The 532500-nt window shown below is 39.7% G+C and overlaps 11 protein-coding genes and 4 long non-coding RNA genes across 34 annotated transcripts; 4 read left to right on the forward strand and 11 right to left on the reverse strand.

Annotated features, from left to right (window-relative positions):
• Positions 1-8: 8 nt before the first annotated feature.
• On the reverse strand, positions 9-3105 carry LOC105353719. The gene is made up of 13 exons (XM_023951779.1): positions 2800-3105; positions 2596-2690; positions 2461-2486; positions 2278-2299; positions 2157-2184; positions 1977-2061; positions 1695-1838; positions 1378-1595; positions 1173-1276; positions 960-1078; positions 679-846; positions 344-543; positions 9-254 (listed from the first exon to the last, which is right to left on the reverse strand). The coding sequence occupies exons 1-13, from the start codon at positions 3006-3008 to the stop codon at positions 38-40; spliced, it is 1635 nt and encodes a 544-aa protein (XP_023807547.1). The 5' UTR covers positions 3009-3105; the 3' UTR covers positions 9-37.
• A 26478-nt stretch (positions 3106-29583) lies between these two features.
• tpo (thyroid peroxidase) lies at positions 29584-65321 on the reverse strand. Of its 2 annotated transcripts, XM_020713670.2 has the most exons (13): positions 64128-65321; positions 59458-59542; positions 59187-59347; positions 58856-58985; positions 55137-55266; positions 54286-54486; positions 48466-48942; positions 40796-41054; positions 34925-35095; positions 31068-31305; positions 30776-30984; positions 30497-30670; positions 29584-30113 (listed from the first exon to the last, which is right to left on the reverse strand). In XM_020713670.2, the coding sequence occupies exons 1-13, from the start codon at positions 64210-64212 to the stop codon at positions 30058-30060; spliced, it is 2376 nt and encodes a 791-aa protein (XP_020569329.1). In that variant the 5' UTR covers positions 64213-65321; the 3' UTR covers positions 29584-30057. The 2 variants fall into 2 exon arrangements, with proteins under 2 accessions (XP_020569329.1, XP_011488900.1); XM_011490598.2 differs by lacking the exons at positions 58856-58985; positions 59187-59347; positions 59458-59542; positions 64128-65321 and adding an exon at positions 55556-55691.
• Positions 65322-69168: 3847 nt separating this feature from the next.
• Positions 69169-215604, reverse strand: sntg2 (syntrophin gamma 2). 2 transcript variants are annotated; one of them, XM_023951838.1, is made up of 17 exons: positions 215311-215604; positions 159195-159332; positions 159022-159078; positions 158799-158856; positions 157560-157603; positions 155598-155639; positions 154840-154927; positions 151706-151788; positions 136199-136323; positions 114284-114413; positions 112619-112657; positions 110682-110798; positions 102970-103041; positions 102620-102829; positions 70924-71016; positions 70438-70548; positions 69169-69772 (listed from the first exon to the last, which is right to left on the reverse strand). In XM_023951838.1, exons 1-17 carry the CDS (start codon positions 215338-215340, stop codon positions 69644-69646), a joined length of 1566 nt encoding a protein of 521 aa, XP_023807606.1. In that variant the 5' UTR covers positions 215341-215604; the 3' UTR covers positions 69169-69643. The 2 variants fall into 2 exon arrangements, with proteins under 2 accessions (XP_023807606.1, XP_023807605.1); XM_023951837.1 differs by having other exon boundaries at positions 215272-215604.
• On the forward strand, positions 121042-122286 carry LOC110017471. 2 transcript variants are annotated; one of them, XR_002872640.1, is made up of 4 exons: positions 121042-121192; positions 121436-121497; positions 121773-122104; positions 122179-122286. It is a non-coding gene; the product is annotated as an uncharacterized LOC110017471 (long non-coding RNA). The 2 variants fall into 2 exon arrangements; XR_002872639.1 differs by having other exon boundaries at positions 121436-122104.
• Positions 215605-224951: 9347 nt separating the features above from the next.
• LOC101165774 (growth arrest-specific protein 8) lies at positions 224952-230934 on the reverse strand. Its single transcript, XM_004082652.4, has 11 exons — positions 230821-230934; positions 230639-230734; positions 229249-229449; positions 228894-229100; positions 228749-228803; positions 227827-227987; positions 227472-227648; positions 226576-226662; positions 226288-226497; positions 226114-226179; positions 224952-226041 (listed from the first exon to the last, which is right to left on the reverse strand). The coding sequence occupies exons 1-11, from the start codon at positions 230821-230823 to the stop codon at positions 225874-225876; spliced, it is 1431 nt and encodes a 476-aa protein (XP_004082700.1). The 5' UTR covers positions 230824-230934; the 3' UTR covers positions 224952-225873.
• A 1446-nt stretch (positions 230935-232380) lies between these two features.
• Positions 232381-303703, reverse strand: kiaa1109 (KIAA1109 ortholog). 11 transcript variants are annotated; one of them, XM_020713922.2, is made up of 91 exons: positions 303530-303703; positions 302334-302469; positions 300872-300988; positions 299850-299928; positions 298550-298614; positions 298250-298424; positions 297921-298002; positions 297083-297276; positions 296431-296510; positions 296137-296287; positions 295415-295571; positions 294931-295009; positions 290216-290307; positions 290017-290134; positions 289764-289919; positions 288831-288928; positions 288502-288683; positions 286151-286257; positions 285840-286072; positions 285534-285749; positions 284354-284491; positions 283609-283785; positions 283410-283538; positions 282761-282880; positions 282327-282658; positions 281449-281699; positions 280916-281156; positions 280307-280798; positions 278356-278629; positions 277169-277306; positions 276955-277025; positions 276635-276808; positions 276235-276355; positions 275930-276079; positions 274838-274965; positions 274006-274208; positions 273667-273864; positions 273375-273586; positions 272297-272448; positions 271863-272013; positions 271589-271741; positions 270478-270718; positions 270206-270354; positions 268847-269078; positions 268035-268184; positions 266792-266967; positions 266368-266543; positions 265687-266257; positions 263531-263744; positions 262138-262401; positions 261882-261975; positions 260970-261020; positions 260095-260301; positions 259755-259990; positions 259325-259569; positions 259094-259199; positions 257576-257673; positions 257284-257472; positions 257024-257192; positions 256545-256753; positions 255874-255960; positions 254897-255089; positions 253237-253296; positions 252879-253105; positions 251532-251708; positions 250919-251049; positions 250720-250843; positions 250487-250599; positions 250109-250199; positions 249767-249814; positions 248305-248567; positions 247994-248209; positions 247273-247453; positions 247089-247185; positions 246579-246740; positions 246343-246479; positions 245828-246023; positions 245347-245547; positions 245033-245209; positions 243415-243552; positions 242970-243206; positions 242719-242872; positions 241518-241675; positions 241175-241364; positions 239047-239264; positions 238467-238718; positions 238172-238375; positions 236921-237115; positions 235295-235429; positions 234511-234682; positions 232381-233243 (listed from the first exon to the last, which is right to left on the reverse strand). In XM_020713922.2, exons 2-91 carry the CDS (start codon positions 302437-302439, stop codon positions 233027-233029), a joined length of 15420 nt encoding a protein of 5139 aa, XP_020569581.1. In that variant the 5' UTR covers positions 302440-302469; positions 303530-303703; the 3' UTR covers positions 232381-233026. The 11 variants fall into 11 exon arrangements, with proteins under 11 accessions (XP_020569581.1, XP_020569578.1, XP_020569576.1 ...); XM_020713919.2 differs by having other exon boundaries at positions 245033-245203; positions 246996-247185; XM_020713917.2 differs by having other exon boundaries at positions 246996-247185.
• A 1805-nt stretch (positions 303704-305508) lies between these two features.
• Positions 305509-326743, reverse strand: c22h9orf72 (chromosome 22 C9orf72 homolog). The gene is made up of 10 exons (XM_023951558.1): positions 326588-326743; positions 325370-325846; positions 322389-322484; positions 321891-321955; positions 315976-316048; positions 315669-315785; positions 314682-314911; positions 314518-314575; positions 310966-311075; positions 305509-308154 (listed from the first exon to the last, which is right to left on the reverse strand). Exons 2-10 carry the CDS (start codon positions 325814-325816, stop codon positions 307968-307970), a joined length of 1383 nt encoding a protein of 460 aa, XP_023807326.1. The 5' UTR covers positions 325817-325846; positions 326588-326743; the 3' UTR covers positions 305509-307967.
• Positions 326744-354156: 27413 nt separating this feature from the next.
• On the forward strand, positions 354157-360423 carry LOC110017554 (serine/threonine-protein kinase pim-1-like). 2 transcript variants are annotated; one of them, XR_002872679.1, is made up of 10 exons: positions 354157-354363; positions 354479-354672; positions 355586-355814; positions 356266-356343; positions 356457-356551; positions 356767-356814; positions 356909-357130; positions 357845-358025; positions 358100-358270; positions 358354-360423. XR_002872679.1 is itself a non-coding variant. In XM_023951971.1 (8 exons), the coding sequence occupies exons 1-5, from the start codon at positions 355598-355600 to the stop codon at positions 357122-357124; spliced, it is 654 nt and encodes a 217-aa protein (XP_023807739.1). In that variant the 5' UTR covers positions 354690-355597; the 3' UTR covers positions 357125-357130; positions 357845-358025; positions 358100-358270; positions 358354-360423. The 2 variants fall into 2 exon arrangements, 1 of the variants encoding a protein (XP_023807739.1); XM_023951971.1 differs by lacking the exons at positions 354157-354363; positions 354479-354672 and having other exon boundaries at positions 354690-355814.
• A 91-nt stretch (positions 360424-360514) lies between these two features.
• On the reverse strand, positions 360515-363662 carry LOC111946872 (zinc finger BED domain-containing protein 4-like). Of its 3 annotated transcripts, XM_023951969.1 has the most exons (5): positions 362361-362464; positions 361891-362277; positions 361568-361795; positions 360839-361461; positions 360515-360755 (listed from the first exon to the last, which is right to left on the reverse strand). In XM_023951969.1, the coding sequence occupies exons 2-5, from the start codon at positions 361915-361917 to the stop codon at positions 360521-360523; spliced, it is 1113 nt and encodes a 370-aa protein (XP_023807737.1). In that variant the 5' UTR covers positions 361918-362277; positions 362361-362464; the 3' UTR covers positions 360515-360520. The 3 variants fall into 3 exon arrangements, 2 of the variants coding, with proteins under 2 accessions (XP_023807737.1, XP_023807738.1); XM_023951970.1 differs by lacking the exon at positions 362361-362464 and having other exon boundaries at positions 361891-362352; XR_002872678.1 differs by lacking the exons at positions 360515-360755; positions 360839-361461; positions 361568-361795 and adding an exon at positions 362850-363662 and having other exon boundaries at positions 361841-362277; positions 362361-362737.
• A 19456-nt stretch (positions 363663-383118) lies between these two features.
• LOC101166267 (leucine-rich repeat and immunoglobulin-like domain-containing nogo receptor-interacting protein 2) lies at positions 383119-443550 on the reverse strand. Of its 3 annotated transcripts, XM_011490613.2 has the most exons (3): positions 443176-443550; positions 442577-442724; positions 383119-386476 (listed from the first exon to the last, which is right to left on the reverse strand). In XM_011490613.2, exon 3 carries the CDS (start codon positions 386431-386433, stop codon positions 384562-384564), a length of 1872 nt encoding a protein of 623 aa, XP_011488915.1. In that variant the 5' UTR covers positions 386434-386476; positions 442577-442724; positions 443176-443550; the 3' UTR covers positions 383119-384561. The 3 variants fall into 3 exon arrangements, with proteins under 3 accessions (XP_011488915.1, XP_011488913.1, XP_004082702.1); XM_011490611.2 differs by lacking the exon at positions 442577-442724 and having other exon boundaries at positions 443176-443547; XM_004082654.4 differs by lacking the exons at positions 442577-442724; positions 443176-443550 and adding an exon at positions 387924-388210.
• LOC111946854 lies at positions 428824-429295 on the forward strand. Its single transcript, XR_002872637.1, has 3 exons — positions 428824-428865; positions 428995-429089; positions 429247-429295. It is a non-coding gene; the product is annotated as an uncharacterized LOC111946854 (long non-coding RNA).
• A 42679-nt stretch (positions 443551-486229) lies between the features above and the next one.
• LOC110017580 lies at positions 486230-489707 on the reverse strand. Its single transcript, XR_002293010.2, has 2 exons — positions 487128-489707; positions 486230-486615 (listed from the first exon to the last, which is right to left on the reverse strand). It is a non-coding gene; the product is annotated as an uncharacterized LOC110017580 (long non-coding RNA).
• A 4102-nt stretch (positions 489708-493809) lies between these two features.
• Positions 493810-495428, reverse strand: LOC105356961. The gene is made up of 2 exons (XR_911002.2): positions 495085-495428; positions 493810-494980 (listed from the first exon to the last, which is right to left on the reverse strand). It is a non-coding gene; the product is annotated as an uncharacterized LOC105356961 (long non-coding RNA).
• Positions 495429-501195: 5767 nt separating this feature from the next.
• LOC101166761 (eukaryotic translation initiation factor 4E) lies at positions 501196-512866 on the reverse strand. Its single transcript, XM_023951250.1, has 7 exons — positions 512766-512866; positions 511700-511803; positions 507025-507120; positions 506858-506921; positions 506541-506654; positions 501912-502051; positions 501196-501834 (listed from the first exon to the last, which is right to left on the reverse strand). The coding sequence occupies exons 1-7, from the start codon at positions 512781-512783 to the stop codon at positions 501720-501722; spliced, it is 651 nt and encodes a 216-aa protein (XP_023807018.1). The 5' UTR covers positions 512784-512866; the 3' UTR covers positions 501196-501719.
• Positions 512838-532276, forward strand: metap1 (methionyl aminopeptidase 1). 2 transcript variants are annotated; one of them, XM_004082655.2, is made up of 12 exons: positions 512838-513017; positions 514186-514237; positions 519291-519400; positions 519488-519548; positions 525667-525758; positions 525826-525909; positions 527574-527712; positions 528227-528358; positions 529656-529799; positions 529885-529950; positions 531027-531189; positions 531604-532276. In XM_004082655.2, exons 1-12 carry the CDS (start codon positions 512853-512855, stop codon positions 531611-531613), a joined length of 1218 nt encoding a protein of 405 aa, XP_004082703.2. In that variant the 5' UTR covers positions 512838-512852; the 3' UTR covers positions 531614-532276. The 2 variants fall into 2 exon arrangements, with proteins under 2 accessions (XP_004082703.2, XP_020569440.1); XM_020713781.1 differs by having other exon boundaries at positions 531027-532276.
• The last annotated feature ends 224 nt before the right edge of the window (positions 532277-532500 follow it).

Raw genomic sequence — 532500 nt, forward strand, 5'->3', positions numbered from 1 at the left:
TTGCATTAGAATTTGCACACAAGACTTAGCCACCTTATCAAATTAGTGACAATGCCAGCCATGTCAATTTTCCCTGTTCCCCATGTCTGCACGTTTCCACGTTTAATGATAACAGCGCACTATGTTGTTGAGTCCCCGTACCTGGTGTATTGATGACGGCGGCGGATGTTTTGAGGTAGTCCAGCAGTATCTGTGCGATTTCTGCCTGTCTATCACGAGTCATGTCAGTGTAAACACTGGCTAGGCCGCTTACCCTGCAAAGATGGAAAGGAAACTTTATACTCGGCTTCTTATGCCAAGTGCGCTCTAATGTAAGAGTGGCCGTTGTCAAATGGCAACTTACACCACACGGTAGCTGATGCAATTGATGCTTGAAGTTGTAATCCTGAGCATTTCTGGGGTGAAGCTTGTGAGGATAAAAGTCAGCTTGACATTGAACCAAACATAAAAGTCGTCTGTGCTAAAGTGCGCCAGTTGCTGACTGATGATGATAAAGGTCCTGTTCATGATGCGATCTCTCACAGCAGGTTGGAATACTGGGATCTGTCAAATTAGGAAACAGGAGAATTCACACATGCTGCACTGATGAAGAGGCCAACGTGCCCAGGTTAGTTTGTACACTTCTGGTTACATGTCTGACACCATCCTACCTTGAAAGTTTAAAAAGCAAAGGCTTACCTTTCCAGTAAGCGTTAGATTTGTCAGGAACTGGTCCACATTTTGCAGGGCGTTGCCAGTGTCAAGCCGCTCAAAGACTTGATCAATCGTGTCTGTGTCGTTTGAGCTGCCTAACCTTAGGACTAGTGTTGCCACCTGAGAAGGAGTCAGCTCGGACAAGTATTGGAGCTGTGGGGGGGGGGAGAGTAAGTTACCAGTCAACGAGAAGCAATGGCCAAAGACTTGGCTAGAATATGGCAGTTTCTGAAAGTTGAAGCAGACAGCTAAGACAAAACACTCACGCTGGAGAAATTTGGATTGATTGCCAGCAATTCTTTTAGCTCTGCAAATTCAGAGAAAGCGCCCACATTTGCCTGGAGCCAGTTGTCACCACTGCCCACAGAGGAGATGCAGCCGGGATCTGCAAAACATGAGGTAGGCGAAGCTATTGGCTTTGTGTTGACACCAGCTGATAGCAAAGCAATGGCATAGTGTGTCTGAATATCTTCTTTTACCAGATGAATCTTTCCTCGACAAGAATGGTATGATGAAATGAGTGAAGACTGCTCGCTGACTGCCACTGTCCATGACGGCCTTTTGGGTGCCAAAAGCCTTGATGCTACAACGCAAAAGAAGCTTTTCATTGTCCAAACATGCCGGGGCATTTGTTGAATTTTTGCAAGGAAGAGCAATAGATGACGTGCAAACCCATGGACTTACACAATCTGGTACGTTACGCAGCTGAAGTTGTTGGAGCTCAGGCAGGTGAGGAAGTTTGTTGTGGGAGAGGCCAAGAAGAGGCGCAGCCTATTCTGGAACCAGCTGGCGATGGAATCCTGACTCAGTAGTTCTGCCTGACTGAACTTGTTGACTTTCACCTCTCCCAAAGCTTCCAGAGCATTTGACAAGGTTGGGCTGCTCTTTTTGATGGTGGGGTTCTGACAATCGATTCAAGAACTTACTGGTTAGAGCGAACTTGCAAATCCCATTGGAAAGAAATACAAAATACTTTACACAATTTGCTCTATTGGATTTACCATGGTGGACAACGTGTCCAGAGCTTGGTCCAGATCAGAAATTCTTTGGAAGAAAAGCTTCCAGACTTCTACAGGGTATGTCTGTTGTCTTTCCAGAGAGCACTCCAAAAGTGTGGCTACATTTCTTGGTGTGAGAGCTTCAGCCTTGGAGTGGGAAAACGAGAAATACATATGCAAATCATTTATTTTGTCTTTGCCATATTAAAACATCGACTCAGGACAACCAGTCAGAAACGGGTCTAGTGCCTTTTGTAGTTGGTTGCCTTTGTAGAATAGTCTTACCGATGAACAGGCATGTTCAGTGATGGTGAAATTGCATAAGGCTGCAGATGAATTGCCAATGTCCACTGTTTGGTCAAGAGGGAGTCTAAGAGAAGCAAAAAGAAACCAATTGCTGTCTTGCACATGCGGCGTAAGGCAAACCTGCCAGCTGTGCGTAGGGTGAAAGACAAAACTACCTACCCGTAGGTCCCAGCACAGATGAGGTTCTCTGTGAACAGACAATAGTTGTGCATCACACACGCGTGCTTGACAGTGTCAACTTTTCAAGCATGTCTAAATGAGTAACCTTTGGCGGACTTACCGTCAACAGGGCTCTCCTTGCACTGGGCAAAACATTAAACAACATATGTTAGTGTAATCTAGCATGCTCAAATGTGCAACACCTTCATATACCCAACATTGGACAATTGACATGCCACAGCTTTATCTTTGAATAGCTTGAATCTTGAGTACATTTTAAGTCACATGTCTATTAGGCACCTACCTTAAAGGAATCTGGCAGTGAGCAAGCTGTTACAGAGAGGAAAAACACATTTTGTCATAGGAATCAATGTCTTGCTATGACAGTAGCAGGACTTTCTACAAAAGACTTTATCTTGCAAGTATTTCTGACACGTACCTGTGAATGTCTTCTGGAGTGACTCTATGCTCGATCTCACGCTCATTGAAAGATCAAGTGGCAGGTATCTCAAACTTTGCTGAAGACCAGAGAGTCTGAATGAAGAATAAAAGAGGAAAAAGTGCATTAGAGGGGTTTTGTTGCATGCATTCCTTCCTGTGATCAAGGCCAAAAATATTTTGCTCTTGGAAAATTGACTCTTACATAGCTTCATAGGATGCACAGCTGATGTTACTGGGGATCACCCACAAGCTGACTGGATTGAGGCTTGCTATTACAGGAACCAAGTAGTTTTGGAACCAAAGCTTAAAGCTTCCAGGCTGAAAGTTGGCAAATTTAGGTGCAAGAGCTGTCAAAGTCACGTTCAAGATGGTGTCTCGTACAGCCGAGTTTTTAATGAAGGTGATGTTCATCTGAAAACCAAGGAATTCAAAGATGTGGTTAAAGAGGACATGTCATCGTTCCGAAATCGCGTGAAATTACAAGCAAAGCTTGGAAAGCAACACTGCATGGCAAGGTTAGACATGTCACATAAACATCTCAATTTTCTTTTTTAAGTTTTGTACATCAAGTCCATTTTTTCCTTTAAGTATACCTTTTTCCATTTTTGGTCATTATAGTTAATTAACCTTTATTTGTTTACTGGTCTTTCTTGCTTGCTGCCTCTCAATATCTGGATTTTATGTTTTTAAACAGTAAGAATCTACAGACATATAGCTAAGGTATTAATTATTAAGCAATAGTGCAGAACTTTTAAAAAAGTTAATGGCCCAGAACAAAGGATGTGTAACCTTGACGTAACATATTTACCATATTTGTGATTTGTGTCAAAGCCAGAAAGAACTGAATGAGCCGTCCATCATCGCCAGAATCTGTCAAATTTGTTAAAATGTTCTTTACTATGGTCACATCTTTTGAAGTATCACTTCCTGAATCCAGTATTATCTCAGCTTCTTGTTTTGGTGAGAAACCACTCAGTATTGTTACCTGTTGATTTAAACAAACATTTGCATTACTCTCTCCATCTAAATATTCACAAAAATTCCTGCTAGCTTCATATTCGTTCTTATCATACTTACAGCTGAAAAATTCTTATTTATCATCTTTAGTTCTTTAAGTGTTGCAAATACAGAAAACTGTCCAAAGTTTTTTCTTAGCCAGTTTGTGCTTCCATTTTCCTTTTCCGTGCATCCCGGATCTGATAAACAGAAAATGTGTTAAGTTTACTGAACAAAACAGCATTTTTTTTTTTTTTTAGAAAATGCTATAATTCTATACTATTTTCAACTTGCTTTTCTGGGTTATATTTTTAATTTAAAACTTCAATCACTAATAAACTTTGTATAACTTTTTATTCACAATAGGTGTCAATGTTTCCTTAGAGATGAAACAAGAACTGTTTTATTCTCCTTCTTCACCTGCAACATCCTTTCTTAATAGGTACTCTTTGATGAAGTATTTGTAGATCAGTTCCCTTTCCACAGTTTGAGATGTCTTTAATTCTTCATTCATCGACATTACCCTTGAAAAAAGAAGCAATTTATTGTTTACAGTCAATAGTTTAGATAATGAACAAAGCAAATGCATTTTTCAGGAGGCTACAGATGTCATCAACATTACTAATATGTGAATATGGCCTAAATAGCAATGAACTAAGTATTTGGGTTGTTTTAATGAGAAACTTTCTAAATATATTTTGCAAACATGTCTTACAGGTAGACTGCAGTTGCCTCTTCTAAGTTTTTTGGTTTGTCTATTTAAAATTTAAAGAAACTGGAAATATTGGAATTGTTGAAATGTATTTGTTAAACTAGCACTATAGCGTCTTACTTACAACCCTAACAGCATGGCAAAGCAAGACTGGTTGCATGCAGCTGTGGAAGTTCCCATTCTACAGCATTTGTAGCAAGTCAGCTGACTTTGTTGTTTTAACCCTTGTGCTATCCTAGGCTCTTTACCATTGGGAGTGGGGTCATGTAGACCCACTAGACAGTGCGCTGAACCTTTTTTCTTCAATGATTTGTGATCTTCACTGGTGTCCATGGATTACATGAAATCGTTCCACCTTTATTCACCTTTGTCATGGTAGGGAGAACATGCCAGTGTAAGAGTGAGGTCATCTTAGATAGCACAAGGATTAATAAAAAAATCTGGCCCAAATTGATGGTGTGGTTTAAGTCAGAACTGCAAGCTAACTCCAAATCATCTCCACCCTCCACAATGGTTTCTTACTGGCCGCCAGGTATACTGCATTGTCAGGAGATGGTTTAAATGCATAGAGAAAATTTTAAATTTATATTTATATCTTCTGGACTCAAATAATCGCTCAGTGGGTGTGACTTTTGTTCTGTAGAGCAGTGGTTCCCAAACCCTGGGCTCCAAACTGGTACCGGTCTGTGGGTTATTGAGTACCAGGCCGGCGACAGAAAAAAAAAAACATATACTAACTTAGCTTATTTCTGTTTTGTTTATTTTCTGATATAAAAGGAGGTTTTTTAATTTGGAAGAGAACTGCATTCTGTTCACCAAATCCATCTGTACTAACGGGCCATGTAACTTTAAGCAGCTGCTTGACCAGAGTTTATAGCTCAACGCTTAAAAGCTAATAAAAACCAAACAATAATATGTATTTGTAAAGTTTCTTTGGGGAGAAAAGAGCCAGTGAGGAAACCAAAGATGAGCATTCAACTTAAAAGAAAAATAAAGCTGCTATTTATGTCAAAACCAGGCGTCTTTTTCAACGCTTGTAATTTTTTTTCACGTTTGTAATTGTTTTTAGAAAAAAACTGTTTTATGAAGGTTGTGTCATTTTATTTTGTTTTATTTATCCTTCACACCCTAAAGGTCAGACGCAACAGAGTTATTAAATCAAACTTTAATTAAATTGTACTATTCCTATAAAACAAAGTTCTTCACAATAAAACAAAACAAAATAAATAATGTAAAAACAAGCATGAAAATTAAAATAGAGCCCCCTCCCCAGAAACCTACACACAATGCCCCACCCCTTTCAAACCTCCCACCCCCTAGCTGAAATAGGCTGAATACGAAAGCAAAATATTGGTTGTTTAATTTTTGAAACCTCCCTCTCTGTGAATAGCTTGGGGCTCATCCTAAATATCACAAGCGGCCGTTTTGCAGAGGTCCTCTGCAGAGAAGGCAAACATTGACTGCTGCATTTTAGAGCAGAAGTAAGCCCATACATTCAGTTGCTGCCAATCACCCAACTGACTGGAAGCACTTATAAGAAGATCCAAACTATGGAGTTTAAAAAAGAAATTCATGGCTGCAACCCACATACTCAGCTGTTCTCTAATCTCACAAAAACATGTTACATTTGTTGATATAAAAATAAATCCTACCAAATACAAATGAATTTACAGTTTTAGCTAATTTTATATTTTGAATCATATTTGGTCATAGAATTTACAAAGAAGTTTTTATGTTTCTAGAACATTTACAAATCTTCTGCACCCACTCCTACCTTCCTTTATTTTAAACTTTACTGAAGCTTGAGACTGCTTTTGAAGGAAAAAAATAGTATCTATATTTTTGTATGATTCCAGTTTTATAACTCATTAAGCATTCAATTGGAGTCTATATTTTCTACCAGGATAATATAAACTACAGTTTATAAGGCAGACACAAATTTTGTGATATGAAAACAAAAGGTATTTGGTAAACAAGTGTTAAGGTTCATGCTAGAGTTGATTGAATACATGTGTTCAGACAACATGAAGTAAAATAATTTACTTACAGTTCTTGAAAAGAAGTGCAACTGAAGTTCAGATTGCTCAACTGAGTGAGGAAGACTTGGTTGACATACGGCAGAAGAGGAGCCATCCTAAGTTGGAACCACTGTCTGATAAATGTGATGTCACTGTAATTACCCAAAGTCAGGCTTCCCAGAACGTTGAATATTTCCAGAACATTTGAGCGAGATTCATTGGTGCTCTGTTAAGAAACAACATTTTACGGGTTGAACAATGTAAAATCTGGACGTTTTGGCTAGATTATAGCATTTGAAAAGTTCCTACAAGGCATTTTCAGAATTTGTGAATAGTATGAATGAATTTATCACTAAATCAACAAAATGAGACGGTTAGACGGTTGACCAAAATTGTACTTTGTTGAAATTTGTTTAATTAAGGAAAAACAGTTTCAATTCCTTTATCTAAATACCACCTGGGGGAGGGCTCATTACTTTACCGTACTTAATTTCTAAAAATGTGTTTTAACTATACATAGAACGGTTTTCAACAAATGAAAAAATGAAAAGTCTTGTTTCTTAGAAGAAATTTCAATTACAATACTGGAAGTACTGTTTGCAATTATGTATAATAAAACTACCATATCAAAGAAGACGTTTATGGTGGATTTTAAAATCTGTCTGATGTTTAGTTCCGTCTCCTGAGGAAGTTCTTCATTCTGGCTTCCATTTTTGCCCAGTTTACAGGACAGCTCCCCCAACAGCATGTCCACGGCTACAGATATCTGCACAGAAGATGGACAACAGCAATGTTAGTATTTCTGATGGCTCACATAATCTGCACAGTGCTACCACCTTTTATTCTTTGGATAATACATTTTTTAAATATTTAGTAACAAATGCAAGTTTCAAATATTTACTCTTCGACTGGCATCTTGCAGTTTCTCTGTCTGGCAACTTTCTTGGGATCCATTGCTTGAAGCTGAAGTATTGCTTTAAGAATAATAAAAAAAAGATTAATATCTATTTAATAAACAGAAAAATAAATAAATGATGCATAGTCGTTATGATGATAATAGCAGAAAGAATTTCCCATTAAAAAAAACAGACTGACCTGTTCTTCGATATTTGCAAACTTAAAACTATAATTGAAGCATTAAAGAAGAAAAAGGGTTGATAAGTCTTATTTTCCATTGTCATAGTATAAACTGAATTATCATCAAGTAAATTAACGATGTTCTACATTTTTTCATAATTACTGTATTTACCCTCTGTCGTGTTAGACTGTAAAATAAATGAACAATACAAACAATTAAATGTGGTTAAAAAAATGTGTTAAAGGTATAAAATAAAGACTTAAACTTACAGTTGTAAAGGCTACTGATGACACACATACTAAAAGGGAAGAAACAAAAAAGCATGTCAAAATAAAAATAGAAATGACATTAAAGAAACATGACATACTTCTCCCCCCCAAAATGCTACATTTTATGAAACTTACCGAATGCACCTGCTAAGAATAGCAGGACATTTGCTGATGTCCTGGGCCAACTCATTGTGACAAGGTTGATTTTTGTTCACCTCACTAACTCTCCGAATTTTCCGTCGGCATTGTACAATGAGAAAAAGTGAAAACTAGAACAAAAATTCACAGCTGTGTTTTAGGTACTGGTTATTACGAGACCTCATGATGTGCCATCTGCTTTACAAATTATTATTTCATTTTTTATTTACACACAAACAGCAGAATATGACAAATTATACTTTGGTTACAAAGGATATATTATAATGCTTTTAGTCAGCTTGTAAGAAAAAACAAATTTTTCGCTTACAACAAATTTTTTTATTCATTTTTGAAGTCATGAAAAAGCTTAATGTGAAATTATTGTTTTGCAGTGGAACTTGCAGTTAATATCAAAAAGTGTATTACAGCCTCTAAAAAAGTTAAGGTACTGAAATCTTTAAAGGAGGTTTGGCTCACCTGTGCAGCTGCTTTGCTCGAAGAGACTAAATGAATACGTTCCTAAGCAATAGCAGTCCAAGACTGGGTGGAGTGAGAACATTAACCCATACAACTCTCCTGAAGCCAAAGGAAAACCACAAACATGATGCTGAGCATGTTATGCAAGATTCCATCTGCGTTACATTTTGAAACTTGTCACTTTTGATTTAATGCATGTTTAATATAGTATGATGTATATTCTCAGGCAAAAATACAAACATTTAGGTAACAGAGACTTTCATGCTGCTGGTCCAGAGCTCTGAAATACCTGTTGACATTTTGCACACTCCTAGATGTTATGTATTTTGAATCAAAATAGAAGTGTTACTTTTTTTGCCCAACCCTGGTCCTCAAGATCTTCCACCGTGCCCGGGTTCTTGCACTACTGGCACTTCCTGTAGCCGATTTCCTGGATCAGGTGTGATCAGTCAATCAAAATGAGGAGACACCTGAATAAGCTAATCAGCAGAAAGCAGTGCAAAGTCAACTGCAAACAACGCAGTTATATCTAGAACCAAAATTGAACCTTGAGTACACTACTTGGAAATGTAAACTCCATTTTTGAAATTAATGTTTGCATTTGACTCATCCTTTGAGGGAGCCTTGAGCTGCAGGCACAGCCGCGGTCAGGAACCATTTGGTGGTTTAACCCCCCAATCCAACCCATTAATGCTGAGCGTCAAGCAGGGAGGCATTGGGTCCTTTGGGCCTTGATTTGAACACGCGACCTTCCAGTCACAGGGTGGATACTTTAGCACAAGGCCACTGAACTGGTCATTTGTTGACTGAGTCTTAAAAACAGTAAATATTAAAAGGTTTGATGTGATGAAATACATTTTTTTTGTAAATATCTTTTGATTGTTTTTAAACACATGAACAAAGTTAGAAGCATTGAAACAGTATATATTGATGAAATTAATTTTAAATGATGTAAATGATGGATGTTATTTAAACAAAAATGCTGAAAAAAGGAAGTATTAAAAAAACAGAGAGGAATTATTTGTTTGAGAGTTTCTCGTAAAATTAACATAACCCTCTTTTTAGTAAAAATATATGATTGTGTAGAGGCATACTGTACTTCATCAACTTTACAAAAATAGACAGAACCTTTGGAGTAAAAGGGATTTCTCTGACAACAGAAGAAAATTTCAAAAATAAGAGCTGATGGCTAAAAATAAAGGCGGCTTTAACCTATACAATTGGACCAGATATCAGAAACATAACTGCAGACTTGCTGAATATTAAATTAAATTAAACACTGAGCTCACATCGTTTGTAAGGGATTGTTTATGACTTTTATGACCATTGCTTTTATGTGTTACCTCATGCATATTTTGCCGGCATACTTCAAATACATTTTTACTTCAGCTTCTCCGTGCTTGAGGCCAGCTTTGCTTTAACTGATCTTAAAAACATCCCTAACCGGCTCTTTTGGATTTTAATTAGGTTACATAACAAAGTAAGTCAAGGTGTTACTATCTTTGTAGTCAAGACCAACTGAACTCTGTGCTTTTTGTAACCTCTAAATTATAATGCTTTATTGTTTTCTGTATTTTCTAATGATTAACCTCCATATTGAGCCAAAATGTGCATGCATACGCTCCAAAGCCATAGCTGCGGGATTTAAATTTATTGATACAAACAATTGTTTCATAAGGATACCTCGATGGATCCAAGGGCAGACATTTGCTAACTTATTTTAACCAACATTCCAAAGTCATACATACAGCGGGGAAAACAAGTATTGAACACGTCAATATTTCTCTCAAAAAACATATTTCTAATCGAGTTATTGACATGAAATTTTCACCAGATTGTTGGGTTCAAACAACCTGCAACATCATAACAATTCAAAAAGGAAAGAAAGACCAACGGACAAAGGTACCTTTACGAGGAGAGCAGACAGAGATCTACCCAGTAAACAATCTCTCTCCACTCTGGCGCAAATTCTGCTGCCTCCTCTTTTAATAAGTTGATTTGGGTTGTCCCTAAGTTACACATGCGCTGAGCTCTAAGGAGGGGAAACAGATAAAAACACAGCTGCAGCGCTATCTGAAAGCATTTATTACAACATGTCTATCCTTCCACAGTCTTCTCAAATCATCTCTGGACCTGCAAAGCCGTTTCTCACAGATAAACTAACACAGAGCGTCCTTCGATTCATTTTAGACATAGCTAACACAGGTTCTCAGGAGAATGCTGAAAAGACGCAAAGATAAACATTTTCTCCCAAGGGTGTCACCTCCACCTTCCTGTGAAACAGATTTGGACACACACAGACACTTCTGCAAACATGATTAAATCACCTATACATAAATTCTGCAAGGACCAAATTCTCTAACGAAGAAACAAATTATGTCATTTTTAGGTCTGTTTAATTATTGCAGGAACTGGGTACCAAACTATGCTGAAATAATGGTTTCTCTCCAAAAGTTGATGTATGACAAAATTTTAAAAATGAATTCCCCTGTAACCTGGACACAAGAAGCGGACACGGCCTTTGGTAACATTAAACAGGTTCTGGTGTCCAGCTCAGCCTTAGAGTTACCTGATTATAGTAAACCTTTTGTATAAATGGTAGATTGCAAAGGTAATTTATTGACCTCAGTTTTAGTCCAACAACATGGAGACAAAATGAAACCTGTAGCTTATTTCTCTTCAAAATTAAATGGTGTGGCATGTGTACTGCCGCATTGCGTAAGAACACCAATTGCGGCATCAATGGCAGTAGAAGTAAGTGCAACAATAGTACTATTCCACCCAATGACCCTTAAGGTTTCGCATGCAGTTTTAGCATTACTTTTACAGATGAACTTAACTTTTTTTTGTCGCCTGCGGGACACTTATCCTGCATGGCCGCATTACTGTTCCAACCGCACCTCACGATAGAATGGTGCACCCAGTTGGACCCTGCTACAATGTTGCCACTTCCTTATGGTGGAAGTGTGCATGATTGCCAAGAATTAGCAGAAAAAACAGCACAGAGCAGAAATTACCTAATAGATCAACCACTGACGAAAGGTGTAATACTTTATGTAGATGGTTCTTCATAGAAAAATGAGGAGGTTGACAAAGTAATACTTAAAGAAATGCAACAACGGAGATTGGAACCTGAAAAAGAGCTTTGGAACAAACATAATGCTAAACTCCTAAATAGTATATATGTATGACCAGAAAACAAACTTACTTTATAAAAAAAAACTATTTTTAAATGGGCAGCTATATTGACCCATGGGGTGACCCATGGGTCAACGGGGGGAATGATGGGACAGGTAAACAAATATTGGATTTAATTCTTATTCAAAAAAATTTTTATAGGAGCATGTAAGCACAGTGCTCAGGGAAATCTTAGACCAACACGAGGGAAGTTTCCAACTCCCCAATATCCGTTTCAGGTTATACACATGGACTTGATAGAATTAAAACGCAAAATTCTGTCTGGTAATGATAATGCATTCTCTAAATGGATTGAATTGTTCCCAGCAAAACATCCTGATGCAATAACAGTAGCCAAAGCATTATGCAAAGATGTAATTCCTCAGTATGGTATACCTGGGAAAAAATATATATATATATATTATTATTTATAGTGACAATGGGTCTCATTTTGTTAATCGAATTATGAAAAGGATAGGAACTATGTTTCACATTAATACAATAACAAAGCAGGATGCCCACTCCATCAGCCCTTTAATTAAGTGCTTGAAGAAATTACAAATCTGGATGGCTCTTAAATTTTCTCCACCTCAATGACGAAAACACAGAGGTGATTGTCTTCGGTCCCAGTGTCGACAGTGAGTCACACCCAATAGCTCTGGGCTCTCTCACTTAATCCGTTAAATCTACTCTGACAAATTTAGGAGTGAAGATGGACATTGGTTTTAAATTTGGACAAGCAGATCAGTTCGGTGGTGAGATCCAGCTTCTTTCAGTTAAGGCAGCTTGCTAAAGTCAAATTGTTTTTATCAAGAAAGTTCTTTGAGACAGTAATCCACGCCTTTGTTATAACTCGGATTGATTACTGTAACTCTCTTTTCTTCGGTGCCCCTCACTCATCCTTGTCCCGTCTCCAGCTGGTGCAGAACTTTGGTGCACGCTTGTTAACTGGAACGTGGAAGAGAGAGCATATCCCACCAGTTCTGGCTGCCTGTCCATTTTAGAGTTTTTAAAAAAAAAAAAAAAATCTTTTATTTGTTTTTAAGTCTTTAAGTGGTCTGGCTCCACCCTACCTCTCTGAGCTGCTACACCTGCATTCCCCTTCCTGCTCACTTAGATCAGCTGACCAGCTGCTCCTGGATGTGCCAAAGACACGGCAGAAATTCAGGGGGGATAGAGCAATTGCCGTTGCTGGCCCCAGCTTGTAGAATGCACTCCCTATGCAGATTAGGAAGGCCCGTTCGTTGAATGATTTTAAATCCAAGTTAAAAACTCACTTTTTCTCTCTGGGGTTTAACTCGGTGTGAGTTGATGTTTTTATTGGTCTTATTTATTTTTATTTAACTTCTTGATTTTATACCGTTTGTTTTAGTTTGTTGTTTTGTTTTATTCTGCATTGTTAAGCCTTTTGGTCAGCTCCTGCTGTTTTAAAAGCGCTTTATAAATAAAGTTGACTTGGCTTGACTTGACATTGTCGTAAAGAATCACTGTGCCTACCACCTGCAAAGTGCAGGGTTAGTAGAAATAATGACTGGTACAATTAACAATAGGCTGAAGGAATGTATTGTGGACACTGGACTCAGTGTCTAGATTTAGTGAAACTGTGCATAGAAATTAACATTACCAGTGCAATAAGGCCGAGACCCTTTTTGGAAGACCATACAGGTTACCACAGTTTAAAAACCAATGGGAGACTAATAAAGAAGCAAACCTGGCTGACTATATGAGGGCCATTTTAGTAAAACAAAGAGACATCTTGACTAATGAAAAACCTTTTGCCCCTCAGCAGGAAAACCAGCTTTTAGAACCAGGTGATTGGGTTCTGATAAGAAGCATCAAGAAATAACACTGGTATTCACCCAAGTGGGAGGGGCCATACCAGGCACTGCTGGCCACTCCTACTGCAGTCAAATTCGCTGGAAGATCCACCTGTGTTCACCTGACATATTGTTTATATTGTAAAAAGGTAATCTCGACTGGAAACTCAAAGGTGGAAGGTGAGCTAAAGTCTGATAATAGGGTGGACTCAGACGTTTAGAGTCTGGGTAGACCCGAAAGTCAGTGAAGCCTCCTGTAAAGCCACCAACCCATATAGACGACGAAAAAAGAAATAACAGTTGGTCGAGATGGTAAACCAGGGTTTTCAAATTTGTGTGAAATGTATTGTTGTTGTGATCATAACCATTGTTATAGTGTGGCATACCTGGCAGTACTTGCGCCCCCCTGGGTATGAAAATGGAACAACCCTTTCGACTGAGAGGAGGACTGTAAGTCCACCCACTAATGTTTGCCCAAGACGACTAATGGCTAAAGGAAATCCACTAAACCCAGAGAATACTGCTACTATTTTTAACTTGCAACTCTTGAAACTAAATTCTGTTACCTTTTTCTGTGTATCCTATAACAGTTTATGTTTTGGTTGCTGAAATGTCTGGTATTTATCCTCACAGATGGAAACCTCGCCATAAGCGGGAAGTGTGGCTGACAGACACTGACCCTACTTACATAGACGCCATAGGTGTTCCTTATGGAGTACCAGATGAATGTACATTGATTAATCAGGTGGCTGCCGGCTGGGGATCTTCACTCTGTTGGTGGTGTACGATTGTCAAAGGCGTGGACAGGATCAACTACATCCACTACAACGTCCAAAAAATTAGGTAACTGGACACGAGAAGGGTTTGAAGCTGTGCATGAACAGCTTTCTGTTACATCTATAATGGCATTCAGGAATAGGATCACTCTCGACATGCTGATGGCTGAAAAGGGTGGCGTGTGCACCATGTTCAGTGAACAGTGTTGCACGTTCATTCCTAACAACACCGCTGCAGACAGCAGTCTGACCAAGGCCAAAGAGGGCCTTCGCACTCTCAATGGTAAGATGAAAGACCATTCCGGTGTTGATACCACCATGTGGGACTCCTGGCTGGATGTGTTTGGGAAGTACCACTCATTGGTAGCTTCCCCCTTGGTGTCCATAGCTATATTTATGGCCATCTTGACCTTGTGTGGATGCTGTTGTATTCCTTGCCTGCGTTCTTTGTGCAATCGTCTCATCTCCACAGCTATTAGACCTGAAGAGACCCAGCTGCGTCCCATCTGTGTAAGTGTCTCCAACACACACCCTCCAAGTGTGAATGTGTTTGTGCTCGTAAACATGATCTTACAGTTAGAAATCTTGTGAAGTGGCTGACTAATAGTGATGTTACGTTTGCGCAGATATGGATAAACAGGGGGGAGTTATGTTGGAATAATGTATATAGGTTATCTCATATTTGCTTATTTTATGCATCACCTTGCTATATAGCAAGGTGATGCATAAAATAAGCAAATATGAGATAACCTATATACATTATTCCAACACAGATGTCGGCATCAACCCAAGTAATGCACACATAGAAAGAAATCGAAACATTTATGTCCATAAATGAAGTTATGTGTAATAAAAAGAAATGGCACAGGGAATAAGTATTTAACACGCTTACTGAAATTTATTTAATACTTAGTGCAAAAACCCTTGTTGGTGATTACAGCCTCAAGACGCCTCCTGTATGGAGAAACCAGTCGAATACATTGCTCAGGTGTGATTTTGGCCCATTCATCCACACAAACTGCCTTCAAATCTTCAAGGTTCCGGGGGTCTCTTCTGTGAACCTGGATCTTCAGTTCTTTCCAAAGATTTTCAATTGGATTCAAGTCTGGTGATTGACTGGGCCATTCTAGCAGCTTTATTTTCTTTTTCTTCAACCAGTTGAGTGTTACCTTGGCTGTGTGCTTGGGATCGTTGTCTTGCTGAAAGATCCACCCTCTTTTCATCTTCAGCAGCCTGGCAGATGACAGCAGATTCTGATCAAGAATGTCTCGATACTTTTCTCCAGTCATTATTCCTTCAATGATATGAAGTCTACCAGTACCACATGCTGAAAAACAGCCCCACGCCATGATGCTCCCACCTCCAAACTTGACTGTTGGTATGGTGTTGTGGGGTGATGTGCGGTGCCATTTTTCCTCCAATCATGTTGTGTCTTATGACATCCGAAGAGTTCAATTTTGGTCTCATCTGACCAGAGTATCTTCTCCCAGAATGTCATGGGTTTATCCAAATGTTGTGTCGCAAACTCCAAACGAGCTTCAACATGCTTCTTCTTCAAAAATGGAGTCTTGTGGTCCTGGGCTGTTGGAGAACCCTTCTGATGATTGTTCTGACTCCTCTGTCTGAAATCTTGCGAGGAGCACCTGGCTGTGGCAGTTTTATGGTAATGCCGTGTTCTTTCCACTTCCGGATGATGGCCCCAATGGTACTCACTGGATCTTTCACAAGTTTAGAAATGCACCTGTAACCAATGCCTTTAGTGTGTTTTGCAACAATAAGGTTGCGTAGGTCTTTGGACAGCTCTTTGCTTTTACCCATCATGCAATGCTTCTTGTCTAACACTTGCTGGTGAGAAACCTTTTTAAAAGGCATCAATCAGGACTATACCAGCTGATATTACTTTGCACTAATAGGCGGCAGGTAAACCTTCTGAATACTGAAACTCCAGCTGCTTTCTTGGCTTGCCAGACCTTTTTACCCCTCCTTTTCTTCATGTGTTCAATATTTATTCCCTGTGCCATTTCACTTTATTACACATAACTTCATTTATGGACATACATGTTTGGATTTCTATGTGTTCATTACTTGTGTTGATGCCGACATCTGGTGAAAATTTTGTGTCAATAGCTCGATTAGAAATGTGTTTTTTGAGAGAAATGTTGACGTGTTCAATACTTATTTTCCCCGCTGTACATAAGGTTGCATTCACTGGAACAATCCTTGTTTCTGTCACTATCCACCAACAGGTATATGTAAGATCCTCAATTTGTGAGTATATCAGATTGTGTATCAGATTATGTCTTCTGTCTTGTTTACCTCCAAAACATCTGCCAAAATGGTAGGAATGTGAGTTTGAATAACAGACATATCTGCATTTCAAGCATGAACTCTTGACCCTTGACCAATGACCCTCTCGTTGTAGTTAAAACAGCTCATGATCTTTAACTTCTGCACCAGCATATTTAAAATGAGTGCTGTAGAGGATAAGGACTTACGGTAATTATTTAGGTTGCTGGAGCTGTTACTGATAAAAATATCAAAAGAAATAGGGTGATTGAAAAAAAAAAAACAGAAGGCTTTTTGCGTTTTATTAGGCCCTCAACCTTGGTCTGCATGATCTAACGTCTCAAAAGGAAAAACCTAGGAATAGAGAAATGAGAAATAGTTTGTTTAGTAAACACAAATGCCTATATCCCTTTTTTTCTCCAAAGGATTCAAGGAAAATGAAAAAAAAAAATTAATTGTATATTGTTTGTGTGCTGGCCTGCCCTGTTTTTTTTTTAAACTTAAAGTAAGTTGATCTTTAATCACCCTGTTACCGTACTTAAAAGGAATTTACCTGCACTGAGCTGCACTGAGAAATTGCAACCATTTAATGCCAAGCTGCCTGTGGGGTTTTAAATTTGCAGTGAGAACTGGTATAACCACATATTTAACTTTTAGTGTTTCGCTGGAACTCTTTCAGAGAAGGTTTACTTTTTCAGTTAGGGCTATGATTATCACCTTCAGAAGAGTCTTTAGAATACCAGCCATAATTTTTCATGAAGCAATAAATCTTTTACTTTACATCATCTAATCCCCCTATATTAGAAACACAGTGATCAATACAGCAGAACTAACTGTATTTTGTAGTAAATAATCTGCGCAATTAAAATTTTGTTGAATTTTTTTTTCCAAACAGAAGCACTTTATCTTCTGTTGTTATAGCAGGGATTTGTGAAAATAGTTTTCGCTTACAGCAAAAACTGTATTTGCTGCATGTTTACTGGCAGTGAAGAAAAACAGCTATTAGACATTTTTTTTCAGTCCTTGTAACTGCTTACAAAAAAGACATTACCTCCCGTTTCTGTGTCAAAAGCTCGCAGTGCCTTAAGTTTTGTTGAACATCCCTATAACAATATTTGATATTTAGTTTAGACATTGTTAACAAAATAGTAAAAATGTTGGCTTTAAAATGGTTTGCAATTGTTTTGACTAAAAAATAACTATTTTTCTCTGAAAGGGTTTCTGAAATGTTTCCACAATAGTCTCACTTTGCATTTTTGAGTTTTGATAGAGGTCAAGCAAGTCTCATCTTTGTAAATGGTTACCTTAAATGTGCTAAAACAATCTCATGGCAGCTTGAAATATTGAACAAATGAAATAAATCCCTTTATGCATTTAACCAATCGGAAGGACCCATTTACGTTGTTGATCAATCAGATGAGCCCTTTTATGTTTGATGTTTGCCTCCTATGTCGACAAGGGTCATTTGGAGTATAATTTTTAAACTGTTGCAGTGAAATGGAAATGATGTTTTTGGTTGTTTTGTTATTTGTTTATATACCGCAAATTATATCGTTATCGCAATATTAATCACCAATATCGCATATCGCGAGTTTCCCTCATATCGTGCAGCCCTACTGGACATATATAAAATAATTTAAGATTAAAACTGGATTTCTGAATCTTTAATCCAAATCAGAATGTATCAGGAGCAGATAAAAAAATGCCGTCGTACAGTTTTGATGGTGAAACTGAAATGGGGGAGCCAAAGTCTCCCTGCTGCGCTTCATTTTGATGCATACACTTGCATACAAATAGATACATTAACATCTTCGGTTTCCGCGTCTAAGCTGACGTCTGGTTCAAAACTGTACTGCTAGATAGCTTTGATATCGCTCGCCATTTTTGTTGCATTACTAATGTTAGCCTGGGTTTGTAAGGGGCTGTAAGGGAAAGAATGTAAAGAAAGGGATGATAGGATATCAGTGGAAGCTTACTTCTACGTCAACAATCTCACCCACAACTCATAGCAAAGTTTCCTATGAACGTATTGTGCTGCCAAAACTTTGCCCTAGAAGACAACAGGTTTTTTGATTTTGCCTAAAAACAGCATGATCATTATTAAAAGACCACTGGGAATGCTTTGAAAAAAGATCCAAAGATGATCGAGTAGAACTTTAAACATCTTCCCTTTTAATCTTTGCTTCAGACATATATACCAAGTAATAAATCAGCTTTGCTACCTGATTTCTTAGGCTCTGTGATGTGAAATCTTTTAAAAATCTTTATTCTCTTTTTGCTCATCAGCACTGCCGGAAAAAAAAAAACACCCCATATTGGTCTAATAGATAAAAGCATGAATGTGAAGATCTGCCGTTACAAAACGCTGAATCATCAAAGTCATAAATCATCACGTAACATCAAAAAGGTGTGAGCAAGAGACAGTAATGGAACCAAACTGACTAAACAAGCTGTTCAACTGCCACTGAACCGGTGAGAAAAAAAAATTCTGATCTCTCAGTCATTGTTTTCAGAAACAACTTTGGTTCTGTGTTCCAGGAACTTACTGGCTCATATAATAAAAAAATAAATAAAATAAAAGATTTGGCAGTTCTTTAAGCCGAGCTTTCTTTGGAAGTAACAAAACCCACACAAAAAAACCACAATTAGAGAAAATGAAACTGAAAGGTACCACAGACACACAAAAATCAACCTCGAGTAAACAAAATCTGAGGATGTATTCAGACAGGAAAAAATCCTTTGTTCAGGATCGAGTCCTGAACCTTGCGTTTGGTCTGTATTCAGACAGGCACCAAGCGGCCCATTCTATTACGGACCAGTTAAGTTGTACCACTGAGAACGATTGTATTCCAACTGAGGAATCCAAGAACGGACCAAAGCTCAGTCCAATTGGTAACGAACTGAGACCACCTCCAAAGATGGGTTCAAGAGCAGTTCCTGGCCCTTCACCAGGGTTTGCTTGGGTGTAATGAGACTGAAAATTTGTTTCAGATTATTGGGGAAAACGAACTCTGGTTCACCTGAAGAGTACCAAATATGTCCAGTCCGAATACACCCTAACACATCCACACAGTGTGAGCAGTGACTTCAGTCATGAGGCATTTTAAGAAAGAAGATTTATGTCCAGTTTGAGACACTTTTTCTGTGTTTGTATGTGCACAGTTTCTTTCAATTAAATAATATGGATCATTTAACTATTTTATCACAGCAAGAACATATGTTTAAATAAACTATTCAAACATTCTGCATTTCATGTCACATTTTTAAATGTTAGCTTTAATGTGCATTTTGTACAACACATGTTAATTTGTGACAGAGGAGATAGCTATGACAGCACCTTTACCTTTTACTGGAAGCAGGACTGTGACAAGCGCATTCAACCATGAACATTGTTTATAAATGTCATGCTAGAACAGGGGTCAGCAACCTCTACCACTCAAATAGCCATTTGGATCAGTTTTCACAGAAATGAAAACAGAAGGAGCCGCAACACCCTTTGCAAAACCTGGTGTTATCAGTGTATGGCATAATTTCCCTCATTTTTTATCCTCTGTTTTTTAATGGGTTCCGATGAGAACTATTTCCCGAGAAGCAACAAAACTAGCAAATATGTCATAATTAACTAGCAGTAACTTAATGTGCTTCTCCAATAGATTTTTGTCAACAGACACATTTTTTTCTCATTTATCAGAACGTTTTGCGTTAAACGCTGCATGTTTATTCCGAAATGTCATGCCACATTTGAGAATTTGTTGTTTGCTAATTCTTCATTACATATTAATCATACTGGTTGTTATGTTACCACTTTGAACACGCAGATAAACCACTAAGACGACCAGGACCACAAGGAACGTTTTGAGCTTTTAATTTCTTCTCCAGATGGTTTATGTCAATGACAATAAAAGCAAATCTATCTGTATATCTGCATGTTCAAGTAGTAACATCACGGCAAGGAATTGCCTTCAGGGCTTCAGTGTGATTTGGCGACAGATATCTCTGACCTCATGCTGGATTTCGCCGGCTCGGATTACATGAAGCTGGAAACTGGAAGTTGCTCTGCAAACCGGAAGTAGCGCGGAAAACCGGAAGTTGTTACTTTCGGTCAATTTACTTTTTTTTTTTTTTTTTTTCAAAAACATTTTAATTCCCCCTGTATTAACATTTAAACTTAGTTACTAAATTAATTCCTGGAGGCAACACACTGGTAAAGTCGTCAAAAGCAAATAAAGCTGCCCAGGTGCCATTAAACATACTGTTTTCTTCAGGAACATTGTTGGGATTACACGCCGGTGGGAGTCATGGCGGTGATGCAGGTCAATTGTCACAAAGAACTTTACTTAGAAAATATCTACATGTATGTCTTTTTTACACCTAATACTCAGCCTGTTAGTTTTTTGTTTTTTAAAAGTATTTTTATGAACCTTTCTTGTACTGCTATTGGCCAGCACAGGGAAGCCCTTTCAGGGATGAGCAGCTCGCCTCGTTCCGACCCGCTCCTGGTTCAGAACTGATCACAAAAATACAACAGCTGTTCGGCAGACGACCCAGAGAGGTTTTTGCAGGATTAGGCTTTCTTTTTTAGAAGAACTTTCCATGCCATAACAGACTCTGGTCTGCGTTCACAGCCGCAGACATGCCCCTCCGCACGTTCATGCTGCTCTTTTTCTCCTGCCCGCTCGCACATCCTAACGGTCTCAAAGGCACCACAACAATCTTAAAACATAAAAGTAGAAGATCTAAATTGAAGGAAATCACTATTGTGCCCATTACCAACCTCTTATCAGGTTCAACCAGTGAAGCCAGTTAGTCATGCATTATCAGAAGAGCTGCTGCACCATTCTCAGATTTATTTATGACAAAATACATAGGTTTTGCTGATGACATTCTTTTAATTTAGCGCAAAACAGTTTGTCCAAAAAGCAGTTGAAAAGTCGTACACTCATCTGCTTTTAAGTCAAAATCATCAAAGATCCAGATTGTGGATGACAAGTTCAAAAGAAGCCTAAACACTAAAACATAGAAGACAAACATAAAGAAAAAGCCACACTTAACACACCCAAGATAATTGTACGATCCATTTCAGTGAGCCTCAAGCAAACTGCAATGACACACCTGCCTTCCGCTTAAAATATGCCTTGAACTGGCTGCTCCTCTCATTGACCTCCACGGACCAGAACAACACAAAAACCCAGAGCATCTGGAAGTCTCTGCCTGTATTTATTGAATGGTGGATGCCTTGGGATCCCTGATTATTCAGACTCCTTCAGCTGACGAATTAAAGCAGCTCCTTAAAGATTTCTGTGACTCGATTATTAACACCCGACTGATGGGAATGTTAGAAAGATACAAGAGTGATAACAGAGATTGTAAATTTTTGTGGTTTCAAATGTGTGAAACTGCATTAACAATCTTAACACCAACTATAAACCAGCCAAGACTAGCATATATTATCTAAATCAAACAAGTATGCTCTTTGCACAATTCAGAAATCAGATCATTTTTCCCCCTTTGCCTTTATATAGAGGAAAAGTTATAGCACTTCTCCATTTCATTTCTATTTTTATATTTGTAAGGACATTGAAAATAAGCCACACTCTTGTTATTTCATAATTGTTTATTTAATTTTAAAACTGTTTAAATGTTTGTGGGTTTATTACAAATCGTGTAGTACTGTAAATGGCCAGCAGGTGGAACGAGCGCCGTCGGGTAAGGATGACGTCATGCTGGAGCGAGCAGGGCTGGGCAACATGAATGAGACGGAAAGTTAGAAGAGAGTTCTGAAGAGCGCTGACAGTTTGTTTTTCTTGCCAGAATTCACATGTATGTGTTTGCATACACTGCTGAACTTAGAAGAACCCGTGAATAAAATGCACAAAATGTACAGTGGTCTGCTGTTCATTTAAAGTGTGCAACAAAATGTGGTGGCCCATACGGGGAATTTTGTCATACCTCGTGGCGTTTCAGGAAATAGAGTGAGTGTCTGCAGAGCTACAGGACCATCTACATCAGTGTTTTCCAACCAGTGTGCCGTGGGAAATTTCCCTCATTAACTGATCTAAAAACATTCACCATCTCCAGGAATTAGCTCTTTGTTCATTAAAACAGGCCCTGATAAAACACTGAGTAGTTAGGAAAATGAAAGATCATAAAATACTTTTTTCTTTGTGTTTATTTGATTCTATTAAAAACATTTTGACAAGAATGATGGTACCGCAATTTAGCCGTAGCTTCAAACGTTTTCGGAAAAGTCCCGTCCCTTTGACTGTCTCCAATCATTCTTGGAGGCTTAATCACACGTCATCAGTCTTACCAATCAGAAGTGGTTAAAGTCTTCATTTCCTTGTTCCGATTCTGCTCATTAAGTCGCTTAGTTCCAACAAAAATACCAACTAAAGCTCGTCTTTAGCGGTGTAGCTTTCCGCGGGATCTGGTATGAGACCGTGGAACAAGTGAACAAAACAAAGAAGCTCAGAGAAGAGAGTCTATCTGCGTTCTGCAGCTAATTTCACTACATCTCCCATGATGCATTGGGTTAAAGTGACAACGTCTCAACGCACAATGAGTCTTCGTTGTCAAACGTCTTGAAACCACAACAAACAAACAGTTTTTAAATCTTCTAACTTAACTTTTATTACATCTTTTGAAAAAAACCGCTGCAACTTCCAGCTTTTTCTGCCACAATTATCACAAAAATGCAGGTGAGATTGTGGAGGGGATCAATACAGACAATGAGTTTCTCCTTTTTTTTTACATTTTTGGACACTGGTGTGCCGCAGGATTTTTGTCAAGGTTAAAGTGTGCCGTGGCTCAAAAAAAGTTAAAAAACACTGATCTGGAGGAGGTGCTGCTGCAGTTAAGAGTGGAAGAACTGCAAGAGGTATGTGCTCAAGCCAAAATCACAACGACCATACAGGTCAAAAGGCATATGCTAATCCGAATGATATGTAAAGCAGCTGAGACAGCTACTGAGGAAGAGGAAGAAGAAGTTGCACATGAGTTTTTAAAATATTTAATTAAAAGTGCAAAGGAAATTACAGTAAATGACAATAGTGATGTACAAGCATTGGAGGAAAACACTTGTGAAGATGCAGCTGCACTGGCTAACCTGCAGGAGCAGTTTGCTGCACTTCATTTAAGTTTTCAAACTTCTTCAAGAAAGATCGAAGAGGAGTTGAATAAATTGACACAAAGAGTCTTTAAAAATGCTGGCTCTTCTCTGCTTCAACCTCCAACCACCTTTGTTACTCTCCCACCTGAGATAACCATCAGGCAAGAATGCAAAATTAATGGAAAAATCGGAGAGAGAGGCCAGAAAGATAAACTGTCAGCTGTTTCAAAAAAACTGATGTTTGATTGCAAAAACAAAGAAGCTGCCAGTATTGAGTGAGAAAGACCACAGGTTTTCAAAAGAAACATTAAAGAGCTAACGTAAGAGAGCTGAGAGCCGAAGCACAACCGTTTAAAAACACTGTAATGGGTGCAATGGGAGGACAAGAGAGACACATTCCTACCTCCACTAAACCTAAAGTAACTCAACCTCCAGTGTCTCAGACAGAAGGTACCTGATTTCTGAAATCAAAGAATTAAGAGGAGAAATTGAAGAACTTAAAACTCGTATCAATAAACCACACAGAACTCTTTTCCAACAAAGAATGACAAGAAAACGTGGCTGCAAAACCTGCCAAGTTCTCAATAGAGGAGGGGTGTGTGATCACTGTTTTAAATGTGGACAAAATGGTCACACATCCAGGGGATATAGAAACAAAAAGATCTCCGCATATTCTCCAGGAGAAATAAAATGTCTGTCAGAACTGTCACTCCAATCCAAGAGTTACCTGCAGAAAAGAGTGACCAAAGCAAAGACCCTCAGGATTGCTATCAGTTGATCATGGACAGTATCCAGCACTTAGAAATGAAGTTAGGCAAAGTGACAAATGAAGCTAAACAAGAAGAACTTCATGTCAACCTTCTCTCCCCAATGCAAAAGATAAAACTTGTCGATCTTATTGGGAAGAAACATCTAATCACCTGCGTCTTGGATGAAGTTGAAACAAAACTTTGTGGGACATAGGATCACAAGTGTCGGATTCATAAGTGAAACATGGAGATAAGAAAATCTCCCACACACAGTAGTAAGAAGTCTCAACAAAATTATTGGACCAAATACATTGAAGTGGAGAGCAGTGAATAAGACCAAAATTCCATTTAGTGGCTGGGTTGTAGTTACACTCAGGCTGCCATCAGAGAATTTTCCACAGTTAGAACTCTAAGTTCCAGTTCTGGTAACAAGTGAAGAGGGAGTTGGAGATGAGCCAATCATATGGTTTAATGTGATCAAACATTTTCTTGAAAACGGCATATACTTGCCCCCGACAGTCACAGAAGCTCTTAGTGCAGCATTTTCCTTTGATTGTAGGAAAACTTAAGTATTTCATAAAATGATGAGAAAAGGGGACGACAATGTGGGCAACGGCATGATTACAGCTGGCAAAAGAGACATCCATATTCCAGCTGGCCAGACAAAAGGGGTGAAGTGTAGAGTTAGAGCAAGGTTACTCCCAAACCAGGAGGATGATCTTTTTGAGCCAAGCCCTTATTCACTGTTTCCCCAAAGTTTGTCAGTAGAACAGGGTGTTGTGAGTTTACAGAGAGGGTCATCCTCCTTCCTCACCATTCCAGTCACCAACAGTACAGCCCACAACATTAAACTTTATAGTGCATGACTATAGTTTGTTAGACAATTGTAACATTGTGTTTGTGTGATACAATAGTAACATTTGTGCTGTATAATAGTATAAAAGTGTAGTTTTAGCACACGACAATAATAGTTTTTGTGTATAACTATAATTGTATTTTTTCACAAGTATAACAATCTGAGGATGTAGCGGGCCTTGCAATAAGCCTAATGGCTTTCTTTGAGGTTGACCAATGGGTCAGGTGGTCATTATACCCATCTGCTAGTAATTTTATCAAAAGTTGTTTTTAAAAAAGTTATTTATTGTTGGCACATTTAGCTGTGTATTTTCTATTTTTAAGCTACTTGGTGTGAAAAGCTGTACATCAATAGTCAAATAAGTATATACATTTATTTAAGAAGTGTTCTTCGGTTCATTTAACATTTTTGGTCAAAAAAAAGAGTAAGACAAAAGAAACTAGTTGACAACATGATCCCAGAAGATGAAATGATAATGAGGTCATTACTCCTCTTTTTATATGCAAATAATAGATTTAGCACTCAAGTCAAAAGAAATCCTTCTCAGCCTTTCTTGAAAATGGCTTAAATGTCTACACCCTGTCTAATAACTTGCGCTACTGGTTAGACTTTTTTTTTTTTTTACTGTCACATAATATCCTTGACATTAATTGTGTGACAAAAATAATATAGGTGGTTTAAATACATGGACTGAACTTGTCAGCTCTGTGTTTTTGTAAGCATCAATGTGCCAAGTTACTGTATCAAGTTGGGATGGGAGCATTTTAACATCTTGGGTTCCAAGAGAGATTACATTTCTTTGATCCAGTCAGTCTAATTTTATTGGACTGGAGTAACATTGCAAAGCATAACCGAAATAAAGAGTTAGATTATAATTGACACCTGAGGACTTTATATTTAAAATTTGTTTTGTTACGGGTAACTTTACTAGCATATGTATTTGACTTTGTTTTAAATTCTAAAAAAATTTTCAAACAAAAAAAGAATACATGACAAATGTGGATGTTTTTGATGATACAAATACCTCTCCCCCTCTGGACTGCATGTTTTACTCATTGTCTTGCTTCAAACTCCCTGTAGCCCATTTACTCTTCGTAGAAGAAAATTGACACAATAACTATGATAATTACACAGTTTAAGTCAGTGCTTCTCAAATAGTGGGGCCAGGGGGGGCGCGCAGTTGTGGCGGTTTCAGGCAAAGGTAATACGGGCAATTCCCCGGGGCTCAAATTTAACAGGGGGTGGTGGTGACAGCAGCTCAGTGCTTGGAAAAAAATATGCGCCACTGTTGGTTTCCTGTTATCTGTTATATCACAGAGTTTGTAACAGCCTGAAACCTGTGAACTGCTGTCCCTGCAGCTGCGCGCTCCTGTCTCCTGTCACACACAAGAAGAAAAGGGGAGGGGTAGTGGGCTCAGGCTGTAAACTGGGCCCGTGGGGCTCTGCAATCACAGTCTGGATTGCGCAACACCAGGATCACCATGTGCCTTTAGGCTACGTTCACACTGCAGGGCGTAATGCTCAATTCGGATTTTTTGAAAAAAAAAAAATCAGATTTTTTTGAAGACCGTTCACATTTCCAATTAAATGCTAACTTTTGTGATCTCCTGTGTAAACGTAAAATGACCCAGAATTGACCCGCATGCGCAGAAGAGTACTCAACGGTGAACGACTTCAATCGTTGTTTGCGGAAGTAGCTAACGTTAACAATGGATGTCAACAACAATGTTGTAAACAGTGGATCTCTTTTTGCATTATTAAATTTATTTTCACAAAGGAGCCAGCACAATAACAATCTTCTCATTTTAAGAAGGCATTGGAGCCGGGATCGTCTGCACCCACTGTTCTGGAATGGGGATGTGTATGTGGTGGGGTGTGTGCATGCGTGCATAAGAGACAGGAGAAGAACCCATGCAGCGGTAGATAATGGGGGGGCAGTGTGGGCGCACATTCGTCTTGTGTGTTACGGAGGAAGGAGAACGGTAATAAAAGAAGGTTTCCCCCAGAATAAATGCTGTTGACTCTTTATTAATGCGCTCTGGAGAATCCTGGAGAATCTAAGGGTCAGAACAGGGAGGAGGAGGAGGATCCGCCTTGGGTACCCCGGGCTTCTGACTACGGTCGGAAAGGGGAGGGGGCGCAAAAACATTTTCTTTTTCCTAGGGGGGGCCTGGCAAAAAATAATTGAGAAGCACTGGTTTAAGGGAATCTGGACATCAACTAAAAAGCCAGTATGGTGGCAAAGGGGTTAAAATGCATTTCGTTGCTTTTGGCTGAGGGTTCTTAGGTGTTATGTTTCAAGTGACAAAGTAGAACGGTATGTCTTAATTAGTCATGCAATAAATATCTTTCCTCTTTGGCACATTCAAATGATACTTTGAATTTTTCCAAGAACTGAAAGAGTTAAGGTACACACCAAAGCCTCTTCAAGCTTTGAAGACCGGTTTTTGTAAACCGAAATCCTTTGATGATTTGATCTACATAAAAATGGGAATCCCACAAAAATTACTTTTATTAGTTTTCTCGCCATATCCTGTAAGAAAGAAATGCAAGTTATTTAGAGGTTTACATCAACTGAGTGCTGTGAGCAGAATTCTTTTATCTATATTATTTGTCTGTGTATCTATTTCATCAAGTTCGACTTTGCCAAAAAAAATTTTAATTACGACACTTTCAAAAGGATCTTGCACATCTTTTCACTTTTAAACCAATGATTAGACTAGGGGTGTCAAACTGATTTTGGTTCGGGGGCCGCATTCAAGGAGTCTGATCCCAAGTGGGCCGGACCAGTAACATAAAAGCAAAAACAGTTTTTTTTTTTTTTTTTTTTAACTCAGTTGGAAAAAATGCCTCAGCCAACATGATAGCCTAATCACTTATTACACATTCATTCACAGAGGCCAATCGATGTAAAATAAAATTCATATCACTTAAAAAAATTGATTTATTTAATTTTATTCAGACTGAATATTTTACATCTGACACTGAATCAATCCTTATAATAAACTCAAGAGAGGCTAGAGAAAAAAATCAAACATCTGCCTAAAATGTAAATGTGCAAATCAATTAATAATTAAACTTGCAAACATTTTTAAACATAACACGAATTTGGAGTTAACCTCCTTTCTCTCCTCAAACTTCAGCCAGCCATCAATTTCAGGATTCATATCCTGTGCAGAAACATATTTACTGTCTTTCAAGTGTGCAAAACACAATGAAATGTCCAAGAATGTTTTCCTGGTTTCTGTCGGAATTTTGTGGCAACACCTGCCTTCTTCCTGACCTTTGATGGGCGCCATCAGTGACCAGTCTGACATCACGTGACCAGTTGACTTCAACATAGTACAGCACAGTAACTAGAGAGCTGACTATGTCATCAGCTGTTGTGTCCAACAACTCAAGAAACTCCACTGCGACGGTCTCTTCAGCACCTCTAAGAAATATGCACAGTTGTGCAATATCTGTATCTGTGCTTTCATTAATAGTGACCAAAAATACAATTAATGACTGGATTCCTTAATATGGTGCCCAAGTCTCCTCAGAGATGTTGTATCTGTAATCATAGTCCTTGACAGACGGCTTTTTGGGAACAAGACTTCTGCAGCCTTCAGCATTTTTCCATAAGTTCACCATCTGAAAATGTTTTGGATGTTTGCTCCAACTTGTCTACAATCAGGTGTCCATCACTGACATCACGCTGCAGTAAATGCAGACGTTTGTTTCTTTCAGTCCAGCTTTTAGTTTAGTTGGTAAATCCTCTGTTTTCTGCAAACGGTGAAACTATCCTCGTCTCATTGTTTCATAGTGGTGCTGAATATTATATTCTTTGAGCACTGCCACCTGCTGATGACATAACAAGCACGCAGGTTTTGCATTCAGCTCTGTGAACAAATAAAACTTTGTCCATTTTTCCTGGAAAGCTCAGCACTTCACTTCAACCCTTTTTTTTTTCTTTTAACAACATTTTGGTCATTAGGGTGTCACTACTGATCATTCTCATAACAATGTAACAGCAGTGGGGGTTGCGGGGAACCAAACTACATCTTATTCAGACACAGAGCCGTTAGGTTTCACTTTTGGCAGGGGCAAAGGTATGCATTTTCACCGGTTTTGCTTAGCCTTTGTTCCTCTAGCGGCGGAATTGCGCATTTCGGTTATTTCTTTAAAAAATCATAACTCACCACAGGAATGGACTAGAAACGTGCTTGTTTTTTAAACATTCTTATAATTTTTACTCTTCATAACTGGGCCGGATTGAACCATACGGCCCGCGGGCCGTATGTTTGGCACCCCTGGATTAGACACTTAACATTTATGGTTGGGAAAATGTGCTTAGTTTTATTTTAGGTCTAGTACCATGTGTCACTACCAGAGGGAACCTTATTTGAGTAACGGTTGTAAAATAATCACATGTAGATAAAAATAAAACACAAAATAAAATATTAGTACAATGTGGCACAAACTCATCCCTCGACACAGCAGAACTGATGAAATAACATCACCGAACAGAAACACAACAGTAGCGAGTTGATTTGACAGTGTTGTTTAAAGGAAACAGACCTGTGTTTACATGATCACTTATTTCTATTTTATTTAAACAGTTCAATATTACAACACAGTTGTCTGAACCGGCTTCATACTAATTGTACAGGAACACAACATCTGTTGTAAATTACAATAGCTGACTGCTAAACTAAACAGAATAAGTTTTACTAAGCTCTGCCCCTAGACCCTCCTCTAATAATTGTCTATTAACACGAATACTTGTTAATGCGTGGATTTTATTAAACCTCACAATTCCAACAATGACAAACTTGGATCATTTCAAGTAAATACAGAATACACAGGCAGGTTTTCTGCTGATTTAAAGCTCATTCCATCATGTAAAGGATGCACAACTTTAAACTCTAAAACTGATGGCAATAAAAACTTTTACATAGGTCAGAAAATAATACATGTTAGGGGTAGTGGGATTCTTTTGCTGCAGATGAGGCTGGTGTATGTCACAAAACACAAAAAAGTGTGGAGAAGTTTGGTTGGTGGTAATCTGCAGTCCAATCTGTTGAGGAGAATGACAGCAAAAAGTGTCTTCTTTTCTTTTAAATCTAAAAGCTTTATTGATGTAGTTTACCTTGGACTAGTTAATGGTTAACCACAGACAATACAACCCACTTCTAGTGGGAACAGTTTGATAGTTGTTAGACAACATAGGTGAACTCCGCAGATACATTATTCACTGGAGAATTTTTCTTCAACCAGCAGATGACAGCAAAACTCCACACAGAGGAGAACAACATCCTGAATAAGTGTGAGAATTTCTACCCCACAAATGATGATTCTCATTTAACATTTAATGCAGCACTAAGGAATAGTGGAGTCTCTGGTTTAGGCTTGGCTGTTTCATGTGGGCAGAATGAGACACACCTGGAACTAATCACTTACCTATACATTTTGGGGCTTCGGGATGCCACTCATTTTTTTCACACGTGATTTCAGCAGCACCCTCCAACATGAAACCATGGTAACAAGAGTACAGAGCAGTCACTTTTTGAGCATTGAAAGTGAAAATATAATCTCCATTATGGATCCGGGTCGGAGAACCACACAGGTCATAATCTGGAAGTAAATCAGAAATGTAGGTTTATTTCTTTCAATGCAGAAAGTCGTGAAAAAGAACAAAAGAAAATCAAGTCAATGAAAATATTCTTTTCATTGACTCACCTTTGCTTTTCTCCTCCCTCCAGGCTTCCAGGTTAATTGAAGGTATGCTAGCACAACTGACATATTCGTTTGGAAATTTCCCAAATCGGAAGGAATCAAAAGGGACTTCCTGAATGTCTGTGTTGTCACAGATGACACGAGACAGAGAGCCTTTTAAAAGCTCATCCTTCTGTTCCTGCTTGAAAACACCATCAGCTTCCCACCAAAACCTGTGGGGGGAAATTCTTTTTTAACAATTGTTTACCTGCAAACTGGTTGATCAAATAACTGTAGTGTTTAAAGTGCGTTGTACCTATCGCCATCACGAAGAGCTTTCATCTGTTTGCCAATCAAACAAGCAAAAAGTGGACCTGTTCTGGCATCAGGCAAGTAGTTTTCAACAAGTCCTCCAAGCCATACATCGATGTTGTCCAGATGCTTGTACATGTTTAGTATCTTCTCAGCAACCCTACCGTCTTGCAGAACTACTTTAAGATTCTCCAGCGTATCGATGCGAGCCAGTCCACAGAATTCCCTCCACTCGTTGTATCCTGCAAAGAATTTTATTGATAGCATTTACAGAGATGCTGTTTGGCTTTGGCTAGCCAGATTAAAGAGGAAATCGGTTAGATGGCTTCTGATTTTGAATCTGCTCACATAGGCATGAAGATAGAAAATATGATTTTACTATTATGTAAATAAACTTAATAAACAGCAGAGTTAGGATTTCAAATGTTTGCGACACTAGAACATTTGTTTTAGTATTTACATCTACATTTCTTTCCCCTATATTAAACTTGCTCATTTTTTACACCTTGTATTTTTGTAATATGCATAATCAATGCATATTGACTGTTAAAAATAGCAACTGTTGAAAATATTGGAACAAATGGAGTGACCAACCTTGCCTAGTTATACTGCAAAAAGTATAATTAGGACTTCTCAAACTGCACAGCATGTGAGTATTACAGTATTCATGTGATCAAACACACTGCATTGTAATACCAACATCTTTATTACTAAGATTCTTATTTATTTTTAAATACAGGCTGTTAAAACGGGCTCCACTGCTGCCAAGCAGCATAGCCCCCCCACCCCAGGGTCCCTCTGTGTGTAGTGTGTGTATGTGTTGTGTGTTTTGCGCCAACATGCAGTGTGTTGTGTCTAAAGTAAAAGTTAAAATTGGGGGGCGGACCAGTGAGAGATGAGCCCAGATGTTTCACCGTGCCCCCCCTCCACCAGACCACCCCCACAAGGCGCTAAATGAATCGAGGTGTCTAATGTGCGAGTAAAAGGGGAATGGTGGGCGGGTGCCAATGTGACCCCAAAGAGAGTCACCCCCGGGCAGCCCCGCCAGCGTATCCCAGCCATCCAATTCCTGGAGCCCTGTGTGTGTGTGTGTGTGCAAAGTTTGTTAGGGTGGGAGCGGGAAGGAGCAGGATGTTGGGCACAACCAGGGGGAAAGAGGGCTCGCCCCGAGCGACTGGCCCCCCAGCCAGCTGCAGAGGTGCCTCACCTCCCAGAGCGACCGGGCAGCCAGGAAGGGGCTGAATATTCAGACACGGGAAGTTGTTAACTCAAAATAAATGCACGTAAAAATAGGCTGAATAACTACTGACTTTTGAAATAATTGATTGACAGATGAATGCAAATTTTAAATTGCGCTGATAAACCTTTGACCCCAATCTTGCAAAATCTTAAAATTGATTTTTTGTTTTCAAAAAGTAAAGAAAACTAAATTCCTTGACAAAGTTTGTGCAAAACAATCACAGCAGCAAAATTGAATTTGAATTTGCAATAAAAGACATATACAAAGATGCTTTCAGAAAGATTGTAACTAAAAATCAGGTATCAGATACTTATTTCAACAATTCAAACCCTTTTTTTTAAAATTGTACCTCAAAGTCTTTTGGGAAATGTCAGGATCATTTCCTTCTCAAAGTGGAGCCACATATTTAACAATTTCGGGAAAGGAGGCTGCTTTATTACCGAAATGTTTCTACAAGGTGAAACCCAAACATGATATATGATAAATTCTCAGACAGCTCAATATTTATTGATTTTTGCAGAAAATATTAATGCCAAAAGTTACCATTTTAAGATTAAATATTCTAACAAATAAAATTCAAAAGGAAAAAAAAAAAGACAGGACAAACAGCATCCACAATTTTAAATAAAATGACGGGTAGGGTAGGGTAAAAAAAAAAGAAGCTCTCTGAAGGCTTTTCCCTTTACACATGACTTCAGGTTTCACACAGCTCCCCCTGGAGCAAGAAAAAGCTTTTCGCAGTTCTAAGGTGCTGCTGAAGAACTTGTTAATAGACTTGGATGTGTCAAATCAATAACTTTAAACCTTTTTTGGTAACCCTAAAACTCATTAAAAACAATTAATAACATCAAGTGTTTTCAAATAGGTTTTAGAATCGCCCAATGACTTAAACAAGCTTGAAAAAGATAAGATTCAATGTTTAACTGCCACTAAATATTTTACATTTATACAATAATCCTTCCCCTCCACTCACTAGGTTTTCTTCTCTTTACAGGCCATCTTTGAAGTAGTTTACAACATAGAACCATTTTCTAGTCTTCTTGACATTCTTCCAACTTCACTCGTTTAGTCCCAGCATGGTGGACATAACATTTATCTCTTAATTGGCTCAATTCCCAGCCTTTTTTTTTAAAAGTAATTTGTTGTTTCTTAACTAAAGAAACATTTTTTATCTCTGAAAAAAGTTCTAAGTCCATATTGGAGCTTTTTTTTTCCTTTTAGACAAAAGTTGATGTCAAAAAAGGCATTGTTCCTGAGGAAAACTAATATTTTATATTTAATTCCAGTCTGGGTTTGAGTGCAGCACTTAGGAAACTGCATTACTTATTGATATTATTTTGGAGCAGTTCTATGGAGCGGTTCTGGCCCTATCGGGGCTTACCTCAGCCACTGACATCGTGCATACAGCAGAGGATGAAGAACGTGATGCACAAGCTGATGGGAATTTTGGGATCTGTATCAGAGCGGTTCACCTATGAAATCAGACTCGCTCTAAACACCGGATTGAGTTTTAGAGTCTGCTGCTCTGTGATGTGGGGTCCCTCAGGGTTCACCGTCATCTGCTTTTCTGTTGGTTTGTCTACTAAGATATCTCACAACAGATTTTTTGGATTACTTACACGCTGCTCTCTATGCAGTGATTAACTGACAACGACAAAGCAAAATGGCCCTTCAGGCTTTTGTCAAGCACAAAAAACAGAGAAAAACACATGTTTATGTATATTTTGTATAGGTTTCTGAGCACACCATGTTCTGAATAAAAAGTATGCTCTGTATAATACAATATTTTAAATAAAGCGTTTACATTTTTTGAAAAAAATGCACTTCATTTTATGTTTTAGGAACAACTCTCCAATGAAGTGATTTAGCTCCTGTGCAGGTCTATGTTGTATCACGTTTAAAGTTTTTCTGCCTCAAATTGACATTAATATTACAATAGGTTACCTCTAGGCCCTAAGGTCAACCAGAGAACTTTTTTCAAACAGTGGGCTCTTTTGAAGCTTTTGGATCTTCTTCGTGAAACACACTGCAGTGTTGGAGGGGTCTTTTGTGCCTTGTTAAAATGGGTCGTCCTGTTTCAAGGGAAAACCAATTTTCTTAGAAGATACAGCATCAATTAAGGTTACACCTTCAGGGGAAGAACTGTTTACCAAATCAATAACAGAAATAGGAGATAAATACAATCTTAGGTAAAAACAAACCATGGTCTCCTAATTGATGCAGCGCAACAAGATTGACAGCTCATGTTTTCATGTTGTCAGATGACTTTTCTAGTATTTTTTTTATCTTGTGAATGTAAGCATTCCATAATATGTAGAGAGTAAAATGCAACATTATGGTAAGCAGACAGGGCAAAGCCTGGTGTGTCCGTCCCCTTTAATAAATCAGCTATCAAAACAGATAAAAGCAAATGCAAGATCTTAAGAAAGCAGCGGTTGATGGCAGACAGCTTGGCATGTTAGAAAGCTCATGAAAAGGAAGTAATTAAGTTTACAAATGAAATGAGGGGTTCTACTTGAAGGATTAAACAGGATTGATTGGGGATTCTCGCCGTGGTTGGGTGGCTTAACTCTGTGGCATTAACCGGCTTTGTTCAGCCTGCAGCAAACAAAAAGTCTTACCTGGAAGGCCATGGTCCCGTCCTCTCTGCAGGTTTAGAGAAGCCAGGTCCATGTGCTGCAGAGTGTCCAGCACAGCCAGCATCTCTGTGACCTCCTCCACCAACAGCTTGTTTGCACTTGCAGCCGGCGCTGCAATTCCAATCAGACCCCGTATAATTGGTTCAATCCCACCTGAACACAAGGGAAGAATCTTTTATTTTTTTACATTATTTATGATTCAGGCTTTAAAATTGTACAAATATATTGACCAGTGCATGCACTCCAGTTTTCCTATTAGAAAAGGCAGTTTATAATGGAGTCAATGTCAGTATATGAAAGTGGTCTAAGTTTGATCTGGTCCTCAAGCACAGCTCGGACTAAGGTAACAGAACTTGTTAATAGTATTGCTATGCAAATTGCATTTCTAAAGGCTCTTTGCCCTCTATTAAAAAGCTGACACAGCCCAGGTCTGGGGGTGCCAACAATTAACCATATTTACTTAAACAGCAGAGTAAAATATGTTGGCCTTAGCAAATCATATCTTCTGAAGGCAGGTCAGCGTATCAGAAAAGTCAAACAAGAGAGTGAATGGAACGGAAACCTGAATAATAAGAACTAGTCAAAGATGTTATTTGTTATTTTAGGTATAGCTTTAATGGGTACGATAAAAAGGGCGTTAAAAAAAAAGGATTTACAAAATCTGCAGCAGCAACAGAAGGGATTAATTGACTTAAATAGACTTTTTATTCCTACAATGCACTCAGATCGATGTGTCTCAGGCAAGTTGTTAAATCAAACTGACCTATAATATTATAAAATTGTTCCAAAATGAAATAAATCGATCATCCATATTGACAAATACCATTTGGATTGAGACCCAGTAAGTTTATTTCACGATAATGTTAAAAATGTCACATTATATCACAGCGGACAACACACATGATGGCAGCAAAAAATGATCAAGACGTCTTTACAGTCCTATGTGTGGAAACACTATTAGCAAAGACATGTGACCATACAGTGTGGTAGAATGTTCTAAATAATAGTCTGTTTGGAGGATTTTCACGTAGAACTACAGCAGTGGGCTGAATTTATTGAAACTAAAATGTGAATGGATTTGCCATTAATTCTTGTTTAGTTGTTTGTACACATTTAATTGATTATCTTGCAAGAACTACAAGAAATCTGGAAAACTTCACCTGCACTGTTCAGTAACGGGTTTTTCACTCTGAACCACATTGGTTGACGTTTTGGCTAAAGATGCCCTGGATTAATTTTAGCTCAGTGAATCAGATCGAATTGTTCAAAATAAACAAATATTAACAAGGAATTATATCAGAAACTACAAATTATAATATGAATCAAATCGTTGTTAATCGGTTAGGAAGCAAAAGAAAAACAAAGAATTACCTTCCAATTCATATTATTTTCAGAAATGATAGTTTGTTCAAACAGTAGAAACGTATTGTTAAGTATGATGATCTTAATAGTTAGATCTCAAGAGTTAACAGTTAATTCTGGGCAGAAATAATTAATGGTCTTCAAACATTAAACTAACACTATGTTCTGCATTTTTTTGTTGTTGAAAGAATGTGTGTGTAACTTCACAGGATGGGGAGAAATAGCCTTTCAAACTGGGTAAAAGGCAGAATTTCTTCAGATTCTCCTCTGGTTTGGTTGTGTGCACTCAGACATTGAGATTAAAGCAGGGGCAGGGGGCGGGGGGCAGCACATCTGTCAGGGGACCCAGCTGGGTAGGAGGACATGGATTTGGAGCTCCTTCTATGTTCATGGCTTGTTGTACAAACGTGAAAGACGTTTCCAGAGTGAGGCGCAGATGTAAGACCAGACAAATACCGAATTAAATTTACTTTTTTTTTTTAATTTGGCAAGGATTCTGTGGTAAAAGAAGAGTTCATCTGTGGTTGAAAGACTGGCAAAGAAGAAAGCATAACTGGTGTAGGTTTTTAATAAGCAGAAAAGGGCAAATGTGGGCATTAAACATGGAAAAATGTTTTGCAGGAAATAGTCTGGTCGTGTATAGGGATTCACCAGGGCTCAGAAGGACCCAGCTGGAGGGCAAACAAGAGTCGTGCAGAAAAACCCATTTCTATTTAATGGAGCTTAGCAGAAAGAAAACAAATATGATGCTGGTGTAGAACCTTTCAGAAACTAAAATAAGACAGAGACTGAATAATAAAAAAAAGTTTGAATTTAGGAGAAAAGTTTAACTGAAAATGAACTCAAAAGAAATGAAACTTTAAAAACGGAAAATTGGAAATTCCAACGTCAAAACTAAAACTAAATAGACTAACAAATTGCATCATAATGTTACACCTTATACATTTTGATTATTAAATTGTAAAAGAAAAATTTATTCACAAAACATTTTGAATGAACATTTAATAAAACTAACTAATACAGTTGAAATGTATCAAAAGTTATAAAAAAAGATTACAAACATTTCTTGTTTTTTTTTCCTGATAAAGATTTGTACTTTTTCATTGGTAGCAGTATTCATGCAGCAGGCATGTTCAGAGACTTTTTGAAACAAATTCATTGATGTAGACTTTTCTGATGGAAGATACACCAGCTAAAAATAGTATGCTGGAATTTTCTCTTAATTAGCTTGTTAGGTGTGAAGACCTGTCAAAAAGGTCATGCTGATGTAATTTGAAGTTCCATAAATATTCTCACCTCTCAAAGCAAATCACTTCATACATAGAATCAGAATCTGTTCCTCCAAGCTGGAGCAAAGGCTCCGAGCCCAAAAATTGAAATAATTAATTCTCAAGCTGCAGAAAAAAATAACTAATTGTAGAATGGGGCGAAAGCCTTTTTATTAAAGTTTTGTTTATAACTACAAATTTAAATGGTTTTACAGCAATACCAATATTTGAAAAAAAGAGGAATTTTATCTGAAAAATTCTTATAAATTGGAATGAAAGTTAAAAAAAAAATCTGCATCCATCAAAGGTTTTTGCAGTAAAATATTGGCACATGCAAATAAGTAATTTCTGAAAATAAATACTTGATGTTAATATATTTTAAATTGTCTTTAAACTCGCCTTACTTCTTGAGCTCCTTTCAGTTTGTTTCTGGAATTTTTCAGAATTTTCCTCACAGAGTCAAAGGAGACAAACCGAAAGGACCATGCATCTCCAGCATAGGAATAAATACACATTTTGGCCAAGTGACAGACTGATGTACCCTGCCTTTGCCAAGCAGTACATAGGAAGTGCACCAGAGACCCTTTGACCCCGAAAGGGATTCAGCAGGTTTGGAAAATGTTTGGATGGATGGATGGACTTTAAAAGACTGAATTAGCTGTATGGATTAACTAAATCTATAAAATACCCATCCACATAAACCAAGGGTCGGGAACCTTTTTTGCCGAGAGAGCCATAAACGCCACATATTTTTAAATGTAATTTCGAAAGAGCCATACATTTATGTAGTGTCCCTTTCCCACACTGAGGCACGGAGACTTAACCTCTTTTAAGGTTCTTTATTCTGGTTACTGCAGACCACAACAAACGCCGTACAATTAATTCAGCAACTCCTGAATCTCTCCTGCTGAGACGAGAGCGCTTCTCCCAACTTTATATTCCCCTGCTCCCGCTCCAGCCCTCCCATTTCCCTTATTCGGCCCATAGCTGAACCCCATTGGTCCAGATTACCTAACAACAGGCTGAGCGACAGAACTGAGGGCCAATCAGATCTCTGCTTGATGCGTTCAATGAACTCCAGAACTTTTAACGCGGCCCAACAGCTAAGTTAAACTCAGTCCGCGACAATATGTTTAAAACTAAATATACACGTGAATGTGTGCATTTGATGTAATTTCAACATTTTTAAAGTACAATAAGTCTGTGGATTCTTTTGAATAACATTGTTATAGTGTTGCTGATAAATGATGAGTATTTCTCGTGGTGGTTTTGCTGATGGTCTAGTCTGGTTGATACGTGGTGAGTTTCTGCTTCATGCAGGCATTGAGACTTTAAACGTGATCGTAGGTCTGAATGTTCTGTAGATGTGAGACTGATTACTCACATGCAGACCTGGAGCCAAACACACACTCACACGCCGCAGTGAGTGACGGGCAGTGGGTTTTACGTTATTACAATCCCTGCGCGATTCACCTGCTGCCTGTCCCCACAACACCTCACCCTCTGCTTTCTTCCTCACACATCCCGTCTCCGCAACTGCGCGCTCTTTCTCAGAGAGAAAGCGCGCAGTTTTAGGCACGGCCATTCACAGGTTTCCAGTTGTTACAAACTCTGTGAAATAATAGATAATAGTAAACGGATAATGCTGGCGCTGATTTTTCTCCCGATACTACTGCGCGCCTCTGGCATCGCATCGCGCCCGAGAAGGACTGGTCTAATGAAAAAAAAGTATAATTAAAGATTTGTCTGCGAGCCACATGTGACCATCAAAAGAGCCATAAATGGCTCGCGAGCCATAGGTTCCCGACCCCTGACATAAACTAAACAGTTTCACTTGCTGCCTTAAAAGCCTGGCATTGTTTGTGTGCTTTTCAGAAAAAACATTTTTTGCTAGTATGATTCTAGCATCACCACAAGTATCCCCACACGTGCTCTGTGGATAAATGCTTTCCTTTATTTTTTTCAAACATTCAAACATTCATTCATTTTTTTTAATTTATTCATTCATTTTCATTCATATTCCTTTTAATTTCATCAAACTGTAAGTCTGAAGTTTTTGTTTTTCTGTTGAAATATGTAGGTATTTTTTAGGTGAGTTTATATATTTTAGTACAGAGTAGACAGCCTCTACAACAGATTGAAGGTCCTGATCTCATCTCTGGATCAAGAGACTTTCTTGGGAGCTTCAAACGGACCATGATGGAAGCCAGTGAGCCATAGAAAATTAAGCTCAAGTGCAACCTGTCATCAAAAGGCTTAATTCATAAAACAAGGAAATAAAAAAAAATAGAATTGCACGCCTTTTTTCTATAAAGCTCGAGTCCCCCCCCCCCTCTATTCTTTTATCCAGTACGGCCCAATCAGCTTCTATACTAACCACCAACTATGAGTGATGGCAATCATGCAAGATGTGCAGTGGTGATGTCAAAGCACAAGACGACTTTGTTGTAACCCTGGTGCAAATGTAGATCAGTACACAAAATATGAATGTGCTTCAAAAGCAAACCATAACATTTCCCATAAGAGAGTTCGGTTCCACAGAGACCGGCTAAGTGGCGGCTGGCTAAATGAATGAAATTTAATCAGCTTGCTTTTGGATCGCACAGAGATGTTGCATGGTTACATGGTGATTCTTCTTTAGCACAAGCACCAAATGTGAGCTGTCATTTTTGTATTTTTCAGCTGCATCTCTTTGAACTATTTTGAAATTGCTTGTATTGAAGTTTCAAGGTGGTTAAATTGACTATTTTGAAATTCTGTCAAAACTAAATACGTTTTTCAAAAGGTTTTGAAAATCCTTAGAAGGTAACACAGGTTCAAGAATGTTCTCCACTAAGGGAATTCATTTAGGTCATCATTTACATGTGACATAATAAAAGGCTACAAATAAATAAGTAATGTAGTCATGAGGAATGGGAAGGTTCCTGCTGCCCGTGGGGCAGATTTTGCACCTTGTGTAATGCGTCTTCTTTAACTGTGTGCGCACTGTATAGGTCACATACTGTGTGTGACATATTGCTTCACAGATCATAGACGAGAAAATGTGTAACACATGTTGCTTATGTGCATCTTCATGTCGCCGGGAAACTACCTACTCCACAGGGACAGACTTTAGCTGCTGTAGCTGACCCTAATAGAGTCATTCTGCCCCCTTACTGTTCTTACAATGTGCTTTCCAGTTATGACATTAGTTCCAAGAGATGGCTTTCAAGAGTGCACTGACCTTCTTTGACTATTCTCCAAGGGCTGAAAAAAGTCTTGTATAGCCTCAAATGGGGAAACTGCTCATGCTCCTGGAAGCTCTGGTTCAGTCTGTGCAGCACAGGAGAGATGGTGGCGTGGCCGAACCTGAATGCAGCGGTGGCAAACACATTGGAGGCTGATGGATCCACAGCTGGGTCATAGCCCGTATACGGTCCAACAAAACGCTCAAACGACTCTGGGCCAATGATTTTGGGAACATAATCTCTCATAGTTATGATCTGGAAGTCAAAGAAAGAGTGCAGATGTCAGACAGATTTTTAAAGTACACCTCAAATTTCAATGTCAAAACATACAGAAAGAAATGATTATCACTACGCAGACAGAATCACTAAATTCCTATAGTGCGCTTGAGATGAGGGTTTTGTTTGAAAGCCTCCCACATAAACATACATTTCACTTTTCTCCCTCAACAGTACATTATTTTTGTCTCCATCAATAATCATGATCAGCCCCAGACCTTTAGGGGGAGGTGGATTGATGGTCATGTTCTTGTAATTTGGCACAACAGTTTTCACCTTAACCCCCAGCTTCTTGCTGATGGTTTTGTAGTCCATCTTGTGTAGGTCAACAATCTTCTCCTTTAAATCCACTGAAAGCTCTGTAGTCTTTCCCATGTTGTAGAGTTTAGAGTCTGACTGATTGGTTCTGTGGACAGGTGTCTTTTCTACAGGTGATTAGTTTAAACAGGTGCCTTCAAATGAGCTGTCAGGTTGATTAGGATAGTCTAATTGGTCTGTGTAAACCCAAATCCTAAACAGTTACTATATGGATCAAATACGTATTTCCCTTCAGCAAATACATTGAAATAAATTTTTTAAAGTCAACTTCTTGATTTTCTATCTCACTGTTCAAGGTGGTCAAAAGCTTTTTTCCTTCATTGTGTGGGAGGCTTGTCTGGTCGATGCATTACGTTTCAGCACCACCAATGGGTGCAACAGAAGAACATGAATCTATAATTCTTGGCAATGTTTTTAAAATTCCTGCTGCTGAGTCAATTTCTGCACAAAACACAATTACATGTAGACGAAATTTAAAAAAATAGTAAGCTCCATAGTTTGACAATTTGACCTAATTTATTGTCATAGAAATTACAGGTGTTCATTTGAGAAATGTGCCATTTAGTAGAATAATTGGTTTTCATTTCTTTGTTTCTTCAGTGAGGTATTATAAATTGTTCTGAAGTGGAATATTTTGATTGTAGTACTGAGACAAATCAAAGCACATCTGGCTTTTTTGAGCTGGTAAATCTTTTCAAGGCATCTTCTAAATGAAGCTAGTATTGAACAGAATGATGTTGCATTTAGAATTGTTTAGAATAAAATCTTGTTTCACAACTAATTTTTTAAGAAAATAAATACATTTTCATGCCTATTTAATTCAAATCAAGAAGGATCTTCTTCCAATTATAGTTTTTCCTTTTAAATGACATAGTGCAGGTGGTCCACCCACTGTCAGTCTGCTGTAAATTGGAAATGAATGAACTGGTCTTTCTTCCCCTCCATGACTGCATCACTTCAGCTGCTCCGGAAAGTTGCTGCAATTTCAGACTGCTTAAAAAAAAAAAAAAATTTCCGCTGTTGTGGAAAGATGTTCACTTGGTATTGAAAAAAAACCAGGATGGAGTAGTATTGCAGAAAAATTGCCATCTTAAGGTTTAGAGTGATATTTCCAGATTGATGAAGCAAAGCTTTTCTTATGGTGCTGCTGTGAGTTCTGAATGGGTGAGTTAACCTAAACCTACTGACGTACATCAAAGCCACATCCAAAACGAAAAGCTGCAAAAATAACAGATTACATTTGGGATTTTTGTGAAAGTCATCAAGAAAACATTTACATTTCCAATGAACCATGCTCATTTACTTATTTAACTAGTTAAATAATAGTAAATAATAGTAGAGGTAACCCAATATATTGTTACAAAACATTTACTGACACAAAAACAAATTACTTAGAGACAAAATATGACTGCAAAACAACACAACACACAAACAGATCCTCACATAGTCTGTTTATCAGAAGCTCTTTAAATGTAATTGAATGACAGATAAAGGTTTTTTTTGTAAGGTGGGGTTTGGGGAGCTTTCATTGCTACATCAGTGTGTTATAATAATAATCTGGGACCATACGTTGTAGAATTATACAGATCAAAAGCATTACCATTTGCCCGGTGAAAGCCTGTTTGTTTGGAACAATTGTTTTAGAGCGCAAATGGAGGTGGTGTTGATTTGACCATATGGAGTGAAAACCATAAGAGCAAACTGACAGCAGTAAAAGCTATAAACGGCTGCAGGTGGATTGTTATATATTTTTTTTTATTTGACGAAGAGGAAAAGTGTTTTAGTTCACAGCTGAACTAAATAATGTCTGCATTCATCTCAAATTCACAAGTTTTTAAGAACGTTCTTGGGCTCAACATACAAAATGCATGGCCATTGAAAGCACTTCAAAAGTTAAACCAGTTCAACTTAACCAATCAGGGACTGTGATTTGGTAGTGACATACGGGTGGCGTCCTTTTTAATTACAGATGTGCCAACTGTTTGAGCCATGTGAAAGAAAATGGCTTGTGCAAGATTTGCACCGCTTTGACATTTTTGCACCAAGCCTCTTCGAACTGTAAGTACATGCGCTAGGATGGCGTAGTGACAGTCCATTGTGAACACCTTGTACTAAAAGCGCACACACTCAACACAGGCTCATCAACATGCACTCAAAAATTTGAAAGCTAAACAGTATTAGCTGTAAAAGCAGCCCCACATAAGCAATTTCATTAAAAGGCCCACATTTTGCTTTTCTTAAGTCTTTCAGAGTAAACTATATCCACCATATATATATATATATATATATATATATATATATATATATATATATATATACAATAGCGGTTTTTGATATGGGCGATGTGGGCGGTCGCCCAGGGCGGCACTTGCCGTGCCCGATGCGTTACAATGTACTACTAATGTACTACGGCTTTGCGCTTTTAATTTGAAATTGCTTCAACTGCCGACACTTAACACTTTAATTTAAACACATCAGACTCTTAAGAATGTCTTGATCCTGTTTCCTCTTCACACTTAAGGTGCAAAAAAAATAAAATAAATAAATAAATAAATAAAAAAATAAAAAAAAGATGAAATAACTCAGAGTGAAACAACGTAAAACAGGCACATGAAAAAGAATTAGGCAGAACAAACAACCATGCTCAACCAAATTTCGACAAAAGCAGGCAATGGGGATTATTTCCCACAATTACTTGCTCCGACACAGCAGACCCGACGCGCACGTGACCACCGCCCTCTGCTGCAAGATGCTTGCGGCCACACCTCTTTGCGGTAGTCTTTGGAACATAAGTAAAAAAACTCGAGAGGGGGGTGCAACTCGCCGGTAGCTGGCTGAATCACACTAACAGGTGATTGGGAGTCTTTTTCTATCTGACAATCAACTCTGGGCCGCAGCTGCGCCTCCCGTCATAGAGACGGAGCCGCGTGTGTCAGAGGGAAGGGGAGCGGTTGTTACGGAGGTAAATGTGGAGCTCAATATTTCTCTAACAGCATAGACCTTCATATGATAAAGCTATCCAGCAAAAAAACAAAAACAGAGAGTTATTGGTAAAGTCTTTGTGAGTGATAACTTAACACTCACACTTGGACTTTTTTCCTTTAGAGTAAAAGAACTGTCTTGGGTTTGCTGACCATCATTCTTTCAACCTCTATTCACCAGATCCACAAGAGACGTGGGCTCCTCTCATGTCTCCAAGAAGGATGTACTGCTGCTTCTGTGATATCTAATCATCCTAATTTTACCTCACTTGCCCAACTCCAGCAGAGCTCTGAGCTACTTTAGTGAGGAGAATCATTCACCCCATATAACCTAACTGGCAATCTGGAGTTATTACAAACTTTTATTTAAATCTAAACCTGTGTAAAATCAGTGAAAAACTGATTGTTTTTTCTGTACTGTCCAGTAACTTTCTTTGTTTTCCTAAATTAATGGATTCTGCAATTATTACATTAAATCAAGTAAAAAAAAAACACCTTTGTGATTCAATTTAGAATTTACACTTTAAACCTCTAAGTAAGCTTTTTGAACAAAAAACTCATTTCGCATTTTATTTTTTCCAAAGTCTCCAAGAAAGTTCTAAAGCTAAATCAGTTACTTCTGATTTAGCTTTAGACTGCTGTCATTTTATCAGAAAAGGGATTTTTTCCCAGGAAAGAAGAAAAAACCCCCACTGATGCTCATGTGCGCAGCTCTAAATTTAAATACGCATTTGGAGGCTAATTAAGACAGAAAATGAACTGAAAATGTCAGCCAAAAAAGACAAAAACTTTTCTAATTAAGACAAGTGAAAAACAGAGTACATTATATACTTCAGAATTTGTTATGAAGTCCAGCATTTGCACTTTAAAAAAAAAATGAAATTGTCTCAGTTCAGACACTTTGCGGCAGCTGTCATGCATGCTTAGAGTTCCTTATTTAGATTAAACAGTCACTCGTTTGTCTAATTTTAAAAATATTTCTTAAGAAGTTTGATTGTCAGTCAGCCTAATTTCTGACTGTTGAAACAGACTGTGTCAGTGTCACTCTGCATGACATTCCGCTGAATGATTTATACTTCCTGTGAAACCATAGTCTCTAATTAAAGGAATCAGAGCTGAACAATACTGAAAGATTAAACAGCGTGGAGATTACTCTACATCACTGTACTGCAGAAACAGATTGTTGGTTGTTGCAGAATCAAACTGCTGCTGACATGATGCTCAGGGCTGCATTGCAGCTCTTCTGAGGGTAAAGACTTAAAGCATTGAGGATAAAAAAAAAGGAGCACTGCAGAGAAACCAAATTTTTGCTTTCTAACAGAGAGCTTTAAGTCTTTAAATGCCAGAAATGACAGATCTAACAACTCAAAATTACTTCTTTTTTTCCTTCTCTCTTAATTTGCTTAGAATTTAACATGAGTGCTATAGTTGTAAAAGGAGTTTTAACTGCTTCTTTTGCATGTTTTACTCCTGTCAGTTATGGGTTGTAGAGTTCTGTTTCACTTCTTAAATGTCACTGCTGCATTATTATGTCCTTAGTCTTAACACATTTTGTTAAAGGTGACATAGCTGCACACATTCACACCCCTATCTCTTCTGAGGCCGCCGCATCCTTCCTCCAATCACGCAGTTAGTCAAGTGATCAATGGCGGAAAAAGAGTAGCCATGGCAACAGTGCAAACAACTTCAAAACAGCTGAGTACATGTGCAGGAGACAGAGATTTAAAAGCAGTCCTGTAAAGCAGCAAGTCATTAGTGGGTCTTTCCTGTAGGGATGAGTAAAGGATAACTCTGAAATAAAAAAAGAATTTTTCAGACCAGATTAGATTTATTGATAGGAAAGTCTTCAATGTATTTGATTTTATTGATGTGTACGCTTCAGCAGCACAGTATCTTCATCGGGCAGTGTGCTTCTTCGGATAATACAAGATTTTCTCATCCAAAAACCCATTTTACCTAAACCTTTTCTATAAACCCCAAAATTCTATTTTGTGATTATTTACAACATAATTTATGAAAAACTCCATTACCGGTGCTGTAAACACTGCAGTGATGACCAAATAAAAGAAAACGTCCGATTAACAGAGGTACGATGTTAGTTTGAAACTTTTTAAAGTGTTTGGTTATGCCAATCTTTGAAACAAGCTCAGATTGATGATCAGTTCTTTAAAGAAGCAGAAAAGTTATATTCAATGAACCAGAATCAAATCTTCTAGAATCATTTGAAACTTAAAAAAAAAAAGACAATTTTGTTGAAACCAACAGTAAAACATGAAAATCGGGAAACATGATTTCATCACTGTAAGCAGCACCTATGTGTAAACCAAACCGCTGGCAGACACGTTTTCCTACTGAAGCTAAAAATTACGGTCTGTTTTAACACTAAAAACCGTTAAAACTTGCTCAGCTTGCGGTTGAAATTCATTGTCTGCACAGCACTGTTGTAACACAGACAATGTTTGCTCTGCGGGTACAGAAATGCCTTACCTTTATTAAAAGCTTGTTTTTTTCCAAGTTAAGAAAAAAAAACAGGTATGCAAAAGCAGCAGAGCAAAAAAAGTTTGGTTGTTCCTGATTCTGCAAGTTGTCCCACCTAAAAAGATGGGAGAGGTCTGAAATGTTTATCAAGACTTAAAAAAGAACCTCGGAAATCACAATGAAGGAATTTATTTCTTTGAATGTGCAGAATTCCATCTACAGTTCTATGCAGAAGAGGGATTTGGTCAATAACACAAGTTTATCTCAATACTTTGCAATGTAATCCTGAATGTCAATGACAGAGGTCAAAGGTTTCCTGTAGGTCTTCTACAGCTGTGAACACACTGTTTCTGCTATTGTTGTCTATTCTTCCAAACCAATATTCTCAACAGCTGTAATGTTTTGGAGCGGTTACTGTGCAACATGGAGTTTCAACTCCCTCCACAGAGTCTTCATCAAATTGAGGTCCAGGTCCAGGAACTAACTGAATGGGTTTTTTTTAAGCCAGTTTCCCAGGCAACGTGTTTGAGATCAGTGTCATGCTGGAAGATCTAGCCATGTTTCATCCTCGATACTCTCTCTTGATGGGAGGAAGTTTTTGACCAAAATCTCACCATTCAAGGCCCTATTAGTCATTTCCTTAATACAGATTAGTTTTCCTGCACTCTTTGGAGAGAAGCACCCCTGAATCGTGATGTTTGCACCCCATGCTTCAGAATTGGTACAGTGTTCTTGGGATACAATTTAGCATTCTTATCCATCCAAACATGGTGATCGAATTCCAATTTATTCTCAACTGACCATATTTTGCTCTCTCAATCCTCCTCTGTTTCATCCAGATGGTCTCTGGTAAATTTTATACTCAACTCAACAGGGCTCAACATGGACTAGCTTCTGGATGTAGACAGGTGTCTTTTAAACCGAAACTCAGTGTATAAACAGGTGCCATTGATCCATGTAAAAATGAAGGAAAGAAGAATTTCTTAACCCTTGTGCTATCTTAGATGACCCCACCCTTACATTGACGTGTTATCCCTACCTTGACAGAGGTGGATAAAGGTGGAGAGGATTTCATGTAATCCATGGACACCAGTGAAGATCACAAATCATTGAAGAAAAAAGGTTCAGAGCACTGTCTAGTGGGTCTAGATGACCCAACTCCCAATGTTTAAGTGCTTAGGATAGCACAAGGGTTACAGAAGTAGTAACAGGTCTGTGAGGAACATAATTGTTTTTTGTTTGCAGGGGACACATTTTTATTTTCTGCACCATTATACAAATATTTTTTTAAAGGTATTTCCTAGATTTTTTTTTTTACATTCCTTCTCTCACAATTAAAGTGTATCTATAATGAACAATTCATATCTCAGTGGGTTAACTTGGAGAATCAGTTACGTCCAAATACTTTTTTGCCCCACTTTTTATCAAAACTGTACACATGTTTAATAGTTTGACTTTTTGAAACTTTGATAAATTAAAAATTCTGGAGGAAATTTTTTATATTTTTACAAAAGTTTGTTAGTGATTTATAAACACTTTCATGTAACACGAGCCATTATATTTCAGTTTTTTATTTTTTTTCTGAACTAATAAAATTTTCAAGAGTCAAATACCTGGTGTAGGGCCCCAATGATCTGGCGGGTTTCTTGATAGATCATCTCAGGACTCCAGTGATCGTTGATCAGCTTCAGTGCTTCTGCAATTCTGTTGTGTTCTCTGAGCCACAGTGTGTGCAGAGAAATCAAGGGCAGGCCCTCGTTGACTCGACCGTCCCCCGCGCTAAAACAGTCAATCCCGTCGTCCTGCTGAAAAGTTCGGCACGCCGATGGCGTCTTGGCAACAAAAGGAAGATAAGGTCTTCCCTTTGCATCCTTGAATTGGTCGTTGACGGCAAGTTTCCCACTGAGCCCGGAAAGGTCACGAAGGAAACTCTCCAGCTTTGGAGTGTGCCCATAAACAAGTGAAGCATCAATGTAAGAAGTGATGGCATTCAGCTGCTGTCGCTGCAGGGCGTGCTGTACATCAGACCCCGGACTGACATAACAGTCTGCTGTGGAACGATGAAAGGGCATGCAGAGAGAATCATCAGTCTGTGGAAAGACAAATCAAAATATTAACAAACCATTTTTACTCTACCATAAGCTTTTATAATGCTAGATGTTTTTTTTGTTTGTTTTTTTGCAGTGGTCACAGATGGCAGTCCTCTCAGTTGATAGAATTATTTGGTTATTTGTAGAGTAAATAAAAAACTGTGGCGTATCATTTAGTAAAATGTTAAATTTCTAAAAAATGAAATTTACTTCTCAGTCTTCCTTTTTCATGAAAACAGTACGAACTTTTGTTTCTAGTAGATGTTTATAGTTCTTTGAAAAATTACTTTTCTAAACATCTATTCATGTTTATCTGCTTAACCCTTGTGCTATCCAAGGCACTTTAACATTGGGAGTTGGGTCATCTAGACCCACTAAACAGTGCTCTGAACCTTTTTTCTTCAATGATTTGTGATCTTCACTGGTGTCCATGGATTACATAAAATACTCTTCACCTTTTTCCACCTTTGTCATGGTAGGGAGAACACGTCAATGTAAGGGTGGGGTCGTCTGGACCCCATAAGACAGCACAAGGGTTAAAAAGGCAACCCACAGAGGAACTTCTCTAAGTTGATATCTTAATGTCCCACCCAAATCATCTTTTGACCTGCTCATTTCTTCTGCTCTTGATCCATCACAAATGCAATTTTAAGCTTTAGTTTCTTAATATTTGTCCTCCATCATCATAAAAATGCTACAAGAACATGTTAAAAACATTTCATTTCAGTGGGTCTTTAAAGTCTTTTCCACAGACATTTTCTTCAGCTCCACCTTAATGGACACCAACATGTTTAGATCTTTCAACAGTTTGCTGCAGAACCTTTTTCAAAGGGAAGATCTATAAAACAGTTAGGCATCCAACTTCTGTAGACAAACAAGTTCTGGTTGTTGGGACAGAGAGGAAGCCACTCCCCACTGTAAAACAGAAAACTGAGTATGAACATTCATCTTTATTTTATAGTCTATAAAAAAGTTCCATGAGCCTTTGATCTCACATTAGAGATGGATTTTAGTTATCAATAACTTTGAAAAAGTGTCCTGTTTAACCTTTATGCTTCAGCACAACAGAGTAATGGGTCATCTGATCTTCCACCCCATGACTAACAAAAGTCCTTTAACTTTTACAAGTTTTTTCCTTTCTATGGCTTATTTGACCTTCTGATCTTTTTAAAAATGTTCTCCCGAAAATATAAAACACCAAGAGTAAAAGAGTGAAGTCCTAAGCCAGTATCACAAAGCCATAAGAAAAAACAGGCCTTTTGAACAGGCGCGTGCACTCATAGGGTCTTAATTTTTTTATTATTAATATATGTATATGTTTAACGTAATATGTTAAGATTAAAATTGCCTTTAAACTATCATTCAGTTTCACAATCTTCTGTATTAAAATCTTTCTAATCACACCAAAAGTTTGTGTTTAGAACAGTGTTTTTCAACCAGTGTGCCGCGGCACACTAGTGTGCCGTGGGAGATGGTCAAGTGTGCCGTGTGAAATTGCCCTCATTAACTGATCTAAAAACATTTCCCATCTCCAGGATATCAGCTCTGTGTTCATCCAAACAGGCCCTGATAAAACACTGAGGAGTTAGGAAGATCGTAAAATACTTTTTCTTTGCGTTTATTTTATTTTATTAAAGACATTTTGATAAGAATGACGGCAGCGCGATTCAGCTGCAGCTCCGGCTGTATTTAGGAAAAGTCCCGCCCCTTTACCTCTCTTCACCAATCATTCTTGAAGGCTTAATCACATGTCATCAGTCTGCCCAATCAGAAGTGGTTAAAGTCTTCACTTCCTTGTCTCGATTTAGCTCGTAAAGTCGCTCAGTTCTAACAAATATACCAGCTAAAGCTCGTCTTTAGCGGTGTAGCTTTCCACAGAATCCGGTATCAGACCGTGGAACAAGTGAACAAAACCATGAAGCTCCGAAAAGCGATCTCCGCCGGCCGTTTTTACGCACTACATCTCCCATGATGCATTGGGTTGTGAGAGTGACAGCGTAAAACTAAAGGAGTTCTGTTGTTAAACGTCTTGAAAACAACGAACACACTACAAACTTTTTTTAAATCTTCTAACTTAACTTTTATTGCATCTTTTAGAAAAACAGCTGCAGCTTCCAGCTTTTTCTGCAATAATTATCACAAAAATGCATGTGAGATTGTGGAGGGGCTGTAGATCAATACAGACTATGAGTTTCTCCTTTTTTTCATTTTTGGATGCTGGTGTGCCGGGGGATTTTTTTTAAGCTTAAAGTGTGCCGCGGCTCAGAAAAGGTTGAAAAACACTGGTTTAGAGGACAAGATGCAAAAGAGAATTTATCTGTGAATCCCCATTCAGAACAAAAGTCACATTGAATACAGCCGTCAGGAACTGGAGGTGTAAGATCCAAAATGCAGGAAACTGGGCTTGGTGACAAAACGTACACATTTAATAAATAAATAAACTCAAACAGGGTGAAAACAGATGACCAGAAATTTTCCATGAACTGAGGAAAACTAACAGAAACTAACAGCTGTGGATGCTTCACATGAACCAGAAGTGACTGATAGAGGACAGAATATGACCAAAAACACCACTAAAAAAACTGAACTGAACTGCAGAATCATCACAGCAACACTATGTTAACAAACATTAATTTCAGCATTCTGGAGATCAAAGTTATAGAAAATCTGTGTTTAAAATATTACCATCAATATTAGACTTGATTCGGAAGTCATTTCACAAAAATGGCACAAATAAGTCCCTCTCTTTCCTCCTGTTGTATTTATAGAATTGGTCATCAAGCTATATATTTAAACAACCTAATAAAAACACTGAAAAGCACATTTTAATTCATTCATCCTTCTTCCTTTTTGTCCCTTTCGTTGTCACGGGGTTGCCGGAGCCTATCCCAGCCACTTGTGGGCGAAGGCAGGGGACACCCTGGACAGGTCGCCAGTCTGTCGCAGGTCCACTGTGACGGGGTCCCGTCAGGAAATACATGCAGAGGACCCAAGGTGAGGAGGTTCGTTCTTTATTTCAAGACACAAAGCTCTACGCAGGGCCGCACTAGCACGCGACACCTCCGTCTCACTCCTCATTTCACTACCTGTGGCGCTCCCTTTTAAACGATAAGCCACGCCTATTGGGCGTTGCTCTCCAATCATCGTCCAGGTGGCACCACAGGTAGTAATTTTAAAACATAAAATACACAAATACACGAAAAATAAAACACAGTGTGGCCCCCCCTCGTCATCTGACAATGCCACACCGTCACACCCACAATCACACACACATTCACTCTCATGTTCACACCTAGGGACAATTGAGAGTGACCAATTAACCGAAACATGTTTTTGGACGGTGGGAGGAAGAAAACCCAGGCATGCACGGGGAGAACATGCAAACTCCACACAGATGGTGTTTTTTTTCTTGTCCCCCAGCCAGGCTTGAACCAGGGCCTTTTTAGAAATAACACCACCAATTTTGTCATGCCTCTCATGACCTAAATGAAAGTTTACTTCCAGAGGGAAGCAGGTCAGGTCCAGCCTTTTTTGTATTTTTTGTCATTTATATCGTGACTCAACACCATAACATGAAAAAATTATACAAAACTACTACTTGCTAAAATGTTATTTTGTTATTTAAATAAACAATGAAATTCTGAACTTCATGGATGTTATGTTCCCTCTTCTTAGCACTTAGCATATGAAGCAGCTGTACATGTTTTAATGTTACTGGGTTTAGGAACTGCTACCGGGTTGAGATTTTAGAAATATACAATTATTTAAATAATAACCATATAATTCAATCAAAATGTCCATACTGCATGCTTACTGAATATGATTTCAGCTCCATATTAAAGATTTGAATATGATGGCACCAGCGACAGCAGCAGAAAGGCGAAGGAGATTCACAAGAATGTTGATCCGTCAAGAAAGGAGCAATACCTTTAGCGTAGGTGTGAAAAATGGAAGAACAATGTGGAAGAAGGGAAAAAAACCATAAGACAATTAAGTCAAAGAGAGCAGTGGAGGAAAAGAAAAGAGTGGAGAAAGGCTTTAGAAGCAAGGAGTGGAAAGAAATGCTCAAAGAATTGATGGCTTCTCAGAGTCAAGATCAGGGGATCAGCAGAAGATGCCATCACAACAACAATAATCAAGGTTTGGGCAGTAAGCAGTGTTATGAAATGTCCTTTGAGGTAATTTTTCCGTCGCCTTCCTTTTCAAAACAAGGTGCAGGAAAAAAAAGACATGACTTTCCACATACAAATCAATGTTTGTGGTTTTCTTTTGTAGGCAGCGTTTATATGCTCAAAGGAGGGACAGAAGGACAAAACAAACTCAAAAGGAAAAAAAGCTGAACTACAAGAAAAACTGGAAAAACAAAGAAAATCTTAAAAAAAAAAAAAAAAGCTGCCAATGTTTAACGTATTCTGATTCACCACGTTCAGAAATAAAAAAGACTAACTTCATATTACATCTTTAATCCCCAGACAAAAAAAACACCTTACTTTACCATTAATGATTCATTCAAGAAATTAGAAATAAATACAAAAAAGCCACCAAAGACAAAGAAAGGCAGCTGATTGCCAAAGTCACAATAGGGAAAATAATTGGAAAAAAATACAGGTTTCTACAAATTTGGAAGTGGCTCACTTGGATTCTCAAACAGGAGAATCAAAATGAATGACAGTCCACTTTTTGAAAGAAGAGATCCAGCAGGGTTTCTGTAGCCTTAAAAGAAAAATATCAAGGGATTCTATCTCAGAGATGATGTGAGTAGAATGACCACAGAAACCAAACAAGCACTAATGAGGAAGAAATTAAAAATGCAGAAAAAGTTCCTGATGGATACTTTACAAAATATTCATAGAAGATTTTTGGCAGAGAATCCAGAGAGAAAAATATCCCTTTTTTTGTCATCTTCGCCCCTTTTGGGTTGTGAATCCAGCGCTTTCTGAACGAGAAACTTGCATGTGTAAATTACATAAAAATCTCAGCTTTATGGCAGAGAAGCTCTGAAACTCATTGAGACTGCCAATTCTGAAAAGTTAATAAAGAAGATATGCTACAACACTTTAAGCAAAAATGGCATGTATGGAGAATGTTTCCCTTGCAAAGATAAAACTGTCCATATTACAAGTGCAAAACAATAGCACTTCAAATATAGAGAAAAATGCTACAGGAACATGTTAAAAACACCAAAAAAAAAGGTTTCATTGGAGTGGGTCTTTAAAGCAAAAGTAAAAGCTGCTTTAAGTGGCTTTTTCATATTAGAAAATCAGAGCAAAACACAAATCCTTTTAAATTTTAAACAGTTAATACGTAAAAATGTTCACATAAAGTTGGTGATTTTTAGTTTACCTTAATGGGAAAGCAGGGGTGCACATTATCACAGGTCTGGTAGCAGTCCGTGTCTGTCCAAAAGGCACTTTTACTGATGCTTTGAGGTGTAAAGGTTATGTCATGGTCAATGTACTGGCCCCAATCCACCAGCAGCTGAGAGTAGTCATCATCCTTCCATTTACAGGAGCTCCTGATTATTTCCCTGCTGACCTTCCGAGGCTGTTGACGGAAAATTGTTTAATATGGACTGCATGACTCTTCAAGCCACATGTTTCTGTTATACAATCACTGACAAAATTGAACAGTCTATAGCCCTCTGCCTATCCTCGAATAAAAAGCTCGGGTTGAACGCTTTGCCTCTAATTGCTGTAACAAAAATACATTTAGCAACTGGACACAGTGAGCAGTTCTTCACAATAAGTAAAAGGGAGGTTACCTTTACTAGACCTGTGTTAATAAAAGCGGAACAGTCCAGATCTAAGAAAACAGATCTTGGACAACACTTAAAAAAATAGTTCTCATTTGCAGAAGTAAGCTGTAGTTACGTCTGCAATAAAGTCCAATTAATGAGCATTTTCAGTATGACTTCACTCTGAAGAGGAAGGGTCTGCAGATACAGCTACATGACAGAGACCCAGCTTCTTAAAGCACAGAGCAGCATCTGGAGCACACAAGGCAGCTTCATCCTGTGTTATCCCCCACATGCCTCTTCCTCAATGACTGAAGAAAATATCTGCTCTAAAACAGGTTAGAATAATAATTAGAAAGCTATTGACTTGCAGAGGGCGAGGGCTCAGCTCGCTTCATTTCTGCTGCAATTTCTCCATCCGAGACGGCTGTGCCAGCCGGAGCAGCAGTTTGTAGATTACCGGGGGAAGCTGGAAGCCATGATGGAGTCGATCTGGGTTCCAACCCTTGGGTTCTCCCTCCCCATCTTCATATTCAGCCGGGAGCCATCTGACCAAGGCGGTGTTGGCTGCTCCCCAGCGAGGATTAAGCCTGACACAAAGGAATCAGAAGTGAGTTCAAAAACAATGCAGAGCAATACACTGGTTTTCCTCATGGGTTTTAAACCCCTACTCTCTGCTATAGAACATAATGTGGGGATCATTGACTTCTTCTTTTTAATGAATAAACTCAAAGTTTCTGACATGTTTTCCCAACTTGTTATGCTAGAATTATGGGTTTGTTGAAATAAAGTCTTTATTAAGAAAAAAAAAAGGGAGATTTGACATAGCCCCACAAGAAATAGCACACAAACAAGGCTGTTTACTGCAGTAGAACTCACATGTGGGAGACTGGAGGTGAGCTGGCAGAAACACAAATAACAAAACCCAAACCTCTGGAACTTAATTCGAGTGTTAACTAACCTTTAACTAAAAGAAGCAACTGAGAATGTTGGCTGCTCACCTTTAAAAACCATCATATATCCGGAGGAGGTAATCAACAGAACCAGCTGTGTTGCGTAATTTAACACAGGTGCGATTTTGGAGAGGCTGGGAACATACAGAACCTGAGAAACTAAAGATTACCTTTAGAAAATCAGCTAAACATGGGGTGAAGTAATCCAAATGAACAAAAAAAGACAAATAAGGTGGATAGTTCCAATGGATGATTAAAAAGTACATGTTCGGCTCAAATGTGGGGTTAAATGAAGGAGAAATGTTGAACATGGCATGTGGCTCCTAATTATAGAAAGATTGATTATGCAGGGCACGAAGTTGTCCATCAATATGTCTGTTAAGTATCTGCTGTGATGCTGACAGGACGCAGGGAGATGTTCGTAATGAACACGTGAGAGGAGACCCGTCTTGATCCACTCTGGGTCCGCAGCACAGCGCTGCTTTAATTGTGTTATCCTTGTGCAGCGTCTGACAACTGACAGTTTGTGAGGAAATTGTTATAATCAGTGCAGCAGAGCCAGAAAACTGACCCTCTGTTTTCCACACCTTCTGCTTTCCTGTCACAAGCTTTACCAGCCTTCATGCACAAGTTAATTTGACATATAAAAGATGAAAAATATTGCATGGCTCCTTCATTGCAAATGTGGGCCTTTTTTTTACCCCTCCTGGAACTCAGTTTGTGTTTGGGATTTTTGTTTTGTATTTGTGGAGAAAACTACAGTGGCCCTGGGGGGTATTCCAGAAAGCAAGATTAAACTACCCTGACTTTAATCCTGAACTCTGGCTGAAGTCTGCCTTAACTTGCTTATTACTCTGGCTATGTCGGGTCCAAAAGACCAGATATGAGTTGGTGTAATTACGCCCGACTTGGTAACCCGGGCTTAATGCAAGTGCACAGCAAGTACATAAAGACATTTTCAATGGATCGGCGATTTCCGGAGTCAATATGGAAACGCGTGGAGAACAAAAGAGAGCGGTGTACTTCAGTGAGCCAGAGTCTGAGATTTTAATGACGCCGTATGAAGATTATACGACCGTCAAAAAAGTAATACGGTTGCATCATCAGCAAAAGAAAGAGTTTCTGCTTGGAGAAAAAGAACGGACAGAGTAAACGCACGAGTTTCTATCTCATTTCCAATTACATTGTGATATATATATACAACTTATAAAACCTAAATGAATTGATTCACTTGGTAACAAGTAATTGAGTTAAATTTATTCAACCTAATTTCTTGTCTATCCAACTCAATAATTGTTTGTAAAACTCAAATTTACATATTTATCTAAATTTCATATTATTCCAATGTTTTTCCATATTAATTTATTGTAATTCTTGAAATCTCATATGTCTAACTTAGAGGCTGCAGATTTTCTCATTTTTATAAAATTAAAATAAATAATAAATAATAATACTCCGTCGTATAAAACAAATGTCTGATAACTGTTATTTTTAAGTTGACTGAACTCAAAAAAATATTCTAATCTTAACTGAAGCAAATAATTAAGTTAGTTTATGTAAAAAAGTATATCTTTCCAACATCCAAACGTGGTCTTATCACCCTCTCACAGTGGAAAAAGTATTTTCTGAGCTTCTTCATCCACTAAATCATCTTCAAATGGACATGTCATACTGCTTCACCTCTCTGAAAACAAACTAACCTTCAACTAAACCTGCTCCAGACCAGGTTATGTTCAGAGCATGAGTTGCCATGGTAACTTGACATTCCCTGAAACATACATCTGTTGTTGGAACCGAGAGCTGAGGTTATCTACTTCCTTAGCCTCGAACTTACCGTGGTAACTAGCATAACCTGTTTTTTTTTAATACCCCCCTGAAGTGCAAATCACAGCAACAAATCACTCAACGTAAAACATAATAAAGGTCTCAACAATTAAAAAAGCTAAACAAAAAATTAAAAACAATGTTACATTTTCGAAATCAAAACAAAATTCCAGAAAAAACACAATTCCAGAAAAATAAGACAAAATGAAACATTTTGGAAATCAAAAGTAACTTCTAAAAGTAAAATGTTAAAAAACGAAACACAATAAGAAGCTGTAAAAAATGGGTACTATGGAATATTACTGATCAAAGATTATGTTCAAATTTTTGACGAGTTTCTTCAAATGCGTCTTCAATGTCCTCATACCAATTATAGTTTTATGATTCATGTGGAGCATATTCAGTATCGCTTCATGCCAAATAACTTTCAGCTGAAATGATGCATCATTCAATAATTGATGTCCAATTGTACCTACCTTTTCTGGTTTCTTTTTGTGTTCAGTTTCTTAACGCTTCATTATAATTTCTGGAAATTCTGGAATTGTTTTATTGTTATGTTTAATGTTTAATTTCTTTTGAAAGTTGTTGTTTTTTTCTTTTTTTTTTTTTTCTTTTTTGGTTGTCGTTGGGATCTCTTTGTTTTTGCGTTGAGTGATTTGTTGGAGTGATTTCACTTCAGGGCCACCGTAGAAAGCTAAGATCTTAAAAAAAAAAAGAATAATACACAGTTGTTCCGTTAGCACAATGCTATTAGCATCTCACTAACAGGTGTTTGTATCATTACTTATGGTCAGAGCCAGGTCCTTTAGGGTTAAGAAATAAACTGAGTTTTTTTACTTTTAGACTATTTAAATGAATTACCAAATATTTTTTAAATGTTTTTTGTTTGCAGTAATTGTATTATTGAACATTAAAAAAAAAATGCATGACGCTAATGGCGTTGAACATTAAATATGAAGATCAATTTGCTGTTTTAACTGTCCAAAGATTAAAAAAAATAGACAAACAGGATTATTAATTTCTTTTTAGACTACTTCTTATGTCCAAGCTCAACATTTTGGTGTTTCTTTCTTGTTAGTGTTTACTTTTTAAAAAATTTTTATAATCAATATGGACACTGGAAATATTTGAAAATGCATATTTTCTGAATAACATCACGTTCACAAAAACTATTTTGGTGGCTTTAAATAAAATAATTAATATTTGAAGTAAAGGAGTAAAAGAGAGTAGAAGTTAAACTGAACCTTCTTGTGAGATAGGCACTTTAGAACCTCGCCTTGATCAAAATTATTGTAGGATTTTCAGCAGAGACTGTCAAACAGCTGCGATCCCTTTTATCATAGAGCTGTTATCTGAATATCAAAGTAAGTGTGTTTCTCCTGAATGGCGTAGGCTGACCTACCTGTTGTTGCAGACTCCTGATATGGTGCGGTATCTGCTGTGACGGCTTTGTTCACACGTGTCTTGCTTTGTTGCATTGGGACAGCCAGACAGCTCTGCAAGCAGCTGCACATCCTCTAAGGATAACAACTCTGGAGCAACAATGGAATACATGAGGTTTTTTGACAAACTTTATGAGCATCTTTAATACAAAACACAGGACTTGTTCTTCAGTTGACACCTGTTTCTTTTAAATTAATCACTCTTTTAGACATTATGGTGGCAAAAATAGTTTGAGGAACCAATTAGAAAGTTATCTGGAGGCTGCTTTTAATAATGGAAAGCACGCCTACCTGAAGCAGTGAGATTCCTTTCATATTTCTGTTTTGCTGTGTACTTCAGGACCTGTAGGGCTGCTTGAAAAACCTCACCAGCTCGAGAAATCTCCTGGGTCTCAGGCTCAGCTTGCAAACGGAATTCAAACCCATGCTTGGAAAATGAGGCTGAGCTCCGTCTGTGCAGTCAAATTGACAGTGAGGAAGAGCAATTTGGTTCCTTCTGTCCCTAATTTGGCGAGCTGTGTTTTAGTTAAGTGACCTAATTGCCTTCTTGAATGTGAATTACCTTTGTCTGGAGCGCTGGAAGGCGTTGTCAACAATCTCACGGCTTTCTTGTGAGGATTGAATCAGTAATTCTCTCACAGATGAGGCTGGAACAAAAACAGGGTCATCGTAGCTTGAAAAACAGTTAAATCTATTTCTACATCATGGTTTTAAAGTCCCACTCCAATAATCTTTTGACCTAATATAAAAGTTTTCCAAGTGGTCTTTAACTATGCCCTTTTTAGGCAAAATAGAAAAATCTGTGTTTTTTTTCCTAGGACATAGTTTCTGCAGAGTGGCAATAGTTAATCAGAAATTTGCCTCTGAGTTGTGGGCGGGACCACTGGTGTGGAGTAAGATTCACCTAATTTCCCAATATCCTTTTATTTAGACGCTCTCCTGTTATCTTACAGCCCCTCACAACACCAAGCTAACATTACAGGTAGAAAAAAAATGGCAGACAATGCTGGAGCGATCCAGCCAAACAGTTTTGAGCCAGATGCCAACTCAGATGAGGAAATCCAAGATGTACATGGATATACAGGGGGGCAAAAAAGTATTTAGTCAGCCACCAATTGTGCATGTTCTCCCACTTAAAAAAATGGCTGTAATTTTATCAACTATGAAAGACAACATGAAAAAAAAAATCCAGAAAATTGTCTGATTTTTTTAAAAGAATTTATTTGCAAATTATGGTGGAAAATAAGTATTTGGTCAACTACGGACCTGTAACTTCTGTAAGAAGATCATCTGTCCTCCACTTGTTACCTGCATTAGTGTTTGAACTTGTTATCTATATGTACACAACCTCAAACAGTCACACTCCAAACTCCACTATGGCCAAGACACAGGAGCTTTCTAAAGACACCAGAAAGAACATTTCTGACCCCACTAGGCTGGGAAGACTAAAACTGCAATAAGTAAGCAGCTTAGTGTGAAGAAATCAACTTTAGGAGAAATTATTAGGAAGTGGAAGACACACACAAGACCACTGATAATCTCCCTCGATCTGGGGCTACCAACAAGATCTCACCCTGTGGGGTCAAAAACGGTGAGCTTTTAGCTGTGTTTGACACCTGTCATTCTGTCTGCACTAATAAACCTGCTACACGTGGAACCAGCCGTTTGCTCGTTGGTGACCCATGGTAATATTTCCCGAGAGTCCCAAGAGGACCTGTTTGCAGACAACATAGCACCCTAACAACAAAGTCGGAAGCTAAATTCTGGAATTGGAAGTTTACACCACCGCCACCCCTTACCATTTCAGTCGGAAAATACTCTTTTTTAATTTGATTAATTAATTTTTTTTTTTGGGTCCAAAAACACTCATTTAATTGACAAACCCTTAGAGTTATGTTCTTTCTTCTGCTTTCAGCATTAACATTTTTACACCTGAGATGTCTCTGTGAAAGCCTGCTTTGCTCTGACCGTAATTCCTTATGCATCTACGTGAATCAGCTGATCGGCAGAGAAAAGTGGCTTTGCGCCAGGAACAATTCAAAGTGGCTTTTCCCTGATAGGCATATAAAAAGTAGCATACCAGCGCAAAGCAGCTTTTCTTCACAACAGAACACACTGATTAATGTTGATCCTGTTAAGGGTTGAAAAGTTACGGTGTGAAGGAGTGTAAACACTGGGGCTAAAGCTCCGGTGTGACAGTTTTTCAAATCTGAACACTTTTGTTTTTATCTTTTCGGCACTATGGCAAAATTATATAAATTTGGTCATGATTGGGGCATGTGATATCGTCAGTGACTCGATCAAAGGGTAGAAAAAAATATTTTAATACGGCCTCTCGATGCAAGGATTTTCGTTCTGAATATCCATCCATTTTCTTAACCCACTGGGGCTGCCGGAGATTACCCTGGTTATTATTGGCCGAAGGCAGGATACACCCGGGACAGGTCGCCAGCCCGTCTAAGGACACACGTAGCTGGAGCGATCAAGCCCAGCCCAGCGTTACGAGTAGGGCCAGCATGCACCAGAGACCAAGTAGAGCAAGCTTAGCTGCCAAGGATCCAGTAGAGTAAGCGAGCAAGCTCCACTGCCCAGGGTCCAACAGAGTTAGCGAGCACCACCGCCCAGGCAGACGGAAGTAACGTTTAAAACGGTTGTAACCCAGGCACAGCTCCTGCAACAGGGGTGACGTCCACCAGGAGAGACTCTGAATGATCTGGTGAACCCAGACATGGTGACGTGCTTGCTGCTGCCTCTGTAGAGCTCCCCAAAACATTGAATCCCAAAATGCTTGCTCAACATCATCTATGTTTTCCATGATGTTGCAACTAATGAAGTCCAGAAAAACTTTGGCAGTTGCTCCATGGCTGGGGCATCAAGCAGGTAATTTAATGGGCTTCAAAAAAGAAGTGGCAGATGCAAAATTGATGCGTGAATTGGGTCCGGTGTGAATGCAGAATACGAATGAGTGACATCCCCATTTGGATTATGTTAACCGTAAGCATTCATACTTCCTGTACATCTTTGCAAGAACATTAACTTTTTTTTGTTTCTGTTTATTATCTTAAAGTATGATATTTAATTAGAAAATCCCTGTTGATGTATTTAATATTTTCTTCGTATAATTTATCAGAAACAACAAAAAAGGAAGAAATGAGCATTTTATCCCATTCTTTTTTGCTGCCATCATTATTTTTTTGGTCTCCCGCCTCCATGTTGTAGCCCTGCTCCTCTATGCTAAGTACTCTCAGCAAATCAATTCTCATCAGAAGGATTTTAAAACTATTTGAGTTTAGGGTTAAATGGGTTCACCTGCTGGGTTTTTCAGCTTGTAGCTGGCTCTATGGTCGTTTGCTCATTAACTGCCTGGACGTGTTCCCAGATCACGGTTGATAAGCACGCCGCCAGAAAAACCTGCCTGCCCTTTGGCATTTAGCATCCATGCAGCAAAATAATATTGATGTTATTCTGTCATAGGGCAGTAATAATGCTTTTTATTTTCTTTTACTCAGGTACAGTGATGTAAACAGGAGTTATTCTGAAATGAAATTGCTCTTCCCTTTTTAAGAAGCACTTTTTCTATCCTGTTTTAGTTTGGTTTAATCCTTCCAAGGGTTTAGAAAGTAAATCAACCAAGAGTCTTTTTTGTATTTCAAGTGTGGCTGTGCCCAATAGATTCCAGTGCATTATTGTTTACCAAAGAGTTGTATTTAGTTTCTTATTCTTAAGTAAGATGACTTTTAAAAAAAACCCAAAGGGAGTGACGGTCATGGAGAGGTCATGGACAGAGAAAATTAATTCAAATAAAAGAGACAAAAGATGCCAACACTGGGAGATGATGCATTGATTATTACAAAATAAAAATACATTTCCAAATACAGAAGAAAATTCACTTGTAAGAGAAACATTATCATAAAGAGAATAAAATAATACAAAAAAAGAAAAGAATACTATATTTTTATTGCTAAATTCCAGTCAAAAATGTAAAAAGATCAGTAAGACTTCCATGGAAATAGTCAAATCCAGAATGAAGAAGGAAAGGCTGCACTTATTTATTTATTTCTATTTTAAAGAGTGTTTGGTTTTTACTGAAAAAGAGCCTGAACCCTGCCTGCCGAAAGATGCCGACTGCTTTGAACCGTGCTCCCCAGCCGTTACCACTAAACATTTAAAAGCGACCTGATAACTGAAAAGGTCAAACGTACTTTTTGAACATAAAAAAAGAAGGCATTGAGGTTTTAAAAACTTTCTTTAAAAACATCAAAGTTTGTCTCAAAATCAGGAGTTTGTGTCTACTACAATTTTTACAGGAGACAAAAGGAACATAATTACAATGTTTTTGGTGTCTAGCGGGTATCTGCATTTTTTAGGTATATCATATGTATCAACCCAGTACATTTTAGTTTGTGCATTAAGACTTTATGATTTGGCACACTTCTGCAGTCTCACACAGCGAGAGAAACCTCTCTGTAAGAGAACACATTTGGAATTGAACTGCCAGTCAATAGAGTCACACATCTCCTTTAACCTAGGCTAGATATGTAATAAACTGAATGTATCATTCAGCAGGACCACATACTGGCATTACAGGCAGAGTAAAACTATGAAATTCACTGAATAATCTCCATGTGTGTCACAGTTATGTATTGCATATTGTGCGAGTCAAACTGTTTTTGTGAGGATCTTTCTTCTCCTTCCAATCAACTCATCTCATTGCCTTTTAGTCTTTGAGTTATTGTGTTTTTTTCTTGTTTCTCCACGGGGTGACAAAACTATCTCTGTATTTTTTCAAACACTCCTCAAACACTTGGGTTATTTCTTCAGCCCAATCGTTCAGTTAATCATGTTGGAATGTATTTTTGGATTAGTTTTTGGTGAAAGGCCTTTTTTGGGTTATAGTGGCTTCATTTTATTCAAATGTATTTTTTTTTTCCTGACAGTCCAATTTGCATTATCTTTAATTATGGAATTTTTGGTATGTATTTTTGTATCGTTTATCATAAAAAATATGAAAGTAGTCTCAATTGCTTCACACAGATTCAACTTTTTAAAACGTTTTTTCTCCCAAACTTAGAAGTGATTTGAAGAAGACATGAAAATAGCTGCTTATCTCTATGATTTGTGGTTCATGTAGTTTTTTTTCTGGGGTAAATTAAAGGAAATTCACACAAAGAAGTGGCAGTTTGTTTCAGTAAAAATCAACTATGAAAAAAAGAAAAAAAAGTAAATACTTACAATTCAAAGTTGTTTTAGTGGTTAACAAAGATTCCCCGATGGTGCTGACCAATGATACAGAGAGGAACACCAGCAAGTGATGCATTTTAAAGAACTGTGATGGTGTGTAGACTACAGAGAAAAACAAGTCAATGTTTGTGGCTGGAACTCATTATAGCCAGTCTTTATACTCTCCCACAATGCAGAGGGTCTGCTGGCGAAGTTAAATAATGCAAGTCACTGTCGAGTGACTAAGAGATTCAAAGTTTCTCTTGACTGCGGACGACTGATTCTGCTGTTTTGCAGCCTGTTGTTTAAGCCTCTTCAATGTTAGACTGGTTTTGAGCTGAGAGTAAAAAATTCATATGAGAGATCTCAGGTTTACACTCTTTAATCAATAGTTTTAATTAAAACACATTTATTACTTCTAATTATCTAAACTTTTAAACGTACACACTCGATTTTCAAGGACACAAAAGGGTCACTGTCACTGACAGTTGAGCAGGGTGCTTGAATGACATGCTTGATATGGTGCTGATGCAACTTCATGATAATGTGTGTGTGCTGTGGGTTTAGAAGTGGTCTGAAGATCCTCTTTAGTCGTCACGGTGGCTGGTTTATCATTTAAAACAAAACAGTTTGAGCTTAAGGTGAATCTGTAGTCCTGCTGAATAGAGAAGAAAACAACCAGAGCAATAAATACTAACTTCATTTAATAATCCCTCCCTACATGTTCACATTTTTTCTGGCATCCTTTTCTGAGTTTGGGCAGTAGTTCAAACTACTTGTCTTCCTTTTTTTTCACATTTACTTTTTGCTTTACCACAATTATTTTATAACATTCCAAAAAAGCACTAATTTTAATAGGATGTTTTCTGTCATCTGATGTAACGTAATGGTTTCTGTGTTCTAGTTTAAAACTGTTCAGAAGGTTATGTATCCAAAATTAACTTAAAAAGAAAGTTTTTTTTAATGCTGGAATCCTAAAACTGTAATCATTGAAATTCACACCCCAAAAGCTGTAACTGCTGCATAAAAGTTACAAATCACAAAGAAATCATATTTTTCATCATTTTCACAGCGTAAAAATGCAGTCAGAGCTAGAACATTTTAAATGGGGGTGGGAAAGGGGCAAAGGTCTTTGGTAGGGTGGCAATGGGAACCTACAAACTATAAGCACCAGGTAAGTAATTCTTTTTACTTAGATTTTTTATTTTTATTTTTCTTTAAAATTTCAATTAGAGCTCTTGTCTTTTTTATGATTGGTTCTTAAAATAGATTGAGATGTCAAATACCTTTAAAAAAAGTGGCATTCATCTGTTTTGTCTTTAGTTATGCCTAAAAATTACATGTTTGAAAATAGTCTGTTGCTTAAAATAAAATAAAATTTAAAACCTATTTACTTATTTCATTTGTTTCATTTTACCACTTACAATTTTATTTAAAAATGTCAAAGAATAACATATATGTGAGCATGTTGTACAGATTTTCAGGTTTGCATCCTGCTCATTTGAGCTTATTTCCAATGGAAAGTTAAGAGGTTTGATAAGCAAAGTCACAGCATTTGGATGGTATTTGGATGAGATTTTGCAAGAATGTACCATTTCTTGTTTGTCTCCAAGTCAGTTGCAGCAAATAAAGTTAGCTTATTGTCAGCTTTGTTGCTTGCAATTTTCTATTTGTACTGTGGCTTTACCACAATTCTGGTGTTGATTTGTCTAATGATATATTTTGTGCATATTTTTGAACATCTACTGTTTTCTATCAATTTTATGTTTGGACTAATTTCAGTTTTTAGGTGTTTTTACAGCTATAGTCTACAAAAAGGTGTTCTTTTGGCTACAAAAAAATATTGTTAGTGGTCCTATCCATAGGTTAGGCTTGTGTTTTTTTTCTCATTTATTCAAAATCATAGTTGTTGGTTTGGGCCTTCTGCTGTTGACATTGCAACAGGAAGCACAATCCTGCCAATGAAAACAGGATGACACTTGATTCTGAATTGAACTTCCTGGAATATATGAACAGGGTGTGCAACAGAAAACGAACATAGTTGGACACGGATGGACACAGATGCAGCATCTTTAGTTGGAACCCAGCTTTTAGGTATATGGTGTGTTTTTTTTTTTGTTTTTTTTTTGGCTAAGATTTGTTTTTAAAAGACAGTTTTATTTTACTCAAGGCCGCTATTATGATCTCAGTACAAGCAAAAGCCACAAATTTTTAGACTTTAACTTCATTCTACATTAGTAAAATTATTCAAAGAATGTTTTTCTCTTTTGGAGATGACTACATTTGTACATTTGAAGTCATTATTTGTTTACTCTAAACAGCAAGAATGTTTTAACTGAGCTCAATTATTAAACTTTTAGTAAAAAAAAAAGAAAAACAGTTCTTAACAATCCAAGAATTCTCAAAATGATTTTTCTTTTCTCATTATCCTGAAATGTTTTTAATCAGTTTTTTTTTTATGAATCAAAGATGTTTGTCAAAGAGTTCATGTACTATTAACTGGTGCTCCATTTTAAAATTAAAAATAAACTCTGGACAAATGGTTTTCCAATCAAAAAGCATTAACAAAAAAAATGTTTTGGGTAAACAGCAAAACCTTCAACCTGCAACCTTTGTACTTTAATCTTTGGTCTAAAAACTACCAAATTTGGGGATCAGAAAACCAGCAGGTCCATCTGGCAAAACCACAAAAGCCTTGAATGGACTTCTAGTGCTGCAATAGATCCAGGATGTTTACAAAAGCCAGATAGAATAGAAATAGAAGGAATTGGGATGAAGGTGAAGACGGAAAGTATGAATCAAATTTCATTCTTATGAGAAACTATTCACAATGTGTAATCTTTCAACAGTATCAAAGAATAAAACAATACCAAACACCAAACACTTACTATATAATAATACCTATTCTGTTTGCTTTTCTTGCAGAGAGAAAACATAACCAAAGTTCTATATTAGATTCCTAAATAACTGCAGCTGAATGTCTCTGATCTCTGGCCATCATTTTAGTTCTGGCGTTATGCTTAGAGACCTCCCATGATGCACTGGGCACCTTTTATCACTTTGGACCCTGTGCTCTCCCTGTCTATGTAAATATCATTATTTTTGTCCCTGACTGTGTTTCTGACATGTTTTCTGGTTCTCTTTTCAGCTTATTTCTTCTTTCCAGAAGTCCAATTCTGCTGATGCTCTTTTCCTGTCTCAACTGATTTTCGATCACATCACCTGCAGCCTCATTTCTGATTAAAAATGAGACAATTACACCATTCTCTGCTGTATTACAATAATGAGCTTTTTACATTTACATTAAATTTTCCTGGCAGTGGTAAAACTTATTTAAAAAAAAATATTTTGAGAAATTGAATCCAACTGAGTTTTTTTGATGGAAAAAGATAGAAGATTAATAGAAATAGGAAGAAGATTACTAAGGTATTTTGTTGGAAAAAAAATAAAATATATATATTTTTTAATGGTACCCGATATATTTACAGTTCAGCAGCTCAATAAAACTTTAAAATTAGGTGTTATCTACATTTACGTCAGTTATTATGCAGACACAAGGACAAACAAGCATTAAAGCCATCCATCCATTTTCTAAACCCATTTTGTCTCATTCAGGTTCACGGGGCTGCCGGAGCCTAACCCAGCCAATCATGGGGGAAGGCTGGGTACACCCTGGACAGGTCGCCAGTCTGTCGCAGGGCCACAATAACACAATGGGAATGCTTTAAAGCATTTTCTCTTACTACAATGTGGGAGGAGGCTGGATTACTCAAAGCACTAAACGGAAATGCAGCGTTGGTTTCTCCATCTAAAAAGCCTTAGAAACAGATGAGAAAGCTGATTTTTTATTCTGCAGTTTGTCTCAAATAAAGAAAAAAAACATTTTAAAAGACCAGCTCTGATGAAAGTGGTGGTTTGGGTGTTATTGACATGTTTTTGTGACATTTTTCTCACGATCGCAGACATGTAAGAAGCAAATAAAACTTAAAATTTAATTTTTGAGCATTCATTCCAATCATTGCAAATCATCATCAGGAGCAGATAAAAAAAATGCTTGTATGTGAGGTAAAAGCTCCAATCTGCACGCAACATGTTCCCTGTTCTGCTTCATTTTGATGCATTATCTTGCAGACAAATAGATTCATGTTCATCTTTGTTTTCCTGAGCTGGTATCTGGCTCAAAACTGTACAGCTGGATATAGCGCCAATATTGCTCTCCGTTTTTGTTGCGCCACTAATGTTAGGCTGGGGTTGTGAGGGGCCGAAAGCTAGTGGGAGAGAGTGTAAACAAAGGGAGAGGGTTTATGACAAGCCAGTTCCAGCCACAACTTAGAGGATAATTTCAGAGGAACTAATGCCGCACAGCAGAAACTATGTCCTAGAAAGCAGCACAGATATATGAATTTTGGCTAAAAAACAGCATAATCATAGTTAAAAGATGACTGGAAACACTTAAAATAAATATATCAAAAGATGATCAGAGACGGACATTAAATGTGCCAGTAGAAGTATCATGGTTGGGGCCATTCTTCTGCCAAAAAAGTGTGACTGTACCCTTTTTTATGAACGTAACTAACCATTAAAAAAACAAAATACATGGAAACAAAAATGTAAGTGAGTCAACTTTGAACCCACGTGAACTAAACAAAAGACGAGAAGGGAATGAGGAGCCACAAACACCAATTATCTCTATAACAGATACATGTGCTTGAGAAGCAATTTATATTTAAAAAAATGAATTAAACACTGAAAACCGATGCTTGAAGTAAGATGACGATCCACGCTGAAGGACAAAGAAGCTAAAGGATTTGTTGAACGTGTGACTCTGCTTGTGTTTTACAAATGCTGTAAATAACCTACAGTGAAATTAGGTCAGGGAATCTACCTGGATATATGCAATACCTTCTTTTCCCCTTTTCATTTGGGTCCAAAGTCAGAGCAACAGTGACTCAGTTCAGTGGGTATTTCAAGAACCATTCAATCATTTCACAGCAAGATGTTTGTGCTTTTTCACAGAAAAGAGAATATGAAACAAATCACACGCTCAGAGAAATGGACTTTCATGTTTTTAATGTACAAAGGTGCGTTGGAAGGGAAGAGAGTGTCGTTATTTGCAAAATGTGAGCTCCGTCCTGATAGGAGGGGCTGAATATTTTGTTGGTTAAAATCTTTTATCATTAGTAGAAAAAAGAATTTTTATCAATGATTTGTTAAATCTTCTCATCACGTGAAGGGTTTGACATTTAAACACCATATTGGATTAAGAGGAGATCAATGTCATGAAAGTAAACAAATATTCCTAAACAATAAAACTAAAATCTCCATTGTTACATTTGTGCCAAAGTTTAGGTTAAAACTGTTTTGCTTTACTGGAATATACTTACATTTACAGGCGTTTACAAATTTTCTTTTTCAGCTGTTGATAGAAAAATAGCGAAGACAAGATAGACATATAAGGTTTGTGCATAAATACAGCAAAAACGTTATATATTTTTTTTCAGTACATCTCTGGGCAATGACGGGTCTTATTAGCTGTTCAAACAGTTCCCAGAAAAGCTTGGACTGCACACAAACAGAGGGTCCATTGAGGCCACTTTGGCAGCAATAAAAGAGTGGATGCAGTGGAGGACGGCTGTCAGATTTGCAAACTCCAGTTCCTGAAAAGTAAAAGTAAAGAGAGATGATCAGAAAACAATACTCTCTTGTTTAAAAAGAAAAAAAAACAATCACTTAATTTTTTTTTTCTTCCCAAAATTCCATTTGACACAGCCCTGGATTTAGCCAACTCCACTATGGGATGCAGGAAAAATATTGCGGACAAGTGTGGGTGTGCTGAGAGTTTGGGGTGTTATAAGTTTAATGTGGGAGGCTCTTCCTGATCCTCTGCTTTACCGGGCTTGGGACAGGCACAAGCAGGATACAGGTTTGTGTTCTGTTGAGGCATTTATCTTCTTTTTTTTCTTTTCGTATCTGTCCATTTGTCCATCTGCGCCTTCATCCCTAGGTTTTTTTTTTCTTTTAATATTATCAGTAGTTGTAGTTGCATTCTTTGTTGTTTCTAATGTCTTTTTTTGGTTTCCTTTTTTCATTTGTTTGGTCAATTGTGGGGGTTTTGTGGGCCATCATGTTCGGAGGGGGCAGTTACAGCATTCAGGAGGGCATTGCCCCCTCTGCTTGCCCACACCGATGTCTTGCCATGATCTGACATGAACTCTTTTTGTCTAGTATATTCATGGATTTTTCAGAATAATTCTATTCTATTAAAAGCACCTTTGGATGTCTGAAGCTAAAGTGCAATCAGAATAGCAAAACAAATAATTACCTTCATTTCTATTTGCTTGCTTTCAGCATTCTTGAAAAGGAGTTTTACTCTGGTTTTGCCGTCATCAGAGGAGCCTTTCAGCTGAGAGAACTTGTATCGCCACAGGATGGTCTGCAAAAACAATTCAAACTTAGCTCTGGGTGGTTTCAGTAAATACTGTAATATTTACCCGTGAAGGTTTTACTTTGAAAAGCACTTTAATATTAACAAAAGACAGTTTACTGCTCGGCATGACTTCAAGCAGTGAGTGATTTATTAAGGAGAATTTTTTTCTGAAACAGTGCTGTGTCATCCTTGCAGTGATTCACTGCAGAGCTGACAGAAAACTTAGAGGCCGCCAAAAAAATTAAAAAAAAGGAAGAAAAAAAGAAAAGCTACAAACACAATGAGAGCCAAAACGAGTTAATGCTACATCAATGGTGGAAAAACAACCCCTTTGTGCAGATTAGGAACTTTTGTGAGAAAGAAAAGAATTCCAGGGTTTACCGATGATGAAGCCTCTGAGCAGGAGAAGCCTGATCCAAAATCTATGGTGAAGCACAGCACAGTCCCATGGCTGCTGCACATGTAGCTTTTGGACTGATGAGACAAAAGTACAAAAAGAAAAACATTCATGAAGATTTTAATGTCACGTCATGTATCTGAGACTCAGACATTTAAAAAGCAATTATTTAGAATTAAAAGCTATGATTTCAAAAAAGAATACAAACTTGGTGTGGATAGTGTTCTGATTTGACTCAGCAAAGCATTTCATAGAAATAACAACCTTTCGCTTTTAAGTAAACTCAACCATTTTTAGAAGGTTGTTTCAAACTTTGTTGCAAAAGTTCTCCTAAGTATATGGTTCTGTATTTATGAATATTGCAATGTTTCCACGGGTGGTTTCTCCTCCAAGCTCGGGTCCTCTACCAAGTTTCCATGCAGCTTGAGGGTCCTGCGCAGTATCTTAGCTGTTCCTAGCACTGCACTTTTCTGGACCGATAGGTCTGGGGTCTTTCCAGGTATCTGTTGTAGCCACTCCTCCAGCTTGGGGGTTACTGCCCCGAGTGCTCCAATTACCACAGGCACCACTGTCACCTTCACTTTCCATGCTTTCTCCAGATCTTCTCTGAGTCCCTGCTATTTCTCTAGTTTCTCATGTTCCTTCTTCCTGATGTTCCCATCGCTTGGCACTGCCACATCCACCACAACGGCTTTCCTCTGTTCTTTATCCACCACTACAATGTCTGGTTGGTTCGCCATTACCATCCTATCAGTCAGGATCTGGAAGTCCCACAGGATCTTTGCCCTCTCATTCTCTACCACTTTCAGAGGTGTTTCCCATTTTTACCTTGGGGTTTCCAGTCCATATTATGCACACATGTTCCTGTATATTATTCTAACCACTTGTTGTGGCGCTCCATGTATGCTTTTCCTGCCAGCATCTTTCATCCTGCTATTTATGCTGGTAATGGCCCACAGGCTGGACATAGTAGTGCTCAGCAAGAAGGCCACAGTGACAGATGCAGCAGTCTTAAGTGAGAGCAACATCAAGAAAAAGGAAGATAAGAAGATTGAAAAAATGTCAAGAATTGAAAAGAGATGGAAAAATGGGGAAAGTTAAAGGTAACTTTGGTCCCCATGGTAATTGGTAAATTCAGGGCTGTGACCCCAAAACTGAGGGACAAGCTCCAGCAGAATCCAGGAACAACATTAGAGTTCTCTGTCCATATTTATAATTATATAGACATGAACACAAGCAGCCATGGCTTAAAACATGAAAATAACGCCACACATATGATTCTGTCAGAAAATGAAACACTTCGCTCAGATAATTGTTATAATTGTAGATGCTTTGGTGTTTGTGTGTTTATTGCTTGTTTTATTTTTATTTTTTTTGGCACTGTAACAGAACAAAATAGCAAAGAGGAGAAGTTAAACCTGAAAAAAAGTGTGCAGAGAAATAAAAAATGGACTAGACTATATAATGAATCCCTGCCAAATCTGTAAGAAATAATTGCTTTTTAAGCATGTGTTGCTCCTGTGATTTTTTTATGGGGTACAACAATGCCAGCTCACACTATTCACTGCCATTTGAATGACGACATGATGGGAGATGAAAAAGAACCAACATTTTCCAAAACTTTTAAGTCCAATCCACAATTCTTCATAAGAACATACTACTGTCTGATAAGACAGTGGAGCTTAAAAGAAATGAAGACCTTGAAGAAAGAACACAGTCCCTACAGCATAATGTTAAGGACGTTTAAAGATGTTTTGGGGTAATTTTGCTGCTTTTGTATGAATAGTATCATGAAATCTGTTCAGAACCAATGAATTTGGGGGGCATGGTTGCGGAAAACTGTGTTTTTATTAGAGGTCATGGAATTATCAGCAGGAAAAATTCCTCAAAAATTCTTGTCAACAAAGCACTAGAAAGTGCTGAAAGGAGTCCATATCTGAATCCCATAAAACATCTGCAAAGAGATTTCAAAATAGCAGTTAAAAGAATTGCTCCCTTCAATCTGAATGACCTGGAGAAGAAGAGTGGTCCTCAAATCCAGTAGAGCTTTAAGGCACTCATTCATGGTTACAGGAAACATTGGATTTACGTTATTTTTCTAAAATGTAGTACTAAAGATTAGGTTAAAGATGTCAATTTGTCAAGTCAATTTTTTGATTAGGTTTGAACTTTTTTCTCAGTTATTTTGTGTTGTTTGGGTGTAATCTCATGACTACCAATAGATTAATTAGTGACAGATTTTTTCTTGTGCAAAAAATGTGGCATTTTCTTTTTTTTTCTTCTTTTTTTAACTTGTTCTGTCCAACAGCTGAGCAAACAGATTAGAGCTGAAGGCTTTTTGTGTTGGAAAGGTTTTACTATCACAAAAATAGGTTATATAGCTTAGAGAAACCAGGGTGTAGATTTGTATAAAGCCCTTTTTGTTGTATTATTTTTTATTTATTCGTTACATTCAGTGTGTGTGGGGAGGGAGAGGGAAAGAATGTGAGGGGGGTGGAAGAGAGTAAAAGGAAAAGAGGTGAGAAAGTGGGGGATACAAGTACTGATTTGAATAAGTTATTATTTCAAGCTGTAACAATTATACCAGATCTGCTGGAAAGACAAATATTACATCAAAGGTAAAATTCTGACACTAAGATGAGTGGAAAACATCTGTCCATCAATACACTGTGGGTTAGGAGGGCCCCCAGGTCCGTCCCACCCATGCACTCTTGCACACATACTCACAATCTTCTGGTTACCCCCCCCCGCCGCCACGCAATAACCCCCTCCGGCCGACCGACCCCCCAGCGCCACATGCCCGACCAATTACCGCAGCCAACAGGATACCCACAAGCCCGGCCGCCCTGAGAGGACCAGGCGGGCGAAGACCGGCCGCCCCTCCCCGACCCCACCTATGTATGGAGGTGTGGGTGTGCTGTGTGTGTGCTGCAGGTAACAAATGTGGCATTTTCTGACGGAATTGTAAAGATGTGGATATTTTAGCCACGACTGTTTCATTGTACCAACAAAATAGTATCAGCTATTGTTTTATTTGTCTTCCTAGTCCTATTGTCTATCTTGTCAAATTAAATGTTGTAATGTAAAGTTGTAATGGAAAAATGTGTTTTAAACTCATGAAAAATGTAGATCTATTTGAACTGATATATATCTATATATATCTATATATATAGATATATATAGATATGTAATTCTGAGCTGAAGAGAAAACTATAGACGATGGTTCACTAACTCTTTCACTGATTGGAGCAGAGGCAGACCTGAGACCTGAGACGACAGCTGTCACTGTGGCTGCAGTCATAGCAGTGCTTTACTTGGTAAAGCCTCTACATAACATGTGTGTGTTTTTTGCGTGTAATAGGGGTAAAACTGTCTAACCATTGAACTGCCGAAGACTTGTTGTTTCTTGAATTTCTGTCTAAACTCAAGAATTCATGAAAAACTAGACTGTAGATTTCCTAGAAAGACAGGTAACCCTTCAACAGCAAAAACATCTGATCAGAGCTTCACGGTGGGGTGATAGCTGTGTAAACAGCAAACAGCTGGATACAGGCATGGCTGAGCATCTTAAAATTAAAAATGAGCACTGTGAGGATCAGTGAAAGTGTGACATCCTGTCATCGTGGTGCTATTATGATTAAATCCAGCCTGGTTCCATCTGCTCTTACAAATCCATTGAACCAAATAATTTACAGACAGTGTAGATAATTCTATTTTAATCTAAAAGATACTTATCTTTTTGGCGGCAAGTAGATTTAGATTTGAAACCAAAACATAAATGTCTTCTTACCAATATTAAATCTGCTTAAAACAAAACAAAACCAAAAAATTAAGAGAAGTTATTTAGTCTAGCTGGAAAGGTGAACATATGTTTCAATCTCATTTTTAAGGAGGAAAACTGCTTCAAAATGTTAAAAGTCTGCCAATCACTCTATACACAAGATACTTAAGAATTTTGTGTATTCTGGAAGGATAGCTTTTATGTTTATATAACTCTAGTATCTCACACGTGTATTCACTGTGTTTTACAGTTGGACATTAATTCAGTCAATTCTACATAGAGTAAATAACTGCACTCATGGTGATAAATTGTTTAGAGCATGATCTCTGACGATTTCGCTCTGTTTCTCTCTGTGATGTGCTATCAGATTTGATTTTGTATTTTTGCTCTTATTAACAAAAAAAGCCACTCTGCAGGTTTTAAGATTCTCCTAAAGCATCAGACTTGATGTTTCATCCTGTAAATACAGTGCAGGGAAACTTAAACCATTTCTAAGTACTTTTAAGTTGTACAACCATTGATTTATTTAACTGATCAGAGAGGCCATATTATCTTCGCAGATTTGCTTTTTATCTAAAAAAAAAGAAGAATGATTTGATTTTTTGCATCCTTGATGCCTAAATGTATTTCCAGCTCAGAAAAAAAACACGTATGTTTTTGCTAATATATGTATATCATGGTTATGGTTTTTTTTAATACCTCTTTGCGGTTAAAATTTTTAAAGCTACTCTCTGCACTTTAAAAAGAATTGTTTGAATTGAATTGATTATTAGATTTAAAGTTGTTTGATTTGCATCAATAGGGGCTTTAATTATTGCCAAACTGACAATATTAAGCCAAGATTGGAGATTTGATTTTTTTTTTTTTTAATTTCAGGTCCACACATTGGTTCATGTGTTTATTTAATGAGTGGTATGGTTACATAAAATTAGTTATCAGCATAAAAGTAAAACAACAAAACAATAGAATAAGCAGCATTTCCCTCTATTGATTGCTTTGGACCAAAAGGACTTAGATCTTAGAACACAAAACTATCCCTTTTGTTTTGAATTATCTTATCAGTGGTTTAGGGGGGGGCAAAACTTTTCATTTTTATTTTTTCAAACAAATATAAGTAAGCTTTAGTATCTTCCCCAGCAAAATAAACGTCTTTGAGAAAATCGAAATCTTTTCTTACATTTTTGAAGCCCCAGTGATGCTAACAACAGTCCCCATGCAGGGTTTCCTGTGGTGTATGCTGGAAGCACCTCTTTTTTAAGCTTTCAGCACGTTTGGTACTGGTGGACTTACAATACCACAAGTCTTGCCAGACAAACTGTGTCTTGATACTACATCAAACAAAAGCGCAGCATCCGTTTGATTTTTGGCTTAAATCTCTGCAGTCTAAACTGCGGGACTCTGTTACTTATTAGTTTTGTCATTTGTGGTCATAGTTGGGTTCTTTAGGGAGAATAGAATACTGGTTTTGCTGTAAATGTGGCCAATTTGACGATACCAAAACAAGCTCTACTTCTTTACTTTTTCAAAGTAATCCAGTAAAATCAGAGCTATATTTGGACTACAGTCTGATACTTTCAGTGAAGCCACATTCACACCGGCCACATGTTGCGTGTTCAAGAAGGTGTTATACCTGTAGTGTTCACTGGACTAGCACAGAACAAGCAGGGAGCGGCAGGGAGGGGCTTCTTCTCTTTTTCCTGTTTACTAGCGCATCTCCACCGCCCACAATTGGTAGAAGCTTGGTGCAAAATTTTGAAGAGGTGAACATCACTGAAATCCTGCTCCAGGCTTTTTCTTTTGTGATTGGTCAAAGTTAAACTGTTTCGCGATTTAGCAGTCAGAAGTTCCAGTAGTTGAACTGATTGAACTTCCAGCGCGCGATCAATGAACACCTGATTTGTATGTCCACCCCAAGAATGGACTTAAAAACATGTGTGGCGATTCATATGCAAGAGTTCTGAATTTGGTGCGGTTACATTGGAAGTGGCTGCCTGAACGGGAGTTGCCACAGCCGGTTTGAACGCAGTTTCAGACTGACTGATTACAAAAGTAACAATCAAACCACGCAACAAAGTTTGATTGCTGTAACAGTCAAACCATGTTTGGTGGAATTAGGACTTTTTTCTTTATTATTTCAACTTATCATCTTGTGTCGAAACATTAAATTAGCTAACAGTTTTTCTTCTAACTTGGTTTTGCAACTAAAGTTGTCGACATAAGCTTTCCTGGTAGCTGTGATTTTGTTTTCTCTGCTGCTGTTGGCTCGAGCTACATGCTGCGTCTCATAATGTCAAAACATGACACAAGGAATCTCTACAGAAAGCCATGCATATTTAACATTCATTCTAAACCAGTGAGGAAAGCTCTTTGCTTCTTTTCACAGATTTTGGTTTCGAAAGCACTGATGGGTGAGCTTCTCAGGCTCTGACGGATTTTCCCAATTCACAACTTCATTCTGGGATTGTGTCAGCCACCCAACTGGAATACCAACAAGTGCACTCAGATTTTTTTCATCGTTCATGTCCTGTTTTCAATTTATTTCCCCCTCCTTTTTGTCCTTGCACGCGCCACAGGGGCATGGTGATTTTAATTATGGAGTGCAGCGTGCAGGGACTGTACAGCCGTCTTACTTAAAGTGTTTTCTGCTCAAAGAATGCACCCCCCCCCCCCCCCCCCCCTCAGTCTTTAGCAGTGCAAGAAATCAGTTCTGACAGGGATTTAAAAAAAAAAAAAATAAAGAAGAGAACACAGGCAGGCCAGTTCTTTCTGTCATCAAACATGGAAGTATGTTGTGACATGTTGACTACACTTCGCTAATTCGAAAGATTTTTTTCTGTGGAATTGGCAAAAAGGAAGATTTTTCCCTTAACAAAATCTCATTCACATGGCAACAGAAGAATGTTTTTGTGAGGGGAAATGCTTGAATATAACTGTAAGGTTGTGAGATGTATAAAGTCACTACTCTCTTCTTTACTATGTTTGAGAGTAAATTTAAAAAACCAAGAGTGGGGAAAAAAAAAAGAAACATGATTTTTTTGGGTGGTTTGGTATGTTCAACCATTAACACAGAAGAGATGTGTTTATCATTTTAATGGACAAATAACAACAAAACTCAAGAAAACAAATCCTATTGAAAAAAAGCCAAATGTTTTCATTGTAACGAGTCAAAAATATTTGATCCCCCATCATTAAGCAAGCAAACAATCAATTTGATTCCCAGGCCTCCAACATGGCCAAAAAGCTACCAAAGAATGTTGAAAATTATTTATACAGCATATATATATATATATATATATTATAATTCCTGAATTTGCTAAACATGTATTCTTGAATGCGCGTTTAGCCCATGGTGTTCACACTAGTGCATGTTCGCCACCTACAATCTCGCTTCCGGTTTTTCTTTCATAACTCTATTCCAATATATGATATACTTGGTGTCATATATTTTCGGGCGGGCACAAATCGCCATAATTAATTTCTCCTCCATGATCAATTTTCAAATGGTTGGCACTTCTGGCAATCTATGGATTGGTCAATATTCGACTTGGTTTAACTTTCAATGTGCATTCAATGACCATGCGGTCATAAAAACTTGCGCAGCAACGCATGAACACTGGAGTTTTGAACTCAGAAGCCCGGAACGTACATTCATGTGCGTTTACATAGACTCCTCATTGAAAGTTGTCACTTGAATATCTATTGCCGAGGGCAATGTGGTGGAAGCTTGAGGCTGTGAAGGGCTATGAGGCCAAGCAGATATTATTAGGACAACAATTACTAACTCACTATGCCACGAAAGACACAAACCCTGCATAGTCCTAATGCACATAGCAGGCGCGTCTGAACTTTACTAATAATCTCCTGAAAACAAGGTCTTAAAACTGTTGTGGTCAGACGGCACAGAAACCCAGCTCTTTGGCGTCAACTCAGTAAACGAAAGAGGGAAGAGGAATGGTGCCTATGATTCAAAGAAAAGTATTGCCATACTCAAACATGGAGGTGTTTTGCCAATGAACCAGGATGTCTGAAGCACATTAGTGTGGCCGTGGGTTGGCTGACAATGGCTGTAGTCATGGTCATATAGACTGGATATAACATCACTGACATGGTAGCAAGTCATTAGTTTGTCCATTGTTGGAACACATCAACTATTCAACTTTGGCAGATCACTAAAACACCCATGACCAATTGTGAACAAGTTCTAAAATGTTCTTTAAGTCAGTGTTTTTCAACCTTTTCTGAGCCACGGCACACTTTAACCTTAAAAAAAATCCCGCGGCACACCAGCATCCAAAAAAAAAAAAAAAAAGGAGAAACTCAGTCTGTATTGATCTACAGCCCCTCCACAATCTCAAATGCATTTTTGAGATAATTGTTGCAGAAAAAGCTGGAAACTGCAGCTGTTTTTTTTCTAAAAGATGCAATAAAAGTTAAGTTAGAAGATTTAAAAACAGTTTGTGTGTTTGTTGGTTTCAAGACGTTTAACAACAGATCTCCTTGTGCGTTGTCACTCTCACAACCCAATGTATCATGGGAGATGTAGTGCATAAAACGGCTGGAGATCACTTTTCGGAGCTTCATTGTTTTGTTCAGTTGTTCCACGGTCTGATACCGGATTCTGTGGAAAGCTACACCGCTAAAGACGAGCTTCAGCTGGTATTTTTGTTAGAACTGAGCGACTTTACAAGCTAAATCGGGCCAAGGAAGTGAAGACTTTAACCACTTCTGATTGGTCAGACTGATGACATGTGATAAAGCCCCCCAAGAATGATTGGTGGAGACAGTTAAAGGGACGGGACTTTTCCAAAATACAGCCGAAGGTGCAGCTGAAATGCGGTACCGTCATTTTTATCAAAATGTCTTTAATAAAATAAAATAAACGCAAAGAAAAAGTATTTTACGATCTTTTATATTCCTAACTCCTCAGTGTTTTATCAGGGTCTGTTTGGATGAACACAGAGCTGAAATCCCGGAGATGGGAAATGTTTTTAGATCAGTTAATGAGGGCACACTTGACCATCTCCCACGGCACACTAGTGTGCCGCGGCACACTGGTTGAAAAACACTGCTTTAAGTATCCCTAGTGTGTGTTTGAGCCGTACTGGGTCACACAAGTGGTCTGCAGAGATTGTATTATATCCAACAGGGAGACTCAGACTTGGCCCCCCCTGATGGCTAGGCAGCAGCGTGAAGGATCTTGCCCAAGGACCCCCACTGGAGGAAGCTCTTTGCGCCCCCTGGGAATCGAACGCTGATTTAGCTGCCACCTCTATCCCTATTACAGAAAAAAAGTCAAAGTTTACTGACTTTTGTCAGTAAGTTTGACCATTTTACACTAAAGTGAATGATTTTGTGACAAACCACCAAGTGGTTACACCATGAAGTGTGTTGGCTTCACTTTGAGTTTCAAACCAATCTCAAGGAGGCAGTGGAAGTTTATTTGACATAGTACATGGTTCCTCAATCAAGGCAAAATTGTTTGAGTGTGACAATGATGCTAAACACACAGCAAAAGCAACAAGGGTTCAGGATGAAAAAGCTGGAATCACGGAGCCACAGAAAATTTGTGGAGGGAACTTCAAAAGGAACTTATGCTTTGCAAAGGATTAAAAAGCATATGGTAGTGATCAAAATGCAAGCGCCTCTTCCATTTAATTTTATCTTTGTTTATTGTTTCATTTTGTTACACTAAAAATATCTGTCATGCCTTTTAAACCAAGCTCAATATCTTTTTGGATGTTTTAAGTGCATAGGCTTCGTCTGTTTGAGCTCCACTGCACATCAGCAGTGGTGGTGGAGGAATACTCCACCTCCATAAACAATGTACAGTGATGACAGATCTGCACTATTCTTCCTGTTTTGACTTTAAACAGAAAAGCAGCCGTAATATTTGCCAATATAGCTACCATAGAAAATAATAAACGATATAGCGGTTTCGAGAATGACTCATAACCCTTTGTGACTGAGCTAGAATATATTCACATCACTCCATATTTCTAAATTTCAGCAGCTGCCAATTATTCAGCATCACTGTTCTGAAATACAAAGAACTTGGGTCCCCTCCAACAGCAAATCGGACCTCCAGGGCTTCATCTATAAAGTTTTATATTCAAACTTTATGCTTTAAGGAAAGGTTCGATGAATCTGTGCATGAAAAAATCCTCCTCACATGAGCATGGATTCATTTTGCACATACATTTCAAGAAATGCTTTAGAGCATTAAGCATTCTTTTTATGTTATTTTACTTTCTGCTCAAATGCAAATTAAATTATAACCTTTGTGTCCTTACACATTCATATTGTTACTCCAGATAACATTTCTGAGAAACAATTTATGATAATCTTCCCACCACTGGAAATGACTGTCAACCTAACATTCTCAATGACACTAATTTTGAGTTACAATGAAAAAAAAGACATTTAGCACTTTATAAATTCAAAAAATCCTTAACAGAAAATATCAGTTTCTATAATGATGCGACTAATCAAGAATTCCTATTTTTGTCCAAAACAGCAAAAAATACCACTCTGTGTTAAAAAAAATTATTTAACCTGTAATATGTAGTGGAATATAAAAATAGATTTTGCAACAAAAAAAACAAACTTTAAAAAGTCTTTAAACTTGACTTTGTTACTGTCCACCCCCGTGTGCGACCACCTGCTGTGGCCTATTCGAGTTAGTGGATGGAATGTTTGGTTTGTTCCACCCAAAGATGAAGAAACACAGGAGAAGGTAATGATGTGTCAGCAGTTCTTAAGCCTGACTGATTAGCGTTGTTTATGTAACATCTCCATCCAGTCATTCTGAAGGTTGCTTTACTCTGAACTCTGCAGAGTGCTCTTTATAAGCCACTGGAGGCCAGTTTAATTGGGTGGAGAACCGAGAATCACTGGCAAAGCAGGAATCCTTATCAACTTTATGAACTGTCCCAGAGGACAGAGTCTCATATTTGCACCATTAAAGACTTAAAAAGAAGAAAAAGTTATTAATCATTTGATGGGGTTTGTCTTTTTTTTTTCATATTTTATGTAGCCCCCGATTATAACCAAGTATCGTCATTCTGACAGACAGTTGATGGGATACCAGCATACTGCCAATAATTGATTTTGTAAACAAGGTTTTTAGTAAAAAAAAAATAATAATAATAATATGTTGAAACTGTCAGATTTCCCAAGTTGCAATAGAGGAGGAAATCACACAAGAGAGAAATCATTCCCACAAAAACGTATGTGTGATGAATGGTTGAATGATTACTTTTTTTTCCTTTTTTGATGAAAAGCTGAGTGGAAAAAAGGTGAGAAAACAACCATTAGAAATAGGAGGTTGAGTCAAACAAACGTCCAATCACTTGAATAGAACAGTTTTATTCTGCAGACTGTAGGGGGTTTGGTAAGTCTATCCCTTCCCCAGAAATGATTTGTTCATCACAAAATATTATTATGAATTTTTTTTCTTTAATCACAGACCTAAACATGATATATATAAGGCAACGAAGTTCTAAGGAAAGGTACGTTTACATTACATGTAAAATGTAAGTACTTTAGATCGGTGGTCCCCAATCTTTTTAACGGCGCGGACCGGTATGATGTCATACAAAGTTTTCACGGACCGGTCTTTAAGATGTGGCGGATGATTATTGTAGCAACGCTACGATGAAGGAGGAACAGAGTCATGACGAGATGAACTCTGAGCTTTTAGTTTGAAAGGCATGTCACTGTTCATCGCACAGGTGTCATCATCCTCTCCCCTTCCCACACTCATGGTGCAAAAAAGAAGTACTGTCTATTAAATGTAGCTTTCTTTTTTGGAAGTCGAAGGCTCATCTTCGGTCTCCTGGCTGGGTGTTTTCCCCTTGGCAAAGAAACCTTCAAACAACATTTGGTTTTTACTCATTTTGCTAGTTCCTGAGTTTTATTTTAGCAGTAACCTATTATGTGACCAAGAAGAGCGCCTTGGCCTGCGTCAAGAGACATAGACTGATGTAATAGAGAATCGGGCAATTTTTCTAAATAAACATCTTTCAGATTCCAAAATAAATAAACCGGAAGTCATGCAAGTTATTTATTCTTTCTGTGCGGCCCGGTACCAAATGACTAACGGACTGGTACCGATCCGCGCCCTGGGGGGTTGGGGACCGCTGCTCTTTACAAAAGCATTAGTGGTGGACCCTGACGTAGAAATACCTAACGTCATACATGGAACACTAATGCAAGAGATCTGATGGTTTTTAATGTTGTGGATTCAGACAGCACTATATAGTGCACTGTATTGTGAGTATAGTGAAGAAATTCGGAAACAATCCATGTTAGATAAATAAGAGGATTTGATTGGTTAGAATCTAGACCAATCAGCAGGGTGTTTATGGCAGCTATGTTACACTGAACTGAAACTTATAAGAGCATAATCAAAAAATAGCAAAAACGTGAGATGTAACACAACACATGCAAAAAAAGTTTGAAAGCATACATTTAAAAAAGGAAAGTTTTGTGTGCAATGTGGACATAATATCACTCCATAAAAGTGCAGTTTGGTTCCCTGTAAACTTCATTGCTTTTAAGTTGCTATCAAAATTATCCAGTATGACACCCCAATTCAAAAATGTTGTTGTCAAGAAGAAGAAAGGTTGATGTGGAGTGCCGAGCTTTCCAGGAAGAATGGACAGTTTTATTTATTCATGGGGTTGAATGCAAAACCCGCGTGTTTGGTGTGTAATGAACAAGTCGCAGCGCTCAAAGAAAATAACATTGACGGTCACTATGAGACTCACCAAAAAAAAAGTTTCACCATTTGCGGGGCAGTTAAGAAAAGAGAAGATACACCAACTATTGGCTGTACTGAAAAGACAACTGTCTCCATTTACTGCCGCCGTGACATTGGTGATGGAGCAGTGAAAGCTAACTTCTTGCAGATGAGTTAGTGTAAACATCCAAACCAATTTCAGATGGTGAACTTGTGAATAATGCACCCTGCCAACATAAGTCTGTAAAGGATTGCAATTGCAAATACAACATCTCTCAGGAGACTTGGGCAGCTAAATGAAGGACAGAATCCAGTCATTTATTGAATTTCGGGTCACTATTGATAAAAGCAGAGACATCACAAATATTTCACAAGTGTGCACATATATTAGAGGTATTAATGAGACCATCACAGTGAAGTTCCTTGAGTTAGTTCCTAAGATGGACACAACAACAGCTGATGACATGTCAAGGGGGTATGCCAGAAAGCATTATTAAACTACCCTGACTTTAACCCTGAACTCTGGCTGAAAGCCGCCTGAACTTGCTTATTACTCTGGGTATGTCGGTTCCAAAAGACCGGATATGAGTAAGTGTAATTACGCTCGACTTGGTAACCCTGGGTTAATGCGCGTGCAAAGCAAGTACATAAAGGCATTCTCATTGGATCGCCGATTTCCGGAGTCACCATGGAAACACGTGGAGAACAAAAATGCCGTTTAATGACGGCATATGAAGATTATACGACCATGAAAAAAGTAATACGTCTGCATAGGGCTGTGACGATAACCGCATCACCGCACTTCTATTTTTTTGAAAGTTTTTTGTGTGTGAAAGTTTTGCATATGGTGCGTGATTGGAACTATAATAAACACATTAAACACATTCATCTTTGCTGATAATTTACTTTTTCTGCTAGTCCCGTGTTCAGACTTCAAGGGTTTCTGGGGGAAATCTTCTATCACTCTTCTCCTTCACTCCCTGCACCCGCTTGTGCGGTTTCAGAAACACACATCCTCATTCTACAACATAAGTTTCTGTCTTGCGATTAAATACGACACATTTACTGGGTTCTAATTATTAATTTCCATTGTATTCATTTCCATTACAAGCTGCTTGTGTCCTTGAGTGCGCGACACGGCCGCGCAGGATTTTGTGTTGGGGGCTGGGGGGGGGGGTATTGCTGTTCTCCTCACTCTGTAACACCAAACATGAATGTGCGCTGTTAGATTAGTTAAATATCACTGCATGTTTTGTTTGGAAACAATTTTTTGCACTGCAAAGTTACGTGTCTGTATAAACAAAGGCGGAGCCTCCTGCCCCGCGTTCTTCATGGGTGTCAGGCTTCATGGCTACCGGAAAGGTGACAAAGTGTCTGCAGTCTGTTTATTACTGGGCAATATATAATATTCTGAGAAGATGTCTGTACCAGAGAGACCGGGGGAGAAGGCTCGCGTGCAGAGAGCGGTCCGCTGCATAAGAATCAACACGCATCCCCAACACACGTGTGCGCGCTCCTTCCTCCAAGTCCTACACACGACCAGCGCGCTCACACACACACACAGTCAATCTACAACACCTTCATAGTTATTTCTTTAGTTGGATAGGTATAATTAGTTGTTTCTGTTATTTGTTAATAAAGAAGGTACGTTGTAATTGTATTTATTTCCGAGGCGGCTGCAGGGGGATTTTGTGTTGTTGTTTTTTTTTTTGTTTTGTTTTGTTTTTTGGGGGGGGGGGGGGGGGGGGGGGGGCTGGTGGTTCAAAAATCAAAGAGATCCTACACTGTCACAGCTCTACGTCTGCATCAGCAAAAAAAAAGTTTCCATCAGCAAAAGTTTCCGCATGGAGAAAAAGAACGGATAAAGTAAATGCACGAGTTTCTGATCTTTTTTTCAATTACACTGTGATGTATATATATATATATATATACAGAACTTATAAAACTTAAATGAATTGATTCAATTGGTAACAAGTAATTGAGTTAAATGTATGCAACCTAATTTCTTGTCTATCCAACTCAATGATTGTTTATAAACTCAAATTTACATATTTATCCAACTAAATGTCATATTACTCCAATTTAATTAATTGTTTTTCCATCTTAACTTATTGTACTTCTTGAACTCTCATATGTCTAACTTAGTGGCTGCAGATTTTCTCATTTTTATAAAGTTAAAGTAAATGAGACAGTGTGAATATACATTATCAGCAAAACATTCAGTTTTCATGATTATAACTTAAGTTCTTAAACCATACTGGTGCACTAGAGGTACTAAATAAACTCATCATCCTCTACCTCTCGCTCATGGTGCTGAAAGAATTAAACATAGTTGGACAAAAACATACACTTGTACCCATATCCATCCAGACAGGCAAAGGGAATGGTATCCCACCATTCATTGCGCTGCTGCTCTAACAGCAGCACCAAAGTTACACCTACTTAATTGACTTAATTTGAATGAAAGTAAAACAAATGTCTGATAACTGTGTTATTTTTAAGTTGACTGAACACAAAAAAATTATTTATCTTAACTGAAGCAAATAATTAAGTTAGTTTATGTAAAAAAGTATATCTTTCCAACATCCAAACGTGGTCTTATCACCCTCTCACAGTGGAAAAAGTATTTTCTGAGCTTCTTCATCCACTAAATCATCTTCAAATGGACACGTCATACTGCTTCACCTCTCTGAAAACAAATTAACCTTCAACTAAACCTGCTCCAGACCAGGTTATGTTCAGAGTATTAGTAGCTATGGGAACTTGACATTCCCTGAAACATACCTCCATTTCTGGAACCAAAAGCTGAGTTTATCCGCTTCCTTAACCTCAAACCTACCATTGTAACTCACATAACCTATTTTTTGGAATACCCCCCAGCTCTTTAGTTACTGTGTTGGACAATTTCGGAGAGAACTGGTCAGGTTATGTTAGTCTGATGGCAACTCATCAGACTGGGATCAGGAAGAAGGCAGGTGTTGCCACAAAATTCAGACAGTCAACGCAGGAAATGATTTTTGGACATTAAATTGTAACACCTATGGACAATTCAGACATTCCAATCAACCAATGAAGCCTGATTTTGGACAGGTGTCTGCTAATAGCTGTTCTGGTGTTTCCATTTGATAAAAAGAGCACACAGTATTGTTACAAAAGGTCGTGTCACACAGACACTATGTATATTTTGCGCATATGTGAATATACGTGAAAAAGTGATAAAAATTGCAGTCTTTACGTGAAATTGTCAAGTAAATTGAGCAATGTTCAAACCACAGAAAAAGTATGAATAAACCGCGCAAAGAACACGTAAATCAACGTAGAACAGGAACCATGTGTGATTATTGCATTGTTTAAAAAAAACAAAAAAACTTGATCTGGAAAAGTTTTATGTAATCAAAGACGTTCCTCAAGAATGATCCTTAAGTATGATCAAATTTCTTTTTAATCCAATTAGATTAAATGTTTAATTGTTTCATTTTAAACATAACTAAAGAGCCACCACACTGCAAGTACAGATTCCTCTGCAACTGCGGACTGAGACACATCTCAGGAATAGCAGCAAATTGTGTTAAAAAAACAACGTATCAATGCAGGTCTCAGGAGATTAAAACAAGCGGAGGTTGTCCATGGAAAAATTGTCATCTTCCTGTATTAGTAAAACCGCTGCAGTGGTTAAGCATGCATGGAAAATGAAATATTCAGTGCTGTTGGGTGATGTGCAGGAACAAAAGCAGAGATTGTTGCCGTTTGCAGAATAAAAATGTTTAGATTGTCAGAAATGGGGACCTTAAGAGCTGAAGTTAACCAATTTTGTTTTTCAATAATAAACTTAAAATGATTCACTTTTATGCAGATTAAAATGCAGAAAAGATTATAACAAAAGACATTCTTGAAGAATTAATGTATCTTTAAAGTATTAGTAGCTGCGTTTTCCACATATGCAAAACTTTATCAAAAATTCTAAAACTGTAAAAAAAAATATGTTTCGCAAATACACTTTTCCCATTAAATCATAATAATGTGATTAAACACAAACCAACTCACGCTATAAGTCAATCAAAAACATTGTGAAAGATGCGAGCAGTAGTTTGATTTACAGCAGACACATTCAAACTTTTACCACAGCACTAGCGCTCATCATCGTCTATCAAAGGCGACGTCTGCGTCTTATTAAGGTCATGGAGTGGAAAGCTCCTTACACATGGGATGAAGCGATTTTGGAAAATCCTGGTTGGTGATTTGTGGATCCAACAATTCCATATGACACGCTCAACTTTTGATGAGCTGTGCTGTTCCCAAGACTTATGTTCACATGAGTCATTCAATTTCACAAAAAATGTTTCCATTGCAGTTTAGCAAAATATGTAAATTTTGATAGGCCTTAAAAAACTACCTCCTCCAAAAATTATTTTCCAATAACTTCCAAAGTTGTCCTGTTTCTATTAGGCAGATTTATTTCCAATTTGCGCAATCATAGTCGATGGAAACGCAGCCAAAGACACCCTTAACTTTATCAACGAACCTAAAACAATAAGGATTCACATTACAACTCCAGCATTAAATGAATCTGAAATCCATCTGCCAGTTTAGTTTCTGCTCATGTACATCATTCAGTTACTGCTTTGTTTGGAACAAAATGAGAAGCTCAATTTTACTGACCGCCAGCTGGCTGTTGCGCTGCTTCAAAGAGAACTCTCTCAGCAGAATGCCTGCTCATTTCCTTATGGAGGCTCTCAAACCCCCACATTTTAAATAAGTTAAAGCTGGAGACAGAACTGTCCCCTATCATAGGAAGTGCAGTTTTCAAGAGCTGTTGCAGTGAAGTCAAAACGTGCAGGAGAGTTTCTCTGAGGCCACGGCACACTCAACACCCTCATTACCGCTCCAGTGTTCACAGCTGAGGTCTGGAGGTTTTTCTCTAGTTTTAAAAGGATCAAAAAGCTCAAATAAAATGGTCCTGCTTTCCATGAGAGGGGAAAGGGAGGTCAGAGGGCCTGATGTCAATGCAGAGTAACTCAGAAGCTTGTTATTATGACAGATAGGTGAGAGAAATGTCAAATCAAAGACCCCATTTACACCAAATATTAAATCTGATATCTAGAGTTATTGGATTTTTAGAAAGACTTGTAGTCCGTTATCGAAACGATGGCAGGTTTCTAATGATGCAATATCAGATAAAAATGTTAATCTGCAAAATACAAGATATTTAGTTGATTTACATACTCAGTAAAAGAAACAAAGAAAATAATTATTATTTTGCAAACGTATTATCTCCCACATTAAGCCTTCGTCTGCCCTTACGGGTAGATATGGGTTGTCTGCGAGCGAAAAATGGGCAAACCTGTACAGGTAACTCAGATGGCCCACATGAAATATCAAAATCATAAACCGCTTGGTGAGCCCAAAGAGCAAAAATGTTCATACACATATATTTCTACTGGCACGCTGTGGGAGACATTCTATAGTGAACACTAGAGTAAAGTAGGTGAAACGCAGCCACGTCATACGGATTTTCCGTTTTTCAACCTTCCCAAATCCAGTGGACTGAACAAGAAGCCTGCTTTTGCTGTTCAGGTGATTAGAGCATGCTACTGTTAGAAATGAGTTAATCAGTGTGTGCTGTCCTGAATGCGTTTACGCATCACCTGCATATCGCATGCATGCAGCTTTTGCACAAGGTCAGTAAGTGGCTAGAGAGTGTGCTCTAGATTTTGGCATAAGGTCATCCATCGTACGACAGCATCACCCGTATATCATAATTGTTTTTTTGGCCAATATCCATCTCTTCTCTCTGTTACAAACAAAACACAACAATCAGTGAGCCCGGACTCTGTGTGGTTGTTCTGGACAAATCAAATATACCCACATAAAAAAAAAGAAAAAAAACAACATAAAGTATAAATAAATGATAAAACTCTGTTGTGGCAGAATGGAATCGGACATGTAATAAGTCTGTGTTTGCTGTGCAAGCTGACAACTTCCTGTCATGCACTTGTTTCCTGACTGTAACTGCAAACTCAAACGCATGAATTAAATATTTCCTTTTGGTTGTGCTAGAGTTTTGGGTCTCAGGTGTTTCTACTCCACAATCTCACACGTGAATGCATGCAGAGGGCAGTCTTACTACATAATTGATGCTGTTGACTTTAACTAATGCAAAACTGGAGATTCCACTTTTTCCTTTATATAACTGTAAGGCCAGTACATTTATTCCTATTAGGATCTGCAGCCTGTGAGTCAGTGCAGCGCATTAATGGTGTCTGCTTCTGTGAGCACTGAGCTGAGTCTTTTTTAGCCCAATTTGGAAGTGTCTCTTCCACTGTACTGAAGGCTGATCCCTGATGCTTTCCCCTGAAAAGCTCAGGGAAACTGTATTATGTGCTGCTCTGAGGTCTGCCAAACCTTCATTTTCCCCTTATCCTTAAAGCTTATCATCTTTCCAGACTAAAACAAGTCACTTTCCAATTTTGCTCATCTGAATGTGGCTTGTGCCAATAATCCAGAGTTTCCAACATCCCAGAGCTGTGAGGGAAAACAGCTTATAAAGCTTGAAAGCGGATTTTTCCTCCTTCTTCATCGCTGCCACAGCAACATACACCAGTAAAGGTGCAACATACAGTGACTTACGTATTTTTAGGGTAATACTTAACTATTTTAAATTAGGCAGTCATCTTTTTTATCATTGTTTTATTGCCATGTAGTCTTCTGGAGGAATAAGGTTTTGTTTAGAAGCAGAACATTTATGCTCTCCTGAAACTGCTCATTAGCATCGGTTACTTTTTTCCAAATACAATGTGCTGTGACAAAGAAAACTACTGAAGTGCATAAATATATATATATATATATATTTTGAAAATCAAAACAAAATTCAAGTAAAAAAAAATTTGGAAAAAAGTAATTTCAAGTAATCAGACTGAAACTTTTAAAAGTAAGAAACTGGGAAAGGTAGGTACAACGGAAAATCATTGATTGGATGATGACATTTGAATTTTGCCGAAAAGGGAAACAAATGTGGTTTTGCCTGAATGATGATAAAGCAGTGGGTATGGGTGTTCCATGAAAATAACTATCAGTTGAAAAGACGAAAACATATCGTCATCCAATCAGTGATGTCCACTGAAGTCCCATAATACCCAACCTTTTCAAGTTTTTCAATTTATTACTTTTTTTTAAACATTTGTGGAATTATGTGTTGGTTTCTGAATTTTATTTTTTTATTTCTTTAATGTACAAAAAAAGTCAAATGATGTCACGAAGCACTCATCACTTTGAACTGCTTAAGATTCCCACTAGCCCACCACTTTGAGTATCCTCTTCAGGATAATGATCATCTCGTTTGTGAAAACTGATGTCATTGCTTGTAATCTTATTTTTTTAGTAGACATTTTAGGGATAATCTCAGTTTTTTATTGAGTGGAGTCATGCAGTTTGCTCCTCTCCCATTACTTTCCAGATTAGCCAGAAGATTACAGATTTGAAAGTACAAATTCCACAGAAAATGTTGATCAGTAAACCCCCAGCAGCTGATGGAGTCACGAAACGTTCAGAAACTTGGAAGTGAGATGTGCCTCTTTTTGAAATGTTGTTAATGCAAATATAATGTTGACATGCTGGAACATTCCACATCAAATCTGCATATCCCTTAAGTCTTACCCTGAGTATGACTTTATTCCATTTAAGCTGAGCAGACAAGTGTGTTTCCACGCTTCGGGATAAGGTCTGAGTGTTCATGGCAACGAAGTCATTAAAGAGACAAGTGCCTTAATAACATGGTTGTCCTTCCTGCTTTCACCCAAAGCCACATTTCTTTTTTTTTTTTTTTTTGTAAAGAAAAGCTGGACACCAGGGAAAGCTGTGGGTTTCTGGTTCTTATTACATCTCACTAGGATCATCTTGGGAACAAGATCAGGTTTCTCACAGACAAATATCTTATATGCATTTATGCTGCATAAATATGTGCACTGCATTAAATATTACACGGCCATTAGCCCTTTCCGCTCAGGGAGCCCTTGGCATCTGAAGTCAGGGGCTCACCTTTCTGTTTAAACAGGCACCATTAGCCCTTTACGGTTAAGTTGTAGTTCTGCTTAGGTTTCAGCATTCATCTCACGTACAAACACTGCTAAAAGACCCACTCCAATGAAACCATCTTATTGACTGTTCTTAGGCATTTTTCTGATCATGGAAGACATATTTAAAGAAAATTAAGCTGCTATTTGCTTCTTATGTAATAAAGCTAGCAAGCTTCAATATTGCTTGCCATTTTTGTTGCACGGTTTGTACAGGACGGAAGAGCGTGTAAACAGATTGATAATGGGAAATAAGGGTGGGCTCACTCCTTGCCAACAGTCAGAGGTGAATTTCTGATTCACTTCTGCCGCTCTGAAGAAACTGTGTCCTTGAAAATAACACAGGTTTTTAGTTGTTTTGCCTGAAAATGGCATAAAAATTATTTTAAAAACCACTGGGAACGATTTTCAAAAATGATCTAAAGATGATCGGAATGGGACTTTAAATACTGGGTTACTCTGTGAGAAAAGTACTACAAGACATGATTACATCAGAAGATGTGCCCCTCCTGCACACACAAAAAAGAAAAGAAAAGAAAAGAAAAGAGGTCTCCTGCAATGATGACTTTAACCCCTCAGTATTAGACATCAGGCCATAAAGATTCTCAGCAGTTTCATTTGCTGCCATAATAACCCGCATGCAGCGTTCCTGTTCTACAGCCGAATGAGAACTCTCTTAATTAAATCTGGCTCCAATGTTGACCTGCAAAGAACATGCGTGTGATTGAAATATCTCCTGACAGGTGCTCCACTTTGGAATATTTATAAATGCCTCTACTTAAGTGTCCCGAGCACCAAACCCTTCAGGCTCCCCACAGCATTTGTAGCCTTGATCTTTGGCTGACCGCACCGGCAGGGTGGGAGGGCTGGGAGATGGAGGAAAAGGCACTGCTGGCCATCTCATGATGAGCTTGACCTGACGTCTGGCATTCTTTAAGTCTTGAGTACAGTTTGTTACAGAGGCTGTCTGACAGTCTTCAAAGCTTATGCTGATACTGCAGATGTGGGTTACATTTATGTTTATAACCAGACATTTTAAGCAATTCAAACTTTTTTTTTTTTTTTTTTTTTAAAGATTTATATATTCTAATAAAGTTTTTGTTAACTGTACACAAATAATAATGAGTAAAACGCCTCAAATTGTGATGCTTAAATAATCAGATTAGGGGTTTGTTTGCTCCCCAGTGAAACGGTTTTATTTTTCTATTAATTAAAAAATATCATCAAAGGGCATAACAGTAAGAAAACTAACTTTTAAATTCTCTGTGAAGTTAAATTATTGTTGAGCAGTTCCATTAAAATTCAAACTGGAGTAACACTTTTCTCTCTCTTGAATTTTAAACATTTCTTTGAAAATGTTTAGGCTGAAGGTTCATTTATTAATTCCAGACATATATTATATGAAGAATGATGCTCCTTTGTTTTTACAATAAATTTGAAATATTTATAGGATTATAAGTGATAAAATATTATAAAGAGTTATTTTTAAAACTAATGAAGCTTAAAAGCAAAACCGAAACCTTTTTCTTTTTTAAGTTTTATATAAATCATATAACATCCACCATTTTTGCAGTCTGTCAGAGCAAAACATCAAATTACGGACTCCTATTAAACTTGACTAACAACCATTCATGTTTTGCTCAAATATTAAAAGCAATAAAAAAAAAAGGAAAGTAGAAAAACACACAAATAACACTATAGGAGTTCTTGTTATATTTATTTCCAAATATTAAATAAAACAGTAAGAACTAAATCAAACATAGCCTGAGATTAATTCAAAAACCTAGTTTTTGTTTGTGTAATTGTGTATTAAAAGGAATTTAATGCAACACCAAAAGTAAAAATTCTCCCCAAAAACGTATACCAGTATATGCATTCATAAAACAAATGATCTTTTATTTGTATTAATATAACAAAAGCTCAGTTGTTTTTCTGCCTCATTCTGTCGTTTTAGTGGGGTTTCACCTCAGATCTGAAGTGAAATACATCACCTATTATATAGAAAAGTAGTACATGGAATAAAAATGTCTAGAATATAAAAAATAACAATAATAAGCCTTATATTATTACATTATTAATACCTTATTACATACGCTAAGTAAACTAAAAGAACAACCAACCCAACTTGACTCAGGATTGCATAATGTCTCGTGGGGCAGAGCTCGCAGCTGTGTGCTGAAATTAAGCAGGAAATAAGCAAAAACGCAATTTTGAAGATAAAAATAACTAAAGTAAGTAGAATCAAACCTATAATTTGAATTTATGTAACAGATTAATGTAAACACATTTATTTATTATCAGTAGACTTTACATCTCATGACGGCAGGTGAGGAAGAGGACAGGTGAAGCACTGCCTGTCACCTGCAATTTCCCAGACCGCACTTCCCTGCATGTAACATATTTCAACCAGGAACTATAAACTCCCAAACCGATCCCAAATTATGTCCATCCACCTAAAGCAATTTATGACTGCAAAGTAAGAATAAAAACAGCCCTACTGAGCTGGAAATGGCCCAGTTTGTTAATGCTGCCTCTGCTCGCTAACATGCAAGTCTCCAGACTTGCTGTTGGCTGGAATATACCATTGCTGCAGAAGGACGGGGGAAGACCAAACAATTTTACATGATCAATCTTATGCCATTTCAGTAATTTTGGGAGTTTTTATGACAAAGTTAAATATTGATAGATGTAAAATTAGTTTAGATATTTTTATTAAATGTTCAGCTTGGGGCCCCCAAACGATCGCGTACCTTTGGTAAGTCAGCTCTGTCAACAACATAATATTAAAAATATAAAAAATAAGTTAAAAAAAACATTACAAAGAGGTACTTTTGGAATCTGGTATTTTGAAAAACTACATTTTATTTTATTTTTTTATTTTTTACTTTTTTTTATTTTTTCTCAAACTATGTCTAGATCTTTCTTTAGTTCTTTAAATGAGGAAACTTGACCAAAGTTAATATGGATGGAAGCTGGAACATTTCCTGACAGAATTTAGAACTTGATAATAATAATAACAATTATATGTAGACAAGTGTCTCTTCATCATTGCCACAATGTTATATTTTAAGACGCAAAAAGCCAAATAGGCATCGTATGTCTGTTTGATTCTGTTTACATTAGCTATACATATGAATAAATCTTAAAATGTATTGCACAGGTATTGACTAACTATGGTTCAGTTGTTTCCAACACGGTTTGCCTATCAATGCACTATTTCCTAAAGCTTTAGACGTCAACCATATTTGCTTAAGAAGCAATTTAATGGCTCATTGATGTGAGTACTAATTCTGAATTTAAAGTATTAAAATACATTTATGGAAACTGACTAACATTTTACTTTTAAATGTAATTAACTTCTCCTTCATAAAAAGAAAGACTATTGTGATAACTCTCATGCATTTAAGCCTTTATCAGTGAAGCATTAAATTGACTGAAAATTACATAATTCAAACAGTAAATGTAAACTCATCAGATCAAATGTAGCACCTTGCATCCCTTTTAATGGTTGTTCAAAGGATGATCTAATTACTGTGGGATTAAAGTTTGTGAAAGGATCATCACTTGCAATAGAAATGAATGCGTCTTGGTGACATGATCTTGCAAAAGTGTCACTAGATGGTTGTCAGTGGTGAAAGTTTGCTCAGATGTTTCCCTTTTATCTGCTGACACTGACACTGAGGAGCAACGACAGATAATATTACTAAAACAAAAAAAGCAGCACACAAAGGAAAAGAATAAGTGAAGCAAAGTAAAAATAAATAAAAGGTATAAGAAACATTCATTCATTCATCTTTTTCCGTTTGTTCCCTTTCGAGGTCACGGGGCTGCTGGAGCCTATCCCGGCCACTTATGGGCGAAGACAGAGGACACCCTGGACAGGTCGCCAGTCGGGGCGACCAGCGGGGCGGCCAGCAGGGTCACGATCACACACCCATACACACACTCACACCTATGGACAATTTAATAACTTATGAAGCATGTTTTTGGACGGTGGGAGGAAGCCGGAGACCCCGGAGAGAACCCGCGCATGCACGGGGAGAACATGCAAACTCCACACAGAAAGGTCTCCCATTGATGTTCTGTTTCAGGTCCCCCAGCCAGGACTTGAACCGGGGGCTTTCTTGCTGTGAGGCAAGAGCACTAACCACTTCACCACCGTTCTGCTGGCATCAAAAACAAGCTGTGGATAAAAAAAGCATAAGATGCAACAACAAAGACTTTATACATATACAATATGGATACCAACATCTAGACAGCATGATTGAAGCTAGACTACGAAGTGCAAGCCTTTTAGCAGCAGAGCATGGAGACTGGATCTCATCACGGTATTCATTTTAACACTTTCATTTTTGTCATGTCAGCCAATCTCTGAATCTCATTTATGGTTTATGTGCGATTCCCATCAAACACACCAGGTATGGGCAAAGCACAAAAACTTTGGAAAACATTCAACGGATCAGCATGAGGATGGGTGCTGTAGGAAGACTGCTCCTGGGTGAAGTTACATTCGCACTGAAACAATTTGCACGGGGATAAAAGAGCCGCATGCAGCTTCAGAGCCGCAGTTTGCCAATCCCTGGTCTGGCACCAGCGGGTTTTAGGTGTTGCATCACAATATTTCCAGAACTTAAATACCTGAACTTTGACGAGAACCAATCAGGTACTAGAGCTCTGAAATAAAAAGCCTAGAGCAATACTTGCAAAATTTGCACCGCTTTGACGTTTCTCACCAAGCCTCTTCCAACTGTAGGTGGCAGACTTGCGCTAGTAAATAGTGGAAAAAGAAAAAGAAGGCCCTCCCTGCTTGTCCAGTATTAACACCATGTGTTAGCGTGCTTGAAAGCGTGCTTGAAAGCGCATCACGTGCCCGCCGTGCCCGCCGTCCAAACCTGAATTCACACCAAACGCAAAACGCAATGCAGGGGCGAACAGTCTCAATATTAAGTCAATGTACAGATGTAAACAGAGGTCCTGAGGCAGGTTTTGAGCATCATACCGGGCAGCAGTCTAGCGGCAGCACCATTCGGATGGCACAACAACTAAACAAAAATTCTAAAGTGCAGCTAATATTTGGCCACGCCCAGTGAATTTGAACATCTAAACTTTGGCGAGGAATTTGCATTGAGTCAACCAATCAGGAACTCAGCTTTGGCCTGTAACGTGTTGATAATGTCATCAGCGGTGGAGTCAAAAACCAACATAAAGGAGAATCTGATTGTTGCCATTTGTTCTCCTCCTCAAATTAAGGATGTTTTTCTTATTTGTATCAAGACAATAATAAAAGGTTTCTTAAACTTAATTTCTTATTCTAATGGTGTCCCTTTCTCTACTAATGTGGGACAGCAAGTCATCAACTGAGTCAAAGTGAGGCGGAACCACCACCGAAAGCGCCGTTATTCAGACGCAGCTCCTGCAGTACATGGTGAGCCTCATTGTGTTGGGAGAGTCTCTGAATGATCTCACGAACCCAAACATGGAGACGTGATTGCCAATGCTTTTGTAGAGTTCTTCAAAATAAATAAACCTTATCTCTCAACATCATTTGGGTCTTCAATTACATAGAAATGAGGCAGAAAACGTTTGGTAGCCGGTTTATGAACACACTTTTGGACAAACATCAAGCAGCTACTTTGTCACACGTGTAAAGAGAGGCAGCGGACGCAGTTTGGACACACGAAACGTGTTCGATGTGAACGCAGTAAAGGTCTGTGGTTCCATGTATGCTACGTGTACTTCTGGACGTGGGAGGCTCCTGTGTGTGCAGCAGCAGCAGCTGCGTGTTGACAAGAGGCGAACACAGTGTGCTGTCGCAGGGAGGGTGTGCGCAGCAAACAACAGTTTTGCTTCGTTTGCAAGTCACACCTCGCTTGATAGACGAGTGCAGCAGGAGAGCTTTTCATTTCAGGTTCACCTGAAGGACTTTCTTTCTCTTAGTTTTATTTGAGAAGAAGGGATTTAAATGCCCTGTTTTAGAGTAAAACTTCTATTTTTGTCAACAAAAAACAATTTTTATCTACCTCTATAATTAGATAATAACTATTGTCTTTCATAAACCCTATTTGATGCAGAAAAAACAGACATATTAAAAGAACAGAGACATTTATAATGTCAATTTCAAGTTAAACTTACGTTTTGCAATTCATATCCATTTTTTTTTTCAATTCGGGGGAGGTGTACTGCAGAGTACTGCCCAAAAAAAGTCTGTAAAACAAGAACATACTACAATATTTAAAGCAAATATAAAAAGGATCTGCAGCGAAGCTGCTGGTGTTTTGTTTGTCTTTGGGGTAGCTTTTGTTTCGCCAGGGAGTAGATGTTTGGAGGTTTTTGTCCCAGAGTGTGTGACTCTGAATAAGTAATGCCTCCATTGTGCTTTTTCTCCTGTTTAAGCTGAGGCAGTAAAAACCCACTTTAACCCACTCTGGGCTTTTGCGATCACACATCACACGGCTGTGTTAACATGACAGATGTGTAAAAAGCAGATGACTCCTCTCTGTGTCCAAAATGCAATTTTATCTTCACACAACATCTATTAAAGTGTCGCTTTTTGTAGAAATGGCTCCCCAATCAGAAAAAGAAACTTGTTATATTCGTAAATATTTTGCTTAGAAATGTTAAAGAAAGAAGAACTTTTAGCATCCGATTTCTGTCAAGTGTAGTGATTTTTATTTTGACGTGTGGCTTAACACGAATATATTGATTCTGAAGCTACGTACACACCAGTCACGTCTGACACGTTCAAGAAAGTGGGTATTTGAACAAGCTTTTTGCATGTGATGTTCATAAAGGTCTGTCAATACCCAATTTTAGCCCATGTACTCACAGTTAGAAGAAGCTTAGTGCAAAACGTCAAAATGTTGCAAATCTCACAAATTTTCCTCAAGGTTTTTTTTTCACAGCTCTATTTTATTACATGAAAGACTTGCTATCATATAATTCCAGCCGGGGGACAAAACAAAATCATTATTTTCTCCGTCATGATTCATTTTCGAACGGTTAGCATTTTTGTGTTGTGAAAAGGATGCTACCCAGTAGTGGTGGGCGATAGTGGGAATTTGGGTGTCGATCTGATACCAAATAATTACAGGGCTAGTCTCACCGTTATCGATGACCATGTGTGTTAAGGTGTGAACAACAGGGGGCGGGAGAAGGGGGGGTTCAGATTGTCTTCTTAAATTTCACTTAAATAGATAATCTGAAATTGTGTAGACATTTTACAGATGATGAAGTTTTAAAACACAAAGCGGTAAGTGGTGAATTTTCCTTAGAAAAGATGCTTTCTTTAACTTATGATATCTGGAATATATACCACTTTCCTTTGCAGCTACTGAGCAAGGTTGATGCAGAATCGAAAGCAATTACCATGACAACGCATCACACTGAAATAGATAATACTTTATTCATTTCGGTCTGGAGAAATAGTCCGCTTTTTGTAAAAAATGAATGAAACCTATTGGTAAGTGACCATGGTATAAGCAGGATAATGCTCTTTGAGGTGTCCATTATCAGAAATGACTGGACTTCACAGAAACAACTCCACGTCCTCCATTAGTTTCTGATAATGGCATTATCCCTTACATATACAGAAAATACTGCTTTGTATGCATGATAGATTGTTATTCTAAAATAAAAGTTGTTCTGGAGTTTAATGTACATTTATACAGTCAGATTATAGGGAATTAAGAATACATTTGCAGAGTGACATAAGAATTGGACAGAGATACAAATTATCTTCCAACTAACTATCTTCTTTTCTTAAGTAAAGAGACATCTTGTGACATTTGCTGTGATATTTTTAACTGATGACTTCATTACCAGCTTGTTTCATCTAAAATCTCAGTGCGAAGAGCCAGTCTGAACTTTAAACCGTTTAAGTGTCGCTGCAGATTAAAAATCTTTGCTGGGCTGATGGGTGACAGTTACTTCTGTGAAGCTGGGTTTTTGCGTAATTTCAAAAATAAATGAATCCCAGACAAAAATTCTGGAGTACAATCAGATTAAAAACTGAACATGGACATGACAGACGTTAATGGGAATTTCTCATGATTGCATTTTAAAAAGGACATCAATGATCAGTCTCTGAGATTATTAAAGTCTTTTATACCTGTACTTGTGGACTTTTGCCGTAGTAACCCAATGTCTACACATGTTAGGAGCTTTGCATCTGCAAACAAGGTGGAATCTGGAATCTGTCAATGTCTAAAAAAGGTGGAATTGCAGAATGATTCCGTGCTTTTGCAAAACAGTTGTCTTTGTGTAAGATTTTTGTGACTTTTAAACAATTTGAAGATGTGTAAATTGTTGTACAGCTGTAAACACGTTTTGTACGCTTGCAATAGCTATTCCTGTGCTCAAAAACAGGACACATACAAGTAGCAGTTTTCTCTAGAATGCACACACACACACAGACTTGCAAACAAACATGAGTCACAACCTCAGACCTGATAGATATTCTGTCTCAACACATAAACCAAACAGTATTCTTCTCTCTTCTCTTCTTGTAATTTGTTCCAAGATTCATTTAAATAATCTTTTTCCTTTGTTTCTCATAGTCAATTTTGTAACTACAACACAGCATTTCTATTGTCAGTCTTTCATGTCATCATGAAAAACATGCTGTCTTCTATCATCATTCGATCATCTTTTGATCAATTTAAAAAGTATTCCCAGTGGTCTTTTAATCAGGAATGTGCAGTTTTTGGCCAAAACTTAAAAAATCATCGTTTTGAGGACAGTTTCTTCAGAGCAGCAGTAGTTCATTAGAAATTCACCTTTGAGTAGAGGGCAGGACTGTTGGTGCAGAAAACCCTGCCCCCATTTCCCACCCCGTTGCTGAAAGCTCTAAATTTACACACTCTCCTGCTAGCTTAGACCCCCATACAACCCAACATTACCGGTGCAACAAAAATGGTGATATTTCAGAGCTATACAGGTGTCATGGTACCTCCGGGAGTCCTCTCCTCCCCCCTCCCTTCTCTACCTCTTCCTCCTCAGATTGGACCCAGCTGTCGGCAGTTCCCTCATCAACCTTCAGTATTTAAGATGGCCTGGCTCCAGTATTCATCGCCTGTTCGTTGCCCACTATGTGCAGTACCTGGTCTCTGTGTACCTCGTTCACCAAACAATTCCCTTGTTTTGTCAAGCCAAGTAATTTAAGATATCATTCTTGTCTACAGAAAAACCTCATCCACCAAGTGCCGACCTGGGTTCATCTCAAGCTCCTGACCATTAACATCATCAAGACAACAAGACCTCCCTCTTCACCACGCTTCGCTACCTGCCAGCTTATCCTCATCTGCCTCGTCACTAAAGAGTCCACAACACGCAAAGGGATACTTGCCTTCTGGTCCTCTCCTCGTCTCAGCCTCCTCATGTGACGTTCTCCACGGAGCTCCTTGCCAACATCCTATAACAATAAACTCTTTTCTCTGCCAAGTCCTCGTGCGTTATCCTTCTGGGTTTCAGCGATATTGTCTATTCTTGTCATAGTCAATCATGACACCAGGCGTACAGTTTTGAACCAGATTCCAGCTCAGACACGGAAAACAGAGACGTACATGGATCTAGCCATCTACAAGTGGATGTCTTAAGATGGAGCAGAGCAGAAAGCTTGTGGCCTGCCCAGCATATTTTCTACATCTCATCAAATGGCATATTTGCAATCTGATGACTCACAATGATTTGAATTTTAAAAATACTCAAATGCAAATTTGAATATATGTTCTCCATCTTCAGAATAAACATGTTAAGACAGAAACATTTTTGCAAGTATACAAATCTTTTTTTACAACTGTAAATTATTTTTTTATAGTCGATTTTTTAAGCAGTCATCAGTAGGGAGTGAAACCCACTACCCATACGTCACTAAATTTAATTGGTCAAAGTTCAACTGTTGTAACTTTCACTGCGCATTCAATGGTCACACATTTTGTACATATATCCAAAAACAAACTTAAAATCAAGGGTATCGATGTGTAAACGCAAGAGTTTTGAAAGCAGAAGCCCAAAACACACACAACTGGTGGGTGGGTGACTAAATATTTATTGCCTTGCTGTATACCAAATGGAAACATTATGATTATTATTTGATTACAGAGAAATACTAACAATTACCAAAAAAAAAATGGATGTCCATAAATTTGGATCTGAACAAATCTCAATATTGAGTAGGACGACTATCATTACATGGAGATAATTGATTAAGCTGCAGTGTCACATTTGGCGAAAACTTCAAAACACTTCAAAACAATGTATGGAGGTTGAAGTGCTATGATTTGGATCTGTTTTGCACTTAGAGACATTGTGTAATCACCGAGTCGGTCATGAAGTCAGATCTGCAAGCCTGTGACCTCATGACTCACTAAACGAAATCACTTAGCAGGTCACTAATGAACCAATCAGACACACTAATCATGTGAGTAAACAAAGAAAAAGGCTTGGTAGAAAACTCAAAAACCACCAGTTACCGAATCATCAAAAGTTCAAATTAAACTTCTTGTGTGTGTACTTAAATAGCTGTTCTGTTAGTAAAGTGATGGTTTATGGTTGTATGAAATGAATTTAGCCCAAAAATGTCCCTTTCTAAAAGTGAGTTTATTGCATTATTAACATAACTGCTTGTGCTTTAAAATAATCAAATCATAAAGCAGTAAGACATCTAAATGAAAGCTCTGAAATTTAAAGAAATGTGCTTCTGGAATGCCAAGGAGGGAGGCAGAAGACTTTGGAGGGGTGGCAAACGCACAGTGGAACAGCACAGTGGAATGCCATTACAGATAAAATAATCAATTTCCAATAGATTTATTATTGAAGAAAATAATTTGAGGGGTTCAAAAGTTTATATAAAAATATTGTTCTCTTTCCAATGCTCAACCAAGCTTGTTTTAATGACTTTCTAATCTTTGTCAATAATTATATTAATATTGACTAAAAAATTCAGGGGCAATTGGTGGATCAAAGCATTTTGTTGGCGGGTAGCTGTCCCCCTTGCCCCCCCCCCCCCCCCCCCCCCCCCCCCCCCCCGTAGCTTCACCCCTGCTGTCCTGCCAATTGATCCCTAAGAGTGCGTGAACTGCTGAATAACTCACCTGTATTCGCTGCACTTCAAAAAACACTGCTCTCTGAAAAGACTTCTCCCAGATGGCCAGGTCTGAGGCCAGCTCCACTCTGAAGGTGTGGCTCTGGCCGTGGCCAACCAGAATGCTGAAGCACAGAGGCTCGTTGTCCTGCTGCTCAGGCGAATTTTCCAGCCCCAAGTAGAGCCGCGCCTTCAGCCAGCAGTCCTCTGCCATCCACAGCTGTGACACAAAACATAATAAAGACCTATTATACTGTATGAGCCTTCATTTTATCCTTTCCAGTGTTGTGGCGGTATCAGCTTGTGAAATCTGTAAAGAACAAAAGCTGAGGATTACAGCTTTTGTTCTTATTGACTTACCTTGTGAACCTTGAAAAGAACCTCATAGAGGTTATATGTTATTTCAGATTTTCCCCAGTCTGCAGAACTGATCTGAAACAAAGTAACAGACAGAGTAGTTTTTTAAAGAGGTAGAACATGGTAAATGGTGCAAACTTAGGACCCATCCTGTTTAAGATTTACATGCTGCCCTTAGGAAAGATAATCAGGAAACACAGCATTAATGTTTACTGTTATGCCAATGATACACAGTATCATATTTGTATGATTTGTATGATATGTAGAAAAACTTAATGACTGCATGAGAGACATCAAAACCTAGATTACAATGAATTACCTCCTCCTAAACCCAGAAAACAAAGGTCATTATGCTAGGTCCTAAAGAGCTGAGAGATGCTCTGTCTGATCAGAAAGTCTCCCTGGATGGAGTAAATATAGCCTCCAGTTCTACAGTTAGAAACCTTGGGGTTTTATTTGACCAGGACTTATCATTTAAAGGCTCACATATCTCAGGCGTGTAAAACTGCATTTTTTTCACCTGTGCAATATAGGATCAGAAATATACTTTCTAAAAGTAATGCTGAAAAGCTCATCCATGCGTTTGTTACATCTAGGCTGGATTACTGTAACTCTTTGTTAGCAGCGTGCCCTAAAGGTTCCTTAAGAAGTCTCAAGCTTGTTTAGCAGCAGCAAGATTGTTAGCAGGAACTAGCAGAAGAGAACACACCCCTCCTGTGTTAGCGTCACTGCACTGGCTCCCAGTTCAATCTAGAATTTAGTTCAAAATCCTATAAGGCCTTATATGGTATGGCCCCATCCTATATTAAAGACCTCATAGTGCCTTACCAACCAAACAGAACACTTCGCTCACAAATTGCAGGACTGCTTGTGGTTCCTAGAATTTGTAAGAATACAATTGGAGGTGGAGCCTTTAGCCACCAAGCCCCTGTCTTCTAGAATACGTTCCCAGCTCATGTAAGAGAGAACAACACCCATTTCCACATTCAAAGTTAGGCTTAAAACATTTCTCTTTGGACAGGCTTATTACCAGACTAGCTAGTAATCAGAGGATATTTGTTATGAAGTTTGAATTAAACTTCATAAGAATTACAATTAGTTGCTAGAAGGCTGCTCCAGATCCTGCCTGCATCTCAACCCACCTTCGACCTGACCCGACCCGACTTTTGCACCACACATACTTCAAGGGATGATCTGATCCCATTGCAACCACATGAATATTTTCAAGGGACCTCCAGATCCCGGCTGCACTACAATCTATCCACGACTATACCCACAGACTACTAACATGACTCCCCTCTACCCCCCCCCCCCCCTTTAAGCCTAGCTGTGACCTGAACCCTAAGCTTAACCCTTACCAGAAGCTGGGGAGCGTGGGGTTCTGTCCTCTACTTTCATCAACTTCTCCTCTCCTTCTCTACTCTATTCTTGATCATTTATTTATCATTTAGTTCTCCATGCCTGTGCTTGGTGCAGTGCCATTCATGCATTGTCCCTCCAGGGAAGTGGGAGTGATTCCAGATTCCGTGTTTCGGTCCTTGGCAATGGACCTTACCTCTGGCTCATCTGTGCTTCTGGACCTGACCGTGTCCCTCTCTGCTTCTGTATGAAGGTATATATGTTCCAAAAAAAATGCACTTGTAGATTTGATGTGAGAACTTGTAATATAAAATGTGAGAACTTGCACACCAAAAACCTGCATCTGTGTGTATAAATCATCTGCTGTAAAGTTTGACAAACTAAATTACAACTGACAAATTCCCATTTGCATGTGTTCATTTAGAGTTACAACGCCAAAGCTGTGATTACAACTGCTCAAATGTGCTTCTGCGTGTGCTCGAATCTCCTGGTGCAAAACACAAGTCCGCTACAACTGCGCACAATTCCTTTGTGCTTTACATGTCAAGAGAATGTGCATTAAAATAAACACTCTTAAAAAACTATAGTTAATAAAAAAAAATTGTGCTACAATGAAGCAGACAAGACAATATAGAATATACTGAATTTTCAAAGTTAAATGTGAAGATGCTACATTGAGTTGGTTTGAGTATTAAAAAAAGAGTGGCATTGGATCTCTGTCTGCCATCCAGTCAGCCGCCCGGCGTAGCGATCACCTCACTATAATCAATGGAATTCAAGGATGCAGTGGGAAAATGTATTTTATTTATGTTATTGCTTTAAATCAGTTATCTTATCTACAGTAAATATGTATCCGGAGGCATTTCTGGTTGAAAATACAGGGTGTGTAAAAGATCACAATTATTTTGAGGGAACGAATTAGTAATTTTTGTTACTCATGTCAGGTTACGGGCTCCGTACTTTAAACTTAACTTCAAGTTTTTCAAAAGTGACTGACATGTGAAATTTAATTTGTCCTTCAATCAGACATTATTAAAAAACAGTTTTGATTTGGACCAAACACTGGAATCTTTGACTTTAATTCCTTTGTTCTCCAACAAAAACCTTGAAGGAGAACTAAACTGTTTTCCTGCTTCCATCAAGAATATTTGCAAACTGCTGGAACAGATGTTTGCGTTTGCTGTGCTTCATGACAGTTAACAGCAGCGCTGTAAGAGACGTCGTCACATGAACCCAATGCATCATGGGAGATGTAGTGGTGCTGATACTGGGCAGACTTCTCACTGAGCTTCCTTATTTTATTGACTTTACACATGGTGTGACACCGGATCCATGGATTATCTGTGGATCCTGGGGTGCACAGATAATCCGTGATCATTATCAATAACTAGCCCCGGTTCTGCACAGACGTCTGCTGCAGACTGTGGAAAGGGGGCGGGCTTACTCCATGCCAAAGGTTTCACCCACGACTCAGAGGTGAATTTCTAATGAACTACTGCAGCTCTTCAGAAACTGTGTCCCAGAACATGACACAGATTTATGATGTTTGACTAAAAATGGCATAATTATATTTTGAAAGACCACTGGGAACACTTTTAGAATAGATCAAAAGATGATAGGAGTGGGAGATTAAAGACATTTTAGTGAAATTTACTGCTGTGTTTGTTTTTAAATTCCTTCAACTGAATGAGTTCCATTTGGACCAATCCCTTTCATTAAAGAGAATATTGATGAAAGAACAACATTCAGCAAAGAAGATTAGTGATGATGTTTGGAAAGAAAACTGCCTTTCAACCAAACATTAAAAGTTTTTGAGAAAGCACAAATAACTAATGTTCTGAGAAAATCCAGTCGTCCTCCCCAATCCTGCTAATGTGGACTCTGTCAAAGCTGGAGACAGCGCTTTATTTGATGAAGTCACTCCCCCACCAGAATGAAGAGCGACCGATGGAATCAAAAGCTGTATCTTAGGAACAAGACTCTAATCCTTGTGAGGATTACTGGACTAACAATGACCACTTTCAGCAAACATCACTACAACAAAATAAGACAATGTTTTCTGAAGCAATGGAAACAGAACACTCAAACCTCGTCAGTGTAAGAGGCACACAGTTATTAGATGCAGACAGCTCGGACAGAGCTGCTTTCTGTCTAAATATTCTGACCCTTTTGGCTCAAAGATAATAAAGAGAATTCACCAACAGTTCCAGAAAAAGACATTTAAAATCAAAGTAAGCAAGAACATCATGACAGACAGCTGCTAAACTGCTGTCAAAGAGGGTGAAAGTGCTTCTATATCCAGGTCTCACGAGAGAAGGATCTTTACAAAAATCTGGATTTTTGCAATAAAATGTCATCTGAAGTGAGTTACAGCTGGATGTCAGCAGGATGAATATTTAACACTAAAATAAAAAGTAATCCAAAGTTGTCAAATGTCAGTGAGTGTTGCTACTGACGCCTAGTGTGTGGCGTCCAGCCAGACAGAGGAATCTAAAAAATGAGAAGGAAACATCAGAGCCTATCTTGGTTTTCTAGTGGGTGCATGATAAAAAGCTCTTAAAATGAAAATTTTTATAAAGCAGGTAACCTTTAAAATCTGTTAGGAGGAAATATTAGATACTTGCAAAGATTTAAAACCTTGTTTTTAAACAGTCCAGATATTTCATCAGGTTTGACGTTGTTTTAACTTCCCTTTGCTCTACACCTTTCCAAGCTTTTCTCAAAATCAGAACAGTTGAGAATTTTTTATCTCATTAAAAGCTAGGATCTAGAAATAAAGAAATTATTTAAATGAGTCAAAATCATTTTTGCTCCTCTCTGGACATAAGAAAACGTTGATTAAGGGACTCAAAAAGAAACTCATTTTTGGTTCAATTTTAAGACTGGCATTCTCACTATTTTGGAAACAAAGTTTAAGGATTTAAATAAAAGGATTAGTGCTGGTTTTCGATTTTATGAGAATTTATTCAAATGGGCCAACCTGCAGTAAGATTATATTCTCATTTTTTTCACAATTTGTTCTAAAATGAATCATTTCCACTTATTGTCACTGTGACCAAAATCCACTACAATTAGGTTAGTAAAAACTCAAAAAATACAAACCATTTGCTTACAACTAGCAAAACGATACTATTGGGCTGTATAACATTCAGTAATTCTATCTGAAAGCTTTTTTTAGCTTTTTTTTTCACTTTCATGGAACCTTTTGTTTCTTCATTTTAAATGGAAAAGATTTTTGGCAAAGTAAAAATGACTTGCTATATGGACAGATATTTTACTTTCTAGTGATATTCTTTTTAGGTTTAGTGTTGTTTTTCTATTTTTAGACTACCTCTATTTGCAGTTTACACCTGATCTCACTCATCTAAATTGCATCAGTATTGATAAATCCCAAAACAGTCATTAATTAGATTTTTGATCTTGCTGTAAATAGAAACCCCAGACAGACATGACAACAATGAAGAAAAGGCAAAGAAAACGACAAAGACTGTCTGAGGGGAAAGGTTTGAGATTTGAGCTACAATCTTTCTGATGTGTTGATTTCACATCTTTAGAAGATGGTGACCGTTCCAGGTCCTCACTAAATGTTGAGCTGAGGCCATATGTGAGCAAATCTGCTTTCACATTATGTTTTAAAGTGACTGGGAGCTTCTGCAAACCTAAACCTCAAATTAAATTGTTTTATTTGATTAATTTTAATATTTTCATCTCCGCTGAACAAAACAGGTTTCGTGTTACATCATGGAGGTCTGCAAACACCCCCCCCACCCCTCACGGCCTGCAATATTTCAGCTTTTCCTAACACAATGACAGCACTTTGACAAAAGCAAGCAAATGTGGAACTTCCCAGCGCTTTATCAGATCTGCGTGTTGTCATGATGAGCACACACTCATGACTCCCGCCTGGTTTCAGTCTGAAGTGTTAACCAGAGTTTTCACTGTAGAAACAACAAGAGCTGCAGAATTTGAAGCAGTAAACTCTGACTCAAGGTTGATGATACTTTTCCTGTTTTGTGGTAGACCTCTTATTTAGATTTTGCAGCCCAGACCTGTAGAACATTCTGCACCAAAGCCTCCTTTCTTAACAAATTCATTGTGCTGTCATTAAAAATGAATCCCACTTGACATGTTTTTCTGTTTATATGATAATTATGCAGAAATATTTTTGAAACATTTCTGGTAGTGTTACTTTTATATCCCAATTATTTTTTGTGATGGATTCATTTCTTTTAAAGGATATCTTTCTATTAGATGCATGCTTTTCCCTTTAACACTCCATCTCCTTCATGTAGTCATGGGAAAAAAAGGTGAACAGGACTTCAAATGGAGGTCCTTGGAAATGGTACTATGAGTTAGACGACACTCTAGAGCAGGGGTCCCCAAATCCAGGCCACAAGGGCCGGTGTCCTGCTGGTTTTCCACAAAACCTGCTTTAAACCTGCTTTAGAGCCGCTGCTAGAGCCTACCAGCAGCTCTTTACCAGTTTCTACAAGAAAAACGATTAATAACACGACAAAAACAGGAACTTTAACAAGAGGGACGTGACTGCAGACAAGAAGGCGCCTGACATTATCAGGCGGATGTGGAAACTATACAACTTACCCTAACCATAATTCAAAAGTGTTCAGAATTGTAATGAAATGTTTTTATCAAAACATAAAACTGTGTGTGTGTGGGGGGGGGCGTCTTCCAGATCTGGATGTCTGCAGCCATGTCCTCTTGACTAAAACATGAAAAAAAGCTGTTCCAAAAAAAAACCAAAGACACATTTGAAGTAAGTAAGTAAAATTACTAAAGCAGATACATTTAAATTACGTTCTGGTATAAATTGGTACACCTAAGAACAGTGACAGTGTACTGCAAAACAAAGAATTCAGACACAACAGCACAACCTGTTTCACCTCCAACTTTTTACCCAAGCCTCCTTGTTCAAACCAGAACCTGAGAAACCTAACACGTTATCCTCAACGGGTTTAAATATTTAACTGTCAGCTCAGTGGATTCAGTACAGGTGCTGTAAGGCAGCTGCTGTACTTTCAGAGTAAAACCAGAAAGTCCAAAACACAACAGTAATCCTGTCTTCAGGTCTGTGCACTGGATTCGTCTTTTAAAGAGAATAGGCTTTAAGAAAGTCCTATTTTGGCACAGCAAAGTTCATCACTGACATGCTAAACCTGTATGAAGCATCTGGGCTACTGAAAAGCTCAGGAGAGGCTTTCTGCCGGAACCCAGAGTCAGGACTAAACACTGTCTGGAGTAGTCCGTCATTGATGTTAGACAAGCTTCTACTCTGCCAGTGTTTAAGCCCAGACAAGAACGGGTCATTTCATCTCAGTCTTAAAGACCCCTCCAATAAAAACGTTCTCTAATTTTATATTATTTTTAATTTTCCCGTCCTCAGACTAACGCGGGACAGCAAGTCGTCAAACTGGGTCACAGAGAGACGGAAGTATAGGTGAAAGCGTCCATCATTCAGACACAGCTCCTGCAGTAGACGGTGAACTTCACCGTACTGGGAGAGTTTCTGAATGATCTCATGAATCCAGACAGAGACATGTTTACTGAAGCTTTTGTAGAGTCCTTCAAAAAAATAAAACTTGATCTCTCAACATCATCTGTGTCTGCCATGCATTGACTGTATGTGAGACATATAGATATACAGTCGAAACAGCGGCGGCAGACACAAATCCGTTCCCGAGAATTGTGTTTGCTTTGAACGCAATACAAGGACGTTTTTTACCTGCGCTTTTGGCCGGTCTTTAAGTTTTACAGTGATTTTAAAAAAAAATATTTTGTATATTACTTTAATGTGTTAATGATGATTTCACTGATTTACGTGCACATTTTGCAATTCTCTTTTCCAGACTAAGGGAGCAGAGAACTTTGGCATGTTTTTCCTAACTTTAAAAAACTCTCTTAACTGGAAGAAAAAAATAGAAATCCCCAGACTGAATGTCAGAACACAAAGAGGCAAGGAAGGTGATCCATCAGCTAACAGACAGTCGTAAAAACTGCGATCCCACGCTGCATCCAGAAACCACAGCTCATTTCACTGTTACTTCACAGCCGGATAGTCAAAACAAATATAAATTCATGAGCATTGCACATTGTCTGTTATTCATTTATCACTGAGGCATGTGGTGTTTTACACCTGCTGCCAACTAGATTCTAAAAGATGCAGCGCAGGGAGGGAATCACAGATCTGTGAGCAGCTGCATAAAATTCACCACATTTCTAATCTACAAAGACAAAGTCAGGCAGACACGAAACAATTCAGCAGCTGAAATGAATGCACACCATCAATTAATCTTCAATGTGCATGTGTTGAAAAAATAAAACAGAGAGAGGAAAATTACCGGCGGCCTTTTGAAGATATAAAAATACGGTCCCCTCAGTGCCAGGAACTTGAACGTTGACGATCGGCCGACGGTGCTGTCTTCAAGGCTTTCACAAGCCCAGCCCATGTGAACAATCTGCAGAGATCACCAAATATTGCAAAAAAAATCACCAAAGGAAATGTTTCTAAAGGCTTCAGGATAGCAAAAAGTCTCAAATTAAAAGAGTGCAACAATAAGTCATGAAGTTAGGAACTACTGCATTTGCAGACAGAGCAGCTCTCATAAAAACCTGCCCTTCTTTAGCTCAGAATAGAGCAAAGAATCAAGACAAAACCCATTGATTTTGACACACCGGCTCTTCCTCTACAACACGTTTATAATTTTTCCTAAAGATGAATCCAAATCTAAGTCAACTTTGTCAAAAAAGTTTAAGGCTTGTGTTTCACAAAGATAACATGGTGTTCCTGGTGCATTTTTCTACCGTAATTTGCTTTGTATTGAGTATATTAAAGTGCAATCAAGTTAATATGATTTTATAAAATAAATGAATCTGATATATAAAAGCAGTATAGGATATTTTTTAGTATAGCTGTCTGCCAAAACTATCCAGAACAAACTGCATGCAGTTGTCAATCTCCAGGAGGCCTGTCATGACTGCTTCTCATCGTCAGACATGTTTATCTGGAGTCAGCAACATGTCGAGGAACCTTTTAGTAATGAGTCTAGATTCTGCAGGAAAAAATGCATGCACTAACAACCATGCAAGGAAAGGCTCACTGCTAGTGCACAGGGGAGCCAACTCTTTCTTCATCTCTGACAGGAAAAGGGAACTTTGGGTTTTTCGATCTGAAACTTGTCTGAGGTCATAGCTCTGTGATTGACATCACTCACTCACACTCAGGATTGTAACCTCGTAATTTCCAAAGATAGCTTTACATGTGTTTCCCAATTATCTTTTTAAAAGAAAAAACATTAACTGTACTATTTTTGTATTTGGGCTTTAATGTGTTTCTTTGTTTTAGCCAGGAATCAGACCATCTGATTGGAAGCTGACCGATAACAGCTTTACTTAGGCTTTCAAGAAATGACATTTCCTCTTTGTCGTCCGACTCCTCCCTTTCGAAGTCGCCACAGCAAATCACCCACATCCATCTAACTTAGGGGTGTCATATTTCAGGCCTCAAGGGTCGGTGTCCTACATGTTTTCCAATCAACATGCCATTGAAGCCCCCTATTGGCTTATCAGCAGCAGATACAGTAAGGCGGGATTTCTGGAAAACCAGCAGGAGGCCGTCCCTCAAAGAATTCATACCAAAAAATGTCCTCCTTTTCTTGTTAGTCTGTTGCCGTTAAGGTTTAGAGTTCTCTTTTTTTAAAAGCACTTTCCCGGTATCGCTGAATCTTGACTCCAGCGGTGGTGCTGCGTGACGCGGACTAAATGTATATATATATATAGTCCGCTTTTGGTGAGAAAAGCGATCCAAATAGAAAAAAAAAACAAGAATTAAGGACTAAAACCTGGTTAATATGTATTGCTTTTGTAACTGACCATGGTATAAGCGTGCGTTTATTACTTTTTAACGCACTTCTCGTCGGACGGTTCAGGCCTCCACGGCGTGCGTTAAAAAGTAATAACCGCACACTTCGTCAGCCATTAACCCTTACTTAATTTTTTTTTAAAATATCTGCTTTCTCTGATGGTTCCACGTTTTTTCACCTTTTTATATTAAAGTTTGTAATGATGAATCAAAATAACGAAGGTTTTCTTTTACTACTGGTCAACTTGTTTGCTTCATAATTATGCGCTCAAAATGGAAAACACAACACTTTTTTACTGATAAACTTTATATTTTTATGCCTTTCCAAACATATAAATCATATCAGGTATTAATCTAACAACAGCTTATTTAAGAGAAAGTATTATCTGGCTGGTTTAAAAAAAACATGATACACACCTGATTTTCTGCTGGGCTGTGTTTGTTAATGATCTTTATCTGTAGCAGACAGAAATAAGAAATTTGAAATTCATTTGAACAACTTAAGCATCAAGTATATTCATATGAAACCAAACAGTCATACTAAGCCAAACGTATAGAAATGTTGGCTTCTGCGTGACAGGAAAATGGTTCAAACAAGTAAAAATCATTAAAAAGTGGAAAAAACTTTGCAAAACGATAAATATCTCATTCTTGGTGTCTCCATCAGGTGATAAGGTAAACATTTTGCTATTTGAAAATTATGTTTATTAACAAACACCAAGACCATAAAATATCTGAAATGTTTCCGTTTCAAATGACTTTTCAAATGAAAATCTGAAATATGCAAATGTAACAGATCTCACAAACAAATTTTTTTTAACTAACACATTAAAAATGTATGCTAATTTCTTATCTGCTAAAACAAGATAAAGAAAAAAACTAGGAGCCTGAATGCTTTACTAAAATCAGTGTCATTCATCAACAAACCAGCAACAGAAACGCTTTGAGTAGTTTTCTATTTTTACAAACACATTAGAATGAACAATGTGCAAAACTCTATATCAAACACAAATGCCTAAATATTAAAGTGAAATATTTCATTTTAGCTGTTTGTTTCAGCTCAATCAAAAAAAAATGTGCATGTTACTTTTTCAGTCTGTAAAACACCATAAAATGAACCTCTCTGATAAAAACCCAGCACATTTTTAAAAGAAAAGCCTGAGAAAGTCTATTTAAAGAGCCTCAAGGACCTCAGTGATTAAAACAAAACTCACCCAAAGTGGCCACACTATTAGATTTTGATTGGCCGTTAAGCAATCAAACGCCACATCCATAATTAGTTGATGCAGTCATGAATTAATCAGATTTTTTTTTAAATGGGAAGCAGCTGTGCAATCAGCAGGCAGCGGCGCGCTGTACAACTGTACCCCCACCAAAATGCTTTTCAGCTTCGGAGTGCTAATCAAAGTGAAAAAGGAGGAAATGACAGAGAAAAGAGCTCGCGCTCAATGACTGCTTAGCAAGTCATTAATTAGGAATGAGAGAGCATCTTGTTGTCAGAAGGGGACGAGAAAAGCCTCTGATCAATGGATGCTTGATATGAAGGATCAATTAAAGTCCTGTTACCTTGCTAAACCTGAAGTAACATGGCGCGTGTTACCTTTCAGTTTTCAAGCTGCATATATGATGCATTAGTGCTGTCAGTTATTTTCAAATATATAAAAACAGTAGAGAGAGAGGGAGAGAGACAGAGACAGAGACACAGAGAGAGACAGACAGAGACACAGAGAGAGACAGAACCAGAGACAGAGAGATAGAGATAGAGATAGATAGATATGCAATTATTACATTTTTAGTTTCTTTAAAATCAAAGCATGTTGATTGGATTTTTGGTACACATTTAATTTAATGGTAATGGTTATTCTTCATCTGAATTTTGGGGATTTGGTACAATATTTCTGATTTCTATTTATGATTTCGTCTTACATGGAATTTATCTAAAAAAGAAAAACACTTGTTAATTCTAAAAGTTTGTATCTGACAGAATCCTCTAAGTATCTTCAACTTTTTCTTTTTTTTGTCAATAAAGTGTGTCTGGAATATTGAAGTCAGCCTCTAACGTGTTGGATGAGACAGACGTACGTTCTCCTGCGTCAGACCATTGATATTAGCTGATATTGCTTGGAGCCAGTCTGTGCTTTCTGCTGCGGTGAAAAATTGGAGAATATTGGTGCAGGTTCCACCTGAAGCAAACACTTGGAAACAGTTGGACCTGGAGGAGCACAGAGACAGAACGATGAGGAAGGAAGGGCACAGAGTGAAAGATGAACAGCTTATTACTTCATGATCTTCAAATACTTCACTAAGAGACGTGCAGCATTTTTAATATTTAACAACAGTTAGAGTCATGGCATCTAGACTTAATCTTTCTTTTTTTTATATAACTTTTATTTTAAGTTTAATAGTACAAAAACAATTTAAAACAAAACAAATTTTATAAACCTTTCAACATCTTCGATGATGATACCATATCCCATTAACATACATAACATGCAATTATAAATATATTTAACAACAAACGATAAACAAAACCAAAAATAAGGAAGGAGGCAAAAACAGAACAAAACTGTATGAAAATATTCTTTTACTCCGCTGAATTTTTTTCATTGAAAACATCTAACTTCATAAGAAGGGAGGTGGTTCAGTTTTTCCATGATTTAAACTTGTTTTAGTTTTTTTTTCACTCCTTTATTGTTGGTACTTTGATATTTTTCCACTTTATTTTAAAAGGATTTCTTGAAATTTCTACTGAAATAATAAAAACATATTTCTTTATTCCCCTTTGAAGATGTCATTAGATTTCTCACCAAGCAGATATAACTGTAAATTTGTTTTTTTCGTCTTTTTCCTCCCCTTTCTTTTCTCTTTATTCCTTTTTTTTCTTTTCCCATTTTAAGTTTTTTTTTTTTTTTATTTCTTCTTCAACTTTGATGCAGTGATCTTGAATGATAGGGCAGGCTCCAAAATGCCCTTGGTCTCCTATTTTTCCTTATTTTCAGACTTAGTTCTTCTGTAAGACATTGGGACACCACCAGCTCTGACTAAGAGAAGGTGATTTTTTTTGTTCTCCATCTATATGTTTTAGTTGGTTATTTAAAGCTTTTTTAGCTCATCGATTACAGGACAGAAATTCGGAGCCAGTTTAGCTCGTGCTGGTTTGCGGCGCCTTCCGTCTGTAAAACCTGGGTTCGACTCCGGGCTGCTCCCTGTTCCCTTCTCTACCTCTGCCGGTTCCAAGCCCGGTTAGAGAAGGTTGCGTCAGGAAGGGCATCCGGCGTAAAACATTGCCAAATTTACCATGCGACTTGTTCGCTGTGGCGACCCCTGATGGGAGAAGCCGAAAGTGGAAGAAGAAGATTACAGGACAGAAATTCAAACATAATTGCAAAACTTTGTAGGATTAGAACAGTTTCGCAGAACCAGGAATTAATATTAATTCAAATGTCTACAGGCAAAAAACAGGCTGAAGTTTTGGTTAAAATCATTTGCTTAGTGGCTTTATAGCTTCCTTTAATCTTTGAAATAACTTTTGCATTTAGATCAACTTTATGGCACTTTTTAAAACTAAAATTCCACTTCCTTAATAACAAAAACAACAGGGGTGCTTTCACAACTCATTTAGAGTAATTAGAGTCCCTCTATAGCTGTTGGATGAATGTGGTAAAGACTTTCCTTTTCTGTTTTATCCCTCCATAAATGTCATTTTGTAACCTAAATTTCTTAAAACACCAACAAAACAGCCAAAATCTCATTCCCTCTGTTTTTTTTGTCATAATGTTTTTTTCCATCTGACTTGTTTCAGCTGCAGAAAGCTTTTGGAAGTGTTCCCTGCAGGAGCTTACAGAGATGAAAAACTTAAATTGGCAAATGATGCCAAAAAAGTGACACCTATAATAGCTAAAGGTTGTATTGGAAAACTGTAGGAAAAATCTAAACATATGTTTTACAAACTTGTTGGATATTAAGCTCATTAAAAAACTAATATTTATATTCTTAAATCTGACTCCTGGGAGTGTGATGAGGTTAAATGCACTACTTTACAAAGCAATTTATTCCAATGATGGGCTTGTGATGAGGTCATCTGAGAAGGATCACATTCATCAGCAAAATGGAATTCTTTTTTCCCCCCATGACATTTAATTTCGTTGCATTTCTGTGCTGCTGACACTCTTGGCCTCTGTCAAAAAAAAAAAAAAAAAAACGGCTGAATAAAGAGGCAGTTTGATGTGATGCTGAAACATTCGCAGGCATCCGAGCGGGGACCCCTAAAAATTACTGAGGAATATCAGACAAATGAATGTAGAGCCCGGGAAGGAAGACGATGTAAAGAGGTGAAAGCTTAAAAAAATGTTTTCTTTGCAGATTTTTTCTCAAGGATGGATGTGAGAAAGTCAACGCTTTTAGCCAATTCTCTGTTGGACACAACAGGCTTGTTAAAGTCTTTTATTCGGCTGCCCGCGTTCTGACCCGCTGACTCTCCAGGGGACAGTTGGACTAAACTTTCAATTATTATTCTTTGTTCGATGTTAAAAGGGTGTATAAAACGACATGTTAGTACAGTTGAGCCAGCTTTACCCTATTTCTACAAATCTGAAAACTGACAATGACATCCAAAAATCGATAATATATTGGTATTGTTGAATATCGTTAGCTGTGAACAAGAAGCTGAAGAGTAGGCCTAAACAATAAGACGTATCAAAGGAACACACAGCTGGCAGATCTGGCTCCGAGCCTGTCAGGAGCATAAACTCCACCTTCAGGGAGCTCCACAGAAATCCTCTATGAAAGACAGAATCTGCAGACACTTGAGAGTCTTCCGTACATCCACGCTGCTCCCAAAGGCACAAATTATTGTTGCTGTTCTTGCTGACTCTGCAGTTATAAATCCGCAGGAAAGGAAGATGGTTGAATAACCAGTCAACAAGCAGCAACAAACTAAAAGTATGGGGGGGAAAAAATTATTTCTGGGAGAAATGTAACTATTAGTTTTAATATAGTGTGACTAGCAATGAGAGGAAAACTGTGCCATGGCTGCTGATTAGTGGAGCAGAGATGTGTGCAGGCTTTGGGGCATTTCGTTTTTAGCATAATGAATGAGAGAGACAAACTCCATTTACATTTCTTACCAAGGAACGGATGGATTCTTGCTGATCTTTGAAAGCACGACACTGATTTAACATCCAGCTAGGAGAAATATCATAGACCGCAACATTAAAGTACAACGTGTTTTGATGATTAAAAGTCCTAATCATCTAGAAAGTCATCTGATGAAACTGGAGATTTGTTGAATTGTGCTTACAAAAGGTTGTTTTTTTTTCCTGTCATAGTCAATAAATACGTCCATGCTTTGTTTTGACATCACAGTTCCTCAAGTAAATAATAACTGGACAGAATCTAGGATATGATTGCATGCTATGTAAGGGTTAATGGCCGACGAAGTGTGCGGTTACTACTTTTTAACGCACGCCGTGGAAGCCTGAACCGTCCGACGCGAAGCGGAGGACGATTGCTTCCGCGAAGTGCGTTAAAAAGTAGTAACCGCACACTTCGAAGGCCATTAACCCGCTTATACCATGGTCACTTACAAAAGCAATACATATTAACCAGGTTTTAGTCCTTAATTCTTGTTTTTTTTTTCGATTTGTATCACTTTTGTCATAAACAGCGTACTATATGTTACGTGATGCGGCGCGATGCGCCGCATCACGTAACATATAGTCCGCGTCGCGCAGCACCACCGCTGCAGTTAAGATTCGGCGATATATATATGCTGATCGTCCCGATGGGTTGAATAAAGCATCAATTCAGAGGGAAAGTTAATCGCTTACCGCTTGTTTTTGCCCCGATGATGAAGCAAAAGGTTGTTTTACAGAAGCCGGCGCAGTGATACAAATCATTTAAGCTAGCCGACCGGAACTTCTTTTTTCACCGTGCGGTTATCAGGTTTTAACGCATACCCAGCAGCCAATCAGAATCGAGTATTCAACCGGACCATGGTATAAAGCCAAATAAAGCTCTACATATAAACCAAATTTCTATTTGCATAAAATAACACTTTTTAGTCTTCTTTTCATCCATGGAGCAAAATTGATTTTGTAACCAATTTACTGAAGAGTCAATTGAACTGTTGAACTGTCTCTCAAACAGTTGGTCTATGGGGCTTCTGAGATTGTTCTGTGGAAAGGCAAGAAGTTTAGCATGAAACATAATCAGACACGTCTCCGGTGAGGACAAGTGTGCTGGCGTGATTTGTCTGCTACATCATTCAGAGAAAGAACATAAAACTTCAACTGCTTTGCTTATCAAAATTTAAAATTTCTGGCTAAAAAAGGCCTATCATACCTAGAAAAGTTGATTTTCCCTGCGGAAATGTGTTTGATTGCGTAATTGCTGAAAGTGGATGCCTTTAATTGCTTAAGTGCATAAATTTTAGCTGTATAAGCTGAAGTTTATTGAAAAGGAAAAGGTTGAATTAATTACTATAGCTGTTTGTGTAAAGTTTACAGAGGTTTTTATAGCTATAAGTGTTTCGTACATGCCAAAGAAAATCGTGTCACTGTGACAAATGGTGGTTGAGCTACAGCAGTTTGTTTGGAGTTTTGTCTTAAAAAATCCTACATCTCCACTTTAGCGATGATGTCACTCAGTCTGGGTCTGAGAACATTCCACTAATGTTAAAATCCAATGAGGGGTCAACAATTGCCTAACTTCAAAGAGCAAAAACTATTTGAAATATCCCATTTAAAAGTAATACCTGTATAGGCCAATCCTCCTATTACATTTAAAAGTTCAAATGGTGTCTTTAGGTCAAGAATTATAGGAGGAGATACATTTCAAAAACAGTAAAGTAAAAAATCCCTGGACCCCCTATCTACTTCCATTGTATTTAGAATTTAAACTATTTCAATTATTTTAAAACGTCCACAAAAAACAGAACAAATGCATGTTTGAATTGTTTTCTTTTTTTTTTTTTTAATTGTTTAAATAGGATTATGGATTTCAGAAAGCTATTATATGACATTCAATTTTTTTCACATTAAGCCAAAAATGCCTGGATTTACATATTCATCCAAAGTAGGATTTGCATGTTTGTCCAATTTTATAAAAAGAGGTTTTGGTGAATTAGTTAAGCATAACTTTAAGCATAACTTTTGCTCATGCCGTTTAGTTTCCACACGTTTTTTTTTAGGGCTGGGTTAAATAAGATACAAATAAATGCAATTCACTGATATTGGAATCGATATGATTTCATCAAATCTACAAGTCAGTTTTCCTTTTAAGTAATTGTTGAATTTTTTTCAGGCAATTTTTAGTGTCAGTTTGTAACCTTGCAAAACTGTGTTCCAAAATGTTTCAGATTTTATCACTAGTTTTATGTTTTAAATTAAAGTTTAGAAAACAAAAATAAAAAACTGGATTCTAATGCATGTCATTTACAACTATCGTGCTAAAAAAAGTTTTTCAATCAGAGAATATATATTTAAAAAAAGGAGAGTTGACTGTATTCTGAGGATTGAAATGAATAGACGCACTTTCTTATTTAAAGTTTTAGTTATTTTGAGAAAATGTTTTGACCTGTTTGTGAAGAAGGATGGAGGAGAATGTTCTGGTTGGTAAAATAAGATTAGATTTATGAACCGGAGTTCATCCGCTGTCTGCTACACAGCATGGCATCCTGTACATAACACTTCACTCAATACAGATCTAAATGTGTCCAGAGTGAAGGGATCAGTTCTCAAGCTCATCGTTGTTCTGCTCTGCTTAGTTTGTTCAACTTGAAATGAGCTTGGATCAAATTCCACAGGAATCAGTGCACACACACACACCCACACACACAGTAGCATGCACTGGCATTGACAGGACGACAATTTGCAGAAAAAGGCAGCTAGCAGGTCGGTCGGTCAAAAGTCCTGTTTTGACAAGCAAATAAAAGGAATGCTCAAATTTCACACACCTACATAATCATATTACTGGTTGCCATAGCAATATCATGTGACAAATAAATTCTAAACCACATACTGTGCATAAAAAAAACTGTCTGTAGGTATTTGGTTTTTGCTGAGGCATTTGATTACCCTACATGTATTAACCTTATTTACACATTTTCCATTTATACAACATTAAACTGTTAACAGGGGTTTTGCTTTTAGATTCAATATTCAAATAAAAACAGACTGTTCTCTCAGATCTTGAACACTTAATAAGAACAAAATAAACAACATTTTTGAAGGAAAAGGGCCTCAAAATGAACCAAATGAATGTCAAAAGTTTCCCTTTTCCCCGAAAATCTAAAAAAACAAAACAAATCAGAAATACACTATATTACCAATATTATTGCATTCACTCACTCATCCAAATGATCGGAATCACAAGTTCTAATCACTTGGTCTGGCCACAAGTGTATAAAAAAATAAATAAATCAAGCTTTCAGGCATAGAGACTGTTTTTACAACCATTTGTGAAAAAATGGGCCGCACTCGGGATCTCAGTGAATTCCAGCATGGAACTGTCACACTGTGCAATAAATCCAGTCCCGAAATTTCCTCGCTCCTAAATATTCCATAGTCAACTGTCAGCTCTATGAAGAGTTTGGGAATAACAGCAATAACAGCAACTCAGCCAGCAAGTGGTAGGTAATGTAAACTGATGGAGAGAGGTCAGTGGATGTTGAAGCGCATAGTGCAGAGAGGTTACTGACTTTCTGCACAGTCAATTGCTACAGAGCTCCAAATCTTCATGTGACCTTCAGATTAGCCCAAGTACAGTATGCAGAGAGTTTCATGGAATGGGTTTCCATGGCTGAGCAGCTGCATCCAAGTGTAGCCCATGTAATTTGTTTTGTGTTAATTTCACCAAAATCGCTTTTGTTGTCTTTATTTTGTTGTTTTTATGGGAATGTTTTAAGCGGAGACTTTTATTTTGGTGGTTCGCTGCTACTTCCTGTCTTTTCGCGGCATCCCCCTCAGTCTCTGTGAGGACTGCCGAGAGGAGGTAAGCAACAGATTTTGCTCTAACCAGTTTGGGTAAAAGTGGAGTTTAGTTAAAGTTAAAAAAAAATAAAAAATATTGTTAACAAGATAAAACTTTCCTCACATCATTTCTATTTTTGTTTATCGTGTGAAATATATTGTTATGGGCAAATGCAGCACTCGGAGGTATGCTAGCCTTGACGGGACTTGAGCTAGCATGTATGGTCTCACATGTGACTCTGGGGGTTTTCTCCCCCTTCCTCAGGTGTGTGTGGAAGAGTGAGACCCGACGCGACGTTTATGTGCTGTATTTTTGTTTTCACACAGGTATGTGAGCATTTATTTTCATCAGATATATTTCATTACCTTTTGCTTTTTATTAATTGATTTATATTTGTTTGGGGTATATTTTAACACAGTGTTATTTGTATTGATGTTTTGTAATTTGAAATGATACAAAAATGCCATTCAATGAGCGGAAGTGTGCTATATATGTACTTTTGTAATATGTGGAGTCTCTGTGAGGACTGCCGAGAGGAGGTGTGTGTGGAAGAGTGAGACCCGACGCGACGTTTATGTGCTGTATTTTTGTTTTCACACAGTAAATCCCCTTAAATGGATGGCAATCCCTGTGTGAGACTCTTTATTCATAGAAAACACAACGCAGAAGATTTTAGCTGATGCTGCACTCGCCGAGAGTGCGCCCGGCTACATTGGTGGTAAGGGAAAGCTAGTTGCTCTACTGGAACAGTACAATGACATTTTTTCTAAACATCCACTAGATTGCGGTGAGGCAAAAGGTTTTGTGCATCGTATCAGGCTTACAGACGAAAGACCGGTCCGAATGCCCTACCGGCGAGTATCACCTGCCCACTACCAGAAATTACGACAAGTGTTGTCTGAAATGGAGGAGCAAGACATCATAAGGAAATCGGTGAGTGAATATGCTTCCCCGCTTGTCCTAGTATGGAAAAAGGATGGTAGTCTTAGACTCTGCACTGATTTCAGGTGGCTGAATGCCAAGACTTTCAAAGATGCACACCCACTCCCGCATCAGTCAGACTGCTTAGCTGCTCTAGGCGGAAATGCCTATTTTAGCACAATGGACTTGACCTCTGGATTTTATAAAAAAAAAAAACAAACAAAAAGTACACCGCATTCACAACTCCCATGGGACTTTACGAATATAATCGAATGCCACAAGGATTATGCAACAGTCCGGCCTCATTCATGCGAATGATGCTCAGTATTTTTGGAGATCTAAACTTCAGCAGCCTTCTTTGTTACCTTAATGATTTGTTAGTGTTTGCAGCAACAGAACAAGAGGCTTTGATGAGGCTTGAGGTGGTTTTTCAACGGCTTAGGCTCCATAACCTGAAATTAAATCCCAAAAAGTGTCACTTAATGAGGTCATCGGTTAAATTCCTGGGCCACATAATTGATAAGAACGGAGTTGCTGTAGACCCAACAAAAGTGGATGCAATAACAAAAATGACAAAGACATATCTGATGTAAGATGATGGTTGCACTCCATCTGCAAAGCGAATTAAGTCCTTTCTGGGCATGGTGTTGTATTATCAGCATTTCATCCCAAACTGTTCCAGTCTAGCTAAGCCACTGTTTTCTCTTACGTCTGGCCAAAAGAGGCGTGGTAGAGTCAAGTTAAACAGCAACCAAGGCTCATACAGAAAACTCAAGCCCTCCGATTGGACAGATGAGTGTGAAGTGTCGCTTTCTAAACTCAAAGACAGTCTTTTAAACTGTGTCGTTCTTTCGCATCCAGATTTCACTCAGCCTCTGATTTTGTCCATTGATGCTTCGTTAGATGGGCTTGGTGCTGTGTTATCACAGGTTCACGCTGGCGAAACAAAGGCCTGGCCCATTGCTTTTGCAAGCAAGACTTTGAGCACCTCTCAAAAGAAATATCCAGCCCATCGGCTCGAATTCCTAGCCCTGAAATGGAGTGTGTGCGAGAAATTCAGTCATTGGTTAAGAGGCCATTCATTTACAGTATGGACTGACAACAATCCTCTTACCTATATAATGACTAAGCCTAAATTAGATGCCTGTGAGCAAAGCTGGGTGTCTAAGCTAGCTCCTTACACATTTGATTTGAAACACATCCCAGGGACAAAGAATGTTGTAGCGGATACCCTCAGCAGAGACCCCTTCGCTAAAACAGTTGGTGAAAGACTCATAACTGAACAGTATGAACAACTACTTGCTGAGGCTGAGAACACCACCCCGGACAGTATTCAAGACACCTTCAGATTAAAAGTCCAATGTCAGAGAGTTAACAGATCAAAGCAGAGAGACACAACTCTTCAGTCTAACCCGGCCCTAAGTTGCTGTGATGAAGATGTGAGTGCTCTGCTGAATGTTCATAATCAATGGGAAGCTGCTGCTGAGACAAGAGCTGTGCAATTTATTCAAGCAGTGCAGGATTTGTTGCCTCCTGAAGCACAAAGCCACACATAACCAAGTGCAATGCAAGGCGTTGGATGCAGTGGTGGAAAGCACACTGCCACCAGATTCTAGAGCAGTGGAGATGCCTTCTCTGGAATGATGAATCCCGCTTGTCATGATTTGAAGTTGTTGTCTTGTTTTTGGTCCTTGTTCTGTCTTGTTTCTGTTTCCTGTTTTATTTTGAAAGTCTCCTGTCTTGTCTGTTTTCTTGAGTTTTACTTCCTTTGGTCCCCATCAGCCCTGATCGTGTCCACCTGTGTCTTGTCTGCCCTGTCTGTATTTAAGTCTTGTCTCTGCCCTCCTCCTGTGTTGGTCCATTATTCCTGTCCTGGTTGTCCTTGTCATGCCATGTTCCTCGTTTCTTGTTCCACGCCACAGCTCTCGAGCCTCCATCCGGTGACAGAATGGACCAACCCTATTTCCTGGACCCAGCAGAGCGGGACATGCGGCTTTTAGAGGCCTACTGCCTGGCAGCAGAGCAGACCAGGACATTTTGGGTCTTCGACCAGGCCCAGTTCTCATCGTATGCTATGGAAGGGAGCCGTCTTGACTGGAGAGGGAGCCGTCTCGCCATGAGGGGGGGTCGTCGTCGCCGTCGTCCCCGCCGTCCCCTTCCTGTTCCAGAGGTGGTCCGGCACGCACCTCATCCCCGTCATGTCCCGGTGGTGGTCCCGGATGCACCACAATCACGTTCAGTGGTGGTCCCGGACGCACCCCGACCCGTCCCGGCTCCCAGGGGGGTGCCGCCTGCACCCCGACCCGTCCCGGCTCCCAGGGGGGTGCCGCCTGCACCCCGACCCGTCCCGGCGCCCAGGGGGGTTCCGCCTGAATCCCGACCGACCCCCGCTGCCAAGGCCACGCCTGACCCGCCAGAGCTCGGCTCCACGCCTGACCCGCCAGAGCTCGGCTCCACGCCTGACCCGCCAGAGCTCGGCTCCACGCCTGACCCGCCAGAGCTCGGCTCCACGCCTGACCCGCCAGAGCTCGGCTCCACGCCCGACCCGCCAGAGCCTGACTGCTGGCCCGACCCGCCAGAGCCTGACTGCTGGCCCGACCCGCCAGAGCCTGACTGCTGGCCCGACCCGCCAGAGCCTGACTGCTGGCCCGACCCGCCAGAGCCTGACTGCTGGCCCGACCCGCCAGACTCCATGCCAGACTCCATGCCAGACTCCATGCCAGACTCCATGCCAGACTCCATGCCAGACTCCATGCCAGACTCCATGCCTGACTCCATGCCTGACTCCATGCCTGACTCCATGCCTGACTCCATGCCTGACCTGCCTCGCCGGACCGCTCGGCCCCCCGGCCGTCCTCCGGACCTGCCTCGCCGGACCGCTCGGCCCCCCGGCCGTCCTCCGGACCTGCCTCGCCGGACCGCTCGGCCCCCCGGCCGTCCTCCGGACCTGCCTCGCCGGACTGCTCGGCCCCCCGGCCGTCCTCCGGACCTGCCTCGCCGGACCGCTCGGCCCCCCGGCCGTCCTCCGGACCTGCCTCGCCGGACCGCTCGGCCCCCCGGCCGTCCTCCGGACCTGCCTCGCCGGACCGCTCGGCCCCCCGGCCGTCCTCTGACTCTTATGCCCGTCGAGGTTTGTCCTCCGGGCCCCCCCCCCTCATGTGACTTTTGGAACCTCGGAGCGGTTCCTTGAGGGGGGGGTACTGTCATGATTTGAAGTTGTTGTCTTGTTTTTGATCCTTGTTCTGTCTTGTTTCTGTTTCCTGTTTTATTTTGAAAGTCTCCTGTCTTGTCTGTTTTCTTGAGTTTTACTTCCTTTGGTCCCCATCAGCCCTGATCGTGTCCACCTGTGTCTTGTCTGCCCTGTCTGTATTTAAGTCTTGTCTCTGCCCTCCTCCTGTGTTGGTCCATTATTCCTGTCCTGGTTGTCCTTGTCATGCCATGTTCCTCGTTTCTTGTTCCACGCCACAGTGAGTTTTGTTTTGTTGTTGTCGTCATCCTGCTCTGCAGCGCCTTTTGTTTGTTCATTAAACCCTCTAGACTCTGATCCTCATGCCTCCGCCTCTGCGTCTGGGTCCAACCGGCTCTCGAGCCACCCTCCACCATGACACCGCTTTTCCATCTGGCAATCTGATGCAGTGTTTTTCAACCTGTTTTGAGCCAAGGCACACTTTATCCTTGAAAAAAATCCCGCGGCACACCAGCATCCAAAAATGGAAGAAAAGGAGAAACTCAGTCTGTATTGATGTATTGTCCCTCCAAAATCTCAGATGCATTTTTGTGATAATTGAGGCAGAAAAAGCTGGAAGCTGCAGCTGTTTTTCTAAAAGTTGTAATAAAAGTTAAGTTAGTTTAAAGTAATGATTTTCAACTAAATTATCTGAAATTTGACCCTGCAGTTGTTTTTCCCCTCAGTTTATTGACATCGAATTTTATGTAACCTGACAAAAAAAACAAATATATTCTTTTGTAAATAGTGAATTTTTTTTTCGTATTTATTTCAATTTTAGTGCAAAGGCAACTATAATTTTTTGAACAATTATATGATCACAATATGTTTGATAAAATTTACACAAAAAACTAAAATTGCATTTATGTTTTCTGTAGCTACACAAAAAGTGAACATGTTGAAGTTTTATTGGTTGAATGCTGTAAAGCATTCAACCCTTTGTTTTCCTGTTTCTCTTTATTTATTATTATTATTATTATAGTATCTTCCGCCGTTTTTTGGCGTTTAACTACTTCTACAATTTTTAACCTATTTTAACCATTCTACTTTTAAAATGTTCATCTCTTTCATCTTATTTCTGCTATGACTTTTGGTTTTTCAAATCCTTTTACTTTTTAAGATATTCCAGGTTTTCCGGGAATTTTTGCTCCATTGAAATACATGGAGAATTTTTCGTTCAGAAGTTCACAGTTAAACTCCTTCTACAATTTTTTTACCTATTTTAACCATTCGACTATGAAAATGTTCAGCTTTTTCATGTTATTCAAGCTATGACATTTTGGTCCTTCAAATCCCTGAACTTTTCCAGATATTCCCGGATATTCCCAGATTTTCCAATCTTTTTGCTCCATTGGCCACACCTTTGCTTCTTTAAACAATTGTAACTTTAACATTCTTTTGGCTAGAGACACCGTTCAAATATTGAAATGTTCACAAGGTTTTGGACTTCAACATAAGGTTCAAAATTATTATGGGATGGCAACACCACCTACAGTTTGGCGCCCATTTTGTGCCAAAATGTGAGGCAATTTTAAACTTCTTCAAACTTTCACCTATTTTTACCATTCTACTATTACAATGTTCAACCCTTTCAGCTTATTCCTTTCAGCTATGACTTTTGGTCCTTCAAATCCTTGAACTTTTCCAGATATTCCCGGATATTCCCAGATTTTCCAATGTTTTTGCTCCATTGGCCACACCTTTGCTTCTTTAAACAATTGTAACTTTAACATTCTTTTGGCTAGAGACACCGTTCAAATATTGAAATGTTCACAAGGTTTTGGACTTCAACATAAGGTTTAAAAATTATTATGGGATGGCAACACCACCTACAGTTTGGCGGCCATTTTGTGCCAAAATGTGAGGCAATTTTAAACTTCTTCAAACTTTCACGTATCTTAATCCTTCTACTATTACAATGTTCAACCCTTTCAGCTTATTCCTTTCAGCTACGACTTTTAGTCTTTCAAATCTTTGAACTTTTCAAGATATTCCAAGATTTTCCAGGATTTTCCAAGATTTTTGCTTCATTTAAATACATGGAGAATCCTTGAAAACCTTTGTTGCTTTCAAGCATTATAACTTTAACAAGCTTTCAGCTAGAGGCACCGTTCAAACATTGAAATGCTCACAAGGCTTTGGACTTCAACATAAGGTTTAAAAATTATTATGGGATGGCAACACAACCTACTGTTTGGTGGGCATTTTTTGACAAAATCTGAAGCAAATGTTGCAATAAACTTCATCCATGGCTGGAACTGAACGTATTAAAATTCACTGGATCTGGACATATAAGGAATGTGGGCGTGGTTAGCAAACAAAGCTCGTTGCTAAGGACGTCCAAAAGTTTACTTTTTCCGATTTGTCTGAAACTGACGTCGATTTGTTCGTCATCCCCAGGCGACCGAAACATAAAATGGTTGCTATGGAGATAAAATCAATAGGAAAGCCGCCATTTTGGAAAAAGTGGATTTTCTGTCAACTTAGAACATGTAGCTTTTAACAATATGATACTCTCAAACAAAGTGTTTTTTTGAGTCAGTTGATGATGCTGATTCCAATGCTAGCACTTTTAACCATTTTAGCAACATCTTCAAATTTTCAACAGTCCAGTCATTTTTGTATCAACTTAAGCTTTCATGCTTAACTCCTTCTACATTTTTTGACCTATTTTAGCCATTCTACTATTACAATGTTCAAATTTTTCAACTTTTTCCTGCTATGATTTTTTTTAAAATCTTTTAACTTTTAAAGATATTCCGGGATTTCCCAGGATTTTTGCTTCATTAAAATACATAGGAAATCTTTTTTTTAACTTCTTTCACAGTTTTTTACCTACTTTAACTATTCTACTTTTAAAATGTTGAGCTCTTTCAGCTCTGTTCAGCCATTTCTTCAGCAAATTCAGCTTTCATTCAGCATTATAGCATTCAACCCTGCATTTTCTTCTGGAAATGCAGCTCCTTCTAGTGTTACATTTGTTTTCCTCTTATGCTATCTTCCGCCGTTTTTCGGCACTTAACTCCTTCTACAATTTTTAACCGATTTTTACCGTTCAACTTTTAAAATGTTCATCTCTTTCATCTTATTTCTGCTATGACTTTTGGTTTTTCAAATCCTTTTACTTTTTAAGATATTCCAGGTTTTCCGGGAATTTTTGCTCCATTGAAATACATGGAGAATTTTTCGTTCAGAAGTTCACAGTTAAAGTCCTTCTACAATTTTTCACCTATTTTAACCGTTCCACTATGAAAATGTTCAGGTCTTTCATCTTATTCTAGCTATGACATTTTGGTCCTTCAAATCCCTGAACTTTTCCATTTATTCCCGGATATTCCTGGATTTTCCAATCTTTTTGCTCCATTGGCCACACCTTTGCTTCTTTAAACAATTGTAACTTTAACATTCTTTTGGCTAGAGACACCGTTCAAATATTGAAATGTTCACAAGGTTTTGGACTTCAACATAAGGCTCAAAATTATTATGGGATGGCAACACCACCTACAGTTTGGCGGCCATTTTGTGCCAAAATGTGAGGCAATTTTAAACTTCTTCAAACTTTCACCTATTTTTACCATTCTACTATTACAATGTTCAACCCTTTCATCTTATTCCTTTCAGCTATGACTTTTGGTCCTTCAAATCTTTGAACTTTTCCAGATATTCCCGGAGATTCCCAGATTTTCCAATGTTTTTGCTCCATTGGCCACACCTTTGCTTCTTTAAAAAATTGTAACTTTAACATTCTTTTGGCTAGAAACACCGTTCAAATATTGAAATGTTCACAAGGTTTTGGACTTCAACATAAGGTTCAAAATTATTATGGGATGGCAACACCACCTACAGTTTGGCGGCCATTTTGTGCCAAAATGTGAGGCAATTTTAAACTTCTTCAAACTTTCACGTATTTTAATCCTTCTACTATTACAATGTTCAACCTTTTCAGCTTATTCCTTTCAGCTACGACTTTTAGTCTTTCAAATCTTTGAACTTTTCAAGATATTCAAAGATTTTCCAGGATTTTCCAAGATTTTTGCTTCATGTAAATACATGGAGAATCCTTGAAAACCTTTGTTGCTTTCAAGCATTATAACTTTAACATGCTTTCAGCTAGAGGCACCGTTCAAACATTGAAATGCTCACAAGGCTTTGGACTTCAACATACGTTTTGAAATTATTATGGGATGGCAACACAACCTACTGTTTGGTGGGCATTTTTTGACAAAATCTGAAGCAAATATTGCAATAAACTTCATCCATGGCTGGAACTGAACATATTGAAATTCACTGGATCTGGACATATAAGGAATGTGGGAGTGGTTAGCAAACAAAGCTCGTTGCTAAGGACGTCCAAAAATTTACTTTTTCCGATTCATCTGAAACCGACGTTGATTTGTTCCTCATCTCCAGGCGACCCAAACATAAAATGGTTGCTATGGAGATAAAATCAATAGAAAAGCCGCCATTTTGAAAAGAGTGGATTTTTTATCAACTTAGAACATGTAGCTTTTACCAATATAATACTCTCAAACAACGTGTTTTTTGGAGTCAGTTGATGATGCTGATTCCAATGCTAGTACTTTTAGCCATTTTAGCAACTTTTTCAAATTTTCAACACTTCAGCGATTTTTTCAACAATTTCAGCTTTAATGCTTAACTCCTTCTACAAACTTTGACCTATTTCAGCCATTTACTATTACAATGTTCAACTTTTTCATCTTATTCCTGCTAGGACTTTTGCACATTTAACTTTTCAAGGTTTTCCCAGTACAGTTAAGCCATTTCTTCAGCTAATTCAGCTTTCATTCAGCAGTACAGCATTCAACCCTGCATTTTCTTCTGGAAATGCAGCTCCTTCTAGTTAGTTTTTGTTTTGTCTTAATCAAATAGACAACTTTATTTATCCATTTGGGAGGTTCCCTCATGGAAATTGACAAGATGAAGTCTTAATGTTTTATTTCTTTTTAGATGATTAAATTGTTTCAATTTAAAAACAGTTTGATGTGTGTTCGTTGCGGCTTCAAGACGTTTAACAGGGAAGACTCATTTTACAATGAGCACTTTTAACCCTATGCATCATGGGAAATGTAGTGCAAACAGCCGCCGAACGCAGACAGACTCGCGTCTCTGAGCTTCATTGTTTTGTCCACTTTTTCCACGGTCTGAAACCGGATTCTGTGGAAAGCCACACCGCTAAAGATGAGCTTTAGCTGGTATTTTTGTTGGAATTGAGAGACTTTATGAGCTAAATCGGAACAAGGAAGTGAAGACTTTAACCACTTCTGATTGGTCAGACTGATGATGGATGAATAAGCCTCCAAGAAAGATTAGTGGACACAGTTAAAGGGGCGGGACTTTTCAGAAAACAGAGCTGAAGCTGCAGCTAAATCGCGGTACCGTCATTCTTATCAAAGTGTCTTTAATAGAATCAATTAAACAGAAAGAAGAAAGTATTTTATGATCTTTCATATTCCTAACTACTCAGTGTTTTATCAGGGCCTGTTTGGATAAACACAGAGATATCCTGGAGATGGAAAATGTTTTAGATCAGTGAAAATGGATAATTTCCCAATGCACACCTGACCGTCTCCCACGGCTCACTAGTGAGCCGCAGCACACTGGTTGAAAAACACTGATCTGATGGACAAGTTCTGGGTATGAGGTTGCCAAGAGAACTTACGTTTCCAGGGCTCCAGACTAACTTTTTTCACTAGGGGCACTGTGGCCCTTAACTGAAAATTTTAGGGGCGCAACCAGAAAATTTAGGGGCGCATACCGTAAATCAACATTCTAACCAAATCTACTAATTTCCACTGTATTACTAATAAATACTTTAATAATAGATGCAGAAATTACAATGTGCTGTTTCAAATTCAGTGTCACATTTTATTCTGCACTTTTGAAGATGCAACAAGAAGGTAAACTGACAGCACCATCGCTGTCATGACAGTACAAATAAGTAAAGAAAACGGATGGAAATTTATCTTTGTGACACTAAATAGGTGCAGCCAAGATGCACAATAAGCGTGTTTGAGATCACCCAGGTGAACTCAACGCTGCGCAGATCACCTGGTGTGTGACGTATATTTTTGTTTTTGCTCCAACATCAACTGTCAATCATCACAAAAATATCGCGAGAAAGGGGTGGGAGCAAGGGGCAAACCTACCCGGACACAGCTGGAAACTAAAGACTACAAAACAATGCATTATGGGACATGTGTCCTGATGGTTTTTGTAGTGGAGTGATTAATTAAAATAATTTAAAATACCAATTCAATAAAAAAGGCTACATGCATCACAAAACATTAAAATAATCATAAAATATATAATAACACAGATCATACTAAGGGGGAGAAGAATATTAAAACTAAATTGAATGTTAAGGACAACTCCAATTTCCTGTTCTCTTTCAGTCTTGCTGCAGATTCGCTTTCATCTCACAGCCCCCCCCCCCCCCCCCCCCCCGCCCGGTCTCCCCAACGATCCAGGCGAGGTGCTGGTTCATCTCAAACACGTCTATCGTTGCATTTTCCCCACGTATTTTCAGTGTGTCTAAAACTAATGTTGTTTTTGCTCGCACGTGTTTAAAGTTCAAGCCCCGTTAGCCGTCACGCATGTAGGTGTGGGACATTTATTCTCCTCAGCTGACCCGACTCCCGCGGGACGGGAGCGGTGTGCTGCCGTAACCCGTTTGATGCGCCGCCGTAACCAAAACCTAAACCTTCCTCCGGTTCTGTGCGGCCCAGAGAAAAGTTCAGCACGGACTGCATGTAGGTAGAAAATTACGAGCGAATAAATACGTTCAAAAGGAAAGTAAGGAACTCCTTAATGTGGTCCGGGGAGGGAGGGGGCTGTCAGGTTTCCTGCTTTCAAACCCCGTCATTTACGCGCACTCGATTATCTCTAGGCCCCGCCCCCTACACACATTTTAGCCACTCACAGTGGCTTTCCCTATTCTTCTCACACGCAGTGGCCGCCTCACAGACAGGTATCACGCGAGAGTGCTCGCGTTTCATGAGTATGTGCGCGAGTGTGTGTGTCTGCCTGCGTCCCTGTGGCTTGCGTCTCATTGATTATTTCATTGATCATTGACGTGCCCCTTCTACGTTTGATGTATAAAAAAATACGAAGGGTGGGGGAGGCAAATTTACTGGTCGCACATGTGCGACTGGATGTAAAATTCAGTCGCACACTCTCAAATTTTGGTCGCAAAATGCGACCAATTGCTCGCAGTCTGGAGCCCTGGTTTCGGACTGGATTGTGGAGAGTGTGAAATTTGGCGGAGGAGGGATTGGTGTGGGGTTGTTTTTCAGGACTTGGTCTTGGCCCTTTAGTTCAAGTTAAAGGAACTCTGAATGCTTCAGGATACCAAAACATTTTGGACAATTCCATGCTCCCAACCTTGTGGGAACAGTTTTCCTCTTCCAACATTACTGTGCACCAGTGCACAAAGCAAGGTCCATAAAGTCATGGATGACAGTCGGGTTTGAATGAACTTGACTGGCCTGCACAGAGTCCTGACCTGAACCCAATAGAACAGTGTTGGGATGAATTAGATCGAATTCCAATATATACTCTTCAACCTTATGGAGAGCCTTCCTAGAAGAGTTGAAGCTGTAATAGCTGCAAAAGGTGGAGCAACATCATATTGAACTCTATGAGTTAGGAATGGGATGGCACTACAGTTCATATGCGAGTCAAGGTACCTGAGTGAATGCTTTTGGTAATTTAGTGTAGATCAAGAACATTTTGAGATATAAGGTTTTTTTTAGAGCTTGCAGCTCATACATTTCTACTGGCAGAGAGAGATGCTGTCAGACTCAGCCCTTCACCTTTTACCAATAATGCTGTTTGTGTGCATTCAATACACATACATCAGCCATATTTTGGAAAGTAAACTCTGAAATTGATATGTGCTCTCTGCCTTGAGGCTTTTTTCTCTGAAAGACCTTCAGTTTTGATTTTGTGCTCCAAACTCAATACATTTACTTGAAAATGTCCTTAGCAAGTAAAGTAAGTAAACATTTGACTGTGCAAAGAGTCAAAGAAACTATTTTTAATTATTGCTGCTTAAACAAAATAGAGCAGCTGTACATGTTCAAATCTTTAAATAATTACAGGAGAAAAGTTGCAAAAAAAAATCCAACTTCCAATTCACTCCATGTACAAATGTCTTTCAAACTAAAATTACACCCATTGGTAATCCTATTTTGAAAATAACATTCTTCATTATCAGTCTGCGTGGATATGTACACACATTAAACACATTTGTTCTACCAAGCTGGCATCTTTGCCTAAAAAAATGCAATTATTCGTCCTAAAACTTTCCAACATTTTAAAATATTTACTAGGATTCTTTACTTCCTTATCGAGGTAACTGGAATACTAAAATGTGGCAGACTAGAAAGGCAAAAACATAACCTTCCGTTCCAGGCGTACAAATGTCCTTTGTAAAAACATACTTTGCAATCAAAATAAAAATGCTTCTTGCGAGAATTCTCATAAATCTTTGTATTTCCATGTATTTTGGAGCTGATTGTTGACAGATTGGTAGTAAGACACTTTACCTTAGTAAACCTTAAAAAAATCTGACTTTAATTTAAATTCTAGGGCATCTTTTTTATTGAAACAACTGAGAATTGGGAGCCTGTAGTCCACTTCCTGCATATTTTGAAGCTGCTTGGAAAACATCCAACTTTGTCCACTGCAGCTTCTTCCCACTGGCTCACAGGAGAAGTGCAGTTCACCTCCAACACTTCTGCAAACTGTGGGAGTTTCTACTAGTGTTATCTGCTGCTGTCTCACTGTAATTAAAAACTGCCTTAAAGCTGTCTCTTTGTTCTGTTATTTGTCAATTTTAAGGAACTTTGACACGACTTGGTAAACTGCCAAAATCCAAGTGTCTGCACATTTTAATATTGTGTTTTCTCTCATCTTTGAGATGTTTCTGTACATCTGTGCTGCTTTTTGCTATTGTACGGTGGCCCTGAAGTGCAAATCACTAAAAGAACAAAACAGATATTACAATTATAATAAAATACATAAAAATAGTAACGCTCACAATAATAATTGAAACAACAATTTAAAAAGACATTACTTTCAAAATATAAAGTTCATAAACTCAAATGTAAAAAAAGAGAAATTCAAAGAAAAAAAGAAGTAATTTTCAAAAAACAAAATAAAATGTTGAAAATGAAATTAAAAAAGAAACCAGAAAAGGTAGGTACAGTGGGGCATTACTGCATGGCCGCTGATGTTCGAGATTTTGCTTTATTTTTTATTTAAGGTTAATTTACTTTGCCCACAGCTTGGCCCACACAATTGCCCCCCAATTTCTGGGTTAATATTAGTATCATATAGACAAAGATTAAAAAAATAATAATAACATCAATACAAGCTACTTTAGGCATAAGTAATAGCACCTGAGCTAAAAGAACTGATGTTAATATTAATAATAATAATAACAATAATATACTTCTTAATTCTTTTGTTATAAAAAAAAACAAAACATCAGCACCCGGGTCAGACAGCACAAGAAAGAATAAATTTAACATCATATATGAAATACCATGTCATACCTGCAATAAAACCACATTGGAGAAACAAGACGAAATTTCATCACAAAAAAAAAGAACACCAGAAGGAATGTAAAAGGGAAAGAACAAACAGGCTAACAAGAGCAAGACAACAGTCATCTTAAGAAAACATGAAATCAGCAATAAAAGACCACTGCAAGCGAGAAAATCATAGCATGGCCTGGGAAAAGGCCATGGCAGAAAACAGAGACAGTAAATGGATTATGGATGCAGTGGATATCAGAAAGCGAACCAAAACAACTATGAACCGAGATGAGGGGGGCCTTTCTGCTCTCACACACTTGGAGCAACATCCTCCAGCAGAGGGCGAACAGCAGGAGGTGGAGTCACCTGTCAAAGTTTGAAGGGTGACTCCGCCTCATTGACAATCAGTTGTTTATGCACGTCACGCCCGACCACCTGGTGACCATTCTAATGAAGACAGAACGTCTCCTTCGAAACAAGTCAGGTATGTTTTCAAATACACTGCGTGTCTGGTAACAAAATAATTAAGAAGCTATTTAATACTATAGACACGATGAACGCTACCGATTGAGTAATAATAATAAAACTGATTAAAATGTGCATCTTTGATCCTTTCATTGTAATGGCCATCCAGAGTTCTGAAGAGCGTTTCCTCAATATGTAAACATACCAAATGTTGCTGTTTTCATAAATCAAGAGCCTTAAGTGAGAAAAGACCTATATACCAAAAATTAGTTCTGTTATATAATAACAGTAAAAAAAACAAATAAATGAACAACTAATTCCCTAGTCAGCTTTAATCAAATGTGTGTGTCTTTCATAACCCAAAGCGTTTTTCTATAGGTTAAAAATTGCAAAAACATACAAAATTTTACACTCAATCAAAGAAATGAGAGATTGTTTCTTTGAACTAAAGGTTTCGTGGGATGTTTTATTACCAAGCTCCATGCAAACGGTGACTTATTGCTGAAAAATGCTAAATTATGTCAAACAAAAGGCCTCAGGGTTTATTTTGATCCAGTGTTTGGCAATGGAGGGAAAATACCAAATGAAAATACTTCTGTGAAAATACAGTTCAGGTGAAAATCGATACAAAAAGGATGAACAAAAAAGAAAGCTTTTCTAAGTTTCAGCAGTGCTTTCAGACCTCGTGAGCTTCATCTTCACAGCTGCAGTGACCTTTTAAGCCGTTTATGTCTGTGCATAGATATTGGCATTAACATCCTCCCACTTAAACCAAAGCAGCTTGCTAAGCCAACAACTGTGCACAATGAACCGTGGACCTCAGAGGTGAATTATATCATGCTGGATTACCCTTACCTTAATTTATCTGTGCCAGCTTTGTATCTGGAGACTCTGGCCATCAACAGGGGCATGCAGACATCATCCAGCCAGCGTTTCTCATACTTTGGTTCATTAGCTGAGGGCGAAGGAGGTGATGGAGCCTGTGTGGAATACATGAGCAAGGCAATGAGCGGTTAAGTCCTTTTGATCATTGAACATGTGGCTTGGACGCCACATTTGCACCACTCACATTCACAAAGCAGCCTCTAGGTTTGGGTGAACAAGCTACGTGGTAGAAGCGGTGACCTCTATTAACTGCTAACTTTAGATGTTCTTTCTCTTTTCTCCTTCAGTTAAGAATCTTTTTTACTTTTGAAGATAATCTGTTGTAAACAGACTTTGATCAAATTTGAGCTAAAATTCTTTATTTTTCCTCAGAACAGCAAGAATATAACATAAATGAACAAGTTATTCAGTATCCTGCTTCTGCAAGCACTATACCATAGTTGTATTGAAGAAGGACATTGAATATGGTCAAGTGTCTTGGTTTTTTACAGATCTTAAATCAATAGTTGCCACCACTCTGGCCTAAAAATATTACAAAACTATAGACTCTTCCAAAATGGGCAGGACATTCAGGGGGTTGACCCGTATGGGTCCTGCGGTTTTTTGGGTTGTGCAGACCCATAGACAATCGTTGACAGGACCAGTTGTATCTCAAGACCGTGCCACCATTTTGTGCATTGTCCACATATGTAATTACGGTCTTTCATGCTACATGTGTGATATGCATAATTCTTAGGCGTTTCTTGCATTCGTCATTCGCTGTTTTGATTTGTTCAAACATTTTGGTCAGTGGACAATTATCCAGTTTATACGTATTTTACGTAGTTTGTTCTCAATTATTTCTTAAATCGTATGCAATTGTGCGTGATTTATACAAGATGCACATTTGTAGCTTTCAACAACCGTTCCACTTATGTCCACGTATGACTAATGGACTTTTCACGCATGTACCACCCATGTATATTTATGTCACGTGCACAGTGCATGTCACATTACATTTGATACACAAATTACTAATGAGTTGCATATTAACAGCGCAACAATCACACAAAGTTCATGAATGATTGGCGTATTATGTGACGGGTCTGTAAATCGGCCGATCTTTCACCCCTCCGGCAGTCTATACCGAGTGGGGGCTGGGTACGGCGGGCATAGATGCGACTCTTGACCCTTCTCATGGATCTCCCCACTGCTTCCCCACACATCTTAAGGGACATCATCAAAATGGAAGCTACCAAGGTAATAATAATAATAATAATGGTTATAATAATGCTTACAGTGTTTGTCCGTTATTCATTCACTCGATCTTGGTGATGGTAAGCGACTGATGTAGCTATAGCTTCCCTGGGGCGGACTGACAGAGGCGTGGCTGCCAGGACATCACCTGGACATTCATACGCATTTACACAAAAGGGGAGTGACTTTGGAGGCAGGAAGGGGGAAGTTTCTTGCCCAAGGACACGACAGTTGACTGGGGGAAGCAATTGAAGCACCGACCCTTGAATCTGCTCAACCACCTGAGCCACTGCTGTCCCGGTTTACAACATTAGAAAGAATTGACTAATGCGTTATGCAAACTAAAATGTCATTTGTCTGTTCCAAGGCACAATGACAACACTTTTAAATGTATTTATTAAGCTCTTTTCTTTTTTAGATCAACTGGCAATTGTCTCTGCCTAAAACTTATTAAACCAAGGTTTTGTAAGAATTTCAGGTTGAAATCTTTATTCTTTTGTTCTACCTGTAAAATAACTTTGAAGTTACTTTTTGTTCCAGTTCTGTGAATCAACGGATTAAATGAGTAAAACATGAATTTTGCTTTGTGCCCTTTTTTGACTCCTACAATCCTGTTTTTGTTTCTCTTGTTTGAACTTATTTAGAAATGTTCTCAAAAATGTCATCCAAGGCATTTCTTTGAATGTTTTTTTTTTCTTTTGGGCATTTTAGGAGGCATGCTTCTTTTTTTTTTATCCAAGCTCAAGTTGCCTGGTAATAACATCTACGGTATTTCAATTATAGGTTTCAAAAAAACAACATTTATGAAGAAACATGATTCCTAATATTTGCTGTGGTAATGCATGCACTTCCACGTTATTGCAGCTACAAAGGAAATATCTCAATTTTGGGGGGTAATTTTCAAACCTGTTTCTGCAGACTGGGGACATTTTGCCCATGCCTCAATTTCATTTCCTCACATCCAAAGGTGGCATTTAATTTCTTCTGTCATTTTACTGCAATCCTGTTCCTGCCTCAGCAATGGGACTATTTATGAAGGTGCTGATGGTGTTCATCTTTTATGTTCCCTGTTATGAGTCTTCATATTACGGTCTTTATTAGCTCCAAATGGATTCTTCTAAATCAGCCTCTCCATTCATAGATAGCAAATGATTATGAGAATTGTTCCATGAAATTAGGAGTCTGAGCTTATGTTTGGGTCAGAGGAATCTTAGACTCAGGATGTATGTTCAGCTTTTGAATCTTTCGGAGGAAACCCTGCTGCAAAGCTGACCATAGTCCTATTCAGTGACACAAAATGAACCAGATGAGAAAACGCTTCAAAGCTTTTTTTTTCTTATAAAATAATTTGATTCCTTTTTCCTGTCAGAGCGCTGAAATGGAGCTGTGGTGAGCATAAGCAGATCAACAGAAAACCTGCTCATCTTCACATGATCAACAGCTGCTTGAATACAAACAAAATGCACTGAAACTTCATGATCGATTTTAAACACTAAAATATAATAATAATAAATGCTAAGTGTCAATCAGTGAGGCTTTCATTGTACTGAGTATGATCAACAGCCAGGATCTAAACCCACAACCTTTTAGTCTAACAATGGGCATTCTAAAGTTAGACCACTGAGCTAGTACAAATGCATATACTATTAACATGCAAAACAAGTAAAAGATGTGTCTTGAAATTAAAAGGGAAAAAAAGTAAATGTCTTGCTTAGCTTAAAGACCCAATCTGATGATAATGGTGTTTTTAACATGTTCTTGTTGAATTTTTTTCATGATGGACATATTTACAAAGAAAAATGTAGTATGTAGTAATGAAGTATGTCTTTATTCAAATATGTGCGACTCAGGTGGAGAAGAAAAAAATGCAGTTTGAAAAAGAGCGTATTTGTGACGCAGAAGATACACTGGTCGGGCCGCAAGCTCCATTCTGATGCATCCTCTTGCAGACAAATGGATCCATGAACATCTTCATTTTCTTTGTTCGAGCTGCCATCTGGCTAAAACTACACGACTGGATAGCTCCAGTACTGCTTGCCATTTCTAATGCTAGGTTGGGGGTGTGAGGGGCTGTAAGCTAGCAGAAGAGAGTGTAAACAGAGAGCTCTCAGTAACAGGAGAGGGGGCAGGGTTGCTCTGCACCAACTAACAGTTCAGAGTTATTCTAATGAACTGCTGCTCTGCAGAAACTATGCTCTAGAAAACAACAAGCTTTTTTTTTTTGGCTAAAAACAGCACAATCATAATTAATATGTATCTGCTTTTATGTATTATGTATTTGCTTTCAAATCTTACAAGCACAAACATTTATTTTTCATTAATTTAGATATCAGACATTAAAAAAACATTTGAAACATTACAAAAAGGCCTTTTTATAAATGGGAGGTAATCGCTTGCAGAGTATACTTTTTAGCAAAAACTGCAACGCAGCATAGGAAACCTTTGTACAATTGTGGAAAACCTTTGCCCAAGGAATTCTGTTAAAATAAAATGAAATGATCACTGCAAGAAAAGAAAAGAATATAAGATATCACGGGGAATGAAGTGTTAATAAATTTTGTGCTTTGTTTCATAAGAAGTCCATTCTATCTCAAACAGGTTTAATTCCTATGTCATTTTCCCCTCACTTTCCAATTCTCTTTCACTGCTTCATCCTGTGAGTTTAATGGAACAACTAGAACCGTCTGCTACTGCAAAGTGGATTGCAGCATCTCCTAACCAGTCAAGCATTAAACTGGATTTTAGTTGGTTGAATTAGTGGACTTAACCGATGCCAGCAGCAGGATTGCAAGTTTAAATTTAGCAAAGACTCATTTTAAATGGCGAAATGAATATTAAATATGCCACACGACTGATTAACCTTAGCATGCTTAAATATTTCACCTATCCTTTTATTGCTGCTGACGCTGAATCAGAAAAGTCTAAAAATAGGACATCTCTGAAATGTGTGTCATTGTTAACTTTATATTTAAAGCTGCCGTTTCTATTTGAAACACATTTACACTAAAACCAAGCAACAGAGGAAAAAACAGAGAAAGACACTAGCTGCGGTTACATGGACAAAAGAAAATGGAATTAAACGCCTGATCAGAATAAAAATGTGTCATGTAAGCACGGCGTTCGGTATACTCTGGCCCGATCAGACTGCTGCTGATCGCTGCTGAACTCAGGAGATCCGAGTCTCCCGGGAGGACTGTGTCTTCGAGCAGAGGAGCGGTTTTAAGATGGTGTGTGAGCTAATGGAGGCGGCTTTTGGGTGCAGGATTCTGCTCTGTACAGTCCGGAAAACTGTGAATTAATGTTTCCAATCGTGTCCAGACAAAATAAAGGCTGATGTTATTCCCACATATTTATGTATTTACACATTGCAGCATTGACCGCACAGATTTTTTAAGTTCAACCACGGCTAAATGTTGTTGGCACGTATTAACCTAATCCTAACCCTTCTTCTAGCTCTGTCTAGCCAAGAATAAAGGATTGGCCGCACAGATTTAAAAAAATATGAGCAAACAGGCACTTAATGGTAATCATAACAATAATCAAATCACTTTTGGAAGAGCATCTCACTCTATGACGCAGCTTTCATTGATTACAACGACAACGGAACTAGCTATTTCTGCTTCTACGGCCGTTTCCGGTATTTTAGATAGTTCTGCGCATGTCAAAATGAGTTATTGCAACCAAAAGTAAAGATTTTTTTATATTCATCCTAAGCTAAATGTTGTTGGCACGTATTAGCCTAACCCTAACCCTTCTTCCGGGTCCGTGTTGCCAAGAATAAAGTATTGGCCGTATTGATTCAAAAAATTAGGAGCGAACAGGCCCTAAATAATAGTCATAAACAATATTGAAAGCACATTTAGAAGATTGTCTCACTCTATGCCACAGCTTTGTTTGTTGGCATTTACTGGTCATTTATTCTTCTACGGCCGTTCCCGGTATATTAGAGACTTCTGCACATGTCAAAATGATTTATTCCGACTCAAAGTGTGGCACATGTAAACGTGCGTTAAAATAAGATGAAGTTTTTCTGGGACCATGTATACAGTTAAATTCTAATCCAATCTTTGATCCGATCAAAGATATTTTGCACATAGATTGGCACTTCCATGAATTAAAGACATCACCCATTTGTTACTACCAAATTCGAGTCTCTGATTGGTCAAAGTTCAACAAGGTGTAACTTTCAACGTGGTTGAATGAAGGCACGTTTTGCTGTTTTGTTTTTATTGGGGTCTGGGGACTCAGAAAACTGGCCAGTATCCGCTGTGACCAACCTTCTATTGTGGCCAGTCTAAGGCACACCTGTGCAATAATCATGCTGTCTAACCAGCGTGTTTATATGGCACACCTGTGAAGTGGGAAGGATTACCTCAGCGAAGGAGAAGTGTTCACTATCACAGATTTCAACAGATTTGTGAACAATATTTCAGAGTAATGGTTATCTTGTGTTTATAGAAAACATTTCAGATCTTTTAGTTAATTTAATGACAAAAAAGGGCAAAAACAAAAGTGGCGTGTTTATATTTTTGTCCAGTTTAAGTCAAGGCGGCGTCTCAAAAGATAAAGGGTTGATAAAATGTTTGATCGCTCAAAATTCTAATTAAAGTCCCTTCCAATTGGGAGAAAATGCTTTCAAATAATTGAAAAATGAATGCAGATACACTAAATGAGACTAGATGAACCTCAAAACATAAAATCAAAAAGGCCCAGACTAAATGCCCCAAATCCCCAAACTCTTACTGAAGAAGCCCCATAATAAAAAGAACCAAAGCATCTGCCTTCCAGTGAGGTGAAAAAAAAGTCTGAACATCTCAGCAGGAAATGATAACACCCTCTGGGTAGACTGCAGTGAGGAGTCAAAGACAGAAAAAGTGCCTACATTTGCAAAGTGAGTCTAACGTCACAGTTGAGCTGAGCCTCACATGCAGACCGCTGTCATCTTCCCCAATTCTTACAACTCCACTTCTAAAGAAATGATCATTTGTTTGCCCCAATTATGTCAGTGCAAAACACTATGTTTTAGTTAACTCTCAAGTGAAGGTCTTAGAGGAGGTGGAGGAGAGAAACGGAACACTATCAGGCTGTCAGGGTGGATTACACTGACAGAGCACCTGCCTCTGCGGAGCTGCAAAACAGGGACTTAAGCCAGCGCTCTGCTTTCCACATCAGCTGCTCTTCCATGAGGCTCTGCTGCCCTAGAGGTGACAGAAGCCGAGAATAATCCCTGAAGACAGAACTCTGTTGATGTTAAAGCTCTGTACACGAGGATGTCTCTGTGTGCATCACTGTAAGGGACCGCTTTACGGCTAAATTTAGTCAAATCGTTTGTTTGGAGTGCAGAGAAGAGGAGAGTACGTTGGTCCTGAAGTGCAAATCACTCAACGCAAAAACCTATTAAAATCAATACAAAATTTAAAAAAGCAAATAATAAATAAGGAACATTACATTTAGGATATCAAAACAAAATTTTAGAAACCAGAACCTTATTACAAAAAATGAAACAAAATACAAATGAAATGTTTTGGAAAACCAAAGTCCATCCATTCATCTTCTTCTGCTCATCAGGGACCGGGTCGCGGGGGCAGCAGTCTGAGTAAAGATGCCCAGACTTCAGTCTCCCCAGTAACTTCCTTCAGCTCCTTTGGGGGGACCCCGAGGTGTTACCAGGCCAGCCGAGAGACAGTCTCTCAAGCGTGTCCTGGGTCTTCCTCCGCCCTGGGAGGCATCCAGGAAACATCTGGACTAGATGCCTGAGTCATTCTTAATGGGCTCCTCTTAATGTGGAGGAGCAGCGGATCTACTCCAAGCTCTCTCCGATCTCATGAGGCGAGCATTTGAACGAAGATCAATGGGTGAATTGAAAACTTTGCTTTACGGCTCAGCACTCTTTTCACCACAACAAACCGGTACATTGCCCACATAGCAGCGAAAGCCACACCTGTCAATCTCACGCTCCGATCTTCCCACACTCGTGAACAAGACCCCAATGTATTTAAACTCTCCACCCAGAGAGTGAAACTACCTTTCTCTGGTGAAAAACCATGGCCACCACACTGCTGACCCTCGATCCAGCTGCTTCACACTCAGCCACAAACTGCCCTGATGCATGCTGGAGATCATGGCTCGATAAGGCCAACAGGACAACATCATCTGCAGAGAGGAAATCCGGTGGTCTCCAAACCAGACCTCTGGCTGTGCCAAAAAATTCTGTCCATTAAGAAATTGAACAGAACCTGTGATAGAGGACAGCCCTGCCAGAGTCCAACATGCACCGGGAACAGGTCCGATTCCTCATACAAATACCAGACAGCCCTCGTTTGTCCATCATTTCAACCAAACAATATTTGGCATGAAGCGATACTGGATCGGCTCCGTAATATACCTAAAACGTTTATCGATATGTGGACATTGAAGACGCATCTGAAAAAACTCAAAGTTCAAAACTCAGTAGTCATTATCCAGTCAGCGACGTTCAAAGGGCCTACCTTTTCCGGTTTATTATTGTGTTTCATTTTTTTTACATTTGCATTTGATTTCTGGAAATGACTGTTCTTTTCTGAAACATTTCCCTTTCATTTTGTTTCATTTTTTCAAACTCTCCAGCAGGAATACTTGGTGAAAGAAAACATTCTTCATGGGTTTAAGGGAGATGTTTGACTGGATGAGAGAATCTCATCTGAGTCGCACTCTTAAATAGAAAAACTATTAAGAGTTATTTTCTTAACATTAGGACTAAAAGTGAGACAAAACAAACTGGAACCCTAATTTACTGTAAACTGTAAACTACATTAGCATGTAGTCCACTTTAATATTGCAAAAAGCAGCTTATATGCAAAACAATATGAGGCATAATGACTAACTATGTGGAGGCTGTTGAGATCAAAATCTGTTCTACTTCATATTTGATGAAGACTAACAAAGGAAGGCTTGTGAAAGTACTGATGGAGACGTGTTTGAATACAGAGTTAATGAGGATGACTGTTAAGAAGATGGTACCATGACAGCTTGTGACTTTATCAAACACCTATCAATCAAGACTAAGTCTGACAGATCTCTGTAGAACAAGAACAAAAAGATGATTCATGCCTTATACATTTCTACAAATGCGGTGCATAAAAGTTGTTGAGTAGAAGTAAAATCACTTTAGACAGCTGATGAAGTTAACTTCTTATTCGTATTTTTGTCTTTGGTTGGTGCCAGAATCTATTGCATCTGTAAAGATAAATGAGTGCTTTTTCTGTGTGTTGCAGCTGTGATGTATGTTTGACACAATTTAATAAAACTGATACCATAAATCAATCAAGATGGATAGATTAGAAAAACTGTGCGAATAGGAAAGTGAGAGATGAAGAGAACGGCTCATTATGTGTCGAACAAACTGAATCTTTTAGATTATGGAGATAAGTCAGGGATCAGCTGGGTGGGATGAAGGTGAGACGAAAGCTTTCAACGGGCAACTAGGTGAGCTCTAGTAGTGTGGGTGATGAAGAAAAATGTTAAATCATCATCTGGTTTGGTTTCACACTTCACTTTCAAAAGTGGAAAGACTAGAACAAACAAAAACCCGATAACATCTCTAATTGTCTTTTAAAGGGTTATCACACTGCCTCTTAACCACAGTGGCAAATGGCCATACTTATTGTGCTTTACAGTCCCAGTCCCATTCACCCATGCACACACATTCACACTCTGCTGACCAACACTGGCACCAACCTTTACCCACCAGGAGCAATGTGGGGTTCAGTGTCTTGCCAAAGGACACTTAGACACATGTGCAGGCAAGGCAGGAACCCTGTAATCTTTCGATAAGAAGTCGACCACTCAACCTCTGGACCACCGCCGTCCCAGATGAAATGACCATAAAACATTTCTAACCTCTCTGGGGTTTTTTTTGTCTGTGAACTAATCCAGAATTGACCTGAAATTGATCAGGGGCTTAAGAGGGTCTTAAGAGAACCAGAGTTCATTAGTTTGGTCTGCACCAAAGTTTTCACACCTAAAAACTGTTTGAAAGGAAAAAAAAAATTAATAGGAAAACAATTGAGTGTACAAACGAATTAAAGAATTGCAAACAGCAAAATGCATTGTCATTTGAGTTATGACATCAAAAAACCATGACTATTTGAAATGCAATTGGTTTCGTTTTTCATCTAATTTTTAAAATTGTCATATTGAATTGTAAATCTTAATATTGAATTCTAAACTGCAAAATGTATTTTCATATTCCAAGCCCAAGTTGCATATTGTCAATTGGGCGGCCGTGGTAGAGCAGTGGACCCATGATCGTAAGATTGCAGGTTCGATTCCCACCTTGCACACCCATGTGTCAAAGTGTCCTTGGGCAAGACACTGAACCCCACCTTGCCTCTGGTGGTAGGCAGGCGCCAGTGTTTGGCAGTGGAGCCGCCACATGTGTGTGAATGTGAATGTGTGTGTGACTGGATTAATGGGTCTGTGACTGTAAAGCGCTTTGGGTCTTGTAGGTAGAAAAGCGCTATAAAAGTATACGCCATTTACCATTTCCAAAATGGTTTTTAAAATTGCATGATGTAATTGCAATTTGAATTGTCAATTGACAGTTGCATATTACTTTGAATAACTCAAAAATACAGACTACAGAGTTTCCACTTTTTTTAATATAACTGGTTGCTGACGTGCCGTAGAATTTCTGTCATGGGAAAAAGTGAATTTTGGCTCAAATAAAGTTGAAAGTCCCTGGTCTAGAGGAAGACTAAAGAGAAAGTTTACTGATGCAGTGAATGAATAAATGCAAGGTAGCTGGTGCTAGAGTAGAGGATGCAGAAGACAGGGTTAGATGGAGGAAACTGATTCGATGTGGCGACCCCTGAAGCAAAAAGCCAGAAGGAAAAGATCTACCACTGTAGAACTGTTCCCCTGATTCTCTCCATCCTCATCACTCCCAAAAAGAACCTCACGTCTTCATCTCTGCTTCCCCCAGCTCTGCCTCCGGTCTCTTTTTCCGATTCTCTAAACCAGCGGCCTCAGACTTCAGGCCTAATGGGTCGTCATAGAAACTCCTGTCTCATCTGTTGCTGAGGTTAGTTAGAAAACATGTAGGACACTGGCCCTCAATGGCTGGAGTTTGAGACCTGTGCTCTAAACATCACGGCTGCTCTTACCTTTCCTTTATTCTTGCTGGCACTCTTTTGTTACTCATCCCAGCTAATCTTCCTCCACTTGTTCCAACCTGTTTGGACACACCTCGTCACCCATTTCCAACTCTCTGTTTCTCCAGCAGGGTCGCCCAAATCCAGGCCTCGAGGGCCTCCTGCTGGTTTTTCCAGACACCCTGCCTTATCTGCTGCTGATTACCTGGATCAGGTGTGTTCAGCCAATAAGGAGCTTCAATGGCAGGTTGGTTGGAAAATGTGTAGGACACCGGCCCTCGAGGCCTGGATTTGGGCGCCCCTGCGACAGTTGACTCAAAGTAGTAAAAGTCCTTCATCTCTGCTCCCTGAAACCTCACCGTTCCACATGAGTTCCTCTCATTTACACACAGAGAAATCAAGTTAAAGCTTTAATTTCTGTGGTTTGAAATTCTGCGGGTGAGATGATGAGTTTCTTAATGCTAAGTTTTTTTCAGGAGCACAAGGAATTGACTTTGTGGTTAGTAAAAAAGTTTGTTGTAAATGAAAGCTGGAAACGTTTTGTCCGCATTTTCCTTATTTTTGCTATTGCCTTGCAACTCAAGTGTAATTTATTTTAGGTCAGAGCATTTTAAAAGCGAATGGTGCACTACTTTTATTTTGTTCATTTTTAAACAGGTGGCCCATTTCAAGCTTCACTGAACCTTTTTCATGCTTTTGATGCAGTTAAGTGATGGTGTACTCATAAACAACAACAAACATCATAAGGTGATCATATCATTTTATCAGGCGTTATCATGAATGGTCTTTCTTTAATTTACGTTTTGGAATGTTGCAATTTGAAAAAAGTGCCACAATCTGTTTTTGTCAAATCATAAATGTCACTTTTAATATTTTCTTTATATAATTAAGACTAAATAAAACAGACTTCTATCATTTCACATGGGGAGGCACGTTTTAGGCTTTTCTCTACACAACATAAACGGAGCACACCAAGCAAAGGCAAAAGGTTTTCATTTCTTGTTACTGAGTTTTCATCCAAACACTTTACTTAAAATTATCAGTAAAAAAAAATAATTTCAATGCTGTGGACCTTCACGTCTTCCCTTAACAGAACTCATTTTGGAAAAGGCCTTCCATGAAGCTAATTTCCTGCTTTAGATGATCATTTTATGATCATTTTATTAAACTTTTCCAAGTTTCTTTAAAAAATAAGTGAGTGAAAATTCATTTTTTTTGTACACATTTTCCTCGAATGTGTAGTGAATCACAGTTACGACATCAAAACACAGAGAAACTGGAACTATCATATGAGCAGCTTTATGCAGACTCCTGCCTTCACAGCTGCAGCATACATCCCATAATTACAGCCAACTTCACTAAAGATCAACCAACTTCAAGGAGCCAATAGATGTTATGTGGAGTCAGTAACATAAATTTAGGCAAATGAAACGCTGTTAATGTCTAGCTCTTTCCAAAAATCACAGCTATTATGAACTCCTGTTTGTGTCTAAAAATAAGAGCACCTATGTTGAAATCTTGTTTGTTAAGAAAATAAGAGTCTTTTTTTCACGTAGAACGGATGTATGAAAAATGAAATATTTCATTAAGCTTTTTCAAAATCGATTTGGACATAAAATTTGCACAATTTCTAACAATCTCATTTCAAAACAAAACAAACGTTGTACTGCTCTCTTTAACCTTATAAGAAGCACCCTGTCAGTTCATTCATTTTAGTTTTATTTAATTTCAAAAACATTTAAATGAATATAAAATACATTAAAAACATATCTAGGATGGATTTTGTTGTTGGCCACAAATATTTAAAATCAAACTTAAAGTTAAAGTCCCAAATGTGTTCTCTGTATGTGTATTAATAAAAATAAACAATAATAAAATCAGGGGACCTTTCTTATTATTGCCACAGTGAAAATCAGAAAAAATATCAAAGTTCTGGAGGCCCCAGCAGGCTGGCTCCCCATCCCGCAGCGGGTCTCTGTCTGGCCGCCAGCTCTCCTCCCGGGAGCTGGCATAGTGATCATGATCATTCCACCTCCATCTTCCCTGCGACAGAAATTCCATGGTGTACCCAACAGATTTGGTTCAGACGGGTACCAAATTATTAAAAAGCAAGGTTTGGTACATACATTTGTTTCAACATTCTGACAAAAAGTGTCAGTTTGGAACCAAAAACATGTCACTTTTCACCATTTCTTTATTGCTAAATTTCAACTTTTGAGAATAGAGACGGTCAGTCGGTGTGGTTTGTGCTGCCCCCATGACAAGCTCTTCACTTAGGCAAGACACAGCTATCGTCATCGGAAAAGAGGGATCAGTGGCGGGGCTACTCAGCTTAGCACCACTGGCCACGCCCATGTAGAGGAAATTCTGGAAATAGAGGCTTCAGATAAACATGAAATATGGCTTTTTAAGACATTTAGGTTGTGGGATTTTGGTAAAAAACTTCATAATCATAATTGAAACACCACTGGGAACCTTTTTATTTTTTTTAAATTGTCAAAGGGGGACTTTGTATACGAGAGAAATGACAGAAAATTAATAATGAACGTTTAAAGGTTAAATAAATATCATCAAGGATAGGAAAAGAACAAAACCTGGGTTTCATCAGATTTTCTCTGCAGATGCAGCGTGGGTGAAGGAACTACTGTGCGTCTCAGCCGAGTTTCATTCCTCCTAAACTGTCAGGTTAGAAGCCCGTTTATCGATGCTGGCAGCCACATTTCAGGCTGCTAAAAAGCGTTCCTACCATACATGTGTAGAGGACATCATGGATTATTTCCCATTTAATAACCTGTCAAAGTCAAAAAGGATTTGTTCAAGCCCCAGCTCACAAAAAAGAGGCGGCGGCTAAGCCTGCAGCTTTCAGCTCTGCGGCTGCCTGGTCACTGGTCAGCACTGCTCCACATGCGGAGCTGGAAAATACAGAAGCAGCAGCTCAACATGCTTATTTTTCCTGTTAATGTTTTCAAATCCAAATGCAGTTCTTTAAAAAATGATTCTGATGAGAAGCCAATGACAAAATGAGTCTAATGCTAAAGTCATTGTGGTGACTTCTCACAGGAAAAAAAATGTGGAGGAATCGGCACATCTGCTCCGTGACTGTGGTCTGCAGCACCAAAGGCTTTCCAGGAGGCTCATTTTCTGCTTTGTTCTGCTGTTATTTTCAACACTGACAGCTGTGATTAATAGATTCTCTAAATGAAATGGATGTGGTGCCAGGAGTGGAAGTCTGATCCACATGTCAACAATGGGCCTTAAATGTGATTTATAACAGCTTGTGATCATTAGAAACTGTTTTATAAAAGTTTTTTATTTTTCCACAGCTCTGAGGATCTATTTTAACTTAAACACTGCTTTGATTTTCTTAAAAACACAATCAACTCAACAGAAAGAAACAAACAACAGCAGGTTTTTTGTAATACACCTTGATTTTTGGTCATTTTTTTGACAATATATATTTTTTCTTCAATAGTAGAATCTTTGAATGTAGTATTTCTAGCAAATCAACTGAAGCTTGACAAAGATGTTCCCTAACTCCTTGGTTTGCCTCATTGACATTAAAAAGTCAAATTATCAGAATAAAACAGGATTAAAGAATAATGTAAACAACTTAACACTTATATTTGGGTTTTTTGCACCTTAATTAAATTGTATTTTTTGTAATCAAAGTTAAGATGCTTTTAATTTCTTATTTTTTTACAAGTCAATGCTTTACATAGAATTGTTTTAAACAGATCAACTTACTTGCTTTTTGGTTGGACATTCTTAGTTTGTTAGTTCAGCTCTTTTGTTGACGCAATTTGAAACTAATTTGAAAGATAAACATTCAAAAGCTTAATTTTAGACGTAAAATGTATTTTTTAATATAATCCAATTCTGTTTTAACGTCTCTCCCTAAACACTTGTAAAAATATTTATTCTTATAATCAAGTGTTGTATTCTTATCAAACTATGCTTCTGCGATATTTGAGGTCTGGTGGCTTTTAAATTGTTCTCTGTTTACCTTTTATAATAAATATTTAAGAAATCTTTCGTCTTCTTACAACAGAGCTTTGTCTCTTAATAAAATTCTTCCAAACCAAGTTTTTTCCTCATTAAAATGAAGATTTTCATTTCCGATTCTGTTCCTTCCTGTAATCATTGCTAAATTGCTTCAGCTGGATTTGTCAGTTCAGACGGAAAATCCAACCATCCCTGTAGTTTCTCTGCCTTCAGGTTTGTCACCTCAAATCTACAAATCACAAAATGAAAAGTCGAGGCACACATTTTTTTATAATTTGTTAAAACTGTTTAATTTGCCACAGAATAGAGAAAGTCTACTTTTTAAAAAAACACTTTTTTAACAAAAGAATCCGTTCCGAAAAACATTCTCCCTGTAGATGAGTTTTGTGCAACAGATGTCTGTGAAGCTGTTGAGGTGGGATTTACAAGCCATTAAGCTTCTAAGAGTAATAATTAAAAAAAAAAAAAACTTATTAATGTAAGTTTCATGTTTTCAAAATAGGAAAATGAAAAGTTGCACTTTGAGTCGACACACCTTTTTTTGTATGTGTAAGTCTGCAGACGGTAAGTTCTTGGCGCCTTCAGCTTGCAGGTGTTCTGCAGCTGTATTTCACTCTGTTACCATGAGCACAGATGGTTCACTGCAGATGCTGAACTACACCTTCATCATTTCTGATACCTGATGACCTTAAGCAAACCTTTCTGCTCGATTTCATCTCAGAGCAGGCTCAGGTGATGTGTGTGGGCCTTCTGGATCTTTGTCATCTGATGCACAAATGACCTTTTCAACCACATTTCTGGTTGCTGTTGATTTTTTTTTTTTTTTTTGAAGAAACTTTAAGGGAAATCTGTGCTTTGTGTAAAATAAATAAAAGTTTTGTAGCAGAAATGTAGCACAGCAAATGAATAATAATAAAAAAAAACTTTGTAAAAGTATCCTATGGCTGTTTATTCAATCTTCCTGCGTTCCTTAACCCACACTATTCTGAGTTCATTTTAAAATTACTTATAAACAGGAGATTTGAGGTTAAATCAATTGTTTTGAGCCCAAAACTTCTAACAATCTAAAATGAATAACACTATCAAATCGTATTTCAAATGTACTTACAGCGTTGTTTTCATTTCCATTCAAATGTAGGCCACTGTCAAAAAGCGGAGAGGATCCTCGACTGTGATCCAGCCCCGGAGAACCTGAGCAAACACAACCGAAAAGCACAAATTCAACAAAGGAGAACCACAACAAAACACTCAGTTTTACTTTAAACCGTTTTCTTTAGGAGAAGAAAAACCAACAACACAGAAACAATTCAAGTTCCCAGTGTTGAATTTTGAGTTCTGCTCATCACTTTCTTCTTCTGCCCTCACCATGAGCCGCAAACTGTGGATTACAACAGAGACAGATGCTGCTCTTTGATGATTTTTAGCTTGGCATCAGGGACGCTGCTTTCAGATTCAGTTACACAAAGTGTGGCAGGCCGCTCGTGGCTTTTCCTGCATGCGCCCAAAACAACAAAGGACATCTTTGCGAGAATCCCACTTGAACCTTTTTGCCTTTTTAGCCAACAAAACCACAATCCGCCACCCACATGAGCAAAACATTGAGGTTTTACTGGAAATGTTGGCTAAGAGACACAAGAACTGGATTTGAGAAAGAGCGACGTTTATTAATTTGACTAGAAATATCCAACAACATCAAGTCAACATTTTAATTATATCTATGTGCACTTCCTGTAGGCTCAAGGTAAATCCCTGATTTTCAAGTATATGAAACATTTTAAGAAAATTGATTTGAGATTCACATAAGAAAATGTATAATTAATAAACATTCCTGTGGTGAGAGTTAACATAAGAGTCTTTTGTTTCCAAAACCAAATTCTGCAGTATTAGGTGTTCTGCAGGCGGGAACCTCTTTAATGTGAAAATATTCTAAATGTAATCAAACGTCAATTCATATTTGATGATTTAGGTTGAGTTTAAAAGATACCACTTTTACAAAAGCAGTAAAAAATGATAAAGAAAGACTAAACCAAACATTACATTGTTTTTAAATTGAGTATTTTAAAATGTCTGGCCAATTTTACTTAGAATCATGAATCTGTAAATCTGCAGGAATCTTTTTTTTTTCCTTTGACAAACTAGAAATTATGTTGATGCCATACAAGGAGGTCAACAAAAACTAGCAAGAGAAATAAACATCTATAACAATGCTACTTTTTGATCTACTCATAAAATGTTTCTAATTTTTGAAAATTGCAGCTCTGATTTAAAATTACAAAATAGATTACGCATCTTTTTTGACAGCTTGCACCATTTGACATTTATAAGGCTAAAGACTAAAGACTACCCTGAACAGTAATTAAAATGATTCCTGGTAATCTTGGAATTCCCATGTCTATATAAAGAAAATATTTACACTTTATTGAATATGAGTGTAGTGTCTAGACCCAATATGAGTCTAGACCCATATTTATCCTTTTATTCTTTATCCTCTATCATCCAAAGGTTGATTTCCATCCATCTCCTATTGTGGCTGCTCCAGTTAACTGTCCTGTTATCTGTGTGGAGGAGCCAAACAAACAGGATGAGAAATGCTTCAGCTGCACACATGCTTGTTAACACACTGCACAAAAACACATCAAAAGAGTTTAGAGAGACTACAAGGTCTCATTTAGAGCCATAAGAAAAATCGAAGATTTCTCCAAAACCAGGGAATTGTTTGAAAACACAAATAAAATGACAATTAAAAAATGTCTAAGCCTTTTTTTTAAAACTATACAAAAAATGTTTAATGCTCATTTAATCTGAAAAAAGTAAACCAATTTATTTGGCAAATCATCAATTACTGAATGTAAGTTCCTTTTGATTAAGACGACTTTGATGATTAAATATTTTGACTGTTTTCTAGACCTTTAAAAGAAAAAGTAACTTGATTTGTGAATAAACAAAATGGTTAAAGCAATAATTGTGGTTGATATATTATATTGTTTTTAATTTGAAAAAGTTTTACCGGTAATTGAGGTAGCATTTTATTACAAAAGCCCTTTAATCATAGTCCAGACTATATACTATGTATTCCGCCCTATAAGGTACACCTATAAACTTCAATTTTTTTCTAATTACGACAATGTGCTTCATAATCTAGAGTGACTTAAATATTGATTACTGTAATTATGGTTGTGTTTACTGATGTTAAGGTTATTTGGAGAGGTACACAGCGCTCTGTTAAAATACTTAGTTGGGTATTTTTGTAACAAAGAAAAAAACATGATCATATTCCTGACTATACATTTTTTATGAAGATCCTGGTCAAAGAGTTTGGAAAAGTGAGAGTTCATGTTTGAATCTGTTTGCTTCTCTTCTTGAAATTGCCTTAAATTTCCAGCTCTGAAAGCAACAGAGCCGGATCCTCACCCTTTTCTTCTCCTGTTAATCAAACCTGGCTTTGTGGTGGAACTGGGAAAGCATCAGGACTGAACGGCCCTTTTCCTTAGAGAAATGTTCTCCTCTAAAAAACAGAAGAAAAATGTCTTCGTCTCTTCAGTGTGCAAAGAAGACATTGGCTGTCTCTAAGGACTACGACATGAAAAAATTGTTTGGTTGAACATTTCCTGGTTTTTCTATTTGCCTGTTTTCACATAAAGCATTGCTTTAATGGTGTGCACTGTACTATTGAAGCTTTAGACAGATTTCTTTGTCTTACATTTTTATCTGACATGAAAAAGATGTTAAGCACAAAGAAGATCTTTGTGTGACGTTTTTAAGCGCTTAGTCTCTGAAATGCACCCATCAACACCTCTTTTCCCACTTATGCAACTCTTTCATTATCAGCTTTTCTTAGTCCAGGAGCTGTTTGGCCTCTCTCCACTCCACATATCTTTATTTTTCCACTTTTATATAAAGAGAACACAGTCCAGCTTCATTTTAAGAAGTGCTCTGAAAATTGCTGAAGCTGTCATCAGCTGCTTTGAGCTCTTATTTTCTTGACCACATCCTTCATTCTTCACCTTTCATCGCCCCACTTGGACGATTTTAGTGTCTCAGTTTTTCAAGCTGCTGAAGGTAAAAAGCAGCTGAGCTTCATTTCTGCTGAACTCGGGCCGTTGAGTGTGACACAGTTTATACAATCATCTACTGAACAGCTTTAAAGCCCAAACAGGGAGGGGCCTGCTGCGACGGCTATTGTCAAAACTGTTATTAAAATCGGAGTTTTTGGAGTCTGTGACACAGGCGCTGGATGCTTACCCAGAGGCAGTTTCAGAAATGATGGGACTTCTCGCAGGTAGCGCACAGTGATGGTGACCTCATCCCCTGCAGTACGTAGAAGGTGAACCTGACAGAAGCAGAGAGTGATGGGTAAGAGATCGGGAGCCATGCAGCCAGATAAAACCTCCGTGAGGGAAGCATCACCAGAGTAAACAAAACACAACAGATGAGTCTGGAATATTAAACAAGAAATGAAAGCATGACTGAGTGGCTTTCCTTGACTTATTGGGCCTTCGTTCTTCTGTCATGTCAGCTGACATCACAAAGCAATTTTGTTTTTAGTGCCTAAATCCTTAAAACTGTTGTGTTAGAAACTTTCTGATAAATTATCCTAAAGCCAGGCAGATCCTCTCTGTCATGCAGGGGTGTGTCGTCAGGCCCAGCATCTGACAGGGAGGCAGGCTGGAATTGAACACTCCGCAGGTTTAGTTTGAAAGACAAACTGCTCGTTACATATTTTGATGGTCTGGAGGCGACTGGTGAACAGCTGACACTGCAGAGCGGTGACGGACGGACAGAGATCAAAAGGGCGGCCGTGACTCGTAACAGTTAGAAAGAGAAATTGAAGTAAAAGAAATAGGACCATTTCAGAACTAGTCAAAAATGATAATAAAACCAAATAAAGTCTTTAAAAGTACACAAAAGGACAATTTCATGTCATCTATATGAAAGCAATGCAGTTTTTTTAGCATTAATGTTAAAGGAAACAGAGCAACATTTAAATAAACAATACTTACAACTTCCTCATGAGTGCAACTTTCCACATTTATGCCATTAACCTAAAGAGAAATGAAGATACAAAGAATTCTTTTTAAAGTGAGTTTTTGGAGACAGTATTTTTTAGAAAAGTTCTTTTTAGTATTTCAAAGACTTGAAGTTCAAATTAATTAAATCTGAACTTAAACATTTACTTTTTTAATGTAGAGGATTGTAACTTATAGTCAAATAGGTTGAGACTGTTTGCATTAATGTAGCGTAGCATGGAGGCCTTCTGTCCGTGCCTTTGCTGAGGTGTTTTGGAAGTGCAGGCTGACTTTGACCTTCAGGTCATGTGACTTTGCTGGTCATTTAACCACAGGGGTGTTGTGGTTACTCCACCTGGAATAATTACCTTCAGAGTGGGCAAGTGCCAAGTTGTGGTGGAAAATGAAACCAGCATCTCCATAAAGCTCCTCAGCATGTGTTCCTAAACCTGTTGGTTGATGGCCTGTATCTACGTTGGAGCTGATAAACTGAGCGGACAGACATCAGATGATGGCATTGCTCCACAAACCACTGCTGACAAAAGAACTCCACACTGGATCTCAAAAAACATGTTTCTCATTTCTTTCTCCCAACTTCATTGCAACAGAAATATAAAATGAATTTATGCTGGAAAAAAAAGGATCTGCAGTTGAGTTAATTTGTTTGTAGTTAAGGGCCAACGTCACTGACCATGCATTTGGTTTAAGTAATTTGACACACACATACAACAGTTGTGGGTGTCCTTGTTGCGTAGCTCCAACACCACTCATACAGGTCTTTCACAAAATACTTGAAAGACCGTTTACAAATCCTCTCAAGTCTCAAAGTCACACAGCACTGGGTGAACAGTCACCTCCTCTAGCACGGACCTTTTCTATTCACCTTATTCAGGCTGGACAAATGTAATGTTGGATTTACACTGGTCCGTCTGCGGTGCGTCTCCCTTGCATTCAGTGGGAAGATCGTCTCACGACTGTCAGTTAGTGTATATATTCTCCGTTGACTCATTTGTGTATAAAACCACAAGTCTTTGCATTTATCTATTTATTGAAAAAACAATAAATAAATAATACTGATAATAATTAAAAAAATAGAAAAGTAAGAAAAAGAAAAATGATGACAAATGAAACAAAACAGAACAGAAAACAAGCGGCCAGCAACAAAAACTACAAAGAAAAGCCTCAGACACAATAGGACACAAGTGTCATCTACTAACAAGACATTGATGGTGTTTTTTCAGCAATTTCAATGCAATGAGGTATGTGCAGAAATAAAAGAGTGCATAACTTAAAGCTCTGATTGGAGTTTCTGTTAAAGAGCTACTTTTTCTAACTCCTTATAATAGCAAAGGTAAAACTTTTCATACATACATCATTTTTTTACCACTATTTTTCCATTATTCTCTTTCAAACAAGCCCACGCCTAATTTGCGTCTTCTTCTCACTAACGTATGATAATAGCTTCAATATTCTGCTCTGTGACATTTCAGACAACTTGCAAATAAATGTAAACAGTAGTGATCTGAAGATGAAGGCAGCGGCAGCTCTATTAATAAAAGATTCGTAATAACGTCCATTATGAATGTGGGTATTACTTTGGCATCCATTCAGTCTTTTTGATATTCTAGATCAACAGTCGATCCAATATGGAAGCCAGACAGACTCAAATTAACTTTAAAATGAGCCAACATGAATGTTTTCCAAGAAAACCTTGGCAAATTCAAACAGTTCATTTCTGAGGCGATATTTACTGATCACAATATTTATTTTCAACCACAGACTGACAGCTATTTGCAAATATATTTGCAAAGAAAACATTTCTAGTTGAACTTGCAATTTAAAAAATGTAAATTTATGTCCTTTAGTGGACCTTTTCACTTTATAGCAGGTTTGAAATAAAGATTCTTCATATTGTGACCTGAACAGTTTCTATGCAATTTAAACTTCTGCACCAACCTGAAGGACGGCGTCTCCAATGAAAAGCTTTCCAGTCTGATCGGCTGCAGAGAGCAATTGATGGAGGTTAATGAAAACATTAAAGGATAATTGCTCATCTCTGACATGATAGAAATAACAATCAGTGTCTCCGTCATACTTATCTTAGACACCATCCTAAAGCTCAGAGACTAAACACAAGAAAGCGTGAAATTCCAAACTAATCAGGATATCAACTCTTTTGCACTGGCGTGACAGGAAACCATGTCGTTAAAAGGAGATTAGTCAAGGTTTCCATGGTCCCCTCCTACATTCACCATTGTGTTGGAGGGCCACATCACCATTTCGGTAAAGTTAAAAGGAAAAGAATTTGAAAACTTTTATTCTGCAAAATACAAAAAAAAATAAATCCAAATTGTTTTGTTTTCTGGTGACACAACTTAGTCTTTTTTTTAAACAAGTTAGATAGTGCCCTTGTTTCTATGTCAGTTTTGTACTGAAAGTTGAATTTAAATGTACCAAACAATCAGACAATCCTTGAATATAATTAAACTTTTACTGTCTTTTGAACACTGCAATCAATACATTAAAAAAAAGCGGTGTTCATCATCAACTCCTTTCTTCGATTTTGAAAGCAGCATACTTTCTTTTAATTTTTGGAATGACTTTCATGCTTTTTAATGGTTTCTTTCCTTCATTAAAATATTGTTCTGTAGTAACCCCTCCAATAAGTTGCTTTCAGACTTTGTTCACATTATCGACCAACCTAATTAAGGAAGGGGGAAGATGCTAAAATAAAATAAGGAACCTCAAGGGCATCATTTTATTTTGAAATCCAATTTGTGGAGGATAATTCTCTTCAGAATTCCCCCAAAAAGCCAATTCTGAACACATTTCCACCCATTTCTAAAATGTTTTGTAATTTTACATCTGTGCATGTGTACACAAACACAAACAGAAAGCAGCAGTAACGTTTTGTTTAATTTGGAAATAATAGCAAAGTTAACAATACGATGAACTACAATGTGTAGGGAAAACAAAGCTTTTGAAAGGAGCAGGAATTTCAAAAATCCCATTATTATTTATGTATTCAGGTAGTTCTCCAATTGACATCAGATTATTGCCATCTGATGTTTTTCCGATGCTCGCATTTCCAAGAATTAGCGTTACCGATTCCTCCCACTTGTCTGACTTTTGTGGTCATGTAAAAAAACTCTCCAATGCCAACACAAAGGTCAAACAATTACAAACCTTACTTACCAACTTGATCCTTAAAGATCTTAGAAATAACCACTGGAACGTTGTGCTCTGCACCTCCCTGAAAATACCAAAAAAAAAAAAAAAAAAAACCTGTTGAATTATGGAGTAACTTTCTTTTCAAACTCATTTTCTACATAAAAAAAATAACCAACTTTAATCACTTCCACTCAAATATGTTTCATTTTCACTTCCATCATTGAGTAATGTAAACATATCTGCTTACTTTGATGCTTAGGCCGAGTCCTCCAGTTGCTTGTCTTCGCAGTACAACAGTTCTGTGCTTTAAAAAGTGGGAGTTTCTTATTGGCAAAAGGGATATTGGGAGTACAGGGACAGTCTTCTGCAGTAAAACGACATTAACTGCAGTAAAAGTGTTAAGTTCTCAGGAGCACTTACATTTACTTGGGATTCAGTTCCACTGGTACAAATCACGTCCAGCTTCTGTATGGTTAATGCCTCTTTGGTCAGCTTCAGGCAGACGTCGTAGGTATTGTTGGTGTCCTCATTGTAGAGCAAAGCAATCCCAGATTTTGTCTGTTGGCGTTGAAAAGAGCATTGACATTTTACCAAGCAGACCAATTATGTACACAATGAACAGTTTAATCTTCTTTTTCTCAAAATGTCACCATTGAGCCATGCTTCTCTGCTCTAGTTTTGGGTTAATTAGTTTTGTGCGACATTGTGAACGCTGGAAAATAGAAGAAAAAAAATTCCTTTTGCAGATTTAAAACCCAAAACTTTTGACTAAGGAAAGTTTAGGAAAACCTGTCAAAATGGACATCCAGAATATATTGCAAAGTTTTCTTCTTGGAACTTTGTCATAGAGAATCTTATTTGTCATAGAGAATCTTGTTTGAATACAAAACTTTAAAAAAAGCTTAACAACTTAAAAAAAAAGTAATTTTGAAAATTTCAAATGAATTTCTTTGGCGTGTCAGTATATCAGCATGCTGCTTAATTTCTGAGTTTCCCCCATGAGAGACTTGTGACCTCTTCTGCTAGGAAATCTGAAGACTCGCAAGTACAAGACCAGCTCAGTGCCATTGTGGAAGAGTGTCCACCCTAAAACTGGAAGGTTCGAGTTCAAATCCACAAACAAGTCAAAACAAAGAGCACTCAGCCTTTGGATTGGGAAATTAACCCACCAAATGTAGTGACTGCAGCTCACGGCTTTCCCGGGGGATGAGTCAAATGCAGAGAACAAATTTCACACACCTATGTGTGACAGTGATGGGACTTTTTTTTTTACTGACTTTAAAGGTGATTCTGCATGAACAAAAGGTTCTGTGCATCAAACGAGATTATAAAAAGTAAATATTTGCATGAGAAACTCTTTCTACAGATGTTTTTAGGGAACACATGGATGTTAAACACCAGTCTTTAGGAATTGGTCATTTTACAGGTCAAAGTTAATGTGAAGCAAGGAATTAGTAAAAATACTAAATTAAATGTTCTCATTTACAAGATGTACCTGTAGCTTCCTGTATCAATACATGACAGAAAAGAAAGATAGATTTCTCCACATACATCTAATTTCATCGTAACTGTGATAAAATATCACTCAGACAAACATAATGTTTCTTTTTTAACCCTGTTCCTGCTTTATTGTTTATTTAAAAGAGCAGGTCTAAATTGGGGAACTTCAATTTTCCAAAGCTTTGTCACAATGGTGACACATAAAATGACTAAAATGACTGAGTCAGACTTACCCACAAACAAAAAAGGAAATATTTTCTACACATTGACAAAACAAAATCAAGTTTAAAGACCTACTAGGATGAAAATTGTGTTGTAACATGTTCTTTCAACATTTTTCTGATGATGAAGGACATATAAACCGTGCAGCACTAGAGCGGTCGATCAGAGGATTGCAGATTCAATTCCCGCCTCGCCCGCCAAAGTGTTGTTGGGCAAGACACTGAACCACACATTGCCTTCTGGTGGTTAAGGGTTATAGATTGGCGCCAGTGTTCGGCAGCAGACCCAGCATCAGCGTGTGTGAATGGGACTGGGACTGTAACCTTCAAGTAATGTAGCAAGATTTTATTTATACATTGCAGCGGTTAGCGCTCTAGCCTCACAGCAAGAAAGCCCCCGATTCAAGTCCCGCTGGGGGACCTGAACCACAACAACAATGGGGGACCTTTCTGTGTGGAGTTTGCAGGTTCTCCATGTAAATGGTAAATGGCGTATACTTATATAGCGCTTTCTACCTTCTTTCGAAGGCCCAAAGCGCTTTACAGTCACAGTTCCATTCACCCATGCACACACACATTCACACACACATTCACACACTGATGGCAGCTCCACTGCCGAACACTGGGGCCAACCTCCCACCAGAGGCAAGGTGGGGTTCAGTGTCTTGCCCAAGGACACTTCGACACATGGGCGTGCAAGGCGGAATTCGAACCTGCAATCTTACGATCATGGGTCGACCGCCCTACCGCTGCACCACGGCCGCCCACGTGCATGCGTGGGTTTTCCCCGGGGACTCCAGCTTCCTCGCACCGTCCAAAAACATGCTTCGTAGAACACTTGGTTTATCTAAATTGTCCCTAGGTGTGAATGTGAGAGTGCGTGGCCAACAGTACTCCATGCCAACAGCATCCACATCTCAGAGGTGAATTTCTAATGAACTACTGCCACTCTGCAGAAACTATGTCCTAGAGAACAACATTTTTTTCATTTTGTTTCAGTTCAGTGAAAATGGCAGCTTAGGATTCATTTTCAGTGTTCAGAAGCCATGGATCCAGTCAGAGAGTCTCCAGATACTGTATATACAGTATGTACCCATAGGTGCAACTCTGTGTCTCTAATTCCTAACATCAACAACATTCTTTGCTTTGCTAACTTTAACCAATTTTAAGGAGTAGAGCAAGCCATAAGATAGCCATCAGTTACAAACATTGGTTTAGACATTATGAATGGTTTGAAAAGCTTGATTTCTCAAACACCAGAAAAAATCTAATAACTAATATTCCCCGCAGGACTCCATGAAATAAAGTAGTAAAAAACAAACCAACAAAAAGAAGAGAAAAACAAACACATAAAAAAGACATTTGTAATTAAAAAAAAAATATTCACATAGCCGGAAAAAGCCAGATCCAGTACACGGGCATAACACTAAATTCTAATGTGTCTCCGGTGTATCTAGCACTGTTTGTGTGGGTTTCAGGATGCTTGGGTGAGTATATTTGTTTCATTCATAGGGGACTCATTGTATCATTGTAATTTTGGCTTAATTGTAGTTTCCTAACTCTGCTTGTGCTTATTCTAAGCTGTTTTTTTTGTTTTACATAGCAGCATATTGCAAGTACACCTCTTCCCCATCCAGAGTTTAGTTTAGTTTCTTCTTTTTTTTTCTTCCATTTTCAGTCGTATCAACACGGTTCCTTTTATCTTATTTTTGTATTGTTGTTCCCTCCATTCCTTTAATTTTACTGCTCACTTAAACACCTGATCTGTAATTCCCCCAAGTCTCACTTTGTCCTTTGTTCCCTTTTACCCCGTTCCTTTGGATTGGAGTCTTACATCAGTGGGGGCTTGTCCGGGATACTGTTTAAGTTATGTATCTCGTTGCAATCAATTGATTGCAAAGTTGTCAGGTAAAGTTTGTAGTGAAGCATCATCAGTGTGTTGCAAAACCAATTGATACAGATTGTGAGTAGCTATCAGATGAGGTTGCATAAACAAATAAAAAGGACAAGCCTCATTTTAAATGTAAGTAAATTGGTGGAACATATGGTAATTGGTATGTCAGATACTGACTGTGCCAGAGAAAAGGTGTCCTGGCCATGGAAGGCTGTAACCATGACAAAGCGCTTTCTGCGCTTGGAGTAGCTGCTGATGGGAGAAGACCATAGAAGAACGGTGAGCAGGTGAAACCCTTTACAGAACAACCCCCCCCATTATGATCTGCTCTTTTCTGTAAATGAGTCAGGAAAACAGGTCTGGCTAAAAGTCTAGATTACCCATCTTCAGCTGGAAGCCAAGGAGGAATAAGCAAGACGAGCCCATCTGCAGCTGGAGCTCAATACTGTGAGTTTTAGAAAGGAGTCGCAGGCTCAACGCAAACACTCCTTCCTACAGTTAACCAGTTACTGGAAAAAGTATTGAATTCTAATCTGCTCTGAATGAATGTCTAAAGGCTGCCATCCGCTCTTAGCTTCAGGACATTTAGGGTTTAGAAACCCATTAAAAGCTAAAGAAAATGGCCTAAAATCATCATATAACTTTAAACTGCAACAATAAAAACCATAAAGAAGATAACTAAGAATGACATACCGTATTTTCCAGACTATAAGTCGCACCGGAGTATAAGTCGCACCAGCCCAAAAATCCATTATAAAGTAGAAAAAAACACAGATAAGTCGCATTTTGACGGGAAATTTATTTGACAAAATCTGAGACCAAGAACTAATAACTTACACAACCTCATATGACACAATCATAGCAGACTGTTTATCTCATAATTTCACAGTAATTCTTTCTCAAACTTATTTATTTATTCCTTTCATGAAGCATCATTGGCCAACTAATACTCTGTTTTCATCCTGTATTTGTAGAAACAGTTTTCATTTTTATTGCATTTCTGAATCTATGAAATCATTGGAATATAGAATATTATGTTGTTAGCCTTCAAGATCTTACTGTAAAAAAAGGTTTGCTGATTCTCTGAGTCACTTAACATACTCTTAACACTTCGTGGGCGTCTTATAGTCTGGAAAATACGGTAGTTGAATGTCTGTAGATTTCTCTTAAAAATTCAAATAATATTGAAAATGACAGTATTTTTCACTCAGACAAAACACTTTTTGAGAGGCTTTAAAGCTTTGTTTTTTTGTCGTTTTTTGTTGTTGCAAGAAGCAGAAAACAGCTTGCTATTTCAAATACGTTCATTATAACTATTGATTTAAATAGTTTAAAACCATGCGGAGTAAGAACTTCCAATTGAATTAAATAGTTTTAAATATTAAAAAACATGTTTAAGTTTTTAAAGTTAACTGAACTCTTGTAAAATATGTGATTACAAAGAAACGTAAGAAAAAAAGGCAGCTTAGTGCATCATACAGCTCATGCAGGAACTAATGTTTCTTCAGTTATCTTTTACCTTTAAATTCACTAAAAAAGATATAAAATTAACCTTTGTTACATCAGCTCTGCAATAACTTGTTGAAATAAGTAGAAGAATATTTTTTACATTGTTTATGCCAATTTTGTTGCACCAAATTAGACATTGCATATTAAAAAATAACCACTTTTTTTGGGTGAAATCAGATTTCTATTAAAAGTCCAGTAATGAAGTGACCTTTTCTAAATTGGCTGGGAAATGAAACTAGCGAAGGCAGTCATTGCACTCTCTCAACTTAAAATTGGAGTTAGATACGTGTCACTCTAGGTCTCACACAGAGGCATTTAGTTTCTTGGGGGTAAAATCTAGTCACAGCTGCAGCTTTCTACAATACCTGCTGAGGTATTCACCTTTAGCTCACAAGACAAAGTCATCTGCAAAAGTTCTAACAGTTCTTTATCTAGCAGCTTCAGTAAATGCAGAAATTTTAGTTTACTGGAACTAACTCTGACACACAACATGGATTTGCCCCCAAAAACTATATGTTTTATTTTTCTTGACCTATAAAAATAAGCAATCTTTAATCTGTTGTCTAAAAACAGGATTCAACTCCCAGTTCAAGCACAACAGATATTTACTTTACCAATAAAACTTGTTGGAACACATACTATAATATCTTTAAAAACCTTTAAGACCCCCTCTGATGATCTATTTTCCCAGTGTTCCCAGTGGGTTTTTAATTATGATTATGCCGTTTTTAGCCAAAATCAAAAGACGTATGTTTTTTTTTCTAGGACATAGTTTCAGCAGAGAAGCTGCAGTTCATTAGAAATTCCACTGAGTTGTGGGCAGGATTGCTGCCGCAGAGTAACCCTGCCCCCAAATCCCATCATCCAGTTGTTTAAACTCTTCTGCTACCTTACCGCTCCTCACAACCCCAACCTAACAATACTGGAGCAACAAAAATGACGATCAATATTGGAGCTATCCAGCTGTACAGTTTTGATTCAGGTGCCAGCTTGGCGGGGAAAACAAAAAAAGTAAATTGATCAATTTCTCTGTAAGTTGATGCATCAGAATTGAGCAGAGCAGTGAGATTGTGGCCCGTCATGGTAGCTTCAACGTCTCACCTACTTTTTTTCCCCCCAACAGAATTTCTTCATCTATTCTGGATTTTTTAGTGCTCCAACAAAAATTGTGAGCAATATCTGAGCTATCCAGCCATACCGTTATGAGCAAGTTTCTAGCTCAGACGAGGAACATTTGTATATGGATCTATTTGTCTCCAAGTATTTGTCCTATAGTGGATGTTGCCATTTTTGTGAAAAAAATCCCATATAAATCCAACATGTGCAAAAAATAAAAAATAAAAAAACGGGGAAAAAAAACATCACATAACTGATACTGCAAAATATATAGTAAATTAAATCATTTTAATGGCAGATGTTAATATGACCAACCCATGGTACCGCTGCTGTAAATGTAAACCACCACAGCCATTCTTAAGTGTTATATTTTCTGTAGGTCTGCTTTGGAGACTTCTACAGTCCCCATATTCCCAGCTTCCATATTCTGCATGGCCAGAAAATGAGGCATCATTTTCCCTTTGTCAAGCAACCCACCAAAGCACTGTAAACCTAATTTTGGCAGTAAACATGAGCACAATGGTTATGACATTTCTGGTAATGTCTTAATCTTTAGTCTGTAAATGTAAAAGTCTCATCAGAAATATGACAGCATGAAAAAGTGCATGTCTGAAGAAAAAAAAACGAGTTAAACCAATTGCAAACAGAAACCTCAAAAAATAATAAATCACATCTTCCACAGCTGTTTTGGGATGTGGGAGGTGCCAATTTGAAGTGTAACCTCTCCTTCATTGTCTGGTGTGCCCACGTTGGGTGCATTGGACCAGGGTGTTTGGGGGCTGTGGGGCAGAAGGTGCTGGGGATGAGTTGTGTTCATGTTGCTTGGATGCTGACACCCCAGCCAACAGGAGGACAGGGTGGGAGACACCTTCTGGGTTCTCCCATCTTTAGCTTTTTATAATCTTTTCTTTTTTAATTGTGTTATTTAGCCTGAAAAACAGTCATTTTTTTCTAAAAGGCTGCATTCATTTATCTGCAAAAACTAGCCGTAGACAAGCTAAAAAAAAAGCCACGTATTATAATGAAGACATTTTAAGCAAAATCCACATTTTCTGCTACAAGTGTGAAACAAAGTTTATTTCCAATTTGGAAAAATAGTATAAATTCAAAAAAGTGTTTAAGTTATGGGTCACCTTTAAACATGCAACAAAGAACATGATCAATAACGAGCACAAATCAAAGCGGATTATTCCTGAAGATGTCTGCTTAGAACAAAGACCTGCACCCCGGGGGGGGGGATTGATTTGGCTGCTGGTATCTTTATAAACGCACAGCAGGTGTTCCAGCTCAAGCAGAGGTTCACATCAGCTAGATATTGCATAATGTGTCACGTCTTTATTTCACTCCATGACCTCATAAATATTAAAGAAGCTTTCAAAACAGCTTCTCAAAGGCATTAAATGTTAAAAACTCAAATTAGTTTTAATCCAGCATGTAAATTAAGCTTGTAAAGCATCAATTAAGTATCATTTTCAATGTTTAGCTTGTGATTCAAACTTTTTTGAAGTGGAAGCAGGACTGCTATGTTCTAATTATGTTATAAATGGGTTAAAGCGAACCTTCTGACTGTCCCAGTGTTGAAACATGTAAACAGACGTTCAAAGCTGTGTTCCACCAACAAACTACCTTTCACTTCTCAGCTCAACTTAAAAGTTTGTTTTGAATTAGATTACTCCACATTGTTATTGGTAAAATTGTAAGCATGTAACCATTCATCTTCTAAACCCACTATATGTCCATTCAGGGTGACAGTGTTGCTGGAGCCTAACCCTCCTACCAAAGGCCAGAAAGAGAGTAATGCCTTACAGGAAAACACAGACACAATCATAAATCATTTAGAATCAACCATCAACTTACAAAAGCATGTTTTTGGGAGTGTGGGAGGAAGTTGGACTGCCAAGAGAAAACCTACACGTGCACAAGAAGAACATGGAAACTCCACACAGAAAGGTACCAGCTGGGATTTTAAGGAGGGCCTTCTTGCTGTGAGGTGAGAGTGCTAACCACCATTCCACCATGCAGCACTGCATGTAACCAAATCATGGCATTTGATTGTGCAGAAAATCTGCATATAAAGAAAAGTTGTGCACACATATTGTTTCTTTATTTCCCTATTGATGCACATGCTGTCACATCTCAGAATGCTGTCACATTTACACACCAATGACAATGGGGTGACCCAGAGTTGAATCACCAACCCTCATATTAAAGAGCCACTCCAATGAAAATTGTGTTTTTCTGTGTGATGGATGACATATTGTTATAGCCTTTCAGCACATTCTTTCAGGGGTCGCCATGGCGAATTGGCTTTCACTGACTCTTGGCTTTCATGCCAGAAGCTCCCAGCCGACTGAGCCAAACAGCCATCTGTGGATTACATAACAAAATAATTAAGCTAAAATAGCATTTCTGTTATTTTTGTTTATTTAAATTGCTGTGAATCAGGAGCAGACAAAAATACTGTTTGAAAAAGATCTCTTTTGTGACGCAGCAGGTGAAATAGGTCTTAGTCTACCAGTTAATCAGTTCTGTAAAGTTAGCAAGATATCCACAGTTTCAGAGTCCTGTGCCCAATAACTCTTAATAAATGAAAAAAAAAAGACAAGTGCCTTTCCTGGTGTTTTAATGCATACAACAACCAACAAAGACATTTCAAAAGAAAAAAATATATATATTTTTGTAAATTATATTACATAAGACTTGGACAGAGAGACAGCAGTGAGATGGTCTGGGAAAATGTTATCCAAAAAAATCAAAACCCATCATGTCTTAAAACCAACTGAAATCAATAAAAAGTTGCTTGGATATGCGCTAGTCATGAATATTCATATTCATGCTACAACAACAATTTTAAAAGAAAGTCATTCTTAATTTTGAATCGTTTTTAATGAAGACATAAAACACATATAATCGAAACTGTTAAATAGTTCCGAAGATCCTAAAGCGACGGTCACCAATCTATTACTCATTAGCACCTATTTTCACTAGTTAATGCTTGAAATAAACCAATAAATACAATCAAATAATAAATGTCAGTTTAGTTATATTTTTTAAGATAATGTTCACGTTTGCATCTTGTCGTCCAACCGTTTTCTCATCAATTTACATGAATCGTCACGAAAAAGCCTGTAATTGTTACTTATTTAGATAAATGGTGCAACATCAACATCTAAGAGTCAGTCAGTGGTGCGAGAATGTGCATGATGAACCCCCCTGTCGTCTAAGCCCCATCACAACATTGCTGGCCCCCGCTAAATGTCATTTTTTCTGTCCTCCTCTAAGCTTTCGCTCCTCTGGTTCAGCAATCCCACCGAAAATGGAAGTTCATCCTAAGAAAGCTGAAAGCTCCTTTGACCTCAAAGTTGCCGCTTCGAAGGTTGTCCCAGAGCTGGAAACGCACATTGAGGGCCTCTTTTATAAAAATTGCTTTAAAATGATTCGCAAACAACAAGCCATTATAGAAGGCTAAGAATGTCATGAAGAGGTCAAACTGTTGGGACTGTTTTTGATTACACTTGAAACCTGTGTGAACCAAAAGCAACAAACTGTCTAATTTACAGTGTGTTGAATTATCATCAGTTTATGTGTGTGTGTGTGTGTGTGTGTGTGTGTGAGTGTGCATCCAAGTAAAAGGCAACTGCAGAGGCAATGCTTATTGTACCCGCAATGCTTCACTTTAAGGTCCCACTTTGATCATTTTCATATCCTATTATAATGGTTTTTAATTACAATTATGCTGTTTTCTTTAGCAATAAAAAAAAACTTGTATCGTTTTCTAGGACATAGTTTCTGCAGAACGGCAGTAGTTCATTAGAAATTCATGCCTAAACTTATGGGTGCAACCGCTGAGATGGAGAAAGCTTGTCCCATTTCCTATCATCCATTTGTTTACATTATCCCTGATACGTTTGCAGCCCCCAACCAATCATTAGCGGTGCAACAAAAAAAGCGAGAAATATCTGAGCTATGCAGACATACAATTTTGAGTCAGATTCCACTTTGGACGAGGACAATTAATCTTGTCGTCTACAAGTGGATGCATCAGAATAGAGCAGAGCCGGGAGACTTTGGCCCACCCAGTGTATTACACAAAAACACAACATTACAAATATGGTCTTTTTCCAACAGCATTTTTCATCTGCTCCTGATTCACAACAATTTAAATGAAGAAATACTCAGAAATGCAATTTTAAGATTAATTTTCTTTATGCATGTCCTCCATCATTAGAAAAAAACACCAAAAACTGGATTTTCATTGGAGTGAGTCTTTTAAAAAATACTGTCTGTTTTGTACAAAACAGAGGTGATAAATTGCATACTGCCACTACATCAACTACTTGTAGTCATTCTGGCAGAATATTCCACTTGGGCTACAGTAGGCGGCTAGAGCACACCTTTTAGAGTTCAAAGAAATGAAACGGGGCAGGATTTTTGTGACTTGGTATAATTAAAGAAAAAGAAAGGTTCCAGGACAACGTTTTTCCTCTGGCAGTAACTTCTGCTGAGAGCCATTCTTATCACCCGCTCCAGTACGAGGCGCATTGCTCGTTCACTGCAAATGAAGTGCTACCCTCATGTGAACTTCGGTTCACACTAGAAGACGTCTTCCCTGTGAAGCGCTAACAAAAGAAACAGCTGGGCATCTATCACCTCTTGCACTTTTGACACAAGAGCACCAAAGCCTGAATTACTCTGCTGCATTTTACTATATCAAATTTATTTCCATTAAATCCTTTTTCTTACGACATACATAGCAACCCGACTGAATGACTTTGACAAATTGAAAATGTATTACTTGCAAATTCAACATATTGAATTTATGCCGAAAATACAAATTTAATCAACTTAAAACAGCAGCATTAAGCAGGTTCATGAAGCCTGACTGACATGAAAAATGCCTATCTAAATAGAGCCTAAAATTAAACAAACCCTTTTTCCTCTCAATTATGAAAAAGTGGATCCTGAAAATGGGGCACATGCTAATCCAAGTTCAAGCTTTACAACAATTTTTTTTTAAATCATTTAGAAATCATCAATACTATGTGTGAGACAAATGTTAACATCAGGAGATCAGTCTCTTCTCAAATGTGTAACACAAAAAAGTGTGGTTTTGTCAACTTGATACGACAGTCTGCAAAAACTAAATTCTTTTCTTTTGCCCCTTAAATGTATATGATGAGACTTTATTTTCCCTCACATTAAAGTATTGGCAAACAAAACATTCCCTGATTGGCCTAACTGAGCGACTTTACCAAATGCAACTATTCTACCAGGTTCTTGTACAAAATTTGGTTTTAGAACAACGTAAGCAAGAGGTGTTTTCAATTCAAAAAAACTTTACTACCATATTTTCCGGACTATAAGTCGCCCTTTTCTTCATAGTTTGGCAAGGGGTGCGACTTATACTCCGCAGCGACTTATATTAGAAATAAATTGAAATAAATCCATTGTTAACCCTCCTGTTATGTTCATTTGTGAGGAACAGAGATGATGTTCCTGGGTCAATTTGATGTATGAGGTATGTTAAGTGTTAAGAGTATGTTAAGTGACTCAGAAAATCAGCAAACTTTTTTTACAGTAATATCTTGAAGGCTAACAACATAATATTTTATATTCCAATGATTTCATAGATTCAGAAATGCAATAAAAATGAAAACTGTTTCTACAAATACAGGATGAAAACAGAGTATTAGTTGGCCAATGATGCTTCAAGAAAGGAATAAATAAATATGAGAAAGAATTACTGTGAAATTATGAGATAAACATTCTGCTATGATTGTGTCATATGAGATTGTGTAAGTTATTAGTTCTTGGTCTCAGATTTTGTCAAATAAATTTCCAGTCAAAATGCGACTAATAGTCCAGTGCGACTTATCTGTGTTTTTTTCTACTTTATAATGCATTTTTGGGCTGGTGCGACTTATACTCCGGAGCGACTTATAGTCCGGAAAATGCGGTATTTTGTTTATAAGAAACTGAGGACTGAGGATATAAGGACTGAGAGATTGTGAAGCCACCCATAGGAAATGGTTTACTTCCGGCTTCAACAAAACAAAGTCAATTTTTTTGCAATAGGGCAGTGCTTCTCAATTATTTTTGTAAGGCCCCCCCTTAGGAAAAAAAAAAAGTGCTACGCACCCCCCCCCCCCCCAAGCCCCCCGCAGAAATACATACATACAGAATACAGAAACCGTTTAATTGCAGTGATTGCCTCAAAAGGTTGTGCAACAAAATATGAAGTTATGGGTACCATCATTGTTGTCCAGCCCTATTTCATTAGTTTATTTTTTTAAATAATTCTGTTAATTAACAACTCAAAAGTAATGGCTGATTTTGATGATTTAATTTTTAATACATTTTAATTTATTGTTACTTTTGAACATTTCAAGTCATTTCAGACAGCATTGTGGACTTTCTTTAACTGAGGGGTACCAAGAATTTTGTCCACCACTGTATGCGGAATGGTCATGGACACCACAAATTTCAAATTGCATCTTGCAAGAATCATGCACAATTGCACACAATTGACTTAATTTTTTATTATATATATATATATATATATATATATATATATATATATATATATATATATATATATATATATATATATATATATATATATATATATATATATATATATATATATATTTATATATAGATATTAAAACAGTTTTAAAAACACAAATGAAAAAAGAAATTCAGATCCTAACAAGAATTCTTGTTAAAAATCTCTCAAGCTCACATACAAAAAAACGTTTGACCAGGAGTTACCATCTAAAGAAGTGTGTCCCTCAGGTCCGCTAATAGGAGAAAAAGTACCGCTGGGATGAGAAGTTTGGAAATGGACCTTAGAGCCTTTTGGATCAAAGGGGTGGCATTTCTTCCCTCTTTTATATTGCGAAGAAGCCAAAAAATTTAAATTCATCATTTACTGGTAACTGACACTTTAGAAAAAAGTACTGCAATCGTTTTTCAAAAATCGTAGTGTGCTGCTGCATGAAACCCTTATCATGTCGATCTTAAAAAAGACCCACACACTTCTGTTTTAAAGATAAAAAAAAAAAACATTTTGACTGAGACATGAAAAAATTATGTTTCAAAAGAGTCAGTCTGTTTTAAAACAAATGTAGGCAATAGGGGAATTAAAAGGAAAAGGCAATTCAGCTATATATGATCATGTAACCAATATTTATAAAAATGTTCATCTCTAATCAGAATAAATGAGGAAATTTTTAAAATACTATGATTTTTCAAATGAAGCACATCAGTAAAAACAATTATTATAATTAACAAGGTTCTTATGAATAGATCTTATTGTAGGAAACAATAACACAGATTGGCTGATAAGAAATTCCAATTATTGTACATCTGTTTGAGAAAAATGAAATGTCTTATCCATATTGAAAAAACATAAAAGCACGGTGGTTGATTCTAGAAAGATCTTCCTCTGTCCCATGGAACATTTTTGTCACCTCAATCTGTCTTTCATGTGAAGATGACAATTAAGTTCTCTTAAAAACTAAACGGAACTTTTCTAGACAATGATTTGATTTGATTTGATTTATTTCAAGCATTGTAGTCAAAGCAATAAAGAATTTACACATATATATAAAACTCATTACAGAAATGTTGAAATGCATAGTTTAAAAAGACAGAAAATAAAACAAAACAAAAAAGTAACTTAAATCACATTTTGCTTAATTAAATACAGTGATCATTAACTAAAGTCAAGTAGAGCTTGATTTATTGCTCGAAAAGGAGTGGGAAGAAGGGAATTTATATAATCCCACCCCTACTGAGTTAATTCATTTTATAGTTTTACAGATTTTGTAGTCCGGATCTGATCCGATAGATTTTTTTTTCAAGTAACAAAATTATTAATTATCTTCGGCTGATGACATACATGAATGGACACACACTATGCACACACACACTTATGGCACACAGTCAGAATTCACAGCTGAAGTCACACTGCAGATAAACATTTATAGTTTATGGTCAAGATAAGTGTGGTAAAGAGCAGTGAAATACACCTGAGTCACTATTTGTCTTACTGTACTTTGTATTTTTTTCATAATCATTTTAAATTTTCTCCCGTTTAATCCAATTACTCGGGTCGCGGTGGGCGGGGCTAATCTCTGTGATTTGAAGCCTTTTGTTCACATTGATGATTAAAATTATTATTTGACAGTAAAGTACAGAAGTTATTTGTTGATTTGTGAAACAAATCTATTTTTATTTGTGAAACAAATGCTTGAGCCTGTGAAATGGTTGCAGTTGAGTATTTAATTGTATAATAATTGTTAAAAAAAAAAGGTTTCTACTTCATGGATTTTGCCTATCACGGGTTCTTTTTGGAACGTAACCCCCGCGAAAAACAAGGGTTTACTGTATAACATTCAGCCCCACCAGGAGATATAAAGAAAAGTTTCTGGATTGTACCCTAATCCATTGGTCCCAAGTGATTAGGGTACTATGTTGGTTGAGGCATTTTTTCAAATTGAGTAAAAAAAACTAAAACAAAGCCGTTATTTTGCTTTTACGTTACCGGTCCGGCCCACTTGAGATCAGACGGACTGAATTCAAACCGCACCTCAGACATTTAGGGCCCCTTGGTGGGGAGGGTGAGGGGACATCACTGTGAGTAATCAGGAGATGTCCCCTTAGTGCCCTACTCGCCAATTTTAACTGCACCCCCCTTAGTACATACACCCCTCCCCCTTCAATATATACATTCCAACATAAACACACACACATGCACACACACACCCTCTCAAACACACATACACGCACACACATTTTGCAAGGAAGGTGGGACCTGGGTCCATCTGTCCCCTACCCCCTCTCTGGTGGGGGGTGCGGGCCCCTTGGCGACGGCGGCCGTGTCCCTTGGGTGCCGGGTCCCTGGGCCCGGCGGTGCTCTCTCCGCACGGTGGGGGGGTTCATATTACACCTGAGCAGGGGGTGTTCGTGTCCCTGGGGGGTGGGTCCTGGTCCTTGCCCCTGAGCGCTGGGCCCCGCCAAACTTCCAACATGGCCGAGCCTGGTCGGGCCATATTTATAACACCCCTTGTGGGCCACCCTTTTTTCCCCGGGGTTCCCCCCTCCTGGGCGGGGGCGGCGGGCCCCTGCCTTGCTCCTCCCTGGACCAACTGTGGGCCGGGTGGGTGGCTGCCTGGAGTGGTGGTGGGGTGCTCGTCTGGGTCTGTGGGCGTCCTTCTCCGGTGGGGCCCTGCGTTGGGCTCTTCCGGCGCGGCGGGGGGGCTGCTCTCCTGGCTGGGCTGGGGCGGCGCTCCCTTTCCCTCCGCGCCTCCCTGCTCTCTGGCTCTGGGGGCCTCGCGGTGGTCCTGCTGGCCCTGGCCTGGGTGGCGGTCTTGGTCGCCCGGGGGGCGGTTGTTCCCTGCCTGTTCCCGTGTGGCGTTGGGGGAATTCCGGCTGCCGCTGCTGCTGCGGCGGGGGTCTGGGTGTGGGGATGGCTGGGCGCTCCTCCTCATTCTTTTCACATTCCACCATCCATTTTAGAAGAACATAAACACTCACCTGAGCACAGGTGTTAGCTCACCTTTGTACTAATAGTTTGCATGACTGAATGACTGAAATATTTCACACTAGTTGGTTTAAAGGCATAAGTATGCGTGTGTGAACACTATCTGTTTTGTGTACATGTTGACATGTGAACATTTTTTGCAGCTAGCAGGTGTGTTGATAATATTTGAGTGTGTGAACAGGCCCCGCCCTTTTTGTACTACATTTGAACCGTACCGTAATGATAAACAACCAGTAAACCTGTCTGCTCTATGCTGCTTCAAGGTCTTACCCCCCCTCTCACTATCCCCCCCCCCCCCCTGACATTCCTCCCTCTTCTTCCCTTCTTTCCTTTTCCGTCCGGTCCAACACCAAAGATTTTCAAACATGATTGAAATGAATGAAGTTTGGCCTCAATTACAAAAGGGGTTTATTCAGACATACCTTTGGTTTGTCTGAAGATTAATAACCCCTCTTGTTAAAGTAAAATATGTCCAACACAAGAGGCCCTCAGCTTTCATCTGCCTGCCTAGCTGTTGGACAGGACAAGTAAAAAAAAAAAAAAAAAAAAAAAAAGATAAGTGTGGTAAAATAAAACTTTAATCTGTTTTTAACACTTAAGTAAAAAGGCTTCATTATTCCAATTGTTTTCTTCACATATAGCAGGGTTGTTACTGAGCTGGAGATAATACATTTAATACAAACTACATTCATATTCCTACATTAATGAGAAATTACAACACTTAAGTGCAGCCATGTAAGGATATTAGCTTGAATGTCTTATTTTGGAGAGCAGGAATGCGAGTGCAACAGTTTTATATCATTTTACATAATCATTGGGATGTTATTTTATTTGTCTGAATCACTGGAATTCGTCGAAATATTTAAAGACCTAAAACAAAAAGGGAAAACATTGAAGTGTTCCTAATGTTTAAGAATACAATTTGTATTGACTTTTGTTTAAAGCAGGTATTAAGTATTAAGAGAAAATACATAAATGATTCATTTTATGCAATGGGATGTTTGCCAAATGTAGAGTGAAACCAAGCAGAAACGCATTTTGGAGTTAAAGAACAATAAGATAAAAGTCTAAGAGGTCACAACATCAGGGTCATGAGTGGGTTTTTTACGCAACAAATTTATAATAGTTACCTTGAAGGCCTTTAGTAATCTAGCCACAGGGGTTGCAAGCCAGTTGCCTCTGTGCCGGTCCCAAGCCCGGATAAATAGAGAGGGTTGCGTCAGGAAGGGCATCCGGCGTAAAAATTGCCAAAATAACCATGCGAATCATCCACAACACTTTAGACATACCGGATCGGTCGAGGCCCGGGTTAACAACGACCGCCACCGATGCTGTTAACCTACAGGGTGTCGGTGGAAATTTGACTACTGTTGGTCGAAGAAAGAGAGGAGGCAGAAGGGTCCGTGGCCAGAGAGAGAAGGGAAAAGGCAGGAACATAGGTTTGAGAATAGGGACTCTTAACGTTGGCACAATGACAGGGAAAGGCAGAGAGCTGGCAGACATGATGGAGAGAAGGAAGGTAGATGTACTGTGTGTGCAGGAGACAAGGTGGAAGGGCAGCAAGGCACGTAGTATTGGAGGAGGATACAAACTGTTCTATCATGGTGCTGATAGGAAGAGAAACGGGGTAGGAGTGATTCTGAAGGGGGAGTTTGTAAACAGGGTTCTAGAGGTGAAAAGAGTCTCAGACAGGATGATGAGCCTAAAGTTGTTAATTGAAGGGGTGATGGTGAATGTAGTCAGTGGGTATGCGCCACAGGTTGGCTGTGAGTTAGAAGTGAAGGAGAGATTCTGGAGTGAGTTGGATGAGGTCATAGAGAGTTTTCCCAGAGGAGAGAGAGTTGTTATTGGAGCAGACTTTAATGGGCATGTTGGTGAGGGCAACAGAGGTGATGAGGAGGTGATGGGCAGGTTTGGTGTGAAGGAAAGGAATCTGGAAGGACAGATGGTGGTGGACTTTGCGAAGAGGATGGAAATGGCTGTAGTCAACACTTACTTCCAGAAGAGAGAGGAACATAGAGTGACATACAGAAGTGGAGGTAGGAGTACTCAGGTGGACTACATCCTATGCAGACGAGGTCATTTGAGAGAGGTTAATGACTGCAAAGTGGTAGTAGGAGAGAGTGTAGCCAGACAGCACCGCATGGTGGTGTGTAAGATGACTCTGGAGGTCAGGAAGAAGAAGAGAGGGAAAACAGAAAAGAAGACCAAGTGGTGGAAGCTACAGAATGAAGAAACTTGTGAGGAATTTAGGCAGAAGTTGAGACAGGTCCTGGGTGGTCAGGATGAGCTTCCAGAGGACTGGAAAACTACAGCAGAGATTATCAGGGAAACAGGTAGGAAGGTGCTTGGTGTGTCATCTGGAAAGAGGAAAGACGGTAAAGAGACTTGGTGGTGGAATGAGGAAGTACAGGAATGCGTCCAGAGGAAGAGGTTGGCTAAAAAGAAGTGGGATGTAGAAAGGACTGAGGAAGGTAGACAGGAGTACAAGGAAGCGCAGCGTAGAGTGAAGAGAGAGGTGGCAAAGGCCAAACAGAAAGCTTATGATGAGCTATATGACAGGTTAGACACAAAGGAAGGAGAGAAGGACTTGTACAGACTAGCCAGACAGAGAGACAGAGATGGGAAGGACGTGCAACAGGTAAGAGTGATAAAGGACAGAGATGGAAAGGTGCTAACAACCCAGGAGAGTGTACAGAAAAGATGGAAGGAGTATTTTGAGGAGCTGATGAACGTGGAAAATGACAGGGAAAGAAGGGAGGAAGATGTGGTTGTTGTGGAGCAGGAAGTAGCAGAGATTGGAAAGGATGAGGTTAGGAAGGCTCTGAAAAGGATGAAGAGCGGAAAGGCCGTTGGTCCTGATGACGTACCTGTGGAGGTATGGAAGTGCTTAGGAGAGACAGCAGTGGAATTTCTAACAAGTTTGTTCAATAGGATTTTAGAGAGTGAGAAGATGCCTGAGGAATGGAGGAGAAGCGTTCTGGTTCCGATCTTTAAGAACAAGGGTGACACGCAGAACTGCAGCAACTATAGAGGAATAAAGTTGATGAGCCACACAATGAAGCTGTGGGAAAGAGTAGTGGAAGCCAGGCTTAGGAAGAAGGTGGAGATTTGTGAGCAGCAGTATGGTTTCATGCCCCGTAAGAGCACCACTGATGCCATTTTTGCTTTGAGAATGTTGATGGAAAAGTACAGAGATGGTCAGAAGGAGCTGCATTGTGTGTTCGTAGATTTAGAGAAGGCGTATGACAGGGTGCCGAGGGAGGAGCTGTGGTACTGTATGAGATTGTCTGGAGTGGCAGAGAAGTATGTCAGAGTAGTTCAGGACATGTATGAGAGAAGTATGACGGTGGTGAGATGTGCTGTAGGTCAGACAGAGGAGTTCAAGGTGGAGGTGGGACTACACCAAGGATCAGCTTTGAGTCCTTTTTTGTTTGCTATGCTGATGGACAGGCTGACAGACGAGGTAAGACAGGAATCTCCCTGGACAATGATGTTTGCAGATGACATTGTAATTTGCAGTGAGAGTAGAGAGCAGGTGGAGGAACAGCTAGAGAGGTGGAGGTTTGCTCTGGAAAGAAGAGGCATGAAGGTCAGTCGTAGTAAGACAGAATACATGTGTCTGAACGAGAGGGATCAAGGTAGAAGCGTTAGGTTACAGGGGACTGAGGTGAAGAAGGTGCAGGAGTTTAAGTACTTGGGGTCAACAGTTCAGTGTGATGGGGAGTGTGGAAAAGAGGTGAAGAGGCGAGTGCAGGCAGGTTGGAGCGGTTGGAGGAAAGTGTCAGGAGTGTTGTGTGACAGAAGAGTGCCAGCAAGACTCAAAGGAAAGGCGTACAAGACAGTGGTGAGACCAGCTCTGCTCTATGGGTTAGAGACGGTAGCAGTGAGACAGAGACAAGAGGCTGAGATGGAGGTAGCGGAGATGAAGATGTTGAGGTTCTCCTTAGGAGTGACCAGGTTAGACAGGATAAGGAACGAGTACATCAGAGGGACGGCTCACGTTGCCTGTGTTAGGGACAAAGTCAGAGAAGCCAGACTGAGATGGTTTGGACATGTTCAGAGGAGGGATAGTGGATATATTGGTAGAAGGATGTTGGAGATGGAGCTGCCTGGCAGGAGGGCAAGAGGACGGCCAAAGAGGAGATACATGGATGTCTTAACAGAGGACATGAAGTTGGCTAATGTTAGGGTAGAAGACGTCCATGATAGAGTGAGGTGGAGGACGATGATTCGCTGTGGCGACCCCTGATGGGAAAAGCCGAAAGAGAAAGAAGAAGACCTTGAAGGCCTTTAGTGCTCAGCCAGTTGATGCAGGCCTTTCTGAATGTCAGGTTATTAAATAAAAGCACCAGGGTCACAGTTTCCACCAGGACTGAATGAAATGAGCATTTTCCTCCTCATACAGTCTATATCACATTTATACTTTTTAAATGAGTTCAGACAAGAGAACTGGTGGAAGTTCAAACACAACAGCACTGGGAAAAAAGGGCTTTGCAGTATCAAGACAACTGAAAAATCCAGGATTTAGGCACCTCGTTACGGCTGTAGCCGAATTTGGTTTGTTTTCTTTTCGGGCCATAACATTGGCATTTTAAGTTGGTGACCTGTTGGTTTTGGAGACCAAGAGCATTTTGAGAAGAGCAGTTGTCTGAGCAGGGAATGCTCCAACCCTCAGGCAGACCTTGGCTGGAAGCATCAGTTGGAGGTGGTGTAGGCGACAGTGTAGGATCGGAGGCTGCTGCAGATGTTGGCAATGCTACTAACCCCGCTCGGGCGGAGGCAGGTGCGGAGGTTCCTGCAGCCGAAGCCGGTAAAGGGGGTGCCAGACCCACCTGTATTGCTCCTGACTGGGGTTGCCACAGAGGAACGTCTACTGCTCTTACAATTATGTGAGCAAAAACATCGCTCTTGTTTGTGTCAGAGACTGAGGAATTCGTAACACCATTTTTGAGTGCATTGTGGCCTCTTTGTCCTGACAAATGTGAAGTTGGTGCTTTAAGCACATTGACCAACATTTTGTAGACTCCAGAAAACTGTTAACCAAACTTATGTTTAGTTCTGTTTGGTGCAACACATTAGTTTGTTAAGTCTATTTTGAATAGTTTGTTTTGCACGTCCTGAGTTGACGGGCGCGAGCCTCGAGGGGTACGCGTCCTGAGTTTTTGTGATGCGTCGTGTGGCCATCTTAAGTTTGTGTTGCGCGTTAGGTTTGTGTGGTGCATCTTGTGTGGCGTCCTGAGTTTGTGATGCATTTTGTGTGGCATCTTGTGTTTGTGTGGTGTGCTCTGTGAGAGCTACCACTTTGTGGATGTGCTCCTTATAGGATAAATGCTTCTTTAGAAAAGAAAGTTTATCTTGGGTAGGGGGGGTTTATGGCTGTGGCCGTATTTGGTTTTGTTTTGTTTACTTTTTCTGTGTTTTGTGTATTTTGATTTGAATCAGAGTGGGTCCTGTGTTTTTTGTGGATCTTTTGTTTGTATGTTTGTGTGATTATTTTCAGGTGTGCTGAAAAGGGTGGGGCCTCCAATTGGACAAGAGCTGGTGGAGGCAGCCTTAAAAGCCCCACATGGACCTCTAGACCAGTGTTTTTCAACCTTTTCTGAGCCACGGCACACTTTAACCTTAAAGAAATCCCGCGGCACACCAGCATCCAAAAAAAAAAAAAAAAAAAAAAAAGGAGAAACTCATAGTCTGTATTGATCTACAGCCCCTCCACAATCTCACATGCATTTTTGAGATAATTGTGTCAGAAAAACCTGGAAACTGCAGCTGTTTTTTTCTAAAAGATGCAATAAAAGTTAAGTTGCAAGATTTAAAAACAGTTTGATGTGTGTTCGTTGGTTTCAAGACGTTTAACAACAGATCTCCTTGTGCGCTGTCACTCTCAGAACCCAATGCATAATAGGAGATGGGGAGATGTAGTGCATAAAACGGCCAAAGGTCACTTTTTGGAGCTTCATTGTTTTGTTCACTTGTTCCACGGTCTGATACCGGATTCTGTGGAAAGCTACACCACTAAAGACGAGCTTTAGCTGGTATCTTTGTTAGAACTGAACGACTTTACGAGCTAAATCGGGACAAGGAAGTGAAGACTTTAACCACTTCTGATTGGTCAGACTGATGACATGTGATTAAGCCCCCCAAGAATGATTGGTGGAGACAGTTAAAGGGACGGGACTTTTCCAAAATACTGCCAAAGCTGCAGCTAAATCGCTGTCCGTTGTGGGTACCGGATGTTCTCGGGTTGCCGGATGTTCTCGGGGTCCTTCCAATGAGTTATATCACTAGAGGAGACATCACGTGGTTCCTCATGAGAGGAGAGCACCGCCATCTTGGTGAGGTCAAGTTTTGAAGACCAAACCACTTTTTATAACATTTAATAAAGAGCTCTGTTTTTACTTTCAATCACTTCATTATGTGAAAAAGAAGAATGGCTTGAAATTGCTTAGTTTTGTTCAGAAATACAACCTTCACGAGTACCCCTAACTAGTATTAGACTATTCAGATTTTTTCTATGTTCCTTTATTTTATTTTATTTATGTTTTAATTTATTTGTGTGTTATGGTCATTGTTTCTTTTTTCCCCTCTATTCTTTATTTTCTATGTTAATATGTTATGTTTGGTGTGGGTACCGGATGTTCTCGGGTTGCCGGATGGTCTCGGGGTCCTTCGGGGTCCTTCGACCAATGATGACGTCACACTATTTGATTGGCTGTAAGTTGCCACGACCAATGAGTTAACGTCGTTAAGTTTCTTTTAAACTTTATTGATAATTGCGTTATCATACATTAACAATGACATTAACATTAACAACGAACAATAACAATGTAATCAATATTGCCTCGAAGATCAGTCAACATTGCCAAACATAACATATTAACATAGAAAATGAACACAACACACAAATAAATAAAAACATAAGTAAAAAAAATAAATAAACATAGAAAAAATCTGAATAGTCTAATACTAGTTAGGGGTACTCGTGAAGTTTGTATTTCTGAACAAAACTAAGCAATTTCAAGCCATTCTTCTTTTTCATATAATGAAGTGATTGAAAGTAAAAACAGAGCTCTTTATTAAATGTTATAAAAAGTGGTTTGGTCTTCAAAATTTTATTTTTGTGCATATAAAACTTTCCTTGCAATATCAGGATATTAAGATCTGTATTTTCTGGTCTATATGATACCACACCGAATAGAACATTTTTTTAGTGTAAATTAAATGGCATTGCAATTTTAGAAGAATACCAGAAGCAGAACTCATCCCAGAATTTTTTTATAATTCCACAGTTAAAGAATTTGCACTGCAGTTGTAACTTGACCTTACCAAGATGGCGGTGCTCTCCTCCCATGAGGAACCACGTGATGTCTCCTCTTGTGATATAACTCATTGGAAGGACCCCCGAAGGACCCCGAGAACATCCGGCAACCCGAGAACATCCGGTACCCACACCGTCATTCTTATCAAAATGTCTTTAATAAAATAAAATAAACGCAAAGAAAAAGTATTTTACGATCTTCCTAACTCCTCAGTGTTTTATCAGGGCCTGTTTGGATGAACAGAGAGCTGAAATCCTGGAGATGGGAAATGTTTTTAGATCAGTTAATGAGGGCAATTTCCCACGGCACACTTGACCATCTCCCACGTCACACTGGTTGAAAAACACTGCTCTAGACCATGAGAAGGGAGCCTTGCAGCAACAGTCTCCATTGCAGCTTTTCCCCATTTTGATTTTGACTACACCACTTGTTTAGTTTGTGTTGCACTTTGTTTTTTACTTTGTAGTACTTCGTAGTTTTGTCCATGCCCACTCTGTTTAGTCTTTTGGTTTATAGTTATGTTAAGTGAAGCTGTAGGGGTGAACTGCCATTTTCTTTAGTACATGTTTTCTCCTGTTTTTGTTAGTTCAGGAAGGTTAGAGGTTGTCTTTGATTTTCCCTTTTCTTTCACTTCCAGGTAAGATTACAAGACTTCAGTTAGGTGGGGTTTTGTTTGTTATTTTGGCCTTGGTTCATCCTGAAGCCTTTTTGCTTCGCTTTTAGTTATTGTTGGTTGTTGTTTATTTATTTGTAAATAAATTTGTGTCATTTATGTATGGAGACATTTGTTTGGTGTGTTAATTTAAATTTAGTAGTCAAAACTTTACTTTTTTTATGTTATGCCCCCCTAGAGACAGAGGGGGGCGTAACATACCTAAAGGAGCCATTGGAATGGCCAGAAGGTCACACACAGTTACTTTGAGAGGCCCAGAGCACAATCACTTGCAACAAAGGTGTATATGCAATAAAGTCAACATTTTCCCCATGTTTAGTACATGAATGCAGCATGTCAGATAAATGGTGTAGTTGGCATTTTCCCTGTAGCCTAATCATCAAAAAAGTCAATAAAAAAAGCATCAACATGATCCATTTATTGTATAAATCAACTCACAAGAGACATAAAATACTTTCTTTTAACCTTTCAAAATAAAAGTAGCACAATAGTACACCTTCACCTTTTAGCGTATCCGTTCAGGGGTTGCCACAGTGAATCACCTTACAGTGATTAACACAAGTGATTCGGCAGCTATTTTTATCCCGGATGCCCTTCCTGAAACAACCCTGGATTTTCTCCGGTGGGCTGGCACAGGGAGACCCACACTTGAGCCTCCTTGTGGCTACATAGTTAGCAGTAGCGCAAAGGGTCTTGCACAAGGATCCACACTGTATGAAGCTCATTGGATGAAGCCCTGGATGCCCCCATGTGATTTCACATGTGCCAGTCCTGCACTTAACCAACGGAGTTAACCACAATAGCAGTGTAGTAGCAATAGTAGTTCAACTTAAAAACTATTTAAATAAATGCAGGTAAACCACAAATGCCTGGACTAAAGGGCAAAAAAAACAGCCGTCTATAACTTACTTATCTACACTTACCGGACACTTTATTAGTGGGTTGGACCTATTTTGCCTTCAGAGCTACCTAATTCATTCGTATCATAGATTCAACAACATGGTACTGGAAACATTCCTCAGAGAGTTTGGTCCATATTAACATGACAGCATCAGGCAGTTGCTGCAGATTTGTCGGCTGCACATCCTCTATTGGGTTGATATTTGGTTAACATTTGAGTCCAATGAACTCCTTATCATGTTTAAGAAACATTAGATGATTTAAGATAATGAGATGACATGGGATGGACGTGGGCAGCAACAATCTTTAGGTCGACTGTGCCGTGATTACACATGCTTAATTGGTACTAAGGGGCTAAGTGTGCCAAGAAAATATCCCCCACATTATTAAACCACCACCACCTGCCTGAACCGTTAGCATCAACAAGGCAAGATGATCCATCCTTTTATGTTGTTGATGCCAACTTCTGACCCTACCATCCGAATGTTGCAGCAGAAATAGAGACTCATCAGACCAGAAAATGTTTTTCTAATCTCCTGTCATCCAGTTTGGGTGAGTCGGTTTGATTTGTAGCATCAGTTTCCTGTTTTTATCTGACAGGAGTGGTGGCAAACATGGTCTTCTGCTGCTGTAGCCCATCTTCCTCGAGGTTAGACGTGTTGTGCCTTCAGAGATGCTCTTCTACAGACCTTGGTTGGAACCAGTGGTTCTTTGAGTTACTGTGTCAGCATGAACCAGCCTGGCCGTTCTCCTCTGACCTTCGGTATCAACAAAGCATCTCTTCCCACAGAACTGCAGCTCACTGGATATTTTCTCTTTTTCAGACAATTCTGTGTAAAACCTAGAGATGGTTATGGGTGAACATCCCAGTATTTTCTGAAATACTCAGACCAGTTCGTCTGGCACCAACAAGCATGCCACCTTAATCACCCTTCTTTCTCATACTGATGCTCGGCTTGACTCTCTTGGCTGCATGTGAAGATGTACATCCCACCAGTCTTTTCTTTTTTTCATTTTGAATCGTAGTGTTTTTTTTTAGAAAAGGAAGACCTTGCATGGTGTCAGAAAAAAACCTGAAACAAGCCTGGAAACAAATGTTTCTTGCTTTGCTCTGCTTTGATTTCTTCACTCAGCCTAAAAGGTCAAAGTTTTGTGTAAAACAAGAAAATATGCTTTTGACCAATGTTTGGACAGCACCATGTTATCTTCGCAAACTAAAAATAAGGTTGCAGTGGTCAAAAAGGCTTCCACAGTGAGCAGCAGCAAGAACAGTAAGGAAAAAACTATCTTTACTAATGTTTTCCTCATGGAAACAAGATGTTATAATGGTATAACCTTCTTGTGAGCTAAATGATTGTTTGATTTAAAAAAACACGAGAAAGACTGAGATGAATGTCATAAGAACAATATTGAAAATAAATCAAGATTGAAAAAATGTAATATCTTCGACTAATTCACACAAAAGAAGAAAAGAGAAAAGAAATGGAGATTTTGAAAAAAAAGATACATGTTGTCTGATCTTAGTCCTTAAGCTACAGGTACACACCAGGCATTTGTTGCGGGGTCAAGAACACAGTAAACACAGGTTCTAGAATGTGTGTTTTGCCCATGGCATTGTGTACGTAGAGCCCAAAAACAGCTGTTAAAACTTGTGTAGCAATAACTGAACAAGAGCGTTTTGAATGTGGAAGCCGAAAAAACACGTTAACATAGACTTTTTATCGGAAGTGGCCGCTTGAACGCACATTGCCAAGGGCGGTGTGAACCTAGCATCTGTCAACACTGGCCCAATGGGTGGATATGAGCTGTCGGCAGGCAAAAAAATGGGCTAACCTGCACCGTGCACACAGCAAATGTTTGAGCACATTTTTTTCTACATGAATGCAGTAAGGGTGAGCAAAGGTGAAGAAGGTGAGACACAGGCATGTCATATCCCCCCAAATCCTGGAGACTGCGCAAGGAGCCCATTAGTGCCGTTTTTGCGATTTGTGTGCAATCTCTGTGTACAGCCAGTAAGAAATTAGGAAGCAGCTGCCTTCTTAATCTGATGCATTCATCTGGCAGAAACCTTCCTCGTTCTGCCTTTTTCTGCATGAACCCGTGTGTGCTCAGAATCAGCCGCAAATCTCTTAATACTACAATGATCATGCTCAAGTTTTCATAAAATATCCACGGTTTTCATACTTTATCCAAGGCATTCAACTATTTCACACTTCTCGCCAGCAGAGAAATCCTTCTTCTTTCCCATATTGCTAAAAAATGTCGGTCTGCTTAAAAACATGCAGACGTCCTTCTTTAGTAGTTTTTCCTTTAATTGAAGTCACCAGGCAAAGTTATTTTTACAGGTCTCTGAGATTGATTTCAGAGATCCAAATAGTTCAGAGACACACCATCATCCATGAGTTGAACTGAAAAACAAGAAAAAAAATTATCTTTTTCAAACTTAAATACAGATTGCAAAATAATTTAAAACGCACTGACAAACAATAATTAAAAAGAAAAATTTGATCAGAATCATGCCGTCAGACATTTCTATAGTAACAGTCTGATAGGGCCAAAATCTGGGCCCCATGTCATTTTAGCAGGTGTCCCGATTACAACTTCTGTCAAGCTGAGCATTTCTATCTTTATTCTATAGAGATGTCCACGAAAAGAAGTCATTTAAAGCAGACGATTAAAGGCCAGGCCCTTGATCTGGTTTTTGTCTGCACTCTTTCTTTGAGGTCCATTAAATGTGCTGTGTGGTTTTGTCAGCTGGAAGATAAACATTGATGACTCAGAAAAACATGTCGATAATCTATTAAGGCAGAGGGCAACAATGCTTTTTTTAATAAATACGGCAGAGAAAGAAAATAATCTTAGTCAACAGACTAATCTTTAGGTAGATATAAAATGTTTTTATTTGTTTTACTTAGTTTGTATTTCTACATATTTCTACATACTTTGGTCAACTTTACTTGCAAATGTAAATATAAACATGACTTTCAGGGTAACTTTAGAAATGCTGCAAAAGGGCTCCATCGGTGGGCATATTCCATCATTTTAAGTGAAGATAGCTCTGGTTATATGTCTTAAATGGCTGTTCTGCGCCACAAATTACCACATTTGTTACAACTATCACTTCTTTCAATCAAGATGCAGGAATCCGGAACAGCAGCGGAGCGCTGAAGACCTCTTAGAAAAGGAATACATTAGAGACGCTCAGAACAAACCTTCAAATACCAACGGACTGTGTGGGCTCTTCTTTTTCAGAGTTCTACGTGCTGAAGTCATTTATAGGGAAGGATTATGTTCATCAATGCAAACGATCATGTCTGCAGGATTTTAGTTTCTTCTTTTGAATAAGCAGAAGGTACTAATAAATCAGACATGTTGACTTTAGCTTCTGGACATGATCACACTTTGGCATACAATGCATTTCTTCAGGCTAAAAAAGTTTTTTTTGTGTCTTTTTTTTTTAAGATTGTTTGTTAGAATGCCATTTATGTTCATATCACCTAGTAGAATCTGTGGATTTTAACTGAAGAGAATATTCTACACTGTTTTTGTTTACCAAAATGTCTGCTGATGAAACCTTCAAAACATTTTACGTTTTTTTTTCTACACACATGGAAGTACAGTGTTCCCCATTCATCCCTGTGGTTCTAGAAATAATGTGCACAAAGTAGAACTCTGGATGTTTTAAGGCTGTAAAACTCCTCACTACATTTCTTTTCAGACAGACATGAACATTTTCACGCTTTTTGCTCTCGTTGAAACTCTCAAAGTTCAGACCTTTGTAGAAAAGTCCAGTATTATAGAATGAGAACAAATATCTGACAGAAGACGGAACATTTGTAAATGCGTCAAACTGAACGCATTCTGTGGAGGGAACTCGGCAAGCAGGAGTTTGACTGAAGGTCAACAGCCAATAAGAACAACAAAACACAGAGTGCTGTAAAAAAAATTAAATAATTTAAAAAGCATGTAAAACTCCACTGAAAAAAAATCAGCGAAACAGCAAGACTGCAAAAGATGAACCACAGTATAGTTAGGGACCACTGTAGATGATCTGACTGGTTTGTAATCGTCACTCAGCTGTTTACTCTGGTCCCTCGTGTTAGGTTTTGTTTAGGAACTGCAACTTGTGTTAATGAGTTTACTGAGATGACTGAGGTGAGAAAAATTGTAGATTTTCACAAGTTGCAGTAAAAGACATTTACGCAATATGTTACAATATATAATGTTATCAAAATATTTCTGAACAGCAAGTATAAAATCTAAAGTTGGATGGATATTGCAGACCAGAGTTTACTCCACACAATTCAGTCTAAAAAAAAAATGAAACAAAACAGGAACATACAAACTTATCAAACAATAAACATAAAAAGTTCTTGAAACCAGAATGTAAATAAATAGATGTATTTTTTAAGGAAAATGCGCTTCTTTGAAACCTGCCTCAAGTGGTTATTGAAGTAGGATTTGGTCCCTCCATTTAGGAGTCAGTAAAAAAAATAAATAAACATTCCTGGATGGGGGAGAGTTTTGGGATTCTTATTTATTTTTTTATTTTCTAGCACTTTACATACAATTTTATAAACACAAGCGCCAAACGTGAAGTTGTGAAAAATGACTCACAAAATCAATTTATCACAAAACTGTAATTTGAGGTGAGACGAATTCTAACTGTACAATTATATGATGCGCATAACCCAATTTCAAAACCTTATATACATATAAAGCCCAAAGTAAATGACAAATTCACACACACCACTACGACAAATTCTTCTACATGTCTCCTATAGGAAGCTCTTTTCTGTAAGAAGCGTGTCAGAAACACAACTTGAACACAGCCAGAACATTTTAGCATTACAGCTTCAATTGAGGATATTTTGTAGCCATAAGAAATGATGAATGATAATGAATTTTAATGTTAAAGAATGCTGAAAAATGTGTGAGCTTAAGTAAATTACCATTTCTCCTTCCTTCTGCAATATTGCACATTTTGGTGGAGTTATGATACTCCATGTGATCCACAAACCTGTGTCATTTTCAACAAACCAAAAGGTTCTGATTTGAAAAAAAAAGTCAGGAAAAATAAAAATCATCATTAAGGATAAACAAAATAAATATCAAATCCAAAACAGAAATGTTTTGTATCCAACACCAAGCATGAAATTGTTCCTCTGCTCCAGGGCTAAAAACCAAGGAATTTTGTTTTTTGCTTTGATATGATCTGATTGGCTGGACACACCTGATCCAGGTAATCAGCCGTAAGTAGGGCAGTGATATTTGGAAAACATGCAGACGCACCAAGCCCCAAGGCCTGGCGTTCCCCAATCCTGGTCTGGTCAAAGGGGGGAAATATAAATTGACTTAAACTTATGAAATAAAAATAACCTGTATTAAGGAGGTTTTTATGGTAAACAACATGTTGAACTTATCTACATAAAAGTACAAATTTAGGAACTTGCTAAGGCAAGGGACAACAGGTTAGCTGCTGTGTTTCTGAGCTACACATCATTGGCCTGACCACTATTTTCATAGCAATCCAGTCTTTAAACCAGTTATTTCCATTACAGTTCGTATAATTTTGTGGGATTTAGAAAAGCGTGACATTTAATTGACGTCAGTATTCCATTATTTCGCCTGCTCAAACTTTTCTATGTAGAGGCCATGTGTTCGGAGTTCAGGGCGTTTGTTTTTTTTAAATCACTAACGTTCATGGAAACTATTGTCACTTTTATCAGAAATCTTCTGGCATTCAACAATTAAATTTACTTTGCAACTAAATTCATTTGGAAATGGTTTATTTCAAGCACCATCCTTTTTCTTTACCCGAGTATCCTTTCGTGGTCACAGGGTTGCTGGGGCCTGTCCCAGCAACCCTGTGACGCCTTAGATACCATTTGGAGGTTTTGGTATGGTCGTCTTTTATAACCTTTTATTTATATTTTAGTCAGCAGCAGTTTTTGTCTTTTTTTTAAGTTTATGATACTTGGTTATTTTACTGTTTTTATACTTTTTTATTATTGTTTTTATATTTCTATGTCATTGTTTTTTATACTTTTATGACTTTTTTTAATACTTTTATGTCATTCTTGTTATATTGTATGAAGGTGTTATCTTTATCCAGAAGTCTTTTATTTGTTTTGTGTATTTTGTGGCAAATGGACCTTGAGTTTGTAATAAAGCTTCTTGTAGTGTTTTTTTTGTTAAATGAAACCCTTGTAAGAGCAAAACTGTTAACTTCATTTGCACATTACCTTCATTTTTTTTTTCTTTCTTTCAATTTGATCTTCAATCTCCACCAATATATAAATGGCGTCTGCTATAAACAGCTTTCATTATTTGCACACCCTTCCATTCAGAACTGGGGTCCCATGAATTAAGTTCCATTATTGAGAATATCTTCCCAATAAATGCCTGATAGTTGCATTATTCATGAAAGTCCAACTCCAATCCTCTTTTGATCTGTTGTAAACATGCTCCCATTGGTCTTTTAATGATGATTATGGCATTTTTAGCCAAAATCAAAGAATCTGCGTCCCACCAGGTTAAAGCTTTTTTTGCTTTGGAATTCATAATAAATGTTTTAGTCTTAAGAAATGTATTAAAATCTTTTTTTTTTAATCCTCCAAATAAATGGCTTTATCAAATCACCCCCAAATAACAAAGTAGCCTTCAAAACAACACTAAGCCATCAATCAGCATTGAATATTTTCTTCTCTTTTTTTAAACAGACAACAATTTTTAGGGTTAAGAAGACTTGAAAGCCTGGTTGGTAAGGTGAATATTTAGAAATTTGTGGTGAGAAATGAAACCATGCTTAATAAAAAGGGAAGAAAGCAACCTGGAACACAAACTGAAGGTCACTGTTGCTTCTGCAGAAGGGAGGAGAGTCTGAAAGCTTTCTCAAGCATTTCACAATGACTCCTTCATTCAACGGCACACCACATTTTTATTGTGGCTGCCGTTACAAACCTAGCTTTTATTTTTTTTTCACATATCAGAGTTAAAATAAATCTTAAATTGTGATTTTATTTCTTGCAAAATTTGACAAAAGTGACAACACTTTCATTTCCACGTTAAGGCCAATTTGAAGAAAAAGAAAGCTTAGTCAATTCACTGGGTAACCACTAGGTGGCTTAACAAAATAGTAACTCAAAGACTATACATTTCGAAGTAAAATACCTTCTTTTTCAACTAAAACACAGACTTGGATTGCCAATTACAAAAACATTTGTGTTCCTAAAGTTAGATAGCATTTTTAAGATTGTGTTGTTTTAACATAAAAAAAAATAGATCCATGGAGGAATTTTATATTTCAGCTTATATAAATAAAATATCTTTTTGTTTACTCCAGCAAATAAGAGCAAACCATTTGCTTTATCTGTAGTAACACCCTCTGTGCCAGTCCTTTTTAAGTGACTTCCAAGATAAATAAGTTCAATCAAACTGAGATCGAATCCATTTTTTGAAGCACCGAATTCTCACAACTCTGAGGTCAACACACCGAAGCCATGAGGGAGCTTTCTACACAAACTTTACAAGAACATGTTCTCCAATGATCCTGGTTAAAACCTCCACTTAGCTCCACAGGGATTCAAACCCACTCAATGCATTTCCTCCTCGTAGATTCATTGTTTGAACAGACTCATCTCTCAGCACTCTAACAACGCAACAGCACGACCTGCATGTAAAAAAGAAACGAGTTCAGTCCAGTCTGTACATTTACAGTTTAGCAAAAGAAACTATCAAAACTAAGGCACCCTACACATTACATTAAAAAAATAAGAAGTAATTTAAATGGAAAAATGGGTCCATGAATTAGTATCTTGTGTGTACAAATTAATATTATATGGACAAAATTAGCATTTTATTTGCATCGTGAGAGCAGAAATTAGCATTTTATGCACACAAAGTAGTATTTTGTGGTCAAAATGTACTATTTTCTACACACAGCTTTTTTGGTGAACAAATTTGTATTTTGTGCACAGAAATTATTATTTAGTATCTTCAAATCCTAGGACTAATTTTTGCTCATAAAGTGCTAATTTTTGCGCACTAAATACTACATTTTCAGAATCAGAATCAGCTTTATTGGCATGTACAAGGAATTTGGTGTCATGTGCTCTCGTGCAAACTAGAAAGATATAAAAAAGTGTAAAGGAGTAAGACAAAAGAGGATAAATAATAAAAAGAAAGTACTATGAGGTAGATGTAGGAATATTTAAACATAACTAAATAAAACTAAATTAGGCTAATTTATTCCTAGTAAATACTCATTTATGGGCACAAAGTGCTAATTTCTACCCACAAAATGCTAATTTATTCCCAGTAAATACTCATTTATGGGTACAAAAAGCTAATTTGATTACACAAAACACAAATTTTTGCCAAAGAAAGAAACAGACTAATTTGTCGGCATAAATTATTAAATGGCCGCCACAAAATGCAAATTTGTGCACACCAAGTATGAAATTGCAGTCACTAAATGCTAATTTATGCCCACAAAATGCTCATTTGTGTCCACAAAATACTAAATTGTAGCCACAAAACACTAATTTGTGCGCACAAAATACTAAGTTGTGCACACAAAATATTAAATCGTGGCCACAAATGCTCATTTGAGAGCACAAATTCGTTCCCACAAATGATTAATTCAAGGACATTTTCTTTTTTTTAATGTCATGTGCAGGGCTCCATTCAAAATGTGTTTAAATTTGTTTGGGAAAAAATTATAGTGGGTGAAGCAGAATTCATCTCATCCATGTAGGCCTAATGACGACATAGATACTAAAAGATATTCTATAATTAAGAAAGATTAAAAAAAAGTTTGGAGAGTTATAAGGTTTTATTTGTCTTAAAGCAATTTTCCTGAAGCTCAGACAACAATTTTCTATCTTTAGAAAAAGTGTCACCGGTAAAGTAACTCGAGGAGATGAGTGGGAATGTTAAAACGCAGGTTTCTAGCCTTGAGTCTAAACCGGAATGCTAATGAAACTCTGTGGGTGTCAGAAATGCAAGAAAATAGGCTTCCTTTTTATTTACTGGAGAACTTTTTTGAATAAATTTTAAACAGTAACTTGAGCTGCTCATTAGCATTTTTGACATTCGAAACCCGTTATTATATCAGATTTAAAACACAAGATTTCATCCAATAAGGACCGTGATTACTGCCTGATATTTGAGTAATTTGAATAATAGAAAATGCTCTGTGCATTTTTGTATTAAACATGTGTGTTTTCATTTCTAAAGGAGTTAACAGAAAAAAGAAAATTGAGAGACTAATTCATGATTCGACTTCCAAGTTCCAAGTATTCTCGTGGGTTCAGCATTTTTCTGTCATTAGTTTAGATGCTACAAGGAAAATAATAGCAGACGGGGGAACCATATGACCGGATATCATTTACACATATGATTCCTTTGTTCTGATTATAGAACATTTGATTTAGGTTGAGAAGGAAAGAGGTGAACACAAGTAACACATTACAACATTCAATCAAAAGAGCTCGGCATCTGTAACAAGAGGAAAACCAAATATTCTTCAGGAAATAAAGGACAGAATAATTCACAATTCAGGATCAGACTGTTTTAAATCTTTTCTAATTACCTAAGCAGCTCTGGGAAAATGAAAAGTTAAGGAGACCAAATGTTTATGCTCCAACAGGAACGTTTTAGTTACATTATGATTGACTTCCTGAATATAAAAGCATCGACTTTCACACTTCACTGGGGTATAATTATGCGATGGTGGTTCCTGCCAACAGAAACCAAGCTATGTGACCACAGGGGGTTTGGATTTTGTATGACATGCATGCCGCTTCTTTTTTATTCTTATCCCCTTAGAAAAAGGACAAGCCAGTGTTTGATTGTCTGATGATAATGCAGCATCACAATGTTTTAATCTTATTTACTTCGATCTACTTCTGGATGTCCTTTCTTCATTTTAATTCTGTAAAGGTCATATTAGGAAGCAAATCGATATCCTCAGAAATCCCTGTAAAACTGTGAGCTTATTTGTGCATACCTGCTAGAAGTCTGGCAACTCTACTTTTTTTTTTTTTTTTGCGGTCACAGAAAAGCTGGACCTCATCCCAGTTGCTGTCAGTCAACAGGCAGGCTATACGAGGGCTGCGAGTCTATTACAGAAGTAATAATGTACAATAAAGGCCAACACACATATTACCATGTTATTGTGTGGGGTCTGATGCAGGTCATATGATGCAAAAAAATGTAGAACCAAACCACAAAACAGACCAGGGAGTTTGTGATGTTTATGGCATTTCTAACAAATAAAAAAAGTCTAGTTTTGCTAAAATATATAAACAAAGTCACTAAACTGACAAAGATTCAACTAATGATTGCAGTGATGATGAAAATGATTCAATATCAAACAGCGAATTGTAGTTTGATGCTGGCAGTGAGAACAAAAAAATAAATAAAATAACTGTATCCCGAAGAGCTGATGACTGCCAAATTGAAAAATCATATCTGAGGGATTGACTTCATCAATCTGTGTTGCCAGCTGTACATTTAAAACAACACATTTGGTTTTTACTCCTCCCCCTTTTTGAAGGCACAAAATCTTTTTCCAGTTTTGTCAAAATAATCCATTCAGCCATGTGTCACAATGTTTCTGTTTTAAACACTGATCTCCCTTCCAGCTAGCCACTTTAACTCTTTATCACCGGTGTTCTAGCTCTTTTGTTGACATTCCTTCGGCTACCGTAACTCAACCATTTACGCAATTAACGGAAGGCCTTGTCTTATTTCGGTGTCACCAGTGACATCTCTGGTGTTAAAGGGTTGTTGTTTCATTTGCACCAAACCTTTGTGTTAGGATCCTGGTCTTCTCCTACTCCTACCGGGGAATGATCTCCGCATCTGCTACCCATCTCATCAGCCTGCAGCCTTTATCTGGATTCCTCACCCTTCAGCCGACGTCAGTCCGTCTGCTTCCTGCGGTGGAGTAACTGACTCATGCTAAGCTCTCAAGTCAAGCCTTATGCCAATTTTTTGCTGAGTGCCACGCCTTTATCTGCGCGCTGACCCTCTCTAGGGTTTGCTCATTCAGGAATAACTACCAGCCTCATCTCCACCACTGCCATCCATCGGGACACCAGTCAGGGTTCCACTCTACAGTCTCCAAAGCTTCCACCGGACCAGCAGCTCATCCTTTCCGTACATCCATCCAAGTCATGAGTCTTTCAATCCAGAACCCTCCACCACTACTGGGACTCAATAAGGACTATTCGTTAATCCATCTGGGTCCAGCCCCATTCAACATCACAATTTGAAGTGTCTGTTCATTAGGTAAAAGAGGTATAATATATAGTATTAAAATTGGAAGCACAATTTCATTCTACTGCCTGTAGACCATAAGATACTACTTTTACTAAAAACACAATTAAATAGTATAAGTGGCATCTACTTCTATAGCCTGCTTCTACCTTTGTTCTTACCCGAAGCATTTCAAGTATGTTCACACCGAGCATGTGACGCCCGATCAAAATTGTGATTTAGCCTTTGACTGTAAAAAAAGAACTGGACTGAGCGAGTGTGACATCATCCATAGAAAATGCCTTATTTCTGGCTCCAGTGAAATGAAGCCAATTTGGTCGCCATCTGTCCACGATACGGACGTTGCCATGTTGGAGCAAGACGAAGTAAATAAACTGTGATTAGTCCGAGTTGGTCTGAGTCAACGTTTTTATTAGGGTTGTGCCGATGGACGATGATATCGTGATGGGTGACTGACATCCCGATGGAGAGACACCATCGTGATGCCACGCCCCCGCCACGTTGCGAGTCGACACCATAAGCCGCGGTTATATGTACAAAATATTTTGATGGGATCAATAGTCGGATTAGAATCCAACCGTGTACATGGGCCCAGAAAAATGTTTTCAGAATATAAAAACGTTCACTAAGGTCACACTTTCGGTCTGAATAAATCATTCGCACATGCGCAGTAGGGTTTGAAAACCGGAAGGGGATATAAATTCCGCCGAGCGGCTTTTTTTCCCCCAAACTTTATTGAATGTAACAATTCAATGCAAAACGATGTTAAACAGCGCCGAGCGGCTTTATACATTGACATGTCAGCTCGGTAATATACGAAACGATCTTCTAAACGTGCTTTTAATAATGTTACGGTTATTATGAAACACCTGTTTGCTCATCATTTGAATTTTAATCCGTGTGGTTAGTGCTTTTTCTTAACGGAGCCGGAAAGAAGCCAGGATTAGCTGTATGCTAACACGGGCTAACAACATTAGCTTTGGGTGGCGCTGCACGTAAACATGTGGGAATAACATCAGCCTTTATTTAGTCGGGACACAACTGGACACACTAATCCACGTCATTGTTTGAATGTTTTCTAAGGACTGTGTCATGATCTGAACAGGGCGGACCCAGATGCTGCAACCCAGAAGGAAGAGGCAGTTAGGTGAATGGTAAGGAATTGGTTTTATTTTGAAAGAGCCAGCGGATCCAGGAACAGGACGGGGCGTGGAGCTTGACGAGGATTCCTCGACTAACGGTGAGTGCGGGAACTTTACTGTGGCGTGACTGGAGCTCTTGACTGCGGCGTGAATGGAGTGCCTTAGACCGCGACGTGGCTGGAGTAAAAGGCTGAGGCGTGGCAGGAGTTCTTGGCGGTGGCGTGGCTGGAGTTCTTGAGGAGCGTAGAGGGTTTCAGCTTCTGCTCGAGGTGGAATGCGGACTCGGGTTTCTCTCGTGGAAAAAGGCAGACCTGAAGCACAGCAAAAACAAGGTAAGCGAGGCAAAAACTTGGCATAGAGGGCCAGACGTGGCATGAGGTGAGGTAAGCACCATCAGGTTTAACGAACTGGCAAAGACTGCTTGTGGAGGTCCTCCTTAAATGGCAGGTGAGATGATGAGATGAGAAGAAACAGCTGTGAGTCAGGAGCAGAGCTGGGAGGGGGAGGAGTCTGACAGGCCACCATGACAGTACCCCCCCCTCAACGACCACCTCCAGGTGGTCCGGGACGCCGATCCGGGTGGGCACGGTAGAAATCGGCGATGAGGGAAGGGTCGAGGATGAGGGAACGGGAGACCCACGAGTGTTCCTCAGGCCCGTACCCTTCCCAATCCACCAGGTACTGGAAGCCACGGCCACGGCGGCGAACATCCAAAATCTTGGAGACAGTGAACGCCGGAGCGCCGTCGATGATACGGGCGGGTGGTGGGGAGACGGAAGGCGGGCACAAAGGGCTGTCCAGAAAGGGTTTAATTTGAGAAACATGAAAAGAGGGATGAACCTTAAGCGCCGCGGGCAGCTTGAGGCGAACACAGGCGGGATTGATTATCTTGTCTATGACATAGGGCCCGATGAACCGGGGCGATAGTTTGCGTGATGAGGATTGTATGGGGATATTCCTGGACGACAGCCACACCTTCTGCCCTACCTGGTACACGGGACCCTCCACCCTGTGCCGGTTAGCTATGCGGCAGTTAGCCTCCTTAGTCCGTAGGAGAGCCTCACGGGTCTGAGTCCAGATGCGCTGGCAGCGCTGGAGGTGTTCCTGGACGGAGGGGACCGCAAGGTCGAGCTCCTGAGAGGGAAAAAGAGGGGGAGAGTAGCCCAGCGAGGCTTCAAAAGGAGACAACCCCGTAGCAGTGGAAGGATGGGTGTTGTGGGCGTACTCGATCCAGATAAGGTATTCTGACCAGTCGGATTGGTTCTGGGCAGCGAGACAACGGAGGCCGGCTTCGAGTTCTTGGTTAGCTCGTTCTGCCTGTCCGTTGGACTGCGGGTGGTAACCTGAGGACAGGCTGACAGTAGCACCAAGCGCAGTACAGAATGCCTTCCATACCTGTGATACGAATTGAGGTCCTCTATCAGAGACTATGTCAGCAGGGATGCCATGATGACGGAAAACCTGGTCAACTAGGGTCTTGGCGGTCTCGGTGGCAGAGGGAAGCTGGGGAAGGGGAATGAAGTGCACAGCTTTAGAGAACCTGTCGATCACAGTGAGGATAACTGTATTACCCTGAGAGGGGGGTAACCCCGTGACGAAGTCGACAGCAAGGTGGGACCAGGGCCGGTGAGGAGTGGGCAAAGGGCGGAGCAAACCAGCAGATGGAGAGTAACCGGATTTGGACCGGGCGCAGACAGTGCAGGCACTAATAAACTCACGAACATCCTTGTCCATGTGAGGCCAAAAAAATCTTTTGCGGAGGAGGGAGAGGGTTCTGTGAACTCCTCCGTGGCAGGCGATTTGAGAGCTGTGTCCCCAGGCAATGACGTCAGGCCTAAGGGACGTGGGAACAAAGAGAGTGCCATCAGGACATGGGGTATTACAGGTCTCCTCACCTTGGGCATTTCTGACGCGGGTTTCGATGTCCCAGGTTAGATTGCCCACGATGCAGGTAGTGGGGATGATGGGAGCAGGAGGCGAAGCATCGTCAGGGCTGTACTGTCTGGAGAGAGCATCAGGCTTGGTATTGCGGCTTCCGGGTCTGTAAGTAATAATGAAGTCAAAGCGATCAAAAAAAAGGCACCACCGAGCTTGGCGAGAGTTCAGTCTTTTGGCTGTGCGTAGGTAAGCTAAATTCTTATGGTCCGTCCAAACTATAAATGGGTGAGTAGCTCCCTCCAGCCAGTGACGCCACTCCTCCAGTGCCAATTTAATGGCTAGCAGTTCCCGATTTCCCACGTCGTAGTTGCGTTCGGCCGGTGATAATTTGCGGGAGAATAAGGCGCAAGGTTTCATTTTGCTGGAGGATTCTTCTCTTTGGGAGAGTACGGCTCCAACCCCAGTGTCCGAAGCGTCGACTTCGACTATGAATTGTTTCGTGGTGTCCGGTTGAATAAGAATAGGGGCAGAAATGAAAAGAGCCTTTAAAGTGTCGAAAGCTTCCTGGGCCTGAGGGGTCCAGATAAATGGCTTAGAGACTGAGGTGAGCTGGGTGAGAGGGGCGGCTATGGAGCTATAGCTACGAATAAACCGGCGGTAGAAATTTGCGAACCCTAAAAATTGTTGAAGTTTTTTGCGGGTAGTGGGAGGTTCCCACTGGGCAACGGCTTCCAGCTTGGCAGGATCGGGGCGTACCTGGCCGGCTTCGAAAATATAACCTAAGAACTGAATGGAGTTAGTGTGGAATTGACACTTTTCAGCCTTAACATATAATTGATTTTCGAGGAGCCTGGACAAAACTAGACGGACATGATTTTTGTGCTGGATGGGATCACGGGAGTAAATGAGTATGTCATCGAGGTAAACGAACACAAACCGGTTGAGAAAATCACGGAGCACATCGTTGACTAGTCTTTGAAAAACAGCGGGAGCATTGGTAAGACCGAACGGCATAACAAGGTATTCGTAGTGGCCGAGAGGTGTGTTAAAAGCCGTCTTCCACTCGTCGCCTTCTTTAATGCGTACGAGGTGATAGGCGTTGCGAAGATCTAATTTAGAAAAGATCTGGGCCCCCTGGACTGAGTCAAAAGCGGAACTGATGAGCGGAAGCGAATATTTGTCTTTTATGGTTATTAGATTAAGTTCACGATAATCGATGCAGGGACGAAGGGTCTTATCCTTCTTTTCAACGAAAAAGAAGCCAGCGCCTACAGGGGACGAAGAAGGACGAATTTGACCGGAAGAAAGAGCCTCTTGAATATAAGTCTCCATGGCGGTCTTCTCAGGGCCGGAGAGGTTGTATAGGTGGTCTTTGGGAAGCGTAGCGCCAGGAAGGAGCTCTATGGCACAATCGTAGGGGCGATGCTGGGGTAAAGAACCAGCCTTACTTTTACTAAAGACGGCTTTGAACTCGTGGTAACAAGAAGGGACGGAAGATAGGTCGACGTTTTCAAGCATAGGAGTATTAGTAGGAGAAATAGGGGGAATAGCCGATTGAAGACAATTGGCCAAACAAAACCCACTCCAATTAGTAATGCGTTGCCTGGCCCAGTCAAACTGAGGGTTGTGGATCTTAAGCCAGGAGTAACCTAGAACTACAGGGTTATGAGGAGAGGAGGTGACATAAAACTGAATAAACTCGTGATGGTTTCCAGAGGTGATGAGTAACAGGGGTTTAGTGCGATGGGTTATGAGAGAGATATGTTGACCCCAATCCAGCGGCATTGATAGGTTTGTCGAGGGTTACTATGGGGAGAGAGAGAAGGGAAACCAGAGAATGATCAATGAGGCTTTGTTCGGCACCAGAGTCAACAAGAGCATGGGTATCGGAACACTTAGACTGGAAACATAGCTTGACAGGAATATAACAGAAGTCTTTATGGGTAGATAAGACCGACTGACCCCCCCGCGGCCTGTCTTTTAACGGGGTTCGGGAGTTCAAACGAAGTGAACACTGAGAAACTTGGTGTCCTTGACCACCACAGTAAAAACATAGTCCTTCCTTACGACGCTTGCAACGTTCTTCAGCAGATAGACGTGAGAGACCAATCTGCATGGGCTCGTCCAGGCTTTTACGTTGAAAATTCTGTAGTGGAGGTTCCAGTATGGATGGTTGAGCAGAATTGGTCAAGGTGATTTTACGTATAGGGAGTGGACGTTCATGTTGGCGTTCTCTTAGTCTGATATCAGAGCGTAGAGCAGCGGCCACGAGTTCCTCAAAAGAGGGGGCTTCAGGCTGAGTACATAAATGATCCTTTATAGTTTCGTTGAGTGACTGGTAGAAAACACCTCGCAGAGCGGGATCTGTCCAACCTGCCTCCACCGCCAGGATGCGAAAATCCACCACATGATCACTGACTGAACGGTTGCGTTGTTTCAGATTAAGAAGTCGCCTGGTGGCTTCTTCTTGTTTACGTGGTTGGTCGAAAACGAGTCTGAACTCACCGATGAAGCGGTCGAACAGCAATTGGGAGATGGGGTTAGCAGCAAGGAAGGCTTGAGCCCACTGGAGCGCCTTACTCCTCAGGGAGTTAACGACCATTGCAATTTTGCTATGATCCGTGCGATAGTATCTGGGAGCCTGTTGGAACAAAAGCTGGCATTGGAGTAGAAAACCCCCACAATTTTCTACATCCCCAAAAAATGGCTCTGGCTGGAGACGGTAGTTTTCCAGGTGAACAGAAGGTGGAGCAGGATCCGGCACTGTAGAACCAGAAAATTGTCCAGTTAGTTCTGATAAAGTTTGTGTCATACCATCGAGGCGGCAAAAAAGGTCTTGTTGAGCTGAAGCCATTTTAGAAAGGGCGTCGGCTTGGCGTCCTAGCATGATGCCCTGTTGGTTTACAGCAAGACGGAGACCTTCTGGGTCAGCTGGGTCGGGGTTTTGGCCAGTTCGTTCTGTCATGATCTGAACAGGGCGGACCCAGATGCTGCAACCCAGAAGGAAGAGGCAGTTAGGTGAATGGTAAGGAATTGGTTTTATTTTGAAAGAGCCAGCGGATCCAGGAACAGGACGGGGCGTGGAGCTTGACGAGGATTCCTCGACTAACGGTGAGTGCGGGAACTTTACTGTGGCGTGACTGGAGCTCTTGACTGCGGCGTGAATGGAGTGCCTTAGACCGCGACGTGGCTGGAGTAAAAGGCTGAGGCGTGGCAGGAGTTCTTGGCGGTGGCGTGGCTGGAGTTCTTGAGGAGCGTGAAGGGTTTCAACTTCTGCTCGAGGTGGAATGCGGACTCGGGTTTCTCTCGTGGAAAAAGGCAGACCTGAAGCACAGCAAAAACAAGGTAAGCGAGGCAAAAACTTGGCATAGAGGGCCAGACGTGGCATGAGGTGAGGTAAGCACCATCAGGTTTAACGAACTGGCAAAGACTGCTTGTGGAGGTCCTCCTTAAATGGCAGGTGAGATGATGAGATGAGAAGAAACAGCTGTGAGTCAGGAGCAGAGCTGGGAGGGGGAGGAGTCTGACAGGCCACCATGACAGACTGAGCGACATTTCTGCTTTGAAGCTCAAACCGCTGTGTCTGCTGACGATCCGAGCTGTGCTCAGACACACACTTTTAGACCCGCTTCTGAGTTCGGTAGCTCGTACCCCTAAAGCTGCGGGACGGATCGCAGTCTTAAATCTCCCACACATACCGCTCATGTAACAAAGCACCCCCCCCCCTCCCCTCAAACACAAAGCTGTAAGTCCGCGCTCCGCCGGTCCACTTCACTAGTTAAGTGCGGGGGTGGACCATTTCTTTTCTAGTTTGTTTGTTACTTTTTTTGTTAAAGTCGCTTCCCTCAGTTTATACTGGATCATCGCGGATTAGTCATTAGTTGGGAAATAAAATTAAAAAAAGTAAAATAACGAATAGCAGTTATATAAGAACGAAAAATGTAATAATAGCCCCCCCCCCCCCCCCCCCACCCCCGACGATGTCATCGTCCATCCCGATGGTTGACAGCAAACATCGTCAACAGCCAATTTAGGGGACATCGCCCAACCCTAGTTTCTATGGCAACTACTTTTACCAATTACCCCTGAAAGTGTGCTCAGGAGACCTCTCAACACAGGTTTTAAAGCGGTGTGTTTTGTAAGTAGAAAAAAAACTGTCTTAAAAATGTGTGTAGCTATGCATGAACGTGAGAGATTTGTACGCGGGAGCCCGGAATGTGCATTTACGGGCGTTTATGTGGACTTTTCATTTGAAGTGGTCGCTTGAACGCGCGTTACAGAGTGAACATACTTTTACAGTCACAATCCTGTTCACGCATTTATACATTGATGGCGGCTGAACTGCCATCTACACCCCCACGTGTGGCCAAGGATGCTTCAGCACACCGATGAGTAGAGCAGGAACCAAACCTGCTATCCTGCAACCACTTCACACAACAGCTGTCCCACACAACTGTACACATCATGAATACTTTATCGTAGACCATAGTTGTTTTTACTTATCTCCGTTAATTTGCCATGAGTGTCAAATGTTTTTATTTAATTTCAAAGTGGTGTTATATTAGACTCAATAAAGACTGACATTGTACTTGTGTGACATCAATCCAACCAAACTAGCCGGCGGAGATGAAAACAGGCATGCTTAAGCAGACCTGCATTTTTTATTACTAAGAGTTTGCAGAAAAAAGCCAGAAAGCTGCACAGAAAGCTGTATAGCACAAGCAATTAAATCTCCCACTTCAGCTGCATGGAGACTGGGGTTTCTCCCACTATGCAATGACAGGAAAACAACCAGCTTGTCCATCACTAGCAGTGATTCACTGGGACACACAACTCTAACACGGTCAGACTAATGCAAGTAACCAGTGTTTGGACAGAACAAGTCCGTCTGCAGCATCAGTGCACTGCAAAGAAAAACAGATATCCTCATCTAAATCTCTGTCCAAATCTTTTGTTTCAGGAAATCCTGTAATAATTGTATGTGCCCAGAGGGCAATTAAATAGATGTGCTTCCTCCCCTGACCTTCCATCTCACTTTTCTGTGATTGGCAATCAGTTGGATGCCAGGCATGCATGTGTTCTGAAAACTAACGTTAAGCTTTGTGTGGGATGGGCTTTTAAAAAGGGACAAATGATAACACCCCCCCCCCCCCTTTAAAAGAAACAAACGCCCAAGTCAACAAAACATGGCAGCACATGTTAAGGAAAAGAGCTCCCACATGTGAGAAAGCAGCAACACCTTTGATCACATTTCAGAAGCTCCTGCTGCAACAGAAATGTATGAACTTCAATAAGAAGATGCAAGGAGAAAGGAAGTTTCTCTCAACTGGGATCAGATAAGCTGCTAGATTTTCAAAATAAAATATAAAAACTGAAAGCTGGTCTAATCCTCACCCCCTAAACCGTTAAAAGAAGCAATCACGCTGTGAGACTTTTGCTTTATAGAACATAACATGCAGTGAAGCAAAGAGCTGCCACAAGTAAATACAAAAAATCTAAAAAATACAAGGCCTTTGATCACATTTCAGAAGCTTTCCAAAAAAAAAGCATCACTGCAACAGAAATGCATGAACTTCCATATAAAGATGTGAGCAGAAAGGACATTTCTCACAACAAGGCAGTGAGAATACGCTAGATTTTAATAATAATAATAATAATAATAATAATAAAATACAAAACTCAAAAGGTGCAGAAGTAAAAAATAAAAAGTCTTTAGAACATTATAGGTTTTATAAAAAAAAAACGAGTGAAAATTGACACATCACACCACTAAGTCTCTTTTATAATCGTATTTTAAGTCATATTTTTGTGCCTTTATTGATTGTGTGTGGGGTTAAGGGGTGTACAGTGGTGAACAAAATTGTCGGTACCCCCCAGTTAAAGAAAGAGAGTCCACAATGCTCACTGAAATGACCTGAAACGTTCAAAAGTCATTTCAGTGAGCATTGTGGACTTTTTTTCTTTAACTGAGGGGTACAAACAATTTTGTCCACCACTGTATGTGTCAATGGAAGAGGGTTGTTTTCATTTAAATATTTTATTTTGTTTGACTGTTTCTTTTTAACTTTAAGTTGTGTGGTATGAAAAGCACTTTTTAAATAAATAAATCTTGATTTAAGAAATCATTCAAACAGACGAATAATTTCATATATATTATTTCTTTTAAAACATTCTCACACATTTAAACTACTGGCAACAAATCTGTCTTCTAACGCTAATAGATGATTGGTGTTGAGTGTTTTTTATGATCATTTCCTTCAAAGCATTTAAATGACTTTGTCTTTTAATTCAAGGTTTTGTTAGTTTTGTTGTTAGTTTTTCTTTGCTCTGCATCAGTAAAAACTGAGGCTAACCTTTTACTCCCACTCTGGTTGATGATCTTGTTGACAGCGCCACAGCATCAGTGCACATAGCATTCATCAATGTTGCCTCCCTGAACGGGCAGGTAATCAGTCAGAGGAGGCAGGCTCCTTAATTTAATCTTTAACTGTGCACTTTTAAAACAGACCTTCAGAAAGTTCAGCGAAGCGATGTTTTAGTATATCAGTAGAATTTTTCTTGGACTGAGAAAACTTTAATCTAGAACAGCTGGTTATTATCAATAATAGAGGAGAACAAGAACAAAGCAGAGTTTTCTTTTCTGCTCTCCAGCCAAGAGGCACAGCTCTGTTAAACAAGGAGTTGGTAAAACAATTCCTTTAGGGCAGTGAACCACTGTCCCTTAACACATAAAAATCAATGCCATGCAAGTAAATGTCAATACTTTAGGTGACAAATGAGGAGCTCTAATCAAACACACTGCTCCTCTCTTTGCATCACTACTTTGTATATCCTGACAGTGGTGCTGAAAACACCTTGATCCTTTAATTGTGATTCCTTGTTTCCTTTTCCCCATTTCTTGCAATTTTTGTAGACGTAAAACTGCTTTCTTTCATCCGTCCATCTTCAGAACCTGCTGAATCCCTTTTGGTGTCACGGGGTTGCTGGAGCCTATCCCCGCTACTTTTGGCCAAAGGCAGGTTACCCCCCTGAACAGGTTGCCGATCTGTTGCAAGGCCACACTCCCATGCACATCTACAAGTCACCAATTTACCTATGAAGCATGTCTTTGTACTGCGAAGGGAAGCCAGAGTCCCCAGAGAAAACCCACCCATCAAAGAGAAATGCATTCATACTCAACACAGAAAGAAAATATCTGGGATTCGAACCAGGGCCTTATTGCTGTGAGAATTTTTTTTTTTTTAAACCAGCCCCAAAACTGCTTTCACTTAGTTTTTATTATAAAGCTTCACAATTTTTTTACAAGCATAGTGATAAACAAATTAATCGTGTCTCTCAGACTTTGAAATACATTAAAATCCCTGATATGATAACGTTTTTGTAGATTGATGCATTTATCCTGATTGCATACTTAAAGCGTAGATCCATATATCCATCAAACTGTTATTGTTACATAAGGCGCCGGCAAAACTGTGCATTAGCGCCTGCCAATGCACAGTTCTGATTCTGAAATTTCAGAATAAAAGCACTTCAATTGCTGCTTTACTTCCGTTGTGAGTTAATGTGTTGTGAGGTAAGTTAATGTGTTGTGTTGTGACCCTTCTGGGCCATGAGTTAATGTGTTGTGTTGTGAGTTAATGTGTTGTGTTGTGAGTTATTGTGTTGTGTTGTGAGTTAATGTGTTGTGTTGTGAGTTATTGTGTTGTGTTGTGAGTTAATGTGTTGTGTTGTGAGTTATTGTGTTGTGTTGTGAGTTATTGTGTTGTGTTGTGAGTTAATGTGTTGTGTGTTAAGTTAATGCGTTGTGTGTAAAGTTAATGTGTTGTGTGTAAAGTTAATCTGTTGTGTGTAAAGTTAGTGTGTTGTGTGTAAAGTTAGTGTGTTGTGTGTAAAGTTAGTGTGTTGTGTGTAAAGTTAGTGTGATGTGTGTAAAGTTAATGTGTTGTGTGTAAAGTTAGTGTGTTGTGTATAAAGTTAATGTGTTGTGTTGTGACCCTTCTGGGCCACCGTAGCGATCCCTCGCAATGCTTTGTTTGGATAAACTGTCGAATTCCCCTGATCCGCACCAGTTCTAAGTCAAGGTCGTGTGTCACACAGCCACTACGCACAATCTGCGCATTTTTCACTGATACAATTTCAGTCTTCTGTGATATACGTAATTCCTAAGTATTTCTTGTGTTAGTTGATGTCTGTTGATAGTTTTTGCCGACGGGTCTTCACATTAAATCATCTCTGAGGTGTTCAAAATTTCTGGTCGGTTGAGAATTGCGCAGTTTATGCATAGTTTTCGTAATTTGTACAAAAAAAACGAAGTGAATTGTGTGCAATTGTGCATGATTCTTGCGAAATGCATTTGCAAATTTGTGGTGTCCATGACCATTCCACACGTCTAACGGACTTTTCATGCATGTATTACTGACATATAACTTTCATATTTCGTGAACAGCGCACATATTACTTTAAAATTACGTAACTGACGCACAAATCACCAATAAGTTGCATATGAACAGTGCAATAATCACGCACTGTTCATGCACAATTGGTGTAGTATTGTATGACAGGTTTATAAATCAGCCGATCTTTTACCCCTCCAGCAAGCCGAGTGGGTCATCTATAGATGACATCACAATCACACGGTCCTGTCAATAATTAAAATCCTTTTAACTCGACTCAACGGCGCCCTCTTCAGATGTCCTACAGAACTCCAAAACCACATAAATAAAAATACATGATAGGCAGAAGAAAATCAATACCTAATATCAAATAAACCTTCACTCAGAGATGCAAAATCACTTCAATAAATCCAGTTTTTAAAGGCATTTTTTAAAACTTTTTTGGTTATTTTTATTATAGGGGTTTAATTTTCACAATTTGAGAATAGGCATTTTGAATAAAAAGGAATTGGTCAAATCAAGCGATTTACATTCAAAGACATTTTTGTTCTCAGTTCTGTTTTTGAGGTCCCACTCCAATTATCTTTTGATCTTTTGTAAAACCGTTCCCAGTGGTCTTTTAATTATAATTGTGCCGTTTTTAGGTAAAAATCTAAAAACACGTCGCCTTCTAGGACATAGTTACTGTAGAGCGGCAGTAGTTCATCAGTTATTACCTATGAGTTGTAGTTGAGAGTACTGGGAAGTAAGCCTCTGCTTACTTCCCATGATGCATTCTCCCTCTCACAATCCCAACCTAACTGGTCTAACCAAAAAAGGAGCTATCCAGCCGTACAGTTGCCAGCTCGCATGAGGATAACAAAGACGTACATGGATCTATTTTTGTGCAAGTAAAAGTATCAGAATGGAGCACAGCTGGGAAACTTTGGCCCACCCATCGCAGATTTTTTTTTTTAAACAGCATTTTTCGTCTGCTCCTGATTCATCCCCAATTTGTATGAAGAAATACAAAGAAATGCAATTTGAAGCTTAAATTCCTTTATATATATGCCCTCCTTCATGAGAGAAATGCCACAAGAAGATGTTAGAACCACCAAAACACCATTTTCATTGGACTGGGTCTTTAAACAAACTCAAAATTTGTCCTCAATGAGTGTAATCCTTCATCATAAATACATTTTACATGTGAAGCTGCGTGTGTGTCTAGTTTTGTGCATGCAAGTGTAAAAAAAGTCACTTGAGCAGCTGGAAAGCTTTTGTCATGAAACACAAACTACAGTCCAGTGACGTGCGGTCAGGTGAGGCAAGTGAGGCAGAGCCTCACCTGTCATAATCCTGATAAAATAGAAAAGGTAAATTAAGTAAATATTATTTTCCACTGATCTGTGTTAAATACACATTTTCATTTTCAGTCAACTAACATGTTTTCCACAGTTTCTGAGGTTAAAATCGCCGAATTTGAGTGTTGCGCGATCACAGACAGAGCAGAAACTCCGAGTGAGGCTCTGAAGCGCTGTGCCTCATGTCTGACGGCAGGAATTAACAGAGACGTACGGTGGAAGCCCTTCTATAGACCCGCAGAAAAGGCTTTAGGTGAGGCATGCCTCACCAGCAGGGGGCAGACGTGAGCTGACAGATGCTTTGTAGCTACACTTGTGCCGTAGAAACAGAGGATGTCTGAAGGCCCGTACACACCGGGACGAATATTCGCCAGGCGTTATTCGCCAGCGTTTTTCGCCAAGTTTTTTGTGTTCACACCCAGGCGATTTTCGCTGACGATGAGCCGAGCGAACATGCAATTTCATTCCCTGACATTAGATGGCGCTTAATGTAAAACAGAAATACTCCTGTACACAAGGTGGCGCTGCGCAACTTTACGCTTCTTAAAGTCGCTTTTCACTCAGAAGAAGAGAGCAAGTATTTACGCGCTTGTCAGAATCATACAAAGAAAACATGAATATTTCAATCACCAGTTGCTCCAACTGGTGATTGGTTCCGGGATATTTTACAATGTCCATCATTATTTCTTCACGGCAGTGTAGACGCTACTTGGCGTCTATCTTCTTCGCTGGTATGTGTGCTCAGAAAGGCAGTTTTGTGTTTGAGCGCCCCCAAGTTGTGTTTTACTGTAACTTCAGAAGCCCCAGACACATGTGCAAAAGCGCCATTCTCATTGGTCGTATAGTTTTCGACGCGGCGCGTCAAACCAAAAAAACGAACCCGAGGCGTTTTTTAAAAAGTGACGCTTTGACGCGTGGCGTTTTTTCGCGTCGGTGTGCACACTCACATTGGTGCCCTTTGTTTAGTCACGAGGCGTTAAACGTCGGCGAATATCGCGCGCGAAATTCGTCCCGGTGTCTAAGGGCCTTGAGAGAGGGAGAAACTCATATGAACTAAAGGAAAATAAGGACGACTTTCCAACAGATCATTGAGCTTTTTGTGGAGAAGGATCGGCGGACAGACTCAAAAAGTGAGGCCAAACATGGTTTTCAATGTTTGTATTTTTTTAAATAAAATGGGAGTAAGTGGAAAAAATGTGAGTAAAATCAGTTATCCTATGATCATTTTCAGTAGACAACATTTAATAACAGATTTAAGCACCAGAATTTGAAGTTGGAAAAATAACATCAATAGTTACTAAGGGTCAAATGTGTGCTGAACACATCTGTATACTTTAATTTGTATACAGTACATATGAACAATTTATACACAAGAAGAGTGTTCTATCCATGTCTATTAAAGAAATATTCTCTGTAGGACAAACATGTTCTTGTGTGTATTTTATAAGCTGTTAGCTACTGTTGGATGAAAGGTGAAATATTTAGTTCCCTCATTGTAAATCTGACTCCAGAGTGCCTCACCAGTCATCAACCTCACCGCACGTCACTGCTACAGGTCATGTCAGCAGCGTGAAACCAAAACGTAGGTAGTTGCCAAATGCAGCGTGTTTGTTTTTTAGCACACATCATTATAAAGGAAGGATCCAGGATTAGCCAATAGAAGCACAGAAGCTGGGCTGCTTTTGGACAATTCTCTGGATCCAGAATTTATTTCTAAAATCTTCTACCCTTCTTTGGAACAAAAACTTGGATTTTCCACTGAGATACATCGAAGTAAGCAAGATCTGGAATCTTCCAACAAAAGCAAAACAAACATGCACAGTTTTTCCAAGTAGGCCTGCACAATATACCGCAAATTTATCGTTATCGCAATATCCAGCTCTGCAATATGCATATCGCAAAAGACGGCGAATATCGCAATAAATTGCAAACCCAAAATGTGTTAAAACAATCTTCTAGCAGCTTGAAGCATTTAACGAATCAAATAAATCCCTTTATGCTTTGACCAATCAGATGGAGTCCTATTATGTTAACCCTGGTCCTGAAGAGCCTCAACCCTGCCTGTTTTCCAGCTCTCCTTAACCAGCTTGCTGTTGATTGGCTGACTCAAGTGATTTCACATCCTGATTGACTGAACACACCTGATTTTGGTTATCATTATCGAGCAGTCTAGGGAGAATTGGAAAACAGACAGGGTTGAGGCTCTTGAGGACCAGGGTTAGCCACCCTGACGTTTGTCCCCCATGTCGATGAGGGTCATTTGGAGTATAATTTTTAAACTGTTGCAATGAAATGGGAATGATGTTTTTGTTTATTTTTCTATTTGTTTATTTACCGCAAATTTATCGTTATCGCAATATTGATCACTAATATCGCATATCGCAAGTTTTCCTCATATCGTGCAGCCCTATTTCCAAGTCTGCTCCACTACACGTAAAGGTGTGCATCTGTGTGTGTTTTTGTCCCAGGACATTCCTCGGCAAAGACAGGGAGAGAAGCAAAACAAGGTTTGAGAGAATTAAGATGCATTAGGCGTGTGACCAATCCATCACAAAGATGAGACACCACACTTCACTGAATGGAAGAAATTGTATTGGTGATAGAAGTGAATCAGACATTTGGGATTTTATTGAAAAATTTTGGAACCAAAGATGACAAAACAATTCTGCAAGAACAAACAGTTTTATCTGTTTAGACTTTATGACATGTAGCCCTCTCCAGAGTGTATATGTGGACTAATTGAAATTGTACTATTTCTATCAGTAAATAATGAGGATTCCAATTACCGTAATTTCCGGACTACAAGCCGCTACTTTTTTCCTGCGCTTACAGCCCTGCGGCTTATTCAGTGACGCGGCTAATTTATGGATTTAATTAGCGGCAGCCATGTACGTACTTTCGAACTCAGTGAATAGTTTGAATTCTTTATCTAACACCAAGCACAAGTCATTTATATTCAACACACCTCTAAGCAGCCAAACAGCATGGACTGACTTCAGGTCTTAGACACTTCAGTCATGGTTCAACAAAATGAAACACGCATGCTCGGCCGCATCACAGAATCCTTTGGTGCCATTAGACCCAACGTGCACGTGATCGCCGCTACAATATGATGCAGCTTTCAAGTTAAAAGCAATCGTTAAAAGCAGCGTAAAAAAGTCCACCGTCACCAACGGGTTTGGAAAAGCCGGTTTGCTGCGTGACGGAGAGAACAGCGCATGGAGTGAATTTACACTCCATTTACGGTTTCTAAGGAAACCGTAAAAGCGGAATTTTGCTTTGAAAAACTCACAGCCTCCGTGTGAGCTGGAGACATCTTCTCCTGCGGATTGAGCTGCGGGGCCGATGGCAGTCTGAAGGCTCCCACACGTAACAACGCATCCGCCCCTCATACACAAAACGTACAGTATTAAGTCCGATTGCTTTGCACAGAAACGATTTGCTCCATCCACCGGCGCAACGGGGACGAAGTGCTCCTCCTTGAAGCCGCCCTGGCCAGAGGTGTCGGAGTAGATAGGAAGGGGAGACAAGGAGCGCGCAGGGCGGGAGCGGAGCGCAGAGGCGTCCGCGGAGTGCAGAGGCTTCTGAATTCTGACGCACGCGCCGCACTGAGGCGCGCGTATCGCGCTGAGGCGCGCGCTTTTCAGTCGCCGCTGCTTTATTTTACCGTTGTGTTTTCTAACCAGTCCTGTTACTCCCATAACGCTGCTGCGACACAAGCGGAAGGAGAGCTTTTCCCGTTCACCCCTCCATGCACTGCTGCTACTTGCTAATTCTTAAACACGTACAACAGAATGGCGAGCCGGGCGTTGGCCCCGCCTTTAGCCCCTAAGACTCATGGGAAATGTGGAATCGCGGATGTAAATTTCCTCATCATAACTGAGGGATGTAATGTTGATTATATGGTTACTGTTTGTAATTTTATGTATGATACCTAGATTGTCAATAAGTTAAAAAAAATGAAATAAAAACACCATAACTGAGGAACTTGTGAACAGAATAAAGGTCCATGCTGTTTGACAGATGTCGATACACTCAAATACATGAGCCAGAGGCAAAGCTGGCACCACCCACAACGTGCTAATGAATTGCACTCACTCTGGGATGTTGGCCGTGATCTGTCAGGATGACAATATCGCCTAACACATGCGCGGCTTGTACTCTGACGCGGCTTTTCTATGTATAAAACTAATTAAACACGTGAAAATGGGTGGGTGCGGCTTGTAATCGGGTGCGCTTTGTAGTCCGGAATTTACGGTAATTACTGCCTGGTTCATTGATAGTTTTTTTAATAGTCACTATGTTTTGCCAGTGAGTTCAATTCACCACCGCTTCCCAAGTTAATGACACGCCAGATATGGGTTTAGTATGTTCTTAAACGTGTGTTTAGCCTATAGTGTTCACACTGGACACGCAGGGAGGGGTTTCTTTTGCTGCTGTTTACAAGCGCATGTCCGCCCCCTACAGTTGGTGCAAATTGTTGAAGTAGTAGAAATTTTATGAATCTTGCTCCAGACTTTTTCTGTCACAGCTCTATGCCGATACATGAAAGACTTGGTGTCACAGAACTCCAGCTGGGAAGAAACAACAATTATTTATCTACATGATCAATTTTAATCAGGAGGCGGCAGTCTCATTTTTTTAACCCTTGTGCTATCCTAGGCACTTTGACACTGGGAGTGAGGTCATCTAGATCAGTCTTTTTCAACCAGTGTGCCGCGGCACACTAGTGTGCTGTGGGAGATGGTCAGGTTTGCCGTGGGAAATTGCCTTCATTAACTGATCTAAAAACATTTCCCATCTCCAGGATATCAGCTCTGTGTTCATCCAAACAGGCCCTGGTAAAACAATGAGTAGTTAGGAATATGAAAGATCATAAAATACTTTTTTCTTTGTGTTTATTCGATTCTATTAAAGACATTTTGATAAGAATGATGGTACCGCGATTTAGCCGTAGCGTCAGCTGTTTTTGGAAAAGTCCTGTCCCTTTAACTGTCTCCACCAATCATTCTTGGAGAATTAATCACATGTCATCAGTCTGACCAATCAGACGTGGTTAAAGTCTTCACTTCCTTGTTCCGATTTCATAAAAGTCTCTCAGTTCTAACAAAAATACCAGCTAAAGCTCGTCTTTAGCGGTGTAGGTTTCCACAGAATCCGGTATCAGACCGTGGAAGGAGTGAACAAAACAACGAAGCTCAGAGACGCGAGTCTGTCTGCCCTTTTGCGGCAGTTTTCACACTACATCTCCCATGATGCATTGGGTTAAAGTGACAGCATCTCAGCGCACAATGAGTCTTTCTTTGTTAAACGTCTTGAAAGCACAACGAACATACATCAAACGGTTTTTAAATCTTCTAACTTAACTTTTATTACATCTTTTAGAAAAAAACAGCTGCAGCTTCCAGCTTTTTCTGCCACAATAATCAGCACAAAAATGCAGGTGAGATTGCGGAGGGGCTGTAGATCAATGCAAAAGATGAGTTTCTCCTTTTTTTTTTACATTTTTGGATGCTGGTGTGCCGCGGGATTTTTGTCAAGGTTAAACTGTGCCGTGGATCAAAAAAAAAAGGTTGAAAAACACTGATCTAGATCCCACTAGAGTCTAGTGGGATCTTTAGCACTCTAGTGACTAGACAGTGTGCTGAACTTTTTTCTTCAATGATTTGTGAACTTCACTTGGATTACATGAAATCCTCTCCACCTTTATCCACCTTTGTCATGGTAGGGAGAACACATCAATGCTCATCTTGACCCCATAGGATAGCACAAGGGTTAAACCCCACGCGGTGGCCCCTGAAATTCTTTTATAAGAAAAAGTTCAAATTTGATGTTGACCGGACAATTTTTTTTAAATCAGTCAGTAGCCACCCAAGCACATAAGGAGGTTGTGTAGTGGCAGTCCAGTAACATGGGGTGACAGGAAGCCAGCAGCGCAAAAATCGACTGATAGGAGTGTCTCCAAGGTCCCCAACATCGTCTGATGATTGGCCGATTTCAGACTGCCGCCCTTCAGCCCCCCCCCCCCCCCCCCCCCCCGCTCCCATGCTGCCGTCCTACTGCCAGAAATTATACGTTTGCAGCGCGGGAACTTAGTGAGGGCTGTCGACATGGAATGGGGGCCCGGCGATGACGGGACAATAATCTGGCAATCCCGGCTATCGTGAGACGGCATTGATGCTGAACAAAACTCATCATGGCGTTGATAGCACCACAGCGATTTCGAGACCTGTGCCTCGATGAACTGCAATTGATGCAGAGAGGAATAAGAAGACAACAGAACACTGTGCTTGTTGAATTACTCATAGAAGACCAACACACACAAGAAGGGCAAAGAAGAAGAAGAATCTGAGTTGTGAATGACGAAAGGGGAATAATGACCCACCTTTTATATAACCCGGGCTACCGGGAGGCCAGTGGCACTTTATATGGATGGCTGCCATTCAGAAAAATATACACATTGTTCATCAGAGCTGCTGCTGGTCGGCAATCCGCCTGTCACCCCCCTTGGTATCGCCCAATTTTGTAGTGGCATCATCCCCGCCTGTCTGCCACTGTCTACATTCATGACCACGCCAGCTATGTGTAGAAGAAAATCAGGCATGAAGTCTTGAGGATTCTGCCCATGCCTCCCCATTGTGTGGTGGCAGTTGTTGTTTGGTGACTGTAGCATCACAAAGACTTTTGATTGGAAGTGGTTACTTGAGCCCGCGTTGCCGAGGGTGGTGTGACCGTAGCTTCGGTGGAAAAAAAATAAACAGTAATGCAAAGAAGATGCAAACCACTCTGAGCACTGTACACACTTTACAGCAATTAGGCTTCCCCCTCCACTTCAGAGCCAAACTAATCAGTACCCACTTCTGTGCAGGGTCAAACAGGCTATCCATTAAACCCTGTTCCATTGCACTCAACTACAAGTAGACATTAACAGTGGTTAGCGTTTTTTCGTTGTTGCTCAGAGAGCCAACTCAGGTGTGGATAAAAGGAAAACTGCAGCCATGGAGGGGATAAAGCAAATGCAGAAGAAGCCGCGTCAGATCACTTTAAATGGAAAACTGCGTTAAACCTGGAACTGGCAGGTGGGTATCCATGGAGATGAGAGTATCCCATATGGCACATCAAGTCTAAAGAATACAAAACCGGAAACATGCAGATCTCGGTCTGTTCCTGTCATTCCCAACATGTTTCCTGGGGGAACACTGAATATGAGACACTATGGAAAAGGTCAGAATATTTCTTTTCCTTTCCCGACTCCAAGACATTTTACACATCAGGCTTTTGTGGACATTTGTTTTTGTCCTCTGTAATAACAATGTCCGTAATAAACCCCGACGTTATTTGAGCTCCCAGCAGGAAATGGATCTATCCAATAGCTGAAAGTGACATATTGATCGCAGAGAGAAAAACAGCCCATTGAAAATTGTGCACATGTCCAATATGAAATACTGATCTCATAGTCAACAAAATGGCAAGTTTATTAAATGTAGCCCAACTGTAAAACCCACATAAAGGCATGTTTTATTAAATATTACCAGAACATTTAGATTATCGTCTCTTACTGTCTAAAAGCTTCATATCTAGACATATCTAGAGCTTGAAATTTGTTGACTTGAGCTTCAACATGTTGTTTTTGCATGTTTAAATCTTAGGAAAATGTCTGTAAGAGAGAGTAACATGTTAAGTTAAAGGGTGGGCTGAATACCCCTTCAGTAAGTTACGCAGCAGTCCGGCTTTCCTGCAGTCTGAAACGGATTCGAACCCGAGGCGTTTACTTGCCGAAGTTGGAACCGGCAGGCTGGCGGGTCGCTCGATCACCTCGGGTTGCAGTTTCCCGGCCACACTCATCTCCCGAACCGCCGCTTTGTCCGTCCGCTCACTTCCGCCGGAGTTTCTCAAGTCATAAAATCCAGCGAGCGCCTTTCACCGGCGTCCCGTTTGACGACGGACGCAGGCAGAGACGGCATGCCCGACGGCGCTCCGGAGCAGCTGAGGAGCGGCTCGAGATGACGGCATCTGCTGCTGCTGCTGCTGCTGCTGCTGCTGCTGAATGTGCTGTCAGCGGCGCCGCTGCCTCTGCTCATCAGCCCGCATGACTCCCCACCTGCGCGCGTCCTCCCCGATGCGTCAAAGCGCATTAACCATTCACTGGCGCGTCACTTCCCAACCAAAGGGACGCTCACCTGGAAAAGACCGAGGACGATATGTAAAAGCAGTGGGGGGGAAAATAACATCATTTCTCATCTCTTTTCTGATACAACAAATGGAGAAGATCTGGAACTTTAGAGCAAAATGTTTCTGACTCTTATGAGATCTTTCAGCTGCAAGGTTGTTGTTTCAAGCCTCAATTTAGCAAACAAGCCCTTATTTTAGCAGTGTGGCATCTGACCCCAAATGTTTCAGGTACAAAAAAGTAGAACAGCATGTGAACGGAGAATCCCTAAAAACAGAGGATTTGCTATCAATGGACATCTCTTGTATGAGCAAAAAAGAAAAAAAGTAAGAAAAAAGTTCCAATTGCCTTCACATTAATGAAGCTTTAGAAGTTCTATTATTGTCTTCTTGGGGACCTATTTGAAAATGCTCGATTTTACATTTATTAGCTTTGAAACCCAATCAGAGTATTTTGGGTGGAAAATGGTGTATACTTACTGAGCACTTTTTTAACCTCTTAGAAGTCCCCAAGCACTGTACAGTCACAGTCCAATTCACCCATGCACATACACACCCACACACTAATGGCAGCTCAATTGCCTAACACCGATGCCAACCTAAAAGCACCAGGAGCAATATTTAGTGTCTTGCCCAAGGACACTTCTACACATTGGTGAGCAAACCGATTTTCCAATCAGAGATCGACCGCTCTATGTCTACACAATGGGATATGAAGTTCTCTTGCATTAATTTTGAAAACCAAAGTGGATATTTTCCAAAAGTCATATTTACAAAGTAAAACAATTTGAAGGAGATTGCATTGGGGCGGCCGTGGTGCAGCGGTAGGGCGGTCGTCCCATGATCGTAAGGTTGCAGGTTCGATTCCCGCCTTGCACGCCCATGAGTCGAAGTGTCCTTGGGCAAGACACTGAACCCCACCTTGCCTCTGGTGGTAGGCGGGCGCCTGTGTTTGGCAGCGGAGCGACCACCAGTGTGTGACTGTGTGTGTGAATGTGTGTGTGACTGGGTGAATGGGTCCGTGACTGTAAAGCGCTTTGTCCTTGTAGGAAGAAAGGCGCTATATAAGTATACGCCATTTACCATTAAATGCCAGCCTCTTTATCTGAAGCTATATTCACACCCCCTTCTGCAACGCGCGTTTAAGAAGCCACTCCAAATGAAAAGTCTACGTAAACATATGTAAATGTGCATTTTGGGCTTCTGCTTTCAGAACACTCGTTCGCGTGCCACTAAGCTACGACCATTTTCAGGTTCTACGTACAAAACACACGGCCATTGGAGAGGCGTTAAAAGTTAAACCAGGTCAACTTTGACCAGCCAGGGACTCTGATTTGGTAGGGATGCAGAGATGCTGTTCATTTTGTTTCACAAAAGTGCCAATTGTTAGAAAATTGATCATGAAAGAGAAATTAATAAATGCGGTTTGTATCCAGCTGGAATTTTATGACAAAGTCTTTCATATGTCAAAATAGAGCTGTGAAAGAAAGAGCCTGGAACAAGATTTATGAAATTTGCACAGTTTTAACATTTCACACCAGGCCTCTTCTAACTGTAGGCAGACATGCTCTTGTAAACGGTAGCAAAAGAAGATGAAGCCCCTCTCTGCTTGTCCAGAGAGAACACCATGGACTGCATGCACGTTCAAGAATGCACATGCAGCACGTTTCTGAATGTAAGTAAAGACTGACGTAATTCTGCAAACTTTAATGTAAAAATATGAGCACAACAAAATGACAAGTGTTGGTAAATGAAAGCACACTCAGTCATTTTAAATTACAGCATTGTGGATTTTCTTGAATAAATTCTTTATTCATTCATTCATTTATTCTTATTCTAAACCCGTTTGGTCCTTTTCAGGGTCATGAGGCTGCCAGAGCCTCAGGCAGGGGACATCCTGGACAGGTCGCCAGTCTGTTGCAGGGCCAAATTCTTTATTGTTCCCCCAACAGGTGAAACTGTTGCTTTGTCACCAAAGTTTTCGTTTTTTTTGAGGCGTTGCATTTAAAAACCTTATCGTCCCTTCTATGGAAGCGATTCTGTAGCATAGATAAAAAGCAAAGTTGCTTTTTCATTTTACTTTTGAGTCAAAAAATGCAGCTTCATTTTGAAAATGAAAAAGGATTTCTGGTTTTGACTTTGCTTTTTATTCATGCTACAGAATCGCTTCCATACCCTTCTTCACAGTTTATCTTGAAAATCAAGTCTTTAAAGCTCCAAAGTGTAAATGGTTGTTCGTCCTAATCAGAGTCACTCATCTTCACCAAGGAAGAAAGAATGAAGTCTGTGGGACTGTGTGTTCTGGTGAAGCGTTCCCTCATGAGCATCTTTTCATGGCTCAGTGGGACATTGAAAACAGTTAAGAGCTCTGGAGGGGTCTCAAAAATAAACTTTTTTCACGCACAAAAAAACTTTAAATCTGTCAGGAGCAACAGAGGTTATAAATACACTTCCAATTATGTGAACACATTACTAGAAAGACGGCCTATAATCACAGACAGAGTGTGCTTTGTATTTGCTCTTGTTCAGGATTAGAGCGTGGTGGGAATCTAACAGGGAAACAATGACGAAGCCTGCAGTGGAATAAATTACAGTGGAGCTTCAACACGAGAACATGAAAAGGTCTCTTCAAGGAATTGGAAGAGGAGCAGTGCTTCGGCATCCCAGAGCAGCCCACAACATCTGAAGAGATGACACTTTAGCTCTGTTATGGATTCAAGCAAAAATAATACATTTTGAAAAATCTAGTCCTCGATTCATTGTTGGCTGCAGCGTACAGCAGCTCTTTGCGGAATTCAACGCGCAACCTTGAGCTTTACTTAAACATTTCTGGAGGCAAAGCTGTGAAGAGAGAGCGAAGCAACCCAAACTCCTCTCTGTATCCACCTCTCTACTAAATCTTTTAGGTATATCCTTTATTTTTACAGAAAGAGCAGTGCAGGTCCATCAAGTCAATCAGTCAGAAGTCTTGTTAGCAGCAGTGATTTTCCAGCATATGTCTTCAAAAAAAAGGCAATCAAGTGGTTCATTAATTCAAACTCAAGTGGAACCCAAGCAAGAACACTTGCAAAGTAAATCCGTATAAAAGTGTAAAAACACCTTGAAATTAGATTTTTTTCTTTATTAGGATGACAAATGTCAAGAAAAATTAAAAATTAAAAAGATTGTCTTTTTTTGTGGGTTTTTTCAGATTTATGACCATGTGCTGCATTAACAGAGCTTATAGTGCTCTGATTATCTATAGGAGCCTCATTTATTAAATAATTCTGGTTTCAGGTCAAGTATCCCTTGCTTAGTGTTAGTTTTGAAGCCCAAACATGTTCCATTTCTGTGAAAAGGTCGTTTTTACTCTATGTGGTGAGCACATAGAGTAAAAATGTTCACATACAGTTTTTTCCTCGGACATGCAGCAAGCGACATTTGGTAGTGAACACTTAAACAACCTGTAAGGGTAAGTAAAGGGGGAAGTAAGCAAGACGCAGCCAGATCTTCCGAATTATTTCTTGGCTAACCTCCCTGATACCTGCGCACTGCGCTATCTGTGCTATCTTGTGGGGTCCACATGCCTAAGGCACGTTAACATTGGGAGTGGGGTCATGTAGACCCCACAAGACAGTGCGCTGAACTTTTTTTCTTCACTGATTTGTGATCTTCAGTGGTGTCCATGGATTACATGAAATGCTCTCCACCTTTATCCGCCTTTGTTAGGGGATAGCATGTCAATGTAAGGGTGGGGTCATCTGGACCCCATAAGATAGCATGAGGATTAGTGCTGTTTATGTGATAAGTACACGCTCCTTGTGCGGCTGTTGTGCACTCCATGCTTGCAGCCTGACAGAATTGAGAAAATTAGAGGATCAGAGCATAGTTTGTGTGGGCGTCCTACGGCCATTGAATGCACATCGCAAGGTAAACCAGGTCAAATTTGCCCAATCAGGGTCTCGGATTTAACAGTGAAATATGGCTTTTAATTCAGGCAAGTGCCTGAATACATCAAAGAAAAAGCCTGGAGCAAGAGTTGCACTCCTTTGACATTTCACACCAAGCCTCTTCCACTGAAGTGGTGGACATGTGATACAATCAGGTAGTGAAAGTTCAATGTGAACGCCATATGCTAAATGCACATTCAAGAACACACTACAAGTGAGTTTTAGAACGTGCATCACATGCCCGTTGTGAATGTAGCATAACTTACATTATCCTTATAAATACTTCACGACATACTTACAGGACAACGGCACGTTCCATTTTCATGTCGTCCCTTAAAGTGGTTGCAGGGAATTGCAAGCATACCTGAGCTCCCCTTAAGATGCACCTGTCTACGAACCTCCACAGGCCTGGATAACTCAAAAACCCACACCACCTACGGGTCAACCCCCGTACGTGTGCACATGGCTAAGACATAAGTTATTATGAGTGCTGAGTCTTAACCCATTTTTAACCCACCTGGCTCTCCACTTGTCCCATGTCCTCCGGAGTTCTACTTAAAGGCTATAGCTGCAAGAGAGAAGTTCTTCAGGCTGTGCTCTTCAGTGTTGTTCCTGGATTCTTCCTGCACCCTAAAAGCCCCAAATGCTCCTGTCACTGCTGGTACCACCATTATTTTTCTCTTTCAGCTCGTATCAAGCTTCTCATATTCCGTTTTCTTGGTGTTGCTGCCACACGGGATTGCTAAACATCAAACACCATCTTCTTCCTCTGAAGTTTGTCAATCGCTGCAATGCCAGACTTGGTTTAAAATTGCTCGTTTATGTTTCTGGACTTGCGAGCTATCCATCATCTTAGTTCTTTCATCTTTCATTTTGACTTTGAACCAATAGACACATTTCTTCTCCTGTCTTTAGACAATTTAGACAATTTAGGCTGACAACGCCTTTAGCTTTTCTTTGATCTGACTGGTTGACCTTCGCGCTTGACAGCCACAGACGGAATTGTCGTCCAACAATATTATTAACTTTCCAAAGAGACCTCATTCAAAATTCTTCAGAAGAATCTTTGATGGACAGGTGACCTATCTGGAATGCATCCGGTCTTTTGCCTAGTGCCAGTTGGGGTACCCCATCAAACCGTTTCCCCCCTAATTTGATGAAAAAGATGATTTCCATCAGGTTGGTAGTTCCAAACCCTGTGATAAGCATCTCTTCTGTGCAAATCCCTATCTCATATTCTGACTTAAGTTTTGTTAAGTCAGTCGACCATGCAGAATGTCACCCCTGCATTTTATTTATCGGCGTCACGAAGGGAAATCATTCCTCGGCGTCACGTAGTTTTATCATCAAGTCTCTGACTGTGCAGAGGGAAATAGACCACTGTACGTCACACTATCAATCAGATATTTTTAAAGCCTTGTCGACCCCTCCTTCAGCTGCTCCACATCTCTCTTTTGCATCTTTAACTCCAGTTCGGCTTTGAAAGCCCACATCAAAGCTCCAAAGTCACTCTGTCTCTAAAATGGAAAAACTCTTCTTTTCTACATCAATCACAATCAGTTTCTAGGCTTCGTCTCAAACTAGAAAAAAAAAAACTTTAGGAAATGTTGACAAATTGCAAAGCTTTTGATCATAGGAAGAATTTATAAGAATTTATCAGTTGTTTGCTTATCTTGCCTGTTTTGCCTCCTTGATGCTGCAATCCTTCATGCAAGTTTTGCTGTTTGTGAGGAGGAAATTCTCTCAGGTGAAGTTTTAAAAGTTTTCTTTCAGGTAAGCACGAAAAGATGGTTTTTTTTTTTAGCTGACACAGCACTTCCCGAACTTTTCAATCTTATTTAAAAAAAAACTTGGATTGAGGACTGGCCTGATTAGAGCAGGTTTGTGTGAATTTTTATAAAACTCCTTTTTTAATCCGACCATACCCTAACAAGGCTTTTGTGCAGCTGAATTCTTCACTTGGGCATGATGACGTCTTGCCTAAATTGGTTTAACTTCTATCTTTCCGCGTTTTCTGTTCAGAAAGGAAGCTCATCAGGCTGTAATCCTCTGTAGATGAGAAAAGGTTGTAGGCTCCTATAGACGTTCAGTCTGAGGTCCTGTGCTTCCTTAGAATCAGACAATTTCTCTCCACTTCGCCTTTTTCTTCCACTTATGTCACAAATTTAAATCTTTTCTACTTTGGAGTATGCTGTTCAGATCACTTCCAGGTCAAAAAGAGCCATTACCTGATGATTTATAGGTTTCCTGTAATGTAAAGGCAAAAACGTTCTCACTGGAAAAAAAAGATTTTGTTTTATGGACACCACAACTGTAAACTTCTAGTCGAGTTGTACTAAATTAGGAGAATATTTTGGATTTTACCTAAAACTACTTTTCAAGTATACAAACCCCCACTAATGATTAACCATTTGTTAACAATTTTAGACTCATATTTCAATAGAAACATCTTAAACATTATATTGATACTGATGTGGTTTCAGCCTTTCTGTTCAGTATCAAAGTCTTGGAGTATATCAGACTGGACAGATTTGGTTTGCTTTAACCCTCGTGCTATCTTGTGCGGTCCAGATGACCCCACCCTTACATTGACGTGACAAAGGTGGATAAAGGTGGAAAGATTTCCTGTAATCCATGGACACCAGTAAAGATCACAAATCATTGAAGAAAAAAGGTTCAGTGCACTGTCTTGTGGGGTCTAGATGACCCCACTCCCAATGTTAAAGTGCCTAGGATAGCACAAGGGTTAAGTGAACCAGAGTTTGCGTCCCCAGATAATCTGGAACAAATTTTCAGTGTGAATACACCCAAGCGGACTCTTGTCCAGGACCAGGAACCACTCTCTGACCCATGTTTTGAGGTGGTCTTGGTTCATTCCTTAATGGCCAGAGTTTTTGTTGGCTCTAAGTTTTCTCCGTCTCAATAGGCTCTGTGCTCGGAACAATTTGACCAAAATGGTCACAGTAATCGGTCATTACCGGATGTAAACAAAGAGGAAGCAGCCATGACGTTGAGATGCAAAAACTCATTGAAATTTGGTCAAATGTGTGCAAGCTCATTAAAACAGCTGTGAACGTGATACACATTGCTTCTCACTGTTTTTCCAAAAATATGTGTCATAAACACTAATCGGTGTACCTTTATGGCCATTGTCTCCTCAGTAAGCGCCTTGCAGCATGCCTCTGCCGTACCAAAGCAGCAAGGAAAAAGTCTGGTCAGAGAAATATCCAGTTTGAATAAATGGACTATTCCGACAAGGACTGCAAAAGGTCTTCAACTTCCTGTTTTTCCCCGCCCTCATAATTCCTGGCCAATAACTGAAGAGATCTATAGTCGCATGGTTTTGTTTAAAGCTTTGGTTCAAAACAGAATAGTCTAGTTGGAGGTAGTCTGACTACAGACCAAACGCAAGGTTCAGGACTCCATACAGACCAAATGAAGTGGACTTGGTCTGGACCAACAGACTTTTCCAGTTTGAATACACACTAAAAGAGGAACATGACACTTTTTTGTCCTTTTTTTTTTGTCCTTCTGACAAGTCCTTATCCTTTCCCTTTTATTTGCTTGGTTGGATTTTGTATTAAGATTTTTATCAAGATGCATTAAGCTCCAGCTTATCAGTATGATCTCGCCTGGTTTTAAAATGTTAATGACACAGTTACTCTTTGTTTCATAACAACTGATTGCCTTGATAGTACTACACTTTTTTAATTTAAGGCAGAATGGGTGATTTTATCTGAGGGTTTGTGGATCTGATTCCTCCATCTTTTGATTGCCTTCGAGGACATTAATTACATCAGAGTATCAGTTAATAGTTAAAATAATGTTCCTCAAGAATAAATATGTCAACATTTATATTTCATTACTGAAAGGGCATTCAAAAGGGATGATATAGTATATTTACGTTTACTTTTTAATCAATAAAGGACGATTACCTATTAAAACAATTTGAATAAATGCAGTTTCTGGCTTAATTGCAAGAGCAAAGTCATGATTACTTGTGATCACCAAATTAGATTTTTGTTTAGCGTTTTCTACACAGTCTGTTGTAGTTTAACATTTTTTTTTTGCATTTCAAGGAACTTTGTCCTGACATGGACTGGCGACTTGCCAAAGGTGCACCTTGCCTCCTACTGAAGAAATGCTGGAAGGGCTCCAACAACCCCAAATCTGTCCAAGCTAGTTTAAAAAAATGATAATTGAAACTTTATATCTACATGAACACCTTCCAAATGCAAAAAAATATATGAATAAATAAGAAAAGAAAGAAAAAAACATTTTTAAGAAGTACCCCAGCGTTTTTCAGTAACGTGCTTGGCAGAATTGAGAAACAGTAATAACGGCAAGATTAGAACTCTTATAAATTATTATTTTTTTGTTATAACAAACTGAACAAACGCACAACGTTTGATGAGAAATATTTATTCGAACTTGTGAATCATTGATGCCAAATGACTGTTCTACATGACGTTCCTTTGAGACACCAACTGTTTTGAAACCAATAATTTACCTGAAATCTGTGGGACATTTAAAAGCTTCTCTGACAGACATTTCTATGTGAAGTCCCGCCTCTTTTAACCCGAGTCTTAAGCCCTGAGCCTTTTGAAGAAAGATGGAAACCGAATCAAGTGTGAAACCTCTCACCAGTTTGGGATCACTTTGACCTTTTTGAAAAGAAAAGGATTAAATGCAATATCCAGGTAACATATGACCTGTGTAAGAGAACTGGACAGCGAGTGTGACCTCACACATAGAAAACGATTTGCTTTGGTTCCAACAAAATAAAGTCAACTCAGTCGCCGTTAAGCAGTGATCGGTCCGAGTCGGTCTGAATCAACGTTTCTATGGGAACCACTCTCACCAATCGAGTGAATTTGTTGGAACTCCAGATACTCCTACCCACTAGAAAGTGGGTAGGAGTATCTGTCAATCACACGCTTTGAATGTTTGATGTGAGACCACCTACTTTTATTGAGGCATCTGGTTGGTCAGTTTATAACTTAAATTACTTTCACTCATGAAAACAAATATAATGAAAAAATTAGGATTAGCAAGATTACAAAAAAAAAAAGGCATCAGAACAAAAATGATTATTCTAAATAATAGAATGAGGGAGTGATAGCTGTTTTGTCCTTATAAAGTCTATGGGATTTTTGCTTCTTGGAGCCAGTGGGTACTTCCTGTTGGAGCGCAAAGGGGAGGGATCACTCAGTCCAGTTCTCATATACAATCAGTGGTAACAACAATAAAGTAGAGACACCTGTGGATAAAACATTCGGATGTCTCCATCTGTCCCAACATAAGTCATCAATCTGTTCGTGTTATTTATATTTGCATTTATTTACAGAGAGAAATACCTTAAAAATTCTAAAATCATTTTATTCATAATATTATTTTTCACATTCTAGTTTACATAGAATTTTTGTTTAAGCTTCGCACACAAGCAGAAAAAAATAAGAACTGTCTTTCATCTCATATTACTTTTATTTTCACAAACAGTTTTTTTATTGTCTTTTTATTTTTATTTATTTTATTAAGAGGTAGAAAAAAAATCACTTTCATTCCTGATGCAACTGATAAGACTTAAAGTCATTTATCAGCCCCGTTTGTACCAAGTGGAGATGAGCCTCTGGATCACTGAACTCAACATGTCGGAGTATTCCCTCATCTATTCCAGCTGACCAGGACCGACATTCTCCCATCCCAGCTTCATCAGTTCCGTGACAGAATAGTCTCCAAAGCAGGAAACATTCTGAGCAGGATGGGTCTCAGTCCCAAATGCAGTTGAGACAGTCATCTTTCTGGATAAAATGTACAGAATCCTCCTCAACAAATGTTAATGTCTGTATGTAAAGAAGCACAGCCAAACTGCTTTAAATGAAAAGTCCTCACAGAAATTGGCATGAACTAATATGAAAGACATGAAATCAAAGAAAAGTTCAAATCAGAGTTCAATGGCCACCAGATGTCATTGTGATGATGTTTTCCTAAACTCTTCTTTATTCTGAACAATAATTCTTAACGCCAAGGATAAAAATGACAGACAGAAAATGGAGTTGAACAGAAACTAGCAAAAAGAAACGGCAGCAGGAACAGAACAAAGAGGAGGATGATGTCAGCTTCTCAGCAGGATGAAGGCTTTCTGCAGCCGAAACACGAAGGCTAAGATCTGAAAGGTAGTCCCAGACTGTTCTCCTTGATTACAGCCGGAGTTCTAGCCTTTAATGAAGGTTTTTTGAGGTGAAGGGTGAACAAATTACCTGGTAAATATAGGATGCATTTACATGACTTGTTTACGGGCATTTAAGGTGGAGCAGCCTGTAGCCTGGAGGATGTCAGGGAGGGGTTGGGCTGCCTTAAGGATGGCCTTTGCTGATTTAAAGGGGAAGTTGTGCCCCCCTGAAGCCCTCGGCTTGTCTTTACAGGTTTGCAGCAGCTCGTCGTATTCCTGCAGATCAAACAAACCTGTGCTCACCGCTTTAGCTGCAGAAACATCACTGCACTTTGTTAGAGACCTCACCTTACAGTCTCCCTCCAGAGTCTCTTTCATGGAGTCCATTTGGGCCTGTTTGGATTCAAAGATCTCCTACAAGCAGCAGACAGCATTAGTGTCAGAGGATCGGGGTGAGCTGGACCCTGCAGGGCAGCTCAGACGTGACGTCTCCACCGTTGCACAGAGAAAGACGTTGCATACCTGCAATCTTTTGGCTGCATCGTTGCGGGTCTCTTGGTCTGTGCTAGTCAGTGTGAGCACGCTCAGAAGTTTCACATCCGTCTTCTCCAAAGCCTCCGACATCTCAACCAGCCTCCTCTGCAGCCGCATCTCCTCCACACTACTCTTCAGCTGGATGTCCAGGACGGTCTCCATCTCCCTCCTCTGCAAATCCTTGCACTCCTGCTCCAGCTGACAACAGATTTGCAAACGTCCGCTCCAGCAACGACGTGAGGAAGAAACACAAGCAGCAGGCGGGAGGCGGATTACCTGGATGCAGGCCTGCAGCAGAAACTCGTTTTTCACCGTTTCTTCTCTCAGTTCTTTGTCCATCTCCATCTGACGAGAGCGCCGTCTCTGTCAAACATCACAGTCATGCTTTACGGCCTTTCACTTTATGGCAGAGATGAAACGCTATAACGTTTCCCCAATCTTCTAGTCCAGTTTTGGTGAGTCTGTGTGAATTATAGCCTCAGTTTGCTGTTCTTAGCTGACAGAAGTGTCACTCTGTGTTGTCTTCTGCTGCTGTAAACCATCTGTCTCTAGCTGTTGCGCGTTCAGAGATGATCTTCTGCAAACCTCGTCCTGTTGCCTTACTATCAGCTAGAACCAGTCTGGTCATTCTCCTCTGGCATCAACAAGACATGTCTGCCCACAGAACTGCCGCTCAGTGGATATTTTCTCTGTTTCAGACCATTCTCTGTTAACCTTAGAGCTGCTGTGGGTGAAAATCCCAGTGGATCAGCAGTTTCTGAAATCTTCAGACCAGCTCGTCTGCTGCCAACAATCATGCCATATTCAAAGTCACTTCAATTACCTTTCTTCCTCATTCTGATGCTTGGTTCGACCTGCAGCAGATCGTCTTGACTAAACGCATTGAGTTACTGCTCTGTGATTGGCTGATTAGAAATTTGCGTTAACAAGCAGTTGGACAGGAGTGCCTAATAGAGTTGCCGGTGAATTAGCTGTTGGCTGCTGGATCGGAGTTGTGCAGTAAATGGAACTGAGTGGTGCTGGGAGCCTTGATGTTTGCTCTTCTGCTCTTTAGCTTGGGTTAGTCCTGTAGCACATCATAGGACTGTACTAGTTAGAGTTAAGGTTTCTGAGTTCCGTGAGCAAACGCGTGTTGTTGGACTGTTTTTACGCTAAATAACAGAATAACACACCGCCATCAAGTCCTTCAGGCTGTGTTTCTGCTGCTGCTCCTGAAGCTGTCTCTCTTGGACTTCCTGCTCAGTTTTCTCCTCCAGCAGAAGTTTTCTTCCCAGCTGAGGTTTCTTCTTTAGCAGAGGAATGTTCGGCTGCTCACAAAAAGGTGGATCCTCTTTTTCCTGCTCCTTATCCTGCAACAACACAAAAAAAAAAAAAAATGAGTCCAACACAGACTCGGCCTCCCACTGACTCTTTACAGTTGTTTGTTAGTTGCATTATCTTCTCACTGGAAGAGAAACATGGATTACAACCAAGTCACAAAAGTTGAAGTTGATTAACTTCAGGTGCTCGTTTGAGCGTCAAACGCACCCACACCAGCTGTAATTCTCTCAGCTTCTTTAGGTAATCGGTCATCATAAAGTCCAAGCGTTTTGTGATCTCCGTGTCCAGGGAAGACAGCTGATTCCGCATTTCGGATTCCTTGTCCTGAACCAGATTCTTCCTCCTAATCTGAAAGATTTCCGCCATGTCTGCAGAGGAAGCAACAGAGAGAGTCCGCTTTAGAGGACATTGTTGGGTAGATTATTGGGCGGCGAAGGAAGAAGAAGAGAAGGACAAAAGAAATCAATTAGAAATGCGAAAGAAGAAAAAGAAAAAAACAAGAAAAAAGGAGAAAAACAAAAGAGAATTTAAAAAGCTAGTAAATAAAAAGAAGAAATTGTTAAAACAGGAATAAAAACTCACTTTGATGAAAATCATGTTTTAAACATGTTAAGATAATTAATCTTAAAATTGCATTTCTGACTATTTCTTTATTTAAATAGATTCATGTACGTCTTTGTTTTCCTCGTCTGAGCTGGAATCTGGCTCAAAACTGTTCGGCTGGAAAGCTCCATCATTGCTCGATGTTTTTGTTGCACCGGTAATGTTAGGTTGGGGTTTGTAAGGGGGCTGTAAGCTAGCAGCAGAGAGTAAAAACAAATGGATGATGGGAATTAGGTGTGGGCTTACTCCCCTTCAACAGTCCAAGTCCTGCTGCTCTGCAGAAACTACGTCCTAGAAAACGATCCAGGTTTTTTATGCCGTTCATCGTCATAATTAAAAGACCTCTGGGAACGCTTTTGGAACAGAGCAAAAGATGATCGGAGTGGAGCTTAAGGAAGAAAGAAAGAAAGAAGGAAAAGTTGGCCCAAAAAAGTGCAGTTAGTTGTGACCTCAGTGATCACATGATCACTAACCTGGTACAGGTCTGATCTGTTCATCTCCTGCTGCAGATCTGTCATTTTCTTACCTCTCAGCTTGTGCTCATAGTGTCTGCTCATCTTCATCATCGCTTCCTGGTGTTTCTGGTGAGGGTGAGGCAGAATCAGGCTCAGCGTGCACAAGTGCTTAAAGAAATAGTCTAACATGCTGATCAAAGAAAGTGCATGTGTCACCAGCTCCAGGTTCCTTATGGAGGCCTTCTTTAGGAACCTCCTCTGCCTGCAGGCCGCCTGCAGCTGCTCGTACTCTCTGCACAGCTCCACCTCCCTCTTGGTGATCTCGTTCCGGAGCAGCAGAGAGGAGGAGACGTTGGCTTTCTTCAGGTCGGCCACACTGTTGTTCTGCTCCGCCAGCATGTTCTTCAGCCTCTGCTGGTAGTCCTGAACAAAAGAAGCGGAGTTCAAAAACGCAGGAATCGGAGAAACATAAAGGAAGCCCCCGTTACTTATTTGAACTTTTACACATTTTCAAATGACAGAATGAAAATCCAGACGATGACTGTCATGGTGTGAGGCTCTACATGCTCACAGAAATCTCTGCTCGATGGCGCTCCCTGGCCTCCTCCGTCTGTCTTCTCTTGAATCTCACTCGAACCTCTGTCTCTTCCAGCTCTTCCTTCGCGATGCTCCAGGCAGCCTGGTACTTGTCCCTCTCCAGCTGGAAGTTCCTTTTCTCCTCCCGCACTCTGTCCAGCTCCTCCTGGAGCCGAAGGAGGCCTTCCTCCCAGAGCTGGAGGTCAAAGATGATGTGTCAGCAAAAAACAAACAAACAAACCCATCTAACTAATACTGTACACACATAAAAAAAAATCAACAACAAATTTGTGAATATGTAGTGATGTCAGTTCCTGGGTCCATAAAGTCAAACTCCGATCATCTTTTGAGTTATTCTCAAAGTGTTCCAGTGGTCTTTTATTTAGAATGATGCTGTTTTTAGCCTAAATCAAGGACATAGTTTTTTGCAGAGCGGCACTTGTGCATCATAAATTTGGGTGGAGATGTTGACATGGAGTTAACCCTCCCTCAGTTCCCATCATCCATTTTTTTAGGTTCTCTCCCGCTAGCTTAAAGCCCCTCTCACCCCAAACCTAACATTTATACCGTGCAACAAAAATGGCGAGCAAAATTGGACCAATAGTACAGTTCAGATCCAGATTCCAGCTCAGGCGAGGAAAACAAGAGACGTACATGGATCTAGTTCTCTGCAAGTGGATGCATCAGAATGGAGCAGAGCATGGAGCTTGTGGCTTGTGGCTTTTTCAAAAAACATTTTTTCTCCTGATTCACAATTATTTGACTAATAAAAATTCTAAAAATACAATTTCAAGCATAATGTTCCTTATATATGTCCTCTGTCATAAAAAAATGCCACAAGAACATATTAAGAACACACATTTCATCAGAGTGGACTAAACCATCATAGATAAAAAATGGGGATTATTGATTAATTAAAAACTGAGGGACATGATAATAATGGTCAAATTTTATAAACAATTCATGTATTTTCTTATATTACTATCTTAGGTGAAAGTAGAAAAAATGATTACAGTAGCAAGAAAAATATAATAAAGCTTGCAGTTACTGACTATTATTTGTTTTATATTTAATGACAAAGTGGTCAGTGGGGACATGCTCATCATGGCTGACCTCTACGCCTCAGCAACACATTCAATGTTTCTAAATATAATTTTCTAAGATGTTTGTGTGCGATAATGCAGAGTTACGTTTGTCTTTTTATTTATTTTGTACTTTAATATTAAAACCTATGGAGGTAAAAATGTGGGACACAAGGTGCACTGATTTTAGAGAATCTCCCTTTGTCATCGTTAAAATATGAACAAAAATAGCATAATATGTCTTCTGTTTAGTTTGGGGTTCAGGACGACATGATTCTAATCAAAACTTTGGTTTGCAGTCACCTGATCTTTTGACAGCTCGTTATTGATGGACGGAGCTTCCATCACCGAGGACGTCGTTTTCCCCTTTCGGGCCTTCTTGACTTTAACCTTTGGTGCCTGCATGTGAGGGAAACCGCCAACGGGTCAACGAAAACATACAGCAAAATATAAAGACCATTTATTCATCAAATAAGTCAACTTACCATCTTCAGCACTTAAAGAAATGACTCCGCGGAGAACAAAACACTCAACTCGAAAGTTAGCCAAGAAGAAGTCGTTTCTATAGCAACGAGGTCACGTGATCACAAACACCTCACCTATGGAAGCTTCGTTTACATCCGCTATAATTTCCAATGACTTTAACGCTTAAAACTATTAAACAAAACCAAAAGTGGGATTCGTCCACCTTTGTAAAAATAAGATAAGATAGTAGGCGGTTACGTGTTGATGCTATCATAAGTTCAAAGGTTTCTATTATACAGTTAAGTTTGTAAAGATAGTGATATTTCCGAGTGTCATTGAACGTTGCCAAGAAGAGGTTGTTAGAGTTGCCAGATCTAGAAGGGTTTTAACGAATTATGGCATCTTTTTCTCCTTTGATCACATCGGCACAGCAGGCCATACGCTTTGGAAATGATGTCATGAAAAACAAAACAACGTTGACAAACTGTTGACAAACCCAAAGTTAATATAGATTAATCTGTTTTCAATAAGTTAAAGACCCATTACAATGAAAATTGTTTTTTTTCTCACAATGGAGGAAATTCAAAAAGGAATTTAAGCTTACATTTTATTTCTGAGTACTTCTTTATTAAAATCATTGTGAATCAGAAGGAGATGAAAAACACAGTGTAACCCTTGTGCTATCCTAGGCACTTTAACATTGGGAGTTGGGTCATCTAGACCCACTAAACAGTGCTCTGAACCTTTTTTCTTCAATGATTTGTGATCTTCACTGGTGTCCATGGATTACATGAAATCTTTCCACCTTTATTCACCTTTGTCATGGTAGGAAGAACACGTCAATGTAAGGGTGGGGTCATCTAAGATAGCACAAGGATTAAAAAAGCTTGTAAATGTGACGTAGAAAATGACATCGGCCAGGCCACCCATGTGATGCATCCACTTATAGACGGCTACATCCATGTACGTCTTCATTTTCTTCGTCTGAGCTGGAATCTGGCTCAAACTGTACGGCTGGACAGCTCCAATATTGCGGGAATGCACCAAAAATCCTCTTTGGTAAACTTTAACGCGATTCTGTTGTTGCCTTGCAAATTAAAAACATGATGTGTTTCGGAAAAACATGCTTTTGAGGAGGGTCTCATTTGTAAATCTTTGTCCCCAAACGACCTAAAGTGGTCACGTCTGTGACAACCAAACAGGTTTCAAAAGGCTGACATGAACATGCTGGAGATCTTTGGGCTGACCAAAAGCCTGGCAAATTTATATTCATAAATCTGTTTATTGTAGCGGTAATTAAACACGTTAAAAATAACTAACATTGATTTTCTGTGGGTGGTCCTCAGTTACTTAACTTTTAAAACCTCTTGCATTTATTTTCCCTTTTAAATTTTGTGCATAGATAGGTGAAAAACCAGAATGCAGTAGTTCTCTTTGATGTGAGGAGCATCGGCCTTAGCAAGCTAATTATTTTCCACACTGACTTCTTCAGCTGCTGTTTCTTAACAAAAGTTTGAAAAGCAGAAAGACCGTACTCTGTGGAAACGGACATGGCTGCACACAAATCAGAAGAGACATCCTTTAAAACTAAATGGCAACAGTTTTATTAAGTTAAGAAATCAACACATTTAAGAAGTGTAACTATATACATGGTTTCTATGGTGAGGATTAAAAAATAGCTCAATACACCAAACTTAGATGGATGTTTTCCACATAAATAATGACCCTGGCTGCAATTCTACTTACAATCATCCGTGTGGCTGAGGGGGGAGGGGGGGTGCCACGACCTCCAGTAATTTCATTGCTTGAGTCAGAAATCAAGAACAAAGTCACTGAATTGTTTGTGGGTATAAAGCTAAGCTGTCGTTCACATAAAGCATACCTACTGTGTGTTCCATGGGAAACAAAGACAAGGCAATGGTTTTAAAAAAAAAAAGAAAAAAAAAAGCACAAAAATGGTTTCTTGAGAACAAGCGGCGGGCTTCAGGTGATAAAAAGCTGGAGCGGTTTGAGTGAGGTCATTTACAGCAGGCTGGGTGGGAAAGCAGCAACATCCCTAACATGAGCTACTTTGTTCCGAAATGTACAGAAAAAAACTGCAGCTTCACATAAAACAAGGATGCAGAAGTTCACAGGGTTTGTTCTTTCCAATGCTTTGTTCAGTAGTGCTTTCATAGTTATTCAGTGGCTCTTCCGCCTGGATCCATGATTCCAGTGTTTGCTTCCTCAGTGCTCCTCTTTGTCTCTGCTTTTCTTGTCTTTCTCGTCCTGCAGGGCCGTGCCCAGCTTCTTGATGAGCACGGACAGGACTTTGTCCAGTGGGTCCATCACGCCCCTCTGCACCCACTTGGGAATTGTAGTCCTGGCGTGGTGGAAACCCAGTTTCTGCAGGATGTAGTCCACGCCAACAGGGTCGATCTTCCGTCCTGTCCAGGAGATGAGCCTGCAGCAAAGAAGCAGCGGCAAATGCAAACCAATCAGGACACTGTGACTTTTTCAATTTCTGACTGTTTACATTTTTAAGAGAACCCGAAAACAATGAGAGACTTAAACTCATTTGAAGAATGTAGGACATGACTCTAATAGTGACTGAATTGACGTAAACCATTTTCTATGGATGAGGTTACACTCAGTCCAGCTCTCATTCAATGATTCCACATAATGTGTGAACAGAATTCTGCTGCCCAGATCCCCAACATTCATTTGTGAGTCTGCAGCCATGTCACAACAGTTCTGCTGCTGCCTCCACAGAACTTTAAGTCATGATAAAACTTACATCCAATGTTTAAAAAGGAAAAAAAAATGATCACAACAGAGCCAGTTAACAACGTCATTCAACTTTTTTCACTTGTTTTTTCATCTTTTACCAAAAACAATCTAAACTAAATTACATTTATATGAAAGCTTCTTTTTTAAAAGTTTAGATTCTTGATTCAGTTTCTGAAAATAACCACCAGTGCAGAGAGAAGATTCTAGCACTCCAGAAAACAGAGAAGAAAGACCTTAAGACCTAATGTGGAGTTCAGTGCCTTGCGCAAAGACACAACGACACATGGGTCGGCAGGGTGGGAACTGAACCTTCTGATCAGAGGTAGACTACTCCCCCTATAGGTGGAAGGTTGAAAAAGCTGAGCCCTTATTGAAGAAACTAGAAGGTATTTTAGTCATTTGATAACTAATTTACTTATGTGATAATCTGTTGATTACTGCAAAATGTACCAATTTACGATTTTTATTTTAATGGAACATGATTTACAAAAAGGGATTCTCTTGAGGGGGCACAGAGTGGCTCCTTTTTTGTTTTGTTTTTTACTCTTTCTGACTGCAAACATGTTCTTTCTCATCGGAGTTAAGGCAGTAAATCTAACAGAGCTGGATTTTCCTCCTGTTGCCATCAGTGTTTTTGTTAGATATGCAGAACATCCTGAAGACTGACTCAACCTCCTACAGCGATGATTCTAAGCTAGGGTTTTTATTTTTTTTTAAAGTGTTCCTGCTCGGTCTGGATCAAAGACACAGGGAATGACTAAAGGATGTTTTAAGGAAGACTTCATAACCCTCAAAGGATGAGGATCACAGTTTTGTTCCTGCAGACTCCGTGACTAATAATTGATGGTGGATGTTTTTGATCAGACGGTGAAAGCTAAGCTGCTGCTGTTCTTCTACGTGATGTGCGAGCGACACATCAAAAAGGGTGGAGCGGCGCAGACCTCAAGGTGGGCTCCAGGTGCCAGGTGTTGCACATGAACTCCCTCCAGTCCACGGTGGTGTAGTTGATGCCCTCCTCCTTGTCCTTGTCCTTGTCCCTGGAGCTGTCGTCGTTGGCGGCTGTCGGACTCTTCTGACCGGGCCGGGCTGAAAACATTCTCGGTACAAAAAGAGCTAAATGGGAGAAAAAAAACAAAACAGAGTATGTCTTTGAACGCTTCACTGCCTTCCTGCTTTCTTTTAAACACTTTCCAAAAAGGCAACAAGGAGCCCCGTTCATTCTGCTCACAAAAAGAGCAGTCGGCGCATTAGCGGTACGGATCTGCCCCTCCTCCGTAATCTGGATTAATCAGAGACGAGGGAAAAAAATTTTCTTTACGCACACGTACAATTAAAGAGCAGCCACGCTTTTAATTGTCCGGAAAGAATGGAGTCCTACTGGTTCCATTGTGACAAAGTGAAGCCTATTCAAATGCTGCCTGTGACGGGCTGCCTGACCTCCCTGCTGCGGGAGCAAATAACACGCAGCCCCCTCCACGTTTCTCTCTAAAATGAAGGCCGCAGCATTCCAAGAGCTCCACAGGTGCACAGACAGATGTGCTCATCTGGTTCCTCATGTTGGATTGGAAGAGGAGACAAAATTATAGCGTGCTGGATAATTCCCCGTTGGAGCCTCTGATGGGTCTTTTTTCTCACCTCCGAAAGCGAGGCGGATGTGTGGGAGAGTGGGACAAAGAGGATTCGTTTCTTTGTCTGACAAATAAACGACAAAGCTAGAGCGAGCACCTTTCTCCTTCTCTTTCAGGTAGGCCGACACCAAGTCGTGAAGGAACATGATGAGCTCGGCATCCATGGTGACGCAGATGTGGTCGGTGAACTCCGTCACCACGCTGCACTCCACTTTGGGCTTGCTGCTGGAGTCTGAAAGAGGCAAAAACTGAACTGAGCACAAGAGCCAACACTGATTTGTTCTTTTGCAATAAACAGCTTCAGGGAGCTGAGGTTTTTACACTGATATCACATGAGAAGGTAAAATTTAAAAGACCCACTCCGACCGTCTTTGGATCTATTTTCAAAGTGTTCCCACTGGTCTTTTAGTTATGATTCTGTTGTTTTTAGCCAAAGTTGGTGTCCTTTTCTTGCACATAGTGTCTGCAGAGTGCCATGCGTTCAAGGGAAATTCGCTGCCTGTTGGCTCGGAGTGAGCCAATCTTCAAATCCCATCATCCCTCCAAACTTAACATAAGCGGTGCAGCAAATATGGTGAGCAATATTGGAGCGATCCAGCTTAGATCCAGACTCCAGCTCAGACGAGGAAAACAAAGACGTTAATGGATCTATTGGTCTGCAAGTGGATGCATCAGAATAGAGCAGAGCAGGGAGCTTGTGGCCTGCTGTTGTGGGTTCTACGCCACACCTACAACCTTTTATCCAAATGGTATTTTTTCGTCTGCTCCTGATTGACAAAGATTTGAAGAAAAAAATAACATCAAGTACAATTTTTGAGCTTGTGCCCTCAATCATCAGAAAAATGTCACAAGACCAATTTCAAAACACCAAAAACATGATTTTTTTTGGAGTGAGTCTAAAATTAATCGATGGGTGGCAGAAACAACCAATTTGTTTTTTTGTCAAAATTGAAATCTCTGAACAAGGTTGGACAGTCTTATTTTTTATTTCAAATTTCTAGAGAACTACCTAAAAAATGAATAATTCTAATAGTAAATAAAATATTGGAAAATTAATAGTCAATAGAAAAAATAAAACATGAGATTTTCAAAGGAAAACATTTTATATCGTCACAAAACACTTGATTGATCAGTTTTAACCAGAAATTGTTTTTTCATTGAACTTTTAGCATATATCAGTTACTCCAGAGGAAAAATCAGAAATCTTTCGACAATGTTTTTTTTTTGTGGATCAAATTACCTTCGGTGCGCACAAACCAAAAAGTTTAAAAAAAAAAAAAAAGAAAAGAAAAGTAGACTTAATAAATCCTTAATGATAGCAGCATTCGTTATGTGTGCAGCAGGAAGCCTATGTGCATTTTTAGAGCTTTAATGTAAACAATCTTACCTTCTGCTTTGTTGCAGGAACTCCCATTGCACACTCAATAAGGTGCATTACATGTAAACTCCAACCTGATTAAGATTTGTGTCCAATATTTATCTACTCATATTTTTTATTCAAGAAAAGTCTGTTTTCCTTTGCAGCAGAATGAAAATCATCTGAGGCTTTAGTCCATCAGTATTAACCAAAAACATATTAGACATTTACCACATTAACAGAGAAAACATGGGAGGCAAGAAAAGATCCACACCCCATTATTACACATCTACCCACAAACAAATGTGTCATTTGGGAGACAGATGGTAGTTTAGTTATTCTGTGTGCTGAAGAAGCCCGCCCTACCTGTTAGAGAGGGCTCATCTGGATCCTGCACATGGATGGATTTAAAGTCCAGCTGCATCCTGGGAAGGGCAAAGATGGTCTCCGTTTCATGGTTGTAGCTGGAGGAGCCGCGGAAGCTGCTCAGCAGACTGGAGCTTTTGTTGGCCGAGCCGCTCTCTTGGTTGTTGGCTTCCACATTCCTGAGCAGGTTGAGCTCTAAAACAGCAGATAAAACATGACCCTTGACCTTTCAGATCATGATCCCTCCTTCCTTTCTGAACCACTTTATATTCAAATATGTTTTCTTTATCAAATCAGGACACTCTACCTTTACTGCATTAATAAAAACATAGGAATCAAATAAAATTGATATAAGGTTTTTAAGTTAAAAAGGTGGATAAAGTGGCTGTGAATTCTTTATCTGAGTGTTAAAAGATCAAAAGAAAAGCATATTTCTGTTATTCCACCTTACATAGCCCAAAAACATTTGTGTTGAAGTGACTGCAAAGTTATAAAGCTAAAAACCTGTGTACACAAAAAACACTAACAGATGAATTTTCAAACTAAATTTTTGAAATCTTTTATAATTCCCACATATTCAGGGTCTTTATAGCAATAAAAGCGTCCAGTTTAGCATGTCTTAGGCACATTTCCAAACAAACACATTGTTCTAGTATGGGTACACTGACAACCTGTGGTTGGCACACTAAATTATGTTTATATTCATTTTACTGGATTATTCAAAAATATTAACTTTAACTCAAAGATCAACAGCAGGTTATGTGCAGCCAAGTGGACTTGGTTTGTTGGAAAAAGTGGCAAGAGAGTCTTAAAGTATGAAACACAAAGTCATTTGGGAAAGAAAAATAATTAAAAAAAATGTTTATAATTTACATTTATTATTAACAATATGTATGTGTCCTGCTGGCCCTCACACTAAATGCTTTCTGCAAAAAAGTTTGCACACCCCAATGCTGAAGTGAAATTTTTAGAACACAAAGAGCGCCCCCTGTTGGTCATATGTCACATTTAAAGTTCATTTTTGAGGTTGAGCTCAGCTTTCCCATCAGTTATTTTATCTTTAACAGACTAGAAATGAGTGTGAGCTGTTTCAAATGACTAAACTAACACTAGTGATACAAATAAATAAAAACAAGCTGTAAGAGCAGAGTTGTCTCTTAAAGAGCCATAAACGGTGTTCATGTAGAGTCTAAAAGTAGAGATAATGTCTCAAATCGAAAAGACCTCTAATGTTTTCAACTGTGCAGGTACCTTCGTTCCTCATGGCAGTGACATAGTTGAACCACTCTTTGACTGTAGCTACTCCGTGTGGAGGATTTTCGTGTCGCCGGCGGGTGATTTTGGTTATAGTGGCCATTGGACTTTCGAGAGCGCCACAGGGTTTTGTCACCATAGTGTTGTGACCAAGATGGAAGTCCAGAGTCTGGACTATGTAGGTGGACTCATCTTTGGAGCCTGTGAGCAACACAAACACGACAATGATTCAAAAGGAACAGCAGCAACAAAACCAGCTGCTTTCAAGTCCCAGAATTCTCATTTGTCTCACCGTCCTCCCAGATCTTTTGTGCCTCGGTCCAGAAGGCGATGTTTGGCTCTTCCAGGTGGAACAAAGCCCACGACTTGGATCGGAAGTTTGGCCCGTGAAAGCAGGCCAGCGTCATGTGGTTGCCGTGGAGGCTCATGGAACCACCAAGCTGCACGGCGTCCTCAGGCAGAGGCACCTGGAAGAGAGAGATGTGGCAGCCGGCGATAACCTTCAGCACCCCGGGCCAGTGGCGGTGATGGGCGGCATCCATGTCTGAAAAACACAGAAGCTCACTGCTGTGGTGCCGCAGTCACGGTAGGCGTGCTAACAGAAACGGTTTGTTCTCTGAAGGCCACTCATTTAGGTTTTTTCTGTTTATTCTGCTGCTTTTATATCTGATTACCTAATGAGCACCACTGATTACATTCAGCTGCTCCAACAACCAAATCCTGTTCAAAAAGCGGAATACAAATGAAGCTAATTAGAATGAAAAATCAATTCAGTTCCTGTAACCAGGACACAAGCAGAGCTGCCTGCTGAGCGTTCCCTATTATGCAACGCTCCACAACAAACATGTAACCCTGAAGGAGAGCGCGCTTACAAAGCTCTGCAGCTCCTTTATCTGCGTTGATGACGGGGGTTTTCGGGGGCAGGTAGGGGCCAGGGCCCCACGTGGAGAGGGCCCGCTTGCTGGTGTCGAACTGCTGTGTGAAGAACTCCTGCAGCTTCATGCCGATCTTGATGAGGTCTGGAGTGGTGGAGCGTGAGATGATCACCTGAAAGATGTCCCAATGCAGGTCTCCGTGGACAAAGATCTCACTGGAAAAAGGCAAAGGTGGGGAGAAAAAAAAAACAAAAAACAAGGAAGAGAAAATCAAAAAAGTGGCAGGAAGCAAAAGGAAACTGGAGAGTTAGGACATCAAATAAGCTCGCACACAGAAAAAATACCGAAATCATCTTACTGTTGTACAAACAGACACTTCTTTTGGTAAAAAAGCATACCAGTGGTGTCAAAAAAAGCAGTAAAGCAGTGATTTTCTTTCTAAAGTTTGATTTTCTTTAAATATTTGTAGTCATGCATTGATTTTTATCCAGACTTTGCAACTGAAATTAAGACGAAGCAAACAAGTAGCTGAGGTAAAATCCAATTAAAAGTCTTTAAATATGGAGTAATTACTTTAAAGACCTACTCCAATGAGTTTTGGTGTTTTTAACATTTTCTTGTAGCACTTTTCTCATGATGTATGTAAAGAAAATTGAGCACAAAATTGCCTTTCTGGGTATTTCTTTATTGAAATCGTTTGGAATCTGGAGCAGGCAAATAAATGCTGTTGGAAAGATCTTATTTGTGACGTAAAAATATGCCTGGCGGGCCACAAGCTCCCTGCTCCGTTCCTCCTTTCCAGTCAAAACTTCATAAATCCGACCATCTAGTCTGGACGTTGAATTTCCTCTCCCTGCACCCATAATCAAGCATAAAATAACCTTTTGTAACCTCAAATCTGTCTCTCCTGATGCACTGTCAGCCTCCTTTGCTGCTAAATTGTCCGTCTCTCCTCCCCCCCTGTCTAACAATCCCACTGAACATGTAAACTACCACAATAGCACCCTCTCCTCCTGTCTTGACCAGTTGGCTCTCATTAAAACAAAAAATGTCTCCTTCACCCACACAGCACCCTGGTACACCACAGAACTCCGCACCATGAAATCCCGCAAACGACTGCATCACAAAACTGGACTAACTGTACATCTCCAGATGTACATTGATTTCACTCACCAGTACAAGAATACCCTCAATACTGCCCCTCATCCTATCGTCCAACTTCATTTATACCAGCTCCAATAATCCAAAAACTTTTTTCCACCTTAAACAACACCCTGCAGAATAATAAATAAGCTGCAATACATTCAGAACTCTGCTGCCTGTCTGCTCACACACACCCGCTCTCGTGAACACATCACCCCCGTCCTTCAGAACCTTCACTGGCTCCCCATCGCTCAGCGTATCAAATTCAAAGTTCTCCTCATCGCTTTCAAAGCCCTTCATAACCTGGCCCCACCCTACCTCACCGATCTCCTCCAGCGTCACACCCCTTCCCGCTCTCTGCGCTCGTCTGATGCTAACCTTTTGTCCCTCCCCTGTCGAACTAAGCATCGAACTTTGGAAGACAAAGCCTTCTCCAATCCTATGGAACACTCTGCCCCAACATCTCAGAGACTACACCGACCTCCCAATTTTTACAAATCACTTAAAACTCATCTTTTTAAAATAGCTTTTAATCTTTAATCTGTCTTTTTGTGCCATTTAAAGCGCTATACAAATAAAATGTATTATTATTATTATTCTGATGCATCTACTTGTAGACGACCTAATCTCTGTCTGAGCTGGTATCTGGCTCAAAACTGTAGGGCTGGATAGCTCTGATATTGCTCACCCTTTTTGTTTCACAGCTAATGTTAGGTTGTGAGGGGCTGTAAGCTTGCGGGAGAGTATGTAAACATATATGGGTGATGGGAAAGGGGGCGGGGCTGCTTTGGGCCACTGATCCCATCAACAACTCAGAGCTGACTTGCTGCTTCTCTGCAGAAACTATATCCATAAAACAACATAGTTTTTTTTTTATTTTGTGGCTAAAAACGGCAAAATCATGATTAAACGGCAACTGGGAACGCTTTGAAAATAGATCTAAAGATGATTGGAGTGGGACTATAACATAAATCCAACGTACCTTTTTTCTGAGATGCTGCTGTCCACCGTACACAAGTTGACTTTCCATTCATCTTTCAGGTTCAGGTCAGCGTTACTGAACACTCCCATCAGGATGCTGGAGCCCATGTAATCCACCCGGGCCTCTGTGGAGCCCATGGTGATCTGGATCTTGTGGCTGGGCTGCTGGTTTGGGTGTTCAGAGATGTGTGCTTCAAAAGAGAAAGTGAACAGTTAAGTTTTTTTTTTTACGTTCTTTTTTTGACATGATCTCTTGTTTCTTAAAACAACTTTAGAGCAGTCACGAGTTAAATGTGCACCAAAATCTGCATTTTAAAGTGCTATAATTGTCCTAATTTACTTACAGACCATCTCCAGAGTGTTTACGTCTATGTTGCCGCCCACCACTCCCCCCTTAGAGTCCAGCTTGGAGCGGCCAAGGCCAACGGACATGCTGATCTCTCTGTCGCGGTTGCTGCCAACAGACAGGCGGCCCTGACTCTTCAGTCCGCTGGTCGTCCATCTGCAGGCGTAAAAGCAGCATTGAAGACTGCAGAAGTGCAGCTAAATTATGCAGGAGGACTCAGTCACGACCAGAACGTCCCCGGGTGTAAACATAGGTTAAACAGGATTCCACCTCCGGCACTCAGATTAGTTCAGGCTCAGTTGTTTTTCACTTCAGCCAGTTTATCATCATCCTTTAAATGCTTTCAGTCTTTTTTTTTAAGAGTAGCTGTTGTTTGGGTTGTTGAATTGAACCCAATTTGACCTATAAATGATTGTTTCACCTAAGAAGGGCTTAAGATGAAGATATAAATGATTTAATTTCAGCTCAAGCGGCACTCTGACTTATTGAGGATGTTTGTGTCTCAGGGCGGAAAATGTAGATTTGGTTTATTTTTTTATGAAAAGCTCATCAAACCTGATCCCTGTGGTTAAGCCCACCAGAACTTAAACAATGAACAATTAAAGGAAGATTTTTTTTTATTAATAGAGGATGTAAAAAACTAAAGATTTGTTCCTATTAAAAATGTTCACTGATGGCTGTTCTGCATGCAAATGTTTTCAAGCTAGTTTTGTAGCATATTTGCCTTCAGCTACTCAAGATTTTCATTAAACTAAAAATGCATTTCTACTTCAGCAACTTAAAGGAAAGGTTTAAAAGCTCCCTTTTGGTTTGTTCACATTAGAATGACTAAATACTATAAGTAAATCTGTTTTTTTCTTTTTTTGCATTTTTCAAGTGTATATAATCCATTAGCCTAAAGTCTTAGTCTAAAAACTCAAGTCTTTTTAAAAAACTAGAGATAAAAAAGTTCAAATCATGAAGTCAAATTCCTGTTTGTATACTGAAAGCTTTGAGATTCACATTGTTGTTTATAAAACGCAAGAAGAATGTAAAATTCTTTTTCTCGGTTTATTAGGTTCTTAAGTTGTAAAATAAATACGTATGATTGATTTACTAAAATAGCTCCCAATTGTCCATTTATGCTACAGAAAGCAGGTAAAACATCAGCAGCTCTGTTATTGTGTGCTCGACTCGGCAGTAAAAAAAAAAAAGCATACGTGTTGTTTCCCATGACGTTGCTCATGTTCATCTGAACGGTGAGCAGCTTCAGGTTGATGGCGAACACCACCAGTGTCTCCCAGGGCGACCCTTGCTGACCAGCAGCCTTCCCATTTTTGCCAAAGGAAGGAGTTGAGGTTTTTGTCACTGAATCTAAAGAAATTAAAAGATTTTGATGGGAAGATTTGTTGCTTGGTTTCATTTGACATGTGAAGGGGAAGGGTAGAAAGCAGGTTTTCTTTGTCTTTACCTCTCCTTGGCGCGGAGGAATCCGACACGCTTCGAGTGCGGCCGGGTGCCGGGGATTTGAGGTGGCCCAGGCTGCTTGGAGACATGTTGCTCCCGGTGGTGTGCTCTGAGAAGACGTTGGGGGATTGTGGGACGTGCTGCGTCCCATCCCAGGTCCTGAAATATGCTTTCCGGCTGGACTCAGGGGACAGATGCTGGGCAATGTTTTCAGTTGAGTCAGGGGTAGCAGGGCCAGAGGCTGCAGAGATGTGAAAGTTTAGAGACATAAGTTAAGAGAAGGCACTGATATTTTGAACTTCTCCACTAAAACTTGATTGGTTTCATTGCACACATTTGTTGTTGTTTTTTTGGTCTCAGTTGTGTTGCAAGTCATACAGTCATGTTTGAAAGCCAGATCAAGTAAACAACACAGAACAAGTCTCTGTGGCTTCAGTGAAAACAATAACCTGGAAGGTTGATGGTCTGATCCCCCAAGAAGAGGCGTCTGGCGATACTGCGGCGGTACCAGGCTCTTGGGAAAGCCAGGATCTCACTCAGTCGCCGCATGTCGTATTTGAAGGAAGCCGAGCCGATGTCGCACACAGCTGAGGACAAGATCACACGGGAGATCAAAATGGCTCTGCAGCACACGTACACCAGTAGGAAACGCTGTCAGGTGATGGAGCTGCTTAAAAAATCCCATTAGCTCGAAAACTACTGTAATAAAGTAGATTTTTCAGAACTTTTTTTTTAGTATGACCACAATAGTGAACATTTACTTGTAGTTGAGTACAAAATTAATGTAAAAAGTCGCCTTGTTACATGACATTAATCTCTGGTAACAGAGCAGATTTTCTGCAGTTGTCATTGAGGTTGGGGTGGTTTTTTTCCTCTCTCTTTTTTCCCCCCAAGTTTAAAACAATAAAGCTGTTTGCATGCCCCAAAAATTGAAGGGGTATGGAGAAGGGGAGGGGAAGAATTCAGATTCGCCCTTACACTTATGGAGGGTTTAGCCTCAATAGTTTTAACCGGTTAAAGTAATGAACATTTGAAGTTAATTTTTTTTTGTAGTTTACGATCTGTGTTTATCATTTGTCAAAGAGTTTTAGAAAATAAATTCGTTTTCTGAATAAAATTTCAAAAATTAACTAGTTAACCTGTACATTAAGTAATATATTTTAAAAAACACCCTTTCACTCAAAAACTATTTGCCACTAAAATTCTTTATGTAGTTTTCTTTTGATAATGTGACAGTACTTCTATATAAGTACAACTTTATTTTCCCTTGAAAATTAAAATTTGGAAAAACCTAAGGTGAGGGAGTGAAGGATTCCTAATCTCAATTAAAAACAAGAAGTTTTGATAAGAATATCTATAATTAAATATTAAAAACAGACATTTTTTTTATAACAGAGACACTCATCTTTAGTACTTTCAATGGCTTCATTGACATTTAACACATATAATATCAATGAAGTATTAATTTTTACATTACTGCAAAAATTCCTCCTAGGCAGATTGAACCTGAGATTCTGAGATGATAGACATGATCTGCAGAGTTTTCCTGTCAATGATACAGTCTGTAGTTCCAGCCGCTGTCGTTTTTTCTGCTTTGTCGGCCTGAGATCAGCTGTCAGTTATTGAGTCAAGCCCCAACGTTTAAAAACATCAGATGTTCTCTGTTTTTACTGGAATTCTTTGTATCATCAAAAAGCTGAAAAGCTGGTCTCCATCAACTCATTTGAGCCGAACATTTCAACATTTGGTAGATTTGATCTATTCGGCTAAAATTCACGACTTCTCTAAAAAAAAAAAAAAACTTTTTTAAGGGTGAGTTTGCATCAAGGTCAGACAATTTTTATTTTATATTGGGAATTTTGTTTAACTTAAAAGAAATGAAAATGATGACTGAATCTGTTTTCCTATCAAACTAAATACGATTATCACACCTCCACCTTCTGACTGCAGATTTTCTTTTTACTGCTGCAATCAACTTCTTGATTTAGATCGAGGTTGTTCTGAGAGTTGCCTAACATCAGTAAAATTTCCTGCTGGTCTTGCACTAAACTGTATTTTTCGGTGTACCTGAGATGTTGATGAGGGTGGTATCCATTTTTCCACCTTTGGTAGGAATGAAGCTTTCGATGAAGGTGGGGCCTCCGGTGCGCCTCATCCTGGACAAACTGACTTTAACAAACTCCAGGTTGATACTCAGAGAGTCTTTTCTTCCCGTTACTGAGGACGGCTCTTCGTCTACTGTTCCTGAGCCAAAACCAGACAACAATCACAACAAACACAAAACTGTTTGAAAGAAACAACATCTACAGTCTAAGTGGACATAACTCAGCAGCAGCAATAGAATCTTTCTGGAAGACACTGTGGCAACAGAACTTTCTTACCCAGCGGGCCTGGACCAGGAGGCAGGCCTGTAACTGCAGACTTCTGCTTTCCAGCGCCGTATGGATGAAAGACGTAGAGGGAGAAATCGGACATGCAAGCGGTGAAGCTTAGGCCAGAGGAGGTACTGGGGGGTGTCGTTAGGTCGGACTGGCTACTGCTGTGGCGACTTCTCCCCAAAGGACTCCCCAGCAAAGGAGATGCTGGAGGGAGAGACAGCTGGGGTTACAAAGCCAGCAGAGGCAACAGCACTTACCTTAACGGTTCACATGACAAAAGTAAGTAAATGAGATTAGGTTTCATTTTTCCTCTAAAAAGTGTAACAGCTGAGAAACAACTGACAAAAAAACAAAAACAAAAAAACAGAAGAAGGCAAGATTGCACAGGAACAAACTGTGAGTAGACAGGCTGACATTATGGAAATGACAGAAAGCTTCCGGTCTAAAGTTCAGACAAAGCAAAAGGGTGAGACTCTCCACAGACCTTTGCTGGGGGGCAGTTTGGGAATGTGCTGTCCAGGGGGAGTGGAGGACGGCTGGTGTGACCCGTCGGAGGGGTGGGCTCCTGTCGGAGTTTCCAACTCTCCACGGTTGGAGGAGAAGACCAGGTCTAAGGAAGGCAGCTTGAGCATACACTCCACCCTGGACATGGGCAGGCAGCTGAAGCGGATCTGAGACGGCTGCAGGCAAACAGGACATCAAACACAGACATATGCAAACCTTTTCGAGCAAACGGGCCCTTAAGATGCTCAATGAGCAAAGAAAACTGCATAAAACAATGTGTTCAAAAATTTCCGAAGATCTGTTTTATAATACACATCTATAGCTACATCAAGGCCCATTACATTTAGTGAATCTGTGTTCAATTATCAGAGAGTAAATCCTCTGAAACATAGCAAAAATATATAATTTACGTAAAAAATAGAATAGTAAAATAGCCTAATTCATAACTAGTCAAATTAAACTGCTGCAGAGGCCCAAGTGTATAGTTGTGAGTACCTGGACTCTGACGTAGACAACCACGTCCACTGGGAAGGAGGAGTAGGCCGACGTGGAGGAAGACACCAGAGAAGTGGTGGACTCCTCCAGCGGCTCCACCGTATCAAACGGACCCATGTCCTCCTCCTGAGTCGACACTGCAACACAAAAACATTAGGTTATAGCAGACAACTGAACAGGTTGCTTTGAACAAGGACAGCAAACTTCATATGAACGCTGCATTAATGAAAGCAGACCTGCGTAGTTTCGTTCCACAGGAGTAATGGGAATGGTCTCCAGGGCTTTTTCCAGGAAATCCAGTAGACAGGGGCTGATCACCATTTCTTCTGGAAGAGTCTGCAGAGCCACCCAGGCGTACAGTTTGGCCGTCTTCACACCGCCGCTGCTCTTTCCTTTGGCTGCAGACACACATAATGACCAGTCAGGTGAAACCTGGACTCTCCTCTGAGTTTCCTATAATATTTATATATTTTTTCTTTAGTTTGTTGCAATGCATTAAGTGGTTTGATCACGTCTGAGTCTACGTCCAGCCTCTACAAAAGGGATGAACTCTGATGTGGCTCCTCGCTCTGAAGAGGCGTGCCGGTTAAACATGGGTGAGGAACATGGGTGGGGGTAGAGCATGCAGAGGAAAATAAGCAATTGCTCTGTACCTGATGGTAGAGGTGGGGGCAGGGGAGGTAGGAGCGAGTTAGTCCTGCTTTGGCCTGCATTGGGAGGGTTTGTAGGGCTGCTATCTTTCATACCATACAGCTTTGACTCTTTGGAGAGAGTGCGGGGCAGGGAGGATCCCCGTGAGGCGTTCGGCGACTCCGTCTTTAGAGTCTTGGAGTTGTAGTGCAACTACAAGACAGCATAAGAAGTTCCATCAGTTAAACCCCCCCCAAAAAGAAGGAACTGAACATTTAGGATTTGGCCAGAAAAGCAGACCTTAACATCCACTCCTGGAATGTAAAAGACTGTAGTCTCTAAATCGTTGGATTTGGTCGGCAGAGTGGACGGACACTTCTTTCCTGCTAGGAGATGGGTGGTGGAGGGGAAGGCCTGCTGGAGCTTCTTCTTTTTGGGAGGAGAGTCTTGATCCAAACTCCTGAGGCTGCGATCACAGCTTCTATAAAGCAAAAGAAATCAATTTAGCAAACGAGACTTTCAGAAAGAAAGAGTGTATTTACAATCAGCAGGCCACGAGCTCCCCCCATTCCATTCTAATGTATCCACTCATAGATGACTAGACACGTGTACGTCTTCATTTTCCTCATCAGAGCTGGAATCTGGATCTAAACTGTACGGCTGGATAGCTTCAATATTGCTCACCACTTCTAATGTTAGGCTGGGGGTGTGAGGGGCTGTGAGCTAGAGGGAGAGCTTGTAAACAGGGGTTTGCTCTGCCCCAACAGTCTCACCCACAACTCAGAGGCAAATTTCGAATGAACTACTGCTGCTCTGCAGAATGTATTTTCTAGGAACGACACAGGATTTTTTTCTAAGACCGGCATCATCATAATTAAAAACACCACTGGGAACGCTTTTACCATGGATCATGTGGTTCTTTAAACTCTCAGAACATGAAAAATGATACGTAGATTTATTTAAGCTCTTCATGACCTCAACATTTACTCAAACCAGGAAACATTTCACGGTTTCTGTTCACCTCTTTAAAGCAACATCTTCATGCTCCATCTGCTGAGTAGTGGGGTGAAGGACGCACTTCCCACTATCAATCTCCACACGCACATCGAGCTCAAAGTCAATGTTTCTCTCAGTAGCTGTGCCACTGAAGCTCCGGTTTGCTGGTGTGCTGGGCCAGCGCTCGCTGAACAGCTGACTCACAGCGGAAAACCCCGAGGGCTTCCTGTGAGGCGTCGGTCTGCGGTGAACAAAACATTTTCTGTTTTATTAACATTTATGCACTTATTGACGTGATCCAGGAAAACGTAATGAGGACGTGCGAAGAGCACTTACAAAGGCCTGCGATACCCCGGCAGCCTCTCACGCTCAAACTCGTCCTCCTTCTCGGAGTCTTCGGAGGACGAAGACGACGCTTCGTCACGCCTTATGTCATCGTGCTGGAAGGGAAGTGTGGGTGAGAAGACAGTAGGGGTGGCAGGAGCACTGAAAACTGACTGCTGGCTCTCAACATCGGATGACAAATTAAGGTGAAGATGATGATGGAATGGGTCATCAATGGTGACTGAGAACAGGTCGCCCTCTGTCTCCTCGGGAAACTTAAGAGAAGAATACAAAGTCAGTTTGTGGGATGGTCTAAGGTTATCCAGCATAAAGAATCTGATCATTTACAGGGAAAGTAGGAAATGTATTCAGGAAACTTTAAAACCTCTAAAAGTGTGGTGTTCTGTGCATTGGATTCCCGTACTTAGGGCTCTTTAGGATGTAAAGATTGCTTCTACAGTTATAAAAAAAAAAAAAACATCCAATGACAGAACACCACATTTGCCACAAGTCAAGAAGAAAGGACGCTTTTGTCGGAAGGAAGAGTGAAGAAAATCCTCAGGAAAATGAACACCAGGAAAGTTAACAAAATAAAAGCCTCCATCCTCACGCGCAGCTGGAAAAAAGTTAATTTGTCAGCAGTTAAAAAACCCAGCAGAGAAAAGCCAAGAAAACTACAGACATTTTTCATTTTAAAAACAACATTAGTTTTGTCTTATGTGGGTTGTCTAAATGATTTTAATTTAGTTTTAGCTAAAGAAGAATTTATAAAATTGTGTTTTAGAGGCAAGCCAAATATTTATGGAAAAAACTATGTAGAAAGAGTAGCAGTGTCAGGCTTTTTGGAGGAAGTTGGACCTATTTCTCTTAAAAGTCACTGCTGCTTAAACATTTGTACTTAGTGGATCAGAAAACCAAACGGCATTTAGACAGCCAAAAACCTTAGGTCAGATGATTTGCATTAACCACACGCTTGCTTCACAAGTGAAGCTGTGAGTTTCTGGGTCAAATTTTAAGGTCTCACAGTTGAGCATGCATAAAGACCTACTTTAGTGAGAAACATTAGGAGGCAGGTTATTATGATTGTGAGTTTACACATGCATGTTAGAAACCACTGCACATGTTAAGGTGAGAGGGCCTGATGGATTCAGTATGCAGATTCATCACAGGATGAGAGCCGGCATTACAATTATTTACTAAGCAACATTCCATCTGGATTTTTGGTTTCTCATGCAACAATTTTACTTTTTTCAATCATGCTGGAGTTAGTTTTATTTTTAAAATTACATGTACAAGTAATCAATTAGAAAGAGAGAAAAAAATAACTTTATATATTAACAAGCATTTTAGAAAAAGCTACATCCTGTTTTGAAAAGCATAAACAAAACCCAATCAGTATCCGGCAGGTAATCAGACAAAAAGAGATTTTACTGGAACTGATTTATGATTCATTGGAACTTTTTGAACCGAATACCTTGAAAACCTTTGCTTGACTGGCAGGGGACTGTGCAGGGTCCAAAGCCTGATTTTTGATTGTCAATTAAACAAAACAGTTATCAACAAAGCTCAATTAAACCTGGGAAAAACAGACTCCACATGAGGCGAATGTTTCAAATATCACCACAACAAAGACAAAAATGGAGGATGAAATGGTGATGATCCACATTTAATGAAACAACAGAACAAAATAATCTGACCTGAATGATAAACTTATCCAAAATAGATTTTCAGATTACTTGAGTAGATATGAACTTAGAATGTTATTAAAAATAGCTTCAGGTTTCCATGTACAATACACTGAGGTTTTAAAACGTACCGAGTCCTGGATGTTGAAAGTGACCCGTGGAGCAGGAGAGGAAGCTTCCACACGGATGTCTGGTAAATCCTCCATTTCTCCAATCCTGGAGCTAAAGATAGTAAAGTTACACAAATATTAATAATTCCCAAAACATTATTTGTTTATTCTAAAAATGTAATTTTCCCCCTCGAAAACTGTTTTTTCATCTTTGACATCCTGTCAATATGTATATATATATATATATTTTCATTTAAAAGAAAATGCCACAAGAGTATGTTGAAAAGACCAAAAAAAAAACTTTCATCAGTGTGGGTCTTTAAGAAATGTCACATGAGCAGCAGATAAAACCCGTTATGATTCGTGTCATACTGATTTCCGCTGGCTCCAGCTGGTTACCTTTGTCTGTCCATCCTTTTCAAAGGAGGCCGGCCGGCAGCCGCAGAAATGCTTTTGGAGCGGTTGTAGCTTGGCTTGTATCCAAGACTCCACTTATCTTTTAGAGAAGCCGCCTGGGTAAAATGGGCAGTCAGAAACAGCTCAATAACGGTAAAAAAGAAAATGAACTGTTTGGCTCCGATCCACATTGTGTTAAGACGACGGCTGAAGGAAATAGATGATGAGGAATTCACCCTCATGCTGGAGCGCCGCAGTTTCTTTCGCACATCTCTCCTGATGTCGTTGACAGCCACAGATTCCAGCTGTTGGTAACGCTGGATCTCCTGGTTGATGGTGCCTTCACTGGCTCCCAGTTTCCTGCAAACACAAGAAGAGGTTTTTGGGGGATTTCTGCTTTCAGAAGACCAACAATCAACTATAAAGAAATCTTACTTGAGGTCATCAATAACTTTGGCTTGTTCGTTTAGCTCCCGGATGTCCACCACTCTCTTGGTGAACTTCCTCCCACGAGGGTCAATCACCTGGTTCCCCATTACAACCGATCTCCGAGGGTCAACAGTCTCCTGTGGCAGCAATGGGGCACATTACAAACTTGTTTCTGCAAAAACTAGACGGTTTTTGCAAAGAATCAAAAAGAATCAAAGAAAATCTCCATGTGAAGGATTCATTCTCTCCCAAAACAATCAATTAAATGTGCATTTTCTAAATCTGGTCACATTTTATGATGGTTCCAACCCCCAGGGAAGTTCCCACGAAACATGACATAGCACCGCCACCACCAGTTTCCTCTGAGCAAAAAAGGAATAAAAGAGCTGTCCTGGTATGAGAGATTCAATGCCACTCTTTTTTTTTTTCCTTCACCCACCAGTGGCAATTATTAGAGATAAGAAATCAGAAGCTAAGCAACACAATTTTGCATTTCCATGCAATTTATCCACAGCACAAAACACCATTGCTCAGCATTCTGGGATTTAGAAAACTTGATTCATTGACTTCAGATGATCCGTCAGCTCAGAGGAGAGGAACACTGTAGGGGTCTACATACACAGCCCCAGGAGAGAGGTCTTTGGGCCCTGGCTTTGACCATTTGGAGGCTAGGCGTTGCACAGTTAAAGTATTCCGGAGGGACAGACACACTCTGAGGCCTGGGACTGAGGCCCAGGATGTGGTTTACCAGACGCTTTCTTAAGGTTAGTCGAGGGCTGATCTGGTTCTCTGGACTCTGTGAACAATGGCAGGAACATGTGTGTGGAGGATAGAGCTGCTGGGAAACAGAAGATCTGCAAACTCACATTCTGAACAGCAAAAACCTAAAATATATGAATCTCAGTTATCTAGTTATCAGTCATTTTAACTTGTGACATTTGATTTACACACAATAGCTAAACAAGTAATATTTGATTGAGATAAAAAGGCTGCTTAAAACGAATATAAACGCATTAAAATATCTATACTAGGGATGTCCCAATCAGGTTTTCTTGGACCCAATTCGATTCTGAACGGAATTCCCGCTGTATTCACGGGGGTTAGGGACCAGAGACACCCACGAATATGCAAAATCCCCGAATACAGAAAATTAGTTTGAGTTGGGTTTCTTTAGAGGCCATGTGGTTCTTTACTGTAACCTCTTCAGACCTGGCATCAACATGTATGGACATCACATTTTGGGTTTTACTGCCACAGTAGTTACTTTTGATAAACTTGGTCCTGTAAAGAGAAATAAAAAAGATCAGATCTCTTGCCGCTGCAGCAGCTCACTCCCTCCATCTCTGTTTGGCGGCAGCAGGAGAGCGCTATTCTCATGAAAAAGAAACAAAACCCAAATCTTTTTTCTGTTTCTTTTCTGTCCATTCTTGTTCCTGTGTTTTGTTAAATACATTTCTCCCTAAAGTGCGACTTTCACATGATTTTTTTCATTCTTTACTATGGATTTTTTGGCAGCTGCTACTTATACTCTGGGGAGCTTCTAGTCAGAAAAATACTGTCCCTGTTTTCCTGTGTTCAAAAATGTTAAACGTGAGCAAAAATAACAATTCTGTCTATCATTTCAATGCTTTATAAAGATTATTAACTGGACAAGGATGATCTCTGACAGACTCACAAGCTAACACATCAGACAGTAAGTTTTGTGGACAACATGTGCTAAAATTGAAAGTGAGAAGAAAAAAATCTGGATTTTATAAACATGAGCTGGACTGTTTCCTGGCAGGAGGCTGGGAACTTAGTGTTAACAAGTTGACAGACAGAGGACCATGATGCTCCTCCTACTGTCAGTTACTTTGCTCACTGTCTTCCTGTTGCGTTCCTAACGTGTTGTGAAGTGTTCTGTTCCTGTTTCTCTGTCTAATAATAGTAACCAAGTGGAATGTAGATGAACAGAAGAGGTTCTAACCATGTGGATGGTGGGGGACATGGCATCAGTTTCATCCTCATCTGACAGGTCAGCCATGTTTCCAGAGTTCAGGTCAGTGATGTCGTCCACGTCCTCTTCCCCTGTCAGCGACGTCAGCGTGTTTCCCAGCGCGTTGAGCCGCTTGCCGATGTTGGGATCCATGTGAACGTCGATTCCACACATTTTCCAAAGCACGTTGAGAGTCCAGGTGCCAGCGCTGCTGCTCTCTGTGTCCAGGAAGTTAAAGGGAGAAACAAACCAAAAATGGTGAATCCTTGAGTTTTGTTAAATCACTGAACTACTATAAGATGTACAGAAAATGCAACTATGGACCAGACCAAAGTATAAAATATCTCACCTGCTGATGCCTGCCCTGTAGTCCTGGAGCAAACTTCATAAGTACCATCAGGGACGACGCCTGCAAGCAGAATTTAGAAGGATTGGAATCTATTTAGAGTACCGTAGCTGAAACCTGACTGCAACAGACAGAAATCTTCCTGCACTTCTCTTCATTTGAAATAAAAATAATATGGCATTAAAATACTCAATTAGGTTTTAAATTAAAAATATTAATTCTCACCAAATATAGGGGGTCATAAGGGTGAAACGCGGTTATTTGGATTTGGATTTAAAAAATAATATAACCAAAAGAAGTTTATTTCTAAGCAAAGATATATCAAACAAAGAATAATTAGTCATAAATAAGGCACATGTTCACATACAATAGAAAATATTTCAGTTATTGCTATTAATCATTAAAAAAACGTATTAGCCTTTTTGAAAAAAGTACACGACACAATGAAACTACTAACGTTTAGTTTGTCAAAAGGAGTTCAATAGATGGCTTGAAAGGGAGTGGGAGGAAGCAAAGTTATGTAATCCCACCACTGCTTTTATTTATTTCACTTTTACTTTTTTATTTTCTTTACATAAATGATCATTATCCGGTTCTAAACTTGTAATCAGTTATTTATGCTTTACCAACAATGATTCAGGTCATTCAGGTCATCCAAAAGTATCAAAAAACCCCATGACAAAAAAATGAAGTACATAATGAATATGTAAACAGACATAATATTTCAATAAAAATAAAAAACATCTGCAGATTACACGCCGTTAGAAAAACCATCTATATAAAACGGCATAATTCAATGTATTTTTTGGACACCGCTCTGCTAAAAGCCTTTTTCACTCGCTGTGAGCAAATGCAAAATGGCATTTTTTGATGCTGTGATTTAAATTCCTGCCAGCACGTTTGGCAGGCCAAGTGTAACAAAATTTGTCAAAGATGCTGCAGGCAGAATTCAAATTGGCCATGACTGAAATTTGCCCTCAGGCTGTGTTTCTGACATATACAGTAGTTAAAATAAATAAAAGTAAAACCCCCCTCATAATAATAATAATAATAATAATAATAATAAAAATAATAACGGATTGGATTTCTCTGCACTTTTCCAGACGCTCAAATTGCTTACAAAGTGCCCATTATTCATTCACTCCTCATTCATACTTGGTGATGGTAGCCTACTGATGTAGGGGCAGACTGACAGGGGCGTGGCTGCCAGTACGCGGCCACAGCCTCTCTGACCATCACCAGAACATTCAAATGCATTCACACACCAGTGGAGCTGCACTGGAGGCAGGGAAGGTGAAGTGTCTTGCCCAAGGACACAACGATGGATGACTGGAGGGAGCGGGGATGGAACCACCGATCCTTCGATTATTGGCCGACCTGGTTGGCCTCCTGAGCCACTGCCCCCACTGGGTACGCAGGCAGCCCGCACAAAATTTTAAGACTGTAGATGGCTTGGTGTGCCCGTAGAGGGAAAATGTTCATTCACATCTACGGGCATGCTGCGAGCTATAGGTCATAGCAAACACTTGTACAATACATAAGGGTTAAGTAAAGGGGAAGTAATGAGACCCAGGTGCCTTATATGACCATACGGGTCAACCCCCATATGGGTGCGTATGGCTACAGCCTTGGACTGCATATCTGTGTAGATACTCTTACTCACAAGCATTCATGACCAGATCTCCTCGGATTTCAGGCTTCCAGTCATCCCAGGATGTCTCGAAGCCTTCCGCGAAGCGGATGCAGAAATTCTTGAAGTGACCTTTGCTGACCAGGGACTCAGAGGAACATGCGGTGATCAGAGTGCTCTCAATGGTCAGGACAAGCGCTGAACCAGTGTCGAAATCTATGCTGGCCTGGTAAGAGGGAAGAGAGACGATTAATCCAGCCTTGAGGGAAGAGGGCAGACCAGGGAAACAAAACACTTCCATTTGTCTGCAGAGGTCAGCTGCTAACATTTCACTTCGTTTAGTAGTTAAACGAGATAAATGGTAGTTTTGAAGCAACTTCTCAAAATGTAGACCTTAGAAGTGTTTGGAATATCCAGTTCTGAGTGAGTCATTTAGATACATTTCTGAGTGAAATGTTTTCAACCTTCCAAGCTCAGAGTGATTTTAAGTGGAGAATGAGGAATGAAATGCTCATATCAAATCCATTTCAAGTCCAAAAACTCCAATCTGATTTTCATCAAGCTCATGACTCAGAAAACACAGGAGCACATCTTTCACACATAATCCTATTTATATATTTTTAGTGCCTTGATGAAAATCAGACTACATTTTTTAGCAGCAGTTATCCCAACAGTTAAGCTAATTTGACAATCTCAATGCGCGTTCTGATCCAAACAGAGCCAGAGCCCACTGTTTGCACCTTTGATCATAACGAAACATGCACTGAAAATCAAATCAATGTCTGCACACCAACCAGCCAAAACCTTCATTTCAGTAAAGACTCATCAAAGACACCAGATTTGGGTTCGCTTGTAGTCATGGCGTCCTTGTGGAGGAAATTTGGACTGTCGCAAAGCGCTGAAACAAAACTGTTGCGTTGCCTTTGTGACAGATGTTACAGAGGAGACAGTTTCATTGGAAGCTTCTCTTCCCACAACAAACCACCACAAGAGAAAAAACCTCCAGTTACTTTTTGTGCATTTTTTTGTGGGCCCGCTGATGTGCAGGCCGCAGCGTCAGAGTTGGTCCCTTCCTGACCAACTGGTACTTGTCCTTTCTATGGAAATAAATCCATGCACATAAAATGATGTGAGTTTATGTCCCTTCTCTTTAAATCAGGCAGTCATGCACATGCTCTATCACAATCAATAGTCCTTTTTTTTTTAATTGTGCAAACATAAAAAGTATGAAATAATTAACAAGTGTTGTGATAAGATAATTTACGTTTTGGCAAGTTATAAACCAACAAACTCCTGCACTGCCAATCTGGGTCATTTCTTATTTAAATCAGACCAATTTGCAGAAAAATAGACTTTCAAACGGAATCAATGATTTTAAAAAAAGTTGTTTGTTTAAAAAAGTTAATCACATGTAAAATATTTTAACTCTGAGGCTAAATTGCGATAAGTTATGGTTAAATGTATACTAAAAGGTTCCCAGTGACTGACAGCAAAGACAGAAATGGGATTTCTTCATTAAATATATTATAAAATGGTTTTGAAATTCCTCACTGAAATAAATTTGAACTATTTCACTCTATAACACTAATAAATATAATGTCTAAATTTTGATCATTTTTACTTCAAATTGAAAATTAAAGAAACGACTGGATCCCTAAAGTCAAAATCCAACGTCAATTACCTGGGAAGAGGTGATGGGGAGACATATACCCAGATCATTGACAGTCAGCTGCAGGAAGAGGGTGCTGAAAGCCTGAGCTGAGGTTTGCTGAATCCCCGGCAACTTGTCCACCACCTCCTTTGTTGCCATGTGGATGTCCTTGTTGAGAGCCAAACGCTGCTCATTCCAATTGTCGTATGCAGCTTTGTAGTTCAGCCAGAACAGAACAGCTGCGGGAAAACAGAGGCAATGAAAGTGGATTTGAATGTATTGTCTAAAAACAAACACTAACTTATAAAAAAAAAAATAAGGACAAAATGAAGCCATTTGCTGACAACAATACAAGACTAATGTTTCAGCAACAACAGAAACCTGTCAACACTTTCACCCTCATCAGAATAACCCAATTAATCAATACAAGTTCCTACTTTACAGAATAATTAAGGAGAAATACCAATATTATGTTTAACATAATAAGGGGAAAGTATATTGAACTGAACCTCTGTCAAAGGCCACCGGCTGAGCAAAAACAATGGGCCTGTTGAGTGTTATAAGGACGGCCTCCTTGTCTGAGGAGCCACTGATTTCCTCCTGCAGTGCATTTCGCAGACCGATTCGAGTTCGGAAGTATGCCACCTGGTGGAAGTCGGATCCAGCTTCTTCATAGACCTGTCAGGTGAATTGATGCCTTAAGTGAGAATCGTTGTATAATATTGTCAACCTGACAATGTACACAACATGTGAGAAGGCTGATCTGTACCTGATGCTTGACGATCTGTCCGAGGGCCAGGTTGAGGTCAACTTGACATTTCCCGAAGAGCTTCAGGTAACTGCTGCTGCCGCCTGGCTGAGTCTTGCATTGGATTCTGTTGGACAGCTCCAGCTCAATGAGGCCAGTTTCGAAGCGTACAGCCCGCATTGAAGGAGTGGTGGCTGTCATCTGGATCCCCTGTGGACACACAAAGACCTTGCTTAGGTTTTCACAGTTAAAACGAGCTCAGTTTACATCTGGCAGCATGACTTATTGAGCAGTTCCTCTGATCACAACATACCTTGAACATCAGGCTTAAGGAGTAAAGCAGAATTTTTGGCTTGTCTGCATCTGATGAGGTGTCATGCTCGTTCCACAGAGGGATTGGCTGTTCTCCTCCTGCACAATCAAAAAGAAAACTAAGCATCTGTGTTGTACCATGAACCAGTGTGAGCCATAACTTCTGTCCTTGAACTCTTTAACTAAATGCTAATAGACTCAGCTCAAGGTTATACCATTTTTCTTTATCTCAAAATTACAACAAAATCAGATTTTTCAGTATTCTCTTCTTAGGCAACAACTTTCAAAAGTTTAACAAATCACATTAATTACGGTTCAAATATAAATAGATGTGGATTTAAGCTGGAGTCTTTGGTGTAAAATAGTTTCTTAAACAGTACCAGTGCATTACATATGAATTGGATGACCTGTCAGCGTCTTCAATTTAATAGAGCTTTTATTTGTTGGTTAAAGCAGAAGAGCTATCATCAAAACTATCAAGGGTTTATTCACATTACTGTCATTAAGCAGCATTTTTCAGTACCTGGGATTTATTGAGTATGGGCATAATTCTGTATTTTAACTAACACTTAAGTGCAAAATTAATGTAAACATTTAATATTCTACTTTAAAAATCACCTATTGCTCCTGATTCAATTTTCCGTACCTGGTGGAGGTGTTTTTACTCTCTGAAATTGATAACATCAAAGCTGTTAGGTTCACTTTAACTAAGATTGTATTCATGCTCCACTGTGCCACGACTGCAGGGTTGATTGGTTGTGTGAAGAACCAAGAACCATGTTGTTAGTTGTGTTTATATGAGAAGAGTGAAAACTTTTCTCTAATAGAACATTTTTACTCCAAGCATTTAAAGTAGTTTGAGACCTTTTCTTGAGTAACATGAAAACTTCTATTGACTTCTGCGGTTAGAGATGATCTATTACTACTACAACTTCTGTTACTTAATGTTATATATTCTAGTGGTGATTAGTTTCACGTTTTTCTGCAAAAGGTAAATCATCTTCACTATCAAAGTGAAACTTTTAAACTTTTTTTTATTTGGTTATCCTTTACAGATTACATTTTCCTCATTGAATAATTTAAATTTCATGTATTGTATTAATGTGATCCAGCATTTCATTTACGGAAGTGATGCATTTTGTACTTTTGGACAACTGGCTATAAAAAGGTCACTGTTACACTTTAGAACTGTTCATTCATTCATGTCAGTGTTTATTACAGTTTTTTCTTCTATTTTTTTCTAACTTTTCTTTTTTGTTGTAGTTTGCAACTTATGTATTTAGAAGTTGATGAAAAAAATATCTTATATAACAATATTCAATTTATAACAACCTTTGACTTTATACAATACCAACAGAAACATGGTTAAATGTGTTTGGATGCAGAGGTGATAACAAATAGGATTTTTCTTAGTTAAATGCACACAAGAATGCATTAATATTACTACATTTTTCTACTCTTGTCATCTTTTGGAAACTTTTTGGAGTGAATTATAGAAAGAAAAACCTGGATGACAGACCTGAAACCTTCTGAATGACCTCGTTAACCTCCTTCATGAAAACCTTCTGTAGAAAAACCAGGTGGTTGAGCAGATCTGTGGTCAGGTTGTGCTCAAACGAACCAATCTGTTTAGAAAACAATCATAACCAATAAATAATTGTACAAGAAAAATGATTACAGTCCAATCACTAGTTAAGGTATTTAGTATTGATGGACTAGAAGGGGTCTCTGTGTCGGAGGAGGCTCTCACTTCAGCTACGCAGCGCAGGTAGTTTTCTTGCAGGTAGTTTCCCGGCTTTGTGGGGAAGTCATCCAGGCCCCAACCCTGGTCCGAGTGGCTCTCGTGGTCTTCCATGATGTACTCCCCTGACATCGTGACTGGAGGAAGAGTGAGGCTAGCCGATGGAGACATGGTGGACATGTCTGTCGAAGACACCTTGGACTGGAAGCAAAGTTTGTGGTCCGGCAATTCAAAGGTGAAACTGGTTTGTGCTCCTAAACAGGAAAAGGGTCAAAGATAAACACATTCAGAACCCTTTTTTCTGGAAATTCCCGTCAGGAATAAGAACAGAAACATTTCAGTTTTTTTTTTATAAGTTGTCAGTAGAGTAATTGGAAAGCATGATCTTTTAGAACTTTGAGTCACATTTAAGAAAAGCAGGAAGTGCTTGATCACGCACCAGTCATGCCGTGGCTTTTCATGCGGCCCACTTTATACTCGGCTTTTAACGATGGCAGTAGAGCGGCCCCGATGGTGATGCCATCCATCATAACGCTGAACTTGAGGACGATTGGCTTCTTCTCCAAGCCTTCAGGAAGTTGGGGGAACTCGTTGGCCTCCACGGGTGTCTGGTTGATGCTGGAGGTTTTGTCAGACGGCTGTGGAGTGGGGGTTTCCTCCCTGTTCGGGGGTTGACTGAAACATAGGAGTTCCCTGTCTGAATCTATCAAGGCACATTTCGGAATCCACAACCTCATTAAATTTTGAGACATCTTTTCAGAGACATGAGGGAGACGTACGCGCTGGAGGGCTGCCGGATCAGGTCGGAGATCTGTTTGGAGAGCTGGTGAGAGCTGCGCACCATCATGCTGTGCAGAGTGGCTGGGTGCTGGGGAATGTTGATCATGATGGACCCCACTTTGAACACAGCGGCGTTGTTGGTCTTCAGACCTCGCTGGGCGCTGTACAGAGCCTGGGATTTGGCGATGTTACATTTGACAACCGTTCTGAAGCAAAGGATAAGACGTGGTGAGCCGGATTTCTCAAAATTCTGATGTTTGCAAGGATGGAACTGCAGACAGGATGTCAGCTCAGGAAACATCATGCAGATTGAGGACACAATTCCTTTATGGTGTGCAAACATTTGTTGAATGAAAAACTATAAGAACAGCAACACAATGATCCACAAGAATGGTTTATGTGACAGTAAATTTGTGTTCCCCCATGTGGGGGACATGCAGGTTCCCCTTTGTGCTAAATTTCTATAAAGTCGAAGGGATAGTTTCTTTAAAAAAATAAAAATCTCAAGAGGGAAAGTTGGAACAATGTCTATCTATATTATAAATAAAAGCCTAATTTTAGTTACCTATAAGCAGGTAACTATGAGTTTGACAAATCAGCTCCTTCTTTATATCTGAGAAGGCTTTTCAAAATAAAACATGTTTAAGATGATTTCCTGATATAGAAATATAGAGAATTTTAAGATTTAAATTAAAAATCGTGGTGACAGTTATACTACCACAAAAACAAGAAAAGTCAAAAAAATCGAAATAATATAAAAACAAATAAATTAAAGTGATAGACAGAAATGATGTGAACAAATGAGTTATGGCATTGAAATGTCAATTGCATTTTGGGGTAACTGATGCAAGTGGCCCCTAATGCAGCAACATACAGAAACTCTTGTTTAGCAGTGCTGGTGGGAGATGTGGGGAAATCCTCCAGTCTATGTTAGCCGTTTGAAAGAGAAAAGGAAGCAGAAAAAGAGGAAGAGTTGCAAAAGTAAGAGCGGAGCACTGCTGCATTAAAACTGCAACCCAAAGAATAAAAAAACGGATAATTTAATAAATGGTCAAAGATATAAAAACAAGTCGGACATGAAAAATAAAAAAAGCAAATTCTGAAATTATAGAATGTGTGTATATATAAACTAGCCAAAGTCTTTTGACAGAAGAAAAAAAAAACATTACCTACTGAAATAAAAATAATCCTGTTTTGGTAGTTACATTAAAAGTACTTCCTTTTGTAGTACATTTTTATATTTTTGACTAAACTGCTGGTTGAAAAAGTAATTACGCTGACAAAAGATCTAGATAGATGAAAAAACCTACTTGTTTACTACTGTGTACACTCAGAAGAAAATACAAAATCATGTCAACAAAAACAAAATCCAGATTTTTTTTCTTCATAGATGCAAAGTTTAAAAAGCAGAAACAAAATATTTAAAAGGACCGCAAATGTATAACTATGAGTACAACATTAAACCCAAACAGATGAGTCACGTCAAATAAAAGTGTTTTGATTGTGCAAACTAAGATAATTAGTGTTTAATTATAGAAATATATGTTTGTGGCTTTACAAGTGTAAAAATCCACAATCTGGACGAGATGACGGCATGAAGTTAAATGAATGCTTGTTGTTGCTTAAATAACCCTATAGGAACACAATAATGATACTAACTTCACCTGAAAACCTATTTATTAGATGTGTGTGTGTTTAAAATTTAGTGTAGCAGCAGAAAAAGTTTAGCTGCGGTTCAAAACATCAAAAAGATTTTCTGAGTAACAGAAGAAGCCTTTGCACATACTGAATGTCAGGTGTAATGCCCTCCAGCAGAACGATGTTAACTCCCCCGATGTGAGCAGACGCACATGTTTCTGTCATTTTCTGATGAAGGATGTCTGCAGAAACAAAATTACAAAATATGTTGATAAAAACCTCATAAAATGTTATTAACATCATTATTTCAATGCATCAAACCAATTGTATTGCAATCATATTCTTTATTAGAAACTTGATACAAATAAAGAGAATTCCATTCAAGCTCCAGATTCTCCTCCCACCTTTCATCTTTTCCTTCAGAGTGAAGCTCCCATGGATTTTCTTCAGTTCTGCCTCCATGGTCAACCCGCCGATGTCTGCTTCCAGGTGCGTGCGGTTCACCATGCCGATGCCAAACACTATGAGGGTGACGTGCTGGGGCTCGGAGCTTACCAGGCTGCGGCGTCTCCCGCTTACCCCCAGCGGCTTGTTGGGCGTGGCGGGTTCCTGCTGCTCATCCTCGAAGATGACTTTACAGAGCAGGTCCGAGGGGAGGCGTCCACCTTCTATAGTAGGGTTTGGAGTATCAGACATGAAAAAAAAAAAAAAAGATTTTCTGAGCTAAACGTTTTCACACTAGAACTGTAAGTACACCTCACCATTCCTATAATTCCACTTGTGTTAGCATACGTCCGCTGCGCTACACTGTAATGTCTTTTGGTCACATTCAATTATGATGATTTTGTCTTGATAAATCATCAACTGTATATGAGAAGAGAACTGAGTGACCCCTCCCCCCTCAGGTTCCCAACAGGAAGTACTCACTGGTTCCAAGAAGCCAAACTCCCTTAGACTTCTTTTAAGACAAAAACAGCTTTTACTCAGTCATCATATTTGTCCGAATAACCATTCTTGCTCTGCTACCTTTTTTCTTTTAAAAAAAACATTCAAATTATAAACCGTCCAATCAGATTCCTCAGTAAACATTTGTGATCTCACATGGAACGTTCAAAACATTTAACTGACAGATTCTCTTCAAGCTAGAGGTGTGGCCAAACAACAAGCTCACTCCTGATTGGTGAGAGTGGTTGCCATAGAAATGTTGACTCAGATACATTTGGAGCAATCACTGCTTACTAACGATTTCTGGATCCAACATGGCGACATCCGCAAGTTGACTTCATTTTCCATGGGGGAGGTCACACTTACTCGGTCCACTTCTCATATACAGTCTGTGATTCAAATTCACTCACTATTCTCTGGTTAGTGCATTTTATATTGAATCTACAAATCCATAAGTCAGCGCACTGCAAATTATGTTATATTAAATATATTAAAATATCTTGTCTTTCTTTGCAGAAGTCTCTGCAAAAAAGTGGTGGTCATTAGACCGCAAACGAATAACTATTAGTTATTACAACATATTTAGCATTAGCCTTAAAGCTGGGAAAATTACTATGAGATTTACATGCTTGAAGAAAAAAAAGTTTTATGATTGTATGATTTGTTGCCAGAATTTTGTAAAAACTAATATTTTTGGGGCACTTTTGGGTGTAAATGAAACTAAAACTTGACGTGTTTCTGCCGAGATGTTGTTGGATGTTGTAGAAGAAGGTGAGGTGAAAGAAAAACAGGTAACGATAGAAAAGAGGGGAAATGTGTGTTTTTTTTTTAAGTTTGATAAAGAGAACTGGCCTAGCTGATTTCCACTTGTGATGCAGTTCTCCGGGGAGCTTTTCTCCAAGATACCGGTGGGATCGGAGATGAGGGAGTAGAAGTTGAGCAGCTTGTACATGTTCTGCCAACATTCTGCCGATGGCTCACTCTGCTCTGACACCGTGATGGAGTCAGAGTCGTCCATCTGGATTGCCGTGTGGTCAGCCACGTCACGAGAGCCCTTCCTTGACACCTGAAACATGACACAGCATTTTTCTTTCTGAAACTAATCCAAGCATCAGACTGTTATAAACAGGCAGAATTAGAAAAATGTGTGTTCTTATAGCATAGCTTATTGCAACATTAAACGTGACTGTGAATGATATGGGTAATTATTATGTCAGAATTTAAAATGTCCCAGTGGTTTTTTTTAATTATGAACATGCTGTTTTTAGCCAAAATGGAAAAAACTTGACATTTTCTAGGACAAAGTTGTGGGGGAACTGTTGGCGTGGAAGTAACTCTCCGCTGAAATCCCATCATCCCTTTGTTTACACTCTTTCCCAGTAGCTTACTCCTCACAACCCCACGCTAACATTAGAGGTGCAACAAAAACGGTGAGTAGTATCGGAGCGATCCAGCCGCACAGTTTTGAGACAGATTCCAGCTCAGACGTGGACAACAAAGACGTCCATTGATCTATTTGTCTGCAAGTCGATGCATCAGAATGGAGCAGAGCAGAGACTCATTTCAGTTGTGGCATCACAAAAGAAAGCTTTATCAAAAACATTTTCATCTGCTCCTGATTGATCCCGATTTGAATAAAGAAATAGTCAGAAATGCAGTTTTAATCTTAAATTCTTTATGTCCTTCATCATGAGAAAAATGATCCAAGAATATGTTAAAAACAACAAAAACTGCATTTTCATTGGAGTGGGTCTTTCATAACGTGAAGGTGAGAGAGTACCTGAACTTCCATGAATTGGAATAATCACATGTTGATTTCCCAGTAAAGGTGTTATTAACTGTTCTCTTACATTTAAAGCTGCATGCATGGAAACGTTCTCACTATCTGCAGGTGTCTGAGGAGAAACTGTCAGCCTCTGAGGGAATACCTACCGGTACATAATTTATAAACCTCGGGAGATCTATCCCATTACCAAAGACCCTCTGTCACCACTAGTTCCATGCTGTAATTCAAGCCTGGCCATCAGGAAAAACAGACCAAAAATCTCAAGGATCAGCCTTGAAGGCCACAGAGTTGAATCAAAATTAAAAAGAGTCGCTTAATTAGTTGGAAAATAGTTAGCATTTATTTAAAAAAAACACAACACCTGCTTTTTGTCTCAGAAACTACATGTGCATTCATGGTTTGTCCCATTAGTTAGTAAAATGAATATCCTTGCAGCTTTGCATCAAACTACTGACACTAAAATTCAGGACCCATTCCAGTTATACTTTGAGCCATTTTAAAAATGTTGTCAGTGATCTTTTATTTAGGATTATGCCTTTTTTTAGCCAAAATCAAAAAAACGTGTTGTTTTCTAGGACGTAGTTTCTGCAGAACGACAGTAAGTTATTAGGAATTCACCTCTGACTTGTGGGCGGGACCGTTGCCACAGGTAAACCCCCTTCCCCTCCCTTAGCAGAGACTTTGTGACCCGCCCAGCATATTTTCTACATCACAAATGCAATCGTTTTCAAACTGCATTTTTTGTCTCCTCCTGATTCACAATAATTTGATTCAAGAAATATTCAGAAATTTTGAGCTTAGATTTCTTGTCCTCCATCATCAGAAAATTCCACAAAAAAAGTTGAAATGACCGAAAACCAGATTTTCATGGGGAGTTGGTCTTTAAATGGGTTTAAAAGCTAATTCATCAGTTTGATACTTTTCGCACAAAGATGAGCACAATAAAATCTCCAGTCAAATTCTATAAACTACAATTGACTGCATTTTATTTATTCTGAGAGTACCTGGGTTGTTACTTAAACTTTGTTTTTTGCTTCTAAATAAAAGATCAAAATATCTGTGAAGTTTTTTTTTGTTTTTTGATTGGAAAAACAACGGAAAAGCATTTGGGTGGTTGCATGTTCAGCTTCAGCCTTAACCCCCTGATGAACAGAATTGATTAAAAAAAATTAAGCAGAACTAAGAAAAAAGAAGAAAGACGTTTTTTCATCAACTTAGTTACCTTTGAGGTGCGTCGCTCTGACCGCCCTAGGGAGCTGCGTCCTCTGGGTTCCCGCCTTCCTAGTGTGTCCATGCCTGACGAAGGCCCGCTACTTGGTAAACCGCCACCTCCTGCGCCTCCTCCCCCAGTTCTCTTGCTCTTCAAAGTTTGAGTTCCACTCCGTGCCGCTCCGTTGAGGCTCCCCCGGGAGCTCCGGCTGAAGTCTGAAGACCTAAAGTGGCGGTAAGGCCGCGCCCTGAAGGTGGGTGTTGGGGATGTGGAGCCAGCAGTGTAGCGGTTTAGCTTGATGTCAGTCTGCGTGGCCTTGATGTCATCAATCATGGTGCTGAACTGGTGAATGAGGCGCACCAGGGCCATGTCCACACGCTGGCTGATGGCTTGGCAGGCTGTGGTGAAATCACAGTGGAAGGTGTTGTAGTGGCGGCGGTTGAGGTCGTGGAAAGAAAGTGGTGCAGCAGTGGGGCCCTGTGGAGCGCTCGTAGACTTCTCCATCACCACCGCGTTCACACTGAAGGTTTCAATCAGAAGCGCTGGCTTGAACTCAAGAGGAGGAAGGTTCACCATGCCTTGTCTGTGTGTACAAAAAACAAGGGGTGTCTTTTGGTAATAAGCCTCAAAAAACATCATCAGGTACATTTAAATCAATTGTTTTTTAATTCAATTATGTTTGAAGCGTCTCACCTCCTGGATCGCTTGTTTTTGCGCTCCTTGGATGTGTCAGAATCAACTATGTCGGCTCGAAGGCATTCCAGGTTACCAGAAAAGGACAGATGCTCCCCAAAGTACATCTTGTAACTGAGAGGAGTAGTATCCTGAGCCTGGATGCCAATGTAGCCCAACAAAGGCTTGAAAACAACCTGAAAAGAGGAAAAGAAAAAAGGAAACCAAAATACCAACTGAGTATTTTAAATTGGTTTTTGGAATTTACTAAAAAATAGTCTTTAAACAGTCTTTAAGCTAAATGTCTGCTTTCCTTTCATGTTACTATCAAAAATAAAACGCCTCATATTAAAACTCATTCCGGTCACTATAGGCTAATCACAAGCCTGTAGGTTTGAGATGGATTTGTTTCTTGAGGTAATCACAACACTTGTGTCTGTAGCACCTGAGCATCTGCCAGCTGCACAGCAGCTGGACACTGGTTTCCCTCCTCTATGTCGACGATGTCATCCTGACTGGTGCTGTGCTGGGAATGGGTGCCGTCCAGGGTGTTCTGGTCACTGGACAGCACAGTGTTGAATTCTGATGCTGAGGGGATAGTGGGAAGGTTGCACAACCCCCCTGGAATAGCAGAGAACAAGGTAAAGATGGGTGTGGTTAGGATGGTTCTCAAGCAGGAGCCTGAGCAGGAAGAAGCTGCACAGACCAACCATTGCAGCTGGAAAAAGAGTGGAGGGAGTTTTTGAGTAATCTACTCCCAGGCTACAACAAAAAAATTACCAGCTGTTGGGGTAGTTTATTTTTTATTTTTTTAAACATCACCGGTAATTAGTTATGTTCCCACAAGTGGCTGGGTAGTCTGCTTTAAAATCATTTAAGAAATCAAATATGAAATGCTGTAAATATTCTATCCATCCATCCATTTTCAGAACCCAGTGAATCCCTTTTGGGGTCATAGGGATGCTGGGGGCTTTCCAAAATACTGTTGGGTGAAGGCAGGGTACACATGAACAGATCACCAGTCCGTTGCAGGGCCACTCACAAACATACCTAAGGACAATTTTGAATTTATCATATACCCTTCACTACAAAGCATGGAAGCCAGGATTCGAACTAAGGCCTTCTCACTAAACGGCAGGAGTGCTAACCACTACACCACCATGCAGCCAGTCTAAAAAAATCTTTATACTGAAATCTATCTGGATAGAAACAACACATTTTTACTACAAATAAAGCAAGTATTTCTATTTTTGCGTTTCTGTTTATTGCCACAAACATCTAACAACTCAAAAAAAAATCATCTGCAAGATTCGTCATCATCTTCATTTGCGTCTCCAACAATTTCTTTCCACAGAGTACTACATGATAGTCAACTATCACACAAACACCAGACCTGCTCAAGTCACTATCACACTAATGACACACAAACTGCCTGACGACAAAATAGTTCACCAACAGCATTGGCACAACACAGAACAAACCCTGACCTCCTTCTGGGTCATTAACTGGTAGAGGTTGGTAGAGATAGTTGTTGACAGGAGAATCCATAGAGTCTAGTAAAAAGAAACATTATGTGAACTCTGCAATGTCACACCTGATGGGGGAAGTGGGCTGGTCAGAAATCAGAATTACCAATTTAACGATACGATTGTGCAGTTCAAAAGACAAGGACTTTAACTCTTCCTCACCAGTCTGCAGGCTGTTGTGCTGAGAGCGGTTGACCGAGGACTCCTGGACTGCAGCTCCGGCCCGGTTCCCCACAGCGTTCGACATCCAGTTGTAGAAACTGACAGAGGAAGGCTCAGACAGCAGCGGGTGTTCGGTAAGCATGTCCGTCCCTAAGATAGACAATTTAGTCTTTACACAGGCATCGCAGTGGATTCAGGATTGAGCTCTTTTTAAAAATGAATGTAAAAAATGAATGTATTAAAACAAATTAAACTTTAAAGACCCACTCTGATCATATTTTTATCTATTTTAACAGCATTCCTAGTTGTCTTTAATTGATGATTTCGCAGTTTCAAAAATCTGTTTAGTTTTCAAGACCAAGAAATTCACCTCTGAGTTGTGGGCGGGACCATTGGCGGGAAGCACCCCCTCCCCCCTTCCCCTCTTAGTTGCTGAGAGCTCAGAGTAGGGAGCCTATTTTCTACGTCAAAAATAAACTCTTTCAAACTGCATTTTTCATCTCCTCCTGATTTACAACGATTTGATTTACTCAAATACTTCAAAATGCAGTTTTAATCTTAGTTTTCGTTATACAAGTCCTCCATCATCAGAAAAAAGCCACAAGAACATGTTAAAACACCCTTTTCATCAGAGAGGGTCTCTAAGAAATGCTGAAAAAAATGTTGGATATCTTTTCGGTACATTTTAGAACGGGGATTTGTCTGTTCATTTCTCAACAATAGAGGTCACTACAGAGCCACAGATGTGAACTTCATTGAAATGCCGCTTTCAGAAGGAGTTGGACACGGCAGTTCAAGTCACGTGTGGCTACCTGTGCGAGTGAGGGAGCCGCTTTTAGCGGCAGCAGCGGCAGATGGGTCGTTCCTCTGAGGCGTGCCCTCCAGCAGGTTGTGCAGACTCCGAAAGCTGCCCGTCAGATTGCTCAGGAGGCTCTCCTTCCTGGGGCTGTCCTTGGCCGGCAGGCCTCCACGGCACACGTGGGCTGGTGAGTCAGCCGCTGTGTCCCCGCTGGTGTAGCTCAGCGACTGGTAGGGATGCGAGCCCTGGGTGTGACAAATGCGCAGACTGCTGAGAGGAGGTTACATTCACACGACCGCATATTTATCACAAGCTGCCATTTTCATTCTTTTTAAATGACAGGTGCAATAAAGTGTGTCTAGCACCGTTATGGAAATGCTGAACTCAAATTCAGGTGACATTTTGAGTTGGGTGTGCATAGATATTATGTTATGATACTGGATTAAGTGTGAACTCTGATTCTTTCTGTCTTCCACTCACAAAAACAACTTTATATAACATTCACATTTATATCACAAGATACTAAAGGCATTAAGCTTAGTAAAATTACAAACAAATCAGTTACAGCATTGACATAAAACATCACAAAATTGGTGTTGTGTATCTTTTGCTCCTGTCTTTCTTAAACGAAACCTCCGGCCAATTGTAATCAAGCTGACTTATTAGAGACAAGCGTGTGATTGGAAATCTTTTTGTTTGCATCACCGGACATAAAAAGACAGAAAGTAGAGAGAAACTGACGTTTGACAGAAACTGATTGTTTATTTCCCGATCAATTTTTACACCTTTTTTACCAATATAATCTGGTTTTCAACTGATACTGCTTGTACTAGATTGATTTTTTGAAACATATCTGTATCTTTTACATCCCTATACAAAACTGAAAATTATATACAAACCCTGTGATTTACTAAAACAAAAAAACGCAACTAAAGAAATATATGAATTCTTGTTTATCCCATTAATCTATTTAGTAAATAAAGTAAAAGTGATTGTGAGGTGGCTAGGAGCCTTTGGCTTGTAAAATAATTTGATATTTTTTGTTCTCACACAGTGCACAAGCTTATAAGGTTCAAGAAAGGTTTAAAAATAAATCACAACTTGCCTCAAATTCAATTCTACTTCCTATAAGAAAAATGAATTACAGTAAATCTAGCCTATAATTCAGTCACTTGACACTACATACTGTAGCTGTATGGCCATATGGGTGGCATCAGCTTTGGTCATTTTTGTCATGTATCACTGCAGAGGAAAACCAACACTGGCCAACTGCTGTCATGAAACTAAAAGGGTAAAAACAGTTCCTGAATCTTTTAAGAGGATGTGATGTTAATATCTCTGTGATAAAAGACACAAGTAAAAGTTTTTGTACCTTTATTCTGAGTGCAGACTCATTATGAGTGTGAGACTTGGAGAGTTTTCTGATGATCTCCACCCCGCTGACAGGACCAGAGTTAACTTCTTTGGGTGGGGGTCGACTGCATACTCCCTCCAACAGCATGGTGTGTTCACTCACTGTGGCTTCACAAAAATGACAAAAATAAAACTCCAAGAAAATGGAAACTGTGATTCATTTTCATCCTACTGCTAGATTCACCGCTTGCTCAGAATGAAATCAAAGCCCTGAAGGCTGCAGGCTCCCACCTGCGTCATATTCAAACTCGGCTCCGTCACCGCTGGTGTCACTTTGCAGCGCAGCGCCGTTGTCAAGGCCATGGATTGTGTCTCCCAGGCTCTGCTGAGGCTCTTTGGGCTTCGTGAGCTGGTTGGGTTTAATCAGACCGATGGCCTTGAATCCCTGAGTTACAACGATGAACTTCATCCACTGTCTGGCCAGAGCCACCAGGCCTTTCTTTAGAGTCACCAGGGCTGGAACACCATCATTCTGGAGGAAAGCAGTTTGGGAAAATGACAATTTGTTCTCCTGTTCAATGTCGAAATATTTCAGAAATCCACAAACTTTCTGTGAACATTGTAATGTCACCTTATAACCCATTTAGGGGATACACATCACACATAATATTCTAAAACCTTCACATTTGGCCCTAATTATCCATCCATAAACACTAATTAAAAAAAATAAAGTTTATTAAAATATTATTTTCTAACAGCAAAATTCCCACAATAATTCTAAAATAAATAATGTCATCATAAAAAACCCTGGTTGCACAAAACTTTAAGCATTTAGACACATATTTACTTAAATAACAATGTTTTTAATTTCCAAATAGATTAGGTTCAGATTCTGTGATAAAGCACAATAGTTTACCAGGCAACATCTTTCTGCAATAATAAAGCAGTGACAGTCAAAATGATAATTACATTTATAATCTGTAATATAAAAATGTAAAGTTGTTTTCCCCATTTTGTGTAAAGACTTCAGTGAAAAACAGAAGTTTCAAACTTCATGGAGCATCAACATTTGGCCTCCTGCTGCTACCAGTCTGCAGATCTAACATAAACCATGCAATATTTATTTTAAAATATTTAATGAAATACTGGCAGTTTTAGGATGTCAAATCTATCACCTTTTCTTTAGGTGTAAGGATTGAATACCTTTTTTCTGTGCGATTTCTGATTTCTGAAGCCAAAAATATGTTATTAGAGTGCTATATTATGGCCAGCTGGTAAAATTACCTTTCAAATACCACAAACTAAAAGGGTTGTGACTTCTGCTGTTTGAGTAGAAAAATAATAAACTGCACCCTCAACCAAATTCACATAATTATGGAAGAGTCAGAGGTTCTGCGCTGACCATGGTGGCCTCTTCTATCACAGAGTAGTCAGCCTGCTGCAGGTAGCGATGCAGGATGTTGCACAGCATACAGGAGGGATTCTCATGCAAGTAGCGGGATCGTTTGGTCACACGATTGTACTTGCTGGGAATGGGGATGTGGATGCTCTTTTTCTGCAGGGAAAAGAAAAAAAAGTTCTGCCTAAGTTAAAGTTTAATGACCACAAACGACAACCAGCTGCGACCAGGAGAAAAAACTGAATTCAATTCTTAAATGATCAAAATCATTACTAACCTCAAGAGCCTCCGTCATGACGCAACCCATGACAGCACACACTCGAAGAGTTCCTTCATTCTCAAGTTTGCGCAGAGAGGATTTGAGCTGGTCAATAGGAACCAACCAGGCACCAATGGCAGGTGTGGCTGTGCTAAGCAGATTCAACTGTCTAAACACAGGAAGAAAAATTCACTCATTTTAATCCTAATAAGACTTTTTATGTCCTTGAGTTTATGAATTACTGTTAAAAAAATCTTGTTTTTGTAAAATGACTTTCTCTAAACCCACAGAGCTAAATATACAGCAGTTTGTGAAGCTCAGCTCTGCTTTGGTAGTCAAGTGTACAGTTTGGGATAATTGGTCACCGGGGAGTTTTTTTTTTAGGAAATTAACTTCTACAAATAATATTTTAGTTTATTCTAGTTAAAGTAAAAGGGCTCTAACTCACACACCTGGATATGGCGGAGGAAGCTGAGCGCACATTAGTGGGAGCAGCAAAACTGAACCAGATCTCCCTGAGGGTCAGCTTCATGCTGCTGGAGTCGGGCGGTGGAGGCATGAGGGGAAGGTCTTTCTTCAGGTCATCCGACTCGACTCCTTCATCCTGCAGTGTAGAGGACAAAGCAGTTATAGACTTCAACTCAACTTTATTGATCCTTTTTGAATGACTCATGTAGGGAAATTGAATTTCCAGCAACTTAAATACGGTGAGATGGGACACGTAGCAAAAAATAGATAAAAGTAAAAGTACTTTGTGCTTCATTTTCTCCTCTCTTTAAAATAAATGGTAGACTATTCTCTATTTAGTGTAGACATTGTTAACCAAATGTTACTTTAAAAATCTGAAGGAATTATGTTTTTTGATCTGATCAGTCCACATTTTTTCTTGTACATTTATCTTAGTCTGAGTTTTTAAACTTGGAGCAGAGATGCTTTCTATACAAGATGTACCTTGAGAATCCAAAATGTTAAACCTACAAAAGAACCCATTAAAGAATCTTACAGCTCGCTATTAAAAGCAGTTGCTGTGGATCATGCCCACAGTTCAGTAACATACCATATATCTTGCACTTGTTTATAAACGACGGGGAATACAATCTAAATGCTTCTATAGCTCTCATCCTCAAGAGATGTGCCGCCCACCCCACCCCCACCAAAATGAAGTTTTGGCTAGACCTTTTATTTTCACATTGATGTTCTGTTTTAACTTCTTTATGTTTAAGTCGTCTGCCTTGAAAAGCACTTGCAAACCATCAAAATCCTACTTTAGAGCTGATGCAGAATGTTCTCCTCTTTTTAGTTGCTAAGCTTATTCTTGGTTTTATTTTAGGACTTTAAAAAAATTCAGCTAAATTTTAGGCTTTTAGACAAATACATTTTATCTTTTGGAAATTATTTAAAAAAAAATAGACAAAGAGTTTAAGTCTGCAGCACCTCATGTCCTGAGCCATGAAGTTTTTTTGTCAGAACTGTGATGGATGCATCTTAATCTGATGTAGCATTTAGAGCAGATGTTTTTCTCTAGCACACCTGGTCGTCTGAATCCGACTGCTCATTGACATCAGAGTTCGGACTGGTGGCATCAGGCTGCAGGTTGTCATCAGACACATCGGTGCTGTAACCACTTCCTGTCTGAGAGCCAGTGGAACCATTACATTTGGACATCCCAGTCTTCCCCCCATTCTCAAAGTGGCCCATCACTCCAAAGGCGTTGTAAAGGATGGCTCCAGACTGACGGCCCCCTGTAACACATTCAACCCAACGTTCACCAAGCTTTGCACAGAATCCTCGCACCTTGAACCTAAAGGCCACATTGGCTTACCTTTGACTGTGAGGTTCTCTATTCCACACTCAAACATGATCCAGCCCCATTTCTCAAGCAAAGCAGCAGATCGGCCCAAATCATTCCCTGCTTGGGTGTCAGTTTCATCCACTAATGAAAACTCCTCCATTTCCTCCAGACCAAAAAGGACTTTGGACTTCTCAAAAGGGATAGCTGTGATACCACATGTTCCGATGTCTGTTCAAGGGGATACAAAACCACCAGTAGTAAGAACGACACACAACAATTCAGCTTTTCATTTATTGCTAAATACTTCCCACTCAAAAATGTCAATCTGCTTAAGCTGTAAGAAAAACTCTCTCAGACGGTGAATCGAACCTGTGGAGTCCAGGCCTCTGAGCTGGCTGTGAATGCGGTGTATATTGAGTCTGGCAGCGATCTCTTTGCCCTTCTCAATGCCAGCGTTGGAACGCAAAGAGCCAGAAGACTGAGGCTGCATCTTGGTGGCTGAAGCGTACTTCTCCAGCATGACAGAAGGTCGGCCGTGCTCTGTGGTGTTGGGAGTCTCCTCTACAATACCCCTTGAGGTGCAAAGAGAATACCAGGACTGGAGATTAAATTTAGATGACAAAGCATTTGTGCACAGGATAAAACATCGGCCTCAATTAGGTGTGAGGTAACAACTACTGAGCAAAAAATAAAATAAAAATCAACACTTGAGAGAGAAAAAATCTTAATATTTACAATACTGAATATTGTTGATCTTCTGTAAAAACAATTTTACAAAAATGCACATATCAGCTGAGAAAAACATATGGCTGTCATAGCAGGCTTTAACCCCTATGGCTGAAAGAACCACTGTGAGGCTCTAATTTAAGGTATATACCAGTCACTGACATCAATCTGAAAGTTTACCCAACATTTAAATGAAGAATCGTTTCATCTGTGAGACATTGGAGGGATTTTACATTAAGTAGGGAGGCCCAGAAAGTTTTTTCTTTTATTAATGTTTGGATTTAACTTAAATACAAACCTAAATATAAAGTTATAATTTGCATTTACATTGAAATACACTACTATTACCTTTCAAGATTAAACATCCACATAATCAAAAGTGTTGCCAAACAGTAAAAGAAAAAAGAAAAACAAGACTTATGTGTGTCTTTTTCCCCCCACAACAGTATAAGACTAACATGGATGGACAAATTACCTGTTCATCCTGAACTGTGTTGCAATTCTGTCGAAGCAGAGCGCCACCAGAGACACGTGTGTGACACACTTACTGGAGCAAGACGGTGAACCTTCTTCCACTGAAGCCTGCAGCAGGCAAAGGTTCACCTGCAGAAATGAAGAAACCAATGATGTGAACATCAACTAAAACAATGTTCTTACAAAAACAACGAAACACACGCCACAATAATTAAACATGACACAGTCACATATTAATAACAGCGCAGCATTTTTCTAATCTTTTTAAATAAATGAAAGCCAATACACAAAGATTTAAAGAAGGACTCCTTAATCTAAAAATCACAGTTTAACCCTTAGGAGTAAACACGTGCTCAAGAGCATCCTGATCACATGACCAGTTTTAAAAGGCATTGCTAGATATCTAAAGATGAAGTGACTCCATTGTAACAGTTTTTTCTTAATGGGTGGGGTGGGGCAGTGGTTTAAACTGCATGCTAGATGAATTTTTCTTTGTTGTGTTTTTGATTCACCTCCTAAAATTATGACGAATCGCTTACATTATTATTTACCTATATGTCGCTGGCCCAGTATTTCATTTTAAACAATGAACATGCTTGTAATGTGGTCGTGTGTGTTTTTGGGAGGGCTATGAGTCTCTCATTTTGAAATTTGGTTTAGGAAAAGCAGTTAGAAAACATCTGAGACATTAGCTTCCTTTAGGGGTAAAATGTTTGATTCAACTTTGTTTGTAAAAGTTACAATATACATTTTCTTTTTACATTTAAAATAAGATTTGTTAAACATTGAGAAATTTTAGAGGGAAAAACAAATTCCTAAAACCGTCATGTCACATAGAGTAGAGAAGGGTTTGCTGAAAAAATTATTCCAAACAAGGAAAGATGAACCATTTTTAAAGTCAAAATATAAAAGTTAACTCAAAAATAGACAAAAGCTGCCAATTACAACCTGGACCGCGAAGGGTTAACTCAATTCATCAACGCAGTTTTCTGCTGAAGTGTTCATGATTCTGTGCTTGATTTTGATCTTTCTGCAGTTGGAGCACAATCCAAAGAACACTCTGAGCCTCATTATTCTGGGTCATGGGTCTCACCTTGGGGATGGAGACATTGGCCTGAAGGCCCTTGATTTTCACATTATCGGGCTTGACAGACAGCTCTGTCTGGCCATGGGAGATGTTGAGCGAACCAGGGGTCGTGCCCTCTGTCTTGGACAGCTTGGGCTCCTGTTTACCCGTTTGGCTCTGTATGGAACCAGTTTCAGAACAATAGTACATCAGTCACTGGCCAATTAATGTCACTTTAGCTCATTTTTAATCTGAAAAGCTGATTTTGTTATATCAAAAGGCAGAATTTTATAGTATAGCATGCCGTACTACTATGTGCAGCGTGTACGTACAGACTCGGTGACGGTAGACTTGCTTATCTGATAGGCTTCATTGAGAACCTTTCCATGTAGGTTATCTAGGATGGCAGCTGGGTGTCGAATACTTGCAAAGTGAACCATGGACTCAATGTACCTGAAAGAAATAAAGAAATGTCAAAAGGAAATTAGTTCTACCATTCTACTTTACAAATTTAAAGATAAGAGCACAAAAAGGAGAAAAAACATCTGATATGCAGACCAACAGAATCAATGCAACTTCCTCTTAAAACCATCTGAATTTCCTGAGGAGTACTGTAGTATGGAATTGTGGATTTGGGATATAGAAATGTAGAACTGTTAGACAAATCCATTTTAAAGAAGCAGCAGTGAAATTCGAGGCACGGAAGTAAAAAAAAAACAACTGGTTTACTACCTGTCCAAGGATTCAGCCACTAGGGGCGTAAGCACCACGTTGATGGCCCCCTTCACTTCCACAATGGCAGTGGTTCTGGTCTGAGTAAGGGGCTGTTCCAGGCTCCAGTCATCTGTTGTTGTGTCCTCATCCGTGTTCTCCATGGCTCTCTTATCCAAGGGGGTGTATGGTGTACTGTGCAGAAAAGAAGTACGTGTTTATTGTCCTCCAAATTTTTTGGAAGAATAGATTTGAAAATAAAAAAGATTGCTAAGATGGTAAAAAAAAGACAGTTTCTTTGTGTGAATGCTGTTTATTTTGAGAGGTAAAAAGAAAAATACCCATTGGTTTCTCCCATCAGCTGAAGTCCTCGGTCTAAAAGAGAGCTGGCTGAGAGGCCCTGCTTTACAAGCTGCAGTGAAGAAGACAAACTGGTTAAGATTCATTAACCGATGAAAAAACACATTTTGCAGCTATACAACGGGCAGATATTAAAATGTATAACTATGTCAATGGATAAATTCTGTTCAAAACAAATGTTAACAAATCAGTGACCTTAAAGCTGGGGACAGACAGCTGGTCAAAAGAGGAGGAGCTCTCTTCACTGGTGGGTGTGTCCAGATCCAGAGGCCGATGCAGAGAAGACTTGGAGGTCCGTTTATTGGTCGGCTGTTTGACGGACCAATTTGACACCTAGTGTACAAGTAAGATATCAGACATGAACCTGTGCTTAAGAGCCAACACGTCAGGCAAACATCCCGAGTACATTTGTCCCCCAAATATGGTTGGAACAAATGATAAATTGGTCATCCGTGCAGAGGGCGGTCTACAGTGGTGTTCCAGAGCACGGTTCATTGGATCAGTTTTATGGCCATTTGGCTTTTGTGTCAAGATGTGGCTCTTCCAAAGATTGCAATAACATCAGATCTACACACTAACCAGATCATCTTTCTTTCAATTTTTTTGGAGGGTAAAACAACAAAAGCAGCGCATACTGCCTCCTACTGCATCAAGTGTGTAGGACTGTGGCAACATTGCTCAGATCCAGATTGTCATGTGAATGTAGGCCACGTAGAAATTTGACTTGATGAAAAATCTCTTCTTACTAGACCCAGTCATTCAAGATATGGGGCAGCATCAGCCTTTAATAACACTGAAGCTACATTCACACCACCCTCTGCAATGTGCGTTCAAGCGGCCACTTCCAGTGAAAAGTCAATATAATTGCGCGTAAATGCGCATTTCGAGCTTCCGTGTTCAAAACTCTCACATCCACGCGTTGCTATGCACGTTTTTAATGACCGTTTTTGTGCTCTACGTACAAAACGCGTGGTTGTTGAGTGTGCGTTGAAAGTTCAAACTTTAACCAATCAGGGACTCGGGTTTGGTAGTGTCAGATGGATGTCATCCCTCTTTATATTCCTGGAAGTTCCAACTAATTTGGAAATTAAAAAATAATATAAAAATAATAATAATAATAATAATAATAATAATAATAATAATAATAAATATAAATGCACTTTGTCCCCATCTGGAATTGTATGACACAGAGTCTTTTATATATCAGAACACAGCTGTGAAAGAAAAAGCCTAGCTCAAGATTTGCGTGATATGCACCACTTTAACCTTTTGCACCTAGCCTCTTCCAACTGTAGATGGCGGACAAATGCTAGTATCGGGTAGCTACAGTCCCATGTGAACTTAGCAAAACAGGAAACAGGGCATATAATCAAAGACTGTACCTGATAGTGGGCCAGGTAGTTCTGGTAGCACACCATGACATGGGGTTGTCGTGTAACGGGGCCCGGTTCTGCAGTCTTTTCTGCCTCCATGGAGCTCTCCTCATCCATAGCCAAAGCTGAGACGAAGGAGGCCTGGGATGTGTGAGTGGGTAAGGGTTGGGGTGGCAGCGGGGGTAATATTGGAGGTGGCGGCAGAGGCCTTGGCTCTGTGATCAGTTCCCCGTTAAGCACATAGGTGAGAGGACCCTCAACGCTGTGATAGATGGAACTCCGGCTGTATAAAAGAAAATGTCAATTAATAAGACCTGGTTTAGTTATAAACATGACTCAAAAGTTGGAGTGTTTTACAAGTTAGAAACATTCCAAAATGTTTGAAGGGTTTAATGCAATTCATCAAAGGCTGCTGAAACCTTTCATTAGCTGCATTGATTGTTCATGCTGTACCAATAGAAAGACATACAAATCAACGGGAGAACAAATTATGGGAACAGAGCTGGTTGCTAAATGAGAAATCTAATTTCTAAAACATTCCAGAGGTAGGTGGCAACCAATGGATCAAGCATCTCATTTGCTCCAATCCTTCAACACCCCGTGTATCTGGGCATGTATGATTGAATCAAAGTAATAAATTAAAGTCCCAACGTGTTTCGCTGGAGGGAACGTGGTTTGACAAAATCCAATTCACCACTTGCTGGGTAGGAAACATAAAAATTACATAACAGAGGTAATGTATTCAGGTACATGGTTTCATCAAGAACATTCGAATATCATTTTGGAAAGCTTTGGTGAACCAATAGTGGTTATTTAATACAACTGATTGGTTCTTGTTTTTCATTTCAGGTTCAGCAAATCTTTAACTGATTTTTATTATAACAAACTAAAATTAGGATTTAAAATTTCATGTCGACTTTTGGATCTTCAGATATGCTTTCAATTATCTGTCTTCAAAATTCTTATAAGACTTCAAATGCTTTGGTAGAAAGAGGGTTAATGGGTTTGTACAAACAAACCACAAACTCCATTGATTGTAACTAAAGGCTGTCCTAGATAACCTTACTTGACTCTCAATGTCAACCTAAACAGGCCCTCATGACTATTCCTTATAGCCTTAGTCACATGCACCTGTATAGGTGCTGTGGGTTGCCTGGACCCACGGAGGGTCATAGACAAGAGCGGCTGCATCTTAACAGGGAGCACAGGTGTCGTGCAGTTCCCTTGACGCTCATGAGGCCACCTTAAAGGTCGTCATGAGGCTGGAATGTACCGATATTGTGCGTGTGGCAAGTGTGTCGTGAAGTATTTGTAAGGATAATGTACGTTACAAGCACTTATGACGTACAGGTGATGCTGTCGTACGATGACCTTACACCACACTCTTGTCTTTGGTAACTTGAACATACAGACCCCTTACTGACCGCCCACAAACGCTGCACTCACAGGGTGTGCAGGTGATACACAAGTATCTATTGGCCTGTGGGCCCACACTAACTACCCTCTGTCTAATTTCCTGAATTCTAACAGCCAGGCTGAGCGTAGGGAATGCACACTTATCACTTGAACAGCACTAATGCGCAGTGAACAGGAATTGGGGGGTTTGAAGCAATGAAAACTCCATTCGACGTACCTGCGTCTGGCCTACATCACCTTTGTGTTTTGTTTACGTGTTCGCTACAACATGTCCCTTGCATCATGCCCATCGACCAAAATTGTGAATGAACATTTCCGCTCTACAAGTTCACTAAGCGGCTCTACAACCTTGATGTTTTGCGTGGGTCACCTGCGTGCCCCATTCTGGAGCTCAATTTTTGCCAGTAGACAGCCTTATCCACTTATAAGGGCTGGTGTGACAACGGCCTTAGTCTCCTTTCAAGCTTTTAAATTTGAGCATTTCTCAGAAAACTATCAGTACTTTGGTTTCACTTGCAGAACTTGGTATCTTTAAGTATCCAACCTGTAGCTTTCCATGTGATATGGAGGCTGCTGAATCTGCTGTGTCTGCTGCCGTCTCTTCTTCTTGCGACCTGGGTATGTTCCAGGACCCTCATCAGCACTGCTGATTGGCTCAAAGTCCTCCGTCGCGGAAAAGTAAGCCTCGCTGTCCGCCACGGACATGCTGGAATCAGCAGAGCGATACTGGTGGAAGGTATTGGAGTCTGCCGAAGGTGTGAAGGGAAAGGAGCCATAGCTTCGTCGCTGGCGGGGGGAATCCAGGACGTTCTCGTCGCTGCGGGAGACCTCGCTGCTGAACTGAACACCTCCGGAAAGAACCGGAGGCGGCTTGTCGGTGAAGACGGCAGCAGACAGGCTCTTGGTGCTGCCCAACCGACCGGACTGTACAGACGACTGGCGCTTCAGAGGAGAGCAAAGGGGCGAACGTACAGAGGAGCGGCTCTGGGAGCTATTGGGAGACACTGGGGAGACCTCTGGGACCTCTGTCAGGGTGCTGCAAAGTCACAACAGGGAAAATAAGATTTATAAAACTCTTTCTTATAAAATTTCTCAGGACGTTAATCAAAATGCATGCAAAAAAAAAAAAGAGTTAAAACCCTTTTCGACTAACTCAGCGGGGCTTTTGCCATTCATGGGTAACAAACGCTCGTCATGGCTCGGTGAAGGACTGTCCCTTTCTCCAGCCAGCAGAGGTAAGGCGGCACTGGAGGAGCTATTTTCTTCGGAGGAAGAGGCAGAGCTGTGGGACCGCTGAGGCACCTGAAGACTGAGGTGCTGCTGCCCCGGCCTCTCAGGAACCTCAGGAGGCAGGCAGGAGGAGCGAGTCTCCGTTTTGAGTCCGACAACTTTCCCTGAGAACAGAAAGAATCATCAATAAACTAGAGCAAGCGGGGAATTGAAAAAAATGCTTAATATTTAAACAATTCTGATCTATAAAAAAAAAAAAAAAAACTACAGAGAAGAACTAGAAACATTACTGCCTGAGAAAAAGAAATTCCTGTTTTATTAATGGAACATAACATTGCACACTGTAACTATTTTTTACTAAAGAGCTGTAAGAAATCGCCAGAAGCAACTCCAAAGGCTACATCACTCGTGCAGATTATAGCAGGAAGTGTACAATAAATCTCTGAAACTCCATACCATCCACTTTTGGAGTTTCTTTGGTAATAATCCACTCCCCAGGCTGCAGCAAAGACTGGCCATAACACATATCTGACTCAGTGCTTGAAGAAGAGACTGCAGATGAGGAGGAGGGCGTGAGCTCCTCCAGCTTGAAGAAGTCCAGACCCATGTTGGTTCCCCCAAAGAACCTGCAGCCTCCAAGGCATCCGCAGCGGTTTCTGCCTCGTTTGTTGCGAACGCTAGCATCCTCAGGCCAAAGGAACCAGAGTCTAAGGAGAACGGAGAGTGAGCTGTGAGTGGTGAGCTGCTGCTGTCAGGGGAGACTTGGCGCCATGAGGCTTCATTATCCTTTTCAAAAATACATCTGCTATAATATGTATTGCAGTCGCAGATGCAGCTATTTTACCTGTCTCGATTCACATTTAGTATTCAAAGATGAACTAACAATTCTGACTAACACTAAAGGTTTTCGAAAAGAAATACTCTTTTCTGATCAGCTTGGAGGCGTTAGATCAGGGTAAGTTTCAGAAACAAAAATCAGCTCATTTAGTAAAATGTCGTGGGCTGGACAGGCTGCAGACTGCATTACTGACTCACTGTGTAGTGGTGTGATATAAGCCATGAGTCAGCTCCTCTTACGGCAGCTTTGATCTTCATTTTTATGCAAGATCTGTTTTTCTCATCAATAACGTCTCATTTAGGCTAAAAGATGTCCTCAAATGCAAAGATAAAGTTACAAAATGAAAACTAATGACTTAGATAACCACTGCAATACAAATAATATGTGCACTTTAAACCAGGAAAAAAGTTTTTGAAGAAAAATGTGGAAGAACATGAATAAATGTTTTTTTTATGAATAAGAATGAGCTGGAAGAAGTAGTCTGACAAAATCCCACCTTTTGGTCTGAGCATCATGAAGCTCCAGAAAATGCCTCTGAACTTCGCATTTAGCTGGGTGGTCAGCGGCCAGGGCAATATCGGCTGTGATGAGGTTCAGGTTGACTGAACCTGCCTCCAGCCAGACAGACCGCCGCAGCAGAGGGGGCTGACCGAGACCTAACTGCTGACCGGGACCTTGACCCTGTCCTCCCGGCTGCAGCCTGGCCGCCTCACTGTGCTGCTGCTGCTCAATGTACTGTCGAATGTTTAGGTCCTGCACCACCGCACTGATGCCTTCGCCCACCGCCTGGTTGTGCAGGTTACAGTTGGCTACACGGATAACACTCGTCTGGAGAGAAGTAGCATATAGTAAAAATAATAATTTGTTCTAACATCATAAAATCATACGTCCATGAAATGATCAGTCAAGCTGCAGACTGTCACAAATCACCTTTATATTGGCAGCACAGCCATGCTCCACAACAAAGAGGTCGACTCCATCCATGGCCAGCCGTGTCATGGTGTATTTCAGCTCTTCTGATGTGCGGCAGTGACCAGGCAGGCAGCTTAGCTGAAAGACAACCATTGTTTACAAAACTCTAGCACTTGTTAGAGGGAAAGCTCTTGCTTAGCTTCAGACGTTGTTTTATATTTGGCTGCAGAGCCTGTGGCCACAGCTGCTCAGCTGTCAGTAAACTAATAAGGGCTCTTGGGCAGAGTTTTTAATAATATCCTTATTAGTATTCATATTTCAGCAAAACATCTTCGGGAACAAACTACTTTTGTCTCACTAAACAGAGTTCTACAGTAGCTGCAATGCATGTTTGCTGCGAGCACTTTCAAAAATATAAAGCATTTGTTTTTAACCCTGGAAAAAGTGAGACGTTCAGTGCTCTCCATCATTACCTGATGTTATTTGAACATTTTGTTTCACACATGACAAATCTGCCCAACATCCAAAGCTGACAAAGACAGCCTTCAGCCATAATGATCTCATTTAACAGCTTCCAGAGTGAAACGCAGGTACACAGCGGAATCAGAGAAACTCACAATGTGTGTAAAAAATCGTGCAGACATTCATGTTTACGGCTGGTTTGTACCTTGGCATCACAGACGCGGCGATCAACACCATGCTGGCAGATGACGGAGGACTTAGGCTGCTCAAGCAGGAATTCTCGAGACACCACATGGAAAAGAAAAGTCTCGCCCCATTCGATCATGCTGGCCAACTATAGAACACATGCGGATTAATTCAAACCCCAAATGAGTTACTGGACTAACAGAAAAGCCTAAAGATACCTGAGGAATCGTGACCCTGCCAGTGAGGCCCCCAGCTTGCATGTCGATCAGCCACGCGTACTCCAGCGTATCACTGCCCAGAGGGAGGCCCTCAGCTGAGAACATCGCATGAGCCCTCATCTGCAGGCCAGACAGACTCAGGTGTCCGTCTCTCAACACCCCATCCGCTGTGGGACGCTGGGGGCAAAAGAAAAAAAAAAACTCACAGGTCAGCGTGCAATTATATAAAAAACAACACCTGCAGACACCAGAATACGATAAGGGAGAAGTGAAATCTTTTTCTTAAAAATAAGCTGTGAATATTTTCACCCAAATCTTACAACGTGCCATTCTTATAACAAAAATGGAGGCTACAAAACGTCTGTGGGGAGTTCAGGAAAGTTACACCCTTGGCAGCAAAAGGATTCACCTCATAATTACATTTGAAATTCTATGTTGTTGTAAAATATGCAGCTGCTTCTTTCAATAAAAAAAAAAGGAAGCCGCAAGCACAGTTTGCATAAAGCACATGTTTAAGCAAGACTATTTTCTTACATCCTCTCAGTATCCAGATTTAGGAGCAAAAATGCAAGTTTTGATTTATTTTATTATTTTCATGATGCTTCTGCTGGATGATGTAGATCTGAATGTCTCTTTGCTAAAACATTTTCTTAACTTTTTACATTTTTGGCATTTGAACAAATTCAAAGACATTATAAAAGTGTGAAATAAATCAGAGCATAATGGAAAATGTGGTTTTAGCAACCTGATAGTTGTCACTGATGAAGATGTGAACAGGTGACAAAAGCATCTGCAGTTTAGTTTCTTTGTAACCCTTTTTCATCTCAAAGCACAGCCGCTCCAAGAAACCAGATGGACCTTCAGGACCTTCACTGCTGCAGTGCTACAAAAAAAGAACAGAATACAATTAATGCCTGATGGGAAACAGAAATAAAAAACAAAAAACGTTTTTATGGAAAGAAATAAATATAAAACAATACATTTATCAATGTAAATTAGGTTAATTATTGAAATTCACCAATGTCCTTTTTTTGGCAAAACAAAAATAATAAAGATTGTGTCTATGATAGATTGCCATTTTATTTTAGGAGTGTACAGTATTTTTGTTTTAAAAACATAAAATTGGTGCAATTTTTGTCATTTTTAAACATTAGCTAAAGATTAAAGATAAAGAATTTTTTAATTATTATAAAGAAACAAAAATGTTTTAAATTCAAACTCAATCAACAAAAAATGTTGTGCTTCCTCACTGTTTTTTGGTTCAATCAAACAAGCAAGCAAGCAGGGTAATTACTAAGTGAAACAAAAACCTTTATCCATTTCAAATGTTCCGAAAATTCAAAAATGAATTTGTTTTCTTAAATGAGGCTTTAATTTATTGGCAGAGGCTTAGTTGATTTCAGGTTGATGCCTCCCAATCTCACTGTTTTCTACTTTTAGATTGTTTTTGTGTCTCTTTTTTTTAGTCATCCAAGCCTGTGTGTGTTTACTTGATTTTCTTTTAAATAAAGTAAATATTTTACAACCTCAGGGTTAACCTAGATTGTAGTTTTAGATTTGATTTCACTTTCATCAAATAAATAGCAGAAAAGTAGAAATTTAAATTGTGAATGCTTAAAGCACAAGCACAGCTGAGTGAGAAAGTTTAATCAGTCGGTCTATATTAAAATGATTTGAATATGTTTTTATTGCTACTATAAATTATATTTCATCAGATTTTGGCTCAAAAGTTTTAAGAACTGGTTAAAATCAAGGACAAAGAAATTATTTAATGTTAAAAAAATGAATAAAAAAATGCAAAATACATTTATAAAAATGAAAAACTGAATTATTATGTGACTGGATTTGAACACATTTTTCTGAGCATTCTTCTCAATTTTTGATTGAAAATAGGAAATGTGAACACAGAAGGGCATGGAACTCACAATGGGCAGCCGTCCGTGAACTTTGTAGAGGTTAATGAGTACAGTAATGTCCCAGGGCCGCAGGTCTAAGGGGTGGAGGGACTTTTCTTTCTGTCCACCATCCTCCATTCCCAGAGGAGACCAGCCAAGTCCCGAAGACGTCGCTGTGGACAACACTGGGCTTGTCAGAGCCTCCTCAAAGTCAGTGTACATGTCATCTTCACCAAAATAGTTTTCCTAAAAAAAAAAGTTGAGAAGGGACTTTAAAACAATATCTGTAACACTGAAATCTTGTAGATCCTGTAGTTTTTGATGGTGTTTCCAAACCTTTATGGCGATCAGGGCCCGGAGCAAAGGCCCGTAAAGAATGATTTGGGAATCGGGAGACATTTCCATCTCCACATGAAGCCTGTCAGGAGGAAGCTCGGAAGGGTCGCTGGGAAATCGGCCGTGAGAAGCTGAAGCAGATGTGGTGGTGTAACGAGGTGGAGCATTCTGGGGCATCGAGGCGTGCTCGGGGGGTCGCAAGGCTGACAGCATGGACTCTTCCATTTCAGAGACTTAAAAAACCAACACAACCACATTAAAGTCATAGGCCACCGTACAGAATAATGACTTTAAGTGAACAGGGAACTTACACGACTGCTTGAGCTGCTCGTCAGCCTTTTGGGGATAAATGGGATGCCAGGTGTAGTCAATAATGAGTAAGAAGTTTGGCACGTTCCAACAGTCCACCCAGCCATTTCTGAAGACAGGATAAAAAAATAGATTTAAAGTGTTTTAGTTATAATGCTGCATCATCATTTTCTACTTGATCGTTTGCTTTATGACCCGTTCAAATGGAGGACACAGAGTAAAGGCAACAGGCAGCAAATGGGTCATGCCCAATTTCTCTGCACTCATCCTGAGAGTGTTTGATAGTCACCTCCCAGGAGATGAGAAGGTCTCTTACAGTGCTGCATCGGTACAGCGTGGCTGAGGGCAACCATCTTTGCATAATAAATGGTGCGAATGGAGTTATCACATTCTGAATTTATAATGAACCCCTTTAAACTTTTACTGATCTTCACAATTATGCTGATGCTGTGGTAGTGAGTTAACTGGAGAGATATAAAAAGATGAGCATAACTGTTCTGCAGATCACAAAGACTCGAAATTTCAGCTCTAATAAAAGCTACGCACTCATCTGACTAATCTTCAAGCTCAATTACATTTAAACCTGAAACAAACTGACATATCTTAAGTTTGTCAGCTATAGACCAGTTCAGGTACGACAGTGGACATCGAATTCTGGGAGAGGCAAGAGATAAAAGCCTCAAGCGAGCAGAAGTCAACAACAGCAGATGCCAAGGGCTCGTTTTAGGGTTTTAAATGCTACAACATGGGCCGACTTCTTGTAGAATGGATGAAATAGGATTTCTGCGTCTATTTAGATCAACCTCTGTGCCAACATCTGCAATGGAACAGCACCAAAATAGCAATTAGGTAACAGTACAGAAGAGACAGTTCAGGGACACTGTCATCATCAGTCAAGTTTCAACGACTTTAAAGTATTTTTATACATTTGTAGCAGTCTGGGTGAATTCTGGCAGTGTATATAATGGTATACTACTTCAATTTAGATTGCTTTGTCCGTAATCCTACATAATAAATCGAAAGTTCATCGACATTGCGATATCAGCTTGTACAATACGTGTATCGCAGAAGACGGCGTAAGTTGCGATTAATGGTTACCTTAAATGTTTACACATATACATATACAGAGAAAAAAGCCCAAGCACACACTAACTTCATTGTTCTTAATTGTTGTCCATACGAGTTTTGCCCAGCACTACCAGAAAAGGTAGATAATTGTTATTTGGTTTGTTTTTCCGACATTCAAGCTCTTACCCATCTCCTGTTGAGAAAACTTGCAGTATAATTTATGCTATCCTTTATTTACATAAAACTAGTAAAGTGAAATGGAAATGATGTATTAGTTGTTTTTGTCTTGCTATTTGTTCATGTATTGCATGTCAAAGCGTCATTGCAATATTGACGAGGAGTAGTGCACATCGGCCTCATATTGTGCAGCCCTAGTCTGTAATCATGGTGGGCGGCTCCAGCTTCATACCATTTGCCTCACTTACCGAACCGTCTTAAATCTGCAAGAGGATTGGATATTTCAAGTTTCCTGTAGTATTCTAATTTGTTAAAAGATAGAATATTGTATGCCTTTAATGAATTTAAAAAATAAATTAAAGATAGTCTGAATGGCATATTTTAGCCTTCTACTAGGCGTATAGATCTATCATTTATTAAAGTTATGTGTTCTGTAGGTCTAATAGTGAAACAGACAACTATCATCTAAATAAAAGTACGACTTATCAGTATACATTTTCAAGTTCAGACATAAACCTGTCATTTGCTTTGCATGCGTACCTCGATTTCTCTTCATCTTCCTTGATCTGGATGAGCGGTAGGGCTACTTCCATCACATCTATTGCATAGACAAGCTCCCTTCCTTCGCTAACTGACCCACCAACCGGCAAAATGCTTCCAGAGGTGGTCCGGTAATTTGGACTTTGAATATTAATCATATTACCGGTAGTCATGTTTGGTTTTTCAATGAGGCCTCGACCTTTAAACCTGCGCAAGTGTAGCCAAATCTGTGATCTGGTCTATTCTGGTGTATTTTTACATTTCTTTACAAACTAATTCCTGTTAGGCATTTTAGTGGTTTACAATAAGGAATTTAGCGCTAAAGTTAAGGAGCCAGAAAGTCAAACTAGAGCAGGACATGAGGTGAGCTTTTGGGAGTCTCATCCACTTCACCTCAAATTATTTAGAAAAAAAAGAGAAACAAACTCTCTTCATGAGTGGAAAAATGAATATTAGATTAAAACAACATCAAAAGCATCAAGAACAGCTAGGTCCATTATCTAATGCCTGAGCAGCTTTCTTTAAATCAAATCCCCTTTTTTTTTTAATAAACCAATGGTTCACTCACTCTATGCGTGCTATCTTCCTCCATTTGGACTTGGGGGGCTTTGGGAGGGGGGCTCCTTGATCCCCCGACATGAACATGTCAGGGGGCAGCCTGATGTTCTGGTAGTCTTTGGCCAGGGTGAGCAGGGGACACCGGCTGGGGTGGCACTCTGGCAGAGACAGCCGCATGTCTGTGTCTTCCGCCTGAGCGAAAACATGCAACAGTCGGCACACATTTCTATTTCAAACTCTATTTTTCAACCTTTATTTAATTAAACAAAAACAAACCCAATGAGATCAAGTTCTCATTTTTGAGAGTGATCTAAATTCCCCAACATAAAATCCACTCACCCTCAAGCTGAAGCGAGTATGGCAAGTGGTAGGAACAAACTCATTGAAAGGCAGAGTGAAGTCTATATTGAGCGTTTCGCCACAGGCTGCCAGGTACACTACAGAAGATCAATAAAGCAATTGATTAGTCTGCCTGCTGGAGGATTAAGAAGTGTATTTATACAGTATAATGCATCAAGACTTAATTGAGCTAAAGCATCTTGTTACAGATGCAAGCTTACAGCATCCAACAGTACTGATCACCTTCAAGACAGCATGAAAACTTTTTCCATTTTCCTTGTTTGTGTTATAGTCCCACTACGATCATTTTCAATCTGTTGTAACAGCGTTCCCAGTGGTCTTTCAATCATGATTACATCGTTTTTAGGAAAAATCTTTGTACAGGTCCCTTTCTTTAGGGCATAGTTTTTGCAGAGTGGCAGGAGTTCACAAGAAATGTGCCTCCGATTAGTGGGCGGGGCCATTGGTGCAGGGCAAACCTTTCTCCCACTTCCCATCATCCTTTTTTTTTAACACGTTCTCCTGCTATCTTACAGTCCCTCTCAAGCCCAACCGAACATTACTGGCGCAACTGAAGTGGTGAGCTATATTTGAGCTATCCAGCCACCCAGTTTAAAACCAGATTCCAGTTCAGACGAGGAAAACAAAGACGAACATGGATCCATTTGTCTACAAGTGGATACATCAGAATGGAGCAGAGCAGGGAACTTGTGGCGTGCCGCTAAGTCACACCTACAATCTTTTTCAAACTTCTTTTTTTCGTCTGCTCCTGATTCACAACTATTTGAACAAAGAAGTACTCCGAAATGCTATTGTAAGGTCCTAAATGTCCTAAATCATAGAAAAAATAATATTTAATCATGTTAAAAGTACCCAAAACACGATTTTTAACAGAATTGGTCTTTAAACGTGAACATAACGAATGTGCTATACCATTCTCCTGCTGTTTGGTGGAACAATCGATCCAGTTGTGCTGGTTTGCAGCCCAGATCATCTCAAACTGGTGGAAAAGGACCTTGAACTTCCAAGAATAGGGCACGAAGGAGTAAAGATCGGGGGCGCTGTCACTCGCCCAGTCATGGATTAAATCTGCAGAGAAAGCGTTTCAACTGTAGAATATGATGATTACGCACAATCATCCACAAGCCATCAGCATTCTAGGTGTGGTGCCAGTGGCTATACTCACCGGTAAAGAAGTTTTTCTGGGCATAGATGAAGTGATAAGTAGCCTTGTACACCTCAATCTCACACTGCCACGACTGGGGCATGTTCCATATTCGGGGGTAGGTGGCTATCACATGGAACTGAGGCAACAGTGGCGTTAACATGTCAACAGTCTTGTTTTTTTATTTTTTATTTTATTTGAGCTTCCTCTTGGTACTTACAGCCAACATCTCCGCCTCCAGAAGAGTTCTGTACTGCATGCTGCTGGTGGTGTCCACATGAAGAAGTTGACCTTTGATGGTGGAGGAATAACCTGACGGGCAGAAAGAGTAAAAACTGTAAGCTATTGAAAAATGTATCGAAACCACACTGCAAAAACAGAATCTTAAGACATAAAAAGACCCTTGTTTCAAGAAAAATTGTATTATCTTTCATCAAGAACGTTTTTCAATAGCAAAATAAGCTTCGTCTAAGAAAACATGTCTTAGTGACTTAAACCTTTTTTTAATAAGCATTCTTGGAAAGACCATTTTTCTTATCCCATTGGAAAATTTTTGCTTATTTAAAGACTTTTTTTAATAAGAAACAAAAAGATTAATATTTTCCTTCGATGTGGATTGTTGCGGTTTGAATTTTCATTGTTCAAAAATTAATTTTGAATTACCGGTACTTAAAATGACATGTATGCATTGTAATCTTAAGAACTTGTTCTCTTTCTTTGTTTTGTTTTCCCGAGTCTTGCTATTAAACTTCATACATAAAACATTCACCATTTCTGCTACAAACAAGCAGGGGAGGGTTTGCAGTGACTGCATAATGACTTTCAAATTGGGTATTGCAATCATACTGAATGCCACGGTGCCTGTCAAAGGAAACAACCGGCAGGGTTTCAGAGAGTTGCTGGCTGAATGCCCACTGCCTTGTGGCATGTGGCGTTAATGAGACCTGAAGCCTGGCTAGTTGGATCAAACGGCGGTGGCTTGGCTGAGGTTGTAAACCAAGCTGAAAGAACCTGTAGGCCAGAGCATTTTTCAGGCTTGGTTGCTAAAGGCTGAACAAAGAAGGTAAAGAGCTGAAGTGTAAATAAACATCAATGTTGCTGGTGTTAAAAGCCAAAAAGGAACGTATTTGTGCTTTGTTGGATCAGGTATGATTCAAGAAATGTAATTTGGATTAGCTGAAAAGAACAGTTGGATTTCTACACAAGGCTTTAGCAGACAAAATACAAACATCAGGTCAGGTTCTCTGATTTCAGGCTCCAAATGGAAATGCTTGGGAGCACTGTGCAGCTCATCCACACAAACATGTATTTTTAACACAACAGATTTCTTTGTTTTTTTCTTTTTTGAAGACATCGGTACTTCTTTCAGCTGACTGACATGAAGTAGCTTCAATAAAGCTTTTACTTCACATTTTATAAAGGACCACGTCTTCTCTCCATTACTTGTTTTGGTAAAATTACAATTAATATTGAACTATAAGTAAACATGAGACTCTGGGGCCTCGTGTGACTTTTTACTCCTCCATTATGGCGCTCTGGTTAAAGAAAAATGAAATCTTTTTCATTTTAAACAAAATAATGTATTCTTCTACCAGGCAAATCTAGCGAAACAAGGCAGTCAAATAAGTCAAACTTTATTGAACTTACTCACACACAAACAGTTACAACACAGTATGTATTACTCCACGAGGCTCCTGACTACTAGCTAAACTAGTAGTCTAACGAACTAAAACATTTGACAGATATGTAGGTGCTATGTACTACAGAAAGTTCATTTGAGGTCAGTAAGCAGAACCAGAGTTTATACATAATGAATTCTCGAATATAAAGCGGATTTTCTATTTCTGAAAAAAATAAGAGGATTCAAGGATTCTAAGATTGCCAAATGGTACGAAAAATATGGTAAAGGTCCTTTATTTAGCTCGGATTTAATTTGAGTAATTAGGTTTATGAATTCATGGCTAATTCACACCAACAATGGTAAAATAAGCTGTGTATAGTTTTTTTTCCATTGCCGACATTACACAACCAACTACTAGTACATTTGCAACATTGATATGATTCTAGTAAGTAAGTAAGTTTTATTTATATAGCGCCTTTCACAGATAAAATCACAAAGCGCTGAACAATAAACAATATACAACCCAGTAAAAGCAGAAAAACAATCAATTAAATATAATGTAAGCAAAACTAAATTGAAGAAAAATAAACATAGAATAAAAGTAACAATAAAACCAGTCAGCTAAAAGCATTTTTGAATAAAAGTGTCTTCAGTTGACTTTTAAAAGAATCGACGGTGTCGGCCACACGAAGGGACAGAGGGAGGGCATTCCAGAGTCTGGGGGCTATTGCCTGGAGTGACCGGTCACCTCTGGTTTTGTACTTTGTCTTAAAAATCTTTAAAAGATTTTGATCTGAGGATCGGAGGGCACGGCTGGAAGCGTAGGGACAGAGCAAGTCTGATAAGTATTTTGGGGTCTGTCCATTTAAAGCTCTATAGGTTAAAACTAGAATTTTAAAATCAATACGCCACTTGATTGGGAGCCAGTGCAAGGAGGATAAAATGGGGGTCATGTGTGCCCTTTTTTCTGATCCTGTTAAAAGCCTAGCAGCAGTGTTTTGAACTAACTGAAGACGGTTAAGAACTGATTTATTAAAACAAGTAAAAAGAGAATTACAATAATCTAAACGAGAAGAAATAAAAGCATGGATAACCATCTCTAAGACTGAGTTAGATAAGAACTAGGGCTGCAGCTATCGATTATTTTTGTAATCGATTAATCTAGCACTTAATCGATCGATTAATCGAGTAATCGGATAAAACGATTTGTGTGTGTTTTTGAGCAACCAAAACAAATAATGCATAACAAAAATGACGTGGTTGTAACAAGAATTTGATTTTAAAGATCCACTCTGATGCAAATGTTACTTTTGGTGTTTTTAAGTTGGTCTTTAGAAATGTCGCGGAGCTAGAACATTTTGTATGGGGGGGGACAGAAGACTTTGAAAGAGTGGCCAACACCAAAATCGAAGGCCATTAAAAATAAAAGAATCAGAAAAACACATTTGATCATTATCATTGTTTATAATTCGTGTAAAAATAATGCTTTTGTTATTTTTGCAATGCTTAAAGAAGCCTCGCGGTCCGCCGAAAGGCGAGCTACCGCCTGTCCCAGCCCCTGCCTCTCGGCGCCCCCTCGGCGCCCCCTCCGCGGCCCGCGCTGGTCGCCGCGGAGGGGGCGCGGAGCGGCTGACGCCGCCCCTCGCTCACTGCCGGCGGCACGCGCGGGTATGCCAGCTCTATTCTGCAGTAGAGACACTGCACCTTGTTCTCTTCTTTATTAAGTGTGTAATGATCCCACACTTTAGACAATTTCTGCCGTTTATTTATAGATCTATTCTCCGCCATCGCGCCAACAAAATTCAAAAGGTCCGTGTGAATAAACGGTCCGTGTGACACAATCAAATCCCTGCGCCGCGCGTATAGTGCGCGTCATAGGAATTTAACGAGGCTTCGAGGCAGAGTTTTTGCCTCGAGGAATTTTTGTAATCGAGTAATTAGAGTAACTCGAGGAATCGTTTCAGCCCTAATGAGAACGCCCGCAATTTTGCTATGTTACGTAAATGAAAAAAACAGTTTCTAATTAAAAGGCTGGAATGATGGTCCAAAGACATTGACTGGTCAAACCATACACCAAGATTTCTGATACAGGGCTGTACAGAGGAGCTCAAAGAACAAAGATGCCGGGAAATTATTGGGATTTTGTTTTCTGGGGCAACTATTAGCGTTTCCGTCTTTTCTGGGTTTATCTGTAGACTGTTACTTGTGAGCCAAGATTTAACACAAGCAAGGCAATCTAGAAGTTCTGTAAGTTTGTGGAGTTCTGTGTCATTGAAAGAGCAGTACAGCTGAATATCATCGGCATAGAAATGGTATGACACATTTTTAAAGTTATTCAAAAGCTTTCCAAGTGGGTAGATGTACATTAAATTCTTGGTGATTTTAATTTGCATGTTGCATGTTCTATGTGGTGTTTGTTATTTTGAAAGAAAGTCATTTAAACCTGGCGAAAGTTATAAACTATTTCATATCACATATAAATTATTTTCTATTTATATTTATCCCCAAAACACATATTTATATTGATCATAATAGCAACAATAATAAAATCATTCATCTTCTGACGTTTTATCCCTTTTGGGGTCATGGGGCTGCTGGAGCCTATCCCGGCCACTTGTGGGCGAAGAGCCACAATCACACACCTATTCACATTCACACCTATGGACAATTTGGAGTTCCCAATTAACCTATGAAGCATGTTTTTGGACAGTGGGAGGAAGCCGGAGACCCCGGAGAGAACCCACGCATGTATAGGGAGAACATGCAAACTCCACACAGAAAGGTCCCCCATTGGTGTTCTTTTTCAGGTCCCCCAGCCAGGCCTTCTTGCTGTGATGCAAGAGCGCTAACCACTGCACCACCGTGCAGCCCTATAACAAAATCCAAACCAGTGTTTTTTTTTCTACAGGGTGACTAATGACTGGTTCCTACTGAGTGGTTGTCAGAGAGAAATTGACCCAAATGCCTCTTGTGTTGAAGTGTCAAAGGTTGCAGACCCCTGACTTTGGGGTAACTTTGATAACATATACACATATTTTCACGTTATATATAATAGACCAAAACTGCATTAACATTTAGAGATTATTCTGCAGAAACTGCAACATTAAAGTTGTACTTGAAGGGCTTTAGGGCTTTAGGCTACAGGGCTTTAACAATTTTCTCCTACCAACTGAAAACGGTTTCTAAGGCAAGGGTCTCTGTATATGACACATTTTACTTCAACATGAAATAAAATAAAAAGAAATCGGTCACAAAAGCCATCTGCCAATTCAAGAGCAGTGCAGTGGTCCTATTTCAGAACAGAAGACACTTACCATTCTCTCCCACAGTCATGGGGATGTTGACTTCCAGGTAGGAGCCTGCGCCTACATTCACATGAATGGCATTGGTTTCCTAGTAACAGAGAGGAAAGTGGAGCACAGACTGAGAAATCAAAAAGAAATATGACATAAGCTGTCTCATTAGAAGAGACTTCTTTACAACCTAAAAGCAGGAGTCACAGGATTGAACAAAAAAAAAACACATACAAAGGAAGTAATAAAATGACACTCTTTTCTCCCCTCGGTTATTAGATCTTTTTCCCTCCGAACATGACGATATTGTTTTTTAGAATGCCCTTTACAGACTTGATTAACAATCCCAGCACTTCTACAGGAAGAACATTTTCAAAAGCATAAAACATTAAGCAGAAATTAATAACAGGAAAGGTAAAATGGACAGAAAAAAGGGCACACAAAGCAAAAGCTATAGAATAAAAATCCGTGCAAAAAGAAAGGAGGGGAATAGGGGGATATTTACTCTGTTTTTGGTGAAAAGGAGATCGATGGTGGCGTCAGCAATGATGTTCATGCGGAGCTCAAAAGCCTGAATCTGTCTCAGTTTTCCTGGCTGTGCGACCTCGGTGACGTTCATGGCCTGGAAGTCTGCAGGCAGGAAGAACTTCCACAAACAGTCCCTGGAAGAAGAAAATGGGTCACATATTGCTGCTGTCCATTGGAATATTTACTCATCAGTTGGTATAGACTTCCTGGCATGCATATCTGCATATCTGTTCACATAATGTGCAATCAGAGTTAAATCTCTCATTAAATCATCTTATGTCCACTCCTGACTGTTAATCCCTTCCAGCATCAGCCTGCTCAGTTTTTCTTAGCCGGCATCTGGAAGCTGGGCTTTAGGCGGCCCTGCAGCCTGCAGAACAAAGCCCACTTTCATTTGTTTTTCTTTGGTCTTTGTTAAATGGCATCCTGTGTGGATTTTGGTGCATGGACTCAGCATTACATATGAAAACCAACACAAAACTAAAATAGCCAGAGAAACCAAAGCTACAGAGGATTTTCTATCATTTTGATGAGGGAGGATGGAAACTGAGCTTAATGCAGAATAGACACTAACTCCTGATTGATGTTCATTCAACAGATCATCAAAAAGGAAAGATTTAAAACTCTCTAACTTATAAATAAAGCTCAGGAAGAACTATTAGCATGAATGAGCTTTAATGATCTGCAGTCATCACACACCTTTGTCGATCAGCCCAAGGTCCATAATTGAAGTCGGTTCCTTTTCCACAGACGATGTCCAGACCCCAACAGGGAGGAAGGTCCTGCAGCTTGTCATCCTCACTGCTGGTCTCTGCCTCCTCCCCACCCTCCTGCTCCACGGGAACCAAACCTGCATGTGCACAGTCACATGGTCAACAACTATCATCAAAACATTTTTCTGGAGGTTTCATCTTCTACTACTGAGAAAATAAAACTCATTTCCACCTTACTTTTCAAATCTAGAAAACTCTCGTTTGCTCACACAAAACGTACCGGGTTCGTCCTGGTAATAATAGATGTCGACATCATTGGACTGCATCACAACAAAACCTTCACCCATCAGTCTAGGAGGTCTGCAAAAGAAAACACAAGATTTTTTTGTTTTTAATGAAATCCTTTGGTCATTTTAAGCCATTGTACAAAAAAATACTTTGAAAAAAAAAGCTACTATTTTGATAGGAACCGTTTTAAAAATCAACTAGGATGATCACAAAACAAAGAAATTTGATATTTAATCTTTTCATAAACCTCAACTTAAAATTCAGCTTTATAAAATAGCAAGGAGCCTGTACACCAAAACGTTTAGAATTAAATGATAGGAAAAGTAGTTTCATCAAACTTCTGAACTTTAGTAGCAGGTATTTTGTTAAATAAATAAATGAATAAAGAAAGAACAAGTCATTTACAGCACTTTAACATTTAATCTGTTAATGTGTATATTTATGAAAATATAAAAAGTGAAACATAATTTCAATTATTAATCTTATTAGTAGAAAAGTGTTACAATAAGTTAAGAACTACAGTTGAAAACTGTTAACTTGTTTTGTGAATGCTGGGTGGATTTGAAGCTGTTTTGACCATAAATGTATAAAACAATTAAATTGTTATTTGAAATCTTCAAATTTCCACTCCATTTTGAACTTACTCGTCATTTTGCATGCCTAGGTAGCGAGGACTGGGAACCAGCATGACGCGCACGTTCTCCAGCGAGCCTTTGACAATGTGCATGAACTGATCCAAGTGGCTGGATGGAGGTTTGGTGGCGTAGGTCAGGAAGGCATCTTCAAAGTTGACGCAAAGAGTCTGCGGCAGGTGGTGGTTTCCGAATGCCAGACGTCCCTTCAGAAGGAAAAAAGAATATCCATAAAAAACATGAGAGAGGCATTTAATAATTCCAATTTTAAACTCCAATTGTGTTCGTGGTGTTTTTAACATGTTCTTGTTGCATATTTCTGATGATGGAGGACATATTTTAAGCTTAAAATTGCATTTCTGAGTTTTTTATTATTTAAATGATTGTGAATCAGGAGCAGACCAAAAAAGGTAGCTTGAAAAAGAGCATATTTGTGATATAAAATGTGCAATCATTTTATATCACGCTCTATTCTGATGCATCCACTTGTAGACAAATAGATCCATGTACGTCTCTGTTTTCCTTGTCTGAGCTGGAATCTGGATCTAAACTATACGGCTGGATCGCTCCAATATTGCTCGCCATTTCTGTTTCTGGTTGCTCCGCCCACAATTCAGAGATGACTTTCTAATGAACTCCTGTCGCTCTGCAGAAAGTATGGCCAAGAAAACTACTTTTTTTGTGGCTAAAAACAGCATAATCAGTGGGAAGACTTTCAAAATAGATGATCGGAATGGAACTTTAAATAAGGAGGCAAAGGAAATATCAAAAGCGGAATCTTGTTTCTCTCTTGGGTTGCCGTCAATCAAAAACACAACTTTTTTTTTTTTTTTAAGTTTGGCAAACTTACGGTGCTGATGTTGACTTTGATGACAGGAATGAGGGAACGCCAGGATGAGGCCGGATCTGGACTCTCTGTTTTGATGTTCACACTACACAGCAATAAAAAAGCATTTCAAATTAAAACATTACAGCTACATTTGTTGTCTTTATGATAAAGTTGTTGTCTTTTTTTCCGGTTTTTAACTACATCTTCATACAGAATTGGATTTAAAAAAATCTATTATAGTAATAATTTTTTGGTACATCATGTAAAAATTATCAGTCCATAATAATAATTGTGTCTAAAAACAAGTAATTAGGTTTGAAAAGACAAAAATAGAAGGCAGGAGTGTTGACCTCTCGATGGACTCATTTCTGTCTTCTTCCCCCTTTGGGTCATCCTTCTTGGGTGTTAATAGGGTGGGCTCCAGTCCAAACGTCTCCTGCAGCTGAGCATAAAGGTCGGTTCGATTGTAGACGTGAAACTCAAAACCGTTGACGGTCAAAGACAGCCTGGTCTCCGCTTTAGGATCTGTTGAAAACACACAACTTAAAAACGCTGGTTTTCTACTAATAAAAGGCCAAAAAGGCTGCTTTGAATTTAACAAAACAATTATCCCAAACAAGCAAAAGATGAGCAATATGTGGAATACCTACCATGCTGTTTCTGTTTCGGGTCATACATTTTCCACCATCGGAATATAAAAAAACCATCTTGTATCCTGCAAAAGAACAAATAAAGCACTGTGGGCAAGGAACAGACGAGCAGAGATGACAAAGGAACAGCTGGATACAATCCGGTTCACAAATCAAATCTGACAATTCACACATCGATCCACGGTTCTTACAATTCAATGCCATGTGTGCGTCTTTTCACTAGATGTGTGAAATTTAAAAAAAAAAAATGCATTTAAACACCATCATTTATTGAAAGCAGGAGATCAGAATCAACAAAACATAAACATCGATGTTATTTTGGATCATTAAACAACAAATCTTGAAAATGTTCTCCACAGTTTTTCCATCGTCAAAGTTTTGCTGACTATAGTTACTGTCAGGATATGACAAGAAGATAGTAAATGAAAACCCAGCAACACCTCAATGAAAATGTACCAACTAGCAAACACTCACAGTCCTTTTTTCAACAGACCTGTTTTAACAAAACTGACTTTTTTCATCTTCAGAGGAAATACTGAAAAACTCCCACACTGTAGATGAACATTTAGCAGACGGATTATCTGCCAGGATAGCAATCGTATGACATACCATGACTGATCATCAGATATTCATAATATTCTTAATTTCATATTTATTATACGTTTGATTCAAATTGTCAACTATATTTAATAGAAAGAAAACAGACACACACTTTCAGAATCTATTTAGGCTTAATCCAGAGCGAGTCCTTGGGCAAAAACCCTTTGGCGCTAATGCCCAACTATGTAGCTGCAAGGGGGCCCAAGTCTGGGTGTCCCTGTGCCGGTCCCCAGCCCAGATCCAATTGAAGGTTGAGTCAGGAAGGGCATACGGCAATGTAACGATGTCTGCCAAACTACCAGAGCAAATCTGTGAAAGCTGATTCGCTGTGGCGACTCCTGAAGGGATATGCCGACGAGTGAACAACATTTTAGTAAACTGAACTTCAATCTCTCTTTTTTTTTAATCAGCAAAAAAAAGATTTGATAGAGTACTTTAATTTTAAAATCTACGTGGGTTCTGTGACAGAAGCAGATTTGGATTGTTTGGTTTACAAACATAAAAGCCAAGATTTTACCGCCGTTTTAGAGCAATAATTATATTGTCTGAAGTACATTTACTATACTCTACTATCTTTATAAAGTTTATAAAACAGCAATCTCTAACACCAGAAGTATGAATACTTGAATTTCCTGGAACAGGTAGCAAATATCCAGGTATTCGGGTACTAGTTACAGCCCTAAGCAGAAGATGCCATTACCTGATGGACATGTCTTGGTTGATGTAGTAGACATCTCTGAACATGACCTTGCCTGACAGAACAGAGAAGGAGAAGGAGCCTGTGGAGAAAAAAAGGAGAGTGTGAGATTTTTCTAACACCTACATCCATGTTGGTTCTGAAAAAGCATCATTTCAGATTAGGTTTAAAGTCCAAATCTCGTATTTATCACAACTTATTAAAGAGGTTTTTAACATAGTGAAGGTAACTGCTTTTACATTTCTTAGTTTCCCCTTTTTCCTCCTTAAGAAAAAAAATACAGAAATAAACAAAAAACTTTTAAAAAGGGACAGATTTTTGCTGCAGATCAGAGGCTGTCAAAGGAACAAAGGTAAATATGGACGTTAACACGAGCTTCAATCATTAATCACTTCTTAACTCCTGTCTGGCTTCATTTATTTCAAGCTGGGGGAGTGACAGCAGCTCGTGTTTCATCACTCCAGGTGACAGTTTGTCGTGTCGTTTTATTTATTGTTGCAGTAACTGACAGAAGGAGGGATGCGCCACCATGTGCAACCAGGCAGTTTATTCTACCTGCTGATTTTCTCCAGTCCAGATCATCCAAAAGGGGAAACAAAAACAAAACTGTTGCATTTCTTAATAATATTTTAGACTTGCGTATTTTTAAGACGATAAACAACCATATTAGTAAGACCAAATACAGTGAAGTAACTATTGATTTCATGGTGACACATGATAGGATATCATCAGCATAAACTATAAATATCTAATGCTTCTATTGTCTGTTTCACTACGGCCGGTCAGTATTGGGTTTCTGTCCCCGTCATCATTTTTTGGTGCAGTTTCAGGGCAGACATTTTCATTGTAAAAAGGAATGTGGAAAACGATTCCAATGCAAATGAGAAAACACTGAGTGGTTTTTGGATTTATAACCTTCCTTTCCCTTTTCACACATTGGCAACACAGAGTTAACAGCCGCCAGTGTTGCCAGAGCTCCCATTTCCCCATTTGTCTCTGCATCGCAGAGCCAAACACGTACACACCGATGTGAATGTAGCCATCCTTGTAGAGCCTGTTGATGATGAGGGTGAGGATGAGGCCAATGTTGCGGGAGTTGTAATAAGTTAAATAGATGATCCATCCACAGGACAGAATGGTGGCTGAGAAGAAAGACAAATATTTTAGTCCAACAGAAGACTTGATGGGTGTTTTTCATTTAAATACATTTGTTGGAAGGACAAATCTACACTGTTAACGAACAAAAACAAGACACCTTTACAAATGAAACTTTTCTGTCATTTAAATTCATTTTTGTTATGCTTCCAGCACAAGAAAACAACATAACACTTTTATCTGACAAAATCCAATGCCACAAATAAATCAATGTGTTAATGAAGTAGTTAAAAAGCCTTTAAAAAATGTATTTTTAATATGGTTAAATAAAGATGGTTAAATAAAGATGACATTTTAAAAAATTCTACGTACTCACTCAGCTGTTTTAATAAAAAGGAAACTCTAAAAATGTAATATTTGTCTAAACAAAACACTCCCTAACCAATTTTTTTTTTTTTTAAATCTGTTTGAAAAAGCTTGGAGACGTGACGCAGAAGCTACAACGGCGGGCCGCAAACCCCCTCCCGCAGCGTTCAGAAGCATCCGCTTGTAGACGACCAGATTCATGTAGGTCTTCTTTTTTTCCTCGTTCCATCTGACATCTGGCTCAAAACTGTACAGCTGGATAGCTCCTATAGTGCTTGCCATTTTGGTTGCACCAGTAATGTTAGGTTGGGGGTGTGAGGGGCTGTATGCTAGCGGGACAGCATGTAAATAGATGAATGATGGCGTGGGCTCACTCCACGTCAACAGTCCCGCCCACATCTCAGAGGCAAATTTCCAATGAACTACTTCAGCTCTGCAGAAACTATGCCCTAGAAAGCATTAAGGCTTTTTTTTGTATTTTGGCTAAAAAACAGCATAACCATAATTTAAAGACCACTGGGAACGCTTTTACAATAGATCAAAAGATGATCGGAGTGGGAATTTAAGGGAACACTATGAGGTTTATGATAGTATTTATCTTTTTGGTGTTTTGTCACCGTTTATTACATTAATTACTCACTCAAGTTAACCTTTAACGTACTGATACGGTAAAAAGCCTAATATGTATCTGGTGCAACAGCTAGGATTACCTCATTTTTGTATATCAGTTGGTTACCATAAGAGCCAATTTTTTTAACTTCAGTTTGGTTACAAACTGACTTCAGGGGCAAAGAATCTTCCTCCTCGGGGTTCCAACATGTCTAATTCCTGCTCCAACATACCTGACTCAACTAAATGAGTCATTTGTACAACTGTGAGTACAGGTTAAAGGTTGATATGAGGTCTGGTGGAATAGAAAGCACAACAAGCAGGCCTAACTCTGGAGCCAACGCAACAGGCGAAACAGCAAGTTCCTGAAACAGCAACTCCTAACAGATCCACACACGGAAGAGGGATGCCACTTACCAACAATGAGCCAAATAAAGTTGGAGTTGTGCAGATTTAGATAGACATCTAGTTCCTCCAAACTGGGGAAGGTGCTTTCGTTGTTTTTGCTGACGTGCCCATCCATGGCCACAGGCTCTCAGTCTGGTGTCAAACACTGAAAACAGAGAAGAATCCTGTTGCGATGCACCGTCCAGGGATACAAAACCGAAGACCAAAAGAGTGCAGACTCTCTGATCTCCAAAACACACCACATCTAGTCATTAGAGACTATTTACAGTTAGCAGGTATGGACAATACTGCAGCACATTGTTTACAAGCCCTTTCTTAACTTTCAGGTGAACAAACAAAACAGCAGTTAGAGCCGGTATATGATTATGCTGTGACCCAAGTCTACCTGTGGTGTACATGAAAAGCCTGAACACTGTTCACACATGGAAATCCAAACTAATCCAATTGAATAGACTTTAGTAGTGAAAACCACTTAAGTAATCAAATCCAGACCTTGCTTCAACATTTGTGAGTGATTCTGCTATTTAAAGTTCACATGAAAAACCATTGCAAAGGTGTAACAAAAGTTAGCAAGTTTGAGGGCAAATGAGACAAATCAGTTCCAGTTACATGCAACGGATCATTACGCAATAACTGCCGGACATTATTCAGTCTGCTCCAGTTGCATCACAAGCCAGTTGAGCAAGTTCAGGTTTTCCTCTGAAACAGATTTGCATTTTATTTTTATTTTTTAATCTCAGTGGTTTGGATTCACAGAAACTTCTGTTTAGTTTAGTTTCTATTCCCCCACTGTTCTCGTGCCGGGAAGTTGTCAACACAAACACACACAACTCCTTAATTTTACAGTTACGCTAGAATATGAGCAAATTGAGATGCATGATAAGGATAAGCACAATACATTCCTAGGCATACCTGGCTGACAACAGGTTTAGTCTTGTGCAGGTAATGGCAAAAACACGAGCTACAACATAACGAACATTGTTAGTCTGCTGAAAACGTTACGACAACGACTGCAGAGCTGCACACACAGACACACCACCAGCACGTCCGCTACCAACGTTTTACATTTGTTGATAGTAAAGCCGGCCGCTGAACTAGCGTTAGCACTAATGTTAGCCTCAGAGCTAATGACAGAGGGCCGCACCCTATCAGTTTTGTTTAATTTACAATCAGCAAAAACTTGTCAGTCAGTGGGTTTAAACTACCTTAGTATTTCCGATGAATCAGGAGGTTTCATCTTTGCTCCAGTTATCCAGAAGTTGGAACCGTTTTGACGTTTCGGAGAGGGACTCTGTTAGCATCCTGTTCCTTATTTACATGGCAGACAGCCAAGTCAATACCTTTCCTGTTCTCCTGAACGCTTTCACGAAATTGACCAATGAGAAAAGGAACAGGTCAAAAATAGACCAATCATTGAACAGATTGTGTTTTCAGTTACACCCACAGTTGACAGACACATTTGTTAACCAATGGGAACTGCGAAAAGGATTCCGCAGCCTTGTTTTGAAGATTCCTGTTGTACTAATATTTCATGATTAAATATTATCTGCAGTTTGAATGTATTATAGTGTTTTCTTAGATAAAAAAACAAGCTTTGGATGATATTAATAACAGAATATTAACAAAACATTCTTAGATAAATATAATAATAATAAAACTAACACACATAGTAACTTGATTGTTGTTAAGGTTTTTTTTTAATTATGTTTTTAAAAAAAGGCTTCAGGTTATGGAAGCATATGTGTCTTATAATTCAAAATAAAAGTCAATACCAGAAATATATTTTCATTTTCACAATAAAGATCAGTAAAAAAAAAAAAAAGTGTTTGTTCACTGTAACCAGTTTTCGACAATGACATAAACTGCATATAGAAATATTTGGCATTTTAAATTTATTATTGTACAAATACAGTACTCTTGATCAATCCAAAATGTTAACAAATCCTCAAACTTTAACATTTAAGTAGTAAAAGGGAATTTTTTTACATTCCTAAAAGAATATCTACATGATATTTCATTATTAGGCAACTATTAGTTTGCAGAGTTATTATGTAACTCGTTAAAAAACAAATATTTTCCCATCTGATTCGTTTATTTACACCAGTTTAAGTGACAATAACAAATACACAAGCTCCAAGTTTACAAATAAACATTTCTGTTATCAATATAGCTACCTTTTTTTTAATTAACAGTCACAAGCCTGTCGTTCATGTGTAGTTCTGGTCAGAATCAGCGTTTTGTGCAGCTGACACTGCTCCCAGACACTCCTCAGAGACATGTAGTGTGTCTTCTAAGATTTTTCAGTAGGTCTGAGAGTTGATTTTGTGTCCGTTTTCAAATTGAAAAGGTCCACCTTGCTCATCTTTAGTAATACCTGACCACGTCCCCACTTGACCCCTCTTCCACCTTCTTGGGAAGAGGGGTTTGTTACTGATGGGCCCATCTATCTTATCCAAAAAAAGTCATCTCATCAGTCTACAAAACCTTTAAAAAGTCTGTCTTCAGACATTTCTTGGCCCATTCTTGACGTTTCAACTTGTTGACAGGGTTTTCTTACTTTGATCATGTCTCTGAGACCGAACACGTCGTACTTCTTGACATTCCAGGTGGGTTGCAGTTGTGGAATATGGCGACACTGGAGGATTATGGGCTCCTGGTTACCTAACCTTTGATACTTCTCAAATCTTTAGCGGTTGATTTGCATCTTTTCATTTCAACATGTTTCTTGCAAACTTGTTAACAATTTGCAACAAAAGGTTTGATGGTTCTGTGATCACACTCCAATATCTTAGAAATTTCAAGAGCGCTGCATCCTTCTGAAAGACTTTTTACATCCTTTGACCCCTCAGAATCAATTAAATCAAATTTTTGGTCCACTTTATCTTAGAAGAATCTGCCAAACAATTATGCACACCTTATATGTTGACTTCCTTAGGCCACGCCCTCCCTTGTTACACACATATCCATCACCTAATTTCATTATTTCCAATATCCAATTAAGTTTACATGGCTTTGTGTTGGCAATTAAGGATAAAATTTTTATATGGCCAAAATAATCAATTTCCTATAAAGTGTGCAAACATACTTTTATTTTGGGTTTGCCACCTCAAACACCTGATCTCAGAAGTTAAGTGAGGTTGGGGCTGTTTTGTCCTTGGATGGAAGACTTTTTGAGACCACCAGGTACTTTATATCAGATTATATTCAACTTTATTGTTAATAGACATGTACAGGTACAAGGTAACAAAATGCAGTTCTTGTCTAACAAGAGTAAAGTGCAACAAAACAATAAAAGTTAAACATGCACATAGATCTGAGATGCATACGAATACATAGGTTATGACAACTGTACAATACATTTCCCATTGTTTCCACATGCTTGTTTCAAATCCAGGTAAATGCAGGGGTCGGGTCAAGAAGGATGTCAAACTGAAGCCAAATCAGATGTGCAAACATGGGGTAATTCCATAGGATTACCCCCTAGAGGGAGAGGCAATAACAGCTACTTTTGTTATGGCATTTGACTTTGTCTTGTTTCCAACACTTATCAAATAATTTAATCACAAAATACAATATTAAAACTTGCTGTTTAGTTGATTCTTTTTTTTAATGAAAAGGAAAAACCAAAGTATTTACAGAGTATATCATAGTAAAAAAATTGTGATTTAAAAGTAACCAACATCCACCTCAAAGCCTTTACCTCACAGTTAATCAGTTATCTGTATTTTTAAACTGGTTCACATGTAGGCTTCATATTTTCTGTTTTTTGAAAACTTTTTCAATAGTTTTGTTGCTGAATTAACTGATCCTTTACCTTTTTTTTTCTTGTTTTCAACATAAAGTACTTCAAGGCTTTCCAGAAGACATGTCTATAATCTTTCTGGAGGAAACTACGGACAGCTGGGGCTATTCTAACTGCTCCATTTACCTACAGTGCTTCAGAAAAAAAGCTACATAGAAAATGTCCTTTTACGATGGCCACATATGAATTGAAATAGGTTGCAGAGTAATTCTTTTCTACATGAGAAAAATTATTTCTTGCTTTATGAAACACAATTTTTTTTGTGTGTGTCTTTGCAACACAGCCACTGGGTTTACAATGTCTCAAAGCTGCTGATGTGTTTCCAGTTAACTTGTTTGTGCAGAATCTTACACCAAAAAATGAAAAAGTACATTCCAGCTGAGAAATTGGATTTTATCACTCAAATGCTTCTTAAATATCTTCTTAAAAAAAAAAAACACTTTTCAATCCGTTGTGGGTTTCAGGTGCTACAAAATCTTTAAGCCTTCACATTTCTAGTTGCTAGTTTGGGTTTTGGGTAATAAATGTTAAAATTCAAAATGTTTGTAGGAAAATTCTTTATTTGAATCTGCATTTTAGCACAAAAAGAAATGTGTTTTTTACTGGACATGCTACTTTTAAGAATGTTTTGTGATCAATGAGATCATCTTATTATCATACCCATTATTATTTAGAAACATTTTAAGTGTTAATATTGAAGTAATTAATGTATTATGTCTCCAATCTTTCTCTACAGACATAAAAAGGCAATTTTTTTTTTCTTATGCCCAGATTTTTTCTGATAAATCTGTGTGGCTCAAGTATTCACCGTACTGGCATGTTTTAAAACTAGAATGCTTCTTATAAAAAATAGTCGTTTAGAAAAGTATAAAAGTTGTGGGTGTTTAAACCCAAGTTCTACATAAATAACGAGGCAGCAAAACGAAGTTAATGTTTCCATTTGATAAAAAGAAAAATGATGGAATTGTTTAATTAATGACATTGATTTTGCTCTTCTTATGTGAATTGTTATATAGGGCCAAGAAGTTAATATTAACCAACAGTTTACGTTGGTTAGTTGCAATGTCTGATCATTTAATTGGATTTATCGACATGCCTAAAAAATGCTGCATTTAAATAGCAGATAATAAACCATTTAAATGATTCCATCATTACCCAACTGAGAAAATGTCAGATTAAAAAAAGAGGAGAAAATAATGCCACACCAGTACTTTCCTGTCAAAATAAGACTCAGTTAACATTGATTCCAGTAAACAAATTATAATTAGAGAATCTTCAAGTGACAGGAGACAAAAAAATGTATGCAGAAGAAATGAGTTTTAATAAAGCCACATAGACAAATAACCTGCTCTTCCTTATATGGTTTTATTTCAGAGTACTTTGTCAACTTCTCCAACCTGTGATGTCACAGGTCAGGTCTTATCATTCAGAACATGTTAGAATCATTTCAAAATAAATAAATACAAATATGTCAAAAGGTCAACTAAAATGATTTGACACAGGCATTAATTAAACAAGAAACCTTAAAATTAAATATCACCTTTTTTCTTCTTCTACGGGCACCTGAGTCAACATAATATTTAATTTAGACCCTCATTTAAAAAGTGTACGATTTATGAATTCATTCCATCTCAGAACAAGTCATTATTACTGTTGATAAGACACGCATGAAATCCTAAAGACTTATAACAGCTGTAACATTTTTTGGGTAACAGCATTCAATCTGTATTGATTGAAATCCAACACTGGTTAATGACAGCGGTGGATCAATGTTCCAGCTTTTCTGTGGGAATACAAACAACTTGACAAAGTACAAGACATGAAAGTGCAAGTGAGCTAAATCAAAAGTTCGTGAGCGCGTCTCGCTCCTGCATGCTGGTGTAGAACGGCTTCCAAAACACAAACGAGTGGAGTCCGGACTTCAGCTTCTCGGCAAAAGCCATTATGATATTTAGGTCGCCTTCCTCTTTCAGATCCAGATCCGTCTTTAGGTTACGCAGCGATCGAAACGGCTTTTTGCCCTTTTGGCTGTCAGGAGAATATAAAAAATAAAAAGTGAGAGATACTGTATCATGTGTGCAACCAATACCTGCAAATTTTGCCTCGCATTCAGTTAAGTTGGATCCATGAGCAGCAATGGCAGAATGAATAATGCATGCTGCAGCAAGATCTTGCAACTTATAAAAGAAAACCGTAGGCTGTTAGGACGAACATAAACAATCCCGCTTCTATGATTCGACTTGTATAGTGTCATCTCATATACAAAAATCTATTTAAGCACATATTAAAAAAAAACAAAGTCACTTGACATCCTTGTAAGCATGTTAGTGAGGGGGTGGGGGAAAAAACAGCCCGTCTCTGTGTTGGGAACAAAGGTTTGAAGGTCTGTGCACTGCTGTAGAGAACAGAAGGAGATGAGTCAAAGCCAGATGGAGCGACGAGCAGGTTGACACTGGAAGGCCAGCTGGAGAGGCATAATGGACTGAAAAATCTCCAATGAGTTGATGGTATTTGTGAAGTTTTCTCTGGAGCCGAGCCAGAAAGAGGCTAGTGTAACCTTGATGGGCTTTAAGCATGAATAGGTAGAAAAAAAAAAATGTGTGCATTTCCATTCACTGCAGCAATTACTTCAGTTCAATAGGAGAGTGAAGTTTCAGGTCTGGTTTTCAACATGGTGTTTAACTTCAAAGTGCATTAACCACTAGAGGTAGCATTTCCGGCCTTAAAGCTTAGTCACAACTGCCCTTACAGGTGGATACAGGCTGTCTGCGGCCACAAAGTGGGCAAACCTGTACGGGGCCAGCTGGTAGCCCGCACGAAATATCAAGAATGTAGACCACTCGGCGGGGGGCGTGGGGTGAAAATGTTCATGCAGTTTGTCTACAGGCAAACTGCGGGTGGGATCCTCCACATCGGTGACGGACCCTTCTCAGTGAACGGGGTCGCTGCAATGGGATCTCCCGGGTCTGACTCTTTTGATCGGATCTGGGGGGTTCTGTGGTAGTGTTCTCTGTGAACTTGGGTGTGTGTGTGTGTGTGGGGGGGGGGGTCACTGGTGTGGACATGTCCCCAAAATATCGTTTCCCCACATCAGGAGAAAGCCAGATCTCTACATTCCATCATTTTATCACTTTTTATTATGGTGTGCGTATGTGTGTCTTTGTGTGTGTGTGAGTGTGTTTGGGGGGAGGGGGGGGGGGGGGGGGGCTTGTCGGCACTGTTTGTCTTGTCATCTTGTTTTTAAATTTTATTGTATTTTATGCACAGCACTTTGAGAGACATGTGTTGTTGTAAAAGTGCTATATCAATAAAGGTTGATTTGATTTGACAGGTGGTAGTGAGGGGGAAGTAGGTGAGACAGAAGCGCGTCGAAAACTTTTTTCTGTTTTTCTAAACCCCCATAATCCTGCACACTTCGTAGGGAGCCTGTTAGTGCTGTTTAAGTGATTAGTGCACTCTTCTTGAGCGCTCCTTAGCCTGAGTGTTAGTAATTACGAACTTAGACAGTGTAGTTTGTGTGGGTATCCTATGTAAGGTACGGATCATCTGCACACCCAGCGTGTGCAGCATTTGCACTGTCAGTAGGACCCAGTATTTGCACCTTCCTAACCCTTGTGCTGCTATCTTGTGGGGTCCAGATGACCCCACTCCCCATGTTAACGTGCCTCCAAGGCACGTTAACATGGGGAGTATTGTAATTAACATCCATTTAATAAAATCGTTGTTTTGTTTTTTTACCCTATTATAACCAAAATCCTGAATGGACTTTGATGCCTCAACCCAATGCCTTCAGCTATAGAATGTGCTGTGCATCATTTTTGGGCTCCAGACATTTTTCTTCTGCTGTAGAGACGGGGAAGTCGTCATTGTGGGATGATTGCGAGGATTCATCAGCCTGTGCGGCTCAACAACTAGGATCTTCCTACCAGTTCCTTCCCACGTCTGACACAAATTAGGGGGGAAATTGCTTTGCTTCTGCATCAATTCATTATACGTTTTGCACACTTATCGCCGTGAAGAGCTTGATAAATCACCTGCACATGATCTCCCAGTAGTAAATGTGCTAGCTGTTTTGCAAGCTTTGCAATTCATCTGTTTAGTTTTGTATTAGAAAGTAAAAAAAAAAAAATTATGCAGTCTTTCTGTGGTAAAATATGTTGATTGTGAGAAGAAGAGAATAAAAAATAAAAATAAAAGAAATAAAAAATACTTAATATAACTTTAAGTGCCTTCTTGATTTTAATCATTAATATTTCCTCTTTAGCTTCAATACAAATAAAACCTCACTAATAGTCCCGCTATGGTCAATAAAAGATGTGTAGATTTCATCCTTCACTGTCATGTTTGCTTCAACACAAAGCATGAAGAACGGCTCCTTTCCTGGGTTCTATGTTCTATCCATTCGTCCGGTTTTCCATACTTCATTTTACTTGATATATTTCTTGACATACTTTTGTTTATCAGTATTTGATCAGATGTTTTCAGTCACACTGGACTAAATCTGGGTAGTCTACTTCTCTGTGAATTTCCATCCGGTATGTGAAAAAAGCTCCTCTGTTCATCCACGTCGAGTCTGAGAGGAGTTGTAACCAGAATCATGGTGTTCATGAACTCGTCTTTATTCTGTTGAAGCTTTCTGAAGCCTCACCTGTGTGATTTAAATTCACCGCACTCAGTCTTATCGGATGATAAGTTACAATAATTCATAGTGTTTTTAGTATTATTTTAACGCTACAGGAGAAGAAAAAGCAAAAACAGAAGCACAAAAAGCCAAACTCTGTTTTGCGTTTCCATGCACATGGGCGGAGAGGCTTTAAGGCGTGCGGCCGGATCTCTTACGTGTCGTCCTCGATGTACTTGAGCAGCGTGAGCGCCTTCCTGTGAAGCAGCAGCAGGAACTGGGACAGATACGTGCTCCGCAGGGAAAGGCCTGGCTTAAGCATGAACACCTGGTGAAAAAAGACACTGTCTTGACTAAAGTGGGATTTGACTTTGTTCTAACAACTACTATGATGAGCACACAAAGTATTAAGACCCTTTGAACCCTAAAAAAGTCCATTTCTCCATGAGTTCATTTTCCAAAACTTCAATCCCAAAGCTACACGGTGTTAGTGTGCTCTTGTTCTGAAATAGAACTACCATGCATGCCATCACACGTTTTGGAAAACCTGGGAGACTTGTGATGGTGTGCAAGGTAAACATAAAAATATGAATCATGTTCTCAACTTGACCCAAAATAATAAACTTGCAGCTCCACAAATATGATTTATCAAAAAGACAATTATCAATATAAAACAATGTCAAAAATGTAACATAGACTCAAACTAATTTCTCTACTCTGTTTCCCTTTTTAAGCAGACATTGAGCTGATTTTGTGTTAAGCAAATAAACTATAAAAAAAATTTATTTGAATTAACTCAACTATTTAAAAAAATGAAATTAACTATTAAAAAATTAGAATATTTTTGTAGAAAAGCAAACGAACAGTGGAGTTCCATGTCTTGACCTAATAAAAAGCTGATTAATAAGTGAAGCAATTGCATTTATTCTGATGCAGATTTAACACGATACAATTTCACGATAGTACAATAGTTTTTTAAAGTAACTGCAGGTGACTTGCAGGCCCTGCAGGGGACTTGCAGGCCCTGCAGGGGACTTGCGGGCTCTGCGGATGACGTGCAGGCTCCGCAGGGGACGTGCAGGCTCCGCAGGTGACTTGCGGGCTCCGCAGGGGACTTGCGGGCTCTGCAGGTGTTTTGCAGGCTCTGCAGGTGACTTGCGGGCTCTGCAGGTGACGTGCGGGCTCCACAGGTGACTGGCGGGCTCCGCAGGTGACTTGCGGGCTCCGCAGGTGACTTGCGGGCTCTGCAGGTGACTTGCGGGCTCTGCAGGTGACTTGCGGGCTCTGCAGGTGTTTTGCAGGCTCTGCAGGTGACTTGCGGGCTCCGCAGGTGACGTGCGGGCTCCGCAGGTAACTTGCGGGCTCCGCAGGTGACTTGCGGGCTCCGCAGGTGACTTGCAGGCTCTGCAGGTGACTTGCGGGCTCCGCAGGTGACGTGCGGGCTCCGCAGGTAACTTGCGGGCTCCGCAGGTGACGTGCGGGCTCCGCAGGTAACTTGCGGGCTCCGCAGGTGACTTGCGGGCTCCGCAGGTGACTTGCGGGCTCTGCAGGTGTTTTGCAGGCTCTGCAGGTGACTTGCGGGCTCTGCAGGTGACGTGCGGGCTCCACAGGTGACTGGCGGGCTCCGCAGGTGACTTGCGGGCTCCGCAGGTGACTTGCGGGCTCTGCAGGTGACTTGCGGGCTCTGCAGGTGACTTGCGGGCTCTGCAGGTGTTTTGCAGGCTCTGCAGGTGACTTGCGGGCTCTGCAGGTGACGTGCGGGCTCCGCAGGTAACTTGCGGGCTCCGCAGGTGACTTGCGGGCTCCGCAGGTGACTTGCAGGCTCTGCAGGTGACTTGCAGGCTTTGCAGGTGACGTGGTGACGTACGGGCTCTGCAGGTGACGTGCGGGCTCTGCAGGTGACGTACGGGCTCTGCAGGTGACGTGCGGGCCCTGCAGGTGACTTGCGGGCTCTGCAGGTGACGTACGGGCTCTGCAGGTGACGTGCGGGCCCTGCAGGTGACTTGCGGGCCCTGCAGGTGACGTGCGGGCTCCGCAGGTGACTTGCAGGCTCCGCAGGTGACTTGCAGGCTCCGCAGGTGACTTTCAGGCTCTGCAGGTGACTTGCAGGCTCTGCAGGTGACGTGCGGGCCCTGCAGGTGACTTGCGGGCCCTGCAGTTGACGTGCGGGCTCTGCAGGTGACTTGCAGGCACTGCAGGTGACTTGCAGGCTCTGCAGGTGACTTGCAGGCTCTCATGATACCCTTTCAACACGCACAACAGTCATAGGCTCCATTTTCATGTCTGTTAAGGAGGCCACACGAGCCTCAAGAGAACAGCCAGACGCACGCGTCCGTTCAGGTGCATGTGACTAAGGCTTGGGTTATGCAAGTGCAGCAACTTTTAATAAAACAGCTCCCATTGCAAAGCTAAAACAACATCCATCAAGAAAAAAATTGAACTACTTTGTGTGGGCAGACAGTGATTAGTCAGGAGGGACAGGTGTGTTGTTGTCCTAACACTCTATATTAGCAGAGTTTTCTTCATCCTTTTTTTTATTCACTTCATGTGGTGTGTTAGTTTCTATTTTCCAACCTTTGAATTTTAGATTAAGCAGCACTAAGCTATGTTTCTGCATCAGTGCTTGGAAGTCAATAGGTCCATGTTACACACCACAATAAGTAAACAACTGCCAGACAAAAATATGACCAGCCAATTTAAAAAAATCCCTCAACCATTTGAAGTTGCTCTCATCTTCACAGAATTAATATGGGAAATTAAAAAAGGTCGGTGCTTAAAAGTTCTCCAAAGGTTATTTTCTGTGGGCGTGAACAACTTCAAGAGGCTCGTCACCAAAACAATTAGTTGTTCCACCTCCTTGAACCTGCAAAATTTGCATATTTGATGACCCTCTCTCCCTGAATAAATGAATATGCTAATGTTGACGTTTGTGCCACTTTGGAGCAAATGTAGCTAATTTGACAAATTTCTCTGAATCAGAGAAGTGGATGTTTAAATTCAACACCAATTCTGGACACAGCAAAAACTTCGTCCCTGATGCGATGCACAATCTAAATATTTATAAGTGGATATTGTTTAGAGAGCTGTTTGCAAGGACTTTATACAGTCTGTAAACTATAAAACAAGGCATCTGTGGTTTTAGAATAAAGTAAAGGAGTCAAGCTGCTTTACTTTCTATAATTTAACTGTCAGGTTTAAACTTGAATAATTTGTCCTTAAGATCCACTCTGATGGAAATGGTGTTTTTAACATGTTCTTATAGCAGTTTCCTGATGAAGAAGAAAAAGAAAATTACGCTTTAAATTGTATATCTGAGTATTTATTTATTCAAATCCTTGTGAATCAGGAGGAAACAAAAAAAAGTTCATCTAAAAAAAATTGTATTTGTGATGTAGACGACCAGATTCAAGTACTAATATGTTTTCCTTGTCTGAGCTTGTATCTGGCTCAAAACTGTGCGACTGGATAGCTCCAATTGCTCGGTTGGGGGTATCAGGGGCTGTAAGCTAGCGACAGAGTGTGTAAACAGAGAGCTCTCAGCTATGGGAGCTCACTCTGTGCCAACATTCCCATCCACAACTCAGAGATGAATTTCTGATGAACTGCTGCTGCTCCGCAAACACAATGTTCTGGAAAAACAGTATAGCTTTTATGATTTTGGCTAAAAGCGGCATAATCATAATTAAAAAGTCCACTGGGAACACTTTTACAATAGATCAAAAGAGGATTGGAGTGGGACTTTCAACAAACGCTTGCAGCCCTAATCTTACCTCGTCTATAAAACTCTTGACCAGAGTGTCTTTATGCATGACGTCATGGAAAATATTCCTGTCATAAAAACAAAGAAAACGGCATTTCAGGTGTGAATCAAAACAATTAAAGACTCCAGGAAAAGGCTACACAGTTGACCTGACAGCATACTGTAGCAGCTTACAGGTCTGGGGTTTCACTAGTGTGAATGATGTTGTCTGGGGAAATGTCCTCCTCGCTTTCCGCCTTCCAGAGTGAACTCAGTTCTAGCCGCATGTACTGCCGCTGCTTGTACGTGTGCTCGTGGCACGGTGGCATCTGCTTGACCGTGTTAATGTCAACGTCGATGTGTGTGGTTGGATAAGGGGAGTAGAGCACCTGTCGGTAAGGCAGGACACAGCTGCCTGTGGAATCCTAAACGGCAAAACAAGAAGAGCGTGAGCACAGAACGCACATCTATTAAAATGAATGTGTCATTTTTAAACATTTAGATTAACTGTATCGTTCGCTCTTTCCAAACACTAATGCCAGATCACTCAGATCCATTACAATCTACCCTAAAAATGATTTTCATTACTGTGGAGCAGTTCGGAGAGCTTTAATTCTGTTCTCCAACCTTTTTCCACTCAGACACATGCATTACTTCATCCAATATGCTCTTTATAGCTGCACAGCAAATCAATATATAATCATGTATTCAAGTGATTCTTTTCGGGCTACATTAGCATCAAAGGGATCGAGCAACTTCTAGACTTTTTCGGACTTGTTACAAACAGAATTTATCGCTAAGTCATCCTCATTATTTAACCAAGCATGTGGGCGGGAATCCTTTTAAACACCTCCCTGCTAAAATGTTGTCAAATTCAGTGGAGTTGCATCCTTTTATGAGGATGACACTCAAGTACACACACCTGCAGGGCACCGCTGATTCATTTTAAACACAGCTGTGCCTCCTGCTCCCAGCAGAACTCAAGCGGCTGAGTCAAACATCACAACTAAGCAAAGGCATCACCAGCAAAGAAACATTTGTCTCACAGATTTAAGAGAGCCTCAAAGACTCCACACTTTCAATCAGGTTTAGCAACATCTGAAGGACAGCAAGGCAAATCATAAAAAAAGAGAGATCATTTATAAACCAGAGGAAGACATAAAAAACCAGCAACCGAGATACCTTGAGCAGACCCTGAACAAACAGGCCTGTGTCGTATTTAAAGTGGGAGTCGGCCCTGCAGAGGCGAGAGCACTTTCGCTCAGCTGGGGTGAGAAAAAGGCAGAGAGTCCGCACGATCTGAAAGAGGAAGTTTAAAAGCACAAAAAAAGAAAGGTTTTACTTCATCCACCAAGTTTTTCATAAAGACCTGCTTTCGACTGCCTACAGCTCAAACTAAGCTGGAAATTACAGTTATTTCAACAGATTTACTGTCCTCCCATTATAATATTAATTTTTAAAATGGTAATAGCCCTTTTAATAAACTCACCTTATTGACTTTCTCTGGGTTGCTACCGACTACTAATGAACAGCCACACGTCTGCAGATGGGAACTGATTGCTCTGTGGCAAAAAGACAAATAAAGCAATAAAGAAAACTTAGATATTTGAATAAATATAGATTTAATAAAAGACCCACTCCCATGATAATGGTGTTTTTGGTGTTTTAACACCTTGAGGCATTTTTCCTTATGATGGAGCGCATATTCTAAGAAAATTAAGCTTGAAATTGCATTTCTGAGTATTTCTTTATTCAAACCGTTGTTAATCAGGAGCAGACAAAAAAATGGACATTTTAAAATGATCGTGTTTGTCACATAGAAAATGTGCAGGGGGGACTACAAGCTTCCTGCTCCGCTTCATTCGCATGCATCCACTTGCAGACAAATAGATCCGTGTAAGTCTTCGTTTTCCTTGTCTGAGCTGGAATCTGGATCAAAACTGTGCCAGCTGTGATATTGCTCGCCAGTACTGCTGGGGATGTGAGGGGCTGTAAGCTAACAGGAGAGTGTGTAAACGGATGGGTGATGGGAAGAGGAGGCGGGTTTGCGTCGCGCCAACAGTCTCGCCCACAACTCAGAGGTGAATTTCTAATGAACTTCTGCCGCTCTGCAGAAACTATGTCCTAGAAAATGACATTTTTTACATTTAAGCTGAAAACAGGCACAATGACAGGGAAAGGCAGAGAGCTGGCAGACATGATGGAGAGAAGGAAGGTAGATGTACTGTGTGTGCAGGAGACAAGGTGGAAGGGCAGCAAGGCACGTAGTATTGGAGGAGGATACAAACTGTTCTATCATGGTGTTGATAGGAAGAGAAACGGGGTAGGAGTGATTCTGAAGGGGGAGTTTGTAAACAGTGTTCTAGAGGTGAAAAGAGTCTCAGACAGGATGATGAGCTTAAAGTTAGAAATCGAAGGGGTGATGGTGAATGTAGTCAGTGGGTATGCGCCACAGGTTGGCTGTGAGTTAGAAGTGAAGGAGAGATTCTGGAGTGAGTTGGATGAGGTCATAGAGAGTTTCCCCAGAGGAGAGAGAGTTGTTATTGGAGCAGACTTTAATGGGCATGTTGGTGAGGGCAATAGAGGTGATGAGGAGGTGATGGGCAGGTTTGGTGTGAAGGAAAGGAATCTGGAGGGACAGATGGTGGTGGACTTTGCGAAGAGGATGGAAATGGCTGTAGTCAACACTTACTTCCAGAAGAGAGAGGAACATAGAGTGACATACAGAAGTGGAGGTAGGAGTACCCAGGTGGACTACATCCTATGTAGACGAGGTCATTTGAGAGAGGTTATTGACTGCAAAGTGGTGGTAGGAGAGAGTGTAGCCAGACAGCACCGCATGGTGGTGTGTAAGATGACCCTGGAGGTCAGGAAGAAGAAGAGAGGGAAAACAGAAAAGAAGACCAAGTGGTGGAAGCTACAGAATGAAGAAACTTGTGAGGAATTTAGGCAGAAGTTGAGACAGGGTCTGGGTGGTCAGGATGAGCTTCCAGATGACTGGGAAACTACAGCAGAAATTATCAGGGAAACAGGTAGGAAGGTGCTAGGTGTGTCATCTAGAAAGAGGAAAGACGGTAAAGAGACTTGGTGGTGGAATGAGGAAGTACAGGAATGCGTCCAGAGGAAGAGGTTGGCTAAAAAGAAGTGGGATGTAGAAAGGACTGAGGAAGGTAGACAGGAGTACAAGGAAGCGCAGCGTAGAGTGTGGCAAAGGCCAAACAGAAGGCTTACGATGAGCTATATGACAGGTTAGACACAAAGGAAGGAGAGAAGGACTTGTACAGGCTAGCCAGACAGAGAGACAGAGATGGGAAGGACGTGCAACAGATAAGGGTGATTAAGGACAGAGATGGAAAGGTGCTAACAACCCAGGAGAGTGTACAGAAAAGATGGAAGGAGTATTTTGAGGAGCTGATGAACGTGGAAAATGACAGGGAAAGAAGGGAGGAAGATGTGGTTGTTGTGGAGCAGGAAGTAGCAGAGATTGGAAAGGATGAGGTTAGGAAGGCTCTGAAAAGGATGAAGAGCGGAAAGGCCGTTGGTCCTGATGACCTACCTGTGGAGGTATGGAAGTGCTTAGGAGAGACAGCAGTGGAATTTCTAACAAGGTTGTTCAATAGGATTTTAGAGAGTGAGAAGATGCCTGAGGAATGGAGGAGAAGCGTTCTGGTTCCGATCTTTAAGAACAAGGGTGACACGCAGAACTGCAGCAACTATAGAGGAATAAAGTTGATGAGCCACACAATGAAGCTGTGGGAAAGAGTAATGGAAGCCAGGCTTAGGAAGAAGGTGGAGATCTGTGAGCAGCAGTATGGTTTCATGCCCCGTAAGAGCACCACTGATGCCATTTTTGCTTTGAGAATGTTGATGGAAAAGTACAGAGAAGGTCAGAAGGAGCTGCATTGTGTGTTCGTAGATTTAGAGAAGGCGTATGACAGGGTGCCGAGGGAGGAGCTGTGGTACTGTATGAGGTCGTCTGGAGTGGCAGAGAAGTATGTCAGAGTAGTTCAGGACATGTATGAGAGAAGTATGACGGTGGTGAGATGTGCTGTAGGGCAGACAGAGGAGTTCAAGGTGGAGGTGGGACTACACCAAGGATCAGCTTTGAGTCCTTTTTTGTTTGCTATGCTGATGGACAGGCTGACAGATGAGGTAAGACAGGAATCTCCCTGGACAATGATGTTTGCGGATGACATTGTAATTTGCAGTGAGAGTAGAGAGCAGGTGGAGGAACAGCTAGAGAGGTGGAGGTTTGCTCTGGAAAGAAGAGGCATGAAGGTCAGTCGTAGTAAGACAGAATACATGTGTCTGAACGAGAGGGATCAAGGTAGAAGCGTTAGGTTACAGGGGGCTGAGGTGAAGAAGGTGCAGGAGTTTAAGTACTTGGGGTCAACAGTTCAGTGTGATGGGGAGTGTGGAAAAGAGGTGAAGAGGCGAGTGCAGGCAGGTTGGAGCGGTTGGAGGAAAGTGTCAGGAGTGTTGTGTGACAGAAGAGTGCCAGCAAGACTCAAAGGAAAGGTGTACAAGACAGTGGTGAGACCAGCTCTGCTCTATGGGTTAGAGACGGTAGCAGTGAGACAGAGACAAGAGGCTGAGATGGAGGTAGCGGAGATGAAGATGTTGAGGTTCTCCTTAGGAGTGACCAGGTTAGACAGGATAAGGAACGAGTACATCAGAGGGACGGCTCATGTTGCCTGTGTTAGCGACAAAGTCAGAGAAGCCAGACTGAGATGGTTTGGACATGTTCAGAGGAGGGATAGTGGATATATTGGTAGAAGGATGTTGGAGATGGAGCTGCCTGGCAGGAGGGCAAGAGGACGGCCAAAGAGGAGATACATGGATGTCTTAACAGAGGACATGAAGTTGGCTAATGTTAGGGTAGAAGATGTCCATGATAGAGTGAGGTGGAAAAGGATGATTCGCTGTGGCGACCCCTGATGGGAAAAGCCGAAAGAGAAAGAAGAAGCTGAAAACAGGATAATCATAAATATGAAGGGGCCTACAGCATGCTATTTTGAAGCGTTTTATAGTAAACAATATCAGTGTATGGTAATACATTACCTTTGGCAAACAAAATAACTACGGTAATTTTTTAATTAAATATTGATTATTTCTTGAGCTTTTTTACAACCTGGAAGACAACTCGTTTTCTGAGGCACCTGAGGGTGCCGCCCATTTTATGACATCAACCTAGAGCCGGAGACGTGTCTGCGTCTCGCCCACGAAAACAAACAACTTCCATGTTGTGATGTGCATGTTGTGCATATAAAAGGAACCATTAGGTCTGCAGAGAAAGTGGGTGTGTATGTAAGTCATGGGGGCGGTGCTGGCAGCACAGACTCTTCCTGGAAGGGGCGGTTCTCCCTGATCCAAGTCACCTCCCAAGAACCCGGTAATTTTTGTGGGTTGGGAGGGGCTGGTGCTCAAAGCGTAGGTTTTTAGAGAAATGCTCAGAAATGCGTGAATGGATCATAAAAACCACTTTGGGGTTATTTGTCGTGAGCAATGAACATTATAATACACTTAAAAGCTCAAAATATTGATTTTACATGGTATAGTCCCTTTAAGCATCACTGGGAACGCTTTTGCAATAGATCAAAAGATGATTGGAGTTTAAAAAATTTTCCTTTAAAGCAGGGGTTCTCAAAGTGCGGCCAGGGGGCCAATGGCAGCCTGCGGAATGATTTTTTTGTGGCCCTCCATAAAAGAGAGCCAGAGCAGCTTCCTTTGAGGAAAAACGTGTTGGCGAGGAGAAAAGGCGCTTTCAAGCTAAGTGGACAAATGCTTACTTTGTCGTTCTTCAAGGGCTGGATAAAGTCATGTGCTTGATATGCAAGCAGGTAAATGCAATGCTCAAAGAATTCAATATAAATCGTCACTATGTTACAAATCATAAAAACTATGACAAATTTACCGGCAAGGAGCGTAAAAATAAGCTCCAACAACTACAACGAGGCTATGCTGCACACCAGATGTTTACAAAAATGGTTAAATCCATCGAAGCCGTGACGGAAGCTAGCTACGTTGTGGATTTGTGGTGGTCTCTGTGGTCTGCTGGGGAAGCAGTATTGCAGTCAGTGACGCCAACAGACTGAACAAGTTGATCAGGAAGACGGGTTCTGTCATTGGCTGCAAACAGGACACATTTGAAACAGTGATGGAGAGGAGGTCACTGAACAGACTTCTTTCAATCATGGACAACCCAGAGCATCCTCTCCACCCTGTTCTGGACTAACAGCAGAGCTCCTTCTCTAGAAGGCTCAGACAGCTCCGCTCCAAAACTGCCCGGTACCAGAAATCCTTCATACCCAATCCAATAACCCTGTACAACAACTCACTATGGAAAGATAACCTTTGCACATTTTTTTTCTCTTCTTCTCTATTTTGCACATTTCTTTTGCACATCTCTTTACCTGCACTGTTTTGTATATAGCTTTTTAAATTATACCACATTTTCCTTGTTCTTGTTTTTTATTTTTATTTTATATTATTCTTAGTCTTTTTTTCCCCCTATCAGTTGTTATGGTAACAAACAAATTTCCCACGTGTGGTGTGGGATCAATAAATTATTTCTGATTCTGATTTGGAAATGGCCTGGCGTAGCAAGCCCTTCAGTGACGGAGAGTTTGGAAAAGAATGTATGCTGAAAGTAGCTGACATTGTCTGTCTACAACAAAAGAAAGTCTGTCAAATGATACAATTACTAGATGAGTAGAAGATCTGGGCAGCAACCTCCGACAGAAACTGGGAAAACATCTGGATGGTTATTTGTACAAATGACAATATGTCAATAAAGCTATTAAAAACAACTTTTTCTGTTTATCCATTTTTTTCACCAAAATTGGCCCCCAGTCTAATATGGAGTTCCTAATTTGGCCCTCCGCTACAAAAACTTGGAGAACCCCTGCTTTAAAGTAAAGCATGTCTTAATAAAATATTTTAAGAGTTTAACAGATGCAGAACTGCAATGTCTCTTTTGTTAGGTTGGCATAAAATTGAAGAGAAAACCTTTAGGAATAAAAATAAACTTTATCTCCACAATGACGGTTTTAGAGGAAAAGAAAAGAATTAATGCAGACGCTGACTGTGAGCCGGTCAAAGGTTGCAGCAAAAGATGTATTCAAGATTCATTTCATTCTAAGCAAACACTTTCATGCATACAAGCAATCGGAGTTCCCAAATGGTTTGTCATTTTCAGAAAAAAAATTGCCATATGAACCAGCTTTGATTAATTTGGACCTTAATAGCCGGAGCAGACTTCCATACAGGGAATTTGGCCTTCATGCTGTCTCTGGAGATAACTTCAGCTAAGTGGAGGGCCATCACTCTTTATTGAAGCGTTGTCAAGTGTTAAATAGCCATTGTTCATCATCTGTCTCCATTAGACTGTACCAGAACGCTTACTTATGGAGGAAATCCTCATGGCAGCTGTCTCCGATGTCATCGTCATTTAGCACGGTGTCTTTTATCTGCTCACATCAGGAGAGAAACAAAACGAGTGATGGAGAACAAAAAAAAAAAAAAGGATAGACTACAACAAAGACAAATGTCCTCACAGGAGCATTTCAAAGAACTGCAATGAAACAAGACAGGAGGCAAGAAAAAAATAACAGGAAACTGCTTTTCCTAATTCACTTAAATATAACATTACAAAAAATAAAAGAAAAAAACAATACAAACATTTTTTTTAAATTACGTTTTATGATTAAATCCAGTTCCCATTACTGATAGATGAAAAAATAACTTATATTTTTTTTCCATTTGGCTGTCAAACATCTGGGACACAAACAGTGGAGAAACTATATTTTATGTAAACATGTGTTATGTTCATTTCTATCCATGCAATTTCTTTGACGAAACAGTAAAACATTCAGTGCACCCCCCTCCATGTCAGTTACTTACATCTATGTCTTCAGGCACACTGTGAGATTTCATTGAGGCCAGCAGCTTCATTATAGGATCAATCTCTGAGCTTAGAACATCTATGATGTTAAAGCCCTGAAGGGGAAAGAGAAAGGAAAAGAAAAATGACTAGCCTGAATAAATCCTTCAGCTAAATGAGATCAAAACTAAAAGTGATTATTGTTTACTTCTAAATATTTAGATTTACAGGTTAGGTTTGTTTGGACCTGGAAAAGGACAGTTACTTTCAAATTACTTTCAAAAAAAATATTTGCTGTCAAAATCTTTTTCTTTGCTTTCAAAATACATGTTTGCGTTTGCTACTAAAATGTTTTCAGATTTGTTGTCTCTCATCTTGCTTTCTCTCCATCTTTGATTTTGCGTTCATAAGTTTCCTTCGTGAACCGCCACCTTAACGCAAAGGAGGAGTTTGAGAACTTGAGTGATCTCAGGAGTTAAGCTGTCTGGGTCTTAAGCTCCTGGTTGGGTCTCCCATGGCTGACAGGTCTTAGGTGACGAGACAGACAAAGAGCGGTTCAGAAACCCCCTTATGACAAGTACAATCAAGGACCCAGCTACGTCGCCTGGATTGGCGTCACCGGGGCCCCATTCTGGAACCAAGCCTGGGGTTGGGGTTCCTAGGTGACCCCAAGGGCCCTGGTCGGGCCCAGCCCGAAGGAACGACATGGGACCACTCTCTCATGGGACCACCTCCCATTGGAGACTTTAAAAGGGCCCAGTCCAATTAGGGCTGTGACGATAACCGCATCACCGCACTTTTTTTTTTTTTTTTTTTTTTTAAAGTTCAGCATATCGTGCTTGATTGGAACTATAATAAACACATTAAACACATTCATCTTTGCTGATAATTTCCTTTTTCTGCTAGTCCTGTGTTCAGACTTTCCTTCTTTCCTTCAGACTATTCTCTCCTTCTCTCCCACCGCGCCTGTCACTGTCTGTTGTCGGCGCGCGCTCTGCGCTGCACGTGACACGAGGCTCCCTTTACACACACAGGCGTGCGCTTTCAGAAACACACATCCTCATTCTAAAACCGAAGTTTCCGTCTCGCGAGGAAATACGACAAATTTACTGCGTTCTAATTATTAATTTCCATTGTATTCATTTCCGTTATAAGATGCGTGCGTTAAGTGCGCGCGACATGGCCGCCCGCCGGAGGATTTTGTATTAGGGGCGGGTTATTACTGTTCTCAGTCACTCTGTAACACCCAAACATGAACGCGCACTGTTAGATTTCCATGAATATCACTACATGTTTTGTTTGGGAACTATTTTGTGAGGCGCAAAGTTACGTGTCTGTATGAATAAAGGCCTCCTGCCCCGCGTTCTTCATGGGTGTCAGGCTTCATGGCCAGCGGAAAGGTGACAAAGTGTCTGCAGTCTGTTTATTACTGGGCAATATATAATATTCTGAACAGGAGTCTGTACCAGAGAGCACAGGTGAAGCCTTACATGCAGCTAGAGAGCGGTCCACTGCAGAGGAATCAACACGCACTGCCCAACACACAGCGCTGACTCACACAGTCAATCTACAACACCTATATAGGCTATATAGTTAGTTCATTAGATAGATAGGTAGTAGTTAGTTGTTACTGTTATTTGTTAATAAAGAAAATACGTTGTATTTACTTCTGATGCGGCCGCCAGGGGATTTTCTGTTTTTTTTGGGGGGGTGGGGGGGTGGGGGGGGTGGTCTGCGGTTAACCGCGACACCGCGCCCCCTGGTGGTTCATCACCGCGGTTATCAATAGTCAGTCATGGCTTCTGGGATATGACAAGTCACCACTCTGGGAGGGAAGGAGCCTGAGCTTGTGCGAGAGGTTGAGAGGTACCGGCTAAATATAGTCGGGCTCACCTCCACACATAGCCTGGGCTGTGAAACTCAGTCCTTAGAGAGGGGTTGGACTCTATACCATTCTGGACTTGTTCATGCTGAGAGGCGGCAGGCTGGTGTGGGCTTACTCGTGAGCCCAATCTCAGCCACCAAGTGTTGGAGTTTACCCCGGTGGATGTCCGTCTTCGGGTGGGGGACAGGTCTCTGACTGTGGCTTACGAGCCAAACAGCAGTTTGGAGTACCCGACATTCTTGGTGTCTCTCAAAGGGTACTGGAAAGCGCCACAACTTCATCGTCCTCCTGGGGGACTTCAATGCCCACGTGGGCAATGACAGTGGCACCTGGAGGGGCGTGATTGGTAGGAATGGCCACCCTGATCTGAATCCGAGCTGTGTTTTGTTGTTGGACTTCTGTATTCGTCATAGTTTGTCCATAATGAACACCATGTTCAAGCACAAGGGTGTCCATCAATACATGTGGCATCAGGGCACCTTATGCAGGAGGTCAATGATCGACTTTGTAATTATTTCAGTCAACCTTTGGCCTTGCGTCTTGGACACTCGGGTAAAGAGAGGGGCAGAGCTGTCCATCAATCACTACCTGGTGGCGAGTTGGATTCGTTGGCGGGGGAGGGAAGACCGGAGCGTGAGATTGACAGGCAAAATCGGAGCAGCGTCCGTAGTTATGCAGTCGCTGTACCGGTCCGTTGTGGTGAAGAGAGAGCTAAGCCAGAAAGCGAAGCTCTCAATTTACCGGTTGATCTTCGTTCCAATACTCTCCAATGGTCATGAGCTCTGGGACATAAACCGAAAGAACGAGGTCCTGAATACAAGCAACTAAAATGAGCTTCCTCCATAGGGTGGCTGGGCGCTCCCTTAGAGATCGGGTGAGAAGCCCTGTCACCCGTAAAGAGCTCAGAGTAGAACCGCTTCTCTTCCACATCGAAAGGTCACTTTAATAAAGGTCACTTTAATATAATGAATGAACTCCTCCTTCTCCACTGAAAATCCTGAAGATCTATCTTTGTCTTTATGCCAAAATTGATGCAGTGTGAAAAAAAACAATGAATTGTCTCAATATCTACTTGATAAAAACTGTACACAATATTTTGAAAATGGCTCGTCTTACCTTCTGCATGCAAATGCGGCCTTTGCGGACAGCGTGCTTCAGCCTGTCCACGCAGACAGCATGCAGGGGCAGGTAGAAGGACAGCTCGGTCTGAGGCAGAATAATGGACAAAGCACATGTGTTCTTATCCCCCTTCAGCTCGCCATCGAAGATAAGCGACACGATGATGACGCCCTTCTCTGCTAGGACGAAAAACTTCACATCCACGGCGCCACACTCTGCGCTTCGAAGGATCTCCCCGTTGAGCGTGTGATTAGCCAGAAAGGTGACTTCTCCATCGCTCAGGAACATCAGCTGGTCACCCTTTGGAACCCAGATGTAGTGCACGCGCGGGCCCAGGATGTTGTCCCAGTAGGCAAAGGTGGCGGCCAAAAGAGGGCATTCTCCGTCCACGGCGACCTCCTGCTTCGCCACGGCAGGGGATTGAGGAGGACAGCCAGAAGACATCAGACGAACCAGGACAGTCCTGACACTGAGCTGGAGTTTACAGCAAAACCAAACAAAAACAACCCCTGTTGTTAATCAAAATCAAGAAATACTCAGGATTGATTTTAAGACTACAAGTCTAGTTTATACAAGGTGATCAGGAATCTAAACACAAAGACTCGTATTAATTTTAGAAACCTACAAAAGTTTTCAAGAGGAAGTGAAAGTTTTGGGGTTTCATGGTGAAGGATTATATTTTCCAACAATGGGAAACAAATCATGTGACATTTTTTGGAGAATGTTTCTCATTTCTGTGTGACAAACTTGAATTCAAATATTGACAACTTTCTGTTTAGAAGAGGGCAAATTAGATAAATGTCACACTTATTTTTGCCATTTACAAATGTAGCAGCACACATATTTGACATAATATTGTAGTATTAGATATCTATGAAGTAATTCATAACAATACCATTTGACAAACCTCTTTGAAGTGTACCCAAGAGAAGAAATGTTTAAAAGGAAACTAACTTGTTTGCTGATTTATTATTCACGATAAACTGAGATTTTTCCAGCATTTTCTACTACTGACGTAGTGTTACATAAAAAGAGGCACGTGCAGACGTCTTTGTACATTTCTCAAACTTCATTGTTCCACTTAAATGTGAAAATGTGAGGCTAACGACACAATAACGGAGTGAATGTTTAAAAAAACTAGCGGGCTAAATAACACGAGCTAAACCGTTTAAATAAATACCCTCGCGGTCATGACACCGCCTTGTTGCCACTCACCTGCTCCTATTTTGTCCTTGGGTGATATCGAGCAGAAGAGTTTGTGAATTTTTTGAACCAATAAATCTATATTTTTAAGCGTCGTTTTCCCAAATAACGAGCTGCAAGCCCATTGTTTTTTAAATTTGCTTTAACACTTCCTCATACGTCAGATTGACGTTGGCTTGTTTTGGGGGAATTGGCGACCTCTAGCGGCTGAAATTGGCAGTGAGCCGCGAGTGCATGATGTCATTATTATTCAGGGAGGGGACCACCTGCAGAAATTAGGTATTTAAATTCATGTGCATGAAAATTGATCATATGCATGAACATATCTGTAGGCAAAACGTGATTATCATTGTTTCTTTCTCAAATTGTGACATTTACAGCAGTAAATCTGTTTTTTAATGATTATTTGGCTGTAGATGTAAATAGAGCTTGAAATGCATTAACAATTGTTAGGGTTTATTTTCTTCCTGTAGGATATTTTTGACATTTTCAATTTTTTTTAATTGATTCTTGCTCTTTTAGCACATGAAGGTCAGGCTTATTCACTGCTGACAGAAAGCACCCTCCTTCCCACATCCACAGAAGCCAGTCGGTTTAAAAAGTGATTCACAGTTGGCTTCACACGGATACTCTGCGCTGTGTATTCATCCGCACATTGTACACATACAAACCCACCACATTATTTCTCATGGTCTCCAAAGAGATGGCTGATGCTTTTGGCTTTAAATGGCTCATCAGCAATTCAGAGACTCAATTACTCAGGAGCTGAACAGCTCTCGCAAACAAATCAGTCAGGGTGAATTATGCACTGCAACTACATCAAAACATCCATTCGGATGTTATTCTGCGCCAGTCTTTGCGAAAAGTCGATATATTGCTCTTTGTATGGAAAGTGCTTTAAATTATTCTGGTTCCATGTGTGGCTTTGATTCCTTGTAAGGGCTCTTGTAGGATGTTACAATCCAAGACTGTAAATCTCTCAGACCACACTGGTAATGGACATGCTGGAGGCTGGCATATTTGGGGCTTTCCAGGTGTTTGAGCCCAGTCCTTCTGCAAGCCTCCTGTATGCTGAGCATCCTCTAACTTAGCAGTCCAATCTAAACACTTTGATTAGTCACAGTTCTTGATGAGGCCGAGTTAATCTGTACACAATCATTAGCTCCTTTAATTGCACTAATTTGTCTGTTGAATTAGTCTGAACTCTATATAAAAAAACAAATCCTGTCTCTTTAAACTCCTTCTGTACATTTTTTCCTCAGGAAAATTCAAGTGGAAATGATAACGCCATGATTTTTTAAAGTCATGTGTGAGATGTGAGAGTTTTATACAGCACTTGGTGATTTGAGCAATTCTTACAATATTAATAAAGACGGAACATTTCTTGATTGCATGTTGTTTATCAGAAATATACAAAAAATGGTTTCAAAAAAGTCCAGAGGGTCGACTTCCACACCTAAAAACGAACTTTTACATACTTTTACCCTACGCACAAAAGCCCAAAATAACACAAAAATGTACTGTATATATATATATATATATATATATATATATATATATATATATATATATATATGTTATTAGACATGTAAACTGGAATACATAAAAAGCTGAGGATAACAGAGTAGAATTGCCCTGTTTAAGAAAGTTATTTCTGCATTTAAACGTCCTCTTCTAAAACAGCAACCTGCTGTATTATGTAAAAATGTGTTAAAATATGTCACAAAGGGTCCTGCTCAAGTGGATGACCTTATGCAGGAGCATTCTCCAAATAAAATCATCATGACCATCTGAACTTGAACCAATTTCCATCCTTTTATCTATTTATGATGTTTAACTTTCTTTTAACAAACTAGAAAGTTCTCCAAGAAAAGTTTGGCAGAATAATGACGAGAACTTTGCATAGGCAATCTTTTTAATCTTAAGAAATATTAAAAATGAACACAATGGCCTTCTCATGTCCTATAATAAGGTAAAAACAAAAAAAGGCACACTGTGTTCTGATTCATTGTGCATAAACTGAACCAAACCTTAAAAGCACCAAAAACCACAAGGTTTAAAGATTGTAATATTTATATTCAGGGATTTTGCTTTTTCTTTTACAAGTAAATTACTTTTATTACTTTTCTGTTGAACAAATCCTGAAACTGAAAGGGTTGTGCTTTCTTTTTTGACACAAATTTAAATTTGACAATACTGCAAAGCAAAATCAATCTAAATAAATAATAAGGGGAAAAACAGCAGCATTTACGAAAGATGTACAGGAGCCTTAACCCCATGACACCTGAATTTATTTTTAACCATGAACAAAAATTCACTTGTGCTTTTCCTTTCATTAGAGTCACACTGGTTTGATGCATATTTGAATCAGTAGGCATTGAGGGAATGAAATAATATCCAATTTTGGTGACGTGAGGGTCAAACACTTTTTTTAAACAGTCAAGTTAGTTAAAGGAAAGATGACTTTATCTGCAAAAAACAAAAACAAAATATGCTTTTTTTAAATTTTAAATGTTCAGGTGTCTACTATCTTGGTATTTTGTAATTTATTTTTCAGAAATGCATGCGCTAGCTGTACTAAGATTGCAATCAATTGATGCACAAATAGCTGCTTGAAACACATTACAGCCTTGTTGTGCAGGTTAGAAATAGGTAGAACGCACAATAAGCAGGCATAAAAGTAAATAGGGGGAAAAGTGGGTTTCTCTTTAAGTTTTCAAGGTCAGTGAAAGTTAACATCCACTCCAAACTTTGCTCCCTCTGGCTATTCATCCCACTGATGCTACTGCACACTGTGAGCCCTTCTGCAGCCTCATTTTCCAGCTATAGCGGACTTCAGCAAAGACCTTTCACACTCTCTGCACTTTAGAGACAAAAGAGAGAATACCTGTGGCACATTTTTTAATAAAAATGAACGTGTCTTTTTGAAACCAGGTATTTGTGTCCACCCTTCTGTTTTTAAGTAGACTTTGTGGATGCAAAAGTGCAATTTTAGCCCAATTACATTTTTCTTTCTTTCTTTCTTTTTCCATAAGCTAACAGATGCTGACACTTTACTTTGCAGGTTGCAGGGACACTAATGCTTTTTAAAAGCTACATTTATATTTTTGAGCACTTTACATTCCTAGTGGAGGATATATCCTTCAACTAAAAAACCCAAACACGACCCACTAAAGCACACTCAACAATCCATTTTGTTACTTTTAATGTTGACAGTGCATGGATTCTAACACCTCCGATTCTATCTATTCAGACAAAATTGAAGTTTGTACCATTGACTGTCTATGACTGAGTGACCCCTCCCCCTTTGCGTTCCAAACAGGAAGTACCTGCTGGCTCTGAGAAGCTGAAATCCCATAGACTTCTATAGATAAATAGACAGCTGTTACAGCTGTCTCTCATTCTGTTGGTCAGAATAACCATTTTTGATCTGTTACCTTTTTGCAACTTTTATGTCCATAAAAGAAGGTATGTGTAATAAAGTGAAATGGCACAGGGAATAAGTATTGAACACGCTTACTGAAATGTATTTAATACTTAGTGCAAAAACCTTTGTTGGTGATTACAGCCTCAAGACGCCTCCTGTATGGAGAAACCAGTTGAATACATTGCTCAGGTGTGATTTTGGCCCATTCATCCACACAAACTGCCTTCAAATCTTCAAGGTTCTGGGGGTCTCTTCTGTGAACCCGGATCTTCAGTTCTTTCCAAAGATTTTCAATTGGATTCAAGTCTGGTGATTGACTGGGCCATTCTAGCAGCTTTATTTTCTTTTTCTTCAACCAGTTGAGTGTTACATTGGCTGTGTGCTTGGGATCGTTGTCTTGCTGAAAGATCCACCCTCTTTTCATCTTCAGCAGCCTGGCAGATGACAGCAGATTCTGATCAAGAATGTCTTGATACTTTTCTCTAGTCATTATTCCTTCAATGATATGAAGTCTACCAGTACCACATGCTGAAAAACATCCCCACGCCATGATGCTCCCACCTCCAAACTTGACTGTTGGTATGGTGTTTTGGGAGTGATGTGCGGTGCCAGTCTTCCTCCAAACATGTTGTGTCTTATGACATCCGAAGAGTTCAATTTTGGTCTCATCTGACCAGAGTATCTTCTCCCAGAATGTCATGGATTTATCCAAATGCTGTGTCGCAAACTCCAAACGAGCTTCAACATGCTTCTTTTTCAAAAATGGAGTCTTGCGTGGACAGCTCTTTGCTTTAACCCATCATGCAATGCTTCTCATCTAACACCTTGCTGGTGAGAAAACTTTTTAAAAGGCATCAATCAGGACTATACCAGCTGATATTACTTTGCACTAATAGGGGGCAGGTTAACCTTCTGAATACTGACAAACTCCAGCTGCTTTCTTGGCTTGCCAGACCTTTTTACCCCTCCTTTACTTCATGTGTTCAATACTTATTCCCTGTGCCATTTCACTTTATTACACATAACTTCATTTATGGACATAAATGTTTGGATTTCTTTCTATGTGTGCATTACTTGGGTTGATGCCGTCACCTGGTGAAAATTTTGTGTCAATAGCTCGATTAGAAATATGTTTTTTGAGAGAAATGTTGACGTGTTCAATACTTATTTTCCCCGCTGTAACTTATATACATTTTTCCAACACTTCCAACATGCTCACTCCTGATTGGTGAGAGTGGTTGCCATAGAAATGTTGACTCAGACTTATCACTGTTTAATGATGTCATCGGGCTCCAACATTGCGAAGTCTGTATCGTGAAAAAGATGTGTACTAAATTGACTTTATTTGGTTGGAGGCGGAGGTGAGTCATTTTCATTTTTTTTAATGGTGTAGTCACTCTGACTTAGTCCAGTTCTCTTATACAGTCAACAGCAAGAACTGCTTCTGAGCCAGTCAGTATGAAGTTCCCATGTTTTCACTGTCATTTCTATCGCTTGTAAAGGGTCAGAAATGACGAGCCACAAGATCTGCATTTATGTTGTGAATATTGTTTATCTTGTTAAAAAAAATTTGTAGCTCTGTCAAAGAAATGTAGTTATTTTAGGAAGCTACACAAGCTACTTTCAAGGTAATGTCCTCGTACAAGTTACTCTTTTTTTGGCTGTTTAAAAAACTGGGACTCAATGAGAGCAAGTGTTGAAAAACACGAATGGCTCTACAACAGGGGAACATTGTTTGCATTTTTTTAGTGTAAAGTAAAGAATCTTTTGTACTTTTGTAGTTAAAACTTCAAATTTAGAAACTGTCTACATAAAAGACCAGTTTACATAAGAGCTGTACAGTTGTACCTATATTTCAGTTTTAGAGACATTAAATTGGAAAAAATATAAATTCCATTACCAGTATCCATTGACATGGGTCTGAAAATGCATTCACATCGCCCTCGGCAACGCATGTTGAAGAACCTGTATTTAGCGCATTCTTGAATGTGCATCACATGCCCGTTGTATCCGTAGCTTAAAGCTACTTTCATACCGCCCTCAGCAGCACACGTTTAAACGGCCACTTCTAGTGAAGAGACTTTGAAAACCTACCCAAATATGCAATTCCAGCTTCTGCGTTCAAAACTCTCAAATTTACGTGTACCTGCACAAGTCTCGGGCTCTATATACAAATTACATTGCCACTGAGCACGCGTTGCAAGTTAAACCAGGTCGAACTTTGACCAATCAGGGACTGGGATTTGGTAGCATCCCCTCCAACATGTGGAAATTCCAACCGTTTGAAAATTGATCATGGAGGAGAAATAATTGTCGTTTGTGCCCAGCCGAGGTTATATGACACCAAGTCTTTCATAAATCACAATAGAACTGTGAAAGAGAAAGCCTGGAGGAAGAGTTGCAATATTTTTCGACATATTGCACCAAGACTCTTCCAACTGTAAGTGACAGATGTGCGCTAGAAGACAGTATTAAAAGAAAAAGAAGAAGCAGCCTCTTCCTGCTCGTCCAGTGTGAACATCCTGGATATTCAAGAATGTGTGTTACATGCCTGTGTATGTAGCCTTTGACTGAAATCAGCATGCTGTTCAATACACTTGTTTACTTCATTTCCTTAAAAATTAAACTTCTTAACATCTGTCAAAAGCTCTGATTGTCTTCTGTCTACATGAGTCTTCTTCATTTACTCGCCTTTTGTTTTCACTTTCTGCTCAAAATGACTTCTCCGTGGGTTTTATTTAAGTGCGTAAGCCTCTATTTTCACCCCAGCTTATAATCAAACTTGCAGACGAGACACTTTGCACAGTGGAACTATTGTCTTCATCTATCATTCCTCTGTGCTGTAATGAGCAGGAATCTTTGATGCCTTTTTTTTTTTACATCCGCAGCCAAGTTTGATGAGAATGAGGAAGAAAAAAAAAATCCCAGTCAATTATATAAACTTGTCATGAAAGAAAAATCGCCGCATGCAGTCCATACTTCACAGCTTCACAGATTATTAGCAGAAAAATTGTGCCTTCAAAGATTTAAAAAGCTCTGACCTGCATTCTAATGATGAGTTGTGTTGACTCTGCTGTAGGCTGCGTTTGACAGAGCACTGACTGTTTGAGCACGTCCACTGAAAGAGCACGAATGTCCGTTTATTAAAAGTTGAAGCTTTACTCATCATTATTACATGGTTTGAGTAGAAATGGGAGCTTAGTTGTTCATTTAATTGCCCGGCTAATGATTTTTATGGGGAAAAAACAGAGGCATTTTCAGAGTGGATCTAGTTAATTATATTCCAAAGTTGGAAACATTTATCTTTTTCATGTTCAAGCTTCTTTATTGGAAATTAATTGATTTTTGTTCAGAAAAAAAACAACAACCCACAAATACTAGAAACTACAGGACCGTGTTCAGTTGTTATAACACTTTTGTAGTGAGTAGTCCCTGTTAGGTGATTCCAGTGCATCACAGACTTTGTGTCTTCATCATCAATGAAACTACTCACAGAAACAAGAGCTCTTCATCGTCAAAATGAGATGAAGCGCCGTGGAATGGACAGGGGAGGGTTTATTAAAACAAGATGCATCAGTGGAATTACAATGTGATTTTAATGTTTTCATCCTCCCTGCTTAGCAGTTATTGCAGTTAAATATTTATTAGCAGTACAGCAGTTGGACTTTCTTGGTAACAGACACAGATTAATACGTTGTAACCAGCTAAACAGGTCTTAGACATCTTCATCTGTTGTTTTTATTTTTATTTTCCAACAATTTGTCCGCCACTGATATACAGATACTTTAATAATTCAGAGTGAAATAGTTATGTTTTCAAATGAACATATAAGGATTTAAAAATTGAAAAGAAATAACTAAACAGTTTAAAGGACAAGTCAAGTGCAGGACAGTGGAGTTAGTTAAAGACCTACTCTGATAAAATGTTGTTTTTAGTGTTTTTAACATGTTCTTTCGGATGAAGGCCATAAATAAAGAAAATTGAGCTCAAAATTGCATTTCTGAGTATTTCTTTATTCAGCTTGTTGTGAATCAGGAGCAGACAGAAAAATAGTGTTTGAATAAGATCATATGATATATGCTGGGTGGGCCACAAGCTCCCTGCTCCATTTCACAACAGGTAGGGGAAGGAGGGCGGGGTTACTTCGTGCCAACAGTGCTCCAAAACTACATAGGTTTCATGAATTTGGCTAAAAACAACATAATCATAACTAAAAGACCACTGGATGCTCACTTTTACAATTGAAAAGATGATTGCAGTGGGTCTTTAAGGCCCATCGTCCTCGTTCTTCCTCCTCTGTTCTTTCAATGATATAAAGCTTTCGGATGGAACGATGAACAAAGTAATTCTTCAGACTCTGTTCTGCTCCTCAGTAATGGCAAACTGTCATTGAGAAAACTGAGTTAGTTGAAGAATGTATTCTCCAGATTAGTTCTTCTTCACCCCTTTCTCCACAGAGGTTACAGACTGTGTGGATCTGTCCCTGAATCTGCGCGTCACTTCATTTGTGTCACTGTTTTTTTACTCAGGGAGATGGGATGGAGAGTTGTGGCACAGTGGATTCACTTTTCATCTGACATTAAACAGACAGACAGGCTTGTGGTGCTTGCCCTGTCCATCCCAGCAGCTTGATGCCCCACGCCAGCATCCATCAGGATGGCTTTACCACAACTGCTTTCCATCAACAACCAACAGAGCCAAGTCAAATGGGGTGAAATTGGCTCAAGAGGTGCCCAAGGGGTATTTACCAATCCAACATTATCTCATTTTGCTACCCATTGGCTCATTTAGCTAGATTTTAGATGTAATACCAAACATTAGTTGACAGTTAAAAAGATTTACACTTAGCCCACAGTAATCGTTACACAACCAGGTATAGTGAAAATACACCCACCTGCCACTTTATAAAAAAACACATGTCTAAGTGGTGGTAAACTCACATTTCTAATCAGCCAATCACATGGCAGCCTGGTCATGTCTGCAGTTCAAACTGAGCATCAAAATAAGAAGGAAAAGTGAGTCAAGTGACTTTAAATATGGCATGGCTGTTGGTGCCAGATGGGCTGGTCTGAGGATTTCAGAAACTGCTGATCCACTGGGATTTTCACCCACAACCAGCTCTAGGGTTAACAGAGAATGGTCTGAAACAGAGAAAATATTCAGTGAGCGGCAGTTCTGTAGTCAGAAATGTCTTGTTGATGGCAGAGGTCATGGGAGAATGGCCAGACTGGTTCCAGCTGATAGTAAGGGAACAGGAACTCAAAGAACCACTGGTTACCGAGGTTTGCAGAAGAGCATCTCTGATCGCACAACACATTCAACTCTAAAGAAGATGGACTACAGCAGCAGAAGACCACACTGGGTGGCACTTCTGTCAGCTAAGAACAGGAAACTGAGGCTACAATTCACACAGACTCACCAAAACTGGACTAGAAGATTGGGGAAACGTCGTCTAGTCTGATGAGTCTCTATTTCTGCTGCAACATTTGGATGGTAGGGTCTGAATTTGGCATCAAAAATATGAAAGCATGGATCTATTCTATTATGCTGACCATGTCCATCCCTTTAACCACAATTTACCATCTCCTGATAACTACTTCCGGCAGAATAAGGCACCATGTCATAAAGCTTGAATCACCTTGAATCACGGGTTTCTGATCTGAAGGATCTAGATTTACATTTGGTATAAATGGTTACCCAGGCCAAAGGATAGACAGACTAAACCCTTGGTGTGGATTCAGAGCAGCCTACAGGTCTAAAACAAGGCTCAGCAATAATGATCAATGATGACATTCAAAGGATGGAACTTCAAAGAAGCCTTTTCTCTCCTTTGCCCGGCTACACTGTGGCTTTCTGCCCAGGGCCAATCATTATAATGAACAAGAAAACACAGCAACTAAACGGGCTCAAAGTACAAGCTGCGGTGAAAAATCCATGTAACATTTCATTTCGTGGTGTTATGATCAAAATCAGGCAACTTCATAGGATTTTGTGTTTATCTTGAGGTAAATGTACATGCTTGTATAACAAAATCACACAATTTTGTATGGATTCTCACATCAATTGTGTAACACTGACCCATAAAGATTAATAAAAAAACAGACGTTTTGTTCCTCAACACAGGGAAGACATTTCTTTCCTGGCTAATTTTAAATTCACGTGAACATTATTGGTGAAAATTAGCGAAGAACAAAAACACTTTCCTTAAACATAAATGCTTGTCTTGCTTGAATGTCAAAATAAGGACATGTCAATGGCATGAGGAGAGTACACCTGTTGCAGAAACATACTCAGAAACACATCAAATGAAATATGATTTTTTTCCCATTAGATAAATATGTGAAACAATAAAGCAAAAAAATTGGTGTTAAAAAACATAAAAAAAAACTTAATGAGTTTTCATTATGGACCCATAAGTTTCTGATGCCCAAAAAAGAAAGGTTAATACAAACCATCAAACAAACAAACATTCAATCTTAACTGGTTAAAATGGAAGCCAAAGCTCAGTGGAATCATTAGAAATGTTTCTTTCTAATATGTAACTTAACACAATGCTCAGGATATGGACCCTTTTATATCACAGCATTACCTTATAATAAAATGAAATAAAAATGCTTAATCAATTACTAAAGATGGTTAAAATGATTGATTTCTAATTATATCACTTCCTTTACTCCAAAAATGGATTCTTAAATTTTCCTAATGAAAAATAATTTGTACACATTTTTAACTTTTGGAACTTGATTTGCATTTGCCATGAATATTTCTGAAACAGTGTTAAGTCTATTTGTTCTGATATAGTGGATATCGTGGCCCGCAAATATTTTATATAACTGATCTGCATTTGCTATGTTGATTTCTAAAATAGTTTCTATTTTTACATAATAAGTTATTCATGTTTGTCTTGTGAACTATTGATACTTCAGGATTCTTAATTCTGACTGATAGAAAACTGGATAATGATAAATCATGTAATGAAAATGGTACAGGTTTTCTGTAGCCCGCTTTCAAGTGGTGGGGTGTGGATTTCCAACAAGCTCACTCCTGATTGGCACAAGATGTTGTCATAGAAACTCAGACCAATCATAGTTTACTTGGGATTTCTGGCTCCAACATGGCGACATCAGTATCAAGAAGAAATGTCGACTGAACTTCATCTCATTGGAGCTGGGTAACACGCTGTTTTCTATGGGTGACATCACACTCACTTGGTCCAGTTCTTATATACAGACAATGGTCATAACACGTTGGAATCCCAACGGCTTGAGCTTCAAGTGGAAAAGCTACTAAAAAGTTTGTCTTTTGCTCAGACTGCAAACATGGAGTTTAAAATTAAATCCAAAAGCTAAGCTAACCCTAAGAATATCTGGTAGCAGAAAGCCAAAGTCTTGTAAAGCTGTTGAAGTCCCTCTTTCGCTTGAAAAAATGCTAATTTACTAATAAATGAACCACACAGTACACTTTATGATGATCTAGAGCTGAAACAAACTGAATATATTTCAGTAGAAACACTGGCAGCCAAATGAATCCACACAAAGCTTAAAAATGATGTTAGGGATTAACGTGACTTTATTTTACCTGTGTTATATGAGCACAATAAACCATAGACATTACTCTTCTATATTTCCAGGGTAAAGGCGCCATAATTTATAGCCCATGACATATTTAAAGAGGGGCTGATTCAGTTTGTGTACAAATCACTAAAATTTTGAGAAGGATATCAAAACCCACGTTAGCTTTCCTTGCTTTCACCAGCCACCCTGCTTGGACAGGGGATCATCATTCCTAATTAGATGCATTAGTGGCAACTATAAATGAATGTTGTTAAAATCCAATAGTTCCACTCAGCATCTTGTCCATAGCCTTGCAGCATCGGCTGCTGAAGTACCTCGGCGTGTCCATACGTCTCCTTTTATGTGTCATTTAGGCCGACCTCCTGTGGCACTCAAAGCTCTGTCTTCCCATTCTTTTTATAAGTCTCTGCTTGAGAACCTACTTGATACACATGGCTGCATCTGCCTTTCAACTCCCCTTTCAGAAATTACCAGAGTTTTTTTAAGTTTGATCCTTTGTTCCTCCCAGGTTTTCTTGGATGAGATCCAAAGCCTCGCAGATACCTTAGAAGTTATTTTCCAATTTCTTAATCTCAACAGCCGGGGGTAATCGGAGGGGCTGCTTAACTCACGACTCAGCCTGCAGCAATTATTTTTCGCCCCGACTTTCTATTACTGAGCACCTAGAGTTTTCTAAGTCTGACTCATCCCCCCCTTAGATCCCACGGACTCGCTAATGCACTATTCACATTTAAGTGTTGTGTGAACACGAGACTGGGCTGACCTTGATGCTTGGCTCTGTGGCCACAGTCCGTCACAAGATCCGTCATCAGCAAAGGGATTTATCTGGAGGCTGCCCTGCAGTCTGAAAAGTTCAACTACTTTCCACTTTCCAGTAAAACCTTTGTGAGTACAGAAAAGAGTAGAATTAAATTCTCCTATACTACTATGGGTATAATTTACCAGGAAATGTTGTAATCTCCCACCCTATAATAAAAACCCTTGAAGACCCACTCCAATTAAAATTGTGCTTTTGGCTTAACATGTTACTGGAGAGCAGGGCCGGCCCTGGTCTTCCGGGGGCCCTAAGCGAAATTTAATTTGTGGGCCCTCTAACTGATCAGCAGCACCAACAAAACACAACTGTTGTTGTAATATAAATGAGATATATCTAGTGCAGAATGTTGGAAAGAAGTGCCTTCACTGTTGTGCGTGTGTGCACAAATGTATAACTGTCTTTTAAGTAATAATGAAACAATAAGTTTGATTTGGGTTCCATATTGGGTAGATTTGAACTTACCAGCAGCAACATCAACATTTTCCCTTTCAACAGAAGATGTGGTGACAGGAGTTTCTTCTGCAGCTAAAAAACAAGAATTATTATACAATAATTAATGATGAAGTTAATAAAATAACTATAGCAGAATACTACTAATAGTTTAGTGGTTCAGTTAAAATCTGTGTGCAGGTTTTTCACAATGTCATGATCTTTTTATATATTTATGAGAAATAGATTGTTGGATTATATATTTGCACAAGATTATATTTATTTATTTAATTATGAACAGTTTGGGGCTCCATACTCTTCAGCCGCTGTTTATGGAAAAAAGGGGTTATGCAGACACCTTTTAAATTACTATACATGCCACATGAAGGGATGTGGATGCTGCACCTCCTCCAATACTTTTTGATACTTTTTGAGAGCAGAAGAAAATGTTGGCTGACACGGAACTGTGCAAAACATCCTCATTATGTAAAACCAAAACTGCAAAATACAAATAAGAAAGAACTGTACCTATTTATAAATAATAAATGTGAATAATAATTTGAGTATAAATGGAAATATAAGCATTTATACACTTTTTATTCTATTATTTTGTATGTTCATAATTTTACAATGAGTACATTTTTTTTTGTCATTAATAAATTAGAACCTTTATTTCCTATGTATTTGGCAGTTTTGATTCTCCATATTTCATGCCAATGCAAGATTTTAAGACACATTGTTGAAAAAGTCAGACTACCAGACTGTCTATAACAGATAAACAGGAGTTTTTTTACTGACATAAACCGGAAAATGCAGAACGCACTAAATATGTGTTAGCAAAAATGAAACAATACGATAACGTGAGTTAAACATTTATCAGCCATCACCGTTGTCGTTATTTAATCTTCTCTTCGCCGTTTTGGAAGGTGATGTCTGACCTCATCCAGGAAACTTGGGTATCAGAATTATTTTAGAGTTTTCCATTGGAAATTACGAAACGGGGTCGTTTATGTGCAAACTTCACCTGTCTTTCTAACTTTACCGAACTTCGGATCAATTAGTATTTTAAATCGCGAATGCACAGAAATACTGGATAATGTAAAAAATATGGCCCCATCATCCTCCAAACTTACCTTGTGATTGATGCTGAAGTTGTTCATCTTTTTTCAGCTCCTGATGGATAAAGTCTCTTTGGCATGAAGTGCTCTTGTTGTCGCTTTGATCAGTGTGACAAAATGTGCTCGTTTTTTTTCTTTTCTCAACTTTATTGAAACAAAATGCTCTCGTAAATGCACACTGTGCCAGGCTCAGATGCAGTGATGTTGACCAATCGTTGCTGAGAGTGGCGTAACGTCATTATTTGGGTTGCCAGATTGGTTCAGGTGTGTTGACGGGGGGATCACAAAAGTGCAGGCAACATTCTTTTGCACAACATTCACAGCTATGAAATAGGTTGCCAGATTTGGGTCTTTTTTTAATTTTATTTTTTCTCCACTTCGGGGCCCTGGTGGTGACGGGGGCCCTACGCGGCTGCGTAATTCGCGTATAGGGAGGGCCGGCCATGCTGGAGAGCATAAAATTAAGCTTGAAATGGCATTTCTGTGTATTTCTTTATTGAAATCGTTGTGAATCAGGAGCAGCAAAAAAACAAGGCATTTGAAAAAGCTTGTCGTTGTGACATAGAAACAATAATGGGCGGGGCATGAGATACCTGCTCCACTCCACTTAGGAGACTCAATCCATGTACGTCTTTGTTTTCCTTGTCCGAGCTGGCATCTGACTCAAAACTGTGCGGCTGGATGCTCCAATATTGCTCGCCATATTTGTTCCACCAGTAATGTTAGGTTTGGCGGTGTGAGGAGCTGTATGCTAGCAAGAGCTAGTGTAACCATATGGGTGATGGGAAGTGGGGGCGGGGTTGCTCCATTCCAACAGTCCAGCACACAACTCATACATTTACAAATTACTGTTTAAAATTTGGGATCACCAGCAAGTTATTCTTCTTTTTTCATGGAAATTTGTCTGGCTAGAACCTCCTTTAAATAAATAGGACATGCTTTTACTGCAGATCTAAGTTTTTTTCCCGTTATCTTTCAAGAAAACCTGGAGAGATTTTGCTCTATGCCTGCTGGAACATCTTCCACAAGATGGATTGGCTTTATAGTATTTCTTTGTTCAAGCTGGTTTTAAAACATTATAATAGAGTTCAGTAATTCTCTGTCAAGTAACTTACAAAAATTGTAATTTTTCATGAGGAGCAGTGGTTAGCACTGTCATCCCACAGTGAGAAGGGGTTCAAATCCCGGCTGGGACCTGCCTGTGTGGTTTTTATATGTTCTCCCCGTGCATGCTTGGGTTTTGTCTGGAAACCCTGATTTCCTAAAACATGCTTTGGAGGTTAAATGGTTACTCTAAGTGTCCCTGGATGTGCATGTATGAGTATGTGTGGCCTGTGACAGACTGGCGACCTGTCCAGGTCATTTCCTGTCTAAGCTCAACAGTAGCCAGGACAGGTTCCGGCAACCACATGAACCTGAAAAGCACGTAAAAAAAAATCGATAGATGGGTTTTCTCTTCTTAATTTATGATGTATCTTGGCAGTTTAAAATTGTTATTTCTCATCAAAAAAGCTCTTTGACAAGAACTGACAGTAAGTTGAAGTCTTTTCATGCTTCAGGTAGCTTCTGGGTGCACTAAAAATCTAGAGCAGGGGTGGGCAAACTACCGCCCGGGGGCCATATGTAGCCCCTTAAACTATTTAATCTAGCCCGCCAAACTGGAATAAATTGTGTTGTTAATCCTAATTAATGTCTTTTTTCCCCTGTAATTCTGGTTTTATCTCCATAGATTGTGCTCTGTAAATCCATTGACCTTTGTTTAGCAGCAGAATGTTATTCTACATTTAAGTTGCGTGTGAAGATTTGTTGTTTTTCTGATGTTTATGTGTCATTTTCCGTTTATTCCAACCCCACATACATGCAGCATTTATCTGATATGCATTTTTTTCTCTAAGGGCTTTCATTTTATTGGTTTAATTGGCACTAAAATGAGAACCAAAAGCCGCGGTTTTGAAATAAAAACTCCTAAAAGTTCTGTTTTTAAAATACACATATTAATTTTCGATCACAATTAAAGCATATTTACGCCCAGATTCTATGATATTTCTTTGACTAAAACACTCCACCCACCAGCTCAACTCAGCTTTGGTGGATCCGCTGAAGAAAACTAACTTTTGACTTTCAAGTGAAGCAAGTTCAAAAACAAGGGTGACAAAACCAAGGTCAGTTCAACCAAGTCATGCTGTTCACCTTAGCGTTATTTAGCTCTGCTTTGTTTGTTTTTTCAAACACTGAATCCTATTTCAGTGTGAGAGAGCTTGTAGTAAATCAGGAAAAACGCATATGCCTAGTGCTAGCCTCCACTATTTTTAACAAGGCCGAACCCAGGTCATTAGCCAATTTGTCTGTGGTTGTGAATCGTATTAACACAGACCTGAACTCCTATGCTACGTTTACACCCGGCTCTGCAACACACTTTCAAGTAGCTACTTTCAATTAAAAGTCTATGTAAACACATTCATGTGTCCCCATGCAAGTTTCTACAACCATTGTCAGGCTCTACACAACGTGTGGCCAATGAACGTGTGTTGAAAGTTAAATCAGGTGAACTTTGACCAATGAAGGACTTGATTTTGGTAGTGATGTTCTTGAACGCGGAAATGCCCGTCCAGTGTTTACGTCCACTGTGTACGTAGCCTGACCCTTTTACAGTTTTTGTTTCCACTTCATAATCCAATTGAAAAAAGGGAACAAAGGTCACATTTATCTATAGATCAACACACAATAAGGCAAACAGGAGATGAATGAGACAAGGAAGAGGAATGGAAGACATTTTGGAAAAACGTATTAGATAAAATATGAAAAATAGGTAAATTATTTAATTCATTTCATACTTTAGGCAGTACAATTCAGAAAACAGAAGAGGTTTTCATTCTTTCAATTTATCTTTATTAAGTCTTTCACCTCAGAATAATTTGTTTAAGGCAAAACAAAATAAATCTTTAAAGATAGTTTCTTTATCGGATTTCATAGGAAAGTTTAGATTTTCCTCCTGTTTTTTTAACTCACTCTGTATTGAACAACACCGGAAAACTTGCAGGTTTTGTGGCTCGTACGCGTGATTCATGTATCTGTGTATCCGTTTATTCTTCTGGGGTACATTTGTGCCCTTATTACCACTGAGTGCACAGACAGCGGTAAGTGTCACTCCTCATCTTGCACATATTTATATTCCTCCAGAGCTCTCGCTTCTGCACCGCAAAGACATTAAGGGACTCCCAGGACTTCTAGAAGGCAGCTGTTTTCGAAAAAGAATGTAAGCAGAGGCAGCCGTATTCCCGAGCATCTTTCATCCAGCATCAAACAATCAAACAGACAACATGAAACATGGTGCAGAGGTAGTAGAGGTGCTTACTACTTACTTTTTGAGAAACAGCTGAACCGACTGGTATGGTTATTTTGGCTGCTTCTCTCAGCAGATGCATTGATGTGACAGCCAAAGTCAGCTTGCTGCACCTGCTGAGACGAGTGTGTTTAGACGGAGGTGTGGGGGATCCCTATAACTCTGATCCACAGCATCTTTGGTCTCAGGTGGAAAACAGGGAGTATTTTTCTTTCTTTTTTAAACTTCAGGTAGCTGCTGTCCATTTAGTCCAGTTTCAACAATGATCAATGCAGCATGCTAATAAAAATCGGTGAAACCGCACAGCTTACCCTCAATGCCTATAAGCAGCAGATATTTGATGTTAAAATCAGCTTTAAAGTTTAAAATATAAAACCTTCATTATAGCTATTTCAATGGGCTTTCCCTATGCCCTTTATACCTCTGTCAGTAATTGCATTCAGCCCCTCAGGTCCCTTATCATTCATTCTATCTAATTAGTTCTTCTGAACCTCCAAGCATGGCGATGACCTCTTTATCTCATAAAGGTGCAGTGATCGGCCTCATGGCTCTGACATCTGGCTGAGATTTAACTAACGCTTAACAAATGGGTAGATACAATACTGGCTGGAAAGTTTGATAACAACAGATGCCATCCATCAACGGTTCTTTTAAAAACTATTTAGGACAAAGATTTCGGAATGTGTGTGTGTTCCCTTTTCTAGATGTTTTCTTTGCTAAAACACATTTTGCTTTGCATCCTATTTGTTTGTGCTTGGATACACTTTGTTTAGGGATTGCCACAGTGAATGTCAATCTTATATTCAATATTACCCACAGTGTCCTCCTCACTACCACCAACTGCCCTCATGTCCTCCCTGACTACGTCCAAAAATCTCCTATTTGGTCTTCTTTCTAGCAGCTCCAACCTCAGCATCCTTTTACTAATTTGAGCACCGTCTTTCCTCTGACTATCTCATTGTTGCTTTCTTGGATTTATCTCCAACATCGGACATGATCCGTTCCTCGGATTCCGTCTATCCTCATCGCTTCCAAAGAGAACCTCCAGCTTTTCCTCCTGTCTCTTTCTCAGAGTCTCTAACCAACAATATGGCTGCTCTCACCACAGTCCTCTTTACCTTTCCTGTCATGCTTGCTGACACCTTTTTGTCACACATCACACCTGAAGCCGTCCTCCATCTGTTCCAACCTGCTCCTCTCTACCTCTTTCCCATACCCGCTGCTCTGAACTGTTAATCCTAAATCCTCCACCCTCTCCACCTCTGCTCCCTCATTGTTCCTTTTCATAATTCCACTTGAATTTCTCTCATTTAAACAGAAACTGTCTCGCTACAGCTGATTTTCATTCTTCTCCTTTGCAGAGCGAACCTCCACCTTTCTAGATGTTCCTCCACCTGCTCCCTGCTCTCACTACAGATACAATGTCATCTGCAGACATCCCAGTCCACAGTGATTCCTGTCTAACTTCACCTGTCAGTCTGGTCATCACAACAGCAAAAAAGCAGAGGGTCAAAGCTGATCCTTGGTGTAGTCCCACCTCCACCTTGAACTGAGCTGTCACACCCACTGCATCTCACTACAGTCTTATGCTATGTTTGCACCAGGCTCGGAAATGCATGTTCAAGCCACCACTTCCAATGAAAAGTCTGTATAAACATGCGCATATGCGCGTTTTGGGCTTACCCATTTTAAACTCTCAAGTCAATTAATTTTCAGGCTCTATATGTACAAAATGCGCCATCGTTCAATGTGCATTAAAAGTTAAATCAGCTGAACTTTGACCGGAAAGGCACTTGGATTTTGGTAGTGACACATGGACAGCGTCCTTTTCAATACACAGAAGTACCAACAGTTTAATAAACTGATAGACTTTCATAAACTTTCTTGGGATCTACAAAGAAACATGCAGCTCCTTCTCTCTGTTCTTCTTTAGCAGCATCCTCAAAGCATAAACATACTGTATGCATCCAAGGGGTGCAGGCCACTCACACTGAGAAGGAACCAAACAAAGATCTAAAATGTTTCAGAATTCCCAACTGAATCAAACCAATCTGTAGAACTATCATTATAAAGAGAATATTTTTTTCTTAGAGGAGAAAAAAAATCTCCAAACATAAAAGTGGTTCAATTCTGAAATGTTGTAAACTGTCGAAAAGAATGAAGATTATCTATTTTTATAAAAACGAAATTGAGTATGACGCCTAATGTCTGTGTTGGTGTTTTAAACATGATTCTGAGTAAATTGCCTAAATAATATTGAATTCTATTGAAACTCTTGCATTGTGAGCCACATCCCCATGTTTTATGAGACTTACGACTGAAGCAATCAATATGAAACTAACTGTGATTGGCCAGCGAGCCACAATCCACTAAATTAATTGGTGACTCACTGACAAGAACGCAGGCATGAAAAGACAATTGTGTTTCGTGAGAATGAATTTCAGTTGAACAATAGGCCCATTTAAAGCTGACCTGGAGGCTTGTTGTAAGGAGAATTATTGTTTGAATTAATCAGCACCTTTCTTTGCTGTACTTCCTTTGTGATTTAGTGTCTGATGTAGAAAAAAGACAAAGTCTACTACCAAAATTAATCATTTATAATCATCCCTTGGTGCAAAACTCGATATAGTAATAATGAAATCAGACGCCTATCCGTATGCACCTGATTTCCTCTAAAAATACATTTTTGCTGTGGGTTTGACTGCAGAACCTGGGAATAGGCAGCTCAAACACTTTGTTGCAAGTAAAGCCTAAAGGCCACATGACTTATAACAGTAATTCTCCATGACCTCAACCCAAATAATGCTTCTGTCACGCCCCCAGCTGTAATCTTTTGTGCAAACATAATTTTCTGTAGAAAAGGTCCATAGTCTACGACTCATCGGAGAAAGTCTGTAAAACAACGTCACCATCAACCTTTTTTATCCGAAGACGTATCGCTCCGGTCCACACCCCAGCAGCTTTAGTTGCTGATGCAACGTGATGTGTTTCTTTTCCGTTATTGCGCTCATCTTTCACCCGCCACCACTTGCTGACATTTGCCACAAGCTGTGTTTTAATGGGGAGGTTCCATACTGTCGAGAGGAGCGTTGCTCCAATCTGATCTGATCACATTAGAGTTAAACGGCAGAAGCTATTGTGGGCATGCCTTCACCGTCACTGACATTTAGAGGAAAGCGGAGCACTTGTTGCGTATGTGCATTTTTAGTTTTAGCACATTTAAAAATATGTGGCAATCTCACAGTCAAAATGTCATCTTTGCGGATGGCGTAAAAAAAAAAAAAAAAGGATAAATCTGAATTTTACAAAAATGTCTGCACTAAAAATGTCAAAGAGGGAAGACTAACTGAAGGTCATATGTCATCCTACTCTTGGTTTTCTCTTGTTTAACTCTCTTTTGCAATACATTTTCCACATCTAACGTGAGAAAGAGCAATGTATCCCATACAGTCATATTATCACGAGCAGAGCTGCGAATTGTTCTCCATCATCTTTTAATTGTTTCCTGAAAATTGTAATGAAGAGGTAATTATAAAGTCTAAATGAAAAAGCACTACACAATTGGGTTCATTTTGAGGCCTAACATGTACTTTTAGAAGAGAAACGAATAATTGAGCGAGTGTCAGACAATTGCAAACTAAGATAACAATAAATGATATAGTATAAATGATAACATTTATACTTGCAGATAAAAATGAAAAAGCAAATTGTAAATGTCACACCATCTGTATTCAGAAACTGCCCTTGTCTTGGTCATGGAATCTCCTCCTATAACTTAAGGTGTTGCCCAAATTGTTTTAAATTCAAGTCGATGTTTCAGGAGCTTAAATGCAATAAATCACAGTTTAAATCTATGTGAACATAAGGCAATGTTTAGGGGTTTTACTGGCATGACAGAATGCAGCACTGAGTGGTCCCACTGGTGGTGAAAATATGCAAGAATGAATAATTTCTTCTGTCAAGTATTCTCTATGTCACTAGATGACATCTGTGGTCGGGGTCAACAACTTCCCAAATAAGTGTGGAGTGAGGAGCTTTACAACCTTAACACATCTAGAATGCAGATTTCACCAATCACAGGTTATTTTTGGAATATTCTTCAGTGTTTTTTCCATCCTAGGTGACACCAGATGAACTGGAGTCCTGGATTAAACGCTATCTTGTAAATTTGCGACATACGGCGTAAAAAAGGTAACCAAATCTGATTTAGTCTCGTTCACAGCCAAGAGAGAAACATTTTTTTTATTGTAAGTGGTTTAAGCGATCATCTTCAAGAAATTTGATGGTTTTTAACAACAACTACTGACTTCCTGAGATCTGCCACATCCTAGCAATACGAATTTGTCTAGTCTGATCTAACAGCACCTTTTAGATTACGCCTCAAAATCCTTGTGCATTAAAGGAAATTGACTGACCTCTTACACAAATTCCCAACCCCCCTCCCATTAGACACTTGACATGTCTTGAAGCAAAAGCCCTTTTCCAAAGGCACTTAACTTTGAATGTGTGATGCTGACATTGATTTTACTTGCTGTAAACCTTTCTTGAGTGGGTTTGGATAAAAGTGTCTGCTGAATGAGTTGAATGGAAATGTGGGTCCATTTTAAAAGGTTTGAGGCGCACAGTCGAAACTTCATGGTTACCATGTCCATGTATATTGTAATGGGTGGGGAAAAAATAGAAACTTACAAAAACCAAGGTCGACTTATTGCTCCTCCTCAGACTGCTGTACAGCTCTTTCATTAATGTTTGAATGGTCAAAAGAAATTACATAACAAATCCAGCAATCCTTTGAAGTTAGTCATCCACAGTCAGTGTCATGAAATAATCTCAAACTTTGAAAAATTAGACCACTGTAACCCATTTAACAGTAATTCTAAGTTGTAAGTTTGTGGTATAATATGAGACTACAGTTAGACCTGATTTATGATGCAGTTTCACCAAAACCAGGAGTCGTCCCCAGTACAGTTACTGTAGTACTTCATCATGTAAGAAAAATGGTGTGGCAGGATTTACCAATGTCTATCACTTAGGGATCCAAGAGGTTCAACCTGATGGGCAAGGGTTTCCAAGAAAGACTTCAATCTTTTAGGACAGAAAATTACAGGATGTCGAAAAAAAGAGCTGCACCAGAAAGACAAGTTTTCAAAAGGAGTCGCTGAGAAAAAGAGAGAACTCCCAGAGTAAAATTACACTTCTTTGCTTCACAAAGGGTAGCAAAAGAAACTGTGAAGACCAAAAGACGATCACCTCCGATGATGGAAAGGTTTACTTCAAAGAAGGGAAAATGAAGAAATATGAAGGAAGAAACTGGAGAAATCGCAAAAAAGATTAAGATCTGACCTCAAGACTCAGAAAGCAAGGAAGCAAGGAGGAAAACTAAAATCAGATCACTGTTAAAGAAGAAGCTGCTACAGATACGCTGGCTCAGCCGACGGACGGCCTGGTTTCAGACAACGTTCAAGGATCATGTGATAAAATAAACAGGTTTTTCTTTCTTGGATGTCAAATGTTAACAGCATGAAGGTTCAAAGTGAAGGAGACAGCAGCAAAAGAGAAAGAAAAAACTAAAGATTACATGAAAAACAGTAACTTTGCTCAATGGTAATTGGCAAATACTGATATTTGCGCTTTACTAGCTTCCTTGGAGGCCCAAAGCGGTTTACAGTCACAGCCCCATTCACCCATAGGCTTATACACCATTGACAGTAAATGAGAACTGGACTAAGTAATCTCACCCCCTCTTGTTCCAAATAGGAAGTACCCACTGGTCCCAAAAAACTAAAATCCAGTAGACTTTTATTATGTTTGTCAGAAATACCATTCTTGCTCTGACACCTTTTATTGACCGGTTCTTGCTAATCCTAATTTTTAATGATTTTTTTTGGTGTGGCACAAGTTATTCAGGTTATAAACTGACCAATTAGATTCCTCACTAAATTTAGGCGGCCTCGTGTCAAACATTCAAAGCGTTTGACAGATCCTCCCTAGCCTGGTTTCAGTGAAGTGTGTGTGGCCTTCTAACATGCTCATTCTTGAATAGATGGAGTGGTTGCCATGGAAATGTAGACTCAGACCAACAGGGACCAATCATGGCTTACAGAGGACATATAGTTCCAACATGGTGACAGAAAAATGGCGAATGAATTGACTTCCGCAGGTGGAGGAATGATTTGTATGAAACATGGAAGCATGTGATTTTTTGGTAACACTTTATATTAAGATTCCTTAACAACATTTGTTAACACATTAACAAGCATTATAATAGAATTTTTAGGGTGTTAGTAAAACATTCATTAGTAAAATAAGTCTAATAAGGTTTATTAAATTACTTAGTTAACACATGTACAAGCATTATTATTAGGATGTTTAAAAGATGCTAATGATACATTGATTGGCATTACAGATGCCTTGCAAATTTGTCAGTGTTAATAAGCTTAATAAGATTTATTAACAACCTTTGTTAACAAATTAAGAAGTATTATTGTTTGGGGTTCTTGTAAGACATTTATTAGCATTATAGATGCCTCACACAAGCCTAAGAGTTCATAAGCTTATAAGTTTGTTTAACTAACTTCACAAATTAATAGGCTTTATTAATTTCTAAGATGCTAGTAAGAAATTTATTAGCATTATAGATGTCTTGCAAATACCTGAAAGTGTTAATAAGATTCAATAACATATCAAGTCAGACTATAAGTCCATATTACTAAACTGTTTACGAGCTTAACAAATGTAATAATTAACTTCGTTTATTAATTGTTTTGCAGCACCTCAACTAAAGTGAGGAACGTTTTTACCACAAACAATCACAAAGCATAAAGCCTGTAAAAAGACCTTTATAACATTAAAATAAACAAAATATACAAAAACATTTCTGTAAAAGAAATATAAAAATGTTTTTTAGACAAATTAAAAAAACAAAAAAATAAAATAAAAAAATAAACCAGGGACCGGTGTTGGATGACACCACTAGCATCATAGCTAATAATTATATATAGTATTGCTAATACTATATATAGTTGCAATGAATGTTTCACTCAGGATAGATGCCAATAGTATTGGCATCTATCCTGAGTGAAACATTCATCAAATCCCATCACCAGGAGACACTGTTCGCTGGATTCAATGCAAACTGCATTGATCCACTGTTGCAATTGCTTCCAAGTCCACTGGAAAGTTGCAAAACCCAGTAATTTTTGATGACCGAAGGCAATAAACCTACAGGAGCCATGCTGAAGCTAACACGCTAATGACAGACCGGTACAGAATCAAAGATGGGCAGGTTAACTACCGTAAATTCCGGACTACAAAGCGCACCCGATTACAAGCCGCACCCATCCATATTCACGTGTTTGACTGCGTTTATACATACACAAGCCGCGTCAGAGTACAAGCCGCGCATGTGTTAGCCGATATTGTCATCCTGACATATCACGCCCAGCATCCCAGAGTGAGTGCAATTTATTAGCACATTGTGGGTGGTGCCAGTTTTGCCTATGGGTCACGTATTTGAGTGTATCGACATCTGTCAAACAGCATGGACCTATATTCTGTTCACAAGTCCCTCAGTTATGGTGTTTTTATTTCATTTTTTTTTTTACTTGTTGACAATCTAGGTATCTAACCTAAAATTACAAACAGTAACCATATAATCAACATTACATACCTCAGTTATGATGAGGAAATTTACATCCGCGATTCCACATTTCCCATGAGTCTTAGGGGCTAAAGGCGGGGCCAACGCCCGGCTCGCCATTCTGTTGTACGTGTTTAAGAATTAGCAAGTAGCAGCAGTGCATGGAGGGGTGAACGGGAAAAGCTCTCCTTCCGCTTGTGTCGCAGCAGCGTTATGGGAGTAACAGGACTGGTTAGAAAAACACAACGGTAAAATAAAGCAGCGGCGACTGAAAAGCGCGCGCCTCAGCGCGATACGCGCGCGTCAGAATTCAGAAGCCTCTGCACTCCGCGGACGCCTCTGCGCTCCGCTCCCGCCCCGCGCGCTCCTTGTCTCCCCTTCCTATCTACTCCGACACCTCTGGCCAGGGCAGCTTCAAGGAGGAGCACTTCGTCCCCGTTGCGCCGGTGGATGGAGCAAATCGAATCTGTCAATCAAACTCATCAGCAAAACAGACGTGCTCGCTTTCAGCCAATTGAATGGCCTCTTAGACTTTCTCTAAGTTTTCACACAGGTGACAAAAAAAGCCCCACCCATCTTTGATTGAGTTTTTGAAGTGGGCGGGATAGGCTCAGGCAGCCCCGTGACCCCGAAAGGGATAAACGGAATAGAAATGAATGAATGAACACTCTAAAAAGTCTATTATAATGCTTTTTAATGCGTTAACAAAGCTTGTTAAGGAATCTTAATATAAAGTGTTACCAAGATCAGTTCAAATTAAAAATCGAATTTGGAATGAAAGCCATATTGCCCTGCTCTGCGGGAGAGTGTGTATATTAATGGGTAATGGGAAGCTGAGGCAGGCTTACTTCACAGCAACAGTCCCGCCCACAGCTCAAAGGTGAATCTCTGATGAATTTTTTGAAAATAGCTTAAAAGATAATTGGAGTGGGATTTCAATCTGGTTCATTTTTGGCTGAACCTTCAAGATCAGATCCTAAAAAGCCTCACACATTCTCTGAATTACTTCCAGGAAGATGCATTTACAAAATAAAGACAAACTAAACAACATTGATGTGCTTCATTACCTTTCTTTCAAAAAGCAACAGCAAAATAACACAAAGTTTCCCAATAGTGAAATCATACATCGGCATGTGTAATGGGCACAGGCCTTCTGGTGTGTATATGTGCGTGTGTGTGTGTGTGTTTGTGTGAGTCCTTTGCAGAAGCCTCCACCACACCACCTGACTTCACCTCCTGCAGGAGATGATTGCGCCCTCCTTCCCTCCTCCAATCACCAGGCTGGGCGGGAAGCATAAAAGCCTCAAGCAACCCCTGTTCCAGTGGCTGCTGACTTCCTGGGAGGAATCTGTTTCATCAGCTTGCCCCTGCTTTTGGACTTGGCATTAGAAGCCTGTGAAAACGGCCTGGTTTTCCCTCTGCCTGTGATCTTTGTTTTCGGTTATGTTTAGTGTCTTGGTGACATCCCTCTAGTTTAAGTGTCATGGTTTGAGTTTCTTTTGTATTGGTTTTTGCTTTCTGTCTTGTTCTGTCATGGTTAAGTTCTGTTTCCTGTTTTATTTTGAAAGGTTTCCTGTCTTGTCTTGTTTCTTGAGTTTTACTTCCTTTGGTCCCCATCTGCCCTGATTGTGTTCACCTGTGTCTTGTCTGCCCTGTCTGTTTATAAGTTCTGTCTCTGCCTTCCTCCTGTGCTGGTCCATTAACTTCTGGTCGTGTGTTTAACGTCTTCATGTGTCTTCGTCCGTTCATGCCATGTTTCATGCCCTGCCACAGTGAGTTTTTGTTTTGTCATCCTGCTCTGCAGCGCATTTGTTATAATTAAACCCCTTGCCCTTGAACCCGTTTGCCTCCCGTCTCTGCGCATGGGTCCTACCGGCTCTCGAGTCTCCCGCACATGACATTAAGTCCCACTTTGGTTTTGTTATTTATTGCCTAAGTGCCTGAGCATTTAAGTTTGTGACCTTCTTTCACCTTTGCAGCTGTCAATCAAATAAACGGCTGCACTAAAAGTCCTAAACCCTTACCGGCTTAACTTTATTTTCTTTATATTACCTATATTCTCCCTCCCTTGGGGTGGGATGTAACAGCATGAAAGCACATATTGGTATGCAGCACCAGTATTCCCCTCAGCTCACCCTCATAGCATCTAATACTTTATCTTATTGTAGTATTAATGTATTAGCACACTGTAAACCCGAACGTTCAAAGTAATTAAATATAATGAGTAGCTAATACTCAAAGTTTTCAAAAAAGCTCTACTAACTCAATCATATAAAGTTTGCGTAACACATTCCCTGTTTTGAGTATTTGTAACTAATCATTTTCAGTTTAAAATAAAATGTTTAAGTTAAGGTAATTAAACTTAAAAACATAATTTAGGTGTAATTTCTACAATTAAGTATTGCATTTTGTTTTTTCAAACAGGTGGATTAAAAAGTTCGCTGCTGCACATACTCGCAGATTTTACTCGAAAATGTTTATTTTGTTAAATATAATGTATTTGAATTTGGGATAGCCCCGGAATTTTTTTATGTTATGGAAAAATCTGACTTTTAAGTTAATCAACTTAAAATAATTGTGTTCGGGTTTACAGTGCAGCATCACAGCTCCAGGAACACGTTTCTTCACCATGATGTTGATTCTCTCAAAATGACCGCTGAGATGTTAAAAGTTAACACCCCGATAGTGACGCCTCTCTGGTCTTCCACAGCTTGCTCTGCTAGAACAGCAAGAGCTTGTTTCCATGGTTAAAGTGAAAAGACTCAAAAAAACGTGCCCAGGGCCTAGCTGAACAGCCACTACCTCTGATTGGCTGTTAAAAGCAGTTCCCCCATATGAGGGGTTTGGTGGACTGGGTGATGCATTCAAGCATTCTAGGACATTTAAAACTTTGCAGCTGGAAATAAACTACAGTATTCAATGGACTCATTTTTAATAAAGAAAATATACAATTAAGTCAGTTCACAAAAAAAGCTTCCTATCAACCACTCTGACCAATCCCCTGCCGCTTAGTTCCTCTTGGCATTATGGGTAGTGTAGTCAAATGAAGTTCATAACAGCTTTTATGCTTTATGCACAATATAATTTGTTGGACCCCTGGGTCTGAAAAATACAGTACATATGTTGTAAAAATCACATTTTCACAAATGTTTTAGTATTTTTCAGATTGTATCGATTCATATGTAAACACCAAAAAGTAAACTAATGCAAAAGTCACATGCTAAGCAACTAAGCAACAGACTGTGACATCACTGATATCAGAGAGCCCCATTTTATAAGTTGCTTAGCAACACGGTTAAGCCATAACATCCTTCGAGCTCTAGAGTGAAGCACGTATTTTGAGACTAGGGAAAGATTTTCCGATTTTTCTCAAGTTTTTGTGTTATAAACAGCAAACGATCACAGGCAAAGATTCTGCCATGGAGAATCCAAAATATACTGGTAAATGAGAGTCCCGGCAAAACTTTTAGTCACACGTTTGCTTCGTAAAAATGCTAAAGTTTGGTTTTTGTGTTGCTATGATAATATTTTAACTCATCCTGCTTCTCCCAACAAGTCGAGAGGAAGACCAGTCCTAAAAAGAAAAAGTGACGTTCCCTGGGCCAATTGAGACTCCTGAATCTGAGCCTACAAAACCATCTACCAGCACCGAAGGCAACACCCCAGTGAGAAAACTCAAGAAAAAAAGACAGGAAGACAAAGAGGAAGAAGAAATAATAAAGCCAAAGAAGATGAAAACTTCACTGAAAGGTAAATGAGCTGACACAGACCCCAAACAATCCGACAACCTGTAGGCTGAACAGAATAGGTCCAATTCTAATTTATTTTTAAAGGACATGTCTTTAATAATTTGACAGTACAGTGCTACAAAAACAAAATAAAAGTCAGAAAATTTAAAAAAGAAGACTAGCACGACAAATCAAAAATTACCAGATCGTCACACTCCTCCCAGACCATCTCAAAAGTTGAGTTGCTGGTATTTTTAAGTCTGCTTTGTAAGACGTAGGAGCAGGTTTGTGGGCCTCAAAGCTCATGACAGCAATCAACTGTCCAAGACACTGGTTTACAATCATCCAAACCTGTAACGTACATTTCACAACAGTACATATGTTATAAAATCACTTTTTCGAAAAGGTTTTACACTGAAGTGCTTTTCAGAAGATGTCAATTTAAACTTAAACACTAAAAGGTAGCCAAAGTCATATGCTGTGTAACTTAGCAACAGACTGTGACATCACTGATATCAGAGATTCCCATTTTATAAGTTGCTAAGCTACACGGTTAAGCCATAACATTCTTTGACCTCTAAAGTGAAGCATGTATTTTGAGACTGGGGAAAGGTTTTCCTATCTACTCTAGTTTTTGTGTAATAAACAGCGAACGATCACGGACAAAGATTCTGCCATGGAAAAACAAAAATATACTGGTAAATGAGAGTCCCGGCAAAACTTTTAGTTACATGTTTGCTTCATAAAAATGCTAAAGTTTGGTTTTTGTGTTCTTGTGATAACATCTCAACTCATATAGCTTTTTAAATAAAAGCCCCCAACACATTGGCATACTTTATGTGAGCTCGAGCAGTATAAACGGTGAAGATATAAAAGAAATATTCTATAGTAATTAAGCTGTTTTTTTGTTGTTGTTTTTTTTTTCATTTTCAGAGTCTAGCACTAGCATGGCAGATGATGGACAAACCAAAAATGTTGAGAGGCAGCCTTTACCTAGAAAGAAGAAACAGAAGAATGAACATATAAACCAGGAACCAATTGAGTCTTCTGAATCTGAGCGACCATCTACCAGCACCCCAGTGAAAACACTAAAGAGAAAAAGACAGGAAGACAAAGAGGAAGAAGAAACAATAGAGTCAAAGAAGATGAAAACTCCTCCAAAAGGTAAATAAGCTGACACAGACCCCATGGTTTTCTCGAGGGACAAGAAAAAAAAAAGTCAAAAATAAAACTGTCATAACAAATTAAGGACATACTCCTCTCGGACTATCTCAAAACGTAAAAACGATGTTTTTAAGTCTGCTTTAACTGCAAACACTGCAACCAAATGAATGTCTCCTTTTTTCATCAACATATTTTACATTTTCTAAACACTCACACTAATTCCAACTGTACTGAACCTAAAAATGTTTTAGTTGTTACAATCAAAACAACCGTCTGTGGTTCAACTTTCCTAAGGTTGCTTCTTAATATGCTCAGCCCATTTGTTTTAAAAATACATATTTAAAAAACACTTAAATACAGTTTTGCCTCTAAGTTTTAGCACAAAGGGAGAGTAGAGGTGTACAAAAAGAAAAGCTCTGAAATAAGAAAACCCTTTTTTTGTCATTTTCAGATTCCAGTTCCAGTGACGCCAAACAAATTTCATCCTCCTCAGCGATAACTGAGAGGGACGACTTCATTACCGATAAAGGTCTGATGATTTCATGCAATTTTCCATTTGAATATACTGTTACTTTATGTTTTATAATATCATTTTCAATAATGAATGAACTAAAATTGCATTTCTGTTTTTTTTGTGTTCAGATAAATTTGAAACCAAATATGTGGAAGAGGATTACTTTGCTTCAGGAGGTTATGGATCCATATACAGTGGCTTTCGCAAATCTGACAATCTACCAGTAAGTGTTTCGTATGCAGCTACAGTAAATGAGCTACAGACTTTTATATGAAAGCATGAGAAAAGTACTTGGGTATATTAATTTATAATCAGACTGTTGATGTTTGTGGTTTAAATGGACTAAATTAAAATAGATTTTGATGGAGGGGAAATGATCCCAGTTCGTCTCCTGTCAGCCATCTCACAGTCAGAAATGCTCTTGTTTGTGTCTTGCAGGTACCCATCAAGCACATTTTCAAACGTAAAATCCCAAATAAAAAAACGGTAAGTTGCTTGAGCCAAATTCCTCTGAGTATCTCTGTTCTAAATGGGTTTCTGTGCTTCTCTTCCTCATGCTCTCTTTGTTTTGATTCTTCAGGATGATGGCAATGGAAAAATGGTTCCTACTGAAGTGGCCATAATGTCAATGTTGCAAGATGAATCCATTCATTCAGACGGAAAAGCAGCGCCAGTAGCCCTGTTGGACTGGTATGAGATCGGTGGAGAAATCCTCCTGGTCATGGAGAGACCAATCCCTTGTGAGGACCTACTTCATTACATTGGTAGCAAAGGAGGCAAACTACAAGAAGAATAAGCCAAGGTAGGCCCGTGTGCAGTCTGTGTTGGTTTGAGATGTTCTGTCTGTTTCTGCAGAAACTTCCTGAAGCTAAAACGTTTATTCAATGCAATCTTGTTTCATAAAGTAGTTAAGTGTTCGATGCAGAAGCAAAAGCAGCTTCCAGTAGGTTCAAAACATTAGAAAGAAGAGTACTTCTAAAGCTACATATACACTGGGCATGTGATGCGTGGTCAAGATCGTGCTAAATGCGGCTTCTTGAACACGCATTTAGCCCATGGTGTTCACACTGGACAAGCCGGGGTGGGCTTCTTCTCCTTTATCCACTATTTCCCAGCCCATGTCTGCCACCTACAGTTGGAAGAGGCTTGGTGCAAAATGTTAAGGCAGTGCAAATCTCTCGATTTGGGCACAAAATGTAAACTTTTGTGAATTGGAGGGAATGTCATCCATACTTCACAACTAAATCCGAGTTCCAGATTGATCAAAATTCAACCTGGTTTGACTTGCAACACATGTTCAATGGCCGTGCGTTTTGTACGTGGAGCTTGAAAACGGCCGTAAAAAGTGCATATCGAGAGTTTTAAAGGTGACGACTCAAAACCCACATTCACCTAGACTTTTCATTGGAAGTGAACCTGAACGCATCTTTACGAGGCCGGCGTGAATGCTGTTTTAGAAGGAGGCTTTCGCTTTGCTGCCTCAGCTTATTTATTACTTCTTTTTTATCTCTTTCAGATCATAATGAAGCAGCTAATTCGCACAGCTATAGACCTTGAGGACAGAAATATCTTCCATCAAGACATCAAAACTGATAATGTCCTCATTCAAACCCACACAAATACACCACAAGCTCGTCTTATAGACTTTGGAGTGAGCTGCATGGCAGAAAAGGATTCCATCCTTAGAGGATTTTCAGGTAGAAGATCTGCATCTACAAATAAAAACATGGAAAATGAGCATGAATATGACCAATGTTTATTTTTTTGCCAGGAACTCCCATAAATGCTCCCCCAGAAGCATTTAGAGGCTTTTGTAGTCCTGGATCAACCATAGTGTGGCAGCTTGGAGTAGTTCTGTATGAAACCCTCCATTACTGCAACGATTTCTCAACAAAACATTTTCTCGAAGGGGATCAAGTGATTGACGATGAACTGTCAGAAGGTAAGAAATAATCTGTCTCTGCATGGATGCTTGGGCTCTCATCTTCATCTTTACTTCACTTTACTTTACTTTACTTTCTCCAGAGTGCCAAGACTTTTTCCAAGCATGTTTAAATACTTCCGAAGAACAGCGCCCCAACCTGCAAGATCTCCTCCACCATCCATGGCTCCAAAGTTTAGCTGATGGGGGCTCCACTCCCAAACATTGGCGCCAACACATGGATGGGCAGAACGGGAACCTGCAATCTTCGATCGGGGATTGACCGCTCTACCACTGCAGACTTAAGACTTAGTTAAAATTATAATTTGTCAAACATGCATATAAGTTCCAATAACATAAATATTTCCTGTTAATATGTTTATAAGCAAACCATAGCATAGACAATCAGAATGCATCATTTTGCACCAAAAGTTCCTGCATAATTTTGCATTGTATTTTAAGAAACTCGGGTGCATGTGATTGAGGTGAGAGTGATTGACACTCACCTCAAAATCAGAAGACCCTGGTTCAAATTCCACCTGGGTCACTTCTGTGTGGAGTTTTTTCAGGCACTCTGGCTTCCTCCCATAGGTAGATTAGTGGTTCCAAATTGAGTGAATGTGAGTGTGTGTATAGTTTTCTGTCTCTAAATACCCTAACAATAGAATGGCAAACTGACCTTTGGGGTGGGGCACACCCCAAAGATGATAATACGACAGGCATATAATCCAGTACACTCTATGGTGCAGAAAAATCAGAAAAGTGCTCCAAGGTTATGTTTTTTGTGGGGCAAGATCAAATGCAATCAGTGCTAATCCTAATAAAAGAGAACAGATTTATGAAAATGAAAGAAAAAGCAGAAAAGAAACAAAAGGAGTATTGAATGTTTCTGCTGTAGTCCCAAAGCTCTACCCCCTCCTAAATGAAAATCACATCCTATACATAGACCATTTTCCCTAACCACCCATGAATAACCTCCTTTTATGAATCTATTTCCAAGTGATCAATTAAAACAAACAAAAACAAAAAAAAAGTTATATTCTTTTATTTTATGCGAACGTTAAAGTAAATGCTTTGGTGTCTGTGGCCTTCAGTGTTGTAAACTCGACATGAGATGCCCTTGTGGTCTTTGTCAAAGTCCTGTTGTGTTGATTGCTGAAATGGAAAAGCAGACTACATTCACTATTTGAAGTTCAGTTTCAGACATTATTATGACGTATTTCACAAGGACTCTGCACAGTTGATTCTCTGCCAAGTTTACACTAGAAATGTGGGCGGCCATAAATCCTTTCTTGCTTAACTGATTCATACTACGTAGATCCTTTGTTGTTTAAAAGCAAAATCAGAGCATAAAGGCTTTTATTCCAATTCTTGGTGCCATCATGCAACCTTTAAATAACTTTGCATCTAACTGCTCGCCTTTTCCGTCTGTGACTTTTATTTCACATTTTAACACCATTGGAGGTTGTAAAATATTAAAATATATTAATTTTGAGATCTACCACAAGTTGTGTAATAGTTATACAACGTTCACACTCAGCCAATTGTGCCTTTTTTGTTTATCTTTGTTGTGCAGCTAGAGATGATGCGATATAGCAGGCATTGTGAATTAATCATGAGGAAAACCATAATGAGGCAGAAACTGGAAAAGCAGGTTTGCATTTTTCACTTCAGTCAAGCTTGTTCTTATGATTATTGTTGTGTGAGCTGGTACTAAACTGTAGAGCACAACAGTTTCATGTTCTCTATCCGAGTATCAGGAGTTTCGGTGCATTACATGCATACTGTCTTACTTTTAAATTATTTTTAGTAAAAAAAATGTAATCAACAACCTACTGTGGGTCAGAAGCAGAGTGGTCCATTCTTTCACAAACGTTTGTATCCCTGCATCCCTGGGTGCCTTTATTTTATACACCTGTGGCCGGGCCAAGTGATTAGGACACCTGATTCTGATTATTTGGATGTGTGAGCTAGGGATGGGAATCGAAGCCCCATGAAGCTCTCATGGGGCTTCGTGTAAATGTGCCAGAAAAATGAATGAAGCATTTGGGGCTTCGAAACCACACAGAACAGCGGCATCTGGTGGCAGACAGGACGTATATCATCTACTCCACTAAGTTCCTTGCCCTTGTAACACTTCAGTGTGGAAATAAAACAAAGACAATGTTTGAAGATTTGTGAGAAGTGCTTGTGTTACATTGTGAATGCCATGTATAAAGTGAGAATGAGTGATTGTGAACCAGGGTCTAACATGACTGGGTGGGATACATGTTATAGATTTTTATTTAAAAACAGAATTTTCTCCACTGTGCTGGGCTTCAGCCTGTTTCGTCTTTGGCTGACGATTTCGCCAGCCTTGGAGAAGATCCTCTCACAAGGCACAGATGAAGCTGGTGTGCATAAAAACTTCATTGCCAGCTTGTAGAGATGTGGGTATAAAACCTTGTGGGTAACCCAGTATCTCAGTGGGTCCTCAGTCCTTGAGATGTGGGGTTCCTTTAAGTACCTAGAAGTAAATTAATAGCCTATTGTCATACACCAGTTAAAAATGAGCAGAAGTTATGATGAGGATTCTAATCTTTACTGTACCTCTGAACCTCCACTGTTGCACTGGCAGTTGTGCTGGTCACCTGTTGTTGAACCCCCACATGCCTGTCCAGCAGGGCCCAGAGACCACCATCTTCCTGCTGACTTGAAGGACCTTCTCTAGGTGGCGACTGTGGCTGTGCCTCTGGAAGTTGCGCCTGCATTGTTGCAGCACACTCTTTAGTGAGTCGCTCTATGGCCGTGTGGGCAGAGCCTTGGCTGCAGAACCCCAGCTCTTTAAACCTTGGGTCCAACAAGGTTGCCATTGACAGAGCAGTGACCTTCTCCAGAGCTGAAAACCTCTCATGGAGATTGTTCTTCAAGTTAGTGGCCAGTTTTTCACCAAGTGGGTGTGTGATCTGACCACACCTGCTTGAGAAAAGATGTTTCAGCATTTTGACCATGGGAATGACTTTGGATGCTGACACTCGTTTTTCTGTCGAAAGCTCAACTGTGGCCTCTTGAAACGGTGAAAGAATGCTCAAGCAGTGGTGTATGGCCTGGTAGTCCTCTGAGGTGAGTGGAGGAAGGTCTGTATGGAGGGTGGCCAGAGCTGCCCCCAGTGGCTCTCTCTCCTTAAACAGCCTTTCCAACATATTAAATGTGCTGTTCCATCTTGTTTCCACCAAAGATAAGACAGCAAGCACATTTTAAAGTAGAGAAGAAAGTAACACAATAAACAACTGCAAAAACATGTAAAATCTTAGATTTAAAAAAAAAAAAAAGTTTCACCTCTTGTATTAATTTGTGCTCTGGCCTGGCCAGCTGTCGCTGCATCTCTGACAGCTTCTCCTTCGCTGTGGTGCTGGATTTAAAAAGACCGACAATCCTACGCCCCTTACTTCGGATATCCTCTAGTTCAGGGGTTTGGGCAAGGGACTTTTTCACCACCAAATTAAGCAGTAATGTATTAGCACATGCAACCATGTTGGGAGCACAGTCTGTAACAAGGCCTGTCACCTGGAAGAAAGATTACATGTTCACAAATCATGTATATTAGGTAGTGGGAGGCCATATTGATGAATGATCTTGTACTTTATTGATCTGGCTCGCACCTTCCCTTTAATTCCCCATTCTTCCATGAGAAGATTTTTGGCCTCAGCCAAGTGAGCTGCAGTGTGGGTTTGGGGAAACTTCAGAACCCCCAAGACCACAGAGGCCAGCTCCACCGAGAATGAACAAAGTCAAACTGAGATACATAAACCAAAGCATTGCACAAAGCAGGGGATACCTACCTCCTCGGTGATAAAATGGCATGTTACAGCCAAGTAAGCGTCCATGTTAATGGATGTCCACATATCTGCTGTAAGGCTGACAGCAGAGGCCCTGCTAACCACATCTAAAGCCTTCTCCTTTTTGGCTTTGTACTTCTCCTCCACCATTGTCCTCAAGGCCTTCCTATTAGGAATTATGTAGGATGGGTCCAAAAGGTTGACAAAAGCCTAATAGTGACAAATAAAATACAGCTTATTATGTACACAAAAACATAAATAATGTAAATGCTATATAATATTAGCCACCTTACCTTGAAGCCTTTGTCTTCAACAATTGAAAATGGTTGTGCATCCATTACAATCATATCCACCAATGCAGAATCAAGTTCTTGCTTTTTTGACACTGCAAAATATACATATGAAGAAAAAAAAAAAAATTAATTGTAGAAGCTGAGCCTCAAACCCAGAACCTCAGCATTCACATGTCACTGATTTTTCCACTGAGCTATCTGTTTCAGTTCTTAGTGTGCCATTAGTTGGATATATTCTTATTACCAATACAAGGTGGATTGAAGGCTTGATTTGCCGACTGCGGAGTTTCAACATAATGAACGGAGCGGAGATGTCGCATCATGGAGGATGTACTATCATTAAATGCAAATTCATGTTTGCAAATCAAACATTGCACCTAAAAAAGAAATTGAAAGAATAAAAATGATTCCTTTCAACTGACAGACATACCTATAAAACTGACATAATCAGCAATGGCTACTAATAAAATAACGTTAATAGTGTATTACCTTATTTGGAGAAATCAAGTTGAAATGATCCCAAGCCACAGAACGTTTTTTACCGGGTGCCATGACGTAGATTCTTACGATACACGGGAAACAACAGAACTGGTCGGGAAACGTTGTTTGGGATTCATCTGTATTTATAGACAACAGCGCGCCCTTCTGATCAAACACACCTGAGATCTGAAACCTGGTTCAGGTGAGTGATGCATTTGGCGCGTCACACGTCATCAATCACGTGATCTGCGCTGGTTGACACACGCTTCGAAACATTGTGCCGAAACACTCTGTTTCATGAAGCTGAACCGCGCGCCGAAGCCCCGTGTCAAACGGGCCATCCCTAGTGTGAGCCAATACTTTGATAATATAGCATAGGTTGGCACCAGTGTGAGCAGGATAAAAAAGCGCTAAATGAGTATATTTCATTTACTGCATTGCATTTTACATTTGAAGTAAAGGGTCTGACTCTGTAACATATTAGATACCAAGCTATCCAGGCAGCTAACAAATGACTTTTAATTTGGTCATGGGAAGCAAAACTAATAATGATCAAATAAAAAAATGACAGGCACAATCACAAACAATCTAAACCTGCTTAGAATAGATGAAGAGTGAATATAATCAGAATCTGTGGTAGCCCATGTCATAATACATAGAGCTATATGCAATAAAAATTAAAAATGATTGTCAAAGCTTATGGTTTGACACTATTTATTAAGTGAAATTGGAGGATCAACTCTTATCTAAGCTAGTTGTCAAAAAAATAAATAAAATAAATAACACAGAGGCCAAACATAGAAGAACTAAGTCCCACTTCACTCATATTTTGATTTATCGCAGGCATTGCCATTGGTCTTTTAATCATAATTATGCCGTTTTTTTAACCTAAATCTAAAAAAGAAAAAAAGACTTTTCATGTCTGCTCCTGATTCACCACAATTTGAATTAAGAAATACTAAATTTTAAGCTTTTGTTTTTTTGCATGTCATTCATCATGAGACAAATGAAACAAGAACATGTTAAAGCCACCAAAAACCCAATTTTCATCGGAGTGGATCTTTAAGGTGAAAAATAACCAAGAGAAAACAAAAAAAAAGATAGTAATTAAGACAAACTTAGAAATATTTAGCAGAAGTATGTGACCACAAGCCTAAAACAGAACCTACATGCAGCATTTTGGACTTCTCGTCATTTGTTCATCCGTTGTTTGTCTCTTGCTGGTTTTCTTTCCTGAACAATGAAATACCAGCAGAAATGCGCAGTAATTCAAGAGCTATTGAATGTCTTCTGATGTGTAAAAGATTGGGAAAAAAATCTATTAATACCTCTTAGAAATGCACTACCCTGAAAAAACAAAAACAAATTCCATGTTCTGAGGCATTGAAAGCAGTAATGCTTACTCTCAACCTGCCTGTTTATTTAAAGTGGTTCCATTTTAGCACTTTGTGAATAGACACACAAGCTTTTTGTAAATAGAGCTGAGGTTATTCCAGTTTACTCATTTCATCAAAGTAAAAGATGCTTTTTCTGCTCCTTTCAACTCAGGCTGGTAGAACTGGTGGAGCAGGAGCATAACTGCAACTACTGAGAGAAACTTTGTAGATCAGCAACAATTTTCACTTGTAAACCAGTTGTGCATAAATGTTGCACAAAAAATGAAACCACTGTCACGAAATCAATTTGTAAATAGGTTAGTAAATACATTTTATCCACACATCACTTTACTTAAGAAAAGAAAAATCACAAATCTCAGCTACAAAATAAAAACAGAATAAACAAGAAACCAAAAAAAAGGACGATAAAATAAACAAGAAATTATAAAACCTTGCCAACATAAAAACTCAGATTTAGCCTGCTGATATAAAAAGGTCATCTGGTGTGTAGTTAAATTGACCAATTTTAGCTTAAAACTTAAGAGGTTAATACTGTGACTGTTGAAATTCCAAGACGCTTCAAAACATTTTAGAAATTCCTTTAAGTGCTGTTTGCCATCAGTCCTTGAGGACCTGTGAAATGCAACCTTTAGTCGGAATTCCGTTGGACCATTGTTTGGTTTTATAACAAATACTAAATCAGATTTTAACAAAGGTCGCATTGCAGAATCCAATCAAAAATGGCTTCAGGGCTTTTCTCCACAAAACTGTTGGATGATCTGATGGTCCTTTGCCTAATTTCTTTGTGTTTGTACTCACACATTACCCACACTCCTAAAGAAATGTGGTCAAGAAGATGGGGAAATCAGAAACATCATGACAAAAACTTCAAAAATGTAAAGAATCAACTCCAATATGTGACTGAAAAACCAAAAAACTAAGCAGCTGAAGCATGATCTAAAATGGAAAAAAAGGCACATCTATGCAATCTAACAACTAAAAGCATCATGAGAAGAAAACAAAGTCAACTGAATGAAAGGGCACTGATCTTCACTCTGAAGCTACGTTGTGTGCATTACTTGTACGGTATTTTGATCCGAGTGAAAACAAAATTAACCTTGTAGTCTGTTTTGATTACCTTGATCTGGTCTCTGGGGCTGAGAGGAGTTTTGCTTAATATGCAACATTATAGTAGATAAGGGTTTTCTTCCAATTTATCTAACTTAATACATACCACATTATAGCTTGCAAATATGTTTAACTAAAAACAAGTGTGGAAAAAATATAACTTTTTATAAAAAGTGATATATTATTTACACCAAGTGAGGCAGAACCTGAACTCTAACCTTAACCCTTGTGCTATCCTAGGCACTTTAACGTTGGGAGTTGGGTCATCTGGACCCAGTAGACAGTGTGCTGAACCTTTTTTCTTCAATGATTTGTGATCTTCACTGGTGTCCATGGATTACATGAAATCTTTCCACCTTTGTCCACCTTTGTCATGGTAGGGAGAACACGTCAATGTAAGGGTGGGGTCATCTAAGGTAGGGTTACGAGTGCGCCTGTCCTGTGGCCTGGGAGTCCTGACGCTGGGCTCGCCTATGCCTCCCGATGCCGAAAGGGGCCCCTGTAGGGGGGCCTCCTCTGCACCTGGCTGGCCGCTCGGGCTGCGTGGGTCCTGTCGCGCGGGACGGTGTAGTGTAGGATCTGGTTCCCCTTATGATCACATGGTTCACTTTGGCAGCGTGCATGCATCTCCACCCCCACCCCCACGTGCACACTGCTCCCTGTCTGCTTTATCCCTCCTCCAAACCCACAGTGTATCGATGGACAGATATATTCCGCTTATCTTCGTGTCAGAATTTCACGTTTGGATGTAATATTTGCCTTTCTGCAGATCGAACATAAATGTTTCACAGCTTAAAATCATAACCTATTCAAATTAACAAGTCAGCACCTGTATCCCCTCACATTCCCCCTCTCCCTCCCCTTTAATAAAAATAATATTTATATATACTTAAAACACAAAATGTAACAACTAAAAAAATAATAACAGAAAGGGGTTCATACAAATTTACATCCTGGGTATCCGAAGATTCATAATCCCTTTTTGGTATAGCAAAACCTGTCCAACACAGAAGGCCTTCAGCGCTCATCTGTTTGCTCAGTTTTTGGACAGAAGAAGTTAGAGAAAAAAAAACCTTAACTCTCCTGTACCTGGCCATTTTACATGAACTTTTTTTCTCCCCAAAGCTCGTTTTAACTAGCAATTTCAAAAACATACATAACCCTTGTGCTATCTTAGATGACCCCACCCTTCCATTGACGTGTTCTCCCTACCATGACAAAGGTGGATAAAGGTGGAAAGATTTCATGTAATCCATGGACACCAGTGAAGATCACAAATCCTTGAAGAAAAAAGGTTCAGAGCACTGTTTAGTGGGTCTATATGACCCAACTCCCAAGGGTAAAGTGCCTAGGATAGCACAAGGGATGAACTGAGACACGTGAAACTAGTACACATTATGTCCCACAAGGTTAGGATTTTTACAAGGATCACTTTTTTTTGATAGGTGAAACAGTTTTGAACATATGAACATTCAATCTAATCTGCCATTGGTTTGCATGGGAGTTTTATCTTCACACTTCTGATTAATGTTGCATGAAACTTCTTCCTCCAGACAAACAAAATTTATAATGATGGGCTTTTTTTTTAGTCTTCTCAGTTTTTTCAATGCTTTTGCAGCTGTTCTGCCTTTTAGCAAATCCCTTTAGCAATTTCAGGACTGCACGATGGTGTAGTGGTTTGCGCTGTCACCTTCTTGCAAGAAGACCCTAGTATGAATCCCAGCTTGTTCTTCCTTAGTTTGCATGTTCTCCTTGTCCATGTGTGAGCTTTCTCCCATCGTTCTGCATTCCTCCCAAAAGAAAGTGCCTTCAGCATTTTCATTAAACAGCTTCAGCCATTTCTTGAACATTTTTGCTGAAGGAAAGTTTAACTTGTTCAGCCATTTTAGTGTTTTGCAAATTACTTCAGTATTTTCTTCATAAAGCATTCACACTTACGTTGTTATTAGGACATTCAGATGTTTTTGTTACATCTAAGGACAGGACAAGTAACTTGTGCTAATAGTGGAGTTTCTCTATTTACATAATGTGCAGACATCTTGAAGCTATTCTGAGATCTGGATGAGACACCAGCTGTGATCTCCCAGTTGCAAAAATAATATCTAAAAAATAAAAAACTAGTAAGATACCCCCCCCCCCCCCACCACCACGTTTTTGGAACGTAGCATCACCCCTTCTAGATTAACTGGAAGAAACAATGCGTTTCCAAGATCATGGTGGATATATTTGGTATTTGTCCTGTTGTGCGGTCTGGGGAGAGGCAGGTGACAGGCAGGAATCAGTGATTTGAGGGAAAGAAAGTGAAAAGAGGAAAAGGCAAAGAGAAAGCAAGGCATTTGTTATAAAACTTCCATAAGTGCTGGAAGTGTCATGGTGCCTCTGTCAGAGTCCTCCCCCTCCCCTCTCTGCTTGGCTCCTGATGCGACTCAGCTACTGGCAAATTAAAACCCTGTGCCTTCTTTTCCCGCAAGCTCTCACCCGCAGAACAGAATTATGATGTCGGCAACCGTGAGCTCCTTGCCATCAAACTAGCTCTGGAGGAGTGGCTTCACTGGTTGGAGGGAGCCGAACTGCCGTTCATCGTTTGGACCGACCATAATAGGGGGCGACAGTGGCTCAGGTGGTTGAGCGGGTCGTCCAATGATCGAAGGATTGGCGGTTCGATCCCCGCTCCCATCAGCCAAAATGTCGTTGTGTCCTTGGGCAAGACACTTCACCCTCCTTGCCTCCAGTGTGGCTCCACTGGTGTGTGAATGTGTATGAATGATCCCGGTGATGGTCAGAGGGGCCGTAGGCGCGAAATGGCAGCCACGCCTCTGTCAGTCTGCCCCAGGGCAGCTGTGGCTACAAAAGTAGCTTACCATCACCAAGTATGAATGAGGAGTGAATGAATAATGGACATAATGTAAGCGCTTTGGGTGTCTTGAAAAGCACAGAGAAATCCAATCCATTATTATTATTATTATTATTATAAAAACCTGGCATACCTCAGATCCGCCAAGAGACTCAATTTCAGGCAAGCTCGTTGGTGTTTCTTTTTTGATCGATTTCAGTTCACTATCACCTACAGACCCGGTTCTCGTAATGTCAAGCCAGACGCTCTCTCTCGGAAATACAGCCCCACAGAACAAACCGCCTCCACCATTCTGCCGTCTACCTGCATCATAGGGAACCTCACTTGGGATGTGGAAACCAAAGTTCTTCAAGCTCAAGGTGAGGAGCCTGACCATCCCCCAGTTCCCAGGGGTACTCTGTTCGTCCCATCTTCCCTCCATTCCGACGTTATCTCCTGGGGACACTCCTCCCGTGTGCCATGCCATGGTGGAGTGCACCGGACCCTTAGTCTCATCCGGAGGAGGTTTTTCTGGCCATCCATGGACAAAGATGTCCGAGAATACATCTCGGCCTGCACTACCTGTGCCCGCTCCAAGACTTCGTCTTCCGCTCCTGCTGGTTTACTCCATCCGCTCTCTACCCCCAATCGCCCTTGGTCCCACCTGGCCATAGACTTCGTCACGGGTTTACCTCCCTCCAGAGGTAATACCGTTATTCTCACCGTTATCGACTGTTTCTCTAAGATGGCTCACTTCATTCCACTACCTCAACTACCCACAGCCACTGAGACTGCTAGCATCATGGTTGACCATGTTTTCCGTCACCATGGTATCCCTGCTGACATTGTTTCTGACCGTGGCCCCCAGTTCATTTCCTAGGTCTGGAAGGCGTTTTGCACAGCCTTGGGGGCCACGGTCAGCCTCTCCTCCGGTTATCATCCACAGTCCAACGGCCAAGCAGAGAGAGCGAACCAGGAACTGGAGGAAGCTCTTCGCTGTCTGGCGGCACAGAACCAACAGGACTGGTCCCTCTTCCTAGTCTGGATCGAGTATGCCCATAATACTCATCCCTCCTCAGCTACCGGGATCTCTCCTTTTGAAGCCGCGCTCGGGTACTCACCACCTCTGTTTCCGTCGCAGGAATTGGATTTGGCAGTGCCTTCAGTCCAACATCATCTCCAGCGTTGTCAACGCGTGTGGAATCAGACTAAGGCTGCTCTCCTCCGCACCAAGGAGAGCAACTGTTGCCTCGCCAATTGCCGCAGGGGGGTGGGACCCGATTATCAACCTGGTCAAAGGGTCTGGCTCTCTACTCGTAACATCCCCATCCAAGCATCCTCCAAGAAACTGGCTCCTCGATTCATTGGACCTTACGTCATTGAGAAAGTCATCAACCCCTCCTGTGTTCGTCTCCGTCTGCCCAAGGCTCTCAAGGTGCATCCGTCATTCCATGTCTCACAGGTCAAGCCAGTTCAGGACAGTCCTCTGTGCCCGCCGTCCGCTTCCCCCGGGTCATCGACGGCGCTCCGGCCTATGACGTCAGCCGGGTTCTGGATGTCCGTCGTAGGGGTCGTGGATTTCAGTTCCAGGTCGACTGGGTGGGCTACGGTCCGGAGGAGCGCTCCTGGATTCCCCGCTCGTTTATTTTGGACCCCTCGCTCATTGAGGATTTCTACCGGGCCCACCCAGATCGCCGCCCTTGACCGCTTGGAGGCGGTCGTTGAGGGGGGGGGGGGTACTGTCATGGTGCCTCTGTCAGACTCCTCCCCCTCCCCTCTCTGCTTGGATCCTGATGCGACTCAGCTGCGACCACTTACCTCATCACCTGCCTGCCCACTTAAGGAGCTCCAAGATCAGCATTCCTCGCCAGTCCGTTGCCCCTGATGGTGGTTAACATGATCGTCACGTTCTTTGTCCTTGTTTCAAGCCTGTGCCTAAAATCTTGCTCTTACCTGTCTCCAGGAATTCATTGCCACGAGTGGTCGCCTGAGTCTGCAGCCTTTCCGGAACACAGCCTCGTCATTGCCTCCTGTCAAGCCACGAGCCTCTGCCGTTCCCTCAATCCACCACGAGCCTCTGCCGAGCCTTCAGCCCTTCACGAGCTGCGGTCACAACCACCAGTGACGTCACGAGCCGACGTAAACCCTCCATCTTCGTCGTGGGTCCTCCCCGGAGTCTGCCGCTTCACCAACAACCCTCTAAACCAAGATCTGAATATTAAACCCCTTTCAAACCATTACAGAACTCACCTGCGTCTTCTTCTGGGTTCCAGCATCTGGGTCTGTTTCGTTCCGTTAGCCATGACAGGAAGACAGAAATAAAATAGGAAAAACAAGAACAGAATTAAAAAATAAAAATAAATAAAACTCTATTTCTCTAGTCTGTTTTAGTTAAAAATGACAAATTAAAGAAAAAACTGAAATTCTTATTTGTTCCTTCTAGGAAGCACACATTAGTGCATTTAATAAACGGAATGTAAATAAATGATGTATATAATCTAAAATACATATCTTTAACATTGAAATGCGATTTTAGCTTTTAAATTTTTATCAAAACATTTGGAATGTTGTCTAAAAGTGGACCAGTAAGGAAGTTATTTGACGTTTTACCCTATAGGTATGGATTTTTAGAAGAAAAATGAATACACCTGCTGCAGAGGGCCCCGTATTATTGTTTGCCTGGGGCCCCAAACAGCTAAGTCTGCCACTAATTTCAAAATGAAATAAATCAATTACAGTCGACATTGGAAAATACCAGTTTGATTGAGGCACTGTTTTATTTGACTATAATGTAAAAACGACCAAGTGCATCACAGTGAATCGGATTGTTCAGAATGAACAAATCTGGAGTATGAATCAGATCGGTTACAATAAATTATTATTTATGTGGATAAATGAATTTGACATTGAATCTTGACTGTAAAGAAACATGTAGACAGGGCTTTGTGGAAAAAAGATTTGAATTGATTGTTGTACTAAAGATCTTGACAAATGCAGGAAATGCACCTCCTCCTTTCTCATCATCTTCTTCTCCTCTACTAAGCTTGTACATCTTCATCCTCACTTGCAATCTTCCTCCTCAACAATCTTCCCGGCTTTGTTCTTTTTTCAACGACTTTATCAACAGAAGTTATTTTCTTTGCTGCATGTTTCACTTCTACCATTGCATAAGGTTTTATCTTAAACTATCAATCACAATAGTGTTCAGAAAAGTGTAGGAATCATTTGTTGTTTTTCTTGTCCCGCCGCAGACTAACCAACCTCCAGCCTCTACATAAACATGCCTCTTTGACTGTAAATGAATTGAGTGTCCCGGACAACAAATCAAAAGATACCCTGTGATTTGCACATGCTCAATGGTTTTTTTTTAGGGAAGTGAGAGAATAAGCAGATAACGTGAAAGGAGAGAGACGTAGATCATATTTTGTAGAGATGATAAGACACTAAAATCCACAGAAACTCTGAAAATGATGAGATAAAGTGCTGCCTGCTTCACAGTTTTAACGGCATCCGCCCACAGCTTTTGTATGTGTGTTATAGCAGCAAAAAGCGACCACACAACTGATCTTCCAGCCGGTACGACGTAACTCCACCAGATCTGATTCCGCAGTACCGGAACGTATCGGCTTACTTGCAGCCCTGGTTATTCTCACCATAAAGTTTTGAAAATTAGCAAAACTCCAAGTGTTTTTAAGATTTCATGGAATCAGCCATCTTGAAATGAGCAGACAAAGCCCTTTTACTGCCCCCAGTGGAAAAGTTATATATACAATATTTACTGAAGAGTTGGTTTATGCCAATAAGATAGGGGTCTTAAAAATGCACCCACCTGGTTGGGTTGAGCAAATAATAATTGTGCAAAAACAAGTAGCCTAACTTAAAAAAAAAAAAAAAAAACTTTTTGGATTATTTTTGAGAAATATTTTCTATTAAATTCACTTTATGGGGCTCAAGAGATAAAGACTGAACAAATTGTTCTGCGTCACCTCAAAGGTCCTATACTGTGAGGTGCCTCATTAGCCCTGGAAAATAAAATGGGTTAACGCATCAGGTTCCTCCTTAATTCATGCTTTTTGATGCAGCTGTGAGGGGATGACAGAAAAAAATCCGTTATTGATCCTTTACCCAGCATACAGTGACTACTTTAAGTGTTTTTTCATTCAAAGTAGATTTAAAAAACACATTTTTTCTATTAGGAGTCATGAAAGCCAACTACTGATAGATTTCTTAATAAAGACAATATTAAAATATCTTAATTATATTGGAAATATAGGAAACAAAGGGGCTTTGTAAATTCTCCAATACAGAAAGACATGAGGAGACTTGTGAGTGCAAGCTTCCTGTGCTATTTACATTATTCTTTTAGTGAAGGGAAAGTGCAAATAATAAAACCCCACTGGAGTCACTTTGATCTTGTCTTCATAACGACACAGCAGCCTGAATATTCCCCTGTTAGTTCACATGCACCGCAGCAGCTCCTCACATTTACAAAAGATAGCACTGGATGTTTCTAAAAAGAAAGCTTTCTGTCAAATTAGCATTTGCTTTTATCTCATCTTCAGGTGAGGCAGAGGACCAGAAAGCTTTTAAAAAGACAGAATCACACAGCCTTGTAGGCAGGAAGCTCATACAATTTTAACTCTGTGACCGTTTTAAGGTGGAAAAATATCACTCACTGGTCATTTAAGGAACAAGGACACTGGAGTTCAAAGGACTCCATTTCTGATATTCTTGGCTCCGTTTTGACGTGAAACAAGAAAAAGCACCAGAAAGCCGAGGTTTTGGATTCCGTCTGGACTGCACTGCAGTCTGTTGAAAGATGACTTCTTGCATCTTTCATAATGAATATACAAACATGCTTCTGTTGTCATGCCTCGGTGAGGGGAGATTTATAAATAAAATCTCATGGAACAAAACAGACACAGTAGGGAGAACTGTGTGGGATAGAAGTGAGAATTGTGGTGGCCTGCTAACAAAGCTGGTTGAAAAGGGTTTTTCTTATTTCTTTATCTATTTTATTAGCAAAACATAAAACATAATGGACTCCTATTGAAATGGACTAAAAACCAATGATGTTTTGCTCAAATATTTAGAACAATCAAAAAGTATAGTGAAAAAAAACATTAAAGACTAGGAGTTGTGCTTTAACTTAATAGCCAATCATGAACTAAATTGGAAATTGTTCTTGTAGTGTAAGTGTCTGGTTTTCATCTGCTCTTTTTTACCTTTTTGTTGCTCACATGATTTTGTCATGTTTTACTTTGTTTATTGTTTAATTTTTCTTTGTCACCATGCTTAGTTTCCTGCGTTTTGGGTATTCCACCACCAGTTCCTGACAATATCAATTATCACTTGACATGACTCCAAAAGGTAGGCTATTTCTTGTTTTTCCAACACAAACAGTAAAAATCCTAAAAAAGTATATATGCATTCATAAAACAAATGATCTATTGTTTGTAATAATATAAAAAACAACTCAGTTGTTTTCTCGTCGCAGCCTCGCGCTGAAATTAAACAGGAAGTCACAATAGCAAATTTGAGGATTAAAATTATAAAAATGATTACGTAGAATCAAACCTATCATTTGCGGAACAGATCAATGTGAACACATTTATTTGATCATCAGTAGACTTTACATATGATGGCAGGTGAGGAAGACGACAGGTGAAGCACTGCCTGTCACCTGCCTTTTCCCAGACCGCACTTCCCTGCTTATAACATATTTAAACAAGGATCTAAAAATTCCCAAACCCGCCCAAATTATGTCCATCCACCTATAGCTATTTTTGACTGCAAAGTCTGACTAAAACCCGCCCTTCAAAGCTGGAAACAGCCCAGTCAGGTAATGCTGCCTCTGCTCCCTAACGCTAAGTCTCTAGACTTAGTGTTCACTGGAATATACCATTGCTGCAGAAGGACGGGGGAGGACCAAACACTTTTACATGATCAATCTTAAACCAGTTCAGTGATTTGGGGTGTTTTTTTCATGACAGTTAAATAATGAAAGATGTAAAATTCATTTTAGACAGTTTTATTAAGTGTTCAGCTCGAAGCCCCCCAAAAGTTTGGAAAAACCCAGGTGATTGCCTACCTTTGCCAAATTGTGAGTCCCCCCCTGCTCTTTTCCAGCTTTACTTATTCACTCAGTAAGATTTTATTAATGCATTTTTATTGGATGAATACAATATATGTATAAATACGTTTTTTAAATGTGTTACAATTTTGTTTTACTGTAATTTCTTGCATTTATATTTTTTATTATTTTGACTATGTTATATTGGATTTTTCAAGTTTCTTTATATCTATAGCCTTTTTTTAAACCTGATTTCATGGTTAAGTTTAGTTTAATGTGCATTTTAGACATTTGATAGTAAAGGAGCTTGAAAGCATGCTGCCTTCAGTCCATACCAAGTATCTCCAGCTTTTTACTTTAGCATAAGACTATTTCCATCTTGACTTTCTCTTGATGAAGATTGATAGTAGAAAGCTGGAAAGAGCCAATTAGTTTTTGAATGCATGAGTGGCTGTGCATTAGATGCCACAAAATAAATGCCAGGAAGTGTTGTATCAGGTTGCATGCAAGCTGCAACAACATTAGGTCTTAAAGATTAGTTGAATTTATAAATTGAATATAAAACTGTTATCACTGAGCTTTACATAAATCAAAAAATTATTTTAGGAAGAATGATTGATGAAGAATGATCATTTAAGTTTTAGGGATTTAGTTGCTTACACAAACATAAGGGTTAATTTTTTTTTAAGGGATTGTAAGCTACAGGTTTTTTGGAGGCTGTTTGCTTTAAAAGAAGATGAATTGGATTCATGTCTCAGGATAACTGTTTTTGTACAAGCTGTTCAGTGTCAGCAGTGTGAATAAAAACAAGGTTGACATAACAAGATTAGGTTTTCTCTTTGTCCCCCGTTGCCGAGTTGGAACAGCCAGTAAAAGTAAGCTGTCAACTCTCAGCTTTGATAAAGACACAAGACAGGGAGTCGGGTTGTGTGCCTTCTCGGAATATTACATTACACACCGTGGGGTACTTGGTACACAACTGATTTTGCAACAGGATGAAACGTTGTTTTTAAATGCACAGTACGGCTGATATAGAAAATCGCATACAATGGTGCTGTTTTATGAAAGGCTGGATAATATTAACAGACTTTAATTGAAGGCTCAAGGTTAGATGGTATGGTGCACTGTTGCCTATTAAAGTGGGACTATGGTTTGAATCCTAGTTTGTTCTTTGTGTGTGGAGTTTGCATGTTCTTTTATTCAGCCACTCCGGCTTCCTCGCACAGTCCAAAAACATTTTAGGTTGATTGGTGCCTTAAATTGGCCCTCGGGTGTGTATCTTTGCCTCCATGTGGCACTGTGATAGACAACTTAACAGTCCAAGTTGTACCCCGGCTTCACCCTGAAGTAACTGGGATAGGCTCCAGCAACCCCCATGACCCTGCATAGGAAATGTAAAAGTTGCTCCAAAAGACACTATCAAAGACAAAACGAAATTGGTTCAGTTATGTCAATGTCTCTCCAGCAACATCAATTGTCAAAATGTATTAAATGTATTAAAATATTAAAATTCATAACCTCTATTTGTAATAGTAAAACCTGTTCAACACAGAAGGCCTTCAGCGCTCATCTGTTTGCTCAGTTGTTGGACAGAACAAGTTAAAAAAAGAAGGAAAACTCAATATTAAAATTGACCCGCTCATGGCTAGCACTCTGGAACTGGAACCTTTCTGTGATCACGCATGCATGTTCTCCTCGTGCATGCATCTGTGGGTTTTTTCCAGGCAATCTGTCTTCCTCCCGCAGTCTAAAAACATGCTTCATAGGTAATTGGTGACTCTAGATTTTGCTCCTTCCTCCTTCAGCTTCCCTTCACACTGAGATCTTCCACCTTTTATTAGCTCCAAGTTATTTGGCTGGCCACGCCCAGGAAGAAGGCCACTTTGGTCAAAGAATAAAAAACAAACAACAGATGACCTACAGGTTTCTTGGAACTATACTTTTAAACAAAACAAAGATGTGACATAGGAAACAACTCAGATCATTACAAACCAAAAGGTAACCAAACAAATCCCAACCCATTCCCTTCTACTTCTTTATGGCCAACCCTCACAAACAGGAAGTAAATGCCTTGGCCACCGTTTGCCATTTGGGCACCAGGAAGGACAGACATTACAAATCAATAAAAAAAAAAAGAAAAACCTTGTTTTATGTCTTATTTAGTGCAGGAAGCACTCATCAATACTGTGATACTGATGGTGAACTACTTTGTCTGCAACATTTCGATGTGATTCATTTGAATCACATCCAGGGACAGAAGGTTTTTAACTCATGTGGTTGTTTTGTGGGCTGCATGGTTTTATAGTGACTACTATCTGTAAAAAGACCCAGAATTGATTTGTGTCCATTTGCAGCCCCCCCCCCCCCCCCCCCCCCCGTGCCTGAATGTTTCTCTGCTGTTTTCTCTTCACAGTTGAAAAAAAAAACACGTCTCATAGATTCATTGGATTTTTAACTGCTCCTTGTGTGAGTGTGATTGTTCTTGTGTGTGGTCATGCCATCCCCAAAGACGGCAAAAACAGACTCCATTGACCTCTGTGACCCGGATCGGGACAAAGTGGGAATAGAAAATCAATGCATGGAATGATGGTTATGTGTGTTTTTTTCCCACTGTTTTTCCATGGCTCTTTCTGACTGCCTGAGCCTCTGCACATCTACATCTCATCATGCATTATCTCAATTCTTAACCTATTTTTGACAAATTGATCAAACAGATTCTGACAGAAAAACAGAAAATTCAGGAAGTATCAAGTAAAAAAAAATATTTTAGCAGTACAATTTACTATTCATAATTTTTTGCTGCCCAGATTGTTTCCCAAAAACAGAGTCTTCTTCTTTGTCTATACTTCAGACAAAACTTATAATGATAACCTTATTTTTGTTATTGTACAAAGCAAGTGGCATTTTATTTATCTAGATGGTGGAGGATGTACATCTGCATGAAATACCATTGATCTTTTTCCCCCAAAAGCCCAGAGCTATGGGGATGACTATGCTCTTTTGAGCCTCCTTCCAATTCCTGCCTTCTCTGTTTAAGGATAAATGGGTAACTAGAGACCCAATAAAGAGTTTAGATGAACTTATGAAATCAAACTAGATTACAGGCTGAGAAAGCAGCATAGAGGAAAAGAGAAAGGGAAGGCCATTCAGAGCATTCTCCACAGATGACTTTCCAGTCAGGAACACTTTTTGGCATCTGCTTTTGCTGAAGATAAAGAAGGAAGTTTTTCCAAATCTGTCCATAGCCTGCAAAAACAATGTAACGCTAAACCTCTGCCTTCTCGTGTTCCCAAACAGGAAGTACCCACTGGTGTCAAGACGATCAAGAGAAATAGACTGTTATTACGCAGTCATTTTATTTGTCAGAATGACCATTCTTGCACTGATACCTTCTTGTTAAGATCTTCTTTCTAATACTTTTTTTTAAAGAGCATTTTTCTTTTTTGCAAGTTATTCAAGTTTTTAACTGACCAATTAAATACCTCAGTAAAAGCATGTGTGTCTGACGTCAAACATCTGAGGCATTTGATTGGCAGATTTTGAGTAGCCAATGGCGGTAGACTTCCTCCATGCCGTCTATGAAGGCTTTTCCCTTTTTATTTTGAAATTCTTTTTAAAGTGTTAAAACAACAAAGATGTTCCTGTGTCTCTCGGGCTCATGGCGGATGAACCAGAAGTGAAAAACTGTTTAAAAAAAAGGAATAAAGGTTAACAAATGCAAAATTACAGCTCAGAGATTCAAACGTTTGAATGGTTCCCTCTCAAAGGCTTGTACAATTCTGCCGAGCCCGTGTTATTGACTGTACAAAAGGAAAGCTGAATACAGTCTGTGTTTCCATTACTCAAATGCGCAAAACTTTATCAAAATTCTAGAAATGTCAAAAAAAAATTATTTCGAAAATACATTTTTTCCATGAAATCATAAATGTGCGAATAAACACAAACCAACTCATTTAAAAACACGGATGTGAACAACACCTTGATTTACAGCAGATACATTCAAATTTCTCTCTGTGCATGTTTCATTACCATGCATGGAAGACAGGAAAGATGTTTAGAGATCGGATTTTATTTATTTTAAAACGTTCTACAAAAGCATCGGTAATCATGTCTGGGTTCATGAAATCATTCAGTAACCTGCTGCAAAAGCATCTCTCTGCCGCTACTTCCGTGTCTCTGTGACCCACATTAGTTCAAGAAGGAAAAACTAAAACAAAACAAGAATCAAACTAGAGGATCTTTTTTTAATTGTCTTGATGAAAATAAGAACAATGTCAAAAGATTTAGGAGGCCTGAGCTGGCAGCCTTTCCATCCCACTGCAGCAGCCAGCCAGCTGCCCGTGTGCCGGTATAGCAAGAAAACGTGCTCCGTCGGCTTGCATATCTAGCTGCAATGCCGGGATCCTGCAGAGTGACCGCAGGCTGGCGACCTGTCCAACGGGACAGGCTCCGGCAACTCTGCTACCCCAGCAGGTTAAGAAAATGGATGCAAACTGTCCACTTGTGCAGAGCTGTTGGTCTCATTTGGTTGGTCTCACGTGACTCTTTTTTTAGGAAAAAAGTGTTTCGATTGCAGTTTTGCCAAATATGTCCATTTTTAAACGCCTCAAAAACCATGCGGAAGCGCGTTTACGTAGAATTTTCATTTAAGTGGTCTCTTGAACATGTGCTGCAGAGGACGGTGTGAATGTTGCTTTTGATAAAACATGATTCTCTTTGTTTGTTTTGCGAGTTTCTGGATCTGGAATCTGGATGTCCCATGTAATCTTGGAGATATGAACTTCTCTGCCTGTCATGGTGCCTCTGTCCGTTACTCTCCCCCTCCCCCGCCTGCTCAGTTTTGGACGCGACCAGCTGGCCTCACTTACTTCATCATCGCCGCCGCCTTCTTAAGGAGCGCATGGATCATCATTCAACGCCAGTTCGTTGTTCCTCCCACGATGCATAGTCTGGCCTGCTCATGTTCCTGTGTGTTGCCAAGCTTCGTTTTACTTGTTGTGCTTCTCGCTCTGTCACAGGAAGAATCTCCTCTGGTGCTCACCTGGTCGCTATCCTTTGTCTCCCGAGTCTCGCTCCTGGATTTCCTCTGCCGTCCTCCTCCAGCCAGCCGCCGCGCCTCCTCCTGGAAGAAACCATTACTCAGCTTCTGTATATTAAACCATCTAAACTTGCCTCGCTCTCCGAGTCTCCTTCTGGTTTCCAGCATTTGGGTCACTCTGAACTTACGTAATATCATGACAGTTATGGTGGAATTGGACCATCCCCCTAAATATCATCATGTGGCCCACACTTCAGGCTGAAAGTTTGATGAAATTCTAAAATTCATCTGAAAGCAATAGAAAAAATATTGTTTTTGTTGTTGCTGGAGAGAAGCTCAGCACAGAAGTATGGAGATGGACCGGTGGGCATCCATATACATCATAGTTCTGACCTCCATCCTTCAAAGTGACAACATTTGCCCTTACAGAGCAAAGTTTATCAGACATCCTTACAATTTGGGAACAGAGAAGACGGAAAAGCCTGCCAGCAGTTCTGAACTCAGGCTCAACCTTTCCATGAATGAACATCTGTTAAGATGGCAATGTGTCTCTTCAAATTGTCTACTCAATTTGAACTACATAAACTGGTTACCTGACTTGATCTGTAGATTTCTGGCGTCCATAGCGAACCCCATTGAATGTGATGCTGTGCAAAAAACAATAGAATGTATTGACAAGAAGAATCATTAAATTAGTCTTTTTTTGTACTTTCTGTTACTAAGTTGAAAATAATGCTACAAAGGGACATCAGCACAAGTCTAACGATCAAATAGAAGGCAGTTCAAATATAAAAATGCAAAAATACAAAACTTTTTGAGAGTATAAGATGGAAGCTTAAGCTGCTTTGAACACAAGTGTAAATAAAGGATGTTCTCACACTCTGCACTTCAGGAGTGCACAATGGGTCCAATAAAAAAATACAATCAACAATAAAGAAGCTGCAGGATGACAAAATTACAAAGGCACACTGCTGTACTGTAGGTGAAGAAATTAGAGTCAGGATTGATTATATAAGTAGTTTTAAAGCTGAATAATCATGATTGTCATTTTACAAGACAGATAATTTCATATTTAATGATTTATGAATAATACAGTCTGAATGTTTATGAAGTAAACATGTTTTCTTTTTTTCATATCCATAAATAATCATTTGTAGTCATTAAGTTTGTACATAAAACTCATTTATCTTAGTTACGGTTTTTCCACTCAGGCTTGCTTTCAGTTTATAAAGTCAACAGGCCTAAATTCACTTTAATGCAACTGAACAAAAAATCCAACAAACTTTTTGCAAAAGGCTGCCAAATCTACCTCTTTCTCTTTTGGTAAACTCAACATACAATGCAATCTGTTGTCTGAAATGAAGAAAAAAGAAAAAAAAGACGTTAAAATGCTTTGTTACCAACAGAATCTATGGAAACAGTCAAAGGCTCTGTTAAGATGGAAAACAGAAAAGGACAGAGAGCCTTAATAATAATGATTGAATCACAATTAATCATAATTTTGATGTTTTAGGCTATATACCTGTCTGTGATGCAAAATGTTTATAATTCATGTGTTATAAAGGTTAAAAATCCACTTTAACGTGTTTCTGAATTTATAACAGCTTCTCTTGTTTGACATGTCACGCCCAATTTAGGTTGGGACAGATTTTTCTGAAGAATGTTCAAAGACTGTCATGTCAAGGAATTTTAGGGTAACAAGCCAAGCAGACCACTGGGATTGTTAAAACAGCATAAACATCAGGGTTTTGTGTCTGGAAGGTTTTTGGGTGAAGTTTTTAGTGCTCCTTAAAAGCCTCTCCACAACAACGAGGTTTTTGACTAAAAGCTTTAGGCCTGCTCATAAAGGTTTGCTTATATCATACAGCAGTGGATGCAGTTTATTTTCCCCATACAGAAAAAAAAACGTTCTTAAGGTTTTGTATTTTGAACAACTTCTTTCAGAAAACTAAAATAAAGCTCAGTTTTACATTAAACTAACAAAAGTACATTCTGGGTTGGAAAAAAAGTGCCATATTTCCCTAAGACAAAATGTATAAAATTGTTATTGTTTATAAAGAGCTAAAATGGCTGAAAGTAGAATTTCAGTGTTGAAGTTTTTCTTAATGAAGGTGTGAAAATGTTGATATCTGTCTGAGAAACGTTTATAAAAGATGTAGTGAGGGGTTCTACAGCCTTAAAACATCCATAAAAATGATTAAGATGATTACGTTGCAGATTTCCCCTATTGTTGGATTTTTAGAATGTAACTCCCACAATAAACTAGGGACCACTGTACATCAAAAAAGAAAAAAAGAACCCAGAGATCTGTTCAGGTTGGAGTGCTGCTCCACAGAAAACAGCAGCTTTTATGTAAACCTATCGAGTTACTGATACGGGAAGCAGTTTTACGCAGATCAAGGCTAAAGTCTATGTCACATGTTCACAAATCTGTCTAATGTTTGCGTTTCTATGCAATCCAGGTGATGTCTCAGTAACCAGAAAGCCATTTTGAAGATAGCCACCATGTCATACCCTGGCAAATTAGGGATGGCATAAAATGGACAGGGAGAAAAAAGTAATAGGGTTGAGGGATTGATTTGTTTTTATTACAACTAGTTCAAACCAAGCCCAAAACAAATGCTGATCTCTATGAACACAAATAGATAACTCTAAAACACAATGACATGCATTCTTCGGATAAAAACACTTTTTCTTATTACAGTCTTTTTGGAGTATAAGTTGTAGTTTTCAAGCATAATTTGGCTGGGGGTTGACTTATACCCCTTGTGCTTTCCAAGGCACTTTAACATTGGGAGTTGGGTCATCTAGACCCACTAGACAGTGCGCTGAACCTTTTCTCTTCAATGATTTGTGATCTTCACTGGTGTCCATGGATTGCATGAAATCCTCTTCACCTTTATCCACCTTTGTCAAGGTAGGGATAACATGTCAAGTCAAAGGTGGGGTCATCTGGACTCCATAAGATAGCACAACGGATATTCAGGTGCCACTTATATGTGATTTTTCAAAATATACAGCAATAACCACTATTGGGCACTGTGGGTGTGTCTGCCAGTATTTGCTACAGACAGCAACGCTGAAGAAGAAGTGCCACTCAGTCCTATGCTGGGCTTGCTGGATTTGTTCCAAAGCGGACGACAAAGAGGACAAAGAATTCAATGGGTTTAGTCATTTAAAGTGATATAAAGAGTTTAGTTGACTTGTTAGCATTTCCCTAATGCTATATGGTTATTGGAATAATTGTTCATGTACTAATTTACTAGATTCCTTCCGTGTTTCATAAAACTACTTAAGCATCAATATGTTATGGCAGTAAAGTGTGGAGATATTCAGGCTATTCATATTGTTTCTTATTATTGTTTCTTATTTCTTATTGGATTCTTATTTTGTTTCCACATTTTGTTAAATAAACTTCTCCCAAAAGTCCAGTACCACTTAAAATCCAAAAACCCTCTTTCAAGATATGAGACTATAAGTAGATTGTGTCAGTTAATTAGAAAAAGCCAAAACTTCTCAAATAACACTATATGTTGCCAACACATCTGAATTATAGCTTGGTTTTGGCCATCAGGGATCTATCCAAACTTAAATTTCTGTCAATCATTTCTTTTTGTAAAACACAGCCCAGGGCTTTCTCTCAAATTGTCTGTTTTCTTATGAGATTTGCCTCATATTATGTGTCAGATGAATCCTGAAATGCTTTCCCTTTATATTTTACAGATCTTATTGTTGATGCATTGGTTAACCAATGGGATATCATGGCACTGATATATATACATGTACATGGAACCGAATTGTTAAAAAATAAGTAAAGCAGGAAACTGGTGTCAGGGGTATGATTAAGATTTATTTCCTTTTGAAAATATACCCATAAATTTGTCATATGAAAACAACTATACAACCTTAAACAATTTATCACAACAGGATCACACAAATTTACCCCCATTTCCCTGCATTATAAAGAATTGCCCTTAATAAGTGTACTGCTTTTTCTAAACATTTAAAAACAATGTCAATTCAAAACAAACCAAAAAATAACAATACAGGAAACCACTACAACTTTCAAAACAACCACCAATTAAATACCTAGAACACCCCCCAGGAAGAATCTGGACACACTGACGTTAAGTGGTGCGATCAAAGGGAAATGAGAGAGGAGGGGGAAACACATAAATCTGAGGAGCTCTACTTGATCGTGCCCAAAGAAGACGTCGGCCAGTAAATCTAAGCCATTGTGTCTAGCCACAATCTTTTTTATATCATATCGAGGGATTTGTCTGGCAGTAAAATCTAGCCGTGATTTATTGTCTTATAAGATGGGTTTAACTTGCTCCGTCTGTGGCTGGAAGCCGTTTTCAGAATAAAAAATTGTGGCCACTGTTGTTTGTCAGAGAAAAATCAACAGAAGAACAAAAAAAAAAAGTGTTGTTTTGCCTAAAACGGAATAAAGTTCCAGGTTTGCATCCCCTTAAATTTATTAAAAATAAAAAAAAAATCCCCCAACCCCCACCCCCTAATGTAGAAGTCATTCCTGGGGGACAACACCCTACATTTAAGGTTATGCAGCATTTCATTAGAATGGAGCAAGTATGATTTTGCATACAAACATAGATAATTCTCAGTTTTCATCAAATGTTGTTACAATACTCCAAAAAAATAAAGTTTGAACAATCTTGGAAAAAAAAAATGCTTAGGACCCCAACCGTTTGTTTTGACTGTCCCATCCCACGAGAAAGGCAATGCGTGCACATGCACAACGAGACACACAAATGCACAGTGGTGCACGCTCACACACTCCCACGGACACACACCTTTCACACTGCAGCTATGACGGGTGTGACACAATTAAGTGCGGACATGTTGCAGTGACGACTGCTGCACTGCCACTCAAGATGCCCCCTGTCACTTCCAGTGGCTCCCTCCTTCACCTTGATGTCATGGTAAGGTTGAAGATATCATTAGTCATCACATCACCACTGAACCTCATGCCAAGTGCAACACCATATCACTCCCATATTGATATGTTGAATATAGTATGATACTCAGTGTACTGTATGAGAACATTATTTCATATCAACACGTCCACGGTTTCATATATCACTTTTATAGTCACATGTCCACTTTATCACTAGATCACCGTCATATTGACACCCACTATAATAAAACATCACTTTCGTTTTTCACAAATCCACTTTGTCGTGAAAGAAAAATACTTGTTTTTTTCAGCCGATACATCTGCACCGTGATGTGTGCATCGGCCTGCTCCCATTTTAAATCATTTTCATGTTGACTCGCCGTGGGCCGCTCGTCTCGGCCACATCTGCAGCTGCCCCATTGGATTTACGGGGTACATACTCGATGTCAAAGTTGTTCCTGTGGCGTCCTTTCCCGCGGCTCCAGGCAAAGAGCAACAGGAAGCAGAAGACAACCACGCCTAAGAAGGACAGGCAACCCATAGCTGTTGATATGATGATAGTCTTTATGTCTATGGGGACTGTCATGTTGTACAGTACTGTTCCATTTCCCCACGTGCTGTTGGAGTCTGCCAGATAGTTTGAGCTCCGGTTGTTATAGTGAAACCTGTCCATCAGGCCCATACTCTTCACATTTAAGGAAGCAGACAGGCTGGCGTTGCCAGCAGGGTTGCTGGCGATACACAAATACTGTCCAGTGTCATGAAGCTCTGCTGCCTTGATCTCCAGAGTGCCGTCTGGCTGGACTTCTACCCTGCCAATGCTTTTTGTCGAGATGTAACGTCTGTGGGGTGTAATCCAAACCACAGAGGGTCGAGGTGCACCCTCTGCAGTGCAGCTCAGACGAGCCGGCTGACCCTCGTCAGCCACCATCAGCTGTGTCATGTTGGACCTAATCCGTGGCTTGGTGCAGGTCATGTACCTGGAGACTAAAGGTTCCTTAAGTTCGCGGAGAATTTTCCCCATTAGATGCTTGGGTGCGCTGCACTCAGGCTGCATATCCAGAATCTGCAGAGAAGGAGGCTTGTGGCTACTGAGCAGCCAAAGCAATCTACAGTCGCACACTAATGGGTTTCCACCCAAACAAAGCCTCTGCAAGGTGTCTGGTGAGGCAAACACTGCCCTCTCTAGAGAGTCTAGGCGGTTTTGTGATACATCCAGTAGTTGCAGAGATTTAAGGCCCACAAAAGCAAAGGGCTCTATTGAAACCAGCTGAGCTCCCTGGAGGCGGAGCTCCATTAGGTATGGAAGCTGGCCCAGTACTCCTTGGTGAATATGCTGGATGCGGCAGTGGGACAGATTAAGGTGTGTGAGGTAGGGCAGATTGGACAGTGCAGCACCGGGGAAGGCAGACAGGTTAGTGTTGGTTATGAACAATGATGTGAGATTGAGGCCATGCAGTGAGCGGGGTGGCAGTGAGTCCAGCCATATCCAGTAATCGATTTCCAGATGGCGAAGGCGAGGTAACCTTTTAAAAGAGAAAGGCTTGAGCAAACTAATGCTTAGGTAGCGCATGCGTAGTTCGACAAGATTATGAAGGTGTGCCAAAGCATCAGTGGGGACAACGGTGAGATTGGAGCGCTCCAGAGTCAAACTCTGAAGTCCAAGTAATCCTGTGAAGGCGCGCTGAGAGATAAAAACCAATTCATTATCACCAACCTCCAGAGATGTCAGCCTGCGGAGATCTTGGAAAGCATGATCCAGAAGAACCACAAGTCGATTGTGGCTGAGGTCAAGATAGGTGAGGTTGGTCAGCCCAGACAGCACGCCAGGAGGAACCATCTGAAGCACGTTACTGCGGAAACTAAGGGAGCGTAGAGCAAGTTGAAAACGAAATGAGCCAGGTTCGACTGCGCTGATGAGGTTGTCGCTTAAATCCAGGTCCTCCAACTGGAGGAATGAAGAGAAGTTGTCTGGCGTGATTATGCGCAGCTTGTTCTTGCTGAGGTCCAGCATTCGTGTCTCGATGGGTATGCCTTCAGGGATGCTGGGCAGGCGTTTGCGGTGGCAACTGACCGACTTGGTCTGGGGAGAACACTCACACCGAGCTGGGCAGCTCAGGGCCGAGTTCACCAGAAGGAGAAGTAGCAAAGCCCCACCCAGGAAGAGGTGGCGGTGGTGCGGGGTCGGATGTCTCATGTCTCTTTTACCCACGTTGCCCTCTGTCATGGCACAACTTCTCTCCTATATGCCGCACCATTACGAACAAGCCCTACAAGACACAAAACATGAACAAGAAATTAGTTCAGCCTTTTAGTTAGGTTGTCTGCACCTCCCCCTTAACCTTGGTACATTCTGAACCTCTTACACTTTGTGTCAACTTAAACTGCCAAGTCTTTTCTTCTATTTTAATGAGCTGTAGCTTTTCCTAGCAAAGTGGATGTAATGGAATTTAAGTCGCAGCAAGGTGACACAAAGCAAGAAATAGAAATATCAGCTGCAGAAAAATGTGGTCGTTCATCACAGCATTGGAACAAAAGGTTGCAGGCTAAGTGGGGATGTTTTACGAGGATGGAGGATGTTTCAGGCTGATGGCGAGAAATGACCCTCGGGATATTGCTGTGAGGCGAAATGCCCGAGTGGATTTGTCGGTGCAGAGAGTGTGTGACAGTTCTGCATCACGGATAAATAAGGGTGCGTGTTTGTGTGTTGCCAAGGGGGTGTGGTAGGGACTGGGAAAAAAAGTGTTACAAGTAAAACCCAAACTAAATAGGAAATGATGCGACAGCTTGAGCTCCCTGCCATAATTGAGCCCACAGAGTTTACGGCATGTTTGCCAACAGACATAACCCCTTCAAGATATATTGAATCAAACATATATCAACAAGTAATTAACATAATGACTCATCTCATTCAGTCACTAATGTATCTCAGCATATTCTAAGTATACATTTTCATCTATTTATATTTTTTCTGATATAACAAAAAAAAAGACCTTTTGCTTCAGCCTTGCATTTTCTCAATATTTTGTTTTGATCGGTCCAATAATTACATTATATTAAGAAATGATTCACTTTATGTGTGAACATAAGGGTATTAATGTCTACAATCTGTACATACTTAGCAGTTGTTTTCTCCATAATTTCTTGTGGATTCTCCTCGTTTACACTGAGGCAGAACTTTAGCTCTCAGCCAGTGAACAGGGGGTTTATTGAGGAGAAGAAGCAATAACTGCAGGGTAATGAGACAGCTGTGGAGTTTAATTGTAAAACCTTATGGTCTCACAGAGCTGAGCATCTCCACCACAGAGAAAGACACAGCCCTTAACACGAAAACACCTTCCAGCAGCTACAGGTTGTTGAATTGACAGATTGGATGTGTAGACGGAGAGCCGCACCATAATTGCCTCATTACCCGAAAAATCTGCATTCTGCTCATGGCTACCTTTGCCGATTAGGAGTGCAAAGCAGAAGACACATGTGGGATCAGTGGAAATGTTAATGCGCTACGGAAAAGAAAAATGCCAGATATTGAGAAAGGCACCTTTACAAAGCTTTGCCACCGCACAGAGCTCAAAAAAGCAAAACCTTGCAGATGACGAGCACGCAGATGCGCACATCTGGCTTTGATAGCAAAAGTGAGTGACATTCAGAAACTAAGCTGAGATGAGGCGGAAGGAGCAGCGTGCGCTCACGCTTTCTCATTCCCACAGCACTTACCCATCTACCCGGCTCATCAGCTGCAGCGCATGCACCTCCACATCGCTCCTTGTCTCCGTCTAGTCTTTCTAACGCTCTTTTATCTTGCAGTCTTTCCGTGCGAACATCTTCCCCCTAACTCCTTCTCCCTCCACGATCCTCTTGCCTGGCCAGGCGAAAGATCCAGTCCGTTCATCAGTCCCTGCAGACTGGGGTTTTTTTTATCGATCGCAGCGCAGACACATCAGATGCCAGCAATGTAGCCTTTAACAAAGAGCAGGCCGTTGCCACAGCAACTACAAACCCTGACTCCCATCCGCTCTGTTTAGTGTGCCAATCAAATCAATGGCAAAAAAAAAAAAAAGGAACAGAGGAAGAAAAATAACTAATTTGTATTTTCAAGTTTTCGTGGTTGCCTTTTATTTTATTCGGCGAATTTCACCCCATTGATAAGGAGCACCTACTTTTAGGTGCCGTCAAGCAGAGATAGCCATGCTATTTGTTGACCTGTCTCGTCACCCATCCGTCCCATTCTCTGGTAACTATTTCTGTCTCTCTACCTTATTATCCATCCACTTTGCCACTTCTGTCTTTGGGTATTTATCAGTCTGCCTTCACCTGTCAGCCCCTCTTCCTCGCTGCCTCTCTGTTCAATAATTACACTCCAGTTGTCTGCTGCTGCAGTGGACAGCAGGACTGGCGATGTGTTAGAGAGTTGTGTCTCAGCCAGGAAGCCACGCCGAGGCAGTTTACATCATCGTAAAACCACTATCACCACCTTGTGTGTCATTCAAGCTCATTTTAGATAAAGCCTTTTGGCAGTTTCTCAGCTTTCTCTGTAATAATAAGAGAACAGGACTTCAGAAAAACAGAGGCTTTCTGATTATGCTGAACAACAATATTTATTTAACAAGCTTTCAAACCAGTTTTTTCCCCACTTTTAAAATCAGAAGACAACACGAAGAAGGGCAAAAAAGAAATCATCTTACCAATTGGAGGACTAAACTTGCTTCTAATTTTACCAACAGCTAATTCTTCCTGACGGCTTACTTTAGATAAACACTTATAATTTACATATTTAGGAATTAGCACCAAATAATCGTAATAAAAAACAAAGAGAAATTAACGTAAATTTACAAGCAGTAATGCAGTTGGAACATAGACTTTGGTTATGTCTGAATTCCTTCCCTACTCACTACATAGTGCACTATATATAGTGTTTTGATGAGCCCAGAGAGTGGGCCTGCACTATATATAGTGCACTATATATAGTGTTTTGATGAGCCCACAGAGTGGGCCTGCACTATATATAGTGCACTATATATAGTGTTTTGATGAGCCCACAGAGTGGGCCTGCACTATATGTAGTGCACTATGTAGTGTGTTCGCCATTTATTCGTGCTGTCCGAATCTACAATTTCAAAATTGAGTGCTCTAGAAATTTCCCTGAAGTATCAGAGAAAAACCAGTGTGTGTCGATTCTCACTACATTGGCGAATACAGACCACAATGCATTGTGTTTGAACAATTTTTGCAAAGAAAATGTATTTTTTTTTTACTAAACATCAACCTTTTCACCTTCATAAGACACTGGATTCATAAATGTTTGTTGAAAAACGGTCATATCAGTGAGATTTTCAGTTAGTGAAATTGATGACATCATGCTTGCATTTAAAAAAAAAAAAAAAAAAGAAGTAGTGGGCATCCAAATTGCTTTTAAAATCCAGGGCACTTCATAGTTTTTTTAGTAGCACTATATAGTTTTTTTAGTAGTTAAGGAGTAGGGTGGGAATTCTGATACAGCCTATATGTTCTCAAACAAACATCTTAGCGAGTTTAGCTAACAGGCTAACAGATTTGCATATTTAAAACCAATCTGGAGAAACTAAACGTTACAAATCCCTTAAATGACCACCTAAAGTCTGGCTTTAGAACTCCTATATTAAAAGTTTACACAAAAAATAGGTATATATATATATGTATATGTACATAAATATAGATATATATATTTATTGCTCCAGTCAAAATGGCCGTGTCACTTGAAGGAAGCTTCAGCAGGTTTCTTTTTTTTTATATGTCGCTCTAACAAAAAACGTTTTCTGAAAAATGGACAGCAAGTTCAACTTAATGGATTTTTAGTGCTAGGCCTTTAAGAAACTTGACCTTATATTTATAAATTAGTGATGTGAATTTAGAAATGCTAGTCACATGGGCAACATGATTAGTCTGCTAGCTTATATCCTAGAGAAAAATATTTTGGAGCTCTTTCTTTCGGAGAAAGGTGTGCAACCTTTAATTTTGTACAAAATGTATTTAAAAAACTCAAGAAAATGTTTCAATCAAAGTTCTTTGAAACCGACTGACTCCGATGAAAACTGAGTTTTGAATATGTTCTTGTAGCATCTTTGTCATGATGGACATATTAAAAAAATTAAGATTAAAATTGCATTTCTGCATATTTCTCTACTCAAACCTTTAAAACAGAGTGGTTAAACGTTGAAAAAAAAATCCTCAATGATAGAAATAGCTGAGATTAAACTTTTATTGGGCTATCATCTTGAAATCATTAAGAGACCTTTTCTAATTTCAGTTTGACTCTGCACTAAAAGTGGCCACTTTAGAGCTGTGGTGCCCACAGCCGTACCCCGGTTTGACTCCTGTGGAGCATTTTCATGTCTGTAGAGACGGCTCTTCACTCTATCTGAGAGCTTAAATGTCCTTCAGAAACACTTACACGGAAAATATTCAAAAGCTCATAGAATCCAAGTATAGGTTTCTCAAAAAACTCATCAGCTTGAGAGTTTTAAATTTGGTTCGGAATTAGCTTAAACCACTGCAAAAACAGTAAAAAGTATCTGGAGGGTAGAGTGAGAGTCCATGAGAAAAAAAAATACAACACAAAACACAGATAAGCAAGGGATGAGGAGGATGTGGATGGTAAAATGACGAAAGCAGCACTGAGAAGATTAGATAAAGCCCCCTCTTTCCATAATCTGACAGTGATTTCTAAAATGTTTTTAACAGAGTCAAGCTTAAAAAACTGATTAAAGCTCTTCTCGGTAATGCTTCAGCAATTATCTGTGATTTAAATCTGCGAAGATTACCATTAAAACTTTTCATTTTCACACTACAAACCAAATTTATGGTCATTGTTAGACACAAAGTGAATACTGGAGGCTGAGAAAAGCTTGATTGGACCGTGTCACTAGATTTTTAAAGCCGCTGTAAAATTGAGTTACATTATCGACGACCAAGAAAGCAACTTCAAATTGGTAATAAACGTCATTGACAGAAAGCATGCAGGACACCTAGTTTTTTGCTCTAATGTGGAAAGTAAATCAAGCATTTTTTTTTGCTCCATAACAAGTTTATGTAGTAATGGACGGATAGGTGTGCAACAATTAAATTCATATGATTGTGGTGCAGAGCAATTTCTCCATAAATCTATTTGCTTCCTGTCAGACTTCAATATGAGCTCTGGATTCATTTATAGAACAGTAATTGTTTTGCATCTCACTACTCCGAGAATGGCTTTATTGCATACTTTACATGTGTTTTTTCTGTTATACAGGGGAGATATAAAGGTTGTATAGGCTTGCATTTGTCACTTAAAATCACTGGAAGCATCAGGCAGAGCACATTTTTTTATTTGTCTCCTTGTTTCCTCTGTTGCTCTGCTTTTGTTTTTTACATATTTTAATAATGCTGTTATTTCATATCCCAGAGTTCTTGTGCTCAGATTATTCTGAAATGGTAAACACAAAACACATTGCATGAAAATCTGTCTAAAAGCAGTGCAAGAATATACAAACGTGCACGTTAATAAAGCAACCATTTTTTCATTTAGTTCTAAACTCTGTTAGTACAACAAATATGAAACACTATTTGAATTGTTATATACTGTTTAAAGACCAACTCAAATCAAAATTGCTTTTTTTTAATTTTATTTACATGTTCTTGTGACATTTTTCTGATAATGGAGGACATACATAGAGAAAATTCAGCTTAAAATTGCAATTTTGAGTATTTCTTTGTTTAAATGGCTGTCAATCAGGGGCAGATGAAAGCGATTGTATTTGTGACATAGAAAATATGCTGGGCTGCTCTCAGAAATGTGAAAGGGAAGGGCAGGCAGGGTTGCTCTGCGCCAACAGTCCTGCCCCCATTTCAGAGGCGAATTTTTAAGGAACTACTGCTGCTCTGCAGAAACTAGGACCTAAAAACGAAATGATTTTTTTTTTTTTGGTTTTAGCAAAAAATAGCATAATCATAATTAAAACATCACTAAGAACACTTTTAAAATCGATCAAAAGATGATCGAGAGGGACTTTAGGAAACCAATATGTACAAATATGTGTAATAAGGTAGTGAAAAAAGATTTCTAACTCCTGAGACGTCTGGGATGTGAAATGTGCAAAACAAAGAGGACCACTTCTAAAAAGGTCTCCTTTTATGATAGCCAGAGCTCTGTAATGATAATTTGCTCACCACAAATACTGACAAATCAAATGCATGTTCTATGCTGGGAATAGTATCTTTTTGCACTCTCCATTCTGCAGAGAATAAAATGTCAGCAGAGTTTGCTGTTGGGATTTGGAAGTGGGGATGAGTTCTTCTGGGCTAATTACAGCTTTTGCATTCAAACTCCACCAATTAAGCAGCTTCTCTCTGCTTCACCGGTCACGTTTCCTCTGAAGCGGTGGCCCGTTGAGCCGTCACCAGCCTATCCGGTCCTCTGCCATCTTTTAGCATGGTGTCTGTCTGAATTCTATGCCGTGCACACGTGATGTGGCTTCACCCTACAAAAAAAAAAGTTTTTTTGTGTGTGTGTGTGGGGAGGTGGTGTGTGTGTGTGTGTGTGTGTGTGTGTGTGTGTGGGGGGGTGGGGGTGGGGGGGGGGGGTAATGGGAGTGTGGCGCAGCCTCACTGATGTTGGTGTGTGACAGTCTCAGTGCCATGGTGCAGTTTGAACACCTTGAGCCGCTTTGCCATTCTCATCATTTTTTTGTCGCTCGTTAACGTTACTACGAACGCAATCACTCTGTTTGACCACATGGTGGCAGTATCAACACCCCATGTTGGACTCCCTCCAGGTAAAGTGATGTAGAAGTTTGTCTGTATATAACTGCAGCAGAACAACATTTTTGGTACATTTAAAAGGAGAATAGCAAAAACTTGAAGTTAGAACCTAAAATGTTCTGTTAATAAAATGTTTCAGACAAGATTCTATGGAATCATCTATATCTATCTATATACCCAGGCTGTGTCCCACCAAAGTGGGGGTAGCCTAGACAGGGCACACATTCTTAACTCCCTCCTTCTCTTCCCCAAACCCTCCTCCTTCAGTGTGCGTGTGTGTGTGACTGGTCTAAGGCCTGGTCTGAGCCACACCACACTGCACCAGGGTCAGCTGCACAGCCCGGTGTGGGTACCTCCACAGCAGGGCCTCAGCCAGGGCTGACCTCAGACCTCTACCACACCCATCCATTCATTCATACACAAACTCTCTCCACCCATCTCTGTCCTGAGCAGCCTCTCTCCCCTGCACCACAGTCATCCCTCTTGCATTTAGCACTCTTTTTACCCCCTCTGTCCATCCCATTCACGGTCTTCCTCTCATTCTCACTCCACTCACATCAGATTCGTATACCTTTTTCACCAATCGCTCCCTTTCCATTCTTTCAACGTGGAATCATAAAGCATTAAATATCAGAAGGACAAATTAAAATTATTTGTAATTTAGTAATTCAAAGGAAAGACTTTTAAACAGAATAAGCAAATTTTCTGACCTCCATAAATCTAGAATTTAGACATTTTGCTGGAAAACTAGCACCACCAGTACGATGAGCACCTTTCTAAGAGAAAAGAGCCTCAGCTCTTGAAACAGTGTACCTAAACATTTTAAGGAGATTCAAAAGTGTGTTTAGTACGGTGGCCCTGAAGTGCAAATCACAACAACAAATCACTCAACACAAAAACATTTTAGAAATCAAAACAAAGTTTTATTTGCAGTGTGAATCATTAATGTCCACAACCTAATAAAGGTTTTATGAATCATCAATCAGTGATGTCTAGGTTTCAGTAAAAAAGAAAAAAGAAATGGGAAGACAAAAATAATTTCCAGATATCAAAATAATATGTAGAAAAACAAAACAAAAGAAGAAATTGGTTATTGAGTTTCATTTTTAAATCTTTTATTTTGATTTGTGGAAATTACTTTTGTTTTCCAAAACGTTTCGTTTTTTTGGAATTGTGTTTCAGTTGCTGCAATTTTGCCACAATAAAGTGCCTTTAAAGTGCTTTTTAAATGTTAATTAATTTTCATTTTTAATATGTTTTTGTGTTGAGCGATTGTTGATGTGATCAGCAGTTCAGGACCACCTTAATTTAGCATATAGAAAGGACTTTTAGGATTTTAAAAATGCAAGTAAATGTTAAATATAAAGTAGGCTGCACATAGAGAATCTTGAGCGATAAGCATGATTCATAGTTGATCCACCTTTTTCAATATTAGACACACGAGCTCTGCAGGGAGGCCAGTGAAGCCGGTGCTTCCAACGTCTATCAAGCACTGCTGCTGTAAGTCGTGCAGAATGAGGCTTGGAATTGTGCTCCTGAGATGAGCACAGACCTCCCAGGCAAAAACAGGTCTTGCTAGTAGCAAGACCCACTTTGAATTACAATTGTGCATCAGTGATACCTTCATAGACATGTAAGCCACTAATGTAATAATTACTCATACCCCTAACAAGACAAATAAGAAGTTAATAAAAGTATAGAACTATCTTTTATTTAATGAAAAAAAAACCAATGAATATTGTCTTTCAGTCATTTCACACTGCAGTGTTGTTCACTTGTTAGAATTCATCTAAAAGAAAAGGACCAAAGACATTTAATGAATGTAAGTCTCTGCAGCAGAACCAAATTTGAAACCTTCCCTGCTAGTCCTTTCAGGGAACAGACGCCACAAGCTGATGAACCATCTGGGAAGTTATTGTTGCAAAGTGCCTGGCCACAGACAGACGCTTTAAAACAATGATGGGGAAAATGATTGGGTCGATGGGCTGGTGCGTGCCATCAATCACAGATAAACTGCAACCAATAAGACAAGTTAGCCAGATTCATTCATCAGAAATCAGCCGAAAACAAAAAACATATTTCACATGTAGTTGCACAAAAACATACTGTAGCTTGCCATCTCCCCCCAGAAAAAAAGAGAACTCATCAAATACTCTTATTTTGAAGAGCCCATCGTGCATGTTTTTGAAAAGTGAGTCGACCCCTTACTTCTTGAAAGCCTTTTGTTAATTTAAATCTGTGAGAAGCAACAAACTGCCTGATTATACAGTAAGCTTTTCTGCACTTTAAGGAATGAGGCAACTGCAAGAAAAACAGCAGACTACATAAATAAAGCAGATTTTGATGATATTTATCATTGAGAGGCTAAACAAAAAATACATTTTCTAGGTGTTATTACTGGTAATTTTGACATAAATCCTAAGCAGCTCAGGTGAAACAACTGGTAGCTCTGAGTCACCATATGGACTAATAATTTTGGAGCTCCAAGAACAGAGTGGGTAGTTTTAACCCTTCTAGTGGCAATGAAAGCCGCTCACACATTGAAATTTAATCAAAGATTTACGCCCAAAAAATGTTTACATTTTTATCTCTTTGTAATATACATATCCCATTTGCTGTTGTGGAAATAACAGAGTGACAGTCCAACACAATTTTGTATTTGTCCTTAGGCCTTAGTTACAGGCACCCCTACGGGAAGAGGCTTTATGCGAAATGTTGAAGCGGTGCAAACCTTACTCCAGGCTTTTTTCTTTTACAGCTCTATTCCGATATATGAAAGACTTGATGTCATAGAATTCCAGCGGGAAACTTTCAACATTTGTTTAATGGTCGTGCATTTTGTCGATAGAGCCTGAAAACGGTTGTTAAAGCTAGCTACGTGTGAATGCAAGAAAACTAATGTTTCCATTGGCTTTTCATTGGAAGTTGCAGCTTGAATGCCAGGGGCATGCAAAGAGTACGCAAGGAGTATCATGTAAAACGCACTAACAGGCCTCTTGTGCATTGCGAAGGAGGGTGTGTGAAAAAAATGTAAAATCCATACGACATGCCCACGTCTCAGGTAGAAGTGTTCGCTACGACCTGGAGTTTGCAGCATGCCCGTTGAAATAAATGCCGGGGGTCTACGGCCATAAAATGTAGTACGGGCATCTTATGTGTCCTGTACACATTTGTCCATGCTTTTGCCCCCAGACAGCCTATATCCAGCTGTAAGTGCAGTTGTGACTAAGACTTTAGTGGTTTATCTTTATTTTGCTTTCACAAGGGTAACATTAGTAGCAGAATGGTTCAGATAACCCCAAGATATTGGATAAGCAAAAAACTCCTGGGTTTGATTTTGCTTATAAGAGCAAAAAAAGAGCACACAAATGTGTGTAAATAGTTGGACATATTTCCTCTGTTAAATGAACGCTAACTTTAAACTAAATACATAGATGCATTTTTGAAACGCCAGCTTGTGTGAATCACATGACAAATGATAGTTGTTTTCTGGCTGTATAGAAAAAGGATTTGACCACAATGAAGAGCAGAGACTTTAAAGGCTGCCTTGTAATGTTTGTGAGACTACAAAATGGATTCTTTTCATCATTTAATCTGTTATTTTTTTAATGTTTTACACTAATTTTTAATGTTGTTCAGTCTTTAGATATTTAATGGTTATACATATTCATAGAGTTGTAATAACTTCTTTTAACCCTTGTGCTATCTTAGATGACCCCACCCTTCCATTGACGTGTTCTCCCTACCATGACAAAGGTGGATAAAGGTGGAAAGATTTCATGTAATCCATGGACACCAGTGAAGATCACAAGAAAAAGAAAAAAAGGTTCACCGCACTGTCTAGTGGGTCTAGATGACCCAACTCCAGATAGTAAAGTGCCTAGGATAGCACAAGGGTTAAACTAAGTTTTCCAAAAATGTTGCCTTCCCCAACCAGCAGGATGCGCTACAGAGCGCTCTGTACCATTCCTTACAGCCAATCAACTCATGTGACTGATCTCCAAATTGATTTTGCGTCAGTCAAACCACAACCATTCCAAACATCAGGCCAGCCCACCCCTGAATGTTAACACAGACATGGTTTGTTAACATTCAGGGGTGGGCTGACCTGATGTTTCATGAGCAGCCGTGGTCGACTGAGCTCTCTACAGCTGACAGTTGCAATCCTTATTTGACTTAAACGGCTTAAACGTAATGTTGACTGACCAAATGGATTTTCTCACCAACATGTCATCGTAGGAGTCTGGAAAGCATCGAGCTGCTAAAAAGTCAGCTAAACTGTAAACGATGCAAATGCTGCAAAGCATGTCTGCAAAAGTCAGCCAGATTAGTCCAAACACCTCCAGTCTGGTTGATAAACTCAATTCACTGTGTTTCAAAGCTACTGAGCGATCCAAACTTTTCTATTTTTTTTCTTTTTACGGCTAAATGATGTGCAGTAGCACCATGCAAAGAAAACACTGGCCAAGAGCACAAAAAAGGGAGATCTGGTCGCAAAAGGAAAGAGCAGACTGAGGCGTGAGTGGTATTATTCATGAGTGACAGCGGAAGCTTCCTTCAAACCAGACTCATTTTTCCACAAAGAAACAAAGCAACTGCATGACTACACAACCAGTAGTCTTTACAGTTTTTCTGCTGGACTAAGCATCTCTCCCAGTGGAAAAGAAGATCACATTGTTGGACTCAATCCGTTTCAAAGCATCGGTATTGTTTAGGTAGTTATGTAATGAATTGTTTCAGGGTCTGTGTGTTTAGAGCTCTCCTCTAGAATTCTTAGCAGACATGGATGGTGGTTGTTCTTGAGAAATGAGTTAAAACGGCTTTAGGAGAACAGAGAGGCTCTGTCACCTGTGTTTGCTGTGTCTAAATGAGAACGCGACATTAAATTACAACATTAAACAAAAGGAAAAGTCTACAAAAATGTGACTCAGATGATAAACTTGCATAAAACCTTTTAGTAATGTGTTTTGGAAAAAAAAAAGTGTTTTATACACTCTAGAACTGTCAGAGTTCAATCAGAGGTAGTGAAAATGTGTACAATGTGCAAAATAAACAAATACATGAACGACTTGGCAAGTTTTTTATGACTTAATTTATTTGTGATGATACTACATTTTCCTCCACCTACAGTATTTATTTAAAAAATTGGAAATATGAATATATATTTTATGTGACAACGAAACACTTTTTTTTGTTATTTTAAAACTTTTCATTTAGTTGTTTCAGCAGGCTTGAGTACATACCATCTACAGATTTTACACTGGCAAAGGAGGTTTTGTTTAGTATGGTATGGTATGGTTTGGTATAGTATTGTCACACATCTAAACACACATCTCAACCGTCACGAAAAACACCAAAAAGGATTAGTGAGATCTTCTTTAAAAGACATGCAGCTCATAGTAAGGAACATCCCAGAAACCAACAAACTCGTGGCCCCCAAAATAACAAATTTCATGCCTTACCAACTGTTTTGGTTTGGCTTTAAGAAGACCTGAGGAGAATCTTCAATCTGTCCATGTCTGTCCTCCCTCAAACATTGGATTTGTTACTGACATGGAATAATTCATTTTTAAGAAGCAATATTCAAACTAGTAAAAAAAAAAGGTGTTTTAACCCAGTAAAGCCCACTCAATTTGTTTGGAATAAATATGTTTTTTAAACCATTATATTAAATTCATACAAAAAAGTTGTAATATGTTTTTATTTTAATGGGATAAAGATAATATTGGGTGTTGCATGTTGGGTGGAAGCAGACATTTGAAAATGAGCACTACTGCCCCTAGTGGAATGATGATGCATTACAAAGCAGAAAGGATGGAAGTTATATTCAGTGGGAAAATTTTGGATCATACTAATGCGATATGGGTCTCAGAAACGCATGCATAGAATATAAAACAAATGGTTGTATAGGGTCAAACAGGTAAAAGAAAAAAAATTCCAAATCAAATTTCCCAACAAAATAAATTGTGCCCATTTCAGTCGAATCTGGTCTCCCTAAATTCTTTTTTTCACCTGAACTCAGTGCAGTAATTTGAGCAAATATTTGTCTTTGACTTTTTTAATATAAAAATAAAAATGTTTCCATATTTTAATGGTCTTTTAATCTTTGACATGTCATAGATCTCCCTGATGAAGGGACAACAGTCAAATCATACAGGAATGCTCAGATTTTCTGCTGTTTGTGCCTAAAGTCTATGGTGCCTGATCTTTTACTCTATCTCTCCTGCCAGTTGTTGCTTATAGATCAGTGTTACTTGAAGGACAAGCACTATATTCAGTTTCTGTCTAATTTTAGTATCTGGAGGTGGAACTCATCCATTTTTCATGAAGCATGTAAACCATCACTGATAGGCCTTTCTCCAAAGGCAATTTTAATATTTTTGTTTCAGGGCAGTTTATCCCAAACCCTTAAGGTAATGTGTAATTTGATTTGCTGCAGGTCCTAAATTATATGAATGAAAATGACTTTATTAGTCCCAAGTTTTAGCAGGTTGCATTATATCCATGCAGGGCTTAGAGCAGCTATGGCAAGGGTCAGGATTATCTTCTGCTAAGCTTGTATGAAAGCTCAACAACCATATTAAAATCAATCCAGACAGCAGCGCATAGTGCAGAGGTTCTACTCAACTGGAGAAAATCTTCAACATGTGACTCGAGAAAGAAAGGAACTACTTCAACAAACCTCCAAACTTCTAGGCAAGTAATCAAACATGGCCTAATCTGTAGTGAAAATGAAAGATGAAGCACTTAAGTGGTGTAGTATAAAGATCAGAGACACATGCTGGAGAATATATCATAACACTCTCTTAAAAGCCACAAAATGTCAGCATAGATTAAATAACTGCATCTCCTCTAATGCTTTTTTGTTTCAGGTGAAGAGGTGGGATTCTGCAACTGTGCTTGTTTGGGAATTCTCCAACTTGAATTATATTATATCCAGAAAACTTAGATGGAAACTAATGCAAAAAAATATATATTAGTTGAAAAATAAGGGGGGGTGGGGGGTTACTGGTAACATGGTTGTTAAAGTGCCTATATTATGCTTTTCTCAAGACTTTCAGAGTAAACTATATTTATACAGATATAATATTTACCTTTGGCACACTAAAGAACAATGTCTTTTATGAAATATGAATTATTTTTGCAGCCAATTTTCCAACCCAGAAGTAAGACAGCTCGATCTATGAGGCACTGGTTTTCGCTCCTTGTGGGCCATGACGTCAACCTAGAGCTGGCCTATGCCGGCAGTATGTTTGTACATATAAAAGGAGAGAGTTTTGCTGATCATCGCTAGCTCCAGGGAGAAAGTGGGAGTTTGTGTTAGCCTGTGTGGCGCGTGCTGCTGGCAGCAGACTCTTCCTGGAAGGGGCTGACCCCTCACGTTCATACGTATGAAGGTGAGAATCTACTCTTTTTGTGGATTGGGAGGGGCTGGTGCTCAGAGAGAAGGTTTGAAGAAGAATACTAAGAGATGCGTGAATGGATCACAATGTTTTTGTGAGGAAAGAACTATGTGATATGCTTAAAAGCTCAAAAAGTTGCTTTTGTAAATATAGACCCTTTAAAATTTCAAAATCAAAAATATATATTTTTGAATGCCAAATTTACATTCAATAATAAAAGCAAAACAATCTAAGAGAGGAAACATATACTTAATTAGTAGGGGTGGCGTTCTGCACAACTTGAACAACAATACTTTTTAGATGTTTTTTAAAGCAACCAAACTCCTTGGACAAAGTGTAAAAGAAATAAATGTATATTTAAAAATTTCAAAAATAACTTTTGTAACCTATTTTGATCTCTACAGTGGATTAACAATCCCTATTTATAATATGACAATATTTTAAAATGGAATTTTTAACATTTGTTGAATTCTTATAATTTTTCTTTGTTTGGAGAATCAAGCACAGTTCATAAACTGGCTGTAAATATTGGCTGTATATATTTTTTAGCTTAACAGGAAAAAGCTGATTATCATCTGATCCTTCACATACTTTTTAAGATATAGTTCTTTAAAAAAGGGCTTGCGCCATCAAGTGGAGTATTACTTGCATTTACATTGCCTGTGACAGGGCCAGTGGGACCACTCCGGTTAAGTGGAATGGTTTTTATTTAAAACCACAAAGTTTTTAGGCACTTTAGCATTTGACAAGACCAGGGCTGTGGGTGCAAACATGTCTTTAAAGCCTTCATTGCAGGGTAATTTTTAAGCAGCACACATAGTTTAAGCAGATGTCCTCAACATGTCTTAGTAACAAAAAATTCTGATTGATTTATTAAATTTGTTACTTGTAATCTTCAAACTGTCATGGACGGGGAAATATCAGCATTTTTTAAAAATACATTAGCTAAATGGACATTTTTTTTACAATATACAACTAAGTGGTCATATCATATCCACCGACATTCAAACCTTTTACTGCAGTGATTTTTTTTTATTTTATGGGGTAAAAAAAATAGAAATAGCTAAATACAGATTGTATGCAATGGAGATGAAAGTCGAATAATTTAGTCCCCCTGTTAAATTCTTGGAAACCCACAGATGGACATTTGCAGGCTTCAGTTTCAACAAACAGAATATAAATTGCTTATTTGTTAGGAGCACATGTGCCATTTGGGTTTGGATGGAGCCAAGCTTGCTGTTTATGTTGAGCTATACCCCTAATAGATTTTACATAAGTGGTTCCCTTAAGTTTCCCCAAATGTCAATGCATTATTTTGACTTTTCACTGTGGTGCTGCTTGTATGCTATACACTTGCATATATTTTTTAGACAGTTTTTTAATGTCAGATCTCCTGAGCCTGTTCATTTCCCACATCCAGTCTTCTCATTAAGTCAGAAAAGATGAGTCATCTGTGTGAAAGGAAGGCTCACTGTTTACAATGCCTTAGTTACATCACAGTGCTAAAAATTAAGTGATTAATTAGTGCATGTTGAAAACGCCTTCCCAACGGATTTGAGGGTTCAAGAACAATGTCTCAGAGTGTCTGCAAAAACACTTTTCTATTTAAGAAATGAAAGCAACTGAAATGATCTGTTACTTGCTATTGCATTAGTTAACTAAACCAGATAAAGACAAACCATTGGCCTTTAGCATGAATGACAGGCTTAATTTAAAGTTTATCATCTAATATCTGCCTTGGAAAATTCTCTCCTTTTGACAGCTTTTATTCAAAATGCTCTTACAACAAAAGGTGCTTATGGGGGGGATATTGAAAACAACAACAACAACAAAAAACTAACTGGCACCTTATAGTGCAGAAAATACATTATTGTGTTCATGATCCCTGGATCTTTGTGTTCACACATTGTATATTAAACCCGAAACCTATTTTGCTTCCTTAGCAAAACATTTTTTTGAAATTGGGGTTCATACGTGGTGCTTTGCTCATAATATTCTTAAAGGTTTTGAATTTTGTCATTTTAAGCACATAACATAATATAAACTTTAAATCAGAAGAATGGACTTATTGCTGAGCCTTTCTGATCATTTTCCTGGATAGACTTTTAGTTAGCGTCATCTCATTCATCAGACCCTCAGTGAAGGATTAGGCAGTCCTCACTGGCACTGAATAATGTGGGAGGATTAGTACTTTTTCCTGTCACCAAATCAGTCTGACGGATTAGCAGTCCCCACTGTCACTCTGGAAATTTCCCTTTAGCTCCAAAGGAATTCAAGTCAGTGTGACGGCCAAGGTGACTTTGGACTGAAAACAGGAAGAATCTCTTTTTGTGTGTGTCAAAACCTTCTGGCAGAGTCTGGCACCAAGCTGTGCATGAACAGTGTTGGAACAATGTGACAGACCCATTAGGGGCAGCAGCCAGGTGAGCATAAGCACTGTGATTTCAGTGATGGGTGTTTAAGAAAAGTTCAGTTTTTGCAACATACTTTCTTTAATTGGCCGATAACAGACAAAACAATGTTTCAATATTTTAACCCTTTAACACCAGAGATGTCACCGGTGACCCCTGAATAACACAAACTCTTTGAAATATCGTAAGTCTATGACCTTTTACTTGGATCAGCTGATTCTGATACGAGAAAAGAGACTTTTCATATCAGCTTTGCATCAATATCAGCACATTATTAATGCAAAGTGTAACCGCTTTGCTTTGCGACAGAATCTGTTAATTTACATTTATTACGTAAACACTTTGCTATTGTAAAGTGTTGAATATCAGTGCAAAGCTGCTATTCTCTGCTTCAGAATCCACTGGAATTTCGTCAACTGCGTCAAAGGATGAAGAGTCATTGTTGGCGAAAAAATGTACAGCTTCTGTGTTAAAGGGTTAAGACATTTTTGCGATTAGTGTCTAAAATCTTCAGGTCAGGGTGCAATTTGATCTATTGTTAAAGGGTTTCCAGTGGTATTTTAATTATTATCATGCCGTTTTTAGTCAAAATAAAAAAAACCTGCTTCTCCAGAGCAGCAGCAGTTTATTAGAAATTCTCCTTTGATTTGTGGGCAGGACTGTTGGCCTGGAGCAACCCCACCCCTCTTCCCTTCCCTGTCAAGCTGCATTCTGGCCACATGTGGGGCATTCAAGAATGCGCCATATGCAGTTTCACGAACACTCATTCAGCTGGTGGTGTTCACACTGGGAGGGAGGGGCTTCTTCTTCTTTTTTGTTTTTTTTACTGTTTACTGGTGCTTGTCCACCACCTACAGTGGGACGAGGCTTGATGTGAAAAGTCAAAGTGATGCAAATCTTTCTCCAGCCTGTTTGTCTTCACCAGTCTGTTCCTATAAATGTCCATCGGTGTCATAATTAAAATGATTGTTCTGTTTGAAATTGTTCTGTTTGCCAATTAATTTTGTACAAAATCCATTGTTGTCACAACAGACCTTTGTCCTTTTCTACATCAGTGTCAACATCAAGTATATCATATCCCATCAAACAAATGGGGACAGGACTGGGAGAATATTTTGGAAGAATTGCAGTATAAGGAAGACAGGGTTCACTGTGAGGTTTCAACACTATCCTCCTTCCATCTATAATTCTGCTTTTGTCTGTGTTCTCACACAGTCTACATGATCACCTGCTGGGTGAAGTGGGGAAACTGCCCTGAGGCGCTAAATTCTTTGGGGCCCCAAACATTCCTAACTCCGTCATGTAGAGCTGTATACATGCGTCTAAAATAGCAGCAACTTTTCCTTTGATTATGCACCACTGAGGCTCCTATGGAAAATGTGCAGAATTTGGTTGTTTTCCTCTTACTTGTATGTGGATAAAAACTTAACTTGAGAATACATTATTGAGACTGGTCTTATGGAGTTAGGTATAACGTTACATGAGAGTCAATACATTAAAGTAAACTTTTTATGAGGTGATGCAATAATATACAGTACCTGTTTGTTTGAAGGATACACAAGACATTTTGAAGATATTGGACAATGCTTTTTATTGTATTAGTTCACCAACTGTGAAGGCTTAGAGCCAAAAATAATGTATTTTTTCTTGGAAGATGACCTAAAAAATGCTTTGCAGGGAAAACATGTTGACAAATCTTCTTAATTGCTGGTAGTATTTTTAAAAGACAAACATTTCTCATGAGATTAGATTTTTTGAAACGCAGCTGCAGTTAATCTTTTTAAGTATGAAGAACCGAAGTCTGGAAAATTTCCCTGATGCTCGTTCTTTTTCAGAGTGGCCATTCCCTTTGTAAGCTGCTGTCCACCGTTTATGTGTTTCTAACCTCCATAATGACAGACGCGTGGAGTTCAGCTTCTTAAGCCAAAGCTCCTCTCCTGTGATTTATTTGCAGAGGAACTGGAACAATTAATGTCGGAGTATGATGTTTGTAATTGGGCTTACTGAAAACCCAACTGAACCTGATTTGTGCACCTGCTACTTCATCTATTAAGATTCAAAATTTTATTTTCTAAAATATGGTTTTCTTTGTAATGCATGCATGTAGAAAACACTGAATTCCATTTAAGATATTGCCGTGTAGAATAACTTGTAGATGTAAAACCGCAGTGAGTCAATACAAAATTGCAGGTAAAGCTATATTTTCCATTTTTATGCTAAAACTAGGAAGTCAGAAAAATGTGCAAAGCCAATTTATTTCAGCTTCTTTAGCTCCTTCATAAAGAACAATGCTGACATCCAGCAGAATATGAACAAATTCATGTATAGTGGTGCTGCATTATGCAGCTTCCAAATATAATAATTCTAATAAAAGAAAAAAATAACTTATAGCAGGAAATCAATAAAAAGATACTCTGGGATGGGGTCTAAGTGGCAGAGTCCATGTGTTTCACAGATGTGTTTGACAGGTGGAACACAGTCATTAGCTTCTCTGTCAATTTTTGGTCAATAAAACACTGAAAGAAAAAGTTTATTAATGACAAATGTTCTACATTTGGTTTCTTTACACCCAGAGATCTTTGAAAACTGAATTTTTGTTAGTAATTTAGTTATCACTATTATTTATTTCACACATAAAATACTAACCAACACTTTGATTTTCACACAAAACTGTTATCCACAATATTCACTTCAAATCATTACTTTCTTTTTTAATCTAATCTTGTACACTGTATTTTTCTGAATAACTTCCTTCCTGTAAAGTCCAGACCTCAGTTGAAAAACAAAAAAACACGTATCCTAACAAAATTTTCCCATTGAATTCTATGTATTCATGATCCTTTTGATTTCCTGTTTTACTTTTTCAATTACCGATACGAAGCCCATCGAGATGACTTTTGTTGTGAATTTAGGCTATACAAGTAAAATAAAATTGAATTGAAAATTAAAGTACATTAACTTGAAACAAGAGAAATGCAACCACAAGGGGGCGCAATTTAGTGCTTTCATGAGCTAGTCTCAAGTCCAGATAAAAGCAGACGGATGAGGTGAGGCATCTGACTATAACTGATCTTTCATACTGGATTGGTTGAAATTCAAATTAACAGTGAGCAGGGTTGGCGGTGCAAATTAGACTGCTGTTGGTGGAAAAGTAGAGGAGGAAGGCATGTTTGCAGGCAAAAAAAGAAAAGGAAAGTAAGAAGTGTAGAACTTAGAGTAGGAACTTTTACTGCATAGGGACTGGCAGGGAAAAGTACAGTTGGTCGACATGATGTCTAAGAAAAGTAGATGGCCTGCGTGTTAAAAGCTGTTTGGGTCATGGAGGGGATAGAAACAGGGACCGGCTAAAAAAATGTTCTGAAGGTGAAGATAGTGTTGGATAGGGTGATGAGTCTGAAGCTGAAGGTGTCATTGTGAGTGTTGTCAGTGGTAATGCCCAAATGTTAGATTGATAAATAGGAAACATGAGCTGGATCTAGATTGCCATAGGATAGGTCAGCTTTATCAACACGTGATGTGTTGTTGCTTTAAACCTTGTGCTATCTTGTGGGGTCCAGATGACCCCACCCTCGCATTGATGTGTTATCCCTACCATGACAAAGTTGGATAAAGGTGGAGAAGATTTTATGTAATCCATGGACACCAGTGAAGATCAAAACTCATTGAAGAAAAAAGGTTCGGCACACAGTCTTTTGGGGTCCAGATGACCCCACTTCCAACATTAACATGCCTTGGAGGCACGTTGGGAGTGGGGTTATCTGGAGCCCACAAGATAGCACAAGGGATAATTATCCTGCTGCACTGCTGCGGTGATGAGGGAGACTAAGAGGAAGGTACTTGGTGTGTCATCTGATGTGAAAAAGGAGATACTTGGCGGTGGAATGAATACGTTCTGGAGTGTGTTACGAGGAAAAAGGTTGGCTAAGAAAAAGGGGAAAACTGAGAAGATTGAAGAGATCAGACAGGAGAGAGATGCAGCACAAGATGAAGGTGGAGGTGGCAAAGACAAACAAAGGGCAAATTGGCACTTGAAGGACACGTTGGACACAAAGGAGGGAGAGGTGGTGGATCTGTTGGAAAGCCAGAGAAACACAGATGGAAGGATGTGCTGCAGGTTAGGAAGATAAAGGACAGGGATGAAAATGTGTTGACAGGTTCCACAATGGGAATGGAAAGATGGAAGGAAAACTTTGAAAAACTGATGATTGAGGCAGAGAGAGAGCACACAGTAGAAGAGGAGGCTGCTATGGATCAGGACGTAGCAAAGATCAGTATTAATGAAATGATGAAGAAGAGGATGAAGAGTGGAAAAGCAGTTGTACCACACAGCATATTTTAGCAACATCACCAGCCTGAAGAGGTTATCCCTATATTTAGATCCCTCTTGTGTCTACTTTCAAAGAAGAAATGCAGTAATTTTCCATGGTTACTGTTGGCAACTCCGACCTGCAGGCAGGTATTGTTTTTACTCCTGAGCAGCAGAAGCCAGGTTCAGTTGACTCGTCTGTCTCAAATCACTTTGAGCCAAAGACCTCTCTCGAAACACTGCTTCTAAACCAATTCGCTCACCCACCCCTGCATAGATTCTTTGAATACGCACCCGTAGGGACCTGTAGCTGCAGTCAAAGCTACAATAGTCATGTTTGCTGCTTCACGTCATTCAGAACATTATTGTTTTAAGATAAGATAAGATAATGTCTATTTTTAATCTTTGTTTTGTAAAGTGTCCTTGGGTTTCATGAAAGGCACTTTAAATAAAATGGATTATTATTATTATTATAAAAATACTCTTTTGATCCCAGCTTGGGAAATTGGATTGTTGCAGCGTCCGTGTTAGGCTCAATGATACAAACACACAAACAATGGGTGACAATAGAAAACACAACAATCAGAAAAAGAACCATCAGTGAAAAACAATTGAATCGGTTAGTTCAAAAGGGGCCCAAGTCCAAGAGGTTTGTTTTTCCAGGAAGTGATTTTAATTGCATAGCTTAAAGGGAGGCAACACCAAATGATTAAGACTTTATACAGATTTAGCACCAGTTCATAGCTTACAAATGCTATAATGTGAGGCATCTCACTTTTATAATTTCAGAGGACTAGCAAACTAAAGTCTTTGGACTTGGGCCCTTCTTGAGTTAAACAGGGGGGCTGCCATATTGGATAACTAGTGCTGCCATCTATGGGATAAAGCAAAACCCATGCAAGAGAGGTCCAAGTCCAGGAATTTTGCAATTAATGCATTTTAAATGTTGAGCATAGTCAATACATTACAACAGACTTGGGAGTTTTTTGCACATAATCAGCTTTTCCCTTGAATACCATAGAACAAATAATGTCTCTATTTTGAAAGATTGTTGACTTGGGCCCCTTTTGGACTAACCGATTCAATTGGTTTGCATGACAGCTCTGGAGAAAAACAGACAGACCTCAAATGAGTTTATGTATTGCAAATGGATGACATGTTATAGAGTCCAATGGAGTGAGGTAGGAATGATCTCCTGTAGCGGTTGGTGTGACAGCGAAGCTGCCTAAGCCTCTTTGAGAAGGTGCTCCGCTGACCGTCAAGAACAGGATTGTCATGATTTGAACTTGTCTTGTTTTTGGTCCTTGTTCTGTCTTGTTTCTGTTTCCTGTTTTATTTTGAAAGTCTCCTGTCTTGTCTGTTTTCTTGAGTTTTACTTCCTTTGGTCCCCATCAGCCCTGATCGTGTCCACCTGTGTCTTGTCTGCCCTGTCTGTATTTAAGTCTTGTCTCTGCCTTCCTCCTGTGTTGGTCCATTAGTGTTCCTGTTCTGGTGTTCTCGTCTTGTCATGCCAAGTTCCTTGTTCTCTTGCCACGTCACAGTGAGTTATGTTTCAGTTCTGAGATCCTGCTCTGCAGCGCTTTTCGTTTGTGTTTCGCATTAAACCCCTTTGCCCCTGATCCTCATGCCTCCGCCTCTGCGTCTGGGTCCAACCGGCTCTCAAGCCACCCTGCACCATGACAGAATGGACCAACCATATTTTTTGGACCCAGCAGAGCGGGACATGCAGCTCCTAGAGGCTTATTGTCAGGAAGCCGAGCGCACGAGGTCTTACTGGGTTTTCGATCAGGCCCAGTTTGCCTCGTATGCCTGGAGTGGGAGCCACCTGGACTTCACAGGGAGCCGTCTTGCCCTGAGGGGGGGTCGTCGCCGTCGTCCCCGCCGTCCCCTTCCTGTTCCAGAGGTGGTCCGGCACGCACCACATCGCTTTCCAGTGGTGGTGCCAGATGCACCCCATCCCCGTCATGTTCCGGTGGTGGTCCCGGATGCACCACAACCACGTTCAGTGGTGGTCCCGGACGCACCCCGACCCATCCCAGCTCCCAGGGGGTTGCCGCCTGCACCCCGACCCGTCCCGGCTCCCAGGGGGTTGCCGCCTGCACCCCGACCCGTCCCGGCTCCCAGGGGGTTGCCGCCTGCACCCCGACCCGTCCCGGCTTCCAGGGGGGTTCCGCCGGAACCCCGACCGGTCCCCACTTCCGGCTCCACGCCTGACCCGCCTGAGCTCGGCTCCACGCCTGACCCGCCTGAGCTCGGCTCCACGCCTGACCCGCCAGAGCCTGACTGCTGGCCCGACCCGCCAGAGCCTGACTGCTGGCCCGACCCGCCAGAGCCTGACTGCTGGCCCGACCCGCCAGAGCCTGACTGCTGGCCCGACCCGCCAGAGCCTGACTGCTGGCCCGACCCGCCAGAGCCTGACTGCTGGCCCGACCCGCCAGAGCCTGACTGCTGGCCCGACCCGCCAGAGCCTGACTGCTGGCCCGACCCGCCAGAGCCTGACTGCTGGCCCGACCCGCCAGAGCCTGACTGCTGGCCCGACCCGCCAGAGCCTGACTGCTGGCCCGACCCGCCAGAGCCTGACTGCTGGCCCGACCCGCCAGAGCCTGACTGCTGGCCCGACCCGCCAGAGCCTGACTGCTGGCCCGACCCGCCAGAGCCTGACTGCTGGCCCGACCCGCCAGAGCCTGACTGCTGGCCCGACCCGCCAGAGCCTGACTGCTGGCCCGACCCGCCAGAGCCTGACTGCTGGCCCGACCCGCCAGAGCCTGACTGCTGGCCCGACCCGCCAGAGCCTGACTGCTGGCCCGACCCGCCAGAGCCTGACTGCTGGCCCGACCCGCCAGAGCCTGACTGCTGGCCCGACCCGCCAGAGCCTGACTGCTGGCCCGACCCGCCAGAGCCTGACTGCTGGCCCGACCCGCCAGAGCCTGACTGCTGGCCCGACCCGCCAGAGCCTGACTGCTGGCCCGACCCGCCAGAGCCTGACTGCTGGCCCGACCCGCCAGAGCCTGACTGCTGGCCCGACCCGCCAGAGCCTGACTGCTGGCCCGACCCGCCAGAGCCTGACTGCTGGCCCGACCCGCCAGAGCCTGACTGCTGGCCCGACCCGCCAGAGCCTGACTGCTGGCCCGACCCGCCAGAGCCTGACTGCTGGCCCGACCCGCCAGAGCCTGACTGCTGGCCCGACCCGCCAGAGCCTGACTGCTGGCCCGACCCGCCAGAGCCTGACTGCTGGCCCGACCCGCCAGAGCCTGACTGCTGGCCCGACCCGCCAGAGCCCATGCCAGACTCCACGCCAGACGACTCCACGCCAGACGACTCCACGCCAGACGACTCCACGCCAGACGACTCCACGCCAGACGACTCCACGCCAGACGACTCCACGCCAGACGACTCCACGCCAGACGACTCCACGCCAGACGACTCCACGCCAGACGACTCCACGCCAGACGACTCCACGCCAGACGACTCCACGCCAGACGACTCCACGCCTGACGACTCCACGCCTGACGACTCCACGCCTGACGACTCCACGCCTGACGACTCCACGCCTGACGACTCCACGCCTGACGACTCCACGCCTGACGACTCCACGCCTGACGACTCCACGCCTGACGACGCCTCCACGCCTGACGACGCCTCCACGCCTGACGACGCCTCCACGCCTGACGACGCCTCCACGCCTGACGACGCCTCCACGCCTGACGACGCCTCCACGCCTGACGACGCCTCCACGCCTGACGACGCCTCCACGCCTGACGACGCCTCCACGCCTGACGACGCCTCCACGCCTGACGACGCCTCCACGCCTGACGACGCCTCCACGCCTGACGACGCCTCCACGCCTGACGACGCCTCCACGCCTGACGACGCCTCCACGCCTGACGACGCCTCCACGCCTGACGACGCCTCCACGCCTGACGACGCCTCCACGCCTGACGACGCCTCCACGCCTGACGACGCCTCCACGCCTGACGACGCCTCCAAGCCTGACGACGCCTCCAAGCCTGACGACGCCTCCAAGCCTGACGACGCCTCCAAGCCTGACGACGCCTCCAAGCCTGACGACGCCTCCAAGCCTGACGACGCCTCCAAGCCTGACGACGCCTCCAAGCCTGACGACGCCTCCAAGCCTGACGACGCCTCCAAGCCTGACGACGCCTCCAAGCCTGACGACGCCTCCAAGCCTGACGACGCCTCCAAGCCTGACGACGCCTCCACGCATCTCATGCCGGACCTGCCTCGCCGGACCGCTCGGCCCCCCGGCCGTCCTCCGGACCTGCCTCGCCGGACCGCTCGGCCCCCCGGCCGTCCTCCGGACCTGCCTCGCCGGACCGCTGGGCCCCCCGGCCGTCCTCCGGACCTGCCTCGCCGGACCGCTGGGCCCCCCGGCCGTCCTCCGGACCTGCCTCGCCGGACCTCTGGGCCCCCCGGCCGTCCTCCGGACCTGCCTCGCCGGACGGCACGGACCCCCGGCCGTCCTCTGGACTCTTGTGCCCGTCGAGGTTTATCCTCCGGGGCCCCCCCCTCATGTGACTTTTGGAACCTCGGAGCGGTTCCTTGAGGGGGGGGTACTGTCATGATTTGAACTTGTCTTGTTTTTGGTCCTTGTTCTGTCTTGTTTCTGTTTCCTGTTTTATTTTGAAAGTCTCCTGTCTTGTCTGTTTTCTTGAGTTTTACTTCCTTTGGTCCCCATCAGCCCTGATCGTGTCCACCTGTGTCTTGTCTGCCCTGTCTGTATTTAAGTCTTGTCTCTGCCTTCCTCCTGTGTTGGTCCATTAGTGTTCCTGTTCTGGTGTTCTCGTCTTGTCATGCCAAGTTCCTTGTTCTCTTGCCACGTCACAGTGAGTTATGTTTCAGTTCTGAGATCCTGCTCTGCAGCGCTTTTCGTTTGTGTTTCGCATTAAACCCCTTTGCCCCTGATCCTCATGCCTCCGCCTCTGCGTCTGGGTCCAACCGGCTCTCAAGCCACCCTGCACCATGACAAGGATAGAGAGAATGCTCAAGATTATCCATCATGGACACGAGCTTATTTAAGGTAGTCCTCTCATCGCAGCTTCACACGTGTCAAAAGTTTTGACTATACAACAAAAAGACCACGGACCGCAGAATCCTAATTCCTATTTAAACAATTGGTACTGTATTTTCCACAGTGCAAGGCATACTTAAAAACAGTGCACCTTGTAATCCATATCGTCTTATAAATGGTTTAATTCTGGTTGTGTTTAGTGATGTTGAAGCAATTTTGAGAGCTGCTCGGTGCTCTGTTATTTTACAAGTTGCAAACAAGGTTGATTGTTTTGTAAATACGCTAACGCAGCTAACATGTAGTGGTAACAAACCATTTTTTTTTACGTGTTACTGACAAGGTTGGGAGTTAGCATAGTCACAGTAACGTCCATTTTAGCGGGATCAGGCTGTTGTTTTACGTGTTGCAAACAAGGCTGGGTGTTTTTGTAAATACGCAGCTTACGTGTAGCAGTGTCGGACTGTGTTTTTTATGTGCTACTAACAAAGTTAGGATTTATTGTAGTCACAATAATGTTTGTTTGGGCAGTGTCAGTCTCTTTTTTTTTCTACAAACTAGGTTGGGAGTTGCCGGTTTGAGGAATACGCTAAACCAGCTAATGCTTCTGACATGACTAATGTGTAGCGTGTTACGAAGAAGTTCTACAGTTACTGTAAACGCAGTTAATAAAGTCTAACTGATAGACTTGTCTCTGACTATTGTCTCGCTTCTTGCGCCATATAGTTGAGTGTTGTTTATATATGACATAAGTTTAAAAGTAGATCATTCATTGACGGTGCGGTGCGCCTTGTAGTGTAGGAAAATATAGTAAATGTTAAAATCCAATGTGTTTGTTTTTCCTATACCGACATAATGATTATACAACAGAATTCAAATGAATGAAATTAACAACCAAGAAGACCAACGAAATGAATACCATAAAGAGTGTGCATAAAAAGAAAACCAAATATAAGCTTAATGTGACAAAAAACAAATGAATGTGAAATACAATAACAAAAAACATTTTATGTAGTCTTTGCTATATTTTATTCCCACTGTCTGCAGTATACTAGTAAACAAATGGAACATGCAAATCATGATATTTATGTAACAAAGCTTTATTTAACTGGGAAGAACAGTTGAGATATGATGTCATGTGGTCAATAATTTATTTCGCAGATGGAACCTCAATCTTTTAAAAGTAATCAACAATTCAAATGTAAGTTGACATGTAGTTTTCATGTTTTATTAAACATAAAACGTAACACCCCTTGTGCTCCAGAAATATTTTGTTTGCTCAATCTTCGTCATGTCTATCTTCAGGGCATCAACAGGCAGTGCTGTGTCTGGGTTGCTTCCGAACCCGGATTTTGATCCATAGATGTATATATGCTGGACAGATGACCTTTGATGTCAGCTTTAGGATTCTGATCAGGGAAACGTACGCCTGACGTGGGATGGACATGTTGACTAGGTTTGACTTTGCCCAACTCAACAACGTGCCAAAAATATCTGACAAGGCGTGACAGGGTCAAGCAGGTTTTGTTTAATCTAGCCATGGTTACATCCAGCTGCCAATAAAAAAAAAAAAACCTAAATACTCTTAAATTTGAGCCCCCAATTAAAATTATTGGAAACATATTTTCAAAACTATACTTTTCCCACTGTAAGCACACAGTTAACATACCTGGAAAAATGTAAACTTTTTTTCACAAATGATACCAGGTTGTAGACTGGTGTGAAATTTAGAATTTTTAACATGGGCATAAATTGGAAAATAACTGCCTTCTGACACCAGATTCCAGTAGTCATTTGAGCAACTTCTACATTTAATATTTATGCATCAGCTGGTTAATCCCTAACCCAACATGCTCAACATGTGTGTCTGTTCACCAAAAAACAAAACACCAAAAAGAAGGGGCCTGATTAACCCTAACAAACCCCCCTGAATATTATTGCCATACAACAGTAACAAATACAGATTTCCTTATTTAAATGCTCAAAGAAATGGCAGAAATTTCCTCACAATCAAAGTAAAGCCAAGTTTCAAAGTCAGTGCAGAGAGGCAAGAATGTTTCGGCACACGTCTGGGCAGCTAGAGTGCACCCTGCTAGTGTCACCACATTACAGATCCATTAACATTGACAAGTGGCCAGTAACATTAGTAGATTATACAAGCAGTATTCTTACTTTTCACTTAGCGATCAGTGGGTAATTGACTGTTTAATTTCCTTTAACCTTTTGTCACTCAAAAAGCCATGTTTACACGGTGCATTAGCACAGTCAGCAAAAAAATCCTAATGGAATTAGTCCGTTAATGTGTTCTGCTTGTCTCCCAGAGTTCAACATAATTGGAGCAACCACAGGAAAAAGAGAGCTTGGCAGAAAGTGGAAGAAAAGGCTTTTTTAAAATGTAAGATAACTAAGATTATTTTTGATTTGCAGTTGCGTGTAAATGATGTGGTGCCTTTCTCCATCTATAGATAAAGGCATTCTGGGAAATAAAAGCAACATTTACTTACTGTGTGAAATGAATAACAGAGGAGGCAGTAATAAAATATACACAAACAAGGAAATTGAACCGCTCTGTCACAATAAATGTCTCTCAATATACTCAAAAAGGGATGAATGTTATCCTGTACGTCTCTGTGAATGTCTGCCTGAATTCTGATGGTTCTCTTGTGAGAATGTGAATGAAAAAGCTAAATTCTTCACAAGTGAGGTGGTCCAGTGATCACTCTGACGCTACTTAACAACAAGCCGAAATCTCTTGTTCACCAGCGTCATGATGTTGTTCTGAGGAAATGCGTTCCACTCTTCCACAAGTGCTACATGCAGTTCTGCCAGGTCACTCGGGGTGGGGTACGATCATTCAGTCTTTGCTTCAGCTGGTCCCAGACATGCTCTGAGGGGTCCAGGTCAGGAGTCATTCCTGGACAAACCATATTAGGCACTCCCACTTCCTGACGTCCAGCTATAACAATTCTGGCACCGTGTGGTGGAGCATTGTCATCCATGAATGGAAAGCTGGGGGTGTTCCGGTGAAACTGGTAAAGGATGAAGGGTTCTATGATGTCTCTGAAGTAAGAACGTGCAGTGACTGGACCATCTACAATAACCAAATTGGTTTTGTGCTGACCGGTGATGCCTACCCAGACTTTTGCGTCTCCTCCACCAAAGCCAACACTGGGGACCATGTTGACTGGGACGTGTTGCTCACGTCGCCTTCTCCAGCAACGCTAACGCCCATCATTTCCATGCAAGGAGACTCAAAACTCATCAGGGAAAAGGACAGTAGACCATTGCTGCATTTTCCAGTGGACACAAGACAAACAGTCTTCTGACATTGCTGAACCACGTCTGAGTGCAGAGTTCTGTAGGTACTGGTCATTATTGGGGTCTGTCACAAGCTCTGCCAATTGTTCAAAAGTTCAACATATGACTGCTTACTAACCCTTTAGTTCAATAGCCCGGTGATGCTTACCAACCCGAAGGCGCGCTATGACCAGGTGCCGGTGTTCAGAGCTGTTTGAATGATGAACTTGACTTACTAGCAAAAATCAGCTTTTATTACCCACAGAGTGTTGAAAATAATTTTCTTTTGAAATTTTGGGGTTGTGGCCCCAATAAGTAAGACACAAGGTGTACACAATGAGACTACTATGTGAGGTGTGTCTATCAGCCCAATACGATCACTCTACCTCCCTATCCCAAAAATCTGTGAAGTGAGACAAACAGTGTGTAAGCAACATCCACGGAGTTTTTCAGTTTAACCCGTACTTTTTGTGAGTAGTGTATCATATGATGTTGTTGTTTCCCTTTGGGGTTTTCCCATCAGGGGTCGCCACAGCGAACGAGTCTTATTAATCTGCCATTGTAAAGCTATAAAAACACAAAAATGTTGCTAAAAACTATTTTCAGCTTTTATTTGACCTAAGATGAAAAAAAAAATTATACTAGTTCAATCCTTTTAAAATGATTAATTTATGTGCAATTTCAAACATTACATTGGCTTGTCTAACCCTTGTGCTATCCTCTGGGGTCCAGATGACCCGATCCTTACATTGACGTGTTCTCCCTAGCATGACAAAGGTGGACAAAGGTGAAGAGGATTTCATGTAATCCATGGACACCAGTGAAGATAAAAAGGTTCAGCGCACTGTCTTGTGGGGTCTAGATGACCCCACTCCCAATGTTAAAGTGCCAAAGTTAGCACATGGGATCTATAAAGTAATGAGATTTTATTAGTCGCTTTTTGGATAAGCGCACTGCAGACTGGCCGTGTTTGGGCGGTAGAGGCTGTGTCCCCACACCTGCTTTTAAAACACACGACATCTAACAAAATTGCAGCACCTTCAACATTGATAAAAGGCCATAGACTTACTAAAGAACGATGAAGAAAACTGAGCTTAAACTTTAAAAGAGTGGCTGCAGAGACCTCACAGCTATGAATCCCTTTAGTCCTCATGGAACAGCATTAGAAAATCCCCAACCTTTTACCTGATAAGTGGGCCCTTAAGAACAGCACTCAAGGAATTTTTATTGCACACCTGAAAGTAGGAAAAACAGTCAATGGTTCATACTTATAAAGTACACTTTAATCCATCTTTAAAGCCCTTTGGGAGAACTTTGATGGTTCATTCATTCACTGCAAATCACTCAACTAAGTCTGTAAAGACATATACACAACATTTATGTCTAAAAATTGGATGCAAATGGGAATTTTGGCAGCAACCAAGGCCTCTTCAGGCCTGAACACATGCAGGATAAACAAAACTAAAGTGTCCTAAAGTCATGTGTAAGCATTGCTGGTTAAAAGTCATGGATGGTGTGTCAGAAAGTGTAAGAACAATGTATTAATACAGTTAAATCACGTTTGTCTTCAAAATGTTTACACTTCAGTAAAGAACGTCTTAAGGAAACATGAGAATTTGTGACTAAACTAGGCTTTTTAAACTTTATTTCACCCTATAGACAGCTGAAATTCCATTTTTTAAAGTGTTAAATGTAGATTAAAGGAACATCTTCCTGTTAAGAAACACATGGAGTTTTTCTTATTTCACACACTAACAGCGTGTGAAATAAGAAAAACTCTTCTCCCTGCCTGCTGTGGATCCATTTCCACCATGGCTCCGCTCATTAATCCCTGAAGCGGCTGACGGACATGCAGGGAAAGGGTGCTCTTTCAGTTTGGAAGATTAGGAAATTGCAACAGATTCAGGATGTTCTCTCAGCCAATCGTCCCTTATCCCAACAGCCGCTCCGCGTTCACCCGCCTGCTCCAAAGTGTGACATTCGCACGGCGCTGAGACATTTGTTGTGCTAAAAAATGTCTTTAAGCAAACACGCCGTGTTTCTCCAGAATTACAACACGAAAGGCTTTGATTTGCTCTAGTGTGTTTGGACAGCATTACAGCACATACACTTCTTTTACAGAGGAGACAGACAACAGATTACAAAATTTGCAGAGCTTCCGAAAGAGCTCAAAGTTATTTGCAGTATGACCGAATCCAGACTTTGCACCTCAATATGGGTTTGCAAAGCTTAAATATGTTATCACTGCCTCACAGAATGTTGTTTGCTTGAAACGGCTACTAAAAATTCAAATCATTGTCATAAATTCTTCCTTTTAAATTACATTAGCAAATCAAAATCCAGGGTGACTACAGTACTTTATGCATCATTAAATAATAATGAAAAAAAAAAACAGTGGCTGACCTGCTTCAACCATTAAGCAGGTTGACCAATGTTTGAAGTTTCGGGGGTTTAAATCCCACTCCCCCCTGGTCAACTGTTGCTGTGTCCTTGGACATTTCCACCTCCCTGCCTCCAGCATGGCTCCACTGGTGTGTGAATGTACTGGTGATGGTCAGAGGGGCCGTGGGCGCGTACTGGCAGCCACGCCCCTGCCAGTCTGCCCCAGGGCAGCTGAGTCCACATCTGTAGTTTACCATCACCAAGAATGAATGACGATTGAATGAATACACAATGTAAGTGCTTTGAGCGTCAGGAAAAGCACAGAAAAATAATCCAATTACTTTTACATGTGGTCCAAAATATAATCCATTATTATTATTATTAATTTCATTTCAGGCCCCACGGAAATATAAGGAGCGCCGTCACTGAATGGTCTATTTTTGAACCTATGTCAAACAGACAGGAGACCAAAGAGTCAGAGACAAGTCTGTCAGTCAGACTTTATTAACTGTGTTCACAGTAACTCTAGAACTTCTTTGTAACACGCTACATGTTAACCACATTAGCTTATTCCCAACACATGTAACTCCCAACCTTGTATGCAGCACATAAACAGACTGATAAAGGTAAAACAAATCGTGCTTTGTCTACGCTAACTCTTGAACTTGTTAGTAACACGTAAAAAAATACAGTCCGACACCGCTACATGTTAGCATATTTACAATGCCTGCAACTCCAAACCCTGTTTGCAACCCGTAAAAAAACAGACTGATACTGTTAAAACCAGATACTGTGACTAATCTAATTCAATTCAATTTTTTAATTCCATTTTATTTGTTTTGCCCAAATTCACAACAACAGTCGTCTTAACAGACTTCGTACCGGTAATTGTAAAGTGAAAATACAATCAAAAGGATCATAAACGCATAGAATTCAATAGGAGAATACTCAACTTTAACTAAACAGACTAAACTAAACTGGGCATCCCTGCCCTTTAGCAGTAAGGCTCTAACTTCCAACCTTGTTAGTGACATGTACCTTTCTAAATCCCTTTGACATTAGTAAACACTACTGGATTTAGTTCCTATAAGGCAGTCCGAGTTGTAAGGTGCACCGTTGTCTTTTTATAAAAAAAGAGGCTTTTTGAAGCCCCCCCTCTAAAGTGCGGAACATACGATCATTCTTTTTTAACTTTTTGTTTTATTTAATTTAAAAGAATAAGAAAAACAATCATTGATCCTCTCGTTTTTTCTGTTTTATTTTGTATAATTCATTGTCCCAAAAAGCCAAATGTATAACAATAACTACAAACTTTGTTTTTATAAATGCCAGTTTCAGTTTACCTAAAAATGTTGCTTTGAAAGATTTTTTAAAGAAGAAATAAAAGACACGTTTCTCGTGTTCAATCAATCCGGTGGCTGGCTTCATCGAACCAGTCCAGCTGACCAATCAGAGCCAACCAGAGCCTTTTTTTTTCCCCCAGAAGCTGCTCACTAGTGAAGCTTCAGGTTGTGCAGAATCCCTGTTAATATTCTGAAGCTAACACCTCTTCCCTGGCTACTTCATGGGAACTTGATGGATTACCTTCACACCTCTGAAATTTTTACCTAGCTGGAGTGATGCTGAGTGCTGTCAAGATGTCTCTGCAGTGTGACATCACTGCTGGGCAGGCTTACAACTGTAACACATTTGATCTCCATCAGCTCACACTTTCAAGTCGTTACTTGAATACGTTTTTATCTGTCTCTGAGATTTTGATTTCTTAGTTCAAAAAGTGTGTGGAATTTGAATAAAAACCAAATTCTTTAACTGAATAAAATTCATACTTGTTCACAAAGTCATTCCAGCTTTGTACTTGGCTCTTTTGATCTACTGAGGCACATCTTCCTCTAAGAGTAAAAATGATCAACCAAAAGGTACAATTGAGGAATTCTACTTCAGGGTCTCAAAAAAAAAAAAAAAAAAGATTAGCTACGGCATAGCTTTTGGAGCTTGTGTTGTAGTACCACAGTGAAAGCAGCTGAAGCTGCAACTTTGGCTGTCGACCAGCCAAACGTCCCTCACAGCAAAGAGTGTACTCTCAGATGGGGGATCAACCGGAGCGTTGGCATCCTCGCAACAGGACAGCTGAGATGCTGCAGGCTTCACAACGCCGAACCATGAGTTGTCTGGCCTGCTCTGTGTGAATAATGTTCTTTGAAGCGCTTTCTAACCAAGGTGCAAATGCATCTAAGTAGGAGTTCTTCTAACCACTCGCACTGAAGAGTTCATCATCACACTGCAGCAGGTCTTTCACATCGCTAAAGCAAACCATCGTTTCTGCACTGGTTTTCATTTGTGCCGTTACCATTAGAAAAATCTTCAGCCGGCTGAACATTTTTCATCAACTGGAATCATATTTGTTTGGAAAAGTGTTACAGCAGGCGCCCATGCTTTTTCTTCCATAAATCAAAGCAATCAGCAATTATTTGTTGTTTAGTAATGTGTTTAGTGTCAGTAAGTGAGTTTCATTTGTGTTCTATTGCTTATTGCTTAGCAAATTGGGATGCAACATTACTATATTTGCATTGCTTCTGAAAAACTCTGATGTGGCCCTCTAGCGGTTGTTAGTGGGAAAACAACTATATGAGCCTTCTTCCCTTCCTCCACTTTCGGCTTCTCCCATCAGGGGTCGCCACAGCGAACTAGTCGCATGGTAAATTTGGCAATGTTTTACGCCGGATGCCCTTCCTGACGCAACCTTCTCAAACCGGGCTTGGAACCGGCACAGAGGTAGAGAAGGGAACAGGGAGCAGCCCGGAGTCGAACCCTGGTTTCACGGACAGAAGGCGCCGCAAACCAGCACGAGCTAAACGCCTTCTAACTTTTTAAAAAATCACATATAAGTCGCACCCGAGCATAAGTCAACCCCCGGCCAAACCGCAATTATAATTTCTCCGTGATAAAACAGTTGGCACGTCCATGAATTAAAAAGGACGCCGACTATACGTCACTAGCAAATCCAAGTCCCTGATTGGTCAGAGTTCAACTGGTTTAACTTTCATTGTGCATTCAGTGGCTGTATGTTTTGTATGTGGAGCCCAAAAACTGACTTTAAAACTAAAGTAGTGGCTCGTGAATGCGCGAGTTTTGAACACAGAATCCTGAAACGTGTATATGTGAGTGTTTACATAAACTTTTCATTGGAAGTGGTCGGCTGAACATGCTTTGTCGAGCTTGGTGTGAACGTAGCATTATATTTAGAAAACTACGTTACTTAACCATGAAACACATACAAGAATTTTTTAACTTTCTTAATCCGTCATGTAGTCGCCGCACTTTTGTTAGTTTTCCAAGGCTTTGAGTCAAAAAGTCAAAAGCCACAATCCAAAATATCTGAAGAGGAATCTTTTAATCCCATTATGCATTTCAGTCAAAAATCCTGTTATGGTAAAACTCTACTTCTTCCATTTCTTCTTGTGTCAGTTTGGCTTTATTTGACATTGTTTGCAAACCTACAATGACATAACAAAATGCTCCCCTGTTGGCTTTTGGCATTGTTTCTTTTCTGTCACTCAATTTGATAAATCTTTTTTAACATTTCCCCCATATCATCTTACTTTTAAGCACCCATCTGTTCCTTTTCTTTTTTTTACCACCTGCATGCTGAGCAAACCGTTTGCCTGTCAGTCTTCCTATCAGATTCCCTGTATATGTGACAAAAGTAAATTTGCAATGGCAGAGAAGAAGGAAGGCGGCAAGGGAGAGGTCGGAGGAGCTAATGATAGAATGTGGGCCAGATGCAGGCGCACCTCCTTGAGATGGAGGGTTACAGACCTCAATGTTGAAATAAATATGAGAATAGAAAAAGATGAGAGTGAGGGCGGCAGGGCGAGCAGGTGAAAAGCTTGTATCAAATCTGGCTCTTGGCTTATGTCACATTTAATTCCTGACCTCTCCTGTTTGTCTGCTGCAAAATCTACAGAAGGCTTATCACTGCTTTCATTTTTCCTGCAGCAACACACATTTAGGGTTCCAACTATCCAAAAGGGCCCATGAATGGCATCATTTTTAAGTTTGTGCACAATTAATAAGAGCTGCTGAACTTTTTTAGAACACGAATTTTGAATCAAATTTGAGTCAAAGCAATAGTTTCTGTAAAAAAAAAAAGCTTTATTCGGTTGCGAAAAGCACTAATGCAACCTTCTCCCTTTAAATGAGCCGAATAAAAAGATTAACTACAATGTAATATTAAATTAAACATATAGCTGTTTTTTCTTTTTTACTTGTCCTGTCCAACAGCTGAGCAAACAGACAGTCTGTCTTGGACAAATTTTACCGTTACAATAGGGGGTTATAATCTTTTGACACACAAGGACTATATCTGCATAAACTCCTTTTTGTATTTGAGGCCAGACTTTATTTATATTGATTATGTCTGTATACTTTTTATCATCTTTTTGGACTGGATAGACAAGAAGAGAGACGATGGAGCTGTTTTTTAACACTTGGTTACCAGAACTTTAGCTCCAGTGTTGACATTCTTTTGACTACGTAGCTCTTTAACTGTTTATGCAGTTAATATAATTCCTGAAGGGGGGAAAATATACTGATATGTAAGACTTTACAGCAGTAAAGTGCTTATACAATCTATGTACGGTAAATCAGCTGATACTGTTGCACAGAAAAGTGGCTTTGTGAGGCAAAGGGGTTATGAAAAGACCCTTCCCCCTGCATCAAAATCAGCTGATTCACGTTAATAGCATAAAGGGGTTAGGACTTCCTGTATGTCAAATAGCATGTGTTATGTCGATGTCCCCAGCAACAAGTGATGGGCAGATGAAGCTTCATGAAGCATTGAAGTGTTTCATCCAATTGGTTGACTCCGGTGCCATGCTTCTTGAAGCTTCATTTACTTTAGTAGTAAAATCTACTGGACACAAAACTATCAGCTGGTATGAAGAACAGAAATGTTTAAAACGAGTCACTAAACATTTTTAGACATTTTCTTAATGCATTAAGTGCAGCCTGGTCTCAACAAAAAAAATTTTTGTGATTTTTTGTTTACACCCAAAAATGTATCTTCTTCCTAGTGTCTAGTACTGTGTTTTTAGAAGAATAAACTCAACAGAAATATAGCTGTGAGGAAAAAATGCTAATTAGGCATAATTTCTACTGTTTGGATTTCATCTGAACTGTTTGAATTAATTTATGAAATATCCTAATTTATTTGGAAAAATCATCCCAAAATTACTTTATTTAAGTTTAGGCCGTGGGGTTAATTACAGCCCATACATTTCTAATAGTGCTGTAACCTCAAACATAAAACCAAAACCCAACTGATTCAGAAATATAAACCTTCAAAGACTTTGTTGTATTAAAGTGCTAGTCTCCTTATAAGGTATCTTTAAGTCTAACAACTCAGAACCACAAAGTTGCTAAAATGAACAGAAAAACTGAGAAAAGTTGAGCTTGTCAGCAGAGACAAAATATGGTGTTGCCATGGTAACTCACTTGCACTTCTGCATGTGTGCGCAGGAGGGAAAAATAGAGAATGTGCTGAGGAATGACTTGTGGATAGCAGAGAAAAAGGGCAATACATTCTAATGTGCAACAATAAACACAAAATCATTGAGCTGCTCTAACATGTATGTCCGTGCAGCAGCTCTTATAGTTTCCCTTCACTGCCTCACACAATGAACATTACTATGAAGTGCTTCTCATTTCAGATGAATCTCTAAGTGCTTTAAAAATATTTTCCATTTTAGTCCATGTGTTAATAAAAGTAAAGCTTTAAAGAGTTTAGGTTTTCTGCGCGTCGCTCTTCCACTAATAAATTGTCATAAAAATGTTCTACTTTTTTCTTCTTGGGTTTGGGTAAAAGTCTGATAAATCAACCCCCCCCCCCCCCTTCCCTCACAAAGAGAGCTCCATTGTGCTGAAAGCCCTTCCCCTCCATTTTGCATGGCGTCTTTTACAGGGGGGGGTCCTCCAGAGACCTGCCTGTTGCTGTGTTTCCTTGACTCCCAATTGGAGAGATGCGTGCCATTATGTGCTGTTGACATTGCTGAGGGCTAAGCGCTTTTATATATAACACAGAGTGACATGCACTGAAGACGTTTTGGCAAACCTGGATTTTTGTCTGTCCTCACAGACGTTTGGAACAATTTTAACTTCCTTTTATCAGACAAATATCAAGTACTTGAATAAGAGGCTTTAGCCTTCTTTATGGCAACAGTAAAACCAGAATTATCTGTCCTCAGCTAATCAGTACCTGACATGATCATTGAATCAGAAAAGATGGAAAACGCTAGGTAACATACATACTGGCAGAAGTAAAGGTCAAGGGTATGAAGAGTTGGTAAAGGACCTAGTAAAATTCTAGTTGTTGTAGTAGTTGCAGTTCCTCAAATGACCACTGGAGTCAGGTGTTAGAAGGTGGCAGTGAGTTCCATGTTGAGACAAACCCACACCAGAAATGAACTCTTGCTTAACGTAGACTTCAAAAATCCTTTATAATGTTTATTTTTGTATTTTTTCTTAATAACTATGTGTGTTTGTGGGGGATGAGAGGTGTTTGTGTAAATCAGCTGTTTTGATTTTTCAAAGGTCCAGTTTCCTAAGAGTGAATGAATATATTTATATGGTTGCTTTTAGACTATTTTAATACTCATCAAGCACATGTTATAAGAAACTTTATTGGTATGTGTTTATAACAAGTTAAAGAGAACTTGAGTGCCAGGCCACAAAAAAGAGACGATAGCTTCACTGGTAAGTAAGGAAAGCTTCTACCTGCCAGAGATTCCCTGAACTCTCATGGCATTCAAATAATTAAAAAAAAACATAATTAATATCAGTGGCTCATTTGAATTGACACCCAGCAAATTAAGTTCAGTCATCGTTGTTTTGCATTTTAAACAACAAAAGCAGACTTTCTCGAATTTGCTGACATCCATCTAGCCATAAGGAATGGCAGAAGCCACTATTCAGCAGTGGATTCAGTTTATTTTTTGTAGACAGAAGCATGGCTTTGAAGTTTATTTTTGTGCACGCTAATTTGTGCATAAAGCTCAGATTTAAGATTAATTTGTCCCAAAGCTTTATTCTAAACCAAGAAGTGTTTGCACTGACCAGGTCACTGGCTCTGCATATGTTGGTACTGTGTTTGTACCTGAGATTCATGGCTTATTGCGTAGTAAAATATGTTGCCTCAAAACAGCATGTTTTGTCCTCCTTGACTTCCTTTTTCAAAGAACTTTTTTTTTTTTTGCATACCTCTCAACTATCAAATTAGAGCTTTTAGTAAACCTGCACAGAAGGAATGTTATGAGATTTCAAAACTGAAAAACTAAACAATATACTTTTGGTTGCAATAGTTGTATAAATAATAATATTTCCCAAACTGTTAAGAGTAAATCTTTAACTTGTTAAGGGGTATTTTGCAATAGTCTTATCACTGGAATGGAAGGGATACCATCATTATACACTGCACTCTTAACTGTAAGATTTACTCCTTATATTCCCATTTAAAGTCAAAAATGACTTTTAAGATGAGCTATAAGTTTAACTATTTTTTTTAAACAGAGACAGAAGTTTCTTTTCTATGTGCATACATAAATGAGCCAAACAAGGAGAGGTCTGATTTGGCAGGGCATCACAATGCAGCTCAATATAAGTGGGTTAATAAACAGTTTTTACACTGAGCAGCGGGATTCAATTCATCCAAGCAAAGTCCATTCATTTCCATTTTCCTTTCCCTTTTCTCTTGTATTTTCTGGCAGAGTTAAGAACCCACTACTTTGTTATCAACTGTGCAAGCAATCTCATTTAATCACCAGCAAATCCTAAGCAGACATTGCTCGCAAACTATTTGTAAGTGCATGCAATATTGTTCTCTTTATTAGGAGTCTTAGTGAAATTGGCCCCAAATGTTCACATTTTTCAGTTCAGAAACTGCTGCTTGCTCTCGTCAGTAACAGCTTTTGTCTGCAGACCACGCACAGCGCTCCGCCACCGCGCACCACCTGCCAGCACAGCCTCTGTCCACCAACACTTGCCTGGGCTGAGTTCCTCCTCAAGAAGTAACAAAAATACAACAACAACCCTTCGATGATCATCAAGCTTTTCCCCAAAGTGGCCATAACTGGGTTTAAAACTGAACCGAATAACTGTGGGATCCCAGAAGGCTGCTGGTTAGGTTTTGGCGCTCTCACTTCTTTTTCCTGGTTCAGCTTTTTTTGGGTTTGTTACATTATTAAGACGACAGGATATTGTTGCAAGATGATTCTTCCAACAATTCCATATGGCATGACTTACCATTGAGTTCATATCCTTACATAAAGACAGGTTTCCACCTGTCTTTATGTCCACCTGATCGTTCAGGATAACCACATGCCTACACAAATAAACTCCCAGATGACTTTGATCCAAGCCGCCTCAAAGCAGCAAAAGAGAAGCCCTTCAATTCCAAAAGACTTTGGCAAAATCTGTATCAAAGCTATGAGCTGATCTGCTAACACAGAACAAATAACAGAAACATGCAAAGCCTAAGACTACAGCTGCCAAAAAGCTTGGAGTGGAACTTCTTTAAAACAACAAACAGAAACAGAAGCTCTGGTGAGATTGTATCTCTCACGTCTTTTTTTTAATATATATATAAACCCCAAAGACTACAGGATTGCCAGTGTCAGAATTAGTCTTTCAATCTAAGGTACAATTAAGTACACAATCTCCCCTCATGGTTCAGGAAGCATGAAAAGGATGATCACAGCTCAGTTAGATGACTCCCAGAAACCTGCAAACGCCAAGTCTGCTCCTTCAGTTAAAGAAAGAGTTATTACCTCCTTTCCAACGGTTAACTCTATCACAGGAATAATTTGGAATAATGAATGCAATCAGATTTAGAATAATATTTCCAATGACTTTTCAATGGCAGTCTTAATTGAGTTTGTGTGTGTGTTTGTGTCGGAACCGACATCTGCCTTGCCCGATTTTTAAAGGTCCGACAGGTAGATGAGAAAAGAAAAAGAGCCCTCAAAAAGAATGTTATTTCTAAAAAATAATAAAGGTGAATTCACCGTTTGAGAAACTTTATGAACAGCATCCTCGTAACACTGAATTTTAGGCATTATTATGAAGTCTGTGGGAAAAACTGTTGCAATAAATCCATATTTAGAGTAAAGACTTCTGGTTTTTGTCTGTTAAATGCAGATTTCTTTTTTCCTTAAAGTTGAATCTCTTCTACTGTTTTCTCACTGACTCTTTTCTGAAAAATAAAACTTTCCAAATATGTTTGCATTTTGCTAACTATGCTAGCCTGGGGGTTTCAATTTGTCGGCCTGGGCAGCCGATAAATTGCGACAAGAATGAGTCAGATGTCGTGAAGAGGTTTTTCAAAATAAAACGTCCTTCATAATCAGATTACAAAGAAAAGAAAAGAAAAAGTAGGCTGTGTTTTTCTTCTCTGTGGCTCAGTACCAACTGTCCTACAAACCAGAACCAGGCCATGACCCGGGGTTCAGAACATCACTGGTCTAAAGGTTCCAGACTACAACATGGTATGTTTCTGAGGAAGACGGAGGCGAATTGAAATGAACTGTAAAAATTTTAAATAAAATGTAAGTAAACTGAAAAAAGTGTTATAAACTCTTCTTTTGATAAGAACACAGTAGCTGTTCAGCACATGAACTAGTTTGTCATTTACTCATGGAAACTCTTCAAGTTTTCGATTAAAGGACACCGATTTTTAAAGATAAAAAAAAAAAAGATAATTGGTTTTGAATTTTTTAAATAAAGATTATGACCTTATTATATTGTGCTTGTTCAGAGGAACACATGGTTCTAAATGGTAACAAACTTACAATTTTTGTTTAAAATGAACAGGTTAGGAGGGCTGGGAGGTGGATGGGCCTCTATTATTTAATAGTAATATTGTTTTCTACAAACTAAATATGTCTATAATTAATTGAGTAGGTCAATAGCATTTGGGCTAGTTTGGTACTTACTAGAGGGCTGCAGGAGCATTTTTCTATTTGTTTTTATTCCTTTGTCCCTCAAGGAATGCCACTCATCTTACGCCCAGCAATCCCCTCCTTTACTTTTACACTCCCCAATAGACCTTTTTCGCAAAAACCGGAAGTACGTCATCAACGTGTAAACCTAGTTCCGGTTTGTGCTTCGCTGGCGGAGGAATGGCAGAGCCTAGAGTGTTTTCGAAGAGCCTGAGTTGTGTTCCGAAGTTCACCAGCACCGATGTGATGAAGAGTGTGAAGATGCAATCGTCCACTAAAGGAAACAAATTGGACATGGGATATAAATTCGTCCACGAAGAGTTTATCCACCATTACCAAGGTAAGCTTCAGCTAGCTTTAGCCATAGCCGCATCACCGGTAACTCTGTGTGTTTACGTCAACTGTAAATCCTGGTGTTATTAATTTGTAATATAAGGCATCGCAGTGAATATGTTGTGTGTATGTTTAAGTGAAAAGGCATGAGATTAACATAACACCCAAAAATTTGGTGAAGCTGTAAATAAGAAATGTTAAGTTGCCCGTATGCGTGTTCATTTTGCTGCGGTTGCGGCACTTTCTTCACTTACTAGTATTATTTTTCTGAAAGTATGGTGAGCAGAAGTCCTCTTTTCCTGGACATGTCCTCTCTTTTGATACTTATATAATAAAATAACATTGAACATAGATGAAATGTAATTATATTTGCTTCATGTATGCAGCTCTGAACACCAATTACTCTCGATGAAATATCTCACAAACTCACTTCACTCCTCTTTTTTACAAACTCAAATCTGGTCACCCTATTGACAGTTATAGTTTCATGTCATTCTGAACATTGATGTAGCAACATAAGTATGTCCTAATTTTAACCTATATAATTTATTGTGTCTAGATATCACTGGACGCAGAAAGTGCCAACCTGAAAGCTTTCGTCTGCAGTTGTGTGGCTGCTAAAGGATTTTGCAATCACATAGTTGCCATCCTGTTCCAGACCGCACATTATTCACAGCTGGGTCTGCAGGCTGCTCCACCCCCCTGGCCTGCACGAGTGGCTTGCAAAGATGGCACAGGTGGGTTTGTGATCATATTGTCATTATTTTTTAAGAACGTATGTGTATCCATAACAACTCTAAATTATTATAAAAACACCCCAAGTAGTTACTACAGACTTTAATTGCTTTCTGCCTTTTACTTATAAGGGAATCCATCCTGAACCGGTTAGTGAGCTGGTGGTGCAAAAACCCAAAACAGTTGGCAGGGACGGTCAGAGGTCCACACTGTAAAAGGCATACAGGTGATTAACTTTTTGTTGCTTTGTGAGCAAGTTAAGTTTTTTTTTTTTTTAATCTTATGACTAACCAAATTATGGTTACAGCAGATATAATGAATTAAATTGAAATGTAGTTATGCACTTATGTCTAACTTTTGTGTGTTGTGTTTCTCTTGTGTAGGACCACAGCCAGATCCATATATGATGGCATCTGGAAGCAGATTATGCCAGGTGCAGCCCCAACCTCTCATGGTTGTGTTGGATGGGTTTCTGAGATGGAATGAAATAGAACTTGGATATATATTGTGGCAAATGCATGAATGCATACCTTAAATTACACTTATCTTGTCTTTAACAATCAGTTCAGCCTTCTGTCTTACTGTTGATCTGTAATGTTATTTTTTATTGTAAATGTTTGATGTTATTTGCATACCAAAAAATTAAACGAGGCACAATTTTGACCAAAATTGTTTTATTTGTTCATCTAATTTTTTTGTGTAGTCAGTCACATTTCAACAGAAAAACATTACGAATATAACAATTATATTTAATTAGATTTTAAGAATATGTGGAAACACTAAATTTTTCCATACTATTTGCACATTATACATTATTTACATACCAAACATTAATTCACTCTTCAAAACAAAAAAGTCCATGATAATTTGCCAAAACACGGCGGTTAAGCCAGATCTGATTCACACTGCCCATCAGTGTGAGCGGCACAGAGAGTTCCTGATGTGAAAGGACTTTATCCTACTGATCACTCTTTCCACCATAATTCTGAGGCGGGCCATGGCTGCGGTTTGTTCTGTTTCCTCCTTGCTGAATTGAGTTGAAAGCTTAAAAGGTGGAATGATGATCTTAGATCCAATGTCAGTTAGGAGGTCTTGAACGAGGAACTTTTGTCCGCCATGACATCGTCTCCTGGGTCCAGCAAAGGAACTTGGCTTCTAAGTCATGGATGTAATCCAAAGCCTCATCCAGAGCACCTGTGAAGATAAAGAAATTAAAAATCAGTCTTAATATATTAATGCTACCTTTCAACACAACACAGTAATCATGTTTTGAAAAGTATGTTAAGTATTTAATTACAAATACATTTCATTTATTTTTGTTAAGGAAATTACAAAATGACAAAATGCTCAAAAGTGATTAAATACATGTAATTAAAATAGGTGAGAGCATGAACATCTTTTATTATAAATATTAATTTGTTCAGGTAGAAATGCATGTATCCAATAACGGTACACATAGTTGACTAACGTTAACCAAACACATTATGAACAACCTTACCTGCAGGTGGGTGTGTCACGTAGTCGTGATCCATCTTTACTGTCTTAGCTTAGCCACCATGTCGCTAGTATCTTCACAGCTTAGCTGCATAGCCTGACGTTTGAGGTTCTGTCATATTCTGACTCCCTTCTCAAAGGATCAGTAAAGTTGTTCCAAGGGAAAATACTCGGGGCAACACCACTCTTCAGGCGACGAACGACGCAGCCGCACCACAATCCGGAGCGAAGTGCCGGCAGCAGAGGGTGCTACCTGTGTTTACATTAAAACTATGCCCTTCATCTCTTCGGATCGCCTATATCCATTTGGGTTTCAGGTTTGGATCCACAGGAAAATAATGAAATGAAAGGTAAGGCTGTTTTTGGTTGGAAGACGAACAGCCTGGAACGCAACAGAGACTGCAACTCTTCGACTCTGCCATTCTTCATATCTGCTGCTACGCTAACAGGAAGTTGTTTTACACGTCATTGACGTATTTCCGGTCGAAAAATGCGGAAGTGTGAAAAAGGTCTATTAATCTTTGATGACAAATATCCTGCCGAAAATAATAGCTACTGGCAGCATTCGAGCGATTTTGGCTCTGGCACTGAAAAAGCCCAAGTGGGTCGAGCCCTTTTGTGTATTAATGTGCACGAGAAAGAGCAAGGGAGCACATGGAGGAGGAGGAGGAGGAGGAGGCACACCTGAGCAAAAAACAAAAATAGGCCTTTGCTTGTGAATTTCCTATGGTCCACAGTTACAGTTCAATCACCCAACGGAGAAGAGGGAACAACTTGAGTTTGTTAAAACTGACGCCTGCGAACTCCGAGCATCTGCAATTCTAATCACGCTCCAACAAAAAAGGTTGTTTGAACTCGTCTTCCCCGTCAAGCTAAAATTTGGTCTCCAGGAACAGCGGAGTGGCCTGTAGCCGACCGCTGAATTTGAGCTTCGTTATGAAGGTCTTCACCGTCCTGCTTTTTTGGACAAATCTGTATTCACAGTCAGGCTGTGGAGAGAAAGTGAGTCACCCTCCTCACTGCTGCACAGACGCTGCGAAATCATTTCACCTTAACGTTTGGCGATTCTTCTCTGCCATGACTTTTATCACTATTTATCTTTGAATCTCTTTATTTTTGTAAGAACTTTCCCCAGGAGTTGAGTATTAAAGGGTTTTAGACTTTGTAATTCATTCAAGTGCAGGCGCTTCATCTTTGATGCACTTTTAAAGCCACGGTCTCTCTTCTTTTCTTTTTCTACAAAGCACACTCTTTTAAAATCCTGGGATGCACCGCATCTTTGCAGCTATTTTAAATGCGGTGTCATCTGCGGAGCACATTATTGCATCACCGTTATCAAGCGTTACAGGGTCTCTTCTGTTTTTTTCTCTGTGTTGCCTTTTTCTCTTTCATAGAATTAAAATAAATAATTCATTGTGTGTTTAAAAAACCCATCAATGCTTCTTAAGTTGCCATTCTTTTCCCCACATTTGTCATTTTAGTATCTTTTCTGCTTGAAATGCATATTTATTGCGATTATTCATTGTTTCAGCCCTGCTTTCCAACCAAATAAAGTGAGAAGAGGGCTTTCCTTTTCTTCCTAATGCACAAAGTGAACATGGACGTCTTGAGCCATTTAAAACCCTGATGGTCTGAAGGCCAATTACCGCAATCTACACAGAAACCTGCTGGAAAGAGCATGAATTAAAGATGATACTCTCAAGAAATGATGTGAATGCGAGTGCAGGGTGCATCACAAGGAAACGTTTCAGGAAACATTTTTGTCAAACATTTGCTAAACTGGTATTTCTGCATGTTCCAAACAAACCAAGCCTGCTGTAGAATAATGTGAAGGAGGCCCAGAAATGTTTCACATGCTAAGCTTCACTTGCAGACTCATGTATATGTATTCTTTTTTTACAGCATACATGGAAAAAAAAAGTAAATAAATGTGAGGTTCTGGCTTGTGGGGTGTAAAGCGTGACTCCAATTAAAAAGGCTTTTTTGGTTCATTAATTAAGCAATTTGAAACTATGTCAATTTGAGAGCTTTGTTGTAAACACTGATCCCTCTAGATCAGGGGTGTCCAACTCATTTTGGTTCGGGGGCTGAATTCAGTCCGTCTGATCTCAAGTGGGCCGGACCGGTAACGTAAAAGCAAAATAACGGCTTTGTTTTAGTTTTTTTTACTCAATTTGAAAAAATGCCTCAACCAACATAGTACCCTAATCACTTGGGACCAATGGATCTCAAATAATATTAAATAAATAAAAAAAAGAGTGGGGTATTCATTTTTATACAGACGGAATATTTTACATCTGACATTAAAGCAATAAACTTTTCTTTATATCTCCTGGTGGGGCTGAATGTTATACAGTAAACCCTTGTTTTTCGCGGGGGTTACGTTCCAAAAAGAACCCGTGATAGGCAAAATCCATGAAGTAGAAACCTTTTTTTTTAACAATTATTATACAATTAAATACTCAACTGCAACCATTTCACAGGCTCAAGCATTTGTTTCACAAATAAAAATAGATTTGTTTCACAAATCAACAAATAACTTCTGTACTTTACTGTCAAATAATAATTTTAATCATCAATGTGAACAGAAGGCTTCAAATCACAGAGATTAGCCCCGCCCACCGCGACCCGAGTAATTGGATTAAACGGGAGAAAATTTAAAATGATTATGAAAAAAATACAAAGTACAGTCGGACAAAAAGTGACTCAGGTGTATTTCACTGCTCTACAGACTGAGCCGCTGCATCCTGACTCCGCTCTGCAGTGTTTTCTCCTGTTGAAGCCCGCGGTGCAGGTGTGTTTGTTTGGGAGAAGAATATAGTGATAGGCAGTTGCTGTTGCTCTATTTCTTTGGGTTTTAGAGAAACTCGAAATTGCAAGAGAGTTTACACATACGTATTATAAATTTGGCGAGCTGTTTTACGTACGGGTACATATTAAACTGCAACGTTATTGACGCACAGGTAGAGAAGAAGCGGAGTGACTTTTCAGCCAATCAGAATGCAGAACACAATGCACGATGCAGATCTGTGAAGTAGCGAAACCGTGAAAAGTAAACCGTGTTTTAGCGATGGATCACTGTATTCCTTGAGCACTGCAATCTGTTGATGACATACAAAAAGCATTCGGGTTGGTATTCAGCTTTGTGAAAGAAAAAAAAACTGTCCATTTTCCTGGAAAGCTCCTCACTCCACTTCACTTTTTGACAACATTTTGGTCATAAGGGTGTCACTACTGATCATCCTCATAGCAGGTTAACAGTGGTGAGGCTCATGGGGAACCAAACTGCATCTTACCCAGACACATAGCTGTTAGGTTTCACCTATGGCACGTGCAGAGATATGCTGTTTCACCTGCTTTGATTTTCCTTTGCTCCCCCTAGTGGCGGCATTGCGCATTTCGGTAATTTCTTTAAAAAATCATAACTCGCCACAGGAATGGACTAGAAACTTGCTTTCTTTTTTAATCATCCTTATGGTTTTTACTCTTCATATGTGGGCCGGATTAAACCACCTGGGGACCGTATCCGGCCCGCGGGCCGTTTTTTTGACACCCCTGCTCTAGATTATTCTTTTCCGTTACATGAACATAGAGACATGTCTTTTACAGGCCACTGTTGTGTTTTACATTCTTTCTCTTTAGAGTGATGATTTTGTAAAGCAGCCAAGCAGACACTAAACCTTTTTATTTTTAAAAGTTTAACCCTTGTGCGATCCTAAGCACTTTAACATTGGGAGTTGGGTCATCTAGACCCACTAGACAGTGCTCTGAACCTTTTTTCTTCAATGATTTCTGATCTTCACTGGTGTCCATGGATTACATGAAATCTTTCCACCTTTATCCACCTTTGTCATGGCAGGAAGAACACGTCAATGGAAGGGTGGGGTCATCTAAAATAGCACAAGGGTTACATGACATGGCCATTTGTAGGAAAATACAGTTTCTGTAAATGAATTTGGCAAGAAATAACAACATTAAAACTAAAACTTTTTGAAAGAAATACTCAAAAACATTAATTTAAGCTTATGTTTATTTATATATGGTCACCATCATCAGCAAATGCCACAAGAAAACAAAAAACACAATTTTCTGACACAGGCTTTGACAGGAGTAAAATATTTTTGGCATTTTCTTTTGAAGAATGAAGTCTGAGTCAAAGTTTAAAGAAGGAGAATGAGGTCCAAATAAAAAAAGACCCTAAAAGTGAGGTAAAATCCAGATGACATCAATGTTTTTTTTTTATTTTTACCTGTCATTGGAGATACAAAGTGAAACAGGCAATTTCAACAAGCACATCTAATCTAATCTAAGGTTTTTTTGTAATTTAATAATTACCGTTTTGGATTTCATCCTGATCCATTGGTCAATTCTCCAGGGTCTGTGCCCACAAGTTTTTTTTGTCTTTTGTTTTTCTTTCGGAATTGATACTATTTGTCATTAACATCAATGTCATTATTATTTTCTTTTTTCATTAACATTAGTTTTATTCTTAGTATTTTTTGTTTGTTTTCAGGGGCAGGCTACAAAAAGCTAAATTTAGCTTCTCTCTGCTCCTTTTCAAACACGTTTGTATTGTTTATTTATTACATTAGTGTTATTGGAGCTGTTATTAGTATCTGGTTTGCCTCATATAGATTGTATTTTGATTATTACCACAATTTAAACTAAATGAATAAAACATATAACTAAAAGAAGTGGGGATAGGTTGCAGCAACCTCCCTACAAAGGAGGACGGATGGATTTCTTCCCTTTTTTTGCTGCCAGAGCAAAGAGATGTAGATTCTCTTGCGTGTTCTAAAGTGGGCTGGTTTTGAAATAAATTGCAGGTTCCTTAACAAAAAAAAGAAAACCTATTTACCAGGATTGACCCTTCAGTGTTATTTACCTTTTAAATAATCAAATGAATTTTGTGCTGCATATTTTGCTCAATGACGAAAAATGGTCAGTAAAGGAAAATGTTTAAATGACAGGAAGTCTGCTTTGTGACATGAAGATTACACACTGTTGTTTTCTTTACTCCATCTGTATTTAACTAGACAATATGCAAGACTTTATTAGTCAGACATGTGTAAGTGGAACCAGTGAGGCAGTGTTTTATAGCCATTGCTCCTCTGCTGTTTTATTATCTCTCATACGTTCAATCCAGCTGATTAGCCCTGTGTTGGTGGGTGGGTGGGTGGAGGTTGCCGCTCACAGGAAACATTTGTGATTCATGAGATTCTGCTTCAGTCATTTTTGTCTCCCTTTTTATTTTTAATTACAACTGGAATTATTCATTTCTTCAGTTGTGTTTTCCAATATCAAACGCTGTTGTACTTTGATGAAATGGAAGCACAGAAAGGAGAAAAAATAATTATTAAAAAGCAGCAGCAGCAGCGCCGGTCTGTATTTAGCCATTTTAAGTGAGATTTAGCCTTATCCATTTATTTCCAGACAAATAAACTGATGTCACCCAAAGAATACTGATTGGGTGGGACCATAAACAATAATTTTATTATGATGTGTCCACCCTGCTGCTGATTTAAAATGTACCAAAATAGTAAGGATAGTTGATTTAACCCCTACACCCAAAAAACCACATTTGTGATAAACAGAAAATAAGGAAATAAGCATTACAAATGTTGGCAACATGTGGCTATACATTAAATTATAGAACAAACGCGGATTGCCTATGATTTTAAACATACATATTTTTTTGAATGCTCAGGTCAACAATGGATTCATGTTCCAATTTTTTGGTGTTTAAAAAAGTATTATTCAATAGAACCATTTCCATTCAATGGAAATTGTAAAAGATTTTTCTGGGGTATATCTAACCCCACCTGCTCAAAACGTTTATCTTTCAAACAATGGAGCGCTGTCCAGGTTAAACTTTTTCAAGGGCTGCCGTGGTGCAGTGGTTCGTTCTCTCACCTCAGGAAAGCCCTGGTTCGAATCTCGGCTGGGTCCTTTCTGTGTGGAGTTTGCATGTTCTCCTTATGCATCTTTTTCTGGGTACTCCAGTTTGCTCCCACAGTCCAAAAACATGCTTTATAGGTAAATTGGTATCTCCATATTACCCCTAAGTCTGCATGTGAGTGTGTGGTCTTGAAACGCACTATATTGACCTGGTTAGGGTACTCTGCCTTGACCCAACTGTAGCTGGGTTAGCACCAGCGGCCCCATGACCCCAAAAGCCATTCAGTGGGTTTTCAAGGTGGACGGATGCTTCTCGAAGTAATAGAATATATATACTAATTTGACGAGAAGTTCATTTTTAAAATTGTATCCAACCATTTACAAACAGCTTCCACGCTGCATCACGTGTCCTGTAGTGTTCTTCTGGCAGCTCTTTTTGGAGCTCATAGTTGTCCCAAAAATGATTAATTGCACTTGTTAAAGCTCATATCCAACTGCAACTGTCATTATTGGATTCAAACCATCATCTACTAAATGTTGGACACATTGTGTTCTGATGGATGTCTTTGTGAAGCTCAAGCTTTTAAGAATATAACCAGTTTGAAAGCTGAATAACTGCTGCGCGTTTTAAGCAGCTCTAATCCATTGAAAAATCTTTACGGACTAAATTTATCTCAGTTTTGGCAGCGGATTAATTTACAGCACAGAATGTGTGAGGCTGAAACAAAGAGACTGTTCACATTTATTACACTAATAGTGAAGCTTAAGTGGATTGGCTGAAAGTTAGCATTCAATAATCAATAAAGTTACTTTTTTGAAAGGATGAAGAGGATTAGGAAGAGGACATGAACATTAGGATTTGAATCACAAGCAGAGACAAAAGTGAGGAAGACAGAAGGTCTTGCTGGACCACAGTGTGAGCAGCATTTTTTTCCATACAATTCTAACGTAGCAGCTTACTGGATCATATGTTGAGTCGGAGGCTCATTAGATAAATTTGGACATTTTGAAAGACGCATTAAACAACCCTTTGAAATAATTTGATCCGTTCGTTTGAAGTCGTCTGACCCCCTCCTGTTCTCCCATATTAAATGTTCTAGCTCCACCACTGCATGCGTACAAATGCGTCTTTAAGGTCACAACATTTTATTAAAAACAGAAAAATTGACACTTTTTAATTTTATTATAGGCATATCAGAATGTAGAATGCAGCAGTGCAGCCTCATATGAAACTGTTCCCATCAAATAAAGCGGCAAAATGGTGGAAGAGTTCTTGATCTTAAATAGTTACTGTCTACAGATAAAGCGTTCTCCTTTCCATGCAGATATTTTAAAACATTATTATAAAACCAGTGTGTTCACCACAGGAGGAAGATGCCAGAGATGGTGGGTTTCAGTGTTTGTGTCAAACTACACACTATTGTGAAAACTACAACGCTGTGGGCCAAAAAACAGCCACAGAAAATAAATCTGTCACACAAGGAATTCATATTCCAATCACTCTAAGACGTTGGGGGGCATTTTGTTTTTGAGAGGCACTCAGAATATTTCCCAAAGTAGCCATAAAAATTCAAAGCAGAAGAAAATAGAAGATGTTTTTTAAATAGAGATTTTAGGCTTAGGAAGTGACCATGATACCTTGTAGAAACAAGTCTGTAACAGGTTAACTTGAACACTTTAAATAACCTTTAATTTTATTAAATTATTTTTGATTTAAAAGAGGTCTTTAGGGAAACTGGACTTTTAAGGTTAATCTAAAAGGCATTTCGCCTCTCAATTAACTGTACAATGTGTTTCTATGGGTAACATTAAAATTTTTTTTCTAAAATATACATTTTGATGAGTATTTGTTTAATCTTTAAATCTGAGGCCCCATCCCATGCCACTCTGCCAGAACCACCTGTCACCCCTCAGGTCAAACTTCTTCAATGTGCCACTACTACTGTGATAAAACCCAGATTTGTTTTTGTGCAAAATCAAGTTTACTTCAAAATGGCAAATAAAATAATATCAAAAATGTAAAGAATGAATCAGCATCTTCAACCAAACTATTTTTATAGACATAAAAAAGAACTAACACTACAATGAGGAGTTTGATTTTAGCTGTAGATGCAGATTCTGGCTCCCTTTATGACGTGGACATCATGTAAAAAGCATATTAAAAGGTCTTGTACTAACACAAACATGCTATTCAGGTCATTCCCTGTAAAACTGTCTTTATGACTGTGGACACAATATGCAGAAAAATTCCTATTTGTTAGGAAAAGATTTGATACACAAGTAAGACGGTTCGTAGCTCTTATAACGACACAAAACAATCTGGCAACAAATGCAAGGGAGAGGTAGACTAAACAGGAGGAATGATTAGACAATTACACACAAGTGCACACATCAGGGAGGGTAAGTGATAACACTGAGGGAGAATTTACACTGTGAAGAAGAAGTCAAGACATCTGAAACGAGAGGACAACAGGAAGTAACAAAATTAACCAAAATAAAAGCAGAACTAAAACTGCCCTCGCCCAATACCTCACAAAAACTTTCCTGTTGGTCTACGGTCAGGACCATAAATGAAACAACTCAGATGCCATTGAAGTGCAGACTTTCAGCTTTTATTCCATGGGTTGAACAAAAAGATTGCATACAAATGTGAAAAACTAAAGCATTTTTTAAACACAATCCCTTCATTTCATGGGCTTGTAAGTAATTGGACGAATGAAATAACATAAAACAAAATGGTTATTACTAATATTTGGTTGAAAACCCTTTGTTGGCAATGACAGCCTGAAGTCTTGAACTCATGGACATCACCAGATGCTGAGTTTTCTCCTTCTGAATGCAATGCCAGGCCTTCACTGCAGCAGCTTTCAGTTGTTGTTTGTGGGCCTTTCTATCTATAGTTTAGTCTTTAACAAGTGAAATGCATGCTCAATTGAGTTAAGATCAGGTGATTGACTTGGCCATTCAAGAATCTTCCACTTCTTTGCTTTAATAAACTCCTGAGTTGCTTTGGCTGTATGTTTTGGGTCGTTGTCCATCTGGATTATGAAACGCCCCCCCCCCCCCCCCCCCCCCCCCAATCAGTTTGGATTCACCTGGATCTGTGCAGACAGTCTGTCTCTGAACACCTCAGAATTCATTGGGCTGCTTCTGTCCTGTGTCACGTCATCAATAAACACTAGTGTCCCAGTGCCACTAGCAGCCATGCACGCCCAGGCCATCACACTGCCTCCACCGTGTTTTACTGATGATGTAGTGTGCTTTGGATCAGGAGCTTCTCCACGCCTTCTCCATACTTTTCTCTTGCCATCATTCTGGTAGAGGTTGATTTTGGTTTCATCTGTCCAAAGAATGTTTTTCCAGAACTGTGCTGGCTTTTTTAGACGCTTTTTAGCAAAGTCCAATCTAGCCTTCCTATTCTTGAGGCTTATGAGTGGCTTGCATCTTGCAGTGTACCCTCTGTATCTACTTTCATGCAGTCTTCTTTTTATGGTAGACTTGGATATTGATACGCCTACCTCCTTGAGAGTGTTGTTCACTTGGTTGGCTGTTGTGAACGGGTTCCTCTTCACCATGGAAATGATTCTGCCATCATCCACCACTGTTATCTTCCATGGATGTCCAGGTCTTCTTGTGTTGCTGAGTTCACCAGTGCTTTCTTTCTTTCTCTGGATGTACCACACTGTTGATTTTGCCACTCCTAATACTGTGGCAATTTCTCACATGTTTTTTTTTAATGTTTTCTCAGCTTAATGATGGCTCCTTTCACCTGCATGGAGAGCTGCTTTGACCGCATGTTGTCTGTTCACAGCAAAATCTTCAAAATGCAAGCACGAGTCCTCTAATCAACTCCAGGCCTTTTATCTGCTTCACTCATAATGACATAACAAGGCAATTGCCCACACCTGCCCATTCAATAGCATGGAAGTAAACTGTCCAATTACTTATGATCCCATGAAATGAAGGGATTGTGTTTAAAAATGCTTTTGTTTAATAAATAGGGATTATTACTTTTTAACGCACGCCGTGGAAGCCTGAACCGTCCGACGCAAAACGGAGTGCGTTAAAAAGTGATAATTCATACTTCGAAGGCCATTAACCCGCCTATACCATTGTTACTTACAAAATAAATAAATAGTAAACCGTTTTTAGTCCTTAATTGTTTTTTTGCAATTTGGATCACTTTTCTGCAGACAATTTGTTACGTATTTGTATGTGACAAATATTCCCCGTCGCACCGCACCATCTCTGCGGTCAAGACTCTGCGATATAAAGCATATAGGGTTATATAAAATAATGAGGAAAAAGGTTGTTTTAAAGAAGCCGATGCAGTGATACAAAACATTTAAGCTAGGTGACCGGAACTTCTTTTTTCACCGTGCGGTTATCCTGTAGTATATCATTTTTTAATGCACACCCAGCAGCCAATCAGAATCGAGTATTCACCGGACCATGGTATAAACTCATGATATTACTACAAACCATTTAGTCTATTAAATTCTTTGTCCTCTGTGATTCTTATGAACAACTCCGCTGAGCCCGACGCCGCTTCTTCCGTGTTGCTGTCAGTAGCAAATACTGATAAACCTTCCTACAGTGCCCTCTAGTGGCTGTATAAAAAACCCACACATAATTCGCAACTGAGCCTAAAAAACACAACTAATAAATGAAAAATATGATACCTCTATGGTTTGATCACAACCTTTGGGAATTTTCTTGCGTTTAATGTTCATCTTTTATTGTTCTTGCACTCATGTCTTTTATGTCAAGCACCTTGTGTTGTACAGCATGTTATTGAAAGATGCTCCACAAATAAAGTGATTGATCGATCGACTGGTTGATTGATTACCATAGTGTGAAAGCCCGACATCCACCTACTGTGGTTTTACTTGAAGGGGTTTGTCTAGACTAGAGGAAAACCCCAAAGTCCACAGTCAGAATCTTGTCCATTGATTCACAGAAACTTGCAGAAGTGGCCCTCACACTATGCACCACATACATCACTACTTAGCCTGCACAAACTTTGATCCACAGGGAAGTGTTAGTGCATGAAAAAAAGTGTTTGGCTTCTGTTTTTTGTTTTTTTTTGCTTTTTTTGACTCCAGAGATCCCAAACAAACCGTGATGTGCTACTTCTCAACCTATTTAGCTACGCTCATGTCATAATCAGCATGCAAACTGTGCAGTATGCTAATCTACAACAGGGGGTCAGGACCTCCCAGACAATTTGTGTGGGTTGCTGTATTGTTGTGTTGGAAGGATTAAAATATCTAGTCTAGACGATGGATAATGAATTACGTCAGCTGGTACCAAATGATAAAATTGGTGTAGGAGGTTTGTGGATTCCACAGCATGGATGCAGTAAAGTCTGCGACTCCCAAAGGTTGAGAGCGGCTCTGGTAAGATGACTATGAAAAGTGTCTCGATGTTCACGTCCAAAAGCAGCAGGCCTGTCAACGTCAGACAAAACAAACAATAGAAGGTTGAACGGTTGGAGGTGCGTGTAAAGAGGGAGGGGCGGAGGCAATTTCACCTTTCCATTATCTGCTTTCCCAACCCCCCACCCCCACCCCTTCCTCCGCACACACTCTTAATGAGGGATAGTTTTCTCCTCGCCTCTCATCTCTCTCCTCTCTACCCTGCGTTCCTCAACATCTCGAGGGAACAAACACACCCTTGACAGGTTGCCATGGAAACGCCTCACACACACACATACACTTTCACTGGCAGACACACGCTCACACTGTCTCTTGATCTTGCAGCGGCAGAGCCAGCATCCTCTCCTCTCCTCCATTAGCATCCCTCTTGCTTGGAGACAGCAAGGAGACCAAACCCCAAAGGTAACAGTGACCCCTCCCTCCACCTGAATGTATTTGTCACGAGAGAAGTTCTGGAAAATGTTTAAAAAAAAAAAACGCCTTTTTTTTACTGTTCGCCAGAGCTTCAATCTTTATTGTTCGCAGCAGCCCACAAATACATTTCCTCCACTTTCCTCCTGAACTTTGCTCCTCATTATAAAGATAAGAAGGGCCAGATTAAATTTGCACACAATTACCATAGCCGTGCCATACTCAATTAATGCACATGGAAGTCAGAGGCAGAACAGACTGGAGCCAGATAGACCCTCTGCTGAAGAATAACTCGTTTAGAATTCAGCCCCATTTCTCATACTTAAGGTCGGGGCAGCAGAGCCCAAAGTTTTATTTTTTACACACATAAAAGCAAACTTCCATGCTATTACCGCCCTCCTGCAGGCTTTTAGAGATCCAGTGGTGGAGAGTGGTGATGGGGGGGGGGGGGGTTAAAAAATGGAAAACTCACTTTGTCCCTTAGCTGCAGGGCCACTTTGACCCACAGCAGAGCTCCAGCTGCCAACTTCACAAAGAGCATGTGTCATCCCTGCTGTGAGGCTCAGGGAGCGCTTTATCTATCCACCCTGTGAAGTGTGTTCCTGTCATCCAGATGGAATCTGTTGGTGGCAACAGTGCGGTGTGGAAACAGCATCAACAGGCCGGATTCGGTTTAAGACTTCTTCATAAACCAAACAACAGAAATTAATCTACTATTTTTTTTATCCTCATGAAATGATGTGAAAATCATGGAAACTAAAGCAGACTGTTTTTTCCTCCATCTCAGAGGGAGGCACAGCTTCTTTCTCCAAAATATTTATTTTCTTCAAGAAAATCCCAAATTGTTTTAAAGAAATCTTACAATTTTTCCTTAGAAATCATCTCCCCTAAGTCTCCTATTATATGAGGGACTTTCCCTTATATTCAAATGACTAAAACATGATTATATATCACTGAGTGAACAGGTTTTTTAATGGTTTTACATTTCCAGGGGACACATTTTGGAGTTCAAACATAATTAAAATAACAAATAAAATAATTATTTGCTATTACAGCATGTTAAAATCTTACCTTTCACCTGCGCATCTACATGCCAAAATCCACCTTCACGCTCTTCATCCCTGTAGGAGTCCGCGGCGCGCACCCTGGCGACGCACTTGCTCAGACTGTCAATGCAATCCTCGGAGTTTGTCTGCTTCTTGTGGTAAAAAGGAAAAGAAAAAAAAAGGAAGAATAAACTAAGTAGGTAAAAAAAACAGAAAAGAGCGCAGTTTTCCTAACAGTGTCTTCTGTCTTTTGAATTCCTGATCCTCCCCACCGGTTTGCAGGCAGCTCATGCGCCGAGTTGAACAAGGTGTGGGCACCGCGCTGGATGACAGCGAGAGGCGAGGAAGAGGAGGGAGATATGGACAGAGATGCGTCAAACCCTGAGCTGCGGCTTCATAGGCTGGGAGTCTGCCTTCAGAGTAAGAGCCTGACACAACTGTTGAGGTCTAAAAACAGAGTCACACCTTGTTCATGTGAGATTTAACCCGCTGGAACTGAGGAGTAAAAAGTGAATTTTGGAATTTTTAGATAATAATAAAATAAAATAAAAAGACCCTGTAATATTAATAAGCTTTTCTGGCCAATAATCAGTGTAGAATAATGTGTTCATGTGCAGGATGGATTTTTTAATTTTAATTTGTTGGTAAGAACCTATAATTTAAAACGTTGTTTTCCTTTATTGGATTAAATATCAAGTAATTTCAAGCTGGTAAAAAAAAAAACTTTTTGGGTTAAATAAATGTTGCTTTATCTCATCGCTCCTGCTCCTATAGATTTGTAAAACCCATTCATACACTGCCTTCAGCAATGTGTATTCAAGCCACAACTTTCAATGATAAGTCTTTGTAAACGTACGTGTCGCTATCTGTAACCGCACCGAGGGCTGATCTTTTTTCGATAGTTTTTATTTTTACATTTTATTTTTTTATTTTATTTAACAATAAAATACAAGGTTTAAAATCTTGGAACAACAAACATACAAAAAACTATATGAATTATGGGAGAAAATCTAAATAAAATGGCTTAACTCATAATGTTGGCGACAAAGAGTAAGCACTGTCATGTTCGCATAATGCGGGCACCAATTAGATCAAGTAGCAACAGTCTGCATTTGCCCGTTTCAGGCCGCCACGTTTAAAACTCGCATTCACGCCTCTGCACATTTTTTTTAAACCTTTTTTAAGTTTCCATGACTGTTTTCGAGCTCTATGTACAAAACATGCAGAAATTGAACGCACATCAGAAGTTAAAAAAGGTTGCACTTTGACTAATCCGACTTTGGAATTATGGATGCCGTCAGTGACGTGCATGAATATGCTTTTTAAAAATAAAAATATAAATCAATTGTTCTATTTTAGACATGTCTGCTCTATGATGACTTTTTTCTGTGTGGGTTACAACATTTGATTGGTAAAAAAAAGTATCTAATTTACGAATTTCCTGTTCAAATGCATGAGAAAGTGGCAGGTGAGGCACCGGCAGCCTGTGGCCCCCCTAAACCCAGACTCCACTGCACACACTGACTGAGCTGCAGCTGACGCCTGTGCTTTGTTTCGGTCTATCGTCATAAAAGACAACTCATTTTTAATCAATTAATTTTCTTATTTCTTGCCAACTGTATTATTTACATCGGTGCCTGTTTGCGACTCATTTAGTCTTTTTCATCTGCTAAAAATTCGCATTAGAAAATACACAAGGTGAGGCACGCAGTACACGTGTCTGTAGGCAGAGGGCGCTGGTTATCCAACAGAATAGAACAACAAATTAAACAATAAACTGTTACTGTTGCCAATCAAATGGTGAATGAGTTACTCTGCAAATCTGACTGATGATGTCAGGGTCTCCCCAGCCACGAAACTCACCGTCACCGTCACTGGATAGTTAATCATGTAGGAGAAATTAATAATTGTGCCCTGCTGGAATTTTATGACACCAAGTCTTTCCACCACTTTAACATTTTGCACCAAGCCTCTCCCAACTTTAGGGGGCGCACATTCGCTAGTAAACAGTAGAACAAGGTGAAGAAGAACGAAGTTCCCGCCAGACCTGATGTGTTCTTTAAGGCGTGACTTGGTGTGAACTACGTTTCTTTTCTTCTTTTGCTCGTTTATTAGGTCATGTCCACCCTCTACAGTTGCAAGAGTCTTGCTGAAAAGAACTAAAGTGGTGCAGATCTCATGATTCTTGGTTTGCTTGAACACGAGGATGATGTAAATTTAGCTTTAGATTTAGAAATCTAAAGTTTTTGTTTGGTGCTGACGAAAACAAAATACAGGCCTACTAGACAGAAAGAGGTTGCTGAAGTAAATGTTACTTTTTCCACCACTGCTCAAATAAAGTTGCAAATGTAAGATGTGGAAAAAAAGAGGCCCCATTTAAAAAAAAAAAAAAAAAACGTTTTCTGTCTGTGATTTTTTTTTCTCTTACAAATTCCGACATCAAGGGGTTATAACTGAAGCCTCAGTAAAAATAAAGATTTTGCTCAATTTAGTTCCATCTTTCTTATGTTTTCATTGACAGTTTTTGATTTTTTTTCTCTTCATGTGTTTTTGTGTTTTTTTAAATTTACTGAAATAATTTAGTGCACACACTTTCTTGTTTTCATTTTTAGAAAAAATGATGCCGATTGTTTCTGGATTTACTTTTTGACAGCATTTACACAGTTTTTCCCCATACTGTTGTGCAACTTTTAACTCTGAAACTTGTTTATTTGACATGTTTAGCCATAGGCAGAGAGCAGATAAGGTGAGTAGCCTTTAACTTAACCGAAGGCAGCTGTTGCAGCCTCTGTCACATCTCAACAGACATCCATCCACGTGTAAATAACAAGTAAAATGATTATCTAATATTCTGCATATCTAACTGGAAGAAAACCGAGATTCTTTACAGGTCTGAGTTTCTCCAGACCCTTCTGGGCATGAAGGTCTCATGTGACCACAATGTCTTTGTCTTCTTTCTTCTCTTGTAGAGACAAAGCTTGTTTTTCTAGTCTGAAAGAGATGTGTCTTTGTTGCTAGGAACACAGACACATAGGGATAGGGTTCTGCTGCATGTGCTTACTTTTCCGTCTTTGATCAATGCTCTTCCCTGCTCTTCTGTATAATCCAAGTAAACACGTCTGAACATTACCTACATGAACGTGTGCAGGTATGTTTGATGTATGAAATATACATCATAATGTAGCTGTGTGTGAACATGTCCTCCTGACTACCAGCATTTCTAAACCATACTACTGGATCACCATGTGTTTTAGACAATATGAGTCGCAGCAACAAAACATAACAATGAGAAGGAAAAAAATCAGATATAAACATTTACGGGTTGCACAGGGGTGCAGTGGTTAGAAGGTCCCGGTTCAAGTCCCGGCAGGGGAACTTGAAACAGAACACCAATGGAGGACCCTCTCTGTGTGGAGTTTGCATCTTCCTACCATGCATGCATAGGTTTCTCTGGGGACTCTGGCTTCCTCCCACCGTCCAAAGAAAAAACATGCTTCATAGGTTAATAGCTTACTCTAAATTGTCCCTAGGTGTGAATGTGAGTGTACATGGGTGTGATTTGTGGCCCTGTGACAGACTGGTGATCTATCCATGGTGCACCCTGCCTTCGCCCGCAACTGGCTGGATTAGGCTCCGGCAGCCCAAAATGATAATCATATACACTTGTAAGGAGAAATTTATTTAACAAAATAAATGAGCAAGAATGTCTCCATTACCGTGACACATTGATACTTATTCAGCTTCCTGAAACATAGGAGAAATCTAGTACATTAGCGCAATATATGAACATTTATTCAGATAACGTAGTATAAAGAACATCCTAAAAAGCCAACTAAACTCTTTAAATCACTAAATGCATTACATTCTTTATCCTGTTTGTCGCTTTAGGAAAAATTCCACCAAGCACAGCGTAAGACTGAGCGGCACTTTTACTTCTACCTTGTCGTCAGTAGGAAATACTGATACTCACACCTACAGTGCCCCCTGGTGGTTAGTGCTATTTAATTTAGCTATTTTTTACTTTTTTTCTGTAAGGGGGATACATGCATGCAAGTAACTTGTTTGCAGTTTTATTTGCATAAAAGTGTATCTTTGTGTTTAAATTAATGAATGGTAATATATGTGTGTGTGTGTGTGTGTTTATTTGGGCTTATTGTGTGTGAATTTTGAGATTTTTTACACGACTTAACCACATTTTGAGATTTTTCCTTCACCTTCATTCTGCTTTTGGCTTTCTCAAAAATCCTCCTCATCCCGTGCTGATTGTTTTATTGGTTTATAACTGTTTGCAATGATTTTAGGCCTGACATGCTTTAAGTTGTGAACCCCCTGAAATCCTTCAGATCTTTAGGGGCCGCTGGACTGAAGAATCCAAAGAGTCCATCTACTAATGTGCCTTTGAAAAAAATGCATAAAAAGTAGATTTTTTAAATTTTATTTCAGCATGAGGAACTTGCCAAGCCGTTTGTGCCGTGTGAAACGTTTGACATAAAGATCACTGTTTTGCAAGTTGAGTAGACATTTTTGCAAAAACCCTTGTGTCATCGGTAGTATGTACCAAGTCTTTACAGATGAGCCTGTTTTGCAAAAGCATCTGCTGCTGTATATTCTGGCTCACAGCTCCGACATGCCTCCTCTCTCCTTAGGGTGCATTTTTTGGAATTGAAACATCAGTCAAAATATTTAGCTGAGCTTAGTTTCTAGGTCATGGACAGAAGGGTGGAGGAGTTAAAGAAGCACCATGTAAACTGTGGAGATTAACCTCTTCTGTTTCTCCAACAACAACCTTTTTTTTTTTAGAAATACTTTAGGGATGTTTTTCACAACTAAGTGAAGTTCAGCCCAGCAAGAGAAAAACAAAAATCTTAGAAATGTATTTATTGTAAACACTATTGAAATGTCTGTCCATTGTTCAGTTTCTTCTGATAAGAAAATATGTTTGTAAACCTGACAATGTTTCAGAGGAAATGGCTGACTAAAATGAACTATGGACCAAGGTCGAAGAGTTATGTTTGTCAAAGAGCATCATTTAGGTGTCTCCAATTTTAAAGGGTTAAATTCAAAGCAGCACTGAAGATTCACCGCCCTCAGCAATGCGTGTTCAAGTGACCGCTTTCAATGAAAGGTTCATGTAAACACCCGTAAATGTATTTTTCAGGCTTCTGCGAACAAAACTCCTGCATTTATACGTCACTATTCAAGTCACTAGTGAAGAAACGCTGTAAGAAATATAAAAACATAAACAACAAAACAAAAAAAAATCCTGTCTTTGGTGCTAATATGCGGCTCTTTAACGACTCCTCGTCTCGATGAAGCAGGGAGTATAAAGGTGAAAATGTGTCAATGTGGACGAGCTTGTAGATTTGATGTGAGAACTTGTAAAATAGAATTTGAGAACGTGCGCACCAAAAGTCTGCATCTGTGTCTGCTGTAAAGTTGCATGTGTTCATTTAGAGCAGTGTTTTTCAACCTTTTTTGAGCCACGGCACACTTTAACCTTGACAAAAATCCCGCGGCACACCAGCATCCCAAAAAAAAAAAAAAAAGCAGAAACTCATAGTCTGTTTTGATCTACACCCCCCCCCCCCCCCCCCGGCAATCTGACGTGCATTTTTGTGATAATTGTGGCAGAAAAAGCAGGAAGTTGCAGATGTTTTTCTAAAAGATGTAATAAAAGTTAAGTTACATACAAACTGTATGTTCGTTGTGTTTTCAAGACGCTGTCCCTTTAAGCCAATGCATCATGGGAGATGTAGTGTGAAAACTGCGAGAAAACGGCAGAAAGACTCGCGTCTCTGAGCTTCATGGTTTTGTTCACTTGTTCCACGGTCTGATACCGGATTCTGTGGAAAGTTACACCGCTAAAGACGAGCTTTAGCTGGTGTTTTTGTCGGAACTGACTGAGTTATGAGCTAAATTGGAACAAGGAAGTGGAGACTTTAACCACTTCTGATTGGTCAGACTGATGACATGTGATTAAGCCTTCAAGAATGATTGGTGGAGTCGTGGAGACAGTAAAAGCTGCGGGACTTTTCCTTACACAGTTATAGCTGCAGCTATTTCGCGTTACCGTCATTCTTATCAAAATGTCTTTAATAGAATCAAATAAACACAAAGAAAAAAGTATTTTATGATCGTTTATATTCCTAACTACTCAGTGTTTTATCAGGACCTGTTTGGATGAACAAAGAGCTGATTTCCTGGAGATGGTTAATGTTTTTAGATCAGTTAATGAGGGCAATTTTCCACGGCACACTTGACCGTCTCCCACGGCACACTAGTGTGCCGCGGCACAGTGGTTGAAAAACACTGATTTAGAGTTACAAACTCAAATCGGCGATGACAGCTGTTTCAATCTGCTGCCTCCAATCACAGCTTGCTATAACTGCACTCGAACTTTTGACACATTTCTTGCGAAATGTTTGTGTCAAAACTGATCTGTGTCCAATAATGGAACAAGGGGCGAGGGGGGTCAGAGGAGGGGCGAGCAACCGTTCAGAGTGTAGGACTAAGAATCCGGGTGCAAATGACCAAATACCGAATCACAAAAAAGAACCCTGTTCTAAATGACCAAATCCAGAAACACAACAACGAAAGCGGAGACACAGCTTCTAACAGAAAGGGATGTAATAGCAGCGGCTCGCTTTCCTGAATTTTTTTTTCTCCATCTTCTGCTGTCCTGTTTTGCACTTGCCGGCCGACTGCTTACCCTTAATACCGGAAGTGACGCAAAAATGTCCTCTTTCTAAACATTGTTGTAATTTTTATTGTAATAATACAATTTCGATTCCGATTTGAGGTTGTAACTCTAAATGAACACATGCAACTTTACAGCAGACACAGATGCAGATTTTTTGTGCGCAAGTTCTTAAAGTCTATTTTACAAGTTCACATCAAATCTACAAGCTCGTCCATATTGACATATTTTTACCATCATAAGGGAGGGGAGGGGCACGATGTGAACGGCAGCGAGAGAGGAGGAGGTGCACTGTTTACATAGAACGACAATGTTGCCAGATTGGGCAGTTTACAGCACAAATTGGGCTGTTTTTTTGTTTGCCAATCTGGCAACACTGCAACAAATGGATGCTGCGCTTGCATGAACTCTGTAAGTAAATTCAAGCTCTTCTAGTATCGATACTTCACCTTTGTATCAATAATTCTCAGATCAATCCACCCTCCACTAATTTCTATCAACAAATGAAAACAATAAAACAAATCATATTCTCACCAGAGATGGGAGGGAAGCACAAGCAGCAGGCAGGCAGAGTGACTGAATTTACCAAAGGGATTAATGGGCGTGCTCCTGTAGAGGTCAGGCACTGGGTTAGGGAGAGTTCAAAGGTCACAGGATACCTGGCACCTAACCAGCAGAGGTGAACTGGCTGCTCCTGCAGGGAGACAGGTGAATCCAATTAAACTCAATCAGCTGACAGGGAGGAGGGAGCCTGAGAGGACGGATCCTAAAATACTCAGAAACTAATACGGAACCAAATCCAAGCAGTTTTTTTTTTTTTTTTTTCATGATGGAACAAAGGTTTTTAGCTTATTTTAAACTTCAGGAAGCATTTGGGGCTTTTTACAACATTTCACTGAGTTAAAGTCTAATCTTCATCACACACTCCATTGCCTATTATAACTGCATGAGATGACTGTGTTTGTGTGAACCAACCTCTTTCTGGATCACCATGGAAACTTTGATTTTTCCTATTTTTTGATTGAACAAAGTGCAGATTCCTTATTACGGTAGCCCTGAAGTGCAAATCACAGCAACAAATCACTCAACGCAAAAACAATTTTAAGGGCCTATGTCGTGCCTTTCTTAAGCCTTAAATTCTACCCATTTGTATGATAATAAATTACCTTTGGCACACTAAAGAAAGATTTTTTTTGTAATGACATTTTTGCAGCTCATTTCCTATCCGTAAGTAAGATGACTCAATCTTGGAAGCACCGCCTTCCGCTTCTTGTGGCTGCCACCCCCTTGGTCATAGTTTTTGCACTTTGAGTCGTATCCAAATTGACATATTTCACAAAACTGCAATGGAAACACTTTTTTTCCGCATTAAATGTGTCTCGTGACCAATAACCGGACACCAATGGCGGACTAGGGCACTGCACATGAGCAGGCACTGCATCACAGGAGGTCCCAGAGCATGCTGAATTGTTGGATCCACAGCTCCTTTGTAAAATCATAAACCACGATTTCCCAAAATGGCTTCATCCATAGCCGTTCTGACGTGTAAGGAGCTTGCAGATCCATGGCCTTAATAACACACTGATGTCTCCTTTGAGAGGTGATGATGAGCGCTAGTGCTGAGGCAGACATTTGAATGTATCTTCTGTAAATAAAATTATTGCTCACATCCGTCACCATGTTTTTGAATCACTTATCACATTTCTAGAATTTCTATAAAGGTTTGCGCATTTTTGTAATTGAAACACAGCTTAACATGACTTTGCACTGCGTGATTTGTTGATGTGATTTGCACTTCAGGGCCACCATAGCTTATAGAGTGAAGTTCCGTACACCTAAGTTACATAAGCATATTTAGCCCTTGGTGTTCACACTATACAAGCAGGGAGGGACGTACTTTTCTCTTTCTTTTTTCTGTTGTTTACTAGCACACGTCCCCCCCCTACAGTTGGAAGAGGCTTGGTTTGAAGTGCAAATCTCGTGAATCTTCCTTCAGGCTTTTTTTTCACAGCTCTATTCTAATATATGAAAGACTTGGTGTCATAGAATTACAACTGGGCACAAAACATAATTATTAATTTCTCCTCCATGATTAATTTTGAAATAGTTGGAACTTCTGTGAATTAAAAGGGGACGGGACTACTAAATCCGAGTCCCATATTGCTCCAATTTCAACCTGGTTTAACTCTCAGCGTGGGTCCTATAGATGTGTGTTTTGTACGTGAAGCCAGAAAACGGTTGTTGAAAACTTGTGTAGCTATGCATGAGAGTTTTGAACGCAGAAGCCCGAAACGTGTGTTTACATGGACTTTTCATTGGAAGCGCCCGTTTGAACGCATGTTACCGTGGATGGTGTAAACGTAGCTTCACACATGATGGTTGTCAATCAAGACGGTATTTTTAAAGTGTTTTTTCACTGTCAAAACCTAAAATTTCTGTTTCTAGCTCTGCAACCATCAGCCAGGCAGACTAAGGAGAGGTGCAGTGCTGCGAGCTGCTTCATTTACAAGCAGCTCTTCTCAGCATTCTGTTTGTTGTCTGACTCTGAGCTCGACCTGTTGTGTCACACCGGCAGCCTTGTTATCTGCTCCTCCAGTCCTGATCTCCTGCTGCCCGCCTTCTCCTGTCTCGCCGCCCCTCTGGACCTGTCCTTGTCTTGCAGCTCGTCTCCAGGCTCAACTCGGCTACATCTCCACCTGTTCCTTCACTGAAAAACGCTGTGATTCCTATCTGCCTCTCTGTTTTTGCTCAAATGGTTAATTACAAGATTTTTCCTCATCCAGGCGTACGGAAACAACATTGCTTGATTTTTTTTTTTTTAAAATCTGCTTTAAAACCAAGAATCCCATTGAAGGCGTCTACTTTGTGCAACAAAATGTCAGATCAGCGAGAAATTTAAAAAGACATCCCAAATTAAATCAATTCACTGATCAATTTGGCTGGAAACAAATGAATCTTTCAATGAGAGGTGGACAACGCTGAAAGTCCCAGATAAGCTCGGGTTTTAAAACGAGATCAATATCGGGCTCTTTTGTCCCTCGTATCCAATCTTTCCTGCTCGGAGGAGGATTTGATCCAACAACTCAAAGAGCAATAACCCTGTCACTTAAGCGTTGCACACTGACAGAGTGAACAATAAGAAATATGCTTATAGGTTCGCCTTTTTTAACGCTTCCTCCTAAGTGTTATCATGGAAAAGTCATAATTCCTGCATCTGTGGAGATGAAATAAAGGGGGAATTATTCAAATTTCCTGATGATCAGCCCGATTTTGTCAGATACCAGCAGCTGAAGCATCAATCTGCCTCCACCTCTCATTTCCAACCCCCCTCATATCTTCCTTCTGTTTGGCTCTGCATTTTGCCACTCTTAATCTGTATTCCTCTTTTATCCATCGCACCCTTTGCCCCCGTTACTGATACCCACTCGCTTCCTCATGTTCTAATCTTCTGTGGCATTCTCTTCCCTGTAACTAAGTCGCAAGGGAGCCTCCACTCTCATGCAGAATAATGATGGGATGAGATATATGACAACGTTTTCCTACACTTTGACACGTATAGGAACAAAATGTTCTGAGAGACAGGCAGGTGCAAGGGAAAAGGTAGAGGAGGAAGGCGTTTAGTTAGGAAAGTTTTGGGTCTAGATTAGGTTTTTGTTTAAATTTGAAAACAGGAAAAAGATGTCAGAATTTTCAAAAAGAAGTACCTTTAAAAGTTTGCCTAAAAGATGATAAAATTTCAAAAATCCATTTTTATCCCTTGTTTACATCAGTTTCTTCTTTAATAAAAGCAATCTATGTAAAAAAAAAGTATTTTTATGAGATAAAATACATTTCTAAATATGCGCGAGGGTATTTCTATAAATCCAAATGGAATAAAAATATGTTCATAACATGTAAGGTGAGAGGTTGCATCATCTGCAGAGGATTGGTTGATGAAAACATCATAATAAGCTCTGAATGTCTGAACAGCTTAAAGTGAAAAGCATTTTACCTGACACAAACAGATTAAATGTTTCATCTGTTTCATAATCTGATTACAGCTGTGTGTCTTTGTCAAGGTCAGTGACACTGGGGTTTATTTTTTGGTTTGGTTATTTGGTATATTTTCTTTTTCATAATTTACCTTTTTTTCAAACCTAGTTACGTATACTTTAGAACAATTAAGTAATTTAATATCTGCTTCCCTTTTGCTGTACTTTTTCCTCCTCTTCATGTTAATGTGTTCATTGTTCATTCAAACCCCTTTTATTATCCTAAAGTCTTGAGTTGGATGAAGGTGATGTAAATATACAATGAGTTATCAGCATATTCCCCAATCCCGGTTACTTATGCTCATTCCAATTAGATTTTGATGTTTGAGGTTGTTTAAATTAAAGTGTTCCCAGCATGCATCACCTGCAGTCCTGTTTAGGTTTTTCCCCCAAATCACCTGAACTTTATGGTGTCTTTACTGAAGACTGTGTAAACCTACCGACATGAGACATTTTTCTAATAGTTTGCTGAAAGTCTCCCCGAAAATAACAGGCAGCTGAAGGACTGATATTTGAAACATGACATGAAGTCTTCTGCAGTCCTGATTCACTTGCTGGTCTTTTTAATAGTAAGTAGGCATTAGGCATAATTTGCTTCAGAATACAATTTTCTACTTGAGGAAAACTTGACTTTACTGTCTTTAAATGTTTACATTTTAAAAACGGATACATTTGCAATTATTTATGTCAGGGGCTGGTGGTGTAGGACCCAAAATGCAGGAGACCAGGCTTGGAGGTAGATACTAAAACATTTAATAAACTTTGAAGACAAAAACCAATGGTGAACCAAAAAGGTCACAACAGAACAGAGAACGACAGATGACCAGGAAGAACTGAAAAACCAGACACTTAAATAGACTGAAGGCAATTAACTGAAATGAAGACAGCTGTTGATCATGACAAACCTGAAACTGGTGTGACTGAGGGATCATTCAAACCAGAAAACAACTGACAAAGTCCAAACCAAAGTTCACAAGTCTCATAATTTAGACTTGATTCCAACACCTGCTTATAGTTGAAGTTCACTGAAAGCAAAATTCAAATTCATATGTATTGTCACTTTTAAAAATACCCCCCCCCCTTGTTGATTTATTGTAAAATTATTCCCAGTGGTCTTTTTTATGATCATGATGCTGTTTACAGTCAAAATCCAAAAACCTGTGTTGTTTTCTAGGACATAGTTTCTGCAGAGTGGCAGGAGTTCATTCGAAATCCATCTCTGAGTTGTGGGCGGGACCGTTGGCTTAGAGCAACCCTGCCACCACTTCCCCCTCACCCTCCCACCAGCTAACAGCCCCTCACAACCCCAACCTAACCTTATCGGAGCAACAAAAAATGGTTAACAATATTGGAGCTATCCAGTCATCCAGTTTTAAGCCACATGCCAGCTCAGATGAGACGTACATGGATTCATTTATCTGCAAGTGGATGCATCAGAATGGAGGGGAGCAGGGAGCTTGTAACCCAATCAGTATATTTTTCACACAAATATGATCTTTTTCAAACTGCAGCTTTTGTCTGCCCCCTGATTCACAATGATATGAATTAAGAAATAATCAGAAATACAATTTTGATCTTAATATTCTTAAAGTATGTCATATTAAAAACACCAAAAATGCAATTTTCATCTGTCTTTAAACCGTTACATGCATAAAAAGACAGCTTAGATTATTTAGCCTCATTGAACTGGACTGAAAGAAATTCGACTGTGACAGTTTATTATTGCTGATTCAGAATCAGAGCTCTGGTTTACTGCCTTGAGATGACCTTGGTTGTGAATTTGTTCTTTAAAAAGAATTAAGGCAGAACTGGAATACAGATTTGGAAGCAGGAATTTGTCCAACAGGTTTTCAAAAAACAAAGGCAGCTTGATTAATTACATAACAAATAGTCGGTTTTCACGTAACAAAGGACAGGTGGAATCAACAGTTCGTGGAAGGATTAGCAGCTTTGGGGATTTCTGAAGACAGCTGCAGTCGTTTATATGATACAACAAACTAATTCACCTAATGTTTTGTTCAAATCAGTTTATAATCTGGAGCGCGGCACATTTTAATCATAACCTTGCTCAGTAACTTCTACTCTTTAGGTTTTAGCACCCTGGACAGCGCCCTGCAATGGAGGGTTATTTGGTTCAAATCATGAATAAGGTAAACATTTTGGACCAATATTTCTGTTTTTAGCCAATTTTTTGTTTTACTGCAGTTTTTTTTCTCCCTAACTTTGCTCCTTACACCTTGGACTGACCATGAAAAATTTAACAAGTATTTTTTTTTCTACAAATCTTGGCCTCTTTCTTTAAAAATCCATGAAGCTGTGGTTTCATTCTGGAAAACCTGGTGAGTCAACAGCTAAAAAAAATAATAATGGCAGAAGTAAAACTGACAAAATAAAGTCTCAGCATGAGTAATTTATTGTAATTAACAGCGGAGCTGAAGCTGCATCTCAAGAGTAAAGAATGCGAAGAGATGATTCTAACAAGAAACAGATGCAGATGTGTGTGTCCCTGAGGAGGAGATGTCAAGAATATTGATTCCTCTACCTTCATTAGCATGTACCTGTGGGGCTAACGTCTCTGTGGGGTTCTGGCTAGATGAGCCAGCCCTTCGCTTTCCTCCCTGTGGTGAAAGACTGGATTTGCCAGCCCCCTCCTGTGCAGAATGACATGTTGGACTGAGAGGCAGACCAAAATAGAAGCGCCAAAGACGGAGATGCAGACAAAAGAGGGACACAGACAAATCTGATGTCTATGGCTACCATTCTAAAAAACAGATTTGAAAAAAAGTCTAGAGTAGAGGTCTACAAAAATATCCCAATCTACAGTTTAAACATCTATATATACGAGTTGACATGTTTTTTCAATACTTTGGAGACTTGTCATGTTTTATGATTTTTTTTTAAATATTTAAGCAACTTAAAATTATATTTGAACTCTTAATGAATTTTAACAATGGAACTTTGAGCAACAAAAAGACACTAGAAAAGATCTATGACCTTCAAATGACTCTATGAGGAACATGCCAGGATCTCCATCAACTTTTACCATTAACGGTAATGGTGCTTGTCTTGCTTTGTTTGCTTGGTACGACACTTGGTAAGTGTTTATAAATAGTATTATTCATTATTGTAGGAAGTGGTGTATTTGATGATTGGATTGGTGGATATTCCTTGCAATAAAAGTGATATAGGATACTACTCGTCACACCGTGTGTGGAGGAAAGGGTGGATGACACAAATTTTGACACGTATGGACAACTAGCAAAGTCGCCACACACAATAAAGTAACTGTTGTCATGACTAGCTAGGCGGGACAGACCCAGGCACTGGAACCCGGAAAGAATACACAGGTTAGTAAGATGGTAAGTAATAGAGTTTTATTTTCTCCAGAATGAGGATCCGAGGATGTTGGAGGCGTGGAGATTTACGGCGTGATGAAAGGAGGCCTTGGCTGGAATTTGGGATGTGGCTGGAGGTTTTTGGCGTGGCTAGGACTCGTGGCGTGGCTGGAGGTCTTGGTGTGGCTTGGAGTTCTCAGGATTTTCACTGAGGATAAGGCTGCTCTTGGATAAGTGTTGATCAGGTGAACACTCGTGGCTTGAAGTCCTGTCAGCGAGGCATAGCAACAAGATTAGTGAAGAGCAATAACACATGAGGAAAGAGTAAACACTAATGACCAGGCTGAGCATCATCAGGGGCAATGAAATGGCAATGGATGGTGGAACTGGATCTCCTTGTGAAGGCTGGCAGGTGATGAGGTGAGTGTTCACAGCGGGTCCAAATCAGGAAGCAGAGCAGAAAGGGGAGGAGAACTGCCAGAGGCAACATGACAACTGTGTTGCTACTCCGTCCATCTTTATTGACAAAGTCAAGAACAACATAACATTTTCTTGTAAAGATTACAACAGCATGAAACAGTGGGTCTGCACTTATACATTGCATAGGAATTAATCTAAACAACTGTTCAAACGTTCAATGTGTTTCCAAAACAAATCTGATAGAGTTATCCGGAATAGAAATTAACATAAAAAAACAATACCTGTGTAATTTCAAAATCATAAAATATAGCTTATACCGTGCATCAAATAACCTGCTTCTTGTGAAAAACAAATTAAATGTTAAAAATAATATGACTTAAGTACTAATGATTGATTAATAATATATGTTTATTTTGGAAGTGACCAGAAATAAGACCAATTATCCCCTTTGAGGTGTCCAGAAGCAACCATCCTTTGCTTTGTGTCGTCCATTAATTTCGGATAATGGACACCTCGTTAGGCATTAAACTTCTCCACGAATTGGTTCTTTTCTGGGTTGTTCATCCACAAATCCCATCATTCATACAAGCAAACAGTCTCCTGAGAAGTTAGCTAGCCACAAAGGTCATATTGTAAGAGAGGCACAAGCATTATGGGAATTCTTGAAAAATGAAGCAACAAAGCAATTCTAAGTGTGGAAACACATTTTAAAATGAAAAGAGGTTTGGATTATTTTACTTCTGAAGAAAACTGATCGGGTACAAGGAGCTGCTACTTATCTGGTCTGTACACAGCTGGACATAAATTCAATGCCTCAAGACTAAACTGGGCTCAAGTGTTTGTTGATCTACAATAGCAACAATTCAGATATTTTAATACATTTAAAAGGACGGAGTTTCCATTTCATATGATCTTTCATAGCTGACTACACAAAGGTTTTCAGTTGCTTTTCTGTTCTTACCGTATTTGTGAGGGTTTTTTTATGGTTCTCAGACTTCCTCCAATAATGTGTTCTTTTGTGCCTATATATTGCCTTGATCAGTGTGTGCAGCAGCTGCAAAAAATGTGCTTACAGGCTCAAGAATCACAACAGGAATTAAGATTATCACCTTTATTTTGCAGACACACATGAGGCACACTCTCCCCCAGCCCTTCCAGCTCAAAAGCTGCTGTTGGCTGGAACACTGAAGTACGGCACAAAGCACAAAGCCCTCACTGCTGAATCAAAATCAAAATATTAACACGAGAAATTGTTGTTTTGGAAATTATAGTCAAAGCATTTAGAAATATTGTTGGAATGTTTACTTGAATCAGCTAAATGTGCAGTTTTTATTTTCCTTTTTTTCTGTTGGTTCCTGACAAGTTGAATCACGAATATAAAAAATAAAAAAATTATCTATCTATCTATCTATCTATCTATCTATCTATCTATCTATCTATCTATCTATCTATCTATCTATCTATCCATCTAGTTAAAAAATAACTATATTTCAGTCCTGTAGAAAGAGCAGAGGGGAGCACAATGACAAGAATGTACTGTTTTTTGTTGTTGTTGTATTACCATCAATGAAACAACAGTGAGAAATTTGGCGAGACTTTTGTTACATCTGGGTTGCACAGCGGCTTAGATGTCAGCGCTTTCGCCTCAAAGTGAGAAGGCCCTGGTTCAAATCCCGTCAATAGTTCCTCTGTGTGTGGAGTTTGCATGTTCTCCTTGTGTATGTTTGGGTTTTTTCTCTGGGCACTCCAGTTCTCTCCCACATTCCAAAATCCTGCTTCATAGGTTACAGTAATTGATGACTCTTAATGGTAGGGGTGTGTATTGGCAGGGGTCTGGCGACACGATATGTATCGCTTTACATCTCAAGTGTCACTTGTTTTCATCTGGAGCCCAATACAAAGCTCCACAATCCACATTTTTATATTGGCAGCAACGAGTTTCGGTTCAGTACCCATCCCAAGCAAAAACTAAGCAGTACATTTCTCATAGCAATAAAAACTGACTGAACATTTAGCATTTACACAAGCTGATTATTGTCACGAGATCTTGTTGTTGTGGTGCGGTGTAGAGGTGCTCAAAGAAGCTCAGTGTGCTGGACTGCCAACTAGCGGTTGGGGGTTTAAGTGGAAAACAAGAGACAGACACTGAAGGAGGCTCATAAATATTTAAATAAATATTGTCTTGACAGCGTTTTAAAATGATTCAAGTATTAGCAAATGAAATATTGTGTTATTTCAAAGTAATGTATTTGCTATGCCCCTACTAAATTGCCTGTAGGTGAGTGTGTGTTTGTGTGTGTGTGGCCCTGTGACAGACTGGTGACCTGTTCAGGGTGTACCCTGCCTTTACCTAACAGCATCTTGGTTGACTCCAGCAGCCTGTGACCCCAAAAGGAATTCCGCAGGTTTTAAAGATGGCTTTTGTTACATCCACCAGTGGAAGTAAAAAAATAGAAAATAAAGATGAACAAACCATGACAACATCTCTGCCTTTTTGACTTATGTGCTGTTGGTTCCGTGTTTCACTTTCAAATATTTCTTATTCACCTGTAAGTTCAACCAGGATGAAGCTGTTATATATAATGATGAGCAAAAAGAGACAGCAACAGTCACCGGTCTTTTTTAAGATGTCACTTTATGGAGCAAAGTCTCACTGTGACCTGCACAGAGGCTTCTGTTTGGTCTAATTTAGTAAAAAAGGCCTCTGGTAAAATCACATCCAGTTAAAACTGTTTCTGAAGCAAGTCGGTGCTAAAACATGGTGCTAATTGTTCATTGGCAGCTTAAAATAACACAGCAATTAAAAAGAGCTGAATACAAAACAAAGAAAATGTTACACAGCCAGGATGATGAAAATGATGTGAACTGCAAAGCAAAATAAAAGTGCGATGCGCCACCTAGGAGCAAAAATAATGTTTATAAATACCAAATTACCAAAATTACCAGATTGACTCTTATCTTTACTGGTTCATCTTCATGCCCTGAGTGAGGAAGTTCTCCCTTCTGAATCTATGAAGGCAGGTCTGTCACTGCAGCTCACTGCTGTGAGAGAATTCTAAAATGAGCTGTAAGCCCGTTTACCATAACAAATTTACCATAATTGACCAGTTTAAATGTGACAAGCATGGAGGAAAAAACTGGAGCCGCAGTATGTTGGACAGGAGAATGAAGGGTTATCTGATAAGGCAAGTGATTTTTTCTCGACATAACCTGATCTCATGGTACAAACATTTGTATAGCTCTATTGAAACTATTTCTGTGAAGTTTGTTAAGCCATTCGCTGCTGCTAACCATTGTTTCTGTCAGTTCTTAATCTTTTCTTTCTAAGTAAAACCAAAAGGTTGTTGGACAGTGGTCCCAATCTCCAAAGAATTGTGATATCTTCTAGGACGTAGTTTCATAGTTTTTTTTTAGTCTCCTACTGGTTCATTACAATTTAAATAAAGAAATACTCAAAAATGCTATTTTAGACCTAATTTGCTTAAAACGTCATCCGTCGTGAGAAAAATGCTATTAGAACATGTAAAAAGCTTCTTCTTTTTTTTTTCATCTGAGATGGAATTTTCTAAAAGAAAAGCTATTCAAAAAGAAAATGGATAACAGCAGTGAAGCAGTTTAAACTGAAAATCAAAGCCTTTAAAGAACCGAAAAACTCAGTGAAGGGAGGTGTGACAAGGTTGAAAAGGTCACAAACATCTGGCTTTACTCCATAAATGTTTCCACCACTCACCCTGATTGTGCAAAAAGGTTGTAACAGTGGTGACAAAAGGTTTCTGTCTTCCGTCACTAACTCCATCAGGCCTAAATGTGGTGAATTACAGAGGCAGCCCTCTCCAGGCCAAAGCAAGTTGGTGTCATGGCAGAGCATTCAGAACATGGGTGTCCTCTGGTATTAACAGTTTGAGAATACCAACTCTCTCAGGGCAAAATTCACACCAACTGCAGGAAATGGTTGAGAAATGAATTCCCTGTGTAGTGGACTTGTTGAAGCTGTCTGCCCACATCACAAGCCTCATGCAGGAGTATCAAAGTGGGTCAGTTATGTAAACCTTCGTGTTTTTTTTTCGCGAATCCATTTGCCCTCCGCTGAGATCGCTGCCGCCCGCTCAGATTCCTACTGATCTCATGAAACACGGAGGGGTTGCATAAGGACTTGGATGTTAGCTGGAGTGACAGGTCCGATTTAGGAGAACAGCCTCTTCTCCAGCTGATGAGGTTTGTCACTGCTGCTTTCCAGGGGTTTAGTCAGCTTGTACCGCCACAGCTGAAAGGTCATGCTCCAAACTTAATACACAACACAAGAACACTTTGGGTCTTCATATGGCTTTGCTGGTTAAAAGCCAAATGTTATTGACATTTAGGTTGCAGCTCGCCATTGTGGGTGTTTGCATGAAAATCTTTTAATGGCCCAGGATATGACTTCATGCTTGTGGTCTTTCCGTTTGACATTTATTTCACCTCTCCAGTGAATTAGAAAGGTGAAGGCCTCTTTTATTTTTTTATTTTCCAGCACTGTGACCCAACTTCTATTGCGAAACTGCATCTCTTTTATAGTCGATGGATTTTAATTTTATTTTGGTTTTATTTAGATGGAAGAGCAGTGCATTAGGTGGGATTTTTGTCCTATCAAAGAAGAGTGTGGCGAGCAAACTTTCCTGCTCATGAGTACACTGTAGTTCTCCAAATTGTACTTTTACAGGATGAAACTTAAGCCTCTGCACTCGTACTGGGGTTGACCTGTAGGGGTTTTTGGGCTGTCCAGGTCCATGGAGGGTCACAGAGAGGAGTGGCTGCATCTTAAGGTGATCACAGGTATCTTGGAACATCCATACACATTTCTTGAGGCGCGTACTAAAAATGGAACATAGCATTGCTGTTGGTGTTGTAAGTACAGTATGTTGTAAAGTATTCGTTGACATTATATGAGTACTGGACTGATCGTGTGTGACTTTACCCATTGAAAATGAGTCGCTTCCTGCTCCAGCAAAATGAAGCCAATTTTTCAGCGATTAGGACGCTGCCTTTTGGAGCCAGACAAGGTCAGTAAGCCGTGATTAATCCCGAGCTGGTTTTAGTTTCTATGGCAACTACTGTCACCAATCAGTAAGTTTGTTCAAAGTTGACAACCCTTTCCACTGATTGGTCTGTTTATGACTTGAATAACTTGCGATACAGAAAAAAATATCGTTAAAAAAATAATTGCTGGACTTACCACAGTTTCCTTTCTTTTCAGTGGAGCTGAAACTCATCTATCACACATCAGACCTGACACTTTTCTACACCCATTCCAACCTGCCTGCACTCACTTCTTCACTTCTTTTGCACGCTCTTTATTACTCTGGGCTGTTGACCCTATATACTTCAAGTCCTCCACCTCTTTTATCTCGTCTCCCCGTAACCTCGCTCTTCCACTTGGGTCCCTCTCATTCACACACATGTACTTCGTCTTGCTGCGACTAACCTTCATTTCTTTCCTTTCCAGAGTAAACCTCCACTTCTTTAGCTTCTCCTCCACCTGTTCCCTGCTCTCACTACAAATCAGGATATCGCCTGCAAACATCATTGTCTACGGTGATGCTTGTCTAACCTCATCTGTCAGACTGTCCTTTTCCATAGCAAACAGGAAGGGGCTCAGACCAGATCCCTGATGAGCAACAATGGTCATTCTGACAAATATCTTCTTAACATGAACATATATAAACCTGAAAAGCAACTGAACTGCTTTGTAGGATCAAAAACAGCCCAAAAATAACAAAAAAAATGGAATACAAAATTAGGGGGTGTCAAATTATCTCAATGATCGCGATTAATTAATTACAGACCTTCTAGCTTGTTTTTTTATTGCGTTAATCTCATTTTCGTGTCAAATGGTTGTGTCTGTGTAAGTCTGTTGTTGTCTGATAATGCACACCTGTAGTTATTATTGTGTTTGCAGCATGAAAAGCTTTTGCAATACAATCAGCCTGTGCTCTTTACTTTTCTTCTTTACATGTGAAAAACCAAGTATTTTGTTTTACCATGCAAAAGGATCCAGATACTAAGAAATGCATATTTTTTTAGAAGTAAAATACATGCCAGAGCCTTATGAGAGAAAATGTACTGCTAGTGTGACCAAATAATGCATGAAGTTGGCTATATATGCACTGACCAATTTATCTGATACATATTATTGATGAGTTGCATGTGTCTTTACAGATTGGTCAGCTTCACATCTATGATGGGAATATTTCATTAAAGCACTTGTCAGCGGTGCTCTAAGGCAGTGCTCCCCACCCCCCAGGCTGTGGACTGGTACGGGTCTGTCAGTACTGGGCCGCAGACAAAATAAACAAGAAATACAGTTTTTCTGTTTTATATTTAACCCTTTTGCTATCCTAGGCACTATAACGTTGGGATTGGGTCATCTAGACCCACTAGACAGCGCGCTGAACCTTTTTTCTTCAATGATTTGTGATCTTCACTGGTGTCCATGGATTACATGAAATCTTTTCACCTTTGTCCACCTTTGTCATGGTAGGGAGAACACATCAATGGAAGGGGGGGTCATAGGATAGCACAAAGGTTAATCTGATTCTGAAGGAGTTTTAATTTGAAAAACTACTGGATTCTCTCAACCACATCTGACTCTTTCTTGAGGTATGTCAAGTTACTCAGTCACGTGTCAAAAATCCTCCTTCCTAAAGCGGCTGTGGGTATTTGGAAAGTTTCTTTTTGCAGAAAAGGAAACAGAAGAAGAGCTTCTGAATTCAAAATAAAAGAAAGCTACATTAAACAGACAAAAACCAGGATATGAATTTAGTTTTGATGCAACAGTTTTTCCCACTCACCATAATAACCCTTGTGCTATCCTATGACCCCACCCTTCCATTGATGTGTTCTCCCTACCATGACAAAGGTGGATAAAGGTGGAAAGATTTCATGTAATCCATGGACACCAGTGAAGATCACAAATCATTGAAGAAAAAAGGTTCAGAGTACTGTCTAGTGGGTCTAGATGACCCAACTCCCAACATTAAAGTGCCTAGGATAGCACAAGGGTTAATACTGCATAATATTCAGCAACCAATTGTCAAATGTTACAAGGAGGCTACTAATAAAGTTGCTCAAACAGTGGTATTTAAAAAAAAACAGTTTTAGTGACAGTTTCTTGTTTTCTTGTATTTATTTGTCACATCTTACAGTTGGAGTGCTGCAGATATTTATAGGGGATGAAGATAAACGTTACCCTCAAAAGTTAAGTTAAGTTAAGGAAAAGTAGAAGCCAAAATGAAATTTAAAAAAAAAATCACCCACTTTAACCAGGCTGGTCCGTGAAAATATTGTCCGACATTGAACCGATCCGTGGCCTGAAAAAGGTTGTGGAGCACTGCTCTAATGAACCGAAGTCTGTTAATTCTGCTTTGTGACATGGTGCATTAGGGATCCATGCTTTTATTTTCATTATAGTCTGATTTGAACAACTAAATTCCCAAGTTGTTTTAATTGAGGCTCTTTAGACTAGGAAACGGTTGTGTTTTTTGATTTTCTGTTGTGCAATGTTGATGCTGGAGCAGCCTCCAGGCATGGCAGCTGCTGTGCTTTTACTGCTGAAGCCCATTTGTTTCATGCTGTCCATGTAGAGATTGTTTTTTCCTGCTCTGCAGATGCACCTAAAGAACCGGCCAACATTTGGGTTTTTAAAGAGCGACTTATTAGGAAAAACCATCTGGAAGATTTCCTAGGCTTTATGAAGATAACTTTGTTTAAAGTGGAATGAAACATACGAGTACACAAAGCTTTGAGATAACATTTCTTCCCCTTGTTTGTCTGCGAGGAACTGAGGCCATCTCTGCGTAATTCAAATCAAAACTTGGGCTGCAGTTGGGAAACTAATAAATCAAAGTTCCTAAACCAACAGTTGTTTGCATACATGTATGTTTACAGGACCTCAGCAGGTGTTAAAGACAGACTGAGACCGTTAAATTGACCTGCTGTTTCATGCCTGAGCCACCAAAGTGTTACTTTCCCCTCTGTCAGCTTCAGTAAGTCGACACTTCCATTTGGCGGAAAACTAACTGGATTAGTGGCTCCCTCTGTGAACAGTTTCCGTCTTTTCACTTTTTTTGTCTTGTTTTGTAGCTAAAACTGGAAACAGTAGTTGGAAAAAATTACATTTTCTTTTTAACCTCTTCATGGGAGTTTTTAATCTAGATAACCAAACATTAGTCACATTTGGCAGAAAGATATGTGTGATAAACCAGCAATATAATAAAAGAGCAGCATTCCTCCCTTTTTTCAGGTTAAAATAAGAGTAAAAGACATAAGGGGGATAACAGAAACTGTCAACTTCAACGAAAACACTTTGGATACAACAGAAGGATTTCCCCTTAAAAACGTCTCCCAGCTACTTAATGATACTGAAACAATGAACTACTTTGAGAATAAAATAAAGTGTAAAACAGTGATTGGTATAAGAAAAAAAATTAATTTAAGCTATAACATGAAGAAATTATTTGAAATAAGAACAAACAATTCCATGAGGCTGAAACAGGTGTTTTTTCTAAAAAAAACCCAAATTGGTCAGCTTCTCAACACAAATATGGAAAGATAAAAAGATTCTTCTTAACATCTAAGATTCCTAACCTCCAGATTGAGTTTTCTTTGATTTCTCAGAACTCTTATACGCAAATTCTTTTACGTTCATAACTGTTATCATTGATCCTTTCAAAACTCATACTGATACGTCTGCTGAAGATCTTTTGACTACTTTTATACAAGAACTTCCCCAGCATTTGCTCTAATTACAAAAATGTAAAATGCACCGATGGCCACCCAGTTAAGTGTTTTATTCATTTTTACAAAGGTCTGTTTGATACACATCCACTGTCTTTAAGTTATTGGGAGAGGGTCAAAATGCAGACAACTTCATACGTCCATTGATCTATGTACTACACTACTGCACTCCACTACGATGACAATTGTGTTTAAAACATGTTTTCGTGGCATTTTTCTAGTGAAGAAAATAGCATTTTTGAGTATTTCTGTTTTTAAATTGTTGTGACTCAGCAGCAGATGAAAAAACTCCCACCTAAAAAAAACAATTTGTGACGTAGGAAAAAGAAGCGTCATTCTACTCCATCCACTTTCAGATAAATAGATCCGTGTTAGTTTTGGATCAAAACTGTACAGCTGGATAGCTTCAATACTGCTCGCCTTTTTTGTTGCACCGCTAATCTTAGGTTGGAAGTATGAGGGGCTGTAAGATAGCGGGAGGCCACGTAAACAGCAACGGGGAAGAGAACAGGGAATGGTCCCTGCCAATGGTCTTGTCCACAACTCATAGGTCAAATTCTAATGAACTCCTGCCACTTGGCAAAAACTATGTCCTAGAAAATGACACAGGTTTTTTGATTTTGGTTAAAACGACATAATAATAAAAGACCAGTGGAAACGCTTTACAATAGCTCAAAAGGTGATCGGTGTGGGCCTTTAGGTCTTTCCATGCTGCTGAAATGATCAGTCATTTCATACTATTTGAATTATCTGATCCCTCACAGATCAGTGTAAATGTATTACAACAGCACAAAAGTAATCAAGCATTTTCCTTCAAGAAGACAAAAGAAAACATTTGAAGTAGTGACTTGGTAAAAAGATTGTGTTCACTTTTAAACCTCATTATATTAATTTGAATAAAGTTCAATGATAGAAAAAAAAGATTTTGTAGTGGAAGCAATTCTACCTCTGCCTAAAAGTGATAATTATAATGATAATTATAAAAATACAAAGTGCTTTAGGAGCCTCTCAATATAAATTTGCAAATTTAATTGTTGCCATGGCATCATCTTCAGGCATCTTTTTATTAAGAAATGTCAAAGTTTAAAGCTCTAAACAATCAAAAAAAAGTATGCAGAAAATAAAAACTAATCAACATGGGTAGGTTGGCCAATTGATAGGTAGGGAGAAACCACTATACCCTACAGACGACAAACATGATAAAACAATGCACAAAACAGAAGATACTGATGCTGACCTCCATAACATCGTTTGTATTAAATAATCAACATCATTATAGAAAGAAAGAATTGTAGAAAGAGCTCCTAAAATGATAAGTGGAACATAACCATTTTCTGAATAAAGAGGCTTTCTAGTTTACTCCAGAACTATACAGACAGATAAAAGATGGTCCCTCAAGGAAAAATATTGGTATTTCTTCTTTTGTACATAATGGCAGACAAATAATCAAGGTTCAGGTTGAGCTTTTAGCCAGACGTTTTAACCCCATAAACAACAGGGCTTTAGGTTCAGTGTTTACATTCTGTCAACTCTTCAGCCATGTAGGCAATTCGTGTAATTCTAGCCTATTCTGATTTGGAGAAAAGCAGTCTTGCGCTGATATGCAATATTTTACAGTAATGAAGTATTTACACAGTCAACGTAATTCCGCTGATTCTGCTTTAAGGAAATGCGGCTTTGCGTTGTTGTGCAACACTTTACGTTAGTTGTGTTTTGCATGTCCTAGCAAAGCCAAAATGAAAAGCCGCTTTTTTTTCTCCGAGTCAGAATCAGCTGATTCATGATGATCGTGTGAACAGTCAAGGAGTTACAGTACGTCAAAGAGCGGGTGTTATTTAGGGGTCACCAATGGCATCTTTGGTTTTAAAGGGTTAATAAGTATGTTTATGCTGTTGAATAAAATGGGACAACCACATTGACCAGGGTTTGCTGCCCCTCAACTACACACGATTCCACATTTGGAACTAACAAAGTAAAAGTTTGAAGTGCTGCTGGGTTCTCCAATTGTTCCACCCACCAGCCATTTAAAAAAAAAGTCTTAAGCATGCATAGGTGTGAGTGCTTAGTAAAGAATCTTAACCAAAAAAAACAAAACAAAACAAAAAGTCCCCTTCTGCCACAGCTGTCATGAAAAGGAGACATTGGAAGGATGCTTAAAAATAGACTTTATACACCTTTTTTGCTGTAAAATCAGGCTAATACATGTGTTCTTATGTTGAAACACAATGTTCGGTTTTTCTAGGTTAGTGTCAAATTCAGAAGCAGAAGATAGTGGCTCAGTCCTGTAATGTTTTAGAACTCAACACAAAACCGTACTAGACATTATGATCATGATTAGAGATTTGTAGTGGACTCAAGTGCAGGAGATGTAAGGTGAGATGGGAAAAACATATTCAATTATTACACAAACTGGAAATCATGACAAAGAATGGGACTAACGCATGGGAAACTTAGCATGAAAAACCTTAAACATACCAGAAACAAAATATGCAGGAGAGCTGATGTGACTGCAAAAAGTATGAGCTTCTAACTGAGTCAACTGTCCCAAAATTCTGTCTCTTTTGTAAAGGACGTTCAAATTCTACTATTTTAAAATGGAAGAAGCTTTGGTGCGTCCTAACTTTTTTCCTTTAGCAAAAAGATCCACCAAACCATTCCGTTGTGAAAGGACAGAGGATGATCCAATCCCACAATTCATTGCTGTCACAACACTGAAAACAAAGCAACGAATGTTTTCTACGATTAAAGTCGAGAAGCAAAGAAGCATCAAAGCTTGTATGTTGCTTTCATGCAATAAAATCTCTCAGCAGATCTAAACTCACTGATCTGCCTGAAGAACTCCTATTTTGAGCCTTTTTTTGAAACAAGATGAGAGTTTCTTGTTGTTTTCACGTTTTGCATGACAATGATGCACGTTCACTATTTGTTGTCTAGCTTCACTCATTTGTCATCCACTTGGATTGACAATGTATCTAATGTGTGGGTAACCTTCTGCAGCTGAGAAGGTTGTATTTAAAAATGCACAAATTTATTTTTTCTGTTCTCTTTTGAATCTGTCATAGATCATCTGCTGTGATCACTGATGTTTAGTTGCAACCAAAAGATAAATTAAAGCCGCAAACAGTATTGTATGGGCCGCAGTCTATACCGTCCCCGGTTGCCCCCTTTTTACCTCCTCCCACTAGCTAAGGGGCTGCTAAATACCCCCTTACTATAATAACAAAAAGTTTGCCAAGCAGGGTAACAAAACCAAAACTAACTGGGGGCTTACTGTGGGAAGACGGACATTGAAAAGACATTAATGGACCAGCACAAGAGAAAGGCAAAGACAAGACTTAAATACAAAAAGCACTGACAAGACACAGGTGAACATTATCAGGAGAGATTGGGACTAGGGAAGTAAAACTCAAAACCATGACATAACATAAACCTTTCAAAATAAAACAGGAAACATAACTCAAACATGACAGAAACAAGATGGAAAGCAAAAACCAATAAAAAGAAACCCAAACCATGACAATTTATTTTTTTTGAGTCATGTCCAGCTATGATGACATCATTTTTGGGGGGAGTTGTACAAACCTCCAAAAATTCCTTTTTTTTTTTTTTTTTTTTTTTTTTTTAACTTGTCCTGTCCAACAGCTAGGCAAACAGATGAGAGCTGAGGGCCTCTTGTGTTGGACATATATTTTAACAAGAGGGGTTATTCATCTTCAGACAAACCAAAGGTATGTCTGAATAAACCCCTTTTGTAATTGAGGCCAAACTTTATTAATTTCAATCAGGTTTGAAAATCTTTGGTGTTGGACCGGACGGAAAAGGAAAGAGGGGAAGAAGAGAGAGGGACGTTAGAGAGAGGGGGGGGTAGGAGGGTGATAATCGGAGGGGAAAGGGGGTAAGACCATGAAGCAGCATAGAGCAGACAGACTTACTGGTTGTTTATCGTTACGGTACGGTTCAACTGTAGTACAAAAAGGGCGGGGCCTGTTCAGGCCCCGCCCTTTTGGCCAGGCCCCCAAAAATTCCTTTTTAACAGGTACTAGAGGTGGAAATATATTGGCGAGTTTCTGAGTATGTGGCGGTGGTGAAATTTTAGCTTAAATGCGAAGGAAGAAAAATCAGTTTAGGACTGCTAAAAGTCACTGGTATGGAGTCAACTATAGAGTAAAAAACAAATCCAAACTAAATCTCTACTTCACTTGGTAAACAGACTGCCTGAATAAATTTCTTTAATTTGCACAAAACCAAGAAAATGGTCACCCGCTGTCACCTAAAAAGCTAGAGTGCAAACACTGCCTCATTAGCAACACCTTTCAGATGATGAAACGGTTGAAAACCCTTCTACTACACACAAAAAGCATTTGGCAGTTTTAGGTATCTCTGTGTTTATAACCATCTTCATTTTTTATTACCAAAATTGGTGAATTTATTGTTTTATATTTATGCTGTTTGAAGACGTTTCTGTTGATTAAAAAATAAAGGTTTGCTTCAATTTAAAACTTATTTTGTCTTTGGTTTGAATCTGGCAACACAGAATCCACTTTCTAACACAGCGATAAACAGGCAGTTAAATCTAACATATGGGAGCTGACACAAAGTAACAAGCTAATTCTTTGATTAACGCATGAGGAAAACTGCCTGCTCTGTAAAAAGTCTAATTACACAAAGTCATTTCAGTGTTTCTAATTATGACCTGCATTGACTATTCTGAATTATCCCTCAAATTGTTTATAACTTTAGAAGCCAGGGGGGGCAACTCGACGACTATTGTGTGCTTTGAACACCTCACAGGAGCAATTAAACAAAACACAAAGCTCTTTTTATTGTGCGTTTCCAATTCACACAGTCTGATCTGTTGCTCAGTGTTCCACGAAATCTCTCGTTTGGGTAATGTGGAGAGATAATAACCATGAAAAAGTGACAAGTGGTGCGAAGGTGGGTGTTGAAGAGCTGAAGGCTGCATCAGCGAGCCAAGCACACTGAGCCAGTGACTGACTACAACTTGATTTTTTTCCCTTTTTGTTTCCTTCCTTTTTTTGTGATGAAATAGTGTTGTTAATGCACCTCCTAATGCATAAATATGCAGTGTGTAGCCATTAAAATGAGCAGATATGTCTACAAAAAAACAAGGAATATATACATTTAAAAATTTCAGCTAGTACACACATCTCCAGACCAGTTAAGAAATTGCAAGAATTTGTCACAGCTGGACCTTGATAAGGTTCTAAATAAAGCTTCAAAATGCAAAAAAGAAGAAAGAGTGGCAAGATGAAAAATATCTTTAGTTGCTATTTTATTGAAAATAACAATTAAATGAATAATTAGCTGATAAAAGTTTAAGACCACAACCTTTTAAGCTAAAGTTGGCACCAGAAATTGCATTCAATTTTAATTGTCCTGTCAATGCCTCTAGAAGGCAAAGGCAAATAATCATCAATTTGTGGTAGGATTTTTAAGCTGCACAAACAAGGGCTCTCACATTATGCCATTGCTGCTGAGGCTGGACACAGTAAGACGCTAGTTTAGAATTTTTTTTTTATAGATTCAAAGGGTTATGGAACAAAAATGCAAAGGGACAGACCCAAAAAAAATTCAGCGGCAAATAGTCAGGGGGTCTGAAGCAGGGGTGTCAGAATCAAGGCCACGAGGGCTGGTTTTCATGTTTTCCAGCCAACCTGCCTGCAAGAGAAGGGCGTCAAAAAGCATCTTTAAAAGCCACATCTTCACATTGTTTAGTTAGGACTTTGCAAGGGAACACCCAGCATGGGACATTCAAAAGTGACAGAAAGTTCTCTTTTGTGATGAGAAAAATATGTAACCTTGATGGTCCTGATGGCTTATAATGGTACTGGCATGTCAAAGAGATGCCACCCTGGAGGGGGAACCATCATGGTATGGGGTGCTTTTTCATTCAGTGGAGCTCCAAGTCATGCCAGGGCATGAAACTGCAGCAGGCTATGAGAAGATGTTGCAGATATCAAATCTACAGTGCAAACACCTTTTGGATATTCTCAAAACCTTTTTTACACCAAAAGATCAATCCTGACTAGTCCAGCTATGGGTTTGTCTGCTAGCAAAACGTGTCTGTTCCATCAAACTAAAATCAAGAAAGCCTAGAAGCTAAATTACTTCTTTCTTGTGTTCCTCGACATGATCATGCTGAAAAAGCCCAAATAATCCAGATATACAGTGAGGTGTTTGTGTTCTGAAACATGAAGTATGTGGGCGTTTCTTGTCATTGTTACATCTCCATGACTGCCAGGACCGAAGTTTCCCAGAATAATGTTGAAATAAATAGACGTCCTGCTGACTTTTTACCATAACATATTCATCTGCCAGGCTTTCACCTGCTGTACAGGATAAAAATAATCTGATCAATCACGCAAAGCCATTTTTTATTCCCTACTTTGAATCCTCGACTGGTTTATGCTTCTGCAGTTCTGTTATGTCTTCTTTTTTATCATAATCTATAGTAACATTTCTCATAGCTTGGTTGACAGAGAACATCTTGCTAAAACCAACTGCACGAATTGCTTTGAAAATCATCATCATACTAATTTTCCTGCTTCATCAGTCACATTTCAGTTACATTTCTGCAAAGTGTATCCTAATCTTTTTGACAGGTGCCAATGCATTGAAGGTGTTTGCTTCCTTCCCTTCCTGGACAGTAATAATGCTTGTCACATGATGTAAGGGCAGTATTCACTTGTAGGCTGTATCAACTCCCAAAGCTGCCTCTTCATGGCCACTTATATTTTCTACTCCTTTCCTTCATGCCGGTCAAACTCAGTGCCTAAAAAAAAAAAAAATAACACCAAATTCTAAAGTAACTTTTTGTTTACAGCAAATGTGTATGCTAAACCTGTAACCCTTGTGCTATCCTAGGCACTTTAACATTGGGAGTGGTGTCATCTGGACCCCACTAGACAGTGCTCTGAACCTTTTTTACTTCAATGGTTTGTGATCTTCATTGGTGTCCATGGATTACATGAAATCCTCTTCACCGTTATCCACCTTTGTCATGGTAGGGATAACAGGTCAATGTAAGAGTGGGATCACAGGATAGCACAAGGGTTAACAGCAGAAATGTCACCAGCCACACTAAAATAACACATGCTCTTTTGGGATACTGTAGCTCGTCGACTGTTCATGCATCCAATGTGAATCACCTGATTCTGACGCAGAGAAAAGCAGCTTTGCTTCGTAATGCAACACTTAATGTTGGTAATGTGTTGCATAACAGCATAAAGATGCCGTAAATCAGCTGATTTTAGTGGATAGTGTAAAACTTTACTATTGTAAAATGTTTTCAGCACAAGGTTGCTTTTCTACGCTTCAGAATCCGTTGGAATGTCGTTAATTGGGTACACGATTACAGAGTTGAGATGGTCAAAAGATTGTAAAAGCTTGAGCTAAAGCTGCGGTGTGATACAGATGCAATGAAGAAGAAATACTTCTTTAAGCGGATTTCTATGCTACTTCTCATTATGCATGACAAAGCTGCAGGTTAACTTAAAGTTCTAAACAAAAACTTTTTTTTTTTTTTTAAGCAAGTGGTTTAAAATGTCAGATTTCATAATCCAAAAAGGTCTGGTATACCTACCAATCAAACCAAGTATTTAGAAAAAAAATGTGAATAATTTCAAGTAAAAAAAAAGAAGCAAAGTTTGTAACTCCTTAACACCCAAGACGTCACCAACATCTCAATAACACACAGTCATTAAAGCTACATTCACACAGACATCGGCAACTGGCAATGGAGCGACCATTTTCAGTGAAAGTCTGTTTAAACGCCTGTGAACCCAGGTTTCAGGCTACCGTATTCAAAATTTTCTCAACCATGTGTCAATGTGCAATTTTCAAGCCAGTTTTCGGGCTGTATGTAATAAAAAACCGGGCAATCATTGAATGTGCGCTGAAACCTCAATCAGTTGAACTTTCGACTGCTTGAATGCCAAACAGCTGAACTTTAAACATTCAGGGAGTAAGATTTGGTACTGATGTATGAGTAGTGACCTCTTCAAACTATGGAAGAGCCAACCATGTTGAAAAGGCATTGTCACACTGGTGATTGAATCAGCTCAATAAAATACTGTACAAAAATGACTAAAAACAATTAAAAATGTACAAAGAATTTAATAAATAGTGATCTAAAAACAGTTGCAACAGGTAAAAAAATAAAAGACATAAAAATTTGATTAAAAGTCCCAGCTAATAAAAAGTCCAGTCCCAAAGCCGCCCCCCCGAAAGTCCACCGTTGGAACCGGCCGTGAAGGGGGAAAAACCAGCGTCTGTGCGGCTGAAACGAACACAGACAAAACGGGGAAACTTCAGGGTGTTACACTAACGTCAGCCACACGCATCAAGGCAGGTAAGGAGAGCAGACTTTCCTTTTTTTTTATTTATTTTTTTAACTTGTCCTGTCCAACAGCTAGGCAGGCAGATGAGAGCTGAGGGCCTCTTGTGTTGGACATATTTTACTTTAACAAGAAGGGTTATTAATCTTCAGACAAACCAAAGGCATGACTGAATAAACCCCTTTTGTAATTGAGGCCAAACTTTATTAATTTCAACCATGTTTGAAAATCTTTGGTGTTGGACCGGACGGACAAGGAAAGAAGGGAAGAAGAGAGAGAGATGTTAGAGAGGGGGGGGGGGTGATAGTGAGAGGGAGGGGTAAGACCATGAAGCAGCATTGAGCAGAAAGGTTTACTGGTTGTTTATCATTACGGTACGGTTCAAATGTAGTACAAAAAGGGCGGGGCCTGTCCGCACACACTCAAATGTTATCAACACACCTGCTAGCTGCAAAAAATGTCCACATGTCAACATGTACACAAAACAGATAGTGTTCACGAACGCATACCTACGCCTTTAAACCAACTAGTGTGAAATCTTTCATTCATTCAATCATGCAAACTATTAGTACAAAGGTGAGCTAACACCTGTGCTCAGGTGAGTGTTTATGTTCTTCTAAAATGGATGGTGGAATGTGAAAAGAAGGAGGAGGAGCGCCCAGCCACCCCCACACCCAGACCCCCGCCGCAGCAGCAGCGGCAGCCGGAATTCCCCCAACGCCACACGGGAACAGGCAGGGCACAACCGCCCCCCGGGCGACCAAGACTGCCACCCAGGCCAGGGCCAGCAGGACCGCCGCGAGGCCCCCAGAGCCAGAGAGCAGGGAGGCGCGAAGGGAAAGAGAGCGCCGCCCCAGCCCAGCCAGGAAAGCAGCCCCCCCGCCGCGCCGGAAGAGCCCAACGCAAGGCCCCACCGGAGAAGGACGCCCACAGCCCCAGACGAGCACGCCACCACCACCCAGGAGTTCCGGGCATCCCCCCGCCCCAACCCCAGGTACGAGCCAGGACCCCCCAAGGGAGACCCGCTCCGCACCCCAGGCAGCCACCCACCCGGCCCACGGTTGGTCCAGGGAGGAGCAAGGCAGGGGCCCGCCGCCCCCGCCCAGGAGGGGGGAACCCCGGGGAAAAAAAGGGTGGCCCACAAGGGGTGTTGTAAATATGGCCCGACCAGGCTCGGCCACTGTTGGAAGTTTGGCGGGGCCCAGCGCTCAGGGGCAAGGACCAGGACCCACCACCCAGGGACACGAACACCCCCGGCTCAGGTGTAATGTGAACCCCCCCACCGTGCGGAGAGAGCACCGCCGGGCCCAGGGAGCCGGCACCCAGGGGACACGGCCGCCGTCGCCAAGGGGCCCGCACCCCCCACCAGGGAAGGGGTAGGGGACAGATGGACCCAGGTCCCACCTTCCTTGCAAAATGTGTGTGTGTGTATGTGTGTTTGAGGGTGTGTGTGTGTGCATGTGTGTGTGTTTATGTTGGAATGTATATATTGAAGGGGGAGGGGTGTGTGTACTAAGGGGGGTGCAGTTAAAATTGGAGAGTAGGGCACTAAGGGGACATCTCCTGATTACTCACAGTGATGTCCCCTCACCCTCCCCACCAAGGGGCCCTAAATGTCTAAGGTGCGGTTAAAATTGGCGGGTAGGGTCCCAGGAGGACATCTGCTGCTTGCTTGCAGTGATGTCCAAGCACCCCCCTACCAAGGACCCTACATGTCTAAGGTGCAAATAAAGCCGATAGAGGGGGGGCCCACTCCATATGGCAACCATAGGAGGGGGGCCACTGCCAAGTAGCTCCCCCCCAAGGCGCATCGCAGGCTAGACCCCCCACCCCCTCACCCTAATATGAGGTTATATGAGGAAGGGGGTAAGTTGGGGACAGCTGGTAGACTGTCCCCTGGTGGTCAAACAGCTGTCCCCCAGCCCCCACGCCCAGCAAAGGGGCCAGGGCCACCCAGCCCAGGGGGCCCACCCCCGGAGGCGCTGACACCCCAGGCCCGGCACCACCCGCCCCACACAGAGAGAGAGGAGCCAGAAAGCGTCACCCCCCCCGGAGCAAGCCCAGGCCCCCACCCCCAGACGCCGGCCCTAGAGGAGCTCTGGTCAGGCCTTGACGGGACCGAGGAGGCCAACCGGCCGAGGGCAGACTTTCCTTTATGCACCGATTGTCAGGCCTTCAGGTCCCACGCGCAACTTCCCGGTCAGCCTCGGTGTTCCTCCGCACAGTCGACGCCCCCCGTCTCACAAGGCTCCCGCTGCGTCTTCAATGTCGGCGTCGAACTGGCGATCAGCTGTGCCTGCTTGCTTGCTTGCTTGCTTGCGCTGCACTTTGTGCGTCTGCCTCAGGTGCTTGTTCATTTCCCCCCCGGGCAACTGCTCAGAGTTCCATTTAAGCGGCGGTGAGGAGTTCTGCCCAATGAGGTCCAAGTGTGTGTAATCAGGTCCATTATCCAACACAATTTAAAATGCATGCAAGAGTTAAAAAAAAAAAAAAAACAGCTCAACATACAAAACCACCCAACACCAAAAAAAATACTAAGGATCAGCACAAATATTACACACATTCCGGTCCACCTTTGACATCATCATGAAAGAGAGATGAATTTTTGCGCTCTGCACTCACAACTCAGAGGCAAATTTATGATGAACTCCCACCGCCACAGGAAACTATATAGAAAACGACAGTTTTTTTGAAAAGGGATTATTGTATGATTTTTGTCAATAGTAAAACTAATATTGACTCAAAAATGGGGGGGGGGGCTTTTTATTGGAGAGACAAGTGTCCCATCGCGACCCCTCCCCTCCCTCATTGCTCTGCCGTTGCTTAGCAGACACTGGGTGGCTTTTTTCAACCTGGACTTTCACTGAGTGTGTTTTGGAAGTGCAGCACCTGAAAATTGCTGAGGACAGAAGCAAAAGAACCACCTGAAGGTGATGTGGGCTAATAGATGTAGCTTTTTATTTAGAAACTTTATCTAATTCCTCTATCATCATCTTTTTGCTGGCTCTAAATCTGAGGGCTTATTCACACCAGGAAAGTCAGTTGGTCCGCTTCTTTGGTGCATGCGCAGACATTGTTTTTTAAATTTGTTTTGTTCGTTTTGTGCTCCCTTTACAAGTAGACAAAAATCTGTAAACAATCTTGTGGGCTGCACTTCTTGGTACGAGACTATCTTTTTGCAACAGGTGCATATTTCTGAAAACCACAGCAGTCTGTTTGGAAGCAGAGTGAGACTGATTCACATCTGCACACTTGGTGTGGACTAATGTGGAAAATGAAGGCTGGCCTGTTTCCCCTGAAATAAACAAAGAAAATAAGAATCCACCCTGATTAAAGGAGCACATCACTAATTTAATAGATTTAGAAATAGACAAAAGTAACAAGGCCCAACAACACACAGGAAATCAGGGTTATATTCCCAGGGGGCTCGATGAGCTTAATTGAGTGTGGGTCTTTGGGCAAGACTCTACAAGGAGGCCTAAGTCTGGGTCCCCCTGTGCCGGCCCCCAGCACGGATAAAATACAGGATTGTGTCAGGACGGGCATCCGGTGTAAAAAATTCTCTGCCAAACCACCAGTGCAAATCAGTAAAAGCTGATTTGCTGTGGCGACCCCTGAAGGGATATGCTAGAAGGCAAACAACAATTGTCCGTATGTGTAATGGTTCCATACGCACAAAGATTCCTTGGCTTAAAAACCAAACAAACCATAGTTACATTTCTACCAGATAGTTGAATCTTGAATTTTTAGCTGAAATATCCCATTTAACTTTGTACACAATCATTTGTTTGCGATTCTATGAAGCATGTCAGCATCTTTCGACTCTTTGTTTGGCTTTGCTGCTTGTAATTTATTTGCTTTCCTTTAATCTCTTAGATTTTGATGAACTCGAAGCCTAAAAAATTTGATGGCAGTCTTTATGAGCAATTGTGTGCATTTTTATGTCACCAAACAGACTTGTTGGCTTTATTTGAACTCATTCTAGAGCACGCAAAAACCCCTTTACATGAGAATGTAATACAGCTTTGTTGAGATACAACAAAATGTTAACAAATCAACCCTAATTGGGAAAAATACACAATGTATAAAGCCGCCTGATGAATAATGGAGGGGCGCGTATTGGGACGTTGTTACCAACCAATTGAATGCATAGCTGCTGGAGCAAGCACCAGGAAACTTCACCAAAGGCGGCACTAATTACCTCTGGTTTATGTGAACGCTGCCAGTTGTGACCTCGCCTTTGAAAAGTTGGATGAACGCAAGGCTCAAATTAATGAGAAGCTATTGATTGGGCATTTTGAAAGAGTTTGAAAAGTGTTCACTCACTGACTTCCTAATTGGGAAATAACTTGATCTGTTTTTATTTTTCCTATAACAAGCGCCTCACTGGCTGTGGCTTCAAAAGCCTGCTGCTCTTTACTCAGGTTGTATCAGTTGGGACTAATTGACACCTGCGATACCAGGTGAATGTAATTACCTGCCATTAAGACCCCAGTGAGATAGATGACTAGCAGCATGTGGGTCCCGAGGACAGGTTATAGAACCACTGTTGAGAGCCAGGGGTCATTGTCAATTAAGGTGACACAAACTAAATGTCAGGTTCTTAATTAGCAAAGAAAAGAGGAAATGAATTAAATGGAGGCAGAGGAGGTCAGGACACTATTAGCTTGTTGATTTGTTTTGGGGTTTTTTTGGTACATACACATGGTATTTTTCCTTTAACCCAAGTTAAAGAAGCATCACTCGGATGGGATCACAGCGCTTCAAATCCACAAGTTCTCTCATACAGTGGAAAGTAAAACCCCGGTTCTTTGACTTTGGCTTCAAAGAGATCAATATGTCTTTAAGTCATATCTAGTCCTATATGTTTGGAGCTGGCCTATTCTAACTCCAAAGAGGCGAACTTGAAAAGCTATTCGGGGAATTTTGATCAATACAGAAAAACCTCAAAGACGTTTTTCCAGCTTGGTTGTGTTCTTTGATGGGAAAGTTGATGTTCTTGTTAAATGTGATTTTAAAAGATATTGTAATATGGCAGGAAAGAGCCTGATTACAAGAAATTACTGGAAAAAGCTGCTTTGTTTCCAGTGTTATGTAAAACATTAGAGCCATGAAAGGCATCTTCTCACTAGTATTCATACAGTTAATGGAAAATAACATTTAGCCTTTTCTTTTTTTTGTTGTAGTGGACTTTACACTAAAAAAAAAATCTTTAGCTTTAGGTCTAAATGTCCAAAAATGTTCAGTTAGCATGTTAGCAGCAAGTTAATGGATTGTTGAATTGGCTGGTCAGAAGACCCTCTCCTCCCTAAAAAGAACTTAGTAAGTTTTAAAACAATCTTGTTGATGATCCATAACATGAATATCTTCAAACTCTCTAGCATGGGGATGGAGGGTAATGATATGGGCTCGCTATTTCACCGCAGAGGCTCCTTAAGTAATTAAATATTCACACAAGTCCTACACAAGATGCAAAAGGAATATAAAAAAAATTCTGCAAAAACTACATCATTTAACAATTACAGTTTCATGCACCCAGTTGCTTAAATATAAAAAGAGTAAGTAGGTACAGTGCAAAGCAGGAATCAAAGCAAAAGGTGGCTACTATGAAGAACCTAGAATATGAAATGTTTTCAGTTGTTTCACACTTTTTGGTATGTATATAATTCCACATGTGTTAAGTCATAGTATTGATGCCTTTAGTGTGAATGTACAATTTTCTTAGTCATGAAAATAAAGAAAACTCTTTGAATAAGAAGGTGTGTCCTAAATTTTGGTCTGTACTGTATATCAGTCAATTAAGAAAATGATAATAAATTAAAATTACCCATATTAACCAATCCATCCAGGTTTGGGTCATGGCGCAGTATGGACACCCAGGGCCTCATTTATAAACGTTGCGTACGCACAAAAGAAGGCGTACGCCACTCTCTACGCAATAGCTGAGATTTATAAAAAGCAAACTTGACGGGAAAATGCGCGGTCCTTCACGCAAGCTCTGACCCAGGCGTACGCACAAAAACGGGTGAAATGAGAAACGGCGACGCCGTCGGCAGATGGAAGAAACACGTGAAAGTGAAAATGACAATACTGCCTCTCATAAATAACATGAAGACTTCACAAAGCAAGTCTTACAATTAACAGCCTACACGAACACCCGTTTGATCGATCAGCAGTGAAACAAACAAAAAAAATCAAACGAAAATTACAACAGAAATTCAAATGAACACTTATTTGGAAAAAGTAAGGTGAAATATGTTCTGCAATATTGGCATGTAGTGCAATTCATCCTCATAAATAATTTAGTTAACAGAACGAAATAATGTACAAAACTGATATTCTCGTCAGTGTGTCTGTCTGGCGGAGCAGATATCAGTGCGGGCGTGCGGACGGACGGACAGACGTACTAATTGTCCACTAGGGAAAGTTGTTTTCATAGTAAAACATTTCTTCATAAGCTACAGAATTATGATATTCATGCATATGCCTTTAGTTTGTTTTATTTTTGATAAAACAATGTATGGCGTATGTCTCAACCATTCAGAAAGCAACAAGAAATTACATTTGCGCGGAACAATTTCCCATTTCCACGTCGATTATTACAGACATCTGTAGCTTGTCAGATGTAATTAAATGGAGGGAAATAAATGCCCCATCACAATGCGTAATGACGCACAATGGCTGATCTTGCGCTCTAAGAAGATGTGGCAAATGGAAGAATTCAGAGTGAACGCATCTGTAGACAGCAAGAAGACTTGTTGGCAAACGAGGACGAGTGGCTTATGAGCCGGTTCCCACTTCCTCGAGCCGTCCTGTTGGACCTCTGCGGGCTTTTGGGCCCGGCGTTACAGAGGAGCACTCGGAGGAACCACGCGTGTCACCCGGTGCATCTGGCCCTCCGGTCCCCCCCGGCGCATGCATCTGGCGCTCCGGTGTCCCCCCCCCCCCCCGCTGTAGCCTCACAACCTCGAATGGTTGTGAGGCTACAGCATTTACGGCGTCTGCCGCTCACGTGCCTTTTTGGCATTAGTAATGCCCACACTGTGCCCTCCAAACAACACTTTTCTCCTCTTTTCCACCTCGCCAACGATAACTTCTACTTCACATTGAGTGAAGTTACGTTTTTTTGATTTCCTCTCGGTGTTTGCCACGACGCTGAAGTTGGCTTCCGATTCACAGCTTCCGATTCGCGAAGGCACAAAATAAACATTCCGCTGCATTTTTCGCATTAAGATCACCCAAAACCGGGTCCTGTTCAAAAACCGCAGGACCTGGACTGCTCAAACCTGGATTAAATTATACATTAGATACTAAAGAACACATTAAATATAGTTTCTGATTTGTGAAACCTTCCTCTGATTTGTGAAAATCTGAAATAGATTGATGTTTATCGCATTTTACGCACTGAGTCCACCTTAGACCAGGTCCTGTTCAAAAACCGCAGGACCTGGACTGCTCAAACCTGGATTAAATAATAATTTAGATAGTAAAGAACACGTTAAACCCAGTTTCTGATTTGTGAAACCTTCCTCTGATTTGTGAAAATGTGAAATAGGTTGATTTTTTATCCCATTTTACGCACTGAGTCCACCTTAGACCAGGTCCTGTTCAAAAACCGCAGGACCTGGACTGCTCAAACCTGGATTAAATTATACATTAGATACTAAAGAACACATTAAATATAGTTTCTGATTTGTGAAACCTTCCTCTGATTTGTGAAAATCTGAAATAGATTGATGTTTATCGCATTTTACGCACTGAGTCCACCTTAGACCAGGTCCTGTTCAAAAACCGCAGGACCTGGACTGCTCAAACCTGGATTAAATAATAATTTAGATAGTAAAGAACACGTTAAACCCAGTTTCTGATTTGTGAAACCTTCCTCTGATTTGTGAAAATGTGAAATAGGTTGATTTTTTATCCCATTTTACGCACTGAGTCCACCTTAGACCAGGTCCTGTTCAAAAACCGCAGGACCTGGACTGCTCAAACCTGGATTAAATTATACATTAGATACTAAAGAACACATTAAATATAGTTTCTGATTTGTGAAACCTTCCTCTGATTTGTGAAAATCTGAAATAGATTGATGTTTATCGCATTTTACGCACTGAGTCCACCTTAGACCAGGTCCTGTTCAAAAACCGCAGGACCTGGACTGCTCAAACCTGGATTAAATAATAATTTAGATAGTAAAGAACACGTTAAACCCAGTTTCTGATTTGTGAAACCTTCCTCTGATTTGTGAAAATGTGAAATAGGTTGATTTTTTATCCCATTTTACACACTTAGTCCACTTCAGACCAGGTCCTGTTCAAAAACCGCAGGACCTGGACTGCTCAAACCTGGATTAAATTATAATTAAGATGGTAAAGAACACTTACACACAGTTTCTGATTTGTGAAACCTTCCTCTGATTTGTGAAAATCTGAAATAGATTGATTTTTATCGCATTTTACGCACTGAGTCCACCTTAGACCAGGTCCTGTTCCAAAACCGCAGGACCTGGACTGCTCAAACCTGGATTAAATTATGCATTAGATACTAAAGAATACATTAAATATAGTTTTTGATTTGTGAAACCTTCCTCTGATTTGTGAAAATCTGAAATAGATTGATTTTTACAGCATTTTACGCCCAGAGTCCACCTTAGACTAGGTCCTGTTTGAAAACCGCTGGACCTGGACTGCTCAAACCTGGATTAAATTATAATTAAAATAGTAAAGAACACAATAAACACAGTTTCTGATTTGTGAAACCTTCCTCTGATTTGTGAAAATGTCAAATAGGTTGATTTTTATCCCATTTTACGCACTGAGTCCACTTCAGACCGGGTCCTGTTCAAAAACCGCTGGACCTGGACTGCTCAAACCTGGATTAAATTATAATTAAGATAGTAAAGAACACATTAAACACTGTTTCTGATTCGTGAAACCTTCCTCTGATTTGTGAAAATGTGAAATAGGTTGATTTTTATAGCATTTTACGCACTGAGTCTCAAAATCTCAACATACAAAAGAAACTGGGAAACAGATGTCAGATTGGACAAATAGTTATGGTCATGGTTAGCATGTACCACTGACTTAAGTTTTGTTTTTCTGTTCAATATTTCTTGGTTTGTTTTCTGATTTACTTTAAAGTCCCTGTTATGGTGTTTTCCTTAAAGTTGTCCTTCCCTTGTCCCCATTATCCTTAAATTGCATAAAATTCGATGAAATGATACTTTTTCCCACAGTGGTGTTTGAACAGGACCCGGTCTGAAGTGGACTTAGTGCGTAAAATGTGATTAAAAATCAACTTATTTCACATTTTCACAAATCAGAGGAAGGTTTCACAAATCAGAAACAGCATTTATTGTGTTCTTTAGTATCTAAATTATTATTTAATCCAGGTTTGAGCAGTCCAGGTCCTGCGGTTTTGGACAGGACCTAGTCTAAGGTGGACTCAGTGCGTAAAATGCGATAAACATCAATCTATTTTAGATTTTTTACAAATCAGAGGAAGGTTTCACAAATCAGAAACTGGGTTTATTGTGTTCTTTACTATCTTAATTATAATTTAATCCAGGTTTGAGCAGTCCAGGTCCTGCGGTTTTTGAACAGGACCTGGTCTAAGGTGGACTCTGGGCGTAAAATGCGATAAAAATCAATCTATTTCACATTTTCACAAATCAGAGAAAGGTTTCACAAATCAGAAACTGTATTTAATGTGTTCTTTAGTATCTAATGCATAATTTAATCCAGGTTTGAGCAGTCCAGGTCCAGCGGTTTTTGAACAGGACCCGGTCTGAAGTGGACTCAGTGCGTAAAATGGGATAAAAATCAACCTATTTGACATTTTCACAAATCAGAGGAAGGTTTCACAAATCAAAAACTATATTTAATGTATTCTTTAGTATCTAATGCATAATTTAATCCAGGTTTGAGCAGTCCAGGTCCTGCGGTTTTTGAACAGGACCTGGTCTAAGGTGGACTCAGTGCGTAAAATGGGATAAAAATCAACCTATTTCACATTTTCACAAATCAGAGGAAGGTTTCACAAATCAGAAACTATATTTAATGTGTTCTTTAGTATCTAATGTATAATTTAATCCAGGTTTGAGCAGTCCAGGTCCTGCGGTTTTTGAACAGGACCTGGTCTAAGGTGGACTCAGTGCGTAAAATGGGATAAAAATCAACCTATTTCACATTTTCACAAATCAGAGGAAGGTTTCACAAATCAGAAACTGGGTTTAACGTGTTCTTTACTATCTAAATTATTATTTAATCCAGGTTTGAGCAGTCCAGGTCCTGCGGTTTTTGAACAGGACCTGGTCTAAGGTGGACTCAGTGCGTAAAATGCGATAAAAATCAATCTATTTCAGATTTTCACAAATCAGAGGAAGGTTTCACAAATCAGAAACTATATTTAATGTGTTCTTTAGTATCTAATGTATAATTTAATCCAGGTTTGAGCAGTCCAGGTCCTGCGGTTTTTGAACAGGACCTGGTCTAAGGTGGACTCAGTGCGTAAAATGGGATAAAAAATCAACCTATTTCACATTTTCACAAATCAGAGGAAGGTTTCACAAATCAGAAACTGTGTTTAAGTGTTCTTTACTATCTTAATTATAATTTAATCCAGGTTTGAGCAGTCCAGGTCCTGCGGTTTTTGAACAGGACCTGGTCTGAAGTGGACTAAGTGTGTAAAATGGGATAAAAATCAACCTATTTCAGATTTTCACAAATCAGAGGAAGGTTTCACAAATCAGAAACTATATTTAATGTGTTCTTTAGTATCTAATGTATAATTTATCCAGGTTTGAGCAGTCCAGGTCCAGCGGTTTTTGAACAGGACCCGGTTTTGGGTGATCTTAATGCGAAAAATGCAGCGGAATGTTTATTTTGTGCCTTCGCGAATCGGAAGCTGTGAATCGGAAGCCAACTTCAGCGTCGTGTGTTTGCCATGGTTCCGCAATCAATGAATATTCATTTGTGGGCGTTTCACAGACTATTTATGGACAAATATGGGCGTGTCATGAAGCCGCAAAAAACTGCGCTGCATTTAGAATCGGTTGTGATTTATTAAGGGAAAGATGCGCAGGATGTGCGTGCGCACGGTTTTCTAAATCCAAATATTTCTTTGCGTACGCACGTCCTATGTTTCATCCGTACGCCATTTCTGACGCAAATCCTACGCAAAGTTTTATAAATGAGGCCCCCAGTCCTCCCTTTACCCTGGCCAGTTGGTATTTGAAATCTTTTTTTTCTTTGTTGGAAAAACAAGGTAATACTTTTTTTTTTATTTGTTTTAGAAAAACCCTGCAAAGTAGTGCAAAGTATATGTGAAAAACGAATGTATGAGTCCTGCAATACATTCAAGAAAGAAAACCAACTTGAAGGTGTAGCACTTGTGTCAAACTTAACCAGCAAAAGCTACACAAAGTTACTAGGTTCTATTTACGAAGAGAAGAAAAAACAACAATGTGTTTAAATAACAGAGGGCAGGTTTATTACATTACCTTTCACAACACAAAATAGAAAAACAACATAAACAATAATTTGTTCCTAAAACTGAATTCTTTTACAAAATAAATCAGCTTTATAAAAAAATAGTATAAAATAAATTGTCCTTTGTCTCGTTTGTGCACTCAATTTGTTCTCTACCCGGGTAGGATAAATTAATGTGTATGGGAATGTTCCTTATCTCTTGTCCTGTCAGATTGGGTTCAATCCTGTTGATGGGAATCAGTAACAGCTGGCCACACTGTACGTCAATCTTCAACAGGATACTCTCGTTCTACGCCTGGCTCGCCATCCACTTCCAACGAAGAATTGTAGTCCGAGCTACAATTGAGGGTCATCAAAAACAATTCTGCACATAGTACAGAATAAATCAGACACATTATAATCTATATTTCAAGTGAGATCTCATCTTCCAATAGACTCAATATCTTTTCCCTGTAATTTGGAAATTGTTTTTATGGTTTTCTTTTTTTAGTAGTTCACCAAAACCAATTTACGAACAGAAAATTCAGTAATCCTTTTAACAAGTATTTACTATTAGTAAAAGGAATTTCCCTTTCCACAAATCTGAAAAAAATAACTGTATGAATAAAGTTTTAACAAATAAAATTATTATAACCATGGTATAATACAATTCTTTTTAAACAATTAATACTTCAACCACCTTTTCAATTAACTTTTCAAAAGTACATATTCACGCATATGTATACCAGAAAGAGATCAAATAAAGTAAACATTTATAACACAGTTAATACACAACTTAACATTTTCTACATACTCCGAATTGTTTTGTTCCCCTTTTTAACAAAATTTAATTTAAAACATAACCGTCAACTCCACATACAACTCTTTCCTACTCACCGGAGTTTCCAAGAATTCTTATACACGACACGCGTTCACAACGTAGCCGCTCTGAAAATGTTCTTTCGGCACACAACGTAACCGATCTCAAAAAACAAAAAGTAGCTTATTTTAACTCTTTAAATTATTTTTCTGCTTCCGTCTATAACACTGCCGATCTTTCTCTGCTGGTCACGCAGCTCCTTCTCTGCCTCGTGCTTGCAAGAAAAAAAAACACGCAGACACAAGATGGCACCCTCCACAGAGCCCTGCATGGTATGCCTGGAGGGCCAAACCATCTCTACCGCAAATGAAAAATTAACCCTTTAATTGCCAGTAGGAAAATTAAATGCTTTTTCTAAGTGGGTTACAAAGGGAAAAAGAGTTGCAAGAAAAGAGGATCCTCTTGATGATAAATGCAAGGATCAGTGTGACTATGGGAGAAACAAAAACCCAGGATAACTCTTGACCAAAACTTACCAGGAGAAACACAAGTACAGTATGTTTTAGGCCGTTTTAAGGTAGCAGTCCAGCTTGTCAAAGAAAAACTCTTAGACAAATGACTCACTGTGTTTTTCGTGTTTTGAACTTGTTCTTGTAGCGTTTTTCTTATAATGGAAAACATATAAAAAAAACGTAAGATTAAAACGGCAATTCTGAATATTTCTTTATTTAAATTGTGGCAAATTAGAATTTCGTTTAAAAAGATCGTATTTGTTGCATAGAAAATGCAATAGGCGGGGCAATCTCCGTGCTTTGTTCCATTCTGATGCATCCACCTATAGATGACTAGATCCATGTACGCCTTCATTTTTCTCATCAGACCTGGCATCTGGCTCAAAACTGGATTGCTCCTGAACTAATCACCAATTTTGTCGCACTGGTAATATTTGGTTGGCAGTGTGAGGGGCAGTAAGCTAGCAGGAGAGCGTCCATACAGATGGACAATGGAAAAATGAAGAAAGGCTCACTCCATGCCAACGTACCGCCTCCAACTCAGAGGCAAAATTCCAATGAATTCCTGCAGCCCTGCAGAAATTATTGTCCTAAAAAACAACACAGGATATGGGATTTTGCCTAAAAAGGGCATATTCATAATCAAAAGCCCACTGAGAACACTTTTACAAAAGATCAAAAGATGATCAGAGTGGAACTTAAAATACAGTGAAGGAAAATACAAATACATTTTCTTTTTAAGATAATACAGCTGTTTTTTCATGAGCAGAGAATGAACATTTCACTTAGGCATTTAGGTGCATTAGACTCTGTTATTCCATTAATGAAACTAAGTACTGAAGTAATGGGTCGAGAGAGAACTCTGCCAGCAAACATTTCCTCCATACAGTCCATAATTAAAGCAAACGATAACACAATTACAAACCATTGAGCAGGAATTCTGGGTATTCCACATCAGCAAACACAACTGCCTCTGTGTATATTATTCATGTATTTTGACATAACATGTTTGTTTTACATTGATTATGTCACTTACTAGCACCTGAACTGATTAGACATCAACATGATGAAAGTCATGAACCATTTAATTTTACAAATGGCTGAAGCTTAGATCCAAACCCCAAAGGAGATTATAGTTTCATTACCTAGTTAATGGCAGTGTATACACAGCATGTTGTTGCTTTGAATCTGATCTTTCCACCTGCTGCACTGTCGCTTCTCGCCCACACAAAGAAAAACTTTATTGCAGAAGCTTTTACTTCAATACCAAAACATAAAAACGGTCGTCTTTGTTTTTGTTGTCTTTAATTCTTTTGCTGAGTCCTTGAATTTCCCTCTTTGCCTCTGCACAAACACAATAAACTTTCAGCCTGCCTAACTTCATTTCCTTTTTCCTGTGAATTGGGAGCTGCCACCATCAAAGCTCGAGTTGGGAAATAATCCAGACAGACAGCAGCGAGATGTGTGCGATACACCCAGCACTGAGCTCTTAAATCACTACCTTTTATGATGAACGCTGGCAGGATGCAAATTCAAAGCTGTAAACAAATCCATCCTTGTGCTGCCTACTGTCTCTGAACAGACACGTTTAAAGTTAAATGGGATTGCAGCTCCCTCCAGTGAGAGGTCATGTGAAAATAATTATATTAACACTGACTTACACTGTAAGCATCACAGACCTTAGCCTCTGCATCCCTTAAACTACAGTATGATGAATAGATATTTTAAATTCAGCATTTGTCATTTAACTCATGGAGCTTTAAAAAAAAAGAATAACAATTTTTAAACTGACAACTTTGCAAGATATCAAATTATAAAAATGTCTACTATTAAATAATTCATTACATTTTTATAACTTCAAAAGGGTTCAGGTAAAAGTGAGTTTGATGCTTTTGTTTTTGCATTTGCTCCTTTCTTTGTCTGGCAGTCATGAAAAATTCTGGGCTTGCCTGGGATTCAAAGCCCAGTTTGGGAAGGAGCTAAACTAGTACCTCGCATGAAAAGAAACTGGGTTTAGTAATTTTATTATTGTTTTTTTTTACTCTGTATTAAGGGAAAGGCACACAATAGTAAATACTACCTAGAAGGAGCTGCATTTCCAGAAGAAAATCCAGGATTGAATGCTGTATTACTGAATGAAAGCTGCATTTGCTGAAGAAATGGCTGAAATGTTAAAAATTTGAAGATGTTGCTAAAGTGGCTAAAAGTGCTAGCATTGTGATCAGCATACTATAATGACTTAGAAAAAAACGTTGCTTGAAAAATTGTAGAAGGAGTTCAGCGCAAGGTTTCCCCATGTATTTCAATGGAGCAAAAAGTCTTGCAAATCCTGGAATATCTTGAAAAGTTCAAGGATTTAAAAAACAAAATGTCATAGCTGGAATAAGCTGAATGAAAGCCTAATTTGCAGAAGAAATGGCAGTAGCGCAGAAAATGTGAAAATGTTGCTAAAATGGCTAAAAGTGTTAGAATTTTCAAAACGTAGCTTAAGATGCTAAATATGCTAACTATGCTAGTTATGTTAATGTGTTAAAAGCGCTAGCATTGCGATCAGCATCATCAACGCAATCGGAAAAACACATTGCTTAAAAGTATCACAATGGTATGAGCTACATGTGAAAAGTTGAGAGAAAATCCACTTTTCTTTTAAAATGGCGGCTTTTCTAGTGATTTTATCTCCATAGCAACCAGTTTATGTTTGGGTCGCCTAGGGATAATAAACAAATCAACATCAGTTTCAGATGAATCTGAAAAAAATAACTTTTGGACATCCTTAGCAACGGAGGTTGTTTGTTAACCACGACCACATTCCTCATATGTCCATATCCCATGTATTTCAATATGTTCAGTTCCAGCCACGTATGCAGTTAAACGCAATATTCACCTCGGGTTTGTCATAAAATGGCCGCAAACCGTAGGTGGTGTTGCCATCCCAAAACGTATGTTGTCGTCAAAAGCCTTTGAGCATTTCAATGTGTCCCTAGCTAAAAGTATGTTGAAGTTATAATGGTTGAAAGAAACAAAGGTTTTCAAGGATTCTCCATGTATTCAAATGGAGCAAAAATCCTGGAATATCCTGGAATATCTTGAAGGGTCAAGGATTAGAAGGACCAAAAGTCATAGCTGAAAGGAATAAACTGAAAGAGCTGAACACTGTAATAGTAGAATGGTTAAAATAGGTGAAAAATTGAAGAAGTTTAAAATTGCTTCACATTTTGGCACAAAATGGTCGCCAAACTGTAAGTGATGTTGCCATCCCATAATGATATCAAAACTCATGTTATAGTCCAAAGCAGGGGTCGGGAACCTTTTTGGCCGTGAGAGCCATAAACGCCACATATTTTTAAATGTAATTTCGAAAGAGCCATACAATATTGAAGTGTCCCTTTCCAACACTGAGGCACGGTGAGTTAACCTCTTTTAAGGTTCTTGATTCCGGTTACTGCAGGCCGTAACCAACGCCGTACAATTAATTCAGCAACTCCTCAATCTCTCCACCGAGACGAGAGCGCTTCTCCCAACTTTTTATTCGCTCCCTGCGCAGCAGCCCTCCCATTTCCCTTATTCGGCCCATGGCTCAACCCCTTTGGTCATAACTACCTAACAACAGGCTGAGTGACAGAACTGAGAGCCAATCAGCATCTCTGCTTGATGCGTTCAATGAACTCCAGAATTTAGAACGCGACCCAACAACAGCCAACCCATCCAATTCAGTCCGCAAAAACATGTTTAAAACTAAATATACAAGTGAATGTGTGCATTTTATGTAATTTCAACACTTTTAAAGTACAATAAGTCTGTGGATTCTTTTTTAATAACGTTGCTCTGCTGTTGCTAATAAATGATGAGGATTTCTTACCATTATTACGACTTCTGGTGCTGCATGGTTTTGCTGATGGTCTAGTCTGGTTGATACGTGGTTAGTTTAAGCTTCATGCAGACGTTGAGACTTTAAACGTGATCGTAGGTTGGTCTGAATGTTCTGTAGATGTGAGAAAGACTGCTCACATATGCGGAGTCCGAGAAGGACTGGTGTAATTAAAAAAAAAAGTATAATTAAAGATTTGTCTTCGAGCCACATGTGACCATCAAAAGAGCTATAAATGGTTCGTGAGCCATAGGTTCCCGACCCCTGGTCCAAAGCCTTGTAAGCATTAAAATGTTTGAATGGTGTTTCTGGCTAAAAGTATGTTGAAGTTATAATGGTTGAAAGAAACAAAGGTTTTAAAGGTGTGCCCATTCAACCATTCATCCTCCATTTTTCTTTCTTTTTTTATTCCGTTTTGTCCCTTTCGGGGTCACTGGGCTGCCGGAGCCTATCCCGGCCACTTGTGGGCGAAGGCAGGGGAAAGGTTGCCAGTCTGGCGAAGGGTAGAATGTCCGCAATCACACACCCATTCACTCTCACACTCACACCTATGGACAATTTAGAGTTGCCAATTAACCTATGAAGCGCGTTTTTGGACGGTGGGAGGAAGCCGGAGATCCCGGAGAAAATCCACGCATGCACGGGGAGAACATGCAAACTCCACCAGGGGTTGACATAGCCCAGAAATTTGCACTGGCCCACAGGGCCAGTAGTTTTTGAAACTTACTGGCCCTGCCTGAAAGTTACTGGCCCGACACCGCGCATAGCGGGACCCGCCGCTCCGCAGGTGCTTGCAACTTTAGGGGGGTCCGGGGGCATGCCCCCCCGGAAACTTTTAATATGGTGCAATTTGGTGCATTCTGGTGACATCACTTATTTCTACACTTTTCAATGACTGAAAATAGACCATATTAAACTTAAATCTGCTCTAGTCTGTTTCAGATGTTTTGAAGAGAGCACTGCAGTGTAGTAGGTAACACTAGTTCAGAAGTTTTCATGGTGCTTCTAACGGCAAATATCGCAATAAATCATAAACCTTAAATGTGTTAAAACAATCTAATGGCAGCTTGAACCATTTAACGAATCAAATAAATCCTTTAATGCATTTGACCAATCGGATGGACGCCTTCACATTGTTGACCAATCAGATGGAGCCCTGTTATGTTAGATGTTTGTAACCTATGTCAACGTGGGTCATTTGGAGTATAATTTTTAAACTGGGAATGGTTATTTGGTTATTTTGCTGTTTGTTTATATACCGCAAATTATATCGTTATCGCAATTTTAATCTCTGATATCGCATATCGCGAGTTTTCCTCATATTGTGCAGGTCTAACTGAGATCATTCAGCTAACTAGAAATACTTACTGCTTACAGTGTTGTAAAGAAAAACAAAATTAAGTAGTTTAACATTCTACTGCATTTGAGTCTGAGATTCAGGTATTTGGAGTTGCCTTTAATTCTTTGACATTCAGCTTAAAGCTTAGTGGATACAGTTTCATCTTCAATGCATTCATTAAATATCTTGCTGTCCATACAACTAATTATACCCACTACTCCATCTAACATATTCCTTTCTATTCCTGCCATGTCTTCCACATCTCTGACATGCTTCAGTCTCTCTTCAGTGACGGTGTCGGATTTATAATCAAATGTAATAATAACCCACTGGCTTGTTCCTTCGTTGTTGCTGTTTAACATTGTTTTGTATTGAATTGTTACATTCAATAAAGTTTGAAAAAAAAAAGTAGTTTAGCGCGTGCCGCGTGGTGCTCGGAAGTGAAAGCCGCGCGCGCGCAGGCGGGAGAGAAGGAGAAGTGATCAAAGGTTTCCCATAGAAACCCTTGAAGTCTGAACACAGGACTAGCAGAAAAACTAAATTATGAAGACGAGGTAAATCTACACGTTTTCGCAAAATTTACTTTATTGAAAAAGGTGAAGAATGTATAAACCGTTAGATATTTTAGTGGCCCGAGCGGACAAGTGAAAAGTAAAGTCTTGTGGTCCGCACTGCTCGAAAAACAGGACCGGGCCAGCGGACAAATGGCTATGTCGAGCCCTGTCCACACAGAAAAGGTGTGCCCAATGGAGCAAAAATCATGGTAAATCCTGGAATATCTCAAAAAGTTCAAGGACAAAAGTTATAGCTGGAATAAGCTGTAAGACTGAACATTGTAATAGTAGAATGGTTAAAATAGGTGAAAAATTGGAGGAGTTTAAAATTGGCTCACATTTTGGCACAAAATGGCCGCCAAACCGCAGGTCGCGTTGCCATCCCATAATGATTGTCAAGTGTTTATACTTTTTTGTGTACTTTTCCCACACTTGAAAAGGGCTGAGTGTCCAACGTTGAAGATCGATTTACTCAGACTGCCACTTGAGATCAATTTCCAAACTTTAATTTATTTCCATTTGATCTGGCAGCAATCAATAGGTAAAAACCTTAAACACACACAATAACAGTAATAAATATTACAAAATTCAACATACACATTAACAACAAACATTTATGCAATTTAAAGTGCCTCAGTTAATTAGCAACATTACTCATTTACTTTAATAACATTCTTATTTAAGTTCATGTATTAATTCCAAATTTATTCAAGAATTACTTTAAAATCTCATTATTTAGCAAAAATTCACATTCATAAAGAACTTCCCAGTGTAAATTTACAAAAGTTACAAAGCACACCGACGAAATAAACATCTAATCCTTAATGCAGAAAATTCCCACTGGTACCTGAAGTACACACAAACATTTGCGGAGCGCACACTCCGGTCCCACAACACACCAAACAAACAAGGAAACAAGTGATCGCGCAATCTTAGCGCTTGGATAAAGTCTTTTCTTACCGGCTGCCTCTTCAACAAATTAATATGGACCACTCAATTGCACACAGGTACGAAACAAGCTTTATGCACGGACTGACAAGGCTTGTGTCTCGCCGATGCTTTTCCTGAATGAAGTGCGTGCGTCGCCATTAAATAAATGACGCAGCACGCTCAGCTGTTCAATCCATATCACGTGATCAGTCAGATGCTTTGCGCAACAATGATTTCAAAACTTATATTTATAATTTTCTCATCACTGCAAACACAAAATTGAACCATATTAATACCTGTGATCAGTCTGGATTATTTCAAGACAATTTCAAAACTGAGCGCACATTTCTGGAACTAAGATTATTATGAAGAAAAATTGGAAACAAACTGAAACTTGCCAAGCAGGAAACTGATTTTGTTTCTTTTTTGTGTGTGCGTCAATTTGTTTTAAAAGTCTAAATGTCAACAGGACAACAGGAGATCGAACTGGATTTAATGACATATTGTCCCAGTCTGTAGATGGTAATCGGATGAAGACCATTGGGTAGGTATGGATGATGTATATCCAACGGCATAGCAACTCTTGAGGAGAGGTTGAGAGAAGTTGCGTGGTGTGGAGTCTTGCCGTGGCTCGGAGTCGTGCCTTGGCTGGAAGTTTTGGATCTCTGAGGATTTTCAGCAGGCTCGTGTGGAGGTAGGACCCAGGTTGGCACACGTGGAATCTGTCCTGTAGACGAGGTACAAAACTGGAATTTGCGAGATAGCAAGGATTGCGTAAACTAGATAGCGTTACTTAGTGACCAGGTAAAGCACCATAGAGGGGCAACGAACTGGCAAAGAATGCTGGTAGAGGTTTCTCTTAAGTAGCAGGCTGGATGATGAGGTGAGTGCCAACAGCTGGATCCAATCTGAGAAGCACAGCAGCGACGGGAGGGGGGAGGACTCCTGGAGGGACCATGACACTAAAACAGCAAAGTCGGCACATCAAAGTGTTCACATGAGTGCATTAGGAGTTATTAAGGTGTTTATAGCTTTAGTTTAGTTTATTAACTCATAATTAATGCTACATAAACAGTATTTTTGGTTCAAATCGTTTTTCGTTGTGAAAGAATAAATAACACAGAAATCACAGCATAGAAGGAAACCAAGCAGAAAATAAAGTCAATTACATTTAAACACACAGCATTTTCTAACAAAAACTGGTTGCAGAAATATCTTTCTCTGCAGGGTGGCGTTATGATCTTTCCTCTTCCATGGTGCAGCCATTGTTACTCCACCTTTGAGACCCACTCTGGAGGCGCGTAAAAAACCGAACGACACATTATGCAGTTGTGGAATCAGACTTTCATTATAGAGGGGCACAACGAAGATGGATCAGAGGTGGAAAAGACAGACACATAATAATTATAAGAAATAACGTTTTTTTAACTACAGAATCCTATTTAGGACTACCTAAGAATCAAATTAGAAATGGTGCAGTGCTTGCTATGCCATAAATTAAACAAGTAATTGAACAAAAGTTGAAAAAAAATTGCTGTCTTAAGCGAGTTTTTGGCTGCTGGTGAATCCCCACATTAATCAAATCAACATAAATCACAAAGACTAACTAAATAGTTAAGATGGCTGTTAAGTTTGGTCCGGATAACAAAAACTGTAATTTATGATGAAATTTCATTTAAAAAAAATGTTAAGTAGCAAGAAATGTTATCGAACATAAAATCTTGACCCCACCCTCCCTTATATTATTTGCTTCACCCCGGTATTGTGCATGTCGGCCCCATCTGGGCCGTCAGCACCACGGCTTAGCCAAAATCAACGCTCTTTCCTTGCTATGGCAAAAAGAAATACTTATTTTCATCCATAAGAACTTGTAATGGCCCTTCGCTCTCCTGTTGTCATTTTTCACCCCTTCCAAAGTCTTCTGCCCCCCTTTTACTCCCTCATATAAAACGTTCTAACTCCGCTAGTGGCTGGATTACAACTAATTCAACAGATTTTTTTCCCCCTTCTGAATACTCTTAGCGCACTTTGCTGACATAAATGAACTGGATTTGTTAAAAAAGAAAAAAAAATGAAATGAAAACTGTTATTAGAGTTTCATTAACTGTTGTGTTCTGGGAATAGACTCAGTCTTCCCATCTTTTGTTGCTTTGGGATAAGCAGTAAATAAGCAGGTCAGACAGAGGCGATGCCTCCCGGTTTTTATTTCCAGAATTTCCCCAGCTGGATGCGTCCTTCTGACTGGTGCGACAGGCTGTTTCTCATTGAGCATCCTGGGATTTCGATAAATGTCTGGGATCGGAGACATGGGAAAAAAAACCTGCAAAGAACTGTCCAATTTAATTCTCCACTTTGACCGTGTTCTTTGCTGTCGAAGTTACTTTGTAGGCCTCGATCTGCAGGCAACCACGTTTTTCAATTCTATTATACCTGCAAATTTGTAACCAATCACCCAACTTTTGGTTGAAAACCACTTTAAAAAAGTGCCTGCCAACTGACTTTGAAATGTTATTTTACTAAAACACACACACATACATAAAAAAACATTCTATTTTATGCGATAAATAAAATTCTCATCCACTTCCTCTGTGCATGACATAGAAAATATGTACCATCTAAAAATAAACCTGCTTGCATCAGCTTTTGCACCATCCCTGCTGCTTAATCACAAGCACAGCGACGACGTCTATGCGAGGCATCACGCTGTCAGCTGTAGCTCTGACTTACAATTTCTATTTGGTACTAAATGAGTCTGCAAAACGTGACTATAAAAGCACAAGTGTGTCATCATTAAATGACAGCATAATTAATCATCGAAAGTTTGTTGATCCAACAAATTGCACTGTGATTATGTACAGACCCACCATGTGTCAGAAAATCTGAATGTACATTCAACGCTCACTAAGGATTTCATTTTCTGTATTCCATAGTGTGGAAGTTCTGGCAACGAGGAGCCACAAAATTGCAGAGAAACTGCAGAAAAAGCAGGTTGAGGAGCAGACCCAAACAACAAATCAGGGCCGGTAATTGACAGAGGCTCAGACAGGGGATAACTCGGCAGACAGAACCAGGAAGAAGGCAGAATAAATCCTGAAAAAAAAAAAAAACTGGTCCAAAAGTCCAAACTGAGAATGCGTTACAAAGGCTGGACTGCTGTGACAAGATGACAACAGACAATCTGGCAGAGAACTGAGGAAACAGGGAAGTATAAATAGCACAGACCACAGGTGAGCAGAGCCAGACCATTAATCATGATGTATTCAGGGAAGCTAGGACAACTGGATCGTAACTTCTAACCATGGATCTGAAATTTTCCTAGCTTCTAGCTTCCAAAACTGTGCAGAACTGTATATAGCCCTCAGGAGTGAATGGGAGCCTCATGGTTGACTGGTGAAGTGGACCCACACAGCTCCAGTAATCACAAAGAAGTGAGCATAAACTATTTTTAAATGATGTGCAAAAGGAATTCAATTAAGAAACAATTAGTAATTATATTTTGTTCTGTAATTACTTGCAATAACACAATTTGAACTGACTGGAGTTGAGAGGACACCGTGTTCATGACCGCTCGGCTTCCTTTTGTGGGTGAGATACGGTTGCCGTGACAGCACATCAAAGGCACATCATTAACAAACCAAAACCAATATTCTTGTTTTTTGTGTTTGATTGTTCTCTTTGTCGCTGTAGCATGGAGTCCAGAGATGATAAATGGTTATCTAAATGCTTGCTCAGTACAGGGGATCCAAGCAAAAATATTCAATCTAATCCGTCAGTCCCACTCATAAACCATGATTTGTAAAACCAGAATTTCATTTATTAGAAATTTAATTTAATTCAATGTGATTTAATTTGTTTTCTTGAACTCTTTTTGCTGTGTCTTTAGATGACCATGTGACCTGAGTTTCTGAAATGAACCATCATCAGAAAAGCGTGGCTCCCCTTCAGAGTAAGGTGAGCTGACTTGTGTGGCAACCTTGGCTTTCTTTTCTTTGAAGACTAAAAACTATCCGTAAAATTGGAGATTCCTGGTTGGAAATTCAGCTTTTAATCATTTTAAAACTGTAATTTAAGTTTAACTCAACTTTTTATTTTTCTTACAGTACAGTAACATGTTCAATCAAATTCAACGAAACTGTTCTAGCCAGCTATGTGGTATACTCCAGCACCTGTACAACCTGAGCCTTCACCTTCAGAGGATCCCAGTGCTATGGAAGACTTCCTGCCTCGTCCCAGTGCCAAAGAAGAACCACCCTGAGGCCCCTAGTGATTACAGGCCTATAGCACTGACCTCCCATGTTATGAAGGCCATGGAGCGGCTGGTGCTGTCGCACCTCAGACCCCTGGTGAGCCCCTTCCAAGACCCTTTGCAGTTTGCAAACCCAAGGCTGGAGTCGATGATGCACTGATACTTGCTGATACTTGCCGCAGAGGGCATACCCCTCCCTGAAAAAGCCGAACACCACAGTGAGGATCATGTTCTTTGACTTCTCTTCAGCCTTCAACACCATCCAGCCGAGACTGATGAGAAGATGCAGGTGGATGCCCCCCTGGTCTCGTGGATTGAGGACTACCTGACAGGTCGACCATAGTTTGTGAGACCGCAGAGCTGTGTGTCTGACACCCTGATAAGCAACACAGGAGCCCCTCAGGGAACCGTGCTGTCCCCCTTCCTATTCACCACCGACACAGGTGACTTCCAGTACCACTCTGAGCTTTGTCACCTCCAGAAGTACTCTGACGACACAGCTACAGTTGGGTGTGTGCAAAAAGGACAGGAAGAGGAGTACAGGAGCCTCGTGGAGCGTTTCGTCAGGGGTCTGGGAAAATTACCTGCAGCTGAACGTGGCCAAGACAGAAGAGATGGTGATTGACTTTAGTAAGAGAAAGTTTCCACCCTTCCTAGTCTGTATCGGTGGGACGGGTGTAGAAATTATCTCGCCCTACAAGTTCCTGGGCGTCCATTTGGACAATAAACTAGAGTGGTCCACAAACACTGAGGCGGTCTACAAGAAGGTCTACATGAGCAGACTTTACTTCTTGAGGAGACTCAGGTCCTTCATGTGTCTGCAGAAGGATGCTCCACATGTTTTACCAGTCTGTCATCTTCTGTGCTGCACTGTGCTGGGGTGCTGGCATCAAAGCAAAGGACGCCAACAGACGGAATGAACTCATCAAAAAAGCTGGGTCTGTTATTGGCTCCAAGCTTGCCATTCTGGGGGGGGGGGGGGGGGGGGGCACAGACTGCTGGCTAAACTGGGAACCATCGTCTTCGAAGAGGTGGACAAACTGAGAAGCAGCTTTAGCGGCAGACTTATACACCCCCGCTGTGCTAGAGAACGACACAGGAAGTCATTCCTGGCATCAGCCATTAGACTTCACAATTCATCTGAAAGACTTGGATGTACATAAGGTTTTTGAGAGTTCTAAAGTTTTCTTCCCTGTATTTTTTCTGCCTTGTGTTTATTTTTTATCTCTTATCTCATTTACGTGGTGTTGCTACTACAACCAAATTTCCCTTCGGCGATTGATAAAGTTGAATTTTTGAAACAATAAAAGCTTCACTTTAAAAGTATAGTTTTAATTGTCATTTCTTTAAATTAATTTCAACATAACTTGGGGCAGAACCCAAATGACACTTTCAATTAAGTGTCTAACAAGACACATCTGCTGTTATTTTTAAGTATAATAAAGATAATGTCATACAACGACCACCAATGACATGCGGTTAATGCTCCAGTGCATTAAGGAGGACCTGGTTGACTATATGCTGTCAACTGAGGTCTGACATTGGCAAACCCTGAGAACACGGTGACATTTGTCACACTGTTCTGCCATTCTGTTCCAGTGGACTGAGATACTCAGTATAAGCTCTACTTTGGAAACTCACAACAGTCTTTTGGAAGAATCTTGAAGGTGATAGGATGCTGGCTAAGACTTAAGTGTGTTTCTGTTTCGCTATTTCATTATTTTTTCTCAAAATGATTGTCTTTTTGTTGTTCTCAGTTTGGAGAGAGAAATTTGAGTTTATTCTCTTCTTAGGGCAGTTTCAAACTTGTATTTATACTTTGTTGTTTTTTCACTCCTACAAGACAACCTATTTTTGCATAAGGCTACAGACACAATGGGCTTGTGTTGTGACACGTGTTTAACAAAGCACTAAACGCAGGTCTTGAATGCGCATTTAGCCCATGGTGTTCACACTAAACAATCGGGGAGGGGGTTCTTTTTCTTGTTACTGCTTACTAGCGCATGTCCACCCCGTTCCGTTGGAAAAGGCTTGGTGTGAAATGTCAAAGTGGTGTAAATCTCATGAATCTTGCTCCCGACTTTTCTTTTACAGCTCTAATCCAGTAATTGGTCACATAATTTTGGCTGGGCACAAACCCGTTTGTCCTCTATTATCCATTTTGATGCCAATTGTGTGAATTAAAAGAAACCTCATCCACCCGTCATTACCAAATCCAAGTCCCTGAATGGTTCAAATTGTAACTCGAGCCATTGAACGAGTCTGTAAGTAGAGCCGGAAAAAGGTCATAGAAACCTGCGTAGCTATGCCAGACTTAAATGGGGACGTGCGTTTGCGTAGACTTTTTAATTTAAGAAGCCGCCAGAACGCCGTTGCCAAGGGAAGTTGGAAAAGTTTGTACTTCCAAGAAAGCGATACCATCCATACCTCACTACTAAACGTTTGACTTGGTTTAAATTTAAACGTACGTCCAGTAGAGCCTGCAAACGGTCATAGAAATATATATGGACATCTAACAGTGATAGAGGCCGCTTGCACTGTGCGCTGTGGCCACCTGACGGGATGTGCCTAAATGTGGACTACATCAAGTTCCTCTTATTTAAAAATAAAAGAATAATAATTTACTTTGGGTTTTTCCACACTAAAAATGCCCAGGATACAAAAGTTGGGGGAAAGAAAAGCCAAACAACTGTAGCTAACAATTGCAAAACCTGTGTTTTAATTATATTAACACCCAAATGAATAAAAGTCATAAAATACTTTACAAAGAAGGATTACACGTAACAGTTCAAGGCAAAAAAAAGGCATATACCAAAGTTGCAAATGTGAAATAATGGTGGGAAATTATAATAAATTAAATGTGTCCGGTTATGAAAAAAAAAAAAAAGTACAGCAAAAAGTCCCGTACAAATAAAGGCTTTGCATTAAGAGTTTTTCTCCCATTAAAAAAAATAAAACAACATAAATTTGACTTTTCAGCGCTAAATGTAATCCAAAAATCAAAAGTTGTTACTGTTAGTGTCATGAAAAATTTATTTGATCTATTTCTTGTGTATTCTTCCCATTTGTTTATACAGGTTTGGTGTAGGAAATAGTGACATTTAATCTTTTATCTATTCTCTTTCCTCCAGATTGCATCCAGCCAACTCTGCAGCAAAGGAAATGTATGCGCCAACAACAAATAAGACAAGAAAATGAAACGAGGCACAAAGAGCATGTCTCAAACAACAAATTTGTTCTTTGTGGTTGAGCCGCTTTTGGTGGCGGTGTCTGCGTGAGACTGGTAGCCGATCGTCATGTTCATGGGAAGTCCCAGGCGCTCCTTGTAAACCCTCCTGTTGAGGAAATGTACGAGCATAAGTAAAGCAAGAAAAGATCATCAGATGTTGAGATCAACAGAGTTCAGACTCACCCTATATGAGTTACAGCCTCCCTGTTCTCGTAGTTTGATGTCCAGACAGCTATTTTATCTCCTTTGTTGCGAACGTTGACCACGGCTCCACAAACATCGTCGCTGTAGTCATCGAACGCTTCGCCAACTAAGCACAGGAGCTGGGGAGGGAGGGAGAGGAACAGAAAGACGGTCATGATGTGACAAAGAGGGGAAATCCACTGATCAAAAAAAAAACAACTAGTGATAAGATTCATGACTTGTTCTGGGGAGCAGTTTAAATTATTTTTGAAATATAAATGATAGTTTCTGACATTTAAACAAGAGTCTGATTTGAATTAATTGTAAAATATTCTACTGCCAGCATATACAGTGAATGTAGAAGCAGTAGGGCTGCACAATATGAGGAAACTCGCGATATGTGATCTTATTGATCAATACTGCCATGAAGACATAACTTACAGTCTATGAACAAAAAAACAAAGACATTATTCCATTTCACCGCGACTCCAAATGACCTTCGTCTACATAGGAGGCGAACATCTAACATAAAGGGGCTCCATCCCATTGGTCAACAACGTGAATGGGTGCGTTTGATTGGTCAAATGCATAAATGAATTTCTTTGATTCGTTAAATACTTCAAGTTGCTATAAGATCGTTTTAGGACATTGGTTACCATTTATTGCAATTTTCGCCTTTTATTTTTCATTGCACAGCTTGATCTCGCTATAACGTTAGATTTGTGATATATTGTGCAGGCCTAATAAAGAGTGTGTATATGTACTTTGAATTAAGTTAATACAACAGCTAAACCAGGGGTCTGCAACCTCTAAAAGAACAATTTGGTTCAGTTTCTTAATGACAAAATCTCACTACTCCGTTTATAGCTAATACACTTTTTTTGCAGCCATTAGGCCATGTGGTTACAACATGTAACTTAAGAATATTCACAATACTGCAACTATACAGTGTTAGATTTTTCAATAGGCTATATAAAAATATTGATTTATTTTACTCTGACAGCAGCACATTCAAGTTCCTTTCAAAATAAAATTCAGTGTCAAAAATGATCCTCCAAAAGCAGTTAATGCAATTCTAATTATGCAATTCTGGCATTGAAGAACTTTGCTTCTGAACAGAAACTACTGCTGTGCAGCAGAATATAAGGCTATGTTTTAAACTTTATAACACAAGAACTCTTAATTTAGTGGCATATCAGGACTGGTTAAAAACTATTCTATTTTACTATTATGAGATCACCCCATTAAAAAATTAAAAACAAACACATTGTTAATACATTATAAGGAACAAATCAGGCTAGTTTAAAGCTCCGTGCAAAAACGTTTGGTGAAAAATCTTAACAAACAAAACAGAACTTAAACTCATGACTAACTGCACAACCACGACTGAGGAGCAGGTGCAAAAGTATCGTCAGAAAAAGTTTGTAGGTGTGGCGTAGAACCTACAACTGCAGTGGTTGAGTTTCTGATGAACTCCTGCTGCTCTGCAGAAACTATGTCTAAGAAACCACCTTTTTTTTTAAAATAATTTTTGGCTAAAACGGTATAATCAAAATTAAGAGCACTGGGATCTCTTTTACAAAAGATCACAAGATGATTGGAGGGGGACTTTAAGTGACTGACCTAGGGCCAGTTGAGAAAAAAACAAAACAAGGCATTTTAACAAATATTCCTGGTTAGAAATCTGACACTGAACGCTCACACCTTTCTGAAGTTTAGGGGGAAGAAAAATGCTATATTTGCTAGCGGAGCGCTCAGTTTAGCTGGAACATGCATATGCAGGGTTGTACACATAAGAGGATGTTCAATTGGCAGTTCTGCATGTCAATCAACTGTCGTACTTCAGGGCGAGTATGATGACTGGCTGGCAACAGCGGATTTAATAAAACCAAACATTTTTGACGTAGTGCGGTCTACATGAACATCCTTCGACTGCCATCGATGTAGTGGGCACCCCTGTGATGTCATCTTTACCTCCAACTTAAAACTTATATGTTTAATTTGTAATCTATAGCACACACAAAATGGCAAAAAACTAACACAAACACAGAGAAATGTGTTTTGGCCCCCCACAGCCCGTCACACCACAACAGGAGGCTGCCAGGAAGTCATGAAGGGGTCTACCTGAAAGCTGTTGTGTGTTTTCACGAGTGCCAGAAATGGCAATGCGGTCTGTGAACTTATTCAGAGTCGACCAAGTAATTGAAGAGAAGCTGGACGCATTTGAGCGAGTGGAGGACGGGAGGTCACGTCACATACCGCTCTGCATCACGAACAATCCATCACACGGCGCAGACGCGGGCGGCACAGCTCATTCTCCATCCGACTCGCTCCGCTCTGCTGTGGTGAAGAGCTCTTCACCCCTCGCCTTTTACCGTTTAATTGTCCCGACGACTCGCCCGTGCGATACAAATGAAGGCACAGCTGCCCTGCAGTTCTATTCTCAATGTGTACCTTTCACATTTCTGCTGTTGTCTGATATTTTTTTATTTTTTACAAATAAGTATCACTTATTCCCAATATAATTGCAAATAGTAATGAATAAATAATGAACTTCTAATAGAGTGTGATCTTAGATCGATCCTTTAGTCACTTTCACTGAAATCAAAATATCAAAGGTTTGTTTGAGCCGGAAAATCTGGCGAAAGCATCCAGATGAATCACGCCACTGCAATAACAAGCAGCCTCTTTCCCCAGGACTGACATAACAGCGCGTTCCGTTTGTTTAGTAACAGAACAGTGAGCTGAATGTCTGTGCGTCACTGTCAGCGACCTGCGGCAGCAAGATCGCTCAGCACAATACTGCAAGGCTCAGCAGCGAGCAAGCACATTTTTTACTCCTTCCATTTAACAGCTTTGTGGAGCTTCACCATCAGCAGCAGAGCGAACACCATTTTCTCTGAAGAAAAACACACACACACACTCAAAAAAAAAAAAAAAAAACACAGATGCAACAGATGGAAACATCTATTACAGCATTTGATCTGTGGCTCTGAGGAGGCAGAGGATGTAATCATGTTTCTCCAGGCAACAAGCATGATGAGAGAGCAATGCTTCCAATTACAGCTGCAGGCAGGTAATAAGTGCATTTCTTTAGGGAAAAGCTGTAAAAATGATTCCCGTCTTCGGGTTAAGTCACTGGATACAAAGACTGCAGTTCCTCATCATCAGGCTGTTCCAACGCTTCTCAGACAATCCACCAGCCAATTCAAAGAAATGATGAGAACTGGCAGAAAAGATCACATTTGTGCAATTTAGCTTCCAAAACTGCAGCGAAGATTTCAAAGAATTTAAAATTTGATATAAAAAAGCCTTAAAGAATCCCTCCACTGAAAATTTGTGTTTTTGGAACTTCAATGGACGAGCTCTGTTAAATATCAAAGATCTCACAGTTCTATTCTTTTTAAACAAGAGTCGTTTGTCCACAGTCAACAGGTTTAGTTGTAGAATTTCTGAAATCAGAATGGGGGGCTTAAGATGTTCTTTGGTGAAACCAACTCCCTGTTGCTACAACTACTCAGAATCAACCATTTGTCCTGTGTCAGTGTTTCTTTAGCTGCTGTTAACGCTCTGGTGCCGTTCTCCCTTGGAAAGTATGGTTGTGGGTGGACTTAAAGTCTTTAAGTGTGACATCACTATGGTTCGGAGTCTAATGCATAAACGATACGGAAAATATCTGACCGGAATTAAATTCCCCAAATCACGGCAAAAACCATCAAAGTCTGCAGTGGAATCTGATGAGAGAGTCCAGAATCTTCTTGTGTGAATTAAGGGGTAGAAAAAAAACAAGATGGACAAAGAAATTTTCAACCTTCTTGATTGAACACAAAGACTGAACAATTTTGACAAAATAAAAGCATGGCGTGTTGGTGACATAAATGAGCCACAGCGTGTTTCCTACCAACAGAGGGAGGAAATCCTGCTACTCCAGAGCTCTATTTATATACCGGTACCTGGTACCTGAGCGTGGATGGTAAAGACGTATTTTTAGTGCTGCCAGGGACGCACAGCAACCCAACCCAACTGCAAAAATGCATGTTTCCGGCTCCTGCATTCAAAACTATCGGGTTCAGGGGTTGCGGCACATGTTTCTATGACCAGGTCGAAGTTTGACCGATCAGGTACTTGGATTTGGTAGTGATGTTTGGATGGCGTCCCCTTTAATTCACAGAAGTGCCAACCTTTTGAAATTTGATCAACAGATTAACCATTGCAGTTTGGACCTGGCTATAATTCTATGACACCAAGTCAAGGAACTGTGAAAAAAAAGCCTGGAGCAAGATTCACAAGATTTGCACTGCTTCAGTGCTTCAGGACAAGAAGTTTGTAGACGTGGGCTAAATGCTTGTCCAAGAACCCATGTTTAATGTGTTCTTGAACACGCGTCACATGCCCAGCGTGACCACAGCTTCAGACAGCAGACAGTTGTTCAAAAAGCCACCGTCACTGTTAACCTTTACTTTGTCTGCTGATTTATGGCGGCATGTCATTGTTGCATTTTCAAATGTGTCTTTTCTTTGTTCTTGTGTTTGTCTCTTTCCTCTCGACTCCTTCCACTTTTGTGTGACCTGAGACGACTTTAAATGTAAACAACTGTTTAGTTACTAAACCAGGTTGAATTCTACTTACAGTTTCCAGCCAGAAGCGATCCAGGTCTGATCTTCTCAGCTGCTTGTTGAGTGTGATCAGCCAGCGGCCGCCACGCTTGTTCCTCTCATCCTCCCACATAGGTTCAATGCCGTCCTGAGGTTCAAATGATCACAACGCACTCAGAACCAGAGCACACAACTGGTGCACAAAGGGCAACGTAGCAGCACAACTTTATATCAGAGCACAAAATAAAGATCGGAAAACCTTTTTCTTTTTTACAGGTTAAACTCAAAATAAAAATAAAAAAAGTGTTTTTTTTCAATAAAGTCTAAGAAGGATGGGTGAGTCAAATGTACCTTAAAAAGGGAGTAATCACAACCTGATATCAGGTTGCTTGACACCTGGATATGGTTGTAAAGGCTGAAACAGAATGTGTAAAACAAAACATGTTTATGTTAAGCCTGAAAAAAACATCAGCATTACATCACCCCCCCCCAAAGAAAAACCCCTCTGATGTTCTTACGCCCAGAAATCTTCAACCGTGTCAAACTTGGAGATGAGCCGCAGATTGGCCTGCCATGTTTTGCTCTTATCGTTCTTGTAGAACCAGAGAGACCATCTGTTGGAAAGGGGAAAGGAACGGACCGATTAAAACAGAGAAACATTCAGATCCGGACTCTTTCGGGACCGGCTGAAAGCAGAATGGAGAGTTATGTCGAAAGGAAAAGTGTCAAAGAGATGAAAGCAGCAAGTCATGTCTTTGAATGAAAACTCAAACTACATCAGTGAGATTATGCTTCTTTTAATGGAAGGGAGCCTTTCCTGGAGACCAGCGGGTGTGTGAGACGTTTGGGTTATGACAGTCTGTTAACTTGACTGTCAGACACGAGAAAGTCTGATGATCCTCTATTATAGGGATGATGCATAACAAAGACCCTCAAATGAACTTTGACAGCACGTCTGCATCTTCCTGAGCTGCAACACTAAATAAAAATGTAGCAATGTGTAAATTCTGACATTTCAGCTAAACCAAAACATTGGACTTTTCTTTTCTAATGAATACTTGGGACATTTGGTTTTCACTATAGAACTTTTCAGCAAATTGACGTTAAAGTTGTGGGACCGTGTACTCAGGATCAAACTTTTCTTTTTGCTGATTGGCTCTCTCTTAAGTTTGGCTCATTATTTGACCTTTCTGGACTTAAATGTCCCGCTGGAATTTAAATACACATAATATATTCAGTCATTGGTCATTTGAATTCAGTTAAAGGAGTAAAACAGAAACTACCAGACTTTTAATTTAGGAGAAAAAAAAAACACTTCACAGTCCTGGACGGGGCACTAGACCGGCACAAGACAAATCCAGTCTGTTTTACAGAATAAAAGCTTCTCCACATCAGATGCAAAGTCACTTTTAACCGAGACCAACTGGTGATACATTGTCTGTGGTTAAAGTGGAACTCGTGACTAGCTAAATTAGCCGCTGTAATGTGTCTGGAAAGCAAACATGATGAGGCCGGCGTAGAAAAAAAACAGAAGCGAATGCTGCACTTCTGTTTGACTTTTGTGACAAGTTCTAACCATCCACATGGTTCTGGAAATAACTGTGCTTCCTCTTGTGAGCACTGCACTCAATATTTTCTGTGAATGGCCAACTCACGGCCCTCTTTCACTCCAACATGAGCGCCTCCTTTCACGCTCCGCCCTAAAGCTGGGAAGGGGTCAAAAGTCAGACTTTTTTTTAGAAGTAACGTTCACTGTGGTGCGAGTGTCACACTCGCACAAACCCAAGGACTGGAGGTTTATGAGATGAGATTTCTCTGTCTAATTACAATGTAAGCTCAAATAGGTAATAATAGGCAATTAAAACTTCAGAACATATGACCATAAGTTTACATTTTAAAAGGGCAGAGAGTGAAACATCTGATTCAATATATTTTTGTGTCATAAAATAAAAGCAAATGTTTTTTTTTACTATGCAAAACAACACACCTGCTAATCTGCTTTAAACAAAGGATTAATTAATGTACAGCACAAATCACTTAAAGGGCCAAAACCATGCAAAATGTACTTTTTGCGCTCATGTATTTCCGAGTATTTTCTGAATCCGCTCTCTGAGCACCAGCCCCTCCCAATCCAGGAAAGCGAGCGGGTTTTCACATTGTGACTTAGACCAGCCCCCTCAGTTAGCACAGCCCCTTCCAGGAAGAGTCTGTGCTGCCAGCACCGCCTGCAGGCTAACACACAAACCCACTTTCCTCCACAGAGAAAACAGTCGCTGGTCTCTAATAGTGGCCGGGCTCCTTTAAGACACCCACCCCCCCAAGGCCGTGCACAGTCGTGCAGACGCTGGGCATCTCTGCTATTTCTATTGTGAGCCAGTGTAGCAACGGCCAAAAAACGCTCATTCAGTTCAGCATTTAAATTTCGGGCGGTGGCATACACCAAAGAACATCCAGGGGCCTGTTGCACAAAAGTAGAATTAAGACATCCGGGATGACTGACTGAGCTGAGCTCAATGAATCCAAAACATGTGTGTCCAGGCTTAATCGGTTGCACAAAGATCAAGCCAGGATGAGCAGACACGGATTCATCAAGCCAGGTGTAACCAATCCTGGATAGGTGCGCGCTCACGGCTCACTCAAACAGACCCCGCCGAAGATCACAGATAAACTGATTTACCATGGCAACTAGAGCCGCGTACCTTTCCCCGTCGGAAGCACAAATCCTCATGGAGGCATACGAGGAGGTAAAAGATATAATTAAGAAGAAAGGCAACAAGATTTTTTAAATTAAATTACCAGCCAATTAATTTTATGAAAATGTAAGTTGTCATTTCAACCAGAAAATGTTATGTTTGTAAATCTTACGTGAATAAAAGTTACTAATTTCAATCATGTTGATCCAATATGATACCGTTAAATTGGATACATTAGTAATCGCAAGGAATTGTGGGATTCCATTTTCTTTGTCTATCTGGGCAGATTGGGGTCTAAGTGTGAGTTTTTGTCCATGGGTTTTATTGTCTAGCTGTTTTACTCTGTTTTAACTAGTGATTTAAACTGATATGTTTATTTCTTTTCTGCACCATGAGTTAGAGTGTGGGAGAGGATGATGACCAAACCCCTTGTGCGGTAAACTGTTCATGTAACTTAAAACAGAATTTGCGTTACTTGAGCTCCTGTCTTGTGATGTGGGACATTACTGCGTATTTAATGTCTTTGATGTGAAAATTAAAAGACCCATTGGTTGAAACTTTGGAAAACTTTATCAATGTCAGATGTATAAATAAAATTAAAGCAAAAAATTAAGTTATATCAACATAAATTGTGTTAGGTAGTCATACAAATTTAAGTTGAATAAACTTAATTTAATGATGTGTGACCAATTGGAGTGATTCAATTTAGTTGGATCAACTTTTATCCTTTGAGAGTGAGCAACAATATTAATTTAAAGTTGGGTCCAACTGCAGTATTTAGATTGAATCAACTTAAATTTATTAGTTTGAACCTAAGTACATTGAGTAGGACCAATATGATTCATTTTTGTTCAAGTAACGCTGTCTAATCATGTGGAAATCATTTCCATAATTTTTTATGTTCATTCAAAGTGAACGTTTTTTGAGTGTAGTTTACCTGCTTTGTTTTGTCCTTATTCAATAAAGGAACATAATGTTACACATTGTGTTTTCATATTTTAATGGAATGTGTATTATTTTATATGACAGAGTACTAGGGCCCACTAAGGAAAAAAGGATAAAGTCATAAATTTATGAGGCTGGTTCTTTCTGCAGAAAAGCAACATATTCTTTTTACAGTTTTGATAGTTATGAAAATGTGATACTTCATATTCTGGCACATCAGCATGTCTTCGTTTATGAAACCATACTGAAGGACAATTTCACGAAATGCCCCACATCTGTCATTTTAACAACTGTCCTCCTTTAAAACAACTGGTTACAATATTATGACTTGTCTTTTTTTCCCTCTGTAGCCCTAATATTCTATCATTTTACATATAGCCTTATAGTCTATGGGAAACTGTAAATTATCTAATGATAGCAACATCATCTAAAACTCATTATTTATTCAAAATGATTGAAATTAATGATCACAAACGTTTAAATAATGACAGCGGGTCTAGTTACATGTGATAACAATGTATACTGAGCAGTGAAATAACTATTGGTTTCCATTTGTGGCGACTGCTGACTGACATTAGGGATGAGATTAAATAGATCCTGGAATTTAGCCTGGTCTGGAGCAGGCTAGCTCCACAGAATAAATCTCCATGGTAATTTATACCATAACATATCCTCCTGCCCCCTATCCAGCTTTAGTGCAACCGGATTGGGGATCAATTGAGCCAGGATCACCAAGATATCCTGGCTTAATCCCTTATCCTACTTTTGTGCAACAGGCCCATGCTGAGGAAAATGCACGACATTCTGGGGTGGATCCCAAACGTTTCGGAGAATGGCGCGAGCAGATGGATGGCACTGAGAGGACAGCTGCAGAATAAAGGTTTCCTGGTGGGGGTGCAAAAAATTTAGAAAGAACTGGTTTGGATGTGGATTATTGAGCGAAGACAGGAAGGTGCGCGTGTCTCTATGAAAATGATCCGCATGAAAGCAAAAGAGGTCGAAGACTCAAAGAGAAATGAAACGTTCACAGCCAATGCTAATCAGAACATAATACAATGATCTCATCATTTTTATAAATCGTGGAACATTCAACTGGTGTTTGATGTTTGTGACCAAAATGAACCGATCACCTTCCCGTCTGATGGAATAAACACAGAGGCTACTAAAGGCAGATAGATATACGATATGCACATCAATCTTTGCAAAAGTTCGGATGTTGTTTGTTTTCGTGGGTGAAACGCAGACACACTGCTGATATGACGTCGTGAAATGGCCGGCCTCCACAAAAGGTGAAAGGCGGAGCCTCGATAATCGAGTCGTCTTACTTCCAAGTAAGAAAAGAGTTCGCGAAAAGAACTCGTACTTCATAAATAATGTGTTTTTCAGTGTGCCAAAGGTAATTTATGTGGATCTAGTTTACAATGAATGAATGAATGAATGAATGAATGAAAAATAATTTACTCTGACCGGCTTAAGAATAGCAGGATATAGGCCCTTTAATTATTATTAACAATTGTTTCATTGAAATTGTCAATTTCCCATAGAATCTGCAGACCTGTTTTGAAGGGGGTGTTTGACATACGCCTCGGGGCTCACCAGCTCCTGCCCCACCTCCTCAGATCCATCTTCTTCAGGAGGGGGGGAACTTGGACTGTTTTCCTGAAAAACCAGACAAATCACCAGAGAACAAGCGTTTATCAGAAAAGACGCAAATATTTGTCTTTTTTTTTTTGAAGTGTCACTTTTTAGCTTATCTTTTCACCATCTAATAAAACAAACTAACCTAAAACGGTGACAAACAACTATGGCCATGAATATATACAAAATATAGTTGGAACAGACTGTAAAAAATGGAATAAAAGAAACATAAGCCCCTATGCTAAAGATTTAGACAACTTAAGTTGTCTAAAAAAACACCTTAACATTTAATGTAAATTGTTTAAAAGGTAGTTTCCTAAATGCGAAATCTTTTTAGTTTGCCTTTGGTGACAACAGTTACGAAATTACATATGTATATATAACTTTTAATGCGTTTAATTTTAGCTAACGTGTTAAGCTAACGACCCGTTTTTGTAAAGTGGCGTGAAAATGGAAACTAAAAGTAACCGGGAAAAGAAAATTAATTTTATTTAATTATATGGTTTTATTTCTATAACAGTCACAGCAGCATCGTTGAAATATAGGCGAAAAAACACATGCTTGACAAATATATTCCTCGAACTTTTTTTTTTTTTTTCAGGAACTCAACGAGTCAGTGTCCTGATGATAACGTTAACGGTTTCAACCGGTTTGAACAGCAACTTCATTAAATCGTGTCACACCTACACACGAAACCGTATTTTAGCTAAAAACCTCTCGGGCACTTTCTAAAGCAAACGGTGAGTTGGTCAGGTTTGCTGTCGAGCCAGGAGGCAGGGGTTCATAGAAGAAGCGTTCAGGTCGTGGCACACAAGTCGTTTGAAAGTAGTTAAACAGCATGTGTGGAATTAATAAAAAAAACAACTAAAGTTAAGGCAATAGTTATTAGAATGGTACATAATTGTTAGGTTATTTTTCAAAGTGGTAATACTTCAGGAAGAGTTTCCATATGTTTGGAAATGTTCTGTACATGGAGTACTCACCGGTTCGGCGGTCGCCATCTTACAAATCTCTGTTTGGAAAGCTCCGCTGATTGGTCCGATTGCACAACGTGACCCCGCCGTGCACGCATGCGCTTAGTGTCGGTGCTGACTCCACCCCTCGGGAAGGCAGCTGGCATGGCGACCACCGAGGCCAGAAGGGAGTGTGAAACAGAGGACTGCAGCAAGGATGCCAAACTTCAGTGCCCCACGTGTATCAAGCTCGGCATTCAAGGCTCCTATTTCTGTTCGCAGGTACCGCTGTTGTGCTTTGACTTTTCCCGCTGTAAACGTCAGCAGTTGTCATGCACCGGGCCCTTTAGCCTCAAGAGGTTGCTAACTGTCAAGCTAGAAATGTGTGCTCTCCTAATGGAAGCACCCGCATGACAAACGTTATCGAAATTATCTTGTCTGTGCTGTAACTGTATGCTATAAAGGCAGGTGAATTTGGGAAATTCTTATGTGTGAATAAAACCCGACAGAAAACCTTTTAGACAATTGGTGTGTTAGCTGCAGTTAGTTATAACGCACTTTCAGAGTAAAAGTCTCACGGGGTCACCAACCCTGTTCCTCGTGGGCTACCACCCTGCTTCAGTAATTACTGCTCACCTGGATCAGGTGTGTTCAGACAATCAGAAACTGGGCTGATTCAATCCAGCTAATCAGCATCTACTGAAGCAGGGTTGGCTGTAAAACAAGCAGGGCAGCTAACGAGGGTTGAGGGTTGCTGACCCCCCTGCTCTAGTCTAGAGTGTCTTTTTCCCGCAAAATGATGGACTGAGGGTGCAAAACTGTTCCTGTTCAATTTTTGAAGTCTGCTGTTCTATCATTCATTGACTATTTTTTTTAAGTGTCAGTACTTCTATGGTGGTGTTAGCAGAGTAAATGATGTGCAATCCAACGTCTCTGATGCTATTTTATGCTAGTGTTCTTTAAGTGCATGTTTATTTTAGTAAAGGAACCACTATTTTAAATATTTAGGATCTAATTGCATAAACTTTAGATTTTTAAAAAGGTACAAGTATGACTTTGTTTAAGTTCCCACTTTGCAATGCGTTTTGATGTGGGAAATCGTAACAGATTTTTGTTTTTCCTCTTTAAAGTTCATATTTGGAGCCTTTAAACAGCTCATTTGGATCCCATTTATGTTCTTTATAATTGTTGGTAAATGAAAGTGACCTTGCCTTCTCAGTTTACACATCAGTAAATTTATTTAATTATTTAAATTGTTATTTATGATGTGTACTTTTACTTCCACTTTCTATTATTACTATTTTATTCTTACTCATTGGTACTTTGTTTTTGTTGTTTTTCTAACTGAATTTCCCTCCGGGGATCAATAAAATCCTATCTTATCTCTTATCTTATCTTAGTAAAGTGTACTACTAAAACATTAACAATATTCCTAATTTTCCCTTTCCAGGAATGTTTCAAGGGGAGCTGGGCATCTCACAAGTTGCTTCACAAAAAAGCAAGTATGTATTGATAAAAGGTTACAAAATTTTATGAAACGTTTGTCAAGTTCAAATATAACTAAAATGTTGCACAATTTAGTGGGTGACCAGTAGCTTACATCATTGTCTCGATAGTCTTTTGGAGTTTGTGACTTTACACAACCTGATGTTTCAGTTGTTGGATGCCATAGTTTTAGGAGTCCTGCTTATGTCAAGTCTCTTTTTAGGGGTAGAATCTAGATAACTGGGGGTCAAACAGTCAGCAGTTTTTTGCCTCTTATTGGCAAAACAATCCTAACCAGATAATCGACATCAAGCATGGACATCTAATACAAAACCAGCAAGACAATGCCACTCAAAGACTGGATATATAGAAAATCGTGTTCATTTAGTAAAACTTTACCTGACTACATGAAGCTCCCAATATTATAACCTTGCCTGCACAGGCTGGTAACCCTTTACTGTTGTCATTCTTTCGACAACCATAACTCTTAAAATGGTTACACAATTAATGTAATTCCAATGAATTTTATGAGGAAAAAAAATGTTTTCACAATCCACATAAAGTGGAGGACAAAACTGTTGGTACCCCTCAGTTAAAGAGAGTCCACAATGCTCACTGAAATGACTTGAAACATTCAAAAGTAACAATTAAAATTTATTGAAAATTAAAGAGTCAAAATCAGCCATTACTTTTGAGTTGTTGATTAACAGAATTACTTAAAAAAACAAACCAATTAAATAGGGCTGGACAACAATGATGGTACCTGTTGAATAAAGGAGGCACTAAATTCCTCGGACTGGGACTTTTACATTTGCACAACCTTTTGAGGCAATCAATACAATTAAACGGTCTCTGTATTTGTCAATGAACCTTCTGCAGCTGTCCACAGGTATTTTGGCCCACTCATGAGCAAACAGCTCCAGTTGTCTCAGGTTTGACGGGTGTCTTCTCCAAATGGCATCTTTCAGCTCCTTCCATAGATGTTCAATGGGATTCAGATCTGGGCTCATAGAAGGCCATTTCAGAATAGTCCAACGCTTTTCTCTGAGCCATTCTTGGTTTTTTTTGGCTGTGTGTTGTGGATCGTTGTCCTGTTGAAAGACCCATGACCTGCGACTGAAACCAAGCTTTCTGACACTAGGCAGCACATTTCTATCCAGAATGCCTTGATGATCTGGAGATTTGATTTGACCTTCACAACTTCAATTTTCAATTCAATTCAATTTTATTTGTATAGCCCAAAATCACAACAACAGTCGTCTCGATGGGCTTCGAAGTAAAACATGAACTCAAATGGATCACGAATACAAAGAGTTCAAAAGGAAAATACTAAAAATGAACTAACAAACTGACTAAGCTATACCGGCATCCCTGCCCTTAGACCCCCCTTCGCGGTAAGGAAAAACTCCCAAAAAAACCGGATTCCGGAAAAAACGAAGAAACCTCAGGGGTGCCCACATGAAGGAGGGATCCTCCCCCAGGACGGACAGGCGATTTACCAGAAATCTTAGAGAAGAATTAACTTATCTAAATCTACAACTACATATATAAAGTCCAGCAGACGAGCTTCATCCAGCTGTGGTTGGGGGGACAGTCAGGGGCGCGAGTCGAGCCTGAGACAGGATCCACAGCCAGGTGTAGGAGCAAGAGCAGAGACGAGGTACTCGGTCAGGTACAGAGCAGAGACGAGCCAGAGATGAGCCAGAGGCAGGATCCACAGCCAGGTGTAGGAGCAGGAGCGAAGGCGAGGTAGACGGTCAGCAACTGGAGCACGGATGAGCCAACTGGAGTCTGGAAGCACTCCCACTCCCCAGGAGGGGAGACGAAAAGAGGGACAATACATGAATCGCACTGCACCAAACAGAAGCATGGAGAACTAAATGATGAATAATGATCAAGAATGGAGAAGAGAGGAAGGGTAGAAGTAGATGAGAAAAGAGGACAGAACCCCAGTGCACCATAGTTACCCCAGCTTCAACTTCTAGCAGCCTTTTAAAACAAATATTTACTATTAAGTTTAATTTAAACAAATTAACATTAAGTTAAATAATCTCTGAATACTAACTAGTCTGACAATAAGCCTGTCCAAAGAGGAATGTTTTCAGTCTAACTTTGAAGACCCCCTTTCAAGACCCCCTGTGCCAGATGCAGCAAAGCAGCCCCAAAACAGAACTGAGCCTCCTCCATGTTTCACAGTAGGGACAGTGTTCTTTTCGTTGTATTCTTCATTTTTGAGTCTATGAATATAGAGCTGATGTGCCTTGTCAAAAAGCTCCAGTTTTGTCTCATCTGTCCAAAGGACATTTTCCCAGAAGCTTTGTGGCTTGTCAACATGAGTTTTTGCAAATTCCAGTCTGGCTTTTTTATGATTTCCTTTCAACAGTGGTGTCCTCCTTGGTCGTCTCCCATGAAGTTCACTCTGGCTCAAACAACGACAAATGGTGTGATCTGACACTGATGTACCTTGATCTAGGAGTTCACCTTTAATGTCTTTGGAGGTTGTTCTGGGCTCTTTGGATACAATTCCAACTATCCGTCTCCTCAATTTGTCATCAATGTTCCTCTTCCTCTTCGTCCAGGGAGGTTGGCTACTGTCCCGTGGGTCTTAAACTTCTGAATAATATGTGCCACTGTCTTCACAGGAACTTCAAGCTGCTTAGAGATGGTTTTATAGCCTTTACCTTTACGATGTTTGTCTATAAATTTGTTTCTAATGTCCTGGGACAATTCTCTCCTTCGCTTTCTGTTTTCCATGTTCAGTGTGGTTCACACCTTTTCACCAAACAGCAACGTGACCATTTGTCTCCCTTTAAATAGTCAGACTGATTATGGGTTTGAAAAAAGCTGTGATGTCAAATGAAGGACCCCCTGGGCAATTAGTTCTCAGTCTTTTATGAAGGTACCATCATTTTTGTCCAGCCCTATTTCATTTTTTTTTTAATAATTCTGTTAATCAACAACTCAAAAGTAATGGCTGATTTTGATTATTTCATTTTCAATAAATTTTAATTTATTGTTACTTTTGAACGTTTCAAGTTATTTCAGTGAGCATTGTGGACTTTCTTTAACTGAGGGGTACCAACAATTTTGGCCACCACTGTACATCCACTGAGATGGAAGTTTTTCTGTAGCATAATTACAAATAAATATCAATTCCAGAAATGCTTTTTCATTTTCAAAATGAAGCTGCATTTTTTGACTCAAAATTAAAAGTAAAAATCAATCCACCAAACCGCTTTTCTTTTTCTTCAACACTGCTCATTCTGTCACTTCATTAAAATGATAATGAAAATGGTTTTTGACATTTCATTTTCAAAAAGATCTCTTGTAGATGTGTAGCAAATTTCAATAAGAAATATCGAATTTGACAATTAAAATGGATAAACAGAAATGCTTTTTCATTTTCACAAAGTAACAGTATTTCCCTCCTGGAAATAATGTATGCAACACTTTTCGCACGGTGGATGTGAAAACAAATCCTCTCTTTGCCATTTCGCATTAATATGTCATAGAATGTGTGACGTTAAAGTAGAAAATGAAAAAGCTTTTTGAAGGATTGATTTTTAATTTTATTATTGAGTCGGTTGATGTAGTTACATTTGAAAATGAAAAAGCATTTGTTAATCCAATTTTATTGTCAAATTAGATTTATTTTTAATTATGCCACAGAAACAGTTGTGTCATGTAGAAAAGTGGCTTTGTGGCATTACACAACACTTAACGTGGCGCATATAGGTGCAAAGCTGATATGAAAAGCTGCGTTTCCCCATAATAATAATGGATTGGATTTATCTGCGCTTTTCAAGACACCCAAAGCGCTTACATTGTGTCCATTATTCATTCACTCCTCATTCATACTTGGTGACGGTAAGATACGGTTGTAGCCACAGCTGCCCTGGGGCAGACTGACAGAGGTGTGGCTGCCATTTCGCGCCTATGGCCCCTCTGACCATCACCGGGATCATTCATGCACATTCACACACCAGTGGAGCCACACTGGAGGCAAGGAGGGTGAAGTGTCTTGCCCAAGGACACAACGACATTTTTGGCTGGTGGGAGCGGGGATTGAACCGCCAACCCTTCGATCATTGGACGACCCGCTCAACCACCTGAGCCACTGTCACCCAATGTCAGAAATGATTGACGGCGTAAACGGTCAAAGAGTTATATGTCAAAGAGGGTGTTATTTGATGATCTCCATGCTGAAGACCTGGCCTTGACATTTACTCTGAATTCTTGTAAATGATCTTGCTATTATGCATCATAGGAAGCATCACTGCTGACTCTCTTTAATTGGATTTCCCCACATGCTTAGTCCATTTATGGTACCCATAACCTAATCGTTGTTTAATCCATTTATACCTGCAGTATTCTATTTACATGGGAGCACTGATGGATCCTTGTTGCTAAACGTCTTAAAAATGGATTGATAATGTTTTTTCTGACCAATGCTTAGTGAAAATTGTCTAATTAAGCTCATTCTTAACCCTGTTTAGCTGCATGTTCGATGAAGACCACCAACTGCAAGATGCTTGTAAAGTTGACTTTTTTTCTTATAGAAAGCTGGTGAATGCAGACTAAAGTACATGTTAGGGCTGAGAGTTTCTAATGCAGTAGTCCCTCGTTTATCACAAGTTACCTTCTAAAAATAGCCTGTGATAGGTGAAAGAGTAGTCAACTCTATTTTTTCCAATTACTCTAGATGTTTTCTGTAAGACTGTAAAACCCTCCACTACACACACTGCTCAGACTGACATGAACATTTTCACACTTCTCTAAGGTTTGAACCTTCAAAGTTCAAACCTTTATATAAAAAAAAGTCCATTACATTGAAGGTTCATGTAACATTTGGCAAACTGAACGCATTCTGTAATGGAGAAGTGGCACGGAAGTGATTGATTGACGATGCGCTGCAGTCAATCAGGAGACAGAATGCACTGTTTAAAAAAAACATGCAAAAACTACAAGGCTGTAAAGGTTGAAATGGGGTATAGCAAAGGACCACTGTATAGACTTCTTGTCACATTTTGGTGCAGGATCTTTTAATCATTCCGAGTTTTGTGTTTACAGAAGAAGAAAAGAACCAAATCGAAGCCAACAACTGTGTAGAGAAGGACATTAACACAGACCCATGGCCCGGCTATCGCTACACAGGAAAGCTACGCCCTTATTACCCTCTGGTAAGTTTATATATTTATATGTATGTATTCTTTTTCTATAATTTCACCAATATGTTAAATGTAGTGTCTTCTCCTGTTGGTGTCCAGACTCCCATGAGGCTTGTACCAAGTGGAATCCAGAGGCCTGACTATGCCGATCATCCCAGAGGTAACTTCCTTCTGCTGGTTAAACTGGTTACCATTCTGCTAAGAAAGCTTGCACAGTCTTGAAAAGTTGTTTGTGAGAATATATTTAGCGACACTTTTGGATTAATGTTTCCAACAAATTTATGGAGCCTAATTAATAAAGTAGTAATTACATCTAAAAGAATCAATGGCCTTTACCTGATGCCATCATTCGATTTATTTCTTGATCTGACTTTATGCTGAAAAAGTTTTCAAGTTTTTCATTGAAGGAGAGTTTTAATGAAATTCTGACTTTATATTGTGCAATAATTGAGTTTGCAGGGTATTGGAGGGTGTCTTCAGTGGGATCTAATGAGTGCGGTGAGGCTTTTCCCAGTCACATTAGGGGTGTAATGTGTGACCAGGCTGGAAGGTGTGAGATCACTGTGACCCTGTCTTCGCTTCAGTTTCTTGTGTGTGTTGTTGCTTCTCATAATGACTCCACTGCAGACGAGCATTTAAATGAGTTGATTTATCGACGTTTGTTGACCCCAGGTATACCTGGAAAATTGCACAGTGAGATATGCTCGAGCGGAAATTGAAACCACTGCAACGGAACAGGATGTAACTAATGACTTAGACTCAATAAGCTACTAGTTTGCATTGAGAGCTGTAACCTGTTGCCATCCTGCTGCGGACAGGAGAATGAGCTCAGCCAAGCCTGAGTTGAGTTCGTTTTGCATGAATGGGCAGTGGAGCTGATGGTGTTGATTCAAAAACTACAGCCAGACTGATACCGCAGTTACCCGCATTCAGCAGTTTAAGGACCCACTCCAATGAAAATAGTGTTTTTTTTACAAGTTCTTGTGGCAATTTCTAATGATGGAAGGCTATAATAAGATCATTTTATTCAAATCATTGCAAATCAAGTGCAAACAAAAAATGTTGATTTAAAAAAAAAAAAAAAAAAGTAACATTTTGATGTGGAAAAAAGCTCCATTCTGATGCATCCACTTGTAGACGACTTGATCCATGTACGCCTTTTGTTTCCTCGTCCGAGCTGCCATGTGGTTCAAACCTGTTTGGCTGGATGCCTCCAATATTGCTACCGTAATCATTTTTGTTGAACCAGTAATGTTAGGTCGGGGGTGTGAGGGGCTGTAAGCCAATAGGAGATCAACAGAGAGGAAGGGGGGCGTGCTTGCTCTGCAGCAACAGCCTCAACACAGAGGTACATTTCTAATGAACTACTGCCTCTCTGTAGAAACAACACAGATTTTTTGATTTTTGCCTTTAAACGACGCAATCATAATTAAAAGACCACGGGAGACGGTTTCACTACAGGAAATCATCAAAAGATGATCAGTGAGACTTTACCATGAAGATCTGTAGGAGTTTTGCTCTTCCCCTTTATTGAATCACTTTAAGTAGCATTTACTTGCACATGCATGTCATGGGGGAGGAGGAGGAGGAGGAGGATCTATCATCTTACCAATTATATTTGACGAGGCCTGAAGAGACAGGAGCTAAAATGAGCCATGTGTGTCGTGTTCTTCTTATAGACTCGCAAAGAAAAGAGAATTCAGGAAGAAAAATATGAGCCTTTTTTTAAAAGTACAAACTTGGCTAAATTCGATTTCTTGACATTTTTACAGTTATCAGGATTGGATATTACAGCAAAGGGCCTGAATTACATAACTTTTTAATTTTATTTTTTCAGCGGAATCAGGTTTAGTCATTTTTGGGAATTTTTTTATTCTGAAACTTTTTCTGTCTGGATGTGAAACTTTTACAGCTTCTGCTGTAAAGTAAGGCAGACTGAGAGGACCACCCACCAGGTCACGCCTGCATGTGCGTCTGCAGGGGATTGCAACTGTCAGTTTCAATCAGCGGGGCCGTCGGTTTGTCGATTGGTCGGCCAGTTTGTCATTTTTGTGTCGTTGGAGAAAAAGAGTAAGATCTGCAATTTATGAACGGTAGGGCTGCACATTATGAGGAAAACTCACGATATGCGATATTGGTAATTAATATTGCGATAACGATATAAATTGAGGTATATAAACAAATAGAAAAAAAAACGAAAACATAATTTCCATTTCACTGCAACAGTTTAAAAAGTATACTCCAAATGACCCTTGTCGACGTAGGAGGCAAACATCAAACATAAAAGGGCTCATCTCATTGATCAAAAACGTAAACGGGTCCTTCTGATTGGTTAAATGCATAAAGGGATTTATTTCATTTGTTCAATATTTCAAGCTGCCATGAGTTTGTTTTAGCACATTTAAGGTAATCATTTATTGCGATTTTTGCCGTCTTTTGCGGTATGCATATTGCACAGCTTGATTTCGCGATAACGATAAATTTGCGGTATATTGTGCAGGCCTAATGAACGGCCAAAATAAGTCAATGAGGCGCTGCAACCACAGACCTTGTAATTTGAAAAGTCCTCCACAAAGCTGAGTTTGTGGCATTTGTAGTCAGAGATCAAGCTACAGCTAACGGAAGCCAAGGGACAGCTAGTGACCCTCTACTGGCTTTGAGGGGAAGTGAAAAGAGGAAACCTATGAGGAAACGCATGCAATTCATGGACTGTTGGTAAAAAAAAATCTCATTCAGCAAAAGTTAGAATTGGCAGGTCATGTTTTTTTTAAATACTAACGATGGCCAAGAGAACTGCAGTCAGTGCTTCTGTAGTAATTGCTATTCTTTGCTAGCTATTAAATGGGCTGACGAACCAAAGTTTGTTTGGTGTGATCAAAGCATGAGGTTCAACATGACCATTGGATCCCAACCCGGAGCTGGTTCAGTCTAAGAGTTTGGTAAAATCTTAAGGAAATGTCTTCCCGCTAGCAGAGAATGTCACAACTGCTCTTATGGCTGGATATTAAGCAAAAAATGGCTGTCACAAAGTATCAAGGTCGTAGCACGCTGCGTGAGCCAGAAAATGTTCGTGCACATTTCTTTTTACGGGCACGCTGCAGTTGTGAACACCTAAACAATACCTAGGGGCATGTAAGGGTGAGGTTGGTGAAACACAGGTGTGATGTGTGGATATTCCATTATTTTCCTACCCCTCTGAACACTGCGCAAGGAGCCCGGGAGTGCTGTTCACGTGAGAAGTGTGTGCTCCTTGTTTGCTTCTTGTGTGCAGTCTGACTGTTTGAATTTAGGAAATTAACTAGAGTGTAATTTGTGATACGCAAATGCGTATCATCTGCCCACTCTGTACATGTAGCGTTAATGCGCTGTTGGTAAGGGACCAGTACGCGCAACATACTGAGGACTGGGGATGGGCTGATATAATTTTGTCCAGCCAACACTGATAACCGATATGTCCATTGCCCCGTGGCCGGTAGCCGATATCTGCAGATACCAATACTTGAGTGACTACAGTAACAGAAAATGTAGATTTCCTTTTTGTTTCTTTATTAAAAAATGCGCAACTTTTCTTTTACTGGGCGATCACATTGTACTTGACCTTTTAAACTTACAGCAAAGGATCTCAAAGGAACAAGCATCTCATTAAAACCTTAATATAAATATATCTGAAAGCATTCGAGCCATTTATTCAATATTAGACATTACTGTAAACTATAAGCTCCCCATTGCCAGAGATCTATTAGGAACAACATGTATCCCTATCGAAAATAACATTTATCTGTAAACAGTCAATTACTGACTGTGGATGTGTAAATATAAGCATCAAAATCTATAAGGAGCAGGTATACAATTAAAAAATAGTGTTTCTGAAAAACAGACAGAAGTACTTTATAGTATTTATAATATTCTATAATATTTTTTTAAATATTGGACCAATTCCGATAAAGTAAAGTTATGCAAATATCGGCTGATACCGATACTATCACCGATATATCACCCATCCCTACTAACGACTACAAAGATTTTTCTGAGATGCATCAGAGCGTAAGCTCAGAGATTTTTGTACTCACCCTGTAGACTCTGCTGCCAGGAGGGGGGCTGTATTTGACTTGTACACAAATTGTTCTGGTGTCTGTGTTGCTAGGCAACGGCTCATATTCATCCAACAATCATTTTCTTGACTTGGTGAATTATAGATCAGTGAATTGTTTATGAAGCCTCTGCTTTGACCGACACTTGTTTGTATTCTCTGCTTGGCGAGAATCTCCGGCCCTGGTTGAATAAATAGTTGGATAACACGTTTGCTGTTTTATGGCTGAGCCGCCTGACGGCTCTGAAACCTGTGCTTCCTTGTTCTCCACACAGCCGTGGCAGTTCTGCTGTGTTCTGACGAGACGGCAGTGTGAGTTTTGTTAGCTTTCAGGTTCTAAAGCTGTAGTGTAGTCCCTGCAGGAGCTGCTAGTTATTCATAGAACCAGAAAACTGGGAAGGGCTTTTATGATCGCTCTGTTTTGGATTTAAGCATCAAATCTGTAAAAAAAAAAAAAAAAGCAGACTTTTGTTCTGTTTTTGGATTAAGGAAGATCCTTTAAAAAAACAAACACTTATTTTTTATTTTTTAAAACTATAAATATTTTAGTGTAAAAAACATAAGTGTAAACAAATTCTGATTGATTTTAATTTCAACAAACTTTTTATTAATCCAATCAATTTTCTTTCAAAATTAAAACAAGGATTCACTAAAGCTTTAAACCACTGAATTCACATAAAAATAAACGCTTTGATAAATTTGTAAAAAGCAAAAGCAATCTTTTTATGGGGACAGCTTTAGTTCGGAATACGCAGCATTTGACAGCCAGTGAAACGTGTAGGGAACTCCACGGCTCATTATCTTCAGTTTGAGACTGCAGTGCACCAGCCGGAGTCACTTATGAAGCTGCTGGCCTCAAGTGGCAGGCGGGAGAGCTGCCACTCTCATGGATATTCAGACAGCCTAATGAGACGGAGCCAAGGCTAGGAAGAAACTATTTAAAGACCCGAGAAGGAAAGCGATTTCTGATTTTATATATATGTAAATAACTACAGAACAGTCTTGAGGGGTTGTTAAAAAAAATCAAGTTAAAAGCAACAAAAAAAGCAAATAAAAAGTTTTAAATGATTGAAAATGTGTTACAAAAATCCAATAAATCACTGCTGCTTATAGTGAGAAATGTAACATCCAACTGTTCAGACTCACTTTGGAACGCATCAAACGTGCTTCCTTACCCACTCTGCTGAAAACCCAGTTCTTAACATGTTCTGGCGGCATTTTTCTGATGATGGAAGACAAATAAAATTGCAATTCTGAGTATTTCTTAATTTATTGTGAATCAGGACCGGACAAAAAAAATTGTATTTGTGATGTAGCTCTCTGCTCCGCCCCCATCTGGCTCAAAAGTCAACGTTTGGATAGCTCCAAAAATGCTCGCTATTTTTGTTGTACCGCTAATGTAAAGTTGGGAGGGTGAGGGGCTGTACGCTAGCAGGAAAGAGTGTAAACATTAAGCTCTCAGTAATGGTGAAGGGAAGGGGGAACGGGGTTGCTCCACGCCATCAGTTCCTCCCACACCTCAGAGTTGAATTTCGAATGAATTGCTGCCGCTTTGCAGAACCTAAAAACTGCTTAATCAAAAGCTCAAAAGATGATCGGACTTTATTTGAGAGGAGATTTGAGAGATGCTGACGGTCACATGGGGCAGCATTGGTGGCTCGACTCATCATCATCATCATCATCATCTGTCCCTGTGGGGCAGCAAGAGACGCCTGTCCCACAAGGTCATATTTCACATTTAATCCAAAGCTTTCTAGACTTTTTTGCTGTAGATGCCATGCTTTTTCTAGAGATGCAGGTGCTTTCTAGGAATTGTTTCTTGTCCTCAACTTTAATCCACTTTTTGGGTCTTTAAAGCTTCCAGGAGTCTGACTTCACAGAAGGTAAACCCTAAAGCTGCCGTGAATAGATCTTATTTTTTATGGCTCTAGTTTCAGTGTAGCAAAGTGAAGAGGGAAAAAAAGCCAACGCTTGGTGGTTTTTAGAGCAGCACATGATTTATTCAACCGTTACTTGTGATAGAAAAGAGAAATCGATCTGGAGAATGTAAATCCAGCTCTGCCTATCAGAAAATTGATTGACTGACAGCAGCTGCTGCTTCAAGGTCCTGCTTCAAAGAGCTCTTCAGCTTAGCCGAGGTTTGATCTGTGAGTGATGCCGGCTGCCTGTCCTTGTTTCCGGCCCGTAGGGATGTCCGAGTCCGAGCAGTTCTTGAAGGGGACGTCGCAGATCAAGATCCTCTCTCCAGAGGACATTGAAGGCATGAGAGTCGTGTGCAAGGTGACAAACTCTCCTTCTTTGCTCAGCCCCTCTGTTTAGAGATTTTTAACGTGGGTTTCTTTTGCAGCTGGCCCGAGAAGTGCTGGAAATTGCAGCCTTGATGGTAAAACCAGGAGTCACAACAGAAGAAATCGATCATGCCGTGCATTTGGTATGTAGACCCCCTCAAACAGGCCAAGTGGAGCACACACAGGAGAAGCAGTAAACCTCCAGTATTATATTATATCACAAAGCTCGCACATCCATCCTTATTAGTACACCTCAGCACAAACAGGAGGGTTCAGATCACATCCAACTTCCCAACTCTTTTGGTCCCATTGATCAAATTCACTAGAAGTCTTCAAAATGAATCCATCAGGTTTCCTCAACAAAACACACAAGAGTCCTCTAATACCAATCCATGAGTGCATTGACTGTTGGAAGAAACTCTCCTTTGCCTGTCTGGGTTTAGCTTTTTAGGATACAGGTTAGAGTTGGGGAAGATAAATACTAGTTTCCAGTGGCAATCTCTCCATCAAGAGATGGATTCAACTTTGAATTTTAGTCTTTTACACCAGAGCTTTAGCTCCAGTTTGATGTTCTTTGAACTAGCATAACTTCAACTATAGACGCGAATAACGGAATTCCAACGGATTCCGAAGCAGAAAAAAAGCAGCTTTGCTCTGAAATGCAACACATTACAGAAGTAAAATGTTGACATAATCAACGTACATAAGGCGATTCAGACTGAAAGAAACCCATTGGAAGTAGGTTGTTTGTGTGAACAATGGAAGAGTTATGGTAGTTTGAAGAATGTGTTATTTGCTGCTGCTGGTGACACCTCTGGTGTTGAGGTTAAAATGTTGTTATTCATTCAACACAAATGCTTTTATGAAAGACAATACAAGCTAAAAAAAAAAAGAGCCAACAGTTTCCAAAGAAGAACATTAGGACCTGATTATGAGTGGATTTGGTTCGATTTTTATTTTATTATTATTTTTTTTAAGGATTGAAATATAATTGAATACTGCAAGAAAAAAATTTCAAAACACAGATGTAATCAAACAGACTGTGACATCAACGAATACATTAATTGGAATACAAAGAGTAAATGAACAAATGGTGGAATCATGCCATTTTTTTCAAAAGTGTCATTTTTCATAATCATAGTAATCTCATAGGTTAGATTAATTAAATATATTGATTACCAACTAAAGTCAAGTAGAGTTTGATTTGTGTCTTGAGAGGGGGAGGAAGTGAATTTAGATGATCCCACCCCATCGAGTTATTTTTTTTATATATATTTTTGCATAGTTTTTATAATCCGGTACTTATTTGATCAAGTGCAGATTATTTGTCAAATTACAATGGAGTGCTTATTGAATAATCTCAGAAAATATTGTTACATCATGTCTGTAAGCTTGAATACAAAATCACAGTTCCAGCAGCAGATATATTTACTAACTGATTGGTAAAAGTGGAGGAAGTGAAGTTGGGCTGGTTGTTGGTGCTTTGTCTCAAAGTTCTGGAGACTTAAGGATTGTTTTGTGCATTAGCACCTTCTTTGGATCACTCCGTCAATTTGTTGTGGCAGGAAATCTGCTGATGATGAAGAACATCTGTTGGAGTTGCAGCGTGTAAACAATCTGCCGTGTGGTGATTTCTCGCATCGCTCCGTGTTTGTAGATGCAGTCAGTCCCATTCTTCCTCCCGTGTTGTGTTTAAATTTCTCATTTCATGCCGCAGGTGTCTGGCGCGTGTGCTCACATTATACATAAATACGGCTCTGCTCGTTCCATTATCTGTCTCCATAAACAACATGCTGTGTGTGTTCAGGCCTGCACAGCGAGGAACTGCTACCCTTCACCTCTCAACTACTACAACTTCCCCAAATCGTCCTGCACGTCGGTCAATGAAGTCATCTGTCACGGCATCCCAGACAGAAGGTCCCTGCAGGAAGGAGACATCCTCAACGGTTCGTGCATCACAGTTTTATCTGACGCGCCCAAACAAGCCCAGCTTTGATCTTCCTCTCAAACTAGAAACTGCTTTAGCTTCTGAAATGTCAAAGTCAAGTCCTTGGAAGTGTCGTGCTGCTATTTTATCAACGAGAGCTGAAGAGGGATTTGATTCCCGAGTGGCGAGTATTGGTGGCAGCGTTCTGAAACGGTGTCGGCAGGAGTTTGGCCGATTCTAGCTGGTTTTTATGAATGTGTCTACTGTGACGTCCACCGCTCCCCTCGGAGCCTGTGATAGAGCACTTTCCACCAACGGCTCTCTGGCTGTGTGTTCCTACAAGACGAATAGTTTCATTAACCTTTCCCAGTGCAGAATCTGAATATTTCCTCTGTAGTGGTGAGTCTCTCTGCAGACGCGGCGTTCTCATCTGCAGTTCATGTACAACATTTTGCTTTTTCAAATATTGTTAACCCAACATTTTTCCTCTAACACAATGAGCCTGCATATTTATTCCCTCTTCACTTACACAGTGGACATCACCGTCTATCATAATGGTTTCCACGGCGACCTCAATGAAACCTTCTTTGTGGGGGAGGTAGATGAAGGAGCGAAGAAGCTGGTCCAGACGACGTATGAATGCCTTATGCAAGCCATCGACTCCGGTAGGCTCTGGAGAGATTTCCCTTCCTTAATCTCACTTAGTTTATTTTTTCAAATGCATCGTTTTGGAAGCAACATGAGGGAATAAAAAGGTGTGCACCTGTTTAGTCTTTAAAGCCTAAATTTGTGGGGAAAAAGCATCTGTGTGTGTGATTGTGTGCGTGTGTGTGGTTAGATATGTTAACATGTATCACCATATTCTGGTCTTAAACCCTATTTCACTTGCTGAGAACTAAATAAACTCCTACTAAAACCAAGAGCTGGAGAAAAAGTCCGTCCAGAAATCTCAGGAAATGTTGTTTCGCTGTTTCTAAAATTACACAGACAAAACAAAAAGTCATGTTTGGTAGGTTTCACAGACGAGAGGGTTTTTTTTTTCAAAATAAAGTAAGATGGTGTTTTAGTGAATGCCATATTCAAAACGTAGAGCATTTTCTCGGTAAGATCGTCTGAATTTATTTACAGAAACGAGAGGATTTCTTTTTAAAACCGTATTTTGATTATTTCATTCCAGAGCAGAGTGTGAGTAAGGATAACTTTCACTGTCATTGAAGAAAAGGTTTGAAAAAACCAAATTGGTTTTGTTTCATACTGGAGGATGACCATAGACAACAGTTACATAATGTAATCACAATATTTTGTGTTAATGTTATAAAAACTCTTTCACTTCCTTTATTAGTGGGGTTATAATTTTTGGAACCCACTGAAGACGTCAGGTCAGCCTGAAGGGTTGAGAGTTCAAAAATAAAGCTGGAAGATGATTTTATTCAAAAAAACATTTACAGCCGTTTGGTCATAAAATTGTCAATAAACACAATTTTTTCTTCTTGCCTCTTTTCATGCTTGCTGTTATTGCAAAATTAATCTACCATGTTTTATTCTGAAATGACTTGAAAGAAGTTTGACTTCCTTTAAATTAGACTATCAGGCCAGATAAGAGCTTATTTGAAATGGATGTGAATTTGTGGGGATGAAAACTCTGATTTTCACAGTAAAAGCACATCTTTTTGTTCATATCCACATTCATAAGACATGGGAATAGCTCATGTAATATAAGGGAGTTGTGGTATGTTTGTGTTTTTGCATGTTTTTTTAGATGAAAGGGGAAAATAAAACCATTTTATAAAACTACTGGGCGAAGCTTTTGAGGAAAATTAAGTAACATCAACAAAAAACCTTTTTGAAAATATTCAAGAACTGGTGATCTGCTCTTTACGTTAAAACGGGTGAATGTAATTCCAGAAGAAAGTGACGCTGGGAGGTAAATGAAGGCTTTGTCGTCTGTCCTGATCTCCTCAGTGAAGCCCGGCGTTCGCTACAGAGAGTTGGGGAACGTCATTCAAAAGCACGCCCAGGCTAACGGCTTCTCCGTGGTCCGGAGCTACTGCGGCCATGGCATCCACAGACTCTTTCACACCGCCCCCAATGTGCCACACTATGCCAGTGAGTGGCCACGCAGCTGCCAGCATCCAAAGGCTTCTCTCTTCCTGCTCTGTGGGGCATTAATGCTGCTGCTTTCATTGAACAGAAAACAAAGCAGTCGGAGTCATGAAGCCGGGTCACGTGTTCACCATCGAGCCCATGATTTGTGAAGGTGAGTTTGAAAGATACGGCATGTAGTAGGGGATGTCCCGATCATCTTGTTTTGGCTCTTTTCCAATTCAGTCATTTGATTTGAAGTATCTGCCGACACCAAGTCCTGATCCCATACGTTTGTAACACATTTTTAAAATGAACAGATCCTGATTTTTACTTTATTAAACTTATTTTATCATTTAACTCTCCTTTCTGAGAAGTAGCTTAAACAATTGAGAAAAAATGGTTCACTATTAGCTACTAAAAATGGGGAATAATGAGTCATGTGAAAAGGTTTGGTGACTGTAGCTTTAATATCTTTAGAACTGTTCAACATTTTTAATCACATGTGATTCATTCTTACCATAAATTCCTGAAAATGAAGGAAAATCGTTGTAGCATGAATAAGCCATTTGTTAAAAAATGATTAGATTGGTTTAAAAGGATTACAATGGTTATAAAAAAAACTAGCTTTTTTCTTTTGAAATGCCTTTTTAGGTCATTGTTTGAGTTAAACAAACCAATAGAGACACTTGCTGTCAGTTGTATAGTTTAATAAGAGTTTTTGAGCCCAGAATCTGTTAAAATCTTGCTAAATTTACCGAACTGTTTTTGTGCGCCTCCTGCTCAAACTAGTGCCGTATTCTGTCGCGCTTTACAGCAATAAGACTGTGATCTGCTCACGGTATACACACCTCTACTTAAGTGTTTATCTGTGATTAAAAGCTTGAAATGTATAGCGTTGATCAAAATAATGAGAATAAAGAAAATATCCGATTCCTGGTTGGGACACAACATCTAATTCTGATCCAATCTGAAATCACGTAATGGGGCCTGATTTCCAATCACGTGATCAGACTTGGACATCCGTGGCGTATACTTCCTTTTGTAAACCTACTAGAGATTAAAATATATATATTGGTCAGCAATTAGAATAAAAGCAGTTGGAAACCTTAAAACTGTTATGAGACTTTAAAACAAATTGGGATTTTTCCCGCTGGTTGTAGAAACAATGCAAAACTACCTTTTGAAGGGATGTTTTCAATTCTTGTAAAGTAAAAAGAGGTTTAATTGATGCTGTGCTGAACGTCTCAGGTGGCTGGCAGGATGAGACATGGCCTGACGGCTGGACGGCGGTGACCAGAGACGGGAAGAGGTCGGCTCAGTTCGAGCACACCCTGCTGGTGACGGAGACCGGCTGTGAGATCCTCACTCGCCGCCTGGAGGAAAACGGACGCGCTCATTTCCTGAGCCAAATGTAGGCTGGACTGGCACGCACCGACTGGACTCTACCAGACAGACCCAGCGCGCACACACACACAAACACACACACTCAATCCAAAATCAAGAGGCACCACTCCAAGAGCTCAGCACGACTGAAGCTCACACGAATTAAATGTTGGTTCCTCAACCTAAACAAAAAGTACTTGAATGTGTCTGTATCCAATGTGGATGACCTTATTAGTGAGATCTGTATATCCTCTGAGGGAAATGGAAGAGTATTTATAACATTTGCTTTTACTTCACGAGCAGACGCCTGACATCAGGTCTGCGTTCACCTCTGGCTCCTGTGATCCAGAGATTTTACTAGCTGCCTAGCTGATGTTTGTTGTTGTTCTGAGCTCAGGGCAAATTCAACTAGTGCAGCACTCTTTGTTTCTTTTCTTTTCAGCCTCGACTAACCTTCATCAATTCCACCATGATGGAGACAAAGAATCAGCAATACTCAAAACAGGAAGAAACAGCCTACAAGGCTTAAAACCCGCCAACCTAGTTCAAGAATATTAATTCAAGAATTGCTGGTGTGAAAAAAACAAAACAGGAAGTTTATTTTCCAGCTCAGTGGAAGAAAATGCTGGCAGATGAAACAAAGTATTTTCACCAGCGCCTTTAAGTATTAACAGCTACCGCATGTCTCATTCAGATTTGACATGAGAACTGCGTGGTTTAGGTGTTATAACCTGGATTACCAAGCTTTAGACACGCACAGTCTGCTGTCTCTGCAGGCCTTTTCTGGCTGTTGCTATATACTGGACCCATGCAGCGGTTCGCACAGTTGCCGCTTCTCCTTTCTGTTGCACACTTCAGCAATGGTTGCTAAGAGAGTCAAAGCAACCTGAGTGTTTCCAAAGCCCTGGTGTAGCAAACCCAGCCTTAACGGGAATCTCACAATTAAAGCTTTCTGAGTGTCCACACCCCCCCTCCCCAACACACACACCATGAAGTTTTCAGTTGTTTGATTCTTTTGCTGCACGCAGCGCTGTTTCCACACTTTCAGAGAGCCAATGTGATCGGTTCACCGCCATCTCTGTATCTCTAAAGGAGTAATAAATGACTCTTCAGTAGTTCTGTGTGTGACTTTATCCTTGAATCAATCAATGATCAGAATCTTTGAAGTCTCTTCATTTATCAGCCTTTTCGTGAAGCAAATCTCTTTTAATAAAATCCTTTCTGAACTTTAAGGTGGCTGCTTCACAGTTTTTCTTTTAGTATCTCGACATGAATAAGTTTTATTTCCATTTCATAGATGTGAATACATGTTTGCCCTAATTGTACAGATTGACCTTTC

This window comes from Oryzias latipes, chromosome 22 (genome assembly GCF_002234675.1).
Source record: "Oryzias latipes chromosome 22, ASM223467v1".
Taxonomy (NCBI): Eukaryota; Metazoa; Chordata; class Actinopteri; order Beloniformes; family Adrianichthyidae; genus Oryzias; species Oryzias latipes.

Bases quoted from the DNA above. Each gene is read 5' to 3' on its own strand.
- metap1 (XM_004082655.2), top strand. From the start codon at position 512,853: ATGCGCTTAGTGTCGGTGCTGACTCCACCCCTCGGGAAGGCAGCTGGC. The intron at 513,018-514,185 runs GTACCGCTGTTG...TTCCCTTTCCAG, and splicing joins GCTCCTATTTCTGTTCGCAG to GAATGTTTCAAGGGGAGCTG. The intron at 527,713-528,226 runs GTTCGTGCATCA...TCACTTACACAG, and splicing joins GGAAGGAGACATCCTCAACG to TGGACATCACCGTCTATCAT.
- LOC101166267 (XM_011490613.2), bottom strand. From the start codon at position 386,433: ATGACAGAGGGCAACGTGGGTAAAAGAGACATGAGACATCCGACCCCG.
- kiaa1109 (XM_020713917.2), bottom strand. From the start codon at position 302,439: ATGGATGGGCACGTCAGCAAAAACAACGAAAGCACCTTCCCCAGTTTG. The intron at 274,966-275,929 runs GTGAGACCCATG...TCATTTCTGCAG, and splicing joins CCAATGTCTCCATCCCCAAG to GTGAACCTTTGCCTGCTGCA. The intron at 251,050-251,531 runs GTATGTAGACCC...TTGCTGCCACAG, and splicing joins GACCTCTCTCCTGGGGCTGT to GAGACTGTTGACCCTCGGAG.
- sntg2 (XM_023951837.1), bottom strand. From the start codon at position 215,340: ATGAGTGTGGCCGGGAAACTGCAACCCGAGGTGATCGAGCGACCCGCC. The intron at 136,324-151,705 runs GTAAGTACATTT...TATTCCACACAG, and splicing joins ATGGAAATGAAAACAACGCT to GCTCCATCACCTCCTTCGCC. The intron at 102,830-102,969 runs GTAAGTCAATAA...TTTGTGTCACAG, and splicing joins TTCTTTTCAAGGTTCACAAG to CTGTGGATGGCAGAGGACTG.
- c22h9orf72 (XM_023951558.1), bottom strand. From the start codon at position 325,816: ATGTCTTCTGGCTGTCCTCCTCAATCCCCTGCCGTGGCGAAGCAGGAG. The intron at 322,485-325,369 runs GTAAGACGAGCC...TTTCCCCTTCAG, and splicing joins GCCGCATTTGCATGCAGAAG to GGCTTTAACATCATAGATGT. The intron at 316,049-321,890 runs GTAAGCGTTCTG...TTTTTGCCACAG, and splicing joins CATGAGGATTTCCTCCATAA to AGCAATCAGTTCCCATCTGC.
- LOC105353719 (XM_023951779.1), bottom strand. From the start codon at position 3,008: ATGAACATCACCTTCATTAAAAACTCGGCTGTACGAGACACCATCTTG. The intron at 2,062-2,156 runs GTAGGTAGTTTT...TGCTTCTCTTAG, and splicing joins ATCTGTGCTGGGACCTACGG to ACTCCCTCTTGACCAAACAG. The intron at 1,596-1,694 runs GTAAATCCAATA...ATCGATTGTCAG, and splicing joins TGGACACGTTGTCCACCATG to AACCCCACCATCAAAAAGAG.
- LOC110017554 (XM_023951971.1), top strand. From the start codon at position 355,598: ATGGCAGATGATGGACAAACCAAAAATGTTGAGAGGCAGCCTTTACCT. The intron at 355,815-356,265 runs GTAAATAAGCTG...TGTCATTTTCAG, and splicing joins GATGAAAACTCCTCCAAAAG to ATTCCAGTTCCAGTGACGCC. The intron at 356,815-356,908 runs GTAAGTTGCTTG...TTGATTCTTCAG, and splicing joins AAATCCCAAATAAAAAAACG to GATGATGGCAATGGAAAAAT.
- LOC111946872 (XM_023951969.1), bottom strand. From the start codon at position 361,917: ATGGAAGAATGGGGAATTAAAGGGAAG. The intron at 361,462-361,567 runs GTGAAACTTTTT...GTCTTATCTTTG, and splicing joins AGCACAAATTAATACAAGAG to GTGGAAACAAGATGGAACAG. The intron at 360,756-360,838 runs GTACAGTAAAGA...ATTTACTTCTAG, and splicing joins GCAACAGTGGAGGTTCAGAG to GTACTTAAAGGAACCCCACA.
- LOC101166761 (XM_023951250.1), bottom strand. The intron at 507,121-511,699 runs GTCTGCAGATTC...CCTTTCCAACAG, and splicing joins AAACACCCCCTTCAAAACAG to ATGGTCTCTCTGGTTCTACA. The intron at 501,835-501,911 runs GTGAGTCTGAAC...TTTCCTCAACAG, and splicing joins GAGGCTGTAACTCATATAGG to GAGGGTTTACAAGGAGCGCC.
- tpo (XM_020713670.2), bottom strand. From the start codon at position 64,212: ATGCATCACTTGCTGGTGTTCCTCTCTGTATCATTGGTCAGCACCATC. The intron at 59,348-59,457 runs GTAATTCACATT...TTGACTGCACAG, and splicing joins TTCCAGCGCTCCAGACAAAG to ACGGAGCTCAGCCTCATTTT. The intron at 48,943-54,285 runs GTAAACTAAAAA...GTCTTTCCACAG, and splicing joins ACCCCTGCTTTCCCATTAAG to ACTGATGATTCTCTCTGCAT.
- LOC101165774 (XM_004082652.4), bottom strand. The intron at 227,988-228,748 runs GTAAGAAAATGA...CTTCCTCTGCAG, and splicing joins CTATGAGCACAAGCTGAGAG to ACATGGCGGAAATCTTTCAG. The intron at 226,663-227,471 runs GTGTGTTATTCT...GATGTTTGACAG, and splicing joins GCCTGAAGGACTTGATGGCG to AGACGGCGCTCTCGTCAGAT.